General features: G+C 48.1%; 3 protein-coding genes and 2 long non-coding RNA genes across 11 annotated transcripts in view; 3 read left to right on the plus strand and 2 right to left on the minus strand.

Annotated features, from left to right (window-relative positions):
* LOC129386094 (uncharacterized) overlaps window positions 1–8,191 on the minus strand; it is a 15,995-nt gene extending 7,804 nt beyond the window's left edge. For both annotated transcript variants that reach the window (XR_008613562.2, XR_008613561.2), the window contains exon 1: window positions 4,191–8,191. This is a non-coding gene — a long non-coding RNA (uncharacterized lncRNA). The remainder of the gene's footprint in view (window positions 1–4,190) is intronic.
* Window positions 8,192–28,005: 19,814 nt separating this feature from the next.
* On the plus strand, window positions 28,006–258,940 carry LOC126535914 (sushi, von Willebrand factor type A, EGF and pentraxin domain-containing protein 1-like). Of its 2 annotated transcripts, XM_050182766.3 has the most exons (19): window positions 28,006–29,058; window positions 33,714–33,921; window positions 68,415–68,572; window positions 80,237–80,444; window positions 148,162–148,353; window positions 165,710–165,868; window positions 189,721–189,903; window positions 194,668–194,850; window positions 197,537–197,740; window positions 208,448–208,702; window positions 211,752–211,879; window positions 214,349–214,457; window positions 221,490–221,690; window positions 234,149–234,426; window positions 236,593–236,806; window positions 246,526–246,687; window positions 252,479–252,640; window positions 255,122–255,283; window positions 258,758–258,940. In XM_050182766.3, exons 1-19 carry the CDS (start codon window positions 28,810–28,812, stop codon window positions 258,769–258,771), a joined length of 3,429 nt encoding a protein of 1,142 aa, XP_050038723.3. In that variant the 5' UTR covers window positions 28,006–28,809; the 3' UTR covers window positions 258,772–258,940. The 2 variants fall into 2 exon arrangements, with proteins under 2 accessions (XP_050038723.3, XP_054929324.2); XM_055073349.2 differs by lacking the exon at window positions 208,448–208,702.
* On the plus strand, window positions 47,057–50,602 carry LOC129386093 (uncharacterized). Its single transcript, XR_008613560.2, has 3 exons — window positions 47,057–49,025; window positions 49,858–49,969; window positions 50,181–50,602. It is a non-coding gene; the product is annotated as an uncharacterized lncRNA (long non-coding RNA).
* A 9,990-nt stretch (window positions 258,941–268,930) lies between the features above and the next one.
* Window positions 268,931–437,346, minus strand: LOC126535923 (isoprenyl transferase-like). 5 transcript variants are annotated; one of them, XM_072287720.1, is made up of 11 exons: window positions 437,222–437,346; window positions 437,034–437,097; window positions 426,340–426,501; window positions 425,218–425,327; window positions 401,290–401,548; window positions 397,533–397,703; window positions 331,773–331,921; window positions 299,536–299,738; window positions 298,690–298,832; window positions 294,866–294,982; window positions 294,513–294,601 (listed from the first exon to the last, which is right to left on the minus strand). In XM_072287720.1, the coding sequence occupies exons 1-10, from the start codon at window positions 437,305–437,307 to the stop codon at window positions 294,872–294,874; spliced, it is 1,458 nt and encodes a 485-aa protein (XP_072143821.1). In that variant the 5' UTR covers window positions 437,308–437,346; the 3' UTR covers window positions 294,513–294,601; window positions 294,866–294,871. The 5 variants fall into 5 exon arrangements, with proteins under 5 accessions (XP_072143823.1, XP_054929322.2, XP_054929323.2 ...); XM_072287722.1 differs by lacking the exons at window positions 397,533–397,703; window positions 401,290–401,548; window positions 425,218–425,327; ... (1 more) ...; window positions 437,034–437,097; window positions 437,222–437,346 and adding exons at window positions 268,931–269,086; window positions 278,647–278,869; window positions 371,283–371,378 and having other exon boundaries at window positions 294,500–294,601; XM_055073347.2 differs by lacking the exons at window positions 397,533–397,703; window positions 401,290–401,548; window positions 425,218–425,327; ... (1 more) ...; window positions 437,034–437,097; window positions 437,222–437,346 and adding exons at window positions 268,931–269,086; window positions 278,647–278,869; window positions 359,534–359,667 and having other exon boundaries at window positions 294,500–294,601.
* Window positions 437,347–477,080: 39,734 nt separating this feature from the next.
* Window positions 477,081–488,357, plus strand: Spase22-23 (Signal peptidase complex subunit Spase22-23). The gene is made up of 5 exons (XM_050182790.3): window positions 477,081–477,321; window positions 477,466–477,539; window positions 477,774–477,850; window positions 478,716–478,831; window positions 488,123–488,357. Exons 1-5 carry the CDS (start codon window positions 477,179–477,181, stop codon window positions 488,250–488,252), a joined length of 540 nt encoding a protein of 179 aa, XP_050038747.1. The 5' UTR covers window positions 477,081–477,178; the 3' UTR covers window positions 488,253–488,357.
* The last annotated feature ends 23,016 nt before the right edge of the window (window positions 488,358–511,373 follow it).

Here is a 511,373-nt window from a genome sequence, read left to right on the forward strand (position 1 = left end):
GAAGAATACATAAAAGTTCAGCTATACGTGCATCTTTATTGACATGATATAGTGCACCCCCAAAGAAGAGACACGCATCGCAGGCTGTTCTGTTTGTTGTTTTTTGTTTGTGGTTAGAGGGTACATCTCGTCAGCACCAACCACCCAAGTCTTTCTGCATTATATCTTGAAAGTTTCATCCACAACCAGTTTTCTGTTCATAGATTGTAACAGCTTCTGAAAGTAGTGCACTAGGGAGCTGTTTGTCTTCACGACAACATAAATAAAAGTCGGCACTCTTTGTGCCCATGCTCCTCTTTTCTCTGGCGTAGTTGAGAGAGCAACCACCTCCGGGAAGCAAGTGCGCAGCTTGTTTTTTGCCCAGTTATGGTGTCAACTCGTGCTCTACTTCCAAGGACACGTGCTGGCCGCGGAACAAAAAAGCTCGACGTTAGGGGGGGGACTCAGCTTCACCCGGCAGACGCAACACGCAGCCACAACGGCCTCGAGCATAGCGCGCACATTTGTCACATGCGCCGCGTCCACTGATGTACCCGCGACGAGAACACTCGACACCTTCCAAGCAGTGGGCGTAGCGGGACAAGGCCACGTGCATAAGTCTGTAAGCACGCTCGGCGCGGGAGGGCTGCGACAGATCGGCGTTTACATGGCGCTTTTGTTGAGACGACCACGATGCCGACCTTGGAACTTGATCTCTTTCGAACGGTTGGCGTCAACAAGCAACCCGCATTGCTCGGAGTTTAACGCCTGTGGCTGCCTGCAGTGCGCAGCGTAACTGGTCGCCGGCGAGCTCGTCGCCTGCGGCTGTTCGCCCGCGCGCCCAAATCGAAGCATCCGTTCTGCGCACGTCTCTCACCTTCCATTGACTTGCATGTGCAGGGCGCATTGTTACACACGCTTTCTACCACGGACTTCAAGGACGCGCTAGCAGAACCGTGATGGCAGTCGCATGTTAACTATTCATTGGGCCAGCCTTCCGAATGATGCAGATGCTTTGCTGATGACAAGCTCTTAACTCGAGGCTCGCGCGTGCAAATGGCCGGAAGGACGCAAGAGGAAGAGCAGGTTTATTACATTATAATGTCTCGGCTTACGATAAACTGTCGAGGTGGCTTGTATAAATAATACATGTGTTAACGGTTGAAGTCAATGATGAGGCTACCCCGCTCTAACAACGATTGCTTTTGTCTTATAGCTCACAGAGTCAAGGTGCTGGCGAAAGACATTTGTAACTTTCGCATAGTCGACGGTAGCTTCAGGCCTTGTGTACTACTTATACTCCACTACTTCTACAGACATATACACTGAGCGTCTTACAATAGCGAAGATGAGACACGGGGGATATATCATATAGGCATTGACAGGGGAATGAAGGGATGGATATATCTGTGTTATCAAGTATAGTTTATGCCTTTAAGTTTTGTACAGATAAAAAGACGTAGCGAGTCCATGTAGGTTGTGCTAGGCGCTTGGTACACATCCATTGCGAGCGGAATAATTCAGCCAGCTATAACTTCGGTGAATGAACACAGCTGTTCGGTTTGCGTCTTCGTTCTTCGGCCTTGTGGTGCGATAGTGTGTAAGGTGTCCTTTAAAAGAGTGTGGACAGCCTAGATCTACTTGAAAAGCCAGTTAAGTGATTCACTAATTCAGCTTGTTGTTTCATGTAAGGTACGGTTCATTCTTAAAATACAGCAAGCAGCGTGGGGCCCAGACAATCTTAGCTTTGCATTTCCTAGTGCTATTAGACGGATACGGGGACCCAACTCGAGTCACTGAAGTCCTGAGGAATTACGCCACCAGTTAATTATGCACATCCTTTTACCATTGAACACGCGAGCTAGAATCGTTTCCGTTTATCTGATGTCATTTCAATTGTATTTTTTGTCCTTTTGGCATCATTATAAATTTAATTCTTTATCTACATTGCAAGGACGCTTCGGCGTGCGGACACCAAGTTCGGCGCGCAGACATAAAGTCATTACACAGGCCTGACTAGTGGTCAACACAAACAGGTACAAGAAACTTGGCCAGAGGTGCGCAAACAATATGGATACTAATTTAAAAGCGATAAGAAGCGTATTCACTCCAAAAGTTGCACAAGCCGAACAAGAAACTTGGAGGACGTTTAACCTTCGCCTTTAAAAGTTCAACGCCATAGCGTTATCGGGCCCCGTTTACGCCGACACCGGATATTCTGGGACACAATAGAAAAAAAAGGGGGGCCGATTCCGGCAGCAGTGCATGGTAGAGCAACGTCTCATAACCCCGTAAACAAGGAAAAAGGGGTTTTCGTTTGAGTTTCCGCGCAACAAAATTATGTTTTCTCGTATAATCAAATTACAATCACACGCTATCATGTCTGTAGGTTGTGTGGAAGTCGGACTTTACGAATTTTCTGACGCATTTTACTTTGAGAAATTCAATTAGTTCAGCAACACTTCCGCACCACGCGGAGGGCCTGCGGATTTACTGCGACAAGGGGCCCTCAACGCTATGGCGGGCGAGAAAACGCGCGCTTGCGAAGAGGGCAACACCGGGCCGAAAGGTCACACAGTGGCGCGTAGAGCTCCTAGGATTGACCCACTTGGGCAGACCTTTGTGGACACGGTGTGCGTCAACTTTCGCTCCTATAGGCTCGCCTTTCCTTCCTTCCATTAAATCCCTCAAATCTGGTTAAGCTCCATGTATTTCCTCTCCCTCCCTCCTAGTGAATACGGAAGCGTCCGGCTTTAAACCTACCCGCATGCTTCAACCAACATGAAGTCCCAAGTGGGAGCTATTAGAATGGAGTACGCACGCCGTGTTGCTGCCATTTGCTGCGTTATCATTCTTAGAGTACTTCGTGCACTTTCCGGGAGCCAACCACCTGTGCTTGCAACTTTGTATCGATCTATGTATGTTCGTGTCTAACCATTTTAGCGCCTACCGAGGTCCTACGGTATTGCGTGGTCGAACATCAAGCTGCTTTGGTGAGGTAACAGTGGTAGTGTGATTTTTATTTGATTTCGTTTTCATATCTGTCGACGGTATTATTTGCGGATCTCTATGTGAAAAGCAGTCACCGGTGCTAATACAAGGCGTCGACATTTCCTAACCATCACAAAATAATCTGGGCTAGTTGGTTTGGGTAGTTGGACATATTTACAACTGCTGGGGAACGTGCAGACAGGACGCGGCCGTGGTGTCGTATTCATGCTTTTGTTGTTGTTGTTGTTCATCTTGTTGTATTCTTTTTCTGTTTTCAAATAAAGATTATTAAATAGAGGAGTTGTCACCGTACAGTAGGGGCGGCCGCGGCGACTTCTTTTCAATTAGTAATTAAATAACATTAAAATTAAAGAAAGTGTATATTCTTGCAGTAGGCTAAGTTGCAAAGATCCGCTGGAAAAGTTTAAAATCCTAACATGTCTGAGGTACATAAGTTTGTTTAGACACTTTCAATATCGTCACTTTGTAGAGACGGTGAAGGGCCAGAAAGCAGAAAAAATTACGGGTCACGAAGCTAACTCTTTATTTGGCGAACTTGTGCCCACAGAAAATGATGCACAAATTCTGAGCCACTCTACTAGTGCATAAGCATTCTTTGGCCCGGCTTCTTCGCTTTAGCTTACCTATTTACCTAGCTGCTAGTTTATGCATGTCTACCCATCGGTAAACATCAGCAAATAGTATACTATACTATAGGGATTACATGTGTTAACCTGACCAATTATATATGCATTTATTTTGCAGATCTATCGTGTCAACTGAGCCGAAACGCCGACGCAACCATATTTTTTTTTGCCACACCATAGCGTTCTTTTTTTATTTTCCTGTTCGTTACGACCTTGACGCGGCGACGGAGGCGTCACCAGCATTTTTTTCTAACGAAGTGAATCACATACCACTACACTATTATAACTATTACACGTGTTAAACTTATCTTCACTTTTGTTACAACCGTGACGTGTGACGGTGACGTAAGCAATTTTTATTTCCATGTTTTTAACTCTACCAATCATCTGCTATTACACTATTATAATGATTACATGTGTTAACGTGATCGATTACGTGATTGTGTCGCAGATATAAGGTGGTACAGGACGGACGAATTTTGCTGGGGTACTCGCCAGAGAATGCTTGCGCATTACTGTAGAACCGTAGGAAACTAAGAAATGAATAGAGAACAGGAATATCATGTGGCTCACCTAGCCATCTGCCTGCCACGCTGCTTTCCATGGTCCGAATCCCAGTCAGAAGTATCTTCTTTCTAATACTACCAATCAAACTACCAGATAAGCGCCATGCATTTCTTTCTAAGGCTAGAAAGCACGCGCTATCTAACAAGGGCCTTGGTCTCACTGATAGCGGACGCATCTATGTAAACGAACACTTGACTTACGGTAACAAACAACTGCTGGGGGCAACCATTTCCCGCAAGAAAGAAGTAGGTTGGAAATTTGTTTGGACGAACGGAGGCAAAATTTTTGCACGCAGGGATGAAACATCTGACACAATAAAAATTTGTGCACGATCCGACTTGAGTTAAATGACCGAGCAGGCATCCACATCTTTGTCAGCTGGTGACTAGCCAGTCGTTGTCATGGATTGCCCGCGCCACTGTATTCATTGTGATGCTTCTTGCTTTAACGTTAAGTTTACTCCTCTCACAGAAATGTTCTCTGCTATGCATATTAACGACCGCAGTAAGAACAAACGCGACGGTCTAGATATGTTTCTTGGGTCAATAAACCGACCGTTTGATGTGCTTTTGTTTACCGAGACATGGCTTACACACATGATGATCACCTTCCATTCAAAAATTACCAGTATCATGGCCTCCTTTGTTCGAATATGAGAGGTGGTGGTATTGCCGTGTATGTAAAGAGTTGTTATCCACAGTGTGTGTTAGACGAAATTTCTGTAACAAATTCCAATGTTGAGTGTTTAGCCGTATCACTGTCCAGTGTCATTGTAGCTGTTGTATACAGACCTCCCGCAGGGAACAAACTACCTTTTTTCAGGTTTCCCGAAAGCTTACTCTTGAATCTCGCCAATTTCCGGTTGCCTTTTGTAATAACGAGTGATATTAACATTAACCTCATGCACGATGATCACAGTACGCACGAATTTAATAGCCTTATAGCATCTTATGGTTGTTTAAATACTATAAACATGCCTACTAGAATTAGCGTTGCTACAGCTTCCCTGCTGGATGTTTGTGTCACAAATATGGTGTCTCCAGAAACGGAGTCTGGCCTGTTATTTTCTGAAATCAGTGACCACATCCAGATTTTTTTGTTTTCTTCCTCTGAAACGCATTAGGTCAGTACCCGAAAATGCCTCCAGGATAGCTAGAGTGAAATACGATGAAAATGTCGCCACATTTATTACTCTTATTCAGAATATGTGCTGGGAGAACGTATCCAGCATATCTGAAGTCAACGTGCGTATACTGCTTTTCCTGCCAAGTTCATGGAATGTTATAATGCTGCGTTTCCTGCAATCGAGGTAAAACACAGCTTCCGCAAATTTAGAAAGCCGTGGGTTGATAAAGTATTATATAACAGGATACGTATTAAAAATAAAATGTATCATGACTTTGTACGTACTCGCGATGCAGCCATTTTTAGAGAGTTCAAAAAATTTAGGAATAAACTAAATAAAGACCTCAAGTTTGCAAAATCAGCTTACTATACAAAACTGTTCTCCAGAATTTACAATGACCGCAAGAAAGTTTGGAGTGAGATAAACGAACTATTAAACGAACACAAGTGCAGGGACCACTCAGAAATTGCTGCATCTAATTCCCAAGCTAGCGGAACTCAATTAGCTAACACCATATCCACTTCATTGAAGCTGACAAGCCTACATTAGATCAAGCTCTCTCTAATGCTCCCGTATGCAACCTTATTATCACTATACCTGGCTCTATTTCGTTGCTGCCTGTGATCCCACAAGAAGTAGCTACCTACTCAGGAAAAATAAAAAACAATGTCTCAGTAGGCCATAACGACATCAAAGCGATACCATTGATGTGTCTGCGTTAGTATGCTAAGTTCTAGCGTATATTATTTTATTTCTTTATTTATTCATACTGTCAGCACAAGCCAAGACAGGAGTTGCGGTTACATTGCTGTCATCGAACTAGCCATAGTAGATGTTTAAACAATTCAATACAAAGCAATCAGGCTAGGAAGGCACAGCATATAAACAAATATGAAGCAACAAACAACATGAGTTACAATGAGTAAGTTATAGCACTATATGGGTCAACAAGAAAGTAACGCGCCCGAACAACTGCAACCGACAAACAGCTAACAATAAAACGTATTCTCAACCGTTTACAAATAATTGGTAACAGCCTTTACAAAGGATTGTAAATCAGTACATTCTACTATATCATGTGGCAAGTTGTTCCAATCGTCTATGCTTCGAACCAGGAACGAATTTTTGAAGGATTCTGTTCTATATTTAAGTATAAATCTGATGTTCACAAGTGGTACGTTCGCAGGTGAACTGAAGATTGCTCGTGTTTGTCCTATATATAAAGGAGGAAATAGAAATGAAATCACGAACTATGGTCCCATCTCCGTGTTATCGGTGTTATCGAAGGTATTCGAAGGAGCCATTAATTGTAGATTAGAAAAGTTCTTTAGCGCTCATAACATTGTTAACCCCTCTCAGTATGCGTTCTGAAAAATAAATCGTCTGAGCAATTTCTACTCGCCGTTGAAGAAAAGATCTTTGACAACATTGGATCCAGAGCATACACTCTCGGTCTGTTCTTAGACCTCCGGAAAGCTCTTGATTGCGTACAGCATGAAATTCTTTTGAGTAAACTGAGCAGTTACGGGATACGCGGAATATCTCTAAACCTGCTGAAATGTTATATAAATAACATAATACAATACGTTAGATGGAATAATTTTGTTTCGAACCGTTTGCGCATTACCAAAGGGGTTCCTCCGCAGGGATCTATATTAGGTCCACTTTTGTTTTTAGTGTATATAAACGACATCTGTAACATACCTGATTCTCCAGATTTGGTTATGTACGCTGACGAAACAAATATTTTTTTTCATATCACGTACTCTGCCGGAATTAGGAACTATCGTGAACGCTTATTTGGTAAAATTATAAGCTTGGACGCAGGCGAATAAGTTTAGTTTAACCTTGTCAAAAACCAGGTACATAATTTTCAGACCTATTAATGCCTCTCTTTATTACACACTTAACCTAACATAGGCCAACACAAAACTGCAACAGGTAACAACTCAGAAGTTTCTTGGTGTCTGGTTTAATGAACATTTGTCATGGAACACGGATATTTCAAAACTTCTTACGGACCTTAGTAAAACTGTTCGTTGTCTTTACCGGACCATCGATCTCTTGCCCGTTTCCCTAAAACTTTCCATATGCTACGCAGTATTTTTTTTCCAAATTGTGCTATTGTGCACTAGTCTGGGGCACTACAACAATAAGTGATTTTCAGAAGTTATTGCTTTTGCAAAAGAAGGCATTGCGGGCTATTGAGGGTTACCATGGCAGGCCGGAAAACCTACCAACATTACCACTCTATGATGAGAATAATTTACTTAAAGCAAACCTTCTTTACATATTTCGCCTGTTCCAGTACATCCATCGTAATGGTTTGCATTCCATTGCTCCAAACCGCCCTCCTACTAAATACCCCCTTCGGCAACACAGAAACTTGGTCCCTAAAGCGAGGACAAATTACGGCAAACAAAAGCTCGATTACCAGATTCCAATCGTTCTCAATAACTCATCTTTAAGTGTCATGTTTAATCTCCCTAAGAACAAACTTGAAAAAGACATCAAAAAGTTACTAATCAGCACTGATTCAATATAGTCTGTTTTTTACTTAGCGAAGCATCTCTTGTTTTCGTGTCAAGTTGTTTGGGTGTGTGTTTTCTTTAGCGACCTAATGGCATGTTTATACACTGCTTTTGATTTATGGTGCACTGTCTTTGTATCAAAAGTAATATTTCTCATGGTAATACTGTCGCTTGATGCAATGTATTTTGTTCACTATCATATTATGTTAATGTTTATTTCTGTGTTGCTCACTTCTGTATCGACTGTATTGGGGAACTGTGACCTCGTGAGGTTTTACCGCCTTTTGTCGCAGTTCCCTCTTTCATCTTTGAAGGAAAATAAACCTCGACCTCAATCTCATCTACTATCAAACTACTATAACGCGTACATGTGTTAACTTGACTAATTATGCATTTATTTCGCAGATGTAAAACGTCTAAGATAGAATTTGTTGTGATACTCACCAAATAATGCTTACGCATTAAAAACAAGTGAACTCAACGCACTACGATAGCGGCGAGCACAGTCGGCGATCCTCAAAATCTGATCTGCGGGTAAGACACGTCTGCTATTTACACGTGACCCGTCGTACATTCCAGCGTAATCGTTGATGGCCGCATGCGTTCTTGGATGTTGCGCACTCAATAGGCTCGGTGACGACAACAGACAGAATCGGTGACAGCATTCGAGAAAGTTCCGACACAGCAGTGCGCGTCTAGCGCTGAGCTATAACTCTTATAACATTTGTTAGCCGGTGAAAAACGTTCCCCAGAAGAAGGTAAACAAGTACGACTGTGAGTACGCGCAATTACACAAACACGAATCAGACGCTGCACATGTGGAGTCATTATTCCTCGCATGTGCCACCGTCCTCAAAAACGCGTCAAATGTTTTGCGTGATTCCTTTGTGATACACTACTTCCAATGGTTATAGGCCTAATACCTTAGCTTGGGAGAAAATGCCGATGTGAGTAAATTAAACGGGGTTGTTGTTTTTCTAGTGCTGTAACAAACCCTTCAGTCACGGCGTACACATTTGTGGTGGTGACCTATTCTTGCCATTTCCGTAGAATAGTAGCAAGGGATAGAGCACAAACATTAAACTTGAACAACCTGCTGAGCCAAATTACTTCCATTTGACTTCTAAGTAATATGTATCGTTACAGAGTACCGCTTTGGTGAAGCCACTACCGTGTTTTACGCGACGTTTAATGCGAGGCATGTCGGTAGGAGCCTCGAAATATTTTTTTCGTTCTTGAAATGCCTACCGCCAATAAATATCTTGTGCATGTAATTCGAGCGGGTGATTCAATCCTTTCTAAAATATTCAAATATTTAGTTACTCTGTAATTATGATGACTCATTATAAAAGGCACAGTCGTTATACGAACGTGCTTTTCGTGGAGTATCAAGCGCACTGGCATAAAATTATGTATGCTTCGCACATGTATCGACAGTCGATCGTAATTCGTGACTGAAGGGGGTAATGTCAATCTGGCTTCGAGCTCGGCCACAAGGGACAGACTACTTGAACGTGTGTCTTGGCGGCGTATTCGCCGAGGAGACCCATAGCAAAATCCCTCTCGTGAAGAACGCCTGCATGCCTGAGCATACAACGCGACGCCACGGACTTTCGCGCTCGCGGCGCGTTCACACAGCCTGCGCGAATCGCTGCAACGGCACGCTATTGCAGCACCCTTGCGCCAGCTGTCCCTGTCGCTAATACCAGCACTCGCCTGAAACTGGCAAGGACGGCGTCAACACAGTGGTGTCAGCGCGATGCGCGTCTTTCTCGATGCGTGCGGAATTTCCCTCCGACGTGTCTTCCCGTTGCCGTCAGCGCGTGCTTATCTTCAATGCGGTGACTCATCCAGTGCAGGTTCCTGCGTGGCGCAACACGCGATAAAGAAACATCGTTCGGACTTCGCTGTGTAAACAGGATCGGTAACCGGCCGTCGAACGCCCTTGGCGGCCACCCTTGCTGCGCACCTTCTATATTGGGAGGGCGCCTGCGCGAGCCTTTCTTTCTCCAAACAGGAAGTCGTCGAGCGAATCTTCGCGAAGCAGCTTGGACCATAGCAACGCATGCGATGACTCATCTTCAGTCCCATGGTACTGAGAATGATTAGATGAGCGAATGAATGAATGAATGAATGAATGAATGAATGAATGATTGAATGAATGAATGAATGAATGAATAAATGAAAATGCGTCATTCAAATCAGAATTGGCTATGCTAATGAGCAGGACGTCTTGCCAGCCTGTATATAGTTAGTACACATTCATCTTCAACCATTCGGTAATCTGAAGAGACAATTATCTAATGGAGACCATGGTAACCTAATGGAGACAATAAAATCTTCGGGGTATTCGGCTGCATGGTTGTTCAGATAGTTTAGTAATCGCCCCCCATTAAGCTTCACAGCATTTGGCTGTATGCTTGTTTATATAGTTTTGTAATTGCCCCACATCAAGATTCAGAGCATTTGGCTGCATAGTTGACTATATAGTTTTGTAATAGGCCAATGTCAAGGTTCAGAGCACTTGGCTGCATGGCTTTTTATACGGTTTTGTAATCAACCCACAGTAAAGTTCGGAGCGTTTGGATACATGGCTGTGAATATAGTTTTGTAATCGCCCCACACGAAGGTTCAGAGCATTTTGCTGCATGGTTGTTTATATAGTTTTGTAATCGCGCCACTTCAAGCTTCGGTATTTTGCTGCATCATTCATTACATAGTTCTGTAATCGCCCGACATCAAGCTTCGAAGCATTATGCTGCATGTTTCTTTGTATAGTTTTGTAATCGCCCCAGATCTAGGTTAAGAAAATTTGGCTACATGGTTGTTTATATAGTTTTGTAATCACCCCACATCAACTTCAGAGCATTTGGCTTCATGGTTGGTTATACAGTTTTGTAATCGCCCCACCTCAAGCTTCAGAGTATTTTGCTCCATGGTTGTTTATTTAGTTTTGTAATCGCCCCACATCATGCTTCTGAGCATCAGGCGCACGGTTGCTTATACGGTTTTGTAATCGCGCCACTTCAAGCTTCAGTGCATATTGCTGTACGGTTGTTTATATAGTTTTGTAATCGCCTAACATCAAGCTTCGGAGTATTTTGCTGCATGTTTGTATATCTAGTTTTGCAATCACCCAACAGCAAGGTTCAGAGCATTTAGCTACATGGTTGTTTATATAGTTTTGGAATCACCACACAACAAGCTTCGGAGAATTTAGCTGCATCCTAGTTTATATCGTTTTGTAATCGCCCCACATCTAACTTCAGAGCATTTGGCTGCATCGTTGTTTACATAGTTTTGTAATCCCCCCACTTCAAGCTTCATAAGATTCGGCTGCATGGTTGTTTATATAGTTTCGTAATCGGCCTACATCAAAGTATAGAGCATTTGGCTGTATGGATGTTTATAGATTTTTGTAAACGCCCCGGATCAATTTCAGAGAGCATTTGGTTGCATGGTTGTTTATAGTTTAGTAATCATCCCACATCGGGATTCGGAGGATTTAGCTCCATGGTTGTTTATCTAGTTTGTAATCGCCCTACATCAAGGTTCAGAGCATTTGGCTACATGGTTTTTTAAACAGTTTTGTAATCACCCCACAGTAAAGTTCAGAGCGTTTGGATACATGGCTCTGTATAAAGTTTTGGAATCGCCCCACACGAAGGTGCAGAGCATTTAGCTGCATGGTTGTTTATATAGTTTTATAATCGCGCCACTTCAAGCTTCGGTGCATGTTGCTGCATCATTGTTTATATAGTTTTGTAATCGCCCGACATCAAGCTTCGAAGCATTATGCTGCATGGTTCTTTATATAGTTTTGTAATCGCCCCAGATCTAGGTTCAGAAAATTTGGCTGCATGGTTGTTTATGTAGTTTTGTAATCACCCCACATCAACTTCAGAGCATTTGGCTTCATGGTTGGTTATACAGTTTTGTAATCGCCCCACGTCAAGCTTCTGATTATTTTGCTCCATGGTTGTTTATTTAGTTTTGTAATCGCCCCACATCATGCTTCGGAGCATCAGGCGCACGGTTGTTTATATAGTTTTCTAATCGCACCACTTCCAGCTTTAGCGCATTTTGCTGTATCGTTGTTTATATAGTTTTGTAATCGCTTAACATCAAGCTTCGGAGCATTTTGCTGCATGCTTGTATGTGTAGTTTTGTAATCACCCAACAGCAAGGTTCAGAGCATTGAGCTGCATGGTTGTTGATATAGTTTTGGAATCAGCACGCATCAAGCTTCGGAGAATTTAGCTGCATCCTAGTTTATATCGTTTTGTAATCGCCCCACATCTAACTTCAGAGCATTAGGCTGCAGCGTTGTTTACATAGTTTTGTAATCCCCCCACTTCAAGCTTCAAAAGATTCGGCTGCATGGTTGTCTATATAGTTTCGTAATCGCCACACATCAAGGTATAGAGCATTTGGCTGTATGTACGTTTATACAGTTTTGTAAACGCCCGGGATCAATTTCAGAGAGCATTCGGTTGCATGGTTGTTTATAGTTTAGTAATCACCCCACATCGGCATTCGGAGCATTTAGCTGCATGGTTGTTTATATAGTTTCTAATCGCCCTACATCATGATTCAGAGCATTTGGCTGCATAGTTGTTTATATAGTTTTGTAATAGGCCAATGTCAACGTTCAGAGCATTTGGCTGCATGGTTTTTTAAACAGTTTTGTAGTCACCCCACAGTAAAGTTCAGAGCGTTTGGATACATGGCTGTGTATATAGTTTTGTAATCGCCCCACACGAATGTTCAGATCATATTGCTGCATGGTTGTTCATATAGTTTTGTAATAGCACCACTTCAAGCTTCGGTACATTTTGCTGCATCATTGTTTATATAGTTTTGTAATCGCCCGACATCAAGCTTCGAAGCATTATGCTGCATGTTTCTTCATATAGTTTTGTAATCGCCCCAGATCTAGGTTCAGAAAATTTGGCAGCATGGTTGTTTATATAGTTTTGTAATCACCCCACATCAACTTCAGAGCATTTGGCTTCATGGTTGGTTATACAGTTTGTAATCGCCCCACGTCAAGCTTCGGAGTATTTTGCTCCATGGTTGTTTATTTAGTTTTGTAATCGCCCTACATCATGCTGCGGAGAATCAGGCGCACGGTTGTTTACATAGTTTTCTAATCGCGCCACTTCAAGCTTCAGTGCATTTTGCTGTATCGATGTTTATATAGTTTTGTAATCGCCTAACATCAAGTTTCGGAGCATTTTGCTGCATGTTTGTAAATGTAGTTTTGTAATCACTCAACAGCAAGGTTCAGAGCATTTAGGTGCATGTTTGTTTATATAGTTTTGTAATCACCCCACATCAACTTCAGAGCATTTGGCTTCATGGTTGGTTATACAGTTTGTAATCGCCCCTCGTCAAGCTTCGGAGTATTTTGCTCCATGGTTGTTTATTTAGTTTTGCAATCGCCCTACATCATGCTTCAAAAGATTTGGCTGCACGGTTGTTTATATAGTTTCGTAATCGCCCCACATCAAGCTATAGAGCATTTGGCTGCATCGATGCTTATATAGTTTTGTAAGCGCCCCGGCTCAACTTCAGAGAGCATTTCGCTGCATAGTTGTTTATGGTTTAGTAATCACCCCACATAGGGTTTCGGAGCATTTAGCTCCATGGTTGTTCATGTAGTTTGTAATCGCCCTACATCAATGTTCAGAGCATTTGGCTGCATGGTTATGATAATGTTTTGTACTCACTCTACATCAACCTCCGGAGCATTTCGCTGCATGGTAGTTAATATAGTGTTGTCATCTCCCCACGTCAAGCTTCACAATATTTGGCTTCATGGTGGTTTATATAGTTCTTAATCGCCTCACATCAAGGTTCAGAGCAATTACCTGCATGGTTGTTCGTATAGTTGTGTTCTCTCCCCACGTCAAGCTTCAGAGCGTTTGGCTGGAAAGATGTTTATGTAACTTTTAATTGCCCCACATCAAGGTTCAGAACATTTTGCTGCGCGGTTTCATATCGTTTTCTATACGGACCACGTCAAGGTTCAGGGCGTTTGTCTGCATGACTGTTTGTATAGTTCTGTAATCACCCCATATTTCAGAGCATTTAGCTACACGATTGTTTATATGGTTTCTAATTCCCCCACAGCAAGCTTCGGAAGATTTAGCTGCATGGTTGTTTAGATCGTTTTGTAATCGCGCCACATGAAACTTCAGAGTATTTGGGTGCATGGTTGCTTATATAAATTGGTAATTGCCCCACGTCAAGGTTCAGAGCATTTTGCTACATGGTTGTTGATACAGTTTTCTAATCGCCCCAGATCAAGCTTCCCAGCATTTAGCTGCATGGTTGTTTAGTTAGTTTAGAAATCGCCCCACGTTCAGCTTCATAGCATTTGGATGCATGGTGTTTTACATAGTTTTGTAATCGCCCCACGGTAAGGTTAGGAGCGTTTGGATATATGTCTTTGTATATAGTTTTATAATCGCCCCACATGAAGGTACAGAGCAATTTGCTACATGGTTGTTTATGTAGTTTGCTAATCGGCCCACATGAAGCTTCGGAGCATTTTGCTCCGTGGTTGTTTCTTTAGTTTTGTATCGCCACACACCATACTTCGGAGTATTTAGCTGCATGGTTGTTTATATTTGAGTAATCACCCCCCGTCAAGCTTAAAAGCACTTGGCTGTATGCTTGTTTATATCGTTTAATAATCGCCGCACGTCAACGTTTAGTGGATTTGGGTGCGGGGTTGTATATGTAGTTTTTTAATCACCCTACAGCAAGGTTCAGAAAATTTAGCTACATGGCTGTTCATATAGTTTTGGAATCACCACACATCAAGCTTCGGAGAATTTAGCTGCATCGTTGTTTATATCATTATGTAATCGTCCCACATCTAACTTCAGAACATTTGGCTGCATCGTTGTTTACATAGTTTTGTAATCACCCCACTTCAAGCTTTAAAATTATTGACTGCATGGTATTTTATAAAGTTTTGTAATCGCCCCACATCAGTGTTCAGAACATTTGGCTGCATGGATGTACATATAGTTTTGTAATCGACCTACGTCAAGGTTCAAAGCATGGTGCTGCATGGTTGTACATATAATTTGTAATCGCCCTCTTCAACTTTCGGAGCATTTTGCTGCATGGTTGTTTAGAGTTTAGTAATCACCCCCCATCGGAATTTGAAGCAATTAACTGCATGGTTGTTTATATAGTTTGTAATCGCCCTACATCCAGGTTCAGAGCATTTAGCTGCATGGTTATGATAAAGTTTTGTACTCACCCCACATCAACCTCCCCAGCATTTAGCTGCATTGTAGATTATATAGTGTTGTCATCCCCCCACGGTCAAGCTTCATAGTATTCGGCTTCATGGTAGTTTATGCAGTTCTTAATTGCCTCACATCAAGGTATCAATCGTCACTCACAGCGCCTACATAGACGAGGGACAAAAAAGGACGACGAAGACTCGTCTATGTATGCGCTTTAATTGACGATTGATACCATGGAATACCAAGTAGCCCGTACCCAAACCTTGCTTCACATCAAGGTGCAGAGCATTTGTCTGCATGGTTGTTCATATAGTTTTGTTCTCGCCCCACATCAAGCTTGAGAGCATTTGGCTGCAAAGATGTTTATATAGCTTTTAATTGCCCCACATCAAGGTTCAGACCATCTTGCTGCAATGTTGCATATATAATTTTCTATACGGCCCACATCAAAGTTCAGGGCGTTTGGCTGCATGACTGTTTATATACTTCTGTAATCACCCGACCGCAAGGTTCAGAACATTTAGCTACATGGTTGTTTATATAGTTTTCTAATTCCCACACAGCAAGCTTCGGAAGATTTGGCTGCATGGTTGTTGATATTGTTTTGTAATCGCTTCACACCCGCTTCAGAGTCTTTGGCTGCGTGGTTGCTTATATGGTTTTGTAATTGACCTACGTCAAGGTTCAGAGCATTTTGCTGTATGGTTGTTGATATAGTTTTTAATCGCCCCACGTCAAACTTCGGGGCATACAGCTGCATGGTTGTTAATATAGATTTATAATTGGCCCACGTCAAGTTTAGAAGCATTTGGCTGTATGGTTGCTCATATTGATCTATAATCCCCCAGCATGAAGGTTCAAAGCATTTTGCTGCATGGTTGTTTATATAGTTGTGTAATCGCCCCACGTCAAACTTCGGAGCAATTTGCTCCATGGTTGCTTATATCGTTTAGTAATCGCCCCACATCAAGCTTGGGAGCATTTTGCGGTATGCTTGTATATATAGTTTCGTAATCGCCCCATAGCAAGGTTCAGAGCATATGGCTACATGGTTGTTCGCATAGTTTTGGAATCACCAAACATCAAGCTTTGGAGAATTTAGCCGCATCGTAGTTTATATCATTTTGTATTCGCCCCACATCAAACTTCAGAAAATTTGGCTGCATGCTTGCTCATATAGTTTTGTAATCGACCCAGGTCAAGGTTCAGAGCATTTTGCTGCATGGCTGTGTATATAGTTTTTATCGCCCCACATCATATTTCAGGGCATTTGGCATCATGGTTATTTATACAGTTTTGTCATCACTCCACCTCAACTTGCGGGGTAGTTTGCTGCATGGTTGTTTAGATAGTTTAGTAATCACCCCACGTTCAGCTTTACAGCATTTGGATGCATGGTGTTTTACATAGTTTTGTAATCGCCCCGCACTAAGGTTAATAGCGTTTGGATATATGGCTTTGTATGTAGTTTTATAATCGCCCCACATGAAGGTTGAGAGCAATTTGCTGCATAGTTGTTTATACAGTTTTGTAATCGGCCCACATAAAGCTTCGGAGTATTACACTCCATGGTTCTTTATTTAGTTTTGTATCGCCCCACATCATGCTTCGAAGCATTTAGCTACATGGTTGTTTATGTAGTTTAGTAATCACCTCACGTCAAGCTTAAAAGCACTTGGCAGTATGCTTGTTTATATCGTTAATAATCGCCGCACATCAAAGTTTAGAGGATTTGGGTGCATGGTTGAATATGTAGTATTTAATCACCCTATAGCAATATTCAGAGCATTTAGCTATGTGGCTGTTCATATGGTTTGGAATCACCACACATTAAGCTTCGGAGAATATAGCTGCATCGTTGTTTATATCGTATTGTAATCGCCCCACTTCAAGCTTCAAAAGATTTGGCTGCATGGTTGTTTATACAGTTTCGTAATCGCCTCACATCAAGGTTCAGAGCATTTGGCTGCATGGATGTATATATCATTTTGTAAACGCCCCACATCAACTTCAGAGCATTTGGATGCATCGTTGTTTACATAGTTTTGTGATCACCCCACTTCAAGCTTCAAAAGATTTGGCTGCATGGTTGTTTATATAGTTTCGTAATCACCCCGCATCAAGGTATTGAGCATTTGGCTGCATGGATGTTTATATAGTTTTGTTAACGCCCCGGATCAACTTCAGAGAGCATTTGGCTGCATGGTTGTTTATAGTTTAGTAATCACCTCACATCGCGATTCGGAGCATTTGGCTACATGGTTGCTTATATAGATTTGTATCCACCCCACTCAAGGTTTAGAGCATTTGCCTGCATGGTTGCTCATAGTTTTGTTCTCGCCCCACATCAAGCTTCAGAGCATTTGGCTGCAAAGATGTTTATATAGCTTTTAATTGCCCCACATCAAGCTTCAGACCATTTTGCTGCATGGTTGTACATATAGTTTTCTATGTGGCCCACATCAAGGTTCAGGGTGTTAGGCTGCATGACTGTTTTTATGGTTCTGTAATCACCCCACCGCAAGGTTCATAACATTTGGCTACATGGTTGTTTATATAGTTTTCTAATTCCTCCACGGCAAGCTTCGGAAGATTTAGCTGCATGGTTGTTTAGCTCGTTTTGTAATCGCGCCACATCAAACTTCAGAGCATTTGGCTGCATGGTTGTTCATACAGTTTTGTAATCGCCCCACATCAACTTCAGAGCACTTGGCTGCATGGTTGCTTATATGGTTTTGTAATTGCCCCACGTCAAGGTTCAGAGCATTTTGCTGTATGGTTGTTGATATAGTTTTGTAATCGCCCCACATCAAACTTCGGAGCATATAGCTGCATGGTTGTTTATATAGATTTATAATCGGCCCATGTAAAATTTAAGAGCATTTGGCTGTATGGTTGCTTTCATTGATCTGTAATCACCCCGCATGAAGGTTCAAAACATTTTGCTGCATGGTTGTTTATATAGTTTTGTAATCACCCCACATCAAACTTCAGAGAATTTGGCTGCATGCTTACTCATATAGTTTTCACAACCTAGAGAGCCACCTACCTTTCATGCAGCTTTGTCGGAGGATCCAGAAACCTGGCTGAACACTTTCGAAAGGATGTAGGTCTTCAACAACTGGACTTCTGAGGACAAGCTGCGCCACGTGTACTTCTCCTTCGATGATGCCGCGAGCACCTGGTTCGAGAACCGGAAGTCGGCCCTTACAACGTGGGAGCTGTTCCGCAGTAACTTCTTACGGACCTTCACGAGCACCGTCCGGAAATAAAGGGCCGACGTTCTATTGAAAGCGCGAGGGCACCTACCAATTTAGAACGTTGCCACCTTTACAGAAGAAATGAGCCGCCTATTCCACCACGCCGACCCGGAAATGTCCGAGGAGAAGAAAGTCCGCCTCTGATGCGTGGTGTAAAGGAGTAACTTTTGGCCGGAATGGTACGAAGCCCACCGAAGACCAGCGGCGAGTTTCTTCGCGAGGTCACCAGCATAGAGAAGACACTTTAAATGGGGAACCGGCCATTAAAGCGCCGCACGAACTCGACAAACTACGCCAGAGTTCCGTCACTGGCCACAGACGACCTGCGTGAGACTATCCTATTGGTCGGGCCGGAGGAGCTACAGAAGCTGTTCCCTTCATCGCAGCCTCAATTGGCTTCGATTGCCGACGTCGTACGTGAGGAGCTCCAACAACAACTCGGAGTAGCCCCTGAATCACCGCAGCCTCATCCACAAGTGATGACATACGCCGCTGTAGCCCGCTGTCACGCTCCCCCTCCGCGTCCGCGGCAGGGCCTAGTGACGACACAGTTCCGTCGCCGGCCACCACCCCCGCCGCCAGCACGCCAACCCGTCGCCCCACGCAGCATTCCAAGGAAGACTGACGTTTGGCGCACCCCCGACCACCATCTGCATTGCTATCACTGCGGAGAAGCCAGGCACATCTACCGCCGAGGCCCTTACCGCGAGATGGGACTGCGAGGGTTCACCGTCAACGCACCGCGCCCACTACAAGACGAACGCCCACGTGACATAGCCGACTATCTCGCTGACAAACAGTGGAGCCATCGACGACCGTCCAGTTCGCCGTCACCAGGCCGCTACCTGTCGCCGCAGCGCCGTCCGTACACTGGCCCCGCTCGGGGCCGGTCCGTCAGCCGATATCCGGAAAACTAAAGGCAGCAACCGATGGAGGTGCGGTTGCTGTTCGCGAACTGATTAAGATCCTCCGCCGCCGACGACGACGCCGGAAAGACGATCTCGACGATATACGAACAAGACGCCGCCATTCCGAGAAAGCCATAAAGTGAAGACTACATCAACGAAAGACGACTTGACTACGAGACGTTCCAGCTCCAGTTCAACACGACGCAGCCGTGATCCGACGTCAGGACCTTACTGTAACGCAAGACAAAGAACCACCGACCTCGACGGCTTTGCAGTCACCGCCTTAGTGGACACAGGAGCCGATTACTCCTTCATGAGTGGACCCATCGCCGTCCAGTTGAAGAAAGTTGAGACTGCATGGGAAGGCCTTCAAATTCGGACCACTGGAGGACACCTCATTACGCCGACTGGAATCTGCACAGCAAGAATTACCCTTCATGACAGGACTTACCCTACCACCTTCGTTATCCTCCAACAGTGTTCAAGAGACATCATTCTCGGCATGAACTTCCAGAACCAACACGGATCAATCAACGACCTGAAGTCGATAACGCTGTTGGAAGTTCAAGCAATGCCGCTGGAGAGCTCTTGTAGTCACCGCGCCTTGAGTGTGCTCGAAGATCAAGTGAGCATCCCGCTTCGCTCCAGCATTGTTATTTCCGTCGGCGCCGAAATACCCGCTGACCTAGGCGCCATCGAGGGCGACCGCCGTCTACTGCTCGACCGTGGAATTTGCGTCGAAAGAGGGATCACTCTTCTGCACGGAGGTAAAGCGGAAGTGATGCTAACCAACTTCAGCCCGGAGTTCAAGCACATCAACAAGGGCACGATAATCGCGTACGTCGAGGAAATTGTGAAAACCAGCAATGCGCTTGTCCTCTCGGATTCTGCCGCATCTATATCGACGGCCATAGTTCCCGAACCAGACTTCGACATCAATCCAAGTCTCCCCGTGAGCAAGCAGCAGCAGCTCAGAACTCTTCTCCGACGATACAAAGAGTACTTTTCGACCTCATCAAGGATTCGACGAACACCAGTCGCAAAGTATCGCATAATAACCGAAGAGTGCGCTCGACTACTCCGCCAGAGCCCTTACCGAGTTTCGACGCGATAACGTGAAGCTGTAAGGCACCAAGTGGACAAAATGCTGCGCGACGACATCATCCAGCCATTGAAAAGCCCGTGGGCATCTCCTGTAGTCTTGGTCAAGCAAAAATTGGCAGTGGCTTAGCTCAGCTATGCCAGGATATACGTAGCGTAAAGGTACGGTTATGCTTTCCCGTCTTTTGCGCCGACTGGCAGCGGCTCAACTCTCCTTAACCTCCATGTCGAGCGCGCTGCATCAACCGTCTCTCCCACGCATATATACGAACGGTAAGCCCTCCTCGCGCATGCACAGTGCCGCGTGGCGCTGCAATCGTAAATGCAGCAGCGTGCGCACACGGCGCCGGCGCGTCTGCGGAGACTGCGACGTCAAACCTCTGGAATACGCCGCCGTCGGTGGCGGCGAGGAGCGCACGCTGGCCGCGGCGGCGGCGAGGCCGACGCAGCTGCGCCTCTCGTGACGTCACGCGGCTCTCACGCATGCGCAGTAGGGCAGGCGCAGAAGCACTCGAAGCTCTTCACCAAGCCGCGAAGTGTAGCTTTACGCTACAAAATGACGGAACCCTATGTTTCTGCGTCGATAATCGTCATCTGAACAAGATCACGAAGAAGGGCATATACGTATATATATAAGGACGACGCATTAGATCGGCTCTGCAACACTAAATACTTCTCGTCGATGGACCTCAAGTCTGGCTATTGGCAAATAGAAGTTGGCGAAAGAGACCGCGAAAAGACCGCCTTCATCACCCCAGACGTTCTCTACGAGTTCAAGGTTATGCCATTTGGACTGTGCTCGGCGCCTGCGACGTTCCAGTGCGTGATGGACGCGGTTTTAGCAGGATTGAAGTGGCAGACCTGTCTCGTTTACTTGGATGACGTCGGCGGCTTCGCCTGAAATTTCGATGACCACCTTAGGCGGCCTGCGACAGTACCAGAGGCCATCAAGTCATCAGGGCTCACTCTGAAGCCGGAAAAGTGCCGCTTCGCTTACGATGAGCTTCTGTTCCAAGGCCACGTAATCAGCAAATCTGGTGTCCGTCCAGACCCGCAAAAGACAGCTGCCATCGCACAGTTCCCGCAACCCATCAACAAGAAGGCAGTGCGTAGATTCCTTGGCATGTGTGCCTACTACAGGCGCTTTGTCAAGGACTTTTCACGCATCGCCGAGCCGTTGACACGTCTAACTAAATGTTATGTTCAGTTCAAGTGGGAAACGCCGCAGGCCACCGCATTTCAAGAATTCAAAATACGCATGCAGTCGCCGCCGGCTTTTGCGCACTTCAACGAGAAGACCGATACTGCAATCCACAGACCCCAGTAGCCTAGGCCTCGGTGCCGTCCTGGTCCAGAGGAACGACGAATTGAACGGTTATATCTTATGCTAGCCGGTCGCTGTCAAAAGCGGAAGGCATTTATTCTACGACTGAAAAGTAATGCTTCGCCATCACTTGGGCTACAGCAAAATTCCGCCCATACCTCTATGGCAGGTAATTCAAAGTCGTCAGCGGCCATTACGCGTTGTGTTGGCTAGTTAAATTAAAGGACCCTCCAGGACGGCTTGCGCGATGGAGCCTCAGACTGCAAGAATATAACGTCACGGTAATCTACAAGTCCGGACGAAAATACTCTGACGCCGACTGCCTATCACGCGCCCCCATCGATCCCTCGCAGCAAGACGACGAGGACGACGACGCCTTCCTCGAAATTATAAGCGCGGAAGACTTCACTAACCAGCAACGAGCAGACCCGGAGCTAAAAGGCCTCGTCGAGTATTTGGAAGGGAACACGAACGTTGTCCCTAGGGCATTTAAGCGCGGATTGTCTTCGTTCACGCTACAAGATAACCTGCTCGTGAATAAGAACTCACCAGTCCGCGCCAACTACCTTCTTGTTGTTCCATTAGCGCTGCGTCCAGAAGTACTGCACGGCCTACATGACGATGCAACCGCTGGGCACCTCAGATTCTCCCGGACGCTATCGAGCATGCAGGAAAGGTATTACTGGCCCCGTCTGACCACCGACGTCGCCCGTTACGTCAAGACATGCCGAGACTATCAGCCACGCAAGACACCGCCAACAAGGTCAACAGGTTTACTACAGCCGATAAAGCGTCCTTGCCGACCATTTCAGCAGATCGGTATGGCTTTATTGGAGCGTTTTCGACGTCAACATCCGGAAATAAGTGGATCGTCGTGGCGACGGACTACCTCACCCGCTTCGCTGAAACTAAAGCTCTGCCGAAAGGTAGCGCAGCCGAAGTGGCAAAATTTTTCATCCACAGCATCCTGCTGCGACATGGTGCCCCAGAAGTCCTCATCACCGACAGGGGAACGGCCTTTACAGCAGAGCTCACCCAAGGCATTCTGCAATACCGCCAGACAAGCCACAGGAGGACAACTGCCTACCACCCGCAGACGAATGATCTTACGGAGCTTCGAATGGTCTTACGGAGCACTCCCCAAATAATTACCGCTTACTTTTAGCAGTATTTTTTCTTTAATGTGTACAATTGTGGCAGTGTGGTACATGAAACATCTTGCGCGTGCTGCATAAGGTGTATGGGAAAAAGGAGACTAAAATGAGGTAACAAAATGCGCAAGTTACATTTATTCACGCATTAGAAAGATTTCATGCCTATTTTATGTTATAGCTAGTGGGGCGGGTGGGGGGGGGGGGGGGCTTTGCGGTATACATTTACAACCGTTCTCACGGCCTATTCGCAGTGTGCCCTCTTTTTTTTTTTTTTTTTGCAGGAGGTGCTTGCACTAGAGTGATGAATCGACCCCCCTATACTGATTGGTGCCTCCCGAGACTGTCCAGAGTGACTTGAGCCTGCCGCACACGTAAATGCTTCGGGCATATGCTCGTGCCTCAGACTCTTGCACTTTGTCCGAAGATGGACACTTTCCGCCATTGTCAAAGGGGTTGGGCCTCTTCTCACCATTTCAGGACCCTGCCTGTCGAATTCGGGTGGCGCCATAACCGTGGAAGTGTGAAATTTCTGCAAGCATAGCACACTTGTAGGTCTTACAACTCTCGCTGAGCGTCAGGTTGAGCCTGATGGACTATACCTACTACAGCACAGTAAGCTCTCTCGAATGCTACCATCCCATTTCGGGCCGATAGGCGTGCTGCCGAGCTATGTCTCTGTCAACGGTGAGCGAGTGGCGAAATTTAGCTCCGTCGTAATTGGAGCGATAACGACGCCATCTGTTAAAGAAATTTGCTGGTGGGTTAGTTGATTCATACAAATAAATGAATTCTGGCAAGCGCAGTTTCAAGACGGGACAAGAGAAAACACCGCCACTGCCAAGAGAAAGCGCTGCCACTCCTGTGCACGCGACCCATGCATGATTGTCTAATAATTTCTTCTTTCCTCTACACAACGATAGCAAAGTAAGGCGCCTGGGCACTACGGCTACAAAGATGTTAGTGGTAATACTACAACCTGTTTTTTTTTTTTTTGCATGCGGTTTTAGCAAGCGACCCGCTCTCGGACCGATTTTGAAGACGTTTCAAGTCAAAACCTTCCCGACATATCACTGACATACGTTTCCTTCTCGAGAAAATCACGACTAGCGCAGCAGCTATCTGGTTGAAGATGTGAGAAAACTGCCTCAGATGACGACAAAGTAGCGCCTGCGAGCGTGTAGTAGACAATATATTCCGTTTGCAAAACCAAGTCCAAACTAGGGAATATTTCAGGACTGCCGCTAAGCTGCCGCTTAGACGAAGAGGAAAAAGATGTTTATCTTCTTCCTAAGCGCGAGAGTTCTCGCGTTGTAGTGTTCATACACCGAAGTAACTAAAGTTGTGCCCGCAATAATGTCACGAGAGTGCGGCAGAAATCTTTGTCGGCCAAACAAGAAAAGAGAGAGAAATGGAAAAGCGCCACTTTGGTACAAGGAATTGCGGTACCTCCAAATGCGCTTGTGCGCAACTGCGTGCTCCCACTGGCTCTCTCCCCGCCGGACAGAAGTTGTAATATCTACCATTGGAGTTCAGCATGAACCTTTACCACGTGAAAACATAAAATTTGTGAGATGCGCAGGACCCAGTTGCGAAGAAGCAGCGTTAATTGTTCTTTCTTCTTTTTTTCCTTTGTACAAAAGCTACAGGAACAAGCCCAACAAACTACACAACTTCCCAGGACCTACGCAAATGGCTGGCATGTCTATATTCGAAAGCAACATTTGCGAAACATTATCAAAACATCTTTCCAGCATAAAAAAGAACTAAAGTTACTAAGGACCAAAAGAGCCTCAGATTGCTCTGCGAAAATAAATGTTTTCGTTAAAACGCAATCGAAACAAAACAGTCCTCTTTAGTCACCAGAACACCTCTGCGGGACTAAATATTTCCGTTAATGTGATATCAAAAGCGAAATAGCTTGTTTAGACCCGAAATGGTACCAAATTTGAGCAACGAATCCGAAGGCGAGCGTTGCTTTCCGCTTGTACGCGTATTATTTCACTCGTGTCACCGTCGTAGGTGAGCGTTTAACACGCTGGCCTATGAGAATGAAGCATTTGCAGAGCTCTTGGGATAATTATACTAAAAATGTGCTCATTTTGAAATAACGGTAAGCTACACCGCGCCTATTGCTTCGCGAGTGCGATTTGTGCGGTGCCGTGGTGCATGTGCTACTCGTTAGTGCCTGTTATGGTTCTTTGTTTTGAGCCTCTTCAGGCATTGTGGCAACACCCTCGGTTTGCTGTTCAACATGCCGTGAGGTACGTATGCCCAAATTCAAGAGACCAGCTGGCAAACGGCTCTTTGTGCTGCTCGCTGTGCGTCGAAGTGGTTTGAGTTCTATGTCGCTGTGAACACGTACTTCGAAGTCACGAATTAGTAATGCGTGTATTGTGAGGCTAGAACGAAATACGGGTGCTACAAAAAGGTAATATGAACGCCCTTATGGGACATAATCGTGCCAGGGCTCATTTATTCACGAGTGTGGAATAAGCGGTCCGCTTCGTTTTTGTCCATTGTGCGTTAGTCCTGAACCATAGTAGCCTTCGAACGCAGGTGACGACGAATATTACGGGGCACCTGTTGGGCAGTTCGTACTGATTTGTACCAACATTGGTTTTATTTTCATACCCAACCCCAAGGAACAAGGTTCCGATGGTTTTTCGGCGTCGGCCAACGTAAGTTGGCTTCCAGGCTCTGTGATCAGGTATAGGCGGACTGGCTGTGCTAGCCACCATACTTTGGCATAGAGCGAGCGTCGCACTGTTCTTGAGGACGCCAGAAGATAAAGAAAATCCGGCGGAAGTTAGTTCCTTACGATTTGGGCTTTAGATACTGAAATACTGCGCAGGAATGTAATCTATGTCGCTGATGACTTCATATCGGACATTAGGATTTAGTTTTCAAGAACCAGCCTGCTTTGTACCACGCCAGATCTCGCGCATTTTATTTCTTTCAATTTATTCATTTTCTCATATTAGTCCGACCTGATGGGACATTAGAGACTTTCTCTCGAATTCGCGCAACGCACTCGCACCACCTCACGCAGTCATATTATGCAGCATGTGCCTATGACTATGATGACTATGACTAGGACATGACTATGGTGCTTTCTTTGTCATTGGCTGAAGTTTTCAAGTATAATTTTTAAGCTTTTAGCACTCACAAGTGATAATCAGACATCATACATTTTATACCGTTTCTACTAAATATGCGACACAGCTACTAAATATGGGAGAGAGCTGGCAGAGCTAGGCCAAGGCTGGCGAAGTCAGCCGGGTTGTCATTTTCTTGTAATCTTTCAGTGGTCGGTGTCCTTTTTTTTCACCCTTCTTCATGTGATGAAGTAATATTGCAGCTTTTATACTTTGCGAGACACAAATTGGCAAGATCTCCAATATAACAATCCGAAGGGCAAATTTAATATTATGTATATAGAATAGTTGATCCCGGACCGTTCCAGAATATGTTTTGCATAGCAGCGCGTATTTAGTCAAGTCCATGCTCAAATGAGCTATGTGAGATATCAAACAACATTTAAAAATGCTATGTTTGACTTTCTGAGGTTACGTAGATAAAAATTTTGGTTCGATATTAGCGGATAATGTCGACCAAGAGCTGTTTCCCTTAGAATGGCTACACAGCTGTACATGGCTGTGAAGTATGTTGCAAAAATTTCCATCTAACAATAGTGCTTCGCCATAACAAAAAGTTTCACAACTAATTTAATATATCTGGACTTACGTCATAACATATTTGCTGTGCATGCAATTTGGTTTAAGCAAGGGTGATGAGTGCATAATAATTGCTGTAGGTAGATTACACGAAACTATTTGGAAACTTACCGAAGCTGTGAGTGCATTTACTCTGTTTCGCAGTGCTATAATCACTTTTCAGAAGTTCAAGAACTGGAAAGAAAATAAGGACTATACTCGCGGACAACTTTCTGTGGCTATGAAGGGAAAGCTATGGGAGTGGAGCTTCTGCACATGTGTTACCGCCCCAAGAAGTTCAGCACCGTTTGACAGTTTTTTTGGTGGCTAGGAACAGACGCTGAATCGACGCAGCGTCCACGTGCGACGGTTTTGCGTTTGCCGAGACGCGGAAGGGAAAAGCCACAAAATAAGTAAAATTTTACATCCTGTGATGTGTTTTGCCTGATTTAACTGTTGCTAATAAGGCACTTATGTTTTCTCCTTTCCAGCTTAAACTAACGGGAATGAAAACGCGGGACTCTTCACAGAGGCGCTCTCATTTGTGCGCTCTCTTTGGCTCCGTGGCTTTCCCTTCATAGCCACTCATAGCCACAGAAAGTTGTCAGCGAGTATAGAGTGTTACTGTTGAGTGGCCGGATGTAAAATTCACAAGACGTGTGTCTTCCTACAGAATAAGAGAAGTAAAACATAACGGGTGGATGCAGTGCTTGCCGAGAAAAACTATTTCTTCCTTCCAATGTGTTTAGATAGGGGGGGGGGGGGGGGGGGCTCGGACATAAATCTGCCTAATGTAAACGCTGTTCATTGTTGTTGTTGAAAGTTTTAAGGCCAGACACGCAGAATGTGTCTAATTCCAATCAATTTTAGTCATCGTTTTAAGTTTTCTACCCACTGAAATAACGAGGGAAGCATGTGTTCATTGTGATGTTGAACTTTTACTCTGTCAGTAGATATATTTTAACAAAGTAGTAGTGCCTTATGTGAAACAGTCTTATTTTAAGTAGGTCTCTGCTGTCGAAACACAATATTCTGCAATGTACGTGTGAGCCAAGTTTTGAGCACCTAGAACCATTGTGAGCGGCACACACATGTGGCCGATATAGCATATGTAGAGACATATGTGACTGGTCACTGTACTTATCACTTCCTGTTTATTTGCAGGTATTACGCAACATCGAATGCAACAGGAACAAGCGGCGAGGCTGATGTAGGCAGCCGCTTTCCCTTGCGTGACATCTGAAAATTTACAGGAAGTGATAAATACAGCCACTGCCAATTACATAAGTCTCTACCTGCTGTTATACCGGCAAACTGAGGACCGCCTCCGACGGTTGTAGGCGCACAAAATTTGGCCCACATTTGCTTTCAGATGTCCAAAGGCTGCCGTCAACGAAGCGCTTAATTATACGCAACTGGCATCGAGAATAATGAGTGACTATATGGGGAGGTCCTTAGCAGGAACTCTTCCTTGGTAGGTGCATGCTGCCAAAACGTTCCTGGGACGTTTCCCGGTTCAGTACACATCTCCTAGGGAGCATTTATGGGACATCTCCAGCAGAAAAGTTGTTTGTTGGGAGTCAGTACGTCAATTATTTCCGGATAAGAACACTCCTTTGCTGTCGACAGGCTACTGAAAGGCGCCGCATTGTCGCATCATTATTTAGGCGTTGTGGCATCAAAGTAGCTTGTAGTAAGCTCACAGATACGACGAACGCAAATGGGATTTCGGACTCATATCTGCTTGTCCTTGCACAAGAATACGTGATCGTAAGAGTATGTCACCTCCTTCAATTACATTTTTTTCTCTAAGCGATTGTTTCCTATAGTGGTCAGATTTGTCATCGCGTGTATAGTTAACATTAGAAGTTACTGTACAGTCCACCGGGACATAATATTTTCCAACATACAGCACCGGGACATGGCCATACATTTTATCGAATGGCATGTGTGTTCTTTTTTTTTTTTTTGGTATGTAGAAGAACGGACCAACGTATTTCCCTTTTATTTATTTCATAGTTTGGATGTGACCACAGCACTAGTCCTGCTATGACTACTCGAGAATTCTCAACACAGAGTGCACGACATTGTATAATGCCTTTAGAAGTGCTTCGAAACGCACCGTCTTTTCAGCGCAACGATACACCATACGAACAGGGCGCAGTTCCGTTTTCTTCTTTTTCGCTAAGCTCCTTCGCGCGCGTTATCAGACCAACGGGCGCTTGGTCACATTGCAAGCGATGAGGACACCGCGATTTTCGGTGTTGCATTACAGAAGTGCGAGAGGCACCATAAGCGGCGATAACGTCGCCGGCTGGGAGCAAGCAACTTCACACGCAGGCAACTTTCCAGCGGGGAGACAAATATTGTGTCTCTGGAGTGCGACGAGCACCCAGGGTATTGGCAGCCGCTTAAAGGCGATGTCGGCGCTTGAGGCTCTGCAGGCCTGCTTAATAACCTTGCTCCTCTACAACCGTATCTGGGCGCAGGTGGGTGGTAGTTTTTTACCTCTACGCAAACACTCTCGTCTGTGAAGTAATTCTAGATAGGCTGGCACATGTTCGTTGCACTTCCTTCCTGCCTTATAAGGACTCCGCTCAGCTTGCACAGCGGTTACTAGCGATAATGGTACGAGCATCGCGCAAAGACGAATAAGACGGGCACCGCACCACGAGGAGCCACAAGTGAGCCGTCATCGTGAAAACAAAACAGTCGCGTTCCGCATGGTAGCCGAGAGCGACGGCAAAAGAAGTTGGGGCGAGGCAACGGTGCAAGAACGCCCACGCAAATGGAGATTCACACCGCTGCGCTAGCAATATGACGTCGGAACGGTGCAGTGAGCGTCCTAGATAAAAAAAGTATGCGTAAGCATACGCTGTCATCCAAGCACAACTATAGCGTAGGGCTATGCTAATGGACGATGTTACAAGTCATCTTCACTTCAGACACTGACACCGCCACAGAACTCGGCCCTTTCAGTGTTCTAGCCAGGCTAAGTGCGAGAATATCCATTAAAAGGGAGCTCTCTATGTCAAAAGTTCTAAGCCTACTCGGCGCGCAGCCTCTGCTATTTGCACGCTTCGTAGTCGATCGTGTGTATGACTTTTCCGTGGATGTTCATGAGTAGATATTTATGGCCATTCATGCTATTTTGACCGTATAAGAGCGGAAGAATACATTTGCTATATGCGCATATTGGGGACGTCGTCTGCGCTGCACATTGCACGATTCCCAGCCACGTCGTAGCGAGGGTTTGTCCAAGTTGCGCAACGTGCGGCAAGATCCCTGCGGCAGAAATATATCTGAGATCAGTGTAATTAGCCAGGCAGTAGACATGCAATCAAATCAAGTTGTATTAGAGATTTCAGATTAGCAGGGAAACTGAATGTACAATCTCGCTAAGGTCCCAATATCCAATGGACTAGGTTAAGTTTCCCTGTTTTTGTGCAACTTTCTGGGTGCCCAGTAAAGAGCTACAGTGATATAACTTAGAGTAATCCACTACTGCGTCTCTCACAGCCCATGACGTTAAAGCAAAACGGGAGTGCAGATTACAGGCTTATCTAACTGCAACTTTATAGGGCTCAGTTGCAGGTCATGAATTTATGCCCGCTTACGCTATTCTTATCTACTTTCCGTTTTGGTGTCGCTGAGTACAATAGTTCAGGGCTTTCAAGCTTATACGTGTTATCCTTTTGTAGAGTGCATTTGAGAGAGAGAGAAATTTATTTACGAAAAGGCAGAGAGGTCGGCCTGAGCTATAACTTGCTCTGGCCTGCTACTCTGCACTGGGGAAAAGGGACGGGGAGGGAAAGGACTGATGAATGATTGCTTTTGATGCAGTTGGGCTTCTTTGCTTATCTTTGTCCGTCCGCCTGTCTGTCTGTCTGTCTGTCTGTCTGTCTGTCTGTCTGTCTGTCTGTCTGTCTGTCTGTCTGTCTGTCTGTCTGTCTGTCCGTCCGTCCGTCCGCCTTCTGTCTGTCTCTGTCATTCTGTCTGTCTGTCTGTCTGTCTGTCTCTCTGTCTGTCCGTCCGTCCGCCTGTCTGTCTGTCTGTCTGTCTGTCTGTCTGTCTGTCTGTCTGTCTGTCTGTCTGTCTGTCTGTCTGTCTGTCTGTCTGTCCGTCCGTCCGTCCGTCCGTCGGCCTGTCTGTCTGTCTGTCTGTCTGTCTGTCTGTCTGTCTGTCTATCTGCCCGTCCGTCCGTCCGCCTGTCTGTCTGTCTGTCTGTCTGTCTGTCTGTCTGTCTGTCTGTCTGTCTGTCTGTCCGTCCGTCCGTCCGTCCGTCCGTCCGTCCGTCTGTCTGTCTGTCTGTCTGTCTGCCTGTCTGTCTGTCTGTCTGTCTGTCTGTCTGTCTGTCTGTCTGTCTGTCTGTCTGTCTGTCTGTCTGTCTGTCTGTCTGTCTGTCTGTCTGTCTGTCTGTCTGTCTGTCTGTCAACTTACGCTGACCCAAGTTGTCCACCAGCTTGGGCCACTATAGGTATGTACTCGCTGCATCGTCATTATCCCAGCTTTATCATCCGACTTTCGTGATGCTGTCGTCGCCTCCATGCCATCGTCATACACTCGTCACGCTTTCGCTGTGATACAGCCGCCATGATGCCGTCGTGGAAGTTCCATTGTCCGCACTCGAACTTTCTCAGCAGACTCTCGTAATGCCGTCGTCGTCGCATTGTCGTCAGGTCATCCTCGTCATACAGACTTTGTGACAGAGTCATCGTCACGCGATCATCCTCCTACATTCGTAATCCCATTGTCCTCATGCCATTGTCATGTCATCTTCGTCATACAGTGGTCGTTATGCGTTCATTAATACACCGTCATCGTGATGTCATCGCGGCCGTTCCATCGTCTTCATTCTGACTCTGTCATTCGAGTGTCGTCATTCGGTCGTCGTCACGCTATCATCGACACGCAGTTGTCACATTATTGTCATACCATGTCACCACGCTGTCGTTTGCCATCGTCTTTATTTCATAAACGTCATCCCATAGTCGTCTGCCGCCATCGTCACATCGCGTTCACCAGTTCATCGATGTCATTTCCCTCTTCAGTCTATCGTAATCATGCTGTCGTCTTCAATCGTGATTGTGACGCTGTTGCCCGCCGTCGTCCTCATGCTGTGGCGGTCGGTGTCATCGTTATCAGTCTAACTTCATTTTCCGGTTGTCGTCATACAGTTGTCGTCATGCCGCTGTGCCATAGCGAATGCCACAGCAAGATGGGATTATGCCGGAGGCAGTGTATGCCCCAAACAGCTGAAGTAATGGAAGTCTCAAAATTACTACTGCAGGTGTGCGCATGTGCGTGTGTGTTCGCCCGTGCGTGCGCGTGTGCGCGCGTGTGTGTTGTTGGCGCTAGCAACTGTTTCTCAGCCAATTGTCATTATCAGATCCATAACCTTATGCGTCGTCCTTATTACATTGCAAGAACGTTTGATTTCCGTTTTCATATTGTATTTCGTGCAACCAAGAGTTTCTCATCATTTTCTTCCATTTTATGTTATATTGTGCCGATGGCTCTCTGCAGAACAAGAATATTTATTCCCCCCTTCACATCATGTTCCCACGTCGAACTCGTGAAATACCTGTATAAAAAAAATTGTGCTGTGCCCTGGAAGTTGCCAAGCTGGCCACTTCCAGCAACTTATGACTCTCGCGTTCTCGAAAATTTGACCAGTGTTTGTTATCGGGACACACGAGCACTAAATAAAGGCAGCCAATATGAATTAACATCCGCAAATCCCGCACCTTGATACTGCGTACGGAAAGTAGCGTCACAAAGGGAATCAGAAAGCATTATATCGTGTTTTGACACCAGCTGAAATCGCCGATCGGTCCAGTTCATGGATCTTCACTCATCGGTCTTCCACTATTAAAGAGGCAGGCGAATACCCGACAAAAACAGAAAATCAGACAACCCAGTGCATAACGAGGGTAGAAGATTCACGAGAGCCAAGTCCATCCTTAAAAAGTTCAATCAGCACAAAATAGGTGCCCTCTTTGTCGATACCGCCAGATATGACAGTGAGGTTAAGTTCGTTGTCTCGGTTGTAGACGCGGGGGGCAACCTGGTTAATGCAGCCTCTGTCTATACTATGTTTGCCCATGTGGCGGAGGAAGCGGCGATCGCTCTAGCTTTCCACGGTGCAAAAGCTCCCCCTATTCTCTTCTCGGACACGCGCAAGGCGGTTAGATCCTTCTCGACCGCCCTCGTGTCTGAACAGGTGAACAGTATTTTGAACAAAGCACACCAAAAAACTCGAGGGAGCAGCGAAGGAGGATACCATATCTCGTGGTACGCAGCCCATCTAGATGGCTCATTTAACCTGTTCGGATGTAATCCTAACGAGCAGGCCCACCGGAGAGCGCTCGATTTCACGTACCGCGCTGTCGCGGGTAGCCAGGCTTGGAACCAAGTCAACATCCACAAAGATTCATTATGTACTTTCCACGAAGTTATTCCCCATTATCGTCTGGATAGGAGGACATTTCCACCTACCCACCCCAAATTGAACAAACCTCAGGCTAGCGCACTCCGACTTCTGCAACCAGTTCTTATCCTACTCCTCGGTCCCTTAAGAGGATAGACCCTGGCCACTCGCAGTCGTGCCCCGAATGCCATCATGACTCATCCTCTCACTGTGCCCAGCCCTTAACGCCTCTCCACCCATCACGAAAAAGCAATGGAAGGTACTCCTGAAGAGCAGCAATCTCTACATTCAACTCGAGGCTGTCCAAAGGGCCCACGACATTGCGGCGAGACTTCGTCTCCCGATTGCCTCGTGAGCGGAGCCACCGAGTTGATCTGGGCGAGACTTCGGCTCCCCTAGATCTGAGTTTCTCAGGACTCAAATAAAGTTCTTGCCATGTCATGTCAGAAAACATGAATACGATCAGCCATGGTTATTAAGCAAGGTGGAACACACGAAAAGCAATCTGCGATAAGTAATTCGGTTCTTCCAACCAACAGCGGATGGGTAAATAGCAGTGCACTTGAGTGATACGTTTGCATATGTAAACACGGCAGACCTAGTGCACTGACGTGAAATAAAAGGCGGCAAAAAAAGGGTAGAGCGCCACAGGCAGTGCGTACAAGTGGCTAATGACGCCTCTTTTGCGTAAACTATGATTTCAAATACCTGCAGGGCCCGCAACAATCGGACTTTCGTCGGCTGCGATGGGAGAGCCTGGACGCTAACAACACCGACCTTGTCTTCCTGCTCGATCGGTCGGGCAGTGTCGGTGCGGCGGGCTTCGAGATGCAGCTCGGCTTCGTACACAGTTTTCTCAAGTACTTCGAGGTGACGCCAAACGCCACTCGAGTCGCGGTTGTGTCGTTCAGCGACGACGCAGGTGAGCCCGTTTATTCTCGTTTATTCATCTTCAAGGTTCCTTTTTTTTTGGCGTGGCGAGGAACATGCTTTCATCACGTACCAAAAGTCGTCTTTAAGGCATTCCGCTACTGTTAGTCTCTTCTGCACGCAACCTTTGTCGGCATTGAAATGCTGCCCAAAGGAGCCCTGCGCAGAGAAATCAGTGCAACTCATTTTTTTTCCTACACCTTGCCAACAGTGGCGGTTCGCCAGCCGGAATTTGTATACCGAGGGGATTCTTTGTTTTACCTAACTCGGACAGTTTTGTTTACAGCGCGCAGCTTGCACTATTACAGAAGGCCACGTCACAATCACGTGACCTAGTTGCCGGAGGCTGCCCGAGGGTTCACCGGAAGTCACTCTGCTGGCTAATGTCGTCTGCTGAGCCCAATGTAATGACATAACGCATTGCTCCCTGACACCACAAAGCAAGCTTGTTGTAGTACTGCTATTTACGTATAATTAAGTTTTCTGTAATTTACAAGTTTACTGGAACACTGGAATTTACGGTATACGCAATTTTACGATGCGCCCTCTCTTTTCGAACCACATAACTGTGGTCAGCCATCACTCCGGTGTAGCCAACGTTTTATAGAGCGTGTCACTAAACCGCGACAGAGAAGTCACTAAAGTTTCGCTACGTTTTACTCCAAATTCACCAAAATTGTCCCTAAATGTGCCGAGTAGACAATACATAATGTAAGCATTTTTGGAACACTAATATAAGCTAATATGACATAGGGCTTCGCTTGAAACGATTCACGTTTGTCAGGCGTCCGAGCAGCTTAAGAGAATAAACAGTGAATTTACCGACATGGTTCCGACCACCTTTACTTTGCTAAAGTATTTCGCATGAAATACTGCATTTACCTTATAATCTTAAGATTACAAATCTAGCACGGCTTAACAGCTACACGGGTCACCAGACTTTCATGGGCAAGGACGCTGTTGGTACTCGTGGAGCTTGCGTATTCACTAGTTTTTGCCACCGTTAAAACAAGAACTGAATTATGTGGCGCGACCTTGGTCGTGTTGTTGTCGTGCGGGACGTTTATACAGGTCAAATGTTACTTTGCCGTGTCTTGATCCACCTGAAAGCTCCATGCTGCATTCACCTAACAGAAAGGCGCGAGCAGCTGAAGCGGTGCGCTCGTATTCGCGTGGACGAGTCCAGACGCTGCGATATGTACATCTTTCTACAGTTGATCTGTCTTGGGTTGCCAACCTCATCCTAAAATTTACTGAAATAAAGTTCGGTCGCTTGATTTCCTGCGGCACTTGCGAATGTCCACTAATGGAACGCTCTTAGTAAAATTATAGCACGTGTAGCATTAGGACCTATATTTAATGAATTTAAAAATAAAGTGCATTTTGTGAGTTTAATATGAATGCTGTTTGCATCGGAGCAATGAATCACAACGTATATGGTGTTCGTGTTTGCAGACCCCCGTTGATTATTATGATCACATAACCCACGCACCGTACAGCGGATATCAACGAACTTTCGTAGCTTTCGAATGATAAAGGGAATTTTTAATGTCATTTTTGAAGCCAGTTTCATAACTTATAAGTCACTAAAATATTGCCAGTTATTCTTTTACGTCGCTAAAGAAGTCGCCGGCTGCTAAATTGTCGCTAAACAGAACCAAAAGGTACTTAAATCTAGTGAGCAAATTGCTAAAATGGCAACTGTGGCCATACGATACGTAGTACATTTGTCAAGTTGCAATGACGGTGGAAGAACAAACATCGCAAAGCGTGTAAGTTCGAAATCTAACACTTTATTAGGAAAATTTCATTGCGCACAGAACGACACGAGAAATTAAAATTACCACGACAGCGGCGAGCACCGTTGTAGACCGTTGAATCAAATCTCACGAGTCAAGTCCATTCGCTACACGTCCCACCGCACATTGCAGAGGTGGTGCGCGAACATTTGACGCGTGCAACGCTATTATCGTCCCGGACGCGAAATTTTAGAAAACACGCCTCTTTAGCATGCGTATATAGAGAATCCATAAGATATAGAGAAATTGTGATAACTTGAGTGATAAATGATGACAGCGATAATGTGGTGTCAGACTGCGGGAGCAACATGATGATCACTATTTAGGCTCTAAAGATTTCACAATGTTAATAATCTGACAGAGCGGCGGTTTGACTCAGTTATGTTTATGCAGATAATTTATGCTGTCGACTGGACATCGGTGATTCCAAAGAATTGTACAGAAAAGGCTTTTGTACATTTCTCGACACTATTAACATTTGGTATCGAAAAATGTACCACAAACCCTACAGCGACGAAGTGGATTGGTTTATCCAGAAATCTGTGGATTAGTAGACCACTGCTAGAGTTAAATGATAAAAAACTAGCCTCCATAAAAAGGTAAAGTAGCAGCCTTTTAATTCTGCAATAAAGTCCAGGTTTAAGAAATATGCTACATACCTAGGTGCAGCCATTCCTTTCATTTGCTACCGATGAATGCAGACGAAGTTCATCAAGCCAGCACGTCTTATAAGACTCCAAATACTGCTTTAGAGAATATCGATCTTTTTAAAGTAATTTCCAAGGAAATATTGTCGGTAATGGCTTTAATCACTCATAAATTGTTCTTTGTGGTTATTCTTCCGATCTGCCTTAAGGCTGGGAGTATTGTTCCTGTCTTCAAGAAAGGTGGCCATACTTAGACCGAAAATTATAAACCAATTTGTATTCCTTCCTTTCTGTGGTGAAGTGATTCAAAACTATTACACTGTTCAAAGTATTACTTGATAAAACACAACCTTTTGTTCCCTCGGCAATTCGAATTTCGTCAAAGATATTCTACAGAACTGGCACTTCTCACCTTAACAGAAAAAATTGTGCAAGCTGTTGACACAAAAGCTTAGTATTTATTGCACTGACGAAAGCATTTGATACCATAAACGATCGCATACTGTTTGTTAAGCTTGAAACGTTCAGCATAGCTGGTCCGCTAAACTTTATTCATCTACTCAGAAGGTACAGGTTAACGTTCATCTCTCATCATCCAAGCTCATCAAGTTAGGAGTCCCCAAAGGAGGCCTTTTTTATTTTTCTCTTCATTATTGACTGATCGACTGTTCATTATAAGGCAAATTTTATCTATATGCTCATGACGCAATGGTTTTTACCTCCAGTAACACAGTTGCCATGCTCCAGTCAAAACTAAACATCAACTGAAACAATAACATCTTATGGTGCAAAGCAGCTGCTCACCAATCCCACTAAAACCACATTCGTGGTGTTCCATTCCTCGCGAATTTCAATGAACGTACAACTTTCTGTTAATATTTGCCGATTTCATCATACCGACTTCAGATGAAGCACGATTTCTTGGCGCCATCCTAGATACTGAACTGAAATTTCATGCCCATGCTCGTTCAATAGTAAAAAAAATATTGCAATGGGCATTATCAGTATTATCAGTATTATAAAGGCACGTACTTATTTCCGAACTCACATTGTGCAATCTTTGCACTTTGCTTACATTCATAGCTCTTTCGTATTGCTCATCTTCTGACAGCAGGTATTTTACTCAATTGAACCTGTGCAGCGCCTTCAAAACTAAGCCATCACACTAACGACTTTCAGTCTATTTTATTTGTCTTGTAGATCACTGGGACAAATCCGCTACGACAATTATTCAGGCACAAATTACCTACGCATACAGGCTCATCACGCATGATCACTAGATCAAATCCTGAACAACTTACTAACGACAGTTGTAACCAGCGGAATCACCTCTTTTGCTTGTGGTAAGAACTAATTACGGCAAGTTTACAGCTCTCTTCTTATGTATAGCAATATGAAATTCATTGCGCCTCGAAATAAAGTCATCGCACAAAGTTCATTCATTTTCCGCGTGCACCAAAAAACTATATTTTAAGAGGAAGCTTTAGCTCGGGTGCTCCTATCTAAATACATGTAAAAGGAGAATTCGTTTTTCTCCGCAACCACTGAAATTTGGTTTAGTTTGTGGCACTTAAAAGAAAAACTTAATATCTAACGACTGTTAGTTTAGAATTTTTATTTAGCTCCTCTATCTTCTATAAAAATTGCTAGAAATCAAAAATTTTTAGGTAACGAGACTATCAAGTTTACAACTCTTAACTCAGCAATAAAAATGATGCCAGAATTCTGTAAATTGCATCTAAAAGTACATCTAAAGTGGACAAAATTGACATGTTACACATGAATCTCAAAAAATTTAGTAATATGTAAATACAACTTTTACATAACCCTTGTGCACAACGGAACACATTCACATATTATATAAAATGAAATACCAAATGTGTCCGCTTTCAACAATCTAATGGATGCCGTTTACGGAAGCGCCATATCTGTTCTTGGTGCAGAGCTATTAATTCGTAAACTTCGTGCTTCTAGTTTTTTTTTTAAAGTTCTGAATTTTTGAAAATTCTTGTAACAAAATTCAGGCCGTAAATCGAAATTCCGCTTGCAACAGTCACTATAATTTAACTTTCTCTCTCAAATGCTACAAATTTCATCAAAATCGTTCTAGGGGTTTACTCAGAAAAATGTTTTTTTTTCTTTTTACGTGTATTTAAGTAGGCCGCATCGGAGTTGTGCCCGAGCTAAAGCTTCCTCTTAAGCGAATTGAGCGGCCTCAATGTACTTTCCTAATTAACTGCCAACATGTCATTTCCGCGCATTATTGATTTTTCTTTCTCTTGCTAATTAATATTTTGGGCAAATAATTAGGTTTTGTGGTCTATGGGAAGTTGATTATTGATTATGCTACTTTTGTTATACTGGTTGTTCACTTGCTTGTGCTTTGATTACTTAGTGATACCATTATACTATGCACCTAACTGTGTTGTTATTAATAATCAATTTACCTGATTATTAGTGTTTAGATTGCTAAGACGTCCATACTATTGCTCTATTTGTATCATTACCCTATTTATGTAGTTAAAGCAGGTCCCCCTGTTCAGTTTCTTTCTAAAGTCTGCGCCCTCCTGCTGTAATATTTCTTTAACATGTAACTCCAATATGGCTTGTAAAATATACTTGCACCTTGCTCAGTAGAGCACAATCCCTACTGCAGTGTTCAGTGCTCGTGTTACTGAGGAACGTTCCTGCAAAAAAATTTGGAAATTCAATATTTTGCCGTCAACCACTAGTCATAAACAAACAAGTTTTCGTCGGTTAAATTGAGGTAAACTTGGTAGTTGTTTTATGTAGCCAGGTATCGTTACGTGCTTGTTTCACCCCACCAAATATTTCCCTGGCCTTAATTGAGGTGTTATATTCTATGTTATCATGATAATGACTTTATTATCTACGTGAACTTCCGCTGCATAGTGTAGAACAGAGCACGAAAAGTCCGCACCACGCTGGACTAAGCTTCGTCGGCTGGCATTTTAACGCTGCCTTTGAGAAGTATACTGTTCTGTAGGAATTTGCCTTTTCAATAAATTTGGGCGAACGAAGACATTGAAAGCACATATCTAAATTGATCCTCATAAGTGTGCTACCGTGGAGGGCGAGAGTGAACACTGCAGGGCGTACCCGGGCGTCGCCCGAGTGCGACCCGTCGCCCGGACTTGGCGCCAGCGCAGCACCCGTGTGGGTCACGCTCGGAGAGACCTCCCATGCGTTGTATCGCACAATGTTACCGTACGGTAATCGCTCGCGTCCTAAAGCGAGCACATCAACAACAATGGGCGAAACTGGGCGATATTACCACCTTGCTTCAGTGCTCCTTCGCACACCACTTTCACATGCCCTGAATGCCTAAATTCACCTGTTTATTACACAGATCAAATGAGTATATTAAACTCACAATTCAGCATGTCTCCCTAAACCAACCATGGAAGGTAAGCGCATGAGCCTGACGGACGGGCAAGAACCTTAAAGAAGCATGACTAAGGCGCTACCAACTACACGGTGCATGAAAAGTTCGCACAACGGTACATAAAGCACCCATGTAACAATCGCGTTTGCCAAGCGCACAAACAGCCGTCTTGAGAACGTAAAATACGCAGAAGCACAAGGCGTCTTACACAACATGGCAGGCACTGTAACTGCTCGAACAAAAATTGGAGGACGCTTAAGCTTCGCCTTCAAGAGTGGAACGCGATAGCGTTCCCGTCGACCCGCCAAAGGGTGTAAGGCAATGCGCTACGGCGCAGCGATCACTTACGAGGCGCCCGGCATCGGACTTTGCACCCACCAATCACGCGGTGAGCGCCGAGCAACGCAGCGTTCGGCGCGGCAACGAAACGTGCGCCTGAGCAAGCGGAACGAACCAAAGAACTCGGTTCTTGCACCGGTCCCCGCACGGCCCGAAGGGGAGAAGCGGGCGAGTGGCGCGCCACGTGTCGGGGCAGCGCCGCACATTGCGAGGAGGGGGTCTTCTGTGTTTGCCGCAAGATGGCTCTGCGTGTGCGCAGAGCGGAGAAGAAATGTAGCGGAAACGTACTTCGCTACTCGTGTAACTGCGACTTCTGTAAGTTACAGGCTCATAATTACCGATATACACCGCAGTATAACTTTCTACGGCACGTTTCTAAGGCTACACCGCATTCACTAGAGGTGCTTTTGTACCGCTTTGAAGCAGCGAACTCGTTGCTGAGAGGTCAATAAAGAAAAAAAAAGCTCGTGGCAGAGCGGTAGCGTCTCCGTCTCACACTCCGGAGACCCTAGTTCGATTGCCACCCAGCCCATCTTGCAAGTTGTTTTTATTTATGAAGTGCCTCCCGGGATTTATCGCTCACAGCCAATGCCGCCGACACCAACGCCGACGACACCGGCTTTTCTGCGACACGAGCTCCTTAACGCTGTCGCGTTAAAAATGTGCTGACAGCTCCGAAAGTACGCGGGCAGTTCGGGACTACCAGTCCTTGACAAAAATAACATGATTCCGGCAGCATTCGGACTGGTGGCCAGAGCTTCCGGTGCTGCCCGGGCAAATCGAATGCAGGACAACAGTACCAGGTAGTTCTCGATTGGCCGGGTGTGCGTAATCGAGGAAGTCCAATGCGAACAAATGTGCTGTTTAGCAATTTACTTGTCAACGTGCGCAGTCCGCTAGGCGCTGCAGTTTATTCGGATGGCGTCCACTTACGGAAGAAAGGTCTTTGATGCGCTCTACCGCAATTTCTTGGAACGCTGTGAGCTACCCGGGTCGCCTCAACAAACGGAACACCTCTATAAAATGGACTAGATATTTCTTTAGATTTTCTTCCTCGGCGGTGACATAGGCCACGCTTGAAGCATTTCAAGCTAAGCAAGTCTATGTAGCATCGATAAATTGGCATAACGCTTAATGGGCGCACGAAGCGGCTACATGATTTCCGTACATCTTACTCACTCGTTGCTTAATGGCTATGGTGTTGTGCTGCTAAGCACGAGGTCGCGGGATCGAATCCCGGCGACAGCCGCCGCATATCGATGGGTGCGAAATGTGAAAAGGCCCATGTATTTAGATTTAGGCTTGTTAAAGAACCCCACGTGGTTCAAATTTCCAGGGTCCCCCACTACGGCGTGGCTCATAATCAGATTGTGGTTGTGGCCCGTAACACCCCATAATTTGATTTTAATTTAATCCTACTCACTCGCGAAAAATAGATTTCATAGCGCTGACAGCTCACCACGATGGCTGCGTTCGCTTAACTGTTCTGCTTGTCAACCAACCAACGATTCTGTAAGCGTGCTCATTGCTTTGCCTTTGGTAAACGTTGGCTTGTGGCTGAGTTGGAGAAAGAGCACAGAATTGCTCTCGCACCCACACAATTTTTTTTTCAGCTGCGGGACTCGACTACCATCTGCAGTTATGCCCTTTGTTTTTGTACCAGACTGTGTGTTGTGCTGTTTTTGTTCCTTTGCACAAGTGGCACATACCCCCGTGGCGGATTGGCCAAGTATTGGGCGGTTCGGGTTTAAATAGTAAAAAACAATACAGAGGTAAAATCTTACTCGGGACAAGCTTCTCGGTGTTCAAAGTTGAAGGTCATAGCGATGCTAGAGTACATTGAAAAATAGATAAATAATTTGTCCTAGACTTTCTTCTTTTGGAGTAGGTGCTATCAGACAACTGCTAGCCTAGGTCTCTTTCGACATGTGTGGTGTTTATATGTTTAAATACAATTATCAGATTATTAATTGCCGAAATAATGCAGTGCGCAAACAACTTTAAGGTTATGTTGCCTGTGAATAATTTTGAGCTTTCAGTTTAACAATGTTGGCAAACCACTTCACTTGCAACATGTACCTTAAGATTGGGGATGATGCCTTCGCATTTTAATGCGACAGCGCTAAGGGACCCGCGTCGCAGAAACTCCGGTGTCAGCGTCGGCATCGTAACCGGCGTTGGCGTTCTGTGAGCGAAAATTGCCGTATATATTTAGCTATTTCTTTATGCCACGCTTTGCTATATGACAAGGGGTGTATGCGGTATATATTTCCGCACAATTCTATCACTCAAGTTGCTCGTAGCTTCTCTTATATTTTCGACAGCGTTATTCCTCGGAATCGTATGAATGACAGCTCACATACAAACTTCATGAAACAAAACGCCGGCAACGCATGCCTTTTATGTTAAATATTCGCAGACTTACATATTAAAAGTGCGAAAAAATGACAGAAATCGGAAAATGATGTTTCTACTATTTTTTTTGTGGCTGTGCACACCTCCGGAAGCGGCCCACGCAAGAAGCCGCGTTTCCACCGGAAAGCGCGGCTTCGAGCATATCGTTCGCCGCCAGCGCTTCCCGGAAAACATTATGCTTGCATAAGGTGCAGTTGCCAGGAAGCGTGAGAAGCAGTCGGGGGGATCATTGTCATCTTCCTTTCTGTAAGGCGAAGCTTACGCATTCACCAATTTTTTTCCATTACAAATTTGACCTTCACCTGTCAAATTTGACCTTAACTCCCTTGTTCTAACGATGGGGGTAAACCTACGCATTCGCGTGCTACAATGCTTAGTTCGAGGGGTGTGCAAATAGTGATCTTTGAGGCCTAATCAAATTCGAATCGAATTGTGCTAGAAGCAAATTGAATCAAATATTGAAAAGTTTTCGAATAAGTAACAGCCGTTTCTTCAAATTAATCTAAAACGATATTCACATCCTAGTATTCTCAAAGTTAGCAAGTTTCTTTCATTCATAGTATGTTAGGAAGCGTTGTTGATTAAAAACACAAATGGAGCATAAGGAGCGAGGAGATGTTCCTTCGCATGTACACGAGTGTTCAGAGAGCGCGAATGACCGCAGTATATCTTGAAAAGTAAGGCTACCTAAGCGACATAGCCTGCTCCATTACGCAAGTTCTCATGTTTTATGTCTATACTGTGCCCGCTGAGGTAAAAAAATTTCGGTACTTATACGCCAGCTTTATGTTAATGTGGGCGCAGTTTGACGATCTGAAATGTTCGAATAGTATTCGAAAAATATTCGCAATTTACGAATAGCGACTATTCCATTCAAAGCGAAATCGAATAGACACTACTCCATTTGTTATTCGCCAGTCTCGAATATTCGCACCCCCCCCTCCCTAATTCGGTATACACTGCAAAATAATTTGCATTAAGAGTGAATAAGGACGTAAATGTGTTTGTAATTCTCTGACATTTACAACCTTTCTGGGTATAAGGGTGTGAGCATAGACAGATTTACGCCCTTATTCACTTTAAGGGTGTGAATTATTTTTCTGTGTATGCACCGTCGCTATAACAAAAGGAAAACAACCATCCGCGAAATGATTCTACGTTGTCGAAAGGGGAAAGCATTGCTTTACAATTCCTTGAAAACAAATCAGTCGTCCACTTGCCAGCTGTTTTGTTAGCCCGAAGTAAACAGCGCGAACAGTCGCAACCGCCGCTCCTCGTGCAGTCTCCGCGAAGCAACGACAGCGCAGGACGAACCGGAGCGAGCCTCGATAGATGCAGTGGATAGCGTCGCTGCATGTGCAACCAGAAAAGCTGCTATTCTCGAAACACCTTTGGAAGGCTGCATTACGCATGGCCCGATACGCCGTTGTCACCCACTTCAGCCCCACATCCGCTCTTGGCCACTACGTTCCACATATATAAATGGAGTCCCAGAATAGCCCAAAACAGCGCAGCTCAGGCCACAGCTGCGTTTTTCTCCCTGACATGTTCTTGGCTCCGTCACGGTCTCGAGCCAGCCCTCGTGTTTGCCAATGTTTACACCTGACTCATGCTGGCCCCAAAAGAGTGCAACGCACTCGAGGCGCGGCGCTGTGTAGATGTGCGAGCGCTGCTTCGGCGCCTATTGCGCGCAACAACGACTTTATTGCAGTTTGCGGCACTTATTAGCTGCGCACTGCCTTGATTGGTGACGCCAAGAATTAAGGAAGACATGTGATCAGGAATGCGCTCCATTCGGTTGTGCAACACCAAGAGGCCAACACTGTAGCACACGTAAGTTCAGAACCCTTAGTTGAATTATGGGACTGAGTATATTACCTGCGCGAGTGGTGCTCTGCAATCGCCACTGTCATTGGCTCCCACGAAGCTCCACGTTTGCTACTGCCGATATTGGACACCCGGTGATATGGATAAGCAATTAATGGAATCGGATAAAAAGAATGCTAAAGAAATGTGAACGTACATTTTCATCGAACGCCCTGAAAAATCACTGGCGGCAGAGGACGCTCCCACATCCTGAAGACTTCCGGTAAAGAAGCATCGTGTGCGATCGGTGCCTGCCAATACCATCGTTCGATTGAAGAACCTCAAGCTAGTACGTGCCATATTCTGCGGTGTTTAGAAAAAGTTTATTTCAACAAGAGACGATACGACCACTGAGTCACAATCGCGGCAGAATTCCACCAGGACGATAACTTATAAAAAAACGAAACACGGCAGGTTTTAAAAGCAGTGTCCAAGTCCTCAATCGCCAACATATAATCACATATACCCACGGAAAGCAGTACAGAGAAAGAGTAGTCGTAGAAGGAATGTAAGGAGGTTAGCCAGGCAGAGCCCCGTAGGATATAGCCACACCTTTCTATGCCGAAACTTGCTCATACCATGTCTTACATTCTTAACAATATTACTCCACAGAATTTCGAGAATTGGAACCCACAAACAAATCATAAGAAGCCAACAAACACTGACACCAAGGACAACATTTTGGGACATTACTTGTGCTTAATAAATGAAATAAAGAAACGATAAATTAATGGAACTCAAAGGGGATGAAAAAAGAACTTGCCGCAGGTGGGAACCGACCCCACAACCTTTGCATTTCGCGTGCGATGCTCCACCAATTGAGCTGCCGCGGCGCCGTGTCCCCATCCACTTTCTTGGGTATTTATGTTCCTTAGTAGAACCCCGGGAGTATTAGCCAGCGCCACCACTCACAGACCTTGGCGGCGGACGTGGAACATCCTTTTTTGCCGCAGGCGTCACGAGAACGTGATCTTTTTGGGTGACGGCACCCGGTCAAAAAACCCACACATGCTACCTGAAGACATCAATGTTGCCGGATTCGAGACCCTCGTTGTGTAACCGATGGGCCTGTCGTTTATTACATAACGAGGGTCTCGAATCCGGCAACATTGATGCCTTCAGATAGCATATGCGGGTTTATAAACGAGAAGGAAGGGGGTTAACCGAGGGGCCCGTCGTTTATTACATAACGAGGGTCTCGAATCCGGTAACATTGATGCCTTCAGGTAGCATGTGTGGGTTTATTGACCGGTTGCCTTCACCCCAAAAGATCACGTTCTCGTGACGCCTGCGGCAAAAAGGATGTTCCACGTCCGCCGCCAAGGTCTGTGCGTGGTGGCGCTGGCTAACATTCCCAGGGTTCTGCTAGGACACATAAATACCCAAAAAAGTGGATGGGGAAATGGCGCCGCGGTTGCTCAATTGGTGGAGCATCGCACGCGAGATGCAAAGGTTGTGGGTTCGGTTATTTGGTTATAAAGTTAGTCTTTTATATTGTAGAGCGACCTAGTGTAACCGCATTCAATTTGACCCTGTGCTTTGTAAGAACTGCTCCGTAGGTGGCCAGTAGCTGTTGGCCGTCTACCTTTGCGCTCTGGCGTATCATCACAAGGAATCATCACCGGATCGTACTGCTAGGACGGACAGTTGGGCGAATTTAGTACAGTAACATATTCTTCGTTTACAGCGTGAAGGTGCACAGAGGAAGACTAGAAGCAGCGCTCGTCCTGTCTGCGTCTAGTCTTCGTCTGTGCCTCTTCGCTGTATAAACCAAGAATATGTTGTCGTAATACGCTAGCGCACACGCTACATATCTTCGCTACATGAATGAATTGAAAGCACGCGTGATTACATTCGCCGGCAAAAAGTATAATCTACACCACCGCAAATCGCGGTAAGCTAGATGGGACGCGCAGCTCTTGCGGGTGCTTTTTTGGTGCTCGTTATGGCGACGTACCCTGCAGCCGTTTCGAAATTGCGCCAGCCCAGTCGCGAGTCCCACGCAGCGCAGCAATACATCCGCATCGGAGTCCACGCAGCACGCACCGACTACCACGCGCCACGTCTAGCCCATTTTGTCGCGTCCTTGTTGGAAAACGGCAGCCAACAGTCGGCGGATGAAAACATCGACGATGCTGGGATTGCCGCACCCGGCGTAGACGAAAGACGCGGGAGTCAGAAAACCGTGCCAGCGGGTCAAGTTCATAGCTGCGAACGCACAGCACCGCTGGCGCCACGAAAGACAAAGTTTGTGGTGACAGGGCGCGAACTCCACGTAGGCGTCGCCTTATCGGACGCAGTTCCTTTTTCTAGCTTGTAGTACGTTGTCTTCGCTATTCGAGAAGGAGGAGGCAAAGAGGTTAGATGGATCAAGCTCATTCGTCATATTCTGGCCAGCTTCTCTGCAGCTGACAAGTGCAAGGCAAGATAGGCGACAGCTGAGATCACGAGGACGACTGCGCCCATGTACACAAATACCGAGAGCGGATTTCGGTAGTGCGTGCGCAGAGACGCCAAACACGTCGTTCGCGTCCCCAGATGTGTAGTCTCCTTGAGATCAGCGACGTGTTTGTCCTCCGAGTCGCATGAAGGAAAGCTGTCGATCGACACACTGTCTGCTTCTACCATGCGGGGGAGGTGAGTTAGAAGGCGATGGCGCTGCATTCGAGGCTGCGTGACGCTTGTCACCGGCCGGCTCCTTTCAGATACCGGCAATGACCCTCTAACATCAAATTCAGTCGTTTAGTGCCACGTTTAAAGCGACACACATTCGTACTGCACAAATTCTATTTCTTTATATGGTACGCGGGTTGGTTAATTGCTTGGCACAAGGGAACAGAAGGGCTTGAAGTGTTCCAAGCGCAGAAAGCTGTTGTACCACGTGACTGCTGACGAAACGCAGGGAGCAACGATAGACTAAAAGTGGATCCCTAAATACTCACATTTGTTCTCTTTAAATAAGGGCCGAGTATTCAAAACCATGGTGTCAAACCGAACCCGAACCAAAAACAGTACCCGAGCCGGAATTCCAGCCCTAACTGAATCTGAACGTTGCCGACATTTTTAGAACGTGCCTGAAGTCGAACCGAAGCTGAACCGAAAAGAATTATAATGGTTACGAGTTTATACCGAAATGGTTCAAGCATAAGGAATGTAAACAGGCAATGTAATGACTTTTGAAAAAAATGTAATGACTAAACAGGAAATAATGACTTTTCACTTAGCCCAACCCACGAGATCATTACGAATCACGACTTGCATTATTTGCAAGGATGGACGTAGACGATAGGTACGCGCTGGTAACACAGCGGCCACTTTGTCGGAGACGCTTGCACTTATGTACTCGGCCATGCCAGTTTTGTCGCGCTATAGCGATGTTGCTTGTAGGGCACTGCAGGGCTATCACCAGATACAACGCCAGGACACAAGACCTCGAGAATAGAAAATGGGAAAACAAACTTGTTCCTCAGCACGGTCTCTTGTAAGAATAACACTGCGATCGCTAATGAATGCTGCCACCTTCTCAGTACGTGGTAACAAAGGTTTAAACGGCACTGTAAATGTGCTTTTGCTGTGTGGTATGGTAGAACGTTAGGCGCCTCCAAGCAGAGCAGACTCTGCCGCGGCTACGTCGAGGAATCTTTATGCGCTCCTTCACGTGGCCCTAAAACGGGCTTGCCTGGACCGCCCAGAGCTACAGCACGGGACAGCCATCCGTATGATTCTTGGCCGGGCAAAGACCGTACACATGGCTACCACCCTAGGAGAGACTTGTCGCAACTGCTACCAGAGCGTGACCTCCACCACGTGGACAGCTTATGGCGCACCCCAGGTAGCGCAGCTCGGCTCTTGGCAAGACTGCGGAGCCGCCCTCTGTATACGGACGACAAGATACGCGCGTCCAGCCACCGCTCCGCGTGCGGCACTGCCTGCGCACTGCCGTCTTTTAATGAATATCTGCGAGGCTGTGCGGGCTCTCCCTGGCGGGCGATTCACCAGATGGCGCGCACGGTAGGAGTGGCGCCACTGTCGGCCCCTCGGCCCGAAGTGGAACCGCTCGTGTCTACATCAGGCCTCGAACATTCTCAAGTTCAACAAATGGCAACACAGGGCGAAAAAATCGAGCGTGAAGCGCTGCTAAAAAACAGGCATAGTACACCAGTTAAAGAGGTTTCCCCGTTAGCGCATTATCTCCCGCTAGAGAGGCCGTAGTAAGCGCAATTTTAACCTACAAACTTCCTTTAACAATAAACGAAGCGTTTTTATTACATGACAAAGAGTACAAAATCATCATTCCTAGTTTTATATTGCACTCTTTATAACAATCTGTTGTTTTTGCCATTTTAAACACAATATAGCGTTCAGCATCATCGACCTCCCACGTGACTTCTGGCCTGGATTCAAGATTTTTACCGGTATGTTCGCGTGCACGGTAGGTACGGATTTTTTGGTTCGTACATCGGTTGGTTATCTTGTGCTAAAACCAGTTTATTGCGCTTCGATATCTCGTTTTATTTCACTTGGGGTGTAAGGCCGAAAGCTAGGTTTCAGTCGCGAGCCATGTGGAACACGTCTGCATCGAAATGGGAGCCGCATCGTGCTGCGACTGAGGACGGCAATACCGGTGAGTCGTTTAATATTGCTGCTTCAATCGCTATGTAATATATTTGTCTCGTTAACTTACAGGCGGAGGCAAGTTAACGAACAAGATGCTGCATTACATATGGGCAGTCAGGGCCTTACGTTGCTGTTTCCGAAATGAACTTTCAGTTGCGAAGCCATCGTTATACAGACATTCACGAAAGAGGAAGCAAAATCTGACGAGCGTCACATTTTTCATCTCGTTGTAGCCGTAGCCACGGGTAAATGAGTAGCCTTATCAATGTATTTTCTTTTTTCGAGTCCACCGGCAACTTTTTTCGTCCACAGAACCCAATAACCCCTTGATAAATTGAAGCTAAAGTACTGAATTTAATGTATTAAACAGTTGCATGCATGATAATTCGCCCATGCTTCGTACCTGTTGGTTCCAAATGTTCTTGCTGTTCAGTTTGGTTTACCTCAATACATTTATTTGGGCAGTAGGGAAGCGCTAAATCACGTTCATGCAGAAAAAGAATGCATCAGTTCTAATAGCTTCATGTCTTTCATCTATTTCCTTGTGAAACCAGCAGGGTTATCTCTTCCAGTATATAAACGAGTGCGCAAATGTTGTCATTTGTGATCTTAATAATACTTAAGTTGTTGACATGCAATATAGTTAGGCAGACATCAATTTTACGGAGGGTAACAATATTTATTCACCATGCTGCTTAAGCACCCTAGAACCAACAGTGTACTTTTACATGTGTTCTGTAGTCACAAACCATTGCAATGTATATGTCACACCTTTTCGCATTTTATATTGCAAAATTATGCGTATTCAAATTCTGATGCAGTCACAATTTCTGTTCCAGACATGCAGTAATGAGGACGGCTCCAGTATAAAACAACAAACTCCATGCACTAAATAGAAGTTGCTGCCTGCTACAACAAGGTCATTGTGTGGACTTTCGCTGCTACTACAAGGTAAACAACACCTCGTTCAGAAATAAATATGCTTGATATATGCTGTATTGGCTTGCTAGTCCTGAGATACATGTCTTTTGTTTGTAGTAGATGATATGAACGTTTGTTCATGTTTACAGTTCAGCATAATTTGTTCGAACATAAAATAAAACACTACATGACTTTCGATCATCTCTGCTGTATCTCATGTCTCACTGCTCTGCCCCAACAGAGTCTGTGCCGAGTACATCTTGGTCATTATGGGAGCCCCCACCTACACCAACAGGAAGGGGCTGGAGCCAAATTCGCAAGGCTATGCACCACGAATAAAGAAGCCATTCCAAAATTATTTGGATGAGATATGAAGTCTACGGACGAGTGTGTCAAGAGTGAAAAGAGCCTCCACCATCACTGCACCAGCACGGATATTGGCCGAGTCATCCAAGTACCTCAGCAACAAAAATTATCTGTCTTCAGATGTACCTGCACCCTCTGAACAAGCACAAACAACGCTGACAAAAAGAGTTCCGTCAGCTTGCCCTTCATTAGTGAGCTTCCCGGCCTTGCCAAATTCCATTTCTGCCAAGTATAATTTTTTTCAATAAATGCAAGCTTTTTCATTGTACATTTTTGTTAGAGATAATTCCTCCTCCTCATCCAAACATTAAAGGTCAACCGATTTTTTGCTCATACTTAATACCAATCACTGTCTAAAAGCATAATATATCTGTAGTGGTATTTTCTAGTGTACGTTGCTATGTGCAATTCCACTCCTGAAATAGCTGATGGGGCATTGGCGTGTGTCTTGCATTAACCTGTACACTATGTGCTATGTAGCATTTGACTTTTCTTAATGTTTTTCGCTTTCAGTACTTGCAAGGTAGAGTGGCTTCTTCCTTCAATGCAAGCTTCTCATTCCCATATTTAATTTTTAGTCTCTCTCAGGATTGCTATTCTTGCTCGACAACCTGTGTTTTTGCGCAAGCTACATTGAAGTGATTGATTCGTAGAATCTGGTTTCGCTGTGGTCTGACTTGGTACTTGCCACCGTGTTACGTTTCTCGTATGTCGGAGCTTGGTCAGTTGCATTGGGAAACAGTCTCTCGAGGCAAGCACCGGCTCCTACAGTCCGCACAGTGACATAGACTGCGAATTTGCACGCACCGTGGTTGGTGCTTCCCGTTCCGTCCTTTCCTGCTGCTGCCATGTGCAAATTTTGCTTGTGGCCTTCCTTGGCCATGATTTGGGGTAAACGGAGACTCTGATACATGATTAAATGGTTCTAAGTGTATGAAGTTGATATCCACATGGGTAAAAAGGCCTGCAAAAGTGGCTGCAAAATAGTGATGGCCACAAAACCAAACATGCCCATATTTAGAGAATGTGGAGCACCAAGTGTAAGTTACACATTAGTGGCCTGCGAAAGAACAAAAAAAAAAAACGTGCAGGTTGGCAAGGAGGTAACGCTGAAATGCTGGGCACTCCATGTCGCTGTCTTGGCAGCGGCAGCAGATGCTTGCGTCACCCGGTTGCTTCGCAATGCAAGTTGCTCCTCTTCAACGACGACTGTCAGTGCAAACACGTGGGACACACTGTCCGATCTGCTTACGCTGCTGGTTTTTGTTTGTTGCCCGACTAGCATGTGGGACGAAGGCAAGCACTATGCCTACAGTCGGACGGTTGAATGTGCCGCAAGCGACCAGTGTGCGTGTATGCTCACTGTTGTCATTTGGATCGTAGCTAATGTATAGTGTATAGTGTCAATGCGTTATGTTAGAGGTATGCTGAAGTGATTTGAATGCAGTCTTATTTCAATGCTGTCCTACTTGGTCATGGTTGCCATGTTACATTTCTCGGATGTGGCGGCCTGGTCAGTTGCATTGGGCAACAGCCTCTCAAGTTAAGCACCTGCTCCTAGAGTTCACACAGCGACATAGACCCTGTTTACACGCACCGCGATTGGTGCTCCCCGTTCCATCATTTCCTGCTGCAGCCGTGTGCAAATATTGCTTGTGGTCTTCCTCGGCCATGATTTGGTGTTAACAGAGACTATCACACGTGATTACACGGTGCGAAGTGTATGAGGTTGATATCCACATGGGTGGAAAGGCCTGCAAAAGTGCATGTAAAATGTTGATTCCCACAAAACAGACCATGTCCATATTGAGAGCAGGTGGGGCACTAAGTCTGAGGGACGCATTAGTGGACACCGAAAGAACAAAAAGAAATGTGCAGGTTCGAAAGGAGGTAACGTTAAAATTCCGGGAAGTTCATGTCGCTGTGTTGGCTATGGCAGCAAGTACCTGCGTCACCCGATTGATTCGCAGTACAAGTTACGGCGACTGTCAATGCAAACAGGTGGGGCACTGTCCAATCTACTGGCACTGCTGGCTGTCACTCGTTACTAGACCGCCACGTGTGACGTAGGCAAGCACTGTGCCTGAAGTAGGATAGCTGAATGTGCTGTAAGTGATCCGTAGTGCGTGAATGCCCACTGTTGTCATGTGGATCTTACCCAATGTACGGTGTGTTGTCCGAATATTTTGCGGTGATTGAATGGCGAGCCTCATTTGATAATGATCGCCATGTTATGTTTCTTGGATGAAGTGACCTGGTCAGCTGCATGGGCAACAGTATCTCGAGGTAACAATCTGGCTCCTGCAGTCCACACAGCGACAAAGACTCCCAATTTACACGCACAGTAATTGGTGCTCTGCCCGTTGGGCCTTTCCTGCAGCTGCGGGCAAATTATGCTTCTGGGCCTTCGTCGGCCGTAATCTGGCGTGAACGGAGACCAGCGCACGTGATTACATGGACCGAAGTCTTTGAAATTGATAGCCACATGGGTGGAAAGGCCTGCAGAAGTGGCTGCAAAATGATGATGTCCATATTAAGAATGTGGGAAACCAAGTATGAGTTACACATTAGCAGCTCCCGAAAGAACAAAAAGAAACGTGCAGGTTGGAAAGGAGGTAACGCTAAAATGCCGTGTAGTCCATGTCGCTGTGTTGGCTGCGGCAGCAGATGCCTTGCGTCACCCGATTGCATCGCAATGCAAGTTACGGCGACTGTCGATGCAAACAGGTGGGGCACTGCTCAATTTGCTTGCGCAGCTGATTGGCGCTCGCTACCAGACCGCCATGTGCGACGACGAAAGTGAGCAGTTTACGAGCTGGCGTTAACGGTTTCAGCGCATCTGGACATGCTAATTTTATTTCTGCTCTTGTAGGAGAAGGTGCACTGCTTTTCTTCTGCCAATAAAGTCGCACGTCCTGTTCACTCACTTGTGGCTTGCTTGTATTGGCGTTAGTAGAGACTCTTTAGTATCCTGGTAATTAAAACGCGGCAGCTGAGGCATGCCGCAAAGCCAGCAAGGCGAGCACGCCGCTTACCCAGCGTACCCCACCGGTACAAAGCGGCCATCTTGGATATTGCACTAAAAAAGATGCATTTCCGCTTTCTGTTTAAGTAGCGCCATCTGCCGGGCCCCTCGCTAAGTTCCATGCGCTGCCGCTTCTTATTTTCGTACCACTGTGGAAGGTACAGTTTCACTTCTCTAAAGTTGGTTCCTTATTCTATGTCTGCATCACCAGCAGGTGAGACTGCAAAGCATAGGCGGAGGCACGCCGGTACACTACCGACGAAGTCCGAGACCATCGCAACGCAGCGAAACGTTCGAAGCGAGCTCCTGCAGCGTCCTCTGGACAAACGAGATATTGCAATAATGCCGGTGTGTCGCCTTGCCTTGTTGCGACCTCATAAGCTGCAACATTACACTCGGAAGCTTAACGCAGCAACGCTAAACTCAGCAATATTTCGCCACAACACTAAACTCAGCGGCATAAGTCAGCGACACACTCATCGAAAAGTAATGCTCTCGCGTTGACACAGCATAAGAATTGTTTACGTGTCCCATAGTTTCTTTTTTGTTTCTCTGTGTGTATGGCTGCTGTAGATATTCACGTTATTGAATTTTCCAGAAAAGCAATTTCTTCCATCTTCTGACGAAGACTGCGCAGACGCCATGCGGAGGAGTCGATAGCAATCTTCAGTATTTCGCCATAGAGTAGAACAATACTACCCGTGCTGAACAGATTCGCGAACCGGTTCAGTTTTGTGAGCCTGTTTCTGAACCGCACAATCTTTTTATTTCTCCGAACCATAACTAAAGCGGAACGAAATCGGATCGCGCTGAACGTGAACCGAACGATGTTTTTGTTTCAGTTCGACAACCTGTGAACCCAAATGCGTTAGCTATTAGTCACGCAGAAAATTATGGAAATTGAAGTAGGGCACGAAGAAATACGAGTTTTTCAGCTCATAGAAATGCGGTAGAGAGCGTAATTTCAATGCCACAGAGCACTTCCTCGCCTTTGACGAGCGCCGTTGGCCCTTCGTTGTGGCCGACGTGCTCGGCCAGCATCATTTAGACTCAACGCCTTAAAAACAAACAACGCTGATGTCTTTAAGACATTGCCTAATGATTCATTTCAGTTTCCTCCAGATTGAAACTATCCCTTGAGAAATTTTTGCAATATCAGCACTCAGAGTTCGCTTCAGGTGCCCTGAGGCCAAAAAGGCGCTCCAAGACACCACTTTGTTCGACAGATGCCAAAAACAAAGGCGTGAATACAAAGTCATATTTGTGCTGAAACATTCGTTTAAGCTTCCGTAATAAGCCGAGTGATTCACTAGTGGCCAAATGAAAATATTGTTTATAATGGAGAGCAGTAAACAGTGCTGAACAACAGGACGAAGAGAGGGACACAGACCAGAGCGCTGACTAACAACCAAACCTTTATTCTTCAAGTCAGCGTATTTATACTTTTCTAGCGCTATCTCAAAGCGAAAAAGGAAGAAAAATTCAGCATGCGCAGGGGCAATAAATGGAAATCAATGAGATAGAAAGGCTACCTCCTTCGGAAGGAGAGAAATGGATGGAAGGCTTGCACATGCTTCGCTGCTTTTATGAATGTGAAAGGCTTCGGAAATAAGACGTGCACGGTCGTCACGGTATTTTGACAAATAGGTCACATCTTTAATAGACGGCTAGCAGCCGCATTCATCACAATGTTGTGATAATTGACTATTCCTAGCTTGTTTGGGAACCTTGTTTGAGCGTTCGCGCATGCGGTAATTGATTCACGGCCCCGTTTGACCGATGTAGAAACGCTTGCATAAAAAGGAATCTTATAAACCACACAGTCACAAAAGTCAACAACCAACCTCAGCCTGTGTTGCTCTTCTACATTTTTTTTGTTGTGCTCGGTCATCCGATTGACTTGGTGGCACAGGCTACCTAACTTATTTTTGGCACGCCTGCGCGCTGACAACCTTTTTGAGATTATGCGCAACCTATTGCACATATGGGATAACCGCAACCGTTTGCCGTGAGTGATTCTCAGGTTGAGCAGCTGCCGATTGCTTTCTTTTAAGGCTTGTTGCTAGGCTTAAGCGATGCTAGTTAAAAGCGGTAACGAGAAACCCCTGAGCTTCCGCCTCGCTACTTGCAATTCCAAGCTTACATCTACTTGGTAGCCACAAGGCATGATGAGGACCACCTTCATGCAAGATCTTGCAATACCGCACTTAACTATCTTTGAGTGCGCGGAGAAAAAGGGAAGAAGGCTCCTATGAGACCGAGGAGCATAGCCCCAACATACATGGTTGCTGGAGAACGAGAGCTCCTCGCAAGCGATGCGTCCTCGCAAGCGAGAGACGAAGCCGAAACGTCTTGGTTTTCGGCGAGAAGCTGTGTCAAAGGGGCGATGATGGACGCAAAGTTGCGGACGAATCGCCTAAAATACAAACAAAAGCCGAGAAAACTGCTCAGTTCTTTCATTGTTGTCGGCCTGGGAAACTCGGTGACGACTCGAAAATTTGCAGGGTCCGAAAGAGCATCTCGCTCACAAACATGGCCTAAGATTGTGAGCTTGAGTGCAGCAAAATGGCACTTCTTTAAATTGAGCTGCAGCCCAGCACTGTAAGAGAAGTGAGGACACTTGCACTTGCAAGGCCGGTGAGATGATAGTCGAAGCCCTTCTGAATAACTACGACGTCGTCCAGATGAGAAACGCACTGTGTGCCGTTTGAGGCCTCGAGATATGTCGTTCATGAGACGTTCTAAAGTGACAAGTGCGTTGTAAAGGCCGAATGGCATCATGTTCATCTCGTAAAACCTATCGGGAGTGACAAATGCAGTCTTGGAGAGGTCAGCTTCATTCATAGGTACTTGCCAGTACACCGATCTAAGATCCGAGGAATAAAAAAAAACTCAGCACCTTGCAGGCAGTCGAGGGAGTCGTCGTTTTGGCGTAGGGGATCATCACATCACATCACTTTATTACCTTAAAGAGCCCGGTTAGGGGGTATTACATAAGGGGTGGGTTTACAAATCAAGGTTACAGAGAGTGATCTTCATGAGAAACAAATGTAGTTAAGTTGTCCGCAAAAGTTGATGAACACGTGATGGCTGCAATGTTCCGGGGAAGGCCATTCCAATCCACTGCTGTGCGAAGAAAAAATGAGGCTGCAAAAGTAGTGGTGCGAGCACGTGCGCGTGCGATTGAGTAAGGATGCGACGTACGGGGGGATATGTGCGCCGGTGGGATGATATACGGTGCTTGATTGAGCGGACTGTGAAATAATTTGTGGAACAAACAAAGACTGGCGATGCGGCGACGCACAGAAAGATTAGCAAGATCAGTATTACGTTTTAGGGATGATATGCTTATGTCGTATGAATATGAAGAATGGATGAACCTAGTGGCACGATTTTGTACAGATTCTAGTTCGTTTCTTAAGTATGCTTGATGCGGGCTCCAGATGGGTGCTGCATATTCTAGTTTCGATCTGATGAGTGATTTGTACGCGAGAAGTTTTATGTCTGATGGTGCGTGACGCAAATGACGCTTCAAAAAACCAAGGGATCTGTTCGCGGATGATATGATATTGCTGATGTGTGCGTTCCATGAAAGGTCAGAGGATAAGGTGACGCCTAGATATTTGTATGTTTGAACTTGTTCGACTGTGGAGTGGGAGATTAGGTATGAGAATGATAGGGGATTAAGTTCGCGATGAAAGGAAACGAGCTTGCATTTAGTAGGATTAAGCTTCATTAACCAAAGATCACACCACTGTTGTACAAGGTTAAGGTCATGTTGGAGTGTAGTTTGATCAGAAATCTTTGTAATTGTGCGATAGATGACACAGTCGTCGGCAAATAAACGGATATGGGAGGATACATGTACAGGCAGGTCGTTAATATATATGAGGAATAGGAGGAGTGCGAGTACAGATCCTTGGGGGACGCCGGATGTTGCAGGGAGGGAGCTGGAGCGGCTACATTTAATTGAAACAAACTGGGAGCGTTTGTTGAGAAATGCTACGATCCATGCGAAAACGTTAGGGTGCAAATTCAGCTGGGAGAGTTTTAGTATAAGGCGTTTGTGTGATACTATATCGAATGCTTTAGCGAAGTCGAGAAAGATTGCATCGGTCTGAAGGTTGAGGTCGAGATTAGAGTGTAGATCATGAAGAAATATGGCAAGTTGGGTTTCACAAGATAAAGATTTACGGAATCCGTGCTGGGAAGGATGAAAAAAATTTTTAGTGTCAAGGAAGTGCATAATGTGAGAGTATATGACGTGTTCCATAATTTTGCATGGGACGCTTGTTAGAGAAATGGGGCGGTAATTTAGCGGGGATTGTTTGTTACCTGATTTGTGGACTGGAATGACCTTGCCCTCTTTCCAGTCGTCTGGTAAGATTCCTGTTTCAAGTGAAAGTGAAAAGAGCATCGAAAAATACACTGCAATAATTTCTTTAGTATTTTTTAACAGTTTTGAGTTAATGTCGTCGACACCAGCCGATGATGAAAGTTTTAATTTGTCAATGAGTGATGAAATGCCAGCGACAAAAATTTCAACAGGGGCCATCATTGGCAGTGTCGCAGTAGGTGGCGTAGGAAGAGGCAAGTCGGCTTCATCAGTGAACACGGATGAAAACGCGATGTTAAAAGTGTCAGCACAAACAGCGTCGCTCATAATTTCGTCTTTATCGCTTGTAAGTGTGATGTCATGTGTTTGTTGCGGGTTTATGACTTCCCAAAATTTTCTAGCGTTAGTTTTTAGAATTTTAGCTAAGGCTTTATGATAAAATGTTTCTCGCGCTTTCCGAATTGCAGTGTAATAAGCGTCTTCCGCAGAATAGTACCTGTCCCATGCGCTCGAACTTCCATCACATTTCGCAGTACGAAAAAGGCGCTTTTTCTTATTTTCGAGTCTTTTTAAATTTTTGCAGAACCATGGTTTATTTTTATTGGCAAGAAAGCTCGCCGTGGGGATGAATTTATTAGTCAGGTCAGTAATTTTGTCTTTAATCACTAGCCAGTTGTCATTGAGGGAATGGGAACCGAAATTGGATTGGAAAACAGGCAGAAAATCTCGGAATTCATTATTAATTGCTTCATAGTTAGCCTTATCGTACAAGTGAATTGTTTTGCGGAAGACGGGACGTGTTTTGGGGACGAAGTTAAAAGTGGTATGAATGACTTTGTGATCGCTTATTTCTCGTAAATATGCGATAGATTTTAAGCTTTCGGGGTTATTCGTTAGTAGAAGGTCTAGAATGTTTGAGGATTCACAAGTGACACGCGTCGGTTCTGTTACTTGTTGGATGAGGCCAAAGTTGAGACAAAGATTAATAAATTCGCTTGCTTCGGTATTTCCTGAAGTTGGTGAAGCCTGATTGAGCCAATTAATGCTAGGGAAGTTGAAGTCTCCATAAAGGAGGATGTGTGCATTGGGGTGTTTTTTAGTAAGCTGGGATAATATTTCATTAAGTTCGAGGGCGAAATCTGGATCAGTTCGAGGGGGCCTGTAGCATACCCCAAGTATTATTGCTTCGGGAGGGGCACGACACATTACCCATAGTGATTCCAGTTGTGAAGATGTAATGATTAGAGAGCATGATAGTTCTTTGTTAGTGGCGATGAGTACGCCCCCGCCACGTGCATTTTTGCTGTCGTGGCGAAAAATGTTAAAGTTCGGCAAGGGATATACGTCTTTGCGTGTGATTTCATTAAGGCGCCGATAATTTACAGGGAATTTGATGCGACCCACCTTTTGCTTCATCAGTACAACTAGGGAAGCCCAAGGGCTTTGTGAAGGCTGTATCAGGCCACGCGAAAGCATATCATTAATCTGGTCGTCAATGACGCAGCGTTCTGCGTGCCAGACTCGATACGGGCGCTGCCGCAGAGGTGTGTGTGTGTGCCGGCGTCGATATCGATGTAATGAACGATGGCGGGTGTGCGGCCCAAAGAAGGTTCTTGATGAACAAAAGATGTCCGAAAACGGCTGACGACGTCCAAGAGCTAGGTGCGCTGGTTATCGGAGAGTTGGGAATCAATTGACGGGTGGTAAAAGGCATATGAGGATGACAAAGCAGCGGAGGTAGCAGCTGCTTGCTGCCCCACGTGGACTGCGCCTTGTGGTTGCCCGTGATCCGTGACGCATGATGCTCGAGGTCTGGCTGCGACGTCAGCGTAGGTCAGAGGTGCAGAGACAGGCGGATGCTGCTGGGCTTTAGGTAGCGCTTTGGAAACTTGCTATTTGACGACTTGTCGAAGCGATCGAGCGAACGATTCCATAGGCTCCGGAATGCGCGGCACAAGAGAGCCTTGTCGGGCCACTTCCTCGTGAACGAACTACTATATTTCCTTCAGTAAGGAAGTGTGGTGACAAGAATCATCGCGCATGGCGAGAATCGGGATGCTTATCGTGTCAAAGTTTGCGCGTCGTTTAGAAATCCATTGTATTCTCAGCTCGTCGTAACTTTGGCAGTGCTGAATCACATCGGCGACCATCTGGGGTTTTTCGCAACGAAGATGTGGCAAGCATCGTCCTCTATTTCTTTCACTGTTTGCCTAATTTTGTCAGCTTCAGACATGGAGGCGTTGATACGGCGGCAGAGGTCTACAACATCTTCAATGTAGGCTGTAGTGTCTTGCCGTATTGCTGGGCGCGACCACGCAAGCGCTGTAATGCGCCGAGCTTGCGCGGAGTCGGTCGGCCGAATACTTTCGTGAAGCTCGTCCTAAATACGACCAGTAGGGAATATCACCTTCGTGTTTAAGAAACCATAGGTGGGCCGCATTGCTCAGCTTAAAGGACTGGCTGTCCTCGTAGGGGGACAGCCAGTCTACCACATCGTGGTCGTCGGTGCCGCTGAATAGAACAGCGTCTCGCTGCCTTAGAACGCCGGAACAGATGAGACTCAATGGTGAGGTAGCATCTTCTGGTGTCACGTGGTCAGGCATAGTCGAGGCTGGAGGAAGAGTCCGGGTGCGGAGTTCCAAGGTGAAACCTTAAACGAGCACCTCCATCAAATGCATGCACACGTTACACTCTAGGCGAGCATTACGACAGTCATCAAGGGACAAGAAAGCGGTCCGATCAACGGCCAAGCAGGACTAGCGCGAGCACCTACCAACAGTCTTCTTTCATACATTTTACTGGTGTCCCTATTTGTCCCTATGTAAGAAACTCTTTGACGCCGACTTAGAACACTGGGTATGTGCCACTCGATCTCTGCTGATCTGCAATGAACCTCTTCGACGCCAACTTGGGTGACTGCGTATCTGCCAGTAGGTGTGTGCCGTTCTCCAATGAAGGCCTTTGACGCCAACTTGCGTAAATAGTTACGTTTCACGGGGAGTTGCCACTCTACAATGTCAAAAACAATCCTTTATGTTTCTCCGATGCTGGGTGGAATCGAAGCTACGTCACAAGGGTTCGTCAAGGTAAGCCACCCCATGCATTAGCAGGCTGCACCGCATATTCACTGGGTATGTGCTGCTTTTCAATGAACGCCTTTCACGCCAACGGTTTTGCGTGGTGCGCCATGAATGCATTCTGTATGTGCCGCTCCTCAATGAACCTCTCCCCAACTTGGGTCACTGAGTACGTGCTACTGAGTCTACGCGTTCCTCAGCGTTTGCACGCACCGGCGAGCCATTTATCTCGAAGGCCACGTGCGGGCTTCGTGATGGCGGCGCCCGATGGCACCGAGTGTTCTTAGGGAACAGCGAAAGAGGACTGGTGCTGCCATGCACGCCTCATACGTAAAGCCTGTTACACATGAGGCTATTTCAATCGCACCGGAAGTGCGATTTTTGTCGCATGCGACAGAAATCGCGCCAACTACCGACCAAACGGTTGGTCAAACGTCACACCGATCGCGGCGATCACTGCGAGTTTTCATCCAAATCACACCGAGATCCGCGAGAGCTACTTCGCCGTTTGTGTTGGGAAATCGCATCGGTCGCTCAACACAACGTTACTTCTTCATCTATAAATACTGGCTCAGCGAGCCTTCAGCAGTGAAACTAAATAAGTGGAGCCGTGGATTGCGCAAGCGGTACGTGCTATCAGCACGGACACGTGAACAAGGAAGATAAAAACTCGTAGGTCAGATTCGGTTCAGTGATCTATATGTATTTGTTGACGCGATACAATGATATCAAGCTGCACTTTTTTATGTTGGCTTCGGGTGATGTTACTATGTACTTCTCCGTGCGCTTCCGTTATTCACACGCACCGCGTATTGCAAATACTGCGAGGTGTCCCTCACAAGGATACATGGTCTTCGTATGTCATCCCAATTTTCTGGGTTCTACGTCATCCCAATTTTCTGGGTTCTTGTGTACAAGCTACTCGCGGTATACGAAAACGCCCCAATTGTAGCGCGGAATGCGTTTTAGGATGGCGTAGTTTAAACAATATACAACTTCGGTCAAATGCTGTGTTCAGGGGATACGACATGACAGCATAATATCCGACGTTTCAACGCTACAATATGCACGCGACCATGTCGAGTTTGGGTCTTTAAGGGTCGGCTTTCATGCGTATTTTTCCCGGTGAAATATCTCATTTCGAGGTTCTGGTACTTCCGCTCCAAGACGTGACTGCTTACAAGCTCGTAAAGCGAACATGCAAACTAGATATCGTAATAAATTTTCTACAATAGCATATTCAACCTTTGACTAGGAATAGAATGTTAATGTGCAATACGCATCATTTAAAAAGCTTCATCTCTTTTTTCTGATTATGATTTTTTTCATGCACAAAAATCAATAAACCCTCAATGTGTTGCAGACTTTGTATCCTTACTGTACTTGTATTAACCTTTAAAAAAGTAATGCTTTAAGACTTAAGAGTAAGAATTTAAAAAGGTACTTACATATTGCATTTACTTCTGTGCATTGAATATTTGTTTACGCAGGCCGTAACATATCGCAGTATTCTAAGAAACTACTTAGCCATAAACACCCCTGCCTTTCTCTGCCTCTTTCTCTACCTCCTGTTAAACACATGCAACAATGTGGAAAGCAGGCAAACACTTTGTATTTATAAAGAGTAGATAACACGTACATTCAAAAAAAGCAAATGAAAATCATGCAATGAAGTTAGCCACTTACATTCCTTCCTGCGAATGATAGCACCGTTTCAAATGCGCATGTTTCTTGCACGTCCACAGCTAGCAAAGTGTGCAGGCACATCACGAGACATAGGCCGTCTCCAACAAGCCGGTGGCAATGTTGCTAATAAGGTTGTATTTACATGTATTACTACATAAACTCCTATAACCATATCCCGAATTACTACCTCTATAAAATAAGTATCACGCAACTTGAAAATATAGCGAGAAAGCATGACATTTGTTTATCTGAATCTTCCTTTTTATAAGACTATGACATCCAGCAGCTTAGTGTTTTATTTCATGGTGTAATGTAATGGCATGTGTGTGCAGGCGCCCCGAAATTTCACTCAGCCTAGCTCACGCACACTCAGGCTCGGCCAAGCTTTCTCCGACTCATATTCACTGAAATTCTACTCAGCCAAGATTACTTCCACATATATTAACCAAAATTCTACTCAGCTGAACTTAATTTGACATATATTCACCAAATTTCTACTCAGCCGAGCTTGCCGACTCGTAATCACCAAAATTCAACCCAGCCAAGCTTGCTGTTAGTCATATTCACCAAAATTCTACTCAGCCAGGCACACACGAACTCAGCCTCAAGGTTCGGTCCAAGTGTGTGAGCTTTTGTTTAAATGAAGTCACCGAGCTATGTATAGATTACATTAAAGTTGTGACATGTGCGGTGCATAAGCACACATTCCATATGAGTCTTTGTTGCATCGGATGAAAAACAAGACCATTCTACGCATTGCAGTTAGTTTTATAGGATTTAATTGCCCGCTGCGCGAAAGCTTCGCCTCATATCCATTCCGACAAGAGCACTGGATCGTCATCGTGTTTTTTGCCGATGCTACCGGCTATCTTGACCATTACTGGGTTGCCACATTTTGTAAATTTCAACACAATTACTGTTGCGCAATATATTTAAAAAGAATGGTTGCATCCCTACAAGTAGAACAATCAGAAAATTATACAAACACATGCGTATATTAAGACGCACCCAATTTCTGCATAAATTTACGAATGGAATCTTACTTTGGCCGAGTTGGCCGCCATCTATTGCAAAAATAAAAGCGCTGGCCAACACTGCAATAAGACCACGCATACTCATGCCGCTTGCCAGGTATATGGGCTGTAAGAGAAACACACGGGGAACCTAGCACCTACCTCGAGGTAGCAGCTACGGACGCTGTTGCATTCCGGAGCGGCCACTCAAGTGTGTTCAGTCTGTGCTTGTACTTAGGACACACTTTTTAGATATGTAAGCATTGCTATGGTTACCCAGCGAGGAAACTCTTCGTCTGTCCTTCCTTCGCGTAAGACGATCGCTTTCAAGATAGAACCAGCCGACTGTCGACGAAGACGACCATGAACGCGCGAGCAATGGCACGAAAATTTGTGGGTAGGCCAACCTGAAATTTCTGGGTACGCCAACATGAAATTTGTGGGTAGGCCAACCTGAAGTTTGTGCGTAGGCCAACCTGAAGTTTGTGGGTAGGCGAACTTGAAATTTGAGGACGGGTCAACTTGAAATTTGGGAATGGGCCAACTTGAAATTTGGAAATGGGCCAACTTAGACTTGCGGTGGGCCAACTAAAATTTGAGGGTGGGCCATATTAAATTTGGGGTATCTTGGGGTGGCCTAATGTTCAACTGAACGCTGCTGAGCATCCTTCAATTTATGAACACCTCGCGGGCAAGCGAGCGCGTTGAGACTATTGGCGCGTTTTCATTTCGCCTTACCGAAGCAGTCAGAACGCAGGCGAGAGCTTGTGTGGACAAGGAACGCGCATAGCGCAGGCTTGCGTGAGCGACAGCGAGAGGGACATGGCATCGCGGCGACGCACTTGCCCCTTGCGCAACGCCTCACGCACTGCTGCGGCAGCAGCCGTGTTCGACCGCTCTGTTCCGTCGAGGCGCGCTCGTGCCTGGTGTTCCGGCTCAATTGGTACAATTGCATTGAAGGGCTTGGATGCAATATATGTCAGTTGTCTACTAAAGCCTCGCACTATTTCCCACCGGAAAGGCCATGGATAGACGTGCTTTAGCGAAGACAGACAAGTAAATAACACTAAGCAAGAACGAAGTCACAGCTGAGCCAAACAATGCTAACGTTTTAATATTCAATTCTCAGAATTTCTATAATCTTTATTGCCGATATAAAAATTTATTGTAGTCTCCTCAAAAATTTCACACTGTTTGCATGAGTTCGCCGCTTGTTGCCCACCTTGCCGTTGTGGACGTGACACCATATTCCTTGGTGTCTCAAGGCGAAACACGATGAGTATGCGTCGTTCCGCGCCTGGATATCCAACGACGCAACCATCTCATCGATTCTTCTCACTGACCAAGATCATGTTTGCTCGATTCGTTTGGTAGTAGGCTCCACGACAGCATGATCTTGTGGGAGGCGCAGCTAGAAGAGTAGGCAGTGTAAGACGAGACAAGAGGAGATTGACGTATCAGTGGCGCATCAGACGCATGCATCTTCTGTCAAAATGTTCGATGCCTACGCAGCAAAGCAAATAAGTTTTTTTAAAGCGAAATCCTTAAGTGGCTCATGGGTCGCAAAATACGTTGTCCGGGGTTATCGAAAAATTGACCGTCCGGCGTTATGGCAACAAAATTAAATGGACTAAAATTGATGGTACCAACTACGACCATTGGTGGAACTCGTACCCTCGACCTTTGGTGGAACCTCAATTGAATGACACCAAAAGCGATGATGCCGCCATAGATAGTGGAACCCCAATCATTGGTGGGAATCGAAGCCATGACCTTCGGTGTTCACTGAGGCCAATTAAGACACAGGTAATTAGGATGTAATCAGTTAAGGCACTCGAACCCATGACCTTCTGTGGTATAAAACAACAGGACGTAACAACGCATTCGAATGCGAATGTCGAGTAATTTAATGAATGTCTCGTGAGCGTACAAGAAGAAAGGGAACCGAGGGACCCGATTTTTATTAATCACATCATAAGAAGCCAACAAAGACACCAAGGACAACGGAGGGGAAATTCCTTACACTTACTAGTTGAAGTAAACAAATAATAAATTAATGGAAATTACTTACCTACAAAAGTGTACATAATGCATGCGTCTTTGGTATAAAGCACTCATAATGCACAACTAAACGAATGAAAATTGACTTGTAACCTAAACAAATCTAGGTGTACCTTTCACTAATTCACGACCAGGTAGCTTCACGCTCAGGTAAGTCGTGAAACAATCAAAATTAAATTATGGGGTTTTACTTGCCAGAACACCGATCTGATTATGAGGCACGCCGTAGTGGGGGACTCCGGAAATTTGGACCACCTGGGGTTCTTTAGCGGGCACCTACATCTAAGTACACCGCTGTTTTCGCATTTCGTCGCAGACGAAATGCGGTAGCCGTAACCGGGATTCGATCCCAACACCACAGACACTAATCAACCATGGCGGGTAGCTCATGAAACATTATGCTCCGCCGAGAATCTTAGTCGAACAAGGGTGGTGACCGTCATTTGCAGTGCCTCGAGGAAGTGCATGCAGCAGTATGACTATACCTTATTTCCTGTTTATGATCATGCCACATCAACCGATTTATCGTGATTAAATCATCAATCGAAAAACTGGAAAGCTAGAATTGCCCCGAACAGGGCACTACAGGTAATAAAATCGCCTTCAGCGCTTGTCGAATGGGCGGCGCAGTTGACCTGCCGAGGGGGGCCGAGCCCCTCCTCAAAAAATGAAGGAGGGTCGGGCTCCCCACCCGGCGCCCCTGATTTCAAACACTGCCAAGCGCTGGAAAACGTGCTAGACTTTAGGAAACTGTTAAAGATGCTTGTGAGCACGCAGGCTTTCGCCTTCGTCCTCTTTAGCGTAGGCTAAAGTGACTTTCAACTTTTATTTCCAAGTATTCTTTGTTCTGCTCATTCTGTAGTAGTCTTACGGGACACCTTGTTTTTACGAGGAATACCATCTATTGTATATTTTCCTGCGCATCATAACATCTTTAGTATGGAGTGACGTTATTCCTACAAGAAGCAGAAAGGCGGTCCTTATCGCTGTTGATTGCGCGATGGAATATTTCCACCGTTTGGATCTAGAGTGCGATCACGAGGCTGTTTAGATGGACATGCGCTGTTGAGGTGCGTAACGGTTGTTGTTTGGTGCATTCTATGTAGCACCTGACATAACTCCTGCAGCGTTTGGTCTTATCCTGGCATCAATAGAAACCATTATAACTTCCATATAACCACAAGATATTAATTAGTGGAGACCTTTGTCTACCCGCAATTTCATCGAATGATAATACTGTCTGCCAGAATTCATTTTACATTTCTGAAATACATCACTCCTTGATCGACTTTATCTCCTTTAATTTCTTGCAGCAGCTAAACTTCACTGGGAACGGCTGTGGCAACGCTCTGCATCTTTGTCGCACGAATCTTGATGTTTGCTTCACGCGTAGCAACGTTCATCTGGTAGCGCCAGACAAGTTCCATGCTCCTTTAATTGTTCCTTTAACTCTGGTACCACAAAAAAGCAGCATCCGTTCCGATAACTTTTCCCTTGGAGACTGCGTTGGCTTGTGACATTATCTTGAAGTCGTTGAATGATCGCTCGTAGACGGTGCGCTCATGCTGATGACGAGATTAATTTGTTTAGGGAAGTCATTGAAGATGGCATACGCATATTGATACTTACATGAACATGCAAAAAGTCGTAGTTCTTTCATTGGTTTTCTAAAGAACTAAAAACGCCAATAAAACTGAAGGACCGCGCACACAGAAATGCAAGGCAACCAGGCCTAGATGAATGAGAACTTGAATTTAGATGTTGTCGTTGTCTTTGCAAATGTTATTATAGCATTGATCACTACAACATTGAATATATTTCAATACACGTGATTCACGTGACACGTGATTCAATATATTTATGAAGCCACGTGCGCTTTCTCATTCTTCTAAAAAGGGCGCCGAGGATGTATGTGTTGTTGATGAAAGTGACAATTTTGTCTGAAACGCTTCTGATGTCATTGCAGAACATTTCTATTCGGTATTTGATGTAAAAAATGGTTCTAGTTTAGTAACTTTCCTTCTCCGTCTGGTGTGGTATTTACCCTATCAGTAAATGAAGACCTTGTTCTCAAGTGTATGAAACGCGTCAAACACTCCCTTCCTTGTGGTGCTGATGGTATACCACCATCACTGCTTAAGACGGCTTCTTACAAGCATCTTTGACAGTTTACTAATGTCTCGTACGTTATCTAGTGCTTGTCAGTGCTTTAAGTCAGGGGCCCAGCCCCCCTCTATTTTTTGATGAAAGGCAAGGACCCCCCTCGGCATGTCAACTGCAGTACCAATTCGACAAGCACTGGACGCAATTTTTTTACCCGTAGTGCCCTGTTCGGGACAATTCTAGCTTTCTAGTTTCTTTATTAAGGATTTAATCGCGATTAATCAGTTGGTGTGATCATAAACATAAAAGCACATATTGTCGCACTGCTGCATGCATTTCTCCGAGGCACTGCACCACCCTTGTTCGACTGATATTCTCGGCACAGCATAGTTAAGGTTCACCTTGATTTGTTCGAGACACAAGTTAATTTTCCTTCGTTTAGTTGTGCATTATTATGAGCGCTGTGTTATACCAAATATGCGTGCATTTCGTCCACATTTGTAGGCAAATAGGTGTGAAACCATAAACTATATTGTTTTAGTAGTGCCTCAGGTTGTCAGTGAAGCAAGGCAACTCATGTTCTGTGTCACATTCTCGAATTGAATACCTCTTCTATTCGATTCATATTCGAAATTGCTAGTGTTCGTACACACGACATATTTGAGTTTCGAAGTGTTCGAGCAGCGAGAAACGTGGTTTACTTTGGCCACAGATTTCGCCGCTCATAAACAACAAGAGTTGAAGCAACCTTTTCCTTTCGTTGCGTACACGCGTTCTCAAGACACCTCGACTCTTCCCTGGCTCGCAGTGGTGCACGCCAACTTCCTAAAGGAACCAGGAAACAAGTGCCAGTTGGTGAGGCTGACGCAAGGCGTGCAGTACCTGAACCACCATGCAACCAACACGGGTGCGGGTCTGCAGAAGGCGCACGAGCTGTTCCACGACAGCCGCAAACACACGCGCAAGGTGAGCGCTTCACTTGCAGTAATACTTTGATCGCGATTCGTACAAATTTCCTGAAACAATTAAGCAAGGCCGCAGTAATGGCCGTTTTGCGTAAGGACAGATGATTATCTCACGCTTTCGCTATGGCGTTGTGTTCGTCGTCAAGGGAGTACGCACTGCCAGCAACAACAACAAAAAAAAAAAAAAGTCATTGAAGCTTGCGCTATTGCCCCTCATGTAACATATATCAGTGCATCTTATACAGGTCTAAGGAAAAAAAGAGCTTACCTTAATCGGTGGCCATCGATGGCCTCGTTTCGGCGAATATGATGTGGCCATATACATATATTTTTTAATTTAAAGATTTGTATATATTCTGTAGTATAATCAGTTCGTAATTGTCGCGACACAAGCTTAAGCGTGTTTAGCCAACTAGCCTGCTGTCGATTTCTTAGCACAAAACAAACGAGCAGCCCGTATAGAAATCACAGGGAACAACCCCTACAGTCGACGGTCGTCGTGTTTTTGCAATGTCACAGAAAGCTCTGAGTGTTTCGACAGTCAGATTCAGCCAACACGGCCATCAGGGGACATTCTCTGCTCGCTTCACCGCATTGACGGGAAGCCCACACTATCCAAAGAGTGCGCTCACCGGAAATCGATCGACAAAAATCGGCGGCAAGGGACCCATACAAGTATGGGTCCCTTGCTCGAAATAAATATTGTTGCAAGTTAGCGCCTGTGTGTGTCACGTCTCACTTTCGTCCTTGTCGTTTTAACGCGCTATAAGCCTCACGATGTCTTACCAACAAGCCCAAATCACTGCTTTACCTCATGCGTGTGCTGCACCCGTGTCACGGCTCACTGTGTGCGGCGATGAATGGAACGGATGCAAGCACCGGAAACTCGACGTGCCTAATTGTCACGCTCGTCTGCATGAAAAGACGTGACCGTCGGGTGTTTGCGACGGGATTATGACCCAGTGCAAATCCTACTGTCATTTGCTCTACGTTGACCCCCTATACGCCAGGGAGCGGTTTCTCTCCGAATTCCTGTGTGTGGGTTGACCACTGTGTTGACCCGGCGTTACCTACGCTTCAAGGGCGTAGCCAGGGGGGGGGGGGGGGGGCTTATGATTTAGCGCCCCCCCCCCCCCGAAAGTTCTTCGTGCTGTCTTGCACCGCCGACCAGAACAACCCCGGCGGAGGAAATAATTCTGGATTTTGTCTAGAATGTCGTTTTCATGCATGCTTGAAAAGACATTTCGGCGCGATCATTGCGAAATCTGGCTGGATTTCGTGGCAACGCCCATGCACCGGCAGTCACATAACGCGAGAAGCCCCATCCAAGCACAAAGTTTCATGGGCGTTTCGGTGGCGAGCGGGCTCATTGCGGCATCTCGCGGAGTTCGTGGAGTATACGGAGTGAAAGGATTTCAATTCCGAAACTTTATGGGCCTGAAGTTCTCATAAACTTTTGATACAAAAGGTGCATTGACATTTCCAAAGTCGGGCTTTAGAGTTTCAGTTCCGGAACGTTGTGGGCTTAATGCTGTTAATACATTTGACAGCAAAGGTGCATTGACTTTTCTAATGTCGTGCATCGGACCATACAACGAGACAAGCCAAATCGACACACTATCAGGCAAGATGAGTAGAGTGTACTACTCTAAAGTTGACAAAGCACACAGCCAGGTCTGATGAGACGAAGCGTTGTGGTGGTTCATTTGAGCCTTCATGTCACAGAAAAGAATGTCAACATTTTATTCACCTGCGCCAAAGCATCCATGTGAAGACATTAAAGCCAGCAAAGGTAACTACGTTCTTATTTATTTTCTACTTTGACATTGAGCCTCTAGAATATTTTCGTTCTCGCTACCCGCCTAATGCCAAAGCCAGCCAGAGCGCATGCGTTTTTCTCGTGTTGCTCCCGACCACCGCGCGGCGCACTTCGGTGTGCGTTTGTTTTTCTCTGGTCGAGTGGATTTTCGCCTGGCAGAGTTTTGGACGCTTTCTGGCTAGCAGACGAGAAAAATAAACAATAGTCGCTCGCCGCCATCATTGTGGGGACACAACGGATTGCAACGCGTTCGCTTGAACGCGACCTCTCCGGAAAGTTTTGTCTCGCCGGTGTAGGATACCGAGCAGTATGCGTATGGATCTCTGTGGACCAAGCGTCTCACGTATTTTTCGATATTTCTTCGGTAGGTGCCCAAAGTACTCATTCGATTGTGGAAAACATGTTTTCCTTCGCGTTTTTTTCATTTCGGTGGCCCCGCCCCAAAAAGAAAACAAGACATTGTTGCGGCGCAGCGAATTGTCGCATGGTGAAAGTTCAATTTTGTTACTTCTGCTTTTCAAGAAAGTAATGGGCCACGGGACGCTTCAGCTGCCGGATACTCTTACTACATTATTGCGATCGCAATTATGTGGACACTCCAGGCGCATTCCTGCCGTTGCTGCCGCCCTCATGTTCCGTAAAAAGTCCTAGGGTGATAACATCGTCATACACACATCATACGATCATCGTCATCATACGATGACATACAGCATGCGCCACATGCTGTATGTGCGAGTGAAAGCCTGGGGGGCGGGGGCGGCATGGGTGATCCAACGATGGTAGCTCAGTCTGGTGCGTGCAAGGGACAAAAGCGGGGAGGAAGCGAGCCACCTTCCGTCGCGCGCGATTATCAGGGGGAGTGGAGGGAGGGGGGCGGACCTCAGGATTCTGTGATCTGTGAATCTTTGATTGCGCAACATGTTTATTTGCCTTGTTTGACGCATTATCTGCAGTAACTTTTGCTTAGAAACGTAAATTTATTGGAGACTTATACGTATATTTAAATATCTTATTTCGAAGTTTTGGGTATACATTCAGTGTATACTTTGTTTCCAGCGACACTCTATTGCCCTTTACCAAGCTGCAACTTCGCATTTGTATATTCCATTGTATGTTCGAATTTCTAATGTACGCGGGCAAGTCAAATGGAAGTGAGCCAACCCACCACGCGCAATAATGGTTCGGTTGATTATCGGCGAGGCATGCGCGTAGTACACAGGCGTCTCTCATTTACAGAAGTGACAAGCAGGTGTGGGGATATATGTTCTTTAATGCTCTCATACACTGGGTTCCGCATGGTTGCGTGACATAATGGACGCTACAAAAGTTGGACAGCGTGGTGTCGTGAGGTTTTTGACAGCTGAAGGTGTTTCCCAAAAAGACATTAGTCATCGTATGGCTGCCTTTTACGTTGAACATTGCATTGCATTGGCCACTGTGAAGGGTTCGAGCAAACGGTTCAAAGAAGGACGTGAAAGTTGCAACAACGATCCAAGACCGGGCCAAAGCGACCGTGCAGTCACTCCCAACACAGTTGCAAAGGTTGATGAGCTGATGAAACAAGAACGGAAGATAAGCATCGAGTACCTGGCAGAGCATGCGAACATCAGTCACGGTTCGGTTCACATCATAACTCATGAACATCTTGGTTATCGGCTCTTGTGTGTGCAATGAATGCTCAAGATTTTGAACCACCGCAAGAAGACGGAGAGATCCGGCACTGCCTTGACTCAACTGATCCGGTATCACAAGGAGGGCGACGACTTCTTGTCTGTAATTGTGACCAGGGACGAAACATGGTGCCACTACTACGTGTCTGAAACACGACGACACAGCTCACAGTGGAAACATTCGAATTTACCACCCCCAAAGAAAGCAAAGGTCGTCATTTCCGCCGGGAAAGTGTTGTTGACGTGTTTTTTCGATCGTCAGGAGCCATTACTGGTCAAATTTGCTAAACCTGGAGAGACTATCAATCGTTTCCGGTATTGCGAATCGCCGGATCGGCTGCGTGTCACAATGAAGAACAAACAACGTGGAAAATTCACGAATGGGGTCATCTTGCTCCAAGAAAATGTCCATCCCCACATAGCCTGATGTGGTTAACACAAAACAATCAAAATTCAAGTGGGAAACGCTTCAACATCCACCGTACAGCCCCGGCCTGTCGCCTTGGGACACCCTCAAGGACGACTTCTTTCATTTCGGGGCGGTTTCAGGGAAACGAGGAAACGTTTCGCCCTGCAAGCGTGTGAGGGCGACAAATCCGCCCTTTGAACGGTGATTCATCGCCTTTGAGAACGTATTCTGGCAAACATTGATGCCTTTCGCCCCCTCAAAAATGTGCCGGTGATTAAGCGATCGTGCAGGATCCGAATCGATTGTTTTCCCACGAGGAAAAAATTCGTCCCGTCTTGTGCCCAAGGATAGACTGCTGAGCCGGGGACTCTGAAAATATGTAGGGCCTTGCCGGTTCATAGTTAATGTCGACTGTCCCAGTAGACGCTGTCGTTCTGCTCAAAGTCTTCGGCCTTTCAGCAGACCGGCGAGAACTCCCGTCAGCAGTAGGCGCACCTACGTGATGAAGGCCAGGATGCCCTAATCAAGCAGAAAATCGGCGTTATGGTCTGTGCTTCCGTATGTAAGCACAATGAACGTTTATTTTATTTATGAATATGGAACTGCATTATTCTCTAGTGACTACGTGCTCGTGTGAATTAACCGACGAAATAATGAGATGTCGTCCTAAAAAGAAGTGCATTATGTTGTAAAACTTAAGAAAACTAATTTTCCCTCGATAGGTGACAGCACCAGAAAGAGAGATAGAATTGTTCATTCTGCACTATATTTAAGTGGCAAAAATTCAGTCGCACTGCTCATTATATCTGCTGAATTGAGATGTTGGTGCAGAGTAATGACGTGTGACACTGAAATTGTGCACAACGTTTCGAAGGCAGCGTGACCTAAGAGAAGAGTGGGCCTTAGCAGTGTGCTGATCACCTGCATGGGCACCACCACAATGGAGCGTTGCTTGCTGAGAGCGCTTAAGCAACGGTGATTTTGCGAACGGTACCAGTGGCCAGGATCACTTCATGGCGATTGTAGTACCATCGCTTGCCGGCTTGTGTTAAGTAAAAATTTTCTATGCGTCTGGTCGGTAAAACTTTATTCGTCGAATTTTTTATAGCGCGTGCTAGACGTCCAGCAGCCCGTAGACCCCGGTGATGTGCGCTGCCCGCTGGATGGGTCTCGTGCAAGAAGTTTCAATTTATATATTTGTAACACTGTTGCAAATAAAATAAACTGAAATAGAAACTCCTTTACTTGATGACGGGATTGAAGCCGTGCACTTATAATTAATTTTCTGACTCTTTCGGTTAGAAAGTTCATTAGCCTATTTCCATATTTACCGATTTTATTACTCTGGTTAGAGTCGTTCCAATATATATGCCGCAATGCTAAAACATAATACCAGGGATATCAGAGGCTGATCGCATCTCCACATTTAAGGAACTGCGCAAACCCTTTCCAGAACTTCCATTGTATTCCAAATTGCATGCTAGGCCATTTCTAACTCTCAGTTAAAAAAGGTACTGCTTTAAAGCTTTCTATAGATACGTTGCAACAAAGCATACAATAGAATGCTATATATGCCGCGCTTTTACTTGGACTTCCGCACTGTGTAATCAATGGTGCAATACAAGTCAGTCATGTTCTTCGTTTTAAATAATTCCCACAGTGTTAAGCATATATTTCTCCTCAAAGTACTTTTCTCAGCTAATATACACTGCTAAAAAGCCCACGATGTGAAACAATTTATAGCCGAACAGCTACATTTCCTGCTACAAAAATTATTATTGACTGAATTTGGCATGTATGCGCATTTCTTGTGGCTGAAAACAATTAAAATTGCAATAAAACTAATTAATTGAAGGAACCATGAAAGATTAGTCTTCAGGTCACATACTAAATTCTGCAGTAGTCAATAAGAACAATAATTTTGTAGGGAATATTCTGCACGTAGTAGCTCTCCTTGTGTCTGCAAAGTTCAATCATGTCATCAATTTTTTCCGCATAAAGAAATCTCTCAAGGTTGTACTTCCCATTTTGAGGTGAAATACCAGGTTTTTTAGCAGGTGTGGTTTTGTTCGACAAATTTTAAACAGGTTAATGACAGTTGAGATTAAACTACGCAGTGGTGCTTTAAATAACGGAAGTGAACATTATGTATGTGTGACAGCTATGTCTGATTTTTTTGTGTGACACATACACTGCGAAGTTGCTACATCTCCATTTTTCCTGAGATTAAATTAGTTGTATGTGTATTTTACAAGAACACTTAGATAGAACATAGTTTTCTGCACAAGGGGATGTCGTGTGTAGGGGCAGCATGCACAGATCATGCGAGGCCTTTTGCATGACTCTGTAAAGGTTGTGTAAATTCATTCCACAGTAAACATTGTTGGATCTTGAAAATATCTGGTGGTCTAATCTTTAACTGCAGTCGCCGCTTGCAAGGAACGATGTCAAAGCAATGAGTCAACCTTCAAGGGAAGCACCTTCATCCGCAGGAACGTCGCAGTACGTGACTTGTACCATGTTGGTTGCTCGTGCACCTGTTTTTTGTGTGTGTGACACTTTGAAGCCACAGCCAGCAGAAGACGCGCCTGAAAAGGCCTTTTTGAGCCAGTTACTCACAACTTCAAGCTGCGACCAAGCACATCAAGGGTCTGCAGCGTCTCCGTCGCCGCCTTTTGCAAAATGTTGCTCGTCTTCAAGATGACACACAAGATTTATCTGACGATGGCATTCTAGGAAATGAGGATGTCGCCACGTTGCAGAGTCTCGGTGGGAAGGAAAAAGCCTTGCTCATGCATCAACTGACACCTGACTACAATGGCTATTCAGGTAAAGCAATATGTATAATACTGCCACTCCACATTATGCAATCTGGTTGTGGATGAGATGGCCATACGGAGACATGTGGTGTGGGATAGAAAAAGGTTCCATGCACATGTTTACATGAGCATTGATGTCACTGATGGCAGCTTTCCAGTTGCCAAAGGTGCTTTTGTTTTAATGCTTGCTGCAGTCTATGGCAGACGGAATCTGCCAATTGACCACTTTCTAGTGGATGGCCTCGGCGGTGAGCAGAGGTACAATCTGGGGCTACAAGCTGCTAGCTTCGCTCACAAAATAGGTGCACACGTTGTGAGTTTGACCTGCGATTACGCTGCAACGAATTTGTCAGTGCTGCGCAGCCTTGGCTCCACTATGGACCTGACTGAGCTAAACGTTTCTTTTCCGCATGCAGTGAATGCGGAAAAAGCATGCGGAAAAAGAAGGTCTAGACCAACTCGGAAAAAGGGGTTTGGGTGGGGTGTCACTTGGCTGGAGACTTCCAGCGGGAAGCGCGGAGGGCTTCTTCCGGCGCTGGCAGGACTCATCAGCTGCAGCGTAACTCCGCACGGAGCGGGTGGGGGGAAGGGACCCAGCCGAAAGAAGCGACGGCGTACGCAGTCGTATGGGCGCGAGACGCCCAAGTGCCCAGTCGTGGGAGCATCGTGAAGATGGTGGAGGACAGCCGAACTGATTTATGATGGGATGACTAGCAGAATGTCATGGCCGTGGGGAACAAAATTAGGGCGTTATAGTGCCCCCTCCTTGAGGGGAAACATCCGGAAATAGGCGTCTCCAGGCGCGGATTCCAGCCGCCCGATGAGGGCGTGTAAAGAAGTATCGCGGCATTGCTCGTTGCCGATTTGAAGCAACTGTGTCCCAGACGAAACGGAAGCGATGGTGTCTACATCTGTCGTTTCTTCCACGGAGTAGCGGGAGAAACAATCTGCAAGGATCCGGTATTATTATTATCATCATCATCAGCCCATTTTATGTTCACTGCAGGACGAAGGCCTTTCCCTACGATCTCCAATTACCCCTGTCCTGCGCCAACCGATTCCAACTAGCGCCTGCCAATTTCCTAATTTCATCGCCCCACCTAGTCTTCTGCCGTCCTTGACTGTGCTTCCCTACTCTTGGTACCCAACCACTAACCCTAATGGTCATAGGGTTATCTAACGTGGGCTTTACATTACCTGCCCAGGTCCATTCCTTTCTCTTAATGTCAATTGGAATATCGGCTATACCCGTTTGCCCTCTTTCTTTCTGTCTCTTAACGTTATGCCTTGCATTCTTCGTTCCATCGCTCTTTGCGCGGTCCTTAACTTATTCTCAAGCTTCTTTGTCAGTCTCCAAGTCTCTGCCCCATATGTCAGCACCGGTAATAAGCACTGATTTTGAACCTTCCTTTTCAATGATAATGGTAAGCTTCCAGTGAGGAGCTGACAATGTCTGCAGTATGCGATCCAACCCATTTTTATTCTTCTATGAATTTCCTTCTCGTGATCAGGGTTCCCTGTGAAAAAATCACCGAGGTTCCCGTATTATATACGACGGAAAATGTATACTCTTGCAGGCATAATGCCCAGCGAGTGAGTCGTCCCGTGGGGTCCTTGAGGGCGTAGCCAGCAGAGAGCGTGGGGACCAGTGATGACGCATAATGGACGTCCGTACAAGCACGGATGAAACTTCGCAACTGCCAACACAAGAGCTAGGCACTCCCACCCTGATTTAATAATTGCTTTCAGCGGGTGATAGAAGACGGCTGGCATAGGCTATAACAGAGTTATATCCGTGCTGGTGTTGCACTAACACTGCTCCTATGCCGTGACCACTGGCATGAATTCGAGCTTCCGTATCGGCAGAGGGGTCAAAGTGGGCCAGGACTGAAGGCGTGGTAAGAAGAGTAGTGAGATGAGAAAAAGATGCGGCATGTTCAGGACCCCAAGAAAATGGGACGTCCTTCTGCAAGCGGTCGGTAAGGGGACGTGCAACGGTGGCAAAATCCTTTACAAAGCGCCGGAAACAGGCGCACAGCACTACGAGACTGCGCACGTCCTTCGTAGTCTTCGGGACAGGAAAGTTCGCAACGGCGCGAATTTTGTCCGAATCAGGTCGCACGTCTCTTTCATCCACGAGGTGTCTAAGGACGGTGATTTGGCCGCGAGCGAAGGGACATATTGAAGTGTTCAACTGGAGACAGGCCCGGTGGAACGCGGACGAACAGCAAAACACACTGATCCTGATTTAATTCATGGAAAGTCTGGACAGCTTGGAATACATTTCTAGCCCCTCTTTCAGTGCCAGCTATGGCGACTCAGGGTAGAGGGCGAGAGACGGACTCTTTGAGCCAACGAGGAGGAGACGAAAAGCTTTATATAGTATGTGCAATATAGCCGGTAATAGCAGGTAATAGAGACTTTTAGCTTGTCTGCTATTCCGGTAAACGGGAGCGGTTGGGCGGATTGCCGGATTTTCGGGGGCGTAAACGTGAGCGGCCAGAGCGGTGCAGCCGCCTGGTAGCGTAAAGTTCAGCCATACAAACACAGAGCTAAAACTGCAGTAACCCACTATATCCTGCTTCGCTACTCGTGCGAATTTTGGCAGCGGCGTAATTGTGAACACGATTACGCCACTGTCGAAAATTTACACCAGCAGCTAAGCAAAATATAATAATTAGCTTTGTGTTTGTGTGGTTGGGTTTTGCGCCGCCAGCTGGCGCCACCAATCTGGCCGCTCACGTTTACACCCCCGCTAAACCGGCAAACCGCCCGCGCTTGCCGGAATACCGGACACGCTAAAGATCTCCAACAGCATAAAGTAGCGGAGCCGAAGAGCGCACCACGCCAACACAGCAGGCTTGTGGCGACTCTCTGCCCTAACAATTGGCCGGCTATGCTTTAAAACCCTTTGGGTGTCCCATCATCGGCAGGAAAGAGGCAGGACCGGTGATGACGTCAACCTCGTCAATTTCCTCTTTCGACAAAGGAGAATTTCAAGTTGCATAAAGCCGGTCTCCACGGCAGGGTTCGGCAGTTCTGTGGAATTCTGAAGGCTGTCAGTGGATTCGTCATGCTGCTCTGTGTCCCCGGACTCCTTATTTCGAGCCACGGAAAGGGTTCGGCAGTTTCCTGGAGCCTTGCCGGTTGTCACCAAGAGCAACCACTTCGAAACAACGAAGTGCGGAGTGGGAAGCACCCGTTGCTTCCATGTAGGCACGCAGTGTGGCACAACACAGCACCGTGTACGCTGCTAGCGCCATTTGGACAAAACGTAATGAGCTCCGCAAGCACTTACATCTCCTCTGAAGCTGTGACCAAAGCTTTCTATTGTCCACCCAGGCCGTCTACCATATCCGCCTAAACACTTTTTCTGAGCCGCACCAGTGTCATGCACGTCCGTTGCAAGGCAGGCAGGTTAGGGCATGGAATGAACGTCTCACCACGTGATCAAATATGGCGGCGGCCACGGAATTTCCGCGAAAAGGGTCTATACGTAGCCAGGCTTCCTTCACTTTTGCAACTATCAGTGCTCTTGACCAGACCTCTGAGGTTTGGAGCAGTTCATTCCCTTGGGCATTTTTGCTATACAGGTTGTTTCGCGTAACTTGAACCAAGGATTTTGACAAAGTGGTTAGCCGCAGCTGGATGAAAGCAACGGCATATAGTTTGCCGTAAGGTGGCGCTCCCCAGAGTATTCTTAAATACAACGACGTACAAAAGCACAGTTCGAAAGTGGGGATCAGAAAATTTGGGTGGGGTAGTTCATAGCGTTTCTTTTTCTCTTTTTTTATTCTTTAACCTATGTAGGACATTAGGCAGTGTAATAGCAAGGGCTTGGTGGCGCAACCCACCACCCCGCTCCAAAGGGGACGCTCTTAACATCCATCCATCCATCCATCCATCCATCCATCCATCCATCCATTCATTCATTTTATTCCACCTAATTAGTTAATTAACTAAAGTGAATTATACAGAATTTTTAGCATTTACTTTGTCCAAGTGCGCATCGTTGCCTTGTAGAGGGGTTTCACAAACAACCGATCGAAATTTTTTTGGCAATACTAAATGCTGCGCGTCGACTTTTCTCAACGTTTAACGAAGCTCGCTAAATATGAAATAAAACCACGTGGCTGCGCTCGTGCGCTATCGTATTCAGCGCTCTCAACCGTGCGTCGAGCCTATCGCTTGATAGGGAAGAAGGCCTTTCCGTGTGCCACCGCCAAAGATGCTGACACAGTGTGAAGCCGATGCCTCGAGCTCCGGCCGCTCACTTCTCCGCGGTCCGCGCGCACGCTTCTTGCGCACAAAGGGCGGCTGAGAGCGCTGCAATACGATAGCACACGAGAGCAGTAGCGTGAGTTTATTTCGTATTTCGCAGGCTTTCTTTAAACGCCGAAAAAAATTACCACGCAGCATGCACGTTGCCACAAAAGTTTGGATGGGTCGTTTCTGAGTCCCCTCTACATCGCAACCAAACGCAAGTGGCCCTAAAGTGAATGTTAAAGATTTTTCATAATTAATCTTGGTTAATTACCTAATTAGGCAGAATATAAGAAATACTCCAAGAAGTGCCACATGACAGCAAACCATATGCTGCTTGGTTTCTTTCGGCTGCGGCTAAGAACCTTCTTTAAAACCTTGGTTCAAGTTACGTGAAAGACCCGGTATAGTGAAACAGTGTAGGGCTGGATACCTTGATAACGATCGTTGCAGTTTTCTACACAACAGTCTGTCGCATATACAGTTGGCCTTTCGAAATGGTTAGTATACCGTCTTTTCACAGAGAGCAGCTCGAATTCCAAAAATTGCAACGCGCAAGAAATGTTTTAATTTTCACGCTCGAACTGCGTTTCAGTTTTACCGCAGAATGGGCGCATAACCCTAATATTGCTTACTGAACTTCTGTAACTATGAACGGCGGCCCAAGTTTGGTCTTGTTTTGCAGGTATTGGTTTTGGTGACGGACGGATTGGCGACGATGGGCCCGGATCCGGTGAAAGAAGCGGACAAGCTTAAGGGTGCCGGCATAGAAATATTCGTGTTCAGCATCGGACGCTCCATCAGAAGGCACCTGGATATGCTGGCATCCTCGGAAGACCACGTGTTCGAATGCGAGAGCTTCGCGCAATTTCAGAAGACCTTCGATGACCAAGGCAAGTGCCCCGCAGTGCTGTCCGCTGCGCACTCTTCTTGCTGTATCACTTTAGCTCATATTTTCTTAAGACAAGTCAGGTATTGCCATATTACCTCGATAACGAGATGCAGCTTCGGACGTCAGTGTTGATGCACATATCTATAGTGGTGTAGTGCTCAACCACTATGTCGATAAACAAGAAGAAAACTAACATTGGACGAAGTACATCTGTCTTTATATTCGTTTACTGCATTCCATACGTGCTTGTCTGCTAGATTGAGGGTCTCGCCCGCGCACCCGTATAGCTTTCATAAACTGTCTTGTGGTATTACTGCCAAGACGTGCTATTGAATGCAACTCAATAGCACGCCTAGCGCATTCTCATATAGCACGACGTCACGAGATGCGTCATCATCAGGGATGCTGTATAAAACAATTGCCAGTTTCGGCGGAAGGCCGAAGCACAAAAGCACAAACAACCATAGCAATGCCATTTGTTGGGCGTGTTGGTAAATTGAAAGCATATTTAGCGCCAGCAAACAAGGACGTAAGGGAGACGACAACACAAGCGCATTGTGTTGTCGTCTCCCTTACGTCCTTGTTTGCTGGCGCTAAATATGCTTTCAACCATAGCAAGGTTATGAGTTGCTCCTGAACTACTCGGACGATCTTTCATAACTACACGTGGGTGCTACTATATACTCGGACGTGACATACGCTGGTGCGCCAAAATTTCTGGCACCCTTAATCATGTTGTGTAGGGCCTGTAATGTCATCGCACAGGCACCACTGCGCTTCTTGTAAAGAGCGGCGCCAGCAAGATAACATCACTTTCAGATTGTGAGCAATAATATTGTTTCGGCCTTTTTAACAGTCTCGGAAGACTTAGAGTAAAAGTCATGCCCTGTCGATCGACCTGTTTAGTTGCTTTTACTTGTGCGCTCAAGAATTACGCAGAATAATTAAGTCAAGTAAGTAATGAGACTTGGTCGGAGAAACCTTGGCGGTTGAATAGCATAACATCTACATTGCAAATGCGGTACGGATGAGCTTAAAGCTTACATAACTTAAATATGCACGGAAAATTACGGCGAAGGCGAAGCCTTTAGTGTCCATATATTGCTATCGCAATGAAAAGCCAGCAACTGCATGCTCTGGTCATTGCACCGCTTTTTTTACGTCTATAAGCCTGAAGGATGCAAGGAAGCTGTTGATCGCGTCATTACCTAAACGAGCAACGAAACAGGCGGAAAACATAAGTATATCACGCTAGCGGGCTACCGCATTTATATGTATGTGATAACGGTGCGACGTGAGATTCATGTCGGAGCTCCATGCTATCGCATCACGTGACTGCCTGCGGAATATCAAACTTTACTGACAGTAAACTTTCTCATCTTTTTTGTGGTCAGGGTTAAGCCTTCTCTAACGAATTATTGTCCACGAGAAGCCAGAATAACATCATCAGCTGCATCAGCTGGGCATTAGACAAAATACCAAATCGACTGCTCATTCATTTCCTCATAGCAGGTGACGCGGAACTATATCGCTCTATCCTTTCTGCTTCGTTTTCGGACGCTGCGGTAGTCGTTAACCACTCCGAGGCAGTACGGGTGTCGACTGAGGAAACGCGTCGTACCCCGCGCGGATAGTCGGAGCCACAAATTCAACGAGGCACAGCCTATTGCAGAGCACAAACTTACTTCCGGAAATAAGTTCGTCGCTATATGTTTGCTTGTGCTTGAACTAAGCTTACGCTCCAAATGTCTTAAGTACGAAACAATGGGAAGGCCGTGTACAGAGAAACCTTTCACGCTAGAATTGTTTGTAAAAGCGTATGCCAGCCAATCCTGATGCTGGACACTGTACTGTTAGTGAATGCTGCCAGCCGATATGAATGAGCTGCTGTGAGCGAAACGCTTTGGTATTTGTGTGCTCAAATTAAATCTCGTACTGTCGAACATTCTTATGCGTTGGCGGCGTGCACTTTGTACGCCGTTTCACACACAGCAGGCAATGCTACACTATAGCGCTACGAAGGCTACAGAGACTCTCTCACAGCTCGCATTCACGAACGAAAAATAGTGCGTCACTTAAAGAGTAGCTAGGCGTCGATGATGGTAGGCGTCAGGTAATTCGAAGTAAAAATGAGCCTCAGTCATTATCGTCGCACATTAATTCGTACTTACTACGTGCAGGGCGTAACCTCGCGTCATAAGTTGTAATATGATTACCACTCTATTTTTATGCTCAATGCAGGACGAAGGCTTCCTCCAGAGATGTCCAGTTACTCCTGTCTTGTGCTGATTTTAATTTGTGCCCGCAAATTTCCTCATTTCATCACCCCACCTAATTTTCTGCCGTCCTCGACTGCGCTTCCCTTCCCATGGCACCCATTCTGTAACTCTAACGGTCCACCGGTTATCTGCCCACCCTATTACTTCACCTGCCCAGCTCCATTTCTTTCTCTTAATGTCAACTAGAATATCGGCTATCTCCGTTTGCTCTCCACACTGCACACTGCTGGAAGGGGAATGCCCGTCTTGACATTTAGTAGTGTGTGGTAACCTCATGGAACGTGAGCAAGGGTTCCCCGCGGGGCAGAGGGACTGCGGAGGCGGCGCGGTCAGTGAGTCCTCGCGCGGCCTCGTGCGCACCCTCTTTAGGGTTAGAAGGAGCGCCCTAAGTTGACCCAAAGTGAGCGGCAAACCAAGTGAGAGAATGCGGAGAGATACTTTTGGCGCTTTGGAGAATGCGCAGGGCCTTAGGGTAGGCCATCCCCGTTTGATAGGCCTTAATGGCTGTCTTGGAATCGCTATATATGGCCTCCCTGCGACCATCGAGCACAGCCAGCGCGATTGCAACCTATTCGGCTACCACGGGCTTCGAAGTGCGTGCCGTGGCGCAGAAACTGAGCCTGGAATTGTAGTCGATGATGGGGACGGCGAATGCCTCTCTATGGACATATGTCGCGGCATCCACGAAGCTTGCCTCAATGTGGTTGTTGGGGACATGCTCGAGCAGAGCTGTACACCCTGGCCTGACGTCTACCGACGTTGTTTGCGGGGTGCATATTGCGGGGAATGGGCGCGATGTGCAGTTGAGACCTGTTGTCGCTGGGAATCCGCACGGCGTCGGGGCACTGGTCGACAGGGTTGAGGCCCATCTCATTGAGTATCTTGCGACCCGCCGGGGTGCTGGATAGCCTGAGGAGCTGCGAGCGCTCTTGTGCCTCGATTATTTCTTCGAGCGTGTTGTAGACTCCGAGCTTGAGCAGGTTTTCGGTGTGGGTGCTTACAGGTAAGCCGAGGGCAAGCTTAAAGACCTTTCTGATGAGTAAATTGAGCTTGTTCCTCTTTGCAACATGCCAATTACGCATGGCCGCCGAGTATGAAAGGTGGCAGAGAACAAAAGCATGTATAATGCGGATGAGATTGTCTTCCTTGATTCCCCGGTGCCTGTTGGCGATCCTCCGTATGAGGCCGAGAGCACTGTCCGTCTTGGCAGTGATCTTTCTGAGTGCGGTTCCATTCGTTCCGTTAGAATCGATATACATCCCCAATATTCGGAGCGAGTCCACCCTGGGCACTGGGAACCCATCACCAGTGAAAAGCCGTATTTCGCTTTCGGGCGTCGATTTGCAATCACGATTGCCGCCGCCTTTGGGTCTTTTATCGTAGAGAAGTAGTTCAGAGTTGGATGGAGAACATCTTAGCCCAGTGGGGCGGAGGAAGCGCTCGGTCGCATCGATGGCGCTCTGCATGGCGGCCTCAAGTTGGCCGTCGCTCCCGCCCACGCACCAGATGGTGATGTCATCTGCGTAGACGGTATAGTTGATTTCTTGAATCTTCGCGAGCTCCTTGGAAAGCTCGATCATTGCGATGTTGAATAATGTTGGCGAGATGACTGATCAGTGAGGCGTGCCGCGTGAACCGAGGGTGATCTCTTGCGAAAGGTATCCTTCGATCTGGAGCTTCGCAGTTCTCTGGTTAAGGAAGGATAGGACGAAGTCGTAGGCCCTCTTCCCGAGCCCGAGGCCCGCAATAGACTGCAGAATGAATTGGCGTGCGATATTGTCGAAGGCCTTCTGCAGGCCTAATCGAAGGATGGATCTGGTATCTCCCGTGCTCCGGTCGATGATTTGATGCTTTATCAGCTTTATGGCGTCCTGTGTGAATAGGCGGGCTCTGAAACCAATCATATTGTTCGTGTACATGTCATTTGTCTCGATGTGCACCTTGAGCCGGTTGAGCGGGACATGCACTGCGACCTGACCGACACAGGATGTCAGGGAAATTGGTCTTGGATTGTCGATTCATGGTGCTTTACCGTGTTTGGGGTGAGTACCGTGCAGGCCGTCTTCCATTGTGTGGGGACCTGTCCACTGCTCGAGACTTCATTAATCCTTTCAGTGAGGAAGTCAATCGATTCATCATCGAGAGTGCTGAGCATCTTGTTAGTGACGCCATCCGGGCCAGGGGCAGATTTGACGTTGAAGGAGAAGAGGACCTCTCGGATCTCGGCCGCAGTAAAATCCTGATCCAAGTCCGGCGCCGCACACCCCGTGTAGTCCGGGAACCGGGTAGGGGTAGACCTATCCGCGACTGGCAGGTACCTGTCTATGAGCCTGTCGACAATCAACTCGTCCGGAGTAGAGTCCGCAGCGAGGTGAATGGCTAGCGCGAGAGATCGTCTCTGGCTGGATCTGGTGCTGCCCTCATCGAGAAGGTGTTTGAGCGTACCCCAGCTCTTGCCTGATCTGAACTGACCCATTGTTGTTTACACAGGTTCTTGCAGAGCTGTTCGATGTCCCTGTTAACCTGGGAAACCTTCTTGCAGAGCCTCCTATATGCTTCTGCCCCTTCCATCTCGTGAGGAGGGCTTGCTTGGCTTCCAGCAGGTGCGTAACCCACTATCCATCTTTTCAATGCCGAGTTCAGTGACGACGTCCTTGGTTGCCGCCGCGGCGTCATCCCTGATCCCTTTGCACCAACCTTCAAAATCTGTCTCGGCCGTCGGTGCGCGCTCGGCTCTGATCTTGCGGAAAACGTCCCAGTCGATCAACTTGAATTTCCTCGTCCTATAGCGTGCAGTCGCGAGGGAGACTTCGATGACGTAGTGGTCACTTCCGAGGTCTAGAGCCGCGTTGACCCACTTGACCTTCCCTACGTTCTTGACGAAAGAGAGGGCTGTGGTAGTGTCCCGGCATGTGGAGTTGCCTCTCTTAGTGGGGAAATCCTTATCGGTGATAAGGGTCAAGTCCAATTCCATCGCAGTCTGCCACAGCTAGCGTCCCTTGGGCGTGTCATGGGTGTACCCCCACACCCTATGTGGGGCGTTGAAATCCCCGACGACGACAAGGGGGTGCCCACCGGCCAGGCTGACGGCCTCTTGAGGAGAGAGTTCGCCCTCGCCCTGCGATAGCTGGGGCTGCAGCATACGTTGAGGAAAAAGAGGCTGTTTCTTCTTAGGCCCTTTCTGGGCGGGTTCATGAGTATTTTGGTCATGACGTACATGACAAGGATAGCAACTCCTCTACCTCCTGAATGTGATGATACTACCAGACAAACCGCGAGTTATATAGGGGTACTAGTTGCAAATTCCTGAATAGTGATGATTTGGGGCTTAGCTGTGAGAGTTCTTAAATATTCCTGCAAAAGCGGCGTCTTGTTGGGAAACCTTCCGCAGTTCTATTGCCAGATACTAAAGTTCTCGTCCGCACTATCCATGTCTATGCTGAGAGGGGCGTTGAGCGGCCCTGAGAATCGCGCCCTCCGTCGGTGATGCTAGTACATGACGCCATCCTGCGACCTGCGAAGGAGCGGGGCTGGGTTCTCTCCGGGCATTGACCTCCTCCAATTTCATTATTCGTTCACTGAGTGCACCTAAGCTCATTATTTTGGTGCGCTATAGCTTCCTGGACCTTTACTAAGCTAGCCTGCGTGCTGGCGAAAGCATTCTTGAGTTCCGAGAGTAATTTTATAGTCTCGTCTTCCTGTCTGTTCTCTACCGCTCGACGGCTGGGTGCGCGAGACCGGTGGGATTTTTCGGACGTATCCATGGCGGCCGAGGCCAAGGCGCATTGCGGCGAGGACGGTGAAAGCGCAAGCTTCCTCATCTCCGCCATCTCCGCATCTAGACTGCTCATTTTTTGCTCAACCTGCGCGCTTTCTTTCTCAACTGCTCGTTAACTCGTCGCAACTCCTCGAGCTCGTTTGCGTGGTGTGAATCGGGAAGCAGGTCGTCATCTCTTGGGCCCTCAGGTCCCCCTCGAACCTTGTCGGCCCACGAGAGCGTCAACCTCTTGCTTCTAAGGCCGGTGGGCGTGCGGAAGCGGGACCTGGTCCCCCTCGATGTGTCGTGCCCCGGCCTGGAGCTGGAGCGAGGCCGAAAACAGGCCCGTGCTCTGGAACCGCGGCGGGAGCCGGAACGTGCCCAGGAGGCAGAGCGGCCCCTGGAACGGGAGCGTCCTCGGCGCTGAGCACCCTGAGTGGACGAAGCCTGGAGCTCATCCGCAGTGTCGGAGCGCCGCTGAGGGGACGGTGACGCGGCAGCGGCCATCTTGACGACGACGCACAATGTATGGGATCTTGTACCTTTGAGCACAGTCCTTACTAGCAGTGAGATGCTGGCCACCACAGAGTTTACACTTGCAGGTACACTGATGCAGCTCATCGGGACTATAGCTCCACAGCCACGGCAAATCGCGTTACTAGGAGTGGGGCACACGTCGGCGCGATTACTGAGGCGGCCGCACGTATAGCACACGTCGATTTGCTTGCGGTAGAGCGAGCACTGCATGAGTAACGATCCATACCTGACAAAGTTCGGTACACGATGCCCGTCGAAGACGGCGACGACCGTGCCTGTTTGGGCTATTCTCTTCGCTGCTAAGGCGAGTGGATTATTGGTGTTGACAACCTTGGCATCGATGACGTCAGGGCCGCCTTGGAGAGGGATGTTGGGGATCACCCCCTTGCACGTGATGTGCGGGGCCGTCTCGTAGGCACTGAGCTCATATACCTTGCCCGAGATGAGTATCTGCCTCATCCGGACGTAGCGGTTCGCGTTCTCGCGCTTGGGAGTACTGGCGACCATAATATTTTGCTGTAGATTCGGGCATAGAGTATCTTGGCATAGATCTTCCTGACTGATGCCTGACTGATGCTTCATGACTGATGGCATAGATCTTCCTGACTGAGTATTGCGTCAGCCACCGTAACAGCGCCAATCTTGTAGATATTGAGTCAACCTCGCGGCCCGATCACAATCTTGATATCATCTCGAGGAAGTGAGGGCAATCGTCCCGCTCTCATCACTTTGGATTTTAGCGCAGCACCACTTTATTTGCCATGGCGCGCCCCCGGCTGAGGCGATGGCGCATTAGCGCCAGCCGTGCGCGTTTCGGCGCGAGCTCTTCTGGCCGCCGCGGACTGCCAACCTTGATCTTGAGTAATCCGTTCCGATGAGACATCCTCCCTCTCCACTTGATACTCCATCTTGAGTAAGAAATTAAGCGTACCTCACCTTCGAAGGCCTGCTGGCGGAAGAAGAAGCTGAAGAAAGCGGACGTGCCCCGCATCGGCTCCGTCTTTTTGAATGATTCTGCCGGCACTTTTGGCAGGACCACGCATTGAAGCTCATCATCGGATTCGTGAGGTTAACCCGAATCGGTGGACACCTTTGGACAAGGTGGGCCAGCATTTTTTGGACTTCTATAGCCTCTTTTCTGTGCATCGCAAGTGGGCGCCACGCTGGGCCTAACGCCACGTAGGTCTAGCGAGCCCGCCAAGCCGGCATGGCCGATATGCGCATGGACGACGAACTCTCCTCGGAGACGGAAGACGGCGAGGAAAGAATGGGTTGGCAGGTGGTCACCAACCGAAGATCGCGATCTGCGAAAAAGACCTGGGGAGCTGGTGGAGCCGCCAATTTGATCCAAGAATCACAAGGAAAGGAGATCGGCAACAAAGGTGCTGCCGGTGCCGACAAGCTCAAACGCCGGATTGTGAAGGCGTCAAGAATGCCGCAACTGCCGGAGGAGCACAGGAAAATCATCGTTAGGCCTCGAGGAGGCCTCAACCTGAACAAGGTCAGCACAGCTATTGGAGAAGCGGTCGTCGAGGCAGCCGGGCTTACAGCAGACCAAGCGAAGGAAGACATCGTCTGCCCCAACTTCACACAGAATATTGTGGTGGTTAGTACACCGGACTCCTCTCATGCTGAAAGGTATGTGAGAATCAAGTCCATTACGATCATGGAGGCAGAATGCAAGTTCTGCGGTGAAGATCACCCCACAGGTGACAGGGCTTGCAAGCAGCGGTACCAAATACCATATGTAGTAAGAATAAGAAGAAGACAACGCTCCAAAGTGGAGACCGAGATGGAATCGGCCCAACCGACAAAGGCAATCCCTCCAGGCGCCGGAAGGCGCTCACGCTCCAGAAGCACATCAAGATCAAGACAGCGCTCAACATCGAGGGGACGAAACCGTTCCAGGACTCGGGAGGCGCAGGTGCGCTTCAAGGAGCAGGAGCTGAAGACAAACAAGAAAAAGGAGCCAGGAGCGACCTGGGCCGAGAAAGTCAAAGGTACTGTGAAAGTCACAGATGCGCTAGCCTCGCAGGAACAAAGTAATGATGCCAGAGTAGAACAGCTGATCAGAGAGGTTATATCACTAAAGAAAGCAAATGAAGAACTTAAGCAGCAGATTCAGGAAATGAAAAAAGGGTTGAGGACAGAAAGCGGCAGTGTGGCAATAGCTAAGCCGGTGTGTAGAAGTAACAGCCAGGAAGAAGACACACCGGCGCCCAAAAAGAGAGCTGTAGTTCCGGAGGCAGAATCGATGTGCTCGGTTCTGGCAGAGATTAGGAATGCGATTAGGGACCTAAAGGACACGGTAGACAGCGTTAACCTTAAGGTGGATAAAACATGGAAGTGGAAGTTAATAGCCGAGAAAAGGTTGAAAAGGCTAGAGGCCCAAGGAGAGGATGAAGAATATCTGCCCTTGGAAGCAGAAAGCGCTAGAATACCCCCAGGAGCGGTAGGTGGTACAGTCAAGCGAACAGTGACAGGGGGTAGCAAGTCAGGGGGCAGCGACAATAATAATGGATAATAGAAATAGACTTAGTGTGTGGCAGTGGAACTGCAGAGGATTTCAGCAAAAAAGAGCGTCACTAGCACAGATAATCAAAACGGTTGAAAATAGGCCGAAATTAATAATGTTGCAGGAAACTCTAGCGGAGGAGATCGGGCTGTCCGGCTTCAACTCGGTCTGCAAAGGCAAAGAACCAGGCAGAGGAATTGCCACCCTAATTGACAAGAAAATTCCCTACATAGAGCACGATCTAAAATTAGGGACGAGTAAAATTGAATACATATTGATAGAAATGGTCCTAAAAAGGCACAGAGGTAAAGCGCAAAGCTTGTTCTGCCTCAACATATATAGCAGTCCCACAGAGATGAGACAGAGCTTCAGAGCAATTTTTAATAAGGCCATGAGGGTAGCCAAAACTGCGCCACTCGTAATAGGAGGGGACTTCAACGCCCCACACCAATCTTGGGGTTACCGCTGGAGTAGTAAAAAAGGGGAAGGAATCTGGCATCTCGCCACAGATTTAGGCCTTTCTCTTATCACGGACCCAGCCTTTCCTACCAGGTGTGGCAGTTCCACGTGTAGGGACACTACCCCGGACTTATCCTTCACTTATAACTTACCCAGGGCAGACTGGATCAACTCTGGTACGGACCTAGGAAGCGACCATTACATACTACACATAATGGTCGAAACGACAGGGGGGGAGGTAAAGCATTTCACTTACATAGACTGGGAGCACTTTAGAAAAATCAGAAAAGACAGAGCAGACACAGATAGAAAGGGGCGCATCACACAACAAGAGTGGGTGGGTCAGCTTAGGGACGACTTGAATGCAGCAACTAAGGCTATAGAGACAGAGGAAGAGGTTGAACAAATTGATAGTAGATTGGCGCATTCGATCGAAGCCAAGCAATCGATTTTACAAAGATGGAAATCACAACGCCTAAACAGGAGACTTAGAAAACGAATTGCTCAGCTCAATAAGAGTATAGAGGAACACGCACGATATTTGCAGCAACAAAAATGGGATGAGGTGTGTAAATGTCTAGACGGAAGGATAAAACGTGGAGGCAATTGGAGTCTGCTCAGGCATCTGCTCAACGAAAAAGGCACTAAATCGAATAGACGTACGGCAGTGGCGAAACTGGTACACCAGGAGAGTCAGACTGCAAGCGCAGAGAGCATAATGGAGCGATTGGCTACTAAATACTTGCCTCTCAGGAAAGAAGATCAGGATGTGAGTTATCCCGATTACTTAGGGGTAGAATGCAAATATATGGATCAGGAATTCACCGAAAGTGAGGTACGCACGGCACTGTATGATCTGAATAGTAGGTCAGCAGCTGGTCCGGATGGCATCTCTAACAGATTGCTTAAGAATTTGGACGACGATTCAATAAAATATCTGACCACATACATTAATGACCTATGGAAAAATGGGGTATATCCAGAAGAATGGAGGACGGCCAGTACTATTTTAATACCAAAGCCGGGCAAGCAACTCAACTTGGATAATCTGAGGCCAATTTCGTTAACATCATGTCTAGGGAAGACAATGGAGCATGTCATATTGAACAGGTTAACGAAATATGTGGAGGACAATGACATCCTACCGTACAATCTGATTGGTTTCAGATCAGGCTTGTCCACACAAGATGCCATGTTGTTAATCAAACATCAACTGCTATTAGCTAAACCACAAAACACTCGAGCTCTCTTGGGGTTGGATGTCGAAAAAGCTTTTGACAGAATTAAGCATAGAGCAATACTTGAAGTGATTTCCGAACTGGGATTGGGGAGAAAACTCTACGAAGTGGTCAAAACCTTTCTTGGCAAACGTTCAGCTCACCTTAGATTCGGGGATATTAAATCAAAGAAGATGGATCTCGGTGACAGAGGGACGCCACAAGGGTCGGTCTTGTCACCTATGCTTTTCAACCTGGCCATGTCAAAAGTGGCAAAGGGACTAAAAGGGATAGAGGGCATTCACTTTACCATTTATGCAGACGATGTGACTATATGGACCGCTGAAGGAAGTATGGGACATGCGGAAAGCAGACTTCAGAAGAGCATTTATGAGGTAGAGTCTATTTTAGAAGGCATGGGACTCAAATGCTCTGCTAATAAGTCTGAACTCCTTGTACTCAAGAACAGAAGAAGGGGTAGAAAACCGAGGGGATACGTTCCCGAGGAAGAACCCAGGTTAGTACTGACCACGAAGGCAGGCGAATCTATTAAGCAAGTAGAATCCATTAGAGTCTTAGGGTTATTCCTGGAGGCAAACGGGGCAAATGGAAGAACAATACGACACATCACAAGCAAGACTGTGGAGGTAATAAGACTGCTAAGGAGAATCACTAACAGACACAGAGGGCTGGGAGAGGAGAGCGCCATGAGACTGGTCCACGCTTTCGCCTTGTGTCACTTCTCGTATGTAGCTGGGATGCTCACTTGGACACAGACAGAGATAAACAAGTTGAACAGATTAATTAAAAGGCTAGTCAAAACAACAGTGGGGTTACCGATTAACACTCCGGATAACAAATTAATGAAACTCGGGCTCCACAACACAATAGCCGAGATAATTGAAGCTCAGCAAATTGCCCACAGAGAGAGGCTCTCTGGAACAAGGCCAGGTAGAGCAATACTAGAAGAGGTAGGATGGTGCCCAACCGAATCCAAAATTTCAGGTGAAGGCACAGTAGAACTAAAAGATAGCATAAGAAAGGTAATCAAGACGACTCCTTTCCCCAGAAATATGCACCCGGTGCACAACCTGGAAAGACGAAAGGCAAGGGCCAAAGCTCTCCTGCAAGAGATAGAACACGACAGAGAACATGCGGCATTTGTAGATGCTGCGTGGGTCAGAGGAAAGAAAGCCTTTACGGCAGTAGTAGTAGATGCAGATGGTCTCACTCGGGATGCTATTACAATCATGACTAAAGACACGACAGTCGCGGAACAAGTAGCGATAGCATTGGCTTTAAGGAATAATAAGTGGACGAAGATTTACAGTGACTCTAAGATGGCTATTAGACACTTTACCAATGGCTTTGTAACCAAAAGGGCTGCCCAGCTGATCGGTGAGTTGGACAGCCAAGAGATCGAAATCCGCTGGTTTCCTGCGCACATGGGGTCTGTCGATCCATCTCGGAAGAATTTAAACGAGATGGCTAACGCAGCTGCACGAGGACTTACTATCCGTGCACTACGCGACCAGGACCTTAATATTATACAGGAGGAGAACAGGGACCAATTACTAACTTATAATAAAATCACGAGGCATTATTACATCAACAGAAGGGAATTCCCAGTGCCACACGCTAAGCTCAATAGAGCTCAAGCGGTGACTCTGAGATTGTTGCAAACAGGAACTTATCCAAGTCCAAACTTTATTAACAAGATATATCCTGAAAGAGAGATACCAATCAATTGCGAGAAGTGTAATGGCATCATTACTCTGGATCACATGCTTTGGCAGTGTCCTGTGACTTTCACAGACTGTGACAAGGAGAGAGACTGGTGGCAGCGAGTCCTACACAGTGGAGGTCTTTTCGATCAAGTACAGGCCGTCCAGAAGGCCCATGATACGGCGGTAAGGTTAAACCTTACTGTCCCGACGTGGGAGCCGCCTGCGTCAACCTAAGGGTTGATCTTCAGGACATTAAATAAAGTTCATCATACCATACCATACCTTCGAAGGCTGGTACGCGGCGGGCAGGTGGTTCACGAGGCGAGAAGCTCGTTATCAAAGCTCGGGCACGGGCAGGAGGCGTGTCGCCGAGGCGCGAGGCGCGAGGCGCGTGGCCTCGGGGAGCAAAGCTTGGAAATCCTCCGTAGGCTTAGCTGGGCGGCCGCCGCCTTGACAGTGGGCTGTCAATGTGTGTAAATCTGTGAAAAATGAACTCACCGCGCTGCGGATGGTCTCTCTGAATGCCACTTCTCGAGCTGCGTTGAACGATACAGACGTTCTGGCGCTTCCTGGTGGCAGCCCGCAGGAAGTTCAGGTTGAATCGGGAGCTCATGTGGAACAAGTCCGCTGGGTTGTCCCCCGGGCGGTGAGTCTCAACGATTTATGACATGGATGCGATCCATTGTAGAATATCCCTTCCTCAAGCCAGTCTGTTCTCTTGGTTGATTGAAGTCAAGTGCTGCGCTAATTCAATTGGAATTTATCTTGGTTAATATTAAAAAAATACTGAAACCAAGCTAATTGGCCTCTGATTCTTTAATTCCTTAACGCCTCCCTTCCTATGAAGCAGTATAATGCTGGCATTCTTCCAGCCCCCTAGCGCACTTGATGTCGTGAGGCATTGCGTAGAGAAGCCCGCAAGCTTTTCAAGCACATCTCCTCCATCTTTGATTTAATTCCAGTCCTCAGTCCCCAGAGACAGCGAATCAGCTTACCTAGAAGGCGGTCAGACCTCTGACGCGGCAGATGTTGCTAAGAATCTCTGGATCCTCACAGCCCGCCACGGCAAACTGAACGCTTAACACGCAAATTCTCTCGAGTGAGGATAGCTTAGCAGGGCTCTTTGAAGAATTATCAAGCATTGCCTGGGATATTATTGGTCTTAGTGAGGTTAGAAGAACAGGTGAGGCTTATACAATGGTAACTAACGGTCACGTCCTCTGATAAAGATATATTCCATATAATAGTGAATATGACGTACAATTTCTAATTAATAAGGACATAGCGGGCAACAGTGATGAATACCGCAGCCTTAAGGAGAGGACAGCAATTGTCGTAATAAAGCTAAATAGGATATACAGATTAAAGATAGTACAAGCCTATGCTCCAACCTCCGGTCACGATGATGAAGAAATAGGACACTTTGATGAAGAGATTGAATTAGCAATGATAAAGGTGCAACTCAGTGTAATGTAGTCACGGGCTACTTCAGCGCTAAAGCTGAGAAAAATTCGGCTGGGGAACAAGTAATGGGCAACTACGGCGTCTATTTTAGGAACACTATGCAGGAGAGATATTGGTAGAATTTGCGGAAAGGAATAGACTCCCAATAATGGCTACCATATTCATGAAGCGCAGTAACAGGAAGTGGATCTGGAAAAGGCGTAATGAACAAAAGAAAAGAATAAATAGATTATAGAAGTGTTAGGTAGGGTAAAGGACACCACAGGTTAGTGAGGTATTCGATATCTCTTAATTTGAAAGAGAAATGATAAAATTAGTCTAGAAGAAACCAACCAACCTACACGCAGTCAAGGCAAAAGCAGACGAATTCAGGCTGGTGCTCGCAAACGAATATGCAGATTTAAAACAGAAGGATGATGATAACATAGAGGAAATAGATGAAATCGTAGCTATACTGAATTCAGAAGCGGCAGTTGAGGTGGGGGTAAGGCACCAATGCAACCAATAGGTAAGCAATTCCAAGTAAGAAAGCATGAAAATGTGTAACTCGAGAGATCAGATGGAATTCGCTGAACTGTCAAAGCTAATAAAACAAGAAGAACGCAAGCGATGTTATAAATTATACAGTCTAAAGATTGAGGACTCAGTAAAAAAATGGCCGCGGCATGAAATGAGGGAGAAGAAAACTTGGCATAAGACAGGGCGAAACCTTTGCAGTGCATGGATAATCAGGGTAATGTCATCTGCAATTTTGATGACATACTAAAAGCAGTAGAACAATTCTATGGTGACCTGTACAGCCCCCTAGCAGACATGCTACTGCAGTGGCGTGACTATCGCTTCCAAAGCAGGCGAAGAAGGAGATGGGCTCACGTGCAGGTAGCGCGGCGACAGAACGCGCTAGCGAGCTCGGCCTACTAGTATGATGCGGCCGCTGAACGGCCGCTCCCGAGATCTGGCGGCACCATGGCTGGTCGGCCTAAATAAACCGTGGCTACGACGCTTTACCTCTTCCCGCCTCCTCCCATAAATTGGTTACCCGGACGACCGAGCCCACCCATGCCAGCGTCAACCCACAAATTGGTGACACCGGACGACCGAGCCCAGCCACGCCAGCGTCAGCGCACCGACTCTACCAAAACGAGTAACGTGGCCTCACGCGCTCAGGCAGACGTCCCGCGGTTGTAGGGAGTCCGGGAAATCTACATCGACGTGCCGGACATCTGGTTCATCCAGCTGGGCAGCCACTTCTGGCTCAACAAGGTTGCAGGCTCCAGGTCGGTTCCAAGCTCCGGTTCTCGCCCTCCGGCTCCGACTTCCACGTAGACTTGCGGGCAGCCATCCTTGCTCACTACACCACATCGAGCTCTCAGCCACACCAGCCTTTCACCATTTCAACCGTCACGTCATTTCGCGTCTTGTCGTCCCTCATCGCCTGCGTCCACCCGTGCCGATCGTCAGCACGCACCGGTCCCAACATCAGGGGTGCGATCTTGTACGCGTTCCAAAATAGAACGGAGGCGGTTCGTTCCACCGAGCCAAATACGATTCGTCAATTCGAACCATGCCGAACGCCATGACGTCATTTGTGACGTGATATCTGCTGTCAATCATTCCGTGTCGTCTGCTATCGGACAAACGGAACGGAACATACCGCCTATTTCGTGACGTAAAGAACGAACCGCCTCCGTTCTATTTTGGAACGCGTACAAGATCGCACCCCAGACCTCTACTCAGTTCGTGAGCGTCCTCCCCAGATGAAAGGGTGCTGCGCGGAGGCTCTTTCCAAGAAATTCAGTGGGCCAAACGAAAGCGCTTTCGGTTATTCTACGGCCCGCTGCTCTTCTTCCTTGGACGTTCCCGCAAGCTGTCCGCTTTCCGTCCGTGGGCGCCTCACTCATCACTGATACAGTCGCTCTTCCACCGGCTCCACTAGGCGCGAATTTCACTCTCGCAGGCATGGCGACGCCACAAGCACAACCTTCAATCGCGATGCATTCAGCGACCACTGCAGCCCTGATGCTATCGGCATTCAAGATTTCACCGAAAGCAGCAGCAGGCAAGTCCTCCGATGTTCTGGGCTCACACCTACCGCGGATGCATGGTCTACCGAAGTTTTACAGGAGCAGCTCTGCCATCTGGCTTCTGCAGCTGGAGCGTCACTTCTACGTCTACATTGTGACTAATCAACACTTGCGCTATCGCAAGTCTCGAGGCGCCAGACGGTCTACTTTTGGAGTTCCAACTTCTACAGGCCCGGGCATCTACGAGAACCTGCGGTAGGTCACGATTTCACGCTACTGTATCACTGTAGCTGCGCCTCGCTCACAACCTACGCTGTCGGTGCTGCTGGGTACATCTCACTCGGATTACGTGAATCTGGCACTACCAATGACGACACCGTCTGCTCACTTTACCTGGACTTTACCATTGGGCTTCATTTCAATCGCGCTTCGCACTTTGAGGGGAATCCTGTAGCAGCGCGACTATCACCTCCAAGGCAGGCGAAAAAGAAGATGGGCTCACGTGCAGCTAGCGCGGAAATAGAACACGCTAGCGGGCTGGACCTGTGCGGCCGCTGCATCGGCGGCTCCCGAGATCCCGCTGCACCATGGCTGGCCGGCATAAATAAACCGTGGTTACGGCGGCTACCTGATCCCGCACGGCCTTCGTTGGAAATAGTGAGGAACAGGATACAGATGCTCCTTATTTAACTATCAATGAATTTAGAAGGTCCTCGCAAGGCGTATGTCATTGAAAAGCGGCAGGCGAAGATGTAATTACAGTCAGTCTAATCAAAGTCGTATTACCTGAAGTAAATAATGTAGTGGCGAATCGAAGACTGCGATACGCGTGAAGTAAGGCATTTAGGACCACGAACTCTTGCGTATCTTCAGCAGCAGCATTGCTTGCTACGTATATGAAACTGAGATGTTATCAATTTGCTCTTGGTGTACTTTCATATTAATTTTTTTCGTAGCATCACCCATTATACTTAGGCTGTGATGAGCATGCAAATTTCGGCGCTATGACAGAATATTTTTATTTACTCGCTGCTGCAACTTTCGAGGGTCAAAATTCAGTGAGACGCTTTTGACGCCGCACACTCGAACAGATGCGAGCGAGGGCCGTCTGGCACAGCGAACACCCGCTGTTTCTGAAGGCGATGGAGCGTTAGTGGGCGCGGCCGCACATGCAAACAAACTCGCGGTGCTGCTCGCATTTTGAACGGCGACGCAGGGCCATCTCTTGGAAGAGGGCGCGTCACTCACCGTCGGCGAAAGCGAACGTTTCGCCGACGTGACGCGTGCGTCTTTATAATGCGCCGAGCTCACGTGCAAGGAATGCCCGCTTGATTGTGGTCAAGGACCTCTGTCCGAACAGTCGTCCGCCCGCAGCTGTCGCCGTGCGAAAAGGGGCAAAGGATATGGGCTGTGCTCTAATCTTCGTTAAGGAGTGGCTCAGAGCGACTGATGTGCGCATGCCTATGCTGAAGAAGGTATAAATGTCCGGTGATTTTCAAATAAATTTCCAGTTGGCAGTCAGCGCTTGTCTGTGGTATTTGTTTCCTTGTGTCCTCGTCTTTTTCGCGCTGTTTCACCTCAGTTCTAAGTATGAACCAACTAGCCCTCATCAAGATCTTACTAATGCAAATTTCTTCTACAATGGGCTCCTTCCTCTCATCACCGGCCTTGCAAGACCCAGCATACGTATGTGTCAACCTCATCGCCATAACTACTTGCCAGTCACGTTCCTTGAGTTACTACCTGAGAAGACGCATCACGCCACCTGAAATCACAGGCCTTTTTGGTCTCGTAAAACCTTCTTGGGGACACGCAAAAAGGATGTGCAAATTACTGAAATCTGAAAAATGGCGCCAAATACGATTATACAATGATTGGCTGAAAGTACTCGTTGAAGGAAGAAAAGACCCCTGCAAAAAGGACCGAACGCTGCCCGACTACAAGAGACTTGCCATGCAATCCACAGAATTCCTGTGGCAACGCACCAGGATCTCCTTACCGAAGCCGTGCACCAGGATCACCAATGCCAACGTAGTCGCCACGCTTGGGGAGGCTACAATTCCAGACCAAGTTAGGAGGACCCTGGAAAAAGGCCCGAAATATAGTTTTGAGCCAAAGCTTACTGCTCCACAGCTCCTAGCCATGGGTAGAAGCATAGGAGACAGGGTTGAGGATCAAGACCGTGAACGAGTTGCCGGTGAAGCCGTGGACTGCGTCCTAAAACACGCACCGTGTGGAAAATCAGGTACGCCTCCCATAGAGAAAATTGTAAAGAAGCTAAAGAATGATGAGCTTGAAATACTACAGGCAGATAAAGAAGGCGGTTTTGTTGTTTTGCCTAAAAACCTTATGAACCAGAAATCCATGCAAGCTATTATTAAGAATTTCAAAGCTGTTCCCTTCGACCCGAAAAAGCAAAAGAAGGCCGCCCTGAAGCTACTCAAAGACTTGCACCTAGACTCGTTACGGCAGCTTGTGAACAAAGCGGAGACTGATTTCCTTGATGTTTTCTTCACTTGCAAGACACACAAGTCTGAATACCCTTTCAGGGTTATTGTGTCCGAGAAGACGTCATGGCAATGTCATGTAGGAAAAGTTCTGCAAGGCCATCTCAAGATGTTGCAGATAAATGACCCTTTCCTGGTAAGAAGCTCGGAAGAAGTTATCTCGGCCATAAATGAAGACCAGGGAACCGCACTAACCGCATTTTCAGTAGATGTAGAGGACGTATATTATTCTGTGCCGCGAGATGGTTTGATGTGCGCTGTGCGCGATAGGATAGAAGATTTCGGGGAAGTTAATTTTCAGAATTCTGTATGTGTCAACAGCGAAAATTTTTAAGCGCTTTTAGACTTTTATCTTCTTTCAACTGCTGTTAATTATGATGGCCAATTCTACATCCAACGTACTGGCATCTGCATAGGATCAGCCATCGCCCCCATTTTATGTGACATTTTTTTTATCCTCGGTTGACAATTCAATTTCTGCTAAGTTGGTTGACATGCCTGTAACGCGAGTGTTTAGATATGTTGACGACTACTTAATTGTTATGAAGAAAGATTCCTGTATGCATTTTCATGACGCGGTCGAAGAAATTTTGAACCTGTTCATCAACTCATCGGGAGGACTTAAGTTCACGTATGAATTGCCAATTAACAACCGTATTCAGTTTCTAGATATTAACCTCTGTTTTTCTTTGGACGAGCACGTATACTGGGGATATCATCCCAGATCTAAGAAAACCTTGTTGCGTTACGACAGCGCACACTCTAAATTGATTAAGAGAGGCATAGCAACAACGTGCATTAAGGCAGCACTTAGTAAGTCATGTGAGCATGAGTGCGATCATAGTTTTTTAAATCAGATATCGCGACTACAGAACGCAGGCTTTCCCAGTTCTGTGATCACTTCAGTATGCGAAGCCATTTTGCAGAAAGAGAAAAGAAGTTCCGATGCTTCCCAAGAAGAAAACAAAGACAAAAGACTAGCGCACGTGGTGCCATACCTACACAAGCTGTCTCACAATCTGAAAAAAGTTTCCAATAGACATAATATTAATTTGGTTTTCAGTGCCCCGTGTAAGTTGTCCTCGATATGCAATCGCATGAACAAGCGCGAAAGGCACCTGCGCACCACTAATCATAAAACTCGTTTCACTGAGTGCAGGCGCAATGTCATCTATCAAATACCGCTAAGCTGTCGGAAATCTTATATAGGTCAAACGGGACAGTGCTTCAATGAAAGAGCTCGTCAGCACAGCACTAACCTAAAGAATGGCTATGGGAGTCATTTAGCTGGACACTGTAAGAAGTGTCTATGCACCCCCATATTTGAAAAGACTAAATTCATAGGGAAAGGAAAGAGTAAAAAGGAAAGGGAAATAGTAGAGGCCTTTCGTATAAGAAAGGAAGGCGATAAATGTGTAAGCACTCCCTCTCTTGCCTTGTCGGGAAAGGAAATCACATTTTTGGAAGAAAGATTAAAATGATGATTTGCAGATGTTTTTGCGACTGATGTGCGCATTCCTATGCTGAAGAAGGTATAAATGTCCGGTGATTTTCAAATAAACTTCCAGTTGGCAGTCAGCGCTTGTCTGTGGTATTTGTTTCCTTGTGTCCTCGTCTTTTTCGCGCTGTTTCACCTCAGTTCTCAGAAAGAAGTGTGTGTGCTACAGACAGAATAAATGCCAACGTTAAGAGTTCTCAGATGTACAGGAGTTCTCCGAGTACAGATACAGGAGAAGTAAAGAAATTTAGCATACAGCAAAACTAGGTGAGAAAAGATAAAGAATTAGAGCAACAAGTCCTTCACGATCCATTTGGTACGCAGAAGAAAAGCTACAGCACAAACAACAAATATTCAGCGAACAAAACAAGGATTATACTGACAAAAGAAATTCCTCTAGCAGTTTCCTAAATGAGCACATGAAATTATCAATATGGTTTAACGTCCCGTAAGTGGGGCCACAAGAAATAAACGAAAATCTAAACCCGATCGGTGAAGTATTGACAATCAACCTTGACTTCCGAGCACGCCCTATTCTCGTGTCGGCACACTCACGCTTCTGCGACCATTATGGCACGTGCATAGAAAGCACTCTTTCGCCATAGCATATTTCCTTAGTCTAGTATCAACTACCGGACAATAGACGCCTCCACTCTCACTTTTACCTTCTAACATGTAGCGAGTGCCGAGGTATGTGAGGCCACATACTTAGGCCGTGCTATCTCAGAAATCGGCCCACGAAAAAGGCCACAAACGCAGATATATACCTGACACGGAAACTTTGGCTGACTTGTTAAGAAAGACTTCTTCCGAAAGTGCAAATGTCGACACATGTCTGTGGTGACGATTTCGAATAGAAGCCTGACGGCAACTAAAAAGCTCGCCAGTGGCCGGAGACGTTCCTGCGCACGTGTGCCGCCCTTCAGCGACGGCGCAGAAAACCATGCGATCAACACACGTGTGTTTCATGAGGTCAGTAAACTAAGAATGTCTCTGTGTTAAATGCTTGTTTTCTACCAACGGTCATTTGAAAATTGCGTGCGCTGGAATTTCAGGCATTGTTACAACCACGCAGCATGATTGAACCTCAGATCTGGTGTCACCTCATGCAGCTCGTGCGCGTAAGCAGAAATCCACAACATAAATGTTATGACCGTGACCTTGATTCACCTCCATAAAGATGGCCTCTAATAGTTCAATGAAATCAAAATAAAAACTTGCCCTGTGCCTGGAATACAATCTTCGCATGTCTGACACCGATCTTGACTGAACACACTGTGAGACGAACTTCGGGAGTGGAGAACAGCAGAGCCTGTAACAGAGGCACCCGGAGGTTAAAATTCTCTTGCGTCGACAACAGTGCGCAGGCTATATGGTTCTGTGTGCGCGCCCCAGTGGTGTTGGCTCACTGCTCGGCCCGCTACGCGCTCCCTCGTTGATGAAGTTTCTGCCCCGTGTACAGCTAAAATCATTGCCCTGACATACTCCCAATTCTGTTTCTAATGCATGCAGAACATGCTCCCAAAAGCTCGATATGAAGAGCAAGCGCTCCAAACCACCTGACAATGCTCCATCGTTCTGTCTCTGCGCCCATGCAGAGATTTTCTGATTCCTGTCCAAGATCGCGCTGAGTGTTTTCACCGCGAAATTTTCTGTTTCGTTAATCGTCTCTTTCCGAACCATCCTGGAGCATTTTCGGGCCTCAAAAATAAAGGAACCTCCAACTACGAGCTTGCGCGGACCCCGCATGTGGTAACGGTAATGCCGCTTATTCAGTCACGTTTCTCGCACTGTGCTTATCTCAACGCACACACCTCTGTACCTCCGTACCTTCGGCAGTGCTGCCAGTTATTTGTGAGTATAGCATACGCCGATTGGTCATATGTTTGCGTTGATGGCGACGTTGTTCTGACGCCCGCCCAAGCCTCTCGCGCGACAGCCTGCATAACACTAGATAAAACGGGGATATATTTCGGAGGTCTTAAGAAAATTGAGCTTTTGCCCGTAACGCGAAGCACTGACAGATAGCTGGCAAAATATAATGTGCAGCAAGCCTAACTCTGTCTGTAAAGCTTTGCATATGACAGCGTAGGTTAAGGAAACATTAATTTAGATAGGAGAAGAAAGCCGAGGAAGTTTTGAGATAAATTCATTTGACTTGAAGAAATAAAATACGTGTAATCATTGATACTTTTATAAATTTAACGAGGCAATCATTTTGTGTGTATGATAAAATTCTAAATTGCAAGGAATCCATCCCTGCGGCTCGATGCCAGCGATGGCGCCCAAGCGAGAGAATGGCTGGTGAAGACAGGGATAGCCCAAGTTGCCGAAAGCTGACTTAAATATTGGCGGCACAAGAGGAAGAAAAATATTTGATAGACTCATGTGCGTTGCAAAAGTAACAGTCACGCCATACCTGCAAAACGTAACGCAAAATTTAAAGCAAATTTTAACGAAGGAATACGGCATGGTGTTGCAAAGAAAATTTCAAATTGTCTTGAAGGACACCATTTATTATTCCACGGGAAAGAAAGATGGTGGAATTCAGGAGAGGGTGTTAGAGTGGACTGTGCGGAATTTGGAGATATGGAGAAATTTCTGCACCTAGCCGAGGTTACGCAAGTGGAAGTTGGCAGAACGGAGACAGGGCTATTGAGGTATGCTCGTGCGAGTGAGTGGGGCATCTTATTCAAGTGCAACCCACAGTGACCCGGTAGCCAAAGCAAATAAACTGGTCTTATGTGTGGAGGCACCATGAAACAACATGCTCGCAGGATTCTAGAATTTTAGGATCCAGTAAGAGCTGTGCATAGAGAAGGCGAGCCGCTCACGATAACAGTAATGAGGCATTTCGAGGAAGTTTTCTAACGCCATCGCTAATAATTCTGCCTAAAATATGGGTGTGAAGGCGGGAAGGCAAAGCGAATAGCAATATTCAGAGATCCCCACTCCTGTCAGAAATTGCGACAAGCGACACTTTTTTGTCGTCGCTATTTGTCTCTTAAAACAGGCAATATGCCACGCTTTTGCGTGGGGTGCTCAGACGTACAGACAGTGAAATGAAAGCAACCTTGGCAAGGCAGGTAACTTCGGTTATTAGAAAGAAACAGTTGAGGGCGATGTTTCCAGCAAATTGTGGGAAAAGCACGTTCGATCGCGCAAAGGACTCCAAGCACACTTCTACTGCGCTATTTCAAAACGGTGGCGGGGGAGAGAAAAAGAAAGGAGCAAGGAAAGGCAGGAAGGGCAATCAGAATTTGTCCAGTTTGCTACCCTAGAAAAATTGCTGGCTCTCCGGTAATCGAGAGTCGATTTAAGCACGAAATGCCAATAGGCAAAGTAGATTGGTTGGAGACGATACAATCCACCATCTTATGGCACGTTCACAGTGGGGAATCCAGCGTCTACAGCGAACGGAATTCCCCTGCCGCCGAAATTCGCGTCGTGCACACTGCTTGCCCACCGCGCCGCCGGCATAGAGTTACTACACTGACTCTAGAGGACAAGCCACCCATAGGGCCCATGCATTAAAATCGGGAACCGCAAGAGCACCGCCATGTTGCTACGCACCGATGTTGCCAGTTCCTGAGACGCTTGCTAGACTTGGTGACAGTAGTCAGTTTTATTTTGTCAACCGTAGCAGCGTAGCAGCATGGCGTCTCGCTTGTGGTGTGGTGATGTGGTGATGTGGTGTGCGTGCAGCCGTGTATTTGGGGCTTTATAAGTTGGTTCTTAATTCTGTGTTGCGGCATGGTGTGGGTGTAGTCCATGTCAGCCGTACAGGTGGCAGTTATGCAACCGAGGGATGATCCTGTTGAAGTTTCCGGCGGTATGCGGTTTTCAGCGGTCACGCCTGTTGCAGGAGTGTTGCTCGACGAGGTTACGAGCTCGAAGCTGTGGTGAGATCCCTCGTTGGCGTTCCGTAATTCTCTTCGCACGGGCGCGGTATGTTCCAAAAGCCGCTTTTGCGATCTATCGTTGCGACGATAGACCGTTTTTTTTTTATTATTATAAGTACTGATCCAGCTGTAGGGCACATGTAACCGACAAACGGAAGTCTCGGGAGAGCACCTGAGATTATAATAAAGCAGGCGGCGCAGGAACTCTAGGGCACCCAAGGGACAGTGGGGGGATCAAAGCTCGAAGCATAACGGTACGTAGGTTGGGGCCGCCGAGGCAGGTGTGTGCCAGCGAGTGTTCGCACGGACAGCTCCCCTGGGACAAGCAGCGGTGCCTCGCAAGGTCGAGATACTTTAAAGGCACCTGCGCCCATTATCTTTCTTTTGTCTCGGTGCAGTGAGCAAGATTAACCAGAATAATATGGAGGGCATCCGGTGAAGCCACGAATGCGAGTCATGCCAAATGTAGCTCGCATCGCCTGGCGTGTGTAGTAATATCAGAGTTATGTATGAACTTTATGCATAATACGCTTTGTTACGCTACCTTAAAGGAATGGGTCTAACGGATGGTGCAGGTACGTTTTCTTCGTAGCGCCCTAATCCTATACACCCCCCCCTTACAAACATGCACGCATACCCCCCCCCCTTTTTTTTCTTTCTATATGTATACATACAATTCTTCCCATGACGGATTGATCAGTTCAAGTTGTCAACCTGTCAATAACTGTCATTGGAATTGCTGTAATGAACACAGTTCCACAATCGGAGTGCTTGCTTTTATTTTTTATTCTAACATGGAGAACTACATAGAACCTTATTTTGTATATGTGAGAGAAGTATTGGCCTTTTGCACATTTGGATATCACAAGCTTAATCCAATGTGCAATACACAGACAAAGCAGATGCTACAACACGAACTGCATTGAGGGCCATACAACACATACGTAATTAAAAGTGCAAAATATAGAGGGATACTTCAAAATACGCTCTGTAGCACCCTGCGAAGTATAACATATTGTACGTGTACACTAAATGTTCAAAAAAGCAACGCATCAATGTCCCATTTGCCTTCAAGTTTATTATCAAGTTCAAGTTTACTGAAGTTTATTATGAGCGATTACAATGCGTAGGCATTGTACAGCAGGAATCTGCTGACACACCCGCAGTAAAGGTGGCTGTTCGAGGTGCGCTGGCTGCCTCAGCGTAAGAAAAAGAAAGAAATTGGGTGAATTTCAACACCAGTGCCATTCCTTCTCGCCTCTGACCTGCACGTGCCTACGCGGCATCTTTGTTGGTGGAGTCTGCACAGATGACCTGGCGTGGCGAGGCGTAGGAGTCACCCGAGAGAAAGAGTATCGTTTACACGGCGAAATGGCTGTTCGCATTTTCTGTCGCTTTCCCTCAAATGCTTCCTTAGCGACTAGGGTGACACACCCGCAGTCAAAGTGGCTGTTCGGGGTGTGCTGGCTGCCTAAATGTAAGCAAAAGAAAGAAATTAGATGTCAATACCAGTGCTATTGGTTCTTGCCTCTTACCTGCATTTGCCTCCATGGCCTCTTGTCTTATGAAGTCTGCATGAGGGAGCTGCTGTGCCTAGGCGTAGGCATTATCTAAGCAAAAAGAAAAGGTCATTCAAATGGGGAATTATGGAAATAAATGCAGTTCTTATGTCTGCTTCTTGCACTCTTTTTGCCAAATTTTTTTCAAACATAGTGTCCAGGGTACAGCAGCACTTTGACTGCTTTTGCTTTTTACCTGTAGGTGTTGCTGTGAGATCCTTAGCATGGCTGCATGCAGCATTGTAACACTTGGTGGTGACATTTGAAGTGGTATCCAAAAGTATAAAAAATCATAAAGTTGGCTCCAATCCAATCCAATCCAATCTTTGTCTGCATGAATGGTTTCAATTTCTACATGCAGTGGTAAGTATCACTATTGGTGCAAGGTACTCCACATCAATGCGGGAAGTGCCATAACTCGAAACTGAATTTTTCCTTTAGTGTTTCACAAGGCGTCTGATATGTCCACGTTAGATGTGATCCGGTTCTTTTTATTTATCCCAGTGTGGAGAGAGCATCATTAGATTGTTTTTTTTTTATTTTTGCGTGTCTTGTTTTTTGTTTGTTTCTGTATTAATCAAGCAGCAGTCTTATGTTGCTAAAGTGACTTATGTATTGACAATCATCAGCTTTCGTTTTGCAGACAAAGAATGCATTTCCTGACCCATTGTTCGCCATCCCTTCACTGACATAATTTTACAGAGTATTCTACCTTTATTGACTTGCTTGACCTCCACTAAAGTCTTGCATTTTCAAATACCATTCTTTCCTTTAAATCATTTGACACTTCTCATAATTTCTGTGCCTTGGGCTTCTGATGCTATGCATTCACCATTTTTGCTTGTTATTTCTGACTAGAAATGTCTCTTTTAATTCAGAGCTTAAATTTTACCATTGGAACAGACAGAAGGACTTGATATTGCATATCTGCATAACAGGGAAACGTGTTTCATTAAACATTTGCAATATACAATAGAAGATTGATGAATGCAGCTTGCAGTGTGATTTGACTGAATGAGCCATAAAAGTAACTCATCTCACTCGGTAAATTAAAGCACATATTAGTGTGATGTACAACATATATTACACTAACGTGGTGAGTTCTCTTGCTTATACAGCAAAATTATCGGGGCGCGAGAAACAAGTTATTTTTGCATACCCCTTGTACACACTGATTTACGGAAAATGAGCTGGGGCTGTCCACACGATCTACTTATTTTACCTGCGAGTACACTCAACAAAAATGTATCCCAGCTGCTTAGTGGTATTTGAGATTATGTCAGTATTGCATATGTGCGTGCTGCCTAAAATAATTGAATTTTGAAAATGCTCGTAGAGATCTGATGTGCATACCTGCAGTTTATGGATACATGTAAAAGACTCAGCATCAAGTGCAAGTGAACGGTCCCACAGGCCCGGAGTCGATCATGCAAATAGATTCGCTGCACAAATTTGTGACGAGAAAAGATATGCCACGTGAAATGGCATGCAAGGAAGTGATGAAAATATTGCACAGTTATTAAAACGCCTACGCTATTACTATGTTGGTTCATGCACTCGATTTCGTCCGTATTAGGCACTCGCCTCGTGATTGCTTCGTGGCACAGAAATACTCGGCATCAGGCTGTTTTTCAGCTGTGGCCTTTGTAGAAGCATGATTGTTCAAAGTTCAACAATTGACCAGATTCTATTACTTGCTTGTGGTTTCGGCAGTACAATTCCTGTGCGCTGGTCCACCTGTCCAGCAATTTCCTACTGAAAGGAAACCTGCAAATAAAAACACCACTCGGAATGAGAAAAAATGCTCCACTGTGACGCTTCTGAAACGATTATGATGCATCACAAGAGCTGTCTACTCGAGTGATGTTCTGAACAAGAAGATACAATCGTTTACTTACATGGGAGGGTATATGCCAGAGCACTTCGGGGCTTTGGTGGCACAGAAGGCACGATGTGCCATAGCGTCCGATGTTGACGCGCGATCGTATGTCAAACCTAAACTGTACGAAACTACTACGCATCAAAAACAAAGATTCGATACTGAAATTTGTGTCATCCTTTATTGAATGAATGCGTACATTGTGGTTTACATAAGTCACGCGCTTAGCAAGCGCTTTCTGGAAACTTAATATTAACGCATCACTTTCATAAAGCCATAAACTATGCGATTTTAAAAGACAAAGCATAAGGTGACCTGTATTTGCTTTCAGCTCTATCAATAGTAACTGCGCTGGCCACATTGACCAGTTGCAACAGGGCGGCGCCCTAGCGGCTCGCACTTTTCGGGCCAGCTTTTGCTCTAGAGTTGGTATACTAACTCTATGGCCGGCGGAACGCGATACAGAGCAATCTACCGTGTAGGACGCTAACCACCAAGCAAGCGCGGCATATCCGGATGTTCCCCCAACACGAAAATAGAGGGTACTGGAAAGGGGGAGTGGGTCTCGCGGACGGTTTGACAAGCGGCTAGGGTTTTGCAAACAACGCTGAAATTGCGACGGCACTGCCGTCGCCTTCTCTTGAAGCTTCGCCTGTTTCGGCAGCGCCCATTGGCTGAGGCGAGCTCACGGGCTGAGTGGCTGTCGTCTGCTCGACGCACCATCGTTGTCGTGTCGCTGGCATTGTTTCCGTCGCTTTTTCTCCATTTTATTGACTGCAGGCCGGCGGGGAAGAAAATCAATGTTTCCACCAACGAGTATCAGAACTAGATGCAACACAGTGAAACGCCGGTCAAAGCTCCATGCAGCTGAGGTAGGGTCTCCGACGCGACTGCGTCCGACCGGCGTGCGGAGCTGCTCATTCAGGTGAAGGCGACGGTGGCGCCACTATTTTTTTAATAAGAATCTCCTCAGCGGAGAGCCCGCCGTGGACCCACTGCCACTTTCTAGTCATCATCATCATCATCAGCCTGGTTACGCCCACTGCAGGGCAAAGGCCTCTCCCATGCTTGTCCAACTACCCCGGTCATGTACTAATTGTGGCCATGTTGTCCCTGCAAGCTTCTTAATCTCATCCGCCCACCTAACTTTCTGCCGTCCCCTGCTACGCTTCCCTTCCCTTGGAATCCTGTCTGTAACCCTTAATGACCATCGGTTACCTTCCCTCCTCATCGCAAATCCTGCCCATGCCCATTTCTTTTTCTTGATTTCAACTAAGGTATGGTGGTGCAGCGGTGGCGTAGAGGTAGAACATCCGCCTCGCATGCAAAGAGGACCGTGGTTCGAATCCCAGTGCCACGCAATTTTCCACCGGATTAAAAAAAATCCGCGTGTTAATGAAATTGCATAAATAGGCCTAGAGTGCGGCCTGATCCCGGTTACCAGAACCGGTAACGCACTCCCTCACCAGAGCAGGATTGGCCACCCTGGTGCAGTACTTGGCCACAACTTCTTATATGATTACAGCAATCAAACCGCTTTCTAGTACACCCTATAGAAACTGCGCAGTTATCTCCACTCGGGTAGAGTTCGCGTGTTTTTATTTTGGCCTCTTCATCACTGCTTGCAACGAGAATAATAAACCCTGAGCAAGAAGAGGGAGCATTGCTAGGCCTGCTGGGAAGCACCTATCTGGCGATGCGTGACGCGCAGAAGCATTCGCCGAAGAGACGACGCCACCGGCGTTGGTGGGTTCGTCCTGCTTTGCAAGAGCGCGCGTAGCTTGGTCAGGCCACCTTGTCCGTTCGCTTAGTCCTTGTGCTTCGCATGGTACTTGTCGAAAAGGACGGGGCGGTTACGCACCAATTCGATGAGCATTTCCGATGTCGCGACGCTTTCGAAGACTGCGATATGACGAGCGCGTCGAGCTTGGCCGCCATCTTTCGTATTGCTGAGACGCGCTCCGATGTGTCCGCGGTGAGGGAATCCGGCGGCAGCTGACGCAAAAATCAGTCCGCGAGCGATCGGCGCGGAAGGGGCTTTTCCGGCGGATCTCGTCGCCGCCGAACTGGGTTCCGCCGCACTGGGCGCCGCTCCAGACGCCGAATGTCTCAGTGTGAACGCGCCATTAAAGTGGGTGTAGCGCATGTTCGCAACGGCCCACCCCGCCACACCGTACCACGTCATATTGTGCACTGGTCCATATGTACGCTGCCAAGTTAGCAGAAGAAAACCGGTTGAAGGTGGCACGACAGGCAGACGCCGGGGAGACCGAGCACACTGCCCTGCTAGAAGCACTGGAAGAAGGCGCGACCAAACGTCTCGGCAAATCTCGATTCTTTTTTTATTTTTATCTACACATACTTCCATCTTGCATAGCAAGATATTGCAGGAGTGAGTGCATACATATGTCAATCAATTGAAGAATTCATTTTAGCGGAAAAAAGAAAATAAACAATATCAGGAAGAGCTAGTTGATTAATAAACATAATTAGGTAATAGGTTGGCAAATTCATCACTTCATAACTCGCGCAAAGACCCCTCAAGGCCATTCCAAATTGCATTGTATGCGGAAAGAAAGGAGAACCTAAAAGAGTCAATCGATGCATTCAAAAAAACAATGTTAAGACGATGACTTCATCTGGTGGGCCGAGAAGAAGGGTTAGTGAAAACAATAGGTGCATTGACATAAGTTTTCCCATGAGCAATTTTATGTAGCAGAACAACATGGTCACAAGTACGTCTATGGGCCAGAGGCTTTGGTAGCGGCTTACTAGCATGTGATGTCGGTGAGAAATGGCGGTCATAACGATTACATATAAACCTTATGGCTTTTTTCTGAATAGACTCAAGCATGTCTATGTCTTGGAATGATGTGGCGACTACACTACCGACGCGTATTCAAGTAAATGTCTTATTAGTGATCTGTATGCCGTTAATTTACATTCTTTAGTTGCGTCTCGTAAGTTTATTTTAAGAAAACCCCATTTTCTCAACTGCTTGATGGTTATGCAGTTAATGTGAGCATGCCATTTCAGATGAGGGGAGAAAGTAACACCAAGGTATTTGAACGTGTGGACGCTTGCAAGCTTGTGCGCTTCATTAAAATATGTAACTTCTAATGGTTGTTTTTATTTGAAAAAGTCATTGATACGGTTTTTTTAAATTAAGTAACATTTGCCATGTTCTCCTCCACTGGCAAAAACGGGCGAAGACTTCATTCAGCTCCAACTGATCATGATTACTAGTTATAGTAGAACAAAAGACGCATTCATCAGCATATAGTCTTATTTTGACAGAAGTGCCCGCAATTACTTCAACGACATCATTTTCGTTCTTGTGCATCAACACGTTCTTGCTCCGTGATCGCGGCGCAAGAGGTCACGTGCTGTGCCGCCACTGAGCAAAATGGTGGCTTCACGGAGCATTCGTTTGCCAAGGCTGGCTGCGTGACGTAATGCTCTCTCCTAACTTTCTTGCCTTCCTCCACGAAGGTGAAGCAGCTCATGAGAAGCGACCTGCGCCACGCCCCACAGCAGCTCGGCGAGCGCAGTAGATCCGCAGAAAATTCCACTTCCCAGAACTGAAGTGTGGGGTGTCCCGTACCGGCCTTTTGAACGCCGCTATTGGAAATTACAAATAAAACTTGAGCATATTATAAGTTACAGCTTGAATGATATTGACACGTGTACTTTTTTGTCTTTATCGGGCGACACGTTCCACCGCCTAACAAATGTTATCGCACAGCCCAGGACGCGCCTGCATCTATCAGAAGTTTCTGGAATTTATCACTGCTTCCATCCGCTGTCTGTGACCGAACCTTGTGTAATCTGATTGCATGTGTGCGCGACGCGAATAATGTAGTACTTTGTGGAAGGCACGCGGGTCCCAGCGATTACTCTGGAACATTCGACGAGTGATGTATAAAAGCCGACGCGCTTGACCCGCTGATGAGATTTTCGACGATCGCAGACTGTATTCGCCGCTATCGTTGCGCTATAAGCGTAGCCTGTTTTTGTGGGCACAGGTTCGCCCAATAAAATTTAGTTTTGTCTTTCACAGTATTGCTGCGTTCTTCAACGTCACCACCACGTGGCAATATTCTGAGCAAACGTTAGGAAGAATTTGGAAGCAATATTTTTTGTAACTTGTTTGGGAGTAAGCAGTGTATGTAATGGCGGTCCTGTACACAAGGTGGGGGGATCTCGTTTTGCTCTCGCAACTTACCTGGATGTTCTTGTTCGAGTGCCCGGATAACGGCCCGGGCTTCTGGCTCAAGATCACTTGAAGGTCGCAGGCAACGGGAGCTAAAAGCATTTCGTTCATAAAGCCGGTGGTGGATATTGCCTATAGCTTGAGGATTGAGAAGATCAACTGACCTATTGCTTATTGGTCGCTGGATATCGGACACCTTTGAACTATGAGCCGTCCAAGCATCTGTAGAAGTACATCGCCCCACACTGGCGGCTTCACTATATGCCGCTGAGTAAAATGCAGATTTCGCAAACTAACGCGGCAGAAGGAACCATTTTCCTTTATTTAAAATTAAATTGTGGTGTTTCATCGGTGGTAAAACCAGCATATGATCGCCTTCTTATTTAGTTCACTTGGCTAAATAAGGACAAACGGAGATGAACTAGTTTGTCGACCTAGTGATAACTACGACGTCACATGTTGGTCAAATTCAGGTGGTACCTTTCAGTTATCTTCGAATGAAGGGCGCTATGACGTAAATCTATTCCCATCTGTTTCTATTCCATGTCGGTCATCAGCCCTCGACTATTGGTCACAAATATTTAGGCCACGCCCACTCTCCCTGTCTGTCACACAGCGTCACAAAACCCCGAAAGCTAACCCCGCCAAAGTGACACGTACGCACTAAAATTCCATTATTTTGCCGAAAAGATGTTAAAATCTTCTGACTACCACGTGCCGAAAAGAATAAGCTAAGCTGACTGCCGATCGCCCTGGCGCTGGCCACTCTGCATGCTCACCGTCATCCTCTGTCACCACGTTAGCTCGGCCCCACGCTAGCCTATTAAGTAAGGAATTCAGGATACAATTAAATGTGGAAAACATGTCACGGTAGGTCAGGCTATTCGCTTTGAAACCAAACAAAGGTCGCCTCCTATAAACGAGGACAGCGTTTAGTTTGAATGTGGGAAGAACATTACCGGTAAGCGCCCGTGCTTGTGTCCTTGGTGAAGTGAATTTGATGTCAGGAGATTGGAATAAAATCACAATAGTTTACGTTATAGCGCACGAGGTAGTGTCGTACGGTGTCAGTGGTGGCCTGTATGTCCGTGCTTGCTTTCCATCCACCAAGCACCACAACAGGTAGTTCTATATCGGCGCCAACTATGGCTTCCATATTTAAATAAATCCTAAACATTTATCTGTCCTCATTACGCAACCGCGCCAGTTATCTGAATGAAACTGGAGCATTTAAGAGAGTAAGTTATTTTTCTACGACCCGCTGAAGCCCAATTTTGATTCGGGGCCTCACCTTATAAATTATGATAGAAATTGATGTGTAAATAAACAAATCTTGAATCATTCAAATTGCAACACCGTAGCTACTCATGAAAACACCTATAGCACAATCCTGTACGCTATATAAAGAATACACAGTTGTGATATCGGTTTTTCATGCGGAAGCTGCAACCTTTTAAGACAGAGGCCCTTAACGTGAAATTATTCAAATATATTTTTATTTCAATCCCCTGACGTCAAATGTGCGTAACCGCCGACGCACGGATCGGGCGGGTGACCGCAGGGTTGTCTGAACAGACCAATCAAACGCTCTCCTCGTTCACAGGAGGTCACTCTTGTATGCTTGAAAAACAAATAATGTTGTCTACACTGAACGCCTTGTCTTATCTAATTGGCTCACAAGAGGTGACGAGCACGATCAAGTGGAGAGGGGTTCGATGGGGCCGAGCCAGTGCACTGAACATCGATAACCGGATGAAGAGGGTGGCGCCAGCATGTGCGATTGGTCCGCTTTCTGTTACTTAGCTTGCGGTGGCTGGTCGAAAATCGTGGTGGCATGCCACGGAAGGTTTAGAATGACGCAAAAATGGATCATCAGCAAAGAAGAATTGGCACAGCGAGGTCGCAGACGTGCCGAAAGTGCTCAAAAACGTTTTATTGTACGCAAATAAACCCAGGCTCTCCGGCAGGTGCAAGTAGCCAGTGCCTGAACGATCGGCGGCAACAATCTTTTATTCTTTTCGGAATGGGGCAGCCTGCGGCTATTCAGTAAAAAATTCAGTTTTGTTCGGCATATTAATGCGTCTTTAACACGTGCACGTCACTTTGACGCAGTGAATTTTTGCGGTTTTGTGACATCGCGTGAGAGGCAGGTGAAGTGGGTGCAGCCCGAAAAATCTTGACCAATAGCCTAGGGCTAATGGTGAAAAGGCGTCGAATCAGAAATAACTATTTTGTTTTGTTCGGTCAAATCATGCATAATCAGCGTGTACACGTCATCTCAGATGGGGAGCTATCGCGGTTTTCGTGACATCGCGTGACAGAGAGGTAAAGTGGGGGTGGTCCAAAAAAGTTTTTGACCAATCGCGGGGGGCTGATCGCAGAATTGGAATAGAAAAGTTTGGAATAGTTTTACGTTATAGCGCCGCATATTTGTCCTGTATGGAGGATCCAACAGCTATAGCTGTTAGACCCTCTAAAGCGGACAAATATTAATTTTTAGCTTATGGCCTGCGTAATAGACTTCTTCTTATCCGAGTTCGGTGATATCCAAATCAAAATTGTATTATATTTCAGAACAGTGCATAGCATATTAATCCTGTCCACTGTAAGTGTACCAATAGGTGCAGCACCTTGTTGAATTGTGATACCCTTTTTTATGGTTGGGTTACACATTTGGCGACTTGATGGTTCTTCCTTTACATATTTTCGACATTTCTTTTTAAACTGCACTCCCCCCCCCCCCCCCCCCCAATAACATTGAAATCGGGGAACTTCACTCTTTTTTTTTTAGATAATGAAGCTCATAAAAATTAGCTCAGTTGACCAAGCTATCCCTTATGATGTGTTCAAACAGGAGGAGCTCCCGATTCATAAGTTCGTCCTCAGATGAGGCGCAGTGGAAGATATCCGAAGCCTCTGGTAGCCCTCGCCAAGCTTTCCGTCCGTGAAAACGATCCGGCCACACCGCTCGGCCTGCATTATGAATTTCAGTTTCTTGGTCAAAGAGCACTCTTGCACCTTTCATGGGCATAAAAGCCGTTGTGACTATCAGGCCTTTTTCAGCGGCAGTGCCCGAAAGAAACCCTCCTGTGTGAAGAATTAATAGCTGGCCAAGGAACTTGAGTGATGGCGAATTGTGAAGCGCACTAGAAAAGGAGAATGATCTTCTTTTCTAATGACCACAGCTACCATTTTGTCGCTGTATCTGTCGCTGGTCCTTTCGGCGCCAAGTTTCTTGCGAATCCTCCGAAATAATTTTGGGTTGCTTGATTACCACGAAATGTTTATGTGCGCCAGAAGCACCATCATTTTAGTGTCGACTTGACCTTCTTTTGAAGTACAACTTTTTTCTTTCTCCGTGACTCAGCGAGCCTTCTCTCAGAGGTCGAGATGGAGGGTCCACGGTTCGAGCACTGCTTCCGCATAGCGTTGTGCAACGTGGCGACCACAGCGCCCCTCAGCGGGTCTCAAGCTAGATCTGAACAATGCACCGTTTCACCGCGTGGGCTTTCTCCCCGCGCCTGTCTCCATTCTCACGGTGACCCCGCAGAGAAAGGTCTCCCGTGTTTCGTCTGTCGAAGAAGAAGGAAGAGGGTGGGCGGGGGTTGCTGACACTGTTGGAATGTCAAGGTTGCAATTTTGCGCCACCGCGCGTGCAGCTTTCATACCATGGCATAGAATTAGAAAAAGGAAGCGTGGGCTCTGCTAGCACCTCAGTAACAATAAAAAAAATTGCCATCGAGCTTTACATCCTTGATGGCGTGCAGTTAAAATGCAAGAGAGAGAAATCTGTATTTTGAACTTTATTCGTTACTTACGATTCCGGTGTGGGGTGGGATACCGGGACAGCTTGGCCAGAAGTGTTGGCTCGCGGTGAGCCTGAAGAAAGGCTTGCTTTCTGCTACGAAGCATTCGCACTATGCGGCAACAATAGTCCAAAGCATGAGTTCAATTTATTAATGAATCTATTACCCACCCCGACCACTGGGCTACGATTCGTGCATAACGGGGCTGAACTGAGCGGCAACTTGTTACCTAATTCTTTCATTAAATATTTTGTCGATTTTTCCCATCAACCCCTAAGTTCAGACGTCTGCCGCTTTATTACTGCTACTTGCTCAGACTCCATCTCCATTAACTCTACTGCTGAATCACAAGTTCCTTAACTTATTTCTGAGTTTAGTAACTGTCATGCCCGGGACGCTGACAATATGCAAGTGTGCCTCCGTCGTTGGTCCATATTTACAATGTCTGCCTCACGTCAGTGCTATACCCGCGCAAAATGCAGACGGCGAACTAACAGCAATTTTTAGAAAGCATGATACAACCGTGCTCTGAAATTACATGCCAGTGTCGGTTCTCCCTCTTTCTTCTAAAGGCCTTGAAATTATTGTATCATGCAGGATAATTGACTTTTTAGATAAACACAATTTGTTAACGACTTAGCAGTACGCCTGTCGCTAACATGTAGGCCCACTCAGCTCGACCAACTGGAACAAAAGTCATTTATCGTAAACAATATTGAAAAATGTCTGCTTACACCGAGTATTTTTGCCCATTTCTAGAAAGCTTTTGATTCAATTAACCCTGAACTGTTGTTTTCTAAAACAGAATATTACTGAATTCGTGGCATTGCCCTTGACCTGATTAAATCCTAACTAAATCACAAAAAGTGTGTGTACAAATAAACTATAAGGCATCTCAAGCTCATTCAATAATTATTGATGCTACATTGGCCAACATTCTAGGGCCCCTTTCATTAATGTTTGCGTCAATGATTTAGTTAACATTGATCGAGACTCACAATATATAATACATGCTAATTACATCACGTTATTTTTTTCGTCTAAAGATTGGATTGATTTAGTCTCAAATGCTAATATTATCTTGGAAAAAAATTAAAACTGGTCACTCAAAAAATGGCCTAAGTATTGAGTCCTAAAAAAAAGTCGCTCTTTCACCCTAAAAACTTAGCGTCGATTGCGATAGCAAATTAGTAGACGGCTATGCGAAGTAGGCATACTAGCTTTTTATTGGCCATGTAAACTCGTAAACAGTCGCGCTGTAACTAAATTAGCAAGCATGGTGTCACGCGTCCACAGGCAAACATGAACACATCTCACTGTACGACCACGGGCATTCGCTGTCAAAAAGCTGGTATGAGGAACCGCGGCAGCAGCAGCGAGCGAATTGACCTTCGTGCTGCCTCTGACTTCAACGCGAACTGATTGGTGAGAACACAGCGCACTAGAAGCTATGAGCCCCAGCGTACCTAGAATCTGCACTCATCGCAGATCGCTTTCAAGATAGCGGCCGTGCCATACGCAGCAGCCGTTGGAGTAGAACGTCCCCCCCTTCCCCCTGGCGCCTTGCGCGCGAAGGAAGACGGCGCGCTTCGTCGCCGCTTTCCTCCCTTGCGCGCACGAAATTGAGCCGCCATTTTCGGCTTATAATCGCACGATTTTACTCGCACATACAGCATACGGTGCGCGGCGACGATCTTATCGCCCTTGGACTTTATACGGAACATCGCGGTGACGCCGATAGCAGAAATGTGCCTAAACTGTCCATATAATTGCTATCGCAATAAAACTAAAGAGTTGTGCGGTTTCGGACTGAAAATGTGCAAGTCACTTTGACAGACGACTTTAAAATTAATTGCCCAAGTATTGAAGCCGCAGAATCTGTGAAATCTTTAGCGTACACTTTGTCCAACACATAACCTTGAATAATCATACAGATTTCCTTGCTATCAAATTTCCCCAAATCGTTGGTCTGCTATATTCACTGAACTTTCTCGCCACGTTCTATTAAACAGTTATTATGTGTAATTCCTTATTCATGAATCACTTAAACTGCTGTTGGCTTGTATGGGATACGACTTCCGCAAGAAACATTAAGAAGTTATACGTACTACAAAAGGAAGCTCTTAGTCCTTATGTAACAAGCCATACGACTTCTCGTCAGCCTCCTTACTTCAAGAGCTTAAAACTTTCAAAATTACAAATCTTGTGGAATACCGTCTGGCAAATGCTTATAAAGAAGAACACAAAAGAAATATAAGCGTTGTGAAATTAATAGCCCAACTCAACAAGCGCAGTGCTCCCTACACCACCCCGGAATACAGGCACGCACACCTTAATCACGTACCAATCACGGCATGCAAATGGGATGCTCTAGGCTTCGCAGGCTACTTAATGAACCGACGAGTAATGAAGTTCATGTACAGTCGTGTTCTTGAGCTGATCTCTTTCTTTCCCCCCTCTAAGTGATTCAGTTGCGTCTTCCTTCCTGTTTCAACGGTGTCTGATGTAATTATGCCTCAAAATACACATCTTTCTTTATTGACTAGATGATCAATGTAATTGTGTTGATATAATCGCTATTTTTTAAATAGTTATTCTGACATCTGTTGCTTCGGACTGCTGCTCGGATGTTTCTGAGGCCAGTCAAGCTGGCACGAGCAGCATCTTTCCCCCGCTTTCCCACACCATATTGTACTCGTTTTGTGTAAAATAAAGATTAATTTCTTGTGGGGATGGAATTACAGCGAGGGATTCAGCCCGGGCGTTAAACTAGGGCCATTCCTCACCGATTACGATAAAGAATAGGACTACCTTTTCCAGTGCATCCACCCTTGAAAGTTGGCGCACATTGTCTGCCTTCGTGCAACGCTCGTTTCTAATCGTTCACCGAACTCGTGCAATCCTGTGGCAAGTGCGCCACACGCTATAAACAATGCGCGCCAGGGTCAACGGCCGGCTCCCGCAAGACACGTGCAAGACACGTTCGTTTCACATGGCCACTGCAATGAAAGGCCTCGGCGTTCATGACGAACTTGTTTACATTAAATAACTAAATGGGACATTATCGAGCGTCTCGCTTAACGCAGTCGTAGTGATTAGCGGATGTCTCCCATCCGCTATCATAAAGTTTCATTAAACAGTTGCTGCGAGCTGACGTTGCCATTGTTCAGACATGATCAAAATTTGTTGATTAGCGACCCAAAGCCGCACCGCGGCTTTGACCATCTAAAGTTCTTTAATCAGTGCCGAAAGCGTGTGGTGCGCAGCTTGTCGTGTAGTGAATGAGCCACCGCCCCGGGCTCCTATCGGAAACACGTTCGCGTAATGCATCGATTTGGTTTTTGTCGAAGTCTCCCGCAGACTTCCATTACGCGGATGCGACAGGAATTCGCGATGCACGAGACCTACAGGTGGCGAACGCGCTAAACCAACATGGCTGTCCAGAGGAGGATTGTGAGTGAGGCGGGCATGGAAGCCTGTTGTATGGCCCCATGCCACTTTGATAACGCGACATTATGGGCCACATTGAAATGGTATTGTGGTTATATACCTAATGAAATGTCAATATGTATAGATTAAATAACTGCTAACACATTTGCTGTGTCGTTGTCTTGTATGACAACGGTATCTACCCTACCTTTCACTGAAACACAAGAAAATAGAGGCTGTGATCTGTAATGAGCGACCAGCAATATCATTTTATCTCTCGGCTATTTAGGACGCTCTTTAATAATGAAGCAGCTGTTCAAACACTTGAATATATTAGACTTTATGAACATTACCCGGGGAAGTAACACATTCACTGGTGTTAAAAGTAATCTTCATTATCTGAATTATGAATATTTCACATATTCCATTTTTTGCAGGCTTCCACTCCGGGTAAATGTATTGCAGCGCGCTCGAGAGAGACCGATAGTATTGAAAAAGGTGCAGTGGAAGGCACATTGCTTCAAGTTCTTTCAAAGTTACTACTTATGCAACCTAACTTATGCATTTTTCACAATACTCATAAATTAGAACGAGTTTAGGATATAATCAAACATGGGGGCCTAACAAGCCTACTACAAAAGATTACTCATGTAATATGGCTGCGAACAATCTCACAAGCGGCGTGCAGACAATAACAAAACTAAAGGAAGTGATCCAGACAGCCGTGCACCGCGAGCGTCTTTTTATAGTTTCTGTCCAATGGGCACTTATTTATTTATCCTTCGTTAAGGAAGAGCTCGCTGCGACATCCTGGAATAGGGCAAATCTTCCGCCTCATCGGTGTGGTCAGAAGCTTGCCAATGCATAGCATCATAATCGCCCAATCCCTCTCTGAGGATTTCGCCGGAAAGAACGACACTTCGATCATCGTGCGCGCTAAAGAAGTGAACGGAAGCCAGTGCCTGCACAGAAAGTGCTTTGCACAGCCCGTACTGGCCACGTGAAGACGACCCCTTGTCGTCTGCTCATCCTCCTCGATGTGTTCCTTTCCCTGATCGCTGCTTGGCGCCATGGGCATTGAAGATTGCGTCCGCGCCTTACACGTAACAAAAGGTGTAACAGAAGGTCCCTGGGCTGATGTATGCAGACGACGTAGTGCTACCAGCGGACAAGGCAAGGGATTTACAGAGACTTGCGAATGTAAATGGCAATGCAACGACGAATCTAGGCTTTAAGTTAAGCGTAGAAAAATAGGGAATTATAATTTTTATTGAAGAGACGAGTTATGGCGTGGTCTCAATTCAACAGGAGGTCATACTCACAGTCAAATAATATAAATACCCGGGTGTACACATAAATAAAGGAAGGACTTACCCCCCCGCCCCTGCCCCCTTATGTGTTTACTAAGATAAACTTAAAATGGAAGGGATCGAAGCGAAATGCAAAATGAAACATAGAGCACTTCGGGGCTATAATAAATACGATGTGGTTCGAGGAATTAGAAAAAGTGCCAGCGCTAAAGTTCGCAAATGCAATTCTGTGTTTTGAATCCGAAATGTTGTCGACGTTGGAAATTACACCGAGGTCGGTGAGTCGACTGGATTCAGGTGCCCAGGGCAAAAGTAACAAAGAGGCAGGGCAGGATTACATGGTTTGGGCCTCTTTCCAAGTCTAAGGAGTGTAGAGCAAATGGAGTTTTGAAGAAATAGTAAGGAACATGGAGGAATAGGAACGGCTTGCTGCAGTACACAAATTTCTGTGCCTCGGAAGCGCGGACCCTGAATAGAGGAAGAGGTCAAGAAAGTTGGCAACCAAGTACAGGAAAATGAAAAAGCGTCAATAAACCACCACGAGTCATAAAAAAGAAAGTGAAAGAAAGAGACAGTAAATTGGAAGTATAGGATGTAAACAAAAAGCTGTCAACGATAGAACTCCGTACAGATGGCTAACCAGCGAAGCTGAAAGGGGCTGACCCGGTGTTTATCACTGGGTAAATCCCCGCGGTTCATTAAGGTCTTTCTCATTTATTGGTTACGTCGTCGTATCCCCTAATTAATTAATTAGTTAATAATTGTCACCGACGAATGCGGGAGCACGAGCACGTTCGCGCGCTAGCGCCGAGAGGCACCGACGAGCATGCTGTGGAAGAAGACAACTACGCTGAAGCCATTGCTGATGATGATAGTTTTTTCTACATGCGAATACGATACTGGCGAAAGAAGCCCTTAACAGCTTCGCTGTAAGGAAAAGAAGATTCTGAAGATCTGCAATAACGGCAAAAATAAAATGAGGTGGGAAAATTTGTACGATGACGCCAAGAGCAGTGTCTTGATGTTTGAATACCGAGACAGCTGCCTTAGGACAAAAAGATATTGAAGTAAATAGCCATGTGCGGGCTGCAAATAAAAGCCACCGACAATTATGATAATCCCTAAAGCGAAAGTTGAGCGCAGCTCTATACCTGTTTTCATTTCGAGATATGTTGGCTGGAGAGGACTATTTGTCTCGTGCGGCACGTTGCAAACGGAGCGAAGTGTGGCGCGACTGCCTCGCTAATCGGGAGATCGCGAGAGGCAGGATGTGGTTGACGCGTGGCCGCTATTCACAGCAGCCGCCACAGACAGACCGCCTCTCATGCAGCGCTTTGTTTCTATATAGAGTATTGGTAGACGCGCTCTCCGCATGTCATCGGTGAACAGACGACGGCGCGCTACTGTGGCGCAACACCTCTTACCGGTCGTCGCCGCAGAACCCGTCTTCCGTGGTACTAGGCTTTTCCTCTAAAACTTTCCCCATACCTTCCTCCTCCGCTTTCACCCTCGCGTTCTCTTCGCTATCGCCGTCTTTCATCCCCCGCTGCGCTCCGCGTTCGCCCTTTCATCCTTAACTGTGCTCGTTCGCTCGGTTAGGCCGAGGGCCGACGCCGAGGAACGCCGACGCTACACGCGGGAAATGGCATCTAGGAGCTGACCTACCCGCTGTGGTTGCTTAGTAGCTTTGGTTTTGCGCTGCTAAGCACGAGGTCGCGCGATCAAATCCCGGCCACAGCGGCCGCACTTTGCTGCGGTCGAAATGTAAAAACATCCGTGTAATTAGATTTAGGCGCATGTTAAAGGACCCCAGGTGGTCAAAATTAATCCGGAGTCCCCCAACACGGCGTTCCTCATAATGAGATCGTGGAACGTAACACCCCGTGATTTAATTATTTTAAGAGCTGCACTCTAAAAAAGCTCAAGTCAGGAGCCTGGCTGTGTACATGACGCGCTTTTTTGGAGGTCACACGTTTTGTCGCTACATGGCTTCAGTGATAATCGCAGTAACGTGCACGTGCACCGTGAGATGAGTTCTGCCGCAAATGTTTTTTTGTTTGTTTCCGGGTAATGGTAACGTCGCCATTTCACCCAGCAACGCTCTTTGATATTAATGAATGCTTAACATTCAAGCAAATGCACTGATATACGGCAAGCGAATAAATAACCATACTTCTTACACAGTGATCAGTATAGGTAGTACTCGCAGATCTATGAAACGGCTGTTGGAAATTTATGCAGTCGCATTCCCTAAGCTTCACTTATTGGGGAGAAATTATTATTTGTGTTCTAAATTATATTGTGTGCTACTGAAAGAATAAAATTAGTCGAATAAGAGTGAAATTTGCCTACCTTGCTTAGGCCCATCTAAGGCCTGTAGTATGTAAGAAAAAAATTAAAGGAAGTAAAGTAAGGAATGTAATCACTGACACGCAGAAAAATAATTGATAACTTGCTTTCAAGGTGGAATGACACGAAACCTCGTGGATATCTAATTTGCTGCCGATGTTTCCTGCATTGATAGAACAAATGCATGCAGACTGTTGAAACAACCGAACCTAGTGTCACAATTTTTTTTCTCTATTCTGATTCACAGTGATGTGACCCGAATGGGCAGACGATGCTGTGTCGTGGAAAGACAGGTCGCGCAAGGACACGTGCGTCTTATGGGGTGATTCTGACAGCGCTCTGCCACTGCGCACTACTGTGAAACGGAGCACTGTGTACAACGCGTGTGAAGCTAAACGGTAACGATAGCCTATCGCGAGCCCTTCACAGTGCGGGGCTTCTGCAAGAATTCCGCCACGGTCATAATGGCCGCTCCTCAACAGCGAATGCACGTGACCTCTGCAAGCGCGCACCACTCCTGGGTGCTCCATAGCGAAGGGCCTGGCCCGTTAGACGAATATGCGTAGCTCGACGGCGCGGTACGCGGTGGCGCTGCCGTCTCCCGGCACACTTCACTGGCGCCATTCCTGCCCGCGATCAGCTACACTCAACTCGGCAGGCGCTCGAGCGCGCAACGGCACTCAAGGCCTTGCTCAAGGGGCCGCTCTCAACCCTTTCTCGGCGGTACTGCTTCGCTCGTGATGCTGCGCGACCGATATTTTCGGCTTTCTTTTTGTGCGCAACTTTCCGGTCGAGCCCTTCCGTTTTAGGACGCGCGGGGGTCAGCCGATAGCGAAGAAACGCGGCGACAGAGCGCGCCGTTCAAGCGCGGCGCTCTTAATGAAGAGTGGCGTGATGCGTGCGCGGCGTCGCATGTCTGCGTAGGCCGTGCACCCCATCTCAGCGATAAACAAGGGTGCTAATTTATGGCGCGACCCGCCACGTGCTGTGCTTCGACATCTTTCCGCTACAAGCGCTTTCTTTGCCAAGCGTAGCGGGCTCCGCGCGTTTCGTCAAAGCATCTTTTAATGGCATTGAGACGCACGCTGGCCGCGGTCACGCGTTCCATTTCTTCGCTTTTGCAGGGACCTCTGCTCTTCGCTTGACGCGCAGTAAAGGATCTTGTATTGCGCATTTTACGCCTGTTAAAAACTGGTCCCTTCTGCCCTAACGACACAGCCCAAAGCGTTCGGCGAGAATCGCCATCTTGCAAGTAGCGCGTGCTCATATTTCAATGAATGGATTAACTTGGCAGGTCGAGTGCAGTGCTGGACGTTCTCTGTTTCGAATCGTGCAATGCGCTACAGTAATCGCGCCTGACGCCTTCAGTACAGACTGCTATTGTGCGCGCACCTGTTACCAAGCTTACTTATGTGTGAGCCCGTTATTTCGTAGACATCGTGTGCGCAGTTTCCATGCAGCGCGAAAATAAACAGGCACCTATTTGTTAAGTCAGTTAGCGAAAATACAGAAAAACAACGAGTGAAGTGTACTTACGGGCCGCATACGTGCAGTCGACGTAAGGAAGGCGACAACGAGAGAAGTGTTAGCCTCCCTAAATGTATAGAGGCTGCAACGTGGTTACCGTGTTGTAAGCTACCTTGCAACATGGCGTGCTGTTACGAGACTTCCAAAAGAGCTTTAAACGGCGAGACCGTACGATGGTTGAAAAATTTGTGTAAGTACCAAAGCTTTCGTACTCAAGCTGCTGGATATAGATAGCGAAATATTCGTGGAGACGGTGTTTAATAACTACAATTTAATAACTAAATTCTTAGCCACTTCCCTGGCTTCCCTTCGCGTCTTTTGTTAAGCAATAGAAATCGTTCGCAGGAACTATACAAGAGGCCGCTGACGCATTGATTCTGCAGAAGAATGACAACGCACATTGCCCAAGTTCGACATACAACACCTTTGTCACCAAGAGGTGTTTATCGTAAAACAGAGTGCGCAACGTTAAAAAGCTATATGCGATATACGCGTGATAAATTTACCTTGCTTTAAAATTCCACTCAAGCCTTCAGGAAGTATTGTTGCGAAAGGAAACGGCAAAGCAGTCACATCGAAACAAACTGCCTCGTGTTCTGCTTCGTCCTTCAAAATTAGGGCACATAACCCACGAGGGGGCATTGGCCATGGTTCTCAATGGACACATAATGTGAATTTCCTGCTTCCCCTTAACTTATTGATCCATTTACTGTTCCGCAGCAGCAGCCACTAACTTCTTCCTCGTCATCTAGTCCTAAAGCGGAGCATGGCATTGCATTCCCTCCCCACAAGAAGGCCATCGTCTCGATGACTCGGCACAAGAGAATGGGAACGAGCTGAGCCAGAAAAGTTGCAGTGGCAGGTGAAGCAGTAAAAAGAAAAAAAAAGATAATAAAGAAAAAAAAAACTTCGTAGTTCACTTCGCTTAGGCGGCGCAGTACTCTCTAAGGTCCAAAATAGCGGCACAGTAATTTTTTGGAGCTTCCTCATTCACGAAGGAGAGTCCATAGCCAGACAAGATCAAAACGTGGCTACTCATTTACCGGCTTGAATCACTATCTCCCTGTCCCCTCTAGTTTATGAAGTGTTGGCGCTATGGGCATAGCATTAAGGGATACCGATCGGTCCCTCGCTGCCGTAAATCTGGAGGAAACCACGAATTAAAAGATTGTTCATCACAGCAAGAACAGTGAAGTCTCTGCAGCGGTTCTCACTCAGCTGACAATCCTAACTGCTCTGCGAGAGCGCAGCAATTGCAAATTTTATAAATAATTGAGCAAAACAGGTGCTCAAGACGAGAAGCCCGTTCTATCATCGCGGAGCGATCTCGCGGGTATACCGGTGCAGCAAATCGGCGGTCTCGTGTATTAGACTCATCGCATTCTGATGTCATAGCTTCGGCAGTAGAGAGAGCAATGAAGAAGGTGATAGAAAATCTATTTGTGATACATCGGGGTCATTGACACAAATGGTTACCACACAAATCACAGAACTACATAAGGTGGTTGCCCGCACAATAATGGCCTCTAAACTTCCAATGCCTTCAGATGCGAATGATGCCGAAACATCGAATCCAGGTCCTTCTGAAATTCGGCCTAACGAGACCTCTCCTGTGTATCATGCAGAACAGGAATCATATTGGGGCTGAAATTGCGACTCGCAAGAAACACGCACGGAGCATGACTCCCACGCTCTTAAACGCCGCACATCTGCTGTAGCGCAGGGATCTACAATGAGAGGAAGACAAAAACGTGCCAGAAAGCGAATATTTCTAAAAACGATGTTTTGAAGGATGGCATCCTAGACAAGGCCGTTTCTGCTGCCGGTTTTAGCTCAACATAGGTAAGCTAAAAATATTACAGTGGAAACGCCGTTCCATTTATTCCGCTCCTATTCACTTATATTACCTCCGTACCCAACACTCCCCGGATATCATTGGATTACAAGAAACTTGGTTATGAGCAGAAAAGACATTTCATCGAAAAAATTACCGTACGTTTCGTTTAGACCTTCCATATCGTGCTGGCGGCTTAGCTGTCTACCTCTTCAAACATTGAGCACTGGGCTAAAATGACTTCACGTATGACTTCGGAAAGTCAAATTCTAGCTATAGACAATCCTATTCCAGGCTGCATCCCACTGACGTTAGCTAAAGTTTATTTCCCCGCAGGCCTTCTGAATACTTGTGTTCTAAATACAGTAATTACGTCCTGTAGAAAAGAAATCATTTTTGCCGGAGACTTAAACTCTCATCATACATTGTGGGGATTCAAGACCGATTCGAGTGGTAAACGTTTGTGGGATTGGGCTGTTAACAACAATTTATCATGCATTAACGCAAGAGCACCACCTTTCTTTCCAGTCAGTCACTTCCTGCGGCAGATCTCACTTTCGCTAGCTCTATTTGCCTACCTCCACATGGTCTGCTATAAACTCGGGCACAAGGACACAAGGACAAACTCGGGCACAACTTTGTATGCCCGTTGACTCAAATTACTATGCATTCAAAAACTTTTCTTAATTTTAGCACATCCAAAAAGTCTTACACATGGCTTTATCTAACCAGAAATGGGATAATGAAGAAGGCCATAAATTAATTTTCTGCTTTAAAAGATTCCGTAAAAAATTGTCAATTCACTAGGCACTCCACTATTTATTTATTTATTTGCTTGCTTGCTTGCTTGCTTGCTTGCTTGCTTGCTTGCTTGCTCAATAGTGCGGACTCAAGCTCCAAGCAGGTCCATCGCGGACGATACAAGTACAAATAAAGCAGCAAAAACAGAAACAACAACAAAGGAACATCACCGATGCAAGCAGATCACTTGTTTCAGTAAGGCAATTCTAATCATATATGCTCCTTCGAAAATAAGATTTAAAGAGGTGAGTGTGAGCACAATATGCGCGTTAGCGCATCTTGTCGGTCGTGTTCGGTGGGCCTGCTAGTTGAAGGTGATAAGTAAGGTGGTAGATGTAGAGCTAGTTCGTTATTCACAAGTTGGGAAAGAAATTCTAATCTCAATTTTTGCCTTCGTGTCTGTTATAGTTGTGTACCGTTAGAATGCATTAAATTATAGAGCGAGTCTAACGCGGAAAACTTATTAAATATAAACTTTACAGCCTTTCTCTGAATACGTTCAAGACTACCAATGTTGCGTTTAATATAACGGTCCCATACAATGCACGCACATTCTAGTTTTGGTCGCACAAGAGCAGTGTGGGTCTTCTAACCCTTGGTGAAACGCAGAGCGATCACGCGATTACAGGATAAAAAAAGCAGCGTTGCAAAAACTACTTCATAGCCAGTGTCCTAGCAATTGGAGAGACTATACGTTCGCGGCAACAACATTTAAACGAACAGTTGCAAATGCGAAAGACAACTTTGATTGCAAGCACTTCCACTTTCTTTCAGAGGCCACCAAGAGGAAAGCACGCTTTCGCGTTTTGAGAAATAGAAAGGTCCTTCCGGCACAAATAAACTCTGTGGCACTCCACTTTGTGGTTCCAACACCCTGCGAGTTGGCCAATTTACTGGAATATATAGCTAAAGGTCTAGAAAGCTGCTTTAAGTCGATTTTGCCCTATCAGGCTACGCTGCCTACTCATGGTGAATACTTCAAAGAAGTTACACTTTCAGAGCTGAAAAATATACCAACCCAGCTGCCTAATTCAGCGTCAGGCCCGGTGACATTACTACGGCAATAATAAAAACTTAATTTAAGATATCACTGCACGCGTCACTTACCACAGTAAACCATTCTATCAAAATTTGTGGATACCTCTGTGATGGAGACTTGCAAAAGCAATCCCATTAATAAATAAGTAAGGTGCCGGACAGCGTATGACAGCGTATAACAAGTAAGCCTAATGAAGGCCCTTGATAATGCTTGTCTGGCAAAGTCTTAGATAACATTGGGCCAATATCTCTTGCACCTAACCAAATAAAACTCGCCGAAAGATTCTTACACGACCGTATAAATAACTGCCTGATAGAGAACATGATTTTGAGCCCACGACAAATTGGCTTCACACGTGGGGGCTCGATTTGGTGTGGCCATGTTGAGCTAGAAAGTTATGTTCAACTAGCGCGATGTCGCAAAAAATATGCAGCCTTAGTCACTTTGGTATTCACTAAAGCGTATGACAGCGTATAACAAGTAAGCCTAATGAAGGCCCTTGATAATGCTTGTCTGGCAAAGTATTTTGTCGCGTGTGTTTATTATTCCTAACCCGGAATGGAATTTTACTGCTCTCAATGCGGATTGTCTTCATTAATGTACGAACAGTCAAGAAGTACGTCTACCCCAAGGATCAGTCCTATCGCCGTTGGTGCTTAATGTTTTACTGAGTGGTGCTGTTGGTGGTGGTGGTGAATTGTAGCAACAGGGGCGTTTAGCCTGGCGATCAAGACGCTCCGCCCCAGCGTCTCTTACAATACCGCTGAAGGGGTTCACCATATGTCCATCAAACCAGTCTCTCTTAAGAATTCGATAAGGAGACGTGAAGTTTCTTTGCGGGCTATAACTGAGCCCTCGGGAAATGTAAGGTGGTGCAGGCACGCATGCGGAAGGTCCTTTATTTTGCAGATTCTTCAGGAGGGCGTCCCTTTCATCTTGAAATTTCTGGCAGGACCACAAAAAGTGCTCAATGTCTCCTGTCTCGTTGCATGCCGTACATTTCGGAGAAATGATTCGCCCCGTCTTAAATAACCAGGCCGGTGTACTAGCAGATCTTGTCCTTATTCGATGTAGAAGTGAGGCTTCCTCTCGGTGAAATCTCTTGGTTACGCAGGGCATATGCGGTAGAACCCAAAGCGACTCAAAGTGATTTCTAATGTCAGATTTTTTTCACCTGATTACTCTTTGGAGCCTTGACTTTGGGAGGATGATAGAGTGCTGTGTATGCAAGCGCATCACCTTTTTCGTTGCCAGAAAAACCAATGTGGGAGGGAATCCACTGAAACTTTGCTGTAAAGCCTTTGTTGTTACGTTCTTTCACGATGGCTAGTGATTTGCGTGGGAACTTGAGGGATGGCAGACCACGGTATAGTTGTTGTAACGCGGCCTTTGAGTCCGTAAGGACAGCCACATTCTGTGGAGGCACAGTCTTTAGTTTGCGCAGAGCAGAAGCTATTGCTACGCCTTCCACAACTGTCGACGAGGCTATACAGTCCAGACGGTCAGACGGTCAGACCACGTATATCTTAGAGAGGGGATATAGAATGCAGCTGCGCAGCGGTCTTCGTCTGCTTTGACAGAGCCATCTGTGTATACTTGTAGGTTATTCGGGTAAGTCGTTTTCAAATGTTCCAGGGCTAGTGACTTGGCTTCTGCAGATGGAATGCAGCTCTTTGACTGTAATCGTGGTACACTAAGGTTACATATGATGTCCTCGAATGTCCAGGGTGGCTCTATTATTTCCTTCTGTCTCGAGCAGCGCCATCCTAAGACGCGAAGCATGTTCACTGCTGCATAAAATGTGAGCGTGGCCTGTTACCTATACGTCGTGACAGGGCTTTGCCGGGCGTAGACTCACTCAATCGTAGTAGCTAGATCATGAGAGCCTAAGAAGCCTGAATTCGCAGAGGGCGTCACTCAGCTTCGGAGAGCACTTTCTCGTTTGAAGCTGGCTGAGGGACTCCTAGGCAAAGTCAAGTACCTTTTCTGTGGATGGCTTCTAAGCACTCGTATTGGCATCTGAGGGTGACATCCGAGGTAGCTGATACAGGATCCGACCGGTAACCAACGCTGTATGTAGCCGTAGCATCGACGTCGGGTGGTTGCCCCAGCGAATGCCAGCGACTCGGTTGAGCACATGTCGCCTGGGCGACGATGACACCACAACGTGGTCAACACCGCGGCGCCAGAGCAGCCTGTGGTCAAAGGTAACGCCAAGAAATCGGACGTTGGTTACTTGTCGAATCTGGTATCCTTCCAAATTCAGCTTCAAGCGTGTAGATTTTCTTTTCACTCTAGAAAATAGTACGACTGATGATTTCTCTGCTGATAGTGATAATCCAATCGTTGCCAAGTGGCCCTGAATGAGATTTACTGCTCCATCGGCTATTCGTGCGAGGCGGCGGTGCTGGTAGCCGGAGACCCGTATGCAGATATCATCGGCATATAGAGATATCTTCACTAGTGTTCGATGGTTTAGTACACTTGGGAGGCTAGTCATGGTGATGTTAAATAATAAGATAGATAAAACACTCCGTTGTGGCATGCCGCGAAATATAGGTATTTTATCGCTCAAATTGTCGCCAAGACGAACTCTGATGTGACGATCATTGAGGAACGTATGTATGAATTGCAAGAAATGACCCGTGACGCATATAACTTGTAACTGGCTGATGAGGGCTGTTTGAGAAACGCAGTCGTAAGCCTTGGAAACATCCATGAAAACAGCAAGTGTCGACAGGCCATCCGCACGGTAATGTTCTATGTGGCTTAGCAGGCCCAGCACATTGTCTTGAACGTTTAGACGCTGCCGAAACCCAGTCATGCAGGGTGGTAGTTTTCGACCCTGCTCGACATACCAAGTGAGTCTTGTGTGCGCCATCTTCTCCATTAGCTTCGCTGCACAGGAGGCCAGCGATACCTGTCTGTATGAGTCCAGAGCTGCAGGATTCTTTGCAGGCTTCAGAAGCCGTACCACCCATGCCACCTTCCATAAATGTGAAATATCCCCGCTGGCCCACACGTGGTTAAAAATTGCCAGAAAATCACGTCGTCTTTCAACCGGTAAGTTAGTCAGCATCTGATTACTGATAAGGTCAGGTCCCACCGCACAGCGACGTAGGGGGCTGCTCATAGCTAATTCCAACTCTCTGAGTGTGAAAGGAGCTTCAATTAGAGACGGCGATAGCAGCGGAGGCGGGTCGGTTGTGCCGGCTGACGTGCCGGAAGAGTATACTTCAGCAAAGGCATTCGCAAGACAAGCGAGCGTCTTGCCTAACTTCAATGCTATGGCTTCAAATGGCTTATTTCAAAAATTTTTAGCAGGGTTATTAACCACCCACCATATCCTCGGAACTGGCGTGAAGACCGATAGGCTTGCACAAAACGTTCCCCATTGATCTCTTCTTAGTGTCCTTGTGTAACGTCGAATCACTGCGGTAACCCTGTTATATATATTCTTCATTGGGTCGCCTTTCATCCTCATCAGCCTCCGTTCCGCTCTTCTACGGGCAGCGCATACATTTTTTAGCTTTAGATCTGGAGAGGGGATGTGGTCGGGTAGCTTCAGCTCAACGGTAGCTAATCCCTTGCTACGTAGCATGTCCGCGAACAGGTCTCCAGATGATTCGCTTAGGCCGTCCCTGTACGTATCCCAATGCGTCACAGGGCGGCATCTTCGGCCGTTGGTTCTATATCCAGCAGTGTTAACAAAGACAGGAAAGTGGTCGCTGCCCATTATATCTTTACTCGTCATTGACGATGCGAGGACGTCCGCGGAGGGTATTGTCAAGTCAATCACACTGTAAGAGGCCGGGGGTCGAAAAAAACGTTGGCTGTTTGTCATTTGCCACGCAGAGACCCTCGGTGTCTAAAGCACTAACAATTTGCTTCTCACGTGCATCGATCGCCTTGTCGCCCCAGAGAGTATGGTGCGCGTTAAAGTCCCCACATATAATCCTCGGAGCTGGGCAGCGGCTGCAGAGGTCTCTTATAATTTCTCACATCGAGACCTTCAGGCGAGAGCTCACATATATGGAGGCCACGCTGAGGCTTGGGTTTCCGAGCCGCACTTATACAGCAGTGGCTTCCAAAGCACTGCTGCAAATGTCTTGAACTGGTAGAACGTAATGTGGTATTTCACGTCTGACATATAGCATGGCGCTTCCGTTCGGAAATGTCGGAATACTTTAGTTTCCATGTACGACATAACCGACTATTGACCTGGAACTTGGAAGACCAGCCTCAGACAGGGCCAATATTGGCACAGGCATGTTGCGTAAGAAAAGCGACAGTTCAGGTAAATGGCACGCAACACCCGCGCAGTTCCATTGCATAATAAATGGCACCTTTCGGCGAGATGGTGAACATTGTGTCCTGACCGCATCCATATTGCTAGGGGCTGTAGCGTACTCCAGGGTAGCGAATCGTACTGCTGCCGAGGAGTAGCGGCGCCTGCCTATCGAAGCTCGACCGACGTCACTTATTGAGTAGCGTGGCGTTGTCGGCGGGCTGCAGGCATCCGGTAGACCATGGCGACCAAGCAAGGGCGAGACGATTTCTAGTGCGAAACCTGCACGGTTTATTCAAAGGTAGGTGAAAGAAAATGAGAAGAGCATGAAGTGTTTTAATGTACATTTAGCCCCTTAAATAGGCTCTCTAGAATCGTGGGCGGGATCTTGCTTCCGTCGACGTCACGTGACCGGCACAGAAAGAGCTGCTGCAGAGAGGACCTTTACCGAGCTTGCTGCAGAGAGGAGCTCGTCACGCCTCCTGGAATTGTAGACGCCTGTCCGTCTCTTCTGCTTGTTGCGGGTTCGTGGAAGTTCTTCTCTAGGTCCAATTCGAGGATAGGGCCTCTCTAAACTCGCCCATCTACACACACATACACACACAAAAGAGGCCTGTACGCTGCGGGGCTTCCGGCTGACAGGCAGACACTCGAAACGGTCATGGCGAATTAGGAAGTCACGCTTCATTTCGACGAGGCCTGGTGGAAAAAGGTCGGGTGAGAGAAAGTTCTTTGCGCACGAGGTGCGGGACGCCAACCCTAACAGTGCTTTAAGAAGAGGCACAGCTTAAAATCACTGACTCGAGAGCCAGGACTACTTCGAGCATGCCCTTCATCGAGCTCGCCGGCATCTTCTCTATGTGGGATCGCAAGGCCTTGAAGAGAGCACGTAACACCTGCTGACAGTCCTCTTGTGGTGTTTTTTCATCGCAACGCGATTGGGGTCGCTGCAGTGCAGACACATAACTTCGCTGTTCCGGTTGTTGAGAAGTCTTCTCGTCTATGGGGCCTGTTCGTTGATTTGACTGCTTTAGCCGGTCCGCTGCGCGATGGCACCACTGTGTCCTGGATTCCTGGAGAAGGCTTCAGGCTTGGGAAATCAGTTTCACTCTTTGAGCTCCATTTGAATTCGTCTGACTCTCTGCGACTTTCCGTCTTTTTCTTCGTCGTATTTTTTTCATCCTTTCCTGTTGGCCCAAAGATCAACATTTTATTTCGCTTTATTGCCGCCGCCCACATAGGACCCTTGCTATAGCTAGCTGGATCCCGCGACGTCGTGCTTAGCAAAGCGACATCAGAGCCGACGGGGGAATCTTCGTGGTTCTCGTACCACGTGTGGGGTTCTCCTCCCGTACTCTTGGGACAAAGGAACGACAACACAGTAGGGCAAACAATCACAAGGGCATTTATTGCACCTTTCATAGATCAATGCCAGCTAGCCGAGTTGGTATCCACAAAACATGCCGATGGGCGCGCGACAAATCTAGAAGTCCGACTCACTGCGACCGGATAGCGAGCGAATATGTTCGCTCCATGCTGGATCCCAACGCCTGGTCGTTCGCGTGTACGGTCACGCAAACGGGGGCGCGTTCCAAGGCGGCCACGCGAGACAGTCTCGCAGAAGCATGGATCGGCACACGCGCGGCACGGCACGTCCGTACTGCTTGCTGTCCCGCCGCCAAAGAGCAAGCGCCTTGTCTCTCGGCGCCCGAGTAACCCCGCCTGTCGGCAGCGTTAGCAGCGCAACACTCGCACCATCTCTCGTACTGCGCCTCAACCACTCCGACCGCCACGGGCGCCAGGCCACGCGAGCCGTGCGGGAAAACCAACATATCAGGGGATGCGTGAGAGTCGCGCATCCCCACATCCCCCAACCTTAAATCACTTCTTATTCCGCCGAAACATGTCACTCGGTCTAACATCAATGCATGCATTGCGAACACGATAGTACATGCAACAGTGGCCGCGCCGAAGAAATGTCCACACGCTGTCCATAGTATGCGAGCCGACTGTCCTTGGGTACACCGCTGGCGTCCGCCGGTCACAGCAGCAGCTTTGCAGGCTCGACGGCACGATTCCAGGCCAGGCCTCCGCAAACGACGACGCAGTAGTCGGTACGAGCAAGCGTCGCTCGCGCCGACGCGCCCTGCTGGCAAGAGCCGCCGTAGCTGTCGGTGACCGCCGGCTCTTTTGTCCGCCGCCGAGGGTTGCAAGCTGGATGCAGGAGGCCGCCGAAGTCGCTGCGCCGAACTGGCCACAGTATCACCATCGCCCGGGGTCGCTCGATCGTAGTCCGGGGCAGCAGCGCAGACGATGTGCAGGTGACGGCAAACCAGGGGTGACTCCAATCGCGCTGCGTACACTCAACACACTCGGCAAACACTAAAGTAGTGCAAGGGAGAGGAATTCTGTATGCGCATCGCCCACGTGGTACGATGTTCAACTCGGCTAGCAAAAGATCGGGCAGCTACTCAGATGCTAAGTTCCTGTGAACGAAGTTCGCTTCCTTGAGTCGAACGAGTAATTTCAATTTGTGCGAGGCTAAATAGAATGAGGGAAGCAAATTGCAGCACCTCAACGCCACGGTCCACCAGGTTGTGTCCCTCCACGTGCGACAGGCAGCTTCGTAAAGCCTTAGGCCTAAATCGTCGCTACCCTGACAACAACCGGCATCCAAAAATAACACCCAAAATGAGCGCAAAACAGGCAGCCGCGAGGAGACGTCAGCTCTGTGAGGTGGTCCTACTCCGCTCGGCGCACACAGCATCCGAGTTGACGGCGCCTACCGTCCCAGACGGTGTCGGAGCGCCCGGTGCCAGGCCGCAATACCAGTCAGCCCGTAGCAGCACCCGTGGCCCGCTGCCAACCGGCTCCCAGAGCCGCGACTTCATCAGAGTCAAAGAGATAGGAGAAGCTATTTACATGAGAAATTCGGACCACCCACGAGGCTTCCGTACTCACTCGCTTCAGGCTTGCCAATATGCTCCGCGGGCGCTATGCCTCGCTCTCCCAGGATGCAGACCACGTGGCTCTCGTACCGACGAATGTCATTAAATAAACACTTGCGAAAAGGCTTAGCATGTTGACATGTTCAAACACACTACAGCCACCGTCGCCTCGCTCCAGAAAGCACGCCGCCAACGCTAGCGATCAAAATCCGCGCTAGCCCTACGCTTCGGTTCAAACAAAGGTCTCCAACGAAGCAAAACTGTTAAATCTATCGTCCGATGCCCCAAGAGGTCCACGTTGGGCAGCCAGATGTGGGGTTCTCCTCCCGCACTCTTGGGACAAAGGAACGACAACACAGTAGTGCAAACAATCACAAGGGCATTTATTGCACCTTTCTTAGATCAATGCCAGCTAGCCGAGTTGGTATCCACAAAACATGCCGATGGGCGCGCGACAGATCTAGAAGTCCGACTCACCGCGACCGGATAGCGAGCGAATATGTTCGCCCCATGCTGGATCCCAACGCCTGGTCGTTCGCGTGTACGGTCACGCAAACGGTGGCGCGTTCCAAGGCGGCCACGCGAGACAGTCTCGCAGAAGCATGGATCGGCGCACGCGCAACACGGCACGTCCGTACTGCTTGCTGTCCCGCCGCCAAAGAGCAAGCGCCTTGTCTCTCGGCGCCCGAGTAACCCCGCCTGTCGGCGGCGTTAGCAGCGCAACACTCGCGCCATCTCTCGTACTGCACCTCAACCACTCCGACCGCCGCGGGCGCCAGGCCACGCGAGCCGTGCGGGAAAAGCAACATATGAGGGGATGCGTGAGAGTCGCGCATCCCCACACACGTTCGAGCCGAGCCTTCAAGTGACAAATAAAATTCTTGAACTTATGGCGCTCATCCCCGTCATTAAACGTGGCCACCCATTTGAAACGGTGTAGCTGCAGCCGTCTCCATAATCAGCTATGGTCCGCGTCCGAGGTGGTTGGTACTGCGACTTTTTAAGACAGGTAAAGCGCAAAAATACGGACAGTGGAAAGAATGAAAACATATAGAGCGCTACTTCCAACTGAATTCTTTGCGCAAAATAATCCGTATGTATGCATTACCATTCATAGCCACATGCATGCGTCTGAAAATGTTCCATATCTAGATAGCTAACACCATTGCCCTTTCAGGTGACGTCCTTTTAGAGCGCAGCTCTTAAAGGGAATTTGAAACGGTTTTCAATCTCCATGAATTGCTGGGAATGGGAGGAACAAACCTAACAATTAACGGTTCCGAAACTTTTTTTTTTCGTTTAGTTAATATAAGGGGCGGGAATCGCTTTCTAAATCACCCCCGCGGACACGCCCCCATCGCTTCCCGGAGCGCCGGGTGAGGTGGTTGCCAGAGGAGAGAACCGGCGAGAGTGACGTCATTCGCGGAGACAGAGCTGCCGGACCGGCGTGCTGGCATGTGTTGGCATGCCTCTTTCCGTCCTGCGCTTTACTGAACGACGCTACGAGAGATCTGCCGCCGCCGCCGCCGCTCACGTTTGTTTTCTTTTGCGATTTTCGTAAACTGGTTCTTTCCTTCTGTGCTGCGTGAGTGCCTACAGCCAAGGGCGCCCAACATGCCCTCGTTCTGTGCAGCATTCGGCTGCGCGAACACAGGCGGGCGAGACGATGTGGTGTTTCACGGGTTCCCGAAGGACAAGAAGCTCATCAGGTGCAACGCTGTGGAGGCTTGAGATACTTCTTGCAGTGGCTGCGTTCGCACGTAGAAAAAGTTGGGTGTTTCCTGACCCGATTCTAGATAAAATTTTTCATATATAAGCTCAGTTCTGAATGCAGAAAAAAAGAATTTACCCATAGAAACAATCCGTGTACTTATAAGGCTGCTAACACGTTCTTTTAAATCAATATTCTTTTCGGTATTTTTTAATTGCAGCCCGTCGCGGCAGCTTCACGTGCATGCTCGCGCGGGCAAACGCCGCTGGCACGCTGCGAAGCATAGACGGAAACGCACGCAGTAGTCAATTTTGGTGACCGGACTTCCTGCGTAGCTTCCACAGCGTTGCACCTGAGGTATGAAATGGAGTATAGGCTTGCCTAGTGACATTCGACGTACGGTTGCAGTTATTGTGTTTACCACACGGCGGTGCTAAAACTGCCTAATATCTTTATGTCAACACTAGCATGGAGCACGCATACCGATTCTTGATCGAGCCACAATCGCAAAGTCGTCGAACCATAGTATGAATATTGCACATATAATACCTCTGGCCATCTCTGGATGTGTATGATAAGCAACTTCCACGACTGTACCTCGCAGCACTGCATGTGCGCGCTTTGAAACGCGACACTTATGTTCGCGATCGTGTATCAACACTAAAAAAAAACCACGGGACTTTAGACAAGCAGCGGCAAGGTGATTGACATCGCGGAATTGCACCCGTGTTTACAATCTAATGAGAAGTTAGTGCTTCGGCATTCTTCCAGCAGCAAGTTCCCAGTGACACTTTAGCGCGTTTTTCCCCCGTCATTGGAACGTGCAACTACATGAAAAAACATACGTACCAGCTAAGATTTCCAACGCGCGAGAAGGTGCACACATCGCTCTCGCTGTTGGCACACTCAACATCGTCGTTGCCGCCATCGTTTTCCGTATCGGCTGTCGGTTCGAACATGTACGGCGAAAATACAAGCTGTCCGAGACAGCGAGAACGTTCCATAATGCTTACAACTCAGCTATAAAGCCAGAACAGAACAGCGTGCTACGCGGCTACGCTCTGAAACGGCGGCGCCGACCGGCGACTGCCGCGAATGACGTCACAGCGGCCCCGACCAATCACGGGCAACAGCAGCCTTCGCGCGATGCCCTGAGGCGCTGGTGTGCGTTTTCTTGAAAAAGCAGCCGCTTGCGTTTGTTTCCGCCCTTTTTGAACCAGATATTCGTGTTCAGGGGACTCAAAACTGTAGAATGCCACAGAGAACTCATTTTTTTCGAAAAGTGTTTCAGCTTCTCTTTAAGCGCGCGTTCCGGCGTTGAGCGTCGGTGTCGGCTTCCCTCGGCGTAACCGAGTGAACTAGCGCCGCGAAGGATGAAAGAGCGAACGCGGAGCGCAGCGAGCGAAGAGAGACGGCGAGAGTGAAAGGAGCGCGAGGAGGAGGCCGCAGTGTAACTATGAGGTGGAAAGTGGAGGAGGAGGTTATGGCGAACGCGCGAGAAGAAAAGTGTAGTGCTGCGCAAGACGTCTTCTGCGGCGACTATCGCTACTAGATGGCGCCAGAGTAGCGCGCGTCGTCAGTTGACCGATAACGCCATCGATAAGGAATGCGGCGAGCGCGTCCTAGATACCACATAGGGAAGCCAAGCGCTCCCTGAGCAGAAGTCTGTCTGCGGCGACTACTGTTAATCACGCCCACGCGTCACCTACGTGCTGCTTCTCGCGATCTCCCAATTAGCGATGCAGTCGCGCCACACTTCGCTCCGTTTGCAACGTGGTGCACGAGATCACGAGAACGATTGTCCCCGTCAGCCAATATATCGCGAAACGAAAGAGCTGAGCTCAAATTTCGTATTAGGGAATATCATAATCGCAGTTGATTTCTTTTTTATATGAGTGTGCGTCTCGGGCGTCGCCTCAGCAGGCAATTGTGTTAGTCAGCTATCTAGATATGGAATATTTTATGACGCGTGCGCTGGGGCTACGAATTGTGAATGCTTATATACATGTTTTCTAGCGCAATAAATTCAGTCTGAAATAGCACTCTTTATGTCTTGATTCTTACCGCTGTCCCTGTTTTTTGCGCTTTACTTGCCTTAAAAAGTATTCTATATCTTCGAAAGCATCGCCGTTTAACGGTTTAGGCGTGCGATGAGCGTTGACAAACCACGATACTGAAGCAGAGGGAATCTGCTTGCTTTGACGTGCTGTTGTCGACATTTCTCTCGCGGGGATTACCAGCGGACCGAAGTGCGGTGGGAGGCCTTGGAGGTAGTTCATTCATTCATTCATTCATTCATTCATTCATTCATTCATTCATTCATTCATTCATTCATTATTTACAACATATTTTACAAAATACGAAGTTGCTCCTTCGATCGATTTCTGCCGTTCCTAAAGCACAAGCGTTGTTAGCGTCCGGACCAGGTACAGTGGGCAGCGTGCGTCTATTTGTCGTACAAAAATCCCTCACGTGACCTGATCCTAGGTGCCTAGGGACAGCATCGTTTAGGGATCTTTGAGAAGGCGCGATGCTGGCGCCGAGCGATGCCGTGGCGTGTTCGTCCTCGGCGTGATCGTTCTCTGGACCGCGTGTTGTTCAACATTGTGCATGTAATCGTGCGTGCGTTGCTTTTGTGTTGGTTGCAGGTTCTGTGTTACTTGGCGGAAAGCCGTGAGTAGTGGCGGTGCGGCAATGCGGCTTTGGCCTCGATGAGCTCTGGCACTACAGAATCTGCGTTGTGTGACCCGTGCTTTCTTGAGAACCCGGCGGTGGTGACAATTGAAATATCGAAGTGGCCTAGCGCCTCGGCAGCGAAGTTCTGCGAACCGCGATGTGGCGTCCGTGTCCGTGTCCGACTTTGCTTAACGGACATCGAGGGATGTGCTGCTCGCTGCAAGTAATGTAAATGCAACTGCGTCGACCGCCCACTGTTCAGCGCTGAATGTGTGTTCGGTGTGCAGTGCTTGAAACGAGTGGTGCAGCCGTGCAGCGGGGGTGGCGGAGGAGCAGAGGGCCTTAGGGTTTGCGCGTTCACAGACATGTGCTCCCGTCTTGGTCTCATTAACGGCTGTTGCGGGATTGTGGTGTGCTAGCTCCTTGCCTAGTATGAAGTTTACGACGCTAAGACACAGCATGTTCACGTTTTTCCGCGCTATATGTCATTTGCATGACGGCCGAGTTGAAAACGAGACATATAGTGTTCTTTGCGTTTGTGTGTTGTAAATTACTTTCTCTTGTGGAAGTTCTGGGAGTCTTATTACGCAAGGAGTGCGAACGTAAACATAAACACATACGTGTGTATGAAATATTGAATTACCCATAATACCTTTTACGACTGATAAGTGGGCTACACGGCCTGTGTGAATCAGCTACCGTATGTTGCGACGCTCTTTGGTGTGGTAGAATGATGCATGGTGCGCGTTTATTTCTGTGCTGTTCTAAAAACCATTTGTTTATTCACTCAATACAAATGTACGGCTTCTTCGCCGCAGTACAGCTTAGTTACGCGGTGAAGCATACTAGAAGTGGGAGGGGGCCGCTATCAGCCAGCATAGTATGTGCACTTAGGTGTCATGAGAGGCGGCGGGTGCGTGAGTTTATAATTTAAGAACTCTTATTATGTCCAGTGACAGTGGAGATCATTAACTGTAGCACCAAAGTAGTGGACCACTACCAGAACAAAGGCATGTAGTATGCCCATCTCAATTCTTGTGCTTATGCCAGTCTTATTTTTTACAGCAATAGCTCCTATGGGCTAACTCCCCTGGTTGTTCTGATGTCTACTGGTGTTGTCACTGGAATTCCCGAATCTTGCTAGAATATTGCAAATAAAGTTCTCATTGTGCTGCGAGGATTCAAACATACGATCAAAAGAGTGGCAGTCCACAATTCTACATTTCAGCCACTCTGAAGATACAGTCGTGGTGAATACTGATCCCGGAGAGCGTGATCTAGCCAACAGGCGCCTAGATTGGCTAACACCTGCTCATTGTCTGCATACTGTATATAGAGCTGGCATCCACACCTTCAAGTTCTTACACATCACCTTCCCACTTGTGAAGGCAGTCCTATGTTAAGTTTTCTTCTTGCATATGATGACAATGATTGGGTGCATCTGCTTCATTAATCTTCTTCTAGTGCTTGGCTTCTCAGATTTACTGGATGGAGCTGTTGGTGTCTTGTTTTCCTCAAGCAAAGCGCGAGACATAGCAATGCGTAGCCCAAATATAGATTTGAGAAAACCAAAACGAATTCAGCAGTAAGAAGCTAAAGGGTTGTTTTGGTGTGGATCAGTGGCTAAGTCCGGATATGAAAGAGGAGGAAGAAAAGCCGAGTCTTTCCACTTCAACACTGAGGCACAACTCCCACAAATAAATAGGACTCTCACTTATTTTACTTTTTAAGGAGATTACCGACTTGCATTGGCAAGTGTTCACTTCAGCAGACACTGCATGAAGTAAGCTTCCTGTTTATATTTCACCAGCTACTGCATCATTGTTTCACATTATGAGTGAAACTGCAATTTTCTTTATGCCACAACTTGCCCAATTTTGTGTTTTGCAGTGGGATGTTAGCAGTGCTAATAAGGCACCTAAATACTCCATGAATAGTATACAGAGAAAAAAAGTAAGAAAGCAGTGGCTTTTTGTGCGTAGACTATGCATACACCTGGTGCTCTTATGGTCATTTTTTCCCTATCTGCTCAGCCATTCTAAACAAGAAAAGTTTATACACAATTAGTTTATACACAGACCACAACTAAACCACAGGTATCATTGGTAAGCAAAGTATATTTATTCGGTGACATTGTATGCAGCCTGGCTATTGAGCTTTCCTTCCTTCCTTTTCAGCTGTGCAGGTCCATTAAGAAGTGATGATACAGTTTGTTCATTGAAAGACATAGCGAAACCTTTTTCGGGTTGTTTTTTCTTGGTTTCAGACTCTGCACATTGCATTTTAAGGCGTGTTTTCTGTGTTTGTTGCTTTTTCTTTATGGGTAGGGCATGTCAACATTTTTTACACCATTTCAAGTATGTGGTGCCATAGACTTCTTACGTGAAGTCTTGCCCTTTCATTCTGTGCAATATGATGTCGGTTTTTTGTGTCCAAGGCCGTTTTACAGCGTGATTGTAGCATTTTGCTAAGTTTTGCCTTTGTCACCCAAGCTTGAAAGATTGCTACCCACTGGTGGTGGCATGACACATGTCACGTTTCTTTTTAAATAAAAGGAAGACTGTCACTTATCCTGTGCACTGGTTGCCTTTGTCTCTTTGAATTGCAATTTGTTGCCTATATTTGCTCTTTTGTTGCATTTCAGATTAGGAATGGCTATCATAATTGACATTTAACCATATTGCACACAATGTGGATGATATGTAATTGCAATATATGGCCACCATAAATATAATATAAGTTAATAATTCAAGAATAGTGCCTTTGCATGGTGGTGCAGCCATGAATTGTGGCTATAAGGTACCAGCGCTGCAGATAGCACGGCTTGTGCAGCTCTACTACTTTCAAACATCATTGTTTTTATCTGCATTTGTATAGCTCCAGTTTCTGTGAACAACACACATCTGGTGGAAGGGTGGCTTGCACCTGCAGTTGGGTCCAATGAATAGCCAAATTTCTGCCCGTTTTCATGTTATTAGCATATTAGTAAAGGCAGTCGTTTTTATAGTAGCCTGTTTGCCCAGTGTAGAAGCCGCTGCAGGGTGTCAGGATCTCATACACATCTTCAGCTTTGCAGGGGACACAGCATCTGGCACATAGTTTGTCACAGGCCATGTATTCGGGGCAAGTTGAGTTGAACCACTTGCAGAGGGAGAACCAAGCTTGTTGGATATGATGTAAACTGCCTGTACCTCAGTGCCCTTCTTTCATTTTGTGTGACATATGTGGTTATAGCGACCCTTGTTTTATGCACTTCTTGTCCGGCAGCAGTCTTTTGCATTTGAAACACTCGGCATAGCTTTCAGCAAATTGGACAGGAATAACACTAAAAAACCAGCAGATGTTAATCATTGCACTTTTCATGCGAAGCTTCGTACAGTATGATGAGGGCGTAGATAAACGAGGGTGTTCCTCAAGGCCTTGTAGCATATGTCACGAGTTTGGAGCAACATGATGTATAGCACTTTTTTATCGCATGCTATAGGTTTAGCAGGTGTGGCCATGGTTGAAGTGCAGTGCAAGGTCAAGAAAACAGATATCTATGAGCAGCACCCTGGTAAGGAGACTCTGGAAAAACTAGTGGGAAGCCTGTTGAACATCTGGTTGACCCACTTGCTGGCTCCACCAGGCAAAGTATGACAAAGAGAAGGAAGTCATCAACACATCAGAAGGTTTTTACATATAAACACTGTGCTAAGGTCATAACATGCCAACAAGTCTTAGTGCGCAGGCTATGCACGACCAACTACATATGCCTTCTGTTCGGACATTGCTTATTGTAACTAACAAGTGGACAAAAAAAGAACAGCAGCTCCATTAATTTAGTTTCGCTGGTATCGACAGTGTTTTGTAAGCGTACATTGCCATACTCCCCAATGCCTTCTTGGGTATTGCCATACTCCCCAATGCCTTCTTGGGTGACATCAGCAAAGACCAGCTTGAGGCAAGGGGTAATAGACGTCTTTACAAGCTAAAAATGCATGAATGCATGGAGAGCACATTGTGTCCAAAAAGTAGGCACTTCACAGGGGCACTGGAGAAGGAAAAAGTTATTAACAGTGGGCAAAGACAAGCTACTAAACACCCAACACTTGCCATGTAACGACCTCTGAAACAATCCCTCTTAAAGAGGAAATCATCTTTGTGTATCCATAAAGAGGGCAGATGGGCAAAGCCCCGTCAGTAATGCTGCCAGCTTCAAAAGCCTATTTTGCACATCCTGAATGCTTCCTTCTTAAGACTTTGCTGGGTGCAAGCATTCTACTGTCCAAAAGCTCTCATTGAGAGCACTGTTGGTTTGGTGGCAATAAAGTTCAGAAGCAATTGCAACAAACCTCCCTTCCTAGTTGGCCTGGATGCTCACGGTGCTTATGAAGCAGCACCATGAGGCAACAAAGGTGAATGGATGCCTCCAAGCCCTTGTTCGTTTATCACACTGTTCTGTTAGTAACAACCATGAGACTTGAAACCAACAAGCTCAAGCTCAGCACTCGCATGGTTACTGCGGAGGATCCATAAAAAGCACACAATCAGAAAATTCAGGGAAAGGATAAAGCACCATTTAACACTTAGTATTTCTGCAGCCCACCCCCTTCTTTTATTTTGTCTGGTCGTGCTACATCTTTTTACTATAGATAGGCATCAACTTAGGTGATGTTCCCAATCAGTGACCAATTTTTATGTACACTATGTGCTGGTTCAAAGGGGCTCGAAACACTGCAATAGAAGCTTCAAGTAGAAAAGGTGCCTGGAAGAAAAAAAAAGCTGTGCTGCAACCATCTCGGCAACATCTTGTCCCCTTAATAAAATTTGTGCTTTCATATCAATTTGAGCCCTCCAGTTTAGAGTAAAGTACCAGTGCACTTACGAACAATGAATCAATTCTCAAAGAGCATGTGCAGTCCAGCCAAAAGCAGGGGCAAGAATCCGCATTGTGCTCCTGCATTGAAGCTGAACAACACGTACCATAATGGCGAATGTGCTTTAGTAAGCTTCATTGCAATATTAATTTGTAATGTACAAATAATTGTCAATGAAGCTTACCACGAGCACAGATGCACTTGCAAATTATGTCACAATTGAAAATAATGAACACAGTGTAAACCTATGTGCCCTTTCCACTCTTAGTATGCTTTACTGCACGATGCTTATTTACACCCCTGTATTGCGGTGTAGCAAGCTACAAAAGAAACGTTGCATAATTAGGCTTTTTACGATTATCTTTCTCGCAATACACTATTATTTCGCGGTGAAGCCTAAGCAATGTACTGCGGTGCAGCATGCTAAAAGTGAAAAGGGGCCACTGTCACTGGACATAATAAGAGTTCTTTAATCATACACTCGCGAACCCGCCGCCTCTCAGGTCGCCTAAGTGGACATACTATGCTGGCTGATAGCGGCCCCCTCCCACTTTTAGTATGCTTCACCGCCTAACTAAAATGTACTGCGGCGAAGAAGCCGTACATTTGTATTGAGTGAATAAACAAATGGTTTTTACAACAGTACAGAAATAAGCGCGCACCATGCACCAGTCTACCACACGGAAGAGCGTCGCAACATACGGTAGCTGATTCACACAGGCCGTGTAGCCCACTTATCAGTCGTAAAAGGTATTATGGGTAATTCAAAATTTCAGACTTTTTTCAAAATTTCAAATGTGTTTATGTTTACGTTCGCACTCCTTGCGTAATAAGACTCCCAGAACTTCCACAATAGAAGGTAATTTACAACACACAAAACGCAAATAACAGACATACGTCTCGTTTTCAACTCGGCCGTAATGCAAATGACATATAGCGCGGAAAAACGTGAACATGCTGTGTGTTAGCGTCGTAAACTTCATACTAGGCAAGGAGCTAGCACACCACAATCCCGCGACAGCCGCTAATGAGACCAAGACGGGAGCACATGTCTGTGAACGCACAAATGGAGCCCCTAAGCCACTCTGCTCCTCCGCTGCACGGCTGCACCACTCGTTTCAAGCACAGCACACCAAACACACATTCAACGCTGAACAGTGGGCGGTCGACGCAGTTGCATTTACATGACTTGCAGCGAGCAGCACATCCATCGATGTCCGTTATGCAAAGTCGGACATGGCGACGCCACATCGCGGTTCGCAGAACTTCGCTGCCGAGGCGCTAGGTCACTTCGATATTTCAATTGCCACCACCGCCGGATTCTCAAGAAAGCACGGGTCACACAACGCAGATTCTGTACTGCCAGAGCTCACCGAGGCCAAATCCGCACTGCCGCACCGCCGCTACTCACGGCTTTCCGCCAAGTAACACAGAACCTACAACCAACACAAAAGCAACGCACGCACGATTACATGAGCAATGTTGAACAACGCGCGGTCCAGAGAACGATCACGCCGAGGACGAACACGCCATGGCATCGCTCGGCGCCAGCATCGCGCCTTCTCAAAAATCCCTAAACGATGCTGTCCCTAGGCACCTAGGATTAGGTCACGTGAGGGATTTTTGTACGACAAATAGACGCACGCCAGTGGGCATAGGACGTTGTTACGATCGGCCTTCAGGGTTGCCGGCCCGCTGCGACGACTCACTTTGTAAAACAAACAATGCGCCTCGTCAACAGCCCGTCGGCGCCGGCATATCTAGACGCGGTCAGCGGGCCGAGTATTAGAGACTTTTAGCTTGTCCGCTATTCCGGTAAAAGGCAGTGGTTTGGGCGGATTGCCGTATTGGCGGGGGCGTAAACGTGAGCGGCCAGAGCGGTGCAGCCGCCTGGTGGCGTAGAGTTAAACCAGACAAACACTGAGCTAAAACTGCAGTAACCCACTATATCCTGCTTCGCTACTCGTGCAAATTTTTGGCAGCGGCGTAATTGTGAACACGATTACGCCACTGTCGAAAATTTACACCAGCAGCTAAGCGGAATATAGTAATTAGCTTTGTGTTTGTATGGTTGAGCTTTGCGCCACCAGCTGGCGCCACCAATCTGGCCGCTCACGTTTACGCCCCCGCTAAACCGGCAAACCGCCCGCGCTTGCCGGATACCGGACACGCTAAACGTCTCTGTTGTTGGTCGATTCGCCGTCGCGTTTATGGGTGCTTGAGCGGGGGAATTCCTGGAAGGGGATGTTTTGCGGTGCGGTCTCACGGGCCACAGAAGTTGTCAGTAAATGGACAGACGCGGCGGCCACTGACTGCGGGGTCAACTCTGGGATCAAGGGCCACCTGCTCAGGGCAAGACCCCTGTCTGTGAGAACCCTCTCACCTCGGTGTTTTCAGTTACACCTGTGCAGAAGTGAGTGTGTAAACCCTCCCCCTCAAAGGCGGGTCCACGACGATAACTTTGGACGCTCCCATTAGCCGAAGGTTGAAGGGCAGTTTTTCCTCACCTAGGGATCTAGAGAGGACGGAGTGTTTTTAAGCAGCCGTTTAAGCTCCACCCTTAACGTAGATATTGTAAATAAATCCCATATTCCTCGTTCTCAATGAGAAGAAGTCACTCCCTTCAACAACTACCCTCAGCGTGGATGAGTTGGACGAAGGCATAGGCCAGCTACCATCTATTCCATGCCCGACCCCAATCCTTACAACATTGATTAACCCACCACCTCTACCATTTTGTCGGCAGAGGAAACGACAAAGCAGTCAGATCGCAACGAACGGCTGTTTATCGCTTTTGTTGTTCCTCTGCACAAGCGGCACATACCGTGGGGGATTGGCCGGTTTGCAGAAAATGACTGAGAGAAGTTTTTTTATGGAAAGACGTATTCTGCTCGTTGTTCAAAGCGGAACAATCATCATGATAAACTATTCCGCCGCAGCAACCAAGTTCTGCGTCCTGGTCGTCTAATCCTAAAATAGTGCGTGACACTATAAAATGCAACTATGTACTCACGCTGTGTCTGCGAATGTGGCTGTCCGCGGAGCATACGCAAAACTACCCTGCTATGCTATGGAGACGCCGCGGACATATATACCGCGTGCCGACTACTCACTTTAGACGTCATTTACAGCGAAGCACGCATGCAGACACGTGGTCATCACATTTTTTTTTTTCGAGACACCTCTTGGCGCTTCGCGTACTGCCATGTGTTTGGCTGAGGGCACCAGCCGATATGGCGTTGCTCTGCAGAGCTCCAGGTCGCGGGTGCGACCTCAGCCGTGGCAGCCGCATTCCAGTTGAGGCGGAATTCAAAGAAAGAAGAAAAGGAAACGCTCGTATACTTACGTTAAGGTGCTCGTTAACGAACTCCAGGTGCTCAAGATCATTCCGAGCCCCCCCTCCCCCCCTTATGGCGTGCCTCGTAGAAAGACTGCGGTTTTGGCATGTAAAATAAAAACCCACACTTGACTCCTTTTTATTATTTGGTTGCAGGCAGATTTTTAGGATGCACGAGACTTCCGGCAACACCCGTGCATAGCAGTCGACGCCATGACAAGAGCTGTGGAGCCATGATGTGCGTGTATTATTTTTTCACGCATGCAGCTCTGCCGACGGACCGGTGGACGGTGAGGGACAACCCACGAGACTGCGACCGCTTCTGCCGCGGGACGATGGCCGGAGGGCGCTCCTGCTGCGACAAGAACGCGGTGTGTGGTTGCTCCCTGTCGACGGGCCTCAGTGCCTGCCTGTGCGGGCCTGGATTCTACGGGAGCGGGCTCCATTCACAGTGCATACGTGAGTGACACACATTCGTTGATTGATTGATTGATTGATTGATTGATTGATTGATTGATTGATTGATTGATTGATTGATTGATTGATTGATTGATTGATTGATTGATTGATTGATTGATTGATTGATTGATTGATTATCAAGAAGAATGTGATAGGGGGAACTATCTTCAATACATGGTTACTGGAAGATTTGGCGCCGGCGGCTCATTTCGCATGAAATTCGAATGCAAGCAGATGATCCACAAGATACGATGAAAACCAGGAATGGTTAAAGGTAAGCTAATAGAAGACGGTGTGTGCGTGCGTGCCTGTCTCGCATGGTTCGCCTATCTATAATGCGAAAGAGTGGACGAAGCTGTGGGTGCTTTCGTTTGCCCGAAACAAAAGTTAATGTGTGGAACAGAGCAGTGAACAAAAGTGATTTTTAATCTCTAAAAAGCAAGGGAATTTATGGGGATATTTCACCCATGCACTTATCGCGAAAGAATACATCTTCATAAACGAATGATTTAGTATAGCCTTTGAAAGAGTGATGGGGCGCTAGCTTGCCGTGCAAGAATACCGCCATTTAAGACACATTCATCTCGACCAGACGACCTGTGGATCAGGTAAATATAAAGGCAGTTCGAAACAGCCCTTATGTCGTTGTGTGGCAATTTTTGAACTGCATGTGACAGCGTTGTTTAAATAGCATCATGCCTTAAGCCAGGAGGTTAGTCCAATATGGCGGCACGTCGCTCCACCTGTGTAATTTGCTTGTAGAGAATTAGCATCACAGAACCCACGTGACCTTGCGTACAATTACTAAGGAAGCTTAAGAGCAAGCTTTGCCTTAAGCATCATGCCTTAAGCCAGGAGGTTAGTCCAATATGGCGGCACGTCGCTCCACCTGTGTAATTTGCTTGTAGAGAACTAGCATCACAGAACCCACGTGACCTTGCATACAATTACTAAGGAAGCTTAAGAGCAAGCTTTAGCTCGGGTGCTCCTATCTAAATACATGTAAAAGGAGAATTCGTTTTACTCGGCAGCCACTGCACCAAATTTGAGGTTTGCTGCATTTGAAAGAAAAGCTTAAATCTACAGACTGTTGGTTTCGAATTTTTTATTTAGCGCGTGAATCTTTTATAAAAGAATGGCAAAAATCGAAAATTTTCAGAAAATTAGACTATCAAGTTTACAACCCTGTAACTCAGGAAAAAAAATTATATAACAATGCTGTGAATTGCATCTAATAGTACATATAAAGCGGACAAAATTGTTGTCAGACGTGAATCTCTAAAAAATTTATTAATATGGAAATGCAGCTTTTGTAGAACCCTTGCACAAAACGTAACGAATTCACGTAAGGTATAAATTTGCACATAAAATTTGTCCGCTTTGAGTGATCTAATAAATGCCGTTTACAGAACCGCGATATCTGCTTTTGGTACAGAGTTATTAATTTGTAAACTTGGTGCTTGTGTATTTTCTAGTTTCAGTATAATTGAAAATCCATGTAACAAAATTAAAGATCTAAATCAACATGCCGTTAACAGCAGTAACTAGAATTTAACTTTGTCTCTCAAATACAACAAACTTCAATAAAATCGCCCCATTTGTGATCTCAGAAAAACGTTTTTGCATTTTACATTTATTTAAATAGGCCGCGTCAGAGTTGGGCTCGAGCTAAAGCTTCCTCTAAAGAGTTTCTGCGTTTCACATGTATTTGAATAGGCCGCATTTGAGTTGGGCCCGAGCTAAAGCTTTAGCTCAAGCCCAACTCCGACGCGGCCTATTCACATACATCTAAAACACAAAAACGTTTTTCTCAGATAACCCCTGGACCTATTTTAATAGAATTTGTTGTATTTGAGATAAAAAGGTAAATTCAAGTGGCTTTTGGAAGCAGCATTTCGCTTTTGGGCTTGAATTTTGTTAAACAGATTTTGAAAAATTTGAGGAGGACGCTCGATCGTGATGCTCTGGAGCGAGCGGACGTGTTCTTATCCTGCTCGATGCCCGTTACTCGCCATATAGGCAATTGTTGCAATTGCAACTGGACAGTGCTCCCCGACTGTCGAAGCCAGTTCTTGTGACGGTGGGTCATCCAGTAATCACTTTAGTGGCTTTTTTCATCGCCAAGTGTGCAGGAACGCTGGGTCGTGTTAGACCTAGCGTCATCCGACGCTCCTCGACAACACCGCGCTCATGCGAACCCGTTAAGCCAAGAAGAATGGAATACTCCGTTGCTGGTGAAGACGTCTCCCAGCAACAACTCTCCGAAGAGGGCTGGGGACGAGTCCTGGGACACCACCAGAAGTGCTGCCACCTCGGTTCCAGGCAATCCGCCCGCGGCTAAAACGCGGGAAGAAATGGCGCCAAATGGACGCCACAGGATTCAACCTCATCGAAGGCGCGTCCCAAATTCCCTCCGGCGGCAGCAAGTCAGCTCTACGCCTTCGCAGGGCGACCCTTCCTCGCCTTCCGGCAGACTGCCATAAAGTAGTCGTGTGACCAAGAGGCTTTGAGTTTCAGACTTACAGCCCAAGAGCAGTTCATCAGGCAATCGCCATCTCAGTGAATCTAGACCCTGTACTGGTATTAAAGGAAGATTGTGTTCGAGTCAACCCATACAACAACACGATCACTATCGGCACCGAAAATTCCGACCGCTTAAGAAGTTATCGCCGTTTGCAATTTGTCATTCTGGAAGGCAAGGATTTTCCGACTATGGCTTATGTTCCAGCACCCGGCGAGTCGTTCACGGTTATTATGTACGGAGCCTACCACCTGAGAAAAACGCCCAGTGAAGTACTGGATGCTGTAGTAAGTCGCAACCCGGAATCGCCAATAATTTCTGCACGAAGGATTGGCAAACCTCGTTTCGTTTTCGTCGCATTTGCCGGCAAACCTGTGCCCTTCGAACTTTTCTACGGGTCGGCATTGTTACAGGGCAATAAATTCCTAGAAAATGTCGAGACATGCTTTAATTGCCACATGATTGGACACCGCGCTGATGTCTTCAGCAAGCCGCCGCAGCAGCTGTGCCGCAGATGCGGCGAACAACACCCACCGCCAGGCCCTGACGAGCCACCCCACTGCACTCCCAAATGCATTGCTTGTGGAGGCACACATGCAACATTGAGCAAAAACTGGAAGTACTGCTTCGCAGATCAACTTAAGCCCGCTGCGCCGAAGAACTGGAACTCCAAAGCTGGGCCACGACGTGAATCAAGGCCAAGGCAACGCCAAGAGAAGACGAGTGAACAAGGAACGCAATACGCCGCCTGTAACCAGTCTAGCTCATTTCCACCTCTATGCGGAAGGTCGCGTCGCCTTCCCGCGAAAGAAGTAACAGCAAGGGGCGGGAAGGCATAGGCAAGCCCGAGAAACAGGTGAGCTGGGTAGCCAGGGTTCCCCAAGAGAAGTCCCAGAAGCAGGAAATAGATAAAATTGACTCCCCTTTTGAGGAAATTCTCCAAGCCCTTCCAAACATAAATAAGCACCTTGACTCTATAGATCAGCGGATAGCAGCTAATCAGGCTAACATTAGCAATATATTCGCCAATCCGCCAAAAATCTGCGCTGGTAACCCGCGCCCTAGGACCATGAACGACCAAACCATGGACACTACGGGCAGCAGCAATGGGCTCAAACGCCCTGCAACCTCTGATAGGGAACCCCAACCCAAAAAGATGGCGGAAGCCCTTTCAGATAAGGAACCCACATCTAAATCTGTAACCATGCCAAAATCCGATACCAAATGTATCAATTACGTCAAACAGCTTGAGGACAAATTTGAAAACACGTTTCTCAGCTTTCACTCGCAAATCATGCAACGACTTGAATCCCTTCAACCACTGCAAAGCCCGCTTCCAGAACCGAAAATTCAACCCCCACGTTTAGTACTCCCGTCCCTCAGCCAACATGGCTCCGCTCACCCAGGCAATTCAGGTATGACAGTGTAACTGCAGGGGATATCGAAACAAAAAAAAAATTGGAGGACGCTTAAGCTTCGCCTTCAAGAGTGGAACGCGACAGTGTTATCGCACCCCGTTATCACCGCCTACTCAAACGCGCTACGCCAGCCAAACGTCGCGATCGGCACAGATAGCCGGGCCCCGACGAGCCATGAAGGCGGATGCGATCATGGGGCGGGTGGCGTGCCACGTGTCGGAGCAGCGCCGTACATTGCGAGGAGGGGGTCTGCTGTGTTTGCCGCAAGATGGCTCTGCGTGTGCGCAGAGCGCAGAAGAAATGTAGCGGAAACGTACTTCGCTACTCGTGAAACTGCGACTTCTGCAAGTTACATGGTCATAATTACCGATATACACCGCAGTATAACTTTCTACGGCAAGTTTCTAAGGCAACACCGCATTCACTAGAGGCGATTTTGTCCCGTATTGTCCCGTATTGTCCCGTAACGAACTCGTGGCTGAGTGGTAGCGTCTCCGTCTCACACTCCGGAGACCCTGGTTCGATTCCCACCAGCCCATCTTGCAAGACGTTTTTTATTTATGAAGTGCCTTCTGGGATTTATCGCTCACGGCCAACGCCGCTGACGCCGACACCGACGCCGACGATACCGGCTTTTCTGCGACACGAGCTCCTTAACGCTTTCGCGTTAAAAGCCAACATGCAGTTCCACATTATAGCCGTTATAGCCCGACATTATAGCCGTTCAAGAAAATAACGCCGTCGTAAAATTACCTGGCTATAAGGTTTACCAGTCTCCCATTGATGACCGCACAGGATGATTCCCTGCCACTGCAATGCTCATTCAGAGAAATATGGTACCAATTCAGCACAACATCGACAGAACAACAGTACCCTATACACTCATCAAAATCATTCCACAGGGTAAGGAAAACATTAGTTGCTTTGTCCTAAATGTATACAGTTCGCCTAGGGACAAAGGCACTTCGCTTCCAGGTCTGCTTCAGAAGGTTGCTAGAATAGCAGGAAGAGCCCAACTTCTTATAGTGGGAGACTTTAATGCCGAACGTACCGCATGGGGCTACGGAAGAGGCAATACCAAAGAAACCAAATTCGTATTGCAGCACAAAATCTTGGCCTCTATTTTCTCAATGACGCGCTAATTGCCACTAGAATAGGCAACAGTGTCAGTGTCGATACATCTTCAGACCTCTCACTGTGCAGAAACATAGGGTATAATCGATGGCCCAACACATGTATTTCACTTGGCAGCGATCATTATGTCATCTGAACAACTTTCCAAATAGAAGCAAAAAAACACCCAAAAGCACCTCCAAAATAGCGGATTGGGTCAAATTCGCAAAATTCGGGAGCAAACCGCTCCAACTGATATATCTAACCTGAAAAATTGGATCTCCGATCTTGCCTCGGATGTAGAATGTAGAATTCGGTAATAATGGCTTACACAGAGGAAGAATTCTCGAACACAAGGAGATGGAAGGCATCATCTGTTATGCCCTTAATAACATGTGCAACTTTATCGGGTTCGGACATCGCATCCACTTTGCGGCACAGAGCGAGCACGTCCTGGATGTACGTGAGGTAGGATTCAGTGCACGTCTGGACACGCGAAGCGAGGTGTTTTTAGGTGGTGCGCTGACGTCCAACAGGATTGCCAAACAAATCTTTGAGCTTCTCTTTACAAATGTCCCAGCTGGTAAGTTCTTCCTCGGGTTCTGAAACTAGACGCGTGCCGTGCCCGCGAGGTAAAATATCAAATTAGCGAGCATGATGGTCTCGCCCCAGTGGTTGCTGGCGCTCACCCACCTATATAGTTGAAGCCAGTCTTGCCCATCAGTGTCATCGGTGCCAAAAAGGGCTCCTGGGTCGCGGGGTTATGCAAGAATGACGGTGGGCGTGGGTGCCGACGAGCCCGAAGCATCCTCGCCTTGAGCTGGCATTGTAGATGCAGCCAAGGAGCGCAAGCTGCTTAAATCCGTCTTGATAATAATCCCGCAACCTCCACCAAAAATGTTACCATAAAAAAGTATATATTTACACATTTATATATATATATATATATATATATATATATATATATATATATATATATATATATATATATATATATATATATATATACAGGATATTTACAATAATTGTAGCAGCTGACAAGATGGTAGACAGCGCATGAAGTCCAGAGCGTCGTCTTCTTCCGACCAAGATGAAAACACCTTCTTCGTCAGCAAGTCACAATATTATACGCTTGTGTGCTTCCTCCTACACGACAATATACTGCACGATGACCCACGCGGTTGCTCAAGAAACATCTGAGTACTTTAGGCAACGCACCTTGCCTAACTTGCTTTATATCCTCTTCCGTTTTTTCAGTTTCATCATTTGTTTTGCCTAGGTTCTTTAAGCCTCGCGCTACCAGAAATTGATCTGCACATTCAGCAAAGCCATATACGCGATTTAATCAACGTCCCTTCAAAAAAACATTGAGTTTTGGGCTACAAGTAAGGAATTTCTCGGTCAAGGAATTTCTCGGTCACAATGCGCTCCCTGACTCCACCAGTCTCCGATTGTTCTGGTTTACAATTCCGGAATTACCCACGGAATCCTTCTGAAGTGAGCCTGAATCTCTCCAGTAGAGCTTTCTTGACATTGTTGTAGTCCATTGACGCAGCTGCTGGCATTCTCGCGAACATGTTCAAGGCTTCCACTACTAAACAGAAACTGAGTGCTGTCGCCCACTCGGTTCACTCCCAACATTGTCCCACAGCAATTCTTTCAAAACAATGCAGATAAGCGTCAAAGTCGTCTCTTTTGTCGTTAAATGGAGCCATTAACTTTCGGGAACAAATCGTCTTTGTTCTCTGTGGCTCCATCTCCAAAGAAACAGACGATCTGTCCGCGTCATCCCTTCTGACAGACGCGTTAGCCAAACGTAACTTCAACAACGAAATTTCCCTTCCGGCTTCGCGTACCTCGAGCTTCTTGTTGCGCTCAATCGAAAAGGCTACGCAATTTCTCGTGGATTAGTCCCAGAGAACTGGATACCGTAACAGCTTCTCATAATCCTTATTCTTGCGAAGTGTGAGACCGAGTATTCAGGAAATATATCCTGGTAGGATCACCAATATTTTATCAAGGTCTCAAGGTGTTAAGCACAGCGCAATGAACGTCTGAACCAAGAAAAGCTCTGACGTGGCATAAACACCAAAGGACAATATATCCATGTTGCGGAAATTAACAGCGCAGAACAGACAAGGACGATGAAAAAGAAGGTTACGACACTGGCGCTTAACCTCATGTTCTTCCTTTCCTTCGTCCTTGTCTGTTCTGCGCTGGTAATTTCCGAAACGTGAATCACCACCAACTCGCCCAAGTTTCTCTTCTAGTACAGGATAATATATTGTTACGCCCACAAAAGGCGTTACTTTGAAGCCGGGTAGAGTTAGAAGCGATGGCCTTGGTCAACTGAGCGCCTGTCGAGATTCAGCCAGCCAGCCACACGTCGTCGTCCTCGTTCACTACCCTTCGGTGCCCCCGCATACTGTTTGTTGAGGCGTGAACCCACTATGCACCTAAGCGCGTCACATTCGTGAACCCACTATGCACCTAAGAGCGTCACATTTCCCTCCGCGCAGACGAAGCCCGCCGGGCAAGTCAAACAGGCTGTCGAGAAATAAAGGGCTTTAAACGGGCGACATGCGAAAGTTCAGTCTTTGCTGACCGTCGGCCATTTGATGTGAGACGTGCTATGCGGTAGGTTAATTCGCTGATGCGCTCCGTAATAACATAGGGTCCAACATAGTGGGCCAGCAGTTTTTCACATAGTCCACGTTTCCTGGTTGGTTTCCAGAGCAACACTAAATCACCAGGGTCATATATCACGTGTCGGCGGTCGCAGCGTGCCTTCGAGCGGTCTTGTGAAACAAGAGTGCGTAACGAAGCAAGTCGTCGGGCTTCTTCAGCAAGGCAGACTGTCTCTGATATACAAAGATTATCGTGGCTGGAAAACGGGAAGATGGTGTCTAGTGTATAACGAGGCGGATGAGCGTAGAGAAGAAAGAAGGGACTGTAGCCCGTAACTTCATGCTTTGAGGTGTTAAATGCGTACATAATGAAAGGTAGCACGCTGTCCCAGTTCTTATGATCTGACTCGACATACATGGACAGCATGTTAGTAAGAGTTCTGTTCGTGCGTTCCGTAAGGCCATTTGTTTGGGGATGATGCGGGGTGGAATGTCGAAACCTTGAAGCACATAGACGAAGCATCTCTTCGACCACGTCTGCAGTGAACTGCCGCCCACGATCGCTGATGATGACTCTGGGAGGTCCATGTCGGAGAATGACAAAACGCAGCAGAAAAATACACACTTCGGTTGCAGTAGCCGATGGTATTGCAGCTGTCTCACAGTAGCGTGTCAAGTGATCGGCACACACGATAATCCAGCGATTCCCATCGGATGAACGCGGGAAAGGACCGAGGAGGTCGATGCCAACTTGCTCAATAGGAGAGCTGGGGGGTGGCACTGGATGGAGTTGACCAGGAGGAGCACTCGTCGGACGCTTATAACGTTGACACTCGCTGCAGCTGGACACATACTGGGCGGTCGTCTGGCGCATTTTAGGCCAGTAGAACCTTTCTTGGAGGCGGTAGAGAGTTCGCGCAGAACCCAAATGTCCAGATGTTGGATCGTCATGCATAGCGCGCAAGACGGAGACACGGAGACTCTCCGGGACCACCAGAAGATATCGTGGGCCTGTAGTAGAATAGTTCTTTTTGTAAAGAACCCCATCACGAACACAGAAACGAGTGGATGGTGCTGATTGCCTTGCAGTAATGAGCAGTGGTTCTAAAGTTCTGTCTTTTTGTTGCTCGACCTTGAAGGTATTTATATCAGGAAATCCCGGCTCCAGTGATGCGATATAGCAGTCGAAGTTGTCCGCGTCGCAGTCCGTCGTTGGAAGCGGCATGCGCGAGAGGCAGTCAGCGTCGGCGTGTCGGCGCCCGCTTTTATAAGAAACGGTAAAGTTATATTCCTGTAAACGGAGTGTCCAACGCGCAAGCCGGCCCGACGGATCACGGAGATTAACCAGCCAGCAGAGAGAATGATGGTCTGTCACCACAGTGAAGGGGCGCCCATACAGGTACGACCGGAAGCGCTGTACTGCGAAAATAACTGCAAGACATTCTTGCTCTGTAACGGTGTAGTTACGCTCGGACTTACTTAAACAACGACTCGCATAGGCGACGACGTGTTCTTTGGTGTCGACGCGTTGAATAAGGACGGCGCCGATGCCAATACCGCTAGCGTCCGTATGAACTTCTGTGGGAGCCGCATGGTCGAAGTGTCGGAGAATGGGATGAGACGTCAGACGAGACTTCAGCTGACGAAATCTAGCTTCACATTCAGGAGTCCATTCAAAGGGAACGCCCTTCTGGAGGAGGCATGTCAGCGGATACGCGATGTTGGCAAATCCACGAATAAACCGGTGGAAGTACGAGCAAAGCCCTAGGAAACTGCGTAGCTCTTTTACATGGCGAGGTTGCTTGAAGGCTTCCACCGTAGCAGTCTTCGCTGGATCAGGCCGTATACCGTCCTTATCTACTAGGTGTCCCAGAACGAGTGTTTGGCGCTCTCCAAAATGACACTTCTTCGAGTTGAGCACCAAACTCGCTTTGTCCAAGCAGTCTAGCACAAGATCGAGACGTGCGTTGTGCTCACTGAGCGTGCGCCCGAAAATCACTACATCATTTAGATAGCACATGCATACTTCCCACTTCAAACCACGCAGGATGTTGTCCATGAAGCGCTCGAAAGTTGCAGGCGCATTACAGAGCCCGAACGGCATCACATTAAATTCAAAAAGTCCATCTGGTGTTACAAATGCCGTTTTCTCCTTGTCTGCCTCGTGCATAGGAATCTGCCAGTACCCCGACCTCAAGTCAACAGACGAAAAGTAAGACGCTGATGAGAGGCAGTCGATAGCATCATCAATACGCGGAAGAGGATATACGTCCTTTTTAGTGATGGTGTTGAGGCGGCGGTAGTCAACACAAAATCGCCATGTACCATCTTTCTTTCTAACCAGGACCACTGGCGCTGCCCACGGACTACAGGATTCTTGGATTACATTCTTATTTAGCATTTCGTGGACTTGGTCATTGATCACCTTGCGTTCCGACGGTGAGACTCTGTATGGTTTCTGTCGCAGCGGTTGGGCAGATCCCGTATCGATGCGATGGTGTATACGAGAAGGAGGAAACAATGGTGGTCCCTCTTGCTGGAAGAAGTCAAACAGTCGGGCATGTTTTAGCAGAATATTCGCCACTTCGTGACGCTGCTTAGTGCTGAGCGACTTGCTTACCATAGTCAGAAATGAGGAGTGCGCCGCAGGGCAGACATTAGCGAAATGGCGCTTGTAGCAAGTGTGTGACGCCCCCTCGGACATAATCTTGGTTCATCCGCCAAGCTCGGCGGCCTGCTATAGCTCGGCAGGCAACAGTGGTCACCCGCACCACAATAAACACCGACGAGCACGGCAGCTCGCCGGTCAGTAATCTTTCAGCACCACCACGCTGAGAAGCCCTCCCTTGTTCACGACCCGGGGTGGATCGTGACACTGGCGACGAGGATGGGATCCTCGTGACTCTGGCGAAGAAGCTGGCGACGAGTACCTACGGAGCGTCCCACGCCGCCGCGAGCGGCGAAACACCGCCCCCCGTTGCTGTCGCCATGCCGCTGTACGGAAGGCTCGAGCCGTTCGAGGGAGATGGGTCCGCCTGGCAAATTTACGAGGAGCAAGTCCACGTGTTCTTCCGGGCAAACGACACACCCGAGACCAAACAACGGGACATTTTCCTGGCCAGCTGCGGGACCCGCGTCTTCAGCCTCTTGCTCGACCTTCTGAAGCCAGCCACGCCGCACGTTAAGACGCTGGGTGAGCTGCTTGCCATACTGCGCTCGCATTTTAACCCAGCACCGTCCACGCTAATGGAGCGTTTCCGCTTCAACAACCGGAGCCGCCGGGAAGGAGAGACCCTCGGGCAATTCGTTGCTGCGCTACGAGGGTTAGCGAGTGCCTGCGCCTTCGGGGACCAACTGGACTCGCTGCTCCGGGACCGTTTCGTCTGCGGTATCAACAACCCCGCCATGCAGACGCGACTCCTGGAGCTTCCCGACCCGTCGCTGGACGACGCCGTGAAGGCAGCGCTGGCAATGGAAGCTGCCGCCAAGGACGCCGGCGAGATTTCCCGTACGACTGGCTCACCGTCGGCGGAAGCGGCGGTCAACAAGTTCGCGACAAAGGGCAGTACCTGCGGTCGCTGTGGTGGTGCCCACTCCCCTTCACAGTGCCAGTTCTCTCAAGCACAATGCTTTACGTGCGGGAAAACTGGGCACCTGGCACGTGTATGCCGAAGTGGGAGGACGAACAGCAAGCAGCAGCCGGATTCAAGCCCAGGTACAACACAAGCCCGCGGCCAGGGTAGCCGTCGCAAGGGTACGCGGCGGAGGCATGCGGCAGCAAGCTCAAGCTCTTCCGCGGCCAGGCTCCACGTCGTGGCCGAGGACCCGCCGATTTTCGACATGTGGCACACAGGCTTTGTACCGTCGTCTGTGCCGCCATACATGCTGACCGTCGAAATATGCGGGCACCCCATTTCCATGGAGCTGGACACGGGGGCCAGCGTGTCTGTAATGGCCGGGAAGCTCTTCAAGCGGACTTTCCCCGGCGTGTCCGTCGAGGCTTCGGGCGTGATGCTGCGCAGCTCCTCCGGGCAACTCTCCCAGGTCCAGGGTCAGGCACAGGTCAGCGTTCGTTTTGGCGACAGGGAGGCAACCCTTCCCCTTTACTTAACGAAGGGGTCGTCGCCGACGCTGCTGGGCCGAAACTGGATTCATGTACTGGGCATTCGTCTGCCAGAGTACCCGGAAGCCAGCCTGCATGTGATGCAGAGCTGCCAAATCTGCCAGGAGCATCAGCGAGCCTCGCGTAATGTGGAAAGCACCCCCTGGCCGTTTCCACAGAGGCCCTGGTCCCGCCTACATGTGGATTTTGGGGGCTGTGGCGGTGGTGGCGGAGCAGCCTCCCTGCGCTTGGAGGACCTGCAGAGCCAGCTCGAGGAACAGCGGGAGCTGGCATCGGCACGGCTGCTGGAGCTGGAGCAGCTTCAGCTTGACCACAAGGAGGCCCTGAAGACGGTGGAGAGGCTGCGGATAGAGCTGCGGTCGCTGCCCGAGAGCCTGGTGGTGAGCACGGCAGAGTGCAAGTGCCTGCAGAGCCAGTTCTCCGTGCTGTACAATGAGAGCCGCAACAGGCAGCTCAAGAGCGAGGTCTCCCGCAGTAAGCGCAAGCTGCGCAAGGCTCAATCAGAGAAGCTGAAGCAGAAGCTGGCTGCTGACCAAGGATGCCATCCCGGGCCTTTGCCAGAGTCGGGAGCTCCAGTTTTCGCCAGGAACTTCCGTCCTGGCTCACCCTGGTCTGCCGGACAGGTGGTGTCTCCTGCCAGCGCCTCATCGCTGCTCGTCCGCATGCCAGATGGGGCCATGTGGCATAGACACGCCCACCATGTCAGACCTCGCCTCGGGACCTGGCCAGCACCCTCGACTGCCACTGAGTTCCAGCCCGCAGGAGGACTAGCGGCAGCACCAGTCGCTTCTAGCGGAGTACCACCTACCTCGGAGGCGGCAACCGTAGCCAGTGGTGCGGCACCCGTTGGACCGGTGTCTAGCTCGGCACCACTCACGAGGCCGACCACTACGGACCCTCCGGATGGAGCGAGGCTGGCCCAGGCAGCACCCGGCGTTGCCACACCCGACCCGTCGACACCGGTGCCCAGGCGGAGTACTCGACGGCGGAGGCCACCAGACCGTTACTCGCCTGGGTAGCAGGCACCGTCGACCCAGCTAGGGTGGAGGCAGAGCCTCTAGTGTGAACTTGGACGTTTTTTTTTTTTATTTAACATACAAACTGGGGGTGAGGGGTTGTAGCAAGTGTGTGACGCCCCCTCGGACATAATCTTGGTTCATCCGCCAAGCTCGGCGGCCTGCTATAGCTCGGCAGGCAACAGTGGTCACCCGCACCACAATAAACACCGACGAGCACGGCAGCTCGCCGGTCAGTAATCTTTCAGCACCACCACGCCGAGAAGCCCTCCCTTGTTCACGACCCGGGGTGGATCGTGACAGCGCTCATCCGCAGAATCAAGGGCCTCTGTAAGAATGGCGAGCGATAGCACGTGATCTTCATGGTAGGCGGCAAGTTTCAGACCCTGTGGTAGTATTGCAGGTTCACTCGAACAGTTTACGGCCCATAAGTTGGTGCGTCCCTGAACAACTGACAGCGTGCAATACGGTATCAGTACATTCCTCTTGATGCAACTCAGGTGAACGGGCTCCACGGTAGCGTCAAACGTTCCGTCGGTGGTGGGGAAACAGGCGACTGAAACACATGTTGCGGATAACGGAGGCACAACTGTATCCCGGGATACACAAAGCACACTTTCACGATACGGTGGGGCTTCCATAAACGCCGCAGCAAAGCTCGTACCTACACTGATTTCACCCGTTTTGCAGTCGACGGTGGCACCACACAGTTTCAAAAAATCAAGACCCAGGATTACGTCATGCGTAGAATGAGGTAGAACAGCGAACTCCGCGTTAAATATTTGACCACCCAAGGTAACGTCTACATTACACACACCCACAGGATACAACTCCCCACTCACTCCGCGAAACGTATCGGCACGGTCCCAGCGAAACATCACCTTTCGTCCTAGGAGGCTTTTAAACGCAAGACTCATCACTGAAACGGTTGCTCCCGTGTCCACTAAGGCCATGGATGAAACCCCGTCAATTAATACAAACACCTTATTCTTAAACATACAAATGGTTGGAGGTATCTCTGTCGATATCGAAGATTGTCCAGCGACCTCACCTCCAACGGCCGCGCTGGCTAGTTTTCCGGAGGTGGCGACGGGTATCGACGCCGCGGAGAGGGCGACCGGCTTACACGAGGAGCGGGTGGTGTGGTGTCAAGCTGCGATCGGATGCTGGAGAACGGTTCCGTAGCGGCTCCGGGTGCTGGTGAGGCAAGCTTCCTAAATATGTGTGCGAGGGCGAATATGTTTCGCCCAGAGGAGCGCGGTACCGCCTAGACATCGTCGATCGGTCGAACCTCGGTGGTTGGCGGCGATTGCAGTACCTGGCAATGTGACCCAAGTCGCCACAGCTATAGCACACAGGTAAACGACGATCGATGAACTGCCCTTCGAAGCGCTCAGCCGTGGGGGGTCGTGTAGCAGAGCGGAGCGGCTGAGCCTGCTGCACAGGAGGAACTGTCGGTCTGCGTGCAAACCTGCTGGGGCGAGGGTGTTCTGCTGGTCGGTGTTCGGGCGTAAATGTGTCCTCACGTGGCCATGGAGCACCTCTGTGGTTGACGTCTGTGACACATACCGCCGGTTGCCAGGAAGCGCAGGGTGCGGCAGGCGCCATGTGTTGCGGGTAATAAGCGTCAGGTTGTCGTATGACGTCGCGCGCAAGTTCCTGGTGCCGCAGCAGTTCTTCACGCACGATCTGCCGTATAGTAGACGAAAGATCGGCAAACGGGCTCTCATCGACGCTGGCAATGGTTGTCACATTCGCCAGGCGTCCAAACTTTGGCACAATGCGACGTGTTTTCAACGTCTCAAACGTACGGCAATGACGCACGACATCTGAGACGGAATCAACGTGTTCCCGACTTATGAGGAAATTGTATACATCTTCTGCAATTCCTTTGAGGAGATGTCCGACTCGGTCTTCCTCGGACATCTGCGGATTTACGATTTCGCACAGCTTGAGGATTTCCTCTATGTATATAGTGCATGTTTCTCCAGGAGCTTGAGCTCTTTGAGCAAGTATTCTCTCGGCGCGTTTCTGTTTGGCGTGGGTGTCGCCAAAACACTTCTTAATTTCCTCGACAAAGTGCTCCCACGTTGTTAGGGAGTCTTCGTGGTTTTCATACCACATCAGCGCTGTCTCACTCAGAAAGAGTGCAACATATTCAAGCTGAGTGACAGAATCCCAACGGTTGTAGCGGCTCACCCTTGCGTAGTGCATCAGCCACTCGTCGACGTCTTCGCCCACTTTTCCCGCGAACGAGCGTGGTTCCATGTAGTGCCGCAAAGGTCCAACTGGCGCTGACCTTTGAGAAGGTGAAACTATAGCTGGCATTTGTCCACCTCCGTCCTGAGCCATAGGGAAGGTCGTTGGCAAGAGACCGGCAAGACGACGGCTCCGGCGAAGTTCTAGATGTTGCGACTCCGTGGTACGTTCTGTCGTACCCTGCACCTCCACCACTCTGTTATGCCCACAAAAGGCGTTACTTTGAAGCCGGGTAGAGTTAGAAGCGATGGCCTTGGTCAACTGAGCGCCTGTCGAGATTCAGCCAGCCAGCCACACGTCGTCGTCCTCGTTCACTACCCTTCGGTGCCCCCGCATACTGTTTGTTGAGGCGTGAACCCACTATGCACCTAAGCGCGTCACATTCGTGAACCCACTATGCACCTAAGAGCGTCACAATATCAATCTACAAGGAACACGCACTACAAACCAAAAGTAACGTGCTCTCTAAAGTCCTCACACACGATGGGTTAGCAAGTTGATAATACTTATATTGCGTCCATCAACGTGGCCACGTGACTTTGTCGTCGCTCCCCCCGACGACACGTTGGTAGGCTCGCCGATGTATCGAGGTCCGATGTCGCTGTTTCCGACGTTCGGCCCCCGGCTGACCTGGTCAGGTGGTCAAGGCAGAGGGGTGACCGAGGTGCCTGGATATCCCGGCTGGCTTCGCTAGCCGGCCGATCGTAGCCGCATGGATTCTTCGAGACGGTGCCGTTAGCCTGCAGCTGCGGCCTCCGGTGAGGCGTCCCTCTACTCACTGGTCACAGCCGCGGCAGCTGAAGCGCAGCTTCCCCTAGGTTGTCGCCGTCTCCACGATCCCGACGCAGCGTTCGGCCTTTAGCTCATTCTGTTTCTCCTCGTCCCAGAGCGTAACTGGGCTGGGGATGTATTCTGTAAGAGTACAACTAGTGGGCATGTCCAGTTCATCGGCTGCTGAAGTGCTGATTGACTGTGGCGCCAAAGAGTGGATAGGTTGAAGAGGCGGTAAATAAATTACTTTCAGCTTCACTTCAAGCGCGCCTTTTCTCTTGTCTCTGAACACTTTCGGGGGCCACACATGAACGCTGGCTTCTCTTATGGGCATGTGTGCTGTCGTTGCCCCGTTTAACGGCGCAATTTCCATCACATTTCAGAAACGCGGTCATATCTATTCTAGCGTCGTCTGCTGTCGCGGCGCATAAAAGATTGTACGCCGTCCGAAAGAAAGTTGAGCAACTGTGTCTAAAGATTACTTGCGCTTCTTGAAACAACCGGCGCCGTGCAGAGTTGCACCGCTGAAGCGAACCGTGAAGTGCGGTACTGCCCAAATTGATATCGAGAGAAGATTGCCGAGTCAAGCTAAAAATGTGCTACCATCACAAGGCGCTTCCCGATGACCGTGGTCGCCTTCCTTCTCCCATCTACTCTCGGGTAGATGGGAGAAGAGATGGGAGCCGAAAGCAAGACGTTTTGGCCTTCGAAATTCTTCATTCGTTTCTTGAAAAATGAAAACAAAAGCAAAAGCAAAACACTTCCTTAAATTCGAGCCAAAGCACGGTACTCGTACGCCAGCGCGACGCCTACGGATTTACTTAGGATTTTCTAAACATGGAACATTCGAACGGCAACTTTCCTTCAAATCTTTTACACAGTTTGCTGTTAGGAGAGAAGTAAGCCAGTCTCCTAACTTTGGTCTAGTTTCCTTGTTTAGTGGCTTTCTTATGATTTTTACGTCTTTAATGAATGCTTTGCAACTACCAATGGTGGATTTTTTAAGCTACTATTTCGCATGTGACATAACGACTTGCGTTGCCGAAAAAATTTAGCTTTGTACATGTTATTTTAGTATTTGTTGTTATTAATACGTGGGATACGGAAAATGTTTGAATTCCACTTAGTATCTTTGTAAACACTGTAACATTCTTGTAAAGCTTATGCTGCAACCGCATGTCCTCGAACTACCGAAGGGAGGATGGGCCTTTGTCAGGTGTTGCGAAAGAACACCTTCAGCCCATCTTCCAACGGTCTGCAGTGTATACTGCGAGCCGAAAAAAAAAAGTTTGTAATGGTTTGCACATCGCAGACGGCAAACGTCGCGGATTTCAACATATTTGAAATTCAGGTCATTTGGGCGCTTCGCCGCAGGAAAACCTCTCGGAACTTGCCATCGGTTCAGTCTTATGTGACGTGGTTTTTTTTTTCTTTCTTGTTTTTGCGCTAGCCAACTGTGTGGAACCCACGAGAACGCTGCCTAAGTGGTGCTCTTCACGACGATCCAGCTTGCAGGCCGGACACGTACAAGGAGACGCACGAGAGCGGCCCGTGTGCGAGCTGCCCGCCGAACAGCAGGACGCGCCACGAAGGAAGCCGCTCGCTGAGGGACTGCGCCTGCAAGGAGGGCTTTGCTGGAGACCCCGCCGCTGGAGTGCCCTGCACTCGTGAGTGCGCCCGGTGTACTATTGCGCCGCCCGTATTTGTGATCGAGGAGAGATGGCTCATCCCCTGTTATAAAAGAAGGTTACATTCCCACACATCTCTCACACAACATGAGGCAGTAAGCTGGCGAAGACTGCTAGCAGGTACGTTCTTCAACCTGCACACATTACACAAAAAGTTCGCTACCCAGTACAGGGATACATGTCCGTGGTGCGGAACAACCCCCATGTTATACCACATCACGTGGGAATGCAAGCGTCTTTTCGCATTCCATAAAGTAAGTAACCCAAGTGCGGAACAATGGGAGGGTCTGCTCACCAGCAGCGAGCTCGCAGCCCAACGGGCAATTGTGCAGCACGCCTGCGAGGCAGCAAGACTCAGCGGTGCCCTGGAATAGGGGCGCCGACCTTGTGAAGCGGCCAGGACTCAAAACATGAAGACACCGGCCCACCGCCAATCTCTCTGAGATATAGAGAAATAAAGTTTTTCCATTCCATACATTCCCGTTCATCATCAATGCAAACCTAACCTTTGCGTCAGGTTGCCAAAAAAGCGCTTCTGCTTGTCCATTTTCAAATCATCAAATTCTCGGGTCTTATGTGCCCAACAAAACCCAGATATTGTTATGAGGCACGTCGCATTTAGGGACTCGGAATTAATTTTGAGAATGCGCATTGCATGGGCTTATTTGCATTTCGCCCCCATCAAAATGCGGCTGCCGCCCGGGATTCGATCTCGCGCCCTCAGCCCCAGCAGCACTGCACCAAAGCCACCACGCCAACAGGATGGTTGTGCTTTTGAACTCTGTGTTATTTTGAAGTCACAACAAGCAATCTTTAGCACTTATTTGCCTGCCTTATGTTTGCCCTCTTCTCAGTTCACTTGTCTATTACCTTGTCAATTCAATGTGATGATTCTTCTTTTCCGTATACTTTATATCCAAAAGTGTTAGTGTGCATACCTGCTCCTTGTGTTTGAAGATATCGCTATTTTGTGCACTGTTAGCTCTTTTTCTGCAATTCTAACACACTAAGCTTTGTGTCATTTTGGAGGTGAGTTGGGTTTTCGAATGGCAGGTCCCCTGTCAGCCTTTTATTTTTTTACTTTTCGCCGGTAGCTACCGGCCACCTGTAGTTTCTTTTCTTTCTAGTTGCCTGATATAGACTTAACATAATTTTACTGCTGAAACAGTGACTCTTCGACGACAGTGGTCTTCCTATCAACGATCTGCAGTTTTGCAGTGCGGCGGCCAGAATATTCATATTCATATATACATATATATATATATATATATATATATATATATATATATATATATATATATATATATATATATATAGTGCTTCTGTACTCTGACGAAGGCTGGTCCATCAGCCGAAAACGTTAGGTAACACGTCTTACTTCCACAAGGCTCGTCGTCTCTTTCCTGCATATGTTACATCCGGTCCTGCATGCCGAACTTTGAAGAAACCCCCCCCAACACACACACACACACACACACACACACACACACACACACACACACACACACACACACACACACACACACACATATATATATATATATATATATATATATATATATATATATATATATATATTGTCACGTTGTTTATTGACAGGGCACGCAAGGAGCGAGAGATCGAACTCGGTGCGGTAGCCAAACCCTGCGAGCAGCCAGAACCGGCCCCGTGCGTACAGCGCTGGTGATGCGCCTGACTGACCGGCACTTCGTTACATTTCATACGCTGGAGATGCGCCGGGCTGATCGCCGCTTCTTCTTCGTTACATTTGTACCCCGGAGAAACAGGCGCCATCCTAGCGATCTAAGCTGTGGGGTTGCGCGACCCTCGCGCCTCCCCTGATGTTTTTCCCGCATAGCGCGTCTCCTGTAGTGCGGCTTCGCCGCACACGCGGCGGTCCGAGTGGTACAGGCGCAGTCCGAGAGATGGCGCTAGTGTTGCGCGGCTGCGGGGTTACCCTCGGCGGGAGAGACAAGGCGCGCTCTCTTGGGTGGGAGACAGCAAGCAGCACGGACGTGCCGTGCCGCGGGTGGAGCGACCCTTTTTCCCGGCGGGTCGGGCGCACGGCGTGGACGTCCCACGCGCGCGCGGCGACCCATGCTTCTGCGAGACCGCCTCGCGTGGCGGCCTTCGAGCGCGCCTCCGTTGGCGTGACCGAACACGCGAACGACCAGGCGTTGGGATCCAGCATGGGGCGAACATATTCGCTCGCTCGCGGTGAGTCGGACTTCTAGATTTGTCGCGCGCCCATCGGCATGTTTTGGGGATAGCCACTCGGCTAGCAGGCATTGATCTATGAAAGGTGCAATAAATGCCCTTGTGACTGTTTGCACTACTGTGTTGTCGTTCCTTTGTCCCAAGAGTACGGAGGAGAACCCCGTATCTCCAACATGTGGCGCCCAACGTGGGGCCTCTTGGGGCATCGGACGATAATTTTAAGTGTTGCTTCGTTCAAGACCTTTGTTTGAACCGAAGCGTAGGCCTAGCGTGGATTTTGATCGCTAGCGTCGGCGGCGTGCTTTCTTGAGCGAGGCGACGGTGGCTGTAGTGTGTTTGAACTTATCAGCATGCTAAGCCTTTTTGCAAGTGTTTTTTTTTAATGACATTCGTCGGTACGAGAGCCACGTGGTCTGCATCCTGGGAGAGCGAGGCTGAGTGCCCGCGGAGCAGTGGCAAGCCTGAAGCGAGTGAGTACGGAAGCCTCGTGGGTGGTCCGAATTTCTTATGTAAATAGCTTCTTCTATCTCTTTGACTCGGATGAAGTCGCGGCTCTGGGAGCCGGGTGGCCGCGGGCCACGGGTGCCACGACGGGCTGACTGGTATTGCGGCCTGGCACCGGGCGCTCCGACACCGTCTGGGACGGTGGGCGCCGTCAACTCGGATGCTGTGTGCACCGAGCGGAGTAGGACCACCTCACAGAGCTAACGTCTCCTCGCGGCTGCCTGTTTTGCGCTCATTTTGAGTGTTGTTTTTGGATGCCGGTTGTTGTCAGAGTAGCGACGCTTTAGGCCTAAGGCTTTACGAAGCTGCCTGTCGCACGTGGAGCGACACAACCTGGTGGACCGTGGCGTTGAGGTGTTGCAAGTTGCTTCCCTCATTCTAGTTAGCCTCGCACGAATTGAAATTACTCGTTCGACTCAAGGAAGCGAGCTTCGTTCACGTGAACTTAGCATCTGAGTAGCTGCCCGATCTTTTGCTAGCCGAGTTGAACATCGTACCACGTGGGCGATGCGCATGCAGAATTCCTCTCCCTTGCACTACTGTAGTGTTTGCCGAGTGTGTTGAGTTTACGCAGCGTCATTGGAGTCACCCCGGGCGATGGTGATGCTGTGGCCAGTTCGGCGCAGCGACTTCGGCGGCCTCCTGCATCCAGCTCACAACCTCGGCGGCGGACAAAGGAGCCAGCGGTCACCGACAGCTACGGCGGCTCTTGCCAGCAGGGCGCGTCGGCGCGAGCGACGCTTGCTCGTACCGACTGCTGCGTCGTCGTCTCCGGAGTCCTGGCCTGGGATCGTGCCGTCGAGTCGCAAAGCTGCTGCTGTGACCGGCGGACGCCAGCGGTGTACCCAAGGACAGTCGGCTCGCATGTTATGGACAGCGTGTGGACATTTCCCCGGCGCGGCCACTGTTGCATGTACCACCTTGTTCGCGAAGCACGTGTTGATGTTGGACCGTGTCACATGTTTCGCCGGAATAAGAAGTGATTTAAGGTTGGGGGGATGTGGGGTTGCGCGACCCTCGCGCCTCCCCTGATGTTTTTCCCGCATAGCGCGTCTCCTGTAGTGCGGCTTCGCCGCACACGCGGCGGTCCGAGTGGTACAGGCGCAGTCCGAGAGATGGCGCTAGTGTTGCGCGGCTGCGGGGTTACCCTCGGCGGGAGAGACAAGGCGCGCTCTCTTGGGTGGGAGACAGCAAGCAGCACGGACGTGCCGTGCCGCGGGTGGAGCGACCCTTTTTCCCGGCGGGTCGGGCGCACGGCGTGGACGTCCCACGCGCGCGCGGCGACCCATGCTTCTGCGAGACCGCCTCGCGTGGCGGCCTTCGAGCGCGCCTCCGTTGGCGTGACCGAACACGCGAACGACCAGGCGTTGGGATCCAGCATGGGGCGAACATATTCGCTCGCTCGCGGTGAGTCGGACTTCTAGATTTGTCGCGCGCCCATCGGCATGTTTTGGGGATAGCCACTCGGCTAGCAGGCATTGATCTATGAAAGGTGCAATAAATGCCCTTGTGACTGTTTGCACTACTGTGTTGTCGTTCCTTTGTCCCAAGAGTACGGAGGAGAACCCCGTATCTCCAACAAAGCATAAGGTAGCATAGAGGGATCGTACAAGGGCTTGAGCCGATCTACGTGAACAGTTGCGCGACCGCGACGGCGCTGATCAGAAGACGGCGACACAGGCTCGACGACACAGGTCACGGGGGAAGTTTGTGCAATAACACGGTAAGGTCCGTGATATCGTGGCAACAGCTTAGAAGAAAGGCCGGGAGCTAAAGGTGGAACCCACAGCCAAACCAATGAATCGGAAGAGAAGCTTGGGGCGGCGGCTGTCAGAGCGATCACGACGAAGCTTCTGGTATGTCTGATCTGCGGTGATAAGACAGCGTGCGAGTTGTCTGCATTCTTCAGCATGTTGCGCAGCTTGAGAGGCAGAAACACATTCTGATGAATCAGGCTGTTAGGGTAGAATGGTTTCGATGGTGCAGGAAGGTTCGCGGCCTTACAGTAAGAAAAAGGGAGAAAAACCAGTGATGACTTGAGTGGCAGTATTATAGGCGAACGTGACAAACGGAAGCACAGTGTTGGAATGGTCGGACGCGACGTACATGGCGAGCATGTCGGCAAGACTACGGTTGAAACGCTCTGTCAACCCGTTCGTTTGCATCACCTAGTGGTCCTATGGATGATGTGACACTCAGTCAGAAGCGACGTCGCCACTTCAGATAGAAAAGCACCGCCTCGATCACTAAGAAGTTCCCGAGGGGCTCCGTGACGAATAACAAATGCCGCAGTATGAATGATCCAACTTCTTGGGCAGTGGCAGGTGGAAGTGCAGTGGTTTCTGCATAGCCTGTGAGATGATCCACAGCAATGATAATCCCGCGGTTGCCAGCCCCGGTATAAGGAAGTGGACCGTAAAGGTCGATTCCGACGCGATCAAAAGGATGGGACGGACAAGGAAGCGGATGCAAAGGCGCGGCCGTGGAAGTAGGGACCGACTTTCGGCGCTGGCAGTCGAGGCGGCAGCGGACGTACTTGCGAACGAACTTGTACATGCCAGGCCAGTAATACCGGAGCCTAAGGCGGGTGTAGGTCTTTAACACCGTGTGCACAGTGGGGATCTGTGTGAAACGATGCGCATAAATCAGCCCGAAGATTATGCGGTATTACGAGGAGCCATTGCCTACCCTCGGGGAGATAGTTGCGACGTTAGAGGAGTTGGTCGCGAACAACAAAGTGATGCGCCTGCCGCCCTAGCGTCTAACATGCTGTAACAGTGGCAGGATCAGCGAGAAACTCCAAAAGCGAAAAAATCCACGCGTCTTTGCTCTGCTCCGAGCGCATGTCATCGATGGCAAGTGCTGACAAGACAAAGTTGTGTGGAGAAAGACTGTGCGCGTCAGGTGAAATGGGTGAGCGGGAGAGAACGTCGACATCGACATGCTTGCGTCCAGAGCGGTACACGACCTGGATGTCGTACTCTTGCAAAAGCAGCGCCCAGCGTGCGAGGTGGCCAGAGGGGTCTCCAATGTGGAGAGCCAGCACAGCGCATGGTGGTCCGTTACTACATCAAAATGGCGGCCGTATAAGTAACGTCGCAATTTCGGAAGGGCCCAGAGTATCGCTAAACACTCCTTTTCTGTAACAGAGTAGTTCAGCTCCGACTTTATCAGCGTGCAGCTAGCATAAGCAACGACGTAGTCCTCAAGATCACGTTTGCGTTGAGCAAGAACCGCCCCAAGGCCGACTCCCCTAGCATCTGTATGGACCTTAGTTGGGGCAGCGGGGTCAAAATGTCGCAAAATAGGAAATAGAGGTGAGCAGATGGCGAAGGGTCGTGAACGCGTCATCGCATGCTTTCGACCAGGCGGATAGAGCGTTGTCTCCAGCCAGCAGTTGATTCAAATGGCTTATGATCATAGCGAAGTTCTTCACAAAGCGGCGAAAATAGGAGCAGAGGCCGACGAAACTGCGTAGTGTCTTCAGGTTTGTGGGTTTGGGGAACTCCACAACGGCACGGAGTTTTGCAGGATCCGGAAGCACGCCTTCTTTAGAAACGACGTGGCCTAAGATGCTCAGCTTACGGGCAGCAAAGAAGCATTTTTTATGTTAAGCTGCAGGCCAGCCTTAGTAAGGCAGCTTAATACCTCTCTTAGTCGTTGGAGGTGAGTCGGGAAATCAGGTGAAAAGACAGCGACGTCATCCTGGTAGCACAGACACCTGTGCCACTTAAGACTGTGCAATATGCTGTCCATCATACGCTCAAAAGTAGCGGGCGCATTACATAGGCCGAATGGCATGACATTAAGGGTGCGATATTGTACGCGTTCAAAAATAGAACGGAGGCGGTTCGTTCCACCGAGCCAAATACGATTCGTCAATTTGAACCGTGCCGAACGCCATGACGTCAATTGTGACGTGATATCTGCTGTCAATCATTCCGTGTCGTCTGCTATCGGACGGACGGAACGGAACATACCGCCTATTTCGTGACGTAAGGAACGAACCGCCTCCGTTCTATTTTGGAACCCGTACAAGATCGCACCCTAAATTCGTATAATCCGTCCGGCGTTACGAAGGCGGTTTTCAAGCGGTCAGCCTCTGCCATGGGAACTTTCCAATATCCAGGCGCAAATCCAAAGCGCAAAAGAACTCGGCACCTTGCAAACAGTCAAGAGCATGCATCGTTCATGCGCGGTCGGGGATATACGTACTTGCGCGTAATTTTGTTAAGGCGTCTGTAATCTACGCAGAAGCAAATAGAACCATCTTTCTTTTGTACGAGGACGATTGGCGACGCCCACGGGCTATGGGATGGCTGAATCACGCCACGCCGAAGCATATCGCTCACTTGTTCGTCGATGACACGGCGTTCAGAAGCTGAGACACGGCAAGGACGGTGCCGGAGCGGGGCGTGCGAACCGGTGTTGATGCTGTGCGATACCATACGGTGATAATGTGGTGGTGCGACCGAGATAATGTTGATGGCAGTCGAAGGAGGCGATAAATTCGCGTAGCAAGCTGATAAGTTGCGCGTGTTGTGTGGTTGTCAGATCACCGGAGATTGACGGATGGAAGCACTCCAACGGCGGTCGAGTGGCACTGTCGAGAGCGACGAGGGACGTCGAATGCGCGTCGTTGGGAGCAACAGAGAGCATTGAAGAATCCACAGTTTGCACGTAACCGAGGCACCCTCGGTGATGCAAAGTAATCGGCAGAAAAGAGACATTGCACACACACATGACACTACGGCCAGCACTGAGGGCAATGACGGCGAAGGGCAGCGGAAGGGAACGGCGACGGACGAAGAAGTCACATGCGTGAATAGCACGGTTCTGTCACGTGCTGATGCGCAAGATACGGAGACGACTGCGGCTGACTGAGGAGGGATATAAGTAACTTCGGTCGCAAGCATTTTTGTAGACAGCACAGGATCTTGGTCCATGGCTGCATCGGCATGAAAAGACAACTCCACCTTGGCGTGGACACGATCAATGACGGCATTGTTTGACGAAATGAAATCCCAGCCTAGGATAACATCGTGGGAGCACCATGGCGGCACAACGAATTCAATGACATGAGGTGACTCCTCGATGACAACACGTGCAGTGCAGGCTCCCAATAGTCCGACAGGCTGTGCGCTCGCAGTACTCAAATACACTCCGGAAAGTGACGTCGTTACTTTTTCTATTCGTCAGCAAAGTCCTGTGCCTAACACCGAAGTTGCTGCGCCCATATCGACCAGTGCGAATGTTCGAATCCCTTCGATGTATACCTTAGTGGCGTAGCAGGGGTTATTTCGAGGCCTTTGGTAAATCGAAGGGGACGCAGTTCTCGCCTCAGGAACTGTGACAGTTTCCCTGAGGTAGAGGGCTTGGCCGGCGTCTCATCGGTGAGATGGAGCGGCGGTGCGTGGATGGGGAACGACACACATGGCTGAGAACAGGGGTTTCATCCGGCGGCACAGGAGACTGTAGCTGTCGAGGGGCATAAGTGCTCATGGGTCGGCAGTTATCATAAATATGCAGCATACGGCGTCGGCAAAAGCGGGCAACGTGTCCCGGAATACCACACTGGTAACAAATTGGGCGGTTTTCCGCGGTGCGCCAAGGATTTGGCTGACGTGTTAGCTGTGCTGCAGGCGGTGAGAAGAGAATCGGGGGCGGCCTTGCAGCGACGTCAGTGTACGTCAGGGGCGCCACGAGTGTGGCGGTTGACTAACAGCTGGAAGGCTCTCGGCGACTTGCTCCTTGATAACGCTCTGTAACCCCGGTGTCAACGGAGAGTATGGTTACGCATTCGTAAAGGGCACCAGAGAAAGCTGCCGATCAACTTCTTCTCGTGCGAAATCCTTTATCTGGTGCATTAGAGGCGACTTGTCAACATCTAGCGTCAGACCTGAGAGAGCGGCGAATTCTGAGGACGGATGTCGTGTGACTACTCGCTGCCTTCGAAGTTCGTCGCAACTATAACACAGGGCAATGAAGGCAGACACTGTGGTAGGGTTTCGGGCGACCAACATTTGAAAGGCGTCGTCCTCCATTCCCTTGATGATACGCCTGATCTTGTCGGCTTCTGGCATCGTTGTGTCGACTATGTTGCACAGATTAACGACGTCTTCGATGTAGCTTGTGAAATTCTCACCTGTTTGCTGGGCGCGTCCGCGCAGGCTTTTTAGGCCTGCAGTTTCCGGACAGCAGGACAACCAAAGACTTCCGTGAAGTTGGTCTTCAACGCGGACCATGTCTGGATGTCGGATTCGTGGTTACAATACCACAAATGTGCAACGTTGCTCAAGTACCAAATTACGTTGTTGAGCTTTGCCGTATTGTCCCAGTGGTTGTGCGCGCTGACTCTGTCGTACGAGGTGAGCCAGTCCTCGACGCCCTGATCACGGGTACCCGCAGGAATAGCAGGATCCTGCTGATCCTACGCACCAGGACGGATGACAGTTGGTGACGTAACTGCAGCTTGTTGAGCTGGATCGTCAGGCATGGTTCGAGAAGGCTGGGTCGGATCGTCCCGCATGGCCCGAGATGCTTGAAGGGTTCCGCTTCGAAGTGCCACCGTTGATGGAGTCGTCCCCTGCACTCTCCACCAAATGTCAAGGTGTTTATTGACAGTGTAGGCAAAGAGTGACAGGGCGAACTCGCTGCAGTATTCAAAACTCTGCGAGCATAAAGCGCTGGTGATGCGCCGGGCTAACCGGCGCTTCTTCTTCGTTACCATATATATATATATATATATATATATATATATATATATATATATATATATATATATATATATATATATATATATATATATATATATATGAAGCGTGCGTCATTGCTGCCACGAAAGAAGAGGGTCGAAGAAGGAGGAAGATGAGAAGGGCAGTTTCGTTAGAATTAAATCACGGACTCGGAATACATCTGTCGGTATTAAGCTATGTGTTTCCTTTCGTTGCGTTTATAAGTAACGTTACATAATTTGGCGCAGCGCGTCAGGATGTGGGTTGCGTTATTCGTCGACCAGACCTCATCGCAGCGCATTATCTTCACTGGCTACTACCAAGTGCAAGATAAGCCCTCAGCAAGTCTTCCACGCCATATCAGCTCCTCTGCCCTCATCGACGCAGTGCTCAAGGAAGGGTCTACATGCCGTGTGAAACTTTTTCAGACAGGATCATTCAAGGTGAACCTGCCGCTATCGCCGATAAAAAAGCTCCTTTGGCACCTAGGCGCCGTGGTTCTCCGACAGGGGATGCGCCAGCAGAGAAGGTAAGCCACGTTTTGAAAGTTTTCGAAGAACAGCGACATATGACGCAACAAAGTCATCTTATGACAGCACTAGCTGAGTCTCTAAACGAGCTAAACGATCGCCGTATATGGTTGAACCTGATGTTTTTGAAGGAGGCTCCGAAGACGCGCAACATTGGTTATGATATTATGAGTCTGCTTTTCACCATAACGGGTGGTTGTCCGAAAAGAGAAAGAACAGAATATGCGACGTTACCTTAGTGTCACTGGCAGAAAATAGTGCCATCTGCAGATCCCGGATCAAAAGGCAACATATTGGCAAAAGTGGAAGCAGAGCTTCCTGGTGGCGTTTCAATGCTATCCGTTGGAGAGATGGGAGTTGACGCTACGCTTCACACACACGAGTGGTTCTCTACTAGAATATTGCCTTGAGAAGTGTCGTCTATCGGGCGTGACAGAGCCTGACCTCTCATGATTGGCAGTTATAGCCTAGGTGACGCTGGGACTCTCTGTACGTATCCCAAAGCAGGTCTAGCTCAAAGTCCCAAATACAAAAGACGGCCTTATGCGGTGTCTGCCAAATTTGCATGTGGAAGCAGCACAGAAGTTGTCCTTGCGGCAAAGAATTTCTCCTGGACAGCAATGAGATCAATGCGCCCGGGCAACCTCAGCCAGATATATGATCAATGAAATTTCTCAGGGAGCTTTCAGCAGAAATATTTGAAGTCCTCGATCTGCTACTTGTATAGTCCTGGTAGCACTCTACGCTTTCCGATTGTCTGCGAACGCCGCACAGCACTGGATAGAGACGACCGGCCTCTCATGAAAGACTGTGTACTTGGCATCTTCTAGCCTACTTCGTTTCCCTGTCCAGATTGGTGGTGTTGAGATGAACGCAGTCGTGGACCATGCAGCGTCTGTGTCCATCATCAACCAGAAAAGAATAGACAGCAGCAGTCTGCGCAGTGGGAGGACCCTACCTGTCCAGGGTTACGATGGGGCAGTAAGCTCCCACAATAAGTGGGCATCCGTCATGATTGAATTTCAAGGTTATTGCGTAAAGAGTGACGTGTCTTCATTATCCTACATCACCTATGACTTCCTTTTATCTCGCCCTGACAAGAAAAGACTAAAGATAAACATTTGATGGGGTCATATGGTTTTGGTTCAAGAAAATACTAAACTGAAGAAAATCGGAGAGACACCTAGCCCTCTAAGGTTAGTTCAGTGAAGAAGACACCAGAGCAAAGTATCCAGAGCTTGTACGCTTGGAAAACTATCCTCCAGCGATGAAGTCCCATGCAATTCCCTTTGAACTCGCGGACAAAACAGTGGTTGGGAAAGCCCCATACGATATGTCAAGAGAGAAAAAGGTTTGGTTGAAAAACGAGCTGCAAGCAATATTGGACGCTGACGCCACCCGACCTTCCGTTTCACCGTTTGCTTCGCCTATAACCATAGCACCTAAAGAGGATGGGACTTTTTGTCTTTGCACCGATTATAGGATTCTGAACCGCCAAACAGAGTTAATAACTTTTCCGATGCCGAAAGTTGATACTATTATCGATGAAAGCGGTGTCTGCCTCTGGTTCTCTCCGATCGACCACTGCAAAGGCTTTTGGCCGATTCCCTTGACCGGGGAGCTCAACATGTACACCGCATTTGTTACGACGTTCGGCTTGTTTGCCTATAGTCGACTACCTTTCGGATTGACGAATCCTCCCACGTAGTTTCAAAAGATTATGAATTACATGCTGAAACCATACTTGGGCAGCTCTTGCAATGTTTATATAGACGACATAATCGTGTTCTCGAAGACAAAAGATCATAAAAATTGCATTTCCCTAGTTCTCCAAGCCCGCAGCCTCGCACATCTCAAAATAATCTTCAAGAAAATTGCATTCTTCCAAGAAAAAGTGGTATTTCTGGCAGAGCATTTGACGGTTGTACTAAAAGCACAAAGTAGGAATCCGTTGAAAGAATTTATAATTTGGTGAAGCCTTACGAATTACATTCCCTGCGTGTCTTCCTGGGCCTCTCTGGACACTTTAGGGCCTCTGTAAGATACTGTGTATTCATGACAAGATGCATAACACGACTTATGCAGAAAGACGTACCATTTATGTGGAAACACGAGTTTGAAAATGCACGTACCGTGAAGTAATAAGGTTTATATCATCCGACCCTATTCTCTGCATTCGTGACTTCTCTCTACCGTTTGTGTTAAACAGTGATGCATCGCATTACGCAACTGGGGCAGTGTTCTATCAGAAGCGCTCAAATAAACCTGACCACCAAAGGCACCATGTGGTGGGATACTACAGCTATACATTGATGCCTGCAGAAATGAACTACACCACCACCAAAATATAAGCACTGGCCGTCTCGAAAGCTGTTCAGTATTTCCGAACTTACCTAGAAAGAGCGAAATTCACACTTTTCACTGACCATTAGGAATTTACACACCTCTTGATATGGCACAACAACGCGGACGGATTGCAAGGTGGGTTAACTACCTGCAACAATTTTATTTCGTTGTTTTGCATCGCCCTGGTCCGCTGCCCACCGACGCAGATGCCGTGTCCAGATTACTCGTCTCCGAAAGAAGCAAACACCGGGAACTGATAAATTACTTGAAGCTATGGGAAGGCACAAAAGAAATTAAAGATATCGATGGAAAGTACTACGTGCTACCGACAATGGTTCCGAAGATTCTTCACCTTTATTATGATACTCCAGAGTCAGGTGGGTATGATGGGTTTTAGCGCACGTACAAAAAGCTACTGAAGTGGTTTACGTGGCCAAGTATGAAAGAAGACATTAGTAACTACGCACGAACATGTCACACATGTCAAGTAAACAAAGTTCAGACAGGCCACAAACAGACAATGGTAATACCGCATCATTCACGAGTCCCCTTTGAAGTTGTTCACTTGGATTTTCGGAGCTAAAGGAAGCGGGCGAACGTGTCACGAAAACGCGAGCCTTTATACTCTGCATATATGAGTGTACCACATTGGTTGCGGCGAAGGCAGGAAAGGAAGACGCCCACTCCGTCATTGCTCTTCTTCGAGCCGAATGTTTTATACATGCGAAGACTAGAGTGTGTGAAAATGAAGCTGCATTCCGTAATGCCAAACTAGCGAAGTGGACTCGAGATCATGGCATGACTATACAATTTTTCTCGCCCTACCACCCCACCGCAAGCGGCCTTGAGGAGCGCGCCATCCGAGTTGTGAAGCAATTTATAAGGATATACCCAAAGTTTGCAGGTGGTTAGAAATGCTGCTTAGAGGCTGCTGTGAGATACCATAACCATTCTCACACAAGTGGCTTGGGATGCAGCCCTCTTTTTGCCGCCTCAGGAGTCACGCCGACACTTCCTCCGGATCGTGAAATGGGTATCCTGGGCAAGCTTCAGCTTACCGAAACAAAGAAAAGCGCGCAGGAGAGGGATATCTACAAATAACGTATGAAGGGAAGCTCTGACAGAAGATGCAACAAAGAAATAACGCACATAGAGATTGATGACAAGGTCCTAATACCATAAGGCGTTGGGACTTCAAACGTGAAATTTCGCGGACCCTTTCCAGTGGTAAAGACTCCATCACGGCACGGCACATTGAAGACAATATGGTATCTGGGACCATCTGGTAAAGAAGAGTGCTTCTCCATCGGCAGTGTTTTCAACTACCACACCAGGAGGTGTGGACAAAGCCAAGGAAGGTGAAGCGTGCTGCATTTAGGCCACTAAAGAAGAGGAAGAACGAAGGAGACGAAGAAGGAGGAAGACGATGAGGGCAGTTTGGTTAGAATAAAATGGCTGAATAATTTTAATTATGGGGTTTTACGTGCGAAAACCGCTTTCTGATTATGAGACAAGCCGTAGTGGAGGACTCCGGAAATTTCGACCACCTCGAGCTCTTTAACCTCCACCTAAATCTAAGTACACGGGTGTCCTGGCATTTCGCCCCCATAGAAATGCGGACGCTGTGGCCGGGATCCGATACCGCGACCTCGTGCTCAGCAGCCCAACACCATAGCCACTGAGCAACCATGGCAGGTAAAATGACATAATGCATGCATCGGTATTAAGCTTTGTGTTTCCTTTAGTTGCGTTTATAAAGAGCGCCACAATCGGAAGAAAAGGAGTTTGATGGCGTTCTTGGAGACGACGAAGAAGATTTTGCGTTTTTTGCTGTTCTACCTCGCCGAGCAAGTCTGAGTTCCTGCTATATAGACCCTAGAGACGAGGGCCCAAACAGAAGGGATGGGACAGAGGCGCCGACCCATGCGTCCGCCTGTACACCGCTGAAGGCAACACGATTCCGGTGGTCGCTCACATCAAGGTGTTGGGCATGACAATAGACGCGAATGGCTCGGACACCATCACAGTCACTAAGGTCACCGCGAAGGTCGAGAACGCCACACGCCTACTGATACAAGTGCCCAGCCGGCATCACGGGCTCAAGGAGGACAACCTGCTTAGACTGGGAGAATGAGCAAAACCAGAACAAGGTGAAAACAGGAGCCAACGTCTCGACAAGTGGATTCTGTGTAGTTTCTTTCGAGAAAATACGCATAATCATACATTAGCCATAAGTTCAAGACATTGCAACCAATAGGCATAAACGTTTCAAAGCGAGCTTTATAATCCATTCTCTATGTTAGATTTCAAGCTATAGGCAACAACGCTTAGTTTGGTTTCTTGGCATTTTTTCTTTCGTCTTTCCCCTTTTTTTCTATTTTGTCCTTCTTTTCGTTTTTTGCCCCTTTATTTATTTATACCATTTCAGTATTTCTTTTTTTTTACGAACACCGGTTTCTGCCGCTCCTTCTATTATTTCGTTCAGAGGCCCGATAGCCTACGACCACCAGGGAAACAGGTAATAGAGGGCTGTTGTGCACGCCGTTGACACGCCGGCTGACACATGGGCGTTGACATGTGATTGACAGACTGCCATGTCCCTGGCCTTGTGCACAGCACTCCTTTATTCTGAATTCGACAGGCTAACACACCTTCCCTCGTTGCCACACCCACCGGCCTTACGCCCTCTCTCCTTTAGAAGAACCCCACCTAAACATACTGTGGCGAGGAATGCATATGTCGCTTTGAATAAGACATGTCCACTTGTGGAAACGTTGGCTCCTGCTTTCACCTTGTTCTCGTTTTGCTCATCGTCTTGAATTTCCATCTCCCGCCTTCCCGGTGTTTTCCCTAGACTGGGACAGGCCTTCGTAATAAGTCACTTTGTGTACATCGCGGCCGTGCACAAATGGTCGAATATGGAGAGAGAGACAAGCTTGAAACGCTCCTGCGTAAGGTCGCCAAGAGAGCCATGGGTCTACCCATGCACACGAGGACGGAGGCACTGAACGGATTAGGCTTGTACAACACGCTGAGCGAGATGGCGGAGGCACAGGAACGGGCACAGGTCACCAGGCTGTCCGGCACAGCTGTGGGCAGATGGATACTACGAGAAAACGGCGACGCGCCTCAGGAGATCGAGTGTAACAGCCACTGGCTAACACCCGACCTGAGAAAAAATATTAGGGCAGCCCCCTGCCCAGGAATATGAACCCCGATCACAAAATCGGCAGAAGACTTGCTCGAGAGAAAGCACTACTCTGACAGGCAGCCGCCTCCGGGAAACCATGCTGCTTTACGGACGCAGCCAAATATCCTGGCAGACGAACCTATGTAGCAGCGGTGGTCAACAAAGATGGCACGGTCATCAACGCGTGCATGGTGCGCACTGATAGTCCTGAGGTGGCCAAGCAGGCGGCCATCAGCCTTGGGCTCCTAGAAGACGGTAAAAGCTTGGTATGCTGTGACTCCAAGAGGGCACTTCTGTCCTTCGGAAGAGGGAGCATATCCCCGACCGTCGGCAGAATACTTGGTACTCAACACCTCACCCCACACTACATCAATGGATTCCCGGCACACATGGGACCATTGGAGGGGCCGCTCCCTAACCTCGACGCCAGCCCGGACCTCCTCTCGGCAGGATGGGTGAGCGAGCGCGACCCCTCGTCACTACAACGATTTCACCCAACACTATAACTTAATCAAGAGAACCATGCCGCTACCGTGCAAGGCACTCAATAAAGCACAAGAAGTCACGTACAGGCGGCTTCAGACGGACACCTACCCATGCCCGGCCATCCTGCACATCTTTCCAGATGCCACCCTCACACTACGTGTCGCTTTTGTAGAGATATAGCTAGCTTTGCTCACATGCTCTGGGGTTGCCCCCTGGCACCGGGGGCCAGGGCCACCAAGGAAGAGTGGGACCGAGCTCTACGCAGCTCAAACTTTGACGCATAGCTCTGTCCTGTCCATCGGGCCCGCGACGCGACAGTGGGGCATGGCCTTTATATCCCGACATGGGAGCGGCCCGCTGCGCGCTAATGGCGTGCACCGAGGGACCTGAATAAAATTATTCATCCATCCATCCATCAATCGCTGTTCTACGCATGTTGGCTCCGCCATGAAAAGTCATCTGTGAATAGACGTACGCTTCTTTCTCCCGTAACATCATATACAATATTTATTTATTTATTTATTTATTTATTTATTTATTTATTTATTTATTTATTTATTATAAGTTACGGGAGGAAGAAGCGTACGTCTATTCAAAGATGGCTTTTAATGGCGGAGCCAACACTCGTAGAACAGCGAGAAACTCAAAATCGTCGTCTCCAAGGCAACCATCAATGTCCTTTTCTTCCCACATTACCGGCTGTGCCATCAACCCCGGCGAAAAAAGCACCTTATTGGTGCGGCTCATTGGTCCAAGAATGGTACGGTTTGAGGTGGCTGACGGGGATAACGTTAGAGAGAGGTGAAGGCGCGGTAGCGTCCAGTGGAGTCACTTCATATGTGGCAGGGGTCGGCTGGTTGAGTAGGCCGTAAGCGCCGTGGTATCGCGAGAGGAGTATCGCGAAAGACCAGAACGCCGAGTTGGAGGCCAAACTAGAATAAGAGCACCTGGTTCGCATTCCACGTCGTGATGGCGCAGGTCGTAACGGCACTTATGGCGGCGCGTCTGTGAAGCAGAAAGACGAATGCGGGCAATCCGGCGTGCTTGTGTCGCTGTGGCTGACATCGCGCGTGTACTCTGTCGGCGAGTCGAGTGTGGTAGAAAGGAGTGTCTCGAAAGGCAAAGTCGGTTCACGGCCGAATAGGAGATAGAAGGGTGAGTAGCCAGCTGTGTCATGGTGCGAGGCATTGTGAGCGAATGTTACAAATAGTAGAGCAGTGTCCCAGTCGCGATGATAGGAGGAAACATGCATTTCTAGAATGTCAGTTAATGTGTGGTTAAGATGTTGGGTAAGACCGTCGGGTTGAAGATGGTAAGCTTAGTAAGCTTGTGTTTAGCAGCACATGATCGAAGTAAGTCGTAGATGATTTTGGCAAGAACTTGGTTCAAACACGTTGGCGGGCTAGTTGGTTAGAATCCATGATAGAGTGTATAAACGCGACTGAACGAGGACATAGAAAGAAACAGATAGACAGAGACAGTGTTCCACTTTCAACTATAGATTTTATTTTCGCACGCATCGATAAATATATACCGTACGAGCGGAAATAAACGTGACAGCAAAAAATAACAGTCAGTGGTACATGTCGATGAACCGTACACGTATGCAAGGCATGGTGCAAACATATACTGCAATGGCTACAAAGATAAACCGAGGAATCGGATATTCTTTTCAGACAGCGACGCTGATGCCTTGCTCAAGCAGCTTTGCTCTAGTTTTGCAAGTTCGTAGGCGTCCACAATCTCCCTTGTCATCCTGCTGTGAGCCCTATACAGAATGAAAGTACTTTCAAACATGGGTTTGCAGGAACAATCCCGGCAATGAATACCCAAATGACCCGAGATTATCCTTGTAGTGTGTCTAAGGCATCGTCACTTCGAGGCATAGAATACACATCCTTGCGTGTATTCTTATTGAGCGCTCGATAATCAATGCAAAAGCGAACGGAACCATTTTTTTTTCACCAGAGCGACCGAGTTCGGAAACTGAGTGAAGGTCGTATAATATTTCATGCTAGTATGTTACCAATTTGTTATTCAATGACTTTCCGTTTCTGCTGCGAAATGCGACGTGGGTTTCTATGTGGTGTGCAGCCACGGAAGTATGGCCCAGTGCACTTGCACAGCTATCAAAGCAGGATTTGTGCTTAGCCAGAAGGGCGAGTAAAGCGTCTGAGTGGGCAGCGGTTTGGTCAGAACCAGTTATGGGTCGGAGAGAACAAGAATCCAAACTTGAGGCCGATACTGGCGACGAAGAAGGGGAGAGCGCTGCGACAGAGATGAGTGGAGAGTCAGTGACAGTTGCCACGGTCATCCCTTTTGTCAACAGCACAGGGTCTGATGTTGTGATGCAGGCCTACAGAACAGCTCAGCGACAGGAAAACCGAACGAGACAAGGGGCGACGAGAACTCCTCGTGAAATGCAGCCTGAAGAAAGGGTAACTAGTGCGTCTCCATCGTTTACCTGACTGGATGTGACAGCTACAACTTGCCCGCGACCAGAGTGCAGGACATAGTCTGCAGAGACAGCGAAGGGAAGGATAGAGGGAGACGACTCCAAAATAGGTGCATCCGCTGTATCTGTGATGTGGACGACGCTCTCCCTACGTGATCTACACGTAACAGCGCAGGCAGAATGCAGGATGTTCTAACCGACAAAAAGTTCATGGATGCACGTGGGTAGCACAATCATCTCAATGTTGTGATGAGTGCCGTCGATAAAAACACGAGCCATACATTGTCCGTCGGGGTGAATTAGGATGTTATTCGCGCCGCACAATGCAGGTCTAAGACAAGGCGTTTTGACTTTACGAAGGCGTGAGCACAAATAACTACGCAGAACGGAAACAGCGGCACCGGTATCGACGAGAGCTTGCACAGGAATACCTTAGAGAGTTGCAAACAGCATATTCACCAGGCGACAAGAAGGTATTTCCAGCGTTCGACAGGGAGCAGTTATCCCTCCAAAGACTGCAGTCCTTAGCTTTCCAAGCGTTGGTCAGCAAGGCGGGAGATGGGGCGAAGCGGTGATGCAGAGCGGCGGTAGGGTGAAGGAGAACGTCGTCGGGCCGAACGGGAGCCCTCAGGTAGATGTAGAGACGCTTCAGGAGATGGAGAACGACGCTGCGGGAAAGTAGACCGACTTGGGTGGTAAGGATCGTGTCTTCGGATTCCGTCTCGTCCGAAATCGGCATAGCTTCGGCTTTCATCCAGCTGGCGGCGGCGACAGTAACGCGGTATGGGTCCCGTTTACCGCAGTAAAAGCAAGTCGGACGAGTTGGATGCCACTGAGGATACGAAGGTGCGGCATCCGCGTATGTGGGCCTCTGGAACGCTGCTGTTGCAACAAACGTTGTCGCGATCCTCATGGGTGCCAGCTCCTGCTTCACAATGTTGCGCGATTCGAACGTTGGGGAATGGGCAGAAGCAAGAGTGGATCACCTCTGTTGCTACTCCTGAAGTTCTTCGCGAATAATAGTGCGGATAAGAGCACGTAGGTTAGAAAGATGTGGCAGGTAAAGGTCGCTGTCATGGTGAAGACGGAGGGAATGAAGCTCGTCCAAGCGCTGGCACATCGATGTAATTTCTGAAACTGAGGTAGGATTGTGAACAGTTAAGGCGTTGAATGCGACGGAACCAATGCCTTTGAGAATGTGGGGAATGCGTTCTGCTTCCGTCATTCCAATGTTGGTGCTACGGCAGAGAGGTCTTCGCTGTACGAAGTATATGGCTCATGTGGAAATTGGACACGCGCAGCGAGCTTCTGTTTGGCGACTTCTGCACGACCAGCTAAAAACGCGAAGATTTCCCGTAGGCTGGTGGTAAAAGCTCACCAGTCGGCGATGTCAGTTTCGTGGTTAAAATACCACATCTTCGCAGCGCCGCTCCGATAGGGCACGACGTTAGTCAACTTCTGTGTGTCGGCCCACCCATTGGCTGAACTCTCGCGGTTGTAATTGTCGAGCCATTTGTCGACGTCGTCCCCGCGAAGACCTTTAAAGTCTGCTGGATCGCGTTGAGGGCCGGTAATGGTGCACGATGTCAGTGCAGCCGATGTTGTGGGTGTGGCTGCGTTAGGGGTCGTGATAGCGTGTGATATGATGCGCGCGATGTCGGACTTGTGTTGAGACGCTGTGTCGACGATTGCAACACAATCGCTGGGAGATACAAGCAAAAGCCCGGAAAAATAGAATAGCAGACAGGTGGCGGAAAGCTGAAGAGGGAGAAGGAAAAAAGAGAAGCAGCAGGCACGAGGCGTGAGAGCGTGCGCTGCGGGGGCCCGGAAGACTGGCGACAAGGAGGCGGTGCCGGTTCGTGGAGCGGGAAAAAGGAGAAGCGTTCCTAAGCAGAACCAGGAGGCGGTCCTGCCATTCCAAGGGGTCGGACTGTTCCGGTGATGTTCACGGACGACGGTCCACGGTCGAGCTCTGCCTGGTGGATGGAGCTGACTGACCGGTCACGCGAGAGGACCCGGGCCTGCCGCACGACCTAGGCCCCGCTGACCGTTGCTGGGCGCTACTCCTGCGCCCCGGCCTTACCAACACATCCCAAAGATCGCGGCTACGACCCATGCGCCAACCATTCCTAAGTGCCGATCCAGCACCCGGCCATACTGATGTCTCCCGGAGATCGCAGCTGGGACCCGTTCATCGACCGTGCTGGTCGCGACTACGAAGCGTCGCGTTGAGGCCAGCGTCGACAAGGAACCCGACGCTTCATCCACGACCGCATCCTCGGCGACGGCCCCGACATCTAGGCCGAGGCAATTTTTCTCGGTGAACCCGCGTTTATACGATCATTGTGACTCTGTCTTACCGCGTCGTTAATGGGCGAAGTAGTGAAACGTGCAGAGCAACTCTGTAGCTGTGATCGCACCCTGCTTGTTGATTCTTGCCAGCTATAACGACGTTTTATTCTGAGTGTTCCTGCATGTGCTGTAAATATAGCTTATTCAATCTTGTGCGGGTCCACTGAGAAGAGGTCGCATTCCGTCTGCAAACGGCTTTGTAGAATATTCGCACCAAGGTTGCCCTTGCGTGCACGATATCCTCCCAAGAAACTGACATTACGCTGTGCCAGCGGCCGACGTTTCCATAGGGGTGGCGCAGGCGGCCGGCGGAACGTGGCTCCAGGTATAGAAGAAGAACGTAGGAGCGTCGGGATCTTGACGTGCCTCGACCAGCTTTACAGACGACCGGGATAGGCAGCGCTAGCAGACCCGTTTATTGCGCACGCACTTTCCAGGCTCCCGCAGGAAGAACAGGAATAATGATGGCTGTATATACAAATGAGAACGATGAAGTACATTAAATGTCCTTACAATATCTCCTTCTTTTCTTCTTTTACTATGCAGGACAAGGCATTCTACTCTTTCACCGGTTCCTAAGTCAATAAAATTTGGGTGTTACGTCTTCCTATTCTGAGACGAACATTGTCTATGTCGTACCTTGCAAGTTACGTATGACTGTTTCTGTGGCGTAGCTGACCATGATGTGTATACAGAATTTCGTAGTTGGATTTATCCTGAATGATATCGAATGCTAAGCACCATTAACTGTCTCCGTGATTCGGGTCTTGTTCAGAACGCAACGCATGCCGTATTTTGCCAAAGGAATCGGTGATGTCTCTGACGCATTGCCGCTACGGCTCTAACATTTCCTGTAACGGCCTACACGCACTCTCTTGTTGTGTACATGTGCCTATTGTGTACGTGTGCGTACGTGCGTGCATGCGCGTGTGTGTATGTCTGTGTGTGTTGGCGTGCGGGTGTGCATGTATGTGTATGTGCGTATTTACATGCGTGTGTTGGGTGCGAGCGTGCTTACGCGTAGATGTATTACATTTGCGCGCGCGCATGTGTGTGTGTGTGTGTGTGTGTGTGTGTGTGTGTGTGTGTGTGTGTGTGTGTGTGTGTGTGTGTGTGTGTGTGTGTGTGCGCGTGTGTGTGTGTGTGTGTGCGGGGGGGGGGGGGGGCGCGCTGGCTTGTGGGCCTGTATTTGCGAGCGTGTGTGCGTGCGTGCGTGCGTGTTTGTGTACCCTCTTCAGAGTTGATTAAAACTGTCCATCGAGTTCTTCATTAAATGTGACTTACAAGCGCGGCGTACCGGGGCGTGCTGCGAGGGCAGCTTCGTTTTACTGGACTTGAAATTCTGAGTGCCACATTTCTAACAACCGACAAGGCAGCACGTAATGTTGTTAAGAAATGTGAACCCAAAATGCTATGTTATGATGAACACACGGGAACTAGTCAAGGACAGTTTCTTCACTTCTATACTCCACGTCAACGTCAAGTCGGTTAACTGCAGCCTCGAAAAAAACGCTTCTTCAAACGAACAGTCGCTGCCTCAGTTACGAGCTGAAAGCAGCGTTGGTGACTCGCTCGGAAGCCCGAAGTTGCGGCGAGTCTCAGTGAGCCGCTCAAGGCGCGCACTTCATTCGAATCTCCGTCCGGTCGTCGGTGTCATTATAAGCGCAGCGACGCACTTCCGAGCAGCGCTGTCAGTCGCAAGATGAGTAACGCGGTCTACGCAGGACAGCGCTTCCCGGCAGGACGAGGCATGACGGGCCCTGAAACGACTGCGAAAGCGGCGCGCGCGCGAGCGGATCTTGCGGCGAGGGCTTGTTTTGCTGCAGTCGGGGTGGACCGTGCCTTTGAGGGACCAACGATAACTCATCGAGAGGCGCTGCTCCTGGTTGCCTCATCGCGCGACGCCTGTTTTGCATGGCCCCACGCAACACTTCGCGTCGCCTTTCTTCGCTACTCAGACGAGGTGGGCCGTACGCGCATTGGCACGCGGCCCGACTGAACCGCGAGGCCAGGCTGCAGCCAAGACAACAGAAGCAAGCGCAACGCGTGCGCCGCTGGCGAGGCCTTGGCGGACCGAGGCATATTTGGCGCTCGCAAATGGGCCGCCCGAGAGCGGCTATGCGCGGCCCGCTGCTCGCCCCGGCCTTTGTGGTGCGATGCGGAGTGGTGGCTCCAGCCCATCCTAGAAATCACAACGCTGGCGCCGGATGAACGCAGCGGCCAACGCTGCAAACGGACATCAGCCGACGCTTCGTATGTCCATTCTAGAGAGTACAGAGCACTGCTGGAAATACATAAGTTTTCCAAGGTTCGTTTGTGCTCGTCATGCACAACACAAAAAACTGATCATGGGGGCTTAATCTTAAGCGAGGACTTGGCGTGGGATGCTTAAAGTTTTCAGCAAGAAGGATAGCGCTTGTGTTGATCGCGAGAGAATCGGAAGTATCTAGATCGCGTAGAGTGTTTCTTACGGTTTCTTTTTTATGGAAATGAAGACAATTATAAGTGACCTTCTTTACATAGTGTACGGGGCCAGAACCTTTTTGGACGCCGTAATATTTGTGCAGCTAAGGGTCGAATATTTTTTTAGTCGCAACCTTATGAAGCGAACAGATAATGAAGCCAAGGCAAGCATAGGGGAAAATATCTGTAGTTTTCTTTTCAAATTGAAATGTAGAAATGAGAAATTAAAACGAATGAAAGTGAAAAAATAAAATGCTTTCCGCCGGTGAAAGCCAAACCCACAACCTTCACATTATAATGCGAAGGTTGTGGGTTTGGCTCCCACCGGCGGCAATTTGTTTCTTCGTCCACTTTCGTTTCGGTTTAATTTACCATTTGTACATTTCAATTAAAAAAGACTGCAAGTACCGTCCTCTAAGCTTCCCTCATTATCTGTTGGCTTCGTAAGGTTGCGACTGCGTAGGCGAGAAAGCACTCCTCGTCATACGCCGACAATCCGCGTCACCATCCAAGCCGCACGGTTGTATGTGATCCAGTCATTTGCTCTTCTTCAGCCATCACGTGCCCGCCGCTGCAAGCGCCGGAACACGGCCGGGTTGTGGCATGCGACACCAAGTACGAAGGCGAGTGCCTGCTCCAGTGTGACTCCCAGCACGAGATGGCCGAAGGAGGTGATACCGCAACTCGCTACTGCGAAGCCGACGGCAACTGGAGCGGGGAGACGAGCGTGTGCAAAGGTGCGGTCGCCCATAGCGCAAAGGCTGAACGGAACAACCAATGTCCATTGGTTGCAGATAAGCATACTGGGTATTTCTGCGAAGACTGGCGAAAAAAAATTTCTTTAAGATGGCCTGTCCCAGATACCCCACTTGAAGTCCATGGGCTGCATTGCATGAGAAATCTAAATGCATAATCCACAAATTACTAAAGTTCACTGATTAATTTTAGCTAATTACCTTACAGCACATATTGCACTTTACAAATTGTAACCGGCGAGACTGCAAAGGATATCCATTTGGCAGTAATTCCGTGAATGACACCATTTTCGAGATATGCGCCATTAAACTTGAGGTAAAAAAACATTGTCGTTCCACTTAGTTTTTTTAGCACAACGCTGTTTTATGCATTGAAGAACGAAAGTGACTGGACCGCCAACGTATTTCTCCGCAAAGTTCGGTAATTATTGTCTCCAAACTGCTGTGTCATCCTGAGAATTCGTTCCAAGCGGATCCGACTTGGGAACTCCCCAAACTACAACTTGTAAAGTGCATAATCAGCCCTGATTTATTTAGCCAAAACGCAATTAGTAAGTTTTACTAATTAGTCAATTATGCAATTCGGTTTTTGGTGCAAGTAATGTCCGCCTCAATAAGTAATGCAACTCAAAGACTAGAATTGTTCCATCTCCTTCAGGGGATCTTCATGATTTTTGGCAATCTACGTAGAAATACGCAAGATATAAATACACACCACGAGGTAAAATCCTGCATGCGGTAAAATACAGAAACAAACAAAGATGGAGAAACACACTATTATGCCTAAAAATTGCAACACGCGATGAAAAATGGTGACTCATGGCAATCTAATACATCTATATTTATCTTTTTCTCTCAGAATGCGCTTCTCTTAGTTTTTTGATGAACTGATCGTTGCGCTCTTTTAATACTGATTCCTCACTGAATTTAGGGCATTTGTAAGCGTTTTCAAGAATCAGAAGGTGCCGTTAAGGGTAGCCGATATATCCCACCGGGCGGAGAACGCTAGGTGCCCCCATGTTATCTCCCTGGCAAATAATGACAAAGTTCAAAGCGGATTTGTTTCGGTTATGTGACGATAAACGGCCTATTCGACTTGACATGCCGAGTTCCTAATACGAAAGCCCAGCGAGTACACAGAACCAACGTGCAGCAGGAGTCAGCATTTTTTTAGAAAACACGTCGACTATCTTGAGCAGCCCATCTGCTTGATGTTGTCTGTATACAAGGACAGTGCCTCTATGCATTACTTCATCCACATTTACACTGTTTTCGTTCTTCATTTCTTGGTGACCGTTCCCACAAGCAAAAAAAATGTATGCCGACATACAGCCTACTATGTGTACCCTCCTTCTTGAGAAATCTAGGAGCGATATTTGCACAGTCAGGTCCAAACGTCTGGAAACCACGGCATCAGCACGAAAGTAGCAATTACTTTTGATACAACCTTGCAACGTGGACTTATGCTGCTGAAATGCATCGAACAGGCGCATGTAAGCTTCACTGCTTTTAGCCTGCGCGCCGAGGCTGCGCAGAAGAAAGTTGGGAAGTTCGCAGCATCTGCCAATTCGACGCACTACGACGACCCGGCTAGTGTGCCAAGTGGATGTCCCACATAACTTGAGCCAAGAATTTAAATATGAAAGGCGCGTCGGAAGCGAATTGAACCGCACGCATACTATTCGCAGTATGCTATAGTAACTCAGATAGCTTTTTGTTCTCCCCTTAACTCCTTTAATCAATTAAGTTTGATTACCCAACTGTTTAATTATAGGCTAAGGACCCTAAGTATGATGCCCAGATTTATAGAGCACCTTCAGAAACCACCGGTCGAGTTGTTTCCTTTGCGATACGTGTCACGTAGTCCTTTCTGGCGGTTCGGAAAGAAAGCCCGCGAAATATGAAAAATGCCACGTGACGGAACGCTTGCGCAGTGGTATCGTGCTGTTCTCACGCGTGCGTTCGGTCGACAACGTCGGCTGCCGTCGGATGACAGCGAAAATGCATGCTGCTGGCCGAGCGCTGCCGATGAGATAAAGAACGCCCTGCCGCTTCCTCGTCGCCAGTCACGATGCAGCTGACCTTGTTCTCCCAATGCACGCTTGAGAGCCGCACAATGCCACTGCGCAAGCGCTCTGTCACGTGGCTTTTTTCATATCTCGCTGGCTTTCTTTGCGACCCTAAAAAAAAAAGGACTACGTGAGACGTATCTCAAAGGAAACAACTCGTTCGTCGGTTTCTGAAGGTGCTCTACAAATCTGCGTATCATACTTGGGGTCCTCAGCCAATAATTAAAAGGTTGGGCAATTAAACTTAATTAATTAGTGAATTATGGGAAAAACAAAGTTATCTGAGTTACTATAGGCTACTGCAAATAGTATGCCTTCGGTTCAATTCGCCTCCGACGCGCCTTTCATTTTTTCATTATTGGCTCAAGTTATATGGGACACCCAGTATACTTGGCCACCATTTTATTATTTTCGTATTCTTCGAAAGATCCTTCCATCTTTCTGAGTAAACGCCGTGAACGATATAGCACCGGTTACTAATGAGCTTAGAATCAGAGGGCCAAGCTGTACATCCGGTTGATTAGTTGGGGTGTGAATGGAAAATAATACTGGTGCGAAAGACACGCAGATAACGAGGATATAAACAAACAACGAATTGCCGTTTGAGATGCCGTAACCGCGACATGATTATGACGCACGCCGTTATGTGGGACTCCGGATTCAATGTGACCAGCTGGCGTTCTTGGACATGCACCCAACGCACGGCACACGAGCGTTTTCTCACATCGCGTCAGCATCAAAATGCGGCCGGAATCAAACAAGTGACCTCGAGCTCAGCAGCGCCAACGCCATTGACATAAGCGAACAGGGGTCACTGGCAGCTACTTTTTATTATTCGGCCACGTACGAAGACACCAGACCTATCCCTGTTGCTGACGTCTGCGTGTATTTTGCAACAGTATTGTTTATTTGTTTCTTCTTTTTTACAACGGGTTGCTAGGTTAAGCTGTCCGCCTTGCGTACAAAAGAGCAAAGTCTTGATTCAGAATATGTCGCACCTACTGTCACTGGTCCTAGTAACTGAGGGCACTATGAGCCGCTGACATTCTTTCTTTCTGATACTATCATGTGCAAAGTTTATACAAAGTAGAAGTGAAACGAATTAGACAATACGTTTGTCTTGAGAAAGCCTTGTCCCCAAGCCAATCAGGACGAACCTTTTCAACCGTACTACTGGCAGACGCAGCGGACCTTAGATTGTGAAAGTTTGCGTGTATGTTTGGTGCACTTGCATGTACCAGAAGCGGAAAGCAAGAGACATCACTAATTGTGGTGCGCGCGTGCGTGTGTGTGTGCGTGTACGTTTGCGTAAAAACATATTAGTAGTTTTGTTACATTTCTGTCGGTCTGTTTAGTGACAATGTTTTTGCATTTGGCTACAATCGAGATCCTTTGACGACTGACTGAACAATTTCGGCGACGCACTTGAGTTATGTCGAAGTCATGAAGCTTGCTTCAAGGACTGCTTTTTCATCGCACTTCCTTATTGAACTGATGCGAGTAGGCGACAGAAACTGGCTGCACAGCGCGTGGACTCATTGATCTAAAGTAACCGCGCTGTGCCCTCACGGAGGAGAGATATAAAGAATAAATATAACGGAGGACAGGTACACTGGCTATACAGCGACAGGTCTAGAAGGCTACTTCGGGTGATGCGGGGAGGAAATATGAAAGATGGTGCTCGGATGCCATCTGCAGTGGTTAAGTGAGCCGAAAGACCTCGAATTGGTCTTACGAAATTCACATTTTTGTTCGTGTTCTTTCATTCTTTACAAAGCTCATTCTACCGGGTCTTAGCTCTGCTTTTGCTGCAGTTTATCTAAACAAGTTCGGTTGGTGGACGTCACCAGGCGTAGCAGTAGATGTGGTTACCGTTTGTAATAAACGTTATAATGGGGCATAGAACCCAACAGATGAATAATACTACACGTCAACTGTAGAAAGGTAGGCATCAATATGCACAGCTTCCGTTTCTCACGGCTTTCGTATCAATTAATATTACACGGAGCCTTCAATTGGAGCAAGAGGCATCACCGTAGCACTTGACCGCAACAATTGTCACGTCATTGTCATTTGCTGTTATTGCAACTTGAACTAACGCGTGCCAGAAAACTTAGTTCTCCCATGAACGTCACTATATATAATAGCTACAGGGTTAACCTTAACCGGGCATCGTTGTACTAAGAAAATCAGCTTACCCGCGTTCTTTTAGCCGGCCGTGCGGTATTTTGAAGCTTACAGCTTGAATGTAAAGACATAATTTTATTTGTCATCATCCGTAGTCTTGCAAACATAACAGTAAAGTTAAAGCTATGTGCACCCTGCTGGAAAATTTACTGCGCATTCCTCACTGCACAGACACTGAACGAACGTGAGAGGTTTCGGTAGATGCGTTGCGTCATGTAAGCTTACTTTATAGTGCTCCAAACTGCTTACGCTGTTAAAAATCACTCGACTGTTCGAGCAACAACTTTACCGACATTGCGGGAGAATTCAGCGAAAGCTTATCGTCTTCTTTGTCTCTCTTTAGCAACATGATCCAAAAAGAGTTGTCAACACTGGTCACCACGATGTTTTCAGGGGAGATTGGGCTGAGTGCTTATTTTTTTGTATCAGCTTAGATTGCATGTAATGACCAGCCACTGTGGCAGGTAACCCAACTGGCTCGTCGTTGCAGCGAAAACGTGTGAGAAGCCGCAGGACCTGGACAACGGCTATGTTCAAGGCTGCGACAGCGCATGGAAGGTGAACGACAGCTGCACGTTCCGCTGCAACCGCGGGTACGAGCTCATCGGCGGCGGCGCCACCAGGACGTGCCTCGAGTGGAAAGTGTGGTCCGGCGAGGAGCCGCGCTGCGAACGTAAGAAGCCGTACCGGGGTAGGCGGGTGGCGCCGTTTCATCCCCGTAAATTCGAAGGGGTTTCCCGGTATGCCCCTCTGCCTATGTCCCTGACCGTTAACGGCAGAAGTAGGCATTATTGGAACCCGTATTCACAAAACATTCTTACGCTGTTTATCGGAGCACGTGTAAGCATGCACTTCTTCTACAGTGACTGATATATATGCAAGAGATAACAGATACCTACCCCTTTGCTTAGCAATGTGTCTTTGGCATTCGGGATTTAAAGGGATTCAAGTAATTTTTTTTTGCGGGATGTCAAATATAATTTGCTGGTCAGGAGGAAAAATATTAAGATTGGTCACGCATGTAGCAGCATCAGGGTCACTGCACACAGCTCAATATGCAATTTCAGCCGCAATTTCTCTACAAACGCTGTCACCTTATCATCATCATCAGCCCATTTTATGTCCACTGCATGACGAAGGCCTCTCGCTGCGATCTCCAATTACCCCTGTCCTGCGCCAACCAATTCCAACTAGCACCCGCAAATTTCCTAATTTCATGGCACCACCTAGTCTCCTGCCTTCCTCTACTGCGCTTCCCTTCTCTTGGTACCCATTCTGTAGCCCTAATGGTCCAACGGTTATCTAGCCTGCGCATTACATGACCTGCCTAGCGCCATTTTTTTCTCTTAATGTCAATTAGAATATCCGCTATACCCATTTCCTCTCTGATCCAAACCGCTCTCTTTCTGTCTCTCAAGGCTATGCCTCGCATTCTTCGTTCCATCGCTCTTTAGGTGGTCCTTAACTTGTTCTCGAGCTTCTTTGTTAGTCTCCAGGTCTCTGCCCCATATGTCAGCTCCGCCAAATGCACTAATTATACACCTTCCTTTTCAATGATAATCGTAAGCTTCTATTCAGGAGCTCACAATGTCTGCCGTATGCGATCCAACTCAGCTTTATTCTTCTATGAATTTCCTTCTCATCATCAGGGTTCCCTGTGATTAATTTACCTAAGTAAACATACTCCTTCACAGACTCTAGAGGCTGACTGGCGATCCTGAACTCTTGTTACCTTGCCCGGCTATTAATGATTATCATTGTCTTCTGCACATTAATCTTCAACCCCACTCTTACACTCCCTCTGCTAAGGTCCTCAATCATTTGTTGTAACTCGTCTGCATTCTTGCTGAACAGAACAATGTCGTCGGCAAACCGAAGGTTGCTGAAATATTCACCGTCGATCCCTACTCCCAAGCCTTCCTAGTTTAATAGCTTGAATACTTCTTCCAAGGATGCAGTGGATAGCATTGGAGAGCTTGTGCCTCCTTGTCTGACCCCTTTCTTTATAGGTGTCTTCCTGCTTTTCTTGTGTAGAATTAATGTAGCCGTGGAACATCTCTAGATATTTTCCAAGGCATTTACGTAAGCGTTCTGTACTCCCTGATTACGTAATGCCTCTATGACTGCTGGTATCTCTACTGAATCAAATGCATTTTCCTAATCTATGAAAGCCATATAGAGAGGCTTATTGTACTCTGCGGATTTCTCGATAACCTGATTAATGGCATAGATGTCATCCATTGTAGAGTATCCCTTCCTGAAGCCAGCCTGTTCTCTTGGCTGACTAAAGTCTAGTGTTGCCCTTATTCTATTGGATACTATTTTGGTAAATATTTTATATAATGCTGGGAGTAAGCTAATGGGCCTATAATTTTTCAATTCTTTAATCTCCCTTTTTGTGGATTAGTACAATGTTTGCATTCTTCCCGTTTTATGGGGCCCTTGCAGTCGATAGACACTTCATATAAAGAGCCGCCAGTTTTACAAGCATTATGTCTCCTCCATCTTTGATTAAATTGACTGTTATTCCATCTTCTCCTGCCGCTCTGCCTCGTTTCATATCTTGCAAGACCCTTCTGACTTCATCGCTAGTTATAGGAGGAGTTTCTGTATCATGTTCATTACTATGTCTAGTAAAGGTATCCTGACTGCTCTGGGCACTGTGCAGGCCAGCATAGAATTCTGCCGCTTCTTTTACTATATCTTCGAAATTGCTGATGGTATTACCCTGCTCATCTTTCAGTGCATATATCTTGGTTTGTCCTATACCAAGTTTCTTTCTCACTGATTTCAGGCTGCGTCCACTTTTTACGGCTTCTTCAGTATTTCTCACGTTATAGTTTCAAATATCACTTATTTTCGCCTTGTTCGTCAGTTTTGAGAGTAGCGCGAATTCTATCTTATCTCTTGAGTTGGACACTTTCATTATTTGTCGTTTCTTTATCAGGTCCTTTGTTATTTGGGAGAGCTTGCTTACTGGTTGCCTTGGTGCCTTGCCTCCCACTTCAAATGCTGCCTCTGAAGGCAGCCTAGTTACTGTTTCAGTAATTATCTTGATGCCATCTTCATCTCTCTGTTCTCTCTGTTCTTCATCTCGCTGTTCATCTCTCTGTATATCCGTTTGCATCCCTTTGCATCCCTTTGCAATAGAGCCCCGTAGTGTCGCTTCGTATACTGCGTGCTATTCTGGCCAATATCAGAAATTTCTGAACGTGAAAGCAAGCCTCAGCATGCGTATAACAGTGGCGACCGTTTTAGAATCTGCAGTCTTCTGCTGCTACGATAATTTGGTGACGAATATATAACAGGGCCTGCGGCGGTGCGCGCCCGTGGACAGTGCGTTTTCTGTCTCCGCGCAGTGGTCTCATGCCCGCCGCCTCCCTTCGTGCCAAATACGCAAGACGTCGGCTACTACAGGCAGGCAAAGGTCTACCGATTCGGTGATGTTTTCGCACCCAAGTGCCGCAAGGGATTCGCCTTCCGAGGTCCACGCCTTCTGCACTGCGACGACCGAGGCCAGTGGAACAGTGGCGGCGAGGACTTCTCCAAAATGGCATGTGTTGGTGAGTGTCGACACCGAACGCCCGCCCTCGATCGTGGCCTCCGAGAAGAAGCGCGCCAATGCGATCCTGGAGGCCACGTTCTGACATAACAGCTTAGCTCCGTTAGCGCAAGATGACGCGTCATACATTCCTGGACTACTATTCGGAGCATACACAGTACCCTATCCTTCGCTATCGCGTACCGCGATGCATATCGCTCAAGAACAGTGTCTGTGCCGTATTGTGCACGAAAATCTAGCACCAAGTCGGCGGCTCAGCCCACTGCGCACCAAAAGAGGGGCGCACTAAGCTTAACTCAGTACACGCCTTGACACCTGTTCAACGAGTAGATGCATCAGTGTCCGCGGTCGTGATCAGAACAGATTTTAGCACGCGCTATGTACTTGCCGATGTCGCTATGGCAGGGCCACAGTCCTGATCGTAGACCCAGTGGGCTATTCATTTAATTCAAATTTTAGCGCATGTGCTTGTTCTCTAGCTTTGTTTATTCTTGGTCATAACTTCGCGTGGAACACGGATGTTGGCTCGGCTACATACCAACAGTGAAAATACACGGGCAAATTTAAGCCGGCTCTCTCCGTCAGCGCGAATCTTTATACAGGGCGGTTCAGCTAAATTGGGCCAAACAAAAAAATCCACGTGTGAGTTACGAGAATGAAACCAACTTGATATTGTTAGCTGCCCTCTTTAGCAATTCAATGTATTTTACTTGAAGCTTGGTTAATTAACGAAAAACAATTCCCCAGCTCTTAAAGCCTTGATATAAACGCAAGATCTTGAATGTACAAGTAGTAGAGACTATTGAGAAATGTCCAAATAAACTTTGTCCGCGATGATAGCTGCAGTGGTTTTAATTTTCATGGGCTACAATGAATGCGCGCGATATCTGAAAAAGAAAGAATACCACGTGACTACGCGTTTGCGCGCAGCGACATTAGTGCACACAAGCATTCTACCAACGAATGATTGACGCTGCACGCATACTTAACGTACTTAAATCACTTCAGTACGTCTCACAGAAACGTTTCCATCCTATAGAAGACGCTGCGTCATACTTACTAGAGCGCGCGGAAAACGAGCACTAGAAATTGCCGCCTAGCGTATACCTTGTATACAACACGGAGCGTTCACCCAAATCGGCATGTAGTAAGTAAGTAAGTAAAGTAAGTAAGTAAGTAAATAAGTAAGTAAGTAAGTAAGTTTGTTCCTAATCCCTTTTAACTGAGGGCAGGCATTTTAAGTGCCACAGGAAAATAATTTTTTTTTGCCGTCTCTCACAGTTCACTCTGTTTTTTTTTTGTTGTTGTTGTTGGTGGTGGTGGTGATGCACTGTAGAGTTTCATCACATTTTCGCAGAACTATCTATGAGCACCCCCCACTTCGTTCACAGTTCCTCAGACAACGCCGGGCCCAGACGAGCCAAGCCAGGTTTCCGTCGCCAACTGAATGGCATGATGGCGCATGGGTGGCGTCTCGTAGCCTGCAGCAAACGCTTTGGGTACCGTCGCATGGGTACATCAGGCTGGGCTCCACACGGGTCTTGAGGAAGGATTGGCGACGGCCCCACCAAGTGTTGTGTGGCTCCGCTCTGCACTCTGCGCAGTCGTCGTCTGTGCTTCGGTGTCCAAGAGGTGGTGTGCCGGTGTGTGCGGTTGGCAAAGGTGTGTGTTGGGCGTTAACCCACCTGTCTGCTTTCGGTTTGTCTGCAGAGCTGTTCCCACCGCAGCAATAGGTTCTTCGTTGACTGAATCCGATCGATTTGTGACTCATAGATTTGACCGGACAGGCCCCCCCAAGAGTTCAGTCAAACTTGGCGGTGTTCGGGATTTGTCATGCAGGCATGGGCAGACCTGCAACACGTGGGCAACTGTTTCTTCAGGGGCATTGCCTAATCGGCACGAAGGGTCCGAGTCGAACAGTTCATGTCGTCGTTGATGAGTGGCCAAAGATCCTGTGCGAGCTTGGAAGAGTAGTGCGCTCGGTCTGTCCCCCCTGTATTATGGTTTACTGCCAGGTTTCAGATTATGTTTCGCATAGCACGATAGACTGTTTTTTTTTTTTTTTTTGCAGTCGCTGTGCGCCAGATGTCTGTGCTTGTCTGTGTTATCCATTTGTTCGCTTGTTTACTCCATTCGCTGTTACTTTTCGTTTCTTGGAACTTTGGGTTTGGGCCGAATTTTGTCCCGCTAGAGGAGAGTCGTTGCATCCAGAGGGTCTTTATGCCCTTATACCGCAGGTGTAAGTATATTCAGCGGCTGTAATTGGCTTCGGGCATAAATGTCAACCTACCCATGCATTGTAATTTTGACCTTGCTTCTGGAATTTCAAACTGTGACCAGCCAATTTCACCAGTTATTGCGGCATTGGCTGTGAAGATGTTTCATCTCAGCAGCCATCGTCCAAGTTCGTTCTGGTGCTGGTTTAGGCATTTTATTGTCTGTGTCGAGTATGTTACTGTGTCAGTTGTTGCTGGGACTGCGAGTGTTTTCCACTGTGTGCGACCGACTGAATAAGGATTGTACGAGTGTCGGGATAGGTGCCACACTCGACCTTTTAGACGGTTCGATTTTTTTATTATCGAATCAGTCTGTTTTTCGAGGTAGTCTTTTTTGTCTGATATTTCAATTCCAAGATACTTATAAGTTGCTGCCTTTGTTAAAGAGTTTCCTTCTAGCGCTAATGTCAAACCTTCAGCTTTTATGTTAAGCTCATCCATTGCGATTTTTCTGCGTTGAACTTGAGGTAGTCCTCAGCCGCAACTCGGGAGCAGATATCTAGGAGGTCCTGTAGGTCTGCTGCCTACTCTGCCGGAAGCACAATATCGTCAGCGAATGCCAAGCGTAAGATTTTTGTGTACACCTCATGGTGGTCTGTTGTTATTGTGGAGAGACTCACTCCAGGTCCCTCGTCGTTTAGTGCTTTCAAAAGGTTGTTTATATAGATACTAAATAAGGTCAGTGATAGAGGACATCCCTGATTAATCCGGCCTTTAGTTTCACTTTCCGAGATTTTAGACCGTGGACTTCATATACTGCTGTGTATTCTTCATAAAGTACCTTCAGTAATTCAATAAATTTCTTGTCTAATTTCATGATTTCAAGCTTTTCCCATAATTTAGAATGTAGTACAGAGTCGTAGGCTTTTGCTATATCTAGGAAGGCCAGATAGAGTTGAAATCTTTCCTTGTGCCTCACCTCGATTATTTGGGTAAGAGTGAAAATGTGATCACTTGTTCGTCTTTTGGAACGGAAGTCATTTTGTGATTCACTTTGTAGTTTGTTTTTTCGCAATAGTTTTGTAGTCTACGATATTGAGTTGTACTAAAGAGATCTAAAATGTTGCTGAGTACCGCTATTGAACGATGGCATTGATGTAATTTTCTGCTTTCCCTTTGCCATTGTGAATGAGTCGTGCTCGGGTTTCTTTCCAGGCTTCAGGTATATCTTGTGTCGGAAGGTTGTCATTGAAACAGTTGAATAGTGTTTCTCTTGCTTTTGCTTGGAGAGCCTTGAGAAACTCATTTGGAATGTCATCTAGGCCTGATGCTTTCTGGTTCTTTAAGTCTCCGAGGCGTCGTTTTAATTCTGCCATAGAGATCGCCCAGGATAGTCTCACTGTGAGGTGGTGCATTGTAACGTTTCATTGTGTTATTTGTGGGTTGGTGCAGTGGTGTCGCGTAGTTTGATTGTATGGTCTCAAAGTGGTGTGTTATGTATTGTTATGGCTTCTTTTATGTTAAGAGGACGTCCCTCACCTGTTAGGAAGGCAACATCTTTGTGTAGGTCCTCCCGTGGTTCCAGGGTCCGTATATAGGCCCAGAACTTCTGGCTGTAGTGTCTTCGCTGCTTTGTTACATGTGCATCTTGCTGTCTAAATGTTTTGTCTATTTTTGTTGCGACCATAGCTTTCACTCGTTCTTTTTGCTTCAGGTATTCTTCCCAGATGACATCTTTTAAGGTAGTGTTCTCTTCAGGCATATGGCGGTGCTGTCTAGAGATTGTCTTTCGTTTCTGTATCTCAGTTTTCAGCTCCTTGTCGAACCATGGTGATATCCTAGACCATTTGTTTCCAGTTGTTTTTCCAATGCTTTTATGAGCTTTTGATATACACTTTTCTGTGAATTCTTTATTATTCAGTGGTCCATCTACTGATAGCTCTAAATCTCTTGCAAATGTTTCAAAGCGCTTGTCTTCTCTCACTTTCCAGTGTGCTTTGGTGGGCTTTGTCGCAGCGTTCTCTTGAGGTTGAATCCATTTTAAGCGTATTGTAATTCTATTATTGTCGCTTCCACAGTTGTTATACTTCTCTTCATCTGATGGCATCTGCATGTGTTGCTGTGTTGTCTCGTCATTGTACAGAACATAGTCAATAACAGATTTGCTTGAATTTCGTGACCATGTGTATGTTCCGTTGCAGGTAGGGTCCAGGTTGGCTATGTGTAGGTTGCAAATTTCAACCAGCTTGCGTAGGCCAGCTGAATTTTTTTCGTAGCCATCTAGCTCTGTTATATGGCAGTTGAAGTCTCCTATAAAGAGGAATGGCTCATTCTTGTGGGTTTGTTCTATATCTTTTTTGATGCAGTCATAAATATTTTCATTCCATGTTTGTTCTCTGAGCTGGTAGCTATGTATAGGACACATATGTTGAGTGGGCATTTATCAATTTTCACTGTGCTCCACATATGTTCTTGGCAGTGGCTCTTTGTTACTAGTGCGTTTCAGCTTTTTGGGATGACACCAACTCAACCTCCTCGTTTATCGCCTCTTCTCCTATTTTGGCCAATCCAGCTGAGTCCTGTATCTAGGAGTAGTTGTTCATCGTCTCTGAGGTGAGTCTCTATAATTGCATATACGCGATGTCTTCCTCTTCTATCTACCCACAGATGGCGCCACCACCTAGGCGATATGGTGGCGCCTATGTCTATAGGCGTATAATACTCCCGCGGAGGCATATTGGGGGCGAGGACTTACGGAGTCGCCGTCTGTCGGAAGCGCCTTTCTTGCGTAGCAAGAGGGATCATACGGTGCGCTCCTCATACGTTAGGCTTACGGTGCTTAATAAAAACACCACGCGGCAGCCCTCCTGTACATTTCTGTAATTACTCTCGAAACGAGGGAACTTTACTACTGTCGAAATAATAATCTTGGGCACACTGATTCTTCTAGGATGCGTCTGCCGGCCCTTGTGGTCGACAGCCGCACGACCTGTGCCTTCGTCTGTGCTTCCATGATTTCTGATAGCGAATTGTAGATCCCTAACCGATCGAGCCGCTCCGTGCTTGTAGTTATCGGAAGAACTAGCACCCTTTTGATGCTTTTGCGCATCAGTGTCTCTATCTTGGCTGCGTCCCTCTAGATCCATTTTAGCGCCGAGGCTACGTTTTTACGTGACTCTTGAAAAAGGCGTGGCAAAATCTGATGAGATTGCTCTCGCTGAGCCCTCCCTTGCGGTTGGTCACCCTGAGGATCAGCCGGAGCATGTTCTCCGTTTTGGACGCGAGTTTCATGACTGTGTGTTACCGCCTTTAGCCTCAATTAACAGCCCCAGGATTCTTATAGGGTCCACTCTGCGGATCGGCTGGCCGTCGCTCGTGTGTAATTTGATCGGTATTTGATCGATCGGCCTGAAACTCCTTATGCCTTTTTTCGAGGGCCTGTACAGCAACAGTTCCGATTTGCAGGGTGACAGGCGGAGTCCCGTATTCTTCAGGTACTCTTCCGTTGCGTCCAGCGCCTCTTGGAGAGCCCGTTCGACTTCTGCGTCGGACCCTCCCGGGCACCACACCGTAATGTCGTCTGCGTAAAGGGCGTGATTGACGTTGATCACTCTTGTCAGCCGGTCCGAGAGCCCTTTTCATTGCTAGATTGAATAACAGTGGGGAGAGCACCGCCCCTTATGGGGTGCCACTCGCGCCCAGCGTCTACCAATCGGACGTGGCCTGTCCTATTTTGATCGTGCCCTTTCTTTCTCTGAGGAAGGACCCTATGTCAGAGGGGAATTTCTGGCCGAGCTCCATCACCGAGATTGTTTCCATTAGAAATCTGTGCTTGACCGTGTCGAAAGCTTTCGATAAGCCCAGGCCCAGTATGCCCCTGGTGTCTCTGGTCATCATCACCATCATCATCATCATCATCATCAGCAGCAGCAGCAGCAGCAGCAGCAGCAGCACCAGCAGCAGCCTGGTTAGGCCCACTGCAGGGAAAAGGCCTCTCCCATACTTCTCGAACTGCCCCGGTCATGTACTAATTGTGGCCATGTTGTCCCTACACACTTCTTAATCTCATCCGCCCACCTAACTTTGTGCCGCCCCCTGCTACGCTTCCCTTGTCGCGGTCCGTAACCCTTAATGACCATCGGTTATCTTCCCTCCTCATTACTTGTCCTGCCCACGCCCATTTCTTTTTCTTGATTTTAACTAAGATGTCATTAACTCGCGTTTCTTCCCTCACCCAATCTGCTCTTTTCTTATCCCTTAACGTTACACCCATCATCCTTCTTTCCATAGCTCGTTGCGTCGTCCTCAATTTTAGTAGAACACTTTTCGTAAGCCTCCAGGTTTCTGCCCCCTACGTGAGTACTTTTCTCTTGAGAGATAATGGCAACCTGCTGTTCAAGATCTGAGAATGCCTTCCAAACGCACCCCAGCCCATTCTTATTCTTCAGAATATTTCAGTCTCATGATTCGGGTACGCAGTCACTACCTGTCCTAAGTAGATGTATTCCCTTACCACTTCCAGTGCCTCGCTACCTATCGTAAACTGCTGTTCTCTTCCCAGGCTGTTCAACATTACTTCAGTTTCCTGCAGATTAATTTTTAGACCCACCCTTCTGCGTTGCCGCTCCATGTCAGTGAGCGTGCATTGCAATTGGTCTCCTGAGTTACTAAGCAAGGCAATATCATCAGCGAATCGCAAGTTACTAAGGTATTCTCCATTAAATCTTATCGCCAGTTCTTTCAAATCCAGGTCTCTGAATACCTCCTGTAAACATGCTGACAAGGAAATTTATTCACCCGTAGGCACGCTTACAACTGGGGTATGAACGAAAAGTACAATATAAAGTACATCACATGTAATACATCATATTGATGTAAACAAAACAGATTAACAAATGAAATAATAGATGGTGTCTACTTGACACTGGCTTTGCCACACACAACAACAACAACAACAAAACTCATTACCGCATCCACGCAAAAGCATTATTGTCAGCCTCGATGCTGTGAAGAGCATTGGAGATATCGTATCTTCCTGCCTGACGCCTTGCTTTATTGGGATCTGGTTGCTTTCTTTATGGAGGACTACGGTCGCTGTGGAGCCGCTATAGATATCTTTCAGTATTTTTACATACGGCTCGTCTACACCCTGATTCCGTAATACCTCCTTGACTGCTGAGGTTTCGACTGAATCAAACGCTTTCTTATAATCAACGAAAGCTGTATATAAGGGTTGTTTATATTCCGCACATTTCTCTATCTCCTGATTAATAGTGTGAATATGGTGTGTTGTTCAGTAGCCTTTACGGAATCCTGCCTGGTCCTTTGGTTGACAGAAGTATAAGGTGTTCCGGATTCTATTTGCGATTGCCTTAGTAAATACTTTGCAGGCAACGGGCAGTAAGGTCTATCATTTTTCAAGTCTTTGGCGTCCCCTTTCTTATAGATTAAGATTATGTTAGCGTTCTTCCAACATTCCGGTACGCTCGACGTCATGAGGCATTGCGTATACAGGGTGGCCAGTTTTACTGGAACAATCTGCCCACCATCCTTCAACAAATCGGTTGTTACCTGATCCTCCCCAGCTGCTTTCCCTCTTTGCATACCTCCCAAGGCTTTCTTTACTTCTTGCGGTGTTACTTGTGAGTTTTCAAATTTCTCTAGACTATTCTCTCTTCCATTATCGTCGTGGGTGCCACTGGTATTGTACAAATCTATATAGAACTCCTCAGCCACTTGAACTATCTCATCTATATTAGTAATGATATCGTCGGCGTTGTCTCTTAACGCATATATCTGATTCTTGCCTATTCCTAGTTTCTTCATCACTGCTTTTAGGCTTCCTCCGTTCCTGAGAGCATGTTCAATTTTATCCATATTATACTTCCGTATGTCAGCTGTCTCACACTTGTTGATTAACTTCGAAAGTTCTGCCAGTTCCATTCCAGCTGTAGGGCTAGAGGCTTTCATACATTGGCGTTACTTGATCAGATCTTTCATCTCCTGCGATAGCTTAGTGGTATCCTGTATAGCAGAGTTGTCACCGACTTCTATTGAACACTCCTTAATGATCTCCATAGGATTGTGGTTCATTGCTTCAACACTAAGGTCCTCTTCCTGAGTAAAAGCCGAATATATGTTCTGTAGCTTGATCCATAATTCCTCTATTTTCCCTCTTACCGCTAACTCATTGATCGGCTTCTTATGTACCAGTTTCTTCCGTTCCCTCCTCAAGTCTAGGCTAATTCGAGTTCTTACCATCCTATGGTCACTTCAGCGCACCTTGCCGAGCACGTCCACATCTTGTGTGTTGCCAGGGTTAGCGCAGAGTATGATGTCTATTTCATTTCTAGTCTCGCCATTCGGGCTCCTCCACGTCCAGTTTTGGCTATCCCGCTTGCGGAAGAAGGTATTCATTATCCGCATATTATTCCGTTCTGCAAACTCTACTGATAACTCTCCCCTGCTATTCCTACAACTTATGCCATATTCCCCCACTGACTTGTCTCCAGCCTGCTTCTTCTCCACCCTGGCATTGAGGTCGCGCATCAGTATAGTGTATGTTGTTTTTACTTTACCCATCGCCGATTCCACGCCTTCATAGAAGCTTTCGACTTCCTGCATCTAGGGGCGTAGGCCTGTACCACCTTTAATTTGTAACTCTTATCAAGTTTCACAAAAAGACCTGCCACCCTCTCGTTAATGCTATAGAATTCCTGTATGTTACCAGCTATACCATTATTAATTAGGAATCCGACTCCTTGTTCTCGTCTTTCCGCTAAGCCCCGGTAGCACTGGATGTGCCCGCTTTTAAGCACTGTATATGCTTCACTTGTCCTCCTGACCTAACTGAGCCCTATTCTATCCCATTTAATGCCCGCTTATTCCTCCAATAGCACTGCTAGACTGTCCTCACTAGAGAACGTTCTAGCATTAAACGTTGTCAGGTTCAGATTCCAATGGCGGCCTGTCCGGATACGCAGATTCTTACCATCCTCTGCTGTGTCACAGGTCTGAACGACGCCGTGTTCAATTGCTTCGCAGCTGCTGGAGACTGAGAGCCGGGGTTAGATTGCTGTATTCATATAAGAGGTTGTGACCAAGTACTGCACTAGGGTGGCCAATCCTGCTCTGGTGAGGGCGTGCGTTACCGGTTCTGGTCACGGGGATCAGGCCGCACTCCAGGCCTGCTTATGCAATTTTATCAACACGCGGATTTTTTTTAATCTGGTGTTAAATTGCGTGGCGCTGGGATTCGAACCATGGCACTCTTGCACGCGAGGCGGATGCTCTATCTCTACGCCACCGCTGCACCTGGTCTGTGGTCATGCCGTCAATTATATGCTTCTTCAGTAGTAACATTACGTCCTGTGTGGAGAGGCCTGGTCTGAAGCCCACCATGTTATGTGGGAGCAGGCCCTCTCTCTCTATGTGCCGCGATGCTCGGTTATGTATGGCATGTTCCGCTCCCTTGTCCATAGGCGAGGTTAGCCATATTGGTCGCATGTTCTCCGCCGCAAGTGGTTTACCGGGTTTCGATATTAGTATGAGCGAGGCCTCTTTGCAGACCTCTTGCACTCGTCCCGTTTCCCACGCAGGCATAAATGCAGAGGCAGAGTGCAACGCACGCAAGGTCGCGCTCAGCGCGGTGGTCAGGGGCACTTTCAAGGTAGACATGACATGAGGGATCACGTGGACACAGCGGCCGCGTCGGCTGCTTCGGAAGCGCCGAAGCGAGCTGAACATGAAAGTTTAAAGTCGCACCTGCGCCGCGGTTCTGATTAAGTGGGGAGGCTTTGCCGCCTTGGGTGTCTGCTTTACAACATTAGAAAGTACTATAATAGGTAGTGGCTGCCTTTAGAGGCGTGCAGCATGGGAGGCTACTGCACGGTGCCGCAGTGCCGGACGTACGCAACGGAGCCCGATGACAGCCTTATTCACACGTAGCAGCAGGACAAGGAGCTGCGTGAAGCTTGGCTAGCGAAAGTTAGAACCTGCAGACAGCCATCGGCTACATCGGCAGTAAGCACAGACGCGAGAAACATTTCTGCTACGGCGCCGGGACTACGATGTTCGGTGAGTAGCAGAAAACGCGCACTGAGACGCTCGCCCGCGCCCACTGCCCGGCTAATCTCACGATAGTTTGGTCTATGAACTTGTTGCTGCTAGACACTGGCAAATTCACTGGAACGGAAAGGGAGCGTAAGATCTTACCGCGACGCACATCAAGAAAGGCATATGGCATATGGTCATGTTTGTGTTATGAATTCATGCACTGGATTACGAAAAAGAAGCAGAGGGAAGTCGTACGCTGAGTAGACCGATAAACATAAAGTGCGACGCAACTTGAGAAATAGTATTGAAATGTATAAGCGGTTGTATAATGAGAGCATTCAGCCGTTTTATGTCTACTTGAATGAAAAAATTGGAGTTCGCTCCGATCCATGACCTAACACGTGGTCTACGAGGCAATTGAACACGTTGTGTTCCAGACGTAGAGAAACCCAAGATCTCATGCCCCAAAGACATCGTCGTGGCAGCGGAACCACGGAGGGATTCCGCCAAGGTTTCGTGGGCACAACCGCGGTACAGCGACAATGACGGCGCCGACAAACTGGTGCTGCAACAGGTGCCCGCCGACTACGTGTCGCCCCACCGGTTCCCCTTGGGCGAGCATCGCATCGCCTTCAGGGTGGTCGACCGGGCACGGCTAGAGGCCAACTGCACCTTCACCATCACCATACACGGTAAGCGCGCCGTACTGGGACTGCGACAAGCTTAGTTTACCGGAAGGGGTCACTGTTCACTCGGCATTGATGAGTGGTGTTCTCCGGCAGCGCTGCAGAGGTCGGATAAGGCAGTAACCAACCTTTATTACGGCACCAGATATGGATAACGAAGCCTGACTGCATGCCAGATTATACTTGCAATGCGTCCTATCTTGTACAACGTTGTAGCGCCGCCGGGACACCCTGAGAAGTCCAGCCGAAAATGCCGTAAGCAAGAAGGGACGTCGCAGTTTCGCCCGAAAGGCGAAGCATCGATGGCGATACCAAATTAGTAGACAGCTATACGAAGTAAGGATAGTAGTTTTATCGGTTGTGTAAACTTGTAAACATTCGCTTACTAACTAAATTAACAACCACGGTGTCACCCGCGCATAAGTATACATGAATGAACACATCTCACTCGATGACCGCGGACACTCGCTGTAAGAACGCTGGCGTGGGGAAGCGCGGCAGCAGCAATGAGCGAATTGACATTCGTGCTGCGTCTCGCTTCAGCGCGAATTAAGCGTCAAAAGCACAGCGTATAAGAAGCCACCCACACTGTACACATCGTAGATCTCTTTGAAGATGAGGCCCGCGCGACCGCGTACTTCGTCCGCATTGCAGATCGCTTTCGAGATAAGGCACTGCTACAATCTGCCAGCGGGGGCAGCGTCCTTCGAGCCACTCCTGCTTTTCTGCGTAGATTCAGCTTTGTGAAGCTAACAATACGTCTCACCGGACATACCAGCGGCGACACCACGGTGAGACACGTTTGACGACTGCGCGGTTGACGGATGCCACTCTGCCGCCGAGACCGACGGTGGAACCAAGAAACTCCAAAAAAAAGTAGTTCTACGCCGCCTCCTTACAGCCGCTGCTAGCCGCCAAAGCCGATCGGCAGACACACCAGCTAAATGCTGGGCCAAGCCAGGAGTCAAGACACGCCAATTGAGTCAAGCTTGAATTCTCCCGTATACGAGCGTCCCCTCCTTTCTCTGGGCCAAAGGGATATAGGCAGGACACGGGGATTTAGGCAGACTTTTTCGGCTCCTCAGGGGTGCTTCGATTCAGTCTCGCTGGACTGTTGAGAGGCAACGTTATCTATTCCTCATGCAGATATTGGAAGTAAACCCAGTACTCTTCGTTCGCGATGACAATCTGTTCCTCTCTTCAACAACGTCCTCGGTGTGGATGAGGTGGATGACGGCTTGGGCCAGTTACCCCTTTTTAGACGCCCGACCCCAACTCTTACATCACCCGCGCTGCCGGGCCGAATATAGGAGCCACCGAAGTAGAACGGCCCTATCCTCTTCCCGGTGCCTCGCGTGCGACGGAAGACGGCGCGCTTCCTCCCCGCTTTCCTGCTTTGAGCGCACGAGATTGAGCCGCAATCGTCAGCTGACCCTCGCAAGCTTTCGCTCGCGCACACTGCATACGGCGAGCGGCGACGATGTTGTCGCGCTTGGATTTTATACGGAACATCACGGCGGCGGCATAAATGCACCTGGCTGTCCTTATAATTGCTATCGCAATAAAAAGTCACAGTTTCGCCAGACAGGCGAAGCGATGATTGCGATAGCCGATTATTAGACAGCTATACCAAGTGAGATTGGTCGTTTTGTATCAGCTGCATGAATTGCTCTAAACATTCTCTTAGAAACTAAATCAACACGCCCGCTGTCACGCGCGATCAGCCAAACACCAACACATCTCACTCGATTATATATACCCCAGACACTCCCTGTCAGAAACCTGGCGTGATGAAGAGTGGCAGCAGCGGCGAGCGAATTCTAGTTTGCGCTACCTCTCGCTTCAACGCGAAGTAGGCGCCCGACAATATGGCCGTCTCACGTCGGCTAGCCTTCGAGGCCTGCGTAGATCGCCTCCAAGATAGGACGTGCAAGGCCGCACGCAGCCACCGCAGCGGGAGTAGAAGATGAGACTGACCTGCCCGTGCCCCCCGCCTACTGCAGTGCGCACATGTAAAGGGGCTTTACGCACATGTGCCCTCCCCCCTCCTTGCGCGCGCGAGAAGACAGCGCACGCCGTCCCCGCCTTCCTCCCTTGTCAGCGCGAGAAGACACCGCTGCATCAAGCCGCCATCCTTCTCTGCTCAACCTCGCAAGCTTTCGCTCGCAACTATAGCATATGCGGTACGGCGGCCGCGATGTTGACGCGATGTTGACGTCGTGATACAGAACATCACGACGATGGCGGTAAATTGTCTGAACTGTACATGTAATTGCTATCGCAATAAAATTTGAAGGTATGCACTTTAGAGCCGGTTAAAAAAATCCAAGCTCTCCGCTAAGAACCCGACACTGCAGGGGCAGTCAAGGAAGATATATCTCACTGACACATTACTGAGATTAAACACCAGTTTCGCAAGGCGGGATGTTCTTTAAGAATCCAAGTTTACCCGCCGTGGTTGCTTAGGGGCTATGACGTTGCGCTGCTAAGCAGGTCGCGGATCAACTCCTGGCCGCGGCGGCCGCATTTCTTTAGGGGGCAAAATGCAAGAACGCTCGTGTACATTGGGTGCACGTTGAGGAAGCCTAGCCAGGCGATCAGAGTAATTCCATAGTGCTTCACTACGGCGCGCCTCATAATCGGATCGTGGTATTGGCACGTAACACCCCAGAATTTCTGATTTCGGACAGTTTTTTAGCGCGCAGGTCTAGGCGCCCGTCCCTGCGGCAAACGTCGGCGTTTTTATTTTGGTGGCGTAACCGAGCGAACGAGCACAGCGAAAGATGAAAGAGCGAACGCGGAGCGGGATGTGATCGGTGAGTAGCAAATTTTTGTGCGTATTCTCATTTTACGCGTTATCCCTGTTGGCATTGGTGCTCGGATGAACAGTGCTTTGTCAAGCTGCAGCCTGTGCAGATCTTTAGCCGTCTTCCCTTCCTTCACCAACGTACACTGTTGGGCGGAAGTTTATTTATTTATTTATTTATTTATTTATTTATTTATTTATTTATTTATTTATTTATTTATCTATTTATTTACTGCATGCTCCTCGCAGATGACGAGGCGCCCCATGTCATCAACTGCCCAGAAGAACAGAGTCTCGAGACGAGTGAGAACGAAGTGACGGTCACGTGGGAGAAACCACTCTTTGTGGACAATTCCGACCAGCTACGCATAGACGCGGTACGCTATTTACATTTGCATGTTCCTCTACGACGCAATAATTGACTGTTTATTTAACGAAGCGATAAGTAAAAATAATTAAATACCTATTAAGCAGAGACACTTAAGACTGCTTATGTGTGGGAATGCGAAAGCATTATAATCGCTTAGGTTTTCGACATGCATTAAAATTGTTTCTGCTGAATCGGTGTGTATGTTGGCGTATAAGTTGGTCGCAAGCTGGAAACATTCGCTGCAGAACGTTTCCTTATGCCTGACTATAGATCTGTCGTGACTATGTCGTCTTCTGTTGAGTTCCCTTGCTTCGTCTTCTGAGGCGTGCTACCGTTGGCGACGACGTTTCACAGCTGCCGCTGAGGTAGACGCTTCGCAGTAGACGCCGCACCGATGAAAGCCGATGAGCAACTGACGCGCGGGAGGCAGCGACGTGACGTGTGCAATGACGAAGGCACTGGGCGCAGCTCATTTTATACACTCGGGATTTGGCGTTGAGAGTGCATCACAGTAGACACCGCACCGATGAAAGCCAAAGAGCAAGCGGCACATGGGATGCAGTGACAGAGGCAGTGACGTGACGTGTGCAGTGACGCACGCACTAGGCACAACTTTAGTCGACCTTGAGCATGGAGTAGCACGAAACAGCCAATCAACGAAAAACGCCACGCTGGCGTCGGGGAAGCGTGCTCATATGGCATCCGGGAGGCCCGGGTTCGATTCCCAGCCAGACCGAAATTTAAGTAATTTTCTTTTAGATTTTTCTTTGTTTACAGAGACCTGCCTGACGAATATGACGTCAAACCAAGCATTTTCTTATGTGTGTTTACTCTTCGCGCCATCGGCCATTTTTGGTACCGCCTTTCGGCCACGCCGCCGATGACAACGCAGAATTTTCGCGTAATGGGGCATATAATTATTTCGCATTAAAACGAAGGGAAGGAAATTTGCTCCCGACTGAAGTGCAACTGTCTAGCGCAGTCTGCTGACACCCGAACGGCGGTCAGGGGCTGGGGGAGGGTAAGGGGCAAGGAAGCAACAGAGAGGAGGGAGAGCAAAGAAGGCTCGACCACGTGCCACAATGACGTGCAGCAGCGGTCCACTAACCGGCGCACTTTTCAGCCCTCGTCACACGGAGTGATTTTCGTCTGTAAATTTTGGTCGTCTTTTCTGGTCGCACAGCAGTATTTTCTCCTTGCTGGGCCCGCGGAACCGCTTGTACTTATCTGTTGATAATGCTGACATTTCTTTCTTTTTTTTTGTCACCCAGTACCGGGGATGGTATGCACGTGACCTAAAAAACAGCGAGGACACTTTCACACAGCAACACAACACGGTTCGTACTAGTCTAGGCGGAATTTCTTTCATTGTTTCTGCCCGCTTGCCGGTGACTAGGTAACTGATACCTCGTTTGTTGTCCACTGCATATAATGCCTGGCATCGAGTCAGCCAACCTGCTTCTGGTGGCCTGCTCCTTTCAGCGCTCTGTCAAAAGGACAATAATAGCTCTTTGACACGTTTCTGCGCGACTGTTGGGACGCGCCCCAGGGCCTTCGGTATGCCCGAAGATAATTGTGTAGCGAGCTCTCTAATCAAAATCGGGTTGGTTGGCTGGCGTAAAAGTGTTCGCCTACGTGCATGTTTCCAGTAGAGGAAAATGTCCTATAGAAGAAGGCGGGCAGCACGACTTGCCCTCTTGACTATTCGGGACGAAGGGCTCCACATGCGTAAAATATGGTCGCGCTCTGCCTTGGTGGGAAACCGTCTCTGCGCTGCTCGCGGAGTTGCGATGGAATGACTGCTGAGCTCGTGCATGGTCGCAGTGGCGGCCACATCGCGTGGCCAGGCTAAAACACGGCGTGTTCTTGGACCGCCTAAGCATCCGCACTCGTCGTGCATTCATCGATAGTTACGCAGGTATTTCAGGACAGCGAGTTCGCGCCCCCATTAGGCCTCTTTGTGCAAGAATATGACTGCATTTAACTTACGCTCGAGTCGGTGTGTTAAAATAAAGAATATGCACTTCTTGCGAGCAAGCAGTTCAATGTGACCACGTTGGAAAATATCTAGTGGTCACAATCGTCTAAGTTATACTGAATACGACCTCAAGCACATCTTGGCATATTATTGGCTACTAATAATTTTACTCACGTATTCCTCGAGTGCTTTACTTGACGTGTGAAAAACATTCAACGTTAGCATAGCCATTTTCAGGCTTTCGATGACATGTCTTTCGGAAGTTTTCGTCGCACATTTTGCCCCAACGTTGTAGTCGCGCTGCCTAAACAGCTGTCGGTGAAACGGCGCTCGCGTGGACGGGGCCCTCTGTGGCGCTCACGGCGTCGCGTGTTGGAGCACGCCTCAATCAACACTCTGCGCTCTGCGGTCGATCCGCTAAATGGGAACCTACTCATCACAAAGCAAGAAAAACACGCATTCTCTGTGCCAATTTTTCTCTTTGAATTATGTTTTTAGAACCACTTCTCACCTTCAAAGTTCGGGCATGGAGTTCACAAAGTCGTCTACAGAGCCCGAGACTCGCACGGAAATTCTGCGACCTGCGTCTTCCACGTAAAAGTGTCAAGTGAGTAAAATATACCGTATTTACTTCAAGTTATACCGACACGCAGGAATTGCTGAGGCCGTTGCGGCGCAAATAGAACAGACACTAGGAAGGCAAGACCATAGGGCAAACCTGTGCTCATGAGCATTCTATTTTTCTTCTGGTCTTCTGTAATAAATCACTCTTGAGTGTATGCCACCCGTTGGGTCCACTCTTGTGTTTTTCGTGTCTATTTTATTTGCGCTACACAGTGGCTTTGCCAGATGCACTATAACGTAGAGCTCTTGCCAACCTAGGGTGCTATGCAGAATGGCCCGAGTTTGGCAAAGTTCGGTATCTCTACGAGCTCTGCGACGCCCTCAGAAGAATGGTATCAATGCAAACAATTCAGCCGTCGGCATGCCGCAAATTGCATCGGCTTATATAGATTCACCTTTCCGTTATCATTACTTAAGCGTTTCCTGGTGGTTGACTAAAAAGGAGAAGTCACGTGATCAAACCATAGGCGGCTTCTTTCATTTGCGTATCGCTCCACGTAGTGCATTACGTACCTGTGCAAGTAAGCTAGAGAAAAAGAAATGTTTTCTGACGTATTTGAAGGCGAAACCCTTAGGCGACCCACGGGAGACGAATGTGATCGTCCGGTGTTACGAAAATTTGACCATCCGGCGTTATGGCCCCAAAATTCAATGGCACCAAAATTGGGAGTCGAACCCTCGTCCTTTGGTATTAATGATCTGAAGTGAAGGTGCTAAAACGACGGTGGACGAAGAAGGAACTCACACACACAGGGCGCCCTGTGTGTGTGCATGTTCCTTCGTAGTCCAGCGTCGTTTTAGCGGCTTCACTTCAGATCATGCTTAACCAACACCCCCAACTATCCCTCCTAACTTTGGTGTTAATTGTGGCGAAGTTAATTAGGGAACACAGACTTAATTAAAACACTCTAACCCCGACCTTCGTTGGGAGAAAACAAGTAATAGGAAGTAACAGCGCATTAGAATGAAAATGTCAACTAATGTAATGAATGCCTCGTGAGCACGTGTGGCTTTCGTCTTCATCCTCTTTAGCGTGTATGCTCAAGTGGCTGCAATTTTTTATTTACGCTATATAGTAGTTTATAAGCATTTCTAAATGTGCAAAATTGGCACTGAATGTGTCTTAAAATTATTTGAAGTTTATTACATTTTGTGTTGTACTCTCCTTCTAAAAATGACGTGCATACACACTCTTTATGCATGATAAAAATACTTTCCAATTTTACGCCTTTGTCGCAATTGGCCCCCATGACTGGTCAAAAGCTTTCGAGCACTACACAGGCCGTCAATTTGTAGGATATTTACGCGATAGCGATAACGGCCTAGTGTCGCAGGAACTCCCACGTCGGACGTCGTTTCTGGAAAAAGATTTCCGAACCACCCGTAACCGGGCTCTTCATGTGGCGCAAGGAAGCTACTGAAATAATTCAATTTCTCAAGCTAAAGTACGTGAAAAAATTGTAAACTGCGACTTACTTACCACCTATAGACATAACATCTTTCGGATGGTAATTTGACTATACGAGAAAACATAATTCGGTTACGCGAAAACTAAAATAGACCGGCCACGGCGTCTGCCATTTGCGTGTGCCGGCGCGTGAGCATCTCGGAGGCCACGCCTCGTTCCTTGCAATACCTCCAGATGGCGCTTGCCGCATCGCAGCCCACATAGCCGTCGAAGTAAACAGGGAAGTGAGAAGGTGTGGTGGTTTTCAACGAGATGGGATCCACTTCAATTACAGGCTAGCACGAGAAGTGGGCTGGCGACTTGGGGGTCGCGCTGTTGCTTTTTTAGGGGGCCCGCGGGCGCTCAGGAGGTCAGAGTAGGTAGTAATGAAGAAGGTCCCTTAGGGGAACATCAGCAGAGCATCGCCGTCGATAACAGAAAAAGGAGGAAAGCAAGAAAAAGAGCTCGCCATGCAATAGGCTGCATAAACATGCAGGGTGGCAGAAGAAAGGAAAAGTGGGCAGAGATTGAGGAGCAGTTACATAGAGAACAAATAGGGGTGTATGCGGTTACAGAAACGCACCTTAGAGACTCAGAAGAGCCGCCAGTTATTGAGAATTATGTATGGGAAGGGTGCAACAGAACTAAGTCGGAAAGAAAGGGAGGGGGAGTCGGAATGCTCATCCATCAGGGAGCCAAATGGAAAAGAGTAAATTCACAATGTCAAGAGCATCTTTGGTTATCAGGTACAATGAGTGGGAAAGAAACTTGGCTGGGAGTTACGTATTTGTGGACCGGAAAAAATTGCACAGAGAAGAATAAAGAGTTAGTGGAATGCATAAGCGCTGATATTAAGGGTTTCGGGAATGGTGCTGAGATTGTCCTATTAGGTGACATGAATGCCCACATACAGGATTTAGATGGCTATACCGACAATAACGGGAAGTCAATGCTAGGCCTTTGCGAGCAACATAACCTCGTGATCGTGAATACAGGGCCTAAGTGTGAAGGACAGATCACGTGGGAAGTGGGAAACCGGCAATCGATCATTGATTACTGTCTGATGACAGAAGGAATTCATGATAAGTTGAGAGAAATGGTCATCGATGAGGAAGGGTTTAGCAGCATAGGGAGTGACCATAAACGCACCATTTTGAAAATGGGATATGTAGTTGGGAAAGAGAGCAAGGAAGCACAATGGCCAGTCCAAATTTGAACGCTGAACAAATAGCAAATATAGTCACTAGAGTTGAAGAAGAACTTGGCAAGTGGCCAAGTAAGGAGTGGGAATATGGTGAGCTTCTAAGTGTTATAACGACAGAAATACGTAAAGAGAAACAACATGTTCGTTGGAAAGGAAAAAAGAAACCGAAAAGCTGGTGGAACAAGGAGTTACGAGAAGCGATCGCCGAACGACAGAAAGCATCTCGAGAGCACAGGCAGGCAAAGAAGGCGCAGTTGCCACAGGATGAAGTAACCAGTAAATGGGAAATATACCGGGAGAAAAAGTCTATGGTTCAAATACTGGTGCAAGCAAAATTAAAAGGTGAAAGTGAACGTTGGTTGTCAGAAATACGTGAGAAAAAGAAGGCCGCACCTAGAATATTTTGGAATCACATAAAATTATTAGGCAGGAAGTCAGCAACAATACAACAACATATCCTAGACGAAGATGAAAACAGACTGGAAGGAGAAGCGGCAATAAATTACATCCGAAACGCAACAGCCGAATCCTTCCAAGGCAATGACGAGGTTGTACTTGAGGAAAAAAATAGCATGAAAGAGACCCAAGTGGAAAAGGAGCTGGTGCTGACAAACTTAAACTGGAAGAAAGCGGAAGAGAAAATTCCTAAGCGCACAGCCACAGGGCTAGACGAGGTTCCCGTTAGGCTGATAAATGAACTGGGACCAAAAAGTAAGAAAGCTCTGGTGAAAGCAGTGGAAAAAATTTTAAGAGATAGACGAATACCAGTCAGTTGGCGACAAAGTAGAATGAATTTAATTTATAAAGGTAAGGGGGAGAAAGACAGAATTCACTCGTATAGACCGTTGACCATTACATCGGTAATATACAGGTTAGCAATGCAGGCAATCAAATTAAAGCTTCAAGCATGGGCAGAGAATAATCGCATTTTGGGAGAGCTTCAGAATGGCTTTAGAATAGGTAGGCGTTTGGATGATAACTTGTTTGTTCTTACTCAGTGTATCGAAATATCAAAAGCAGAAAGCAGACCGTTGTATGTGGCCTTTTTGGACATTACAGGAGCATACGACAACGTAGACCGCAACATATTGTGGCATATTCTGGAAGGGGATGGCTTAGGTAACGATTGTCTACAGCTTTTGAGAGAGATTTACTTAGAAAATACCGTTTGCGTTGAATGGGAAGGGATGAGAAGCGCGGAGAAAGTTCAAATCAACAAGGGACTGAGGCAGGGGTGCCCTTTATCCCCGCTGCTGTTTATGATGTACATGGTGAGGATGGAGAGGGAGCTAGAAGGAAGTAATATCGGGTTTAATCTCTCATACAAACAGGCAGGTACAGTAATAGAGCAGCAACTCCCAGGTTTATTTTATGCGGACGACATTGTGTTGCTCGCTAACAAGCAAAGTGATTTGCAACGTCTGGCTAATATCTGTGGACAGGAAGGCAACAATTTAGGTTTGAAATTTAGTGTTAGAAAATCAGGTGTTATGGTATTCAATGAAAACAGTGAACAGACAGTGGAGATACAGGGCCAAGAAATACCTCGGGTAACAGAATATAAATACCTTGGTATATGGATAAACGAAGGCAATGGATATATGGAAGCACAGGAAAAAATCATAACAGTCAAGGGGAAGAGAAATGCAGCCATAATGAAGCACAGAGCGCTATGGGGATACAATAGGTACGAGGTCCTACGAGGTATGTGGAAAGGGGTAATGGTTCCAGGACTTACTTTTGGAAATGCGGTTGTTTGCTTTAAATCAGGGGTACAATCAGGGCTCGACGGGAACCAAAGGTCTGTGGGTCGCCTCGCATTGGGTGCTCACGAGAAGACTACAAATGAAGCTGTGCAGGGGGATATGGGCTGGACTAGTTTTGAAGTGAGGGGAGCTCGCAGTAAAATTGAGCATGAAGAACGGCTGAGGAATATGGAAGAAAGTAAATGGGCTGGGAGAGTGTTCAGGTATCTGTACAGGCAAAACATTGATTCACAGTGGAGGAAAAGAACTAGGAAGCTTACCAGCAAGTATGCGGCCTGTGGGGTGGGCAACACAGCAACAAAGAAGGTCAAGCGGAAAGTTAGAGAGGCTGAATTAATCTCATGGGTGGCGGCAATGGAAAAGAAACCTGCCATGAGTAACTACTTAAGAGGAAAATACGAAACCAGGAAAGAAACCATTTATGATAACTCAAAGGGAAGCTCATTACTTTTCGAAGCGAGATCGGGATGCCTTAGAACACGCACCTATAAAGCGAGATATAAGAAGGAAGAAGAAGCATGTGCTTGCTGCGGTAAAGCTAGGGAAACGACGGAGCATATTTTATTAGAATGTGAAGACGTCTACCCAGCGGTCGATTTAGGCACCACTGGCCTCCTTGAAGCCCTTGGGTTCAGCGGGAGCAGTGGTAAAGCAAACAGGTCCGCAATAGACATTAGTAAGAGGCGATTGGAGGATTGGTGGAAGAAAAGTAGGGAAACGACAAAAGACGGAGACGTACAAAAACACAGTTCGCAATAGGGGATCAGAAAATTTGGACGTGTTAGTTCATAGTGTTTTTTTTTTCTTTTCTTTTTTCATTGGTTAACCTAGGTAGGATATCAGGCAGCATAGTAGCAAGAGCTTGGTGGCGCAACCCACCGCCCCGTTCTAAAGGGGACGCTCATAACATCCATCCATCCATCCCACGCGAGAGGCCGCGTTTCGACGACACGTAAGGAGAAAGTGGTTAGTTGTTTCCGGTTCACCGCACTGCATACACCAAGCAGATGCTGCCAAGCCAGCCCCGTGTGTACAGAAATTTAGTGTCGGGCTGCGGCAACGCAGTCTCGTTAGTGTGACCTCTAATTTCCGTGTTGGGCAGAATATACGGCTCTAAGGGAACAGCAGGTGGCAGTGGTCAGAATGCGAGGCCAGGCTAGATTTATGCAACTCGTTCATCATTGTTAATCTCCTAAACCAGTGATATAGGTGTTTTGGGGAACGGCAGAAACTAACTGGCCACACTGGGAAGCGTCCGCTAATGAGTTGGGCCCACTCATTCATGTCTGGGCCCACCCTTTGTGCCCAAGCACCCAAATTAAATGAAGCAAACGCCGATTAAAAACTGCACTTATTTCGCTTCATCTTCAGCCCCCACCGCTTTGCGGTGGGCACTGCTTCTTCATACTACTCGGCTTCAATTTCAGAACTGCAACATGTGTCCTAAAATTATTAATAATTAATATTGGTAATATTAGCTTTGCATATACAAAACAATCGTAGAGAGGAAATGAACTTAATAAACAAAAGACTAAATGATTATTCGTCCTTCTTTTTTTATCTAGTTCTTATCTAGCTGGTCTTTGGGATTCCTCATACTGATATTTTCTGCCTCTCCCTGAAATCCACTTCCAAATGCGGGACTGGGCTGTCACAGGCCATTTTTTAATAACGTCCGTTCGAACTAAAGAAGACAGAAAGCCAGTGCTATAGCAGAGCGCATTTCAAAAATTTTCTATCTTAGTCAACGCTGCGCTACTTAATATTTCCCAAACATACGTAATTCGTCAGTGCGTCAAGATAATTATTGAAGGTCTAAATGCCTTAATGCCTTACCATTTGAAACATTTTTATGCAAAAAAAAAATTAACATTGTAGTTTCTGTTTGTTTGTAGGTGAAAATCGAGACGTAGCAGCGCAAAGAAGGAACATCCCATGCCGTCATTTGTTCTTGAATGCCTCCTCTTTAGGTTATTGTCTGCGCGTAGACTGAGAAATTTATATCTGAATCAGGACGATGTCGTTTCTTGAGATGTTATGTTGCTTTGCTTTTCCTTTGATCTTATAAATATTTCCGACTAATATTTTGTTTTAAATAACTACTTGCCTAACTTATCGAACTCCAGGCCAATCCCTCATAGCGGGTATTAGCCATTCATAGAGCCAAACCAACCAACCAAGTTGCCTTGTCATTAATGCGAGTCATGTATGAACAGGATTTACAGTTATTTACAGAATAGTTATTTACAGAATTTATTTTAGCTTTTATTCGTTGCCACGCCCCTATCAACACTCGATTCATCAACGTTACTTGGGGTAACGTTGCGATTCGTAGCCTATCCCCCGTAGTACCTTGAGCCATTATACGAGCCCAAAACCAACCAGACAATTATTTGCCAACGCTGTTGCGCCTTTCACTAATGTTCCATCCAGCCTCTTCTTGCGGCAGTCGTGCTGTTTTCATCATTTGTTGCCGGCTATTGTGATACAGGGTAATGCGATTGCCTATGAGTGGATTACGGTTTTCGTAGGAGCCGGCTTTCACAGTGCTAACACCTTGGAAAGTGACGCCGTACAAAAGGCAACACTCGCTCGCAGGGAGTCAGTGTCCGTTCCACCCGGCGCCGCTGAACGGGGCCCTATCGTGCGACGAATGGATGCACGGCCAGTTCTGCCAGCCGTTCTGCAACGAGCAGTTCGACTTCCTCGAGAAGCCGGCCGAGTGGTACATCTGCGCCAGGGACCAGCGCTGGCACACCGAGCCCGAGGGGATGAGCGTGCCGTGGCCGGACTGCGCTAGTGGGTTCCTTGCTACTTCGCAGTGAAAATCACCTGCACAGGTCTCCAATGCACGTCTGTCCTCACTGGTGTGCACGAACCAGCTTTAAAAACCAAGCAAACAAGACGCGTGCAATGAGTTCTTTTCCCCAGATTTCGAGGGTTCTTTAGAGTGCTCACAAAAAAAGTAATGCGTAAAAAATAATGTCACGGAAAAAAATTTACTGGGTATTTCCGAGCACGCTTTAAAACATTGAGAGTCAAACTTCAAAACATTTAAAAGAATTTTGCTGTACTAACGAAGCTATTCACGGGCGTTCCCACCCAGTGTTGGGCAGCATAGAAGATACATCTATCTTACGTACTATCGCGAATTTGGGTATTTGGGTATCTTGTATCTGTATCATGATACGTTTGTCAAGACGTGTGTCATTATCTGTATTTCCGATACATGAAAGAATGTATCATGCATGTTAACATACAAGATACGGCTATGGCAACATCACCGTGCGAAACTATAAACGTTGGCTCAACTCCGCTTCTCAAGCTGACACTGCTGACACTAAGCCACCTGAATAAAACTAAAGGCAGCGGCATTCTTTAATCTTTCCGCCAGAGCCCTCCAGCGAAGGCAGGCCAGGGCAGGCGATGAGATCTGCGCGCCCCTATCGGCGGAGCAGAATCACGTGGTGGTGCTCGCACCATCTCGATAAAAACAAACGCGCGAACGTCTGCGCGGCACAACCAACCTTTTGTTTTCCAGATTTTTTAAATTTTATTTGCGTCGGTGCCATGACGCTCGCAGCCGCCGTACTGTGCTGCGTATGCCAATGCGTGCGGCGTCTTTACCGCAAATTCTGATGCAGCTACAGTGTCGTTATCGAAGTTTCTCTTGCCTAGTGCTTTGTTACAAAGTCTGAAGAATGCAAAAATGGAGTTGCCTTGCGTCTATACTCCGTTGCATACATAGCAGTCAACGCTGTGGAAGCTGTGCAAGAAGTTCGGTCAAGAAGAGTTGTATCACTCCGCGCTTCCGTCCACGCTTCGCTGCGCGCCGGCAGCGTTCGCTGGCCCCAGCATGCACGTGAGGCTAAATAAAAAAAAAACGAGAAGAACAAAAATAAAAATGATCTAAAGCGACGCCATCGCAGCCGTACACCACAGTACGCTTGTTTGTCAGCACTAAAGCTGGTTTCATTCAATACTGAGCCTATATAAAAACAGTCGCGCACAATTGCGGTGCGAACGAAGCGACTGCAAGAAGTCTCCGCACCGTTGACGGCTTTGTATGGAGTATAGTGGCTTGCACACATCCGCGATTTGAAGGATATCATGGGTGTAAGTTTGACTGTTGTGAACTAAAGCGTGGATGGCGCTGCTTCCAGGGTGCATAAGACGGCTGTTTTGTGTACGTGATTGTTGCTCGCAAACACCAAAAGCAATTTTTTGGACTACGTTGCATGCGTAAACGGTAATACGCTTACGGACAAGGTAAAACAACACAGCGGTATTTCCGCCATTGTGCGGAGGCTTCTTGTTCACGTTCTTATAATTAGATGGGGATCCGCTAGCTGGTCGGCATGCAGAGACTCCCATCAATTACAAAAGCAACAAGTAAAAACCGCTGACAGTGCAGCCTATAAAGAGCTGTCATCTTAAACAGCTAAAGCAACCTCGATAAATTGTTTCGGAAAGAAAATTTGATACTTTCAACAAGAAAGACAGAAATTTTGATACTAACAGGCATTTCATTCAAATGCAACAAGGTTGGTCGGTGTTAAGAAATTGCCGTACAAACATTTTTCTGCGTACGCGTTTGCTGCTACATTACATAGATCTATAACAATAAATTGGCCAATGTATCTAAGTATCTTAATATACAAGTGGAAAGTATCCTCTCGCATACAATAATTGCGGTAGTATCTTGTATCTGTATCTCTAATACTTGTTGCCCAAGTATCTTGTATGGTTTCATGATACAACTGCAAAGTATAGTTACCCAGCCCTGTTCCCAACCTATTTTATTTATTTTTCCTGCATTTGCTATTTCCCTCCCCTGTCCTTATCGTCTTTCACTTACCCTTTCCCCAGTGCAGGGAAGCAAACCAGAACCTTCTCCGGTTAACTTCCCTGCCTTTCCGACCCCGTTTATCTCTGTCTGTCTTTACAAAACATATTCTGAAAACAGGGCAGATTCTTCGAACGATATGTGCTTCGTTGCAATCTCCCAAGATGCAATACTGTGTTTTTATATCTTAGATTAAGTTAAGTGAGACACTCGGCACAATTCCCACGTCACTGTAATAGCGTGGTGCGCGTGAACATGCCTTATTCTTATCTCCTCTGCCGTCATTGGCTTCATTCATCCTGCTTTCATGCCACGTAGTAGTAGTTTCCCTTGTTTTTATCATTTGCTCGATGGCGCTGTAGACAGCTGGGCCTTGCTCTTCGCACCCGACTGTTTGATCGTTTGCTCAGCTGCATTGGGGCTTCGTTGGTCAGGATGCCGTTTCAATAGGCACATTTCATTCCAGTTTTCCCTCGCCTATGTTTTCTAAGTTACATTTTGTACTCTCAGGTCAAAAGCGTGGCTTCTCTGTAGCTGTATCTGTCCGAGCTAGGAGTACCCTTGTTTTGTTGGCCGAATGCAGCGCTAAACACTCCTGCACCTAGCGCCTTCTAATAATCCCGCATGACATCCCGCTGTTTGTCCTTTCTCGAGAACGCACCAGACCAGCGAAACTTCAGACGCTCATAGTTCGTTCGCGGCATCCGTAACAATCACAGCTGTGAAGCCTAACCGTAAGGCCATAACCGATCACGTTTCGCGATGAGTCACGACCACGGCTGGTTAAGACCAGTGGAAACAGGAACTAATTTTTCCGTATGAAGGTGTTCATTCCCACCTCCTCACGGTGGCAACAAGCTGCAAATAAGCCGCAGCGGCGCAGGGCTCCGTGCAGCTGAGGCGATAAACGCAAATGTGGAAGCGCGTGAGGAGAAGCTGAAAAGAGTTGAGCTCTCCTCGCGTGGCTCCACGCTATCGGCTCTGGGCCAATAGGTCGGTCCCGATTGCCGGGGCACGCTGCAGGGCGCACGGTGGTCTCCGAGGCTGAGTCGAGCTGCAGTCATGTTAGTCTTCAGCTGAAAGATCACCAGCGTCGGCGGCACGGCGTTTCTTCCCTAGCTGCGGAGAGTCTGTCCACGACATGGGAAGGAGGGGTGCAGAAAGGAGCGAAAGCCAGCACCGAAAGTGCCCTCTCCATGCAACCTTCCTGCGAGCACGAGCGCAATCAATCAATCAATCAATCAATCAATCAATCATCAATCAAGCAAATATTTATAAACCTAGTTGATTACAAAGAAAAGTATGTACAGGTAGGACCCCTGACATCAGGAGATATCTAACGACCACAGAAAGCAGGTGCATAAGACAGAGAGGCACTCCCTAGCGGGGCACTCCCTGCCGGGAAGCCTCGGGCGGAGCCAGGGCCCCATGAGCCGTATAGCCACCCGGCGCGCTCTCCGGAGCAGGTCGAGCTCGTCTCCGGAGATTACGTTGGACAGCAAGTGCTTCCCCCTGTTTTGTGTTGAGTAAAACGATAGAGAGAGATTTTACTGTTAGGAAAGACAGAGAGGTCGACCTGACCTGGCGCGCTCTAGTCGGCTACTCTCGGCTACTCTGCAGTGGGAAAGAGGGAAGGGGAGTGAAAGCACTGGGATGGATGATGAGAAGTGGTGAGTGCTTATGTGTATTAGGCGGTGGCCCTACTAGAGTCGCTTGTCTAGTTTCGCGCCATGCAGGAACTTCAACAGAGCTTCAGTTGACCATATTGAAGTATTCCATGGGCCGTAATAGCGCCCCCGACAGTGGTTGCCTACCAAGGCTGGCTTGGGAATTATCCAACGTCCGTCGCCCCAGAATATAAGCTGGGCAATCACGCAATATGCATTGCAGCGTTTCAGGCGTCTGACAGTGTTCGCAATCAAGGGTGTTCGATCGGCCTATGACTATGAGGTGTGCTTAGCGGCGGCTGAAATCAACGCCCAGCCGAACCCTGCGTTGCAATGAGGATTGGCTCCGCATAACCTTCGAGGACAAACGGAATTCACAGTCCTAGTCATTCACGTGTAGGCGTCTGTAGACGTTGTCAGCGAGGGCTATCGATGCCTTTGCAAGGTGAGCGCCTTGATGACTGAGTTGGTGTCAGGTCACGAGTAGGTAATGCACATTTCATCGGAGGACGACAGTGCCGATGTTGCCTCACGGTCAGTGATCTCACTGCCAATCACATCGCAACGACATTTAAAAGTGACAAAGTTACCACCAAGCTGGGCGCTGTGATGATGTTCTGGGATATTCGGCACCAGCAGGTCGTATGGCCCTTCCTTGAAAAAGCGTTTTAGCGCCTGCAATGCTGATTCGGCATCTCACAACAAGCTCCATTTGTGAGGTGTCCGAGTTCTCATAAACGGACAGTATTTCAGACGGCTCCTCAGCCGTAAATGTCGATCTACGGTCCAATTGAAAACACCAGGTAATGTCAAGGAGTGGGACTACAAATGCAACTGCTGCGGCAGATGCTCTGACTAAACAATCTTTATATACTTGTACAGTCCCACTAGCTAGTGTATATATATGGGACAAGCCAATGGAAGAAACGTGGGATTTCCTCATAATCCAAGGTATTTCAAGCCTCACTACTTGTGTCGGTATTGTCCAAGGAGGTGTTTCGAGGATGTCGGTGGCCTGGATGTCGGTGACCTTGCATACATAATGCTTGCATGACATGCAAATTGCTTTAGAAAAGTCAAAATCTAGGTTGGTTCTTGAAAGTGATGACTGAGGATGGTGTGAGTGTATGGTCGGCAGGCGAAGATAGGATCGAACATGCTGACAGTACCTGTATACGTCGATTGGGCAAGCCCGTGCTTCATCTATTCTACCGTTGGTTGACATGCAGAGTGGCAAGCCAACGCATATCCGCAGTGCTTGTGCCTGAAGGCTCTCCAGTGTACGCAGACAAGATGACTCCATGTTAGGTAGAACGGACATGCTGCAATGTATGTAGCGCACGAAAAGCGCCTGTTACAGTTGGAGCAGACTTCATTCAGAAGGGCCCCACTTCAGCCCCGATATAACTCGAAGAAGGTGTATGAAGCTTGTCAATTTAGTCCGGAGCGCATTAACATGTTTTGTCCAAAAGTGAATTGTGGTCTATTACGACAAGAAATATGTGGTCGTGGAGAACAGCGAAGACGTGGTATCGACTAAAGCTGTAAAATTGAAAGCATGGCACATAAAGTAATTGGTACTGAGCTGCAGCCTGAATACGCATGGTTACAAATATTTTGAGCATTATGGGGATTAAATTTCGAATGTACGAACAGTTTGTTTGAACTAAAGAAAGAATATTATCGAAGTGATTGTGTATTGTATAGTTCCATAGTTCTCTTGAGGCAAATGAAATCATGACGTGGTATCCACACGAGGCTGTTCCTGACACATTGCATGGGATACGGATGCACTCCCAAAAGGTTTGCAGATCTATGACTGTTCTTCATAGTTTCCTGATAAGGTTCCGGAATATATTTCGGAGCGCCTTTATCCTTTTTTGCAAATACCTGGCTCCCTATGCTCGCTTGAACATTCAATTTTTACCGCAGCAGCACTTTTGTCAAGGTCATCGTCATTCTTATCCCCTTCGTCTCCTTCACGGGTAATGAATGGTGTTGAACACTTTCGGGATGCTTTCTCTCACCTCGGCAGCAAAGTTTGGACGTTATCTCAGGGGTCTCCTTCAGATTAGTTCTCGATATTGAGGGATGTAGGCGTAGCCTGTGGTCACACGCAGGCAGCTCGCCATGTCACTGCAACTAAATGGTGGCGCCCAAGGTCATCGCTGAGGCAAAGCACAACGAATCACGCTGCGTGGGGACATATGGCGCCGCCATACCATTGCACACACATCGGCATCTCTTGAGCCGTGTCGCCGCAGTGGCTACTCACTTGGCACTGGCTGGGATTAGCGTAGATTCAGGCAGCATACGTCAGCATTACATTCGGGCCTCTCACTAGTGCATTAATGTTTGGAAGCGTCAAAATGTCTTTTATAAATGTTTCATGACTCATTAGCGCATCCTACGTACAGGAGCTCCTCCTGGCTAAACTCCAATTTACGCTCCGGTAACGTCTGTTGCAACCTGTACGCCTCCGTCAGGAGCTACGGCCGCGTTCAAGGTAACGAATTGCTGCAACGCCATATAAAGCGCATTTCTCAGAATCATGTGGTACCTTCCAAACGAACAATGAACGCTGGCACCAGTCATGTCCAAGATTTTTGGACAGTGCCGCTTGCACAATTTGTTGAATTTCACCGCAATACACCAGCGTAACTCAATGGGCAGCACTTTCAAAAAGAAAGCATATTTCGAAACATCCGGCGATCTTCAAGAAATTTCAAATAGCAACGTCGAGACGGTGCACATTTACGGCACTTAGCCTGCGTCATCGCTGCGTTAACGCAATGGTTTGGTCAGGAGCAAAACAGTGCTCTAACCAATCGCATATTGACGGCTAAATGCTGTAAATGTCATGTTATAAAAACAAATTACTTTCTCAACGTTGCTGTTTGAAACTTTTTGAAACTCGGCAAATCTTTTGAAATATATGTATTTTTACAGAATGCTCCTTTTACGCTGTTGTATTGCGGCGAAATTGAGCAGATTGCTGAAGAGAAAATAAAGATTATTGGGTATGCTAGTGCCTCAGGCTATGCAAATCGGTGACCACACGCTAATACACATTTCAACGTCACATATGGTAAACGAATTTTCGACTGCTTTTACTGTTGCTATGGTCACTCGGGGACCGCAGCCTTTGCGGTAACCTACGTTGGTGCACAAATCAAATAGTCTTACTTGTACTAGTTTACTTACTCCCGTCTTCCTTTCCTGCTACTAGTTTCATATCAATATTGTTTTGAGTAATACCACCATTGTGGTTTTACTCTATTTTCTAACACGTATTTATCTATTCTACAGCTCATCTCATTTGTTGACTAAAAGAGAAATTCGGGTAATTGGCCTTGCACAAATATAAGTAGATCACCACGCATTGTAGACAAGGAACAACAGCAAAGCGAGCACTGCACCTTGTGTTTTAAGCATAAGATGCTGTTATGTCCCGTTGTAGGCGGCCTTCGAGCTACCTTGAGCCAAAAGCCAGAGCAGTTATCCTGGCACTCAACCGAGAACATTCGGGCAAGTTGGGAGAACAAAACGAGATCATCCCATAAACCAGTCAAAACCGCATTACATACGCTAGTTACTTCCCAATATCACTCAAGCTCTGCCTTCTAGTGCGCTGAAGTTTCATTTGTCATTTCCAATAGGCGACGTTCAAAAGGCAGATACAGGGCACTATACACTTGTCATCTTTTGGCGCTGCGTGCTCTTTTCAACGCCAGCGGTCCGCGAGTTCCGCGGCGCATGCGGCAGCGTCTAAGCCGTGGGGTTGCGAACATGCGCTACGCCCATTTTAAAATAGTGGCTATTATCATCTCCAACCAATCTGCTTTGCCGCGGTGGCCATTTTATGCTTACATCTGCTCTCCGTTACGAGAGCACTTCTGTTTCTGCGGTTGATGCGTTGCCTACAGTGTGCTTTGATCTGCGTACATCCGTCTAATTTCCTTCTTACTCACCTTACCCTCTCACAAAAATTTTGAGCCACATTTACGTGGTCTCCGCTGCATGCTACCTACCAGCTCCTTCTAATGCCAGACTCCTCTAGGAAGAGCATCTATTTTCTTATCTATATTTTTCGTGGTCTCTGCTATTTGTTTCTCCATGATTTGTGTATTTTGTTACAAGCCACCACCACATTTAGTGCTCTCACGCAACGGAAACCTGCCACTTTGTAGCGACCACCACGTTGATATACAAACGTTTCTTACAACTACAGGAGCACCACAGCATATGGTGGTGTATATCCGGACAATTTCATTTCATTTCATTTCATTTTATTACCTTAAAGGCTCCAATAAATGGAGCGTTACATAAGGGGTGGCAAGAATAAAAATACATAGTCACAATAACAGGAAGTTTTTTACATTTTCGATGAACTTGGATGGGCACATAATGACAGCAACGTCGTTAGGAAGGCCGTTCCAGTCTGCAGCTGTGCGAAGAAAAAACGAATTTAAAAACGTGACAGTGCGTGAGCGTGGACGGGCAACCTGTAGCTGATGGCTGGTGCGGTGAGATATGCGTGTAGGAGGAAGGATATAAGGTGCGATGCGCATAGGGCTATGAAAGAATTTGTGAAATAAAGATAGGCTGGCAATGCGACGACGGAGCGATAAGGGGGATAATGCGGATGCAGTTTTTAAGGAGGAAACGCTGATGTCAAAGGAATATGACGAGTGGATGAAACGAGCGGCGCGATTTTGTACAGATTCAAGATTATTAATTAGGTATGCCTGATGAGGATTCCAAATAGGCGATGCAAATTCTAGTTTTGACCTGACAAATGATTTGTAGGCTAACAATTTTACGTGTTGAGGAGCATGATGCAGATGGCGTTTTAGAAATCCTAACGTCCTGTTCGCGGATGATATTAGGTTAGTAACATGAGGATTCCAGGAAAGATCGCTTGAAAGTGTTACTCCTAAATACTTGTATGAATGAACTAGTTCAACCGGAACTTCAGATATTACATAAGGAAATAGGAGAGAATTACGGCGACGGTGAATGGACAAATATTTACACTTACGCGGGTAAAGTCCCATTAGCCACTCGTTACACCAGTCCTGGACTGCATTAAGATCACTTTGAAGAGAAGATTGGTCAGCGGTAGAAGTAATAACACGATATATCACACAGTCATCCGCGAACATACGTATGCTAGATGTTACGTTTAATGGTAAATCATTTATGTATATTAGGAAAAGTAGCGGGCCGAGCACGGATCCTTGTGGGACGCCTGATGTTACAGAGACTGAATTAGAATTCCTATTATTAATGGTGACGAATTGTGAACGATTAGTCAAGAATTCTTCAATCCACTTCAGTATATTAGGGTCAAAATTTAAGTGGGAAAGCTTTATAAGAAGGCGTTTATGGGGCACTTTGTCAAAGGCTTTAGCAAAATCTAAAAATAATACGTCAGACTGAAGATTACAATCAAGGTTAGAGTGCAGATCGTGTAAGAAAGCGGCAAGCTGAGTCTCGCAGGAGTAACCACGGCGAAACCCGTGCTGGGCAGGATTAAAAAAGTTGTTCGAGTCGAGAAATGCCATGATGTGAGTATAGATGACGTGTTCCATGATTTTGCAGGGAATACTAGTTAGAGAAATGGGACGGTAATTTAGAGGTGAGTTCTTGTTACCTGATTTGTGGACTGGAACGACCTTCCCTTGTTTCCATTCTTTGGGCAGTTGGCCTGTGAGGAGTGACTGAGTGAATAACATGCACAACAGAGATGAAGATGTATCTTTGGTGTTCTGCAGAATCTTAGCGTTGATGTTGTCAATGCCAGCAGAGGATGAAAGCTTTAAGTTTTCTATTAGGGACAAAATCCCTTCTGAAGAAAATACAAGTGAAGGCATTGTCTCCTGAATAATTGCGGGGTTTGGAGAAACAACCGGATCGGTTTCATTAGTAAACGCGGATGAAAAAGCTGCGTTAAAAATGTTGGCGCATTCGGATTCACAGATAGTTTCACCTGATGCATCGGTGAGGGAAATTGTGCGTGTATTCTGGGGATTAATGACTTGCCAGAACCTACGGGGGTTAGTAGACAACATGTTTGGCAGGTCATAATGAAAGAAAGAGTGCTTGGCTTCTCGCACATTTTGTAGGTAATTTTTTTCAGCTGCATAATACTTGTCCCAAGCGTTCTGACTAGGCCGCAACTTGGCTGAACGAAAAAGACGCTTCTTTTTGTTTTCAAGGCGTTTGAGTGAGTTTGTGAACCAAGGGTTTAGGGGGTTAGTTCTTATATTTATGCTCGGAATAAACCTGTCAACCAAACCTTCAATTTTTGTCTTAAACAAGTACCAGTTATCGTGGATAGTTCTTTGATTAAAGTCAGACTGAAAACGGGGTAAGAATGTGCGAAGTTCATTATTTATGGCAGTATAGTTTCCTTTATCATAAAGCCGGATGGTACGTTTGCTAGTTGTCCGTGAAAATGGTTTAATCGTGAAGTCGGCTTGTATGACTTGGTGATCGCTGACGCCTGGTAGATGCGTGATGGAATGAACGTATTCCGGATTATCCGTTAATATTAGGTCGAGAATGTTAGCGCAGTCCTCAGTTACACGGGTTGGCTCCGATATAATTTGAACAAGATTAAAATTAAGGCAAACATCAAGAAATTCGTTAGCATCTCTGTTACCTGTGGAAGTTAGATTACCTGTGGAAATTAGGCAAGTTGGCAAGGACTTCACTATCACAGATGTCGCTGTTTAGCCACGTTTCCGTCAAGATTAGTAGGTTGCTGGCGGAAGATGAGACGATATTTGAAATAATGTCGCGTTTTGAAATGAAGCTGCGCACGTTAGAAAAAATAGCTGACAATGAGAGTGCTTGTTGTTGAACATGCTTAGAATGGCCTGTCGATTGACGGTGAGATGATTGCTATTTCACTTCTTTTACTGTTTGTGAAGCTTCATCGAATGTGTAGCGTTTCGTACCAATGTGCAAAGTTTTGAAGCGCAGGGAGAACTTATCGGATACCGATCTGGCATAGGCTACAAGATTTTTGCGAGTGTTACGGACAGAAGCGGAAAAGTCTTCGCCAATGCTGTAATTCGTGCCTTTAAGTTTATAACCACATGATAGAATGCGTTCTTTAGTTTTGGACGATGTGAATTTTACTATGATAGGCCTGGTACGATTAGGTGAGTGACGCCCGAGACGGTGAGCACGGTCTATTAAATGAGGGTCGATGTCAAAGCCTAGTTGTTGAGAGCAATGGCGAATGACAGATTGTTCTGAGTCTGCAAAGGTTTCAGCGGGGTTAGTGTCCGGAATATTGTAAAAAATGAGATTGTTACGACGGGAGCGATTTTCTGCGTCGTCCACTCGTGCTTCCAGTTTGTCGACCTTGCAGGTAAGTTCGGTTGTTAAAGTTTTCAGGGTGTCTATTTCAGAGTGGAGAGCAGAAAGGGTAGTGTAGTGGGATTCCAGAGCGTCCATGCGTTTGTTTAGGTCGACCAATGTTGTGTCAGTAGTTTTCAGCTGTTGTTTGATGTCTTGTAAATCAGACAATAACGCGGTTTGCCCGGCAGTTAGTTTCTGGAGCTCGGCAAGTACGGTGTCGAAACGGTCGGGGCCAGGGTTAGTTTCTACGTCACCCGACAATAGCAAGAGAATACGAATAACATGCGAACATTCGGCAATTTTCTGCCCACCCTCGTTCGGTAACGAAAATCCCGCTTTGCATCGCGAGTCAGTTGGCGCGAATTGGTAGTTAATCGAAGCCGGTTAACCTGCTATTTACGCCTTTATATTGCCCGTTTGTCAATGAGCTGCCAACCAATTCAGTTCTGAAGAAATATTGCAGCTGGAGTTAGGATCTGGATACACATCAACCTAGTCATGAACATTGAAAAATTCAAGAACAATGTGAAATTAGGGACTCTCAGCACATACTAGAGTTGCCACTGACTACACGCTCTTTATTTTTTTCAGTACGTTTAATGTTGCTAGAGTGTGAAAAATGATTTCGGGGGTCGTGTACCGGCCGCGCTAAAAGCCCGAGGTGCATGCTCAGCACCTTGTGCGAGCGAGCTCGCAGATTGGTGCTGCTGCCTGAAGGGGACGCATCCCGGCCACAGCGGCCGTATTTTGATGGGGGCGAAATGCGAAAGCACCCGCGGCACTTAGATTTAGGTGCGCGTTAAAGAACCCCAGGTGGTCGAAATTTCCGGAGTCCTCCACTACGGCGTATCTCATAATCAGAAAGTGGTTTTGGCACGTAAAACCCCATAATTTAATTTTTTTTGAAGGGGACGCACTTATGATCTCCGATCTCTAAGGAGCTCTTTTTTTGGTTGCTTGGTTAATGTCTAGAATGGACATCGGAAACTAGACCTGCACGGCACCTAAAACCTGTGCTCATGTGCATATATGTGGTTCAGGTGTGGTATAAACTAGTTGAGGAGCGCCCATCTTTGTTTAATTCTCACTACATGAAGGTGTTGGTTTGCCCTGCATGTCTTTCTTTAATGAACTGCTGCAAAAAAAGCAGTGTATCTTATTCTGCTTTTTCTTTTTTGCCGGTACAGGGCGAATTCATCGATATGGTCTTGTTGGTTCCTCCTCTAATTTGATTTTTCTCTTCCATTTTTTTACCCCTGTTCTCTGAGTGCGGCTACAAAGTCATCTGCGGGGCCTCTGTTTGTGTCTGTCAACGCGCAGCAGTGGCAATTACAGCGGCGCCACTCACGCGCTTTCATCTCCTTGAACAGGGATGGCGTCACCGACGCAGGCCAAGAGAATGTACCACGGGCACTACTACTCGGGCGACTGCAGAGACCCCAGCGTCCAGGCCGCCATCAAGAAAGCCTTCCAGGACAACTTCCACCAAGCGCGCAAAAAGCTGTCGGTGTGCACGGCTGGTAACACGTGCAACCTGGACGGGGTGTCGGTCACCTGCGGGGATGCCGAGCTCCGCGGGCGGCGACAGCGGAGGAGCCTGCTGGCATCTGTGGCAGGCGTGGACGCCGAGCTCCTGCTGGAACTCGGTGTAAGTCATGCGATCTATTGTGCGGCTGGGTTCAAGTGCACTTGCGCAGTTACCAGAAACATCTGCGTGATCAAGGAAAACACGGCTGACGTGTGTGAGCAGCACAATCAGTGGAGCAGGGGACGAACAGAGAAGGCAGGGATTGTACTGCATGTAATATATGTACATTTTTTGTGCGCTATTCATTCTTAGGGTACTTCACGCATTTCCGTGGGCTAACGATGTGGCTGTCTTGCCTGCTTACCTGGGTCACTGGGAGGTGCGTGGCCAAATGGGCGGCTACCGAATGGGTAACTCTCTATGCCAAATGGCATTACACAGCATCCTTATAGAGCATCCGGGCAGAAGTAGTTTACGCATGCGTTTAAAAGGGCAGCTTGAAAAGACGAATGATCAGTATTACTGGCGGCCGAGGCGGGGAGGTCTCACGCTATCCTCGGCAGGAATGAATTGCAGAAAAGGATTGCTCGGCAACTTAGCACCTGTACCCTGAGATTGTGGTCCGTTTAGCGATGAGGTGTAAAGAAGCGGTGAAATCAGAACACATTTTATACGATCATTCTTGCAGTAATTTTATGAAAGAGGAATAGACAGGCGAGTTTTCTTCTGAATAACAGGTCTGACAGATCAAGGCGACCGTTAACGGCTGATACTGCTGCAGCGCGGGAATTATTGCATACAATAAAACGCGCGAAACGGTTTTGAAAGGATTCCAGTAAATATGTTATCTGTGCGGTAGGTGGATCTCAAATTGATAAAGCGCACACTAGTTTAGGTCTTACAGTTCTTTTGTACAATTTGCGTTTAAAGGAAGCGACAACACGAGAATAATTGCGACGCCGAAAGTGTTTAAGTCAATTATTCGATGTGAGTTCGCCATTGTAGACCCTCAGTAATGCGAATACCTCAATATTTATCTCACGCGATGGAATGTATTATAAAGTTGTTAATTTTGTAGGAAAAGGTACTAACAGCACTATGGTGCCAAAATGTGATGATTTTGCATTTATTAAGGTGTAGTTTCCTTAAACAGTGATTACACCGGGAAGAGATGTTCAAATTTGATTGAAGTGAAGGGGAATCTCTGGCGTTGGTTATTTCACGATTTGTCACAGTCATCCGCAAAAAACCTCAATTTGGATGTTAAGTTGCTCGGGAGATCATTAACATGAATAAGAAATAACAAAATCCCCAGGACTGAACCTTGCGGCATGCAAGAAGACACAAGACAGGTTGGCGAAACGGAATTGTTAACATATGCATCCTGTGTTCCATTATGAAGAAATCATTCAATCCAGGTAAGTAATTGGGTGTCACTATTAGGTTTCAAGAGGAGACGGTGACGCACTGTATCAAAAGCATTATAGAAATCTCTAAAGCTACAATGAATGCAAGAACAGCGGTCAACAATTGAGAATGAGTCGTTGGTCAACATGAGTGGTTGCGTTCCGCACTCGCACTGTTTTTTTTCTTTTTTGAAACCGTGTTGATATTTAAGTTGTTTGATTCAAGAAATACTACGACACTGGAATAAATATCCTCTCTAGAAGCTTGCAGGGAATACTAGGGACTATGGTGAGTGCAATAGCTCTGTAGTTGAAACGACAAGAAGCACTTTGCCTACCTTCCAGTCGCTGGGTGAACCTGTATGTCACCCGCCGTGGTTGCTCAGTGGCTATGGTGTTGGGCTACTGAGCACGAGGTCGCGGGGTCGAATCCAGGCCGCGGCGGCCGCATTTCGATGGGGGCGAAATGCGAAAACGCCCATGTACTTAGATTTAGGTGCACGTTAAAGAACCCCAGGTGGTCTAAATTTCCGGAGTCCTCCACTACGGCGTGCCTCGTAATCAGAAAGTGGTTTTGGCACGTTAAACCCCATAATTTTTAACCTGTATGTCCTCAATAAACTTGATTACGAACGGCGCTCTTTCCAATGCTTGTCATAATTCACTTTGGTTCGCGTCTTAACACTTGGTATTAAGACTCGGTAACGCGATACGGCTGGGTGGTTACTGTTTGCTTCCGGCTGATGTGGTACTTTGAAGCTAGACATTTATGATATGCTTGATAAAATAACATCATAATTGATTCACTGCCTCTGTAACAGTCATTTCATGAAACTGAAACAATGTAAATGAAATACATGACGAACGTTCTTGGTCGCAGGTGAATGGCACCGGACGCTTCGTCAATGGCGTGGAAGAGATCGAAGCAGCCATTGACGAAATTGTCAACAGCATCAGAGAAATATCTCCTTCGGTTCTCCAAGACGTCAACGGCCGCGAGAACTTGACCGTGTTGATGGACCTCATCGACTCATCGGCCGAAGACGTCGTCATAGTTTGCGCAGAGGGAGAGACACGCAGCGCTCAAGGTTGCGGTGAGTGCTTTGTATCTATCTGCGACCTCGTGCGATCGCCGCCAGTGTGTCAGAACCCAATATTGGAATTTTAGTGCGATTAGCATTCTTTGGAAAGTTCCCCCAGCTTGCGGTGTCTTTGTTTATTTCGCCCCTGTCTAACCCCTTTCCCGCCAACTTTGGTTACTAGGTAGTTCATTGTCCAATGAATGGAGAAGAAACATGTTTATTACATAATTGAAGCATTGGAGAGGCGTCCTCATTCCAGAATTCCAATTAGCAGAGCATCGCACTGCTGTGCCGGGGAAACTGCGTTCGAAATCAAGCGTCGCACCTACTTGGGTCAGTGGGTATGTTGCATGGGGTATGTGCCGCTAGACATGCGCTGCTTTTCAATGAACCTCTTTTGCGCCAACTTAGGTCACTGGGTATGTCCCGCTCTTCAAGGAATGAAAAATTATTTCGAATTGCTGACGCACAAGGCGGAATAAAACCCGCACCATGTTTTTCAGGCAATATTTTCTGAATATATATTCAAGTACATGCGAGGCGCGGACTAGCGCCACTAGACGGCCTAGTCTGTCTAGTGGGAACAGAGAGCCTCGATACCAAGGCCGGCTTTTAATCTGGGAACATCACCCCACCAGCGCCTCATTTGTTCTCAACTCTCCCGTGCCGCATAGGAGCGTGCACGGAAGCCGTCGTGATTTTGTCGCAATCGTCCACGTTTGCTAGGGAAAGGTGAATCATAAGTCGGAATTCGGTAAGCGCTCCGTTTGGTAATATATTTCCAAGAAAATTTCAAACATAAAATGGTAGTAATCGCGCACATAATAAACAGAGTACTCTTCATGTCGTCATTTCTAACGTCTTTATTCTCCTCTGCTTCCGAGCCCCCTTAAGTGCCTCAGCCGTTTCCCTAAAGCCGCCCTTGTTTTCATGTCACCTGAGATGGTATTCGAAAACGTTTTATAGAAGCTGATTCAGCGGTCACCCACCGCTCGCTGACCCACCGTGCGAGTTTCCTTTGGGCTCCGCCATCTTCAAAAGGTGGGTGAGTGCCTCGTGAACTGTGTACAACCTGATCCTCCCAGGTAGGAACAGAAGTACCGAATTGCCCCTAACTCCGGCTAGAGCTTCCTTCTCTGTCGTCGTGTAGTTCACCTCCATTTTTTTTTTAAATCTTTAGCTATGGTAGCCAATTACGCTTAGTTGCCGATTATCCGGCTGGCTTGCGTCTTGCTCCCGTCCCGTAGTGCGAGACACCTGTATTGAGCTCAATTGGTATAGCAAAGTCTGGAAGTCTGAGGACTCGATCAGACGAGATAGCTCGTTGAAGCTCCTTGTATAGGCCCCCTCGCAGTCACCCGTCCAACAGAATGGTACGTCTTCTTGTGCTAGTCTAGTCGGACACGTAGTTTCGAGAGCATAGTCATCGATAAATGCTCTAAGATGTCCTTCCAACCCCAAGACCACCCGTAGTGAGTTAATGTCAAAACGCTTTACGAGTTTTGCAATGCGTGCCACTGATTCTTTGTGTTCTTCGTAGTGTCATCTAGTACTCTGGCCATAAAACATCACCTTGTTCTTGAAGAAGCTTCTTAAAACTGACCTTTAGGTTGGCTTCTAACAAAGCTGCGAGGACTTGTGCCAGGTGTTATGTAGACGCTCGCTTTTCGAATACACAGTAACATATTCTACGCAGACATCGCAGAAGCGGCCAATGAACGGATCCAGAACTATATTCAGCATTTTCTGAAACCTCCTGGCCGAGTTCTTACATCCTGTGGGGAGGCGATTGTATTCATAGATGTCAAACGGAGTTACGAAAGCCGTACACTTCTTTGTGCCCTCTTGGCTTGGTACTGGCCAAAAGCCTTTACAAAGATATATCCTAGAAAACCAACTACATCCATCCGTGTCGTCAATAATTCTATCTATCCTAGGCGTATCGAATGGAGCGAGGTGCGTCTGGTTGTTAATTTCTCTATAGCCCGTGCAGAGTCAGAGGATTCCATCTTCCTTGGGTGCTGTTGTTATCAGCGATGCATAAGGTGATACGAACGGATGGATAATACCTGCGTCCATTATCTTTGCAAGCTCTTATTTCAGCCATGCTTTCTTTTCTCTAGTGAGGTTGTAAGGTTTTTCCCATACTACCGTTGTGTCATGTAATTTAAACGGAACTCGAAACTTCGTAGTACACAGAACGAGCGCTGTGTCCTTTCACTCCGTCGTTATTTTGTTCGCGCTGTTACCATTATGAACACATACCAATTCGCCCAACTTTCCACTTTAATTCTGCACGAGAGTTAGAGGTATTGCAATGCTCGCGCCAAGTTAGATTTAACACTTTACAACACCAACGGACACTTCTCGTCCAACGATTGACGCTTGGCGTCCCTGCAAAGTCATGTCTAATCTTGTATCAAATATCACTTAAAGCGCGTGCATAGACAGGGACGAAAAGAACGATGAAGACAAGCGCTGTTTCCAACTGGTTTTTATTCTTCAGTAACACGCATATATACCGAGACACCAAGACAAAAGCCTCCCCCCCCCCCCCCTAAAGCATAAAACTGACACGAGTATGCATTCAAAGAAACCATGACCGCCACCTTAAGATGAACGAGAGCGCATGTGCGAGCTATAAAAGAACGAGTTATTTATCTGTTAATGCAATTGACGGCTTACTAACCGAGTCACCTTCAGCAATCGCTGCTGCTTCAATGATAAGCCTAGTGCATTCGTTAGGATGCTTAGCTAAGATAGTGGTTTTTTCAAAAAACGGGATACAGCCGCATTGTGCGCAATGGACACCTAGAAACCCTTCCTGCCCTTTGCACACTTTATTGCTGTGTTCTTGCAACCTAACATTGAGACATCTAACTGTCTACCCTATATAAGACCGACCGCATTTCAGGGGTGTCGTGTACCACAACACCTTTAGAACAAACTGTATACTTGTTTCTATGATTGATATTGCAAGACCCACGTTTCTTAGCCACAGGATTTGTTGTGACACAAAACTGGGCAAGTTTTCTTTTTTTTTTTTTTGGAGCAGGGAAAACAACATTGATACCTGCTCTATGACCTATCTTTTTAAGTTTGTGGGAGATCCCATGAACGTACGGGGATAACAGCTCTTTTATTTCTTCGATCATGTACCTGAGGCTCAATGCTGCGAGGATCAGTGCTTAACTTACTATGCAAGTTCTCCGAGACTGAGACAATAAGATTGCTTGGGTACCCCGCCCCCCTCAACCGAGCAATCGGCGAACAGAAACTGTAGGTTCAATTAAATGATAACAGGATATTGTTAGTGCATTTTGCAAGCAAGCATGAAAGATACCTCTCTTAACCAGTTTTGAATGGGCAGATGCATATGATAATAAAGACTTATTAGCTCGCGGCTTATACATCCAGCATACCTGTTGCCGGTTAAAAGATAAATTGAAATCTAAAAACCTGAGGGGCCCATTCTCCTGAAGCTCGTGTGAGTGTGAGCGGAGATAAGTATTCTTCAAACAAATCCAACTTCTGACGAACAGAGGCCACCACACAGCTGTCCTCACAATTCTGTCCTCACAATTCAACAGAATAAAAAATCATCCGGATAACGAAAGGCTTTTTCGATTTTTTTTATTGCCCAGCCGTGACATGACGTTCCTGTCTAGTTGAGCCAAAATTAAATCGCTCAACAAGGGAACGTTACAAGACCCTATACATATCCCCCTTTTTGAAGGAAAACATTCCCAATTCATTCGGAGAACGTTGAGGAAAGGTAAAGTTGAAGCAATTTTATAAAATCTGAAACGAGCATGCCACATTCCTTTTGGAACGCAACAGCACCAAAACTACAAATGGCTTCTTGATGCGGAATAGAATAAAACAAGTCTTTTATATCTATGGAGAGGCACGTACCCAGGCGGGAAGGGGGGTGGGAGGGGAGGTTGTCCCGGGCCCTTCTCCCCCAAAAATAAGTGGCACAACCCCCCCCCTCTCCGCCCACGCCACCAATCCTCACACAGATTACTAAAGCGCCGCCAAATCATTGTTGAGACTTGACAGCTAATCGGCGGTCAACATTTTGCTGCCTTTTTTCACTCCTTTTGGATGACGGTATTTATCGGCATCTCCTGGGGTGTGAAGGCCAATTTTCTCATCGATTCGGTGCCCGCGCGATTAACTCGAGATGCGTTCAGTGGTCACCATCAAATCAACGGTCACGCGCATGGCTGTAGCTTCGTGAGTTGAACCTTTTTTCTTTAGACTGACCGAGGGACCAGGAAAGGGATTCGGCAGGTCTGGGTGGGGCCCTCAGTCCAGGGCTCCACTGGCTCTTGCCGCTCGCAGAGCTTGGTCCAGGAGGGCCAATGGGCTCCCCTGATTCTCACTTGCGAGTAGTGCCTCCCACTGCCGTACGAAGTCCGTGACGCTTAGAAAAGGTGAATTGGTGTTGCTTGGCCGAGCCGTACATTCCCACGTTATGTGGGCCAGCGTGGGTGAGGTAGGAAAACATATTTTCAACATGAATAGCGTTTTGACGAGGAGAGTACAACCGGAGCACGTCCACACCCTAAGACACGCAACGGTCACCCTCACATTCCGGAGCACGCCTCGACACATCACGCACCATAGTGAGAAGTTCCGCTAGAGTGTTCCTTGCCACTGTGACGAACTCGGGCCCAAGAGCAAGAGTCTATGCGACGTAGTCCGTCAGGGTCACACCTACGTCTATGTGAACTTGCTTCGCTGTCTTAGGGGTAGACGCCACACGCCGGTTGCGAAGACGAAACTCCTCTTGTCGCCTCTGTTCCAGGGTGCTGTCAATAAGCACATTCAGCTCTCATCGTTTCCGGGCCTCAACTTGACGGCTTCCAGGTCCTCGATCCACTTGAATACTTAAAGATTCACAATAAATCCTTGCCTGCCTCATCCATTCGGAGCGAAGGATTTTACACACTCTTTTCCCATACCCTGCAGACGGAGAAATCCACCGAAGGCCGCAAGAACCTCAGAAGGTAGCTGTCCTGTCCAGCTTCGAATGCAGTAAGTCAGGATGCGTGCCTGGCAAAGGGCGAAGGTTGTCAAGGAGACGAGGACGGACAGCTGAAGACAAACAATGTTGGCGATGCCCGACGAACTAGAAATGTACTGAAGCAGGGTTTGGGTACGGGCTAGTTGGTATTCCATTGTTTCAAACATCCGTTACAGCGCGTACATAGACAGGTTCTGTCCTGAAAGTAATGTCAGTAAGGCCATTAAAAATCATTTATTCAATTTACCATTACAAGTGTTTAAAAATCTTCAAAATACTCTCCTTTTGCGTCGATACATCGGCTACAGCGAGACTCTGAGCTCTCGAATGCGTTGCGGCAGTCCTCCTCCGGAATGGCCCTTAATGTTGCGGTGCAAGCTGCTTTGATCCCGTCCACTGTCCCAAAATGCTTGCCTCTCAGGGGTGTTTTGAGGCATGGAAAGAGAAAAAAGTCGGGGGGAGCCAAGTCCGGGCTGTACAGGGGCTGGGGGATCATTGGAACTCCTGCTTTAACCGGGTAGTCGTTGACAATGAAGGCACTGTGGGCCGGCGCATTATCGTGGTGCAACTTCCAGTTGTCTGCGTTGTCAGGCCGGATGCGTTGAACCCTGCGTTGCAGTCTTTTGAGGACTTCCAGATAAAATTTGGAGTTCACAGCGGTTCCAGGTTCTACAAACTCGTAATAAACCAGTCCGTGGATGTCAAAAAATAAAAGCGATGAGCATGATCTTGATCTTTGATTTGCTCATCCTGGCTTTCTTCTGGCGAGGGGACCAGCGCGTGTGCCACTCCGATGATTGCCTTTTGCCCCTCCGGGTCATATTCAAATACCCCAGTCTCGTCACTTGTAATGACGTTGTCCAAAAATTTTCGATCACGTTTGCCTATGTCGACGTTTTTCTGGCGTGTTTCAACGCGGCGTGACTTTTGATCGTCAGTGAGCACTTTTGGAACCATTTCTGCGCTCACCTTCCTTATGACGATATCATTTGTAACGATTTCAGGAACTTGAGTTTTCGGAATGTTTAACATGTCGGCCATTAAACGAACACTTAATCGTAGGTCTGAGCTTAACAGTTCCCTCACTCGTGTCACATTATCAGCCATGGTGGTTGTGGATGGCCGTCCGGCGCGGTCCTCGTCGTCGACGTCTTCCCGGCCTTCCAAAAAGGCCTTGCGCCACCGAACCGCTTGCCGATCTGACAGGGCGTGTTCTTTGTAAGCAGTCTTGAGCCTAGTAAAAGTTTCCGCAGCGGTCTTGCCAAGTGTCATGCAAAACTTGATCGCAAATCTTTGTTCTAACGAACGCTGCATTTTCACTTCCACAAGAATGAAAAACAACTCTCACGGACAGGCGCTTCCTACACTCTGCAATGCTCGGAGCACACTGAGCGATGGAGCACTGCTTAGCTGGGTTCTCCCACTACCAATTTCAACAGGTTAGACCGCGCTCGCACGTACAGTCGCGTCACAATAAATTCACTGACATTACTTTCAGGACAGATCCTGTAGACAGGGACCAGAAGAACGATCAAGACAAGCGCGGTCTTCGTCGTTCTTTTGTTCCCTGTCTATGTACGCGCTGTAAGTGATGTTTGAAACAATGGAATACCAACTACCCGCACTCAAAACCTACTAATCTTGTAGCTTCGCTCAGTCGGGGAATTTTGGAAAAAGCTTTAGCAGCTCCATGAGCGCTTCCGGCATTCTTGGATCTTTCGCTAGAAACTCTCGTTGCAAATTCCTAGGTAAACCGGGGATGTTAAGCAAAAGAAGCGATGAAAGCGAAGTCTACGTTCACCAAGGCGAAGGAGCCACTGTTTCTTCCCAAAAATACTCGAGTGGCGTGCTCGACTTGAATCCGTAGTATAGTGCCTCATGCCACCGCTTAACAGAATAATTGCTGAAAGTCATAAGGAAACTCTACTTTCATTTAAACCAAGGTTCAGGCTCTCGTTGTGAAAATCGCCACTCGTACAACTTTCTTGCTATCCCGCTAAAGAATGGTCCACGTTCATCACTAGGTCTTCATGAGATAGCCATCCATTGTTCTTCGCATCTTCTTCATAGAAAGCTATCCCCCCTTCTGGACTGTCTAATGGGCCACCGAACATTTCAGGACCTACAGTCTCCAGATTCTTTAACACTACCTTGCGAACATCAATCGGCCAACCGTACAGCGCCTTCTAACGGCGGAAAGCGACGAGATCAGCAAGAGTAGTGCACGCGCAAGAAGTCCATTGGAAGCACACGTTTTGTCTGCTAGGCTCATTCCATAAGCACAACACAGGTCCTGGCACGATTAACTGGCTGCAAGCTCCCCGGCCTATTCCAGATAACGGCTTCCAGTGAACTTGGTGTGCATGCGCTGCTCCTGCTGATCTCGACGCTTCGCGCTGTTTGAAGGCGCTGACCGGCCCGCCGCTCGATAGTCGCGCTGTACTGTTAAACAATCGAGAGACTGTACTATTTGGGATGAATGGTTTACCCGCTTGGTTAAAGCGGAAGCTAGAGTTTCAATAATGGAGCTATGCTTCGAAATTTGATGTTTCTGAATTGATACGGCTCGAAGAACTGTCGGTAGCTCGGCAGATGGAACTTGGCGGAGCATGAAAGCTTTTAATAACTCCGGGTCTCAGCATCAGCTTGTTGAAGACACGGAGCGGAATATTTACTTTCATGTAATTTCACTACAAATGTTCCTCTGACGACACTGAGGCTTCCTACAGAATGAGACTCAGAAGCTCAACTGTAGTGATGTGTTCTGGATGGTCAATGGCGGCTTCGTCATTGGCTTGATATTTATTAAATAACACTGATGTTCTTGCGGTTGTTCACAAAGAAAGTCACCTATATGTTGATTGTTTTCGCTGGCTGCGCCAAATTATGTGACAAGCCCGCACATTATAAACAAACAGACTACTCTTCATGTCACCATTTCTAACTTCTTTCTTTTCCTCTACGCTCCCCCCCCCCCCCCCTCCCAGCCACCTAACTGGAGATTGTCTTTTCTTCTTCAACACCCTGAGCACTCTTCAACAATTAAGCATTTCGGAGGAAGATTTATTCAGGAGATACGCTCTAAATACATGTGGAGAGAGAAATTATCGTCTAGACAAACACTGCACCAATACTGAAGAGCTTTGTTGCATGTGAAACGCGGGTCGGCCCGGCATTGCACTATCTTCGGGATCGGGCCATGTATGGGGAGTGCTTAACGCCTGCTTCACCTCCGTCGCGGGTCGGCGGAGTCGAGTCGAACATTCTCCAATACGAATAAAAAGGAGGTGCGTACAGAGAAATATTTTTGAATATGAGCTATTTCTATTAAATAATAGCAAGCTCATTCGTATGATGGCTGAGCTCTGTCACATGTGACACTCTCTCACAGCAGCTGGAAAGTCAACCTCAACTGTCCTGACATACTCTTAGCCCATGCATAACGCCTCAGGGGTGCGTTTCAGTGCTTTAAACAGTTTATTTTGGTTTGGATGAGGGACACCTGCATCCCGGCGTCAGCCAACATTTTGCTTTTAGAGTGCAAGCTCCTTTAAAAAAGCGGCGGCACACTTCCTTTCCCGTTCATTCCGCAATGCGTCGGTCCTTTGTGTTCTCGTCCTCCTTCCGTCTTGCGTTCACCCTACGGCCCATTTGAAGCATCGTCTTGGTCTGTTGTACAGTCAACGTCCTCTTTTTTGGACTCCCTAAGAGCCGCGAAAACGTTCAAAAAATGAATGCATGTCTTTTACTGCCCTTAAGAGCTCAAATTGTCACAGACACGTCTGAAAATGCTCTGAAAGCCTGTCAGTACACTTATTAGGCATATCGGTGCTCGTACTGTGACAAGCGATGACGTGTGCGGACGTGTATAATTAAGGAATACATAATTTATCCCGTCACCATTGCCCCTTCACACGCTTGTTAACCTTCACCGCAAAAATTTGCGTATGCTTCACCACGTAACACTGCTCTACTGTGATGAAGTTGACTTTCAGAAACTGGCATTATGCAACGCGCTGTGTTTTCCTAGCTTCGACGCCAATCGCTAGGATTACAAAGGCGGAGTCGGTGCCATTGCTCGAAACGGCGAAGTGATTTAATGAGAAACACGGCACCGAACAGCAAGAAGCTTAATAGCGAACGTCGAAGCAGCTAGGCCTAGCGTTGCCGCGGTGATGGCTATGGCTGCCAGCGGATCTGCGTGCGAGAGCGCCGGTTCGAGGCAGCGAGATAATCAAAATGGCAGTGGTGGATGCTTTGATTAATGCCGTTTCGTACCTGTGGTCATGGCAAAAAGTGCCGAAAATCGGGCAGCGAAGGGTTCTTGCGTCCGAAATTTCAGATGTTCTTATACCTTGACTCTATGGCGCACGTGGTGGTGCCACGAAGCTATCCGAATTATCAGGCATGTGCCAAAAATCTGGCTTCGACTATACACTGCAAACCCCTCCAGCCGACGACACGGCATCAAAGTCGATTCGTGACGATTCCTCTCTGTTATTCGAATGAGCATTAGTGACGACTTTCGTTCCCTTTCAATAAAATAACACCTAATTTTTCATGATACAAGCAGACATTCCCTTAGTGTTCCCTCAGTATTTCCGGACAATTCAAAATCCCTTAGAATTCTCGGTTTTTGCGGTTGGTAGACACTCTGTGCAACATTGTCCAACTATTCTCACTCACTCCGTCTATGCAGCCAAGTGTCCCAAAGGGACTTTCCATGAGCGAAGCCAGGACCGGTGCTCTCCGTGTCCCGTAGCCAGCTACCAGGATGAAGATGGTGCCTTGTCCTGCAAGCCGTGCCCTCGCAATGCTTCTACCGCGACTCCCAAAAGCACAAGCATCGACGACTGCAAGCGTGAGTGCGCGCCACATTCTATGGCTATAAGAAAGTGTATACGCAGAAAATCACTTTAGAGATGCGGACAAATTATTGAAGTCTACGTCTTGGAGCGCTGCAAAAAGGCTGTAACATTTCTGGGAAATAAAACTGGCAAAGAATCAAGACTCCAGGTAAGGAACATCTCAGGGTGGAATGTGCGTCATAATGGGGAAGAATTCAGGCAGTAGCCTACTTGAAGACAGGAAATAACTGTGGGCAACAAAAATTGGCTGTTTCGTCCAGAGCGCGAAGCAGTGACAGCTATAGCAGGGGTTAGCGTAGCGCTCTTCCAACGGTGTTTAAACTATTAGCGGCGAGAACGTGGAGCGGCGCCTTCTCGCGAGTGACGTCACGGCCAGGACGCCGCTCGCTCCGGCTCGCTCGGCTGTCGCGCGTGCTCGTTTCCTTCGTGTGTGCTAGGGGCTTGGGTGGCTCGAGCCGTACTTATTGAAGAATACATGTCGGCTTCTTTGTGCTGTCATGCCTGAACTACAGTTCGTTCTTCAAAAGCGCGGGAGCCGAGAAAATTTGCGGCTTGGATATCGCAAGCTATGTAGTCTTGAAGGGGTCTACTGGTTTTGCAATGCATACACGCGCCGTGTCTGTCCATAAATGGTGCGGACAAAGAACGTCTGCAAATTCAACACGCGAAGTTGTGTATGCTGCTTCGCTAAACATTTAAGATTCCCTGAGTGCTTAGCTATGAGAGAAATTGTATTTGCATGGAAGAAAAATCTTGGTATTTGGTGTAAATATGTTATCCGTGTTAGAAAGACACTGCCCAGCGAAGCTTTCATCATGATTCTTATTACTCTGGTGAGTCGTTCTAGTCAAATATGGCCACTTTATTAATGCGTAAAAGATAGAGTTAGGCGCGCATTTCATATGAAAAAGTTTGTTAGTACTTTCACCGCTCTCTGAAACAGGCCCCTATAAAACGAATTGCTCATGGTTGCTAACACGACGGCGCGTCATGTAGTATTTACATAGGTGATTCATAAACACCATAGTAGCAATCACCTGAAAAAAAAGTTTCGTGGATAAGATCGAGAGCCAATCAGTGGCAAGCAATATATAAACGTGGCGGCCCTCAGTAGCCTTTATCGACAATATGGCACACCCCTCACACAACGGCAGCGACCGACTGTCGTTATGGCGAGGCACGCATTGTTGGCGACACCCATCGGCTTACTACAACTTCGAATTGAAACCATGAAGCAGTTTCTTACAGCGCCAGTTGCAATGCCTAAAGTATATTCGAGGTACTACAGCGCAGCTTAGGATGCCTAGAAAAGGAAAATTCAAGCACCTTCTGCCTCACCATGTCTCGATTTAGCGTTATTTAATTATACAAATGGAGAACTAGTCGCTTGATCAGTACATAAAAGAGAAACTCGCAAACCTTAAGAAGGAAGACACCACAAGCCTTACATATTTCACTTGATTTGTGACCCTGCACCGGGGAATTATGATATCGTCAATATCTCCCATACAACTAATGAATGACGCTTCGGCTCCTTTCTGGCTGCAGCCATACGGTCCAAAAGACATATTTCCCTAAAATATTTGGGCCGAGCAGTCTGTGTCCGTTCGCCAAACAGATTCGTCTTGTATATTCCTCAAGCAACAGACACCAGTAAATTGCTCAAGTGAGTTTAACGTGCAGCATAGAAAAGGGGATATATATTGGTACATTCCTTTTCGTATTTTGCAAACAGCTGTAAGCCTCAATTAGCTTTACTTCAACTTACCGCGATTTAAAATAAACACGTGAAGAACCACCTAATCTTGAGAAGCAGTTGAAGAAGTAAGTGGTGCTGGTTGAATGTAAACTGCAGCGTTAGTTAAGTCCTCGTGTTACCGCCGAGCGTTTCTGTGAAGAAACGCAAAAATTCGATATTATAGTATGAACTCGTCGTGAGAAAACCTGTTTTAGCGGAATAAAATCAAGGTAACTATTGTAGAAGTCATATATAGCCAGCATTTGTGGCATACTTGTTGCACCACGGCAGGTATGGTATCGTAACTGGATTCTTATATGCAATATTTTTTGCGGTTGTCGATAAGCGGGCGTGAAAAACCCGCAATGGGCTGGTCTGCGCTCCTTTGGCTAGGACTGTAGCGTTGCTTTTGAGAACTGTACTGTCGTCTAAGCTCCTTGAATAAATTTTCGCCAGCGAAGATGTCGCCAAAATATATTTGACACGACCGCCATAAGCATTCAAGCAGAGTGAACGAAAGCAAACACTGCAGAAGGCGCCCGGATGCACGCTACCCGGAGTCCTCCCGAACTGCGGCAGACGACAGGCGCGAGTCCGTGCCCTGACGTCACCTGAGTGGCGCTTGCAGCGCCTCTGTAGTTCATTGTCGGGGCTAATACGAGGGTGCGCGACATGTTAGCGCGACGCCAGCAGGAGAAAACAACTACTTGATGAAAGCTCCTCGGCAGACCCCAGGTTCATTTCTTTCTCCATGGCGCCACCGATGAGTGGGAATGCACACAAAAGCGAGTCAATGTCGGACACGATTTGCAACCTACAGGCAGCAACGAATAAATCGGGGAGTCGTTGCCCTTAGAAGGACACTAATACAATTAAGCTCGAGAATGTCTAAGGTGTCAGTATTATTGCGAGCAAAGCTTTAGTAATCGAGAAATTGAGGTAAATGTACGATTCGAGACTCAACAGGTCCATTCAAGCACTAGCCCGATGACGTAGACACTATAATTTTGTCACTAACACTCAACCACTCGTAATACAAACATTGTATTGCATTATAGGACGGAAGGAAATGGTTGTTCTCCAGTTCTAGTTATTTTTAGAAAAAAATAACTCATTGACGTTACCCTTGAAAATGACGCGAGTGCTCGAAAGGTTTCGCTTTCGCTCGACGGTGCACCACGTACGCTTTGGCTTTTCAGTAGTTTCGTTATCGCGTACTCCTGCGCTGGTTTTGCTGGCTCGCGAAACTTGCACAGATTACAAGTAGCAGGGAATGCCACATCCATGTGATGTCACGGGATGCCCGAATGAACCACGCCCTTGACCAAGAGCAGCTGCAGCGGCAAATCGCTCGGTTTCTGAATGACCAAGCGTTTGCGTGTTGCGCGAAAAAAAAAAAACGTAGCACCGTCCGTTTACTCATCGACGGCAGTAAAGGACAGTGATGGCGCATGCAATGTCACCACTCACCGCTATGGGGAGACGATTTGAATCGCGCTAAAGGTATGCGCACTTTTCAGACGCTATCTACGCGTAAACGAAGTCTTTTCCTGCCACGAAACAAGCGCTGTGAGGTTTTTGGAATGGTCTTTTAGCAGCCCACGTTGATTTAATATTTTCTTTTAGAGTCCCTTTGGGGACTGCGACAACGTGTTCATCGCCCTCTGCTGCACAAGCTGATGAGGTCGGCAAACCAAAATTGTTCTGTAAAAGAGTATGTCATCGAGGCGAGCTTGCGCAGCCGCCACGGTGTATCGACGACTCCTACGAGGATCGCGTTCAGGGTTTCCGCGCGGGATAGGTAGGGGGAGTCTAAGGGACGCAGCCAGTGCCAAGGTGTCACCTCTGACATCATTTGCTTGTGCCGCTGAGCTGGCACTTCAGGTGCTGCCTTTGAGTATTGCGACCATTTTCGAAGCTGTCCAGCGTGAAGAGTTCGCAGTCTCTTGAAACTGAAGGCAGCTGCTCTCGCTAGGAAAGCTACGGCTCCTGCCGCGCCGTTCAATGTGGTTGAGCCATGAGTATGTGCAGTCGACAGCGAAAGTTTACGGGCCACGCGGCCGTGGGGCAAACGGCCTCTTCGCTGCGCTTCCCGTGCGTCAGCTGCCGCCAAGAACAGCGCTAAGCCAAAAGTACGTCCTTCCTGGCCGGCATGTCAGTTTTCTTGCTCGGCACGAGTCTTTACCGCTTTTCTTTGTGTTTTGCGCGCGACGCGCTTGTCGAAATAACACGCAGAAATGAGCAAGAAGTCAACTTTACTCCATGAAAAGCAGTGCTCAAAGCAGAAAGCTGGGCATAATTTTTCAGCGGCTGCCGGGTCATTGTCACATGGTTAATAACCACCTTGCCGACGGCACTACCCGATGTGCGCACACTTTAGCACCGACATTGCATATATACCATTATGAAGTGCGGACGCTGCAAAAGAGATTCGCCGCCATCTTGCGCGTATAATATCATTGGATTACTCCGCCGAAGTACACCCGTTGCCTACACAGCCTCTATTCACAATGACAATTGCGCCTATGCAACCATTTCAATTGCAGATATGACGCAACACTGCTGTGTGTCGGCTGTGGGTAGGAATAGTCTTCACTAACTAAAGCAGCTATCGCATTGTAATGGCTTACGCACCCTTGTGCACTCCGTGCAGATGTTAGTATACTATTGACACCTCCTTTGTCGCGCTTGATCAGACTGGACAATTTTATTGAAGCAGGGGGGCTGGAACCGCTATGAGGCCAGAATAGGGCTTGAATGCAACAGACCTGGCTGTAGACACGCTGTGCCCTGTCACGTGCACGTGACCGATATGAATCCCTGTTCTTTCTTTCCACGTGTAGGCTAGCAAACTGGACGTACCCTGTCTTTCCTTCTCTCTCTGGGATAATGGAAACGTTACACTTGAGACACTTCCAGGGTTAAGGGCCACAAAACTAAGCAGAAAGACGGCAAGGCAGGAAGGGTGCTGGCGTTAATTTATTTTAGTGGATCTAGAAATGGGTCCACAAAAAAGATTTAGTCAGTCACGCAGCAAGAGACTGAAGGGCCTCAAACAATCTGTATTTGCATATTGTTAATTGTACTATTCCCTTGACTGTAACGCCCACCATTCCGTGCTGTAGGTAAGAAATAAATAAACGGGCTGCTGAGCTCCAGGTCGCGGGATCGAATACCGGCCACGGCGGCCGCATTTCGATGGGGGCGAAATGCGAAAACACGCGTGTACTTAGATTAGGTGCACGTTAAAGAACCCCAGGTGGTCGAAATTTCCGGAGTCCTCCAATGCGGCGTGCCTCCTAATCAGAAAGTGGTTTTGGCACGTAAGACCCCATAATCTAATTTTAAAAATTAAATAAAGCAAGGTACATTCGTCGCATCATTAGTCACAGACGTGCAGCACAACGCAATTGACATAGGAAGCTTCATTTTTCTCATAGACAGTACAATAGGCGTCGCACTAACGCAGTTATCAGGCTGTATTTGTCCAATAAACTTCGTTTGTTAGTGTGCAGTTTTCTTCTTTGTACTACCACAGAACATGCGTGCTGTGAAATGAAGGTGGGCATTGCTTACAGGGGTCTTGCAAATGACCGAACCCTGCTAAGACACATCTGGACACGATGCTCCTCACTAGTTGTTTATACATAGCCCAGTGCAGTGTAGCATTTGCTACAGGACAGTATCGTAAACAACCGCTGTTCTGCACATCATGAAAGGAGTAGCGTGCTCTTTTGTCAGGGTAGGCACATTTTCTTTTCTGCTTCCTTATTTTATTTAAGCTGAGTACTCAAATGATTGTGGTTGGTTACATCACTAGTTTAAGGCTGTTTTCGGACAAGCTGTGCGCACTGATATTTCATAGCGTTATCCCTGGTTGAAACTCCTATACTCGTCATGCAAATGACGACCTAAGCGCACCTCGTCGTCGATGCATGTGGCGGTTGCCGTTGCCAATAGAGCAATAATACGCGTCGTGTCTATGCCGTGCAAACTCGATCAGTTTTGCTTCTTCTCACCTCGGCCTGCTCTCTGTGATCCCGCAGTTGCTTGCTCTCCCGGCACATTCTCCAAGGATGGCCTTGAGACGTGTCGAGCCTGTCCGCTAGGAATGTACCAGGACGAACGCCAGCAGGTGCGATGCAAGCGCTGTCCCGCTGGATCGACCACCGAGGCCTTTGGAAGCTTTCGCGAGGCCGACTGCAAAGGTTGCTTTCGCTGTCACTCTCGATTCGTGGCACAAGAAAAGTCGACGTCGTCTTGATGTGCTGTCTTGCGAAGCCCAAGTGTCGTTGAATAGTTAGCATGTCCCCCGTTTATTTAGTTAGTTAGTTAGTTAGTTAGTTAGTTAGTTAGTTAGTTAGTTAGTTAGTTAGTTAGTTAGTTAGTTAGTTAGTTAGTTAGTTAGTTAGTTAGTTAGTTAGTTAGTTAGTTAGTTAGTTAGTTGTCATCATCATCCCTCATCACACCTTTACGTCCCCGTTCCCGCTGCCCCATGTGCAGAGTAGTTAGTTAATTAGTTAGTTAGTTGTCATCATCATCCCTCATCACACCTTTACGTCCCCGTTCCCGCTGCCCCATGTGCAGAGTAGTTAGTTAGTTAGTTGTCATCATCATCCCTCATCACACCTATACGTCCCCGTTCCCGCTGCCCCATGTGCAGAGTAGCAGGCTAGCTCAGGCCGATCTCTCTGCCTTCTTTCAAATAAATTATCTCTATCTATATCTTAGTTAGTTACTTATTATTATATGTACCTTTCTCTAGCTGCAGCCTACGATTAGCATATAATGCGAGTGTAAAGGGGGTTTATTCGGGTCCCAGAGCAGCAGCGACAAACGCAGCACCAGCAGGTAGGGCGCAGCCGGGGAGCCAACTGGGTACGAGCCACGCGATGGCAACGGGGATTTTCAGCGTGTCGATCTTCTTCTTCACACGAGAAATTTCTCTTCAGTGCTCTTGATTGTCCATTTTGACCCCAGTATGACGAATTTTCACTATTTCTACCCAACCATAAATTTTAAAAAATGTAAAGCGATCACTACCTGTGAGCGAATTGGCAATCGTACTTGGACCATGAACCTTGCACTGTGAGTCCGCACGTCGTAATTAGTATTTCGTAACATAGTTGCACCATTAGTGCGTAAGCGCTTGCATTTTCTTCTTTGTTGAGCAGAGGGCAGCTATTTTGTAGCGATGCCTTATGCTTTATTCTGTGCTATTCTTATCATCCACCACACACGGCTGCCTGATCGCGTTGATAATGTGGGCAGACCGTCGCTCTGACCAGTGGCCAAGCGCGAAAAGCCTGAAAAAGCATAGAATCGGACAAGGCATCGCTACAAAATACCGGCCCAGATCACCTCCCGTATTATACCACTGCTTGCATGAGGGACAGTGTACGATGCACCGCTTTCCTAAACAATGGGCTCACTTGAGTATGCGCAATATGCATCGTGGCACGTCCCTCAGCATACGCACTGCAAGCCGCTTATGAACGATACCGCATAAAACGATACATCGCTTCTATCAACCACTTTATCATTACCTCTATGCGGGCATAACCCACATCCAACCATTGGATATGATTAGTGTAGCGAGTACAGCGATAAAATTTTGGTTTCAGAAAGCTGTTTCCCTGGCTAATCAGATCTCAAATGAATTAAAAGTATGTGACTCGACTAAACTAACACTGCCTGCGTGTTGACTGGAGTATTATCATAGAAATTCCTAAGCGCATAGGAGAGTGATTTCACGCAGTGCCAGAAAAGATGCACAACACATGCGCGCTACAGGGATGGACGCGTGCGGATGGATGATGGATTTCATGAGGATCCCCTTTGAGCCAGAGAAGGGCTTTTCGCTGGATACACTTATGCTAACCATAGTTCGTAATAAACGCCATGGATTGTTGAATAACGTTAGTACACTAAGGCAGCGATGTGCTTTAATTCAGTTTGTCCTATACATTTACGCCATCAGTCTTGCAGTCGCCTTTCACATATCCTCTACCGCAGGTTGATTTACCTTTCACTTATTATTTTGATTTTTCACTGTTTTCACTTATTATCCCTCTGTGATGCCACCTGAGGGTATAACAAATGAAATTAATTGAATTAATTACTTTGGCAGTTATTAACGCTGTTCAGGTAAGGAACATCACATTTTCTACCCAAAGCAAGCAGCACACAGACGTTATTCTTGATGTTTTGGCAGAAATAAATTGTGCGTAAGGTTACTGCTTTATACTATAGCCGATCATTTGTGTTGTTAAGTCGAGTCACCGCTATGCTAATAGCAAGCTGCAGATACGAGCACCACAGTCGTTTCCCCATTCAGATTGCAGTGAATTCAAGAACACTGACTGGACAAACCTATGCGAGAAACGCAAATCCGGAAAGACATTCTCTCCTAACCGCACTGGTGTTCGAAGCAGGAAATGAAGTAAGCAACGCCGACTTGCGATTCCAAAGTCTACAGAAGTAACTGATTAGGCTTTGTTTCAGAGTACAAGCACGCTAGAGCAGAAATTTATATTTACTTTCTGGACTACACATGGTCATGTTGTCCTAGGTCTCTGGTATCGCTATTTCTCGGTTCGAAAAGGTTTTTTTGTTTGCTTCACCGTTTAGTAAAAGATGTATTAACTATCATAAACGTGCGCCTTGCTTGCTGCGCACGTGTCGTGTAGAATACTGCACACCCGGAACGCAATCCTTCAACGGCCTGCAGCCCTGCATGCCATGTGAGAAAGGCACCTACCAGGAGCTCAGCGGCCAAAAGTCGTGCTCCCCATGCCCCACTCGGACGACCACCCTGCAGGAAGGCTCCGAGTCACACCTCGAGTGTATCGGTGAGGACCAGGTTTGTGTATCAACTCAAAGATAATTGAAATGACCGTAACAAGTTAGTCGCGCGGTCCTTCGGGTGGCATTCGATGCCGTAGGGCGTCATCCAAAAAAAAATTCCCGTACAAGTCATAATCGGCTTCAATAAATGATATGTTCTGGCTGGGTCTTGCCAAAAAAGTGTTTAAGACGCTTAGAAAGTGAACTGGAAACAGGTGCGTATGTAGATTAATCGAAGCTCCCGATTTTCTGTTTTCTCGCACACGTTTTTTAAGGGACACTAAATAGTGATGCTATATGTTTAAGGACCGGTAAATCATTCTTTCTTGTTTCACTCTTCTTATGGAAAAAAGCTGATAAAATGAGCTGGCACCTCTCCTGTCCGCGCTGAACCTCCGGCGCCAGCGTCGACCGTTTCATCGCGGATTCCAAAGCAGATTCTCGCATGCGTTCGGGAGGAAGAAAGCTGTTCTTGTGTGATACACCGTAGTTCCTTATTGCCGATAGAGAAACTAGACCACGCTGTCAAAATTGACGGCGTCAAGGCGGACTGGTACGCCAACTTGAGAGCGGCGTCCTCGCCTTCTTTCACTTAAGCTGGATTTCCGAGTCTCCTTTTACGGCAGCTGCGGCGTGTTTCTTATTGCGGCAGCATGCTTTACTAATACAACCTAATGTTCCCCTTTCATCTGTCTTTGCGAAAATGATCTCTGAGAAAATTACATATCATAGCTGGAGCATACGCGAGCGCAGTCTCCAGTTTTCGCAACTTGCTAGCCAGGCGTTCTCAATGACGTGGTGATATAACGCCACTAGCGCTGCTTCAACGCTTTCTGTGAAAGTACGACTGCGCCGTGACGTCACGCTATTAAGCCGACAGTCGTGCATTCGCAGATAAGCGCCGGTACGCGAGCAGTGGCACGTCGCCGCGTTTATCTTTGCTCCTGTTTCGCAGTGGGATGAATACGGACCTGCTATCACGTTGTTATAGCTCGAAGCGTTCAAGCCTGTTCTTCATAGACAAAGAGCATGCTACGCTGTGCTCTTTGTCTGTGCTCATAAGAGCAGCTATTTGGACGAGTTGGTGTAGGTACATGATGGAAACAAACAGCACAACTTTTACGTAGACCGTGGAAAAGAAGAACACAAGCACTGCAATCATTACTAAAGCTTCATTTAAAATGTAGCGACATATATATATGTATATATATATATATATATATATATATATATATATATATATATATATATATATACAATAAGAACTCATGCGCAACAACAGAAAATCTTTCGTTTGTACATACCACACCGCTCCGCGTGCACACTCAATCAACGCGTTTGCCACTTGTCCACATGCGGTATTTCTTTTTATGTTAGCGTTTGATGGACGCCTGATGTATCTCTCTTGTACTTTCTGAATGAGTTAAGCTTCACCGATCGAGCACGTTACTATCTTTATGAGGTTATTCTTTCTTCTATTTCATTTCCCTTTTATCTGACATTTACATATCTTTATTATTGACCCATGTAGCACCGTCCACACGATAAGGGCAGCTTATATACAATGTCTGTTTTATATTCTACGGACTGTGACTTGTGCTTGACATTTCGAGCTCCTTTGCTAAGAGCACCCTCAACCTTGCCTCAAACACGGGGGGCAGAAGCTAGATAACTTACGGGGTGCAGAGCACACAATACCGACGTCATACCTGGCACCGACAATCTTAAAACCGTGCGAGATAGGATGCAAGTACGATACGACCGCTAACCGCTGCCCCTTCCGGCTTTCTGTACTTGAACCTTTACCCCATTCCTTAATCTGTTTTAGGACTTTCTCAGACAGTCTCATCACAACGTGCTCTGGGTGTCTGCTGACCTTAGACTTCCTACTTCAGAAAGCAGAGTATCGAGCACATTGTGACAACACAACCTCTCGATAGCAGAACGCAAGCAGATTCGGCCTTTCCCTGCTTTATGGCCTTCGAGTACGCCATCAACAGCATTCATCAACCACATTAACAAAACAGGAATATAGCACCTTTATAAGTGGAAAATGCCTTTATTGTATGTGCACGTGGAACGGTGTGGCATGCACAAAAGGAAGACTGCGTGTTGTTGCGCATAAGCTTTCTTCTTTTTTTATTCTCGCACTGTGATAATTATTCCGTACATATGTGTCACTAAGTTCTCAATAAAAATTCAGTTGTGAGTTGAGCACTTGTCTGTCTTCCTTGTGCATGGTCTGCGTAAAAGCTGTGCTTTTGTTTCCATCACGTATTTGTCTACGCTAGCCTCTTTCTTTTGTGGTTTGCCTTTAGGTCTTCGCGTCAACGCAATAAATGACACCAATTGCTAAGTACCCGTGGTCCATTAAGGGTGATGCCGCGAAACGCGCGAGATCTCACAGCGAAGCTGCAAAGGACCCCTAGGACCGCGTGTAGACACAAAACTGTCATCATCAGGATTGGCCTCCAGCGTCGTCTTCTTCCACAATTGGCTCGTTGGCGCCTCTCCGCGCTACCGCTCGTGCCACTGCTCCCGCCTTCGTCGTCGGCATTAAGCAATTATGTAATCAATTAACTAAGTGATCAATTAAATAAGAAACAAAATGGCGCAGCTAAAGTTACAGCGAGGCTGTTAAGGGCTAGTTCCCCCAGGATCATGTCCATGTGCAGACACAAAATTCCCTATAAGTGGGCCGATCCAGGGGATTGTGCAATGCCGGGCCGACCCGGGGCGCAGTTTGCGGGGCCCGCATACACAGCTTCGCTGGTCATCCTTCCTCACACAGCTGAAGGGCACTGAGTTTATTTGGGTCAGCTATTATCATTATCATGTGTCTGTCAGCGGAGCAGACTTACGCGTACGTTCTGTGCAGGGCATGCTTCCGCTTGTATTTGCATACAGGTTGTATTGGCATGCCTTTAACATATTGCGCCATATGAGCAACACCGGACGGCAACGAGATGGCCTGTTTACTTAATACTATCTGCTTGTTGCCCCTGTGGCAGCCCCTTTATTTCAGATGAATTCTAGTTCTGTAGAAAACGTTGCATCTTAATCCATGGCGGTTCATGAAGCAATACCAATTGGCTAAGTTTTCTGCCCTCTTTAGTGTGATTACATCCTAATATCACCATGTAACTACCCACTCTTAGGACGAACAGACATGTCGGTTTAATTTTAAAGGAAATGTATCGCGAGAGACGGACAATTTCATTCAAATGTATACCGACAGGCAAAGTACTACTACTAATAATAATATGCTAACAATAATAGTAAACGCCGCAGCAGATAGCATATCCGTGTATTGTATCAGGATAGGAAATAATGGTGAGGAAACCCACTAGGCCTTCCCTGACGACAAGGCATCATGCAGCGCACGCTCGAGTGCATGGTGTTTTCTGCTTTCTGAATACAAATCATTGTTAAGCAAAGACTACAGTAATTTACGATGCCGTTGTCTCATTTTCTTTCAGACCTAGAACAATGATGATCTGTGCAAAAGGAAAACGTGCCGTTCGCTAGCACTGATTTCACAGCGACCATTGCGAAAACCACTGCGGCACAGGAAAGAAAAGCGGGGCAAGAGAGGAAGAATGGAGTTATATCAGCTGTCTGGGTGTCTTCCTTTCTTTTTATTAAAATAATTTCAAACATGACATAGTGACTTCCGCTTTTAACAAGACCACAACTTCATTCGTCCCTGGTGAAAGGAAAACGGAAGAAGCTGCAGAATTGAACAAGTTGTGGCGCTTCGGAAAGCGAGCACTGCGCTTGCCGGTTTGCCGGACGCTATGCTTTCCAAGTGGAGGAAAGTCGTGGTTGCGCCTTCCTGGCTTATCACCTGCATGTACTCTACTTTAGTGACGTCATATTGGATCATCCATTCGTCATAAAGCTCTTAACGCGAAAAGCCGAGGACATAAAATCACACCCAACGTTCCGGTCCGTCAGCGCGCGATGCAGAAGCAGCATTACAGCTATGCTCAGTTGCGATGTCTGTTTCTTACGCCACGTGCATTATTTCAACAACGACTCTTGCATACCTCGTGATAATAGATTGTTGCTACCGTTTCCGCGCCCGTCTTGTTAAATACAACATACCCTCCAGCGCCAAGGCGTTACAGCAGGAGAGTGGGTACAAAAATAAAAACAATGCAAATAAGCAAACAGTTAAAGTGATGATGACTATAAAACGAGGCATTCGCAATTTTAGAATATGCTATACAAGTCATAAGAACAACACAGCGCAAGAATTACTCTATTAGTTACAAATTATTGATCAGCTGAGTGAATTTCATGCAATTTGTACAACAGCTAATTTCTCTAATTTTACAGCTGTGATCCCTCCTGCTTGAGAGTCAGTGGGGCTTGATATATCCGAACTTGTTCATACGAGTTGAGTTACCAAAGATTGCATGCATTAGCTTCAGCCGGTTTTCCTACCGCCTTCTGTCAAAAAGTTTGATTCCAATGCTACCCTTCGTTTGTGTGATACTATCTCCCCGGGAATATTGATTTTGTCGTGAAGAATATTATCGCTATTTGGATAAGCACAGTGAAGCATAGCTCACGCAAGAAAATCACGGCGATTGAGAAGCTCGAGGTTCTCTGCTATTATCGTTTGGCTTACTGCCACTGTGTCTGTTCTAATTGAGTACTAATTGCAAACGGGCCCTCTATATTTTAATATAAACCTCACCGCACAGTTAGGTATGCCTTCAATTTTCTCAATAAGCCATTTTTGATGACGGTCCCATAGGTTGGACGCATGTTCTCAGTGCAGTCTTATAGTGATCAGCACTCCACCATTTGCAGTATTTGAGGAGTGTCACAAAGATTCCTAATAACGAGGCTAAGCTTCTTGGCAGCTTTTTTTTACGGCGTTGTTAATATGCTGATTAAATGAAATATCTTCTGAAAGAAGCACGCATAGATCTTTGAGTTCGGCGACTTTTCAGAGTACTTTATTACCGACGGCGTGCCTTGTGTTCGGTATGTGCTTCCCTTTGCTAAATGCTACGCGGTAGCTTTTATCTGCATTTGACCTAGTTCCCGTGTGTTACACCATAAAGTAACATAATCAAGATATTGTTGAAGTGATTGTATGTCACTGTCTGTACTATAACTGCCCTGCATATTACGCAGTCATGCGCGTATAATCTCAGTGCAAGAAATATTAGCCGCGATGTCATTTATCAAACATTAAGATAATAATGGCCCCAATACCAATCCTTGTGGCACACTCGAAGTTACTTCCACAAATGCAGATTGTTGTATCTTGCAAGATAGGAAGCACAAGTTAATCGGTCTATAATTGGTTACTGTACACTCTTAAAAAGGTTTACACCTTTGGGTCGTATCTTGTCCCACAACTATAATCGTCATCTGGCTTGCCCACATTTACTTTCTTTAACACAGCGAGCCCGGTACTTCCAAGTCACGAACGGCTTCTGCGTTATCAGCGTGACACAGCATTCTTGACAGGAAAGTAGCGAGCGCTGAGTTTTCAAGAAAGGAAACGCAAGCAAGGCAGATGATGATTTTGCTGTGGGACAAAGTAAGCCCCCAAGGGTGTAAACTTTTTTGGGAATGTAGGCTTCGGGCCACCTTTGTGAATGGGTACAACGAAAGTCGTCTTCCATTCTTCGGGAACAGTCGCAGTTTCAGGCGATTTGCAATATATTGTCACCTAGTAGTGACGGCGAAGAATGCAGCAAAGCTGTGGATGACCAAGGTAGTGTTTTATTGGGCGAACCTGCGCCCTCGAAACAGGCTACACTCAAAGAACGACGATAGCGGCAAACACAGTTGACAATCGTCGGAAACCTGATCTGCTGGTCAAACGCGTCGGCTTTTATACGTGTGTCATCAAAGTTTCCAGAGTTTTCGCTCGTGCCCACGTGTCTTCTGGAAAGCACTACACAACTCGCGTCGCGCATACATTCGGAGCATACAAGACTTGATGACAACAGACAACCATCGACTACATTCCAGTAGGTTCCGATCATGCAGGCGCGTCTTGCACTGGGCGATAACTTTAAGGTGTGTGATATGGGCGAAATGCAGTCCCCAAGAAAAGAATAAATTACACGTATCAATATTATGCACAGGTATTGAGACACAATATTAGAGCAGACTTTTCGTGCTTTCGAGGATATCTGATCTGGACCACCTGGTTTGGAGTCATCTAATGAACGTAAACATGTTCTGATACCCTCAATTGTAATTGTTACAGGAGGCATTAAACCTTGCACGTTGTCTTTAAGAGTAGCTAATCGACACCAGCACTTTCGTTTTACGCAAACTGATTTAAAATAGTCGCTTAAGCAGCTAGCTTTTTCAGTATTTTCTATTAATTCTACTACTTCATGTAAGATGCTGAGGGTACCGGTTGTTTTCTTTACGCGTTCTTTTAAGAAAGCCCCAGAACTATTTTGCATTGTTTGTTATAGCCTTTGCTATTCCATAGAAGTAACCCTCCTTCACCATTGCTACAGCACTTCTACACTGCGAATGCAGTTCCTCCAGACGGGGCTGAGCAACAGTAGGATTTCCTTTATATTTCTGGCATAAGCCAGAACGTTTCCTTGTAAGCTTTTTCGCATCACTGTTTATACAAAGCCTACCAGCTTTGGGCTTCACTTGCGCATACCTTGAAGGAATGTATTTCTCAATGAGTGCAGACAGCAGGTTTCTAAAGATGGTCCAGATGGTATCAACGCCTTCGTCCTGGGATTTAACAAAATTGAAAGGACTATTAAGGTACTTCGTCGTTTTCATATGTACATAGCCATCATCATCTATGATCTTCTGCTTCTTCGCGCTTGAGCTGGCGCTTTTTCTTTTTGGAATAAAAAGCGCCTGGCAGCTTGCTCGCTCTCGATTTCATAAGTGGTGGAGGCACGTCAAGACCCGAACGTCCTCTCGCGTTCGCGTCCTCCCTGGAGCTACGTCCCGGTCGCCACCTGCGCCCACCTTACACTGCAAGGATGGACACTTCCAGCCCCTGCTTTTCCGGCGCCTCTTATCCTACACCACAGAAGACTCCGGTGCACTCTTGGTCTATGTCGAGCCCTCAACGTGATCTTTGCGGGACTCCACGGTGATGACGTTGACGAATGGCTCGACAGCTGCAACCGTGTGAGTTCGCGCAATCGGTGGACCGACACCCAGAAATTGAAACGCGTCGCATTTTATAGGACCGGTGTTGCAGTGACGTGGTATTTCACCCATGAATCCGACATCGCGGATTGGTCAACGTTTACCACCTAGCTGTGGCAAATATTTGCTTCCTCATCTGGCCGTGCAGAAGTCGCCAAACAAAAGCTACACACGCGTCTCCAACTTCCGCACGAGTCTTAGACCTCATACATAGGGATGTCTTGGCTCTATGCCGTCGTGCGAACCCTAGAATGACGGAAGCCGAACGCGTACGACACATATTCAAAGGCATTGGATCTGTCGTGTTCAACTCCTCAATCCTGATCCACGACATAACTTCAACTTGTGAGTGCCTAGACGAGCTGCAGTCTCATGGCCTTCAAAAAGACAGCATCGATTCTCAGGCTCCCCGTTCTTCTGATCTGCGTGCTGTCATCCGCACCATCATCCGCGAAGACCTTCGAGCGCAAGATCTGCGGCATTCTGCGGCTGCCTGCGTCGCAACCCCAACCTTCGACTTAAGCGAGGTCGCCAAACAAGAGTTGTCAGCGATGACTACACCCACGACGCCTCTTACCCCAGTAGCGCGCCCAACACCCATGTACGCGGATGTTACTTCTCTACCAGCCCCTATGTGACCTCTGTGCCTACTGAAGTTACCTATGGCCATTTGGCTTCAATGGGCACCAGGGCGCTTGATGCGCCATCCTACTCTCAGTGGCGTACACCTGCGTTTTGTTTTTACTGCGGTATACGCGGCCATATATCTCGCTTCTGCGAGATATATGACCGTCTTTCATCCTGCTGGCCATCGCCAGCAGGATGAAAGACGAGGCTATCCTGAGTACGAGAGAGACCCTACCAGCCGACCTGACAGCTGCTATCCTCGGCCGTACTCCTTTCCTCAGCACCGTTCTCCGTCTCCTCCAGCCGCCCGCAATCCACCTAATAGTTCTCGGTCGGCCGGATGTCGTTCTCCTACCGGCGCTCTACGTCACCGTTTCGCCCCCCTTCCCATGTTGTGGCTCAGCGCCCAGAAAACTAACTGCTGCAGTTTTTGGAGGGAAAACTGCTTCCTATCGGTCTCCACATAATTCTCCTGTTCGCCTGGCCAACATGCTTTCTGTAACTGTTGAAGGTGTTCCCGTGTCAGCTCTCCTCGATACCGGTGCCGCCGTGTTCGTTCTTCGTAGTGATTTGTGCTCGCGGCCCCGAAAAGTAAAAACGCCTTACCGAGGACTAATTTTTCGCGGTGCTAATAATAAATTCATTTACCCCGACGAACAGTGTCCTGCTCGTGTTTTCATCGACAACATTCGCTACCACATTGTGTTTATTGTGCTTCCTACGTGTGTTCATGAATTTATCCTGGGCTGGGACTTTCTACATTCTGCTTCAGCCGTCATTTCAGGTAGAGCGGAAGTTGTACATATCACAAATACAGCGCTTGCACCTATTACGGACACTTCATCTTCATACTTGAATTTGGCTGTCGCTGAAGACTACGTCCTACGTCCTGGTCACGAAGACGTTCTACCCGTCACATCCAGTCACATCGCCGACGGAGACGCTCTTGTTGCCCCTTCTCCGCGCTGTTTTTCTCGCGTAAATCTCATCGCCGCTTGCCTCGTCCGGTTTTCACGTGGTCGCGCTCTTCTGTATGCCTCCAACACAACCCCAGGTCCTGTGATGCTGCCCAAAAGGTTGACTGCGGTAACCCTCGCCGACCCTTCACCCATCCCTATTGCCACACTTTGCCCTTTATCGCCAGCACCAACTTCAGGTTTGGATGAGTCTAACAGCTGCTCAGTCCGAAGCCTTACTGGCTCTCTTGGCGAAGCGCAAAACCTGTTTCGATAGCTCTTCCCCTGTGTTGATCCAGACTTCTCTGGCCACACACCGCATCGAAACCGATGGTTCTGCTATTATACGACGACGCCCTTATCGTATATGGCCGTTCGAACCCAACGTCATTGAATAATAGATTGCTGACATGCTTGCGCGAAATATAATACGACCTTCATCTAGCTCCTGGGCTTCTCCTGTGGTTCTGGTAAAGAAAAGAAAACTGAGTGCCCTTCCACTTTGTGAAGAAGGATAACCAGCGAAGCTTGGTATGTAGACCCAGGCCCCTTACTGACGAACTGCACCTCCGCAGCGGGCCGGCCCGGCATTGCACTATCTTCTGGATCGGTCCACGTGTGAGGAGTGCTTAAAGGGACACTAAAGGTTACTATGAAGTCAAGTTAAAGGGATAAAGCAATGCTCTAGAACGTCTAAGGCGTCAATATAATTGCGAACAGAGCTTTAGTAACCGAGAAATTGAGGCAAATGTATGACGATTTGAGACCCCTCAGCGACATCCCGGTACTAGCCCGATGACGAAGGCACTCCTCATCATAATTTATGTCACTATTACTGAAGTACTCGTATTAAAAAGATCATTTCATTAGGTTATAAGACGGAAGAAAATGCTACTTGTCTACTTCTGTTCGATTCTAAGAAAAAATAACATTTTGACGTTACCCTTCAGTAATATGGTTGGCCGAAAGGTTTAGTTTTCGCTCGACTCTGCGCGCTCGACTCTGCGCCGCGCGCGCTTTGGAGTTTCAGTTGTTTCGTTATCGCGTCGTGCTGCGCTGGTTCTGCTGGCTCGCGAAACTTGCATTTGGAACAAGCTGCGAGAATGCCACGTCCATGTGATGTCGTGGGATACGCGAACGGTCCGTGGAACTTGGCCAAGGGCAGTTGCAGCGGCGAATCCAACGTTACTTATCACTGTGTGCCAACGACTGAACCTATCCGTTCCAAGTGGTTAAGTGGCGTACCTCCGCCACAGCGCGTTGGCAAAGAGTCGAAAAATCTCATAGTGTGCTCGCTGCACTTTCGTCCAGAGGATTAAGAGTTGAACGCCGACTTACTAAAGTTGTGTGGAGTGCCTTTCAAAGCAATGCTTTCCCGTAGCGCTGTTCCGTCGGTCTTGCCTGCATTCTCTGAAGCGCAAGAACTGCAGGTCGAAGACAGGGTGGTGAGTGCGGCATTAGATTTTCACGAAGAAAAAGCTACAAATGTGCGAATATTGGGAATAGATACTGGCATGTTTGTCGTTCAGGAGGGCCAAGGCAATGGCCACTCAATTTTATTTTTTAAATTTTGACGGTTTAGTGAAAAGAGCTTAGCACTCGGTCATTATGTTTATTTTTTTGTTCTTAGCATGTTGTCACTCTTAGTTTATCATAGCTACGGTCTGCGCATGTTATTCCGAGTAATAGCTTCACCATTTCTGATCAGTATATCATGCACAATTTACCCTTTGTCCTCTCCATTATTTCGCATTGGTTTTGCAAACGACCACAAGTTGATCGGGCCACAAGTTGCGTCGGAGTTGCGTCGTAGTATCATCGGCATAGATGATGTATTTTTAGGTTCACTCGACTTAACGTCGACGTACCCCTCACGTTTTGTTATATGGCGAAAGCGGCGAATTCGCTCTTCTATTGGATTTTGGGGACCATGTGGCAGCACGGTGGTGTTTTCTCTCTTGAGGCGCTCTTGTGTGGCAGCACGGTGGTGTTTTCTCTCTTGAGGCGCTCTTGCATTTTTAAAGCCATCGCAGCTACTACTGCGATAGACGACTAGCTGTCTTTGTAGCGATGCTAAGCGATGACGTTGCTCCGAAAGGTGCTATGCATGCCCATGATGAATCTGTCGATGATGTTTTTGATGGTGACGTCTATGCCACTATTTACTTACACAGTTTGTAGCAAAGGTGGGTTCTCATCATAAGACAATCAACATCAAACAGCACGGTGGCCCACTTACCATCACGCTTATACGGAAACCTTCGACAACTTCGGCAACTTCGACACTGCGTAAGCGGCATCGGTATGCGGCCATTCTTCGCACATCTCCCAGAATGGATGTGCCAATGTTATCTCAGGGATATGCAGCCTGAAATGCACTAAAGCGACAGCGATCCAACAGGCACCCACACGTGCCTGCAGCAAAGACATTACGACTAAGTCTCGTAAATGCGCATGTTAATAAAAGATCGTGCCCTCTCGACGTTGTTAACAGAAAATTTTTGAAATTTGGCGGCCTCCTTAAATGTTATTTGTGGAAAATGCTGCCTATTGAGTTGTGTTCGTGGGCTGCGGTAAAGTGAGACGGATAGCCGAAGGGGCAATGTCCAAAATTCCTGAACATTTGTCTGCTCATGTGCTTATAAGGTTTTGTCCTTGTGGATGGCATGTGGATACAATGTTCATAATAATAAACATTATAACATATAAAACATATAAATTACACACCCATCGCAAGAAATGTTCCTAATCGGATTCACGTCGGCAATCATCTCATGGGATGAATGCGCCGCTAATATATATATATATATATATATGTATGTATGTATACTTATGGCGTGAGGAAATCACGCTGGCCCAGGTATAGTAAAATGAAGAAAAAAAGAGTACGATGTACGTTGAATAAGCACAGTATATTGCACTGACGTTACGGCTCGTGAAAACGCAAAGGCTGGTCCACCAGCCTTTGCGTATATATATATATATATATATAGCTGCCATGCGCCCTGCCAGCTCTAATGCTTGTTCCTTGAGTGACAGTTGTGGCTATTTAATGCTGAATCTTAAGTTGCTAATGCATTGAATGGTGCTTCTTTGCTATTCTTTGTCGAGTCGTCTGTTAGCCGTCCCACAATTTGAACTTACTTGCGTATCGAGTAAATGCGATACCTATTCACCACTTCTGTGTTGTTAACGTGGTTATAGAAGCTCAAGGACTCATCTTGTCTCAGAATTGACACCAGACCCTAAATATGCCAAATATATAATGGCACCATTCAGCCTCGCGTCCTTCGGCAGTCTTTGGAAGAGGTGCTGTACGGACTGGCACGAAGACTGAAGCAATTTACTCTTGCCACAAACTGCCACTTCTCTCCCCATCTTGTGTTTGTTGAGGTGTTCACAAAGACCCGCGAGCACTAAAGATGGCCCTCTAAGATGTTCCTTAAGGATTCATTTTGAATCTGATTCTTATCCACAAAAACGACTTACCCCTTTTGTTCACTCTGACATCCCGCTCTTTCCCAGTGACTGCAATGTGTGCAGTCGTACATCTGGTGCCTCTGGTGGTTCAATGCTACAGAACAATCTCTCTCAAATAGAGGAATAGTGGGATGACTGGATCATGTATTTAAATGCTAACAAAACGTTTCTCTCAATGCCGCTGTAGCTACTAGTCTCCTTTTTAATACATATGCGGTTGTCTTACAGCGCTCTATGAGTGGATTAAATATATTGGTGTTCAGATTTCTTGAGAGCTTACTACGTCCACGTATATTGTACAAATCACTAATTTGGAGAATCTCGTTCTGGGCTACTCGCGCCGCCCATTGTACTACCTATTGTACTACCTATTGTACATTGTATTGTACATTGTACTACATTGTACTACCTATTGAACATTGTACTACCTATTTACCTCAACTCCTCGCATTGGCAGGTCTAAGCTCGCATATTCGATCATCAGCAAGCTAAATTTCAATAACATGCTAAAATTATTGCCAGAGCGTGCCCAAACATTTATTCTAGTTAATCCTGTTACGTCTATGATGCTACACTCACATCGTCGCTATATCTACCCACCCCTCGTGGTTCAATATTCTGCATTTCTTGCACATTTTCCACGATTTATTGCATTTCTTAGCACAGAACAAGGATTTCATTCGAGCTGCATATTGCACATCACGCAACACCCATCGAAACCCCCTTAATCCTCTATGTGCCAGCATGACGACATTTATTTTAATATCGTAAGTCATTTTTAGGTGCTGTCCAAGACTGAAACGACCATTCTATCTGCATCGCTTTGATGATGGATCACCACCAGTTCAAGTCGGCCATCGAAGACACTTGAAAATATAGCCTAACTTCCGTATTCCGAAATGCATCTTAACTTGAAGCCCAGTGCTTGACTTGATATGGATGACGCCTCGGGTTCCCAAGACGCTCATTGCGTTTCCTTTGGTGCGTCCACAACAGGCATCCTTTCATTCAAGTCAAGCGTGGGCTTCAAGTTAAGATATATTTCTGAGCACGGGGGTAAGACTGCCGCACTTATTTCTCAGCCAGTGTGTTTGAACGCGAGTACTTGCTTGTTTGCCAAGGTTTCTGCTCTGTCAAAAGCGTGGCAGTTTGGGCGAGTTGGTATGTCATGATTTTTTAGCCTTGTAGCGCAACTCAGAAAGAGCAAAAAAGGAAGGAGGTAGGGGTAATGAAAGGGAACGGAAAACAGAGTGAGCGCTAACTTCCAACTTCCTTTTTTGCTCTTTCTGAGCTGCGCTACAAGCCTAAAAAAGTTCTGCTCTGTCCTTGCAGCAATGTTTGTCCTGGCTATAGTACTTGCTCTCAGCCACTTAATTGTGCACCTGAACAGACTTCGAGGAATGACCACTCTAGTTTGCGCCTCTTTATTCCTGTCGTATCAGCTGGTGTCCATCATAGACGTGCGAGTCGTTCGAGGTTGGCACTTCTCTCGACTTCGACACGTTTCAGAAAAGAACGCTGCCGCAGAGACCGGTCAACAGAAGTGCCGGTTGCCGCACCAGAAGCGTGGCTTGCCGCCTGAAAATAAAGAGAGAAAAAATAAAGAATGCTACAGGCACACGCTTACACAGCATAATACCTCTCGGGGATCGCTCTTAGGCTGGCGCACGTGAAGTAACACTATGAGGGTGAGCGTAGTCGGCAGTAGCTCAGCTGGCTGTTTGAAAGTTATACTCTCCCTTTCATTCTCAATAAAGGTGTGGTTTATTTTTAATGGAAAACATTACCATGATGGCGGAATGATTAATCATAAGTTTACAGACCACGAGAGCCCCTGTACTCACTAACAAGCTGGCGAAGCTGAACGACTGTTCACTATGATGACGGTGATTATGATGATGATGATAAAAATGCACCTTCGGAACATGGCTCGTATCCACTATGGGGGATGCGCCAAGACTCGGGCCACTGTAGGCAGATTTAACGAATTGAGAACTAAACTAAAAAGCGCTAAATTGGCAATAGTGCAAAACTTCATCCCCACTTGCCCGTAATGATCATTATTCGGAATTTCTGCTAAATCGCCGCATTTGTTCAACACCCGTTCTTCCCGCTATTACGACTCGCTACTTCAACAAAAGGAAAGTGTTGTGCACCACTCACGTCTGATGGCCTGGTGCCCACCCGCTGGCATCAATTGCCACACCCTTGCGTGGGTTTCGATTGCGTTTTTGTGGAACCACCAAGGAAAAAAGACTTCCGGCCACCAACAAGGGGATAATCCATTCAAGTTAAGTTGCTTTGCGGTAATGTGAGGTCAAGTGCCCCACCTTGGATGTGTTTCTCGAGCTCCGAATAAATGCATCTCACACTTCGGGGCAGAAACTCCCTCGACCGCCATGCAGACATTTTCTTTTTCCGGAGGAAAAGGGATAGCCCAGTTGTAACCGCCAACGGAACGACTTCCTCACCCAATGCAGAACGAAAGGTAGCCTTACAATCCACTGGAAGACAATGGCCCAAACAAACCCGATAATGAACGGTGCTTACCTCCTGTGGAGGAAATGGCAATGGTTTCCCCGCCTAAAGAACTAGGGACCTTTCTAAGGTCCTCGATGCTACATAGGTGGCCTCGCCATGTACATTCTATCTCTTATCTCTCATCCTTCGCTCACTCAACATGTAAATCAAGTGCAAAGCTTTTGCAAAAGCTACGTCTCGTCCCTGCTCGGACGCTTGGTCAATGGCGCCCATGGCAAGTCACCTGTGGTTGCCCACCACATCGTAACGTCGCATGCCAAGCGCAAGGTTCCAGGATCCGACGTCGTAACACCGTGTGCTCCAGCGCGTATTTCCAACAAATGGCGCCGTGAATTCCGGTACCTGTATTAATCAACGACCGAGCAAATACAGGACCGACTGACGACGAGCCTATGCAGAGATTCGCTGGGACGAGCGGAGTCAACGCAACCTGCCGTCCTCATTCGCCAACTGCCAGCCACACGGAGGCAGCGCTTGCAATAGGAAGGGCATTCATTAGAACAACGGTAAGGCTAATCTATGACATCGACGCGGCGCTCAATGTGACTGCAACGCTTCAACGTCACGTCATGAACAGTCGGCTCGAAATGCTTTAGGAGTGGATTTGTTTTCTATGCGAAACGACCACACTGCCGACTATGAAATACACTAAAAATACATAACCCTTGGTGTATAATCCAGTTGTAAAAAAAGACTACTTAACTTTGCAAGTCAGAAATCAAACTTGCTCTTGAGATCCGGCGAAGTGTAACCAACAACAAAAAAAATTACCAAAGATTACGATAATCCCTAACGCGAAATTTGAGCGTAGCTCAAATTTCATGATTTCATTTCGCGTGTCAATATATTGTATTATGATTACATAGGCACACGGTTAATATTTGGAAGAGAACGCTGCGAGTAGCGTAGCTGGTGCGGATAATATGCACATATGGACATATGCACCTTGCAAACGGTGCGAAGTGTGGCACGACTGCCTCGCTAATAGGGAGATTGCGAAAGTGAGCGCTGTTGCGTACTCCAGGGTAGCGTATCGTACTGCTGCCGAGAAGTAGCGGCGTCTGCCTATCGAAGCTCGACCGACGTTACTTATTGGGTAGCGTGGCATTGTCGGCGGGCTGCAGGCATCCGGTAGACCATGGCGACCAAGCAAGGGCGAGAAGATTTCTAGTGCGAAACTTGCACGGTTTATTCAAAAGTTGTTGAAAGAAAATGAGAAGAGCATGAAGTGATCAAAAGTACATTTCGGAGCCCCTTAAATAGGTTCTCTACAATCGTGGGGGGGATCTTGCTTCCGTCGATGTCACGTGACCGGCACGGAAAGAAGACCCCTTCTCCTCTGGTTATACCGAGCCTGCTGAAGGAAGAAGTCGTCCCGCCTCCCGGAATTGTAGACGCCTATCCGCCTCTTCTGCGCTTTGCGGGTTCGTGGAAGTTCTCTTCTAGGTCCAATTCGAGGAAAGGGCCTCTCTAAACTCGCACACACACACACACAAAAGAGGCTGTACACTGCGGGGCTTCCGGCAGACAGGCACACTCGACACGGTCATGGCGAATTAGAAAGTCACGCTTCATTTCGACGAGGCCTGGTAAAAGGTCCGGTGAGAGAAAGTTCTTTCTGCACGTGAATCAGGACGCCCACAATAGCAGGCGAAGTCACGCCTCATTTCGACGAGGCCTGATAAAAGGTCCGGTGAAATTCATTTTGCCACGTGGTGTCAGACGCCAACCCTAACAGCGTCACATGATGATTCTACGCGCATCTCCTTTTGCTCGTCATTTAAAAAAAAAGAAGGCTTTGCTCGAACTCCGGGTTCCACGGCGCTCGTGGGTGAAGCCTATGTGGGAGAATCGGAAGGAGGAATCCGAGTTCCACACCGCGGTGGGTTGTGTTTCCACATAAATAGTACTTTACTCTGCAATATTATGTAGAGATGCCGCTGCTCATGAACGCCGACATCGAGTGTTTTCAGGAGTATTATAATAAGTCAAAAGTTTGAGGAGCTCACGAAACCCTTCGTTGCACGGAATCCATACCGTCTCGCGCAAGACTTGCAATGACTCTGAAGTACTAGGTAGTTCGCCGCCTGTCATTGATAAATCGCTTATCCGTGCACGCCAGCTTTACTTCTGCGCTTCCTTCGAGGTACATGGCATCGGGGATGCGAATTCAGGATGTCGCCCTGGCATTCAGAGTGGAAATCTCCACAGCTGAAATTAGCAAGTAGCAAGTAAATAAACATCGTCCTATGCGCAGGCTTTCCCGCACGAGTACTCCACCTGTCACGTGGCGAAGCGGGCCGTCATTGGTTCGGAAGCAGTGCTGCCGCGCGGCCGCCGCGATGAAATTCCAACTTGCCCGAACCTCGCCGCTCCCGCCATTCGTGCCGTCGCCGCCGCCGCTCGAAACAGGTTTCTGCGTCGCGGCGGCAGCAATCGCGAGCATTTTCGCTTGCATGTGAAACAGGCTTAGCGCTGCGCTCCGGGTTTGCTCGGTTACTAGGCATAATGTCGCCGACGCTCAACGCAGGAACAGGCGCCTAGGAGTTGTGCTTTAAGATATCGTATATCTAGGGAAGCGAGGTGGCCAACCTGTTTCTCGTGTGCCGTAAAAGGCTACAAGAAAGCGGAACAACCAGTAATCGACGGCGTCACAAAAGCTTCAGGCCGAGGCCAAATTAAAGAAGGTACAATGACTAATCGTCATAAGCCAGATTACCTCAACGATGAAGTAGTACTTATTGATTACTAAAGTGTCAAACGCGCAGTTGTTGACGCGTATGACGGATACGATCGTAGAAAGCCATCAGCTGATGTCAGCCACCGGTATAGAAGACTGGGACACCGAATGGACGTTTGCTCTACTTCCACGACAATATTTGTCGTGGAAGTGGAGCCCGGAACCCAAATCAAGTACACCAATGCATTCCGCGCTGCAGTATGTGCGGGGGCACGCATTCCACGGCGCACAAGATGTGTCGAGGGCGTTTCAAAACGCCCTATATCATCAGGAGGAGAAGATGGAAGCGAAGAGAGGAAGAGAAGATGGAGCTGGCAACCCTAGAAACCACCATCCACTTAACCCAAGGGTCCCCAGACATGAAATCCCAGAGGCCAAAATCCAGGTCCACATCTAGGGACAGGTCCAGGAGATGTTCCAGGGGGCGAGCCAGGGGACGATCCAGGTCGCGCAGCCGGACCACCAACACTGCAGACGATTAAGATCTAGGTCCAGGCCGCGCGAAGATGGTGCAACAGAGAAGGTGAACTGGGCAGATGCGATCAAGGGGGAGGCAAAACGGAGAGTCTCGGGTGCCTCCACTACCAGCCAAAATAGTTGTGATAATGAAACACTGCTACAAATGTAACGCGAGAATGCTAGATTTAAGGAACTCGTTCAACAACTGGCAAAAGAAATTCAAGAGATTAGACAAGATTGAACCAGAGTCCCAAACAAGCCAGTTAGCGAGCCAGTGGTCGGAGCAGATACGAACAACCGACCACCTGTCACTAAGAAAACAGCGAATAAAATCGCAGAATTACACAAGGGAGCGCAAGATAGATCCGAAATCAAGGACACACTAATAGAAATTTAAAAGGCAATAGGCAGCGTTCATGCTGCCATCACCGTGTTAACCGTCAGGGTAGCAAATATTGAGGAATGGAAGGCAGGTGTGACACCCATGCTAGGCCAACACCTGCATGTAGCACCACAGCCACACGCCGAGGCCTTGATGGGGGACCCGACGCTGGGCACACCTAAACCACTCTTTTCCCATTTACTTACCCATCATGACCCACAACAATAAAAATCTCACCATTTGGCAATGCAAATGCACAGGTTTAGTTAAGAAAAGTCAGTTTTCCAAAATATGTTCGAACCGCGCAAATTAAGCCTGAAATAATAATGCTTAAAAAAACAGTAGCGACGTCCGCTTCGCTCCCCGGGTACCGGGAAATGACTCCCCCCCCCCCCCCCTCAGTCAAACAACAGGGAGCTTAACACTCTGATAAAGAAGGGATTGGAAGTGGTAACCCATGAAGTTAAAACGTTAAAATGGGCCACATTCTAGTGGAAATGATCCCCGATCAAAGGAGGCACGGCAGCCTATTTATCCTTAATCTATAAGCAGCCGTGAAAATAGGCGACAGCGCTTCCTCTCCCTGTTCAAGAGAGCTAAGGACCTTGCGGACCGAAATCCGATAATAATTGGTGGGGACTTCAGTTTTCCTAGTACCACATGGGGATATGGCTATGATACGACCAAAGGGAAACGGCTACGGCAAACCATACAAGAACTCGATCTTGTAATCATAACTGCGCCAAGAATCCGGACCAGAACGAGAAAGTCAGTCTTTAGGGACACCACGCCCGAGGTATCTTTGACAACGAACGTAGAAAGAGCCGTATTGCGCCGAGTGGCGCAATACAACAGATGATCTAGGCAGCAATCACGCATTTGTTGAAGTATCAATACCCTCGCTATCTGGAATCCCTCTACCGCCGAAGAAGTTTGTGTGGACAGAATTGGAAAAATTCCGGAAACACAGACTAATAGGGAACAGGAACAAATCACAGACATAGAGGCATGGATGACCGAGCTCGTCGCTGACACGTGGGAGGCGGCACAGCCCTCTGATGCAGAAATAGCAACGGAAAAAAATCGACAGCCGGCTCGTACATCTTATTGAGGCTGTCATCAATACATAACAGATGGAAGGGACAGCGGCACAACCACAGATTAGGCAAGAAAGCTGTCGAAATTAACAGGAATATAGAGGATCATTGTCCGGCTCTCAGTCGCCAGTAATGGGACAAAGTCTGCAATGCTGCTGATGGTCAGTCCCACAATACCCAGACGTGGAAACTTCCCAGATACTTCCTTTATGACACCAAAAGTACATCTCACCAGAAAGATACTCGCCAGAAACTCCTCCATAGTGAATCGATAACAGCTGGCACGCGCGCGGTGGCAGAAACGCTCAGAGACAAGTACCTCCCTCAACGCCCTGCGACCCACCACAGCGATTACACGGGGAGGGTTAATTCTCAGCTAGATGAGGAGTTCAGTGATGTAGAAATCAGGAAAGCCTTACACCACCTCAACGGGAAGTCAAGCCCCGTTCCCGACAAGGTAACCAATAAAACGCTCAGGAACCTCAGCGACAGCTCGATCACCAAGCTGACAAGCTACATTAAAGAATGCTGGACCTGGGGCAGCATCCCCGCACAAAGTAAGACATTCAAGGTAATCCTTATCCCCAAGCCAGGCAAGCAAACAAGCCTCAACAACCTACGACCAAAATCTCTAACATAATGCGTCGGCAAGGTGATGGAACATGCATTCCTCAACCGCATTAATAATCACCTTGAAGACACCGGAGCCCATCCACACAGCATGATCGGCTTCCGTCCGGGCTCACCTGTCTATGCGAGACACCATGCTCCAGATCAAGCACCGTGTCTGAGACGACAATACCAGAAACACCAAAGCCCGCCTCGGCCTGAACCTGGAAAAGGCTTTTGACAGTCAGTCAAATACTCAGTCCCACAATACCCAGACGTGGAAACTTCCCAGATACTTCCTTTATGACACCAAAAGTACATCTCACCAGAAGGATACTCGCCAGAAACTCCTCCATAGTGAATCGATAACAGCTGGCACGCGCGCGGTGGCAGAAACGCTCAGAGACAAGTACCTCCCTCAACGCCCTGCGACCCACCACAGCGATTACACGGGGAGGGTTAATTCTCAGCTAGATGAGGAGTTCAGTGATGTAGAAATCAGGAAAGCCTTACACCACCTCAACGGGAAGTCAAGCCCCGTTCCCGACAAGGTAACCAATAAAACGCTCAGGAACCTCAGCGACAGCTCGATCACCAAGCTGACAAGCTACATTAAAGAATGCTGGACCTGGGGCAGCATCCCCGCACAAAGTAAGACATTCAAGGTAATCCTTATCCCCAAGCCAGGCAAACAAACAAGCCTCAACAACCTACGACCAAAATCTCTAACATAATGCGTCGGCAAGGTGATGGAACATGCATTCCTCAACCGCATTAATAATCACCTTGAAGACACCGGAGCCCATCCACACAGCATGATCGGCTTCCGTCCGGGCTCACCTGTCTATGCGAGACACCATGCTCCAGATCAAGCACCGTGTCTGAGACGACAATACCAGAAACACCAAAGCCCGCCTCGGCCTGAACCTGGAAAAGGCTTTTGACAACGTCAAACAAGCAGCTATCCTCGCCCAGATACAAAGCCTAAACCTAGGCGACAGGTTCTACAATTATGTAAGGGACTTCCTGACCAACCGCAAGGCTACCTTGGTGGCGGGCGCCATCAGAATAGAAGTGCGGACGCTGGTCAGTGAGAGACTTCCCAAAAACCTGTCATCTCCACAATGCTCTTCAGCCTCGTCATGCTGGGCCTTCCCCAGAAACTATAAGAAGTTGACGATATGCAGCACTACCTCTACGTGGACGATATCACGATATGGGCAACGAAGGGCAGCGACGGCTAGGTAGAAACAAGACTACAAGAATCAAAAAACAAAGTTGAGGACTAGCTCAAAGATACGCGGCTCCGTTGCTCACCCAATAAAGCGAGCTGCTCCTATAGCCTCCTAACCTGAAAGGCCGTCCGCCGAAGGGATACAACCGCGGGAGAAGCTACGAAGAAATCGAACTACGCACGCAATACGGAGCAATCATTCCAAAAGTTACAGGATTAAAGTACGCAGAATGATTATCGAGACCAATGATGTCAACGGGGAAACCGTCGGGAAATTAACATCCAAGGTGTCCAACGCAATGCGCCTGACCAGGAGGTCCACGAGCAAAAGAAGTGGGATGTGGGAGGAAAGTATCCTCGGCCTCATACATTATTTTGTGATCAGCCACATTGCGTATGTGGCAAGGTTCCACAACTGGACCATGGCCAAACGAAACAAGATCGACGCCCTTATACGCAAAGTCTGCAAGGCAGCACTGGACCTACCCATCTCCGCGAGTACGGAGTTACGGTTGCAACAGGCGGTGCGCAATACCCTGGAGGAAATTGCTGAGGCCCACAGAATATCTCACCTGGAGTGACTCACTACAACCGAAGCTGGGCGAAGCATCCTCGCCAAACTACAGATCACTTACCACGCCCAGCATGGCCCGAAAGTTCGGCTCCCGCGTCAGGTCCGTGACAGCATCCGGGTCCAGAATATACCAAGAAACGTCCACCCAGCATACAACCAAGGTCGAAGGAAAGCAGAGCAACGGCCCTCGTGTGCTCTTATGACAAGGGGGAGAAAGTACGGCTCGTGGACACCGCTGCATATCCAAATCCACAGGCCTTTTCCGTGGTAGCCACAGACACTTAACTCTCAGATCAAAAACGCCTGCACCATTAACCACCATTAGCCCTAGCCGACGAAAAAGGTCAAATCGTCGTCAATGACTGTACGCCATCCTAACTTCCCCAAAGACAGGATATCCGCTACAGCGTACAACATTATCAAGGATTTAGATAGACCCAAAGATCACAGCACTCTCGCGTGATTCCCCGCAAACATTACCTCGGAGGGAGAAACACCACCCAACCGGTAGCGCACAATCTCGAGCGCGACGTGACTGACCACGCTAATTCGGGTAACAGTGAGGCCGGACGGGCTGAGCGAGACCGTATGGCTAGATGCAATATCACCACAATGCACTCTAACTCCAGAAGAACCCTTCCACCACCTCACGCCAAGCTTAACAGGGAGCAAGCAGTCGCTAGGCGCCGGCTACAAACGAATTCTTAGCCAAACCCAGTACAGTTAAATAGGATCTTCCCAGAGGTATGCCCCATAAATATATGCGACATATGCAGACTGGCCCCGGCCACAGTAAATCCCACGTTATGAGAGATTATAGGCGATAAGACATTCACTACAACTGAGACTCTTCTGTCAAGGTGGACCGCCGCCCTGCGCAGCTCCAGCCTTGACGAGCAGTTTTGGGCCGTCCAGCAGGCCCGCGAGGCGGCACTGAGGCAAAAAGCTCACCGTTCCCACGTCTAGGACCGATTGCGTTATACCCTGCCAGAACAAATAAAAGTTGTTCACCATGTTATCTCGTTGGACTTTACAGCCACGGCATCGAAAGCATATTAAGTAAGAACTATGTGCCCAGAAGGCAAGTATGAGTGAGCACTGATGAGCATGAGTGCGAGTGAGTGCATATCTTCAAAAAAATATTAATGAGCGATTACGAGTGGCTGTCCATACTTATTCTGGCAGCATAAGAGGCGATTTTGTTGTTCTGTTCATCGACTGTTCTTCCCGTGTTCTCATTAGCGGATTTCCAACATGCAGAGCGCTTTGCCCGTTCTGGCCGAAAGTCATCGGATAACTTTCCAGGCATAACCTATGCTACGCACTCACCATAAATACCTCGGCAGTGTGCTTCACGAACAAAGCAACCTGAATCTTCGGTGAGTGCTCTCAGCAGCGAAAATGACGATCAAGAACTTGAAAATTCCACTGCCCTCCTTCATAAACATACGCGCACCTGGCGCACTTATGCGATCCTAGAAAGTGGACAAAGACAGGCTCACCTGAAGCTGCGGACGTTGCAGCTGATATTCAATCAGCGCCCACAGGTAATCGGTGAAGCCGATCTCGGGCAAGTTCTTGCACTCGAAGTGGAGGCGCGCGTAGCTGCTTTGCCAGAGCAGGAAGTCGCTAAGGCGAGTCTCGCCCGAGGTCCTCAGCAGCAGCTGCACGCGGGCCCCGTCCTCCAGCGACGCGTAGTCGTCCACCAGGTTGGTCGTGATGTCGCTGAGGCACGAGTCGGAAAGAGCGAGGCGGGTGAATTGAGCGAGGATCCGTGCAGGCTCTTCGCGATGCTTAAAATCACATAAGATCTCTGGGGGAAAACATCCACTAAAAAGGATCACACCAGACGTGAACTTATTCAAATAACTGCAGCATGTGTTTTGAACATAAGGTCTTCCTTGGCGACTTCCCGTAGCTTTGGCGCACGTGGGAGCTCAGTATCTATCCAGCCTCTTGGCCAAAAAAAGACGGCCCTTACGCGCCTCCGGAGTGTCGTAACGAGTCGCAAAAGTTATCAAAATGTAGCGCTCAACGAAAAAAGAATGTAGAGCGGTAGACTTAACGGCGCGAGCGTAATTAGAGTGTCGATATAATAGAAAATTATCCATACTGCACTATACAGGCTGCATTATTTCCAGTATCGGCCCGGCCCGCCTGTCCTTTTGGTCAGAAAAAAAGAGAAAGTCATCTAAACCAGAGTCGACCCCAAAGAAGACAACACCAACATACATGAGCGTAAAAAAACTGCGAATGATACAACTAGACATGCGTAAAAGAAATAGTGTCCGAAAAACAATCTCCACAGTCCTGCTCACTAAAAGTGTGCCTAGTGCGTGCCTGATTGCACACGTCACGTAGCAGCGATCTCGCTGACTAGTGCGTGCGTGATTGGGCAGGCACGTGACGGTGCGGAGGAGGTGTCACGAGTGTGTAAGATTTGGAGGACGCTTAAGCTTCGCTAGTGGAACGCGATAGCATTCAAAGACCCCTGACTGATTTCCATGCTTCCCGGCAACTGCAGTTTATGTAACCGCAACGTTCACCGGGAAACGCTGGTTGCGAACGCTGTACGCGAAGGCGAGCTTTCTGGTAGAAACGCGGCCTTTGCGTGTGTCGATCTTCAGTTGACGTTTCGCACTTTTAATATTTCAGACTGAGAAGGGCTAGCGTAAGGGACATGCACTGTCGGCGTTTCTTTTTTTTTTTTTCCTCGTTACATTTGTTTGTGGGCTGCCGTTCTCAATATTCCGAGGAATGACGGTGTAAAGAAGGAAAGACAAGGTATGAGTAACTTTGGTGGCAGAGAAGTGGTTGGGTATGCGTGGTTGGGTATGCGTGGTTCGCAGCTTACTATGCAAAGTATTTACTAAGGTAATCACAAATAGAATCAGGAACACCTTAGACTTCTGTCAACCAAAGGAGCAGGCACGATTTCGTAAAGGCTACTCAATAATAGACCATACTCACTTTATCAATCAGGCGATAGAGAAATGTGCGGAATATAACCAATTCTTATACATCGCTTTCATTGGTTACGAGAAAGCGTTTGATTCAGTCGAAACCTCAGCAGTCATACAGGCATTATGGAATCAGGGTGTAGACGAGCCGTATGTAAAAATACTGAAAGATATCTATAACGGCTCCACAGCCACCGTAGTCCTCCATAAAGAAAGCAACAAAATCCCAATAAAGAAAGGCGTCAGGCAGGGAGATACGATCTCTCCAATGCTATTCACAGCGTGCTTACAGGAGGTACTCCGAGACCTGGATTGGGAAGAATTGGGGATAAAAGTTAATGGAGAATACCTTACTAACTTGCGATTCAGTGATGATATTGCCTTGCTTAGTAACTCAGGGGACCATTTGCAATGCATGCTCACTAACCTGGATAGGCAAAGCAGAAGGGTGGGTCTCAATATTACTCTGCAGAAAGCTAAAGTAATGTTTAACACTCTCGGCAGAGAACAGCAATTTACAATAGGCAGCGAGGCACTGGAAGTGGTAAGGGAATAACTTAGGGCAGGTAGTGACCGCTGATCCAGATCATGAGATTGAAATAATCAGAAGAATAAGAATGGTCTGGGGTGCGTTTGACAGGCATTCTCAGATCATGAACAGCAGGTTGCCATTATCCCTCAAAAGAAAAGTGCAGTACAGCTGTGTCTTACCAGTACTCACATACAGCGCAGAAACCTGGAGGCTTACGAAAAGGGTTCTACTTAAATTTCGGACGATTGAACGAGCTATGGAAAGAAGAATGATGGGTGTAACGTTAAGGGATAAGAAAAGAGCATATTAAGTGAGGGAACAAACGCGAGTTAATGACATCTTAGTTGAAATCAAGAAAAAGAAATGGGCATGGGCAGGACATGCAATGAGGAGGGAAGATAACCGATGGTCATTAAGGGTTACGGACGGGATTCCAAGGGAAGGGAAGCGTAGCAGGGCGCGGCAGAAAGTTAGGTGGGCGGATGAGATTAAGAAGTTTGCAAGGACAACATGGCCACAATTAGCACATGACCGGGGTAGTTGGAGAAATATGGGAGATGCATTTGCCCTGCAGTGGGCGTAACCAGGATGATGATGATGATGCGTGGTTCGGAATTTGGTTTAAAATTATTTTTGCCGAAGCAACGTCCAACGCCGACGCCGGATTTTCTGCGACACTGGCTCATCAATGCTGTCGTGTTAAAATGAACGCGTTGATGACGTTCCGTGGTCTACTAACGGTATAATGTTTCCGCATTCCTACACGTAAGCAGTCTGAAGTTTCTGCCGAATTCTAAGTTAATAATTGCTGTTGCACCAGGTGTTGCGGAGAAAAGTAGGCGCGCGCGCTCTGCGCATGGACGTCACAGTCGGAGCAGCGGCGGCAAGCGATGAAGGAGCGTGCAAGCTCTTGCGTTTCGCGAGGACGGCCGCGCAAGTAAGCCACTGCGGGAGAAGCGCCTGCCGCTGCGACTTAGTGAGGAGGTCGCAGTAGTGCCACACGTGTACTTCCCACTGCGGCTTGTTATCTCTTACAAGAAGTGTAGCCGCGATTGTACAGCTTAATGCATGACCAAAGTGTCCTACGAAGAACTCTAACCATGATTGTATAACTTCATCTATTACCAAATCTGCAGCACGCTTTCGCCTTCTTGCGTTAGAAAAGTACAACACCTGCCGCACGTTTTTGCAACTTCCCTTACTTCGCTGTCGACGTGATCGTGCTCCTGCACGGTATCCTATACTTGTCCCGAACTCCTCCGTTGTATCATGTTTCGTATTGCGCGCAAGATCCACATAGACTTTTCCATGTTCCTTGCAGTCTTCATGAACACTGAACCGTCCACGGACTAGTCTGTAGAATGCTTATTTTCATGACCTCGATATTTTTCAGAACCCGCTGTCATCGTTCTTTTCCAAGCTCTGCGTTGCTGTGACATATGGTTTAACTACATTTCTCCTACTTTTTCTTTTGTATTCCCCTTGCGCATTGCAGTATGTCCTCTCCTTCCAAGATTATTTTTCCGAGATTATTTATTCATAGTTTTTTTTTATTTATATTCCCCTGGCCTTCTGTTTTCCTTTCTTCTTTTTAATGCGTGCGCAGTGCGTGCGTCAGCACTCATACCTCATGGTTGTTCTTGGCCACGGTAAGTAAATGGCTGATTATTATTATTATTATTATTATTATTATTATTATTATTATTATTATTATTATTGTTGTTGTTGTTGTTGTTGTTGTTGTTGTTGTCGTCGTCGTCGTCGTCGTCGTCGTTGTCGTTGTCGTTGTTGTTGTTGTTGTTGTTGTTGTTGTTGTTGTTGTTGTTGTTGTTGTTGTTGTTGTTGTTGTTGTTGTTGTTGTTGTTGTTGTTGTTGTTGTTGTTGTTGTTGTTGTTGTTGTTGTTGTTGTTGTTGTAAGGAACTGCGTGTCCGTCGGCAACGGTTGCTCGGTGCAACAACATTATTGGAACCCTGTTTTCCCACCCCGTGCGTGTTGTTATGGCGCGCTTGTTCTTGCAGTTCACAACACACTGCCGCCCGCCAGCTACGAACGATATGGTGGATGATGACAGCGGTACGACTTCGTCTTCTTAACTTCGATCATACTGCAGCGCCAGAGCTGTTCAAATCGGCTTCCAACAACTGAATCAACAGCTCATCTTGCCGTTTTTCGCCTTTCTTCTCTCCGTAGAGTCCTTCACGAATTTGAAATCCTTCGGGCCCACCGAGTTTTCTAGCTGGCGGCGGTTCAATCGGCGCAACTCGTGGCAACGCTAGTTGCCTGCCTGCGTCTGCAACCGCCTGACGCGCATGTGGCGACGGCGGTTGCTGCTGGCGTCCCACCAAGCTGCAGCGAAAGTCCATGAGTCATCCGAGGACACGTTAGTGACTGGAGGAGGCGCCGGAGGAGGTTGCTTCCATCTCTTCTTGGACCTGTAGATCATGAGCATCTCTTCCATGCCGTCGCTCTCATTTTCTATGTAGACGCCCCGAAGGCGTTGGTTGGTGCCTCGGCGTGGCGATCTGCAGGAGGTCACAACAGTGCCGGGAAAGTTGGACGCCTTCGCTCTACCTTGGCTGAAGTCGTCGAACTTAGAGTCGGGCATTTCTGACGGAGGTGGACTTACAGGTATTGCCGGTAGGATGTGGCGCTGCTGGTCGATGAAGGTGAGCTTCGTCTGAGAGGTTGGTGCAGTCGCATCAGACTCGGTCGGGGTAGTGACGTCGCCAACGCAATATCGCGTGTGCTGAGATTACTTGTTCCAGGGTGGCTGCACGTAAGGGTATTTCGCAATGGCAAGGCAGTCACTCTTGTGGTTGTTGCTGTCGTTCGTGTTCTTTTTGTTGCTGAAGTTTATATGAGGCCTCGACTCTGTCGTCGATATGTTGTACTCAACCTCGTGGTTCCAGCCACTGCTTCGCCGCTGGTGCTCCTTCTCCTGGCTGCGGTGGCGGTAGTGGGAGGAGCAAGAGCGGTATAGCAATTCGGTCGTTCGTATTTCCGATGGTCGCGGGATTGGCTCCGAATCTGCCGAACCGTGTGCACAGTGTATCGCGAGTGGGCACGTGTGTACGGATCGCCCTCCAACGTGGATTGTACCATTCAGCTGGTCGTTTTAATAATCTTTAGACCCACCCTTCTGCTTTGCCTCCAGGTCAGTGAGCATGCATTGCAATTGGTCCCCTGATTTACTAAAGAAGGCAATATCATCAGCGAATCGCAAGTTACTAGGTACTGAGTTACTAAGCAAGGCACTATGATCAGTGAATTGCAAGTTGCTAAGGTATTCTCCATTAACTCGTATCCCCAATTCTTTCCAATCCAGGTCTCTGAATACCTCCTGTAAACACGCTGTGAATAGCATTGGAAAGATCGTATCTCCCTCCCTGACGCCCATCTTCATTGGGATTTTGTTGCTTTCTTTATGGAGGACTACGGTGGCTGTAGAGCCGCGATAGACCTTGTCAGTATATTCAGTTTTTTTTACATACGGCTCGTCTACACCCTGATTCCGTAATGCCTCCATGACTACTGAGGTTTCGACTGAATCAAACGCTTTCTCGTAATCAATGAAAGCTATATATAAGGGTTAATTATATTTCGCACATTTCTTGATCACCTGATTGATAGTGTGAATATGGTCTATTGTTGAGTAGCTTTTACGGAATCCTGCCTGGTCCTTTGGTTGACAGAAGTCTAAGGTGATACTGATTCTATTTGCGATTACCTTAGTAAATATTTTGTAGGCAACGAACCGTGGGCTGATCGGTCTATCATTTTTCAAGTCTTTGGCGCCCCCTTTCTTATGGATTAAGATTATGTTGGCGCTCTTCCAAGATTCCGGTATGCTCGAAGTCATCAGGCATTGCGTATACAGGGTGGCCAGTTTTTCTAGAACAATCTGCCCACTATCCTTCAACAAATCTGCTGTTACCTGATCCTCCCCGGCTGCCTTCCCCGTTTGCGTAGCTCCCAAGCCTTTCTTTACTCCTTCCGGCGCTACTTGTGGGATGTCAAATTCCTCTAAATTATTCTCTCTTCCATTACCGTCGTAGATTGCACTGGTACTGTATAAATCGCTACAGAACTCCTAAGCCACTTGATCTATCTAATCCATATTAGTAATAATATTGCCGGCTTTGTTTCTTAATGCATACATCTGATTCTTGCCTATTCCTAGTTTCTTCATCACTGCTTTTAGGCTTCCTCCGTTCATGAGAGCATGTTCAATTCTATCCATATTATACTTCCTTATGTCAGCTGTCTTACGCTTGTTAATTGACTTCGAAAGTTCTACCAGTTCTATTCTAGCTGTAGGGTTAAAGGCTCTCACACATTCGCGTTTCGTAATCAGATCTTTCGTCTCCTGCGATAGCTTACTGGTATCCTGTCAAACGAAGTTACCACCGACTTCTATTGCACACTCTTTAATGATGTCCATAAGATTATGGTTCATTGCTTCAACGCTAAGGTCCTCTTCCTGAGTTAAAGCCGAATATCCGTTCTGTAGCTTGATCCAGAATTCCTCTATTTTCCCTCTTACCGCTAACTCGTTGATCGGCTTCTTATGTACCAGTTTCTTCCGTTCCCTCCTCAAGTCTAGGCTAATTCGAGTTCTTACCATCCTGTGGTCACTGCAGCGCACCTTGCCGACCACGTCCAGATCTTGTGTGTTGCCAGAGTTAGCGCAGAGTATGATGTCTATTTCATTTCTAGTCTCGCCATTCGGGCTCCTCCACGTCCAGTTTCGGCTATGCCGCTTGCGGAAGAATTCATTCATTATCCGCATATTATTTCGTTCTGCAAACCCTACTAATAGCTCTCCCCTGCTATTCCTAGAGCCTATGCCATATTTCCCTACTGACTTCTCTCCAGCCTGCTTCTTGCCTACCCTGGCATTGAACTCGCCCATCAGTATAGGGTATTTTGTTTTGGCTCTACTCATCCCCGATTCCACGTCTTCATAGACGATTTCGACTTCCTGATCATCATGACTGGATGTAGGGGCATAGACCTGTCCGACCTTCAATTTGTACCTCTTAATAAGTTTCACAACAAGACCTGCCACCGTCTCGTTAATGCTATAGAATTCCTGTATGTTACCAGCTATATCCTATGGCTATATCCTATAGCTATATCCTATATCCGTATGTTGCTGGTCCTACCGTGCCCACGGCGTTTGATGTGCATTGCATATGAATGCTCAATTGTGTGCAAATTGCTCTTATGCGGTGATGTAGAAAGCAACCCTGGCCCCCCTGTTCAGGAAATGTTCGATAAAATCATGTAATCTTAAACCATCATACAGCAGGAAATTTTGGAACTGAAAGCTTTCGAAAGTAAGCTAGATATATCTCTCAGCTCCTTAGCAACTAGACTAGATCGCATATAACATCTCTTTGGCGACTTCAAGGCCGGTATTGAACCACTTGCTCCAATCGAACAGCATATAAGTTCGATAAAGCAGTCATTTTGCAAGCAACATCAAAAGCTCACTGACCTGGAGGATCGCGTCGTCGCTCGAATTTGATTATACATGGCATAATGGAAGATACCTCTGAAAATTAAGGGGAACTTAAAAATAAGGCGATTTCTGAGGTCTTTGAAAAACACCTTAGTGTCTCTACGTCATCCATTGCCCGTATACATAGAATAGGAAAAGCAAATAACAACTCAAACCGACCTGTAATCGCATTCTTCCAAGATTTTAATGAAAAAGAGGCCCTGTATGCAAATGTTAGTAAACTTAAAGGTTCGGCTTTTTCCATACAAAATGATTATTCTAAGGAGACACTAAGGAAAACGAAAATTGCTCTGGGAATCTTGCAAAACCGAAAGGAAGGATGGAAAGAAGGCTTATCTCGTTCATGACAGGCTCAAAATCGGCAACAGCGTGTACGCTTGGAACGATTCAACTGAACAACGGATTAGCCTTTCTCCTCTCTCTTCTAGTAACTATGATTGACAGACCACCTGAGATAACCCAGCTCTTCGTGACCTTGTTATCTTAAACATAAATGCCCAAAACATAGTGAACAAGGCAACTGCCCTTGAGATCGCTCTGTTTACTCACAGCCCTGATATAGTTGTTATAACCGAGACTTGGTTTCACTGTGATATCACTAATGATTGCATCTTTCCTCCCCCATACACTGTATTTAGGCGTGATAGGGGGTCACGAGGAGGTGGCGTAGCCATTTTACTAAAACCGAATGTTTCCGCTATAGTTCTAAATTCACCAGAAAACCATGAAAGCCCTGCTCTGAAAATCACGTATCTTGGCTACACTTTCATCTTATGTGCACTGTATAGGCCCCCTAATTCAGACCTGGACTATCTGCATAAGCTGCAGGATTTTTTGTTCAACTACAGAAATAAAAATTTGATACTTGCAGGGGATTTCAATCTGCCAACCATAAACTGGTCTAATGAAAACCTTGGATGTTCTGAAAATGCTGACGCTATCTATGATATAATGTTGTCCCACAACCTTCAGCAAATAGTCACCGAACCAACTAGAATACATGGTTCTACTGAGTCAATCTTCGATTTAGTATTCATAAAACGCTCTTTTTGTGATTACACAGTATCTGTTCATGACGGGATATCTGATCACAAGTTAGTAGTCGTATCTTTACCTGTAGTCCACGGGCGTATAGAAAAAGCAAAGCATAAGAACGTAAAAGATTATTGAAAAGCGCTGGATGAATCCACCCTTGATTACTTGGAATTGGCGTATGAAAGCTTTGAGGGAACCAGTGTCACACAGTTATGGAACACGTTCAAGGAACACTGTAAATATTGTATCAATAGCTTCATATATATGTGTATACCCGATAAGAAGAAGCGCTTAAAGAAAGCAAATCCCTGGATAAATCGGCACATTATTCACCTAAAACGAAGGCTTAAACGGCTGAAAAAAGCAAAGCACGCCAGTTCTAGTCAGTTAGCTATTTTAGCAAAAGAGCTTTCTTCTAGCATTAAATCAGCAAAAAAACATTACTTTACAGAGAGTCTTCCACAATTTATACGAAATGATCCCCATAAATTTTGGGATCACCTTCGAACTTTCCACAAGCAAATAAATCAAATCAGTGTGCATAACAACGTGATTACGTGTCCTCAATCAATTGCTACGCATTTCAATGCCTACTTTCATTCTGTGTTTTCTGAAGAAAGTGCCAATGAACATGTGTTTGACCTTCCACCTGAAGAATCAATCACTGTATCCTACGAAGGCGTTGTTGAATCCCTACTCCAGTTAGATACCAAAAGTTCGCATGGTCCAGATGACATACCAAACGCCTTCTTACGCCATTATGCTGAATCATTAGCTCATTTCTTAACAAAAATTTTCTGTTTATCCTTATCGTCTTTTTCATTGCCCCCCGACTGGCTAACAGCCAGAGTTGTGCCTGTGCATAAAAAAGGGGACCGCGCGTGTTTAAGCAATTACCGTCCGATTTCTTTGACGAGTACCTGCTGCAAACTAATCGAACACATTATCGCTAACCACATACTTGAAATATTAAGCTCTAAAGGATGCTTGTCTCCATTTCAACACGGCTTCAGGAAAGGTTTTTCAACTGTCATGCAGTTGGTTACTGCTATCCATAACTTTAGTTCCGTATTAGATAAATCTGGACAACTGGACATAATTTTTTTAGACTTCAGCAAAGCGCTTGATAAATTTCCCCATAATAAACTTCTTGAAAAACTGAAATTAGTAGGCGTGCCCTTGACCTTAATAAACTGGCTTGGTTCCTACCTAAAAATCGAACACAGTTTGTGGATATTGGTGGCATCCCCTCCACGTTACTTCCAGTGACATCTGGCGTGCCCCAAGGAAGTGTACTAGGTCCACTGTTATTTTTGGTTTATATAAACGACATTGTGTGTTCCATTGATAGAAATGTTAAAATTGGTTTTTTGCTGATGACTGCATGCTGTACACCCCAATAAGTTCTGTGGCTAATCAAATATTACTGAATGATGCTTTCCGCGAAATTGTGGCCTGGTGCGACAGATCAGGAATGGTCTTCAATTCTGATAAGACTGTGCTTTTACCCATGACAAGAAAGAAACGTCCTATCCACTTTAGTTACTCTGCTTATGGCACTACTATCTCGGAAGTCGAAAAATACAAATATTTAGGCGTTTTAATAAATTCACAGCTTAACTGGAGCGACCATGTTGATTACATCTGTTCATCTGCGTTAAAAAAACTTGGATTTTTGAAGCACGAGCTCAAAGGAGCACCGAGTCACGTTAAGCTATTAGCCTATACCTCTCTTATTCGGCCCAAACTTGAGTATGCGGCTATAGTGTGGGACCCGTACACCAAAAAAGATATAGCAAAAATAGAAAACGTGCAAAGACGGGCTGTGCGCTTCATTTACAATAAATTCAAGAGAACTGATTCCCCATCTGCTTTAATGGCCTCCAACGAAATTAGACCTCTTCGTATAAGACGGAAAATTGCTCGATTAACGTTTCTTCATTCACCCATCCAGGGAAAGTTTGGAATTTCTTCTTCACCTTATGTTACACCTTCAACTACACGAAAAACCCGTCACCAATATACCCATACCCTAACACATATTTTGCGAAAACAAACTTGTTTAAATACTCATACTTTCCGCGCACAATAAACGATTGGAATGCACTGCCTGAACAGATCGTCTCAAGTGACAGTTTTGAAAGAAATCTTAGCAATGAATTTTGATGTGCAGATTGATGTGCAATGTATTTCCTTTGACTTGTTTCGCTCATTTGTGTCATGTGTCAAACCGTTTGTCTATGTAATAACTTTATGGCGTTTGTAAATATGCCTTGTTATCTGCCCTTCCTGCTTGGACCACATGAGGTCTGCAGTATTATGTAAATAAAGAAATAAAAATAAATAACTAATCAGGAATCTGACTCCTAGTTCTCGTCTCTCCGCTAAGCCCCGGTAGCGCAGGACGTGCCCGCTTTTTTTTAGCACTGTATATGCTTCTTTTGTCCACCTGACCTCACTGAGCCCGATTATATCCCATTTACTGTCCGCTGATTCCTCCGATAGCCCTTCTAGACTCGCCTCACTAGATAACGTTCTCGCGTTAAACGTTGCCAGATTCAGATTCCAATGGCGGCCTGTCCAGACCCAGAGATTCTTAGCACCCTCTGCTGCGTCACAGGTCTGACCGCCGCCGTGGTCAGTTGCTTCGCAGTTCTTCTCCAGGTCACAATTATTATTATTATTACTATTATCTGATCTAAACGCATCAAAAACGAATATCGTAAGCTTCACGCCGAAGGCTGGCAGGATCGTATTTCCTCAAAGCGTGGATATCATCGACACTGTGGCTTGCTCGCTTGGCTGCTTCGTCGTCGTCTTGCGTTGTTAATTACATTGGCTCCAGGGAATGGCGCAGCCATCATGGCGACTTAAAGCGTTGACAGTATAGCAGGGTTATAATAGGGCTTGAGGCGACTCACATGGACGATTTCTCGACCACGACGACATAAGCCTTGGGACGGCGTTAAAGGTTCAACCACATAGTTGACTGGAGATGTCCGATCGAGGAAGCGGTGGGGCCCACAATGTCGAGCCGGCGATTCAGGCGAAAACCCAGGTGCCCTCGGAGGAATCCAAGTCCAGATGTCGCGAAAGTCGGTCGGTGTCGTGCCTCAGCTGTTGGTCACCTTAGTTCTCTATTTATTTATTTATTTATTTATTTATTTATTTATTTATTTATTTATTGGTACCTCAAATACCCCATTTGGGGTCTTACATGAGGAGTGGGCATATTTAGATAATATTTTCAATGAATGCCTTGAACGATGAATGACTGGAGTGGTGCACCGCTTCAGCAGGTAGATGATTCCAGTCTTTCGCTGTGTGAACGAAGAAAGAGTTAAGATGAGCGGAGGTGCGAGCTGGAGGGGGATAAACAGCCTTTGAATGGCTATGACGGGACGAAGTGCGATGCGCAGGCGTGATGTCGGTCTGCTGAAGTAGTGAGTGATAAAATTTGTAAAAGAGGCACAGTCTTGCTGTTTTGCGGCGCTGCTCGAGGGTTGGAAGGTTCAGAGGTGATTTAAGTTTAGTAACGCTAGTGTGGTAAGAGTAGTCAGAATGAATGAACCTTGCTGCACGATTCTGTATGGATTCTAGTGCTGTTGCCAGGTTAGATTGGTGTGGGTCCCACACTGAGCATGCGTATTCTAGTTTGGGTCGAACGATTGTTAAGTATGCGAGTAGTCTTACTGAGCGCGGAACATGACGTAGATTACGGCGCAGGTAGCTTAGTACACGATTGGCATCATTGCTAATGTTGCAAATGTGCGAGGACCAACTGAGGTTATTGGACAACTTAACGCCTAGGTATTTAAAGGAAGTCACAGCACATATTTCCGAACCGGCGATAATGTAATTAGCTGAAATAAATGATTGGCGACGATGGAAAGTAAGTAGTGACGTTTTTTTGACGTTGAGGGACATTAGCCAATTATTACACCAAGTTTCAATGACGTTAAGGTCGGACTGGAGAGCGCGAGAATCAGCGTCGTTAGTAATAGGACGGTAGATTACACAATCATCAGCAAATAAACGAATTTTGGAAGAACAACCTATCGGTAAGTCGTTAATGTATATTAAGAAGAGTAGTGGCCCCAGGACTGTGCCTTGTGGCACGCCGGAGATAACGAGTGATAAGGTAGACGAGCATTGGTTAGCGTAAACGAACTGTTGACGGTTAGTGAGAAAGTTGCGTATCCATTGGAGAACACGAGAGTTAAGATTAAGACATGATAGTTTTAGAAAGAGCCGTTCATGAGGAACCTTGTAGAAAGCCTTTTGGAAATCTGGGAAGAGGGCGTCTATGGGCATGTTTTGATCAAGATGCGAGCTGATGTCATTAACGAATAGGGCTAGTTGGGTCTCGCAGGACATGCCTTTCTGAAAACCGTGTTGATTAGGATTAAAGAAATTAGCGGATGTTAGGAAGTTTACAATATGAGAATAAATTATATGCTCCATTAGTTTAGAATAAACACTGATGAGGGAAATTGGACGGTAATTGTGGCACGATGACGATGATCCTTTTTTTGGTACTGGAATTATCTTACCTATTTTCCAGTCTTGCGGCACCACTCCAGATGATAATGATTGCTGAAAGATATGACACAAAAATACACTAGAGATGTGCGCAGTGTTCTTAAGCATTTTGGAATTGATGCCGTCGATGCCGGCTGAGGATGTTAATTTGAGGGATTCAATTAGCTTGGTGATACCATGTGCTTCGATTGTTATGTCTGGCATCGTTGGGCTGTTGAGGTAAGGACAGTCTGGGAGGTCAGTGTTAGGTTCAGAAGTGAACACGGAAGAGAAGGCAGGGTTTAGTACTTCAGATACTTTATGGTCTGGAACACGGTTATTATCGTTATCATATAATAATAACGGTTTACGGTTATTTGGGGTAATGTATTTCCAGAATTGTTTGGGATTGTTTTGCAGCATGTTAGGGAGTGTAGTTGAGTAGAAGGTTCGTTTAGCTGTTGCGGCCAAGGAATCAAACTCCTTTTCAGTGACGTAATATTTTTCCCAGGCCGGAGCAGTATTGGAACGCTTGGCTTTACGAAACAATCTTTTCTTTTTATTGTTTAGTCGTTTTAATGTGTTGTTGAACCATGGGGACGAAGGTCGCTCTGTTAAAATGATAGTTGGTATGTAAGTCGTAGTGAGTTCGATCATTTTATTTTTAAAAAGCGTCCAGTTGGCGTCTACTGTGCGCTTTGGGAAATCTGTAAATCTGCATTGTCAATGAACGGGCCAATTTTCGACAATCCTCGGGGCACCTGGCAGCCAGCGAAATGGGAGTGTATTCAGAGGAGTCAGGTGTGTAGGGAAGCATAGTGTCAAGCGTGCATGATAGCTCGCGTCCGTACAAGAGAAAGAACTGCGAGAATCATGTGGTCGCGTGCGTAGCAACGTTGTACGCATATGTGACGAATGGAAGGACGGTTTGGTCCGATGCGGTGTTAATTGTGAACATATCACCGAGATTGCGATTAAATCGTTCAATTCGCCCATTCGTTTGAGTATGGAATGCAGATGTCATGCGATGAACGATGCTGCGCTGAACGAGCAAGGCGGACTGAATCGTGGCACTTACAAGTGTGGATCTTGATGTGAAGAAGGAAAACAACAGCCTTCGCCTGCACCTGGCCACAGAAATATTGTGCAAATGCGTGCAGCAGCAAGGTGACGGAAACGAGTGGGCTCCTTTGGAGTCCCTTTGGTCACATGTCGCAAGTCATCCTCTCCGCCAGCTTCTCGTCGAACGTGAAGAACAGCCCGGCGTCAAATCGGCACCGGCTCCCGTGGCGGGATCATCGCGAGAGGCAAGTACGCGTCTAGGCCTTCGGGGCCAACACGACGGCGAAGTTGTCGCTGGGGACAAGTACTTTCAGCGCACTCGTTTCTGTGCAGGAAAGGCGTTCAGCTTTCGCATCGCGCTTGGCCCTTTCTACAACTTGCGAGGAAATTTTTGCTACGCTGGAAAAAGTTGTCGATAGCAGCGGCTGTCAATAACTCAAAGCAAAATGCGAAAGTTACGCTTCCTTCCGAGACACAATGAACGTGAACGTCTTCTGAAATATCAACTCGGAAAACATTCGGCGGAAGGGTTGGCTATTCAAGCCTTTCAACGGCAAACATGATGCATCCAGGGACGCCAGCGACAAAGTAACGTAATTTCTTTTCTAACCTCAGTAATATAAAGTGCTCCGTTTTCACAAAAATGTTCGTGGTCTACGCACGGAATCCTCCTATTTGTACGAGAACATGCTAGCATGCTTGTACCGTCTTATTTGCTTAACTGGAAGTTGGCCTTTGAATGATTTACTGTCTAAGAATTACTTTCCACCGGAATACACAGTTCACAGATGTGACCGCGTGTATGATGCGCGTGTTAAATACTGCGGTGATGTGCTAATTGCCGTGCGAAACAATCTAGCTCCTCCACACGAAAAAAGGAACCTACAGCGGCATGTCAACCAGCTGACGCACGGCGCTACCTCACATTCCTCCACCGACGTTGAGTGGCACACCTTTCTTTTCAATTCTACACCCTCGCCGCTAACACACCCTCTGACGTTGCCTCGCCCAGTCGGCTTACCCCCTCTCCCCTTTAGATGAGCCCTACGTATATAAACTGCGCCGAGAAAAGCACCTGCGGCCTTGGAAAAGACAAGTCCACTTGTCGAAACGTTGGCTCTCGCTTTTACCTTGTTCTCGCTATGCTCATATTATTGAATATTTACGGACATTCACAATTTACAAAAGATTACCGATGTTCGTAATTATCCCTCGTGAGCGAGCGTGCTCTGTGTGGTGCGGACGCAGGGCAAAAGCGTGACAAAAGTAGGACGTCACATGCCGCCCAGGCCAAGATGGAAGATGGCCTTCAGGCATCACTGCATACTCCACGCTCCTCTGCTTACTTCGGAATTACTGGAGCGAACAACTGAGTCATTCCCTCGTATTTTCACTTGCCTTGAGGAAATTCCTTCAATGAGAGGCGTCTTTAGTATACTACTACTACAAGCCCCGCTTAATGTCAAGGGGAACTCAAGGGGGCCATTCTCCTCCCCTCACCAACAAACACATACACATAGGAAAAACATACATACATACATACATACATACATACATACATGCATACATACATACATACATACATACATACATACATACATACATACATACATACATACATACATACATACATACATACATACATACACACACACACACACACACACACACACACACACACTGATAGCCCGTGTGAATGAACCCCCGAGCAGGCACTCACTCGGAACGAAGCTGTCCCTCCTTGACGGCCTGCGCAAGCCGGCGCGCCATGCGCGTCACCTGCCGGCGCGAGGAGTAGGCGACGCAGGCGACCGTCACCGTCCTGCACCGGAAAACCAACGAAGGCGGCGCTGTGACGCGCTCCCTCCTCACGGAAAGACCAAGAGCGTCACAGCGCTCCAAGCATATACACCTTCCCAAAATTACACCGAAGGATGGAAGTATATCAATTTTCACACGTCAACTGTCCCTCTGAATCATTTCATGTCGCCTAGGTCGATATGGCCGATCGCTCCTGGCTCCCCATACCTCGGCGCGATCAGAAAGTACGCATTACATTCGAGTGACGTAAGCCAAAGGCACACACCTGGCGTTATCCGCGGTGGCAAGATCGACTTTCGCCAGGGAACGCTGAAGGTCCTTTGGAAGCATCTCCAGGTCGCCAACGCACCGTACTCGACGACCCATTTTCCTGAAGTTGTCCCTACGTAAAGTTCATCTATTTATACGGATGAATACCGTTTCAAACAAAACTGCCAGATGTTGCTTCGTTTAGATAATATCGATTCAATTGAACTATTTAATGGCGAGACGTGAAAATGCCAGAACAAAATGTTTACTTTTCATCGAAATGAGCGAAATAGCCGAGAATAAGAACATTCAACGAAGAGAAGGATAACGGGGTTCAAAATAAACTGAGCCTGGCTGGACTCCCTTCCACCTCCGTTCAACACTCTCTCTTTATAAGTACATCCTGTAAATAGTTTCACACGTGTAGCAATATGTTGTGGAAACTTTTTCAGCAGCAGGCGGGCAACACCCGGTAGAACAGTGGAGGCGAGCTTCAGCGCGTTTGAAATTTCTACAGCTCATCGGACTTAGGTGTGCTACGGCCGGGGAGCTTGTCTTCTGCCTGTCACTGTGAAGAGCCTTGCAGTCAGTAGCACATGCTAGCCCAGAAACAGGTAGTTTCATTTATATAGAACAGTAAATAACGTGCTTTCAAGAGAGAGCGACTCGTGCGCTAAACGACTTCGCCGTTCTCTATTCTTGTTCTAATCGAACAAATGACGCTTGCAACCTGCCCTTCAGCGTTGGCCGGAGGCATTTAGCCAGAAACTCCGCATTCTACGCAGAATGTTTGCGAAAAAAGGATATATGCCTGCTGTATTGCCTGTATACCCCTTACAAAAATGCATATTAACCTTATTTAGAACTTCTACCAACTTCCTATTTACTCTACTGACAGTCTATTTACAGTCTAGTGACATTTTTTATACGCTGTCAAAATACTTCCTTCTTACTTCTGTATAAAGAATATTGTAAATACACCGTTAAAAGGAAAGAAGAATGATAGGTGTAACGTTAAGGGATAAGAAAAGAGCAGATTGGGTGAGGGAACAAACGCGAGTTAATGATATCTTAGTTGAAATCAAGAAAAAGAAATGGGCATGGACAGGACACGTAATGAGGAGGAAAGATAACCGATGGCCATTAAGAGTTACGGAATGGATTCCAAGGGAGGGGAAGCGTAGCAGAGGGCGGCAGAAAGTTAGGTGGGCGGATGAGATTAAGAAGTTTGCAGGGACAACATGGCCACAATTAGTACATAACCGGGGTAGTTGGAGAAATATGGGAGAGGCCTTTGCCCTGCAGTGGGTGTAAACAGGCTGATGATGATGATGATGATGATGATGATGATGACGACGACGACGACGACCGTTTAAAGACTTTCTTCTTTCTTGTGTATAAACGATATTTTTAGTACACCTTAAAAGACTTCCTCATCATTTTTGTATAAAAATATTTTAAGTGCACCGTTAAAAGGCTTCTTATTTGCATTGCGGATGAATATAAGTATATTTGTTTATAAATATTACGTTGTCGTCTAGCCAGTCAAGAAGACACTGAATGTCAAGCTGAATTTTGATGGAGACATTACCACAAGTTAAAGAAGTTATGGTGACTCTTATCATCAGCGTATTAAAAAATTTCTTTTTTCGATTTGAACGTCACACTTGCATTATCACTAAGGTATAACTTAAATGAGGGCGGTTCCAAAATAAGCATTGCGACAAACTTGAATTAATGCTTAACGGAATGGGTCACCTATACACAGACAGTGTAAGAGCTCATTGGAGCATTTTTAAGGAGAAAAAGCTACATAATTTCGAAAATAACTCGTGGTCAATAGTATCGAATGTCTTTGTTTAAACCGACGAAGAGCACAAGTATCAGAGCGATATTACGTCAAATAATATCACTGAAGTTTTCTAGAAGTTGAATTGTGCTAACTCATTGCGAAAACCAAATTAAGTAGGAGATGGGAGCTTGAATTTAACAAAAATGGACGTCATGCTTACGTGAAGAACTTTTTCTCATGTGCATATGTGCTATAACACTGAGAATCACTGTGAGTCTCAAGTTATCGGAATATTTATTTTATCATCTTGCAACGGTCTCAGAACGCACACGTTCAGGTTCTTCTAAATATGGCAAATATTTTTAGCTATTTAGCAAATCAAAATGTTCTTGAGTTCCATAAACATTCACTCAATATCTCTGAACTGAATTTCGTGAAAGCATGACCTTTTAGTTCAGAGACAGAAGTGGGTTTATTTAGGCAATAAATTAATTACAGAATTTGTGTATTCAGAAGGAGGTCCCATAGTCAGAGACTGAATCGGTACCTCCTAGGGTATTGGATGTAGAAAAATTAATTAACGCAGTAAACATCAGTAGCGAAATCAAGCAATAAGATACATCACAGGCAAAAAGAAAAGAAATAGAGAGCAGCAAACAAAGGATCCAAAAGCCACAATTAGACAGGGTAAAAAGCAAAAGTAATTCAACACGTCTAAGCTGTTGTAGGATGGTTACAGGGTGAAAATACTAAAAATAAACGAAAAAAGGAAAACGTAAAAAGTATCGTCTATTTACAGCAATGTAAAAGAACCCCTGATGAGATACTTTATCAAGAAAATGTTGTGAACAAGTAGGCATGATAGGGAGCGGGACAACAAAACGATGTAACCAGATTTATGCATTATATGGCATGGGTGTGAGGAAAGCTTTCAGTTCTTTTTTGAATTTTCCAATTGATTGAGAACTTTTGATTGCCGGTGGTGTGGTATTCCAGAGACGGATACCGGTATGCCGCTGTATTAAGCATTCACCTGCGGGAAGAACGCGCTATTCCATTACGAAATGAGGAGGCATTCAAACACCCCACTGGTAAATTTGAGCTTGCATCTTCCGAAGGAATTGAAAAAGATGTCTGTTAAAATTATAGGCAAGTTCCAAATCAGATTCGGTTGTGATATCTCTGTGTAGTATAATCGCAATGTTATTTCATTGCCAGTCTTCCGACAATTTAGTTCACATTTCTCCAGGTCGTCTTCCTACCACCACGGCAATCTGAAAACTCGTTGAAGTGGTAATGCTTCCTTGCGAATCTAACTTCTGCTTGAGTTTATTCCTAATTTGCCTGAATTAATATTTTAACAACATGTCACTCGGGTTAGATTGACATTACTTTCTGGAATTTGCATTTAATATACGACAACTCTATAATATATTTGCCAATCCATAGACTGAAGCGCTATGACGATGCAGCTTGACATGACGTTTTGACATGTTACATACATCATTAGGTTTCTGTACCGGTTGATCGTAAGTACGCAAACGATCGTGACGAACTAACGATTTCTACTCGACCATTCAACTGTACTTATCGAGTTGAGTGTCATGCATTATTAACCTATATTCTTCTCATTCTTGATTAAATGTATTTCTCCCAACTTAGCCAATGAGACACAGTAATAGTTTGCGGCTTCCTCTCAACTGACAACGCCCAGAATTTTTTTATTCGAACGTCTATTGCTTACATCAGCGTGACAGCACTCATTGCCAGGTCTCCAGTAGGTGGTACGTACAGCTACATACATAATGTAATCTCGCCGTATTTATTTTGCCGCAATGTTGAGGCTTTACGTTATGAAATTAAGCGCGATGTGTCACGAGGGGCCGGTGAATCCGTGCCTATATCCAAGCCCATGTAACAGCCACCGCTATAAAATTATGATGGACAGAAGCGTGCAAGAGCGGGATGGGGCAACGTTCGAGGCATTTCTCCGCTGCTAGTCTTTCGCTAAGCTCTCGAAAGCTCTGTCGACAAGCATGTGTGCTTACGAGTTGTCCAGAATGTATTGGCAGCGCCGAGAGACTTCTCGAAAGAGGCCGTCTTGCTCGCTTCGGGGACGCTGGAAGTTGTCGACGCTGAAGACGTAGACGATCGACTCCTTCACGCCCGCCAGGGAGCACCAGGTCCCGACCTGCTCCGCGCAGCACGACACCCTACATTATACGAGATAAACAGAGCACGCCGCAAACGCTGTGCATGCCTCATTTTCCGTTCTCGCACAATGCGCGAATAATTTGGAGCATATACTTTAATTCCGCTGAAAACCCACGTAATCGTATACCGCGCTATTATATATATATAAACATATATATATTAGTGAACCACCGCGCTGCAGGACGCAGTGCCAGATGCGGGTTCACTGAGCACCACGACTTTTGGGAGAAACAATTGGGCTATCTTACATTAAGGAGTTCAATATAGGGTTTAATTTTAACATTATGCTTATACATATTTGAGGAGAAGGCTGGTTTGTCGAAAAATATTTGTGCAAAACGGACTCTCGTTGACGCATTGCGCTCATCCATCCATTTCTTGGCGACAAACGGTTGCGCATCTGAATGAATGTTCCAGCCGACGTCACGTGGATCGGACTGAGCGAAAAGCGTTGGAAGCGAGCCCCCAATTTATTTTATTTTTTTCCTCTTCCGCAAAAACGGGCGACAAGCCTGAGAGAGCGCTACAATTAGGCGGCGTTGAGCTCCTGCAGCCGCCGTCCGTGCGCTTCGCTGTGTGAAAAAAGACTGGGAGCGAGCGGTCGAACCACACGAGGATGTGTCCCGAGGCGCAAAGGTGCAAGGGCGACAATGAGGAGCGCGGCGCCAATCTTTGTTTACCCGGCCAAGCGCGTGCGAGCCAGCCACGTGGCCTTGGTCCACGGTGACGCCACGCTTCCTGGCGAAGCGCCGGTTCCCGTCGGGGATGACGCCCACAGATCGTGGCACGGGCCCCAGGCTGAGGAGCCACGCGAGCAGCCTCTCGTGCCAGGACACCGGCGCCACGCCCCAGGCGCCGAGCTCGGCTCCCTCGCCAGCAGGGCCTGCGGATGCACAGAGGGTGTGGAACGGGTGCTCCTAAGTATACCACGCTTTGTTACACCCTGCAAGCACCGAGCTGCGAGAAATACGCTATTCCCGGCAGTGTGAGGCTGCCAACAATCTGGCGTAAAAGAATACAGACGTCAGTTATTTCATGCCACCGCAAAACACGCCGTCACAGCTGTAGCAATTTCATGTAAAAAATACCGACTGTCTGTAATTTCATTCCATTGCACATTCAACTGCGAACCTTTCTTTCTGAGAAAACTGTAAGAGGTTCTATTTCTAGCTTCGCGCTACAGTAGGGTGAATCACCGTTTTCAGAATGCCGCCTTCCGAATGGCTGTATTATACAAGCACGCCTGGTTCACCAACCCAGCATACTTTCTTTCCAACAACGCAGTCCTTTGGGTAGTGTCGAGATCAAGGTTAGGTCGCACAATGTGAATGAAAGCCATATTACCTTGATAAAGGAAATGGGAGAATGTATTCAAGAAGCTGTAGTTCAACAAGATAACAAAATGTGGCACCCTGTTCCCGTACGAAATGCTGCCCGAGTTCCTGCCATAATTGTACAGTTTAAACACCGCGAGAAACACTACATTACCAAAGCACGGTAGGTTCGCATAACTACAGCAAATCTGGCCTTAAATGTTCGCTCTCCAGTCCACATTAACAAACATCAATGCCCTCAGCTGAAATTCTTGGCAATGAATGGCGGCGAAGAGAAGGAAAGCCGGCTGTATTTTGTCGCAATGTCCAACAAAAGTAAGGCGCTTCACAATGCCGTTAGTAATGGACGAAAGCGTCTTTTCAGACGCTGCTTAGCATTTAGGCTACAGAGCAATGCCTGGTTAAACAGAAACCACGTGGCAACGGGTATGTTAACGAATATGCGCTGTGGTTATCTTGGTTTGCTATTGAAGAAACTAAACGACTCCAGAGTAATCTTTCACGCGAACACACAGTTAGCGTAAAACAAATTTAAGTTACTGATGCACGCCTTAGCTTCCCGTTGCTTCTTTATTTATTTATTTCAAATACCTTACAGGGCCCCGAGGGCATTGAGTAAGGGAGACGGAAGTGGAAAATATGCAGAGCATAAAACGAAAGGTAAAGTATTGCACACTAAAGAAAGAAAAATAAAACTTGGATTAAAAAAACGCAATAACCAAGAAACACAATATGATATACAAGACAATGATTACTATCAGGTTATCGAGAAATCCGCAGGGTACAATAAGCCTCTCTATATGGCTTTCATAGATTACGAAAACGCATTTGACTGTGTAGAGATACCAGCAGTCATAGAGGCATTACGTAATCAAGGAGTACAGGACGCTTACGTAAATACCTTGGAAAACATCTACGGAGGTTCTACAGCTACCTTAATTCTACACAAGAAAAGCAGGAAGATACCTATACAGAAAGGGGCCAGACAGGGAGACACAATCTCTCCAATGCTATTCACTGCGTGCTTGGAAGAAGTATTCAAGCTATTAAACTGGGAAGGCTTAGAAGTAAAGATCGATGGCGAATATCTCAGTAACCTTCGGTTTGCCGATGACATTGTTCTATTCAGCAACAATGCAGACGAGTTACAACAAATGATTGAGGACCTTAACAGAGAGAGTGTAAGAGTAGGGTTGAAGATTAATATGCAGAAGACAAAGATAATGATAAATAGCCGGGTAAAGAAACAAGGGTTCAGGACCGCCAGTCGGCCTCTAGAGTCGGTGAAGGAGTTCGTTTACCTAGGTCAATTTATCACAGGGAAACCTGATCATGAGAAGGAAATTCACAAAAGAATAAAAATGGGTTGGATCGCATACGGCAGACATTGCTAGCTCCAGACTGGAAGCTTACCATTATCATTAAAAAGGAAGGTGTACAATCAGTGCATTTTACCAGTGCTGACATATGGGGCAGAAACTTGGAGACTGACAAAGAAGCTTGAGGAGAAGTTAAGGACCGCGCAAAGAGCGATGGAACGAAGAATACTAGGCATAACGTTAAGAAAAAGAACGAGATCGGTTTGCATCAGAGAGAAAACGGGCATCGACGATATTCTAATGGACATCAAGAGGAAAAAATGGAGCTGGGCAGGTCATGTAATGCGCCGGTTAGATAACCATTGGACCATTAGGGTTACAGAATGGGTACCAAGAGAAGGAAACGAAATCGAGGACGACAAATGACTAGGTGGAGCGATGAAATCAGGAAATTTTCGGGTGCTAGTTGAAATCGGTTGGCGTATGACAGGAGAAATTGGAGATCGCAGGGAGAGGCCTTCATCCTGCAGTGGACATAAAACAGGCTGCTGCTGAAGGTTATTATTATTATTATTATTATTATTATTATTATTATTATTATTATTATTATTATTATTATTATTATTATTATTACTAACGTCCCGATGTCACCTGCAGGTATTCCCGCAGCTGCTCATGACATGATTCATGGTTGCATGTGGATGCTAAAATACCGGGAATTCCAAAAAAAAAAACGATGGCACGTGGATGGGCCCGTGAACTGAAGGCTTATGTTCTTCGTGTATGCGCTTGGATGCCGTACTGATTATGCAAACGGCACGAAATGGATGAGGGCGCTTCGAGAGGTAACGGAGATGGCCTGGTGCTGTGGCGATGTTTATGAAACAAGCATAAAATAGCGATTGAACAACGAATATATAATGGTTCCAGAGAAATATCAAGTTTGACCTGTGCTATGCTCGAAAAGAAACTGTAGTTGCGTGTAATGAAGCGAGCGGCTCTATTCTGTACGCATTCTAGCAGTTTTATCAGGTAGTTTTGATATGGGGACCATGTGGAGGCTGCATATTCTAGCTGCGGCTGCGCAAGTGTTAGATGGATCAGTTTTTCTCACATTGTGCGGGGAATTGCGCAAGTTACGGCACAGATACGCGTGTCCTGGAAGCTTTGGCACAAATAGTGCTGATATGCGTCGGGTATGAAAGATTATGCATTGTTGAGACTCGCGGTAGCGTTTAGGCACCGAATCCTTAGTCGTGCCATGTGGATGAGTACGTCCGGCAGTCGGAGAGAACGATCAGGGGCTTATTTTACATTATTTACATATTGAAACAAATCGTCAGATTCTAGTCAGAGCTCACACATGTCTGCAGACGTCAGGACACCTCAGCACACGCTCTCTCTGCACCAAAGGTCCGCTTTTAAAACGATCTTCTTCCCTAGTTCCCTACACAAGGGAATTCAATCACATTGTTGCGGCCAATCAGAGGCGTACATTACACAGAACTTCGCCTCTGATATCCAACCTCCTCTCTTTCCTCTGTTTCGCATTCGAGATTGAACCGCGATCGTCTTTCCCCTTGCCGCCGGTCGTGAAATACGCAGCTGATGCCATAGCACCACGCCGATCCCACGGCCCATCCCCCCGTGGCCTTTCGCGCGACGGAAGACGGCGCGTTTACTCCTCGCTTTCCTCCTTCGCGCGCGCCAGATTGAGCCGCGATTCTCGGCTTGCCTCACGTGCTTTCACTCGCGCGTGCAGCATACGACGCACGGCAACGGTGTTATCGCCCTTGCACTTTACACACTGCATCACGGAGATGGCAACGGCAAAAATGTGCCTGGAGCGTTCATATAATTGCTATCGCAAAAATAAGCAGAAGTGCTTTGATATATCAGCTCGTAAAAGTGGCATGGCATCAAGTTATTTTATAGTAAAGATAATGGCTTCATCGACGCGGGACCTAGCGTCTTCCAAGACCAGTGTTAATTATTCGCTTTCTAATCGGCAAGGCGCTGTTGTATTATGTGTTAGATTCCCTTTCAACGCTCACCTTATCCTTATCTGATTAGGAACAATATATCACACTTACCCATACGTATTTTCTTTCAAATCTATGCTGTAGGGCAGCCCTGTGAAACCACCAGAACACGCTGAGCGTGCCACCGTGACGATCTGGAAAGACGGAAATGGCTTTTATACCTACTCGAGTGTGTGCTCACGTGCCGAACGTTGTCTTTCAGTGTCTCGTTCCCTTTACACTCGCAAACATCGAGGCAGTTCGGTCCCTGACTTTCCTTGAAGTTCCGAGCAGGCCTTCACGAACCTTGAGCCTCGGTTCTAATGCGAAAAGTTGTTCGCCCATCTCCTCCGCTCCCAACGCGGCGAGAAAAAGAGTTTGCCAAAGTGAGACGCCCTATACCGCCTCTAGATTTCTACACACACAGGTCTGGTCTCGCTATATCTCCTCTATGTAGTTTTTCCTCCAATGCACCTGAATCTATTGAGCACTTTCTTTCTCGTGCCGCCTATTTTTAATACCAAGAAAACTCTTAGAAATTTAATTTCGACAACTTGGGATATGTCTAACCTCGCCAACCATTCTTTTGAGTCGACATCCCTGCAATCCAGGGATAATTTTCTCGCAGTTTACAAGTTTATTAGACACACAAAAAGTGTACCTTGCTGCACTTCTAAAATTATCAATTATTCCTATTATTTCACTTCTTTATGCTAATTGATTTTATCTCAATGTTCTTAACAGCATTTTTCTAATTTCTAAATTATATTTCTTTAACCAAACCTCAGTTATGCAAATTTAGTCTTTGTTTTAATTATAACAAACATATTTGAAATCGCCTGCTTCTTGGCCAATTCTCCGTAGTGGGTATGAGCCAGTATTTGGAGAGTTCTTCCCAATCGATCATCTCTGCGAGCCTTCGCCTGTAAATAAACACACATTCACCTATAACAGTTTCGGTGCAGCTGCGGGGCACCTCGACCAAGCCACCACGGTTCCTCAACTACCTGATCTTCGCCGAAGCCGCCGCCTGGCTGGACTGCCTCCATTGCCGTTGGTGGTCGATATGTCACGCGATGAAGATACAACTCGGACTGTACCCACTCCAGCGGCCTCTTCGGCACCAGTTTCAGCAGTGGTGGGTTCCTGGCAACGCCAGCACCTTATAGAGCCTCGATTTTCGCAAGCAAGTTTGGCGAGGACGTGGACGAGTGGCGCACCCACTACAAACAGGCGAGCAGCGGCTACCATTGGGAAGGAATAAGCCAGCTCTCAAACGTTGTGCTCTTCTTGACAGATACGGCACTCATGTGGTTCGATAACCACAAAGATACGCTTACAACATGGGATCGCTTCGTGTCTCAAATTAAAGAGCATTTCGGCGATTCCGTCACGAAAAAGAAGTAGGCAGAGCAGACGCTGCTTCAAAGAGGCCAAGTTCCAGGCGAGACTTGCACAACGTATATAGAAGCCACATTGAAGCTCTGCAGAACGGTCACTCTTCGCATGTTAGAGGAGAACCAGCTTGATCACTTGTTGAAGGGAATCGCCGAGGATGTTTATAACTTCCTCATCGGCAAGGAGAGCCTCAACTCAGTCGCCGACGTAATACGGCATTGACTCACTTTCGAGACCCTTAAGACGCGGCGCAAAACACCGAAGCTTGGCCAGCTCGCAACTGTTATGACTGTTGCCAGCGTAGGCGACTGCCCATCACTCGATCTTATATCGACTATTAAGTTGATCGTGCGGCAGGAACTGAGTCGACACGCAGAAATGACTAACGGCACGGGCTACCGTGATGCTCAGCAGCTTTACCGTCCCACACTGCCTCCTTTGTCCATTGATGCAACCGGTGTGGAAAACCGTACGACTTTTCCATCTTCTAGCGCACGCCATCGGATGGACACCGGCTGAGCTCACCCTATCCGGCCTTACCGCGTGTCGTCATCGGAGAGGAAGATTATTGCCCAGTAAGGACAAGAGGTTTTACAGAAAAAGGTCATCCAATAGTCTTCGAGCCCGTGGGCAGCGCCAGTTATCCTGGTGAAGGAGAAAGGTATCTCTTGGAGCTTTTGCATTGATTACAGGCTGCCAAGCGTGGTCACAAAGAAAGATGTGTACCCGCTCGCACGAATCGTGGACGTAATGGACTGCCTGCATTCTGCCTCCTACTCTTGGTCGCTCGATTAACGATCACAGTATTGGCAGATACCATATGGAACCCGTTGACCGAGATAAGGCCGCATTTGTTACACCGGATTGTTTGTTTCAATTTAAGATTACGTCGTTCGGGCTTTGTAACGCGGCCGCCACTTTTGAGAGATTCATAGACACAAGTATTCGCGGACTAAAGTGGGAGATATGCATGTGTTACGTGGATGATGACGTCATTTCCGACCGTATGTTTGAAGAGCAAAACACCTGGTTAGGCATGTTTTGGATTGCGTGATTGATTGATTCTCAACTCCGGAAAGTGCCAGTTTGGGGAGCGTCAGACGTTGTTTGACGTCAGACATTTCTAAGCACGCGACCTCTTGCTTAGCAGCCGAACACCACAGCCACTACGCGGGTGCTTTCAAGTTGCAGTAAGCGGGCTTATAGTAGCTCTGCATCCGGACCGACAAATTAGTGCCAGTGAGCACACGTGTTCTGTGTAATCAAAATATATCAGGGTGCGAAACGTGCATATATTGTGTGATCATAGGAAACTCTAAAGCAGACAGACGTGTTAATGAGATAGTACATGATATTGTATACGGCTTCTTCGATATGTACTTTATTTCATTTTCTCTAAATTAGCCGTAGATATCGGCCACACGAAATATGCCCATTCTTGGCTGATATCCCGAAATCGTTTACAAAATGTATTTTAATATGCTAAGTAGAGTTTTAAAGAATGCTGAGATGGAGCTGCTATGACTGCGAAATAAAAAAAAGTTGGAAACGTTCTTAAAAAGCTATGGAAAGTTATTAACAATCCTTTAGGTAAATCTTGAAATCTTGAAATAATGACTATTCACTATGAAGGTCGTACATACGATAATCCTTCTAATATTGCGAATGCATTGAATGATTCGTTCGGTACTAGCAATCCAGATATTAACGTTTCTTATAGTCATGCATATCAAAGAGCGCCCCAGAGTTTATATTTGTTTCCTGTTTCATGTCACGAAGTGTATAATATAATACACAATCTCCAAATAGAAGCCCTGGATTAGATAAATTTTATTGTGTACATATCAAACGGATAGACGGACAGACAGACAGACAAAGAACCTTATTTACATGGTCCTGAGAAGCTTTGCCCTAGGGCAGAGCTGCGGGCCGCTCCCACGTGGGGACTGGTAGGCCGAGCCTAATCGCCGCATCGTGGGCTCTCTGGACAGCCGGGTTTGACGTGAAAGTTCTAAACTCTGTATGAGAGAGCTCCATTCTTGTTCGGTGATTTGATTGGGTCCCTGTAACGAGGGGTATCGCCAGAGCATGTGTGCGAGATTCCTAACAGCCCCACAGTCGGGGCAAGTAGAGCTAAAAGCCTCTGGAGTGATCGTATGGAAAAGGGCCAGGTTTGGCTAGTACTTAGTCTGAAGCATGAGTAAAGTGGACGCCAGAGGTCTAGGCAGTTTGCTATAAGGGGGGGGGGGGGGGGGGGGATAAGTCTTCTTACCAAGGTGATAGTGCATAGTGTTTTCGCTGAAAGTGGTGAAAGCGTCCCGAAACTCGAGAACCCCGGAGACTGAGCTCGACCCTGCTCCCGCGCGGTGGGTTAGTGCGCGCTTGGGAGTGGGCGATGTCATAGAGATTGGAAAAGGAGTCAAGCTGGGGGTCGAGGCGCGCTGGAAGCCACGTGATGGTGTGCGGAGAGATTATCTGGTTCTTGAGAATGTTATGAGCCTCCTCAGCGATGGATCCTGAAGCGAAAGCCCTGACCGCCGATCTCGAATCGGTGAAGATTTGTGATCTGCTGTTATCTAGGAGGGCTATAGCAACTGCGACCTGCTCCGCTCTGGTTGGTGTTGAGCACTTCAGGGAAGCTACATTCACTATCCGTCCGTTGTAATCAACGAGGGCAATGACGAAGTTAGACGATTGCCCATATTGGGCTGTGTCGACAAAACATGCCGAGTAGGGATCGTCTTTGGTACACTTGAGGAGGGCGAGGGCCCTTGCCCTGCGTCTGCCTACGTTGTGTTGAATACGAACATTATGGGAAAATGGTGCGACTCGTATGTTGTTCCATTGATCTTCTGAGATTTCATATTTGCGCTCCTCCATGAGGATAGGGTTGATCTCAAGAACTGCCAGGATCTTCTTTCCAGCCGGGGTACAGGATAGACAGGCCAGTTGGGCTGACTCCTGGGCCTCGATTATCTCGTCCAATGTGTTGTGCGCTCCTAGTTGCATAAGGAGGTCCGTGCTCGCCCATAACGGAATGCCTAGTACTTTTTGATACTTTTTTTCTGATGAGCGTGTTCAATCGTATCTTCTCGGAGTTATACCAATTGTGCATGGGTGCCACATAAACTATATGACTCATGAGGAAGGCGTGGAACAACCTGAGGAGGTTGTCTTCCTTTAGGCCTCCACGCCTATTCGAGACTCTGTTGATGAGTCTGATCATGTTCTCAGTCTTGGCTGTCAGCTTGTAGAGCGTCGTATTGTTACTGCCATTGGATTCGATGAACATGCCAAGGACCCGAATGGTGTCTACTGTGGGGATGGTACAGCCGCTTTTAGTGTGGAGTTTGATGTTTATTTCAGACAACGGTTTCCAGCCTCTAGGTTTGCGACCTCTCCTGACTCGCCTGTAGAGGAGGAGCTCAGACTTGCTCGGGGAGCATCTAAGCCCTGTATTTTCCAGGTACATCGCTGTTTGATTTACAGCCTCCTGTAAGCCTGGTTCAACAGCTCCTTCGCTTCCTCCGGTGCACCAGATTGCGATGTCATCAGCGTAGAGCGTATGATTGATCCCTTCTATGTTGGAGAGCCTTTGCGATAGTTTCTTTATGGCGATGTTAAAAAGCAGCGGTGAGACTACCGCTCCTTGTAGCGTGCCTCTGGGGCCAAAAGCGAAATTGTCGGACTTGAGGTCACCGATCTCGAGCGTGGCCTTGCGATCCATGAGGAACGAGCTTATGTATCTGTGGAAGGCGACTCCCAAATTGAGCTCCGAGATGGAATTCAGAATGTGAGCATGGGATATATTGTCAAAGGCCTTTTCCAGGTCTAAGCCTAAGATGCCTCTTACATTTCTTGTGGTGTTGTCAATGATGTGACACTTGATGAGTTTTCATCACGTCTTGCTTTGACAGGGCCGGACGAAAGCCGACCATGTTATACGGAAACAATCCTTGTTTCTCGATGTGCTTGGAAATTCGATTGTGTACGACACCGTCCCGCCACTTTCCCCACGCAGTACGTGAGGGAAATGGGTCTGAGGTTTGAGAGACTCGGGGGTCTTCGTGGCTTTGGAATGAGGATGACCGAGACCATTTTCCAGGAATGCGGGACAACCCCTCGTTTCCATATTCCATTGATCTCCTCTGTCAACCATTCTATAGAGCAGTCGTCCAGGTTTCTGAGGGCCCGGTTGGGGATGCCATCAGGACCAGGGGCCGACCTGCCATTTAGGTTCTGGAGAGCTTCCCTTACTTCGCATGCCTTGAAGGGGTTATCTAGCTCGGGGGAAGATGAGACTTTGTAGGGCGGATAGTCTTCGTCACTTGAGTTGCCCAGTGGCAGATATTTGCGAGCCAGTCTTGCGAACACGATCTTTACTTTCTCTGATTGGGATGCATCGTGTAAGACCTCAGGCAAACATTCGCGGCAATTATCAACAGGGCTACTAGCAAGGCCAAGATATTCCCACTCCTGGTTGCCGCAGACTTCAACGCTCCGCATCAAGCGTGGGGGTACCAACAAGCTAACCGCAAGGGCGTTGACCTACGGCAAACTACAGTGAATAATAACCTCACACTTATAACAGATCCGGCTTTTCCGACCAGGGTCGGCAACTCCTGCTCTAGGGATACTACACCTGACCTCTTTTTCATGCGGAATGTGGAGTCGGCCTCATGGTCCAACCTCCAAGTGGACCTTGGCAGTGATCACAATATCCTGGCCACCTCCGTCAACGTGAGAAGCGGGGACCTTAAAGAGTTCCCTATTACAAATTGGGATTACTTTCGCAAGATTAAGGAAGAGTGAGCACAAACACATGACTCAGCAATTAGCCTAGAGCAGTGGGCTGAAGAGTTAAAAGAGGATATCAGTGTGGTGACAAAAAAAGTCCAGACTGAACTGGAGGTTGACAGGATGGATAGCCGCCTCGCTCGTCTTCTAGAAGCTAAAACGTCACTGCTGAACAGATGGAAATGGCAGAAATTCAACCGAAGGCTCCGAAAAAGATCGCGGAGCTCAACAAAACTGTAGAAGATCACTGCCAAACCTTGAGCGGACAACAATGGGATGAGGTCTGCAATTCCGTGGATGGCCAGATGAGAGTTGGAGCTAAATGGAACCCATTTAAGCATCTGCTCGATGATACCAATACCAAGTCAAACCAAAGACAATTGATATGAAACGGATAGCTCATATTGTTTGTGAACGCTTTACGCATATTAATAATTTTATATTCAAGATAAGCATGTTTTCCTCAAGTTTAAAGTAAGCGAAAGTCATACCAGTTTTCAAAAAAGCTCATAAGCTTCTCGCCATAACTATCAGGCTTTTCTACTAAAGTAGCTCTAGTTTCCCTAACAGATAAAATAAGGATGGCCTTTAACAGGGGCAAATTGGTTAGAGCATTGTTAATAAGCCCGTCTAAAGCTTTCGATTAGGGGTGTGCGAATATTCGAAATTTGGAATACGAATGGAATATTTTCTTTATTCGAAGCGTATTCGATTCGAGGAATGCATATTCGAAAATTTCCGAATATTCAAGGACGACCGAATAATGGTAGAAACGGCGAATATTCGGACAGACTGCAAATAATTGAGCAATTAACGAATTATATGCTTGCTACGCATTCTCCTAAGAACATGTTTGTTCACTAACAACTTCGCATGATCCGCTTATTATCTGTAGGCTCTGTTACAGTCTATCTGCATAACGCCCGTGAGACATGATCAGTATCGGTTTCTTTTTTACCAAGCTTTATTCCAGGACTTTTTCATAACGATATATGATGTACTTTCGTGTTCTGTAAGTATACGCAATAAAATATGTAGTGAACATATATATGTATATATGTAAAATATGAGTTTATGGAATGCTTTTGACGATCTAATGATGAACAGGGAGAAGACACATTCGACATCTGGCCCTCAAACGGAAGTTACAGCCTATGCGAAAAAGCCTCTTCTGGAAAGGGGCAAGAATCCTTGTGAGTGGTGGCAGTCCATTGGCCGCGTCAAGTACCCGCTTTTAAGTGTACTCACCCAGAAGTACTTGGCCATCCCTGCCACCTTCCTAGTGAAAGAGGCTTTTCTATCGGTGGAAATGTTGTCACAATGCATAGAGGGCGCTTACTTTCTGAACATGTTAAGCAGTTAATTTTCCTTTACAATAACCTGTAACAAGGACATTACCTGACTGAGAGCATTACCTGACATTACCTGAGTGCATTACCTATAATCGGTACCTCTTTAACCTGAAGCTGCCTTGTAAAATGCAATATTATTCTTAAAAGGGTAATAAAGCTATTGTAACCTCGTTTTGAACTTTTTAATACTACACACATATTCGATATTCGATTGGATATTCGAAGACAGTTTTTTGCCTTATTTGTATTCGATTCGTATTCGAAAATTTCAGTATTCGCACACCCCTACAGTTTCTATTCATTATTCATGTTATTTTATATACAAAACTGAATGCTATTGTTATCACTGGCCCCACTTTGCAACTAATAAGCAGTTATCTTCTTGCTAGAGAAAAACTTGTTTGTATTTCTGGATTTGCCTCCCGACAAACAAAAAATTGGAGGCTTATCAAGGTTAAGCCCAGTGGATGCGAAGCATGTTAAGCAGCTGCCTCAGTGTGGATGGGGCTAAGTAACGGAGACGTGGTTTTAGGTTAATCGTCGTACTTTATTCTTTGCAGCCCGACAAACACACTATTATGGTCCGTAAATGCATGACTCTTGGTTTGCACGTCACTTATTCTGTATTGTCTTTGAGCATTTCTACACAACACCAAGTCTAAACTGTTTCCCCACTGAGTCGTGGACTTTGGCTGTAGTTGACACAAGCCGAGGGCATTATCTTTCTTCGACGGCGTGCAGAAATGTCCTGTCTCTCACCGGGTCCTTATTGAAGTCTCCCGTGCAGACTAACATTCTTTTGTCGGTGCGCGGCGGCAGTCCGTCTGCCATGATGTTGATTGCATCTTGGTTGCTCGTTTGGGGCGCGACGTATACACCAGAGACGACCAAGTCGAGAGCCGGGATCTCTACGCAGAGAGCTTCTCCTCGCTGCATCGGCACCGCCGGCGTCACGACCTTAGCTCGTAGGGGGTCTCTGACGTAGATCGCCACCCCGGCATTTCTGGTTTGGTCGGGTCGTTTCGCAGCACCAACCAGGGTGAAGCCTTTAATCGTCTCCGGAGTGTCTTTGCCGCCCCGGTTTCCGTAAACACCAGCGCATGCGCAGACATGAGCATTGCATCCGAGGTGATTTCGCAGTTGTGCAAGAGCAGCGATCTAACGTTTAGAGTAGCTATGGTGACCGCGCTCTTCTCCACTAGCCTTTCGCAGCGGCTAAAGGCCGTTTCCAGAGGGTGCTGCTGTAAGCGTTCAAACTCTGCTTTAAGTGCCCTGTCGGGGTTTGGGCCTCTATGCGTGAACTTGTGGCAGCCGTCCTTGTTAGAGGCCTTCCAGGCTCGTGGCTCTGCTAAGGGCCACATAGACCAGCTTTTGGGGGTGGTTGGCCGCATACTCGTAGACGACCGCGTCGAAGGTTCCTCCCTGGGATTTGTGAATCGTCATCGCGCTTGCGGGTACCAGGGGGAACTGGGTGCGTTTCACCGACATGTGTTTCAGCAGTTTTCCCTTCAGCTGGAATTGCATGGACATGAGGTCGATGGGTATCCAGGCATTCATGTTTCGTCTGTAGCCGCGCTGGGCCAGCTTTGCCTTGGCCAAGATTCCAACTCCAGGGGGGCAGCGCAGCCAGACTCGGCAGGGCTCTCCCTGTGCATCGTACTCGATGAGCTTCAGTTTCCCGACCATTCCGTTTACCAGGCCATCGGTTATGTCTATGTTCTTTAGAAGCATGTACGGTTTCTCTGCGCACAGGGCAATGGTCGCGGGTAAATTCCCAGTCTCGACTCGGCCGGACGTTTCCAGCGCTCTGGCCGCCGCGTCCTTTTCGTCCTGGGACCTATACCCGGTTATGAAATCTCTGGCCGGGTGGTCTACCTTGTCTTGGGAGCGCTTTGCGATCTTGTCGTTGTAGGCATCGACGTCCGCATTGCTGTAGTAGAGCCGCACGGCTTCGGAGCGACTTCCCGCCCCTTCCGCGTCGACGAATCTGGACTCGAGGAGCTCCACTTCAAAGTCCTCCAGCACGGCGCCGTCTCCGATCTTGGTTAGAAGGTTGGAGAAGACCACGTCGCTCTGGCGGACCACTTGAGTCAGGGGGAAGTATTCGAGGGTATGCCACGCCATGACCTCGGTGCTGAACATGGCTCCATTGGACTTGGGTCGCTTGTACACCTCGGACGCTCTAACGGGTGGCAGTTGCCTCATGTCTCCGCACAGAATGACGTCGAAGGCCCCGAAGGGCTCTCTCATCCTGTCGGCCCTGATTTGGCGGAGCCTTCGGTCGACCTGCCGGAGCAAATCGGAGGAGAGCATGCTGACCTCGTCGATGATTACGCATCTCACTCCCTTGAAGAGGGTTCTGAACGTGTTTAGGTCGGCCGCGGAGAGACCCTTGTCCTCGCGGGTGTTGGACATGACCATCTTGAAGGCCGAGTGGACGGTCACTCCGTTTAAGGCGACCGCGGCCTTGCCCGTCGTGGCGCAGGCGACGTAGGCGTTAACCCCCGAGATCTCGGCGTCTCCGTAAGCGATCTTCTTGCTTTTGCAGTATCTGTTGTAGACGTCCATGATGAGGTGGAGGGTGAAGGTCTTGCCGCAGCCGGCCGGACCGGTGAAGAAGATTCGGAGGGGCTCGGAGTCTTCGGTCGTGAGGCGATGAATCACTTCCTCGATTATCATGCGCTGCCGGTGGTTAGTCATCCTCATCCTCGCATAGAAGTCTTCCAGCGGCATGCAGTCTTCCCGCTTCTTCACGGCGGGGCAGTTCGAGGCGACCAAGGCGCTCGCGACCACGATATCGGGCACGATATCGGTGTCGTCGTTCTCGACCACTACTTTGGCCCGAGTCGCGCCTCCTCTCCTTCCGCTGCGGCCACCGCGCGCTCGTCGTCCTCTATTCCCATGCCCTCGTTGATGTTTTTGACGTATTCCAAGAGCTCGGCACTGGTTACGCCGCTATTGAACTTCTCCTTGACCTCCATGAGTCTCTCCTTGTTTTCGTCGAAGATGGTCTCGAACTTGTTGCGATCTAGAAACTCGTTTTCCCTCCTAAAGGGCACGTACAGCATCACGTGCTCCCTCTTGTAGTTGACGACGTCGTTGATGTCGTAGTCGCGGCATCGGAGGATCGCCCTCTTCGTGCGCTTAGTCAGCTTGCCTTTCGAGCTGTATTCGGTCATGAATTCGGCCAGCGTGAGGTCTTCCAGCTCGGGAGGGCGTTCTTCGTACTTGTCGATAGCGCTCTTCCGCCAAATGTCGGTGCTGGTCGCTTCGAGGTGTTCCCGGTCCATTTCGTCCTTCGTCTTCTTGCTGCGAATCTGCTCTTCGGGCCACACCGTGTTCACGAAGATGACGTCCGTGGTTGTTTCGCTCATGTGGAACTGCAGCAACACCCAGGCGGCTTCTTGTGCGGACATTTCAATTCCGTTCAGGATGCGCACGCCGAGTTTGCGTAGGGCCAGCTCGTACGTCAGCTTGTTCTCCGCGTCTTCGTCGAAGATGGCCCGGAGGGCTCGGTTGAGGGAAGAGACGCCACGATTGGACTTGTTTACGCACTCGACCACGTAGGCGGCACAGGCGTACACGTCCAGGATTATCTGCAGGTCCATGTTCGAGTTGAGGACGTGGCCAATCCACGGGTTGAATGCGTTGACGTTGCATTGGTCCAGGTCTCGCTTGAGCATCAGGGTGGGCCTCGTAAGGCCAGCTCGGATCACCATCTGGTAGTGCCCAAACTCGCGGATGCCGTGCTGTTCCCACATGTATTCAAACGACGCATAAATCGTGTGTTGCAAGACGTCGTGCAGAGCATCCCTCGTCGCCTTGAGGTTTTCAATGTGCTTGGCGCCCTCGGGGTCTTCTTCCTCTTTTGGCGAGGCCAGTGGAGTCAACACCACGGTGCAAGGCATCGGCCACAAGGGGAAGTTGAAGCGACACGTCTTCCTCGATCCCTTGTAGCACGTGTGGGTGTGCTCGTGGCGTTGGCACCTGGGCCTGGCCAAGGCCTCGTTGTTCAGGGACAGGATGCGTTCGGGCAAAGCAACCGTCTCGGGCATCCCGCCGTTGTCCACCTGTTCATTAGGCGCGTTAGCAAGCCAGAGGAGAATGTGTGCGTGAGCACTGCCTCGGTGTTGGAATTCGATGCGTTTGAAGTATTCGACGACGTGGTTTGGCCGGAAGGGGCTTATGCGTTTGTTGCAAAGTATCTGCATGATTACTCTGACCATATGTTCAAAGTAGATGGCGCAAACCACCGGGTCCTCGTTCACCAGGACGGCCGCGTAGTACCTGTCCATCTCCTCTTCGTCGTAGTCGACTTCGTCCTTTGCAACATTTAGTTTCTTCAGGAGCTTCAGGAGGTCGGGCCAATGCATCTCTGAGGCCGAGAGGGTGAGAAACGCCGTGGGCTTGCCCAATTCGCGTATCATGGCAAAGAGCTCGCCCTTGCGGGTGTGCCAGTATTGTACGTTATTAGGCACGCCCTTCATAAATTCCAGGTCTCGTTCTACCAGGTTCTGGACCTTTTCGGGATTCTCCACGTCCTCTCTCGTCAACGCCTGCAATCCGGGGGCGTTCTTGAAGAATGCCTTCATGTTGTCGCCGACGCGATAGCGTATCACCTTCGCGCCCATGTAGAGGACGTGATCCGGTAGCGCTCCTCGTCTGTCGCTACGGCGAATTTCCGACGCGGCCATCGAGGTGACGCTCGGTCTCGCCTCCGGCTTGATGTATCGGGGGTAGCCGAGATAGATCTGCGGTAAGGAGAGCTCTTCTGCGTGGGTGTCGTAGAGAATGCTGATCGGCCTCTGCCCTTCCCCGGGAGCCATCGTCACGGTGTGGTTTAGCATCTCGTCCTCGTCGAACATCAGGGTGCGTTGGTCCATCATCAGGGCGGCCGCGTCGAACATCGGGCTGTCTTCGTCTTCTGCGCCGTCGTCGCAATCCTCGAGGTCCGCCCCGGTGTTTTTTTCGGCCTCGGCGATCATCTCCATGACTCTGTCGATGTCGAACGTGATGCCGTAGTGCCGGTACAGCGGGGAGTCTTGCAAGACCTTGATTCACGGCAGCAGCACCTCGCGGGAGACCTCGTCGGCCAAGTAGACGCCCTTATCGATGCGGCGCCTCTTGATGTTCACTAGGATCTGGTGTTGGTCGTCCACGTTTCTCGGCAGTTGCTTGAGCATTGCGTCCGTGCTCACCCCTTGATGCCCTTGATGCCGTACTGGCCGTTCTTCCAGTTCATAAGCCTTCGGATCTGAACGAAGGGTATGCGTGGGGACACGAGTCTCTCGGCGACCGGGTTTAGGCGCGGCAGCCCCTTTGGCATCGGCGGGTACTTGTAACCGTTGGACGTGCTGTAGAAGGGAATCTTTTGCTTTCTGAGGCTGCCCTTACACGTGTTGCCAACCACGGCTCCGGGCAACTGATTATCGGTCCACTCTGGAAATGCTTGGCACAGCGTGGGGAACATCGCGGGAGTCACCGGCGTAAGCTTTTCTTTGTGCCATAGACGGGCGCACACCGAACATGCATAACCAAACGGATTGTTGGTGAAGCGCTTGGCAAACTCACGTGTTGCGGCATCAAACTCGGCCACTCTTGTGGCGTGCTCCCTGCGGCGCTCTTCGGCAATCTCCTCGCTGGTTTGTCGTTGCTGTAGCTGACGCATGGCCGCCTCTTCGATGCGTCGCCTCTTCCGATTTTCCTTCTCCGTTTCTCGTCTGGGCCGCTCCTTTTCGAGGCGCTGCTCTCGTTCTTCGGGAGTTTCTAAAGCACGCTCCTGTCGGTTGGCAACATTTCTCCCTTCCTGTCTCAGTCTTTCCTTTTCGAGTCGCTGTTGTCGCTCTTCGATGGTTTCCATGGCACGTCTCTGTCGTTTAGTGGCATTCCAGCGCTCCCAACTGGTAGAAATGCTGACGGAGTCGCCGATTCCGCTAGTTGAATCACTGGTTGAGGCTTCACTTACACCCTCGGAGCGTTGTCGTCGAGCCGCATATTGAGCGCGCCGCTTGGCTAGGCGTTCTTCGCGTTCTTCATCGGTTTCCGTAGCACGCTGCAGCCTTCGTTTTGCATTCCTATTATTAACGTCCTTAGCGTTTGGAGGCATGTTGACCGCATACACGCCCGGCGCAAAGACGCTGGCGCGGTTGCGGGCACAGAGACTGACGCGACGGCGGGCGCGCGCCGCTTCATCCCTCGCGTGACGTCACATATCACGTGGTGCAGCGATGGTGGCGCCGCCGCCGCGTCGCGCGCGACGACGCGAACCGAAGCGTGGAGGTATGAAGCGGCGCGATATGAGGCCCCATCTGCAGCCGGTGTGATGTCATCACGTGACGTCACATCATGTGATCTCACTTCAGGGTCAGTGGGGGCCACCGCCGGGAGGCGACCGACGGCGCGATATGAGGCCCCATCTGCAGCCTGTGTGACGTCATCACGTGACGTCATGTCACGTGACCCCACTTCAGGGTCAATGGTGGCCACCGCCGGGCGTCGCGCGAAGGCCCGAAACCTACGTTAATATGCTTCGCATAAAAGAAAGTCACAGGACCGCGCGGCCCACGCAGCACATTCACGGCGTAAGCTGGACTCCATGTGAGCGCCATTTTCGGAACCACGCCCCCCTCGCGGCGAAGTCTGTTCGCGTCGGAGAACAATCTGACATGTCCTCCTGCGGTCGACGGCAAGGCGCTGCTCTCTGTACAGCGGTCTGCCAACGTCGCCTGGTTGCAGCCGCACGCGTAGCTCTACGAACCGCGACAGCCGTTCGTACCTTGCGAGGAGGCGCCATAACGCACACCGAAGAGTAAACGCAGGCATCCAAACTACGGGTGGAACGCGTAGTCTAGATACCTTGGCCCATGAAACGATACGATTATGTTAATGATGATGGTGATTTATTGGCATGCTCTTCGAAAGAGGTGGTGAATAATAGACACCTAGGCTTCTTGAGTTAACCAGGTCCAGCTACATGTAGCATGTAACTGTCTTGCTCAAATGCTACATGTCGGGACACCTGATGGAATATAGCGGAACTACAGTGCAAAGTTTGTACGTATCGATGCTACGTGGGGCGCATGTCACATCGCATGTCAAATGACATGATACGATGCTAATTATGATGATTTAACGACATTCCCTTCGAAACGGGACGGTGACAGTCACCAAGCCTGCTTGAAGTGACCACGTATGCCGAAAGGTGTTTTTCATCACATCAATATTCATATATTTCCATAATCTTCTTTTTCTTCCTCAAGACTTCTCTATCTACCTTGTACCGGTACCTATACAACTGCTACACGTAGCGTGCCACCTGGTGTAATAATATGCAACTGCAATTATTACACCATTATTACGCGGCGCTCATCTCGCATCGAAAAGCAAGTGGCGCGATACGATGCCAGTGACGATGACGATTTATTGGCGTTCCCTTTGAAACGCGGCGGTGACAGTCACCTAGTCAGCGTGATTTAATCAGGTACTCAATACATATTTTTGTAGCATTCTTGTACACATCTCCTAAAACTTCTTCTTCTTCATCAAACTTTCTTTGAAAGCCTTAGATCGTTACCTGGGCATCTGCTACATGCCGTTTCACTTGGTGTAATAATATGCAAGTTCAATGCAAAACGTCCACGTACCGACATTACGCGGCGTGCATTTCATGTGGCGCGTCTCCTCGCACGCTAGGACGCGTTTATAGGGCATTCTTGCGCTGCATGTTAGAAATGCTTGCGTGGCTTTTTTTTTCTTTTTCTTGATTGTCGGTATGGCGAAAAAAAAAAAAAGAAGCTGAGCGGGTTGTGCAAGATGTTCAACAGGGTGGATACTGCCGCGCGATAAGGTTGCTATAAGAATCATGTTCACGGCTTCATTGACTGTACAACTCAGGTCGTCTATAAAATCCAGCTCGATTATAAACGCTGCTATATCGGGCAGACGGGGCCGTGCATTAACGATCACCTGCGAGAGCATGCCGCTTCACTAAAAGGAAACACGTACAGTCACCTGGGACGCTCTCGCTACTCACAACGAGCTTATTAAATGCTTCTACATGTCTAGCAGAGTCTTTCCCCCCCCCCCCTCACCCCAAGTTGAATAGGGCGCAAGCCGTTTCGCTTAGACAGACCAGCAGATATCCGTGTCTGTCCGTTCTCCACGAGGCTTACCCCGACGTGTATCGCGACGACGCCTGCCCGTCCTGCGGGCGGACCTCCACTCTAGCGCACATGCTCTGCGGGTCGACATACCCCAAGTTCACCAAGGAGGACTGGCTTCTGCGTAGCCTAGAAAAGCAAATCCCGGCCGTCCGGCGTGGCCGCGACCGCTCCGGTCCCGACGTGGGACCAGCCGGGTGCGCGACGAGCTCGCGTCCTCGCCGGACCTGCAATTGAGTTTCTTCACTCACTCACTCGCCTGACTGCCCACTGTAACACGTGTGGTTGTACCACAATCTTTAAGGAGTGCGAAAGAATTGGAAGATATAGCGAACAGCGCGCGCGGGAAATCTTTGAGGCGTTTTGCATATTCACGAGTGGCGACACATGCCTCAGTTCTGGGTCCTTCACGCCGTCAACAAACGAACTCAATTATCTCCGTGGCTAACGCTTATCATTCTTTTTCTCTCTTTTGCGTCACCTTCAATGATGCATTTATATGCTGCGTCTGCAAATAAAGCATTTGGTTGCTGGTCCGCGCTCTGGCTCTTTGCTCGCTCGTAGTGTGTGGCGCTGTTTCTGTTTTATTCAAATGGTGAAGCCACTTTGAACACACTGCTAGCTTGTTGTTACTTATGCCTAAAATCAACTGTAGTGAATTCACATTTACATTTGCTGCCACTTCCCTCTGAAACCCCCTGTCACCAAGAGAGAGACAAAAGGAAAGGAAAGACAGGGAGGTTAACCAGTGTAAGTACCGCCTAGTTACCCCTCCTGCCACCGAACATTAAGAATAGAACTAATATGATGGATTTCAAATACAATGTACGCTCATTTCTTCTTTCATAGTAGTTTATATTGCACCTCATCTTACGCTTCTTCCTTTTTCTCTCGTCATATTTTCCCGCAAATTACATTGACAAACTGCGTAGTTTCGCACACGGCCTGAATACTGCAGTGTGTTTTTTAGTGTTCTGATCATCTGTTGTACAGCGGGTTGTCTATCAGCTTTGACCTTGAGACATCTTTCTGTACGTCCCTTTTATCATGTGTATATATGCATATATATATATATATATATAAAGAGAGAGAGAGCAGATTGGGTGAGGGAACGAACAGCGAGTTAATGACATCTCAGTTGAAATGCCAACAAGGCCGCAATTAGCAGATGACCGGGTAGTTGGAGAAGTATGGGAGAGGCCTTTGCCCTGCAGTGAGCGTAGCCAGGCTGATGATGATGATATTTGCTGCAAAAAAGGCCGACCGGGTGTGTGTCGGCGTGACACGGGTCCCATAGCGCGCACCTCCTGCCATCACCGTTCTTCCCTCGCACCACGTGCTGCCTTCGTGAGATTGCTGCGTCGACGTCCCGCACTGCGCACTTACTTTTCGTGCTTAGTGGCACCCATGTCTCGATTGGCTATCGCCCGCCGTCGCCACGCCTTCTCGGTCTATAGTCTGTCCCGTACTCTTTGTTCGCTCAGCGGCTAGAAATTACCACTTGCGCATGACGTGGTGAGGGCCATTTTCTGTAAGCCCGTATTTTATGTTTAAGACTACGCTTCAAGGTGGTCACGTCGGGCCGCCTCCTAGCCTTTTACTTCCTCCATGTTTGGTGCTCGCACTCAGCGCGACAGACTCCGGTCCATTTTCTCGTGTCCTGTCGACGTGCTCGGCGGCTAGAAATAACAGCTTGCGCCTCAGATGGTAAGGGCCTATTTCCAATAAGCTTTTACTGTATGTTTTTATGAAAAGGTTTCAAGGTGGTCACATGAGGCTCACTGCCAGTCTTTATTCCTTCGTTCATATTTGGTGCTCGCGTTCAGCGTGATTGACCGCAAATATGGGTGTGAGAACAGTATCACTGAAGCACTTTGCGTCAGAGACACAACTGCTGCTGATTCTGTGGACAGCAGCGGGCAGCTTGCTGGGTAACGTCAGCAGAACATCGGCTCGCTTACAGACCGCGATGCTTCACCCGACCACTCGGAGAACAAGGACGCCCCCACTACGTACAATGAAATCACTAAACACTACTACCTACAACGTAGAGAGTATTGCACGCCACACCGCACGCTCACTCGAGCTCAAGCGGTTACACTCAGAATGCTACAAACAGACACATACCCCACGCAAAACAGACTACACCACTACATGCCTGAGCTCTACGACAAGTCTTATTGCACCAATTGCAATAGATCCCTTAACGTATATCACTTACTCTGGCCGTGCTCGCAAGCTCACATGAACTCCGAACCGGACAAGCGCAAGTTTGAAGAAGCAATCCGGAGCGAAGAACTCGCTCCCCAACTCTGGGCCGTCCAGCAGGTCCACGACGCCGCCAGGAAACTCAACCTTCCGGTTCCGTCGTGGGAGACGCCCACTCCATGAGAGCCCAAAGCTCTCGTGGCCTGCATGACCTCGAATAAAGTTGATTTCCTTCCTTCCTTCGAGGGGTGCGGCCTTGCACTCGCTGCAGCCCGCCAGTTTCGCATTCGTGCACTGTGATAGCCGAAATTCGTCGTGCCACGGTTCCACGGGTAATTGAGTTTTTTCACATCCAGAAGTTGATATGAGTTGCACTTGATAGGTGGCTTCAATTTCCCAATTGCTATTAGCCCACAGAAACTATAAATCTAAAAAGTAATTTGGTTAATTAGCGAATAATTACGTGTCGCTCGTCACCCTGTGGTGGCCACCACTGACGGCCTTTCTCGGAAGGAACCGCGCTTTTATTTCAAAACGGGTATCTTTCAATATTAAAATCTTTGCAGAAACACCCGGTTTATTAGTCTCGTACTATTTAATGTGTTCAATTCACGAGAAAGCCCTATAGAGTGAGAATTTGTAGTCTAATGAGACTTACCTCAATCGGATTCTGGTGAGCGAGTTTTAGTGAGCCCGCTGAGTAAAATCTTTCTGAGTCTGAGTCCCAGTGAACCCTAAGCAAAAATATTTTCCGACTGAGTCTGAGCGAGTTCAGTTTATTTTGCCTGCCTGCAAGGCGACCACGTGTCGAGTGGACCATCTGTACAGGGACCGATCGAGAATTGCCGTCTGTCGCTTAATACGCGTGTGCGCGTATTATAATCCAGTCTAGTCCGCGTTTATGGCTGTTATGTATACAAAGATGGACGCGTTTCCAAGAATACGTAAATGTAGTGATAAAGAAAGAAGACCGCTATACGGTGAATGGCTGGATTATAGCAACGAGCGAGCCAAACAAGCTGCAGTGCGTGTGCAGTGACAACAAGCTCGTTCAAGTCCAGCAACAGAATGTTTAAAAAACCGTAAATTAAATGCACACTGTGCAAACTCGAACTTATTTTGTGTGCGAAAAGCACTGAACAGACATGAATGAGTTGCGTGCGCGTAACGACCAACACAAACACGCACACACAAGTTGTCATTGTTACGCCAAATGTGGTCATAGCGCAGCTGTAAAATAAAATTCACTATATGAAGAGGTAATGCATGCAGGAGCAAGGACATATGTGTAATTGAAACGACTGCACAGCGCTACCTTCTACAAAGTTGTTCATTTTTGAGGAGTGCCGTATTTATACCATCCATATACAGGGTCTTCGCATTTAAATTAATGGGAATTTAAGTAGAAAGGCTACCTACGCAATATCTGCTTGCACAGGTGCCTCATGCACGTAGGCATACAATTTTCGCCACAAATTAGATTCACCAAGCATAATTTACAAAAACATTTCAATCAATTATCTTTTTTCCTACCGAAATTGTGTCGAGATCCACGACCCTGAATGTAAAATTAGCTCACTGAGTGTCCAATTTGATGATGAATATATCGGAACAGAAGCACACCAAGGGAATCAAACAAAGTTAAATTGTCTTCAAATAGATTGTGTTAACGTTTCAAATATAAACCTACACCGTAACTGTGATAGCAAAACCTTAATTACGGAATTCTTGTTAACTATGCATTTGGTGACTCTAATTGCTGGCAAAGATAATGTCCTCCAGAGCGCATAAACCACAGACAACCATATTTTGCGTAACTGGCATTGTGTTTTTATTAAGTTTAGCATTAGTTTAAATTTTAAGAAACGGTATATATCGCACTAAGACCAACCTTATAGCACACTTGGCTATCGCGCACATACCGGCAATACCATATTACTGCATTTAGCTCACAAGGCAAGACAAGGACAGAGTGAATACCGACGAAGGCACGCGGTCCTTGCGTTGTGCGCTAGCTGCAGTAATGGAAGACAAACATGCCCAAACTTACGGTATATCAGGCCATTGTTACCAGACTCGTAAAATGACGACGAACGGACGCGAGCCGAGAGGAAGACGCCCAACAGAGCCCACGGCAGCTAGATGAATCCCACCTCACAGTCTCTGTTTTATTTTCGCTCAAAAGCTCACTCCCGAGAGTGTGTCGTGCGCAGGCGGAGCTTCTGGCGTAGCAAGGTTCAGTGTTCGGTTGTAGAGAGCCGTGTTGATGGCGATCCACTTGCTCTGTGAAGCAAAATAAACGCCGTGTGACCTTATGCATGCATGGAGATTTCAGACGAGTCACACAAAGCGAATCCAGCGTAAAGAGGACGACCTCTGAGCAAAGGCCCCGAAATAACGCACAGAAGGGAAATCCAATAGCGATTTAGCTGTACACGCAAGAGAACTGCGTGGGCGTCACGTCGCACCTCGTTGAGGTTCCGTATGTATGATTTAAACCGCGTTCAGCCCGTTGCAAAGTGTTCACGAGCTTACTCAACGCACGCGCACGCGCGCACGCGCGCACGCACGCACGCACACACGCACACACGCACACACGCACACACGCACACACGCACACACGCACACACGCACATTTCTCAGGTGCCCTGGGGGGGGGGGGGGGGGGGTCGCTGCGAGCTGTCAAGGAGAGTGGACGCATTTCACGTCGGCTCCATCGAATCGATGTCCTGCCGCCAAAAATTTCTTCTGCACCGCCCGAAACCAGTTCAACTACATCCGTGAAGTTACCAGGAACCCGTGAACATCATTATTATCCAGGTGGGCCAATTTTTGGCAGTTCTACGGGACTCTATTCTTCAACCACGCGAACGAGCCGCGGACGCGGCACCAGACGCGGCCTCCATGGCTCTCGTACGGGGCAATGACCCAGACAGCATGCGAGAAATGGAGCTTTCGACCGCGGAAACGCCAGTTTTTGATGAAACTACGGAGTATACCATCCAGAAAAAGTTGGAACAATGGGAGCGAGCAACCTCGACGCGCGCCCGTTCCGAACATCAACGCAGCCACGGTGGCGGCAGTGACGGCCACGTCACCACTCTGGCTCTTGGCAAGCAAGCTCAAAGTAAACGCTGGAAGCCACAAGTCATGCCGAAATTCGGAGCGGAAGACGCTGTGGTCATCATCAAGCCAAAGGGAACTCTGAACCTCGCACAATTTAAGGGCAGCAACCAGATCGGGGAAGCAACGTACGCTGCCGCCGGCATTCCGCGGGCGTCGCAGGCGCTCGCTATTTGACCGGCCTGGGACAAGAATATAATTATTATTGGCATCAAGAACGCCCAACTTATTCGTCAGGTCCTTGCGATTGAACAGCTCCAACTTGGAGGACAGGCCCGAGCGGTTCAAGCCTACCTCAAGTCATCGGACAACACAAGCCGTGGTGTCATTCAAGTGGATCCCACAGCCACTGAAGCGGATATTACTCAAGCCATTTATTCGCCAGAGGCTCCAGTAGTAGGAGTCCGAAAATTAGGAGAGACCAACGTAGCAGCGATCACGTTCGAGGGCCGGAAGGTGCCTTTCAACGTTTATTATTGGGGCGAAGCTGTGCCGGTTCGCCTCTACCGCAAGACGACGCCAGCCTGTCCCCGCTGCGGCACGATCGGACATCGCGCCGATGTTTTCCCTAATCCACAGGCCGGTCGATGCCAGGCTTGCGGCGAGACGGATCTAGAAGAAGGCCACGAGTGTCAACCCAGCTGCCTCATTTGCAGGGGCCCTCATGCCACGGGATCAATTCAGTGCACGCAAAAGTACAGGAGAGGCGGTGCTGGAACTGGGGCCAAGCGGAAGCCTGTCAATGGAAAAGCCAGTCAGCAACATCACTCCAGGAACGCTGGAGGGAGCGAAGCCCCCGACCTGCAAGCTCGGACGCAGGGGGTGACCCCTTCGCCTCGACCGCATGCAGGAGCCTTCAGAGGGGGCCCTAAAGGAGGCGGTCGTCCAGCAGACAAGCACGATGGGCCAGAGCCAGAACACAGTCCCGGAAACAAAACGAGCAGCAACAAGGTGAGCTGGGCCAGTGTGGTTGCCTCCCCTCCCCTCACGTTGTCCAATGAGAGACTTAGGGCTGAGAACGAAAGGCTCAAACTAGAAATACAACAGCTTAGAGAAAAGACGGCAGCGAACGATACAGGAAACTCTAGAGCACTTCAGGTACCCTCAGCTCAGGCGATGGAGGAGGACAACCCTCCCCCGCTGCCGTCAGGTAGTGCGACTAAGTCACCCCCTCGTACGTCAGAATTCGGCCGAGGAGCGTCGGGCGGCAGCGTAGCGTTGGCGGCTGCACCCTCGACAGAGGAGTGTACGACACGCGCAGATGTGGACGCAATTACAAAGAAATGCAGTGCATGGATGGAAAGCATGGAAAAGCGCATGCGAGAGGAAATCGAGAAAATGGAATGTCGCATGCTACCAAGCCTACAGGCTAGCGTAGAAAAAATTGAAGAGACGCTAAGCAAAAAAAAATTGAGCAGAACTTACAAGGAATGACAGAGCAGACAATTCATAAAATGTTAGAGCCGCATCTCTCAAAACTCCATGCTTGCGAGATTAGGATTGACCGTAAGTTACAAGAATTCGCTGAATGCTCGCGCAGTAAGACACCCAGATTGACAGGAAAAATGGGCACCAGGCAGATTGCGTCTGATGATGCGCTTGACCTGAGTAAAGAACAAGGACTGACCTCTTCCAGTTTGCAATATGGCTCGTCAAACTAAGTTAACAATATTACAATGGAACTGCAGGGGTTTTAAACGTAAGCGGGAATCTCTGCAACAGTATGTGGACTGTCTAGATGAGAGGCCGGATGTAATCGCGCTACAGGACGTTAATGTGGCAGTTAAACTCAGGTCGTACAGTACGCATCAAACTAACACTTCGACTTGCATACTTGTACATAAAGACAGTACGGCTTCAACTATCGACCTCGAACTTAATGCTGAAATAGAACATGTGTTTATTCGTATCCTCCCTAACACTCGTTCCAGTAAAGGGGCGTACGTACTTAACATATACAGCCGCCCTAAACACAGGACAGCAGTCTTCAACGAAATTTTTCGGAAAGCAATGCAGGCTGCAAAAACTGCGCCTCTCATTATAGTGGGGGATTTTAACGCGCACAGCTTTCTTTTGGGGTTACAACAACGAAAACGTAAAAGGCAGGAAACTGGCAGCAGCAATATCGGATATGGCTCTTACTATTCTGACGGACCCGCAGCATCCTACAAGAATAGGCAATAGCGTTTCAAGGGAAACATGCCCCGATTTAACGCTAGTCAAAAATGTTAAAAATTGCGAGTGGCAAAATACGCACGAAACCTTAGGCAGTGATCATTATATACTCCGAATTTGCCTAGACCACAACAAGCATCGTAAACACAGGGGACAAGCCCGGCTTACGGATTGGTCGCTTTTTCGAGAGTCCAAGGGTCCTCAACTCGACTCGCCTATTGAAGATTATGAGCAATGGGCTGAGTCACTTCTAGCTGCCAGAGAGAAAGTCACGAGAACGCTGCACACCTCAGAGGATGTCCCGGCAGTCGACAACCACCTTCTCCACCTCTGGGAGGCTAGGAGAGGCCTCACCAGAAGGTGGAAAAAGCAAAAACACAATCGCAAGCTTAAAATCAAGATCGCTGAAATTACACGACAAGCGGAGGAATACGCGTGGACCTTAGCCAAAAACAACTGTCTAATCAAGTGCGACTCATTGAGAGGCGGGCTTGGCGTCAAGTCGACGTGGAGCCTCCTGCGATGCCTCATCGAACCCAGCAAGACGAGCGGAGAGCAGCAGCGGAACCTCAAGAGAGCCCTCCACGGCTATGAGGGTACGGATGAGCAGCTGGTGGCAGCCCTGACGAGCAAATACCTCTGTACGACCAAAGATGACGAGCCTATGTTGCAGTATCAAGGCAAAGATAATCCAGAACTCGACAAAGACTTCGAAGTAGAAGAAATACAGGCGGCGCTAGTAACCATGAGAAGAGGTACGACGCCAGGACATGACAAAGTTACAGTCGGCTTGCTCGCCAACATGAACAAGAAGATGCTAGGCCAGCTGACGGATTATATCAATGAGTGCTGGAGAGCTGGCAAGCTGCCCCTGGCGTGGAAATCGGCAGACGTCAGCTTTATCCCTAAGCCGGGCAAAGAGGTAAATATTAACAACCTGCGTCCGATTTCGCTCACTTCATGCGCCGGCAAGCTGATGGAGAAAGCAGTGCACGCCAGACTTTCAGCTTATTTGGAGGAAAACGATTACATGCCCCACACCATGTTTGGCTTCAGGGAGCGCCTATCCACGCAAGACGTACTGCTGCAGCTCAAGATGGAAGTTATTGACCCACCCAACAAACGCAGTAGCAGAGCCATCTTAGCCCTAGATCTCAAGGGCGCTTTCGATAATGTGAAGCACTCAAAGATCCTGGAGAACCTGGGGAAGACACAGTGTGGAAGAAGGACTTTTGAATACATCAGAGACTTCCTACTAGACAGACAGGCTCATGTAAAAATTGGAGATTTTAGGTCCCAGCCAATCCCTATGGGCACCAGGGGTACTCCACAAGGAGCCGTCCTCTCCCCTCTGCTCTTCAATATTGCTCTTATAAATTTGCCTGAGCAACTCGATCGCATAGAAGGAATTCGGCACGCCCTCTATTCAGATGACATCACGGTCTGGGTGACGAAGGGCAGTCTGGGGCAGATGGAAGAGGCGCTCCAAGAGGCTGCTTCGACAGTTCAAAAGTATGCCGAGGAGTGCGGATTGCGCTGCTCTCCGGAAAAATCGGCACTTCTAATCATGCGCAGACGAGAAGATGAAGCCCCGGTCAAAATTAGGGTGCACGACGCTGCGATCCCTGAAGTGGAGACAGTGCGTATCCTGGGATTACTGGTTAACAACAAGGGTGTCAACGCAGCAATGATTACTCAACTCCGTACATCCTGCGAACAAGTAATGCGAATGATCACACGTATCACCAATAAAACGAGAGGGATGATGGAGAACGACACTCTTCGGTTGGTCAAGGCCTTTATAGTCAGCAGAATTGTGTACGTAGCTCCGTACCTTCAGATGAGGAGGTGCGATTTAAAACATTTCGATGTCATGATCAGAACAGCATATAAGAAGGCACTAGGACTGTCGGTCAAAACATCTACAGAACGCTTATTGCAGTTGGGGGTGCACAATACAACAGATGAGATGATTGAGGCCCACCTATTAAGTCAATGTGCCAGATTGGCAGGAACGAAAACGGGACGCAAGGTACTAGAGGACCTAAATATCAGCTGTCCTTACTACACGGCAACAAGACAAGACATTCCGAAAGAGTGGAGGGGCAGATTCGCGACACTGCCTCTTCCTAAAAACATGCACCCAGAATATCATCAAGCAAGGAGGAGGGCAAGAGCCAAGAAGATGGACCAGATCTATTCTAAATTATAGGGAGCCTTCTTTGTGGATGCTGCGGGTCCGGTGGGAGGAGTCTCCACAATATCGGTGGTGCATCAAGGGCAGACGGTCAATGGACTTTCTGTTCGGCACGGGGAAATTGCAGAATTGGAAGAGGCGGCGATCGCCATGGCGGCTTCGCATCCTAGTTCAGAATACATCATTACAGACTCGCAAACTGCATATAGAAATTATACGCGGGGCCGAATTGCACCGCTAGCTTGCAGGATCCTCAAACAATCTGGGGTCTTCGCTTCGCGCAAAGAGCTGATTTGGGTGCCAGGTCACGAGGGTATAGAGGGAAATGAGCGTGCACACGCTGCCGCCCGAGCTTTTCTCCCCCGGGGTCCCTCCTCCTCCCTCCCCGAAGACTCGGACTTCCCAGTGCCATTGATAACTTATGCAGACGTATTACCACACTTGCGCTTATCGCGACGAAAATACCCGGGCCCAACTAAGGGATTAAACAAATCAGAAGAATGTCATTTACGAAGGTTACAAACCCTATCATTTAATAACCCAGTCAAGCTACATGCTATTGAGCCACAATCTTTTTCGGCCGAGTGTAAATTCTGCGGGCAGAAAGCAGATTTGTACCATATGGTATGGGCCTGCCAGGCTAATGGTGCCTTAGAAGCTATAAAACAGCCAACGTGGGAAGGATGGGAGGCAGCCCTCTCCAGCTCAACCCTCAAGGACCAGCGAGCCCTCGTGGAAAGAGCTAAGGCGGCGGCCTTAGCCAACGGAATTCCGGAATAAGAATCCGACCACCCTTCTCCTAACTCCCCTCTCCTTTTTTTTTTCTTTAAATAAAACGTTTTTATCATCATCATCATCAGGTGCCCTGTCTCCTCTTTGTCTCCACCGCGTGTGGAGGAAGGGTAAGATTTGGAGGGAGCGTCGCATGACAATTTTGAAGCCTAGTCTAAAATATTTAACGAGAAATAGGCCCTCACGTGATAGGCAAGCGGTAGATTTAGTCGGCTCGCTTTGATTGCGTCTGCTGCGGGGGTTTCGGAATGTGTGCACACAGTAGGTGTGGCAAACGCATACCGAGGTTAGTGAAGCAATTCAAGCACGTGAAACAGTCGAGTCCGTGTTATGTCATTCAGGTAAGGAACCGAACCACCACACATCACGTTCATTACGCAAAAAAGAGGTGAGGCGTGCAGACAGGACACAAGAGTAGAGAAGTCGACAACACGAACGTTCGTGTTGTCCACTTCTCTACTCTTGTGTCCTGTCTGCACGCCTCACCTCTTTTTTGCGTAATGAATCCTTATCAAATAGCTCAGCTTTCTGTCGTTCTAAACACATCACGTTGACGCGGCTCGCCACTCAAACAGCAGAGAGGCGCCAAAGCTGTAACGAAAGAAGGTAACCCAACAACCCACCTCACGGACGACTGGGTCACGTTTCGTGGCGGTCACTCGTGGAAACGAGCAAACCTTTCGCCCTGCAAACGTGTGCAGGCAACCTAGCCACCCTTCCGACGGCAATTCGTCGCGTTTGGGGCCGTCTTCTGGGAAACAATAACAGCTTTTACCCACGCAAACATGTGCGGGCGATTAAGCGAGCGTCCAGGGTCCGCTGCGACTGCTTTCCCGTGGCAATGAAATTCGTCCCTTCTTGTGCCCAAAAATGGACTGGCGAGCCGGGGACCCCGAACATATTTAAGGCCGTGCCGGCCTATTGTTATTGTGCGACGGTGCGGCCCTCTTGCACGCGCTGGCCCTACCACAGCGTCGTGCATCTCGCCTTGAGAATATATTCCTTCTGTAGTATACGTTCACCTCGTAACGCCTTTGGGGAGGTTTGCTACAACACAGGGAAATGAATTTCCGCAGCGGACGGCTCGTTGTTGCACATCACGATGTCTGATCAAAAAGACCCGTCGCCTTCTCGAATCCAGGGACATTCACTGGCACAAACGGCGCGGACGTCGATGACGTACGAGCGCGTAGGAAATGGAAACCCGATCGGGTTTCCTTTGAACATTCGTGCAATACACTGGGGTGGGCGTCATTTTCTTTCCTTTAACGAACTTTCATCAACCTTGCCGGCTACCGCAGAAGTCAGTTGCCACATTCACTGTACGGTTACAGTTAAAGCCAAGACTGCGTGCACACGTGCACGCAAGAAAGAGAGTGCAACTCCTCATGCACCACACCAAAAGTATGGCGCACCTGTATCTTACACTAGAGCACATTCACAGACCATGGCAGAGACGATAGTCGTCTACACGAACTTAAACTTGGTCAACAAAGTCAATATCTGTGAGATATCCGTGTTACTAAATAGGCAGTAGGAAACCAATAAATATATGGTAAGGTATAGGTCTTTTTGAATGCTTTTTTAAGATTGACATAGTGGTTGAAAAACACGGACAAATATGAAAGATAGGCGGTTAAAAGAAGAAGGTAGCGGGTACCGCATGGTAACTCACGATAGCGACCTGAGGAGCGCCTGAGGTCATGATGCGATGCGCTGGCACCGAAAAAACCTGCGTGCATCATCTCGAAGGTGGTAGTTTGTCCAAAGCTTAGCAGCACTCCATGGTGCCTCTTTGAACGGCTTACGCGAGAACTCGTGGCTTCGTGACCTCGCAGAACAAGTGCAGTCCAAAACATGGACAAAATTCGTTCTCGTGTTGTTGCACTAACCGCAGGATGAATTTGTGGAATGGCTCGAGAGTTAGCTGCACCGTCGAAATGCGCGTGAGCTGGCACGCCGCGTTGCCCGGCGCCCATGAAAGCGCGTTCGCTTCCGTGCGCGGTCTATTTCAGCTGCCAGCAAATGCACGGAGCACTAACCGTGGTCTGGTCGTGCAGGCTGTTGAGGTCCATGGTGAAAGAAGAACGACTTGCCCATTGTGGCAACTCTTCCCCGCACAGCTGCCACTCGGGATACTGAAACGCCCAGTCGGGGTACAGGTAGTCTTCGTCATGCAGTGGCGGCAAGCCTGCGTTCGCCAAGAACCTCACGTCATGACGCGCCACCTTTCGTGCGCGGGTCGAGCAGACGTTGACGAATGACAAGACCGCCTGAGGCTCGATACCTTTACAGCGACGCTGTTTACCGACCGGCGATTCTTTCGTCCACAGAAAACTCGACTTTCTAGAAATCGACAATTTAGCGCAAAAAACACATGTAGCGCACGCGGGCGGCATGGTGTCACCATGCGTGGTGGATCGCGGCGAGGGCCGCCGAACAAGGGGCGGGCGCTGCTACGAGGTTCCTGGGTAGAAGCGAGTGAGAAACTACCAGCCACCATCCGTGACTCGTGTGTCGACCTAACGTTGGCGAAGAACGTGGCAACTGTCAAAAGCGAAAACCTCAGTGTATACCACAGCGATCATAAAGCTGTCGCGAATGTCGTTGCGCAATAAATGGTTATGCGCTGCATTTTACGGCGTACTCATTTCATTCGTTAGATTATAATAGGTTAAGTGGACGGTAACAGCTTCGCTGGCAATCCACCTTCACAGATTGGATTGGGCCTTCAATTTTTTTTTTTAATGTGAAGCTTTCTATGTGTCACTGATTCGTCCATGAGCGCCGAAAACCCATTGAAGGAAAGCCAACTTACACATCTGAGTAGAACACTACAGTTCACATTCCCAGTGCCGCGCCGGCGTCGACTGACCGGCGGTCAGTGCCTGATAGCAGCACCAACCGACGAGCCCAGCAAGACTAGAGCATGCGCGCCCATATCACTGGAAGCGCAAGTCGCGTCTGCTAAGCATGACACCACCCCTGTCGCGATTAAATAACTGAGCATTCCCTGCTTATTGGAGACAGCAAGTGCGCGTGAACAAGGTCTTAAGATATCTGGGACAAAAATCAAAGCTCCTTCGTAAAGAGAGAGAGAGAGAAAAAACTTTATTTTCATGTTCGGTGGTAACGTGGAAAGGCCCTCAGTCCAGAGCCTCGCTTGCGGCATTCTTCAGTGCAGTACTGATAAACGCCGCAAGGTACCGTTGGTCGTCGGCGCTGGCTGCTTCTGTCAGCCACCCGGCATGGGGTTTAGGGGAAAGATTGAAAGATGGTTGAACGCCACGCTACCCAGATGAACTGCATATAGCTGCATTGCATTACGCGCGTCACGCTTAAGACCGTCTACCACAGCAATCACAAGGTGATACTGTGCAAGTGTAGAGTCATCCGCGAAAGTGTGAGTGTGAAAGTGTGAATCAACGGCTACATGATCTTCTACATGAACTTCAATGTTCTAAAAATATAATCCTAAACAAGCAATCAAATCACATATGCATAGCATCGTGTCGTTCAGCATTTTTTGGGTTCGTTGCGTGGTCGCTGGCTTTTGATCTTAACTTTGATTCAGTTTGCATTGGGGTAAAGCTTTGCGTTCAGCCGTCTGTCTTTAAGAGGAAGCTTTAGCTCGGGCCGAACTCCTACGCGGCCTATTCAAATACATGTAAAACGCAAAAACGTTTTTCTGAGATAACCCCTGAAACAATTTTAATGAAGTTTGTTGCATTTGAGAGAGAAAGTTAAATTCTAGTGACTGTTGGAAGCAGAATTTCGATTTAGGTCCTGGATCTTGTTAAAAGAATTTTCAAAATTCGGAAGTTCGAAAAAAATGTAAGAACGAAGTTTACAAATTCATAACTCTGCATCAAAAACAGATATCGCGGTTCTGTAAACGGCATTAATTAGATCATTGAAAGCGGACAAATTTTATATGTCATTTTATATGTTACGTGAATTTGTTACGTTGTTTACAAAGGTTCTGCAAAAGCTATATTTTCATATTACTAAATCTTTTTAGATTCATGTATAGCATATCAATTTTGTCCGCTTTAGATGTACTATTAGATGCAATTCAAAGAATTGTATTATCGTTTTTCGTTTTAGAGTTACAGAGTTGTAAACTTGATAGTTCCTTTTTTTGAAAATTTGCGATATTTGTCAAATTTTAATAAAAAATTAAGGACCTAATTCAAAAATTCGAAACCAACAGTCACTAGATTTTAAGTTTTTCTTTTAAAAGCAACAAACTTCATCAAATTTGGTGCAGTGGTTGCAGAGAAAGACGAATTCTCCTTTTACATGTATTTAGATAGGAGCACCCGAGCTAAAGCTTCCTCTTAAGAGGAAGCTTTAGCTCGGGCCCAACTCCGACGCGGCCTATTCAAATACATGTAAAAACGCAAAAACGTTTTTCTGAGATAACCCCTGGACCGATTTTAATGAAATTTGTTGCTTTTGAGAGAGAAAGTTACATTCTAGTGACTGTTGGAAGCGGAATTTTGATTTAGGGCTTGAATTTTGTTATAGAGATTTACGAAATTTCAGAAGTTTGAAAAAAATAGAAGCACGAAGTTTACAAACTAATAGCTCTGCATCAAGAAGAGATATCGCGGTTCTGTAAACGGCATCCATTAGATCATTCAAAGCGGACAAATTTCATATGTCATTTTACATCTTACGTGAATTTGTTACGTTGTTTACGGGGGTTCTGCAAAAGTTGTAATTACATATTAATAAATTTTTTGAGATTTATGTATAAGATGTCAAATTTGTCCGCTTTAGATGTGCTATTAGGTACAATTCATAGAATTGCGATATAACCTATTCTTGCTGAGTTACAGAGTTGTAAACTTGATATTTTCGTTTTCTTAAACTTTGCGATTTTTGCCAATTTTTACTAAAAAATTGACGACCTAAATCGAAAATTCGAAACCAACAGTCACTAGATTTTAAGTTTTTCTTTTAACTGCAACAAACCCCGTCAAATTTGGTGCTGTGGTTGCCGAGAAAAACGAATTCTCCTTTTACATGTATTTAAATAGGAGCACCCGAGCTAAAGCTTCCTCTTAATAAAGGGGCTTTCATTTTTTTAAGAGCGGAGCTGTTTAAGCTTTCGTTCTGCCGTGGAGCGTTACCAGAAAAATTAGCCCAGCAGTACGCCGCCTCACGTTGCCTAGCAACCACCTGCGAGAGTGCCGAGCCACGTAAATTCCTCGCACCCCACGCGCGTAGGGCGGACTCGTGACGTCACAGGCGAGTAAAAACAGCCAGCGCGGCGGCACACCTCGCAACTTCCAGCGTTAAGTCCGCCGAGACACGGGGGGTGCGAACGGCCGATTCTTGCGCGAATTTCTGGGCACAGAGTTTGGGCACAGCTGTCACGTCTGTGACTTACACGGAAGCTCGGCGCGCGGCTCAGCGGGACTACGATCGACGAAGGAGAGCCGATCCTGCCCGTCGCGCCGAGGCCGCCGCCGACAAACGCCGTCGCCGAGCCGAGGATCCCGAGTATCGGGCCAGAGACAACTAACGCTGCCGACTGAATGCTCGGCGCCGCTGGGAATCGGTTCTAGGCCTGCGCGTCACCGAGAAGTTACAACGCCAAGCCCGCAAATCCATGGGAGGTGCGAACGGCCGCTTCCAGCGCGAATTTCTGGGCATAGAGTTTGGGCACTGCTGTCGCGTCTGTGACCAGCTCTGGTTTGACGTGAATCTCTCCACGGTGAGCTCGGTGCCGAACATCGAACAGAAGAGCTCTGCCTTGCAAGCGCTTCGCGAAGCCCTACGGCCCCGACCGCGACGGTCGGACGTCGAGGACCGGATCAACGACGGGTACTGAAGCATCGTACATGATAATAAATAAATTGTGGTGCACGTACTGTGGCTTGTATGCGTGTGGCTTGCTGGGGCTTGTGTGGCTTACAGGCCTGGCCGTGTATGACCTCACAAAAGCTTGGCGAAACTACTTAGCAAATCTTTGCGACACTTAGTATGAGCATAGTTCAGCCGTGCATAACCTTGTGAGACTTAGCAAAACCTAGTAACACTTACTATGAACCTACCCGAGCCATATCTGACCTCGCAAAACTTAGCAAAACAAGCAATACTTAGCAAAAGCCGACCTAGCTCAACTGTCACCCAGCCTTGCACGCCTAGGGCAAACTGCCCACATTTTTTTTTCTTCGAGGCGTGATATGCGTATACAGGCGCGACATGCTCTCAGCCGGCATATATGGTCGCCCGTTGGCATAATTCGCGCGGCACGACAAATTATGGCAGTAAATATCTGCAGTGGCGGTTCAGTGCAACGTCACGCAACGTCTGTGATGCTACTCAGGTCATATTCCTTCCGCCAATCAACATGATGATGATGATTTATTGGCATCCCCTTTGAAACGGCGCTTTAACGAATGGTCACTTAGCCTGCTTGACTTAATCAAGTATGCTATACATGCTCCTCATTCTAGCATTTTCGGATACATCTCCTTAATCTTTATTTCATTTCCTCAAAACGTCCTTATCTACCTTGTAACGCTACCTATACTTGTAACGGATCTGGTCGTATCATTCTCTTCCTTGCATTTTCTCCGCCAATACTATAAACGTATGTTGCTCATCTGGACTGCTGACCAGTTGAGGCTTTCATTCACTTTAAATCCAAGCGCTCCTGGAAGGTGCGCATTACCTAGGGTCTCACTGGGTGAATCGCTCCATAAGGATGTCTGCTTACTGGTCTCCCGATTTTCGCTGCAGCATACACATGCCTCATCTAATCGCTAATATATTCTCCGGTATGTTTTTGTCCTTAGGCAACCAGCCTCAAATAGCGAGGCACTGCCCTTCGCATTGTCATGCAGATCTTGCCTTCCACAGGCGGACAGTTTTCATTCTTGCGGGGGAGGGGGCCTGGTTCCCGACCAGCTTTCCTACCCTCCCCCAAATATATATATATGTGTGTATATATATATATATATATATATATATATATATATATATATATATATATATATATATATATATGTATGCGAACCTGTTACAACCATGCAAATCGCGATTTTTTTACGTGCGCTTTTGATTTGCCACGAGTAAGCTCTTTACAGCAACAATGTGCCTTGGCAGTGGATAAGCGCATAAGGGGGCCCCCTGTGCAATGTATGTATCTAAGCACAAAACCTTATCTTTTCAAGTGTCTTTTTTTTCCCGACTGGTAAAGAAACCCCACGAAATATTAAAAAAAATACCACGTGACTGCACTCCCACCCGCATCATAAAGCAGCGCACGCAAATAAGCTGATTGAAAGCAACTGCCTTGCCTGTCTCAAACCCAAAGAAAGAGACAGCGCATCACCTTGATAATGATACGGAAGGTGCACCAACAGCAGGTTTCGCAGCTATTCCTTCCTCTCATTTCTACATCACACTTATTATCCGTCTCTCACGGCCGACTGATCACATAGATAACAAAAGGCCCTTGATAACGCGGCCGAAGAGCCGCTCTGGCCAGGCACAAAACGCGAAAAGCGATGAATAGGCATTGCATGTCTCAAAATCCCGGCTCTGCTCGCACTGCATCGAAGAGTGCCCGCACGGCTATATTTCGCGCCAGAAACTTGCTTCGGACCAAAGCTAAATTAAAGTGACGGTGTTATTTTTCATGAGAGTGTATACCTGTTGCAAAAACAAGCTCGCGGCAAAAAATGAAAGCGAAATAATGAGACAGCGAAGGGACCTACGTGTAGAGAAATGGCGAAACCGATGCAATCAAGTAAGTGTACCACTTCTAAATGGGCCGAAATGGGAATCGGGACGTCTGCACAAAAAACAAGAGAAAAAGAAACATCAGATTTCAGTGGCCCTTATTATCTGTGAATTCGTAAGCGCCCTTGCACACCAGCTGTTGCCTAGAGGGCGTGTTGGAATCAGTGTCCTTCTGCAGCTACGCAGCACTGAGTCCACTTTATCACATATGATGACCGACGCTGGAATTCTACAGCAGACATCCGTTATCCTTGTATAGAGGTAATCTGACGGCCGTCTCGATCATCTAAGCATGACCTTTCACATAATTCCCAAGAAAGGAATCGAAAGGAGAGAGGTCAGGTGACCTAGCAGGCCAATTTAAAAGTGCGTTTCTTCTAATCTATTGCGCGTGAAAAGTCGCCATCCAGTCAGTTTCGTGCTCGGCTGCTGCTGTGTGCTGGCGCCCCATTTTGCTGACACCACAGAAGTGGAAGACGTGACAGTGGGACTTCGCTGAGAAACCCATCCCCCACTCCCTCATGGATTTCGTCCACGTAACGCTGCCCAGTCAGTGTGTGATCGAAGAAGATGGGACCGATCATAGCACCGGCATAAATTCCTCACCACACATTGAACTACTAGTGGTAGTGGTGCCAAGTGCGCTTTATCCAGTGTGGATTGGAGTCACTGCAATAGTGTGCCTTATGCAAATGTACGTGGGCGTTTCTGCAAAGATTGCCTTCATTTCTGTAGATGATGTTGCTCCGGTGACTCATCGGCCTTTGTGAGGACCCAGTTCAAGAAATCTAGTCAATTCAGCAGGCGCCTATTTTCCAAACATTGATGCTGGTTAAGGTGATACGAGTGAAAGGCGGAGTGATTTAAAATCCACCAAACTGATGACTCGGGAATCGGCACTTGGGCGGCCACGTCCGCACACTAGTATGAGGGTTTCAGGCCATAAATGCTATAACATTCGTGCTCATACGTTAGGACATCCACCGCTGTTTCTGGAAGCTGCCGATTTGTCTCAGCTTTTCATAATTTCTGATGATAGTCGATGCGTTTGGTACGCCGCCACACTTCTATGACTGATATATATGTTCGGCTTTCCTCCTGTTGCCATTTGCAGGTCCCGAGGCAAGGATCATGTTTTCCTACTGCTCATTAGAAAAAGACATGACGACTGGGACAAAACAAAACGCCCCTGTAAACCTTTGCACTGGCGTTGTCAATTCGCTTTTGTGGTGATAGGTTTCGTGGCAAAAAAAAGAAAGGAAAGAAAGAACCATACGGGCACTTTATCGACGCTAAGACAACGGTTATCACAGCTTGATTCCAACTGACACCAAACGGGACGCGTTACTTCGGCCGGCGCTCGGCGGATAAGGTACGATCACGATGTGTTTTTTTTTTTCTTTATTTCGTTCTGGCTAATTCAGAGGGAGCCCGTTCGTGGGCGCTGCATTGTGATGCCGGTGGGAGCGCAGTCACGCGGTATTTTCCATATTTCATGGTGTTTATTTATCAGTCGGATAAAGATCGCACTTAATTAGTACGTCGCTGATAATATCGCAGTTAGATGTCGCTTGGCTGTGCCTACAAATGCCTCTTTGACACTTTTATAGTTAGGATAGTAACTCTTGTGTTGGATAATTATTTACAATTACCTAAATAAATCTCAGTGACGATAATATTACTGGCAGCTACTACACTGTACTGGAAACAATATGCACTTGATGTTCTTTTAGTAATGCAATTGCACCTTTCTTTAAATATTGGTGCATCATTGTTAATTGGGACACCCTGTATATATTTAGGACCTCTGCAAGCAAGCGAAGATTTTTCCGTCCCTAATAAATGTTGTAACTTATTGGAAGAGTTTCTCCTCTTTTTTTTAATGGGTCGTTAGTATTGCTTACTGGAAAAAGAAGCAATATTGAAACACATATCATTCACGTGCATTTCACCCGCCACTAATAAAAGACTCTGCCGAAAGGGTCACTGAAGTCTGCAAGGGTTTTTTTTTTTTTTTCAGGGTCAAAGAAAGTACGCAAGGCAATTTGAAACGAGGTGAACATCCACCAACATATTCATTCTCTAGGCATAGGCTACCCGTACCATTGTTAATTGGCTGCCTCCTCATCTTTCAATAATATAATAAACTTTGTACTGTGTATGTATCTAAATATATTGTATTTGTGCATGGTGTTTACAGTGAACATTTAAAACAATGTTGAAGTGAGAAAATACTGATGAGCCAGCCACCACTGATGCTTCTAATGCGCTTGTCATCCTATTGTCAGGATTTGAAGAAATAAAGCGAAATTATGAATTAGGAGCTTTGCCCGTCCGCCCCAACAATGATGCAGTAAGCTATTAGCCACAATGAACTTTTAGGTGAAAAGGCATAGGAAACTCAAAAGAAACCTCGAATGATGGGGGTAACAAAACCCTGCTAATGACACTTCAGGTGAGGGGAAGGTGGAGTAGGCTTCGGCATCACCGGAGTGGGCTCAGCGCCCCCCCCCCCTCTCCCATAGTCGTCGCCTATGTTGCCTTCTAATTTCTTACAATTCTTGTTTCTGTTCTCTGCATCCAATTCGCTGCCTCCGTTTGTCTGTCCACGCTCTCAATTAACCACCTACTTAGCTTCCTACTTTCTTGACCTCTTTCTCCATTCTGTGTGCACGCTTTTCAGGAAAACACACTTGTGCACTTTGGCCACGCATTTAATAATGCGAAAACATTAAATGGCTCATGGGGCGGAAAATCAAGTGTCGCATGCCGACAACACCTGATTTTCCGCCTCATGAGCCGTTCAATGAGCCATGAGTCATGATGGTCCAAAAGGGCTGCGAACCCTCTACCTTCAGTAGGAGCCGAACACACGACCTTTGGTGTTAATTAAAGCTACAAGCCCTCGACCTTCCATGGGAGCTGAACACACGACATTTGTTGTTAATTAAAGCCACAATCCATCGACCTTCGACGGGAGCCGAACACACAACCTTTGGTGTTAATTAAAGCCACAAGCCATCGACCTTCGACGGAAGCCGAACACACGACCTTTGGTGTTAATTAAAGCTACAAGCCCTCGGCCTTCGACGGGAGCCGAACACACGACCTTTTGGTGTTAACTAAAGCTACAAGCCCTCGACCTTCGACGGCAGCCGAACACACAACCTTTGGTGTTAATTAAAGCTGCAAGCCCTCGACCTTCGATGGAAGCCGAGCACACGAACTTTGGTGTTAATTAAAGCCACAAGCCATCAACCTTCGACGGGAGCCGAACACACGACCTTTTGGTGTTAACTAAAGCTACAAGCCCTCGACCTTCGACGGCAGCCGAACACACAACCTTTGGTGTTAATTAAAGCTGCAAGCCCTCGACCTTCGATGGGAGCCGAACACACGACCTTTGGTGTTAATTAAAGCTACAAGCCCTCGGCTTCGACAGGAGCCGTACACACGACCTTTTGGTGTTAACTAAAGCTACAAGCCCTCGACCTTCGACGGCAGCCGAACACACAACCTTTGGTGTTAATTAAAGCTGCAAGCCCTCGACCTTCGATGGGAGCCGAGCACACGACCTTTGGTGTTAATTAAAGCCACAAGCCATCGACCTTCGATTGGAGCCGAACACACGACCTTTGGTGTTAATTAAATGTACAAGACATCGACCTTCGATGGGAGCCGAACACAAGACCTTGGGTGTTAATTAAAGCTACAAGCCCTCGGCCTACGATGGGAGCCGAACACACGACCTTTGGTGTTAATTAAAGCTACAAGCCGTCGACCTTCGATGGGAGCCGAACACATGACCTTTGGTGTTAATTAAAGCTACAAGCCCTCGACCTTCGATGGGAGCCGAGCACCCGACCTTCGGGGTTAATTAAGGTGAAGTTAATTAAGGTACAGCTAATCAAGCTAGAGTTATGTAAAGCACACGAACTACAACCATTGGTGGAAGTCGTACTCACGATATCGGGTATTAATTAGGGTAAACTAAATAAGGCAACATTAATTAGGGTATAGTTCATTAAGGCACTCGAACCCACGACCTTTGATGATAATTAAAAATAGGAACCCTGGACCTTTGGTGGGAGTCGAACCTACGACCTTTGGTGTTAATTAAAGCGAAGGTAATTAAGGCACAACTAATGAGGATTGAGGTATGTAAGACACTCGATCGAAGCCACAACCATTGGTGAGAGTCGTACCCACAACCTCTGGTGTTAATCAAGGTGAACTTAAGGCACACATAATTAGGGTAGACTTCATTAAGGCACTCGAACCCATGACCATTAGTGCAAATTCATCATCGTCATCATCATCATCATCATCATCAGCCTAGTTACGCCCATTGCAGGGCAAAGGCCTCTCCCATACTTCTCCAACTACCCCGGTCATGTACTAATTGTGGCCATGATGTCCCTGCAAACGTCTTAATGTCATCCGCCCACCTAACTTTCTGCCGCCCCCTACTACGCTTCCCTTCCCTTGGAATCCAGTCCGTAACCCTTAATGACCATCGGTTATCTTCCCTCCTCATTACATGTCCGGCCCATGCCCATTTCTTTTTCTTGATTTCAACTAAGATGTCATTTACCCGCGTTTGTTCCCTCACCCAATCTGCTCTTTTCTGATCCCTTAACGTTACACCTATCATTCTTCTTTCCATGGCTCGTTGCGTCGTCCTCAATTTCAGCAGAACCCTTTTCGTAAGCCTCCAGGTTTCTGCCCCGTAGGTGAGTACTGGTAAGACACAGCTGTTATACACTTTCCTCTTGAGGGATAGTGGCAACCTGCTGTTCATGATTTGAGAATGCCTGCCAAACGCACTCCAGCCCATTCTTATTCTTCTGGTTATTTCAGTCTCATGATCCGGATCCGTGGTCACTACCTGCCCTAAGTAGATGTATTCCCTTACCACTTCCAGTGCCTCGCTGCCTATCGTAAACTGCTGTTCTCTTCCGAGACTGTTAAACATTATTTTAGTTTTCTGTAGATTAATTTTCAAACCCACCCTTCTGCTTTGCCTCTCCAGGTCAGTGAGCATGCATTGCAATTGGTCTCCTGAGTTACTAAGCAAGGCAATATCATTAGCGAATCGCAAGTTGCTAAGGTATTCTCCATCAACTTTTATCCCCAATTCTTCCCACTCCAGGTCTCTGAATACCTCCTGTAAACATGCTGTGAATAGCATTGGAGATATCGTATCTCCCTGTCTGACGCCTTTCTTTATTGGGATTTTGTTGCTTTCTTTGTGGAGGATTACGGTGGCTGTGGAACCGCTATAGATAGCTTCCAGTATCTTTACATATGGCTTATCTACACCCTGATTCCGTAGTGCCTTCATGACTGCTGAGGTTTCGACTGAATCAAATGCTTTTTCGTAATCAATGAAGGCTATATATAAGGGTTGGTTATATTCCGCACATTTCTCTATCACCTGATTGATAGTGTGAATATGGTCTATTGTTGAGTAGCCTTTACGGAATCCTGCCTGGTCCTTTGGTTGACAGAAGTCTAAGGTATTCCCGATTCTATTTGCGATTACCTTAGTAAATACTTTGTAGGCAACGGACAGTAAGCTGATCGGTCTATAATTTTTCAAGTCTTTGGCGTCCCCTTTCTTATGGATTAGGATTATGTTAGCGTTCTTCCAAGATTCCGGTACGTTCGAGGTCATGAGGCATTGTGTATTTAGGGCGGCCAACCTTTCTAGGACAGTGTTCCCACCATCCTTCAACAAATCTGCTGTCACCTGATCCTCCCCAGCTGCCTTCCCCTTTTGCATAGCTCCCAAGGCGTTCTTTACCTCTGCCGGTGTTACTTGTGGGATTTCAAGTTCCTCTAGACTATTCTCTCTCACCTTATCGTCGTGGGTGTTACTGGTACTGTATAAATCTCTATAAAACTCTTCAGCCACTTGAACTATCTCATCCATATTAGTAACGATATTGCCGGCTTTGTCTTTTAACGCACACATCTGATTCTTGCCTATTCCTAGTTTCTTCTTCACTGCTTTTAGGCTTCCTCCGTTCATGAGAGCCTGTTCAATTCTATCCATATTATAGTTCCTTATGTCCGCTGTCTTACGCTTGTTGATTAACTTAGAAAGTTCTGCCAGTTCTATTCTAGCTGTAGGGTTAGAGGCTTTCATACATTGGCGTTTCTTGATCAGATCTTTCGTCTCCTGCGATAGCTTACTGGTTTCCTGTTTAACGGCGTTACCACCGACTTCTATTGCGCACTCCTTAATGATGCCCATAAGATTGTCGTTCATTGCTTCAACACTATGGTCCTCTTCCTGGGTTAAAGCCGAATACCTGTTCTGTAGCTTGATCCGGAATTCCTCTAGTTTCCCTCTTACCGCTAACTCATTGATTGGCTTCTTATGTACCAGTTTCTTCCGTTCCCTCCTCAAGTCAAGGCTAATTCGAGTTCTTGCCATCCTATGGTCACTGCAGCGCACCTTGCCGAGCACGTCTACATCTTGTATGATGCCAGGGTTCGCGCAGAGTATGAAGTCTATTTCATTTCTAGTCTCACCATTCGGGCTCCTCCACGTCCACTTTCGGCCAACCCGCTTGCGGAAAAAGGTATTCATTATCCGCATATTATTCTGTTCTGCAAACTCTACTAATAACTCTCCTCTGCTATTCCTAGAGCCTATGCCATATTCCCCCGCTGACTTGTCTCCGGCCTGCTTCTTGCCTACCCTGGCATTGAAATCGCCCATCAGTATACTGTATTTTGTTTTGACTTTACCCATCGCCGATTCCACGTCTTCATAGAAGCTTTCGACTTCCTGGTCATCATGACTAGATGTAGGGGCGTAGACCTGTACAACCTTCGTTTTGTACCTCTTGTTAAGTTTCACAAGACATGCCACCCTCTCGTTAATGCTATAGAATTCCTGTATGTTACCAGCTATGTTCTTATTAATCAGGAATCCGACTCCTAGTTCTCGTCTCTCTGCTAAGCCCCGGTAGCACAGGACGTGCCCGCTTTTTAGCACTGTATATGCTTCTTTTGGCCTCCTAAGTTCACTGAGCCCTATTATATCCCATTTACTGCCCTCTAATTCCTCCAATAGCACTGCTAGACTCGCCTCACTAGATAACGTTCTAGCGTTAAACGTTGCCAGGTTCATATTCCAATGGCGGCCTGTCCGGAGCCAGGGATTCTTAGCACCCTCTGCAGCGTCGCAGGTCTGACCGCCGCCGTGGTCAGTTGCTTCGCAGCTGCTGGGGACTGAGGGCCGGGGTTTGATTGTTGTGTTCATATAGGAGGTTGTGGCCAAGTACTGCACCAGGGTGGCCAATCCTGCTCTGGTGAGAGAGTGCGTTACCGGTTCTGGTCACCGGGATCAGGCCGCACTCCAGGCCTGTTTGTGCAATTTTCTCAACACACGGTTGTTGTTTTTTCTGGTATTTTCCGGTGGAGAATTGTGCGGCCCGGGATTTGAATCACGGTCCTCTTGCACGGGAGGCTGATACTCTACCGTCCCCGCAGGAGTTAAATTTAAAAATTTAATTGTGGGATTTTACGTGACAAAACCACCTTCTGATTATGAGGCACGCCGTAGTGGAGGACTCCGGAAATTTCGACCACCTGGGGTTCTTTAACGTGCACCTTAATCTAAGTACACGGGTGTTTTCGCATTTCGCCCCCATCGAAATGCGGCCGCCATGGCCGGGATCCGATCCCGCGACCTCGTGCTCAGCAGTCTAACACCATAGCCACTGAGTAACCACGGCGGGTCCCGCAGGAGTTCTACGCCTCATTTAATATACAGTGGTGCCCTATTTGATCAGTCAAGGTGGACCAATCTGAGCTCGGTTATACCGCACGGATGGCGCTCGGCTAGAGAACCTGGTATTTATGACCTGCACATGTGAGGCCATACATAATTGAAGATATATTTATTTATTTATTCAAAAGAACCTTACAGGCCCTATGGCAGGGCATAAAGTAAGGGGGGCATATTAAATAGTAAAGGTATAAAGTACAAATTTCCAACAGGATCAGTGCTATAAAAAGATTACTGTGTTACACAATATTGAAGGCACTAGGAATACAAAGCAATATCTGAAGGCACACGAACACTTGTTACTGTTAACAGAGCAAAGGAAAACCGTTTGTGAAAATGATATACAACATGGCAAAAATGCGCGATAACATACACTAGATTGGTTACTCGTGAACGGTATTAAATGGGAAAAGCATGAGTAACTGAGAGCGGAACGTGTCGGGATTAGATATGGAGGCTATGTTATCGGGGGGGTCATTCCAGAGACGAATGGCACGTGGTAGTGCCGATGAATTAAATGCATTTGTTCTACCGTATATGCGCATGAAACTGAACTGATTATGTAATCTGCGTGAAAAAGAGTGGGGTGTTTGTAGTTGTAACCGGGTTCGTTTATTAGTGTAAATATATTTGTGGAATAAGCAGAGAAGAGCGATGTGGCGGCGGATATCTAAAGGCGGCAACAGTAGGTCTAGTTTAATTTGTGTAATGCTTGAGTTTATGCTGTAGTTACGGGATATGAACCGGGCTGCTCTGTTTTGTACCATTTCCGTCATATTTATTAGATAATTTTGATGAGGAGACCAAATTGGGGAGGCGAATTCTAACTGTGGCAAATATATCTTTCTTTTTTTTTATTTTAGGAGGGTTCCCGTACAGTGATAAAATAAAGGAAAAGACATTAAAAGGAAAGAAAAAGGGGGAAAAAAAGGAACATAACAGGTGATTTGAACTCGTGACCCTTCGATGTTGCCCGGAAAGATAGCTCAGTCGGTTGGTTCGTCAGGCCCCAGGCTATTTTCAAGCGCCACAGCTCCTGTTCCGAGCTTCACACTTACGTGGAAAGGGACTCATGTTGTCCGCGAGTCATGTTGTCTGCGTGTAGTAGTTGAGAGAGCCAGTTTAAGGGAGGCGAAGAAGGAAGGAAAGGAAAGTCTCTGAAGCAAAATTGCAGCGCCGTGGTTTTAAAGCGCACCCGTGGTAGAGAAACGGGAGGCGATATAAGCGTACGTGGCCATGGTACGCACCCGACAAACTGCCTTAAAATATTTAGACTTGAGGGAAAGCTTCGTTAACAAACTATAACATGGCAATCAGCACTCGAATACGACGAGAGAAATTATTGAGACGTGGAAAATTTCCTTGAAATAAATATGGTTTGCGAGACAAATGCTTGTAAGTATTGAAGCTCTTAAAAGATGAGGGGAAATTTGCGCTCACCGAGAGGGCATCGTCCGTACGAGACCACCACCAGGCACCTTACTGAGACGTGGAGGGCTTTGCGGCCGAAACAAGGCCTCCCGTCCCCGCCGGCCAAGAGGGGAAAACGCGCTTTCCGATCGCTCAAGGTTGCGCGGACATAGTATAACTCTAGCGTCTAGTAGAAGCTTAACCAGGTGCGATGGCGGCACGCATAGCGTGGGAAGCTAGCCGCCAGAATAACTATCTCGAGGACTGCTGCTGACGAGGGCGAAATACCTTCGTGTAATTATAATAACCGTAATAGGACTACTTTCGAAAGAAAAAAAAAGGAAACGCCCAGAGGGCTATACTACGAGAGCTATGACTGATAGTTTTCTATATATATATATATATATATATATATATATATATATATATATATATATTCCTCTCATCTATGGGATCGCATGCGCGCGCTGTTGCTTTGTCTCTGCGTGTAGTAGTTAAGAGAGCCAGTTTAAGGGCGGTGAAGAAGGACGGAAAGGAAAGCAAAAACTGCAGCGCCGTGGTTTTAAAGCGCACCCGTGGTAGAGAAACGGAAGGCGATATAAGCGTGCGTGGCCATGATACGCACACGACAAACTGCCTTAAAATATTTACACTTGAGGGAAAGCTTCGGTAACAAACGATAGCACAGCAATCAGCACTCGAATATAATTATAACCCTAATAATAATTGTAAATATTCATCTCATCTATGGGATCTAATGCGCGCGCTGTTGCTTTGTCTCTGCGTGTAGTAGTTAAGAGAGCCAGTTTAAGGGCGGAGAAAAAGGAAGGAAAGGAAAATTAAGTCACAGTTCATTAGGATAAATTTCAGCGCTGCCATTTGTGGGGCGTGTTGGTAACCTGACATGGAAAGCATATATAGCGCTAGCGAACAAGGACAGAAAAGAGACGACGCCACAAAGCGTATTGTTTGTGTCGTCACCCTTCTGTCCTTGTTCGCTAGCGCTAAATATGCTTTCCAAGTAATTAGGATAGAGTTAATTGGGGCACTCGATCCCCCGACGTTTTCTGGGAGTGAAACCCACGACCTTTGGCGTTAATTAGGGCGAAGTCAAATTACGACGACTGAAAGAACATAAGCAATACGCGGTGATCGCAATGCTGTTGCATTTATCCATGTAGGGGTAACTATTTTTTATACGCGTTCCTGGGTCTTTCTTCAAAACTAAGTTTGCTCTGCGCTTCTCTGACTTCAATATAGGCCCATCCCATATCATCCTGCACCGTCTCATTTGTGGCTTTACCGTGGGCTCCCAAAGCCAATCGTCCTACGGATGTTTAGTTGACTTCCAACCCCGACAAAGTATCCGCTTTTAAGCACAGAAGGTCATTGGCGAACGTTGGCGTCGGTACCATTACTTGTTTCAAGATTCCACTTCATATTTAGTGTAGCCCCAAGTTGATCTTTGGTTTATTATTGCTGCGTTCCGATTCCCCTTTATTTTCAGATTATCTGAGTGGGTGCTTGCATAACCCTTTTCTTCGTGTATGCATACGCCGAGGTATATTTATTTCTTGACTATGGGTATGACTTGATGTTGAATTCATACCTCATCTGTTCATTAAAGAAAATATTTCCCGATTTCTCTGCGCTACACGTAAGGCCTAGATTTGTCGCTGCTTTGCTACAAATATTCGCAAGTCTATGTAAATCACTGGCATTGTCCGCTAGTGGCACTATGTCGCCAGCATAGTGCTGGCGCATAGTGCATGGACAATGCTGGCGCAGTGAGGTTGAAAATACTGAGTGGATGATAAAGTTATGAAGGTTATTCCAAGGACTGACTGCAGTATCTGTAAAGAAAAATATTTCATAGTTTGTACGCGCATGTGAAACTGTTAACGTTAATAACGAGCATTGTGTTGGAGGCTGTGTTACGTGTTGATGAAATTGAAGTGATGGACTTTGTAAAATATTTTTTTATTTGTACGTCAGAACTGCAATGCGGAAACGAATGTGAATATGCAACGTTAAAATGTTTAATAGAGGATGTGCATTGCTATATACGCAAAGGACAAAATGTATGTGCTACCATGCACCCTTGACTCGCCAGAGGACAATGCCACCGACTGTGGGGATGCCTTGTGCCGTGCAAACGAAACGCGGAATTGTGATATGCACTGTGTGGATATCCCTGTGTGGTGTACGTTATCTCCAGGCACGCCCCAGTGTGATATCGAGAAGTTCATGATCACGCAATTCGCATGAGTTAGCCGTGATCACACTACCCCTGTGATCATCGTTGGAGACTTCAATGTGGAAGTTTCAAAACGAGACAAGAAATAGTTCACTCAATTTGTGCTAGAAGAATTTAGTTTGACGTTCCACACTAATCCAAGTCACTCAACTACTCAACAACGGTCGTGTATAGAGTTAACTTTGGTCAAGATTCTGCCTAAGGTTGTAACCGAACCAATCGCTGTATATCACAGCAATCACAAAGCTACCGTCAATACCACTACCAAATGATGAAAATAAATGCATGTACCCTTGTCTAGCCCTGCCTTGTGGTACAGCCTCGCTGGTCATCCATCTTCATAGAATGAAATGGCTTCTCAATTTTTATAACACTTTTTTCTACAGTCCAAGAGCGGCTGAATTCCTTGCCACCGTCCATGAGCTCAGGAATGGTAGCGTCTTTTTACTGCTTGTGTTCCGATAATGTTATTGGATAATGTAACTTATAAAGGACTAATGAAAAAAAAAACTGCCGTAGCACTCTAAAATGTTGATCTACGAGTTACGTTATTACAAGAAATCAAATTGAGCAGAAGCGCAATGTTACAACAGTTACAATTAATCGCCTGCAACGTGAAAGGTTGGGATCACTGCAAGCTCTGCCAAACCACATCACACTCCTTCCACGTGAACATCTCAGCTGTTCAGGCCTCAAAACAGCAACGGTTACTCAGCTATGCACAATGAGGGCTCGTGTACTTGAGGGAAGGGCCCTACTCGGACCCCTCGGGCACAGCAAAACGACCATGCAATTTGTAGGGCTGTGGGAATATTCAATATCTCGAATGCAAACCGTGCAGTCTTTGCTACTCGATTAGCATTCAATTCGAGAATTTTCTATGCCAAATTGTCAAATATTCGTTTGTGTCCGAACATAAAGTATCCTTATTTATTTATTTATTTATTTATTTATTTATTTATTTATTTATTTATTTATTTGCTTATTTAGATACCTACAGCGCCATGATATTGGCATTACTGTAAGGGAGAAACATAGAAAAGTAGTCCAGGTAGAAAAACAGAACAATAAAACGTTACGCTGTGACTAAAAATAACACAATCACAACGCATTAACAGTAAAAACATGCATATAAATAAAATAAAGGAGCAAAACATAACGTATTGTGAAAAAGGTGGATATTGAAGCTACAGTTTGGGCAGACGAAGCTCAAATGTCGCACAAATGTTACACGACGCCTAATTAAACAAAAATTGAGCAAGACTGCTTTTGCAGCAAGTGGGCGACGCGAAGACAAAAAAAAAAAGATGTTTGTTGACTCGACACTCATATTCTCGGACCTTTAGGAAGTGATCAACGCGGGCAGACCTGTAGGTGGGATCAAGTATGTGTGTTGCTTTCTTTTAAACGTGTTGCGCCTGCAAAAGTTTTTATAGGTTTTTGTGAGCCACCGAGGGCAAGTGGGGATGTAGAGCGGTCGCTCACAATGGCATGTAGTAACCGACTTCTGCGCATTAATTTCCACTCCTTCAATAACAATGAATCGCCTTTAGGCAGCCTAATCATATTTTTCGAAATCTCGCGACGTTTGCATCGCTTTAATATTATGTGCGTTGCGATGTGCGCACTCCACGCAATAATTTAAAGCGAATGACCTTTTCTTTCTTTTTGGCCGAATTCGGCCGTTTTCGTGTTTTATTGATGGTCGCACTCACCACAAGGGAACGTTCGTTCGTTCGTTCGTTCGTTCGTTCGTTCGTTCGTTCGTTCGTTCGTTCGTTCGTTCGTTCGTTCGTTCGTTCGTTCGTTCGTTCGTTCGTTCGTTCGTTCGTTCGTTCGTTCGTTCGTTCGTTCGTTCGTTCGTTCGTTCGTTCGTTCGTTCGTTCGTTCGTTCGTTCGTTCGTTCGTTCGTTCGTTCGTTCGTTCGTTCGTTCGTTCGTTCGTTCGTTCGTTCGTTCGTTCGTTCGTTCGTTCGTTCGTTCGTTCGTTCGTTCGTTCGTTCGTTCGTTCGTTCGTTCGTTCGTTCGTTCGTTCGTTCGTTCGTTCGTTCGTTCGTTCGTTCGTTCGTTCGTTCGTTCGTTCGTTCGTTCGTTCGTTCGTTCGTTCGTTCGTTCGTTCGTTCGTTCGTTCGTTCGTTCGTTCGTTCGTTCGTTCGTTCGTTCGTTCGTTCGTTCGTTCGTTCGTTCGTTCGTTCGTTCGTTCGTTCGTTCGTTCGTTCGTTCGTTCGTTCGTTCGTTCGTTCGTTCGTTCGTTCGTTCGTTCGTTCGTTCGTTCGTTCGTTCGTTCGTTCGTTCGTTCGTTCGTTCGTTCGTTCGTTCGTTCGTTCGTTCGTTCGTTCGTTCGTTCGTTCGTTCGTTCGTTCGTTCGTTCGTTCGTTCGTTCGTTCGTTCGTTCGTTCGTTCGTTCGTTCGTTCGTTCGTTCGTTCGTTCGTTCGTTCGTTCGTTCGTTCGTTCGTTCGTTCGTTCGTTCGTTCGTTCGTTCGTTCGTTCGTTCGTTCGTTCGTTCGTTCGTTCGTTCGTTCGTTCGTTCGTTCGTTCGTTCGTTCGTTCGTTCGTTCGTTCGTTCGTTCGTTCGTTCGTTCGTTCGTTCGTTCGTTCGTTCGTTCGTTCGTTCGTTCGTTCGTTCGTTCGTTCGTTCGTTCGTTCGTTCGTTCGTTCGTTCGTTCGTTCGTTCGTTCGTTCGTTCGTTCGTTCGTTCGTTCGTTCGTTCGTTCGTTCGTTCGTTCGTTCGTTCGTTCGTTCGTTCGTTCGTTCGTTCGTTCGTTCGTTCGTTCGTTCGTTCGTTCGTTCGTTCGTTCGTTCGTTCGTTCGTTCGTTCGTTCGTTCGTTCGTTCGTTCGTTCGTTCGTTCGTTCGTTCGTTCGTTCGTTCGTTCGTTCGTTCGTTCGTTCGTTCGTTCGTTCGTTCGTTCGTTCGTTCGTTCGTTCGTTCGTTCGTTCGTTCGTTCGTTCGTTCGTTCGTTCGTTCGTTCGTTCGTTCGTTCGTTCGTTCGTTCGTTCGTTCGTTCGTTCGTTCGTTCGTTCGTTCGTTCGTTCGTTCGTTCGTTCGTTCGTTCGTTCGTTCGTTCGTTCGTTCGTTCGTTCGTTCGTTCGTTCGTTCGTTCGTTCGTTCGTTCGTTCGTTCGTTCGTTCGTTCGTTCGTTCGTTCGTTCGTTCGTTCGTTCGTTCGTTCGTTCGTTCGTTCGTTCGTTCGTTCGTTCGTTCGTTCGTTCGTTCGTTCGTTCGTTCGTTCGTTCGTTCGTTCGTTCGTTCGTTCGTTCGTTCGTTCGTTCGTTCGTTCGTTCGTTCGTTCGTTCGTTCGTTCGTTCGTTCGTTCGTTCGTTCGTTCGTTCGTTCGTTCGTTCGTTCGTTCGTTCGTTCGTTCGTTCGTTCGTTCGTTCGTTCGTTCGTTCGTTCGTTCGTTCGTTCGTTCGTTCGTTCGTTCGTTCGTTCGTTCGTTCGTTCGTTCGTTCGTTCGTTCGTTCGTTCGTTCGTTCGTTCGTTCGTTCGTTCGTTCGTTCGTTCGTTCGTTCGTTCGTTCGTTCGTTCGTTCGTTCGTTCGTTCGTTCGTTCGTTCGTTCGTTCGTTCGTTCGTTCGTTCGTTCGTTCGTTCGTTCGTTCGTTCGTTCGTTCGTTCGTTCGTTCGTTCGTTCGTTCGTTCGTTCGTTCGTTCGTTCGTTCGTTCGTTCGTTCGTTCGTTCGTTCGTTCGTTCGTTCGTTCGTTCGTTCGTTCGTTCGTTCGTTCGTTCGTTCGTTCGTTCGTTCGTTCGTTCGTTCGTTCGTTCGTTCGTTCGTTCGTTCGTTCGTTCGTTCGTTCGTTCGTTCGTTCGTTCGTTCGTTCGTTCGTTCGTTCGTTCGTTCGTTCGTTCGTTCGTTCGTTCGTTCGTTCGTTCGTTCGTTCGTTCGTTCGTTCGTTCGTTCGTTCGTTCGTTCGTTCGTTCGTTCGTTCGTTCGTTCGTTCGTTCGTTCGTTCGTTCGTTCGTTCGTTCGTTCGTTCGTTCGTTCGTTCGTTCGTTCGTTCGTTCGTTCGTTCGTTCGTTCGTTCGTTCGTTCGTTCGTTCGTTCGTTCGTTCGGACAACTCGCTTACATTGGGAATGTTCGTCAATGGCGTCTGTACTGCAACGGGGGTGTTCGCCTAGCAGAAGGGTAACTAGATATAGGTTGTAGCGCTAGGCGTTAACAGGTCGGCGCCATATCGTAACGGGGAAGCAAGCCCTTCTCGTCGTCTTCTCTTGCACCAGCACACCAGCACCATGCCCACTGCCCAGTGCCTTCAGTACAATCACTCCCCACCGAAAGAGTAGCCATCCAGGCGACTTAAAGGAAAGCTGAAGAGTCTGTCGAATTCAATAAGACGCTCATATACGGATGCGGGAACCTTATAAACCATGTAGGTAAAATTTGGGGGTTTTTTTGCAATTAGGAGCGACGTAATCGTCGGTTGAAATTGCGCTGTAGCTCCGCCCCCCGTCGAATGCCGCGCGCTGCTGCTGACGCTGACGATGCGAGCGGAAACCGGAAACCGCGGTGTTGTGACGTCAACTCTAGTGTTGCGTTCCTTCGCAGCGTCCGCGACCGTGCCTGACCGCGCCTGTTTCTGCGTGCGTGCCATCGTAATCTGCTTCGATCGACCCTGCATTCCTTTGTTGGTACGTCTGCGTGTATGTAGAGTGGTAGTCAACGTGAGTGGTAATCAACGTGAGTGGTAATCAACGTGGTAGTCAACAGATGAAGGTCACTACACGTACTGCATGAACCGGGAAGCTTTTCACGCGTTTAAACCGTCTTTGTAGATTGCCGACAGCTTTGGACAGCGCACAAATGCCGACGATCGCATCCCCGCTTACGTTCCACGAGGAGGCATGCAGGAACACAACACTACAGTTGTTTGACCGGAAACGAGCTCACTAGATCGGCGAAAGATCGGCGAGATCACTAAATCGCTTTGCAAAAGACATACTCACCAAAGAGCATTTCCAACACGAGGAGATCCCAAGACTTAGCTTTCGTTCGTGTCGAAAGCACTGCTCGCACCAGCATCGTTTGCTTCATCGAGAGGCCGGCTCTGCGCAATCGGCTCGTGCATGTAGGGAGTAACGCCGAACTCCTCAGAAAAACGCAGTCTCTCTAAATTTTCCATTACCATCTCAGAAAAACAGCACCAAACTACCTGGCACCGCGCTTCATGAGTAGCGGCAGCGGTCGGTTACTAGAGTTGACGTCACGAGGCGCCCGACCAATCACAGGCGGAAACGAGACGAGCGAGCTGGGCGTGTCCGCTGCTGCACTTTCCGTCGAAATAAATTATATTTGCGCTTTCTTTCGCTCAATTTCGATACGATATTCGAATTCGGAGGGTTGAAAACCATTATGTACAGATGTTCACTCATTTTTTCTGGAAAACCTTTCAGCTTCCCTTTAAGGACAGGAGAACACAGGGGGGTCATGGCACTGCTTGAGCCGGGAGACGTGGACAATTTCCTGGCCCCGACGACGCTGGTCGGAAGGCGTTTCGAGTGGCTCGATGAGGTAGTTGACTGCGGATGTTTGTTTCAGTACCCGATAAGGACCGTGGTACTTGGAGAGCAGCTTGGAGGAAAGGCCTGGAGGAGTAGAGGGCACCCACAACCAGACCAGCGAGCCAGGCGCAAAGCACGGAGCCGTAGTGGATGAATCGTGGCGAAGCTTTTGGCGCCACTGGTCCTGGGATGTGAACGAACGAGCGAGCTGGCGACATTCTTCGGCGTAAGCAACCGCTCTAGAAACAGTCGTACACTCCGAAGCATCTGGCCGGTAAGGTAGAATCGTGTCCATAGTGCATGAAGGTTCGTGTCCGTAAAGGAGAAAGAAAGGGGAGAACCCAGTGGTGCTTTGCGTGGCGGTATTGTAAGCGTAGGTGACGAAAGGTAGAATGCGATCCCAATTCGAGTGGTCAGATGAAGCATACATGGCCATCATGTCACCAAGGGTGCGGTTGAAACGTTCTGTCATCCATTAGTTTGAGGATGATATGCTGTGGTAGTGCGGTGAATGATGCGACACTCCTTTAGCAATGCTGAAAGGACGTCAGAGAGGAAAACGCGACCGCGGTCGCTCAGTAATTCTCGAGGTGCTCCATGGCGTAAAATCAGATTTTGAAGGATAAAACTGGCGACGTCTTTTGCTGCGGCAAATGCTAGGGCTGAAGTTTCAGCGTACCGCGTGAGGTGGTCGATAGCAACAATAACCCAGCGGTTGCCGCTTGGAGTGTTGGGAAGCGGACCGTATAGGTCATTGCCGACGCGGTCGAACGCGCGCGCGGGGCATGGTAAAGGTTGCAAGGGGCCGGTGGCATGTTGAGGTGGCGTCTTGCGTCGTTGGCATATGTGGCATGACCGGACATACTGGCGAACGAAACGGTACATACCGCGCCAGTAGTACCGAAGCTGCAGGCGAGAGTATGTCTTTAATACACCAGCGTGGCCGCATTGTGGGTCGTCGTGGAACGTGGCGCAGATGTCGGAGCGGAGGTGTCGGGGTATAACAAGCAACCACTTACGGCCGCTGGAATTGTAGTTGCGGCGGTACAGCAGGTTATCCCGAATGATGAAGTGCGTGGCTTGGCGACGAAGCGTCCGAGAGATCGGTGCTGGCGACTGGCTGGACAGGAAGTCAATAAGCGAAGAGATCCATGGGTCTTTGCGCTGCTCTGATGGCATGTCGGAAATGTTGAGGGCGAAGGCACCGCAGGTAGAAATAGACGAGTGGACAGGGCCAGAGGGCAGGGGTGACCGGGATAGAGCGTCTGCGTCTGAATGCTTTCGGCCTGAGCGATAAACAACGCGGATGTCGTACTCTTGTAGGCGCAATGCCCAACGGGCAAGCCGACCAGTTGGATCATTTAGTGAAGATAACCAGCATAGGGCATGATGGTCGGTCACGATGTCAAATGGACGCCCGTACACATAAGGACGAAATTTGCCGATAGCCCAAATGATGGCCAGACATTCCTTCTCAGTAACTGAGTAGTTCGCCTCGGCTTGGTAAGGGTGCGGCTGGCATACGCGACGACGTACTCTTCGAAGCCATTCTTGCGTTGTGCAAGAACAGCGCCGAGCCCGACACCACTAGCGTCCGTATGGATCTCAGTTGGAGCAGAGGGATCGAAGTGTCGCAGTACTGGAGGTGAGGTGAGAACGCGTCGTAGTTCTTGGAATGCGTCGTCGCACGCCGAGGACCAGGCTGATAGGTCAGAACGGCCGGTGAGAAGCTGCGTCAAGGGGGCAATGACAGAGGCAAAGTTACGGACAAAGCGTCGGAAATAGGAGCACAGGCCGATGAAGCTGCGAAGCTCTTTCATGGTGGTTGGTTTAGGGAACTCGGATACGGCGCTAAGTTTTGTGGGGTCCGGAAGGATACCGTCTTTTGAAACTACATGGCCGAGAATAGTAAATGTACGAGCGCCGAAGTGGCATTTCTTCAAATTTAGTTGCAGTCCTGCAGTGGAGAGGCACGCAAGTACCTGCTCGAGGCGGTTGAGGTGCGACGCAAAGTCGGTGGAAAAAAACCACAATATCATCTAAATAACAGAGGCACGTTTTCCACTTCAGCCCTCGAGGAATGGTGTCCATCATTCGCTCGAAAGTGGCAGGCGCGTTGCAGAGGCCGAACGGCATGACAGTGAATTCATATAGCCCATCAGGCGTTACGAAGGCTGTCTTTTGACGATCGGCCTCTGCCATTGGCACTTGCCAGTACCCGGAGCGCAAATCGAGCGACGAAAAGAATTCCGCTCCCTGCAGACAGTCCAAGGCATCGTCGATGCGCGGCAGAGGATAGACATCTTTGCGCGTTATTCGGTTAAGGCGGCGATAGTCGACGCAGAACCGAATGGAGCCATCTTTTTTTTTAACGAGGACAACCGGAGATGCCCAGGGACTGTTAGAGGGCTGGATGATGCCACGCTCCAGCATGTCGTCAACGTGCTGGTCGATGATACGGCGTTCAGCAGCCGACACACGATAGGGACGCTGGCGCAATGGTGTTTGCTGACCGGTGTCGATACGGTGAACGACTGCGGACGCTCGACCCAAGGATGGTTGGTCAATGTCAAATGAGGAACGAAAACGTTGGAGGAGTTTGATGGTTTTTGTTTGCTGCGCAGGTGTGAGTTCTGCATCGACGGCGCGAGCGAAGACGTCTACAGGGGCATCAGTCGCAGCAGGATTAGTGACGGAACAAATCGGAAGTGATGCCGTGTCGCCAAACATGGTGGCCGGGAGAACGCTATCGAAAGCTTCAGCGGTACCCAGGCACTCGCCGCGGAGTAGGGATGATGGGCAGGCGGACGGATTGCACACGTAAAGGGCAGCAGAACCGTCGCAAAAAGTGACGACAGCAAACGGAAGTAGAAAGTTCCGGCGGCGCGCACAAGTGGCCGACGGTGTAAACAGAACATATGAGTTCGCAGCAGAGTTACATGACACAGGAACCAGAGCGGCGGAGAAAGGTGCGATATCGATGTCAGAGGCGGCAACAACTTTAGGAGAAGAATGGTCGTCAGGGTCGCAGCACGGCACTGATAACGTAAGTTCGGCACGAGCGCAGTCGATAAGAGCTTGATTGACAGATAAGAAATTCCATCGAAGAATAACGTCGTGTGAGGAACGAGGTAGGACGACAAATTCTATAACATACATAACGCTTTGAATGACAACCCGGGCTGTGCACGACGCTGAAGGCTGAATGCGATGCGAGGTTGCCGTACGCAGAGAAAGAGAGGTAAGGGGAATGGTCACTTTGTTCAAATTGCGGCAAAGCTTCTCACTAATAATAGAAACGGCGGCTCCGGCATCGATAAGTGCGTGTACGGTGACGCCGTCTACGGACAGTTCAATTTCGTTCACCGGGTTAGAATGAGGCCTTGAAATGTTCGACGTGAATGCAGTTCTTGCCTCTGGAACTGCGACTGTTAGTTTTCCTCACGGGCTGGGCTGGGTCGGCGAACCATCGGGGAAATGGATCGGCGACGTGGGGAAGGTGACCGGCGTGCATCGAAAGGGAGGCGACTGTAAGATGAGTCCGGAGGAAGGCTAGATGGGTCCTGACGCGGAAGTCGAGCAGGCCTGTAGCTTGAGGCGCCCCCACTGGCAGGTAAACGGGGGCTGCGACGGCGGCAGAATCGTGCTACGTGGCCCGGAAAATGGCAGAAATAGCATATTGGCCGGTTGTCAGATGTACGCCACGGGTTGACGACAGGGGCTCCAGCGGCCGAGTAAGGGACGACCATCGGGCGTGAAGGTGGCGGCGGCACATGGAAGGTGCCAGAGGCCCGGTAGGCATCAGGAGCCGGAGGAGCGTAAGGCCGGGCAACAACGTCAGCGTAAGTTAGCGGTCCAGCTGCAGGCTGCGGAGGAGGGGCAGATGGCAGCGCCGCGGCAACTTGGGTCTGAATGGCGTGGCGAAGCGAGGGAGCCAAGGTTGGCGACGGCGCGGGTGTGCTGTTCGCCAGAGAGAGTTGGCGTGCCACTTCCTGACGGATGAACTGCTTTATCTCCGGCATTAAAGCAGAGATATCGGCAGCGTCGCGGCCGAAATCCAACGGAGATAGATCCGTGGTGTCCTGCTGAGCAGCGCGCGTTGATGCACGCTGCTTGCGCAGCTCGTCGTAGTGCTGACAGAGCTGTACGACCTCGGCAATCGTCCGCGGACTCTTCGCGACGAGCATCTGGAAGGCTTGGTCATCGATGCCTTTCATGACGTGCTTAATCTTGTCACCTTCGTCCATAGATGAGTTGACGCGCTTGCATAGCGAGAGCACGTCTTCAATATACCTAGTGAAGGTCTCCTCCTGGCGTTGAACTCGACCACGCAAGCGCTGCTCAGCGCGAAGCCGGCGAACGGCGGGACGGCCGAAGACCTCTGCCAAAGTTGCCGTGAAAGCCGACCAGGTGGTAAAATCGGCTTCATGATTGCGGAACCATAGGTTTGCCACGTCAGTCAAGTAAAAGATGACATTTGTGAGCTTGGCGCGGTCGTCCCACTTATTATAGGCGCTTACACGGTCATATTCGGCGAGCCAGTCTTCCACGTCGTGGTCGTCTGTGCCGCTAAATATAGCCGGATCGCGCTGCCGGATCACGCCAGAACAGATGATGGCGGGGGGCACGGGAGCAGCAGCCTGGGACGGTCCCGGTTCATCCATTGCAACAGCTGGTGGTAGCGTTCGGCTGCGGAGTTGCAGGATGTCGAAGAGAAACCCAGCAGCTCCACCAAATGCAACGGGGGTGTTCGCCTAGCAGAAGGGTAACTAGATATAGGTTGTAGCGCTAGGCGTTAACAGGTCGGCGCTATATCGTAACGGGGAAGCAAGCCCTTCTCGTCGTCTTCTCTTGCACCAGCACACCAGCACCATGCCCACTGCCCAGTGCCTTCAGTACAGTACATTTTTCCCCACAACTGTTTTAGAAAGAATATTTGGCATTCGGTTCGATACTCGAAGGTCGTTTTTATCTACTACTCGAGGGGGGGATTCGGAAATTTGGCTATTTGAGCGCTCCCTTCCTCATTGAGAGAGCGCCTTTCGGGGCGTCCTTCGAAGCCGCGCGTAGTTACCTGTTTCGCCGTCGTCCAAGTGCGAGCAGCGCGGAAACGTGGCCACCTTGGAGACCGCGCCCGACGGAGGCGATGCGGCGCTACGCCGGACGCGCCCGGGCCACGTGTGCACAGACCGACTGCACTGGCGCAGCGCACCGACCTGCGGGTCACCGCTCGCGTGAACACTCGCGCAAAATCTTGGCGTTCGGACAAATCCCTGGGAACATTTTCCTCGAAACCTCGTAATCTCGTCTTTCTGGTGTATTTTTGCAGATAACTCCTTTTACTACGCGTAAGAAAGTACGTCGACGCATTCAGGAAAGGCAGCCACAACTCGAACATCCAGACACACTGGATGCGGCAATTTCTAGCAACAAATTTTGCATATCAATCTTACGCCTTGCATACGACTATTACTGCAGGCGAAAACACGTGGGTGCTCGCTGGCTTTTCGCATTACTAGTTAGTGCTTCTGTTTGATCACGGGAAGTCAGCCCTCAGAAAGCACTCATGTAACGGCTTATACGTTTCCGACTTGGTCTTATATATCATTGTAGTCCTTTCAAGAAAAGATCATTGGTAGGTGTTATAGAACGGAAACTGTTAAAAGAACTGAAGGGCACGGTGAAAAGAAAGCAGCATTTATGCACATCCGATGCACTTTGTCAATCCGTATTGTGCGAAAGATTTTTCAGACACCTGACTGTCCCGCATTGTCTGTGGTTCCATAAAGTATTACCAAGGGCGCTATAGCATAAAGCTATTCCAAACTGTTTCTGTTCCATTCCTTCTCAGCCTTCTACAACTGGACAAATTTTTGTGGCCACCGCCCTTCGCCTGTCTGTCAGGCGACGTCACAAGAACAGCGAAATGTTTCCGTCTGATATAACTGTACATACTTAGTATGCATGGTTAGACCGAACAAAAGAAAAAGGATTATTTGCGATTCTACCCCTTTCTTGTCATTAGTTTTCCGGTTTAGGACAAAACATATCGGGCTGCGCCCGCTTCGCCTGTCAGTCACGGGACGTCAGAAAACCTTGAAAACTGAGCATGGCAAAGTGACCTGTACGCATTCAAGGTACAGTAATATGTCAAACAAAAGCAAATTTTTCTAAGATTAAGAGAATGGGCCCTTCAGAAAAGAATAGAAGATGGCTGCCTGCCCATCGCTCTGGCACTGGCTACTCAGAACTGCCGGGAAAAGAATAGTCTTATTTGCGTATAAATCAAATTTTTGCATGGCGGTATAAAGTTGTCGAGCCCTTTCGGCTACGCATACGACATCCAACTCTTCTTCGCTGAGGATGCGTTTTAGCCGCGTTTATAGCCTTGCGTTGCACGACCAGCCACCGCAAGCTAAAAAAAAGGGAAACGGACCAGTAGCATACGCCGGCACCGCCCTCCTTTCCTGGCTATGTACTTTCACTGCGCTAGTTCGGCCCCTTGGAAACCCGCTTTTTCTCGGCGTGCTCCTCACCTCTTGTCCGTCAATTTGAGAAAAAAAAGACATGCTAAGGTACGCAATGCTATTCGTTTTGAAAGCAAATAAAGGCGACCTAAAATAAACAAGGAATCGTCTTGACTGAGCTGTGTAAAAAACGCTGCGAGCCACCGCCGATGCTTGCGTCGACGGCTACGTAAATTTCACGTCAGGAGATTCGAATGATGACAAAATGTATTTATTAAGGGATGGCGCAAAGGCCTATAATGGGGAATAGGAAGAGGAGGGGGGAGGCGTATTCAGAGCCGTCCTAGAAGCTAAAAACAGATAGAAATAGCTTTGCGTTATAGGGCTCCAGGTGAACCAGCGTGTTCGCGCAAGGCGAAAAGCTGTGCGTGTGATGCGAGCACGTGCGTGGCGACATTACAAGACGACGACGAGGGCATGATTTCTACTCCGACCGTTGGACGCGAGTTTACGACATGCCGTTTGTTGGGTTAGAAATGGCACGGATTGTGATGTGATAGCGAGGTAATGTTGTACAATCGTCCGTACCGATGCCTGTGTCATGTGATCTCTGTTAAATCGACGATGGCATTAGTACTCCGGCGAAGAAACGTAACGTCGCTGCGACGTAGGCTAATACTCGAGGCGGTACATTGTCGCACAGCTTCTGCGTAGCGTGATATGCTTCGAGGAAAGGACTTGGAAAACTATGGTTGATCCCTCTTTCATAGGAATCGCCTCCGACGCGAAATTTCATCAGTCGGTATGGGCGTGACGGTTAGCCCATATATTCACCTAAACTTCGTCCTTCTGGCTTCAAACAGCTTGGTGACTTTGTAAACTCATCATTTTAAACAAGGTACTCTTTTATGAATAATTAAGCACAATTAAAATTGTTCGTCGGCAGGATTCGAACACACGTACACAATCCCGATATTGGAGCCACGAAGGCTTGCATCGAGAAGCGGTCTAGGACACCCTTTTCATTTGTCTTTGCCGAGGTGCAGTTAGAAGACAGGCTTGCGCTGACGAGGAAGGCACGGATAACGCAAGCAATCAGATCCTCCGACAACAGCTGCTGAAGCGGTCGCCTTGGAACGAAGGCGGGCAAATTATGCGAGAAAAAGTTATGCCGGTGTCGCACGCACATAACTAGGTCGGCTTGCTCGAACATTTAACAACGAGAATAATAACAAATTTAAGAACGTGTTCTAGCGTGGACTAGGTGTTGTCTAGGAACATCTAAGAACGCCTTCTTAAATGTGTTATTATTTTCGTTTAATTATTAAATGTCCGTGCAAGCCGCCCCTGGTCGCGATCGGGGCCGATCCGGATCGTACTTCACAGTCCAATGATCCGGATGGAGCAATTGTCGTCTGCTGATCGTCAGCAACTCTAAGAACTGCATAATGTATTGGCTACAAATTCACATTTGCAGAACATGGTTCAAATTAGACAATATTTTCGCGTGTTGCCCGCTCCTGAAACAGGCGACTTCCATCCCTGAAACGCTGCTTTCTGCAGATGACGACAGGCAGCGACACAAGTTTATGCTTGCGCCATCGTGGCAGCAGCTCGCATTCCCACCAGCGCAGGCAAATTTGGATTTGTTTCTTAAAAACTAGGCAGAGAACAGAGCCACGCGTTACACCAAACGAAGTCGACAACCAAATGCAATCATTCTGCAAAATCTGCGCAAGAACAGCACCGCGGTGAGCGCAAAACCTTTTTTCGAACACGCGCAGCGAAATATTCAGGTCCCTGTGCAGGAGGGAGCATTAGGTCACGCAGCCAGCCTTGGCAAGCGAAAATTCCGTGAAGCCATAGTGGTGGCCCAACGCGTGACCTCTTGCGTCGAGACCATAGAGCAAGAATCGAGATTTGCTGAGTCGTTTGGTTCCCAGTAGTTATGCCAGTAATTATTCTGTGCGCGTTTGTTCAGCTGCCCTGCCGTGGCTCTGCCTGCAGCGCGGGAACACGCAAACTAACCGTGTAATTGCGATAGCTATTATATGGACATTTCTGCCGACACCGTCGCCGTGAGGTTCTGTATAAGTGAAAGCTTGTGAGGGTGAGTTGGGGAACGCGGTTCAACCTCGCGTGCGCGAGCGACTAACGCTGCCCGGATGCCTGCCCTCTCCTTCGCCGGCGGCTGCTACGGTGCCTCGATGTCCTCCTCGCCCGGAGCTCCGTACAGAGTGGAGACAACCGCGGCGTCTCCTACGGCGTTGGCCACGCGAATCGCGGATGCCGTAGTAGACGCCTTTGGCGGACGCCGTAGGGACGCGTTGCCGGCGCTCGCGTGTCTTGAAAGCGGTCTGCGACGTGGCTGAAGTGCGCGTCCGCGCGGGCCTCATTTTCAAAGTGATCTGCGATGTTTGCAGAGTGCGCGTAGTGCCGGTAGCTTCATATGCGCTGTACTTTCGACGTTTCGTACGCGTTGAAGTGACAGACGCACGGAGGCCAATTGGCTCGGGGCTGCTGCCGCGATTTCTAACTCCAGCGTTCTCAGACAGTTTCCGCTGTCATCAAGCGATGTGCGTTCATGTTCACATGTGCGTGCGTGACACCATGCTGGTTAATTTAATTAAAACATATTGACGGGCTAGTTGGTTTGAATCCATGACAGAATGTGTAAGCGCGACTGAACAAGGACATCGAAAGAAGCAGACACACAAAGACAGCGCTGTCTCCATGTGTTTATTTCTTTCTACGTCCTCGTTGAGTCACGCTTACACATTTTATTATTGTTATTGTAGTTAGTAAGCGAATGTTTACAAGTTTATACGGCCGTTAAAATAACTATCGTTACTTCGTACAGCTATCTACTGATTTGCTATTGCTATCGGTGCTTCGCCTTTCTGGCGGAATGTTTTTCTTTCTGAATTTGACAATGCATTGAGTTGCTCGTCGGTTGACGATAGGGTGGCAATTGTCTTCAGGTATGTAGATTTTTTTTTTTTTAAACCTGAAGAACCCTGTGGACCTAAATATACTATCGTGTTCCATAGATAGCTAATTCAAAGCATGCAGCAAAGCTTTAAATTTTACTAGCGAATTGGCGTCATAGAATGCAATAAGGTTTTTAGACTTGAAACTAACCTTTTCTAACACCGGACGCGTATGCTGGATGTATGCGCCCCGCACTAAAAACAGCTTCTACCGTTCGAATCGCCACACTCAAAATTAGTTAAGCGTGGCATAGCAGCCCTGTGTTTAATAATGCTCTCAAGAAAAGCTGCCACCATTCAATGGAGCAACGTTTTGATTAGCAGATTCAGCGTTGAAAGGCGTCTGGCTTCCCTGATAACATTCTAAAGGCTGTAGCCGAAACAAAATTGAACAGGTTGAAAAAAGAAACAGATGACAGCGTACAAGCGCGTGAAAGTGAGCACTTTAAGCGAGTGGAAGTTATTCCTTATATCCACAAGCTTTCACACGACGTGAAAAAAAAAAGTTGCCACTAGGCACAGTGTCCTAGTTGTGTTCTCGGCGCCATGTAGGCTGTCAAGGCTCTGTTCCAAGATTGAAAATGTGAAACCTAAGGGTATCTGCACTACTCGCCTTGCTACTAGATTCACGGAATGCACTACCAAAGTTGTCTGTGTGTGTGTGAAGTGATTTTTAAAGAGAAATGGAAGAGATAAGTGCAGTGCCGTAACTGTCTCTCACAGGAGGACACCTCAACAGCACTGCACGGGGAAGGGGTATGGGGAGAAAGTTGTCTATCGCATACCGTTGTCATGTGGTAGAGTGTATATTGGACAGACGGGACGCTGTGTCAATGCTCGCTTAAAAGTGTGGTGACCAGGGACCACGTAGACCAGTAAAGTCTCGGGCTCTCGCGAGAGAGGAAGAACCGACACCCGATCTCTTAGCGTAGCATTCTTTTAATGCCCTTTTTGAACACTAACCCGTGCCGGAGCGTGCCAGCCGCTCGTGCCTCGTGTAGACGCGAGCGTCGACGTAATTCTCCTGCGACGCCGATGCTGCTGCCGCTACAGAGGGCTTCCCCCCACTAGATAGGAGGAAAAATTGGAGAACGCTTAAGCTTCGCCTTCAAGAGTGGAACGCCATAGCGTTATCGCACCCCGTTCGCACCGCCCACTCATTCGCTCGGCATGCTCTTGAGTCATACAAAGACGAAACATGCGCCTGAGCAAGCGGAACAAACCAAAGAACCCGGTATCTCGGAGGGAGAAATGATCTACGCGAGCCAAACGTCGTGATCGGCACGGACAGCCGGGCCGCGACGCGCCATGAAGGCGGACGCGATCATGGGGCTGACGCCTCGATGGGATCGTCGTCTATCTCGCTTGAGAGCACCACGCAGACGCATGACTCCTCGCCAGCAGCACGGCACACGTCGCAGGGGACGCTTTCCCACCAGACGCGCTACGGCGCAGCGATCACGTCAGAGGCGCCCGCATCGGACGCTACACCTAGGAATCGTGCTGTGAGCGGAAAGAGGAGCCGCGTCACCTAAACACGAAGGTTTCAGTGACGCAAGCCTGAAGTTGGAAGGGGAGAGAGCGAGAAAACTTATTAAACGCAAGGGTATTGGGGTATCCTCGCACCGGTCCCCGCACGGCCCCAATGCGCTCAAACGAGACGAAGGGGAGAAGCGTGTGAGTGGCGCGCCACCTGTCGGGGCAGCGCCGTATATAGCGAGAAGGGTGTCTTCTGTGTTTGCCGCAAGATAGCTCTGCGTGTGTGCCAAGCGCAGAAGAAATGTAGCGGAAACGTACTTCGCTACTCGTTTAACTGCGACTTCTGTAATTTACATGCTCATAATTACCGATGTACACCGCAGTATAACTTTCTGCGGCACGTTTCTAAGGCAACACCGCATTCACTGGAGGCGCTTTCGTCGCGTGTTGAACCATCGAACTCATGGCTCGACTCCACGTTCGGCTTTTGAGGAGGACGGACGCGTGATGGCTCGCTCCGTACGAGGTTCTTTGGCGGCCGCCGTTGGCCGCGGTGACAGCTTTTCTTCTGCACCCTCGGATTATAGGATGTTGCAGCCAACATTACCTTCACGCGAGAGCATGCAGCAGTGCGTTTTTTCTTTTTTTTTTTTTTTTTTTTTGCACGGTGACCTGGCAAGAAGACCATATCGGCTGGAAGATTTTCGAGAGCCATTGGAGGAAGCTGGTATCATCAAGGACATCACGGGTATAGGAGCCTTCCAGATGAATCACATCTGGCTAGTGAAGTTGCGCAGCAATGCGGACAAGGATGCTCTAGTGAAAACGGGTGGATTTCAGGTCAAGGGCGGCTTCTGCGTTGTCATTGACCCCGTCCAGCAAGACGTCACCGTGAAAGTTCACTGGGTCGACTTTGTTGTCCAAAGTGAGAGCTTTCGGCAAACGTTGAGCAGCTTTGGTGACGTCCTTGACGTGTCGAACGACAGCTGGTCCGTCGCCGGTTTTGAACATGCGACATCCATGACGAGTCGTGCGAATGAGACTTAAGGATGGTGTTGAGCTTGATGACCTGCCTCATCTTTTCAAGTTGGGAAGTGGCACCGTCCTTCTTGTGGCCCCGGACAGGTCCCCGCTATGTTTGAGGTGCCGTATAGGCAAGGACACATTCGATGGGACTGCCAGACGCCACGTTGTGGTGTGTGCCGAGCGTTCGGACACGAAAGAAATGATTGTGCAAGGAGCTACGCTAGAGTAACTAAAACGGTTCTCCCAACAGAAGTCCAAGAGAACATAATGGACGCGAGGAGGCCGAAAGGTCTGCCCCAAACAGCAACGCCAAGGAACGTGAAGACAAGGCCCGGGAGACGGACGCCTAGAAAGCTGGAGGGACGACACCTGACAGCCGGGACTTGACGAAGGCAACTGAGGAACGTGCCGAAATAGGCTGCACGCAAGAGTCACTGCTCTTAAGTGAAGCAAGTGAAGAGGAAGGCATGAGCGACAGCACCGAGATCACTACGGCCGAAGATCAAGCAGACGCTACGGGGGCGACCGCGGTACGCGGGAAGCGTCCCAGAACAGGCATTCCGAATTTGACGGAGGACAGCATCGAACGCAAGGTTAAACACCTGGAGCGTCAGTGGCATCGCGTTGCTGGCGCCAAGGGAAAGAAATATGTCCCCGAAGTCCGGTCTGTCTGTCTGTCTGAAAAACATTTATTTAGATAGGTTTTGCATCAACACTAGGTGGGCTCCCCCTTACGGGAGCCCATTGGCGTCGGCCGCCGCCCGGGCCCGCTCGACCAAGGCCCGTTGGGCCGTCAGGTCAGAGCAGCCGAGCAGGGCTGCCTCCCAGTCCTCCCGGGAAGGGTCGGGTAGGGGGGTTAGATTTGGGGTTTTTTGACATGCCCATACCATGTGCGAAATGTCTGAGGACTTTTCCCCACAGTGCGGGCACTCCCCCGTGCAAGCGGGGTCAAAGTATTTTAAGGTGCCGGGCACAGCAGAGTTTTGGTATAAAGGCGAAGGAGAATGCGCTCCTCCGCCTTTGTGAGGCCCTTACAGGGCTTGGGATAGATGGCATGGCCAGATTGGTAGAGCTGAACGATCTCTTTGAAAGTATAGGCGGGATTGGGTTCGGGGTCCGGATCAGTGGGGGACGAAGGTGATGCCCGGAAAGTGGGCGCGCGGGCGACGGCATCGGCCGTCTCGTTTCCTTCGAGGCCCGTGTGAGCGGGAGTCCAGATAATCGTACGGTGCGAGGGGGCACCGAGATAGTCGCTGTTTTGCAAAATTTTGTAGGCAAGGTACGGTATGTGCCCCTGCTCAATATTGCGGCAAGCACCCCTCGAGTCGGTGATGATGACCCGCGAGTGTTGATCTGCGGCGGCTAGCGCGATGGCAACCACCTCCGCGTGTGTAATGTTGTGTGCACGGAAAGTGAGTCCGTTTACTGCTGTGTTTTGGTGGACGACTGCGGCCGTGTACCAACCCCCATGGTACGGGCCGGAGGCGTCCACGTAGAAGACTCCGTGTTTGTGCCCGTAGTGGCGAGCCAAAGCTTCCGCCCGCGCGAGGCGTCTGCCACTATGGTCCTCTCGTGTCATGTTGACCGGAAGAGGGCGCACGTGCAGGGCATACCTCCACTGTGATGGGATATGTACGTGCTCTTCCGTATGTATTGAATGATGGATGTGTAGTCGGGCAAGGAGGCGGCGACCCGACGGCGTTTTAGAGAGTCTCGTGTATTGGTTCATCAAGTGTGCCTCTCGCAGCTCTTTAAAGGTGTTCACCATCCCCAGGCCCAGGAGGCGCAGGTTGGAGGTACTGACCGGGAGGTCGAGGGCACGCTTGTAGATTTTACGGAGAATGACTTCGAGTGCATTCTCGCCAAGTTTGCGTACGTGGAGGTATGGAGCCGAGTAAAGGACTCGACTGGTTACAAATGCATGCGCCAGCCGCAAGGCGTCTTTGCATCGTAACCCCCCGCGCTTGTTCGAAACCCGGCGGACCATCCGGCCCACCTGGTCCCCCACCTTACGCAATTTGGCCAATGTTGTGTCAGCTTTGCGATTTTTGTGAATAAAGAGCCCCAGTACTCGGATCTCGTCGTGTTCGGGTATGGGTGCACTGTTAAGGGAGAGGTCGATTTTGGTGGTGCACTTTGGTGAGTGGCGTATGTGCACAAATTCAGATTTGGACGGGGAGCACTGAAGGCCGCATCGACGGGCATAGTTGTCTACGACGTCCGCCGCTTGCTGCAGGTTGGCCTCCATTTCTCCTACCGAGCCGTGTTTAGCCCAGATGGTGATGTCGTCGGCATACAGCGCGTGCTGGATGCCGTCGATCCTCGCCAGCTGAGCGGGAAGTCTCATCATCGCCAAATTGAATAGGAGGGGCGAGAGGACCGCTACCTGCGGGGTCCCTCGCGTGCCTAATTGGTATGGGCCGTGTTCGCTGTCCTGAAACCGAATGTATGATTTTCGGTCAGTGAGAAATTGCCTAATGTGGTTAAAGGTGTTTCGGCCGCAATCTGTTTGGGAAAGATGTGTTAGAATAATTTCGTGGGTCACGTTGTCGAAGGCCCCCTTCAAATCCAAAGCGAGTACTACCTTGTCACTTAGGGGATATTCAATCGGGTCGAGAATTTCTCGGTCAAGTTGAAGCAAGACATCCTGTGCGGACCGGTGTGGGCGGAATCCGAACATGGTGTCTGCGAAAACGTTTTTGTTCTCCAGAAACTCAGACAGCCTGTCGCGCACCATCGTCTCCATTAATTTTCCCACACAAGAAGTAAGGGAGATGGGGCGGAGGCTGTCTGTGTTGATGGCTTTACCAGCTTTGGGAATGAAGGTGACCAGAGCGATCTTCCAATCAATTGGGAGGGGTGTTTCCCCGATCCAAATGGAGTTCATGTAAGCGAGGAGTGTGGAGTAGGCAGAGTCGGGAAGGTTGGCAAGTAATTTGACTGTAATTTTATCCCGTCCCGGTGCCGTTCCTCGCTTCATTTTTGCTAGGCCCGCCTTCAGGTCGTGCAGCTGGAACGGTTGGTCCATCTCCGCGTTCTCGGAACCTGCATACGAGTACGCGGGCCCTCGGGGGTCCTGCTGAGTACAGAGGTATTGATCTCGGAGTTTGCATGCCAATTTTGAAGTGTCTCCATCGAAGCAGTGAATGGCTCGTTGGAGATGTTTTTGTGTTTCTGCTCGAGTTTGGGTGGGGTCGATTAGGGCGCGGAAGAGGCGCCACGTACTACGGCTGGACATTTGTCGCGCAGCCGTATTGCATCGGTCCACCCAGTTAGAGTCAGCGAGCTGGGCCACGTACTCTGCCGCTCGTTGGGTGAGCTCAGCGATGCGAATTTTGAGTTTCCGATTGTGTTTTTGCCGGCGCCATCGGCGGACAAGGCTGTGCCGGGCCTCCCAGAGGTGAAGGAGGTGGTTGTCCACCTCCGGGGTCGCCTCTGAGAGTTGAATTTGAGTTTCCGTGGAGCGAAGGGTGGAAACCAATTGCTGGGACCAGACGTAGTACCCTTGCTCCTGAATGGGGGTCGAGTTGGTGTATGTGGTCGGAATTTGGTCCAATCGGGCAATTTTGCCTGTGCGAAAGGTCTTGCCAATGGATGGGTGCGAATAGTTGTATTGAGTATGCAGTGGTCGCTACCGAGGGTTTCTTCGGTGTTGACCCAGTCTACATATTGAATGTTTTTGGTGAGGGTAAGGTCCGGACACGTGTCCCGGGTCACGGAGTTACCCACGCGAGTTGGGTGGGCAGGGTGGGTGTGGAGAGTAAGGCCCAGCGTGGACATAAGTTCCGCCAGCTTACGTCCACGTTTCTCTTCACGCGCGTATCCCCAAAGTGTGCTGGGGGCGTTGAAATCGCCCACGATCACCAGGGGATCCCTGCCCGCAGCCTTTAAGGCGCGGCTAAAAAGGTCTGCGAAAGTGATGTTGGCTAACTTAGGGGAACAATAAATGTTGAGAACGTGTAGTGGTGGGTCCTGTTTTCGTAGCGGAAGGAGGGTCACCATCACGTACGAGAATTCTGTTTTGAGGTCAAGGTCAACGAAGTTGGCCGTGTAATTTTTATGCACGCAGATACAGGAGAGGGGGTCCTGCTGAAACGTGGTGTAATTTGTAAGTGTGGCGCCGCTCCCTGGCTCCTGGAGGGCTACCACAGCAGGAAGGTGCTCGAATGTTGTGAGCAAAAATCGTAGGTTGGCCCGCTTAGCGTGGGCCTTGAAACCTCGACAGTTCCACTGGGTAATTAGGATGGGGATGGCCAATTTGGATCGGGGGAATTTCCTGAATTTAGGGGTGCCCGCCATGATCGGTAAGATTGGTAGGGGGTTGCGAAGACGATGCTCCATCGCCAGCACTCACGGGGAGGGGAGAATCCTCCATTCCGGAGAGTGAGCAACTGTCTTCGTCATCGAAATCGAGTTGTCGTCGAAACATTTTGGGGTACCGGCCGGACACGTCTTTAATTGGGCCGGCTCGCCGGGTGGTGCGAGAGGTTTGCGCGATTTGTTGAGTTATGAGAGAGGGAATCATCTCTGTCAATTTGGCAATCGCGGCATTCATGGCCGCGGAGATTTGGGTTTCAAGAGCGCAAATCCGGCTGTCCATACGGGCCTCGAGGGCGTTGATCCGGGCCTCGAGAGCGGCTACCGCGCTAGGTGCCTCCGCCGGCGCTTCTGTCTCGCTTTCCATTACTTCTACTGCGGGGGTGGGGAGGGGTTGCGTCAATTTTGTTTCGAGTGCTGTAATTTTCTTTAGCAGCATCTCATTTTGAGCCTGGAGAGCCGCGATCATGTTTTGTTCGGCGCTGAGCGCCGCAGGAGGAGTAGAGGGAGGGGAGGAGGAAGCAGCCCTGCCCGCGCCGCTCACCTGTTTTCCTTTTTTGACGGTGTCGGCCCAGGCCCCGGCCACGCCGTGTGGTGGCGCCGTAGATTGCCTCCCGGCTTCTCCGGCAGGGGGCGCTGGCTTGCCGGTCTTGGTAGGGTGCCTCGATGCGCGCGCGCCCTCTCTAGGGTGAGGTCACCCTTTGGGAGGGCGAGTGCCGCCTCCTCGGCCGGGACAGTCCACCTGCGGCCATTTTCATGCCCTTTCTCGCCGCGGCGCGGCGGCCGTAACGTGCGTTCGCTCTGTCGCCTTTTCTCTTGGTGCTGACCGGTGGCGCACATCGAAAAATGCCGGGTTGTTGTGTGCCGCAGTGTACCAACCACTCCAGAAAGGGATGGAGAATGTTTCAGTTCCCGAGGGACCCCAAGAGAAGGCTGCTTTGGACAGTAAAGACCAAGCGCGACAAGTGGCAACCGACAAACACATCGTGCATGTGCAGCGTGAGTAAAACTTTCCTTCGTATGCCAAAGGATTCGCATGTGCGTGCCGTTGAGGTACGCGATTCATTTTTATTGAGAGAACGTGTGGAAGGTCTGAACAGGGACATGTAAATATGATCGCTCTGAAATTAAGTGCCGCTGAGGATTAGCAACTTCGTGCACAGGGATTGTGTGGCAAATGTTGGGAGCAAATTAGATTGCTCACAGAACGAGTATCGCTGCCCGGAAAGTTCCGCACCATTTAAGAAAACAAAAATGCCCGCGTTCTCTTGACGAGAGAGACTGAGAAAAGAAAAAAAAAGGAGGCGTTGTTCGAGTATTTTCCTTCGAATGAGACTTTCTCGCTGAAAAAAAGCTTGAAGCCTTTTTTGGTGCGCCTGCTCTTCTGACTCACTGACTGCATTTTAACTTGAAACAATGAACATGAAATCTCTTCACAATGGCGCACACAATTCCCCTTCATAGTAAAATAAAGGAAAAGTGCAGTCTATTTCGATTATGTGGGCTCCTAAGCAATCATTATGTTGTGTAAAGGCGAGAGCGTTACTTGTTGCTGAGTGTAGGGCTGCGGCGAAATGCTACTGCAATGTGTAGTGCGGCTATGTAATTTTTGCGAGGCTCCGAAAGTTGCTTATTATGAGGTCGCGACAAAGCGAGACGACAAATCGGTCATATTGCGATCTCTCAGCTGGGTTTTATTTGCGGAGTTCTCACCATGCCCTGCCGCCTACGGCCACGCTTTGCTGTCTCGAGTGGTGATGTGGACGCGAGTGATTGAACCTCAGACGGTGAAGACGGCATAGCACCGCAACCTCGCTCTCCGAAAACTGAAGGCCAGCTGATGTTGACCGCGGGATTTTCCTTTTAATGCACTCGGTAGCTGCAGAAATATTCCGCTGTCTGCTCGCTCCTTCCTTCCCAAGAAAGCTATGCTCGATCCCAAGAAAGCTATGCACCAACTCGCCCAGCAAGAAGTTCTTCTACATTCCTTCACCACGCCGACAGGTTTAAACTTGTGCATTGTCACCTCCGCGGTGACAATACACTCGTCATAACCCCCCCCCCCGGCCCCCGGGTTAAATACGGGGGGGGGGGGGGGGGGGAGGTGCTGCTGCCACGGCAACGGCGGGCTTTTCGCACAACGAGCCAAGGAATGCGAGAGCTGCCCTCGCATTAAAACGTTTAGCGACAGCCGTAACAGTGTACCGACTGCAGCTCACATCACTGATGCCACCTAATTGATTTCATTGCTCGGTATAAGATGCGCGGAAAGCCGCTTATAGTACACATGGCATAATTGTGCTCATGTGCTTGTTACAAATAAAATTAGTGGTACTGTCCTAAAAATTTTATAACAGCTGAGAAAAAGTGAATTTGTTCGATTAGTAATGCATGCGAAAATAAAGCTTCACTTTTTCAGTGCATTCTGCATAGGCTTTTCTTGGTACCTGCTATCACTTATTTCGCACCCTGTCCTTGAGCACATGCACCCCCTCGTCTCTATGACCTGCATTGTTTGCTGCGAGCACATATTCATGATGGCTGGAATTTTTGTTCACACGTTGCTATATTAATTATCTATACTTGGGGTCTGTAAATAAAATCTCGCTCTGGGTGCTCTACGGATGCTCTCCGTCAAGCAAGTGTAAAACAAAGTTTCATTTATGACACACTTGGTTATACTACACAGTTTTGGACATACCAGTTATATGATATACTTGGTTTTGTCTATATCATCTACAGTGAAACAAAAATGCTAATGTGCCTCAACCTTACACATTCATTTGCAGGCTCACTTTGAACCAAGCAGCTTTGAACAGCATCGTTCAGATGGATGGAAAAAGCTGAAGCCGAATGCAGTTCCAACTCTTTTTTCATTCAAACGTAAGTTGTTATTTCTAAAGTCCGGATAAGTATTATATAGCTATTGTTACCTGCATTGCTTACAAGCCGTCTCGGGAACATGCTTGTGGATAGCATTAAATAAAAAAAACATTTTTAACCTTCTGGAAATGTCGGGTTCGTGCACGTTAGCGTACAACATTAACATGCTTGCTCCAGTTTATGTGCGTTCTCAAGAGTACACTGTAGAAAAGATGTGATCCTTGGTCCCATCTTGCTTGTTGTAGAAAAGAATGTACTAGCTCGCCAGGTCGAATAAACCGATCTTAAAGTGCATATTTTTTTATGTTGCAGCTTTACCTAAGGAGCGAAAAGCACCGAAGGAGAGAGCGGCTTCAGAGATCTCGCTCTCAAATGGTAAATCAGATGCGACCCCCGTGGAAGCAAGCAGCTCGTCATGTGAAGGAATAACGCTCTCTGAGACCACGGAGCAGTCTCAATTCAGACCTCCGCTTCAGGAAGATACATCCGAAATGGACTCGTTCCAGGTCAGCAATGTCATTGCTGAGTGTCCACAGCAGGTTCAGGATGCAGACAGGAGAGAGCAAGCCGGCGAACCTAGTGGGACCCAGACTGCTTCCTCGTATTCTGCAGAGCTGAAGAAGCAGCTAGCGGACATCACGAGGAAATACACAGACCTTCAGGACCATCACGCTGCCGCCAGAAACAGTATTAAGGGCCTCAAAAATCAAGTTCAGAGGCTTGAAAGTGAAATCAGGAATTTTTCAAAATATGTCAAGTTCCTGAATGAAGATCAGCTCCGTGCTCTGTCTAGGAGCAACAACCGGGGCAATTCCTGGACGCCTGAAACGGTCAAGCAAGGCCTTCAAATTAAGTTCGCTTGCGGGACAACTGGATATGAAACGCTCAGAAAGCTGGGATATCCCCTTCCCTCAAACAGGACACTGACTCGCAGGCTCGAAGGTTTGAAGTTCCTTCCGGGGATACTTCACGAGGTGATTGACGTCATGCGGTGCAAGACAATGGCCATGGAGGAGGTGGAGAAAGATTGCATCCTTTTTTTGGATGAAATGGAGATTTCAAGTGGATATGAGTTGGACCGTGCTGAAGATGCGCTCCTTGGAGGAAAGACGCTACCGCCAAAGCCTGACGAGCCTGCCAATCACGCGTTAGTGTTCGTGCTAGGCGGTTTAAATCAGAGGTGGAAACAGGGGATCGCTTATGAATTCACCGGACATCACGTAGAGGGCTCTGTGCTCAAGCACTATGTCCTTGAGCTTGTTCAATTATGCAGCCGACTCAAAACGACTCAGAAATTCTGTTCATTGAAGAACTGTCCACAACAGAGTGCAGCATTCTACACTACATAGGAGGCTTCATTTTGAAAGGAATCTTGCCGTCTGTCAGCTGCCAGCAATGCAAGGATGCCCTACTGGGATGTGCTAGTGACGAACATGCCTCTCTGACTGCTCTGAAGGAATATGTGTCAGAAGGTGACAACCTAATTTATCCCAGTGATGATGTGATGCACATGCTCAAAATCTACGAGGAGCACTTTGTAGGGATAAACTCATGGTGCACAGGCAAACTAGTGGCAATGAAGTCACCTGTCCGCTCACTTACAGCATACCTAGGAAAGGTCTGCTGCAAGCAAGCATACCGACCGCGCTTGAAGCTGTGCGCAAGCCATGATGAAGAAATACGGAAAACGCTGACCGACAGGTACGCAAGATTGAGACTGCGCATCTTCCTCCGACACCTTCAGAAAGCTCGTCTCAATGGTCACGCAAGCAAGACGTGTGCGGGAGTTAATTTAACCTAAGCTTCTATCCACGCTGAAGTACACTCATGCTGCTAGCATTAGCAGAGTTCCTATTTTTACACCTAATAAGTGTCCTAAATTGCACTGACTCCAGGTTCTGAAGACAAGGATAATCTGTGCAAACATGCCTTCAAAGTACCCTGAAATATTTTTTTTCGGGGCAAATAAACAACTTTCATGGTTTTAAACAATATTAATGATTGTTTGTTTTCAACTAACCTCTGATCGCGGCAATAGATTGTTATTTTGTCTTTAAAACACTGTCTTAAGTGCGCGTTGAATATACTAATGCAGTCGACTCTCATTAGTTTGACCTATTAATGACCTCAAAATTTCGATTCCATTCGAGTATAAACGGATGTATTTTCACTGCGACTAATAACTTTCCTCATCATTTGACCAATATACAGTGGTCCCGTCAAGTTCGAATGGCCGACTACACGCGTATAAAAATGCCTGGAGATATTTGGGGTTTTCAGTGCACAATGCATGCATGCGCGGCTCAGGTACTGCGATATTCGGTTCGTGTACGTGTGGCGAATGCGCTGGCTTTTATTTCTTAGGACAAGGTACGTAAAGCACATTAATCTTTTTTCTTCTACAAAAAAACCGTCATTCTAGGTTGACAATAAATGTGAATAAGGCAACTGGAGCGTTCTTAATTAGTTACACAATTGAGTAATTGAATGCAATCTACCTGCTTATGATATTGCTGTTATTAATTTATTTTAATCCTGCAGTGAGGTTCCTAGTGCGCTCTATGAACTCTTTCCAATCTAGCACCCGAGTCGCCGTGTGCTAGGAGAAACGACCGTCCAAATCTTAAAATATTTGGACAGTTGCCCCTTACAAGCCTGTTCTGTTGACACTTCATTAGAAAAGGCGTGAAACGCAGTTGTATTGTCTTTTGGTCGCGAAGACAAGCGCGCTTTTGCAGCGGCAAGTGCAAAAAGCCTGTTGGCGCACGCCCCGCGCCTCTGAAGTAGGCATGGCAATGGCAGCCGCCGTAGCAGACGACGCAGTTGTCTTCACCCTCAGCGGAGCGCGCGCGCGCATCGAGGCACCCTAGGTCTTGGTGACGTCCCGGTGCGGTGACCTAGCGGGACGCTCAAGATGGCGGTGTTTTTTCTTGACCGCCGTTATGGTCTTGCCGCCCTTTTGGGCGGCTATCTTGGAGTTGCGGAACTTTGCAGTGCACTAGCGGGAGTTCGTGGCGTGTCCACCACCGCACACTGAACACTTGGGCACGCATTCGTGAGGGGCCCGCACCCCCTCCACGAGTGGAATCTGTTGCCCGCACAGACCGCAAGTGTCCTGTCTCAGGTTTGGGCATGCGTCCATCCTATGGCCGACAGCACCGCACTTGCCGCAGGCCGGGATTGTACGGTAGTAGGGTTGGACGGGTACCACCATGTTGTCATAGTGAACAAAACGCGGTTTGTCCTTTCCGGCGAAGGTAACACGCGCTTTGTTCGATGTGCCAAATTTTCTCACTTCAACAATGGTGCCTGCACTCCAACGCACCTTTTGCTGAAGTGTCTCCGTCGTGTCCGAGTTGCACACCACGATGACACCGTGGCAAACGTTTCCGCCATCTTGCCGTAGGTATCCGTGGAGCGGGACCGCTCCGCGTTCGGTGTTGACGGAAAAATCCCCGATCACTCGGTCTGCCGTCTCGAGGTCCGTGGTATGGATCACAATCAAATTTTGTTCTCTCGAAGGGAGAATCGGTGCGGTCTCTGCCCGCTCGGACCCGAGGTAAGCCGTGAAAGCGGTCCCGTAGCGATTCTCGGAGAAGGCTTCGTGCAAGGAAATATGCTCACGTGGCTTTACAACGATCACGTAGTCATCCGGGTTCGGTTTTAGTAGCGGGCGAGGCTTCCACTTCGTAAAGACCTTGCCCTTGCATCCCGCAGCGTGCGAGGCAGGAGGCTGCGTCTTGCCGGCTGGGTTGCCGGACGCCGGGGCGGCGGCGGGCGCCACCATCTTGGCTTTCTCTTGCAAGCGGCGAGCGGCCGCGTTGAGGAGAGCTTGGCTTCGAATATTCGAAGGAATCGCAGAATTGGGCTCCTCAGTCGTCGGAACCGTCGTCCAGGTCATCGTGTCCGGGTCGTAGCCACGCTGGGTTAGCGTAGAGACGGCCATAGTGCCTCGGGAAGCAGTCTTCACGCCGCCGGGCATCGGCGTCGCCGTCAGGCTGGACGGCGTCGCCCACGTGGCGGGGTGAAAAACTGCTCTAAAATTGCCGAAAACCAGCCCACCTGGTTGAAATCGGTGTCCACGTGCGCCGGGTGACTTGCTTTATCAGATGCTAACAAATTTGGTGGCGTACCGTGAAGTTATCCGTGGCTCCAGCCGAGAATTGGGGGAGCCGATGCGCAGCACGTCTGAAGCGAACGCTCCGGTTACGGCGCCCCAAGTCCGGTCGGCGTCATCATCGCCGGTTCGGGGTCAGGGACGCGATAAGTAATACCCTGGTATTCCCACTGCAGAGTAGAGCCACGGTAAGCGTTGTACTGGTGGTTCGCGCTTACAATCACCATGATTAATATACCTGCACCATTATGCGTCGGTACGGTCAATGTACGGGGCCTAGTGGCTAGTCGCAAGCAATATCAGGTCAAACGCATAATGCAAGAAGGAGATCTAGGTTTACTTGTGGTCCAGCAGACGAAGGTTAGCAGAGAGGAGGCGACCGAAGGCTTGGTAGCAAAATTTTCTTTAAGGTACAATGTATGCGTGAGCCATGCAGTGGGAACATCAGCCCGGTGTATGTTGTTTGTTAAAAATTCAATTGGCATTGTCGTTGAAACGGTTACAAGTTGCTTGCAAGGACGCTTTGTTTTGTGCGGTCTTTCTTACGGGGAAGCGAAATTTAGATTTGTTTGTGTCTATGCACCTACAAAGCCGCATGAAAGATGCTTGTTCTTTCGCGAATTAAGTATGTATTTGGATTGTGAGAGGTGTTTGATTGTGTTGGGTGACTACAATTGTGTCCTTAATCAGGAAGACCGTTCAACCACTGCTAGTGTAAACGATGAAAGTGTTGCGTATCTTAAAGAATGCGTGAGCGAATTCTCTTTAAATGATGTGGCACAGTTCGCAAGAGGTGGAAGTCGCCAGCACTTCACACACTTTCAAGGCACCAGCCATGCACGACTGGATCGAGTGTGTGCGGAGATTGCGCCTTTGTGTCAGAACTACGATGTTGATGCTGTTTCTTTCAGTGGTCATCGTTTAGTGACATTCGAGATCGGCCAAAAGCAAAAAAGGAAGCTTGAATGGGAAAGATGGAAATTGAACGCCAAGCTTATCAAGGATGACATGTTCATATATAGAACAAAAAAAGAAATACAGCAGTTTTTAATGACACACTACGCAGTGCCGCAGAGAAATGGGAGTTATTTAAACAAAGGGTAAAATTGAACGCAATAGAAAGAGGTGGGCATATGAAGTATCAGGCTCAAAAACATGAACAGGGTCTCCGGCAGGAGCTCGAAGACCTGGTGCGAATCGAAACAGCTAATCCGGGTTTGGTGACGCAAGAACTGCAAGTCATTAAAAGAAAACTGGAAAGCTTAGATGAGGAAAAATACAGAGGTGCAATTATACGTGCACGAGCTGAAAAATATCTCGCGGGGGAAGTACCAACAAAGCGAGCTTTGTCAGATGACATAAAAATTGTTACAGCGCAATCACATGCAACCACAAGTATGAAGGACGGACACATGCGTAAAGGCGCTTGTGTCCCGTCCTTCATACTTGTGGTTGCATGTGATTGCGCTGTAACAATTTTTATGTCAAGTATGCACCAACTCGCCCAGAAAGAAGTTTTAATTGTCAGATGGAAAGGCGTACGCTCGAGCAAATGAAATCTTGGAAATAGAATATAATGGTAAGATATTCAGAGAACAGAAAGTTATCATGACGGCATTTGAAAGTTAGTATAGAGAGCTGCTTGCTTGTCGTGAGCCAAAGGTGCTGGGCTGCGAGGATGACTTTTTGGCAGAAATGCCGACGCTAGGCAAAGAGGAAACGAATTTATTAGAAATGAATATTGGTATGGAAGAGATTGAGAGGGCTATTGAGGAACTAAGCTCAAGCAAATCTGCTGTTCCGGATGGGATTACCGCGGCATTTTACAAGGCATTTTACAAGTATTGCATGAAGTATTTTCAGAGGCACTCGAGCGGGGGATTTTACCTCCATCGTTCAATCGTGCGCACACAGTACTAATCCCAAGAGGCAAAGATAAAGATATATTACGTAAAGTAACGGGATACAGGCCAATTACGCTGACAAATGTTGATTACAAGGCTTTCATGAAAATTCTTGCAGCAAGGCTGCAGGGAGTTATACGGAAGTTAGTTGGGCCGCATCAGACATGCGGCATCAGAATCAGGAAAATATTTACAAATATTCATACAGCTAGAAGCATTTTAGAATATTGCGATAGCGCTCTCCTCAAGGTAGCGATGCTGCAAGTAGATCTAGATAAGGCTTCTGATATGGTACCGCATAGTGTTCTCTTTTTATTAATTGATTATGTAGGACTTGGTTCCGTCATGCGTAATGGCATGAAAATGGCATATCAAAGCTCATGTACCAATTTAATTGTTAATGGTGAAGTCTCACAACGCATACAAGTACTCTCTTCCGTTCTACAGGATTGTCCATTACGTCCTTTACTTCTTGCTTTATTTTTGGAGCCGCTCTGTAGAAAAATAGTTAATAGTACAGAAATCAGGGAGTTTAAGATACAGTCCTGTGAAGTACGTGTTCTAGCTTATGCCGATGACGTTGCCCTATTTGCTGCAGATAGGGAGAGTGTTAGCTCATTATTAAGAATTACTGAAAGGTTTTGCGAGAAAAACAGCAGTGAAATCAACAAGCAAAAGAGTATTGGTCTCTGGCATGGCCATTGGAATGCCACGCCCGGTGTTTTTGAAAATATCCGGTGGCTCACGACACCTAGCACTTACCTGGGGGTACCTTTGGATGGGTATTGTTACGACTTTGCACCGCTGCACCACTATTACGACTTTGTGGTCCCGTAGCGCTCGTCACCCGTTTCGTGACAGAGCGTTGGTAGCGAAGACTCCGAGCCAGGCGTCGATGAGAATAACAAAAGAGACTTTATACACTATATACAGGTCATTATACAGGACATGAAGGGATCGGCACTGGGGCCGAGAGCTCACAGCAAACGCGACTGTTCCCGCACGGCAACGTCCGGCGAAAACGCGTGACACATCTCGCTCCAGTCGAGAGCGGCACTGGCTCCCGGTGGGTCGGCGGATCCGGTTTTTCAGGCGGCACGCCTCCGCTTATAAGCCCCCAAAACCATTGTCACCCAAACGGCCCAATACAAAGCGAGCACTCGACGGTCGTCCGAGAGGTCCAACCGGCGACCGCGCTGGCCACCTGGTTCAATTGTGGCGGGCGCGGTGACCTTCAGGCAAGGGCCGGAGGTCACCTAGTGGGTGTCTACGGCGCCGGGCTGTCTGGCACTTGGCGACACGTCCGAACAAAGTGGCTCGCCGATGCTTCTCTCGCAGGACACCGCTGCCTGACGGCTCAGCATCTTGACTTTTCAAGGGAGAATTTGGGCGCCCGAAGGATAATTTTGCATCTTGCAGATTCGGAATCCGGGCTGGAGGTAATGGCACAACAGCATCCCCGCCCTCAGATAAGGCGCCGGGAAGACGAGCTGCCTCCACGTGGCTCGGATGCCAGGCGCGCACGTTCGTCAGGCTCGTCCAAGTTCACGTCCAGTGTCGGGACGCCAGGTAACTTCACGTGCCCAGGTCCGACTCGCCAGGACAGGAGCTCTGCTCACCGCGTTGTCGCCAAGGCACCTCGACCAGCTCCGCTCGGGTCGTTCCTAAGCCCTTGTTTCTCGCCACTGGTCCCGGTTGGTCGTTCTGCAGCTTGCAAAACCGACCGGCAAAAGGCAACACCCAACACGAACAAGTGCCCTCTGTCTCCCGTCAAACACCAGACAAGGCTATAATCCAAATCAACCTAACTGAATTGCTATCCCCCTTTTTGCTCCTGCTGCAACAAGAGGCAGGTGTACGATCTAGTACACAAGGCTCAAACAACCAGTTTTCAACTTAACAACACACCAAAACATCAGGACAATTAATAATCAACAATAATAATGACAAATAGAATGGTCCCCTTGAAATCACTTGGACCGAAAACATACTACTGAGGAAGCAAATGAGGTCATTCATTTTTCCCGGCGATATTTTCGCGGAATCTGAAGCTGCTTATATTTGCGACCCTGCTTATCCGTGTAGCGGCGGTACAATAAGCCAGATTCCTTGCAAAATGAAGCCCTCTTTTTTTTCACTCCCCGTTTGACGCTCTTCCTCAGATCGGCTATTGAACAATCTTCCTGTTGCTCGCGAATCCGAGTTTCCCTTTCAACTGCAGCCTGCTCCTGCCAGCTGGCGGAAACCGGAGCGAGTGTGGAGCCCGCGTCGCCTAATTGCGGCGTCGCGTCTATATCGCGGCTAGCACTGCACGCGTCACTCCCACTCACTTCCAAAACCCGCTCGCCTAGGCCAGCCTCCGAGCTCTGCCTCTCCCGTGCCTGCTCGCCACTCAAGTTACCTTGATCGGTCCGTGTGCCGCACCGCTGTTCGCTCACCGACGCAAAGTCAAGTTCCCTCGACAGCGGGCGCGCTTTGGATCGCGTGAGGGCCATGTACGCCCCGTCGGCAAAGAACGATTTGCCCTGATCCTTCAGCAGCTGCTCCGAGCTATTTGAGAAGAGGTAGGGAAAGTGCTCCGGGAGGGCGGCAGGCACAGCGGCTTCTGTGTTAAGTTTCCCAAACTCTCCTTCAACGATAACCGTTGCGATGGGTAAACAGACACTCTCCTCCTCGGCCACTTGCCGTATCCTAGCGCATTCTCCCGTAAAATCACTCGAGCAGACGAAAGACGGGTGGACAACGTCCATAGTTGCTGCAGAGTCTCGAAGTGCACGGCACTTCTTACCGTTTACCTCAATTTCCTGCACATAGGGCTCCAATAGTCGTATGTTTTTGTGAGTTTCCTGTATTGCTGCAAACGCAATTTTCTCTGGGCAGTTCGCAGCGATGTGCCCTTGCTTTTTGCAATTGTAGCAGGTTAACGGTTTCCGTTTTTCAAAAGAACGTGTCGCATCGCTTCGCTGTTTGGGACCATCGCTATCATTCTGAGATGCATTTTGTCCTTCCCTCACAGTTTCTTTGGTAAGGGACTCATCTTCCCTAAACTCGCGACGCGTGATTTGCTTTCGTTCGTCGGGCTTCCCGGAAAACCCATCTCTAATATCTGCTTTTTCTACGCGCACTGCCTTGCTGTGCAAGCTGCGGCGGGTGTAATACTCTTCCGCTAACTCTGCTGCCTTGTTTAGCTTAACCTCCTTTAGCCTATCTTGCAGCCAGAGCCGGACATCCTCATCAATGCAACGGTAGAACTGCTCCAACGCGATGCATTCGACGATTTTGTCGCGGTCGTCGTAAACGTCTTCGCCCTTCAGCCATTCCACCAGGTCGGCTTTTAGACGAAACGCGAAGTCAACATTCGACTCCCTGCCCTTTTTTGCGTATCGGAACCTCTGCCGGAAAGCTTCAGGCGACAATTTGTACTTTCGCAGTAGCGCTTCCTTCACATCACTGTAGCTCTCAAACGCCTCTTTCGATAAGCAAGTTATTACGTCTGATGCCTCCCCAGGAAGCAAGGCTAACAGATTCTGTGCCCAGAGAGATCGCTCAATGCTATTCCGTTCGCACACGTGCTCAAATTTCACGAGGTATTTGGCCATATCCTCTCCGACGACAAAGGGTGGAAGTTGATCGCGTATTCTTGGACCGTTAGAAGTTAGACTAGGCGCCGGCGAGCTATTTCGGGTCTCCAACTCTTTCATTTTAAGCTCGTGCTCGCGACGTTCCTTTTCTGCCTGCCACTCCCGACGTTCCTTTTCTTTCCTTTCCTCCTCGCAACGTTCCTTCTCCCTCTTTTCCTCCTCGCGACGTTCCTTGACATCCGCCCAGGCCTCTTCGGCTTCCTCAGCCGTTACGTCCCTAGTCCTCATGACCTCAAGGATCGCATTCTTTCTTTTGGTTGAGCCCAACTCGATGCCCAACTCCTCACAAATTTGGAGAAGTTCCTTGACCTTGTACTTCTCCATCGTTCACACTGTCCTCCTGCTGTTTACCCTTTTTGAATATACCTGCCGTACGCTACTATAATGCTACTAGTAAGACATATGCAAGTATTTCACACACTGCCCTGTTTACCCCCTCAGCATCCCCTGGTTTTCAAAACACTCTAACTAGGCTTGAAACACACAAGGTTAACACAATGCAACACCAAATCCTTCCCTAAGCTACTATAACCTGTGTCAGAGAAAGTCTGGTGTTTGAGGTAAACTTCAGGCACTCACCGCGCCGAGGTAGCTGATGCCGGTCAATCCCGTAGCTGCCATCCACTGTTACGACTTTGCACCGCTGCACCACTATTACGACTTTGTGGTCCCGTAGCGCTCGTCACCCGTTTCGTGACAGAGCGTTGGTAGCGAAGACTCCGAGCCAGGCGTCGATGAGAATAACAAAAGGGACTTTATACACTATATACAGGTCATTATACAGGACATGAAGGGATCGGCACTGGGACCGAGAGCTCACAGCAAACGCGACTGTTCCCGCACGGCAACGTCCGGCGAAAACGCGTGACACATCTCGCTCCAGTCGAGAGCGGCACTGGCTCCCGGTGGGTCGGCGGATCCGGTTTTTCAGGCGGCACGCCTCCGCTTATAAGCCCCCAAAACCATTGTCACCCAAACGGCCCAATACAAAGCGAGCACTCGACGGTCGTCCGAGAGGTCCAACCGGCGACCGCGCTGGCCACCTGGTTCAATTGTGGCGGGCGCGGTGACCTTCAGGAAAGGGCCGGAGGTCACCTAGTGGGTGTCTACGGCGCCGGGCTGTCTGGCACTTGGCGACACGTCCGAACAAAGTGGCTCGCCGATGCTTCTCTCGCAGGACACCGCTGCCTGACGGCTCAGCATCTTGACTTTTCAAGGGAGAATTTGGGCGCCCGAAGGATAATTTTGCATCTTGCAGATTCGGAATCCGGGCTGAAGGTAATGGCACAACAGTATCGTGAGAACGAGTCACTCTGGCTCGAAAAAACGGATGAAATGCGTGCGATGGCCGAAGCATCGGGTGGCCGTGAATTGTCGATTTTTGCACGTGCCACTATATGTAACGTTTTTCTCGCTGCGAAAATTGTGTATCATCTGCAGGCACTGTATTGTACACGTAAGCACATTCAAAAATTCCACCGAATCTTTCCCACATTTATCTGGTGTTTTACGTGGGAGCGAACATCATGGACAAATTTGTTTCGTCGAGTAAAGAAAGGTGGTCTGTCGGTGTGCCACTTGTTTCTTCAGCAAGTTCTATCACGTTTCATATTGATAAGGGACGAAAGAGACCGGTTTCTGTGTTGTTGTTTTTTTCAAACCATGTTAACAGTTCCCATGCCTGATTTTTTTGTTTCTTCAGCCATTGGCCCTCATTACACAATTTCAAGGTCCTTGCGTGAAGTTGTAACGTCCTATCGTTTCCTTAGGGCGAGATTTTCCCTTGAGTACCTCTCCATGTAAAAACAAAGCGCCTTATGAAGGATCTTGAAAGGATCTTGAAGGATCATTGAAAGTATGTTCCCTGTGCCATTGTATCGGTAAATTTTTCAAGAAGGGCTGGGCAAGAAGTACTTAAAAGGGTTAAAAATATGTGTATACCGGCAAACGTTAAAACATTCTTCTCCAAGCTTCACACGGGAACCTTGCCTGTCAAAACGTGGTTAGAGGAAAGAGGGATTTATTTGCCATGGGGAAGCAGATGCTTTCTGTGCAACAAAGCTGAAACGATTGAACATGTTTTCATTGATTGTAATAATGACATATTCTTTTGGGATATATTACAGAGAACGTTAAAGATAGACCTACCCCTCAATCCACATGGCATTCGTTTTTTAGCACCTGAACGCGATTTTGAACAGGTGGATGTTATCTTTTTACTTGGGCTGCACGCAGTCTGGCGTAGTCTGTTGGCATATAGACATTGTGATGTTAAAGGCCGATCTGTTTATGAATATTTTGTGGAAATGGTTGTGAAGGTACGTGACGTGTACAAGACGAATGACTATGATGAAGCTGTGGTGTGAATCCTTGATACTTTGACACATATAAAAAGAATGTGATCTATGATCACAAGCTCTTTTGAGGCTTGTAACCAAGCTGGAAATAAAGAAAAAGAAGAACTCATGGCTGAGTGGTAGCTTCTCCGTCTCACACTCCGGAGACCCTGGTTCGATTCCCCCCAGCCCATCTTGCAAGTTGTTTTTATTTATTTATTGCCATCCGGGATTTTTCGCTCACGGCCAACACCGCCGACACCGACTTTTCTGCGACACGAGCTCCTTAGTGCTGTCGCGTTAAAATTCGACGAACGATGGGAAGTCCACGTGACGCGGCCTGTCTTGGCATTGGTCTTGGGTGTCACGCACGGAGGCGCTGTCGAAGGATACAGCAGGGCTGCGTCGCACATTGTTGGGGGCCGGTGGTGCGGGTGCTTCAATGTAGGCGGGTTTTAGACGTTACATGGCAATTGTGTGTGAGCAGCCGTTGACATTCACGACAAAAGTCGTCGGACGATGCTCGAGAACACAATATGGCCCGGAGTAGTGTGGCTGCAAAGGCTTTCGCACGCAAAAGGATAGAAATCTGGGTGAGTTGGTACGGTAACATGATCTTGGATTGTACGGCTTTCGCACGGCACAGTTACGCACGAAAACATGGGTAGCAGAGGTGAGTGCGGGAGAAGCGTACGGAGACCTTGCTTCTTGCGAACGGGTAGGCACGGGCGTATCTGGTTGAAGAAAGCTTACAGTTCGGCAACATAGTCGGCAGGTGATTGTATAGGTGTTTTGGTAGTGGCAACAAAGAAATCGCACGGAAGGCTTAGGTGAGTGCCGTAGACTAGCTCAGCACAAGAGCAACCTAGGTCGCTCTTGAGTGCGGCTCTGATGCCAAGTCGAGGGGCAAATGCAGGACCCACTTCGGCGATTCATGCGCCATAAGGGAGACCTTGAGATGCCGGTGAAAACGTTCAACTAGTCCATTGGACTGCGGGTGGTAAGCAGTCGTGCGAAAACGTGTCGTTCCGAGTAGTTCGAGTAGCTCGTTGAATAGCGCTGAGTCAAACTGCCGACCGCGATCGGTGATTATTGTGGATGGGCTGCCGAACATTGCAATCCATATAGACACGAAAGCTGCTGCAACAGTGGGAGCTGAGATGTCATGTATAGGTGTAGCTTCTGGCCACCATGTATAGCGGCCGATGCATGTCAGTATGTAGCAGTAACCTTTCGAAGGTGGGAGAGGGCCGCCGAGGTCCAGCTGTACGGTGTCAAAACGAGCATCCGGTGGAAGAAAAGACTTGGCAGGCGTAATGGGGTGACGCTGGATCTTAGAGCGTTGACACGGCAACACAGCAGCGAACCCAATCGCCAACTTGCACGTTCAGCCGAGGCCAGACGAAACGACTGGAAAGGAGCTTCTGTGTCGCGCGTATTCCAGGATGCGACAGGTTGTGCACGGTTTCGAACAGATGTCTGCGAAGGGATGCCGGAATGTATGGTCTAGGTGTGTCGGTAGAAGTGTCGCAGACGACGGACGTACCATCTGGGGTCACAACGACGTCCTCCAGTTTCAGCGACGTTGTCGAATTCCGGAGTGTACGAAGTTCAGTGTCGTCACGCTGTTGACTGACGAGTAAGTCGACCTCGATGATGAAAGGTTCCGACGTCAATGTGGAAACGGCATTGACGTGACTCAGAACGTCGGCTGGAACGTTGCCAGTACCCTTGATGTGGCGGAACGTTATTGTAAACTCGGAGATGTAGGAAAGGTGTCCAATCTCGCAGGGCGAGTAACAGGACGCCGAACGATTCGTTGCGTGCATAAGGGGCTTGTGTTCAGTCAAGACAGTGAAAGCACGGCCTTCTACGAAATGGCGAAAATGCCTGATAGCCAGGTAAAACGCGAGTAAATCACGGCCGAACACGCTGTAGTGGGACTGCACATGCTTCAGTTTCTTGGAGAAAAGGACGAGTGGATGCCACGCATTGTCGATGAATTGCTGCAGAACGGCACCAACTGCGGTGTTTGAAGCGTCGGTCATGATGGCAGTGGGCACGTCTGGCTTTGGGTGTCTAAGCAGCGTGGCGTCGGCGAGGGCAGACTTGACTCTTGTGAAAGCGTTGGTGGCCCCTTCAGTCTACTGAAGCACTTGTTTGCGTTTGTTTACCAGCAAAGCTTCTAGCGGAGCCATAAGTCGTGCGCAAACGGGAATGAATCGGCGGGAGAAATTGACGAATTTGAGAAATTGGCGAATCTTGGTGAGTGTGGTCGGTAGGGGAAGGTTTTCGATGACGCGAATCTTGGACGGCAGTGGTCGAATGCCGTTAGCGTCGACGATATGACCGAGGAATTCGAGTTCGGGTTGACCGAATTCGCTCTTGGTGCGTTTATGACAATTCATTTACTGGCAAGGCGTGAAAACAACAACCGCAAGTGGTGAAGATGTTCTGCAGATGAGCTTGCGACGAGAAGGTCGTCAATGTATGCAAAAACGAAAGGCAAGCCTCGGGTGACGGAATCGATGAAACGCTGAAAGGATTGGCCAGCGTTCCGTAAGCCGAAAGGCATGCGGACAAATTCGAAAAGACCGAAGGGTGTGGTGATGGCGGTCTTGGGAATGTCTTCTTCAGCGACCGGTAGTTCATGATAGGCGCGAAGGAGATCAATCTTAGAAAAGACCGTCGCACTGTGCAACGCTACGGTGAAGTACCGAATGTTCGGTAGAGGGTAGCGATCAGGAACTGTAACGTTGTTTGGTGCCCGGTAATCGCCGCATGGGCGCCAGTCTCCCGTCTTCTTAGGTACGATCTGAAGTGGTGATGCCCAGTTACTGGAGGAAGGGCGGATGATGCCAAGTTGCAGCATTTGTTCGAAATCCACGCGAGCGATTTCGAGTTTCTTCGGGGACAAACGCCGGGATCGGAAATAGACTGGTGCGCCGGAGGTGACGATGTGATGGCACACGTCATGTTGCACCGGTTGCGTCCAGTCCGGCAGGCGCGCCAAAGTGGAAAACTCGCGTAGGAGCGCGGCGAAAGGTTCGTCCAACATGGCAGAAATAGGCGTGATCGGCGATGTGTCTGATGACGGGACGCCAAGAACGGATAGCTGGGTCACGGAGTCGATGAGACAGCGTCGTTGGACGTCGACAAAGAGTCCGTAGTTGTGCAAGAAGTCTGCTCCAATGACTGCACGACGGACGTCGGCAACCAAGAAAATCCATCGGAACGCTCGTCGAAGGCCAAGGTTTAGCATCACGGAGCGTGACGAGAAAACTGGAATCCTGGTGCCGTTGACGGCTTGCACAACGACACAGGTGTCGCTTTTCGGTTCCAGAGCCGTCCTAGAAGCTGCGTGTCCTTGGCGAAAGCCAATAGTGAGTCCAAAATGGCCCTGTCTGACTCCATCGAGCCAGTTGCCGGTCTAATCCCACTCCTCGTAGGACGACACTCGCACCGCCCGCCCTCAGGTGGTGGTCCCGCTGTTGAGCGTGTCACTGGCACTCCCAAAACAGATAGGCTGCGGATGGCCGCGTGGCCATGTCGCAGTCAGGGCACCTGTGTGGCGTCTGGAGCGCTTCTTGGTCCGCGGAGGCTGTGGGATGGCCGGGTTCCTGCGATGGAAGGGAGTTGGGAGGTGGAGATGGAGGGCGTCTTCCCCGGCGTGGCCGGTACTGTCGCCACCGCTCTAGCACATCTGGTGTGAGGACGAAGCCGGAACGGAGCCTATGCAGAAGCACCTGCCCCGACCTGGGAAGACCCGCTGGAAGTGGGTCCGGGTCTGAGGGCACATTCGCACGGAGTTCCCTCTTGCGTCGGTTGGCTGCTGCTCTCAGAGCTCTGTCCGGGTCATACGGAGCTCCATTTGTCGTGTTGCTTGTGCTGGTTGTGAAGGTTTCTGAAGGATCCCGTGAGACGAAGCGGTTGGAAAGAAGGGACGCTGTCGCGTTAAAAAGGGGACTTGCGTGCTGAGCCGGACCACTCGTCGCCGTTAGAGCTCTGCCAGCCTGTTTCCCTGCCAAGCGCAGGGACGCCGACAGTGAAGAGCCTCGTTTCCGAAACGGCGGTGGTAGTAGCAAACACCAGACGTTGTAGTTGATGTTTCATTGCGGGTGCCCGTGCGTCTTGATCTGCTGGAACTACGGATGCGTGGGCGACGAGACGACGTGCGGTGATGTTCCGCTCCACAGATGATGCGTTCCAGGCGCTCACACAAGGAGTCGAGCAGCGATTGCGCTGCTGAGGAGCAGGGAAAGGTTTGCAGGGTGGTTGTATTGTCACCCGGAGACGATGCTGTGGCTGCGATTGTTGGGGTGGCTTATTCCATGACCTTGTCGGCCAAAGTGGCAAGTCCGATAAAGTCCATGGTAGAGGCTGTCGCCAGGACCATCTCTGCACGTTAGCCGGGAGTCGTTGCAAAAACAATTCGCGCAACAGCGCGTCGTCGATGGATCTCGCGTTGTTTCCGAGCAGCTGCCTGATTCGGCGAAGAAGTTGACTAGGGCGTCGGTCGCCGAGTTCTGCAGCGGACAGAAGCTGCTAGATGCGAGAACGCTGTGAAGCTGCTGTGCGCTGTAGCAGGGCTGCCTTGAGATCGTCATAGGCGGCGGCAGACAATGGGGAGTTCAACAAATCTGCTACTTCGTCAATGGCGGCGGGCGAGAGTGCTGCAACGGCGTAATGAAACTTTGAGGCTTGAGAGCGGGATACCAGCGACTTGAAATTTCGATTCAGCCGATTCAGCCAAATTTCGATACAGGGGGCTCACCGCGTTCCTCGGAAGGGCTCTGGCCTTGAGCTCTCGTAGCGTTGGTGTGGTTCATGGTCGTCTCCACCACAGGAGCGTATGGCAGTATCCCTTCCGTAGTCACCAAACTGTGGTGACGAGCGACCACGTAGATCGGTAAAGTCTCGGGGGAGAGGAACAACCGACACTCGATCTCTTAGCGTACCATTCTTTTAATGCCCTTTTTAAACGCTAACCCATGCCGGAGCGTGCCAGCCGCTCGTGCCTTGTGTAGACGCGAGCGTCGACGTAATTCTCATGCGACGCCGATGCTGCTGCCGCTACAAAAGAACATGAAAGGTATGTGACTTCAGGTCGGGGGGCAAAATTGCCTGTTCATTGCCGAATGTGCGGTTGCACTTCTGTTTCCGGTTATACCGAAATTGTTGGTAGGAGAGCCCCGAAATACGACAGAGAAATGATTGAAGCATATCGAATGTGAAAACGCGGTCACAATCAGTGTGTGATCGTGCCCTCCTTATCGCTATCAGGAAGATAAGTGGCTCATTGGGAAAAATGCTGCCATTAGAATGTGTCATACACCAATGCTTTTATGTGTACTTGTTTATGTGTGGCGCATGCGCGCTTTGGTTTGCTGACTCGTGTGTGTCACTGAACTGAGTTGCTAGTGCCAGCGTGTGTGGTTGTGCAATTCCTCCCCTCTTGCGTGCGCGCGTCTTCGAAGGCTTGTCGTTTTTCAAGCTATGTACCAACAGGCCCAGCGCCAGACTCTTCTTTTTTGTCTGTAGTGTACAGATCTTGCTCAGATTTTATTACTGTTCCTGTCCAGCCTTCCGCGACTCCAGTCATCGCGTACGCTTCCACCGTAGAGAGATGATAGTGAAGGAGGTCTGAGAGATGAGAAACGAGCTCTGCGGACCGTGATGACAACACGAAACTGAGCAACGAGCTAAGAAAAGCTAATGCTTTAAAGGGTACTTAGCAAAATGTTGTTCTTAGCGGAATTATTCTGCAAATAAGTTTTTCTGCAAATCTCCATCTAGACAGGTACCCTATATATAAGAACGCGGCAAGGGTCAAGTTGTTAGTTTCATTTCTTTAAGCCTTCCGCATAAAAAAGAAAACCTCATATAAACATAGAGTGTCCAAAACGCAGCCGGCCTTCTTTTATAGACTTCTCTTATAGTTCACATGTATGCATTGTGGTAACCCAAGTAAACCATTACTCCTCAAGTGGTGGAAGTGCTTTAAGATCCCTTTGACCTTTCCACATTGCTTTCCTGGAGCTGCGTTCGGGTCGCTGCTTACGCCCAGTAGCCACCGACATGTCCCAAGATGATCCAGCAGCGTCCACCGTCCACGTTCAAGTTCCAGCCACCCCACCCTCCTGGTCTGTAAGCAGCCGTCAGCGCAAACCTGAGGTGTTCGCTGGCCTGTCTGGCGATGTCGGCAAAGACTGGCTGGATAACTGCGATTGAGTAGGCTCGCTTAACCACTGGAACGCTGCTTCTAAATTACAGAACGTTGCCTTCTACGTAACTGAGGTCGCCAAGACATGGTTTAATAACCACGAGTGGGACTTACGTGATCGGTCTTCTTTAAAAGAGCATCTCCGCCGTATTTTTGGCACGCCTACGGCCCGCTCTGAAGTCGCGAAGAAGAAACTCTCTGAGAGCGTGCAGCATTATGGCAAGTCCTACACGTTATACATTGAGGAGGTTCTCGCGTTTAGCCGTCGCGTCGACAACGCCATGCCAGAAACTGACCGCATCCGCCACCTTCTCAGAGGCATCGGATCTATCGCTTTCAACGCCCTTGCGGTGCGAAATCCCACGAGTGTACACGACGCCATATTTGTGTGTCAGCGCATCGATTCCTTGTAATCAATCCGTTTGCAGCCCGACTCGTCAGACAACCCCTTGACCAACAGTGCTGAGCTCTCATTCGAGCTCTCGTTCGTGAAGAACTGCAACGTCACGATCTGTCACCAGCTCTGCTGCTACCGGTCTACGCGGCGTCATTGAGGAGGCCTCCCTGAACAGCGCCAATCCAGCCACCGTCTTCGTACGCCCACATTGCCACCCCTTGCGCCCCGTCACCTGTGCCGGTACAAGGTCAGCCTTACTTATGCGAGCGCCCAATCCACCTGACTTCTCTGCCTGGCGTCAGTCGCGCCCGACTTGCTACTAGTGCGGCATACGTGGGCACGTCTCCCGGTTTTGCAGACGCCGCCAGCAACACGAACGACGAGGCTGCGCTGCCTTTGAGCGCGATGCGCATACTCCTCGTCGACCATACCACCGACCCTATGATAATCCATCCTCGCACCGATCTCCGGCCGGCTTCTCCAACACGCAGCCGAGTTCACGTACCTCAAGACGCCGCTCCCCCATTACAACGCTCCATTTACAACGCTCCATTACCTTTAACGCCAATTCGTCTTTACTCGGACATAATTCCGTCGCATCCTACTGCATCGACACCGATGGCAAAACTGTTGCGCGCCGTCGTCCCTACCAACGTTACTAGACTAGCTTCAGTTGTAAAACTCCCCGCCCGCGCGCTTACAGCCGCTGTCGCCACTTCTGTGACAGCCGCCAGAGGGCAACGCTGTTCCATCGGGCTCCACTGCAGACGCCTTGTCACAGCCTTCAGCTCGTGCGGACGGGCAGTTTGCGCGTGTTTCGCGCTCGCTGGCGTTCTCCCTTCTCCGAATTAGTGATACCACGAGAAAGCGGTATCCACTTACAGCAAGAAGATTTATCGCGCCAGTTCGTTAATACTGAAAGAAGGGTAAACTGCACGAAAGGAAGAAACGCATACAGCGAAGCGCGGAAGCTGCGTTTCTAAATGTCGTGTGTTTCTTCCTGTCGTCTTAACGTTTCGCGCAGTTTAGGCTCACGAGCCTGAATATCTGGCCTAAGTGCGTGATTGTAGGATGATCTGCATCCCCACCGAAGCTTCTCACCACGCCAAAGAAGCGCTACAAAAAGAAAGATGAGGTCGGTCTTTGTACACACAAGCCACAAAAAAAAAAAAAGAAAAAGAAACAAGTCGGATTTTTCATTCCGTGAAGATGCTTAATCAGCGAAACTGAAACGTGCGGCCCCTGTGTTTATCACTGGGTTGAGGGTTCATTAAAGTATTTCTCAGTTATGAGGTTACACACACAATCGGCTACGAGAGAGAACGACGTCACTGACGGTATGCCCGCAGTCCGCAGTTGTCGCGTGCGTTCGATGTCTCGAGTTTGCTCGGCGGCGTGGTTAGCAGCCTTCGCCTGCGATTTGCCGCTTGTAATTCTTCAAAATTAAATTTCTTCAAAATTAAATCTTTCCGGTACGAAAGACCATGAGTGGCTCATACCCCGTAAACGCGGCCTCCCCATTACGACGACAGAAGTGAAGTGAAATTCTACGCTGGAAAGATGAACGGCCACGCAGCCAGCTGTGGAAGACGACGACGAACGCGGGAGCAGTGGCACAAGCGCGTGCCGTTGATTTCGCAGAGAGTTCCCGGTCGGTACGAGGAATCGCTCTGTTTCACGCCGATCGAAGCGTCGCTTTGCTGGGAGCAGAAAAAAAGTGGTGCGCCGAACTGTTGACATCGTTCCGATAGCGGCCTATGCAGCCAGGTACGCAGCACGGCGGCATCGTCTGCTGATATTCTTAAGAAACTCGGCGAAGGCTACAGTTCCAAGGATGACATGCTTGCGAAATTCGCTCTCAACAACGAACCACAGAATACATTAACGCTGCACCGCGTGCTTAGTCCGGCCCGCCCGCGTAGCCGGCTAGTGAGGAAGTGAAGCCGGGCGCGACTGCAGCGCCACGAAGGCGCGGGCGGGTGGCGGTTCCGCGCAACGGCGCCGAGTTTTAAAACTGAAGCTAGTCTAGTAACGTTGGTCCCTACCGCGTCTCCTTAGCCGAGCGCCAGATCATTGAGGAGAACGCCGCCTACATGCTGGAAAGGAACATCATACGCCCCTCTGCAAGTTTTTCGTCATCACCCGTCGTTTTAGTATAAAAGAAAGACGGATCGCGATGTTCTTGTGTGGATTACCGCGCGCTCAAAAAGATCACCCGCAAGGACGTCTACCCGATGCTGCGTATTGATGACGCACTTGATTATTTGCAAGGGGCGCAATACTTCTCCAGCCTATATCTTCGTTCGGGCTATTGGCAGATTCCAATGCATGAAGCAGACAAAGAAGAGACCACATTTTCTACTCCTGATGGTCTTTACGAGTTCAGCGTATTGCCTTTTGGCTTATGCAATGCTCCCGCCACGTTTGAAAGAATGGTTGACACTGTTCTTCGCGTCCTGAAGTGTAAAACCTGCCTATCGTATCTCGACGACATTGTCGCCTTTTCGTCGACTTTCCCTGAGCATTTACAGCGTTTCGATGAAGTGCTCACGTGCCTTGCAAGTGCTGGTCTTCAACTAAACACCTAGAAGTGCCGCATTGCTAGCACAGAGATTAAAGTTTTGGGCCATCTTGTAAACAAATACGACGGTCAACCTGGCCCTGATTAGATTTCTGCAGGGCTCAACTTTCCACGTCCACTTCGTGCGAAAGAACTGCGTAGCTTCCGCGGTCTCGCCTCGTACTTCCGACGTTTCATCCGGGATTTGGCCACTATCGCCGCGGCCCTCCGTGGACTTCTTGCCAGTGCCAGTTCCTTGTAGTGGTGCGATCGGGGCGAATTCACTTTTCAGGAACTTAAGCACACCTTAACCCCCCACCCGTCCTTTTTCATTTTGATAGTAAGGAATCCACTCTACTTTACACTGACGCTAGCAGCCAAGGAATTGGTGCCGTGCTGCTGCTGCACGAACTTGCTTCTCGCAAGAAAGCCGTCGCATACGCAAGCCGCGCTTTGACTTCCGCGGCAAAGCGGTACACAATCACCGAACAGGAGTTTCTGGCCGTTGTATGGTCTGTGCAGAAATTTCGCCCATACGTCCACGGTCGGCATTTCCCCGATCACCATGCCTTACGTTTGTTGTCAACGATCAAAAACTGGTCAGGACGCTTCGGCCGCTGGATCCTCAGATTACAAGCATATGATTTCGCTGTCGTTTATAAGTCCGGAAGGAAGCACCAAGACGCCGACGCACTTTCTCGCTGCCCATTACCGCCATCTTTCGATCACATTACGTCATCTTATGAACTTGGCCGCACGGATGTCGCATCTTCCGTGTTACATATTGGTTCCCTGACCCAGTTGCCGTCCAGTCGCCCTTCTGTGTTTTCCGCTAACCAGCGCACTGATCCATATTACCACGACATCATGTATCGCTTCATTGGTGTTTCGATCCCACCTAACTCCAGGCTTCGAAAACAGCTCAAACTATCCAAATTAGAGAACGGTGTTCTCTACCACTACATTTTTCACCCGGAGGGCGATGAATGGGTTCCTGTCGTTCCGCGTTCTCTTCGTGCTGAAGTTCTCGAGGCTTCTCACGACGACCCGACGTCTGGCCACTTGGGTTACCACAAAACCCGTGAGCGGATACGCAGCCGATTCTTCTGGCCAGGTCTTTCAACCAGCGTAGCTCCATATGTCGCCTCGTGCACTCTTTGCCAACGCCGCAAGCGACCCACCACTGCACTCGTCGAGACGCTGCAACCACTACCTTGTCCAGCAGAACCCTTCGCTGTCGTCAGCAATGACCTTTACGGCTCTCTCCCGACCACTGCAGGCGTCAACCGGCGGATCGTCACTGCTGTGGATCACTTCACGCGGTACTCAGAACCTACCTCTGTCCGCTCAGGGACTGCTTCAGAAGTGGCTGCCTTCTTCCTTCAGACTATCTATTCATGCCACGAATTTCCTCGCGCCCTTTTGAGCGACCGCGGCAAGGCATTTCTCTCAAACACGCTTGATGAAATTCTCCGAGGTTGCAACAACGCGCACAAGACAACCTCCGGCTACCACCCCCAAGCCAATGGTCTGACAGAGAGATTTCATCGCACGCTCAGTGATATGTTGTCCATGTATATCCAACCTGACCATCGTAACCGGGATGCCATTCTCCCCTTTGTGACATTTGCCTACAACACCATTGTACAGCGCACCACAGGCTACTTTCCGTTTTTCCTGGTCTGCGGCTGGCATCCAACCTCTGCCCTCGACGTTTCTTTCTTTTCTGTCACTTTCAACACTTCTCCATTCATTTGCGAACAGTTTGTGTCTCGTCTTGCCCAATGACGCCACCATGGTCGTATAAACACCGGGGCGAGCCAGGAAGGCCGCAAGAGTCGTTATGATGCCACCACGGTGGATGCCACTCACCGTGCTGTTTTCTACTGCCCTGCCGACTGCTTTCGACCACTGTGCGAAATGTGTGGTTTATGTGAAAATCTTCAATCTCGGTACATCGGCCCCTACAAGGTCATAGAAAAGATCTCCTCAGTAAACTATCGCGTTACACCTGTTGACACACCTACAAACCGACGTTGTCGCGGGACAGAAATCGTGCATGTTTCCCGCCTCAAGGTATTCCATCGGCGCTTTACGCTAGTTTAATTTGCGGCCGTAATTGCACGGGGGCAATTAGTGCGAGAGTGTCTGTTGTGGACGTCATATTGCTCATCTGTACATAACCATCACCATCGCTTCGCATCTTCATGGTCGGCGCGCTAGCTCGTGCTTTTGGAATAAAACTGCCGAGTAAAACCGTTACTTCTCAGTATACATATACATATGAAGCCAAACACGTCATTGGATTCAGCGAGTTCAAGTGCTTGAATGATAGGACGCACGAAACGAAAGCACTTTGTCTTTCCCACGTTCGGGCCGGGGACCGGCCTCCTATTCCCTGACATATATATTATAAACGAGAAAAAAAATGTGTTATTTTTCAGGAAAAGGATCCGTAGATATGGTCGCGAACGAGCGCAGCTGTGCTCGAACGGTCGTGCGGCACTCTTCAGAGTCTTCCTAGCTCAAAAGCACCTTCCAACTCTCCGCCAACTAGTGGATTACATATACTGCGGTACAGTGTATGGCGTGAAAAAGCATTGACACAGTTGCTCTTTTCCCGTTCGTGTGTTTGTGCACCAGCACATTGCTTAACCTGGACCAGGGCTTCTCGCCCATATGTTGGGTGCAGCGGCCTCGTGACAACTATGCGACTGAGTGCGACGCTCTCACCTGCGGAGGCTTCGGCGACGAATCGGCCACAATCATGTTGTGCAGCTCCGCCTGGCGCCTCGACTCCCTCTCGAGGCTGTCGACATACTGGGACGCCGTGCAAGTCGCGAACGCATCCGACCTCGCGTCTACGACCGACTCGCGGGTGCTGCGCTTGCGGGCGAAGATCGCCTGCGGAGAAGACGCTCTTCGATATAAGCGGCCCCGAGTCACGGTGTCACCGTCACGGTGTCGATGGAGCAAAGCACTTTAGATTTTGTTTAAAAGGCGTGCGATTTAAACAGATACGTGTATTTCAATGCGACATGGCATTGGAACATGCAGATTGGGGATTAAACACCACGAAGGTGGCAGACAACGGAGCCCTCCGTTGCATTTTTATCGTGATTCGTGATGTAAGGTCCGTGCTCAACGTGTTCAATGTTGGGAGCAAAGCTTGTCATTGTTGTTATTTGTTAATGTGTTATCATCTTAGGATACCTCGCGCACTTTTCGAGAGTTATCTATCTCTGTTTGTATCTAACAGTTTTCCCGCCTGCCTGGATCACTGGCCAGTCGACCTTGGGTCGCTGTGTATGTGGCAATGTTAACATACGTGCCGCTCGTCAAGGAACCTCTTTCACTCCGGCAGGGGTAACTGTAGATGCGGGATTGGGTAGGTACTGCAGCTTTTCAATGAAACTCTTTGACACCGACTTATAATTCTAGGTACGCGTCGCTCAGTCTCTGCCTCTTCGATGCCCGCTTGAGACACTGGGCGCGTGCCAGTATGCGCGTACTACTCTTCAATGAACGTATTTGACGCCAATTTGGATAACTGAGTATGTGCCACTGGGAATACGCCGCTCTGCAATGAAGAGAAAGATCCCTTAAATTTATCCGATGCTGGGAGGAATCGAAACCACGTCACAAGGATTCCTCAGGGGCAAGAGCCCGACGCTTTGGCAGGCTGCGCCACAAACTCACTGGTTAGCGCCGCTTTTCAATGAACCTCTTTCACGCCAATGCTTTAGTGAGCTGTGTCATGAATGCACTAGATACGCGCTCTGTGGCCATACCTGGCCCTTGCGCCACTAAACACCTAGACATCATCATCTGCAATGAACATATCGCCAACATGGGTCACTGTCACCACTGTGCGTGCGGCAAGCGGGAGGTAGCGCTCGCAGGCAGCCGCGCTTCTTGTACCCGAGGCCAGGCGTGCATTTCTCAGCAGCACCGCCAGATGGCGCATCGTATGCAGAAAGCCTAGAGTCACTGGAAAAAATTTCAGAGTACCGCATTCGTTTTCCCCGCGCCGCCGGTGCGTTCATTGGCTCAACCATGCCACGTGACCTCTGGGGCGCCATACACCTTCCAAGCGCCGGGCGGGCCGGCTGAGTTAGAGCGCAGGCAGCGCAGGTTCCCTACGTTTTTTTGTGTTCCGAGTGTCGCGCTCGCATTTGGTTGCAAGGAAATCGTGCCTGGCTGCTGCACCTTCGGATGCAGCAACCGAACTGAGTCTGGAAAGACTTTTTTTCTAGATTCCGGCCGGGAAAAATGACCGAGAGCGTCGTTCTGCGTGGTGACACAGAACCGGCCGGGAGAATTTCGAGCCTACAACAAACACCCGCGTGTGCGAGGTATAAGTATACCTTGCTTGTGCTTTTCGGCAGTTTTAGAAGATACTTAAGCGAAGTGCACGCGGTGTTAGCGATGCTATGAAAATAGTTCATTGTAGGGATCGTTCGCGTATTGCACGCTTGACGCGGGTACACGTGTACGCGTTTGTTGCTCAACACACGCGGTTATTCCGTGCTCGTGGCACGCGAAGGCACACTTGTCGCGCGAGAATTCCACGTCCTCACGTGCACCAGGTACTCGCATGATTTCTCCGCGCGCTCTCGCCTCGAGTCACTCGACCCATATCGCACTTGTTTTTCGCAGATCGTGACGATCGCAGTCAATAAAAACCTGGTCAATACGAGGCCCATGATACTTCCTTTTTTCCACTTATCCTTTGCTCATTTATACATACGCATTTCGAGCTTGAGACCAATGGCCAGGTGGTATTCACAATACATGCTTCAAATTTTGAGCTTGTAAGCCGAGCACATGCAATAACTGAAGTCAGCATACATATTATGTTTTATGTTGAAATGCTACAGTACATACCCAAATACTGTTGTGCTTGATGCATAACAAGAAATACAAAACAACAGAACACCCAGTAGCTTTAGTTTCACTCTGTCACTATGCATGTTACATAAACCGCTCTGAAAGCACAAGAATTTTATACATCGCCTATGTAATTTAGAAAAAAAAAAGTGCTGCGTCACCAGCCGGCGTTCCTGCTTTTTTTTCACACAGGCAGCATATCTTGGCAGTCTAAGAAAACAGTCATAAATAAGTTAAGAGTAACCGCTCATGGACGCACTAGACAGCCGCGTTCATAAATTGCAATGTAGCAAACTCTCGCGCATTATCAGTGTACAGAAGTACATATACGTTGCTGTAATAACGCAAATGGCTCATATTGGCCTTCCACAAGATTTAGTGCGCAAAATGGTAATCGAAGTTGGTTTTTACGCCTGCTGCGCACAGATCGTCTTATGATAACGGCCAAACACCGGTGCGCACACGGCAGTCGCAGTGTGTCGTGCGTATACGGCGGACGAAGTCGCCGGGCAGAGTCGAGAACACGCGGTATCCGATTACAAACTAAATAAATGTATCCGATTTAGCTTGTGAAATTATACAATTAACGTACGTGCCGATGACACTGTCAGGTGTTAGTTTCGTCCTGCTTGGAAACATTCAATAGAAGCCGACGGTGGTCCACGATGTTCATGCCCAAAAGCACAAGCTTGCCTCATTCCGGCTCGAAGTGACGAAATGTTTCCTACGTAGCTCGCTCCGTGGAAGGAAAAAAAAAACGCGCGCATAAGCTCCCGATAGCAGCGCTAAGCTGCTGCCCACAATCGTAGCACAGTTCCAGCAGTAAACACGATCGGAGTGCAAAACAACCGCCGGCTGCATTACTTCGCACAAAATAACGTTTTCTTTTCGTTCTTAGCAACCATTATCTCCGGGCACAAAGTATTTGTACTTCATTAAACACTCAACCCGATGTGTCACTGAACATCAAGCTCTTCCAACACGGCGGTCTCCACGCGATGCAGTCGGCTTGGAAGGTATATGGCGGTGGCCGCTCAGTGTTGCCAGTCAAATCCCGACCTTTGCGGTACTCTGAAATTTTTTCCAGTGACTCTAAGAAAGCCGGGCAAGATCGTGCGCTGCGCAAACGAGACTCGCGCGCGACGAGAAAAAAAAAACAGCACGTCAAGAAGGCTATTGCATCAACTTGTGCCAATCTTTGTCCTTCCAGGCGCTTTGTTTCGTGTACAAAATGGGCGCCCGATGTACCACTTCTTACACAAAGTGGAAATGTTAAGAAGTTGTAGAAAAAGGGGCTTCACACTTCTTTCAGAACGCCCCAGTGAAACTGAGGCCCCCTACCGACACCTGAAATAGATATCCTGCTTTTTTGCTGCACGTGCACATTATATAACCCATTTGGCGTAATTATACTTGCGGGTGGTAGTGTCCACCGGGGTTGTTAGCTTTCTAGTGCATTAGCAAGCGCAACGCGCGTGTTTGGCCACCCGGCAGTGCAGCACGCGCAAGAAGGCTGCGCCTCGAATGCCTCGCACAGCGCGCTGCTCGCAACCTGCAGAGGAGCCTGGCCGACGCGTGCCAGAACAAATGCGCGACGGACCTTCTCGTCGACGTCGTTCCACACGTCATCCAGAAAGAGGACGAAGCAGCGGACCACGGTGGCGAGCGCGGCGTGCTCTCCGCTCGCCGGGTGTTCGACGAAGCTGGCGCCGGGTCGCCACAGCATCGAGGGTGCCACGAAGTGGCCCGCCAGCGCGGGCGTGGTGTGGCTGCGCGGCACGGCCCGGCACACCTTGCGCAGCACCAGCAGCCACTGGCGCAGGAGCTCCTGGTGGCACTGCGGCAGGCGCCTGCTCGTCCTGCGGGCGGAACGTCTCGTTACGTGACGAGGGCAGAGAACGCGTACAAATGAAGACGAGTGCTGGGGAACTACTCTCGGCTAAACGCAAAGTGCACTCGTAACGACAGACACAGCCGCGAAAGATTAGGCCTAAGTTCAGTCGCACCCTTAAAACCCTTGCTCCTCACAAGTACAACCTATGGCGCGAGCTGTGACGTAGTAACTGGTAGAGCTAGTGCGGCAGCGTTACCGCGCCGCCGCCGTAGGTCCTTTTTGCACCTTTTCTGGCATTCTGATGAGTTCCCGCTTGAATTATTAAGAGCGGCTGTTGGTTTGTGCGTATGTATGTATGTATGTATGTATGTATGTATGTATGTATGTATGTATGTATGTATGTATGTATGTATGTATGTATGTATGTATGTATGTACGTACGTACGTAGGTACGTACGTACGTTTCGATGGATCGATGGGTGGATGCATGCATGCGCGTGCATGCGGATATGCCCGAAATTTGTATCACCTATTTTTCTGCACATTTTATTTATTTGCACCGAACGGTGTAGCTGGGAGTTTACACAATTCCCGCAAGATATTCTTAAGGGTCGGCATGTACGCTTGCGATGCATGCCCCTAAAATGGCGATATTTACTGGCCGCTTCGTGCTACCATTCGTGATGTCAACACAAGAACATCAGTGTACAGTGCTCACGGAATGAAATAGGACACGGAGCATTTAGTAGAACCCTACATATGTGCAAAGTACGCGAGAGCACCATGTCATGTCGCTAGGAATTTGGTCACCAAACGTGACGAGGACTCCGGTGTAAGCGTTCGCGCCAAAATTACGTCGATGTGACACGAACTGCAGCCGGTTGAAACGAAAGTATGCGCACTACTTAGCCCTAAATTGACGCGTTTCATTCCGTGAGCACTGTACGTGTCGTACTATGAATTGCTCTGTTCAACTTATCTGCTGGCCTGAATATTTCGGCAGGAACGCAAGTTTTGTAGACGAGCCTCGTGTTGTAAAGAAGAAACATATGACGTCGCTAGCGTGCAGGAGCAAAATAAAAGAAAGTCGTAGTTTGGCCCGAAAGGCGAAGCATCGATTGCGATAGCAAATTAGTAGAGAGCTGTACGAAGTAACGATAGTGGTTTTAACGGCCCCGTAAACTAGTAAATATCGGCTAACTAAATTAACAAGCACGGTGTTACGCGGGCACAAGCAAACATGAACACATCTCACTCGATGACCACGCACACTCGCTGTCAAAACGTTGGCGTGAGGAAGCGCTGTAGCAGCAGCAGCGATCGTATTGACCTTCGTGCTGCCTTTCGCTTCAATGCCAAGTAAGCGACGAGGACAGAGCGCACACGAAACTATCAGCACTTCGCACGCTGTGCTCATCGCATATCGCTGTCAGACAGGGCCCGCGCGGCCGCGCCGAACGCAGCAGCGGGCGCAGTAGAGTGACCCCTCCCCCCTTCCTCCCCTCCCACGGTGCATTGCGCGCGACGTAGGACGACGCACTTCCTCCCCAGTTTCCTCCCTTGCGCGCGCGAGACTGAGCCGCCATCGTCGGGTCCCCTATGCACGCTTGCACTTGCACATATACCATACGGCGCGCGGTTACGATGTTATAGCCCTTGGTCTTTATTCGGAACATGAAAGCGACGTCGACAGAAACGGCAGCAGTGCGCCTGGAGTGTCCATGTAATTGTTATCGCAAAAAATCTTCTTGCGATTTCGCGTTGAGCCACTGCAATGCGTGGCCGAAGTTCTTTTTTTCCTGTAGGAACGATAAAAGGCTCACAAAAAGTAGAATCACATGTGCCCGCCAAAGCCAGCAGATTCACCGCAGACAGCTCTCAGTATGACGTCATGGCCTGTAGCATACGTATAAAGGCATCCTTTTATTATTTTTTGTTTTCGTCAAGGAGAAGCCGGACGACACAAGAACGCTTAGAGTTCGTTGCAGTTATAAACACACTGTCCAAAGGTGTCGCTTTGCACTGTTCTATGGTAAAGCCCCTCGATCGGTAATTTTGTGTGAAACGCTATGGAGGGGCCAGGGTGCCTTAAGAGCAGCGCACGCGGTATATGATCGAGACACGATATCATGTTCCACCGTGCGCCTTTGTTAACGTTGCCACTAACGTACGAGAAGTAGCTCTTTACGATGTCCAGTATCGTTTTGACTCTAGTTCGCCGTTTTCTTGCGCATTTAAGATGACGCGTATGTTATTATGCGATGTACGCTATCCTACGAGTGACGCGAGGAGCAAAACAAAAAACAAGCATTCCTCTAGCTGATGTGAAAAAAAAATTTGGTTTAAGAAGAATTGGTCATACAACGAAAATAAATCGCGTGTTCTAATAAACTAGAGGCCGCTCTGTTGCACATTCACAAATGTCATAAAGTCCATAAATGTGCATACTATCTTATTATTTACAATAGTTGGAAAAATTAAATTCTGTGGCTTTACGTGCCATAACCACAATTTTATTAGGAAGCACGCCGTAATGAGGGACTCCGAAATAATTTAGAACGCCTGTGATTCTGCAAGATGCACCCATTGCACGGTTCACGGGCGTTCTTGCATTTCACCGCCATCGAAATGCGGTCGCCGTAGCCGGTATTCGATCCCGCGCCCTTGGTAGCGCAATGCGAAAGCCACTACGGCGGGTCAGCTTGCGAGTGTCGAGAGCAACTACGAAGGTCATATGAAATTATGGGGTTTTATGTGCCAAAACCACAATCTGATAATGAGGCGCGCCGTAGGGAGGGACTCCGGAGATTTTGACCACCTGGGGTTCTTTAACGTGCACCTAAATCTAAGTACGCGGGTGTTTTCACATTTCGCCCCCATCGAAATGCGGCCGCCGTAGCCGGGATTCGATCCCCCGACCTCGTGCTCAGCAGCCTAACGCCATAGCCACTGAGCAGCCACGGCGGGTGAAGAATAATAATAGGTGCAGCTTTTACGAAACTAATGAACGCTGCGCACCTGCTGCAAGCGAGTGGTCATGACTATATCAGATTGTTAATATCATTACTATATGAATATGTTGTATGCCTTGTTTTCACCTAACAAGCGAAAACCGGCGCATTTAGAAATATATGTTCAGTGCCATGCCGGCCAAAAGTGAACGAAAGCTTGTCTTTCTTTTTTTTCTTTTTAGGCATTCGTTTACAAGAATACAATAAGGGCGCGCTGCATCTGATTTCCTGCTCGTCACATACCTGTAAACGCCGATATTATGCGCGGATGAGCGAATTAACGCAGTGCTACGTTACATTGCATTGCGAACTTCACTGCGTTCAAAAAATACGTTGCGTTCAAAAGGTGGCTGATTCGTCTTTGGTATTCTACTAATTTTGTTACAACAGCGCATACTAGGGAATAATAAAACAGCAGGACCACAGACAAGGACTAATGGTTCGACAGGCCTAGGATGGACACCAAAATGTTGCCGCTTGCACATAATAACCTACGTCAACAATTATAAAGTCTTGTAATATAATGAAAAACACTACATCTCCTGCGAAGCATGCCCGCTCGCACTGCGTGCTGCACTTTTGCATTGTTTAAATAATCTGAACAAATTGAAGAAGGGATCGCCGATTCGTACCCTGTTTGTTGGTTTGTTAGTGTGGTTTCTTTGAAGTCCTTTAATAATGCCTGACAACGAGGATTCGTGGAGATGAGTTCATCACATGATTTACGAGCAGCTCTATCTGCCACTGCATGTTTCTGTGAGTGATGTCACTTGTTTAAAAGAACGTCTGTGTCCAAAGTCTCGTGTTACTCGTTTGTAAAGGTTATGAGAAGAATCGCAAGCCTTGCGTTGCCAAAAACAAATGTGGCGACTGCTCCCCGGGTTTCCTGACAGACAAGAAAAAAAACGATTTCTAACCGGTTTAGCTCCTTACCGCCCGATTTTTACCCCTCGAATTTCAGAAGATACAACCCGAAAACGAAGGACCCTACCTATACCTAACCTAGCTCCCCAGTATTACCGGCACTTCCGCTTTTAGTACAGCGTTCCCGAGTTCGGCTGGAAGCAACGACTTTCATTCCGATAGCAATTATGCGGACACTCCAAGCGCAATTCCTCCGTCATCGCAGTCAGCGTCGCCGTACGCTGTGGGTGTTGCGTCACCAAGTGCGAAAACATCGTGACCCCGCGTGACCCCGAATGAAAGCGTGCCAGGGTGAGCCGAGGATGGTGGCTCGATCTCGCACGCGCAAGGGAGGAAGGCGCAGAGCAAGCGCGCCGCCTTCCATCGCGCGCAAGGCACCGGGAGTGAGGGGGAGTCTAGGCGCGCCGAGGGCTTTGTGTACGCTATGTTCTCGCCGCTTAGTTCGCGTTGAAGCGAGAGGCAGCACGAAGGTCAGTTCGCTGCTGCTGCGGCGCTTCCTGATGCCAGCATTTTGACAGCAAATGTCCGCGGTCAGCAAGTGAGATGTGTTCATGTTTGCCTATATGCGCTTGACATCATGCTTGTGAAGTTAGTAAGCGAATCTTAACAAGTTTATACGGCCAATAAAACTACTATCCTTACTTCGTATAGCTGTCTACTAAGTTGCTGTCGCAATGAACGCTTCGCCTTTCGGGCGAAATTGCGACTTTTTTGGTGGCTTTAACTTTCCAGGTATTGATTGGGAAACATTAACTTCAACTAACCCAACGGCGACCAAGGACCTCCAAATATCTGTCTAAATTACAATCTATTACAGTTAGTAACACAGCCAACGCACGTCAAACGAGATTGTGCAATATTTTTGACCCTATATTGACCACTAATCTTGAACTTCTGTCACCGTAATCACCTAAGAAACCAGTGAATACAAGGTTATTCATGCTCACTTCACATTTACTCCTATTATTCGCCGGATCCACAATAGAACAATAACGCTACATGACAAAGGAAATTATGAAGTCATTACTAATGAATTTAGCACCCATCTTATAACTTACAAAGCAAATTTTCACCTTATATGTATTCCTGAAAGCTAGCTCACATTTAAAAAACAAGCTATTCGAATTGACGCGCGAGTTCATCCGAACTACCAGTTTTCACGCTAATTCTCAGAATCCGTGGTTTAATAGATAACAAAAACGTCTCGAGAAAAAGAAAACGCTAGTTCAAGACGGCTGTACTGCGACGCAATGCCCAGCACGGGAAAAGTATTACCAGGGTCCTTTAATGCTTTCTGTCTGGCCCCGAAACTTCCGCGCACCGCTACGTGTAACGCCACACAGCGCCAGTGTCGTGTTATTTACCCGTTTAGTGCAGTTACACTTAAAAGCGTCAATTACCACCAACCCGCCCGCCTTCTAGTACTGCTGCGGGCGTACAGCGCCAGCACCGCGGCGCAAGTGGAAGGTGGAATGTAGAGTTGCTGCACATGGCTCCGCAGGGAATCAGAGTTGGGCATAGGTCCACCATCTTGCGATCCACTTTTGTGCAGTGAAACCGCCTCTCGTTAGTGCAGGGGCTTTTTTATTAGGCCCTCAAGACCACAAAGGAATTACAGAGGCGATCCTTCTCACGAGCTGGTTGCAGCACTGTGGAAGCTACACGAATTCTTAGCCAATAGGAAGGCCGAATGCCCCTCGAAATGTGCTCATCCGCGCAGCATCGTCTGCTCAGCGTCTGGTTGCCATCGTTAAGAACGGCCCGCTGAGGTCCAAGGCTGAGGTCAGACCATGTTGCGACAGCGGCATCAACTTTTCCTGGAACGCCACCGCAACCCTCTAGCCGGACGGCGTCACTAACTCTACTGTGTCCGCAGGACAATGCGCCACGTCCGCCACTCTGCTTCGCGGGATTGCCGAGATGAGTACGACGAACCAGGCTTTATGACTGAACACGCCACCGCCGATCTGGTCTGCCGCGAGCGGGGTGTTGCCGAGGGAACGTCTTTGGAGGCCCCTTCCCACGCGCCTTTCAAGACGCAAGACAATGGAGCACCGGCGCCCGCACTGCGGGGTTCAGCTGGGGGAATAAGATGCGCCTTTCCTGACGTAAGCCCCGAGTTCTGCGAAGACCATCTGACGTCGGTGGGGACCGTGAACCTGTGCGGAAGTGTGTGTGTGTAAGCCCTCCCGCAGAGAGGCGGCTCGTCTACTGGTCGAACGTTTTCCTCACCTAGGGATCGAGGGAGGACCGAGTGTTTATAAACCGATGTTGTGCGGCTGCTCAGTGTACTTTCTCTCTCTCGCAGTCATGCTAGACTAATGAACTGCAACGTCCTTATGTAGACACTGTAAACAAACCGATATTCCCCGTTCTCGATGAGAAGCAGTCCTTCCCTTCAACAACGTCCTCAGCGTGGATAAGTTGGACGACGACATGGGCCAGCTTCCATCTTATTCATGCCCGACTTCAATCTTCACAACTGGTTACGAACGGTGGGATTGACCTCCCAATCCTCACACCATCCTGTTACATGCTCCATGGCTGGTAGATTGAGACAAAAAAATTTTGATGTCGTAACCATAAGCTGCGTTTACATGCATGCGACAGCAGAGCTTCGCTTTACCTATACGCTTTCCCTGCAGTTACCCTACAGCCTCCTTAGCAAGTAGTACGGGCGAATGCCCTTACAAATGCTCGCCTGCACCAAAGCGTCTGCTCGGCGTCTATTTGGCATTTGCTGGCTACCGTCATCGTGTACCATGCTAGAGCGGGGTAGTAAACTAATGGTGCATCGTTAAGGCATCACGATGCTAATGCTGTGGCGCCATCTGCTAACTAGAAATCAAACCCGTTTTATTTAGCGAATACACATGTAGGATTCTGTGGTGAAACGTATATACAGCCAAAGGGTGTGTGCATCGGGTCAAAGGTAGCTCCCATCCTAAGTAGCATTTTTTTGGGAAGCATAGACAGAGAGTTGGCCAAAGATTTAGAAGGTGTAGTAAATAAGGTATACAGATATGTCGATGACTACTTGATTTTAGGCTGTCATGTAGACAGGGGTGCTTTCAGGAATAGGGTTGTAGAAGCCTTCAATTCTCAGGGCAAGGGTTTAACGTTTACTTCTGAAGTACCGGTAGATAACAAGCTACAATTTCTTGATGTCAAGTTAGAATTCCTACCGGAACATGTATGTTGGTCATTTTCACCCCGAGCTGGAAAACCGCTAATGAATTATGCCTCAAACCATTCCAGGCTCGTGAAGAATGGCATAGTCATTTCGTGTTTCCGGTCAGCTTTGTTGAATTCATGTCACAACACCGTAAAGAGTGCATTTTTTGAGCAAGTTGATAGGTTGAGAAAGGCTGGGTACCCGCTCGCTGTGATGTTGGCGTCGTGCGATAGGCTAATGAAAAAACTTAAACAGGATAAAGGACAATGCAAAAAGAATCAAAGGCAAAAGGATGTAGCTTCCAAGATTTCAGTGATTCGTATGTGCACGGCCTTTCACACAGACTTAAAAAGGTGGCTGGTAGTTACGCAGTAAAAGTGGTATTTTCAGCGAAAAACAAAATAGGTAGTGTGTGCTCTAAGGTTAAAAATAAGTTCGAAAAAAAGGATGCAAAGAAAGAATGTAGTGTCAAACATCCGAGCAAGAACCAATTTGTTGATTGCGCGATGAACGTTGTATATCAGATCCCTATGACGTGTGGTCATGTGTACGTAGGGCAGACTGCGAGATGCATTAACACCAGGTTAAGGGAACACTTGTCCAGTCTGAAAGGTCGCCCTAGCACGCATTTGGCAATGCATTGCCAAGAACATGATTGCTCCCCCTGTCTTAGTAGCACCAACATTTTGTATAAGAATAGGAATCAAACCGCGAGGAAAATTGTGGAAGCACACTGGATTGAAAAACAAAAAGAAAAATGCATCAGCCATCCATCGGTTTCATTGTTGGATAAAGAAAATTCACTTCTATCATCACATCTTTAACGCATTTTATCGTAAGTGGATGTTTCATGCACCTTGCTGTTCTTTTGTTGACCGGGTGGCTTTGGCCCACGTCTGTTTTTTATCACAAGTGGTATATGTACTGTAGATGTGCTCTCTTGACTTGATCGCGCAGATCTGTGTGTATTTTATGCGCTATAGGCGTGCTCTGTTTGACTAGATCGCGCAGATCTGTGGGCATATAAGCAGGTGGTTCTTCAAAAATAAAACCAGTTGTTAGAAAGCGCTCGTCCTTGTGTTTCTTCTATTCTTCGTCCCTGTTTGTTGCGCACAATAAGTTTTAAGATGAATTTGTTCCAACTAGGCCGACTCGCAGTCTTGCTTCCGTTTTACGGCTTCGTGCCGTGTCTGTAGTCCTAGCAGCGTGAAAACTAACAGCCGATCTCAATAATTACGACAAAGCATAACTAATGATTTGATTTCAGCTTGAGATAAGAAAGCGATGACAGATCTTGGCACTTGTTCCTCGCTGACAGGGCAGATAGCCAGTAAGAAACGCGAATTCGGATCGAAGCCGGTGGTTGGCCCTATATGGGCGCTGCCATGTTACCACTGCTGGGGTGGCTTCTCTGCAGCAATTCAGAGCTCCACGTGACTGCGCTTGACGAATGGCAACGGAGCGGCACGTGGGAAACAGAAGCCCAGCTCGTATATACAGCGACTCTCGTGGAATGGAGCAGACGCCGAATGGCGTCCGCTTGGCGTCCGCTTGCGGACTGCCTGCATCGGCGTGAGAACATTGTCGACACAACGTGCAGACGCCCCCCTGTTTCTGTACAGTGTTGAGAAACTTGGACTCGAACAATTTCGAAGTTGCTTCAACGCCTTGTTTCATTTCCACGTTCAAATGCGTTCGCAACAGCGGCTTAATGCATAATTCAAACTGTGCACTTATGACGAAATCGGCAAATCGCAACCGGCGCGCCCTGGGGCGACGATGATTGGATGAAACGGCGCATTGGGGCGGGGCCCGAGTCGGCGTCGGACTACGCTTGAAACCGACCACACACCGCGTCGCACTTTTATGCTGTTTCGCGCAAAAAAACTAAAAAAATGCGTTTCAAATTAACAAAGCTCACCAGTTGATCAACGAACTTGACAAATAGGTAATTAATGAACTAACAACGCTATCCAACTTATTACTAAACTAATTAACGAATTACTTAAATCATTAGTAAATTAGTACTAAACTATTACTAATCATTACGAAACCAATAACTAAACTAAATACCGACTAATTGTGAATTACTAATCACTTGTTAATATCTTTAGTGCAAAAAAACGCACGACATGAGCGAAGGCACACAGGACCCACTGCTGTGTCCTGTGTTCCTTCTCTTGTGTCGTGCGTTTCTTCGCGCTAAAAATATTAACATGCAATACCAACTATCCCACCAGTCTGTTTTACCTATTACTAATTATCGGTCACTAAACTAACAAAGGTAATCAACTAATTATCAAGCTAATACCTACAACTTTACTTACTAATCTAACTACATTAACTAACTAAACTCAATAATAAGTAACGTTACAAACTACAGCAACAAAGTTCTACCAATAAGCTAAGTTCATAATAATAACTAAGTAATACGCCAACTAAACTAAATAAATATGGTAACTTACAAAACCATTTAACTAATCAAACTAACAAAGCTAACCAACTGATTAGTTAAGTAATCTAACCGAAATAACAAAATTATTCACTGATAGCCGACCTAACTATTTTATCTAAGCAAATATAATTAACTTTCTAACTAATGAACTAATAACTAACACACTGAACGAGCTAACCTAGTATAGGTGACTTATCCAACTAACTAAACAAAGTGCCGATAGAGACAGCCGAATGAAACAGTTTGTGCAAGGACGACTAACAAGGGGGAGGCGGGTGAAGTCAATAATAAAATGGGGCCGTGTATAATTTAAACACAAAGGCATAGCACATTAAATTATTTTGCCAGAAGTTCCTGTTGTACACTCTACAAATTTGCTGAAATAAATGTGGGAGAGGCGCCTTTCCTCGTGAAAGATTTGATGTAATTTCCAGAATGACATCAGTTTGGAGGTATGCGCCATGTCGCAATCGCACCGCTGGCACGAGTTGTTGGAATCTCAGCGCTGACGCCCGTTGTTGCAAATGGGTCGCAAGCCCCAAGGGTAGCGTTGGCCTGGCGGCCTGGGGCACAGCTGGAAGCATCCGAAGGTCCCGGCAAAGCATGAGTTGACTGGTAACAGAACAACTTGTTTATTCTAGCATCGCAAATAGCGGGCGGTCCGGTCGACCGAAGTGGAGAGACGGGAGAGCACGTAACTCAACGAAAGAAATCGGAGCCTCCCTCGGCGTCCGGGAGCAGCTGCTCTTATACTCTGGGAGTCGAGGGGAAGAAGGAACGCCTCGTCAGAGGCGCACGTGATGCGCGGCACGGACAGGCTGAGAGACACGTTGGGACGAGTGTAGTGACGCATCCGCCGGGCCGGCGCCGGTCAGACCTCCTCGCTTCACACTTGGGGAGCTCCTCTCCCCGGCTGCCGCGCTTTGACAAGCGTGGGCACCAACATGCACACACACACACACGCACACTTGAAGACACGTGGCATTGAAACATGCCTGGACGCGCTTGGCGGGGAGGCGTATCGGCGGCGCTGAACGGGCCAAAATGTCCGCCGCTTTGAACGAAGCCCCGGCGTCCGTTGCATCCGCGCCGGCTATACCGCGCGTTGTAGGCGAAACGTAACAGACCGCCCCGCCGGGGGAAGGAGATCCCGATGGTCAGGGGACTACATCCGCTGTCCGGAGGGATGTCGCTCGATGATGCTCATAACCGAAGTCGGGCGTCCTTCGGCGTTTCTTGAGCGCAGCGCACAGAGAAGGCCTCGTTCTCTCGTTCAGGTTCACACAGGACACTGCAAAGTGACTTCAGGAGAGTTGACATTTTTGTTCTCGTTCCCGGCAAGCGTTAGAACTACGCCGAAACTCAACCGCTCAGTCAGCAAGCACGAAACAACCCTTACCAAGTCCTGCCAGGCTCTTTCCCCTTTTATACCACTGCCTAGTTCCTTACAGTAGTCTAGCAGCACTCAGAACGCGTCCACAAATTGGAAAATTGCACTACAAAGCACGTCATCACTTTGAAACACTAAACAAAAGCAATATGTTAAAAATCCTGCCTCAGGAAGAAAAACATCAGTAACAAACAACTCTGAGGCTGATTCCTACGTTAGGCGCTTCGACTTAAGCCATCGGCGTTACCGTTGAGACTCCCCTTTTTGTAACGCACCTCAAAGGAATATTGTTGAAAAGCGAGGCTCCAGCGCAGGAGGCGGCCATTTGTGGAAGAGATGGTCTGCAGCCATTGGAGAGGGCAGTGATCCGTCGAAAACCCCGTAGCCGCATGCGGCGCGGTCCTCAATGCAAACATCACCCCAGGCAGACACAGCTCCCAGTCAGTTTGTTGTGCAAACCACAATGCTCTCAACACACGCTTTATGACGGAGTGGAGCTTCTCAACGGAATTCGACTGTGGGTGGTACACTGAGCTGTGTAACAGCTTTACCCCACACCTTTCGAGAAAAGTTGTCGTCAAAGCGCTAGTAAACACTGGGCCCTGATCTGATTGGATTTCCGCAGGAAAACCAACTCGCGCAAATGTCGACAGTAGTGCATTGACTATCTCAACTGAGCTGAGTTCTTTAAGCGGCACTGCTTCAGGGAACTTTGTCGCTGGGCAGATCACAGTCAAAATGTGTCTGTACCCCGTGGTTGTTGCCGGCAGAGGTCCCACTGTATCAATAACGAGCCGTCTAAAAGGCTCCGTAATGATAGGTACCAACTTCAACGGCGCCCTCGATTTGTCCCCTGGTTTGCCCACCCGCTGACAGGTGTCACATGTCCTCACAAAGTCTTCTGCGTCACGAAAACACCCTGGCCAATAGTACTCTTGCAAGAGACTGTCCTTAGTCTTCTTAACTCCTAGGTGTCCGGACCACGAACCTCCATGCGACAAGCGCAACAGATCCTAACGGTAGCACTGAGGCACGATCAGCTGATCGAACTCCACTCCCCTGCGGTCTAGATACTTCCGGTACAGGACCCCACCTCTTTCCACAAAACGAGCATTTTTCTTGGCGATACCTTCCTTGACATTGTAGCGCATGTTTTCTAGGCTGCCATCCTTTTTTTGCTCGGCTATCAAAGCCGACCGGCTGACTTTTAGCAACCTATTCAGTCCATCTGACGTAGGCGCGATGAGCAAATCTGCAGATAGCTCTTCTAACTTTCCCGTGTCGGGCATTTCCTCTCCAGTATCTGGTGCCTTCAACGCTACAGGCTCAAGTTTATTCAGTTCGGACGTGCTCTGAATATCAGCTTGCTGCGCCTCCGACCCTTTCTCATTGTTCGACAACGTCGGCCCCGCAACTACCACCTTTGCAGCGAGCTCCCGAACTCTCGATCTGGTTAAGGCCTGAACGCTAGCCTCACCAAACAAAAGCCCCTTCTCGCGCAGGAGGTGATCAGACCTGTTCGAAAATAGGTACGGGTACTGGGGGGGCAGCATAGATGACACTGCGGCCTTCGTCTCAAGCGCTCCGAAAGGTCCTTCAATAAGCACTTTTGCTACGGGCAGACACACGCTATGAGCTTCCACGGCTTGCTTGATCCATGCGCACTCGCCCGTGAACATATCGGGTTCTACGTAAGAGGGGTGAACTACATTCATCGTAGCTGCGGAATCGCGAAGCACTCGGCACTCTTTCCCGTTCACGAGGAGGTCTCGCATGTAAGGCTCGAGAAGCTTCATGTTCTCGTCAGTGCTGCATAATGACAAAAACACGACTTTTGTTTTTGTTTCTGGACACTGCGCCGAAAAGTGACCCGGCTTCTGGCACGTATAACACACGCGCGCGTGCCTCGCCTCGAACCGCTTTCTACGTTCGGCTTCGGCTGCCGCCGTCTCCTTACGTTCGGTCGGACTGCTTTCACTCGCATCCGAACTACGTGTGTCCCCCTTTGCTCTCATGGGCGTGAACTTCGGCCTCTCAAACTTGGAGCCAAATTCACCCTTTTGACCGTCCTTAGCTCCGCGAGCCCGACGCGTCACAAACTCCTCGGCTAGCTCGGCGGCTTTAGCCACCGTACTAACGTCTGGCCTATATCCAAGACCCAGTACCCCACGTTCTCAGGTAACCGACTATAAAACTGTTCCAGCCCGAAACACTGCAGAACCTTCTCGTGGTCACCAAACGCTTTCTCTTCTTTGAGCCACTCCTGCATGTTTGACATTAGCCTGTAGGCAAACTCTGTATATGACTCACTTCTGCCTTTCTCATTTTCCCGAAACTTCCGACGGAACGCCTCCGCTGACAGCCTGTACTTTTTTAGCAGACTCGATTTCACTTTGTCGAAATCCTCTGCCTCCTCTTTCTTCAAGCGAGCGACTACGTCGGCCGCCTCGCCGGGTAACAAAGTGAGCAAGCGCTGTGGCCACGTTTCCCGAGAGAACCCCTGCTTCGCGCACGTTCGCTCAAAGTTAACCAGGAACAAACCAATGTCCTCTCCAAGCTTAAACGGCCGCATCAGGTCAGTCATTTTGAACAATACTCGTTCTCCTGTACCGTGTGCCTGACTTCCATTACGAGCGCGTTCCATCTCTACCTCGAGACGCTTCATTTCCAAAGCGTGTTCGCGCTCTTTTTTTTCTTTCTGCTCTTTAAGTTCGCGCTCCTGTTTCTCTTTTTGCTCTCTAAGTTCACGCTCCTGTCTCTCTTTTTGCTCTCTAAGTTCGCGCTCCTGTCTCTCTTTTTGCTCTTTAAGTTCGCGCTCATGTCTTTTTGCCCTCTCCTCAATGGTCTCAAGGCATTCCGACAGCTCGTCATCCTCAGCTTCTAACTCAAGAATAGCCCTTAGCAGTTCTGGTTTTCTGAGTTTGTCTGAGACATCCAGACCCAACTCTCTTGCAAGCTCCAGCAATATCGGTTTGCGCAACGACTTCAAATCCATGGCTGCTCTGAATGCTGCTTTCTCTACTGCCTACTATTGTCTTGCCGCAAACTAACCCGGCAGCAACGACAACCACAATTACCAGCTCTGTTTCTGACACTAACAAAAGCCTGGCAAAACTCAGAAGAAGAAAGTCCCGCACTCACCAAACCTCGCAGCCAAGAATTCAGCGCAGTCGTTCCGCTGCAGGCAACCAGTCATCACACAGGGCTCGTTGCACTGCTCCCGGATGGTCGTTGTGCTGCTCAGCATACAGTCAACTGCATATCTTCGCTACTGGTCTCCGTTGTCGCGATCTCACCGCTGGCAGACAGTTGTTGCAATCGCACCGCTGGCACGAGTTGTTGGAATCTCAGCGCTGACGCCCGTTGTTGCAAATGGGTCGCAAGCCCCAAGGGTAGCGTTGGTCTGGCGGCCTGGGGCACAACTGGAACCATCCGAAGGTCCCGGCAAAGCATGAGTCGACTGGTAACAGAACAACTTGTTTATTCTAGCATCGCAAATAGCGGGCGGTCCGGTCGACCGAAGTGGAGAGACGGGAGAGCACGTTAACTCAACGAAAGAAATCGGAGCCTCCCTCGGCGTCCGGGAGCAGCTGCTCTTATACTCTCGGAGTCGAGGGGAAGAAGGAACGCCTCGTCAGAGGCGCACGTGATGCGCGGCACGGACAGGCTGAGAGACACGTTGGGGCGAATGTAGTGACGCATCCGCCGGGCCGGCGCCGGTCAGACCTCCTCGCTTCACACTTGGGGAGCTCCTCTCCCCGGCTGCCGCGCTTTGACAAGCGTGGGCACCAACATGCACACACACACACACGCACACTTGAAGACACGTGGCATTGAAACATGCCTGGACGCGCTTGGCGGGGAGGCGTATCGGCGGCGCTGAACGGGCCAAAATGTCCGCCGCTTTGAACGAAGCCCCGGCGTCCGTTGCATCCGCGCCGGCTATACCGCGCGTTGTAGGCGAAATGTAACAGCCATCAAACTCGCCGTAAGATTGTATTGTTGTTCTACTTACTTTTTCAACAAAACGCTGTTTTATGCATTGAAGCGCAAGAATAGCTGGAACTCCCATGTATTCCGTCCCGCACTTGGCAAAACCACATCTCGAAGTAATCCTGCAAATTCATTTCAAGTCTCGCAAATTCACCGGATACAATTCGCAAACTACTATACGTGCCGTAATTTAATTAAGTGAATCAGCAAATTTTCGTTAATTAGCTGAATATGTGTTTCAATTTCTCGTGCTAGTAATGTCCGCCTCTTTGAATAATCCAGCTCAATGACAAGAATTATGCTTGTCGGATGATGTATAGCCATAAGTTTAACAAAGGGCAACCATGTCCACACCATCAGCCGAACCAAGGCGCAGCCAAGGGTATTGCTTTCGCAATATTCCAGGCTTAACCAATTTGAGAAAGGCTAATAACAGCATCGATAATGCTGGAGGCAACGTTTATGAGTAGGTTGGTTTTTTCCTGAAGCCGTATGAACGGGGTATACCGATGTAAAGGGAGCTTTGAGGCGAGTTCTATACTCCAGACAATTTTTCGGCCACATGATCAGATGATTTACCTCGTGCGTCTCATCTACTATTGCTTGTGACACATCCCTTTGTATGTGGCTTATTAAGCGAAAGCCTTAGACCTCTGTTTCAAGGTCCCGTTATGAGCTACAGAAAATATCACGTGACCGAAGGAAGGCGGGAAGCGAACGAAAGCATGTGCAGCCGCGTATGAGAGATGAATAATGATTAGCAAAGTAATCATTGATTAGCGATTGGATTAAGATGAATTCGGGGGTATTAAGAAGGATTAAGGTGGATTAAAGTCGATGAAGGTGCATCAGGGTGAATGAGGGTGGATTAGGGTGCATAAAGAAGGACTAGGTTGGATTAAGGTCGATGAAGGTAGATTAGGGTGGATGAAGGTGCGTTGAGGTGCATTAAGGACGATTATAGTGGATTAGGGTGGATTAAGAAGGATTAATGTGCATTATTCTGTATTATGTGGAGAGAAATAAAGATTATTATTATATTAAGGAGTATTATGGTGGGCTAGGGTGAACAAAAGTGAATGAAGGGGGATTAGGGTGGATTACGGGGGATTATGGTGGACTAAGGTAGATGAATGTGGATTCGGGTGGATTAAGGTCGATTATAGTGGATTAGGGTGGATTAATGTGAATGAGGAAGCATTAGGGTTTATTAAGGAGTATTAAAGTACATTAAGGAGGGTTAGAGTAGATTAAGGTTGATGAAGGTGGCTTAGGGTGCATTAAGGAGGACTTTCGTGGATTATGGTGGATTAAAGTGAATGACGGAGGATAAAGGTTGATGAATGTGGATTCGGTGGATTAATGTACATTAGGAGGATTATGGTAGACTAATCGGTCTTAATACTCAATGAACCCCAATTCACCTTAGTCCACTCTAATCCACCTTAATGCTCCATCATCCACCTTAATCCAACCTAATACTTCCAATCCACCTTAATACAATCTGTCAATCTACATCGCCCCTAATGCACCTTAGCCTACCCTATACGGTCTAGATCCTCCTTTATCAAACCTAATTCATCATAATCCGCCTTAATCCTTCTTCATCCACCTTACTCCTTATTCATGCACCTTAATCCAACTTAATCCTCCTTAATAGTCCTAATCTACCGTAATACACGCTAATCCACCTCTATCAAACCTAATCCAGCTCCATGGTCCCTAATCCAGCTTAATCTACCCTAATCCGTCCTATTCGGCCTTAATCCTCCTTTAACAACTCTAATTCACCTTAATTCACATTAATCAACCTTAACCTTCTTTTATCCACCTTAATCCTCCCTATTCCTTGTTCATGCACCCTAATCCACCGTAATCGGTCTTAATACCCTTTCATCAACCTTTCGCCTTAATCCACCATAATCCGCCTTAATCCTCCTCCACCCACCTTAATCTTTATTCATTCATCTTAATCCCTCTTAATGCACTCTAATCCACCTTAATCTTCTTCAATACACTCTAATCAACCTTAATCCTCCCTAATCCACCTTATGTCAAACACTAATGATTAATTAATTAACTTGGGTTATCATTCTCTTATACAGGGGTGGACATGCTTTGGGTCACCTCTGGCCTTCCTTGGGTCACGTGATACCTCCAGTTTACAACGCGACCTTGAAACATACAGATCCAAAGGCTTTCGCCTTAAAATTTAAAAAAAACTCAATGTTGACTAGCTAACGCTCATCACCTGCAATACCACGGGTATACTTGCCACTAATTTTTTCAGGGCGCAAAGCACATCTATAATGCTGCACTTTCGACTGAATAACAACAGTTAGCGACATGCGAGGTGATGGAGCCGCCCCAGAATATTAAGCATACTGAGGACAACCGCAACAAAAACGCTGGTGAGCAGGCCGGAAGAATGAAAAAAAAAATGCAGCATTACGGGAGGCTTTGCTACGAGCTATGGACGTCAGACTCTGGAGTTTTGCAAGACGCGAAGCGCCACCTGCCGGTGCGAAGAGGCAGTAATTGAGTAGTGCGAAGCCCGACTCCCTTGCTAAGTTGCCTATGCAGCTAGCGACTGTGAAACAACGATTTAACTAGATTTTGGTCCATATGACGAGCGTTTTGCGCATTTAACACCCAGACAGAGAGCTATGAATTTCAACGCTAGTCGGACGCGCCTCCGAACTGCCATAAAGCGCTTGCTGGCTCATTCGTCAGACTGATGGCAGAAACGACGGCAACCGCGATAGCTCCGCGCGCTACAATGAAACGCCGCAATCGACGCTACTGTTGTGTTGTAAATTGCCATGTACGTGAAGGACGGAATAACAACGTTCAGTTTTACCGATTTCCATCGCGATCGTATGCAGGGGAAAGGTGAGAGCGCTGGATACGGGCCGTTCAACCTGTTGGGTAATCGGATTACTTGCATTCCCCACAACACAGCGGCTCGCATGAGAAAGTGCGACAATATTGTCCTTCTGTAATTGTGTTGCGTAGCCCTGGCGGAGGACCGTGGTAACTAAGCGAAAACTCAAGAATCTACAGCCGCCACTTCGTTGGTAACAGAAAAAACAACGTTGCGAACCATCTTGCTTATGTGCCATCGATATCTCCGCCTTTTAACAGACGTCCGTCTCCGCTTGACTCAAGAAGTGGAACGGAGAGATCTGGCAGGTCGGCTTAACCAAACATTTTGGTTCGTTTATGAATTCAAAATCCTGTTCTAGAGCATCGTTGCATCGCGAGCTCATTTCTACTTTCGATATCTTGTATGTCCTGCGCCGATACAACAAGCACGTTTCGCAATGTGCTGAGCCTGCTCGACTGCGTTTTTCAAATGTGAGCAATAAAGTTGCTGTAGGAGCACTGGATGAGTAATTGCGAAATAACGCACATGTGTAAAGAAAGAAATGACGAATTTATTTACATTTATTTGTGCGCGCTTGTTGCTCGAAGCGTCTGCAAAAAGTTAAAATTAAGGTACTGAGCGATGCTGTAGCTCCTGCGAGAAAGATGCAGCGCGTAGGCACTGTAGGAAGCGTACTTTCGTTGTGATCGCACGCTATTTGCTGCCTTGCAAAACGTTTTCTGTTTGCTGAACCCGGAAAAGGCTATGATAGGATTTACTCTCTGTAAATAATTGCGAGACAAAACATTACGATAAAATACATAAAAATATGGGAGATAATAAGTCTTGTGGTCAGGACATATTCAATATGAAACAATTTGAAATGCTTAGATTTTTATGCTGATATGCCTAAAGACAAACCTGATGCTCTCTGTACTTGCGAGTTGCAGCACGCCGAAATAACAATTGAGACTTTATTTTATATTGTACACGTACTTCGCCCTGCTAAGCTTTCTTTCCGAAGCGTGGATGGGCGGAAGAAGCTTTCCAGGTCCTTGATTTTTAGGTAACCATGCCTCAACACAAACGAAAGAGAAGGGTCTATTGTGGCCAATGCACCTTCGCTTGCGGACAGCTCTCCTTGCACTACTCAGTTCGCGCCAAAGCTCCGATGGGGGCGCTGGTGACGGGTTTTTCCGCAGCGCCGCCTGGGCAGAGTCTGAGGTCTATAAGAAGGACACCTCAGCTCGCCAACAACACTGTTGTCGGAAAAAAGTTCTTTCGGCCAATGTCATGCAGCCACTGCTTCCTGCTCAAGCCGTCACGCTTTCCTTGTGGTATAATAAAAACGGCATAACCATCTTCAGGCTTCTTGCTGCACTTATATGCGCAACAGCCCGGCATAGCGCTAGCACATAGAGCAGGAAACACGGCGTATAACGTTCGCTACGCCGAGCTAAAGCGCCGAGCCAGACGTGCTCAGGAGGAAAATGGCGCGAACGAAAAAGAAAAACACAAGCAAAACTCAAGATCCGCGCGTTTCCAAGGGCAACGGCAGGGAGACCAATCGTCGTCCAGAAAAACGGGGGCAAAACTGGTTGCCGCGGGGGAACGCGCCAGGGGCGAGGAGGAGGCGAGGAGCTCGTGCGGCGGCGGCAGAGTTCAAAGAGTGTCGCTACTTTAAAATTATCAAGGGACTTTATGGAGGCGAAGCCTTGCGCGCCGCTGCTGCGGCGCTACCGAGGGAGGGCGCTCGCTGGTGTGACGTTGCGCTAGGAGGATAAATGGGGCTACAGCTCGGCTCCTCGCAGTGGTCGGCGCGCTGCCTTGCGCTATGTCGGATGATGTATAGCGATAAGTTTAACAAAGGGCAACCATGTCCACACCATCAGCCGAACCAAGGCGCAGCCAAGGGTATTTCTTTCGCAATCTTCCAGGCTTAACGAAGCTAAGCCTTCAGCCAATTTTTTGACCAAGGCTGTACCTTCCAGGATTCGCACGTTCGCCGACGATTGTGTGATTTACAGGACCATTACTAACTCATCAGATCAGAGTGCCCTTAACGAAGACTTGGATCAGATGCGAAACTGATGCGAGGACTGGACAATGGCCCTGCACTCTACTAAATGTAATGTTCTTCAGTCGCTGCTGTAATTCACTCTGCTTCCCTGACAACATCGCTAACACACAGCTGTTCACTCGTCATCATGGCCTTTTCTGACGATCCACCATAAGGCTGTTTCACATGGCGCGATTTTCGTTCAGCGACACAGCGAATTCCGGCGACTGGATTCCAACAAGTTGGTCGCTGAGTCGCAGCGATCACCTGCCGTGGTTGCTCAGTGGCTAGGGTGTTATGCTGCTGAGCACAAGGTCGCGGGATCGAATCCTGGCCATGGCGGCCGCATTTCGATGGGGGCGAAATGCGAAAACACCCGTGTACTTAGATTTAGGTGCACGTTAAAGAACCCCAGCTGGTCGAAATTTCCGGAGTCCCCCACTGCGGCATGCCTCACAATCAGAAAGTGGTTTTGGCAAGTTAAACCCCATAATTAAATTAGTCGCAGCGATTGGCGCCATGCATGAGGAAACAAAGCGCCGTCAAAATAGGCGCTTTCCTGTTTTACCGCGTGGCGGTAGCTCTGTGCAGCAATGTCGCGCGCAGTTATGTTTTAATAGGCCGCACCTACCAGCGCTTGCGGCTTAAGAGCTTCATAAACATTAGTGGCTTGTTCTTCTGCAAAAGCAAATACTCATCCAGGAAGAAAGTTGCGGCTTCCACATCAACAACGAAGCGAGAGTGCACTAAACGGAGCCACCCCACCGATGTCGCACGAGCGGCACGCGCATACTTGAGGTAGAGTCACTGGAAAAAATTTCAGAGTACCGCAAAGGTCGGGATTTGACTGGCAACACTGAGCGGCCACCGCCATATACCTTCCAAGCCGACTGCGTCGCGGGAAGGCCGCCGTGTTGGAAGATCTTGATATTCGGTGACACATCGGGTTGAGTGTTTACTGAAGTACAAATCCTCTGTGCCCGGAGATAATGGTTGCTAAGAACGAAAAGAAAATGTTATTTTGTGCGAAGAAATGCAGCCGGTGGTTGTTTTGCACGGCGATCGTGTTTACTGCTGGAACTGTGCTGCGATTGTGGGCAGCAGCTTAGCGCTGCTATCGGGAGCTTATGCACGCGTTTCTTTTCCCCTTCCGCGGAGCGAGCTACGAAGGAAACATTTCATCACTTCGAGCCGGAATGAGGCAAGCTTGTGCTTTTGGGCATGAACATCGTGGACCGCCGTCGGCTTCTATGGAATGTTTCCAAGCAGGACGAAACTAACACCTGACAGTGTCACAAGCACGTACGTTCATTGTATAATTTCACAAGCTAAATCGGATACATCTTATTTAGTTTGTAAACGGATACCGCGCGTTCTCGATTCTGCAGGGCGACATTGTCCGCCGTATGCGCACGACACACTGCGACTGCCGTGTGCCCACCGGTGTTTGGCCGTGATCGTAGGACGATCTGTGCACAGCAGGCGTAAAAACCAACTTTGATGACCATTTTGCGCACGAAATCTTGCGGAAGGCCAATATGAGCAATTTGCGTGATTACAGCAACGTATATATGTACTTCTGTACACTGATAATGAGCGAGAGTTTGCTACATTGCGATTTATGAACGCGGCTGTGTAGTGCGTTCATGAGCGGCTACTCTTTTCAACCTATTTATGACTGTTTTCTTAGACTGCCAAGATTTGCTGCATGTGTAAAAAAAAGGCAGGAACGCCCGCTGGTGACGCAGCACTTTTTTTTCTAAGTTACATAGGCGATGTATAAAATTCTTGTGCTTTTAGAGAGGCTTATGTAACATGCATAGTGACAGAGTGAAACCAAAGCTACTGGGTGTTCTGTTGTTTTGTATTTCCTGTTATGCATCAAGCACAACATTATTTGGTTATGCACCGTAGGATTTCAACATAAAACATAATATGTATGCTGACTTCAGTTCATTGCATGTGCTCGGCTTACCAGCTCAAAATTTGAAGCATGTGTTGTGAATATCACCTGGCCATTGGTTTCAAGCTCGAAATGCGTATGTATAAATGAGCAAAGGATAAGTGGAAAAAAGGAAGTATCATGGGCCTCGTATTGACCATGTTTTTATTGACTGCGATCGTCACGATCTGCGAAAAAAGTGCCGTATGGGTCGAGTGACTCGAGGCGAGAGCGCGCTCACGTGCGCGGAGAAGTCATGCGGGTACCTGGTGCACGTGAGGACGTGTAATTCTCGCGCGACAAGTGTGTCTTCTCGTGCCACGAGCACGGAATAACCGCGTGTGTTGAGCAACAAACGCGTACACGTGTACCCGCGTGAAGCGTGCAAGACGCGAGCGATCCCTGCAGTGAACTCCTATTTTCGTATCATCGCTAACACCGCGTGCACTTCGCTTAAATATCTTCTAAAACAGTGCCGAAAAGCACAAGCAAGGTGTACTTATACCTCGCACACGCGGTTGTTTTTTGTACGCTTGAAGTTCTCCCGGCCGATTCTGTGTAACCACGCAGAACGACGCTCTCGGTCATTTTTTCCGGTCGGAATCTAGAAAAAAGTCTTTCCAGTCTCAGTTCGGTTGCTGCATCCGAAGGCGCAGCAGCCAGGCATGATTTTCTTGCAGTCAAATGCGAGCGTGACAATCGGAACACACACACTCACAAAAAAAACGTAGGGAATCTGCGCTGTCTGCGCTTTCTCAGCCGGCCCGCCCGGCGCTTGGAAGGTATATGGCACCTCAGAGGTCACATGGTACGGTTGGGCCAATGAACGCGTCGGCGGCGCGGGGAAAACGAATGCGGTACTCTGAATTTTTTTCCAGTGACTCTAACTTGAGGTGTTCTGCAGCGCCTTACTCACCGCATTCGCAAGCTGTCGTAATGTCTCAACGCTTTTAAACGTTAAAAAATGGTGCACTTATGCTATTATCGTATAATAATAGGAAAATTCGAATATTTGACTAGCTTTCACGTTGCTTTTATTTCACGATGCAGGCATGGATACTTCGTGGACAGGGGGCAACCTTGTGCATCGCTGCGACGGAAATGGCGCGGCCGCAAACGCATGTGAAAGCTGGCAGCGAAAATCGCTCTGCGATGTGCACGGCAGAACGATTGTTTTCGCCCCAATCGCGCCATGTGAAACAGCCTACAGGCTTCACCAAGAGCGATACAGGTTTCCGTAGAGAATCGTTACAATTGCAGAGGTATACATTCCGCATTAGTACGGTTCGCAAGTGCAAACAGCCGTCGGTGACGCATCCCAGCCAAGGGTGCACCAGAGGTGACATGTTCAAAACCAGCGCTTTCCGCGATGAAACTCTGCGAGCAGACCCTTAAACGCTTAATTGTCTGGTAAAATAATAGTGAATGACCGTGCCATTCTGACAAAGGTGAAATGGTCACCTTGACAGTTTTTCTGTGCAGACATTCTATAGACTGGAAATTGGTCAATGAAATACATAGCAGAAGGAATATTGTACATAGGCAGCCTATAGACTGGAAATAGACAATAAGAAACAAATGTTTTATCGAGATTTGTCTAGAGACAGTCTGAAAGCCGGGAATAGACAAAAATAATTAACTCCTGATTGAATATCATACATACACTCGGAAGTAACAAAAAGAAACCGACACCTTATCGACTTTTCTGTATAGGCTGACAATAGGGTGGGAGTAGACAAAAATAAATAGACGCCTTTACATCTTTTGTCCACGGACAGTGAGTAAATTTCGCATAGACAAACCAACGAATCTATTGAAATGCAAAACAGTCTACAAGAATTTGTGTAAGGGCAGGGTGACACTTTGTGCAATAACACACCTCATCAGCTTCGCCTTCGTTTCGAGTGTGTTCTTGGACGTGGCCACGTCCATCCAGTCGTCGTAAAAATCGTGTCCCAACAGTGGAGTCGGCAGGCATTGCAAGAAGTTCTGCAAGTTGCACGAAAGCGAGGGCGTCGCAGCTATGCATTAGAGCTATGCGTGCGCCAAGCATTCTAAGCAATCCACTATATATATATATATATATATTTATATATATACCCACACACATTCTTTTTCACCGGTAAGGCTGCGCCCACTTCAATTAACCTGTCTTCACGTACAGCACTTTTCCTAATCTCCTGGTGCTCAATTGGAAGCTGATACCTGGTATCATAGTCGCATCTGTTACTATAGGAAATAAAGGTTTGTTCGCGATTAGCTTCATTTTATTGCGATAGCCATATACGGACACACCAGGCGCATTTCTGCCGTTGATGTCACCGTGACGTACCGTATAAAGTCGAAATGCGATAACAACGTGGCCGCACGCCGTATGCTGTGTGTGCGAGTGAAACAGTGCGAGGGTGACCCGAGAACGGTGCCTCGATCCCGAGCGCGCAAGGGTGGAAGGCGGGGACAAGCGCGCCGTCGTACATCGCGCGCGAGCAATGGGGGGGGGGGGGGGGGGGGTGTAGAGAACAAGGGCGAGGGTTACCCACACTCCGGCGACGACTGCGTATGGCGCGGCTGAGCACGGCCGCGCGGCTTTGGTGCGCCGAGGGCCGATAGCTTCGTGTGCGTTGTGTTCCGGCCGCTTAGTGTGCGGTGATGGGAGAGACACCAGGAAGGTGAATTCTATGACAGTGAATGACCGCGGTCATTGAGTGAGACGTGTCCCTGTTTGCTTGTATGCACGTGACACCATGCTTGTCAATTTAGCTAGTAAGCGAATGTTTGCAAGTTTATACGGCCAATAAAGCTACTATCCTTACTGCGTATCGCTGTCTACTAATTTGCTATCGCAATCGACGCTTCGCCATTCGGGCCTAATTACCGACTTTTTCTTGCATCCGGGAACAATGAGCCTTTCAAAACTAAGGCATCACAAGGCCTAAATATAGGCCTAGATTTAGGCCAATGTTTATTGCGATATAGACGAACGCAAGAAAACAAATGTCACCAGGAACACTGCAGCATGGACGTAAATGGAGTAGGCGTGCCACTGGATGGTATCTCCGCATTCCAACTTGGACTTGAGCTCCACGCAGTCCGACACCACGGGACGCACGCCGAACACGTGCACGCTTTCCGAGCCATGCGCGTACAGGACTTCCAGCAGCTCCTGCGGCTCTCGGTGAGGAAAAGTGCTCTTTGTACATTTGAAGAGACGAAATTATGATAGACGTGAAAAAAACGCATCGAGATGGAGAGTTGCTGCATGCAGCATAAAGCGTCTGGGTATTCCGAGGCAAATAACGTCTGAACAAATTAAACAACAAAAAACAACGAACTCGTGCGGGCTGTTCAGCAGACGCCAAATCACTTCATTATTTACGTCCGCTTGTCTAGTCATCGGAATAACTATATATGCCAATTGCAATAACTCTGCCAGCGAGTGTAACACTAGCTCGCGCCAGCCTGCAGATCTCACGATGTCCACCTAATCCTCTGCCGTCAGCTCTTTTCCTGGCGCCTAAAATAGAGCACTGTGGTTATTTATTTTACATGTATGATACACTTGCCCAACAGCACTTGCTTAACTTCTCTCAACCACGACATGCATTTATTCTCCAGTGCATATACTGCCGTCTTCTCTCTCGTCTAAAATTTGCGTTACTTCGCTTCTTCTCAAGTTCCTTTGGTATCACGAAAGTTCCAGCCCCACAGTTTAGTAGCGGCAGAATGTGGCGATTATGTGCCATCGGGAACGAAAGTGACCGAGACGCGCGAACGGCGACTGAATTGCGGCGCTGCCCTATGTGCCGGCATCAGCCGCGCGTGAAATCTCATGCACGGCCCGCTCTTTTCGCCGGCTTATTGCCGGTGTCATGCCAAGACGATATGCGCACCGATTCCCTTAGTTCAGTGATGTGCCGCGCACCTTTAGCTCAAGCCTGCCATTCTGGACGTCGCCCAATTGCGCGACATGCTCACACTCGCCAGTGGCGTTGTTTTGAGCATTCAGCCAATCGGAGCTGACAAAATGGCGGAATTTTCCAATGTCTAGCACCCCAGGGGTTCCATTCTGGACATTCCGCCATTTTCTTCGAGGCGTGACGTAGGTGCGACGCGTTCAAAATGGCACTGTTGTTTTGCTTTCGTAACGTGACGCAAGCGTCACGCTTTGCCTAAGAAACTGAAATAAAGGTACTGAACGTTCTTGATGAAGCGAATCTGTTTTCCTCCACAGTACAAATAAAGCAGCTAGCTAAAGCATACCATTATTCCGACGAAAACGCTTCTCGCTTCCATCGTCTGCTTCATTAGCTAGGATGCGTATCCCCGGAAAACGGATTGAGTCATCGTATATTGGCGCCAACGCGCTTGTTTTCTACCTTGAGACAACTTAGGCGACGCTACCAGAGGTGATGAACGCACGTTCTAGGCCGCGTCATCGCTATCTCAGCCCGACTGGGCTGGCTGAGAAGCGTCCGAATATGACCGCGACGTTGCGCGTGCCACAGGTATCCGCTTGCGCGACGCAAGCACCGGCGCTGCAATCTTTTTGTTCACTTTGCTGCTTACTTGCACCGCGTGAGGAAACTTCAAGGCGCCGCCTTGCGTACATATTTAGAGCGAAAGCTTTACTGGCCGCGAACTTGCGATTTCGCCGTGGCGGTGCTCCGAGGAGGCACATGACTTCACAAAGCGCGCCTCGTCGCGGACATTTCTCTCTCACTCTCTCGCTCCCTAGTCACTACTGCGCATGCGCCACTAGTAGCACCGAGTCACAGGTGTTCCACCGCTGCGCAGCGCCGCGCCTTTCCGCAGCCGCCGTTTGGTATGACGTCACTCCGCGTTCCTCGTCGTTGCGCTCGCCTCCGCTCGCTTCGCCAGCTGCGTCGCATGCCTGATGACATGTCGGAGGACTGAAAAGGAGAGCTCGCGTGCGCCGCAACCACAGGTGAGGCGGCAGTATGGACGGCGGCACATCTGATAAGCAGGGGGAGGCCTGGAATCGGCATCGGAACGAGATGAAGAGGAAACGAATCGCCCAGGGAACAGACGAACAGCGCGCCGAACGACTAGCTAAACGCCGCAACATAGCTAGACAACCAGACTAACCTGGACTTGCAATCAAGATTAACCAAGGCTAACCATGCTATGCCTTAGCTTTCGTTACGTATATTCTGGCATAGCCGAGCTAATACTTATATAGCTTATACCACTGCCAATTTTTTTTTATCACTTGGGAGGCTGCCCTAACCCTGGGGCATAGCTATGGCCTGGGGCACGCGACGCAGCATAGAGGCTCGGCCTTTCTGTACCGTCGTGGGAGCGGCCCGCAACGTGCTGACGCGCGTTCCGAAGGACCAGAATGAAGTTTTACCTTAAAGAACCGCCGTTGTCTGAACTCCTGCTGATGTGAAAAGTACTTCATCATGATTACAATACAAACACAGGCGTGAAAAGTGCAAAACGTCGCACAAGGTTTGTAATGTTCAACCAATATTATTAGAAAAAAACGCGTTTTCTTGTTTGTTTGTTTTTTTTACATCATGGGCCAGAACAGTAATGCCAACACCACCCGAGAGCGATGCAAATGCTATGAGCACGCGCTATGAAAAAAAAAATTTCATGGCCGTAAACAACGGGGAAAATGCGGCGATACGCATGCCTCTCGGCCGCCAATGCATATGTCTGCTCATTAGCATAATTCGCGCGGCTCGTCGAAGAACAAATTATGGCGGAAAATCTCTGCAATGGCGGCCCAGTGCAGCGTCACGCAGCGCCAAATTGACGTTTACCACATGGCCCTTCCTCCGACGCTCTCCATGGGATATTCCTTCAGCCAATCAGCAAGCTGACATGGCGGCTATCTTGGACCACCATCACATATTCGCGAAATTGCAGATGCATTGCATGGGCTTCTGCACGCTACCACTCGCTTTCTTTTCGAAGCGCTGTCGTCGCACTATATAGCTGCCAAGGAGCAGAATAAAGTGTTAGTCGATAAAATTTGCAGCTTGACGTCACGTTTCGTCATCTTGATGAAAACTCAAAATTGCATTTTGCAAAACTTCCGCTTCCCGGTACAAATTTCAAAACACATCACCTCTCGACAGCCAATCAGGGAGTCAACATGGAGGATAGTGGTGGCCGGGCAGCTGCCAAGCGTGCGGAGAATAGAAGCCCAAGTTAGAAATAGAGAATAGAGCCCAAGCTTCTCGGCGGAGAAAGAGTTTGACGAATGTGACACCTCATGACTGGCATCCGGCGCATCACAGTTGTGTAAACTATCATATAACGCCTCAGCGTGATGGCCATATCGTGCCTACGTAATAATATACCAGGTATATGCGTAGCTCGATACGGCGAAGTTGCAGGCGCCGAGTGCGCCCAGCTTGCCAACTTGGGGAAAGCTTTTTGTCGATAACCAAACAGTGCATGCTTCACACATGTACCACGATGCGCTACCGCGCGAGTCAAATGAAAAAGTTAGAGACGTTTCACTTCGTTAACACGGGTCACGGGCAAGCGCAATGGCTGCTGTTCCCTTCTGGTGCGTTGCCGCGTAGAATTTTTTACAAATGCTTTGATTCTGCGTAAGCGTGGCAGATTATTTCAAGGCCTATTTCTAATTTTTGATGTTTTATGCCCGTTTTGCGATTATTATAAAGTGTAAAGTACCATTAGGAAAGATGGTAAGGCACTGCAAGGAAATGTATAGTACTTATTATTCCAAGCAATTTGCTAATGTACTATTCACGCTATTCTATTTCCTCTTCTCCTCCTTCCTCTTCTGGAGTTTCCTGGGCACAGCAACCCGTGCCTTTTATGCCGGACTTGTTCAGCTCGTGCCTCGCGCTTGGCGACGACTTGAGGGTCGGTCGACTCGCTGCTTGCGTCGCTTCCTCGTCCTTCTCGCTCGGCCTCTTGATCACGAGAGGAAGCCAGTACGTCCATAGCCCACATACATGGCCCACACAGAACCCGTAGAAACTGCCAGAGAAGGTGAACCCAGCGCGCCTCCTCCTACCTTCCTCCTCCGAGACGCTTCGCTTGCTTTCTTCTTCCCCGCTTTCCTCAACGCCACCTAGACTTTCCACAAGGTGGCATCGCTTTGCCGCACGTGTAACAGGAGCCTATGACAACGTAGACCGCAAGATTTTGTGGGATATTCTGGAAGGGGAAGGCTTAGGTGACGATTGTTTACAGCTTTTGAGAGAGATATATACCTAGAAAATACCGTTTGCGTTGAATGGGAAGGGATGAAGAGCGAGGAGAAAGTTCATATGAACAAGACACTGAGGCAGGGGTGCCCTTTATCCCCACTGCTGTTTATGATGTACATGGTGAGGATGGAGAGGGCGCTAGAAGGAAGTAATATCGGCTATAATCTCTCACACAAACGGGCACGTACATTAGTAGAGCAGCAGCTTCTGCGTTTATATCATGCGGACGACATTGTGTTGCTAGCTAACGAGCAAAGTGATTTGCAACGTCTGGCTAATATCTGTGGGCAGGAAGGCAACAATTTAGGTTTGAAATTTAGTGTTAGAAAATCAGGTGTTATGGTATTCAATGAAAACAGTGAACAGACAATGGAGATAGAGGGCCAGGAAATACATCGGGTAACAGAATATAAATATCTTGGTATATGGATAAACAAAGGCAATAGATATATGGATACACAGGAAAAAACAATAACAGTGAAGGGGAAGAGAAATGCAGCCATAATGAAGCACGAAGCGCTTTGGGGATAAAATAGGTACAAGGTCCTCCGAGGTGTGTGGAAAGGTGTAATGGTTCCAGGACTTACTTTTTGAATGCGGTTGTTTGCTTTAAATCAGGGATGCAATCAGGACTCGATGGGAACCAAAGGTCAGTGGGTCGCCTCGCATTGGGCGCTCACGGGAAGACTACAAATGAAGCTGTGCAGGGCGATACGGGCTGGACTAGTTTTGAAGTGAGGGAAGCTCGCAGTAAAATTGAGTATGAAGAAAGGCTGAGGAATATGAAGAAGGTAAATGGGCTGGGAGAGTGGTCAGGTATGTGTACAGGAAAAACATTGATTCACAGTGAAGGAAAAGAACTAGGAAACTTACCAGCAAGTATGCGACCTGTAGCGTGGCCAACACAGCAACAAAGAAGGTCAAGCGGAAAGTCAGAGAGGCTGAAATAATGTCATGGGTGGCGGCAATGGAAAAGAAACTTGCCATAAGTAACTACTTAAGAAGAAAAAAAGAAATCAGGAAAGACACAATTTGTGATAACTCAAAGGGAAGCTTTTCGAAGCAAGATCGGGATGCCTTAGAACACGCACCTGTAAAGCGAGATATAAGAAGGAAGAAGAAGCATGTGCTTACTGCGGTAAAGCTAGGGAAACTATGGAGCATGTTTTATCAGAATGTGAAGACGTCTACCCAGCGGTCGATTTAGGCACCACTGGCTTCCTTGAAGCCCTTAGGTTCAGCGAGAGCAGTGGAAAAGTAAATATGTCCGCAATAGGGATTAGCAAGAGGCGATTTGAGGATTGGTGTAAGAAAAGTAGGGAAACGACAAAAAATAGAGACGAACAAAAGCACAGTTCGCAATAGGGGATCAGAAAATTTGGTTGCGGTAGTTCATAGTGCCTTTTTTCTTTATTTTTCTTTTATTTTTTAACCCAGGTACGACATTAGGCAGTATAATAGCAAGAGCTTAGTTGATGGCGCAACCCACCGCTCCGTTCCAAAGGGGACGCTCATAACATGCATCCATCTATCCTCAGTGCGCTCTACCGTACTTTTCCTGGCGTGCGATTCTCTTTTCCAACTCCAGGCGCATTCCTCCTGCGGCGCTCGCTTCCCTCGCGGCGACACACATAATCTCGCCGATTTCACAGACGCGGCACGCACGCTTGTGCGCAAAACTGCTACCGCGAGTGGTGAAGGGGAGAGTTGTCTTGGTGCCAGGTCCACGCGTTATAATGCCACGTCAGCCATTTGTCACGATAAAGAGTAAATTGAATGAATCGTGTATGAAAATGTACGCATACTACGGCCAAATATTTTCTACAAGAAAGCGTACTCTTCACGTGACGCTTTAAAAGCCCTATCCGCTAGCTATCTTATTCATTTCAAAAGCGACACAGAGTATAACCACCTAGACAGAGAAAATGAATGTCCATCAGGGGCGTAGCCAGAGGGGGGCTGCTTATGGGGCTTCAGACCCCCCCCCCCCCACACCTCGGAATGTTTTCGTGCTGTCATGCACCTCCAACCAAAACAACCCCCGACACCGGAAATCATTCTGGATTTTCTCTACAATGTCTTTTTCACGCTCGAAAAGACATTTCGGCGCGAACATTGCGAAATCGGGCTGGATGTCGTCACATAACGCCAAGCAGCCCCATCCGAGCACAAAGTTTCAAGGGTGTTTAATGGCAAGTGGGCTAGTCGCGGCATCTCGCGGAGGCCGCGGAATCTACGGGGCGCATGGATGTCAATTTCGAAACTTTATTGGTATAAAGTTCTCAAACTCTTGATGCGAAAGGTGCCTTGACATTTCCAAAACCATGCTTTAAGTTTTCAATTCCGGAACTTTGTGGGTTTAATGTTGTTACAAACATTAGACGCCAAAGGTGTATAGACTTTTCTAAAGTCGTACATCGGACCATACAACGTGACAAGTCAAAGTTAACTAAGTGTACCACTCTACCAACCAACTGTACCAACTCTAAAATTGGCAAAGCACGCAGCGAGGTCTGTGACACGGAGCATTGTGGGGGTTTATTTGAGCCGTCATTGAACAGAAAAGAATATCTTTTTTTTTTTTTCACCTGCTCCAAAGGATATAGGTGAAGATACTAAAGCCAGCAAAGGTAAGTACGTTCTTAATTATTTTTCTACTTTGACTTTTATTCGCGAGGACACATTGAGGCCCTTCAGTTTTCATGTTCTCGCTACCCGCGGGCTGCCACAGACAGCCAGAGCGCATGCGCTTTTCTCGTGTTGGCCCGACCACCGCGCGGCGCCCTTCGGTGCGCGTTCGTTTTTGTCTGGCCGAGTGGATTTTCGCCTGACAGAGTTTTGGACGCTTTCTGAATAGCAGACGAGTAAACGAAACAATTGTCGTTCGCCGCCATTACTGTGTGGGCTGAACTGATTGCAACGTGTTCGCTTGTGCGCAACATCTACGCAAAAGCCTTGTCTCGGCGGTGTAGGATACTTAGCGTATGCATATGGTTCTTTGGGGACCAAGCGTCTTTGATATTCCTTCGGTAGCCCCATTAGGTGCCCGAAGTAGGCATTCGATTGAGGCCAACGTGCTTTTCGTTCTTTTTCTAATTCGGTGCTCCGGCCCCACAAAAGAAAAACAATTCTTGCAACGCAGCGAATTGCCGCATGGTAAAAGTTGGATTTCGTTACTTCGTCTTCTTTTGCGGAAAGTAATGGGCCACCGGACGCTCAAGTTGCCGGATACTCTTACTATATTATTGCGATAGCAATTATAAGGACACTCCAGGCGCATTTCTGCCGTTGCTTTCGCCCTCATGTTCCGTATAAAGTCCAAGAGCCATAACATCGTGACCGCGCGCCGCATGCTCCATGCGCTAGTGAAAGCTAAAGGGGGGGGGGGGGTCATGGGTGAGCCGACGATGGTGACTCGGTCTTGTGTGAGCAAGAGAGAAAAGCGGGGAGGAAGCGCGCTGACTTCCTTCGCGCGCGATACATCGGGCGGAGTGGAGGGAGGGGGACGCGGCCCTTACGTTTCTGTAATCTGTGAATCTGTTATTGCCCACTATCCTTATTTGCCCTGTTTGATGCACTGTATACAGTTATTTTTCTTATATATGTAGATTTATTGGACATTTAGACGTATATTTAAATATCTTGTTGCGAGGTTTTGTGTATTCGTGCATACAACTTTGTTTACAGTGACACTTTTTCGTCCCTTTATAAACAAGGGGAGACCAAAACAGGTCGCATGCAATGTATACATTCACCCCCACCCCCCCTCCCCCCATGAGACAGAAAGGCTGACTTCGCGTCACTGTTCTGGTACCTACAAGAAATGCTGGAACACCGCGATCGCCTAACTGTAACCGGGGATTTCAATGCAAATCACGACACATGGGGCTACCCAAAAGCAGACACCAAGGGCACCAAGCTCCTAGAAGCCATAGAGCGCCACGAATGCACACTAATTACTGTACCAGGTGCGCCTACTAGTATAGGAAATAGCACCGGCAGGGACACGACCCCTGATTTTACCATAACCAACGATACCGTGGGAACAAGCTGGAGGGTCCTAAACGACTCGCTGGGTAGCGATCACTACATTATCGAAATCGCCAGCGCCTCGGCCAAACTGTGCCGACCCCTAGGGAAGGTCAAAATTACAAATTGGCGTAAGTTCAGGGAAAGGCGACAGTCCGACTTAGATACAAGCCGCCCTTCCCGGAGCTCAGCGGCGTAGCTAAAGGTTTTGTTCGGGGAGGGGGGGAGGGGGATCACGTTGAGGCTCCGCCTTCTCCTTACAGAATTTGTCGAGGGATCAAATTAATTAATAATAACTGCATTGCCATTGCGAAAGATGCTGCAAAGGAATTCTTGAACGCTACGCACTATCAAGAGAAGTAAACGATGTATTTCTTTATAAAGGAACATAATTGTATGTCTCAAAAATTGTGCCCGAAATGAGTGATATCGATGCTTCCATGTTTTCTGTCTATTTAATACTTAAAGAAAATATCACACGAACTTTAGAACTATATCAGTTTGAAACCAGCAAAGCAGTGCATGCTGCTGATAGGAAAAATGTAAAGGCCGTGATATGAACAAGTTGAGGACAAATATTTTAATGAAACTTTGTTAACCTTCTTGCCTTTCTCTCACTTGCATCTCTCTCCCTCTCTCTCTCTCATTCAAGAACTTCGTTTAAATTTTTGTACATAAGCAACGACTAGGGAAAAATCTCAATGGCGCTTTGTCTGAGTTTATTGTCTAAGATAATACCTAAGAATTTATGTTCTGAGCTCACAGGATAGTCTTTCTCGATGAAGGTCTATAACAGGATTTGGTCATGCTCATCTCTTGTTACAGAACAGTACACGTGTACTTTGGGGGGGGGGGGGGGGGGGGTTAATTTTAAACCGTTCTCGCCCGCCCACTTAGACAACTTATTTAAACCAAGGTGTAGTTGTCGCTCGCAGATACTAAGATTACATGATTTGTAACCCAATTGGATGTGATCAACATATACAGAATAAAACAAGGTACGTGGTATGACAATATGTAGAGAGTTTGTTTTTACAACGAATAAGGTGCAGCTCAGCCCACCACTTTGTAGCACACCAGCCTCCTGCGTAAATGGTCGAGACAGGACGTTACCAACTCCAACACGGAACGTGCGATAAAAGAGACAGCTTTGAATCACATTTGCTAAGTCGACTCAGACTCATATTCCAGCCAGGTCTCGGAGAATGCCGAAATGCCAAGTTATGTCGTATGCCTTCTCCATATCTAAATATACTGACAAGAAAAACTGTTTGTGTACTAAGGCATCCCGGACGGCTCGAAACGCGTGCCATTACTTGGCCTCGAAACTGTCTCGGCTGTCTTTTTAGCTGTCTACATAGACTGCCTCCGATGCTGGCCAGAATTGGAACACATCCAGTGTTTCTTTTTGACCAAGCAGGGCATTCGGCACTGCCACCTACGATTCGTTTCGGAAACTCTTGTTTGCCCCTCTTCGCGAAAGAGGGCGAATAATTATTGCGGCTGAGTGTTACAGCTGCTGCGCAGCGCGCGTAAAAGCGAAATTTCTGAAGCTTGGTCAGTTTTATCTTTTGTGCACTCGAGAACGCATGCGTGGCAGTTCACATTATTCCTACTCTTACAGCACCTCATACGCCCTTGGTGCCAAGAGATGCGCTCACGCAACAACTGCAGCGCAGCAGCAGGTGCCCCCCTTTCGCCCGCTCGGCTTTGTAGCGTCGCAGCCAATGGGAATTTACGCGCCGTTTCGCTGCTACAGACGCCGACCTTCCCGCTCAATAGGCCATGAGATGCATCAATAAATTACTTCTGAAGAAGGTTACTGCCCTCTGAAAAAACTTGAGCAGTATTTTCAAACGCCACATTTAAAACACTTGATTCAATTAATTCAGATGTATGTCTTACTTCACAAAAATGTTATGTAATTGTGGCGTAACGATTTCAAGCAGAGCGGAACTGCACGCGAAGTGAAGATCAATTCTGACCGCTTCAAATGCTAATTTGTGCCATTCGGCAAACTTCCAAAATCAAACAAAATGTTCATAAGTACCAGAGGTAGACTGTCTTTCTTAGCAAATTAGCCCCACTTTTCCGTGTCGGGTATGTGGGCTTCTAGCCTTTTTCGTGGGCCAATCCTAAAGATTGCGTAGTTAAGAAATAAACGTCCGCCGCTCCTCCTCACGCGAGGGAAGAGCGCAGTGACTCCGCTCCATCCTCAGCTGCTCGAACTCGCTCAGCAAGACATTGTCATTGAGCGACGTCAGCTACAGGATGAATCACTTTTAATCATTGTTTAATGTCACAGAGGCGGAATTGTACAGTAGTAAAAACGCCAGCGCGCGGGTTCTGGAATTAACGCATTTCACAGATTTCCACGACAATCGTGAAAAATCGAGCGTTCGAATGAAAATGTGCCCTCACATAAGACGAAGTGCGAAGCAGATCTTACCCTGAGCCGAGGTGGTAGCTTGTTGTCGAGGCATATATCTTGTAGTGGTAAACCAAACTGCAGCCTTCGGCGAACGCCACATGGAAACCAACCGAATAATTTGTTTCATGAACGCTAGCTGAGGCCGTGGTCGCCCTTGACTTGCAAACATCTAATGTCCCTGTGTATCACACATGAAATATACGTACGCTTTGTCGAATGTGTTGAAGATGCCAGTTGGATTTCGAAGAATTCGGTGCACGACGGTTTGATTTTCTTTCGTGCAGCAGGACATTGTTGATCTTGTTTACCTGAGTGTTTTTGTCCTCTTACATTATGGCTCATACCCACTGTTGAGCCAAGTTCGATGTAAATCCTTGGCAATACTGGCACGTACCCACCCTGGGGTATTGACCAAGTACCCTCGAGTTCTATGGTTAGCCGCAGGTTCCTCCTTCGCATGCATAGGCTGGACAGCACGCGTTGTCTAATCCCATGTTAACTGCCTCCCCTGAGCAACGACACCACCTGCACCTCCTAAGTTCCTGGCATTCAATGCACACAAGATTGCAGTATCGCTCACCAAAGTTTTTACTTACACAAATCTGGTATGAAGCTTGCTCCCTTAGCATTTTCCATAACTATAGGGAAAGGCAATAAATCACTTCTTCTTGTCGTGCCGCCGCATTTTTTTACTGAGAAAAAAAAATCGGAAATTTCCATTCGCAGCGTTGGCGTGTATTTTATAATCCCTGCTGTTCTCTCATTGGAAGCTTCGACTCTCAACTGCAGTCACAGGGATGTTTGCGCCGCCGTACAGGAATTTATTATTGTATCCAAGCGATTGCCCAGTCAAATCTGCTTCCTTTATCATTCTTACTTTATTAAATTTCAGTTCAGTCCATGTCATGCATTTTCTTGAAGCTGTCAGGTGGGATTTATCAGTTTCTCTTTTTTAATCTACGAGTCAAATCTATTTCCTAAGTTTGTTTATAGCTTTATCCTCTCGAGTCTTCGCCAATCCACCACAGGGGGTATGAGCCACGAGTTGACAGGACAACAACTAGCAACACCGGCCCTGGGCCTAAAGGAAGGATGAGAAAATAATCTTCGCGCAGGGATGAGATCGGTTCCGACACTCCTACATAGTGACCAGTGCTAACGCGTGAGTTGTAACCGACTTGTATGCAGGAATTTAGGGAAACATGCAGAAACATTAAGGTAGAAATAAGGGATTAAAAGTGACATTATGTACATAAAGAGAGTACGAGGTTAATTGAGAACGCATAGTAAAATATTCAAATTCATATTTTAGCGCATTGCCAGTAAACGTGTTGCAGTATCGAATGTATATATTTAATTCAATTCAGCTTTATTCAACATCTGTCAGATGCTTGGAGAGCGGACAAAAAGCCTGAAAGGCTTGACTGGGTCCGTGCACCACAGCATGGCATACACTGGTATCAGTTCCATACATGTACAGGAGAAAATCAATATCCAGGAAATGCAAAAACTTTAGAGTACTACAAGACAACGCAAACAAGGGGCAATGTGTGCATAAAGAAAATCCGTAAGCGCTCGTCCTTGTGTCGCTCCTCTTCATTGACCCTGTTTGCTTGCACACAAAAAGTTTTAAATAATGAATGTAGTATAGGCATTATAAACACAACTTCGCGGTTGTCTTCAATCTCACCTTCTTTAACCGACCGAAGCCGCTGGCCAATAAAATCGAAGATAACCGCGAAGTTGTGTTTCTGATCCTTCTTATGTTCGGCCCATTGAAAAAAGACTCAGTTTCGCCCGAAAGGCGAAGCATTGATTGCGGTAGCAAATTATTGGACAGATATACCAAGTAAGGTTAGTGTAGTTTAGTCGGCCGTATAAATTCCAGTAAACATCCATGCATGGCATGGTGCGCAGACAAACATGAATAGATATCCACGACCTTGGGCAATGCTAGCGAAATGAAGACGGCAGCAGCAGCGATAGAACGCTTCACGCTGCCTCTGGCTTCAGCTTACAGCGCCTCCGACACCAGGCGCGCCAGAACACAGCGCAGCCACGAGCCATCGCGGCTCGCGTAGCTTTGCACCCGCCGCCTCCAAGATTGCGGCCGCACTCAGCCGCGCAGCAACGGCCGGGTTAGAATAGGAGCGCGCGCTTACCTGGCAGCAGTTCCTCACAGGTGTTCATGACGTCCACAGCTGTTTGTTACTAAGAGAGGCGAAAACATCATAAAATAAGTTCATATTGTCGGAGAGTGATGCCAGTGTAGTTCTTCAAGAAGTGAACCATCCTTTCTTCTTTTAGGATGTAGATGTAGCATGCCAATATTGTAAAATAACCTACAGCATACCGTTTGACGCACAAGACGTCATCTACCTCAGTAGAAATATTTGGAATTCTCCAGGCAACACTATACATAGCTCATATCAAAATAAATAATAATTAGCTCACATATCCTGACTCAAAAGCTGCAAGGGAGTCATTGGCTCAAGACGATTCTTCTTAAGACGATTCTTGCTGGCGAAAGTATGCGGTAGCAAAGACGTTCACGATTGCATCACATTACGGCCATAGCGTTCACTTTTCATAGATTCCCAGTCATATCGGTGTAACAAGAAACGAGGTGGCCGACCGACTGGCGGCTTATCCTCGCTCTTTGAATGCAGTGACTCACCTGGAAGTCGGTCAATTTGACGCGAAAAGTGTTTTACGCAAGCTGCGTGTAACGCTGTATGAAAATATGTGGTTTGCAGAACTAAAATGAGATTTGACAACTACATGCAATTTAATGAATCGCGACAGACCAGAGGTAAGCACAATAAAACAATATTATTGCCGCATACCAGAACAAACGTATCTCTTTCTTCCTTCCTGCCAAAAATAATACGCGAATTCAATGCCCTTCCGCAAGGCGTGGTCAACTCAAGCACTACCGGTTCCTTTTTATCTGCAGTGCAAGCGTACTTGTAAAGCCATGTGTTCATTGTTTATTTTTTCCCTGTGTTACGTATTATGATGTTTCTTTTTTACGCTTTTCCTATTAGCAGCAAATGTGATGTCGTCATCGTATTCCTTCGTAATGACTTGTGTATTGGAACATGTTTGTCTTGCTTATCATTGTGCTTTTTTTTTTGTTCCCTTGAGGAGAACAGCTTGAAATCATGTGATGTCTGTACCATTCCTACCTGGGCTTCCAAAAGGAAGCCGTCAGCGTTGGTAAATAAATATACGTCATAGCTGTATCTAATCGACTGTACGATTTTCTGCGAACTTAAAAAAATCTCAGTGCCCTTCCGCTCTGTGAAGAAGGGCGACCAGTGAAGCTTTGTATGTGGGGCCCTTAATGGCGAACTGCACTTCCGCCGCGGGTCGGCTGGGCATTGCACTATCTCCGGGATCGGCCCATGTATGGGCAGTTATTTGCTTACCACAACGACACGAAAATTTCCTTGGACGGTAGAGGTATACAGGTTACAGCTTCGCTGTAAAACTTACCGTGCATTAGATATCCTTCTCCCCCGTTTACAACTGGACATTTGCCGACACACCTCGTTTTTTTGCACAGAATAAAAAGGAAGACTACCTCCAACTGCAACAGCTGCGACACCTTTTGCGATCCGGTTCTAGAGTTCGTGGTTCAGACCCAGACGTTCATCAGAAGGTCGCCTGCTTACGCCGCCGGGGTGCCTAAAACATGGTAGCCATGGCCTGTGCTATACGGGGGCTTCGCGCTAAGCTGACGAAGCGGACCCACGCTGTCGTCCGTCTCTACGGCCGAGAGTGGCTTGGTGAGAAGGTGAGGTCGGGAGGTGGAAGGAAACGAGAAACGGGTTAATTTTCATTATCGTCGCCATTATCATCGGCCAATTTTTATGTCCCCTGCCGGACGAAAGTCTCTTCCAGCGATCTCCAATTACCGCTGTCTTGCGCTAGCTGATTCCTACTTGCGCCTGCCAATTCTATATTTCATCCCCCCTCCCTAATTTCCTGCCGTCCTCGACTGCGCTTTCCTTCTTTCGGCACCAACTCTGTAATTTTAATGGTGCGCTGGTTATATGTTATACGTATTACATGGCCTGCCCAGCTTCATTTTACAGCAAAGATGTATATGACTAGGATTCCGGGATTCGTCTCCGTAGCTAAAAACTCAACCAATCGCAGCGGAAGGCGCGAGCCGCATGCGCCGCTGGGTTCCTTGCAGCACCACCAGATGGCACTGTGCGGGGGTGCGGGGGGGGAAGAAAAAAGGACCAGAAAGCTCGCCTTCGCGCACAGCGTTCGTCGCAAGCACTTCCCGGTAAAGATTATGAATGCATAAGCTGCAGTTGGGCAGTCAAGCAGCAACTGTAGCATACGAAGCAGAGATCCAGTGACGTCACTATACTTTCAAATGTAAAAATTTGGAGGACGCTTAAGTTTCGCCTCTAGTAGTGGAACGCCCTGATAGCTTCCAAAGATCTCTGACTGCTTCTCACGCTTCCCGGCCACTGCAGCGTATGTAACCGTAATGCTTACCTACAAGCGCTGGCAGCGAACGCTCTGCACGATGGCGGGCTTTCTGGTAGAAACGCGGCCTCTGCGTGGGCTGCGATGCGGTGGAGGCGAGCACCATCTGAAGGTATTGAAAGGGATCGGCCGCGCCGCTTCGTGGCCCCCGAGATACTCGCGCGCCAGCGCGCAAATGGCGGACGCCGTGGCTGGTCTGTGAATGGTAGAAACGCTGCAAAGGGGGTTTCTTTGAGTTTTCGCGTAACAGAATTATGTTTTCTCGTATAGTCAAATTACAATCCGACGCTATCATGCCTGTAGGTTGTGTGTAAGTCGTGCTTTACGTTCTTTCTACGTATTTTAGCCTGAGATATTCAATTAGTTCGGTAATTTCCTTGCGCCACATGGAGGGCCGAAAATCTTTTTTCCGAAACGACGCCCGACACCGGATTTTCTGCGACATAGGGCCTTTAACGCGATAGCGTTAAAAGAAGAACCCGCCTAGCAACTGATTTCATTTGTCTTAAAAGGGTATGAATGCGAGCTAATTGGTACGAATCCACGGGTGAAAAACAGCGCCAAATAAGCATGGACAAGGGAGGGACACAAGCCGAACGCTGAGTGCCAACTACTTGGGTTTATTGTGTGCATACACAAATACACCTCTAAAACATGTGGGGGTGGGGAGATAGCAAATCCCCCCTCTTTTTTTTTCAAAGGTGAAAGTATACGGACCACGAAAAAACATAATTTCTTCGTAATTAACATGCATGAGTGGAAACCCACGAGAGCACTTGAAAATTCGTAATGCCAAGTTTTGACTGCTGTCTCTAATTTCAAGGCGCATTCACAGACAGAGGAGAAAATTAGTTTTATCGCGCAATCCCTGGTCCGTATACTTTTGCTCACGGGAGTACATTTATGTACGCGCACAACAAGCCAGTTATGGAAAACCACCAACACGCCCAATCTGCCGTTCTTCTTCAAACCGAAGTACATAGCTGGCTGTCAGCGCTCGTCCTGTGTTCCTCCCATGTCCGTGTTTGCTTTGCGCTGTTTTTCCCTCATGCATTTAATTTATGCTGTGATAGCGCTATGGAAAGGCCACACACTGTTAGGACTCCCGAAGGGCAGTGTGAACACGATGAGCGGTTACGGCAACAGCAACGTCAATATGCACAACGGCGTCGTGCTCAGGTTAGACAGGATGCAGCGGTTCCTGCCCAAAGCAAGTCACGCACGGTTAGGACGCCTGAGGAGCAGCGCGAATACGATGAGCGACGAAAAGAACAGCAACGTCAATATGGGCAACGGCGTCGTGCTCAAGGTTGGCAAGACCGAGTTCAAGGCTACGTCACATTGGTGTTATCAGACCAAGTGATACCACAGCTTTGCTGGCCAACCACCTCCACAGCATGGATTGCAGTCCGATTTTTTGAGCGCAGCTTTTAAGCACCCGTTCCTGCGTTGAGCGTTGGCGTGCGTCGGCGGCGTTTTATACTTCGTAACCGAACGAACGAGCATAGGCGAAAAATGGAAGCGAATGCGGAGTGCAGCGGTAGATGAAAGAAGTGCGCGCGAGGAGCAAAGTGCAGGAAGAGGCTGCAAGGAAAGCATGAGGAGGGAAGCGGAGGAGGAGCGGGAGGAAAGGGCCTGCGCATGTGCTGAGTTGCCGGCCGCCCCGGCATGCGCCGCCGCGTGGGCGATCTCATCTGAGCTTCCGAGGGTGGCATGAGGTTGGGAGGGCTACCCTCGTCCGCGGCGTCAGCTGCTGAGGTCAGTCCGCAGTACCAACGTGTGTTACGTGTACGACTGCTCCTGCAAGGGGCGATGTTGAGCGGCTACGAGTAAGGCTCGATGCGAAGCTCCCTTGGTTGTTGTCGCCGCTGACAATGGTGGCATGATTTCCCCGCGACGAGGGGCGGCCGCTCTTGTCGTTAGTGGAACAAAAGCGTGAGAAGCGTAGTGCCGCGCCAGACAGGCTGTGCGGCGACGATGGCTACTAAGGTGCCAGAGTAGCGCGCCTAGTCTGTATGGAAACACAGCGCGCTACTCACAGCGTTCTATTCCTAACCTATATAATCGTAATGTAAAATACTGACATGTGAAATGAAAACACGTATAGAGCTGCGCTCAATATTTCTTTCTCTGCATGTCAACTAGAATATCGGCTATCCTCGTTTGCTCTGTGATTCACATTGCTCTCTTCATGTATCTTAAAGGGACCCTGAACCACCCCTCGGGCTTGGTGGTAATGGCGGTCTTCATTAATACAAAAATCTATGTGGCAGTTTATTCCTAGGTGGTTTCCCCTGTCAGGAAGCGGCCCAGGATTCCATTGGCTTGTATAGGGAGTGTTTCATTTATGTGTGAACGACACGCAGCTTGTGAATCTGTAAGGACGCGTGCGGATCTTCGCTTGCTCTCAGCGTCGCGAAGTGCGAGAGCGATCGCTGCTGCTTCTGCTGTTGCGCTGCATGTGGCGCGGACGGAGGCCGGGGCTCCCCTGAATGACGGTGGCGATTGTGTATTTCGCCTCGCGATGTGGCGACGAGGGATACGGGCGTCCGTGTATAGTACGTACATATGGGTCTCTGAAACAGCGCTTGTGCAACATGCGGACACGCGCTGCTCTCCTGATTGTGGGCGGGTTGCATGTTCTTGGGGATAGTGTCTACTACAATGTTCTCTCTAATTTTGTTAGGCAGGAGTTCTGTATCTTCTTCGCAGTACTGTGATGTGAGCGGGTACCCCAGCCGTTGAAGAAGTTGCCTTCCCTGTTGTGTCTTGTTGAGGCGCTTCCTCTGCGCTATGAGCATGGCGCTTGCTAGCTCCTCAAAGGTGTTGTATACCCCTAGCGCTAGTAATTTCATTGTGATTGTGCCTGACGATAGCTGTAAGGCCGTTTTGCACGCCTTTCTTATAAGAGTGTCCACGCGCTCGGTCTGGCTTTTGCGCTTGACTTGATATGAGAGTACATACGTGACACGGCTGATGACGAGGGCTTGTACCAGTCGTATGGTTTCGTCCTGTGTGAAGCCATCTTTGCTACGCGATACTCTGGCGATGACGGATGCGATGCTTCTTATTACGTGATTTAATTTCTCTACCTTTATGCCGTTGTTCTCCTGGACGTGCATACCTAGTAAGCGTGTTGTCGGTACTCGCTTTACAGGTGCCCTGCAATCTCGAGATGTATTCGCGGGGCTCGATGTTTCTTAGCTTGCTTGGGCCGGACTTGAAGGTACTCCAACTTGTGCGTGGCCCATCTCATTCCTGCTGCCGTTAGATATGACTGGATGTGTTCTATAGCTGTCAGCGATGTGTCCTCTCTGTTGCTGTATCAACCCTTGGTTGCCCATAGGGTTGGGATGTCCTCCAGTTGTAATTCAAGGTTTCTAAGGCCGAGGTTGAAGAGGAAACGAGATAGTATTAATTTGCGGGTTTCTTAAAGTCTTTAGATACGTGGATGATTTTTTTTATATTTGCTTTTTTGATATTTTTAATAAGGATGGAAATTTGAACTTCGAAGAGAGTGTGCATGATATTTTATCCATATTGCGACAACATAGAAATGGCTTGCAATTCACCATGGAAGTGCCTGAGGCTAACTGCCTGCAGTTTCTAGATATAAAAAGTGAGTTTTCTGCGGATCAGATTTGTTGGGTATATGCACCTCGTGTAAAAAAAGGGCTCCTGCCATACGACTCCGCCCATTCGAAGTTAATAAAAAGGGGGGATTGCTTCACTTTGCCTGAAATCCGCCCTCGGTAAATCGTGCCCTCACAAGATTCTGTTTAGCTTCCAGAACCAATTGGCCAGGCTGTCTTCAGCTGGATTCTCCTGATTCGATTGTGATCAGGGCGAACTGGGCGCTGCGTTAAGGACCGAATTAGGGAACATGAATAAAATATAGAGCAAGATAAAGAAGGGCCAATCATACCTAAGCACATTAGGTCCTGTCCGTCACGCTCTTGTGAGCCATGCTTTGCAGAGGCGCGGATTCTAGCAAAGAGTAAAGATACAAATGCTCGGGAAGTAATTGAGGCTTTCTTTATCGGAAAGAAAGGAAGCATGTGCGTCAGCGACCCATCAATATCTTTATATAAGGCTGAAAAGAAATATTTAACCAGTACGTGTCCATATGCATCTTGATCTGATTGAGTTCCTTGCGTCTAAGACGGCTATATAAGTGTGTGGTGTGCCTCCGATTAAAGCAGTTGTAAGTGGCGCTCTGTCCCGTCTCCTTTCTTGTTTCTGGTTCGCGCCCAGTACACAAGAGCGTATAAGGACTATCTGAGCGGTAGTCCATTCCTTGGGTAATGTTCCGCCCGGTGTCGAGATTTCTTCCCTCAGCTGCTGTGTAAAGGCTCGGGAGTTTCATCGCTTAGGTTCCTCAAGATGGGGTTGGTTATCCCGTCAGGGCCTGGTGCCTTGTTTTCCTTGAAGCTTTGTGCTGCCACATGTATACCTCCGCGTGCGTGATGGGTGCACCGAGTCTCTCGTTCGGAAGTCCATTGCATTGAGGGTGTGATTTCGAATGCGCGGTCCGGGTCCCGTGTATCTTTGCTGGAGTTCCTGTATGAGTGCATTCTGAGTTCCCGAATACTCGCCAACGAGTTCTTGTAGGGTTGAGCTTGTTTTTGCTTTGGTACTTGAAGGATCGAGGATGCTACGGAGTATGTACCACGTCTTTTGGTGCTGAGCGTGCCTTTGAGCGAATCACAGAGCGCGCGCCAATTTCCCCTGTGTACCTTCAGTGCATAGTTGCAAGCCTGCATAGTGAAGCCTAAGTTTGCGATTGAGCTTCTGTTTGCGCCAACTTTTGGTGAGGCCTCTGCATGCTTCTCATAAGCGTATTAGATGATCGTCGATTGCCGGTGTGTGGGTGTCAGTTTGGTGGACTTTGTGTTGACGTCATACAATTGTTTGATGTTTTGGGCTCACTCCTTGATCATAGTTAAGTAGCCTTGATGTTCCGGGAGGGGCGTAGCCGGGGGAGGGGGGGCTTATTGCGGCTTCAGCCCCTCCCCCCCCCGAAATTTTTTCGTACTGTCGTGCGCCGCCGACCAAAACAACCCCCGGCGCCAGAAATCGTGCTGGATATTGTCTAGAATGTCCTTTCACGCTCGAAAAGAAATTTCAACGTGATCTTTGCGAAATCGGGCTGGATCTCGCGGCAACGCCCTTGCACCGGGAGTCGCATATCGTAAGCAAAGAACCCCATCAGAGCACAAAGCTTCAAGAGCGTTTTAATGGCGAGCGGGGTCGTCGCGGCATATCGCGGCGGCCGCGGAATATAGAGTGCCTGGATTTCAATTCTGGAACTTCATGGGTATGGAGTTCTCATAAACTTTTGATGGGAAAGGTGCACTGATATTTACAAAGTCGCGCTTTAGATTTTCAATTCCGGAACTTTGTGGGCTTAATGTTGTTATAAACATTTGATGCCTAAGGTGCGTTCACTTTCCTAAAGTCGTACATCGGACCACACAACGAGACAAGCCAAATCAACACACTATAAGACAAGTTGGCAAAGAACGCAGCGAGGTCCGATTAGACGAAGCCTTGTGGTGGTTCATTTCTGCCGACATGTCACAGAAAAGAATATCAACATTTTTTTTCACCTGCATCAAAGTATTCATGTCAAGACACTAAAGCCAGCAAAGGTACTTACGTTCTTATTTATTTTTCTACTTTGACTTTTATTCCTGGGGAAAGGACGTTGAGCCTCTTCTTTTTCTACTCTTTTTTTTTTATCGTGCTGCCCCGACAACAGCGCAGCGTACTTCGGTGCGCGTTCGTTTTTCTCTGGCCGAGTGGATTTTCGCCTGGCATAGTTTTGGAGGCTCTCGAGCTAGCAGACGAGAAAAAGAAACAATGCATGGTCGCTTGCTGCCATCACTGCGGGGACACAACAGATTTTAACGCGTTCGCTTGAGCGTAACCTCTCCGGAAAATTTTGTATCGCCGGTGTAGGATACCGAGCAGTATGCCTTGTTATAGTTGTAGGACGATCCCAGCGCTGACATCCAGTTGTGAGGATTGGGCGGTCAATCCCACCGTTCGTAACCAGTTGTCAAGATTAGAGTCGGGCATGAATTAGATTGTAGCTGGCCCATGCCGTCGTCCAACTTATCCACGCTGATGACGTTGTTGAAGGGAAGGACTGCTTCCCATCGAGAACGAGGAATATGGGTTTATTTACAGTATCTACATAAGGACGTTTCAGTTCATCAGTCTAGCATGACTGCAAGAGAAAGTACGCTGAGCAGCCGCACAACAGCGGTTAATAAACACTCGGTCCTCCCTCGATCCCAAGGTGAGGAAAACGTTCGACCAGGCACCGTAGAAGAGGGCTTACACGCACACCTCTTTGCGCGAGGTTCACGGTCCCCAACCGACGTCAGACGGCCTTCGCAGGACTCGGAGCTGACGTCAGGAACGGCACATCCGATTCCCCGAGCTGACCCTCGCAGCGCGGCCGCCGGTTGTCCATTGTCTTGCGTCTTGAATGGCGCGTGGGAAGGGGCCTCCGGAGACGTTCCCTCGGCTACTCCCCCGCTCATAGCAGATCAGGTCGGCGGTGGCGGGTTCAGTGACAATAGTTGGTCCGCCGATCGCGTTTAGTCACAACGGCGCCGAGGCTAGAGCGTAACCAAGGCTTTCCAAGAAAAGTTGACGCCGCTGTCGCAACTGGCTGGCAAAACTTGCACCTCAGCGGGCCGTTCTTAACAGCCTATGGTTCTCTGTGGACTAAGCCTCTCATGTTTTCTTCGATATTCCTTCGGTAGCCACATTAGGTGTCCAAAGTAGGCATTCGATTGTGGCCAACATGCTATCCTTGCGTTTTTTTTATTTCCGTGCCCCCGCCCTACAAAAGAAAAAAAAAGACATTGTTGTGGCCCAGCAAATTTTCGCATGGTGAAAGTTCAAGTTTGTTACTTCTTTTGCGGAAAGTAATAGGCCACAGGACGCATCAGTTGCCGGATACTCTTACTATATTATTGCGATAGCAATTATATGGACACTCCAAGCGCATTCCTGCCGTCGCCGTCGCCCTCGTGTTCCGTATAAAGTTTAAGAGCGATAACATCGTGACCGCGCACCGCAGGCTGTATGTGCAAATGAAAGCGTAAGGGCGGAGGGTGGCGTGGGGGAGCCGACGATGGTGGCTCGGTCTTCTGTGCACAAGGAAGAAAAGAGGGGAGGAAGCACGCCGCCTCCTGTCGCACGCGATACATCAGAGGGAGTGGAGGGAGGGGGGGGGGGGGCTGTGATCTGTGGTTGCGCAACATGTTTATTTGCCTTGTTTGACGCATTATATACAGTGACCTTTTCTTATATACGTAGATTTATTGGAGACTTATACGTATATTTGAATATCTTGTTGCGAGGTTTTGTGTATACGTGCAGTGAACTTTGTTCTCAGTGACACTTTTTTGCCCTTTATCAAGCTGTATCTTCGTATTTGCATATTCCATTGTATCTTCGCATTTCTAATGCACGAGGGCGAGTCAAATGAAAGTGAGTCAACCTACCCTTCGCAATTATGGTTTGGTTGATTATCTGCGAGGCATGCGCGTAGCACACAGGCATCTCTCATTTACAAAAGTGACGCGCATGTGTGAGGATAAAAGTTCTTTAATGCTCCTGTACACTGGGTTGAACTTGGTTACGTGGCATAATGAACACTCCAAAAGTTTCACAACGTGATGTCGTGGGGTTTCTGACAGCTGAATATGTTACCCAAAAAAAATTAATCGCCGTATGGCCGCCGTGTACGTTGAACATTGCATTTCATCGGCTACTGCGAAGCGTTGGAGCAAACGGTTAAAAGAAGGACGTGAAAGTTGCCAAGACGATCCAAGACCGGGCCAAATACACGGTGCAACCCGCACAACACAATTGCAAAGGCTGATTAGACAAGAAAGGAGGATAAGCATCGGTGAATTGGCAGGGCCTGTGAACATTTGTCACGGTTCGGAGCACACTATAATTCATGACCATATCGTTTATCGGCTCTTGTGTGCGCAATAGATGCCCAAGATTTTGAACCACCGCCAGAAGACGGAGAGGTTCGGCGCTGCCTTGACTCATCTAATCCGGTATCACAATGAGGGTGACGACTAGTTGTCTGCTATTGTGACCGGGGACGAATCATGGTGCCACTACTACGAGCCTGAAACACGACGGCAAAGCTTACAGTGGAAAGATTTGAATTCACCACTCCCAAGGAATGCAAAGGTCAAAAAAAAAATTAAATTATGGGGTTTTACGTGCCAAAACCACTTTCTGATTATGAGGCACGCCGTAGTGGAGGACTCCGGAAATTTCGACCACCTGGGGTTCTTTAACGTGCACCTAAATCTAAGTACACGGGTGTTTTCGCATTTCGCCCCCATCGAAATGCGGCCGCCGTGGCCGGGATTCGATCCCGCGACCTCGTGCTCAGCAGCCTAACACCATAGCCACTGAGCAACCACGGCGGGTTGAATGCAAAGGTCATCATTCCTGCCGAAAAGGTGTTGTTGACTTTTTTTTCGGTCGTCAGGGGCCATTACTGATCGAATTTGCTAGACCTGGAGAGACTCAATCGTTTCCGATATTGTAAAACGTCGGATCTGCTGCGTGTGGCAATCAAGAACAAAGGACGTGGAAATTGAGGTATGGGGTGATCTTGCTCCATAATGCCCGTCCCCACGTCGCTGATGTGGTTAACACAAAACTGGCAAAGTTCAATGGAGAAACGCTGCAACATACGCCATACAGCCCAGACCTGTAGCCTTGTGGCTTCCACATTTTGGAGCATTTGAAAAAAAAATAACTCAAGGGAACCAGATTCGTGTCGGACGATGACTTGAAAGTGTCAGTTACTAACTTTTTGAAGCAGCAACGCAAGGAGTTTTATGAGACGGGAATCACGCGACTCATTAGTCAGTGGGACAAATGTCTAAATGCTCATGGAGACTACTTTTAAACAAAGTACGCGGTTAGCCATATATTCGCATTGGCTGACTTTCATTTGACTCGCCCTCGTATATTTTGAAGAACTCCTGCTTTTTATATTTATTTTATGTATTCCATACTGCTAGCCTGGATGCCAGGCCTTAGGCAGCAGTGAGCATACATAATTTCTTTGCAAAATAGTTGCAGCATATAACATCACAAAGAAATGGTGAACAAAATAGAAAAATAACTGAACACAGAGAAAAATAAAACAGAAAAAACATTGCATTGTCTTTAATTAAATGTATCATTATACAACCAACACAATGAGAAAAAAATCAGCATTAGTTCCTGAGCGCATTTATAAATAGTTCGACTGTTTCACATTCCACAACATCAACTGATCGACAATTCCATTCATGGGTTGTGCTCGGAAAAAAATGAATTTTTGAACGTATCGGTGGGATTGATAAAATCTACAACTTTCTTAGAGTGACAAAAGCGCATTGTACATGCTCATTATGTTTTATGTAAGATGTCTTATCAATTCCACTTTTGTTATGAAAAACTAAATAAATTCATTTCAGCCTTTCCGCACTTCCTCATTGTAGCCTTTTAAGTTCCGCTTTGCTTTTTGTAAGACATGTGCTCTCTGTTGCGACTATAATTTAGGTGTAATTATTGGAATATGAACCTGGCAACGTTTAACGCTAGAACGTTATCTAGTGAGGCGAGTCTAGCAGTGCTATTGGAGGAATTAGAGGGCAGTAAATGGGATATAATAGGGCTCAGTGAACTTAGGAGGCCAAAAGAAGCATATACAGTGCTAAAAAGCGGGCACGTCCTGTGCTACCGGGGCTTAGCAGAGAGACGAGAACTAGGAGTCGGATTCCTGATTAATAAGAACATAGCTGGTAACATACACGAATTCTATAGCATTAACGAGAGGGTGGCATGTCTTGTTGTGAAACTTAACAAGAGGTACAAAACGAAGGTTGTACAGGTCTACGCCCCTACATCTAGTCATGATGACCAGGAAGTCGAAAGCTTCTATGAAGACGTGGAATCGGCGATGGGCAAAGTCAAAACAAAATACAGTATACTGATGGGCGATTTCAATGCCAGGGTAGGAAAGAAGCAGGCCGGAGACAAGTCAGTGGGGGAATATGGCATAGGCTCTAGGAATAGCAGAGGAGAGTTATTAGTAGAGTTTGCAGAACAGAATAATATGCGGATAATGAATACCTTTTTCCGCAAGCGGGTTGGCCGAAAGTGGACGTGGAGGAGCCCGCATGGTGAGACTAGAAATGAAATAGACTTCATACTCTGCGCGAACCCTGGCATCATACAAGATGTAGACGTGCTCGGCAAGGTGCGCTGCAGTGACCATAGGGTGGTAAGAACTCGAATTAGCCTTGACTTGAGGAGGGAACGGAAGAAACTGGTACATAAGAAGCCAATCAATGAGTTAGCGGTAAGAGGGAAACTAGAGGAATTCCGGATCAAGCTACAGAACAGGTATTCGGCTTTAACCCAGGAAGAGGACCATAGTGTTGAAGCAATGAACGACAATCTTATGGGCATCATTAAGGAGTGCGCAATAGAAGTCGGTGGTAACGCCGTTAAACAGGAAACCAGTAAGCTATCGCAGGAGACGAAAGATCTGATCAAGAAACGCCAATGTATGAAAGCCTCTAACCCTACAGCTAGAATAGAACTGGCAGAACTTTCTAAGTTAATCAACAAGCGTAAGACAGCGGACATAAGGAACTATAATATGAATAGAATTGAACAGGCTCTCAGGAACGGAGGAAGCCTAAAAGCAGTGAAGAAGAAACTAGGAATAGGCAAGAATCAGATGTCTGCGTTAAGAGACAAAGCCAGCAATATCGTTACTAATATGGATGAGATAGTTCAAGTGGCTGAAGAGTTTTATAGAGATTTATACAGTACCAGTAACACCCACGACGATAAGGTGAGAGAGAATAGGCTAGAGGAACTTGAAATCCCACAAGTAACACCGGAAGAGGTAAAGAACGCCTTGGGAGCTATGCAAAGGGGGAAGGCAGCTGGGGAGGATAAGGTAACAGCAGATTTGTTGAAGGATGGTGGGAACACTGTCCTAGAAAGATTGGCCGCCCTATATACACAATGCCTCATGACCTCGAACGTACCGGATTCTTGGAAGAACGCTAACATAATCCTAATCCATAAGAAAGGGGACGCCAAAGACTTGAAAAATTATAGACCGATCAGCTTACTGTCCGTTGCCTACAAAGTATTTACTAAGGTAATCGCAAATAGAATCAGGAATACCTTAGATTTCTGTCAACCAAAGGACTAGGCAGGATTCCGTAAAGGCTACTCAACAATAGACCATATTCACACTATCAATCAGGTGATAGAGAAATGTGCGGAATATAACCAACCCGTATATATAGCTTTCATTGATTACGAAAAAGCGTTTGATTCAGTCGAAACCTCAGCAGTCATGGAGGCATTACGGAATCAGGGTGTAGACGAGCCATATGTAAAAATACTGAAAGATATCTATAGCGGCTACACAGCCACTGTAGTCCTCCATAAAGAAAGCAACAAAATCCCAATAAAGAAAGGCGTCAGGCAGGGAGATACGATCTCTCCAATGCTATTTACAGCGTGTTTACAGAAGGTATTTAGAGACCTGGAGTGGGAAGAATTGGGGATAAAAAGTTGATGGAGAATACCTTAGCAACTTGCGATTCGCTGATGCCTTGCTTAGTAACTCAGGAGACCAATTGCAATGCATGCTGACTGACCTGGAGAGGCAAAGCAGAAGGGTGGGTCTGAAAATTAATCTTCAGAAAACTAAATTAATGTTTAACAGTCTCGGAAGAGAACAGCAGTTTACGATAGGTAGCGAGGCACTGGAAGTGGTAAGGGAATACATCTACTTAGGGCAGGTAGTGACCACGGATCCGAATCATGAGACTGAAATAACCAGAAGAATAAGAATGGGCTGGGGTGCGTTTGGCAGGCATTCTCAAATCATGAACAGCAGGTTGCCACTATCCCTCAAGAGGAAAGTGTATAACAGCTGTGTCTTACCGGTACTCACCTACGGGGCAGAAACCTGGAGGCTTACGAAAAGGGTTCTGCTGAAATTGAGGACGACGCAACGAGCTATGGAAAGAAGAATGATAGGTGTAACGTTAAGGGATAAGAAAAGAGCAGATTGGGTGAGGGAACAAACGCGGGTAAATGACATCTTAGTTGAAATCAAGAAAAGGAAATGGGCATGGGCCGGACATGTAATGAGGAGGGAAGATAACCGATGGTCATTAAGGGTTACGGACTGGATTCCAAGGGAAGGGAAGCGTAGTAGGGGGCGGCAGAAAGTTAGGTGGGCGGATGACATTAAGACGTTTGCAGGGACAACATGGCCACAATTAGTACATGACCGGGGTAGTTGGAGAAGTATGGGAGAGGCCTTTGCCCTGCAGTGGGCGTAACTAGGCTGATGATGATGATGATGATGATGATGATGATGATGATGATGATGATGATGACTCACAATACACGACCGATGACAGCTGCTCCTGTGCAATACATTCTAACAAAGAACAGTGCCATTGAGATTTTTCCCTGGTCGTTGCTTATGTACAAAAATTTAAACGAAGTTCTTGAATGACAGAGAGAGAGAGAGATGCAGGTGAGAGAAAGGCAAGAAGGTTAACAAAGTTTCATTAAAATATTTGTCCTCAACTTGTTCATATCATGGCCTTTACATTTTTCCTATCAGCAGCATGCACTGCTTTGCTGGTTTCAAACTGATATAGTTCTAAAGTTCGTGTGAGATTTTCTTTAAGTATTAAATAGACAGAAAACATGGAAGCATCGATATCACTTATTTCGGGCACAATTTTTGAGACATACAATTATGTTCCTTTATAAAGAAATACATCGTTTACTTCTCTTGATAGTGCGTAGCGTTCAAGAATTCCTTTGCAGCATCTTTCGCAATGGCAATGCAGTTATTATTAATTAATTTGATCCCTCGACAAATTCTGTAAGGAGAAGGCGGAGCCTCAACGTGATCCCCCTCCCCCCCTCCCCGAACAAAACCTTTAGCTACGCCGCTGTGCTCCGGGAAGGGCGGCTTGTATCTAAGTCGGACTGTCGCCTTTCTCTGAACTTACGCCAATTTGTAATTTTGACCTTCCCTAGGGGTCGGCACAGTTTGGCCGAGGCGCTGGCGATTTCGATAATGTAGTGATCGCTACCCAGCGAGTCGTTTAGGACCCTCCAGCTTGTTCCCACGGTATCGTTGGTTATGGTAAAATCAGGGGTCGTGTCCCTGCCGGTGCTATTTCCTATACTAGTAGGCGCGCCTGGTGCAGTAATTAGTGTGCATACGTGGCGCTCTATGGCTTCTAGGAGCTTGGTGCCCTTGGTGTCTGCTTTTGGGTAGCCCCACGTGTCGTGATTTGCATTGAAATCCCCGGTTACAGTTAGGCGATCGCGGTGTTCCAGCATTTCTTGTAGGTACCAGAACAGTGACGCGAAGTCAGCCTTTCTGTCGCGGGGGGGGGGGGGGGGGGGGTGAATGTATACGTTGCATACGACCTGTTTTGGTCTCCCCTTGTTGACGGGCCATATCGTGATGATGAGATGTGGGGTTTCCTCACCGGGCAGTAATGTACCTGCAGTTCCAGGAGAGGATCGTGATGCTTTCGCTTTCCATTTGGGTTTTACTGGCCATAATGGGACTTAGACGACGGCATTGTGCTGTCTGTGTCGATGTTAGCAAGCTACCGTCCTCCGTCTGAGAGCGTATTTTACTATTTTTCTATTTACGTTTGGTTTCCTTGGTTAGGGATTCGTTAACGTATTTCTTTAATCCTTGGAATTCTGCAAGAAACTGTTGAAATTGTTGCTGTATTTATTGTATTTGTTACGATTGTTGTAATAGGTCCAGCTTTACCAGGTTGCTCTCTGACGGCGCCTGGGGCTGCTTTGGTGGTTTGGGGGAGGGCGGCATTTGTGCTTGTAGCGGTGGATGCGCAGTGAGAGTGCTTAGCGGCGGTAATAGCCATTGTGGCGATCGTTCACGGGTCACAGCCTGTGCCGATTTGAGCATGGCCACCCGTTGCATTAAAGTTTCGTTTTTGTGCTCGTAGTTGGATAGACGCTGTTTTTGCTGCCTATGTTCCTTAATGACTCTCTCGTATTCCAGATATTGTGTGATCGGTGTGGATGTATTTCGTGGCTTGGGAGACTATACTTCCACCCACCTTGCCTCGTGTGATGGCTTCTGCTTCCTGGCCGGTGGCGACGGGTTCCTTTTGGGTGTCGGTGGTGCTCGCGGCTCGGGGCCCGGGAGCGATGCTCGGTATTTACCGGCCCGCCGCGAGTGTCCGCCCTGTAGGCCTATTCTTCGTCTTCCGAGGCGAACCATCGTGGTGCTTCCGGCTTCATCGGGGCCGACGATGGTGTGGGTTTGGGTCGAACCGGTTTGAGCTGCTGCTTGCACGAGTGCTCACCGGTTGGGTCAGCCTCCCCGCCCTAGGCGCAGTTAATCTCGCACTTGTGCCCGTCGGTTGGGTTAAGCAGTTTGCACAGTCTGCAGATAGGTCTGTCCGAGTTTGGGCACACGTCGGTACGGTGGCGCTTTTCCCTGCAGATCTTGCAGGCTTGAAGCCTCGGTCTAAATGGGTAGCAACGGGGTTCACCTCCATAGTGCACAAATTGTGGTAGAATGGACCCAGTGAAGTTCAGCGCTGCAATTTGCGTGGCACCGATCATCCTGGCTGTAAGGATTTGCACGCCTTGCGTTCTCACTCTGAGATGGACCGTGAGGGTTTCGGAGGTTGCGCCCAAGGATATTCCATGCAGCACTCCCGTGAGGGTGCCTTCTCCGTGCGCGGTGTATGCCCGCACTACGTGACTTCTGCCGCTGAGTGTTAAGGTGTGTCGTGCTTTTTCGCCGACCTCTTCGCACTGGGTCGATAGGATGGCTGTGTTGGATCCCTGGTCTCAGTATAAATTTGTCATCTGTGAACTCGTTCTGGGGCCCGTCCATGATCGCTCGTGCGAGTGTGTGAGTGAGCGCGTTTCTTAATGGTTGTCCTTGATTTGGACGAATGGTTATCTTGTAGTCATTTTTCGGAAGGGATGTAGGTCTTGCGACTCTCCGCGTTGTTGACGAGGTCTTAGTGATGGTTGCGGGGTCTCAGGGCTTTACGCTACCGCGTCGCCTCTCCGAGGCTTCTTGCTTGAGTTGCTTCTGTGTTCGCCACTGTTTGCCAGTTAATATCTTCTTTCCTGGTGCTATGGTACAGAGTTTCTTGGCTCACCGGTTTGGTAGTATGGTGCATGCATTCTTTTTCGGGTCCTCCGGAATTTGTACGGAGGGGCTTGACGACCGTAGTCGCTTCGTTCCCAATGGTTAGGCTTAGTGCCGTCGCGGGAGTCCCCGCTGGCGAGGAGAGCGGCTCACCCCATAGAGTTTCTAAATACATACCCTAGAGGTAAATGTGGCGCTAGTGTCTACGGGGGTTCTCATGAGCGTTGCCTCAACCTACATGGGAATGATGGGAAGTACAGGCTTCGGATTGACTTCGGTCTTTAGACTAGTGGCGTTTGCTTCTGGCGCAGTAAACAAAGCTATACTCAAATATTATCGCGTAAAATCTCATTCTATTTCTGCAGTATGTTATATAATGTACAACACGCTACATAAACTTTGTATGACTTTGAGATGGAAGCATGGTTTACTATGGTTTCTCACCAGGACACACCAGGGTATGCATACTTGTGCGATTCTGTTCCCAACTTAACGCCAAAGAATAATTATTTATTCATTTTTGCAACAGCAAAACAACCGTGCATGTACTTATATAAAAATACTCATCAAGTATTTCTGGAAATAGAAATGTTGTATTGTGACAAAGCGTTGCGCGCTTGAGCGGAATGCTACAGGTGTCGTCTGCTCGCTGTAAACGCGAGACTTTTCTCGCAGACGACAGGCACTTGCGAACTCTCTCACTCTTTCGAAAGGTTGCGTCGGCTGTCACGATTGCTGAACGTCTTCAAGTACTTTTAAGCACATCTGCTGCAGTGCTAGCTAGGACGCTAGTGGCCTCCTACGAGTATGCTTCATCATATTTTATATTGGCGTGTCGCTTCCGAAACATTACAGCGTGGCTTTGCGGGTACCCATTGTGCGACACTAGACTACAGCTAGGAAGCAGCTATCTTTCCTACCACAAGTACGTTTGTGTTCTCAAAGTCCTAAAACACGCATTTCAATGAGCACATAAACGAGCACATAATGAAGCCCTCAATAAAATTTTATTGTCAAGCCACTAGAAGTACAACTGTATATGTCTTGTATAAGTAGTGCCTTCTTTGTCCTATTCTGAAGTTTCATAAAGCACGTAACGCTACAGTGCCAACCTAACACACTTAACAAACCAAGGTCCAAACGCTCAAAAAGTGTTCTTTCAACGTTTACGATGCCGCCGCTTTCTCGTCACGGCTTCGACGCCACACCGCGACACAAGCATCGTCCCAGTCGCTGGCCCAGCGCGCTATCGCCACTCCGAGCAACATCACAAAGGCAGATAGCTTTGCGTTGCACTGTCCCACTGCAGGTTATAGCAACTGCGCTTGGAGCGAAACCAAAGCTGCCAAAAAAATACTTGTAGACCAGTTCGCCAGTCAATAGAATGCCAATCCGAAGCCTGTACTTCCCATCATTCCTATGATGGTTGAACGATCGCAGCGCCAGATTTGCCTCTAGGTATACTAATATGAAACTCTATGGGCTCACCCGTAGTGACGTAACCTCCAAGAATCTTCTTGGGGTCCTCGGGGGTCGGATTTCCACGCTGGTGGTGTCGATACGGTCCTCAGTATGTTAGGAAGCTGGTGAGAGTGTTTCGGAGCGTTTTCTGCCGAAAATACCATCCAAAACTCATGGAACTGCGGAGCCCGATGCGAGCAGGTGTTCATTCGACGCGTTGCTGCGCGCGTTCTCTCGGGATTGGTGAAATAACATAGTCCGCGGGTAGCAAACGCTGCTGCGAACATCTCAGCCAAGTTTTGCTGTCGTACGCGGTTCATGGAGCTCGCAAGGGGATCGCGAAATCGCCTTTCTCTCAAACTCTCTCTTTTCAACAGCAGGTCCTATCCTCACTCTCTTCTGGACGCTTTATTTCGTCATCCCTTAGCGGGTTACTATTCGCCGATAGCTGACATAAAGCTGCGGTCGGCTACATGGCTTAGAGACCGCGGCCGCCGCGGGGTGCCGCCACGAGTCCACTGCATGGCTAAGCACTTGCTGAGGACAACCGCATTTGACTTACGCGTGCCGTAGACACCAAAGGCGGAAGTCGTGGCGTCTACGTTAACATCCAAAATGAAATTTGAGCTGCGCGCCACGGTAGCATTTAGAAGGCCGAGCGTTGTGGGCTCGCCCCACTACGCCGTAGCTTTCGCAGTACAAGGCATTAAAGAAGGAATGGGAGCACAGCGGAGGCCGTGTTTGATTGCCAATAGCTCCTTTTCTGGTGAACGCATTGAAGTACTTTTCCCGCCAAAGTATTTCTGAAATAGCCCATTACTTCAGATTCATTTCTGCACTTGTATAAAAAGTGGTTCGGGGCCCAATTAATATTACCGCTAACATACTTTTATTGCAATATTAATTACGTCGAACACCAGGCGCATTTCCGCCGTTCTAGTCGTCGTGACGTTCCGTATAAAGTAACTCCAAGTACTATAACAACATCGTGGCCGCGCGACTATGCTGCACATATGTGCGAGTGAAAGCTTGCGAGGGTGGGCCGAGGATTATGGCTTGATTTTGCGCGCCCAAGGGACGACGGCGGGGAGCAAGTGCGCAGTCTTCCACTGCGCGCATGGCAACGGGGGCGCGGTTCCGGCGGCGGCTGCGTATGCCACGCCTGAGCCGCGCTGGCCCTGTCTTGAAAGTGGTCTGCGATGAGTATACAGTCTAGGTGCGCCGAGGGCTGATAGTTTCGTGTGTGTTGTGTTCTTGCCGCTTAGTTCATGTTGAAGCGAGAGGCATCACGAGTGTCAATTCGCTCGCTGCTATACTGCCACGCTTGCTCACGCAAGCGTTCTGACAGCGAGTGTCCGTGGTCATCGCATGCGGTGTGTTTATGTTTGCCTGTGCGCGCATGACACCATGTTCACTAATTTAGCTAGTAAGCTAATGCTTACGAGTTTATACGGCCGATAAAGATACTATTCCTTACGTCGTATAACTGTGCACTGATTTGCTATTGCAATCGATGCCTCACCTTTATGGCGAAACTGCGACATTTCTCATTCGATGACTGTTTGCGCGTTCTATAACTTCTTCTCGAGCTTCTTTGTTAGCCTTCAAGTTCTTGCCCCATGCGTTAGTACTGATAGAATGCAATAATTATACACTTTTCTTTTCAACGACTGCGGTAAGCCTGCAGTCAGGAACCCGCAGTAGTTGCTCAGTGCATGTGGCATTGCGCTGCTATATACGAGGTCGCGGGATCAAATACCGACCACGGCGGCCGCATTTCGATGGGAGCAAAAGGCAAAAACGCCCGTGTCACGTGCATTGTGGGCACGTTGAAGGTCTCCTCGTGGTCAAAATTAATCAGGAGTCCGCCACTACGGCGTGCCTCATAATCAAATCGTGGTAAAGCCGTAAGGCCCCAGAATTCAATTCGATTCTCAGTCAGGATTTGGTAATGCCTGCCGTATGACGTTTTTACTCTTCTGTAGATTTCTTGCTCATGATCACCGTACCCTACGAGTAATTGACCTTGACAAACGGACTCCTGCGGAGACTCTAGAAGCTGGCTGGCGATCATGAATTCTTGTTCTCTTTCCAGGCTATTAAACATTACCTTTGTCTTCTGCATGTTAATTTTCAGCCCTACTCTTACACCCCCTCGCTTAACTTACATATTTATCTTGCATACTTACAACCCACAATTAACATGGCTCCGCAGTTATAGGAGCACACTCCATGTCGCAACGTATTACATGTCTCACCGCGGTACATATCTGAGTACACTGCACCAAGCATGCGCTTCTTTAAGTTCCCCTAGGTCACTAGACGAAGTAATTCGAGTACTCTGTATTTTCTATTGTTTCATGTAATTACCGATGGATAATAATGACGTCCTATGGATATACTAAAGATATACACTACCAGGGTATTATAAGGATGTGTCGAATACGTACTGCAGACGCCCCTTACGTGACCGCACTTCCGTGTCCGATGGACATCCCTTGCATATCCGCCAGGAACATCCCTGGGACATGCTGCGTACATTTTACGGACATATGCCACGGTCTCTTGCAGTGTTTGCCACTGTATTGCCCACGCTGTATGGCAGACGCAACGACCGCACACGTTGCACGCGCACGCACGTGTGAAGAAGCGCACTCTTCGAGGCCATGCGGAAGTGCCTTATTGAACTGTTCACAGTAAAGTGCGGCAGAAAATTCCTAAAGTACGACGTACACGCGAGCTGCAGACATGGTAGTTTCGCATTGTAATTCTAACATGCGAAAAAAAAAACATAATACTGTTGCGAGGAAACTGGGGCAACGACGCAATAGGAGGACAAATATTCACGTGTACGCTCTTAAGCAAAATTACACCCTTTTGCCACACATCAATAATCGTCATCTGTCTTAATTGTCCGCATTTCCTTTCTTTAACGCAGCGAGCCCAGTACTTTCGAGTAACGAACGACATGCGCGTTATCAACATGACATATCATTCCCGACAGGAAAGTAGCGTTTTCAAGAAAAGAAACGCAAGCAAGGCAGATGACGATTACTGTTGTGTGGCAGAGATACACCCCAAATGATGTAACTTCGGCTAAGAGTGTATGCCAGAAAAGGTCCATGTGGGATAACCTTGGAGCCCGGATAGGATATCCGAAACAGGTCCATATGCGATATCCTTGTGACATTCATAATAGTGTTACGTTTCGCCTACGACGCGCGGTATAGCCGACGCGGATGCAACGGACGCCGGGGCTTCGTTCAAAGCGGCGGACATTTTGGCCCGTTCAGCGCCGCCGATACGCCTCCCCGCCAAGCGCGTCCAGGCGTGTTTCAGTGCCACGTGTCTTCGTGTGTGCGTGTGTGTGTGTGTGCCCACGCTTGTCAAAGCGCGGCAGCCGGGGAGAGGAGCTCCCCAAGAGTGAAGCGAGGAGGTCTGACCACGGCGCCGGCCTGGCGATGCGTCACTACACTCGTCTCAACCTGTCTCTCAGCGTGTCCGTGGCGCCGTCACGTGCGCCAGTGACGAGGCGTTCCTTCTCGCCCTCAACTCCGAGACTATAAGAGCAGCTGCTCCCGGACGCCGAGAGAGAGGCTCCGATTTCTTCTGTCGAGTTACGTGCTCTCCCGTCTCTCACTTCGGTCGACCTGACCGCCCGCTCTTTTGCGATGTTAGAATAAACCAGTTGTTCTGTTACCAGTCGACTCATGCTTTGCCGAGACCTTCGGATGCTTCCAGTGCCCCAGGCCGCCAGGCCAACGCTACCCTTGGGGCTTGCGACCCGATTGCAACAACGGGTGTCAGCGCTGAGTTTGCAACAACTCGTGCCAGCGGTGCGATTCTAACAACTGGCTGGTAGCGGTGAGATCGCGACAACGGAGGCCAGCAGCGAAGAGATGCGGTTGACTGTATGCTGAGCAGCACAACGACCATCCGGGAGCAGTGCAACGAGCCCTGTGTGATGACTGGTTGCCTGCAGCGGAACGACTGCGCTGAATTCTTGGCTGCGAGGTTTGGTGAGTGCGGGACTTTCTTCTTCTGAGTTTTGCCAGGCTTTTGTTAGTGTCAGAAACAGAGCTGGTAATTGTGGTTGTCGTTGCTGCCGGGTTAGTTTGCGGCAAGACAATAGTAGGCAGTAGAGAAAGCAGCATTCAGAGCAGCCATGGATTTGAAGTCGTTGCGCAAACCGAAATTGCTGGAGCTTGCAAGAGAGTTGGGTCTGGATGTCTCAGACAAACTCAGAAAACCGGAACTGCTAAGGGCTATTCTTGAGTTAGAAGCTGAGGATGACGAGCTGTCGGAATGCCTTGAGACCATTGAGGAGCGGGCAAAAAGACAGGAGCGCGAACTTAAAGAGCAAAAAGAAAGACATGAGCGCGAACTTCAAGAGCAAAAAGAGAAACAGGAGCGCGAACGAAAAGAGCAGAAAGAAAAAGAAGAGCGCGAACACGCTTTGGAAATGAAGCGTCTCGAGGTAGAGATGGAACGCGCTCGTAATGGAAGTCAGGCACACGGTGCAGGAGAACGAGTATCGTTCAAAATGACTGACCTGATGCGGCCGTTTAAGCTTGGAGAGGACATTGGTTTGTTCCTGGTTAACTTTGAGCGAACGTGCGAGAAGCAGGGGTTCTCTCGGGAAACGTGGCCACAGCGCTTGCTCACTTTGTTACCCGGCGAGGCGGCCGACGTAGTCGCTCGCTTGGAGAGAGAGGAGGCAGAGGATTTCGACAAAGTGAAATCGAGTCTGCTAAAAAAGTACAGGCTGTCAGCGGAGGCTTTCCGTCGGAAGTTTCGGGAAAACGAGAAAGGCAGAAGTGAGTCATATACAGAGTTTGCGTACAGGCTTATGTCAAACATGGAGGAGTGGCTCAAAGAAGAGAAAGCGTTTGGTGACCACGAGAAAGTTCTGCAGTGTTTCGGGCTAGAACAGTTTTATAGTCGGTTACCTGAGAACGTGCGGTACTGGGTCTTGGATAGGCCAGACGTTAGTACGGTGGCTCGAGCCGCTGAGCTAGCCGAGGAGTTTGTGACGCGTCGGGCTCGCGGAGCTAAGGACGGTCAAAAGGGTGAATTTGGCTCCAAGTTTGAGAGGCCAAAGTTCACGCCCATGAGAGCAAAGGGGGACACACGTAGTGCGGATGCGAGTGAAAGCAGTCCGACTGAACGTAAGGAGACGGCGGCAACCGAAGCCGAACGCAGAAAGCGGTTCGAGATGAGGCAAGCGCGCGTTTGTTATACGTGCCAGAAGCCGGGTCACTTTTCGGCGCAGTGTCCGGAAACAAAAACAAAAGTCGTGTTTTTGTCGTTATGCAGCACTGACGAGAACATGAAGCTTCTCGAGCCTTACATGCGAGACCTCCTCGTGAACGGGAAAGAGTGCCGAGTGCTTCGCGATTCCGCAGCTACAATGGATGTAGTTCACCCCTCTTACGTAGAACCCGATATGTTCACGGGCGAGTGCGCATGGATCAAGCAAGCCGTGGAAGCTCATAGCGTGTGTCTGCCCGTAGCAAAAGTGCTTATTGAAGGACCTTTCGGAGCACTTGAGACGGAGGCCGCAGTGTCATCTATGCTGCCCCCCCAGTACCCGTACCTATTCTCGAACAGGTCCGATCACCTCCTGCGCGAGAAGGGGCTTTTGTTTGGTGAGGCTAGCGTTCAGGCCTTAACCAGATCGAAGGTTCGGGAGCTCGCTGCAAAGGCGGTAGTTGCGGGACCGACGTTGTCGAACAATGAAAAAGGGTCAGAGGCGCAGCAAGCTGATATTCAGAGCACGCCCGAACTGAATAAAATTGAGCCTGTAGCGTTAAAGGCACCAGATACTGGAGAGGGAAATCCCGATGCGGGAAAGTTAGAAGAGCTATCTGCAGATTTGCTCATCGCGCCTACGTCAGATGGACTTAATAGGTTGCTAAAAGTCAGCCGGTCGGCTTTGATAGCCGAGCAAAAGAAGGATGGCAGCCTAGAAAACATACGCTGCATTGTCAAGGAAGGTGTCGCCAAGAAAAATGCTCGCTTTGTGGAAAGAGGTGGGGTCCTGTACCGAAAGTATCTAGACCGCAGAGGAGTGGAGTTCGATCAGCTGATCGTGCCTCAGTGCTACCGTCAGGATCTGTTGCGCTTGTCGCATGGGGGTTCGTGGTCCGGACACCTAGGAGTTAAGAAAACTAAGGACCATCTCTTGCAAGAGTACTATTGGCCAGGGTGTTTTCGGGACGCAGACCACTTTGTGAAGACATGTGACACCTGTCAGCGGGTGGGCAAACCAGGGGACAAATCGAGGGCGCCGTTGAAGTTGGTACCTATCATTACGGAGCCTTTCAGACGGCTCGTTATTGATACAGTGGGACCTCTGCCGGTAACAACCACGGCGTACAGACACATTTTGACTGTGATCTGCCCAGCGACAAAGTTCCCTAAAGCAGTGCCGCTTAAAGAACTCAGCTCAGTTGAGATAGTCAATGCACTACTGTCCATATTTGTGCGAGTTGGTTTTCCTGCGGAAATCCAATCAGATCAGGGCACAGTGTTTACTAGCCCTTTGACGACAGCCTTTCTCGAAAGGTGTGGGGTAAAGCTGTTAGACAGCTCAGTGTACCACCCACAGTCGAATTCCGTTGAGAAGCTCCACTCCGTCATTAAGCGCGTGTTGAGAGCATTGTGGTTTGCACAACAAACTGACTGGGAGCTGTGTCTGCCTGGGGTGACGTTGGCATTAAAGACCGCGCCGCATGCAGTTACGGGGTTTTCGCCAGCTGAGCTAGTGTACGGTCGCTCGCTGCGATCTCCGCTTCGCATGCTTCGAGACGGATCACTGCCCTCTCCAATGGCTGCAGACTATCTCTTCCACAAATGGCCGCCTCCTGCGCTGGAGCCTCGCTTTGCAACAATATTCCTTTGAGGTGCGTTACAAAAAGGGGAGTCTCAACGGTAACGCCGATGGCTTAAGTCGAAGCCCCTAACGTGGGAATCAGCCTCAAAATTGTTTGTTACTGATGTTTTTCTTCCTGAGGCAGGATTTTTAACATATTGCTTTTGTGTAGTGTTTCAAAGTGATGATGTGCTTTCTAGTGCAATTTTCCGATTTGTGGACGCGTTCTGAGTGCTGCTAAACTACTGTAAGGAACTAGGCAGTAGTATAAAAGGGGAAAGAGCCTGGCAGGGCTTAGTGAGGGTTGTGCCGTGCTTGCTGACTGAGCGGTTGAGTTTCGGCGTAGTTCTAACGCTTGCCGGGAACGAGAACAAAAATGTCAACTCTCCCGAAGTCACTTTGCAGTGTCCTGTGTGAACCTGAACGAGAGAACGAGGCCTTCTCTGTGCGCTGCGCTCAAGAAACGCCGAAGGACGACCGACTTCGGTTATGAGCATCATCAAGCGACATCCCTCCGGACAGCGGATGCAGTCCCCTGACCATCGGGATCTCCTTCCCCCGGCGGGGCGGTCTGTTACGTTTCGCCTACGACGCGCGGTATAGCCGGCGCGGATGCAACGGACGCCGGGGCTTCGTTCAAAGCGGCGGACATTTTGGCCCGTTCAGCGCCGCCGATACGCCTCCCCGCCAAGCGCGTCCAGGCGTGTTTCAGTGCCACGTGTCTTCGTGTGTGTGTGTGTGTGCCCACGCTTGTCAAAGCGCGGCAGCCGGGGAGAGGAGCTCCCCAAGAGTGAAGCGAGGAGGTCTGACCACGGCGCCGGCCTGGCGATGCGTCACTACACTCGTCTCAACCTGTCTCTCAGCGTGTCCGTGGCGCCGTCACGTGCGCCAGTGACGAGGCGTTCCTTCTCGCCCTCAACTCCGAGACTATAAGAGCAGCTGCTCCCGGACGCCGAGAGAGAGGCTCCGATTTCTTCTGTCGAGTTACGTGCTCTCCCGTCTCTCACTTCGGTCGACCTGACCGCCCGCTCTTTTGCGATGTTAGAATAAACCAGTTGTTCTGTTACCAGTCGACTCATGCTTTGCCGAGACCTTCGGATGCTTCCAGTGCCCCAGGCCGCCAGGCCAACGCTACCCTTGGGGCTTGCGACCCGATTGCAACAACGGGTGTCAGCGCTGAGTTTGCAACAACTCGTGCCAGCGGTGCGATTCCAACAATAGCAAGTCTGAAACTGAACTTCCAGTGGATGTCCTATTTGTATCCGAAATTGTGCATGGACATTGCGACATGATTCGGATGTTCTATGGACGAATTGCTTTCCCTGGGTATTTGCATTTTATGATGTAGACTTCATTTCCCTCTTCAGGGCATGATTCAGTAACCAATTGCATGAATAAAATCCTTCAAATGTTTGCTCTGTGCGTTCAATACGCATGTTCTTTTAAACAAGGGGTGTATTCAATCTATGCTAGCGTGAAAAGATGCTCAAGTATATTCCCAACACTGACACAAGTAGCCGAATTGCCATTCATTAAGCTAATTATTTTTTATTATTTTAGCAACTGAAATTTGCATTTTAATGCCCCGTGATGACATTTTAGTAAAAATGAAAAATTACGGCAGAATCCATCTCTCGATGATTGTCGACAGCAATGCGATTAGCATTACAGCAATCAGCGAACATCGCATTGCTCAAGTGATGTTTATAAAGCATGAAATGATTTTACCTCCCGTTGTCGGCGACCTTCAGGTGACCTTAAGCCAAAAGCCAGAGCCGCTACCGGGCCAGCGCTTCCTCGATTTTTTCCCTTGCCAGTGGCTCCCCTATTGGAGCCATTGGCGCGCCTTAGTTACGTGAGTTGCCGCGATGCGACGCCACCCAGATGGTGCGACTAATTTAGGTGCTTGCGTAACGCGGGCGTCTGAGCGCGTGCCGCTGCCGTTCCCGGCGAGAAGTCTGTCGGGGTGATCGAGGCGGCCGTGGGTTATCACGCGTATGGCACCCTTCCTCCGCTGTGAGGCGCCACCCAGATGGTGCTCTCCCCCACGACCGTAAAGCAGGTGCGAACGCTAGCCGACGGGGGGGAAAGGACATAGTGGCGAACGGTTGGATCGGCCGCATCTGGCTCGCATTGAGAAAAATAGAGGAGGCGCTATCCGTGCACTCAAACGAGAACATCCGGGCAAGTTGCGAGAACAATACGAGATCATCCAGGCAACCCAGTGAAGGCCACATTACGTACGCTAGTTACTTCCAAAACAAGTTACAAAAGATATTGCTTCCGAGTTCTTCCAAATGTTTGTTCACAGTATCACTCAAGCTGTTACTGTACGCTCAAGCTTTATTTGTCATTTCCAATAGCGACGTTCAAAAGGCAGATACATAGCACTGTACATGTGACTGTCATCTTTTGGCGCCGAGACAGAGTTGCCTCTTTTCAGCGCCAGCTGTCCGTGAGGTCCGCGACCGACGTCCGGCTCTACGTGCAGCGCGGATGGCTGTTAGGCCTTGCAACGAGGATCTGTCTGTGACAGGAAACTATTGGCGTCCATATGGACCAGTGCGCAGTATGGCGTGGGGCGGTGTTGCGAACATGCACTACACGCATTTTAAGATTGTGGCTAGTATCATCTCCAACCAATCAGCTTTGCCGGTGGCCATTTCATGCTTACATCTACTCTCGATTATGGGAGAGCAAGCATTTCTTAAAATGTGTAATGGCCATTTTGAGAGTTCGATTGCTTAGGCTATATGTGAAATACACTGTTTCTGGTATCGCCCACTTTGCTATGGCACTTGCTTGCATGACGATAATCACCCACGAGAATGACGACATGACAATGACTGTATGACAACGATGCAGTTACGACAACGGAATAACGATGAAAGAATGACGTCAGAGGACCGAGAAAGGCGGAATGACCATCACGCATGACGACTATGAGATGACGACGTCAAAATGACCACAGCGTAAGGCCAATGACACATGACGACGAGCGTATGAAGACGATGGTATTATTGGTGACGACGGCAGCGGATGCTTGACAGCGACCGTCGGAGGACGACGCGATGACGATAATGGCACGACAATGGCGGCATAATCATAATCCGATGGCTACAGTATGATTAGCAGAACATAAAGATAGAATGACGTTGATAGAATGAAGGCGGCTATACGACGACCATGAGATGAGAGAGAGAAACAAATATTTACAGAAAGGCAGAGAGGTAGCCTTGAGCTATAGCTTGCTCTTGTCTGCTCCTTACACTGGGGAAAAGGGACGGGGAGGAAAGGGCTGATGAATTATTATTATTATTATTATTATTATTATTATTATTATTATTATTATTATTATTATTATTATTATTATTATTATTATTATTATATGAGGAAGAGGTTCGCATACACAAGTTCACAACGTCAATCGCGGCATCTCTAGAGCCGTGCGCCTAGCCCCGTGGATTGTAGGAAGCACAGAGTTTCCTACGATGTACTATAGAGGGAACTCTGGCACTGCAATCCTTGAGCCAGCATGGGAATGATGGGAAGCACATCGATTTGTCTGATCTTCGTGCTTGTGGATTCAGACGTTCTTGTGGCATTGTACATTTCTTATTGTAAATTTTAGAGCAATCTATACTCTTTGAAGTGCAGACGACGGCGCGAACACGCACAATCGCTACTAATTGCAGCGATTGAGGTTGTCGAGGTGCCCAAATCGAAACGCGCCAAGCGTCTCAAGGCACTGGCATGCCAGCGATAGATTCATAACGGCGTTTCACATCGCTTGTCGATGCATGCGTCCGTGGCGTAAAAAATACAGAACAGAGAAAACACATGCTTGAAACTATCAGTAACTGCTGTGCTATACGGATAGATTTGTAATTCTCATTAGAAACTTTAATTGCGTATGCATGGCAAACGACAGAACCTGCTCGACGCGTTATAACGATGTCAGTGTTCTTTCCTTAAGTAATCTCATCAGTCAGCATTGCTTGGAAGACGTCGGTGAATGTTGTGGGTTTTGGGACGGATATTAGCTTCACTCATTTTCAAGGTCAAAGCCATGCGCCGTTGAATCGCGCCTATATATCTGCAGATTTGGAATCGTTAAACGGAGAATATCGAGTTCAACCAGCACCACTTAGCGATCACTGTCTCGTAACATTTCGTGCCGGAAAAAGAAAAGATAAAAAGTGTTGATTTGTTTGGGATAATGGGAAACTAAATGATAATATTTTAAAAGATGGCGATTTTACAAGTAATGCCATCGATGTAATCGTAAAATTTGACAAAAAGTATTATAAAGCGGTTGGGGAACACTGGGAGCTGTTTAAGCAAGAAGTGAAATTAAAGGCCATTGAAAGTTCAGGCGCCGTAAAGCACAAGAAAAAAATAGCAGAAAATGTGCTCCGCGCTAACCAAAGCGCTTTCATTTCAGAAGAGTGCAGACAGCCTGGAACGTTTAAAGAAGACATAGGTGGCATAAAGCAGAAATCGGAAATTATAGATGAGGCGCAGTAGTCAGAGCTCGGTCCGAGCGCGCACTGGGATTGGAGAAAAGTCGAAAAAATGGAGTGGAAAAACGCTGACAGAAAAGGAAGGAAGAGCGTTTTACGAATGCTACAGTTCCTTATATTCGTGTACTGAAATCGACGTAAGGCCTTCAAAAATAATTTTCTCTGTTTATAGCAATGAAACAAAGGAAAATTCGGAAATGCCAATCTCACTGGAAGAGGTTATAAGGAAGCCATTGATGACCTTAATTCTTGGAAGTCTCCGGGCCTAGATGGGCTTACAGCTTCATTCTATAGGGTTCTAAAGGATAAGGTAGCTTTAGTCTTTGTGTCAGTCTTTAACGAGGCTTTTGATATGTTGGTCCTTCCGCCATCATTTCCTACGCCACATACTGTTCTTATACCTAAGGCTAAAGATAAGAATATGCTTATGCCAATTACTTCGTTTCTTCGTTTCCTTCTTTTGTCCTCGTGTATCTTTGCACTTTGCCTCAAGTTATGCAGTAACAACTAGCACACCAATCTGTTATGTTGAAGTTACTTTGTATAGACCGATATCACTCACAAACATAGACTACAAAATATTCATGAAAATTCTTGCTAAGAGGCTGCAAACTGTAATTCAACAGCTATATAGTCGTTGAACATCAAACTTGTGGCATAAAAGGTCGATCAATAGTTACAAATACACATAAAGCCCGGTCCGTTCTGGGGTTTTATGATGCTAATTCTGACAGCATTGCAATGCTACAGCTAGATCTCGAAAAAGCGTCTGATAGAGTACGTCACGATATACTGTTGGCTATATTAGAACACGTGAACACAGGACCCGTTGTGAGAGGATGTAGCCATGGTGTACAGAGGCAGCACGGCGCGTTTGATGGTAAATAAAATGGTAGGAACGCGCATCAAAGTGGAACGCTCGGTACGCCAGGGTTGCTCTCTGTCGCCATTGCTTTTTTCCATGTACATTTAATATTTTTGTTTGAGCATAATCGATAGCACTACCATACTAGGATTTCGTCTCCATACAGCGGAAGTACGTCTGCTTGCATATGCAGACATTTTTTGAACTGACCATGAAAGCATCATTAATGCTGTTGAACTGACCATGAAAGCATCATTAATGCTGTAAGGGTTGTCAAATAATTCTGTGGGGTTAAGGGCAGTGCATTCAACTGGGGGAAGTGCTTGGGATTTTGGCACGGACACTGGCCAACGGCCCCAAATATTTTCTGTAATATAAAGTGGGATGCGACTCCGGCAACCTATTTGGGAGTGCCGTTGGAAAGTTATAAAGATAGCGAGCCTTTGTGGTGGCGGAAAGACGCCGAAGCGCGCCAAAAGGCTGGCAATCGCAAGTGCTATTATTGGTCAATTTTTGCGAGAGCAGTGATGTGCAATTTGTTTTTAATAGGAAAATTGTGGTATATAATGGGACACAAGCACTGACTGTCAACTAAATTTTATTGATGGAAGACGGATACCTTATGTAAGGGGAAAAGCAGAAGTGAAGGGGGAAGGGAGTGATACAATAGGGGAAAATGACATTGCGCATCGATGAACGAACGTGCCAGCAGTCAACGGAATCAGGCGCAGAAAAAACAAGAAAACGAAAAAAAATCTAGAAAAACACTAGAAGAAGGCGAGGGATACTAACATACAATCAAATCAGTAAGCAGTCGCTTCCAAAAAAAGAAGCTCTGCAGCAAAAAGCGATACAGAAGGAGTGCTTACGCACTTGCTGCCATACTTGTGTATGTGGAACGCTTCCAAACTGACGCGCGCCGTCGCGTCGGCACTCTTGCCGAGAATCTTCGTCTCTCCCAGTCCGTCTTCCATCAATAAAATTTAGTTTACAGTCAGCGCTTGTGTCCCGTCCTTCATACTTTGTGGTTGCATGTGTTTGCGCTGTAACAATTTTTAAGTCAAGTATGCACCAACTCGCCCAGAAAGAAGTTTTAATGTGGTATGTAATGCAAGTAGTTCATAGTTCACGTGTGAATGTGCAAAGGATGCATAGATTTCTTGCCGTTTTCATTTTACGTGGGAGCGCACGCGGCGAGCCAACCGTCGTGCGCGCCACTGCTTCTGTCGCACCTCTACGTGCCGGCGAAGAGATTCGTGTTTTTGCGAGACGTATCAGACCCGTTTCTGTGAACTGTTTGTAAAATTAGACTGGGAAGGGCACTGCCTAGCTTAGTAGTCGCGTCGGAAAGTATGCCGGCAGGCCTCGGCGGGTACCTAAAAGTACACCTGTCGTGTAATTTCCTGCAGGCTCGCTTTTCATTGGACTGCCTTTGGACTGTGTCGCGGAAGAAACTATATAAAGATCTATGTGATATATGGTCTTACCCGTTCGTCTGTATAGATCACACTTTCGTGCCGGACCAAGGGCAAATGTTCTCAAACGAGTTAAAAGCATAAATGTACCAGGAGGGGTTTAAACATTTGTCTTCATATTGCATACAAACACGTTAGATGTGAAGGCTATCTGGAGGAAAAGGGATATTTTGTACCTTGGCGGACTTACTGTTTCATATGTCAAAAGCAAGAAACGATCGAGCACGTATTTCTGGATTGTTGTGAAGCATTTTTCTTCTGGGATATATTACAACATACCCTCGAAAGACATATCTGCGGACGCTTTGGGCATTAAATTTTTGCTAGTTGAAAATGAGGATGGTATTCCATTTGACCTCATTATGCTCTTGAGCCTCCATAGCATTTGGCGATCTAGGATGGCAGTTCGGAACGCTGACATAGACGCGAAGCCGATATGGCTATATTTCAAGGAATACATCAGCAGAATTATAGCTGTGTACCAGTTTCAAACCCCAGAGCCTGAATGGCGCCCTGGGGTTGAAGCATTGTTAAACATGCCCCAATATTAACGGGTTCGGGGAGTAAGGCCAGTTCCTAGAGACTGGTTCCCCGAATGTTTTTATTCTGTGCTTGTGTTGTTCAATGTGGCAATAAAGAAAAAAAAAAGCTACCGTGGCGTAATGGTTTCAATATTGGGCTTCTGTACTAAAGGTCCTGTGCTCGAATCCTGCCGTCGGACAGTTTTATTAATGTTTATATAAATATTTATTAGCTATACATTGTTGAAAATGACGAGCTTAAAGTCACGAAGGCGCTTGAAGCCAGAACGAAGAAGTTTAGGCGAATCCAAGTATTTCCCTTAATTCCTATGCTAACACTGATGATGTCTGCGGCCCCATCCTCTTGAAACGAGAGAGCAATGAGCAATCACGGATCGCGCCAGAGAAAAGAAAAAAAGGGAACAGATAAAATATTCTAATGCGCCTCTGTCGGCACATCTGCTGTCGCTTTGCCACCTTTCACACAACGCGGCCGCCGTGGCACCTGCTCACACCTCCGTTGCTACAGACGTCTCTTCGTAGCCTCCACTATGCAAGGAGGCTCCATGGCGCCGCGGAAGCCAAGCACATCATCGCGATCGTCCGCTGCAGCGGTGCCCCGTGAACAGGGTGCAACGGGATGCAAGCCCGCACACTCAACGATGACGTGCCTGATGGTCTCCTCCACGTTCTGGCATCGAGGGCAAGCCGTGTCGAGATCCACCGGGAACTTGGCCCGAGACACGCATGTTGGAGCACACCACGTACTGCGAGCCTCCCACAGCAACCCGTTGCCTCTAGAGTTGTCGTAGATGGCCTCCCTGACGACATCCGCCCTGCCAGCTCTGTATACCGCGAAGGCGGTGTTCGTTCGAGTTGGCTCCCTCCATCTCTCGGCCTCAGCCCTCCGCACCTGCTCCTGCACTCTCTGCCTTGTGCCGCTCCGGAGCGGTTCAGTGAGCCGGACAGCCTCCACACCGTATCGCCCGGCCAGCCACCGGGCTCGGGCAACCCATCTCGTTCCCACTGAGCGGAGGTGAACGCATTTGTATGCCTCCCGAGCCCATCGCCCTTCCGGCATCTCACTGAGGCGCCTCTCGTATGCCAGCTTGGCAACCGCCGCCCTCGCCTCGAAAGACGACCACCCGAGGTCTCCCTGCACCGCCTCACTTGGTGTAAAGCAGTGCACTCCCAGTGCAGTAGGGCCAGCTTCCCCTTGGCGGACCTCGAGCTCCCTGGTGACTTCATATATCGGCTGAATGCCCACAAGGCCCTCGATCCCAGGAAAGCACGACGCGCCAACACCTTTGCGCGCAACTCCAGCTCGTATTCGCGTACATAGTTATTCGCTGACACCACTGTCACTCCGAGGTACCTGTAGCCTTCCACCCACACGAGTGGCTTGCTCTGCAGCAGTAGATGCGAGTCATGCTCCTCCACCCGGGGCGAGAAGCGCATGGCCGCCGATCTTTTGACACTGAAGCTGAGCCCCAGCTCAGTGCCCTCCCCCGCACAGATGTCTAGCAGAGTATGTAGCTCATCCTTGCTGCCCGCTATATTATCCGCGTAGAAAAGTGCAGGCTACCGTCGCACTCTCAGCATGCCCAGTTCTGAGTAGCTAAGCTCGAAGCCCAGCCCAGATTCTGACAGGTGTCTCTCCATCCCCGACACATACAGCACGAAGAGGAGTGACGACATTGGACAGCCCTGTCTCAGCCCCTTGGTGACCCTGATTTGGCGGGTGAGCATGCTGCCCCGCTGGACAACTGCCTGGGTGTCTGTGTAGAGGCCCTGTAGCAGACAGAGCAGCTCCTCTGGCATATTGAGCACCAGCAACAGCTGCAACAATCTGGCTTGCTCTATGCTGCCGTACGCCTGTGAGATGTCCAGGAAGGCAAACAGAAGAGCGCGGTCCTCCTTTAACGCAATTTCCATTGCCTGGGTGATAAATACGTTATCCTTCAGGCAACGGCCAGGCCTGAACCCATTCTGCAGCTCCCCAGCACCAGCTCCTCCGCCCTTCCCTGCAGTTTCGATCTGATCACATGGCCAAACAGCCTGTAGAGTGCGAAAGTCACGGTAATAAGCATGTAGCCATCCAGCAGTATTCTGTCAGACCATCGCCTCCAGATCATTTTAATACGCATGCATCTCCAGGCTTGTGGCACTGTTCCAGATGCCAGTACGTCATTCAGCACCTCCAGCAAGAGCTCCCGTGCCAGCTTCCTGGCCTGCCTCAGCAGCATAGGGGGAATACCATCTGGGCCTGCTGCCGACCCCCAGCCAGGCGCCTCAATAGCCCGATCCAGCTCACCTTGCGTGATGTGATCACAAGGGAGTCGTGGAGAGACTAAAGGCCCTGTAGGCTCCTCATTGCCAGGCTCATCGTGTCCATCGTGCCCTCAACCGCTCCCATAGTAGCTCCCGTAGATACTCAAAACCCCTCAATTTTCTAAAAGTAGCGCCATTCTTAGATCTTTCCGCCACTACACTCTCCCCGGCGTTTTCTCCTCCACGCCTCATGTCGCCCCAGCCTTCTCCACTCCCCCATTTGCCAATCTGTATTACGTGGAAGCAGGCGTCGCGCTTCTATGTATTTTTTTTTCTTTCCAGCGCGCCAGTAATTACGTAGAAAGTAATTATCATTACTGCCTACGTGTGAAAACGTTGCTCATGGCCACCACAACCCGTGCATAAGCTATACACATCTGTAGAAGGCGCGGAGCAGAAGCGGCCCTCTTGCTAGGCTTTGCTGACCCCAGACAGTTGGAATCTCTCATGCGCCGGCCAAACAAAGGCATCCTGCAGGTACGTAAATGAACCGACGAAACCACGCACACATACTTTCACGCCGTCAAAACCTGAAACTGAAGTAATTACGCGCGTGTTTGAGCACACCGTGTGCATGCGTCGTCTTTCAGCAACACGAACTCTCAACGTGCGGGCGCTTTGCGCCCTAAATAATGGTCATTTTCTTTATTTTTTTTCTTTGTCGCAATTCCAACACGACATTATTAAGGCCAGTTACCGACTGGCGAAGCACAATCTCGCTTCAGAAACTGCTCCACAGGGCTCGAACGAACTGTTCCGCCACGGAGGAAGGAAACTAAGGAGAGGCCCTGACGTCACTCTTTGTGAAGCTAAAGTGAAGCCTGAAGTTGGCGTTGCTCATGGCGTTGCTCCGCCTATCGGGCCAGCTCTTCTCTCTTGTTTACATTTCCCGCGAAACCATGCCGCGCTGCGCGCAACCGTGCTGCTCGGACCCGTGCGCTCCGCAGCAATACTAAGCAACCAATAGCACGTTAGCATGATTCCGCGAAAGAGGGCAACATTTCCCGCGAATATTCCTTCGTCCGTAGCCATCGCCGTGGCGCGATACATAGCGTACAGCGTTGCATGCGCGTTCATTTCACGAACTTTAGTTCCTCCTGTCCCATCTGGCCACAGCAACATCTGGTAGAGCACGGTCCAGGTAACGCAGCGCAACAAAACACGGAGACCAACGCAAACCCGCCCGCACGGCGCCTTTGCCACGGTACGAAACATACGGAGCTACACGTGTGAGCGCACAGAACAATAACAAAGCCGCCATTGTGGCCCGAAAGGCGGCGCCACTACAGCAAAGAAATAAAAAAACAGCAAAACAAAGGAGAACCTTCTACGTCATTTCCTCCACACTTTTCTCCTAGCGCGCGGAGGGGGTAGGGCCTCTCCTCAGTTTCCTTCCTCCATGTGTTCCGCGGATTTCCTCCGGTAGCGCGTAAGCCGTCGTCTGCTACGGCAGGGACAACATAGGCGGCGCCACTGTCGAGGCCACGCCGAGCGCGACATACAGTGACTAGAATAGAATACTTTACGCCATAGCGTTTCCTACAAAAAATTTTTGGAGGAAACTCTATGCTTTACGCCGGTTCATGTGCCTTGGTTGCCAACTTCTGTTCTTTTTTTTTAAGTTGCATCGTACTGTTATAGATCCTAGAATATACTGGCGGGTGAGTATATTCTAGGCACTATTACTATACCACCAAAGTTCCCTCTACCAGCAAACAGTTTTATACCTGCGCAAATAAACGACCACAGAGAAGGACAGGCGTAGACTCGCAAGTAATCTATTCCACAAAGAGCATATCGTGATGGTTCGTGATGAACGTGATTAGATTGCGTGTTGCTTGAACAGAAAGTTCTTGGGCGATTATGGTTTCTCCGCGCATGCGCAGTGGTGTATTTCTGAGATATACCTATATATGCTCTTCGTGGAATTAAGATTCGTTGCAAGTCTGCACCTGTCCTTCTCTGTGGTCGTTTGTTTGCGCAGTTATAAAACTTTTTGCTAATTTGCACCAACTCGCCCAACAAGAAGGCCTTCCAAGTTCCCTCTACTTATTGTATGAAACTATGTGCGACTACGAGCCACGAAAACAGCCGAAAGAGCCAACGAACGCTATTCGACTTAATATATACGTGCCACAGTTAGACTATAAGTGTAAAAATATCACGGTTGGATTTGCGTGAAGTTACCGGAAACCGTTTTTGGTAACCAACCGTCGTATTCAGCCAAAATACTTGCATCCAACCAGCAACAATGTGTCGGCAACTGGCACGTCGCGGTTGTCGCCACTACAGCTACAGCTTGCCACAGCCGCCGTAGCTTTGATTACGTGTGTTAAGTCGGTACAGCTATGAACACGGTTATTTCCCGAGCCAACGCGATATTCGCATTTACGTTAAGTGTATTAACAGCGCTAACCTTCTGCTGCTTCTTGTCCACGGCATTTCACAGGTACCAGTCTGAAGTTGATCTGCAAGCCATCAAAGCTGTCGTGTAAGTTGACTTGGCCGAGCACGCATGTTCCTTTAAACGCTCGTTTCTGGTTGGGCATTAAAAGAATTCGAAAGTCGCCTGACCGCGTAGCCACTCGCGTATTTTGCGAATACTTGAACTTAGCGGCTTTTGTGTTTGTTTCAGGAAGAACGTCCAGGACTTCAGTACAGCAAGAGGAAAGAATGACCTGGGCTTTGTCACGTTCGACCTTAAAGCCAGTATCCTTTGTAACGCTTTTTAAAAAAAAAAATTGTATACTTGGGTCTGTTAGTGCGAAGCAACTGGAAAACAACAGCGCTGAAACCGGGCGACAGCAATAACGACAGGGCTAGTCGCTGTCGTTCGGTTTCAGTCCTGTTGTTTTACATGTTACTTAATACATTGGCACAAGGTAAATACGTCCTACTACACTTCCCATACGTCGTTGACGACGCCTCCTTGACTTCAGACAGATCTTACCGACCTGTTCAACTGGAACGTGAAGCAGCTGTTCTTGTATGTAACTGCAGAGTACGAGACGGAGAGCAACGTAAGTGGACACATTTTGCATCATGAAGTTTTCTCGGCTTCGCTTTTTCACGTTTCAACGAAAGTTGCACTGCTTGCAAAGTGGCCGGCAGCGCATTTATAATTGTGATTAGTGCCACTATCTTGCGAAGTGAAAACGCCGCGTCTACATCCGGTTCTGCCATTGGGTGCAGCTGTCAAGCTCTGCTCTGTTGAAACAGCTGCATTACTGGCGTGTCAGTTTATTAATGAAATATGTTAGTTCAGGGGACTCTAGCTCATGTCAGACATTGGGCCCCATGTACGGCACGTAGCTCCCTGCACCGTGACTTATTGCGCAGAGGAAGGCAGTTTTCCGAGGCCAATAGGGTGGTGATAGGTCACGTGCGCCACGAGCTTTTGCTTAGATCAATATGAACGCAGAGACCGTTGCTGGAGTAAAAGGCGTAGCAGTCGACATCAGGAAACAATCTGGTGCCAACAGAAATTATGCAAATTTGCACACAGTTCAGACAGAGTGGCTATTTCTATACCTTTCAACAATCTAACTTCACAACAGAAGTTATCAGTGTCTACCTTCCCTAGATCTGTTTGAACACATGCAGCTCAAGCGGCAGTAGACATTCTGACATAGTTTATGCGCTCAGCTGGGGCAAGGCTGCACAAGCATCTCGCTTTCCAAAAGTTCGCTTTGCCCCCTGCATCACCAAGTAGGCAGTGCACAATTCGCACTTTTGTCTTGCCGCGCTGACGACAGCATGATGCCTGTGAATCATGAGCGCACAAGCGAATGTTCAGAAAGCAAGTTGTTTGCACAATCTCACCCCTGTTAGTATTGTGCATTCCACCAACTTCTTTTATCGTGCCAATGTTCCTCTTTTTTTCAGGCACTGAATCAAGTTGTCTTATGGGACAAGATCATCAGGCGAGGAGATAATGCCATTTTGGACTACAAGAATTTGAACACAAAGTACTACTTCTGGGATGATGGCCACGGACTGAAGTGAGTGCCGTTATATTTACACAGATATGCGCTCCATTCATTATATGGGCTAGACATTTACCCACTATTCAAGATGTAACATTTAAACCATGTGGTGGTCTGCATTCTTTGACATACTTCAGTTCCACAACTCCGCTCGAGAGGTGACCGAAGTGGTGATCGAAGTGCGAATTAGTGGTGCTGTGATTGCATCTTAACTTGTGATGCTTCTGGTTTCGTTTCTGCTTTCACTTCCGGACTCATTTCCCTGGTGCTGTTTCGTCTGGCTCTATTGTTGTCGTGTTGCTGGTCGTGTGATGTGTAGCGGTTTTTTCCAGAGAAACTTCCTGCAGAAGCGTTTCTGCATGTCATAACAGCAACAAGTTTCCTATGTGGTCCTGCTTTGCACTCGGTTGCACCAGTGGCCAGGCACATTGTGATGATGGCAGCCACCAGTTTTTTCTTGTGCTGCTGCGACATTGGAGAGCTGTAAAAATAGGAACACAGGCTATGCCAAAAGAAAGAACGCCTCACAGATAAGTGCAAAGTGTGTGAACATCATTTAGAGTACGCTTAAATTTGAAGTACTACTAGTATGTTAGTGATAAAGAACTATTGATTCCTCGCGAGAAATACACTGGTTCCGGGCACAATTCTGCTTTATTATTTTTTTTCCGGCCTTTTGTGACCATATCTCGAAGGCAACAAATGTGATGCAAAGGTGATGTTTACCAAAAAAATTTGCTTGAGTGTCATTAAGCACTCTGGCAGAAGCTTAATTCTAGTGAATGCGCTTGAGTATGTTCAAACCATGCAGTTATGTTGGAAAGAATCAAGCTAAAAAATATGCTATGCTAACTTCGTGTTCAGCAAGCTTAGCACCGTGACTTTACCTGCTGTACTCTGAAAATTTGATTGAGAAAGCAATCCCACACAGAAGCAACGTGTGGAGCATTTTACACGAGACAACTGGTATGGAAGCATCTGAGTTATGACAACTGTTGTCCTGGGAGAGTAGGGCACTTGCTGCATGAAGGGGCTTCATAATATCCACAAAAGGCGAATTTAAATGGCTATGCTATCATCAGAAGTGTTGAGATAATCGTTGGAGAAGTAGGCAGCTTGAAAATAAGCACGGGAAAGAAAAGGCCGAAGTAAAATAGTGGCATACATGTGCATTATAAGATCACGTGCACCATAAGTGGTGTGGTACACTAGTACATACAAAAAGCTGTGAACATCTGTCTGCAGAGGTAATGTCCGAGGTAACCTCGGTCAAACAAGCCTCCAAACACAACCACCAATAGATGCCAGAAACTGCATATGCAAAATGAAGAAAACTGCCTGTAGCGTCGAATATGTAAGCGATTCTCGACCCTCCACACAACCCCTTCACTGAGATGAGGTCTTCCAAAACTGTTCCTTAAGATATTTACTGTTATTGAATACACAATAATTTGTTCATCAGAGACTTGAGAGGAATGTTCTTGGCAATATATTCTGTAACATCCCGGTCAGGATAGACAAGCCATCTGTGTGTGCCTGTGCTTGTGATGATCTGTAAGGTGACACACAGTCTTATATGGTCATGCACATGCACTCAAAAAGAAAACAGTGATCACGACTTTGTTCACAGGGTAAGTGCATGCAACCAGCCAAAAAAAAAAGCAGTTTCTTGTTCAAATAAATAAAATAGGTCACAATGTTCATTGCCTGCTTTGTTCATCAAAAAGAAAATTAAGCTTCGACATATCTATGTTCAGTTTTCAAATCTGTTCTTGCTACTACATGCAGGCAATGATCAGACTGCATATCTCCTCCCGCTGAACACCACCCCCAAATAGTTTTTGCTGTGTTGCTGTTGCTATACACACAAAGGAGCACAAGGAGCATGTCGCTTTTGGAAGAAAGTGTATACAAGTGCATCTGGACGAGCGAGAAAAGTATGGTATGTCTATGAAGTGCTGTCGGCCACAGTTTTGGCAGACAAACCATTAATGACAGACGGTGACCAGCTTGTTTACACATCTCAATGGCTCCTGCATCGCCCCCACTGGTTTTGAGTTTGCATTTGCAAGCACAGGATAGTCTTCTATTTAGCAGCTACAGTCTAGTAACACTATGCTAAGTGCTTCCCCATCCAAGCATTCCAAAATATCAATGTGCCCTGCCTGTAGCAGCAGAACATTGCACTCCGACCCAAGGCGTGCCTCTCCCGCATTTCACATGTGCAGCCATTGTCGCTACCTGTGGCACCAGAAGCTTAGCATTTTTTTCATTTGATGAGATCATCGACCATGCAACCAGATTCCTTGACACTTGTCCACTGAATACATTCCACCCTGTCCGACCCCCAGCGAACCGGAAAGCTTTCAGAGAATTACTTCAAAAATGTCACGCTGTATTAGTTTCGCGCAATCAACACCCAGCCACTGAGAGGGTATTGTATTGTTGCCATTCAGCAGCACTTACTGTACTACTGAACCCTCGCAGTGCAGAGGTACTTGGTGTAGTTAAAGGCCAAACTGTTCGTTGCGGACAATTTTTTTCTACTAGTCAGTGGTTGAGAGCATTTTCGTTAGAAAATAGTTTCCTCGTACATGTACAAAATTTTGAAATGGTCCATCATCATCAGCCTGGTTATGCCCACTGCAGGGAAAAGGCCTCTCCCATACTTCTCCAATTACCCCGGTGATGTACTAGTTGTGGCCATGTTGTCCCTGCAAACTTCCTAATTTCATCCGCCCACCAACTTTCTACCACCCCCTGCTACGCTTCCCTTCTCTTGGAATCAAGTCCGTAGCCCTTAATGACCATCGGTTATCTTCCCTCCTGATTACATGTCCTGCCCATGACCATTTCTTTTTCTTGATTAACTCGCGTTTGTTCCCTCACCCAATCTGCTCTTTTCTTATCCCTTAACGTTACACCCATCTTCCTTCTTTCCATAGCTCGTTGCGTCGTCCTCAATTTAAGTAGAACCCTTTTCGTAAGCCTCCAGGTTTCTGCCCCGTACGTGAGTACTGGTAAGACACAGCTGTTATACACTTTTCTCTTGAGGGATAGTGGCAACCTGCTGTTCATGATTTCAGAATGCCTGCTAAACGCACCCTAGCCCATTCTTATTCTAATTATTTCAGTCTCATGATCCGGATCCGCGGTCACTACCTGCCATAAGTAGATGTATTCCCTACCACTTCCAGTGCCTCACTACCTATCGTAAACTGTTCTCTTTCCGAGACTGTTAAACATTACTTTAGTTATCTGCAGATTAATTTTTAGACCCACCCTTCTGCTTTGCCTTTCCAGGTCAATGAGCATGAATTGCAATTGGTCCACTGAGTTACTAAGCAAGGGAATATCATCAGCGAATCGCATGTTACTAAGGTATTCTCCATTAACTCTTATCCCCAATTCTTCCCAATCCAAGTCTCTGAATACCTCCTGTAAACACACTGTGAATAGCATTGGAGAGATCGTATCTCCCTGCCTGACGCCTTTCTTTATTGGTATTTTGTTGCTTTCTTTGTGGAGGACTACGGTGGCTGTGGAGCCGCTATAGATATCTCAGTATTTTTACATACGGCTCGTCTACACCCCGATTCCGTAATGCCTTCATGACTGCTGGAGTTTCGACAGAATCAAACACTTTCTCGTAATCAATGAAAGCTATATACTATAAGGGTTCGTTATATTCCACACTTTTCACTATCACCTGATTGATAGTGTGAATATAGTCTATCGTTGAGTAGCCTTTACGGAATCCTGCCTGGTCCTTTGGTTGACAGAAGTCTAAGGTGTTCCTGATCCTATTTGCGATTACCTTAGTAAATACTTTGTAGGCAATGGACAGTAAGCTGATCGGTCTATAATTTTTCAAGTCTTTGGCGTCCCCTTTCTTATGGATTAGGATTATGTTGGCATTCTTCCAAGATTTCAGTACACTCGAGGTCATGAGGGATTGCATATACAGGGTGGCGAGTTTTTCTAGAACAATCTGCCCACCGTCCTTTAACAAATCTGCTGTTACCTGATCCTTCCCAGCTGCCTTCCCCCTTTGCATAGCTCCCAAGGCTTTCTTTACTTCTTCCGGCATTGCTTGTGGGATTTCAAATTCCTCTAGGCTATTCTCTCTTACATTATCGTCGTGGGTGCCACTGGTACTGTATAAATCTCTATAGAACTCCTCAGCCACTTGAACTATTTCATCCATATTAGTAATGATATTTCCGGATTTGTCTCATATGATTCATATATGATTATACATACATATGATTCTTGGCAATTCCTAGTTGTTTCTTCACTGCTTTTAGGCTTCCTCCGTTCCTGAGAGCATGTTCAATTCTATCCATATTATACTTTCTTATGTCAGCTGTCTTACGCTTGTTGATAAACTTGGAAAGTTCTGCCGGTTCTATTCTAGCTGTAGAGTTAGAGGCTTTCATACATTGGCGTTTCTTGATCAGAACTTTAGTCTCCTGCGATAGCTTACTGGTATCCTGTCGTCTTCTCTGTCTGTGTCACTGTTATTCGCGCTAGCATTTTTGATTAATAAAGCCTACTGGTATCCTGTCTAACGGAGTTACCACAAACTTATTTTGCACACTCCTTAATGATGCCCATAAGATGGTCGTTCATTGCTTCAACACTAAGGTCCTCTACCCGAGTTAAAGCCGAATACCTGTCCTCCAGCTTGATCCGGAATTCCTCTATTTTCCCTCTTAACGCTAACTAATTGGCTTCTTATGTACCAGTTTCTTCCGTTCCCTCCTCAAGTCTAGGCTAATTCGAGTTCTTGCCATCCTATGGTCACTGCAGCTCAACTTGCCGAGCACGGCCTCATCTTTTATGATGCCAGGATTAGCCAGAGTATAAAGTCTATTTCATTTCTAGTCTCGCCATTCGGGCTCCTCCATGTCCACTTTCGGCTATCCCACTTGCAGAAGAAGGTATTCATTATCCGCATATTATTCTGTTCTGCAAAATCTACTAACTCTCCCCTGCTGTTCCTAGAGCCTATGCCATATTTGCCCACTGACTTGTCTTTAGCCTGCTTCTTGCCTACCTTGGTATTGAAGTCGCCCATCAGTATAGTGTATTTTGTTTTGACTTTACCCATCGCCGTCCATAGGTCCATAGACTTGCCTGAACACTGGGAAGGCAAAAAAATAAGATTCTTGCTGCTGGAGAGCCCACCTGAGAAGGGCAAGGCCACACTTGAGAAAAAATGAACAGAGCTTGCATTAAAACGCAGGTGCGGCACTCACTTGACAGCATGAAGGTATCGCGTCCCTTCGATAGAGTGTACTACCTCAGTGTACTACCTTTGAAGCCAGATTAACGCATGCAAAACGAGCCGCCCTGCAGGTCCCGAGGACGCTGGCTGCCGTGTGCGCATGTGACTGAAACGGTTGCTCCCGTTGGTCTCCTCTCTCATCGCCATGCAGACCCATCCCTTCCGCAGCACGTTTTACAGCAAAGCTGTCTTTGGCTAGGACCTGGAAAAAAATTTGTCAGAGATGTTGACAAAAATCATGTGGGCCGATTCTTGTGATAGGGCAGAAAGGGCCCAAGCTCATTGACACATACCCCTGTGGGCTTGGGGACCTGTAACGTGCCCTTGAGCTACACTTGTCACACGTGGGACCCAAAGAGCTCCCAGGCACAATGGTAAGAATGGGTGTTCTTTAAAAAATGTTTTGTACAACTTTTTCAAAAAGGACTGTTAAAAAAGATCATCAGCACCAACCATAGTCTTCATAGTCTTCCACAGCTGACTCAGTTGCTGCTCATCATTTCAGCGTAGAATTTCACTTCTGTCCTCGTAATGAAGAGGCCGTTTACGGGTGTATGAGCTATTCATTGTCTTACATGGACACATTTAACAGAGGTGATATGCGAATGTGTGTACCTATATCGCCATGATGACCACAGATTAGGACATGAAGCAATGAAACAACAGACACCAACCAAAAGAATTGCTAAAATTATATAATTCCTTAAGACGTTTCAGCTTCGCTAGGGAAGCCTTGTTCACAATGGGCTACTGGCATGACTTGATTCTGTCCCAATAACTTCTGTTCACACACCCTTAGTGAATTGCCTTCCTCCAATCGCAAAGCATTTGCTATCACCGTGAAAAGAGGCTTGGCAACCCATAAAGGATGCACAAAGTTGTGAGAAGTGATTATAGCACATCTGCACCAGCTATAGTTTCTGCACCAGCTCACTGCAACATCATGGATTTTGGCCACATTCACTTGGGGACATTTAGTTGTCTATTGACTACATTGCATTTTAAGAGAACACAGGACACGAACTGGCAAGCTTGTGGCTGTACCAAAATGGCCCAAATACACTACATTGACATCTGTGATGTGCAGGTGCCAAGGCTTGATTACAAAATTCAAGAAAGCAAAAGTTGGCCTTGATTTTAGAGTGCAGCTCTTAGGCGGCCATTCCTGCAGCGAGCGTCGGCATTGTCCCTCGTAACCAAGTGAACGAACACAGTGAAGGATGAAAGGGAATGTGGAGCGCAATGAGAGATAATAAACTGCGATAGCGAAGAGAGTGCAAGGAGGAAATGGGAGGGTATGGCGAAAGCATGAGAAGAAATGCGTAGTGCTGTGCAAGACCAGCTTTGCGGCGACGATGGCTTCGAGATTGCGGCGGAGTAGCACGCCGCGTCGTCTGTATGGAGACAAAGCGCTGCAGGAGTGGAGAGGTGTCTGCAGCGGCTGCTGTGAATTGGGCCCGTGTGTCACCCGCATGCTGTGTCTCGCGATCTCCCAATTAGCGAGGCAGTCGTGCCACACATCACTCCGTTTGCAACGTGCTGCACGAGGAAGGTAGTCCACGCCAGCCAGTATATCGTGAAATAAAAACACTTACAGTGCTGCGCTCAAATTTCGCATTAGGGAGTATCATAATCGCAGGTGATTTTCTTCCATCATTTTCTTTTGACACATTTGACTGACTGAAAGATTGCATTGACAAAGTAAGCTGATTAATTTCTTTCTTCTGTTTTGTAGCACTCAATTAAAAGGAAAATGAATTAACAAACAATATTCTGCAAGCTTATAAACGACACTGCAAGTACTCGAGCTTGTAGCATGGTTCAGCCCAAAATTCAGGAAATTGAGTTTTTGCGTTCATTTTCTTCACTAGGAAACTTCTGTCAAATTAATGAGAATAGTTTTCACAATATACTTTGCAGGTCTTAATTTGGTTTAGTGTTGCCGTTTAGTGTCCCTTTAAGCACACAAGCTGAAATCATAACAGCATGTTGAGTGGTGAAAGCAGGAACAAAAGAATGCATTCTTCTGGGCCTTAATTTGTTCTCATTTTATCTGTGTGTTAGCACATCAAATCCTATGTTTCATGGTGCTGCTCTCTGAGCAGAGCCTGGCATAAGCCATGTATGTACTATTGTATGCAATGGTGCAGATTTTGTCGGTGTTCCTCATTTGTACAGCAATGGTACAGCCTGTAAGAATTGTGCCCTGAAACCTGTAATATGGTATTTCAAGTCTACAGAATGGAGTTGCTGCATGTTGTGCACTAAACCTCACGCAATCATTTCATGTTAGGTTGTTTACACGGGTGCAGGTGTCATAAAAAAAAACAGAAAAAAAACACTACAGCCTAACTTTTATTGCGATAGCAATTATATGGACATTCCAGTTGCATTTCCACCGTCGGCATGACCGTGGTGTTATGTATGAAGTCCAAGTGTGATAACAATGTCACCGCGCACCGTATGCTGTATGTGCGAGGGTGATCCGAAGATGGTGGCTCAATCTCACGCATGCAAGGGAGGAAAGCATGGAAGAAGCGCACCGTCTTCACGCACAAGGCACCAGTGGGGGGCATAGTACTCCAGCAGCGGCTGCGTATGGTGCAGCCACGCCGGCCCTATCTAGAAAGCTATCTGCAATGGGGACATAGTGCGCCGAGTGCTGATAGCTTTGTGTATGCTGTGTTCTTGCCGCTTACTTCGCATTGAAGCAATAGGCAGTACGAAGGTCAATTAGCTCGCTACTGCTGCTGTGCTTCCTCACTCTAGCGTTTTGACAGCGAGTGTGCGCGTGACACTATGCTTGTTAAGTGAATGTTTACAAGTTCGTACAGCGAATAAAACTACTATCCTTACTTTGTGTAGCTGTCTACTAATTTGCTATCGCAATCAGTGCTTTGCCTTTCGGGAGAAACTGACATTTTTGTATGGATAAATTTTTAATATGTTTCATAAAGGTCTGGCGTGAAAGGTATGCATAACTGAAACAAGTTCCTTCGTATATTATAGTATTAACCCTTTGATGGCCACACTTTTAAGGGCAACCATTATTGCTATTGGCCTTTTCCATGTGGCTGTTTCTGGACCTCATTAGAGTGTTCTTTTTTCTGCTTAATTCCATATTAAGGCATAACAGTAGCAAAGACTGTTTACTTCCTCTTGCACTGTGTTTCGTTATTTGTTTTGTATTTCTTCAAACCGCTGCAATTATAAATGGAGACTGTTTCAAGCAAAATTTTTCTTCCACTAGAGTAAAGACATAGAAAAAGCCCAAGCACATCTTCCCTCATATTCGGTCATTGAAGGTACCTTGACAAAGGGCACCTTTTCTTTATTGAGAACTGTGAAACTGGGCAGCCCTGAAAGATATGGCACACACCAAGGTTGTGCTGTACACACAACAAAACGTGCACATGCTGCTTGTGCAGTGTACCAGCTTGTGCACACAGGCTACAACCATGAGGAGATCTGAAGTGGGCAACAGGGTTCCTGATGAACTGATAGTGGGACATACGCGACCCACATTGTCTGATACAATATGCTTGTCAGGTTTCAAATTGGACTTTCTGTGAACGATATGAAACCAAGAACACTCGCATAATGCTTTAGACACAATGCAATCTGTTATCTTATGCCCATCAGAGTTAATGCAACCACCGATTAACAGTTACAATTGCTTCCATACAGCTCGCTTAATCAGAGTGCCCAATCTGTATCCATGGATGTCGGGTAATTTCAAAATGTCTGAGAATGCCTTTAATCTATTTCACTGACCTGTATCTGGTATCTACACTGCATAGGACGTAGTTTGTTGAACAAGTGCTTTTTGTTCGAGAAGAATGCACTAATGAACATAAACACGTAGTGCCATTTGCAGATGTCAAGAAGCAACTATTTATCCTGCCACTGTTCAACATATAGCTTAGAAAACAATTGAAACAAAGCAAGCACTAAGTAGCAGTACAAGACATTTATTGAAAAGAGCAACTAGTAATGTGCTGCTGTTTTCCTTCCAGGGGCAACAGGAATATTACGCTCACCCTGTCCTGGAACGTCATCCCCAATGCGGGCAGCCTGCCCAACATCCTAGGCACAGGCATGCACTCATTCTCCTTCCCAGTGGAGTACACCACCTCAAGGGTGTAGGTACCCTGGTGGTTGTAAATTGTATTGTACAAATGGCGGCACAATATATTTCCAGGGAGCAACAAAATGGTGGGGGAAATAAATGGTGTTTTTTTTTTCTATAAACTGCTTTCAAGATGGTCCTATCTCACCTCCCCTGTTGCAGTGCACCTGGTATCTGTTGGCAAAGCTGGAAATTGAGGCTGAGGCAACTTAGTTTATCATTATTAAAATGGAAAGTTGGGCCGTTTGGTGTACATTCATAATAGTAACAGCGCGAACACGACGACGACGGAGTGAAAACACAGGACGAGCACTCATCATGTTGGATAACAGTGTACGAAACAAAATTTATTCATCACGGTTAGGGTTACTCATAATGTAAACATGTGGAATGGTCATAGCAAAGCACCTCATGTGTTGCGAGTTGTATACTGTTCTAAATTTCCTGCAAGCATTTGGACCTGCCGAGTCATGACATTCAAAAACTGCATTCCTGGACAACCTGACAGCACTCAAGCTGTCATCTTGTAGTCTGGTTGGACTCTGCAGCTAGGCAATGCCTTAGTCTGTCGCAACCATTGAGGCTGTCTGCATTTTACCTGAACACTGTCAATATGTCCTGAATCCTAAGCGAATCGATGCACATTATATAAAAGGTTTAGCATGCAAGGTTAATATATTGTCATGCTGTACAACACAGCCAAAACAAGAGAAAGTAGAGGTGTGCGCGAGGAGCTGGTCGCTGCCTGTCGGCCTTGCATGACTGTCCTGTCCCTTATTCTACGCTAACGATCTATCATCTTGTAAATAAACCCATCCCATCCGTAACAGTTTTGGTGGAGGTGCTGGGTAGATCACACTGGACGACCGAGCTATACTAGCCCCTTCAACACAGCAAACAGTTGGCTGGGCTACCACCGGGAGACGCGGACATGAGTGATTCGGACGGAGGAGACGTTCGCGAGGAAACCACGGAAGAAAGCATTCGCCCTAGGCAAGCTGACTACTGGACACCTCATCGAGAAGCAGGCATATTCTCAGGCAAAGCGAGTGAGGGCATCGAAGACTGTTTGAGACACTACCAGAGGCAGGGACGTAGAGGGGGGGGGCTTCAGCCCCCCTCCTCCGAAATTTTATCATACTGTCATGCACTGCCGACCAAAACAACCCCTGGCGCCGGAAACCATTCTGGATTTTGTCTAGAATGTCTTTTTCACGCCCGGAAAGACATCTCAGCGCGTACATTGCGAACCCGGGCTGGATTTCGCGGCAACACTCATTTACCGGGAGGCGTATTTACAATTGCTAGTAGGTACAGCGGGGCATGGAACTTGCAGAAACGACAGATGTTTGCGCACATGCACGAGTAAGAGTGGGTGCAAGAGAAGAAATGTGAGAACTTTTGCTCCTTGAATATACGACTCTGCCTAGGCACTACGGGGGAGTTTCTAAGCGCATGTTGTATGCATTTGTCCCTAAGCGTGCCAGCAGAAGTTGCGGGGTGGGGTAGTGCTGAACTTAGCACCGCAGGTTGGCTGTGTTTTTTACTAATTAAGACAATGTGTCATTATTACACATTATTGGTGGCGCTTCCACGACACCAAAGCAGCAATGGGGACATCAAAGCTAGAAACCGGACTGGTTCATGGGTTGGGGCCGCGGAGGCCAAGGCGTGCCAGGGGGTGTTCGCATCGTCACTGACAGCCAATTTTTTATGCGAACGCCCCCTGGCACACTTCGGCCTCCGCGGCCCCAACCCACGGGCCGCCCTGCTTCCAGCTTAAATCCCCCGCTACCGCTTGGGTACCCTGGAAATCCTGCGCCGCCTGCTTTAATATAACCTCAGGTGCTCTCCTGATGCCTCCGTTTGCCGGTTACATGTGCCCTCCTGGAGCAGTGCTTGTAAAAAAATGCAATCTATCGCCGCGACTAAAAAAGCGGCCTGCGACTTATGCAACACCAGTCAGAACCTTGCCCCTTCAGACACAACGATCACCAAATGAGGCGTCCGTGCCCACTGCCTCACCACGTGGGCAGCCAGCAGCGGAGCGTGAACAAACTGGACCGCACTCTACCATGCCGGCATTCCTAAGGGACAAACGCATACAACACGCGTTAAGAAGCCTCCTCCGTTGTGCCTAGGCAGACTCGCATATTCAAGGAGCAAAGGCCCCCAGATTTTCGCTCTCGCATCAGCTCTTACTCGTGCCTGCGCAGAAACGTTGAGCGCCGTGAGAATTGCCACGCCCCACTAACTACTAGCAATTGTAAAAACGCCACCGGGAGTTGCATAACACAAGGAGCCGCCCCATCCAAGCACAAAGTTTCAAGGGCGTTTTGATGGTGAGCGGGCTCGTCGCGGAGGCCGCAAAATCTACGGAGCGAATAAATTTCCATTCCAAAACTTTATGGGTATAAATTTCTCAAACATTTTATGCAGAAGGTGCATTGACATTTCTAAAGTCGTGGTTTTGATTTTCAATTCCGGAAGTTTGTGGGTTTAAGGTTGTTATAAACATATGACGCCAACAGTGTATCGACTTTTCTAAAGTCGTACATCGCACCATACAACAAGACAAGCCAAAGCAACAAAGCATGCAGCAAGGACCGATGAGACGAAGCGTTGTGGTGGTTCATTCGTGCCGTCATTCAACAGAAAATATTTTTTTACCTGCTCCAAAGGATCCAGGTGAAGACACTAAAGCCAGCAAAGGTAACTACATTCTTAATTATTTTTCTACTTTGACTTTTATTTGTGAGGACACATTGAAACTCTTTAGTTTTCATGTTCTCACTACCCGTGGTTTACCAGAGGCAGCCAGAGCATGTGTTTTTCTCCTGTTGCCCCGACCACCACCTGGCGCTCATTGGTGCGCATTTGTTTTTCTCTGGCTGAGTGCATTTTTGCCTGGGAGAGTTTGGACGCCTTCTGGCTAGCAGACAAGAAAAAGAAACAATGGTCACTCGCTGCCATCACTGTGGGGACTCGGCGTATTGCAACGCGTTCGCTTTAGTGCAACCTCCCCGGAAAGTCTTGTCTCGCCGGTGTAGGATACCGAGTAGTACGAGTATGGTTCCCTATGGACCAAGCATCTCACGTTTTCTTCTATATTCATTCGGTAGCCACATTAGGTGCCCCAAAGTAGGCATTCGATTGTGGCCAACATGCTTTCCTCTACGTTTTTTTTTTTTTCGGTGCCCGCCCCCCCACAACAGGCATAGTTGCGGCGCAACAAATTGTCGCATGGTGAAAGTTTGATTTGTTACTTCTTCTTTTGCAGATGGTAATGGGCCACGGGGTGCTTCAGTTCCGTATATTCTTATCATATTATTGCGACAGCAATTACATGGATACTCCAGGTGCATTCCTGACGTCGCCGTCATGTTCCGTATTAAGTCCAAGGGTGATAACATGATGACAGTGTGCCGCATGCTGTATGTGCAAGTGAAAGGGGGGGGGGGGGGGGCATGGGTGAGCCGACGATGGTGGCTCAGTCTTCTCTGCACAAGGGAGAAAAGTAGAGAGGAAGTGCGGTGCTTTCTGTTGCGCGCAATATATCGGGGGGAGTGGAGGGAGGAGGGCAGGCCTTAGGATTCTGTGATCTGTGATTGCGCAACATGCTTATGTGCCTTGTTTGACGCATTATATACCGTGACTTTTTCTTAGATATGTAGATTTATTGGAGACCTATACTTGTTTTTAAATATTTTATTGCGAGGTTTTTTGCATACCTGCAGTGAATTTTGTTGCCAGTGACACTTTCGTGTCCTTTATCAAGCTGTTTCCTTGCATTTGTATATTCCATTGTATCTTCGCATTTCTAATTTACAAGGATGAGTCAAATGAGTGAGCCAACCAACCTTGCGCAATAATGGTTCTGTTCATTATCTGCAAAGCATGTGCATAGCACACAGACATCTCTCATTTACAAAAGTGACACGCAGGTGTGAGGATAAAGGTTCTTTAATGCTCTCATACACTGGGTTGAACATGGTTGCGTGACATAAATGGACACTCCAAAAGTTAACCAGCTTGGTGTCATGAGGTTTTTGACAGCTGAAGGTCTTTCCTAAAAAGAATTTAGTCGCTGTATGGCTACCATGTACGTTGAACATTACATTTCATTGGCCACTGTGAAGCTTAGAAGCAAACTGTTCAAAGAAGGACCTGAAAGTTGCAAAGACAATCCAAGACTGGGCCAAGGCCTCCATGCAATCACCCCCAATGGAACTGCAAACGATGAGCTGATTAGACAAGAACAGAGGATAAGCATCAATGAACTGGCTGAGCGTGTGAACATCAATCACGGTTCGGTTCACACCATAATTCCTTAACATCTCTGTTATCGGCTCTTGTGTGCACAACGAATGGCCAAGATTTTGAACCACCGCCAAAACATAAAGTTTGACACTGCCTTGACTCATCTGATCCGGTATCACAATGAGGGTGGTGATTTCTTGTCTGCAATTGTGACTGGGAAAGAATCATGGGGCCACTACTACGAGCCTGAAACCCGACGGCAAAGCTTCCAGTGGAAACTCACCACCCCCAAAGAAAGCAAAGGTGCCGACTTTTTTTCTATCGCCAGGGGCCCATACTGATAAAATTTGCTAAACCTAGAGAAACTATAAAGCTTCTCTAATATTTTGAAACGCCGGATCGGCTGCGTGTCGAAATCAAGAAAAACAGTGTGGAAAATTGACGAATCAGGTGATCTTGCTCCACAATAATGCCCGTGCCCACGTCTCTGATGCGATTAATACAAAACTGCCAAAGTTCAAGTGGGAAACGCAACATCCGCCATACAGCCCATACCTGTCTCCTTGCAACTTCCTCAGTTTGGGGCAATTAAAAAAAAAAAAGCTCGAGCGAACCAGCTTTGTGTCGTACAATGACGTGAATGAGTCGGTCAGATTTTTGAAGCAGCAACCCAAGGAGTTTTACGAGACGGGAATCACGCGAGTCGTCATTCAGTGGGACAAATGTCCAAATGCTCATGGAGACTACTTTTAAATAAATTACCCTGTTTGTCATATATTCGCATTGGCTCACTTTCATTTGACTCACCCTCATATATTTTGCACAACTCCTGCTTTTTATATATGCTCTTTGTTGCGACTGTAATTTCGGTGCAATTACTTACAATACACGACCGGTGACAGCTGCTCCTGAGCAATACATTCGAACAAATGACAGCATCATTGAGATTTTCCCCTGGTCATTGCATATGTACAAAAATGTAAACAAGGTTCTTGACTGACAAAGTTTCCTTAAAACAATTGTCCTCAACTTGTTCATTTCACGGCCTTCTTATTTTTCATACCAGCGGCAAGCACTGCTTTGCTGGTTTCAAACTGATATAGTTCTAAAGTTCAGGTGATATTTTCTTTACTTATTAGACAAAAAGCATGGAAGCATTGATGTCAGTTATTTCGGACATCATTTTTGGGACATACGAATGTATTCTTTTATAAAAAAAATACATATTGCCACATGGTGTGGTATAGCAAGGGGACTGAAGAAGAGAACGATGTTTGTATCAGCATCGCACGTCGACGCTTAGGTTTCATGAAGTGCAAACGCCTAGATCCTCATTCAGCGTGTATACTACAGTAGGGTATACGTGAAAATTTGGCGGAGCTTGCTGGGTACACTCAACTTATGCAGGAGACCCCACTGGGCAACAAGAACCTCGCCTCACAATTGGAGTTGACTCCACTCACCGCACAAGCCGGCGAATCCAAAGCGTCGCCCCAGAATTTGGAAACCTCCAGGAAAAAGGGATGTCTGCAACCATTGTGACTTCCACAGAAAGGGTGACACCGACTTACCTAATAGTGCTGAACCTCCAAGTGCCGACAGCTTTTCATGGCGACACATTTGGAGACGTGGAACACTTGCTGGCGGAGTTCAAGCGCGTGGCTGCGTTTAACGAGTGGGACAACAACGCCAAACTCGGGAACGTCTACTTCAGCCTCCAGGATGGAGCTCGCACGTGGTTTATGAACTGCGAAAGTGCCCTGTCATCCAGCACATGCTACTGGGGACTTACTCCAGCCCCGATTGCCTGGAAAAAGCGGAGTGAGCCCTTCAGTGGCGTTCAAAAGCCAGAGAGCGTCACGATGTATGTGGATGACATGACGCGTCTCTTTCAGTGTGCCGATCCGAGCATGTCGAAAGAGAAGGTGCGTCATCTGATGAGAGGCGTAAAGGAACAGCTCTTTGGCGGTCTTGTTCGGAATACGCCCAAGACTGTTGCGGAGTTCCTCACCGAAGCCACTGTGATGGAGAACACGCTTCAGCAACGGTTGAACACGTACAACCAACAAGTAAATGCCTCCTGCACTCCGGATACGCCGGTATGCTTCGGGTGCGACGTCGCCTTGCTTTGCGAGCTGATTCACTCAGTGATTCGCGACAAGTTGCAGAAGCACCACGGTACATCGCCACCTCTAGTCAGCTCTCTCGCCAGCGTCGTACGCAACGAAGTACAGCAGGCACTGCAAGCACCTCTTTCCAGCAGTGAAGCACCGCCGCTGCCAAGCGAGTCCCGGCGCAAGACTTACGCAGAAACATTACTGAGCCCTGCCCAAGCTTTCACACTTACTTATGTTGCGTCGCCAGTTGCGTTGCAATCGCCGCAAGCCGCTCTGACTACTCTGGTACCGTACTTCGACGACCGCCAAACACCCGCAAGGAAATCAGGTTTGGCGAGCACCCCATCGACTGCTGTGCTACCACTGCGGCGAAGCTGGTCATGTGTATTGGGAGTGCCCCTACCGACGACTCGGACTGCGGGGTTTTTCTATTGATTCGTCTCGACCTAGGTTCAGCCAAAGGTGTCCCGACATCGCAGAATACCTCGAACAGCAGTGCAGGCTGGGTACATCGCAGCGGCAGTCACGCTCACCCTCACCGTGGCGATATTTCCCTGCTCGTGATACCACCTCAAGGACAATGAGTGACTAATTGCCGAAACTTGTAGAGTGTTAGGCGCTACGTCCAAGCCTGCCGTGAATGCCAGCGCCGAAAGTCGCTAGCTGTGAAGCCTGCGGGATTGCTGAGTCCGATTGACCCACCTGGAAAACCTTTCGACCAGGTTGGCATGGTTCTTCTGGGCCCGTTTCCTCTGTCATCTTCTGGCAGCAGGTGGATAACCGTTGCCACAGACTATTTAACATGGTATGCTGAGACAAAGGTGCTGCCTCGAGGCACAGCTTCCGAGGTTGCCAAGCTTTTCATACAGAGCATTGTCCTACGGAAGACGTTTTTAAACTCAGCTGCATGACCCATTGAAGGACAACTGCCAATCATCCACGACTGAACAAAACGATGACTGACATGCTATCTATGTGCGTAGACGTTATAGGGGTATTACTCAAGTTCGCGCGTGCGCACCTGACCCTTCTCTGGATCGCACAGCGCCAGCGGAGCGGCAGTCGCTCCCTAGCACTTTCGCAGCAGCCCTAACAGTCATAGCTGTGACCCCTAACCCGCGGTTCGCAGTGAGTTGCGACCACGGCGGGTTCAGGCCAGGGGGGACATGGTGAGTCTCGACCTAAGGTGTTTATTCACCTTAGAGTACAGATATACCAACTGACAACAACAGCAACCACACATACAAATACAACACAAAACAAAACCACAGCGGCGGAGCGTTCCGCACGTCTGGGGCGAAATACCGCACAATGTGGGAACCACAAAAGAGGCTGATAAGAGTTCAGCTCACCCAGAGTGGATCCGCGCTCGGGCCCTGGGGCGTTCAGTCGCTCACAAAGGCCGAACGCAACAGGGGGACGGCGTGCGGCGGGGACGGCGTGCGGCGGTCTCAGCGGCTGAATTGAGATGCGGCCTGTCGCAAGCTCCTCAGCCGAAAGACAACGGTGCATCGGGGGAATAGCGCTCCTCCCCGAGCGGCGGAGAGGGAGTCTCCCCGGTTCCAAGAAAGGGAAAGGAGGGAACGGGGTGCCTTGGGCTGCGGCGTCGCGGCCAGGCGCGAAGAGCGGCGAAGGTGCCCTCTCCCCGCTACCCTCCGCGAGCGAGCACGTGATTATCGCGTGATAACCGCGTGGCCGCTCCGGAGATATCGGGATGCGCGTGCGATCCCCACATCCCCCCTCCTTAAAATTACCCTTTAGCCGCTAAGAGGCCGCCGTCACCTGAGGCTTTTCCGAGAGGGACGTGCTACTCCGCGACAGCAACACGGTTTGAGTCCATGTAATTGGTGAGGGAGCAGCTCTAGCTGCAGACCGCCGTTGTTGCCGTGTGGGTAGTCGCGAGCCAGGCCGGAACATCGAATGATTGTACGGAGCAGCTTGACAGTAATAGGATGTAGTAGGAGGCAAGAAGGCTGCTGGGTCCGGGTCACCTTGCTTCTCGGCGGCGTCACCTGCCTTGTCGGACGTGCCGGGTCCGTGGTGGCGAAAGGGCCCCTGGATGTCTCTTGGCTGTTTCGATTATGCTGACGCGATCCCCGAACCAGCCTCGATATGGCGCAGGACAGCTGTCTTTTGATGTTCCCGGAGGTCGTTGCCCTCGAACGCGTTTCTTCCTGTTCGTCCCGACACAGCTCTCTGTCGTTGCGCACCCTCGCGGGTGTCGGCACGCAAGACCGGCAAAGGCGCGCCGACCCACCCCTGACGATGGCTTGCACCTCGCTGCGCAGCAGGGGTCCGCTCGGCCTTGAGGCTGGATGCTTGGTTGCGGGGCTCGCAACTCGGTCGCGGAGCAGTGCGGTGCGGTTCGGCGAATTCTGCGCCGCTGCGACCATGGCGGACCGGAAGTCGCTCGCTGCGCCTCTCACCTCGCTGTTGGCCGCCGGAGGATCTTCTTTTCTCGCCGCCTGTTGCCTGAACTGCGCTGCTGGCTGCTTACGGCCTGCTCGTTCGTACCCACAGCGGAGACGGTCTTTTCTTCTTGCGTGAATGTTGTTGCACGGCTCCCGACGGGCGGTCTGCTGCTGCGACAATTTGGTTAGCCCCTCTCGCTTCTTCCAAAGAGAAAGCGCGTGCTCGCTCTGGAAGCCTGCATGCTAGACATCGAAGGAGCGTTCCGTCCGATATCGCGCACAATAAAATAGCCTCCGCGAACCGGACAGAGTTAGTTCTGCCGAGATCGCAAGTTATAACGCCGCACTGGGCTCGAACGTCGAGCTGTGCCACCCGATGCCGCTGCCTGCGGGCGCGGGAGAGCGTTCTCCTCGGGCCACTCGTTCCCTCTGTCGTAGTAGGGTTTGAGATCACAGACATGCACCGGTCGGCTGATCGGTCTTAACTTCAAGTCCGCCAGCCTGTACACGAGCGAAGAGACAGTCTCTCGCACCCGGTACGGTCCTGTCCATGTCGGCGCCAGAGAAGCTGAGAATTTCTTACTGGCGTCGCTCAGGACGTGATTCCGCCTCAACACCAGGTCGCCCACTTTGTAGTGAACTTCCCGATGAGAGCGGTGGTACTGCGCTTTCTGCTCGGCACGTGCAGTGCTCAGGTTCCGTCGCGCTTTTCGTAAAGCCTCCGTTACCTTCGCGCGCAGCCCAGTCGCATAATCGGCGCGTGCCGACGAAACAACCAGTTCCGTGCTGCTTCGTTCCTGTAGAGTAAGTTCTACCGGATTCAACAGCTCCCTCCCAAGGTTGAGGGTGGCGGGTGTATACCCAGTCGATCGATTCACTGTCGACCTGATCGCAAATCCAATTTCAGGAAGACAAGCGTCCCACTCATTGTGCGTCCCCGCAAATACAACTAGCATGTGCTTGATGTTGCGGTTCACACGCTCAGTGGGATTCGCCTGGGCAAGGTACGTGGTTGTTCTCCTGTGCTTAATGCCGAGAGCTGCACAAGAGTCCACGAAGAGTTTGGCAGTGAAGTAGGACGCATTGTCCGTTATCAACTGCTCAGGATAGCCGAATCGTGTAAACACCTCGATCAGCTTTCCCATGATTACGCGTGCCGTCAGCTTCCGTAGGGGGAACAGTTCCACCCACTTGCTGAAATGGTCTGTGACTACGAGAAGGAATCGGTTCCCGCTCGGTGTCCTGGGGTAAGGTCCCATGACGTCACATGCCGCAATTTGCCACGGTGTTCGGCTATTGATCGGCTGCATGAGCCCGGGTGGTCGTCCACCACGCGGCTTCACGCGTTGGCACACGTTACAAGAGCGGGCGTAGCGCATCACATCCCGCTTCATTCCAGGCCAGGTAGCAAAGCGGCACAACTTCAGATAAGTCTTAGGGCCACTTGCATGCCCAGCCAGGCACGTATCGTGAAAGTAGCGTAAAAGTGCTCCTCTCAGCGTGCGTGGAATCACCGCTTTGAAGGACTCATGTGTATCCTTCTCCGCGGGGACATATCTCAGCAGGACGCCGTCAGAGTCTAGCAGGTAGGAATCCAACGCGCTCACAGCATTACCAGCTGTTTCGGAGCGCCGCGCACCCACAGCAATACCAGCTGCGTCCATGTGCGCCGCCGGGCTCCCGGAGCCCCTGAAACACTTTCTTACAAAACGAATCCTCCCGCTGTGCCTCTAACAGCTCCTTTCTGCCGAACACGCTCCCCACTGAACTGACGCAGTCCAAGTGGTTCACGCTTTCGTCCTGCGAAGGGGGTTCGTCCGCCCTTCCTTCGGGACCAGCGCCGTCGAGCATTGTAACAGTTACTCTGCTCTTAGGCTGAGTCACTGAGGAGTCACGATGGGTATTAATGTTACCCCTCCTGACGACCTCAATCGTCGCAGCGGTTAGTCCGCTCTCAAGCTCAGTTTCGGGCCAGGTGAGTTGAGTAGTAATGTTACTCTTCTCACAGTCAACGGGCGCGCGCGAAAGTGCGTCCGCCACAACGTTGTTCTTTCCTCTCCTGTAGCGAACGGTAAAATCGTATCGCTGCAGGAGAAGTGCCCATCGCGCGAGCCGGCCGCTTGGCTCTCCTAAGCGCCTAAGCCAAGTTAGTGCCATATTATCGGTCTCAATTATGAATGGGACTCCATCAATATAGTAGTCGAACTTTTTGAGAGCGAAAATGATCGCCAGACATTCCTTTTCGGTCACGGAGTAATTTTTCTCTGCGGGAGTCAAAGAGCGGCTGGCAAAAGCTACCGGGTGCAAGCTACCTTCGTGCTGTTGGAGCAAAACCGCTCCTAGGCCAAGGTCGCTGGCGTCCGTATGAATGACAAATTCTTTGTTCAAGTCTGGTAGCCTTAACTCAGTGGTTTCCACGAGCGCTTTTACGAGGTTGCGCAGTGCCTCCTCTTGCTCGGGACCCCACCTCCACTGCTCACCTTTCCTCAACAGCATTGTCAAGGGGGCTTGCAGTGCAGCGCAGTTTGGGATGAACTGTCGATAGAAGTTCGCCAGCCCCAAAAAGCGTCTCAGTCCGCCTATGTCTGCCGGTGACGGGTAGTTCAATAATGCCTGAACCTTGTCATCACACGGCAGAAGGCGTCCGTTGTCAAGTTTAAACCCCAGTAGCGTTACTCGGGTTGCTGCGATCTGGGTCTTGGTCGGGTTTAGCGTTATCCCCGCAGACCTCAGACGCTCCAACACGTCCCTGAGATGGCGTAAGTGCCCATCAAAGGTACGCGAGTATACCACAACATCGTCCAGGTAAGCAAGAGCATGGTGCCACCTTGCGTCACCCAAGACACGGTCCATCAGGCGCTGGTAAGTCGCAGGCGCACCGACAAGTCCGAATGGCATACGGGTAAACTGGAAAAGTCCCCTGTGACAAGTGAAGGCAGTCTTCTCTCGGTCACAGGGATCTACCTCCACCTGAAAGTATCCTCTGCTTGCATCGAGCGTAGTGAAGTACTTCGCTCCGCCAACGTTGGATACGATCGAGGGAATGCTAGGAAGCGGATATGCGTCCTTGCGTGTCACCTCGTTCAGGCGGCGATAGTCAACACAAAGGCGGGGCGTCCCATCCTTTTTAGGAACCAACACCACAGGAAAACCCCATGGGCTGTCCGACCTTTCAACAACGCCTGTATCGAGCGGTTCGTCCAGAGCGCTGTCTAGTGCTTTCCTTTTAGCCAAACTCACCGGCCGAGGATTACACTTCCACGGAGAGGCGTCGCCTGTCTCAATTTTGTGCCTGTACAGCGTAGTGCAACCAGGCCGCTCTGTGAATACGGCGTCATATTCAGTCAGAAGCGATGAGAGGCGAGCCTTTTCTTCCCCCGACAAACTGCTTGAGTCGTTCAGCAGCGGGTGGTATCGTTCGCCCCTCACTGCGGTACAGTGTGCTACCGTAGCGGGGGTTATGGGCTGTGCGGGAGGGGAGCAGTTCCCCTCCGCGCCTCTTTTCTCAGCGCGGCTGGCCGGACGGCATGTCGACCCGGCCGCAACCGTTCTGAGGGACCTTTTCGGGCAATCGTTGGGTCAACAGCGCAAAAAACCTGCGCCGGGCGACTGTAACCTCTATGAGCGGCACTGGCGTGTCGTTGGGTGGTCCGAAACGACAAGCCAGCGGGGCAAGGAGTTCATGTGTCTCACTTCGCGCCGCTGTAACCGCCGCCGGCCATGCAGCGTTGCTCACCGGCGGCCCCGCTCGTTTCCCGAAAGCGCGTGCTCTCGGTTCGCAGGCTGTCTGCAATCCCGGGCGAAGTGCCCCGGCTGGTTGCACCGATAACAGAGGAGAGCCGGCCTTTGTCGGGCTTGGCGTCCAGTGCCTCGCGCCGTTTGACCGTTGTTCCTCTCTATCGACTGCTCCCTTGCAGGCACGCTCTGCTCTTGCATCCTCGGGCCGGCATGTCGACCACGATTCTGCATACCTCGGCCATCGGCAGCGCGTGCTGCACGCATGGCATAAGTGTACGGGTCGAGAGCCCGGTCAGATAAGTCCCAACCGTTTCTCAGTTGTCCGTCACTGAAAGCAACCGCACCATCTCCACCGGAACGAGTGCGAAAAGTGTCCCCGTTCCACGCGCATCGCGGCTCAAGTGCCCTCGACGCTGGGGATGGAGGTCGGTATGAGCGCGAGGCGAGTATGTCCGCCTGCATGCGCTTTGCCTCCGAGGCCAGCTCATCCAAATCCCTGAACTTGCTGCCTCTTAGGTACGCTGCGAAGGTGGAATGAGCTTGTCGCGTGACTCTCTCCACCTTATCGCAGTTCGGAGCAGTAGGGTCAGCGGTACGATAAAGTTCGTCCATCGCCGTTACGTACTCGAGCAAGGATTCGTCCGGATGCTGAGTACGTAGCTCCAACTCGCGCCGCAGACGACGCTCGCAATCTGCGGGCAGGAATTCCTCGCGTAAGGTCGCTCGGAACTCGGCCAGCGTGCTAGACCGGTAAGCCGGAACCAGCGGGCAGCGTGATCAGTCAACGACACTGGTACGACGCGTTCCAGTATCTCGCCATCGGACAGCCCCGTTGCGCGCTGGTAAGTCAGCACGCGGTCGAGGTATTCGTTGACGCTAACTGAATCAAGATACCCGCTGTAGGTGGGTAAGTCCGCCCTCACTCTCGGTCTAGCAGCTGCGGCGGCAGATGTCAGCAGTGTTCTGCACGGCACCTGTCAACCTCTCAATCAAGCGCATGGCATCGTGCAACAGTGCCTGCTGAGGCTCGCTCTGGCCAGTAATGCCTGGCACAGGAGCGGGGCGCGTTGAGCAAGTGTGCCGCTGTGGCTCCATGCTCTCCGCAAACTCTGGCGAAGGGTTCGGCGTAATGTGCCTCACGCCTTCAAGGGTACATCCTGCCGGAGAGAGCGCCCCATGTGTAGCGCTACCCTCTTCGAAGCTTATCAAATTCCCAGGGCTAATGTTCGCCGCAGGGCATGACTGAGCGGTAGCAGTTACCGCCGCTTCGAATTGTTGCCTGTTGGTAGCAACCTGCGACAGCGTATACAACGGCTGTAAGTCAGCCCCGTATGCTGCCATGGTTCGTTCGTGTGGTGGCAGTCGCTCACACAAACAGACTCAACCTGTCACACCTCTGGCCCCACGTTGGGCGCCAAATATAGGGGTATTACTCAAGTTCGCGCGTGCGCACCTGACCCTTCTCTGGATCGCACAGCGCCAGCGGAGCGGCAGTCGCTCCCTAGCACTTTAACAGTCAGAGCTGTGACCCCTAACCCGCGGTTCGCAGTGAGTTGCGACCACGGCGGGTTCAGGCCAGGGGGGACAGGGTGAGTCTCGACCTAAGGTGTTTATTCACCTTAGAGTACAGATATACCAACTGACAACAACAGCAACCACACATACAAATACAACACAAAACAAAACCACAGCGGAGGAGCGTTCCGTACGTCTGGGGCGAAATACCGCACAATGTAGGAACCACAAAAGAGGCTGATAAGAGTTCAGCTCACCCAGAGTGGATCCGCGCTCGGGCCCTGGGGCGGTCAGTCGCTCACAAAGGCCGAACGCAACAGGGGGACGGCGTGCGGCGGTCTCAGCGGCTGAATTGAGATGCGACCTGTCGCAAGCTCCTCAGCCGAAAGACAACGGTGCATCGGGGGAATAGCGCTCCTCCCCGAGCGGCGGAGAGGGAGTCTCCCCGGTTCCAAGAAAGGGAAAGGAGGGAACGGGGTGGGGTGCCTTGGGCTGCGGCGTCGCGGCCAGGCGCGAAGAGCAGCGGGAGCGGCGAAGGTGCCCTCTCCCCACTACCCTCCGCGAGCGAGCGCGTGATTATCGCGTGATAACCGCGTGGCCGCTCCGGAGATATCGGGATGCGCGTGCGATCCCCACAACGTACAGCACAAGACGTGGGACGAGATACATAATAGATACAAGACGTGGGACGAGATACATACATACATAATGTTTGCCTATAACATTGTTACGCAAGAAACAACATGCTTCACACCGTTTTACCTCGTTTACAGCCGTGAAGTGCAGACTGTTAGAAGCAATGCTGCCGTGCGACATCAATCATCTCGACCTCACCCAAGATGACGAACTTGTCATGCAACACGTGGAAGAAGCCCGTCAGCTTGCCCGAGTGCACATAAAGAAACAACAGAGCGTCAATGCACACCGTTACAATCTCCGCTGTCGACAAGTCGAGTTCCAACCTGGTAATCAAGTTTTGGTCTGGACTCCCGTGTGCAGAAAAGGACTATCCGAGAAGCTTTTGAGTCGCTACTTCGGGCCTTACAGAGTGTTGCAGCGAATCGGTGACATGAATTACGAAGTCCTTCCTGATGGAAGCCAGCGTCCCCGACATCGACAACCAGAATCTGAGATTGTGCATGTTGTGCAGTTGAAACCATACTATAGCCCTTAATATTCGACGTTTGCAGCCGCTTAGGTTAGTTTTTGTTGTTGCTCGTCCCTCAGTGCCTTGTGACTATATCGCACACCACAGTGATTGTGACTATAGCCTATCTGTTCTATAGCCTATCTATCTGTGACTATAGCCTAGCCTATCTTCCTAGGCCATCTCGGCGCTCTCACGTAAGCCTATGTATGTTTTCCTCCGTCTTTTTTTTTTTTTAAACAGGGGGTAGTGCCACATGGTGTGGCACAGCAAGGGGACTGAAGAAGAGAACGAGGTTCGTCTCAGCATCGCGCATCAACGCTTACGTTTCGTGAAGTGCAAATGCCTGGATCCTCATTCAGCGTGTACATGTATACTACAGCAGGGTATACGCGACAATATTTTACTTGTCTTGACAGTGCGTAGCGCTCAAGAATTTGTTTGCAGCATCTTTCGCAATGGCAATGCAGTTATTATTTGTGCATATGATCCCTTGACAAATTTATGAGGAGGACGCTGAGCTGCAACGTAAGCCCCCCCCCCGAATGAAATTTCTGGCTACGCCACTGACCAGAGGGTAAGACGCCCCAATGAATGGAGCGCGTCTGCGCAGCTCTCTAAGATTGTCTTTTCCTTGCCGGAACTGCCCTGATGTTCGACAATAACGAGGGCTTGCTCACAGCTTGGGACAGCTTCGTCGAAGAGATAACGAAATGCTTTGGTGATTTGCTTTTAAAAAAGAAAAGGGCTGAGCAGACACTTTCTTGACGAGCACAGTTACTGGGAGAGATGTGCACTACCTACATTGAGGAAGTCCTGAAGCTCTGCGGAATTGTGAACGCAAGTATGTCGGACGAGGACAAGGTTGTTCACCTGCTCGAGGGAATTGCCGAAAATGTGTATAATTTTTCATCTCTAAAGACGACCTCACTACCCCGTCTGACTTAAGGCGTCACTGTCATACGTTCAAGGCTCTTAAAACAAGCCGCATTCTTCCCAAGTTTGGTCGGCTGGACAATGTGACGAACGTAGCAAGTGTGGACGTATCTGCCTCCAACGACTTTATGACTTCAGTATAACAAGTTGTCAGAGATGAGCTGGCTCATTTTCAAGGCCCAGAGGCCAACCGCGTGTGCCACCAATGCTCCGTTGAAGAGCACTACTGTGAGGCAACAGCAGTCTCGCCATGACCTGCCTACAGCGACCATCCCGTTTATGACAACACCCGTGCCCAGAGCACCATAGTCCAGCCACAGCCTACGAGTTTTGAACGTTGACACGACAGACTGCCGCGACATGCATCTCCTGTCCCCAACACACCTTGGAGATCTGTGCCAACTTCAATGAAAATCGCAGGCCGCCTGTTTGCTACAGCTGCGGGGCTCAGGGACACATCAATAGGTATTGCAACCGTCGCCCACAGCATGCAGCGCAAGATCGTGCATATTCACCCCACATGCAAGAAGCTGCATCCTGGAAACCATTTATCTCTTTTCGTCAGCTGCCTCGAGAGTACACACCAAGGAATGACTCCCCTGTATCTGACCGCAGCCCGACTCCGCCGACCCGGACACGTCGATCGCCATCTCCGTGTCACCGCTTGACTACACCGCCCCAGCTGGGAAACTAGCTGGTGCGACAAATGGAGGTGAGGTCGCGGGATGGTCACTTTTTCAAATGCCTCGGCCTATCGTGGTGTTAAAGAACAAAGTGTGTGCTTGTGTCGATGATGTAAATACTGTGGCTTTGGTAGATACTGGTGCTTCAGTCTCTGTGATGTGTCTTTCCTTTAAAAATAGCCTAGGACCGAAAGTGATGTTTGCTTGGAACGGAAATGCCACGTTTCGTGAAGTTGGCGGTGAACTGTTGCGCCCTGTGGAAGTGTGTTAGTTGTCATAACAGTTGGTGGAAAGGCATTTCGAAAGGAATTTATTGTACTCGCATGGGCCACGCGTGATGTAATTCTTGGTATTTACTTTTTACGGGAGTGTGGAGCAACATTAGACTGCAGGGCTGCTGAAATTTCACTCAGCAGCAATGTCAGACCAGCAACGCTCGACGACATTCCATCCGATTGTCAAGAAGTATTTTCCGTGTCCACTAATGTATGTGTGCCTGCGCAGACGGCAATGTTCATCGCAGTAAACTCGTGGCGCGCCCGTGTTGGTTTTTGCTGTGGATTGATTGAACCCGAATATGTCAACGCTAAAGAAGAATGTACTTGTCCCTCACTCACTTATCGAAGTTGTAGAAGGTTGTGCTCACATGTGGACGGGGAATGTGTCCTCCGAGTCAGTTATTTTGCCTGCAGGACTGGAAGTAGCACGCCTCGAGGAAGATGGTGTGAGCATTCGTGCAGTTGCTACTTCCACGGATGCAAGCTCATCACTCAGCGACCACTCTTCGAAATTTAAGAGCATGATTAATAAATCGCTTCCCTCTTCACACCAACAAGCACTCCAAGAGCGTCTACATTCAACACCGCACTCCCGCGTACACCACCGCATGTGCATCTCCACAAATCACAAAAATTGGGATTCTATTTTACCATTGGTCACATACGCTTACAATACTGCCAAGCATGAAGTCACAGGTTATGCACCTTTCTTCTGTATGCTAACCATCTCATCTTGTAAATAAGCCCATCCCATCTGTAACAATGTTATAAAGGGATGTAAATGATTTACAAAACAGTATACATTGTAAATGAGAACAGTAAAAGACAATGCCACTAATTTATTCTTGTCGGACAAGTCATGCACAAGATAGTTAAATTCATCAAAACGGGACTGGGCAGCCCAGAGAGCTGTCTTCTTATGTCAGTGCTAATTGTGCACCAGGCATGAGCCAATAATAATCTCTAGCAAATTTGTTCTCAAAACGCAAAACGTTTTTATGCCAAGTGGCTATGCTTAGCAAAAAAACGTACGAAATATTGCTTCATAAAGGCAATGTTGCTGCCAAAACTTTTACACTAGAAAATAAGTTGGAACACAGTCGCAGCTATAACAGCCTTTGCATAAAGACAGATTCGCACAATGTATATTGGCACCAGGTTGCTGCACCCATGAGATCACAAGCAGGAAGTGTGGGGCAGCCAGCAGAAATGATTTCTACAAGGAAAAAATTACAACTGTGCACACCAGTATTTCAGCTTATCATTTCATCAGTACCTCATAAAGTTCTTTGTCTATTTTATGTACCTGCAGAACTCCCAGTCATGTCATTTGGTGTACATGAACAAAGTTGAACTTAATTTAGGGGTTTTAGGCGGCAAAACCACGATTTGATTATGAGACACTGCGTAGAGGGGGACTCTGGATTAATGTGCCCCCAATGCATGGGACACTGGAGTTTTTGCATTTTGCCCCCTGTTAGATATGGAGCTGTTTCCTGCGCCTACTTCGAGTTCCCCAGACCACATCGAATCGCGCCACTGCTACGTGAGGAATGCAGAAGCATGGATGACACATTCCTGAGGCACGACAGGTGCAAAAAAGTTGGCGGCCCCCACTTCGTGTGCCCCGCGGTAGCAGATGTAGGGGTTGGAGGGAATCCCACCGCTGGCATCAGTTGTAGGGGTTGAGGGACGGACTTCGGGATGAAAACAAAACTTGGGAGGGTTTATTTTACATTATATACAGAGAGATGTCAATGAACAGTCGTACAGACATTACGGGCCGGCAGCAACTCGGACGCTGCGGCCCGCGGCGAGAAGCTCGAGAGAGGTCAATCAGGGAATAGGCACCGCGGGGCACACGAAGTGGGGGCCGCCAACTTGTTTGCACCTGTCGTGCCTCAGGAATGTGTCATCCATGCTTCTGCATTCCTCACGTAGCAGTGGCGCGATTCGATGTGGTCTGGGGAACTCGAAGTAGGCGCAGGAAACAGCTCCATATCTAACAGCTCGTCCTCGCCCCGGTTGTTCTGAATGGCCGGTGAACTCAATTCGCTGGCCATGAGGAACGCTGAAAGAACTTGCAGGGTATTGGTGTCGAGCCTCGTTTGACGAACTTCGGGATCCTGGGCCCTGGAGAACATACGTCAAACAAACAAAACACAGCGCTGCACCACGCGTAAGCGCAGGCTCTTCACCCCTGACTCGCCAGGCTATTACTGAGTCAAAATGAAGCCTGATCTTTTATTTCCCCAATTTTGACAAAACAGTTCCAACCACCCTTCCAAACCGCTATCCATTTCTCCCCGAATGCCGACAAGACCAGAGTACCATTGTTGTTGCAAAACAAAGGGTCGTTGACGATGCAAACAACAAACGAAAACAGCCGAACATAACTTAAGTGGCCTAACTACACAAACAGCATGTTTCCAATCTATTGCGGTGGCGTACTTATCGCACGTATTGGTGCCACTGAACCGTCTGGTCAACTTCACAAGTACGTAATCACAAGCGCACTAGCCTTGTGGTCACTAAACAAAACGCGTACTTGCGTTGTAGGCAAACTTTTCATTTACGCTTACTCACGTTTCTTACTTTAGTCCCTCTAGGACACGCGACTTAAACGAACAATTAAACTCGCGGGACTTACACACTCCACAGAACGCTTAAAATAATGCACCTTCTACTAACTCTTTCCACGCACGCTCACTAAAGAAGTCAGAATACGGCTGCCCTCAACACACACCAGCAACCCAGTCATAAATCTGCTTCCTTCCGTCCACACAGGACACGCGCTAATGGAACTAAGAACGCTTCTCAGTGCAAATCATGCACTCACTGAAAGCCTACGCGCTTAACCTTAGAAAATTCAAAAACACTCAAAAAGAACGAAGGTTAAATAACACACACGCGGGTTACGATAGGCCTTTCAACAATAACCTTGACCCTCAGGTTACTCACACACACAAAAAGAAAGCCTATGTACTTATTAATGAACATCTCGCGAGACTACAGGTTTACATAAAACGCATCTTTCAAATCTCGGAGCTTCTCAAACGAAAACACAAACAAAGCTCAAACCTTACATATTGAAAGAAATCCTAGTCTCAATTCGCGAAAACTTTCCGATGCTCAAAATAAAAAACAACACACTTCATTTCTACGGAAGGGCTCTCGGCCTCCCTTTCCAAACGCTTACGTCTGTCTCATACTTTGAGTCGTACCCGAGGTGGTCGCGGTTTGAAAGCTACTCTGGCTGCCGAGGAACAACAAAAGGGCTGACTCACTATCAGCTCCCCCAAGACGTTACGGTCTCCTGCCAATGTGCGTCCTGGCGCCCCGCTTTCCTCACAAACTCGATTGACCGCGTCGCTACTCCCCACCTGGTCTCGTCTTGCCACCTTGCGCTTCTTCGTACTGCACGCTGAGCTATAAAAAGAACTACGGAACGACGAGGAGTTTAACAGCCCCGTGCCCTTTGTCCGCGTCCGTGCAGAACATGCTTCTCGGTCTCCTTTTGACCGGTGGCTCGAACGTTTTCGATGCGTCAACATCGTCAGTGACGACCGCACCTTTTTCCTCGCGCCCTGCCCTCTTGGGTCTCTCGCCATCTTGGGCGGCGCTACATTAGTTACCGTCTTTTGGTCTTTACCGCGCTTCTTTTTACGGCGCTTTCTCTTCGCACTCACTTTCATGTCGCCTTCTCGTGCCTCGTGCTGGCCGGTACACATTTCGTCGGCCCGGATCGGTCTCTTACCCGCACAGTCTGAGTGATTTACATTTAAATCAACACTCTCTCTGCCTCGACTGGCGGACAGCTCAACCGACTCTGGAACAATGCAGCAGGCTTTACTCGAGTTAGACAACTCGCACTCTTGCGAACTGCCCTCTACTACATTGCCCAGCTCACGCTGTGCATCGACACACAGTCCGTCGGTATCGATCGCTGTCTCACGCGCACAGTCCGAGTGATTAACAACGGAATCATCCCTATCTAGGCTATCTAGACTGGCGGAGAGCCGCACCAATCCCTGAACAATGCAGTTGTTCTCTCGTGAACTACAGAGCTCGCCATCTCGAGAGCTACTCTCAACTGCATCGCTCAGTTCGCACTTCACTTCTGCACGCAGATCTGGCTCTACATGGGTGCTCGCGTCTGTCGGGTCAGCAGTACCCTTTTCTTCGCTAGCAACCTCGCTAACATAACCAGCGACGCACACGCGCGGTAACTGTGCCAATTTGTTCGCAGCTGGCCTAGCTGTCTCTACAGTCCTCTGTTGGCACAGCACCTCGTCGCTCTCACTCTGGCCTTTAACGGCCTCTGTTGCCACTAAGGCTTCGTTAGCTGCTAGCCTTTTCCCTTCACTTATGAATCTGCAGCCAATCTCACAGGCACTACTCTTCTCGTCGGCTTTTGGCGAAAATCTGCTCGATGCTGCCTCATTCTTTCGCTCTGTACTACCTACAGAATTCTCAGACAGCCGTTGTCTCTGTGCCATTAACTGATCGCAATACTGTATCTCTTTGATCAGTGCTGCCTTCTCTCTCTCATACTTTTGCTCACGCTCACGCTTACGTTCCTTCTCACGTTCGTGACGCTCACACCTAAGAGTAAGTTCTTGAAGCTCATGCTTCCGTTCATTCTCGCGTTCTTCACGCTTACGCTTACTCTCACGTTCACGACGCTCTCGCACACGTTCACGACGCTCACGCTCCCGTGGTTCCTGTATCACCTCCCAAGCAAGCTCAATGCTTTTGCCATCATTGCCACTATCGTTAATCGCCTTTATGATAGCTGGCGTTTTCATCCGTTCGTCCGCCTCAACTCCCAAATCGTCGCACACCAACAAGTCTAACCTCGTCAACCTTCCAAGATCCATGGCAGCTGCCCCGACAGGTGGTTAGAACTGTTTTCCTTAATTAATTTGTGCAAATACACAATGCATCAAATTCCCGATTCCCAGAACTATCAAAATGAACACACAACATTTGAGTCTGGCGAATCAAAAGGAAAAAAACCACGCGCTCACTTACGGTTGCAGCACCCTACCATCCGGTTCATTTTTCCGCTGTTCCCGGTTCCTCCGGACTCCCTGGGCCGAAGCCTCGCTCTTCTTCGCTACTCCCAGTTTCTTCGGACCTCTTTTGACGAAGGCTCTCTCTTCTTCGCTCTTCCCGGTTCCTTAGGATCTCTCTCGACGAAGCTTGATCCGTAGCGCTGCCACCAGCTGATGCATTCGGAGACGATCTCACCGCTGCCAACCAGATGTAGGGGTTGGAGGGAATCCCACCGCTGGCGTCAGTTGTAGGGGTTGAGGGACGGACTTCGGGATGAAAACAAAACTTGGGAGGGTTTATTTTACATTATATACAGAGAGATGTCAATGAACAGTCGTACAGACATTACGGGCCGGCAGCAACTCGGACGCTGCGGCCCGCGGCAAGAAGTTCGAGAGAGGTCAATCAGGGAATAGCTACCGCGGGGCACACGAAGTGGGGGCCGCCAACTTGTTTGCACCTGTCGTGCCTCAGGAATGTGTCATCCATGCTTCTGCATTCCTCACGTAGCAGTGGCGCGATTCGATGTGGTCTGGGGAACTCGAAGTAGGCGCAGGAAACAGCTCCATATCTAACACCCCATCTAAAAGCGGTCGCCGTGGCCTCATGCTTAATAGCGCAACACTACAGCCACTCAGCCAGCGGCGGGGGCATGAACAGTGACCAGTAAGAAATACCATATAAATTTAGTTCCAATCAGTGCACCTAAGAAACTCCTGCTTTTCCGCATTGTTCTGGTTGACAGTTCCATGTGACAACTAACTGTCGCACTTGCAAAGCTCTTCTGCAGGGGGTAAGCTGCTTTCTGCAAGTTGCCCCTTGTATCATCGTGAAACAACAAATAATTTGCACCATTAAAAAAAGACATGGGCTGCCGGTGTCTGTGCAACTTTTCTCTAAAGCAGGGTGCGAGACCGGGCTAGTTGGTATTTCATGCTGAAGTGACTAGTGCAAGAGTGGACATGGGACACTAAAAAGGCGACAAGGACAAGTGT

The sequence above is a fragment of the Dermacentor andersoni genome, chromosome 4 (genome assembly GCF_023375885.2).
Source record: "Dermacentor andersoni chromosome 4, qqDerAnde1_hic_scaffold, whole genome shotgun sequence".
NCBI lineage: Eukaryota > Metazoa > Arthropoda > Arachnida > Ixodida > Ixodidae > Dermacentor > Dermacentor andersoni.

What these genes read in the sequence shown, in the direction of transcription:
- LOC126535914 (XM_050182766.3), top strand. Translation starts at nt 28,810, where the DNA reads ATGAGGACACCGCGATTTTCGGTGTTGCATTACAGAAGTGCGAGAGGC. An exon ending in GTCGTTCAGCGACGACGCAG is followed by an intron (nt 33,922 to 68,414) that starts GTGAGCCCGTTT and finishes CCTGGCTCGCAG; the next exon opens with TGGTGCACGCCAACTTCCTA. An exon ending in TCGCGAGGCCGACTGCAAAG is followed by an intron (nt 252,641 to 255,121) that starts GTTGCTTTCGCT and finishes CGTGTCGTGTAG; the next exon opens with AATACTGCACACCCGGAACG.
- LOC126535923 (XM_072287720.1), bottom strand. Translation starts at nt 437,307, where the DNA reads ATGTCCTGCTGCACGAAAGAAAATCAAACCGTCGTGCACCGAATTCTT. An exon ending in AGCTACCACCTCGGCTCAGG is followed by an intron (nt 426,502 to 437,033) that starts GTAAGATCTGCT and finishes CGAGAGCCGCAG; the next exon opens with GAGCTGCTGGAAGTCCTGTA. An exon ending in CGTCGCCGAAGCCTCCGCAG is followed by an intron (nt 331,922 to 397,532) that starts GTGAGAGCGTCG and finishes TGGCGAACGCAG; the next exon opens with GCTTGCCGCCACTGCATGAC.
- Spase22-23 (XM_050182790.3), top strand. Translation starts at nt 477,179, where the DNA reads ATGAACACGGTTATTTCCCGAGCCAACGCGATATTCGCATTTACGTTA. An exon ending in CAAGCCATCAAAGCTGTCGT is followed by an intron (nt 477,322 to 477,465) that starts GTAAGTTGACTT and finishes TGTTTGTTTCAG; the next exon opens with GAAGAACGTCCAGGACTTCA. An exon ending in AGTACGAGACGGAGAGCAAC is followed by an intron (nt 477,851 to 478,715) that starts GTAAGTGGACAC and finishes TCTTTTTTTCAG; the next exon opens with GCACTGAATCAAGTTGTCTT.